This window comes from Cotesia typhae, unplaced genomic scaffold (genome assembly GCF_013202065.1).
Source record: "Cotesia typhae breed Kobodo isofemale line unplaced genomic scaffold, CoteBio_Ctyphae contig_23, whole genome shotgun sequence".
Lineage (NCBI taxonomy): Eukaryota > Metazoa > Arthropoda > Insecta > Hymenoptera > Braconidae > Cotesia > Cotesia typhae.
In genome coordinates this window covers 3,357,717-3,934,432 of record NW_027423729.1, presented here as the reverse complement: position 1 = coordinate 3,934,432, position 576,716 = coordinate 3,357,717, and the positions used below count along the sequence as shown (strand labels likewise).

Here is a 576,716-nt window from a genome sequence, read left to right as displayed (position 1 = left end):
CTGATTCGCGTCCGTCGGGCACGTGATTACTGGTCGCCATGCGGCCGCCCGTTGTGCAGCTTTTTCTCTCATGTTGGGCCGTTGCCATGTTCGGCTTTGCCATTGCCGCCTGGCAGGAAAATATCAGGCCGAAGATGTATGTCCAGCTTGGTAAGTTTTATGTTTTACTTATTTTTTTTTTTTTTAATTTATTTAAATGAGCAAAAGAGTCTGCAGGTGAAATTAAATTCAATCGATCCGTCTAAGCCGATTTGGAGGTAATTTATGGGCGGATTTGAAAGTCAATATGAGAAGGGGATCGAGGTGAACAGGTTGTACTGTAGAAATTTTTAGGGATGGTTTTTTAATCTGCTCGAAATTTTTAATGTGTAGGATTATGATCGAAATTTTTTGGGATTTAACTTTTGATTAAAAAGTTTATCATAAAAATGATTAAATTAAGTATTTGTTCATTTTTTTAAGTTTAAAAAAATTAAAAATTCATTTTCTAAAGTTAAAGATATTAAAATTATTTATTAAAAATTTTAAATATATTTTTTTTAAATGAAGACTATAATTATTTAATAGAAATCTTTAAAACCGGCTCTAAATAATAATTAAAAAAAAAAAATCGAAATCTTTACAGTTAAAAAATGATTATTAATATTATTTTAGTTGAAAAAAAAAAATTGAAAATAAATTTTTTGATTTAAAAAAATGAAAAAGTCAGTTATAATCTGTGATGAATTAGTCATAAGATGAATAGGTATTACGGGCTTGGTTATATATTTATACAATATAGTTGTTTAATTCGTGACTTAGCAGATGAGTAGAGAAGATGAAGTTGTGTGTTATTTATTATATATGAGCTCTCGTCATGGATACAAATGACCCGAGTGAAAGAGCAAGTGCCTCGCACGTGACACCCTAAAACCGTGTATGATATACCTGGACGATTATTATACATCGTCACCTCGTAACGACCTAACTTGTGCGCCATACTGTGTACACCTGACACTACAATAAACATTAACTACTTGACGTACACTCTCATGTTATATAACTATATCGCTCTACAGACTTTTAAATATATGCTCACGTAAATTATAAACTTTTTAGTTTTATTTCCGACGGTTAATCATTTTTAGAGCTCGTTAATTAGTGCTCCGTCCAAACGAAACTTAATTTTTTAAATTTAACTATATTTTAATCGTAAATTTTTTTTATCAGTCAAAATTTTTTTAAATTGAATAAATTTTAATTTTTATTCTAATTTTAAATTAAATTTTGATTAAAAAAAAGTTTTAAAAATTTTTTAAAATTTACTTTGGAACAATGTAAGTCAGAACTTGCAGTTTTAACTTTATAAAGTTTCAACCTTTATAATCCCCGGAAAACCTCTGCTCTTCTTAAAAGATTAAACTCTAATATTTATAAGCCAAGTCATTCTAATTTCAATATAAGTCCACCATTGTCACATAAGTTTATCATTTTGACGGTTTTTTTAATTATTATTTCAGGACTCACGATTATTTATCGTGATTTCTGAGTAATTCTTCCTGTCGGAAAGTTACTTACGTAAACTTGATAAACTTAGATTGAAATTACTAGTTACTTAATGAATTTATAATGAGCTTCAAAAGGGTTGATTAACAATTATAATTATAATTATGAATTGCATAACATTTAGAATTCAATCGTCTATCGTAATGTTATACAACCTTATTAGATAATGTTATGCACTCTAATGTAATTATTATTTAACATCAATATGAAATTAAAATTTCAAATGCTATGAAGTGAACACTTTATTTTTGATGTAACTCTTAAAATTTCACTGTTCTTTTCTGGTTTTGTCTAAAAGATCTCTGTAAATAGTTTTAATAGAGTTTTTTTTAATATTTTCTTATAAACTTTCCTTTTATTGTAAATATTGTTTAAAAGATTTAAAGTAACTACTTTTTTATTTTATGATTGGAGATTTTATAATTTTATTACGCTCTTAAACACTCGTTGAATGTTGACAAAAAAAGAACAAATGAAATTTTTAAGTGTGTGTTGAATTATTGTGACGTAAATATTGACCATAAAAAGAATGAAGTACAAAAAAAAATATTGTAGAGAGTTTTTCTGCATTTGAAATAATTTTAAAAGTAAGGCTTCATCTTTTTTTAGCCGTAAAATATAAAATAATGTTATTCATGATTTTTTTTTTTCATGTGTTTTAATATTCGAGAGATAAAAATTGGTTTGATTTTTAATAAATAAAATTTTATGGATATTTTTTAAATTTGAAAAGTCTTTAAATTAAAATTTGCACAAATGGAGAATATTTTGAAAAAATACGTTAAATTTTGGATTTTTGTATTGCTAAAAATAACAAGAGTCTAATTTTTTATATTGATCAAAATTTCTTAAGTCCATTATCAATTTTATAAATTAGCGATACCTCAAATAAATTTGTAATATACTAAAAGAAAAAAATTTGATTAATAACAGAACTATTAAAGCCGAGTAATTATTAAATCAGATTGGACTTAATTTAATTGAGCAAATAATGCCTGACAACTGGCTATTTCTACTTAAGTAATAAAAGTAAATTGATCTTGAGAGCTGAGATGCACTTTTCTCGTTAAATACAAAAACTCCGTGGTAAATCCTTTCTCATTGAAAACTTTAGATTACTTGATTTTTATTTTAAATTCAAATAAAATTCTCCTATCCGTCCATCCATCCGTACTTTTGCCTCAATCATACTCCATCTTTCCATCAGATACTTCGCAGATAAGAATAAATAACCATACTCACAATTACAATCATAATTTTGTGACCTAGGTTATTTACTTTGTGTATTAGGAGTTTTTTGTTTATTATTATTGACTTTCATTATTGTGTTATTTTAGTTAATATTATCAAATTATTATTACTGCAAGTTTGATGAAATTATAAATTTTCAGCAAATTTCGAGTCGAGAATTAATTAGATATTTAATTGAAAATGTGGACGTTACAATTTATTCCTAAAAATTCAAAAAAATAAACTTTAAATTTTAAACAAAAGCAGTCAAGTAGCATTCTGGAAAAGCGTATTCGACAGCTTTCTGAAAAACCTGCTGAATTCAGAAAATATAAACGTCGATTGATTCGATAAAGCTCTTCGACGTCGTACAGCTGACATTTGTGATGTTCTTTGTAAAAATACAGCACCATCCCCGTGTAATACCCCTTTTCTCGGGTTCCTTTTATCGGGTATTTTATTTATACATTATATAATATGTATTATACTTTTAGCAATCCCTATCTTTCCTTCTTCATCTGTCCTGTTTTCGTCTTCCTCCGTCGCGGCCTTATGTATGTGCACACGAAGCTTTTTATGCGTTGCGACGACAACAACAAGGGTGTACTTGAAACCGATCGAGTGGCTGTCTTTCATCGTCAACCGAGGGGATGACACGTCTTTTTTTTTTTTTTTTTTTTTTTTATATTTCCTTTTTATTTATTCAACCAGTGTCAAGACTTATACTTGAAGTTCGTGGGTTAATGAAATAAAAAAAGTGCCTTATGAGATCAGATAATTGATAAAAGGAAATATCTATACCTACAAGATGTAAAAGATCAAAGCTAATGCCATTATTTTCTTTTGATAGAATTTTGTAGACAAATACATACATTATGAGATAAAATAACATATATTTATTTTCTAAACTTATTGTTATTTATTTTGTAAAGTAACTGATGTCGCTGCCACGAACCAAGTGGCAATCGTTTCAATTTGTGAAATTATATTTATCCCTCGGGCAAACGAGACAGGGAAAATACTCTAATGCCTTTAGGTTTACAGCTCACCCTGTTATATCTCTATATCTGTATATCTATACATGGACTATAGGCTATATACATGGATTCCAAATCGTTAATTCTCAGCGTCATCCCCTCGGCTCAAGTCTAACCACGTAGTCTGTCTTTACTCGTTCGTCCTCTTCGTCAAATTGTTCGTATCGAAATTGGTTTATTGCGAAAAGAAAAGTATGAATAATTCAAATTCATCCTCAAATTTTCCTCGCACATACCAATCAATCTTTTGAGGATGTTTGTTGTTTGAGTTTTTTAAGTTTTGTGTAATTTTATTCCGTTGAATGAGTAGTTTCAGTATGGAAAGTAGAGAATAGAGGATGTGGAAGAGATTTTTTTTTTTTAATAAATAAATAAATGCAAATGGATAATTGGAAATTTTTTAAAAAGAGTTATTTGGTATTTGAATGATAAAAGAGTAGTTGGAAAAAATTTCTGGAACTGTGGGAAGAATGGTTTTATTTATATTGTCAAGTTATTGTTTGTTTGGAAAACAAAATTGTTTTAATAGTAAATTTAAACTTTAATAATTTTTTTCATAGAAAAATTTAAAAGAGAATTTTGAGATTGAAGTTTTGCAATAGTTTATTTAACTTCGAGTAATTTGCATTAAAATTTTTTTTAAATAATTTCAATTATTAATAAAGTGACAAAGTATAAAAATTCAACTGGGGACATGATTTAATTTTATTTAATTTAACTAAAAATTTTAATCTTATAAATTTGACTTGATATCAGAAAAATTTTTCACGGAAAAACTTGAAAAAATAAAAAAAAGCTTTGAATGTGTCTACAATAAATCAAGAATAATTTTATATTTACTTAAAAAGCGCAACGAAAAGATTAATTTTCGATAGCTTGAATTACCAATAGATCAAAGAATTCAACGCGTTGATTTTATTCATACATCATACAGCAGACAGCATTATTTTTTGCCTAACTAATCCCTTAGTAATGAAAAAATATATAAATTGCCAGCGGGTATTTTATTTGCTAGCAGTATAGAGTTCTGTACACACTCGGGAGGGAAAATAAGCAAAAAAAAAAAACCAGAAAGAGTTTGAGTTGGAGTTGGAGTTTGTGGTTTTTGGGAATCTGAGGAGAGAACCGACCACGTGGGGAGAAGTCGATAGGAAAAAAATAATGGCGGAACGCGCTTGCGCCTCTCTGCAGGCTCAGACAAATAGATATATAGATAGGAGGATATAGAGCTTTTTATGAAGGTTATCGCTGGGAGGTTAACAATGAACGTGTTCCTCCTTCCTTGCACAAGTAAAGCATCTACATCTACACCAGCTCCATTGTAACTCGGGTACAGCATTACAGTACAGTACACGTATATATAAATATATATAGCCGGACTCTTTTACTCTCGACAGCTTCGCCCCTCTTCATCTTCATCTTTTTCCTCTCATCCACTTTTTACCTTATTTTTATTTGTTATTTTTATTTTCCGTCTTTCACTTGCCGCGGCTATGAGAAATCCAGTTGCGAAAAAGTTTTAGACGCTGCAATCCCCGTCTAATCGTCTGTACGTCGCGTCGAGAACGATCGATCCAAATCCATCCATCGCTTTCCTCTTTTTCAGATCTAAAGTATAGGTATATTATTTACCATATTATATGTATTACTATCTTTATCATTATCATTGTCCTCGTCGTTGTTATTTCAGTGAAAAACTCTAGTTCTCATCGGAATAAAGTTACAGATAGCCTCTGGTCTGCTAGAGATGCTTTCCTCATTTTTCATTGTATTTAATTATAAGAACTAGAGAAAAGAGTTCGGTTATATTTATATATATACCTATAGATGACTAATATAATAAAATACCAGCAATTTAAAGTTGACCGAGTTTCATTTTTCTTAAATCTATTTGGATTTCCAATTTCAAAGTTGACAAAAAATAATAAACCCACTTTAGATTTTTTTTTGACGACCACTTTGGAAGAAATATATCTATTTATCGCTTAATTATTTACTTTAATTTTTTGGGAAACTAAACATTGATTGGTCATAAATTTTATTTCTTTCTTGGTCCTTAAGCTTGAAAATCTCTTAATTTCCCCAAAATTATTTCTAGATTGCAATTTTATAAAAAAAAATAATGAGTAAAAAATTTTCTGCTGTAAGAAAAATTGAGTCCTTTCAGTATATTCGATTTGAAATCGATCATTTGGTGGAAAAATATAAAAGAAGCTCGTTAAATAATAATCTGTAGGGGAATCAAACACACGTTGTATTATTACCGCATCAACTTCGCAACTAGGCCAAATATAACTGTCACCATCTAAGAAAACATGAGTTATGCAATATTACCTTCTGTACCTTGATAATAGTGTCTCATAACATTTTTGAAACCTAAAATTTACATCATATAGATATTTGAATAATTTGCGCTTCTTTGATGTAGGTCACATCACATCAAAAATCCCGTGATCGATTTAATATTCAAGATTACACTGCCACAAAGCACATAATAACTAAAATGAATAAAACTTTATCCCATAATTATTTCAAATAATCCCAAAATTAAATTACCAAAGATATAGCGGTCGTTAAATTAATCTGATTCTCTCGACAACAGATTAATAAATTCCCAACAAGTTTGACAGCTTCCCTCTTGTTTGAAGTTTCTTATCTTAATCGCTATCAACTACAAAGTACCCCACTAGCACACATTCCGTAATTAACTTTTTCCCCAGTTATTGCCCGCGATAAAATCAAAATCCAACACCTTATTGGCCACGAGCCACGTCGAAACCTAAAAACCACCCTCTAAACGTCTAGCTAAATTTTCCAAATTATTTAGAGCACATTGTTCTAAGCTAATGTCAGTATCATAATCATTATCATAAAAATATTTATATTTGCAAGCTTAAACACTCCTTTAAGCTTAACAATTTTTAGCAATTTAAAGCGCCGTTTTCGCAAACTATTAATTTCTTATAACTATTTAGTGCCAGGCACTAATTCCTCAACAGCTTTCACCGTAATTCAAAATTTAAAAATTAACCTCTCTTGAAAGCTCGCGTTTTATTTATTTTTAACCTTTTCACAGCGTAATTTCCTCTTTTGCGATAAAAAGTTGTCACAAGATGTGTGTCTATATTTCTACCTAGCACTTAACTCGATGCGGCACGTTAACCTCGAGAAAACACACTCGTCTATCTAGTGAATCCGTCGATTACGTTGTCAATGTAAACGTCGTCCCATTGATCATTTTTTCTTCTTTTTCTATCTTTTCTTCTTCCTCTTTTCTTATCATCATCGTCACCATCATCATCATCATCATCATCATCATCATTATTATTATCATAAATTTTTCCATCACTCTTCTATTAGCCCTCCTTTTTTATTCACTTACAAGACGTATTTTCAATCTACTTCTCTTCATCTGACTGGTCTTTATCTTCGCTCAATCATCATCCCCGTACTTAGGATATTGACGTCTATCATGAGCGTCTTTTATTTTTCTCTTCCTTACATCTTACATTTAATCTTACTATTATATCTATCTCTCGTCTTAAGAACTTTACATTTTTATCATTTTTACGTTGGTTTATTTAAAAAAAAAAAAAAAAAAAAAAAAAAAAATCACCCTTTCTCATTGGTCTTGCGTGCTAGAGAAAAATGGCGGAGCATAAAAAGATAGAAAATTGCAGATACGTCGTAGAGTCGACATGACAACGCCGAAGAAAGAGATACGTTACATCAGACATTGTTGAAGGAGAGCGATAAGGTTATCACTATTGTCCAGGGTAAAAGCCTTCTTTCTTCCTTCTTTCGATATGTCATTATATAAAAAATGATAACAATAATGATAATGATAATGAAAAGCAAAAGAAAGCGTAACATGGAGCGTATGAAGAAAATACGCGAAAAAGAATTGAAAAATAAGATAAAGAGTAACGATGAAATAACATTGAGGGAAAAAAACGTGCAAAAAATTATAAGAGAAAATCTTCAGTGAGAAGTAATGCCAGCTTGAGTTGTTTTGTTTCATCATATTTTTATATATTGATGTTGTTTTTTAAATTTATTTCTGCCCTTTACTTTAACATTTTTCTATTTTTGATTTTCATCACTCTCGTTTTTTACACGAGCTTAATTTTTTTTTTTTTATGTTTTTATTTTACTTTATTTTATTCGCTGATGTTGCTGCACTGGAAGGCAAGAAGAGCGTATAAACCATCGTAGTAGTTCAATTCTTAAAGGAACTTAAAGGAACTCTGGTAACTGGAATATCAAGTAAAGGCTCTTTGATTCTCATCGCGTTTATGACCACCAGTATACAGTGAGAGTGCATTGTGCTCCAGATATCGACTTCTCGGGTATTATTGTGGATATAGGTCCACATATTTATTCTATTTTATTTATGTATTGGTATAAAATAGAGAGAGAATCGCGAAGCCTGATAGAAAGGGCACTTCCGATGGAAAGGAAAGGAACTAAGCATATTCTTATTTTTCGCCAGACTATTTTTAGTTTCGGTTTTATATTCACATTTCGCGTTTGATTCTCTTCCTAAAATCTTTAAATTTTCTGGGTAGATTTCTTTATAATGTATGCCCTTTATAGTTGGGATAAATAGAGAAACTTTTGAAGGAATTTTTCTGGCAAAGAAGTTTTGTGCTCCATTTATAGGCTTTTGATATTTAAGTCACAGGGTTGCTTGCTTGTTTAGTAAAGGTCTTTTGATTAAGTAAACTTTGATAAAAATATATAATTCGGGAATTGTTGAGATGCATGGCTTTGGCGTTTTTTTTTATCCTAAAAATATCGAAAAATTAACTTATTTAATGAAAAAAAAATTTTTTTTTGGTGCGAATTTGTGAATATGATTTGGAAAATTGTTCAAATGAATTTTTCATTTAATTTGGACAACTTGAAAGTTGAATAATTTAAAAATAAAAATTATTTCAAAATTTAATTCTACAAAATTGTAAAAAAATTATCTATAATCTAATTAATTATAAATAATCGTAACAAAAAACAATATCACAATAAAAAGCTACATTATTTTGTTGGAATTTCATGATGTTTCAATTTGTCCCGGAAATCGACGAAAATATTTCTAGTGTAGTACTTTACAGTTCCCTTAGAGTTTTTGCTCAGAAATCAACAAATAATTTTAAAAATATATATACTCACCCCGTGAATCAAAGCTTCCACTCCGTCTTCTCTTTTTGCTGTAAATAACTTCTAACATAAGTAAGTTCTTAAAAGGAAATTGGAGTTTCTAGGGCTTGGAAAAATGAATTTATACCAAATGTGATTATAATCGATCGAGTAGATAGAAATAGGAGATAGGATATAGATGCACGTCAGAAGGCATTTAATTTTAACTCAAAAGTTTACTTCTCCATCATAACCAGCAAAACTAGTGAATCAAAGTTGAGTTATTTTATTCTTTTCTGTCAGAAAATTTCCCTCGCCGGCTGTTTAATTTCACAGGGGACCAAATTTATCCCCCCAAGTATCAATAATACGAATCCGACCCTCGTAAATTGAAGAGATGTCATTGATAGAAAAATTATCTCTTAGATTTATATCTAATAGAAATTTTTGGATCGATTTATTCAAAAAATGATTGAACATTTTTGGTCGGAAATTTTATTATCTTTACAATTATAAATTGGAGATAAAAAATTGGGCAGTGATTTGTCATCCAGCGTCAATCAAAAGCCACAGAATTCCATCAGAAATTCCATAGCTTGCGGGAAAAAATGAAAACTCAATACTCATCTCATCAGTCATCGTTGTCATTAATTTGATAATCTGAAAAACCGCGACAAATAATATAAATAAAGAAGCAATTTAAACCCGGGCTAGAAAATTAACGATCGTAATCTCTTAAGCCCTAAAATAAATAAAAAGCTTGAACTCATATGCCTGCATTAAACGACGCAGCTGTCTTTCATCATATCGCCGGATCCCGACTGCCCGTTCTCCATATGGACGGTAGATTTTATTTATTCTCGAAGAGCGCTAGACCGCTGTGCATTCAATACCAGATTATTTACATTATTTTTTCGCTTCCTTCTTTATTATATTTAGTGTATTCTCGAGTAGTGCCCTCAATATCAAGTATAAAGTGAACGAGGGTCTAATATCGGTTTGAGAGGTTGACTCTGATATCCGGATAGAGTCTACACTATACTGGGTATTGGGTTACCCCACACACACACACACACATGACAAACACCTTCATACCTTCATACATTTATACTTGCTCCAAGACTGTGCATTGTACAGATCAGCACACAACGTATACCACATATAAATACAATCCCATGATATTACTGTTCCTTATACCTTCTACCTTATGTTAACCGGACATTTGTTATCACATTGGGCGCCAAGGACAGACACCGAATTCATACTCAGACTTTATGTTCTTCTTATTCTACTCTGCTAAGGTATTTATATTATTTCCGGTGTTACATACGAGTATTACTTCGACTACATGAAAGCAGCAAATTTTAGTACACGAGTAAGAGGGAATTTTATTTAGAAGTGAGATTGAAATTTATTTTTTTTTTTTTACATAAAATATTTTATCAAATTGGTGTAGAGTTTTTGGAATAATTTTTTTTTTCATAAGAGTTGATGAAAAAATTTATTGCAATTTGTCTCAATTTTTTTTAAATTAAATTTCGATAATTATCTTAATAAAATTTGAACCATAGTCAAAATTTATTAGTATAGCTTTGAATTAATAATTGCATTCTAAATAGTCAAGAAATTTACTGATTAACGTCAGACTTTCAGTAAGTTTTGGTTCTTTCGAGGTCCTTAAATCATATAAGTAGTGACAGAGGTAGTATTCTATAGTAGTAGCAGTACTCCTTTTGGGAGCCTAAATCTAGCAGACAAATCCAGACACACAAGAGACATAACACGTATAAGTTCTTGGATCAGACTTGGAACTAAACCGTAGAAGGAGAAATAAAAGAGACGGCGGGCAAGGATGTGAAAGGAAAAAGGAGTGGGACGTGACAGACAGCCAGGCAGACGAAAGAAGACGCGGCTTATATTACTACACCACTAGCACTAGACTAGACTGTGGCTATGCCATTTTCTTCTTTTGTATGTATATACTCAACCGACTGAGAATAGAAGTTGAAGTGGAAATAAAGCGAAAGCGTGAGCAAAAAATGAATGATAAGAGGGAAGAAAAAGATAAAAAAAGGTTAAACAAGATAAGAGAGAAAAATGGACATAACAGAGCGTTGCGACTCTAAACTTCGGGCTCTTAAGAAATAAAAATACTGAGCAAAAAAAAAATTAAGAATGTGATAATAATAATTTTGACTTTCAATATTATTATTATTATTTTCCAAATTTACAATAATAATAATAGTTATTATTATCGTGAAAAAAATATAAATCGGTGTCATCCCCTCAAGATCATCATCATTATTATTATATGTATGAATCTCTTTTTTTTTTTATTTGTCTATATAATAGGAAGAATACAAAAGATCGGACTTTGGCTTTCTGTAGTGGGCCTGCATATTCCCACGACATAGTAATAGTAATAGCAATAGCAATAGCAATAGCAATAGCAATAGCAATAGCAATAGCAATAGTCATCGTCAGGAGATAGTCGCCATGTTGAGAAAGAGTCAGAGCCAGAGAATATATATAAGTAAAGCAAAGAACTTTTGGGGTGGAAGGTGGAAGGCGGAAGGGTGCTTCAATGTGGGAGAGAAAGACCGAAAAAGATGGAGGGCATGGCGGACGGAAAGCTAGATATAGTGGGGCTCGGCGAAGCACGAGATCGAGAGAGATAGCGATAGAGATGAGACGAAAGCTCACGAGGATGCCCGAATGGTTGTTCTCTAGCTGGTCCTCTCTTGGCTGGCTCTGTGAATAGCGATCAATACCCTAGCACGTATATACCACACTACACTCCTCTATATGTCTATCTATGAATGTGTATGCGTGCGTGTGTGTGTGTGTGTGGCAGAAACGGCGTGGTGGTGTGCCAAGAGAGCACAAAGTTATGCACGCGGTATTTCGGGGGTCACCCATCAGTGCTGCGGAACGCGACGCCAGGATCCGGGAGAGGGTTTAGTGGTAATCGCGGTGAAGAAGGATTGTCCTTTATGTACTACAATATTCAATGACACATTCTCTTAGACACTTTACTTTAAATTGTCATTGTTTACGATAAATTTTCGGAGACCTTCTTCAAATAAAGAGCATTTTTATGATACTTTCATTTATTGGTAATTCGAGAATCTTATAATTTTAGACAGAAAATTGAAATAAATTTTTTAATTGAGAAATTTTTAGTAAATAAAAATTTAGTATTTAAAAAAAAAATACTAATAATGTCTGTTAATTTTTATATCAAATTTTAACACCGTAAAAGATTTTTAAAACTTTAATTTTATTGAAAACTGCAGAATTTTTTACCAAAGTATCAATCCAAATTTTCTGTTCGCAAATAATTGATGTCAGTAATTTACTATTACTTGAAAAAAAAAAGTTTAAAAATATTTTCTCGACTCGAGAATCAAATTTCACTGTCATAAAAAATGAACGAGGATATTTTTTTAACATTTACGATCAAATCCATCAGCCCGCCGTGAGAAGTAAAAAATAAATTTAATGTCTTGATTTATTGATTTTTATAGCAAAAAATATATAAAGCTACAACTTCTATAATTGCCAATTATGTCAAATGTAATCTTTGAAATTTTTTCTGAACATTCGTTAAAAATTTTTTGACATCACAATAGATTTTAACAAAATATTTTGGATTACTATTAATAACATTTGTAAAAAAAATTTTTATTTTCAAAAGTATTATTATTTCTTTTTTTTTTAAATTATAATTGATTTTTTAAGCTAAAGTTTTACTTTTTAAGGCTACAGAGAAGACCCCTGGGAAAAGTTTGACGCTTAAGCTTTTATTCAGCCTTCCGTATTCGGGTTTAGTTTCATTCGGGGTATCGAGCGGCGTAAAAGACGGTATACATTATACATTATACATTAAATATATACATTGACAAGAAAGCTAGTGGTGGTTGTCTGAATTGTTACGAAATAAAAGTTTTTTATTGTCGGGGTTATTTATTTTTTAACTTTATCATTCAAATTTATAAAATCCATTACTTTGTTTAATGGAGGACGTATATCAAGGGCATCACAATGAAGCCAATCAGTGCGAGGAAACGTGTATAAGTGCATTAAAATTTACATTATGTGATGTGATATTGAATGTGAGTAGTCAGGAGCAGAATGAGAATGAGAAGGAAAAAGAAAAATATAAGAGAACTTTAAATAGAATATGACAGACTTGTTTAGTTACAATAGACACAGTATCTTTTTTATCTTAATGGTCTTTGGGAATACGTTTTCCCATCTCGATTATTGTAAATTCTTTTGTATGTTTAAGCATATACAAGGTAGTTTGCCGGTGGAAAAAAAATTACAAACTTTTAAATTTCTTTAAAATTAAATTTGAATAACTTCATTTCTTTTTTATTCCTCATAAATTCAAACTTCCAGTGGAATGGAACAAAAAAATATGTGTTTCATATAAATATAACAGGTATACAATGTAATTATTTTTTTGGAAGAAATTATATATTTTTATTTAGATACATTAATTGTGATAAAAAATAAAATTTCTATTAAAAAAAAAAAGAAATTTTAAATCTAATGAAAATTTTTAAAGAAATTTTGATTGATAAAAATAAATAAATTGTTTCAAATCAAATCAATTTTTTGAATTAAATTAAATGGAGTTTCTTTAAATTAATAAAAATTTTTTGGTTCAAAAATTTTATGCTTGATTTAAAAAAAAATATTTTTCAAAATAATTCTTTGGTTGAAAATTTATTTTTTAAAATCAAGTTAATTTTTGCACCAATATAGACAACTAAATTACCAATTTTCACTCAATAATTTTAGTATTAACACAACAGTACTACTCAAGTATTAAATCAAAAGTTTTATAACCATAAAATAGTTTTTTCCGATATTTATGTACGTAAATGAAGAATAAACAAGCACGTATGTACGTTTGTATCCAAAGTGTTTTATCAATACAAGCCAGTGATTTAATGCAATATCTCAGTAGGTAAAATAAAAAGTATATAGCAGAGTGTACATGCAACACAGATTGAACCAAACTAAATAAAAAAGTAAAACAGTCCTCGTATCGCCTAGGCAGTAGCCGGTCGTGGTCTCACCGGCGTGCGGGTGTTTATATCCCGTAATAATTTAGATCCGAAGTTATGATAAGATATAACAAGCCATTAAAGTGAGCTTACAAGATTTAAGAATGTTTAAAAAAGGTCCAAGAGAAGGCTCTTGGAAAAAAGGTGGAGATATTACGGAATAAAAGAGGAGATGACGGGTAAACGCTTAGAGATAACGCTAGTCGAGGAGAGGTAGGAGCTTTCGAACCCGTTAAAAACATGAGGTGTCTATTCGGATAGGATAGGATGATTTTAACCGCTCAGTATAGACGAGAAGAGACGAGACGTTCGATTTTCAACGGGAACGGTCTTCCCGTTCCTCCATCTCCTGCTTTTTGCCATAATATCTCTGAGCTTCTGCAGAGGCAATAAATTGTAGCGTGTGGGCCTCTGTGTCAGTTTTTAACCTCTCCCCGACCCCTACCTCATCCCCTTCTGGTTTTGCTCTACTCGCTCTTTTTGTCAGTAGCTCTCGCGGTCTCACTTAACACGCTATACTACTACTCCTACTTCCATTATTATTATCATCATTATTCGTACATAGATATACATATATGTATCTGTATGTATATATATATATATATATATATATATATATATATATATATATATATATATATATATATATATATATATATGAGTGGATTCTCGATGTACAGACACGACACTGCGATTGGATTTGCGGCCTGAGGCCGTCTGGATAAAAGCGCGGGAAGCGGGACTAGAAGTAAAGGTTACAAGGGTGTTCTTGGGTTGAATCGATAGGAGCCGATCGGGATTGTGTTGGATAGTACTCCGATATAGAATGTAGAATACTGTGGGATGGATACGCTCCATGGTAGCTTGGAAGCATCAAGCGTCAAGAAGGGGACTACAAAAAGGAGGAAGGAGCGGAAAGAAGTGGCGAAACTCGGCTACTTCTACTACTGTATTTTATGTATGTGTATATGTATATGTGTGTGATACTGGCATTGTATGAAGGGGGTTGCTAGTTGCTAGTTGCTAGCTACTACAGCAGATAGTTGGTCGATGGATGTGTAGAGGGAATAAACGGCGAATGCCCCACGCTATAGTGGAGGGGGAGCAAAAAATTAACAGACGGAGAGGGAATCAGACCACGGGGGTTCCTTTATTTTCCTGATGGTAAACTGTCGGGGTTTGTGCTGCGTATACATTTATGTGATGAGATTTACCGCACATGCTCTTCGTTCTTACTCAAATCGATTTTCGTTTTAGTGGAAGTTGTTATTTTATATTTATTTTATTTTCAAACGTCTCATTTAAAATTTTTTTTTTTAGCTAAGATTCAAGTTAATACTTATTATTTTTACATTTACAAAGTAATTGACCATATTGAGCTTAATATGGTCATTTATACCCATATACTTTTTTGATCAAGTTAGTGTCGAAAATATCCGATAGGTGGCTCATTATTGCTGAATCTTCTCCTAACAAGAGTTGAATTAATTCATTATTAAGTTTAAAAACAAAAATCAATGCTTTTGATTCTCTTAAAAAGTTTATCTGACATTGATTTTGAGTTTAATCAATTACTTGATTATTCTTTGCTTAATGACAGTTTATTGACGTACACATTTTGAGAAAAAATATAAAATTACAATGAATTATTTTTTATTTTCAAATATAGTATGACATAGAGACATACTAAAAATATACGTATATGAAAAAAATTTTATATATTATATATATATATATATAAATAATAATAATAATAATAATAATAATAATAATAACAAAGAACAAAAATTTCAAGAAAGACAAAAAAATAAAATTCAGATGACGTGAAAGTGACTAGGCGAATGTCGAGTGTTAAAGTCTCTTTGAAATGTCCTCGGGATAAGCCGCGTCGTATTCTGGTTGATCCACTCGTACAGTTCTTGGGTCTTGGATCTTGAGTCTTTCTTTCTACTCTACTCGTATCCCCGTACAGTAACGTAGGTTCTGCCCACCAAGGAAAGGACTCCAATAAAGTCGGTAGCCATCTCATTTTCACCCTCTACGTCGTATTATTTTATCTTGTAGTGTGCGTTTCTCTCTTTATTTTATTCAACTTTATTTTACTTTTGCTTCTTCTTCTTTTTTTTTCCTTTATTTCTTTTCGAGCCGTTATAGATAGAGACGGTATCCCATGTAATGGAGAATTTTCTCGTTTTCACCTCGAATGCTTTTTATCATTGTCTACCGGCAACTTGACCTATAAACCAATTATTAAGTTAATGACTCTGGTTTTTAACATCTCTAACTCCCGACAAAGGTTACTTTCTAGAATTATTATTATTATTAATATTATTATCATCAACATTTATAGTTTCCACAACTAAAAGCAAAACAAAAGTAAAAGCTTAGTAAATTGTATCAAGAAAATAATACTTTGATTTTTTTTATTATTTCATAATATTTTTATTTGGTAAACACAAAGCTCCTCGAGTACTTTAATCCCATTATTATATTTTTGTTCCTTTTATAATAAAATAAATTTATTTAATAAAGTGTTTTAATTTAATAATCGGGATTAAAGTAATCCTGATAACGAATACAAATTAAAGGAACACTGTTATAGATAATTTTACAAAAGTATCTAGCTAACTTCCTTTATTAGAGCGTTCAAACTTCGGTACATTTTACTTTGTTATATAATTCTTAAAACAGAAGAAAAAAATAGAAGAATAAGAAGAAAGAAAGGTTTATTACAAAGAGAACTTTCTCAAGTGTATTTCTAATTATATTTCCTCTCATCTTTTCTTTTATTATTCCTCCGTCATTATTTTTTCTATTTTTAAAATATCTAATTATATGTCTAATATGAAACTCTAAAAATAACGAACAGAAATAATAAAAGTGAGTACTGTCAAAACAACTTTATTAACTTAGACTCTTTGTTGGTCCTTGCATTACTGGCGTCGTTCACTTTCCATTTTACCGGCTGCTGCGCGATAACAAAAGCCCGTGACAATGTCTTTAATAATAATAATCACAATAATAATAAACACAGAAATAATAATAACAATAACAATCAGTGTTGACTAGTACACCGTTGGATTAATCTCTGTATTGTTTGTGCTTTTCTCACATCGCTTATCCTTATTTTGAACAATTACATTACGGTCGACGAATAAGTCGGTTAATTATTCTCTACTCTATTCCTTTGTAATTATTCTCCTGTAATTCTCTTATTTTGAATTAGAGCCAGCAGGGGCAAAAAAAACTCGCCAGAGTTAGAGAGGAAAAATTACTCGAAAATAAACCAGATAGAGACGATTTACACGAACTAAATTTTATTTGGATCCTTCTTTTATTTTTTTAACAAATCAACGCATTTCTATTGAGTTCTTTCAAATAAATTTCATTTTAACACTTTGAATGAAAATATTTGTTCTTCTTTTTACACAACAACAAATTGAGAATTTCTTCTGTTGTTGAAAGTTCTTTTTTAATGTAATAGAACGATAAATTAGGTGTTTTATTATTGCAAGTCTCAAAAAGTGAATCAATATTTTTGGTAATCTTTAAATTTATCACGTCTTTGGAAATTGATTTTGAATAATCAAAAAAAAAAAAAAAAAAAAAATCTCCGTTTTTTTTTTTTTTTTTAATCAATAAATTCAAATTTTAAAGTAATTTTTATAGTTCATTTATTTTTTAAAAATACCCAAAATAAAATTTATCTCCGTTAAATTTCCATCCATATTGCTCTGCTCTCCGTCAATATTTTTCCCTCCGAAAATCGAAACTCCTATTTTCTCTTAATTTACCACTCACCCACACTTTTTATTTGTAAATCAGCGTAGCAGTCAGTAAACACATTTACAACGACTTGTTATCGGTGAGTTGATCTTGACTAAGATTTCTCTATCATCGTATTGGCGAGGTTGCAAGTATAGATCTCAGTAAGTGTACAAGGGATCGGAGGACGAGCAGGTTTATTGGCAATTTTCTAAGCTACGCCTTGAGATATAAATCATTTATTTTCTCTCTAGCAACATCGCTACTCGGTTTTAGTAAGTCGAATACTCAACTTCATACATACATACATTATCCGCGTACATATACATTGTGTAAAGGAGAGGGATAAAAGTAAAGCAACGGAGAGAGAGACAGAGAGAAAGAGAGAGAAAATGAGAGAAGCTCAGGAAGTTAAGGAAATCCCGTCGCACTTCCGTTCAACTATTAGATTCTAACTGTTACGAATGATGTCCGGATTCAAAGGCTTGGACTGGTAGTTGTGCCAGTAGCTTCGAGCTTACTTGTGTTTATAAGAGGAAATACAACGTTCCGTTTCATCGGATCGATTTTACACCGAGTTACCTCCTTGTGCTTTACCCCAAGATATAATATTAATCCCAAAATCTTGTTAAACTTGTATTTATAATTATTAATTTATGTCTACTTTAGAATTCCACCAAGTATTATTAATGCTTGTCATTATTTATTATTCATTACATTCATTCTTAATTAAATATGAGTTGGAGCACTAATTTTGTTGTTAATTCCGAGATTCAGAGTTTAATATTTCAATGTTACAATGTAATGTGAATGAATTACTCAGAGCTATCTCTTGATATAACTAAGACGACTGGTAAGATATCAATCATTAAATAATGCAATAAGACCGATAAGTATCACATTAAGGATTAATTTAAGTGACAGGTACACTTGGATTTTGTTACGAATTAAGTCGACTTATTGTATCAATATCGTATACTCGAAAATTAACTCATCTTTCGACGTCAAAATTCAATTATTTGTATGATAATGATAGCAATGATCGTGATGATGGTAAATGATAGTTATAGCTAGAAATGACGATGATTTTAATGTAATATATCATATGAGGTAGATACGTTTAATTTGATATGGAGTAGACAAGTCGCACGTCATATTTGCCTCCTGGGTCTTGATTAAGATGAGCTATTATTATAATATAATGTATTGTATGAGTCTACTATTTAATGAATGTTACATTAGATTTTAAATTGACGAGCTCTTATTGTGCCAGATTGATGGTAGATATTAGCATTACATTTTAGAGAAAAAATTTCATTTTTAATTATTATTATCGTTTTTGATATTAAATTTTTTTTTCTATCCATCAATCAAAAATTTATGAAAAAGTTACATCGATATATTTTTATTTAATATTTTAATAAAAAATTTTTAGATGAATAAATAAATTAGTTGAAAAAATTGTGTAATTAGTATTTAACTTTTTTTACATATATATTCGTTTTTAAATTAATTATTTAAAAAAAAAAAAGAAAACTAGATTAAATATTTTATTAGTTTTGAATTAATGGCAATAATTAATTAACTTTTCAATAAAAAAATACAATGCAAGATTTTTTTTATTAAATGAAGAGATTAAAAAACTTATTGACAGTGAAAAAAAAAATGTAACTCATTGTAGTGCTAAAAAAAAAAATAACAATAACAATACTGACAATAAAAGTACTAACAAGTAAAAGTGTGAGTTTATTCGTAGATTTTGTTTACAACGGATAGTAAAAATATAAAAACAAAGAAAAGAGTAATGTTAAAATGTTTACGGCAACATTTTCACAGTGTCACTGCCAGAAATGGTTTAGATAAAGGTAAAAAATAAACATTTGTAAAATAAAATAAAAAAGTTAATAAAAAGGACGTGTATAGTGCAATTTAAGGGTGTCTCTTTTTAGTTGTGCTAAACCTGGTAATATTTACTGAGAGTCTATTATTTTGAGAAAAAATGTATACACACACATACACACACACACACACACACACACACACATATATATATATATATATATATATATATATATATATATATATATATATATATATATATATATATATATATATATATATATATATATAAAATACGTAAATGTTAGTATGAAATTTCCGCGGTTTACCAGGTACACCAGCGCGCATTTAGTCTATATATTCGCATTCGGGAATGTGTATATTGTTTTAATCCGGCGCACATTTGCAGGATTTGTACAGCAATTGAAACCAAACGAAAACCAATCAAATGTATAAAATATTTTAGCGGTTTAATTACACAATTGTATAGAAAACTAAATCGTATAAAAGAATATAAACAAACAAACGAATAAATAAATAAATAAATCTACGTAGATGTAGATGTAGGTAAAAGATTTAATAATAGTATTTTCTAGCCTGCGGAAATTTTCTTTGTTACAAAATAACATATTATCGTAAAATAATACCCTCGTGTTTATTCAGTAATTGTTATTATTATTTATTATTGCAATGTTGTTGCTGGTGCATTTCAAATTCTTTTGTTTAAAATTTAATAGGTTATCAAATATTAGTACCTGTTGTTAAAATTAAATGATAATACTCTTATTATGTACTGCTGAAGCAAAGAGAATACATGATACAATAATTTGTCACCGTGATACTGTTCTGTAGTACACTGTACTGTTCAGTAGTGGTAGAGTGCGAATTCAGGAGTATCTCCCACTTTCCACTTGTCGACAATTAGAGGGTGTGTTGAAACTCTCTCTCGAAAGTTCTTCATTTGTAGAAAGTGATGTGCTCATTATCTGCCTCAATTTCACTATCATTGTTGCTATACAATATACTTTGTTATTATTATTTTATTTAAAAAAAAAAAATGCGTTGAAGAATAGTAGGTAATTTTTTATCTTGTATTAATAATAATAATAATAATAATGAGTTAAAATTTTTTTTATTATTATTCTTAATTGTAAATCTGAAAATTTCTTAAAATAAACAAAAACAGTGACAAAATATCGGCATAGACGAGCTTAGTTTGTCAGTTTTTGAGTAAAAAACGAAAGCCGAGCTTAAAGGTACCACGAGGTTGTGGGTAGAGGGCGGAGGGCGCAACTCAGGGATATAGATGAGTCAGGGGGTGAGTTGAGCGATGAGGGGGTGGTTGGGGCTCAGAAGAGGAGGATTGTCGGAGGATGACTAAAGCAACGGATTTTTTTTATGGCGATATGAATATTGATAAAAAGGAAAGTTTGGACAGAGGGTCGAGATGCAGAGAATCTGCGATAGTATTGGTGCTTGAGGGTTATGTTGTTATATCCATACATCCGTACATACATAAGTTATAATGTAGTAGTATTGTGGTAGAGCTTCTGTCGAGTTAGTATAGCCGTTGTTGGGGGTGCTGGGAAAAGGAGGAAAAATACAATGGAGAAAGATGGAAAGCGAACGCGTCGACTAACGAAGCGTGAAGCACGTCAGACCGGACGTCTGGCGTGTCGTGGAATCGGCTTGACGGTAAAGCCGATGTGGCTTTTTTAAAAAAAAATAATTCGAAAAATCGGTGGAAAAAATTATTAGTATGAGGCGAGGGTGGGAGGGGGAAGGTGGAAGGTGGATAGGTGGATAGGTGGGTGGCTAGTGGGTAGGCGCACTCACAAAGCTTTTGTAGCTTGTGTATTGAGTTCATGTTATCCCTGACAAGTGAATATAGAAGAATCTCCTATCCGCGCAAACACATCCTCGGTTCTCGGCTGTGCTCCGCTCTATTTCCACCTATCGATCCTACCTAGGTCATTCACTCGAATCGGATGTGCTTGCCATTTACCCGGTTTAATCTATTGTCGAATTTTTACCCGTATTATTGTCATTTTCTGCTCGCTTATCGTAAATGTCATTGTCGAGATCTTAGTTCAGGTTTATTTATTTATATTTATTCTCTTAGTTTGCTTTTTTTACTTTGCTCCAATGAACAACTCTACATAGAAAAAACTAAATAGTTGAATTTACTCGGATTCTAGTTGGCATAACATTAACTATTACCAAACATAATGTGAAAAAAGTATAAAAACCAGCATTTATAACTTGATACAGAAAAAAAATTATTTTTAGGGGTTAGTACAGTAAAAAACGACTCTCACTCTTTAAAAATTATTGTTTCAAACAGTAAAAAGCGCCCTAACAATAATTATAGTTCCATTTTTATTGTTGGGCTTAAAATTTATTATTTAACCTTGTAAATGTTAACGATGGCTTCATTAAAATGTTAAATTCTTAATACGATAACCTTTTGCTTGTAAAATGATAAACATTGAAGAATTGCTTTGGATTGACCTAAATTGGAACTTTTTGATTGAAATATCATGTTTAAATAATAAATATCACAAAGTAATTGTTGAAATTATGATTTTCTGTTTTAAATATTATTTATTATCAATTGATTCGTATTTATTGAAAATCCTTCATCATTAATTTGAGTTTATTGCTTTTTTTAATGGACCAAAATAATCAAAGTGACTTAAAATTAAAAAAAAAAAATTTTAAATGTAATAAAAATTTTAATTCCATATTTTCATTACCGCTTCACAAAAAGTTTTTCCATATTAATTTTATTTTTTGTGTTTAATTAATAACGACAAAAAAAAAATATAAAAAAAAAATGTATTTTGTAGAAATAATTTTAATTTTGTTTATAATTAAAAAAAACTCATTTAATTTGTATAATACTGCCGGGAAATGAATAAGCTGAATAGAATTTTATACTTATTAATATAATATTTCGTTCGAAGCCTCCACTTAATTATTAGCTTATAAAAATAATCTTGTTATGGAAAAAGGTAATAGGTCAGCTCTGAGAATCCTTTTCAAAAGCTTTTATATAAATCACACACTATAAAAACACCCGGAGGATTTGTCGGAAAACAAAAAATTAAATAAGTCCTTCTAGAAAATACTTTTGCAATTTAAAATTATTATTATTATAATCATTATTTTATCCTTTTGAACTAGATAATGTAATCATTAATATCATCTGATCGATTGTGACATTTCTGGTAATTTATAAATACATCAAATATTCAAATGATTTTTTTAAATTTTATTTTAAACTTTCAATTTAAAATGTCAAATAAAAAAATTAATTTCTTTCTTCAATATAAAATAACGGATTATTTTAAAATTTTAATTTGTTATCTCAATTTTAAAAATAAAAAATAATCCTTACATTTTCTGTAGCAAAGAAAAACGATGACAAAAGAAAAAAATTATCAATTTAATACAGCTAAAGCTTGCTTTAAAAATAATAAAAAAAAAAAGTATCTCGATAATTGGTCAGATAACGAAACAATCAGACAATTATCGATTGGTCTCATTTCATCTGCGTGATAGATATATTTTTTTTTTAACCAAAATAATCAAACAAATACTAAGTTAAAATAAATACAATATTACAAAACAAAATAATTGATCGCGTGTTTACATAAACTCTCATTGTACCAATCAAATTAGCAACGCGCTAAATATGATCTGATGAATCAATAATTCCAGTTAATTACACTAATTGCGCCGTAAATCACTTCAAAAGGAGGATTAAAAAATAGAGAAGAGATATGGGCTAAATCCCGTTTAATTGCTTGTGAACTTGATTTTGACAAGATGGCCGACCGGTTTCAAAATGGCCGACTTATTTTTTCAAAGCGAAGGCCTGTAATTTTATAACGAAAAATAACGAACGCGTTTTTGTTTTTATCTGCGATGCAAAAACTAAAAAATATGACGTGATAAAAGAAATTAAGAAGGGGAGGGAGTAGAGTAGATTTAAAAGTGTTGTGTTTAAAGAGTAATACGACACATGAATAAACCAAGTTGAAATAAAAAAGAGATGATTGTTGAGGGAAAATGGAGGTACTTGATTCAACCAACGACACAATACACTCTCGAAGTGTGTACAGACGAGCGAACACGGTGGAAAAGGATCCCAAGTTTTCTCTTTTCATTACTTGAGGTCTCATAATACACGAGAATACCTTTGAAGGATTTAGTGCGCTCATTTTTTAGAATTATAGTATTTTATTTATAATATAAATATTTATCCTATTGATGAATTTCATTGTCTTGTAATTTAATAATACATACATTAAAAAAAAAATTTCATTCAAGACATAAATTTTTTTAAGTGAATTTTTAGGGTCAAAAATTTTTATCGAAAATCAAGTCGATTTTTTTTTTTTTTGAGTGAATAAAATTTTTAAATTTAACATTTTAATAATAAACAAACTATTAATGATTCACGGACTCATGGAATAGCCAGCGTAAATATTTAATTTTAGAAAATCGATTCAGTTTTAAGGTCTAAAATTTTAATGACTCGATAATCATTCCTTAAAATAGAATAGTTTCTATTAAAGTTATTAAACGTCTAATAAATTAAAAATCTTATATGATTTATAACAAAAGATTGAGTATAAAGTTATTTATCTATTAATAAATAAATCACAGTAATAATGATTATGATAATGGAAGAAATTTATTAAAATATGATAATATATGGAAAAATATAAAATTAAGATGTCAACCCGTATTTGATCTTTTCACTTCTTTCCATAGCAATGAGAATATAAGTTAAGTTGGTAGTAGTTGATCTGAAACTTTTTGAGGATTATACAAATGTACAGATGTTACTTTTCACACTTTTCACTCATTAATTATGTAGGAAGTAAAACCTTTTCGTATAACTTTTTCCCTTTAGATATATTTCACTATATTCCATCTCCTACTCCCATTTTTTATTCTTACTTTTTAAGACCCTCTATTCACATGATCGCTTTTGCCGAGTACAAAGTTGTCACCTTTTTTTTGAATTAAAATCGAAAAAAAAAAAAAAAAAAAAGTTTGACTCAGAGTAATAGTAAAAATAAAAGTCAAAAAAGATAAATTTATTAAACTAAAAAAGTGTAGTAAAATAATAAAGTGAAAAAAAGATTTCAAGTGTCTTTTTACAATTCTACTAGCTTGCTCGTCTCTCGTCTTATCGAGAATTCAAGAACGTACGCGTGAACGAATTTTGTTACTACAGTGTCGATTGAGCGATTGAACATGCGACCCTCGACATTCCATAGAATTCCAGCGGTTGGATTTTCATCCCCTTTATACTTACTCATCTGTTAAACTTTCAGTTACATTATCGTTATCCTCATAATCTTAAAACGTTTATTGTTATGTTCTCAAAAAATTACTTTTATATTTTAAGTTATCTTCTCATTAACTTTTTCTCGAGAGTTTTTACATAATGTCTATCACGTCTTTAGTATCGAATGCTTTTTTTACAATTTTTTATAATTAATTCTTGGTGTAAATTTACCATTATCATTATTAACAAAATTATTTGATTCAAGAAAAATTTCACTTTTCAATCATGAAAAAAATAATTACGTAGTTAACTCAAAAATTATTATTCAAGCATTTTTCTTAAGTTTTTAAAATAATTTGAGTACTAAATAATGAATGAATAATCATTAATTGTACTAATTGGGAGTAAGTGATCGATTCTATCACTTGAAATAAATTATTAAATTGAATAAATCAATGTCGCAATTGAATTTCTTATTGAAAGTGAATGGAAATGTATAAACCAAGACAATCGATTCTCTTCAAAATAATTCACTTCGATCAACAATAATTCTTTTTTAGTCTAATTAAATGAGAAGCATCCCTAAATTACAGGACATATTTTCAAAATTAACTTTTTTTGGAGTTATTTTTAAAAATATATTCTTTAAAATTCTTGCTTCAACTTCATAAAAATCAAGAAGGGCTAAAATTATTCTAATACAATAATTTAAAAGCTAAAAACTTGAATAACTTAATATTCGTCGGAAATATAAGAAAAGACTGCATTGGAATTTTTTATCCTCTAACCCCTGAATCCGTGTCCTGACATGTGGGTGGTAAGGAGGGGAGGAGTGTGTAAAAGTAGAGGTTGCCAACCGGAGCCAGATCATCATGCTCAGGACTGCATTGGTGGCTATGACTGTATAAGCAAGATAAAGGGGAGCGAAGAGGGTGAAAAGGAGAAGGTAGAACGCGAAGGGAGTGAGTCAGCGAGGGAGTGAGACAGAGGGTAAAACTCAGCTCCGGAGCTTGATGTGCCAGATGAAAAAAGGACAGAGACTGGTATAGAGTGTAGCAGCAGGGTAGTGTAACTGGAGGGAGGGTAGGTGGGTCTCATTAGGAGCTCTAACGACCCGAGTGCAGCCCCTATCAACGTCTCGCGCTGAATCACTCACTCACTGTCTCTGTTCCACGGGTTCCCTCTTTTTCTCTAGGGTGGTCTTGTCTCCTTCTTACACCCTTCCTCAGCTTCTGTCCCTGTCCCGGTCTATCGTCCTCTTTATCTGGTTCGCATTACTGGCTCTCTCTTGATTCTCTGGATAGAGTCTACCTTGTCTGGTGTCCTTCCGACCGCGATACCTGATCCGAAAGTCAAATGCACGCCAACTTATTTTCCAGTTGTCCTAGTCAACGTTTTGTCGTACTCTTTCTTCCAACTCGCTGTAATTATCCACTATGCGGATCGGGAAATCAAGATGTCTTGTAATTACTGCTACATTTTACCTCTTTTTTTAATTCATCCTCTTTACTTACTTTACTTTATTCAACTTAACTCCTTTTTGTTTATAACATCCTCGTTTTTTCATTAATTTACTTTAAACAAACATCTGTACTAATAAGTAACTATTTTGATTCAAAAGATGTAATCTTTAAAAAAAAAATCCTGGTTGATAAAAAAAAAGGAAATTAACGATTTTTATTTATCAATGTTTTTATAATTTGTCTTCATTATAATACACGAAATTATTAGTAGCTTTAACTAGTCAAGATTTTTATACTTTTTGTTCAATTCGTACTTTATTGATTGAAACTACCGTAAAAATAGTTTTCACCATCATTATTTTGATTCCTCAAAAAAAAAAAAAATCGGATGATGTTAAAAATAAAACACCAATCTCAATAAACCGGGCATAAAGCATCTTACATCTTCGAGATTAATTGGCATAAAAAGCTTGGTACCATCAGCAGATAAAGTAAATTCCCCGAAAATAGGAAACCTAATTAACAAACCTGATAAAAATAAAGCTGAAGTTAAATAAAAGTAGAGCCATAGAAACATTTATAGTGGTACTCTGAGTAGACATCTAACCGGATTTTATGTGCCGTTTCAACAACTCAAGATTCTCATTACCTGCTCAGTGACATAAACCTTCATATGAATCTCATCTAAGTTAAGTGACGTCTTGCATAGCAGCACATGTTAATCTTGGTGCAGATCCAAACCATCTTGCCCCAGTAGCTGCTGACTACTGCCTCCTTCCGCCTCCGTTTCTCATCCATCCACATAAATATACACATGCCTTATTCGTTAAATTATAAGTTGCTACTGGTACGTGATGCATGGATCTGGGATGTACGAATGCATGGATGCAGCAATGCACAAGATGCAGATGCAGATCCACGTTTCCACGGTTCAAAAGCACAAATCCTTAGCATTTCGAGCCAGACATCAAGGCTATGAATTCATATAGAGATACTAAATATATACCCTCCTCATATGCCATCTCGCTTCTTCTATCTCCACACATCCATAAACAGATACATGCATTCATTCATTCATTCATTCATTCCAATTCCAATTCCAATTCCATTCCATTCCATACCATACCGTGGAATATATTTATACGTACATGTGTGCATCACGTCACTGCATACATGTATCCGCATGTCCATAAAACATGGGACATGTACACATACATAATACAGCGGATAATAAATTAAACATCACGGTACAGTTGTGTATAACAGGGCGAGCAGTAAATCCAAAATTTAAACCCATACCTTACTTAACATGACACCGATAACATTAGCTTCATTGTCATCGCTCATGACAACCTTCCCTGTTTTCTTAAACATTTAAATTAGTTAAATTAGCTCTTGTTTGAATTTAGGGTACACGCTCTCTTTAATATCTTTGTGCAAATCTTTGTGCATGATATCAAGCGACATGAAAACCGTATATAAACCCACTCGCGGCAACCTTTAAGCGTATCGCTTGTTCTTCCCGAGGGAGGCGTTTAATTTGCCTTAGGAGGGCTGGCTTATTCTTACCAGATACCACCTTTCTGAAGAGATTCTGTGCTGCTCCACACAGTCAACCAGCTATGAGAAAGTTCAGAAAGACACAAGAGTATTATGTGTCGAGGGAAAAAAAAGTTAACTGCATTTCCTTTTATGCTGAAAGAGCTTATTAGGTCTTGCTTACTTTTTGAAAACCTAACTCGTAGAAAAAATTTTTATATACAGGTAATTTTCATGTAGGGTAAGATAAAAAATTTTTTTAATTTTTCCAGAAATTTTTGGAAGAATAAAGGTGTTTTTTTTTTTAACAAAATTCGGTTTTGTAGTTGATTAAACAAAAAATTCATGGCAGATAAGCTTTTTATAAAGGTCAAAAAAAAGATTTTTATTTTAGAACTCAATAATTGAAAAATTAACTCTCTTATATTAAAACGATTTTGCGATTCTGCGCCACCTGTTGGGAGTTTTTGATACTAGCTTCGGTTAAAAAGATGTTTATGAACGTATCAAGTAAATTTATGACGATTTTTTAAACGTCCTAGTAGTGAAGGGTTCAAAGAAGAAAGAGAGACTCGATTGACTGTTTTTGGTGGTTATTCTGAAAAGAGACATCATGCAGTCCTTCTTTAACACAACAAGAACCGAATCAGATGATGTCCTATCGAATGATCACGCGGTCTAGTTCTGATTTGGCGGTCTAGCTTAACAGAAGCTGAACAATCCTGGATGAGCAAGTAAGTCTCAGTGTTTCTATTCTGGAAGCAGGCTGAGAGTTTAGAGTTGCGAGTTGACGTTGAGGTCAACGAGCAAACGGCACTCTACAGCTCCTCGTGATTGCGATCGTCCAATTGTCGTAATGTTGAATGCACCTCGGAGGAAACAGTTTTTAGATTTTCCGAATCCTTATTTCTTTTCTTCTACGAAAGATCTTTTTTCAGCTTTTTTTCAGAAGACGATTAGATAGCAAGATGGTTGACAATTTAATTTAGTTTTTTGATTTGTTAATCTTGGAGAATTCTTTTTGAGTTGATTAAATATTTCGAGGAAAAACTAGAGATAATTAAAGAGATTCTTTTTTTATTTTATTTTTTTAGCGATCTTTAAACGTGAAAGGAAGAAAAATAATGGAAATGCTTTAATATGATGATATGTAAATAGAATTCAATTAAAGTGACCCTTTCAGAAAGTTAAGCCAACAAATTTTATCCATCTGTTTTAATTACATTCTAGTAGATCTACTATTTTTTTACTCGGTTAATCATTTTTCTTTTAATCAACGCTAATATTTATCAACAAACAATTGTTTTAATTAATTGTAGTTATTATAATTAACAAAATTTTAATTAAATGTATTTTTGTGTTTCATAAAGGAAGACATGCTACAATTAACATTTTTTTTACATGATTTTTATTTAATTTTATTTTTTACCACATTTTTAGAATAATTAATTGCAAAACTCTAAATTTACATTTTTTACTTTTAATTACGATTAAATTAAATTAAATTAAATTGAAACAAAGAAGCTTTACTACCGAGATTTTTTAACTGAAAAATTTAGTAAAATAAACAATTAAAATTTATTCGAATCAATTTTTCTGATGCAGAAAAATGTTGACAAAAAATTTATCTCAAGAGAATTTTTTTTCTCAGTAAATTATTCTTAAAAATAATATTTTAAGTCTAGGTTACACATTTATCAATATTCACACGATAAATTTTATAGACTACAATTTTATTAATTGATTAAATTTCAAATATTTAAACCAATTTTCTTTTCCGATAATTAAAAATAAATGTATTGATTATTTATTCATTGGAATACTTAGAAAGATTTGATTTAACATGCATGAAAAATTAATTCGCCGTTCACTGGAAAATTCACTAGCCCATTAATTGCACTGTGTATTGTTAAATATGTACATCATATAATATGTACGCCATGAAATGTATGTATGTTAATGTAGCTGACTTCTAAGGGAGTACAGATGTGGGGTGACTCCATATGTGAGTTCATTTGCGAGTGTGTGGGTGAGTATGTCAGAATGGCAAAGAATTGCCACGCCCGATTCGATTAGCCCATGGGGTTTTATATTTCGACGATTAAATCGACGCCGGAGGTCAATACGGAAGCCCTGCACTCGAACTGGCACTTTTTTATTTTAATTTTATTTTTTTTTTTTAGCCTTGCTCTGCTCGCTCTGTACAGTAACAGCAACAGCCACAGCACACCACTAGAGCATTACATCACCGTCACCCTAACTCCCATCAGTTTTGCTCACAGCTTTCACTCTATCCACCATTCCCCTTCCCCGATTTACAATAAGCCTTTTTTACCCTTACAATTGATACAATTGAGTTTAAACTTTCGGTCACAATTGACCTTGACGTTAACGCGCCTAATAAATTTTTTATTTTATTATTTGAGGGATCATTATTTGTGGTACTCTTATTCTTAATTGACTGTGGGTTGAACATTTTCGAAGGTTACTTATCCGAAAAATATTTTTTAATTTATGATCTTTAATTTTTTATAATTTTTGTATTAATTAACCATGAAAAAAATTTATAGCAAAAAAAATGTAAAAATCGGATTTGTTTCTTATTGAAAATTTTTACAATCATACGCCCTTATTGTATACAAAAATTGTTACTGTCTTAAACCAATGTTACCGACCACCTGAATTCTCGAAAAAAAATTATTTATCAAAATATCGACTATTTTATTTAAAAATATTGAAATGTTTCTCTAAATTCGAAAAATTTTTGAATGGTTAATTTTGATCTCATTCTCTTCAAGTTTTACAATTTTTACGAAAAATATACTTGAATTAAGCATTTTCATTAGTCTACCAATTTCCTGATAAAAAAGTTGAAAAATTAATCTGTTTTACGATAAAATAAAGTTTTTCAATGATCCTTATTTAAGTCAATTATTTTTCACAACAACGCGGATTCTAAACCATTAATTAATTAACAATTATCGATAACTTCATTTATCCATCTGTGAAAAACAATAAAACTCACTCGAGATGATAACAATCGAGCAATAATAGAATCTTCCTCGAGTGGAGTTGGCCAAGCAATTAAAAGTAATGGTATAATTAAAATTACATCGTAATGACGACGTTTGAAGTTATATTAGTGTTAATTATTGTAACGTCTTTGAGGGAATAATAGCATGGAAACGTAGTACGTAGCTCGTATTAATATAATGGAGTTAATGGTCTTATGACGTTACTCAACGGTGTGTAGCAATGGTACGGATGGTGGTGTTGTTGGTGGTGAGTTTCTCGGGTGACGAGAAGAGGAGAGGACCCGAGACCGTGTTATACAGTCCAGCACGACACAGACAATAGAGTATAGAGTACAGTACATTGTCATTGGAGCGTGGCGGAAGAGAAAGCTCTCTCATTGCGCGCTTTGAGAATTCGATCGACCGGTAGCCGTGTAATTTGCGTTTTACGCTCCAACGCCAGAGAGCGCAACGCGCGTTCGACGCGTCCAGTGTGACGAGGTGTAAGGTTTATGATAGGCTACTTTGCCAACCTTTGCCAGCCTCTACTGGCTGTCCCTCGGCTTCCTGGATATGTTTTTTCCTCAACGAGAAATTTTTTTCAATCAACCAAGTTGAGTTACGAGTTTAGAGTTTGGCTTTGGGAGTCACGAAACATTATTGACATTCGCTCTCGGTTATTTTAATTTTTCACTCCATCAAGTGGTACACGGTTTTTACTCGGCGTTGAAAAATTTTTAACATTTCATGCGGTTAGATTTTTTTTTTTTTTTTTTTTTTTTTTTAAGACTTCATTAATTTTTCGGTTTATTTAGAGATTATATTAATAAATGAGGAGTCACTTTTTTTTTTCAACCACGAATTAAAAAAATTTTATAAACCATGCTCAATTCTTCAGTATTAATACATTTTATTTGGTTTAAAAATAAAATAAAATCAATGATTTATTTATAATTTATTTGACTGAATATTTATCAATTTAATAGTGTTTAAAAAAATATGAGATAGAATTTGAATAATGATTAATTCGGAAATTTAATTTCAAATATGAAATAAAAAATATATAAAAATAAACTAAATATATATCTTCAATAATGTTTATTTATATTAAACAAAGAAAGAAACTTTTTTTTTAGATATGGTGAATCAAACAAAAATATCAAGCCACTAGACATTAAAAATTCATGACTTGTGGATAATAGTTGATGTAAAGTTTAAAAATTGTTTTACTAAATTTCAATCTAAAGCTAGCGAAGCGGGCGACTGAACAAATAAATTAATATTAAAAATGATGTTTAAAATAATTGGGTTCACATTGTCCTAGCTTACTGGAGACAAATTACTAAAACCCATGTAGGCATGTAAAGAATATTGAGTTATTAAAAAATCCAATAAATCTAGCTCCACAATCTGTCATATCAAACTAACTAACGAAAAAGTCGATAAAATTTAATAAAATCCAGCATTTTTTCCGATATTCACCGCTTCCAACTCTAATTAAATAATAAAATCATAACTCAAATATTAAATACCCGCCATTATTGAATCTACCACTCCACTACCAAATTATCAACCTGCTCTTTCGTATTTATTCTCATTCTCATACTCATTCGATTCCATTCTAACCTCACAATTACGCTCAACAAAAGTTACGGCATACTAAAATAAATATTCCTAGATAAATCAATATCCCCTCTCATCACCCAATTCAGTGCCTCTCTGCCGATAAAAAATACCACAATTAATATTCATAACCTATTTGACCCGTAAAAGCATCTGAAAACCCCGAACCGAAGTCTGACAAGTGACACGTCCGCCATCTTCCGTGACCCGACATTTTCCTATCAATTGTACTCTCTATACATACTACACATTAATGACGTCGATACCAGCAATTTATTTTTTTTTTGGAAAAAAAATAAAAAAACAATAAAGAGCTTTTAAAAAAATGTAAAAAATTTTATCCGCAAACGAGGACCCAGTGAAATCAATACTGGATTTTCAGCAAACGATGTTGTTTAAGCCTAGCGGTTTAACCTGTACCGATATGGTGCGACCACAGAGGAGATCACAGCTTGTTTAGAATGCAACCGCGGTGCACATCGGATCCCTTTCCCCGGATCCAGCCGTTCCAGGGACAGAGATAAAGACAGAGATAGGAGAGTCTATTCCGATACTGTTAGACTGGAACCTTCCGCCTAGGTGTCCTCTGGTGATCATGTCACTACACGATCTGGCTCTTTGCCCCAACTTCTCCCAACAGAGATGGACAGATATCGATCTAATGGCCGTGTAGGTGGTTTCACCCCCTGGAAGCGTTGCAGAGCGCCGCTATTGGTGCTATGGATCTATCTGGATCTATCGGCTGTCATACAAAGCTCACATCATTAATTGATTGGCATGTCTCTGCAGAGATAGCTCTTCCATCATCCACACATCCATATTTAGCGCTTCGAATCCCAATCCCAATGTCAATGATCGGTCTATATCTTCCAGCTTGGTTGCTTATTACCATTGAAATAGCTTCGCGTGTCCTTATTGTCCGAATCATACTCTCTGTTTTCGCTGGTTGGCTGTTAGGGGCTTAGAATTGTGAATCCTCGCGTGACAAAGTGTGCGAGAGAATTGCTTATGTTCTGCCTTTTATCCCTCTATGCCTCGATCTATTATATATTCTCTATGATAATGTATGTATGTATAAATGTATGTATGTACTTGTTCATTCTATTCCCAAATGTCTGTTATGGCGCTGATGTGGTTCTACCTTATACCTGTGTTATACGGCTGTCTCTTGAACTTTATTGTTGATGGAAATGCTACGAGCGACCGCCGACATCGCCACTACGTAATAAACTTTACTGTCGTAGTTTTCATACCTATATATATATGTCAGCGAATGTGTGTGTGTGTGTGTGTGTGTGTGTGTGTGTGTGTGTGTGTGTGTGTGTGTGTGTGTGTGTGTGTGTGTGTGTGTGTGTGTGTGTGTGTGTGTGTGTGTGTGTGTGTGTGTGTGTGTGTGTGTTTGTGTGTGTGTTAAAAAGGAGCACCAGGAGGTACGTGATTTTCCAATTTGACAGAACAAGAGTTGAGATGACAGGATTTAGCAGAACATTATTCGGTGAAAAATGTTTCATGAAGGACAGTTTATTGAAATGTATTTTTATACTTGTCAATTTTTATGATAGATTCTACTGTTTGATTTTAGTTACTGAATTTTCTGGTGACATTTTCTGTTATTTTTAGCGCAAGGCCATTGAAATTTGAATTTAAACGTTGTTTGCTTTAGCAAAACTTGTTTTAGTTCAGGTGTCAGATGAAGACATTGATATGGAATTCGTTAAGTATTGGTGTACGATAACTATTTCGAAACCATGGAGACAAACAATTCCGCAGGTACCTTGAACTATCGATAAACACAATAATATATTACCTCCTTATTGTAGTGCGAAATATTAACTGAGAGTGAAGTAACTGTTATTGTTGATGTTGAATTAGAGGTGATAAAACTTTTGATTTGTCAATTAATAAAGTTATTTTTGAATGTATAAAATTGAAAGATTATCTCTATTGTTTAATAATTATAAGATTTATCATTTTAGTTAGAATTTTTTTAAGTTTGCCCAACTAAATAAAACTAATTTTAAATCTCTCATACTAATATTACTATTATAGAACTTCATCTCACTCTTATCATAAATTTAATTAAATACCTTGTTTACTAATTTGATAAATGAATTTATGAGGCAAAAAAGGACAAAAATGAAGAACTAAAAGAGCAGTAAATGACAATGTTCTAAAACAAGTTATCAAAGTTTGATCCAAGCAGCTCAACATCCATTGTAAGCTTGTATATCCAAGCCTGGTGAATATACCAACTGAAATTATTAATGATCTAGTCATAATGTGAGAGTACCTGGTTCATTCTTTACTACAATAAAAACATTACGCTCGACATTTACGGTCCAGTTTATTTGAACTTAAAATTTTTCAACCGCTCTTAAAAAGCTATGCATATGTAGAAAAGCATGAGCATTAATATATACACATCCCCATTTTGTCGAAACGAACGGCCATTAACTGAATCACCAGTGTCCAAGTTTAAAAGTGTCTTGCCAAGGTATTTCCTTACTTTATTTTTATCTTAAGTTCTGATCCACCGCGAACTTTTAAAAACGTACTTTACCTTACTTTTCCAAAGATTATTTCCATTCCCGAGCAGTAACGAGAGTAACTATTGCTGCCCAGAACTAAGGACCAAGGATTCTCTCGAAAATGAGCAGTAAAACCGAAGGAAAAAAAAATAAATCTTGACCCAGCTGCTTCTTATATTTTCTTCATCCTTCTCTCTCTCTCTCTCTCTCTCTCTCTCTCTCTCTCTCTCTCTCTCTCTTCCTTAGTTCAGACCTTAAAAATTTAACTAAAACTAGAAAAGCTGATATGGATTCTGTCCATAAAAGACTATGTACCCTTGAGAAGTCAGCTCCTGTTCCATCTACCTCTTCACAGACGTCAAGTAATACCACGGAATTAGTTATTTCAGGTATTCCTGATGCAGTGGCGAAGGATTTAACACCAGATGACATTACAGCTGCGGTTTTTAAGAATCTAGTTACCAAATCTACTTAATAGTGTCTTAAGTTCCCGTAAAGTTGAAATCAAAAATAAGCAGCTACGAAATCAAAATAAGCCTTTATTACACTCTTATATTGTCTCTATGATGTCGACTCCAGTGCGAAATTTCATTATTGATAAGAAACGAAAAACAGGTAATCGCTTAGTTAAAGAGGTTTTTCCTACTCGAGTCGATATGGCTTTTCAGGGATCTGTTTATGTTAACGAATTTTTGTCTCCTGAAACGCATAGATTGCTACTAAAAACTAAGGAACAAGCCAAAGTCAAGAGGTTTAAGTTTGTTTGGGCTAGATATGGGCAAGTCTTTGCAAAAAAGAATGAAGATTCGGTAAGACTTATGATAAATTGTGAAGCTGATCTCACCAAACTAGATTAACAGTCAACTGATTCAACTAATAGCTCAACTAAAAATATATCTTTATCACTAAATGTACTTAGTCTAAATATAAATAGCATTGTTGGCCATACTGCTCAATTCTTAAATTTGATTAATGATACTCAACCAGACATTATTATCCTTGTTGAAACGTGGTTAAAACCCTTTCATGATAACAGTATTTTTTCACTGAATGGCTACAATATTGTTCGAAGAGATCGAACCCTAAAACATGCAGATACTGGCTGTTACATCCAGGGAGGTGGAGTGGCCTGTCTTGTCCGTGAGTCCTTAATAGTCAAGGTTTTACAAATTTCAACTTCTGATTATTTAAATCAACCAGAATATTTAATAGCCGATGTCACCTTATCCTCTGGATCTCATCTCTTATTATCCTGCATTTACAGAAGACCGAAAGGGCTATTTCTCAACGAATTCTTTGACATTTTTTCAAGATTCGCTCCAAATTTCAACAATATAATCATAGCTGGTGATTTAAATTGTAATTTGTTGGATGATAGTTACACTGCAAGGCACCTGAAAGATTTTATTCTTGAATCGTCACTGTTCTGCGTACCTTACGGAGCTACTTTTCATAAAAATAACTATGATTCTTGGTTAGATGTCATCCTGCTTGACAGTGATAGTAAATTAGTTTCTTTTGCTAAATCCGATTCTCCGTTCATTGATGGCCATGACTATTTATTTTGTAAATATAAATTAAATTGTTCAAAACCAGCATCAAAGAAAATTACCTTTAGAAACCTAAAGAATTGTGATCATCAAGCTCTTTCAAGAACTTTGATGAACACTTTAAAAATTGATAATGCTGTTCTAGAGAATACGGATCCAAATGAGTTGCTGATTTTCTTCAAAGCTGGTGTTCTATCTTCTCTGGATTTGTTTGCACCCGAAATCACTAAGAAGATAGTCCGTCATAGTAATCCCTGGTTTACAAAAGAATTAAAAGTGAAGTGCAAAGAACGTGATAAAATTTATAAAAAAGCCAGGAGAACTCAGGACCTAAATCTGCTTGCTCTTTTTAGAATTAAGAGAAAAAACTTAAAAGCTGAGTTGAATCATGCTCGTGAAGAATACTTAAAAACTATTCTTTCAAATCTTTCATATGGTTCATCTATTTGGAGTAAGCTTAAACATCTTGGACTAATTAAGTCTAACCCTTCTTCACCGCTAAACTTTTTGATGCTCTTGAATTGAATGAGTATTATGCAAACATAGTAAGAAAGCATCCACCTTGCAGTAAAAATTTTGTTGATTTACTGCCGATGGACTATTCAAGACAAGTCAAATGTTTATTCAAGTGGACCACGATTGACATTGTAGATGTTACTAAGGCACTGCATATTACTCTTTCAAAGTCTAAAGGAAAAAGTCCTGATGGATTGGATTTAAGATGGTTACGGGATCACCTTCCACAAATTTCACTGTTTCTTACTGCATTATTTAATAGATCTCTTGATACTGGAATATTCCCTGACATTTGGAAAGTTATTTTTATTATACCTTTGAATAAAACTTCACCGCCTAGATCTCCATCAGATACCCGACCTGTTGCAAATCTATCCCATCTGGCCAAAGTGTTTGAAAGAATCATTGCTAATCAAGTGATAACCTATCTGGAGGATAATGAGTTACTCGATCCTTTGCAATCCGGATTTAGGAAACATCACAGCACACAATCAGCATTACTGAGGCTCACTGATGATATTAGGCAGGCGATGGACAAGAATAAACTTACCATAATAGTCTTATTTGATTTGAGTAAGGCTTTTGACTATGTTGACCCCAAGATCATACTGATTGCGTTATTTGAGCTTGGTTTTTCAATGGAAACAATTATCTGGTTTTTCTCCTACTTATCAAATCGCTCTCAGTCAATACTGAATAATCTTGGGACTCCAATTCAGCTCCTTAGAACTTCATCTGGTGTTCCTCAAGGTTCTGTGCTTGGTCCAATCCTGTTTTTAATTGTCATGAATTCTGTTGTCAGATGGCTAGTGTATTGTAACCATGGTCTGTTTGCTGATGACAAATATATTTATCTACATTTCTTTATGTATCAACTACAAGAGGCAGTCAGACAGGTCAACATTGATGCACAATCAGTTGCGGATTGGGCAAGGAAGCATGGCTTGGAGATAAACTTGTCCAAGACCAAAGCAATGATCTTGGGTTCAAATAGCAAGCTGAAACAACTGAGTAACTTTGATCTGCCACCTATTATTATAGATGGTGTCATAATTCCATATGTTGATACTACCAAGTGCTTGGGATTATACATCAGCAGGAACCTAAGTTGGAATCATCATGTCAAGCTAGTGGTTAGCAAAGTTAATTCAGCCTTGCATTCTCTCAAGGTTCGGAAGAACATTTTCTCAACTGACGTCAGGAAATTGTTAGTATCATCCACCATCTTACCACTTCTTGATTACTGTTCCATCGTATTAGTAGATTCAACATCTGAAAATGACTTAAAACTTCAACGTGCAATAAATTGCTCAATTAGGTTCATTTTCAATCTTAGAAAAGATGAGCATATAACACCTTATCAACGAGAATTGGGATGGCTTACTGTGAAATATCGTAGAATGTACTTCATGAGTTGTTACTTCTTTAAGCTACTTCAAGTTGGTAAACCCAAGTACCTACGAGATGCTTTTGTTGAGGAGACCGAAGTCAGACGTTCAGATAGGTTAGCAGCCAAAAACACTCTCTTTTCACGTTTCCGCATTTTGCTACGACCTTCATGGAGCGGTCATTCCAAGTGAGTGTAATACGATTGTGGGAAGAACTGCCTGAAGAGATTGTAAACTCATCTAGTCTTGAAGTGTTCAAAAATAAAATTTTTGACCATTTGTTGAACTTGGATTATTAATTTTGTTATTGTAAAGTGATAGGTTCTCTGATAATTACTGTTAGATTCTAAGTGTTAAATTCTCCAACTTTGTTATTTTATCGGCTGGTATAAATTGAATAATTTAGTGAGTATGCTAGTTGAATCAGATAAAATTAATATAAATTTTTATATTAGATCTTTATTATAGTTTATGTACTTATATAATTTTTCTATTATTATTGTATTTGTAAATCATATTGTATTTAAAATTGCCATTTGGCTTGTGCCTTGGCATTAATAAACTATCAATCAATCAATCAATCAATCTCCTTCTCTAGATATGTATATGTCATTAAAAATTTTCAGTCCTAACCACCCAACAAAACTTTGAAACGGAGAAAGTAAAACTTGAGCATGCAAAGGCTATATATACGTTGGCGAAATAAATTTTTTCGACGACAAGGGCGGTAAAGAAAGTTTTTCCACCCCTCGTTACTATACCTTCTCTACCTTTCTGTAATTTCTTTTCTTCTGTCCTCTCTTTTTGTCACCGGGAAACTTATAGCCCGTCCTCGATTCCCTGGAAATGTTTTTGCCCATAAATAATGCGCTTCAATTTCTTTGGCCGGTATACATATATAAGGTATATAAAGTAGTGTATTGTTTAATGTCGTTTCCAAATGAAAGGGACAAGAAAGGGGGTGAATTTGGCATGAGAGGAAGCATCTCTCTTCCGTTATGAAGAATGCGGAGGTCGTTAGTTGTTAGATCGGAAAATTATTCCAATTGAAGATGCCGTGTGTTTCTGACAAGCTTTACTTCTGTGAGCTCCTCATAACCTCATAACCTCTCTATATATCGGTTAATCTCTCTTTAAACTAGAAAGCTCTTAAGTTCTTGAGATTAATCGGCAACCCAGATTCTCAAGTCAGGTATCTTTATCTCTCAATTGCAATCAACATTTCTCTCTATGGATGTGTGTATATGTCTATCCAATGTAGATATAGATGTAGATATAAGTACAGATAGTTCCGAATGTATTTCCGGCGAAAGATTATCCTCCATTCCCAACATAACGTTACTTTTAAATTTTTTAACCGATATCCTTGTGTAGTTGAGTCTCGTCATCGCCGACTACGATGTACTCATGGCCTTACATAATATCTAAAGTTTAAGTATACTGGCATTTGCCAAAAGCTATTTAAACTTTTAAACATTACTTTTAAGTCATGCAAATTTCCTAAGTATATGCCAAAAAAAAATATTTTAAGTAAATTTACGAAATAGCATTACATAAATTATCAACGGCTATTTATGTCTCTTATGTTACCAATTCAGACAAATTTTACCAGGTCATGTTTTATATTATCCGCTTCAGATAAGATAATGTAATTGATTTTGACAAACTATCTATGTGAATGCAATAAAGATGTCAGCTTCCAATTTAGCTGAAAAGCTTCTGACGTTAAATTGATGGGAATCCATCGAATTTATAATTGAGTTTGCTTTAATATCTATCATGCAATTTCTAAAAGAGTACTAGATTGGATGTTAAATATTCTGAGTTAATAAGTTATTTAGATACATCTAATTTTGATATGAAGCGATTAAGAATTGAAAAAAAAAAAAAAAAAAAAAAATTCATTTTCGTGTTAAAGAGGATAATTTATTGAGTGTATGAAAAAAATATGCGGGTTTTATGGATACTTCGTTTTTATTGGGTTGTGTTATTTTATGTTACGAGAAATGAAAAATTATATGTTTATGAGTAGGTTTTAAATAATGATGAAGCATGACAGCATTTAAGAGTTTATTGTTGATAAATTTTAGAGCTTTGAAGATCCAAAATTGAAATTTTCGATGCTTAGACATCCTTATTTTTAAGTTTAATCGTGCTTACAATTGAAGAGACATGAATGTTCTGAAGTTTAGCCGATTTTGCACTTCCAGGCGATAAAGTTTGAAGTACGAAACGAGCGAAAATGAATATAACTTTATGAGCTTAAATAAGAATATTAATTTTTTTTTTTGTATAATCTTCTTGGAGAGCGAAATTTATAAAGTACATATGCTTCTACGGGATTAGGAAGGTTGTTAATTATAAATTGGAATGTCTTTAACGAGGTTTTTAGTTCCTACAGAGAATTTTAGATTGGATGTTACTTCAAGGGCATCCTCAGTAACCAAAAAGATTCTTTGGCTTCAAGATTCACTTTACTGATAATCCTTGTTTCCGAGATTATATTCATTATGTATTTATTTATAATGATGTTCAAAATTATTTATCATGAGAATGATTACAATTATTAACTCGTAGGATATAATCTAACTTACCTCTTTTCTTCTAGCTATGTACAGCTGAAGTTACTTTCCATCAATTATTCAAAAGTTTTGTATCAATACTTCTATTTCCATCTATTACTGTCTCCAACAACTTTACGTATGATTTCTTTATTAACTATGACTTTATTTTTACGACAATCATTTTGAATTTGTAATTAAATTTCAACTGGTTATAGGTTCAGTAAAAATTTTTTTCACTTTGACTAAAATTTAAATTTTTCAGTAGAAGTTTGAAGTTATTTAGAAAATTGGTATCTTTGCACTTGAAATTTTTTTAACTGATACATTTTCGATGTATAAATATTTTTTTTTCAATTTAGATTTATTTTTATCTTATAATGCACATTTAAAAATATCTAAGCATTAGTTCTTGTACTCCAAAAATAGGAGATCTTGTTTATATTTTTAAGCAAAATTATCCAAATAAAATCTCCCCTATTGATTTTTATATTTTTTAATAAAATTTTCAAAGTTTGTAAAAATTCAATTTTTAATTATATTTTTTCCATGGAAATATCATGCCTTAATTTCAGAGATAGTTAATAAAATCTACTTATCAATATCACTAAATCAGGGAGAGATTTAGGGTATTAAGTAAATCTAATGCCTTCAAAGAATAACAAATAACATAATAACGTGATTTGTATTAATGACTTGTACAATGAAATATTCTTAGAAATAACATGAGTATTCAGAACAGAATTGTGTGGGGTTAGTACAGAGACAAAGAGATAATTCGCTTGACACAAACGAAATTAGCCATCGAGCGTGACGTGCGGATAGTAAAGTAAGGGGGACAAACTACCAACGTATATACATAACATCAAGAGAAAGGATAGTGTAGGGAGCAAGGGTAGATGTAGGAAGCAGGATGGAGGATGTAGGAAGTAGTGTAGAGAAGGCAGCATACAACATGCAACTCTGTGCTTGAGTATGGAACGGCAATGGTAATAGTGATGGTGATAGAGATGGTGATGGTGATGGTGCTCTCAGTGGAGTAACCCTCTCATATAACTTTGTTCGTTTGGCGTGTATAGTCATACTAGTCATCCCGTAGCATGAGCTACTGACTATGACTACTCGGGACGAGCTCCTTACTGGCGGGAGGTGTAACAATGTACGGCGCCCGGTTTTCTTGTGCCTTATGCGGCTGATACTCTTCTCCTCTCCCTTCTGGTGGTAGCATGTACACAGTATTCTCGTGTGTACAATGCACTAGTGTGTAAGGCACAATGGCCAAATAGAGAGCATTGTGTACCCTTCAATGCTGTCGCGTAGCTAGCTTCGCGCGTCTGACACTAATTGAACCGCCTGCAGTGTCTGTACCTACTCGTCTTCTATTCCGGCAATGCAGAAACGAAACGCAAACCATGCGAATTATTGTTCCTCTTCAATCGACCGTTCCTTTGTTATTCGATACCGAAGCATTTTCCCACCTGAGGACCCCGGGACATATTGCTCCTGTGTTTTCAATTCTGTTATTTAATTGTCAGCCTCTCGTAACCTTTATTCCCTTCCTGGACTGAAACTCCGCTTTTTTCAAATCAACTCTTCGCCAGTATTGGAAAAAAATAATAGGATTTTTCGGGTTCGATCCTTTCAGAATTTTAGCCGTGATTCATTTTTTGGTATGGCTTAATACGACCATGTATAATTTTTGATACAGCTTGAAGTAAACAATGACTGTATAAAAAAAAAATATTTTATTAAACTATGCCTTTACATTTAATTGTTAATTTTTTCTCTTGATTTAAAATAATCTTACTTTTCAAAACCATTTTCTTGATTATAAAAATTAAAAATTTTTTAATTATTTATGCATTCAGTTTGGACATACATGACCAGATCACCCCACATAAAAAAAAAAAAAAAAAAAACATTTTCATAAAAATTCCAAAGATCAATTATTTAAAAACTAGACGCTCACATAAAACACAACTTTCTTCTCCTCATTCACCTCTAAAGTTATAATTTGACGCCTTACCTCCGCTGAAGTGAACTCTTGGAAGCTACGTCTGGTACCCGGAAAAATAATTTATCTCTGTTAGCTGACAGCTTCTGCGACAGTTTTCCAAATTGGGGGGATTTCTTCAATAAAACTTTATTTAATTGGACTCGTAAAACGTTTAATGAAGCTCCACCTAAAACATTACCCAGGTATTCAACCAAGATTTCATCCCTTTATCGGGCCTTAATTGCCGATATTACAGTGCAGTCACTAGTTTAAACTTGCTATTGTTCTTCCACACAGTCTAGTCTGTGTTTGCCGTAATGAACCCTTTGTGTATGTATATATGTATATATGTATATATGCGTGTGTGATATCAGTCTTACACAGGCCACTTGGCAAGAAGTTTAACTCAAAGAAAAGGACTTAGACTGTCACGCTACCAATTTGTGCTCTCAAGAAGCTTTGAGCTTAACCAATGCTGGTGAATTCTTGCAACATCATCTACCAGTGTTTCAGGGTACTTACAAAACAAACATCACTAATTCTTATTGCTGTATAACTCGAGAGATATATAAATAAGGAACAGTAAAAAGTAGGTAACATAAACTAGTACGTACGGCAGTATTTGAAAACATGTAAAACCTTTTTGCCCAGTAACTCCATTTTCCCAGAATGGATGCTTATGCACGCGACATTTTAATTCTCCGAGTAATTTAAACAGTAATTTTGTCAAGTTAACCGTAATTATTGTTAACCCATGCACGCAGTAATGTTTTTACCGCTTATATTATATTAACGGTGTATTTGAGATGCCAGGTGTATTTGCAGAACACCTGCGGAGTTATATTTTATGCACCCGAGTACCTTCAAGATGGGACGTATACGACAGCCACTTAAAGATCTTCGATAAAACATCAACTCGGTTACTCTACACATTGTATATATGTCTTTCCACAGATATTTTTCGAAGCATGTTTATTCGGCATAAATATTTATTTGTTTATACAACAATATACGTTTTACCGAGATTACTTTACTCCAGTTCGGTTATTTTCAGGAAAATCAAATTCAATTTATGGTTCATGCCGCGATTTATTTTGCCTCGAGCATTCAGCAATCGGCCATTTCTCAGCTGTTTTCTTTGATAATTCTTGGTTTTATTATTTTTGGATATGTTGTCGTTTTTTTCTTATTTGTTTAGCAGCCGAATATATATAATAGATAAATTTATAACTAAATTTTTACTGAAAATTCTTGAGTTTTTTTCTGAAGTAATAGGGATATCTGCTTTGAAAACTATTCACCCTGAATGGATGTCTGGCTTATCGATCCCATTCTATGTCCATGTATGCCAAAGTGTTAAATTGATTCTCGTTTGTCAACTTCTTTTATAGGTTCGACGTTTGACTTTCTTGTAAGAATAATATTTTTATTAAACTGTTATATCGGTAATTTATACATGAGACACTATCAAAAATTTTATTGAAAAAATTCTTTTATAAATAACGTCTTTAACAAGTTTTTTTAAAAATTATTTTGAGAATGTTGGGAAGTAATTTAATTCTTAGATTTTTTAAAATTGCAAAATTTTGAAAAATATAATTATTTCCATTCAATTAAACATCATAATTTTTAATCAAAATTCTCCTTCGAATAAAAATTTCAAAATATTTTTTTTCCACTTAAACATTTTTCATAAATAAAAAAAAAATTTTTTTTTTTTTTTTTTTAACTACAATTTTAAATAAATAAACTCGTTAATAAAATCCACTTGCGTGTATCACAGCTTACATATCGTAAAAACAACCACTCCGTCATAATTAAAACCAATTAACCTGACATGAAGCTTTTGGAAGTATTTTTTAATAAATAAAACGGTGAAAAATAATTGATTAATGCAGAGAGTGCTTTGTTTCAGGTGGACATTTTTATTAAATTCCGTGTGGAAAATAAAAAATACTTATGAAAAAGGATTAGTGTTTATTTAAAGAGAAATTATTTAAAAATTTCGGTGAAACTTTTATTATTATTCCGACTGAACTCAAGTCGAGTATACATTTGTTTTATTAAAGTTGTTTGTATGATTCATTGCTCCCCTGTGTTGGAGAGATATATACATATATAAGCAATGTAAAAGGAGCAAAGCTGTTGGCAATTTTGTGGAGCGAGCGGCGCGGAAAATGACACGCGTCACGTCACTTGGATAACTTTTGCACGGTTATAGATGTGAGCGTTAAGTGAAAAGTAATAAGCCGCACGAAAGGCGAACGGTGTGGCATAGGAAACCCTCGGCTGTGCCCTCCTTTAAACTTATATTATATACATTAGCTCCCTTTTTTGCTCCCACTTATTTCAGTAGTCAGGATCGGCGAGTTCTTGGCCACGTTTTCTTCACCCGGCACGAAAAGATGGATGGTATGCCACCGTTACGGAATAGAGGAAATAAGAGGAATACGAGCAAAAAGTTTAAATAAAAATAAAACCATTAGAGTATAAAATAATAATAAAGGTACCTGTGAAGGAGATCTGGAGTACGCTTTATTATAACTACTCTTCAATCATTTTTCACGTTGAAATTCAAGCTCTATAATTTGCTTAATACACGGTTATTATTTTAATTAATTTCGCTGTGTAGGTATTTTGTTGAGCGCTGAAAATTTTAATACCTGACCCACATGAAATATTATCTGGATTATTGTTCATTTTTTTTTTTTTTTTTTTTTTTTTTTTAAAGGAAGTATTGAAGTTTTTATTGTTTTAAGTACGAAAAAGCCAAAAATTTTATAATCTCTTAACAAAATAATTTTTATTTTTCTGTGCAAATTTTTTTAATGCTAAAAAATTCAATAAATTGTGACATTGTAAAAAATAGAAAGAAAAAATTCTTAAAAAAATTTTACAGACCACTTTTAGTAAAAATTAAATTTTTATCAATTTTATGATTTTATTTTTGATAATTTTAATTGAGAATAAAATTTATAAAAATGACTTTTGAATAATTAACTTCCCAAAAAAATCAATATTTCTCGAGTATTTTTATTTTTCCGACATGCAACTTTTTTTTGTTTCTGTACCCGTTCGCAATTGTATAAAAACCTACAGTACATTTAATTAACCCGTAAAGTTATCCATAAATATTAACAATAAAACTACTAACGAAATTGGGAAGAGCGTGTAGGTTTTAAATGCAAATTATTTAAAAACCCCCAGAAGTTTTAAATTCTCCAGCGATGCAGATGAGTTGAAAATGCGCAGCCAGCAGCAGGACTCGGGAACAGTGACCCGAGATTATGCAAGTATAGTTACCAGAAAATATGTTAAACGTTGCGATAAGCTAGCGCAAAAGCCAGATGTATATTTTCACACAACTACCACCTCACCTCCCGAGCACTACTGTATATACTATATACAACTATAATATATACTACTACTAGCTCAACTACTTTTTACTATGTAGTATCGTTCTATGCTTGCTGCCGCTAGACTTCTACCGCTATTTGCATAATTTCAAGTTGTCTTTTAGTTCACTGTGCACACTATTTTTCTGCGTACCTTTTTGTTTCTATATATCTATATACATATATATTTTTATACTAAAAGACGTGCAATATGAATATGAATACGAATATATGCACTTGCTGATTCTAGAGTAGAGAAGAGATGAGAAAGATGTACATTTATCTCTTCTCTTCGGTAGTCATTTTTTACGATCAGATTTCAGATGGTTGTGTCGTCATAGCTCTTCCAGCTCGTTGAAAAGTCAACGGGACTTAAACTTTTAACATTTTAAACGCCAGCAGTAAAAGTTTAAGACGGCTCTTGATCATCCGAGCGTCGTTTGTCATCTGGTTTATATCTAACGGGGGTGTCTCGCGATGTAACATGCTGCTTTGAAAAATGGCCTGTTTATATTGTGCGGAGAAAAAATCCGAAAATTTATACATATATGAAAACGTACATACATGTATATGGATATTTTTTTATAAATATTTAACAATATAACGCCTTGACAACAAGAGCGCCGTAGAACGTGATAACAATATTCGATTATATCGTGTCAACATAAATTTGACGATATATAGTTTGTTCTTGTGGAACAGAACCGGAGGGGAGGTGTCATATTTTTATTTATTTTTTTTTTTTTTTCATTCTGCATTCAACGAATTTCACCCTTGGGTTTCATTCATGATAACTTTTGTATTTTTCATTTTTAGGTCATCTGTAAACTAAATTTTTTTATTTTATCCGGTTTTTTACAACCCATAAACATTGAAGTCTTAATTTATCTGGATGTTACATTTTCCGATCCAAAAATACAGACATTTGAGCATTTTTATAGTTGAAGTTTTTTTTTGTCGTACGATTACCTTTCTAATAGCGATTCTGTTTTTGTGATTTTTAATAAGAATATATTAAAATTAATATTAGCGGAGAGATTTTTTTTTTGTGTTATACGTGATAAGAAAAAGCTGTTTGGCTTTAGTCTTTAGTCTTTTTCAATTTATGTGAGTTTTTTTTATATCATACCCTCATTGAAAATAATAAAATATAGGTATGCATGTTATGGAGATATGTTGTAAAGAAAAATAGGAAAATTTTTTATGGACTTATCATGTCTTTCTGAAGACTGTTTTTGCATGAAAATATATGCTGTAAAAATAATTTAAATATTATAATTCTTCGAAAATAAATATACTTTTTACGGATTCACGTTTTTTTATGTAAAGTAAACAAATTTATCTTACGGTTTCAATCATCGTTACATTTGTATTCCGTATAATAATAATATTATATATTATATGAAAATTGTTATGGAAATTTCCTGAAAAGTGCAAAAAAAACCCTTTAGGTAGCTCATCTGATGTATATTTTTTCCAAAGTTTTCTTTATATTTTTTCGGGAATTTAAATGATTAATTTCATTGTTGATTTAGAAAATTTATTAAAACGTCAGAAGTTATTGCTAAAATTTTGTGATTAAAATTATCAATGAAAGGATTGGGAAGACTTTAATATTAAAAATAAAAAATATAATAATAATAAAAATTAGAGCAAAAAATGATACAAATTCTGAACAATATTACCCAAAAAAAATTAAAAACAACTAAAAATTCCACTCATTATTCATAAAAAAAAAATTAACATCCAATCAAGAACCCTTGTCGAAAAGTTCAACGACCAATATCCTATCCCATAAAAATGTTGATCGCCATACACTTCCCACACGTCATAAATTCCCAAAAAATTGATAGCCCAATCGGGGTTTTATGCCTCAGAAATGAGGTCATACGTGTCGATGTACATCAACTTTTTGACTTATATTCCATGACATCGTTATCACGCGAGCAAATTAAAATTATAAATTAGTATATGTAAATTGTTCAAGTAAACAAGAGATTTAATCACAATAAAGAACAAAATATGAAATCCAATTACCGAACCAGTGAACGGACATCGACAGTAAAGAACCGGATTTTAATAATAAATAATGAATGATAAATAATAATTATCCGAAGACTCCCTCTCAATTTCAATTGTCACGAGTAGTTATTTAATGTTAGGTAAATTAATCATTGGTAATATTCAATACTGTATCAAATGAATTATTATTGAAATTAACTGTTTTCATTTACCCTAAGCTATATATTGTAATTTTCCGACATACATTCAACGTGTATATGTTATATGTTATGTGTATAATAACAATAACGAATACATATCGATATGTCAATAATGATAACAAGACAACAGAGCATGCGTTGCGTTTGAAATAGTGATTGAGGTATTCTCCCACACTCACATATCAACCAACACAATATACATGAGCAGTCAATTAAATTTATGAATGTATGCATGTAGTATGTTGATCAGGTACATCTCCAAAAAAAAATAATATATATTATTCTCGCAAGTGATACTGACGATGTACGTCGAGGTACATGACCCGACAGGTGATATTTCACAGTGTGGTGCCATAAAAATATTTCGCTTGATTGATGAATATAACATTGGGCTGTGTTATAATTATTGCCCGGACTCGTCGTGTATCATGTCACTCTAATTATTCCACATGTAGAAAACGGTTGAATAGCTTGGTGCTTGGGCTGCATGAAGGGAGCTGGAGAAAGAGACAGGTGGAGGTGGATCCCATCCAGCATCCAGCAAATAGATCCATGCGTTTGTGCAAACAAACTCTTCCAGTCCTTCCATCTCATTCTATCACTGCGTATTCGTACTAGCTTGTCACCCTTCGCAACACTGTGGAATAGTAATATATTTATATAATTCCATCACCTTCCCTCTACTGTGATGTTACTCTTTCTCTCCTTCCTCTTTGATTAATTAATTAATGAAACGCAGCATCCCCTCAGCCTTTACGGTTTTGCATTTTCCCATCACTGCCTCTGAAGGCAATATCAAACTTTCATGCATAATTGTTGTATTATACTTTGTTTATTTATTAATAAATGTCGGTGAGTTTTGTTGGATGCTGCAGGATAGATTTTGAAGGAAGGGCATTTATGAAAAAATTCAAGAAAAAAAGCTCAAAGAATTTTAAATAATTTTTATTGATATGAATTACTTTTTGTAGATTATGTTTAAATTTTTTTTAAATATTCTGATAAATAAAATTTATTTGTCTATTGGTGGAAGTTTTTTTTTTAATTATTGAAATGAAAAAAAAAAATTTGACTGGGCCCACACCCTATTTTATTTAATTTGACTTAATGAAATTACGAAAAAATAATTTACCAAAAGTTTAATAATTTTTTAATGTCATAAAACACTCTGTTGAAAAAAAAAAAAAAAAAAGTTTATACAAATCAAAAGGTTTATTTTCCTAACAAAATTCCAATAAATTCTCTTTTACGAATCCAGGAATTTATATAGTAAAAAACCCTAACATAAAAAAAATTCCAGTGTAATGAACATGATCCTTTTTCCCAATAAAAAATCGGAATCTCTAACAAAGCTCACCGTCAAAAAAAATCCAAGGTAATTTACAATAAATTTTTTTCTAAAACGATTTGAAAAAAAAAAACTCGATGAATAAAATTCCAGTGTAATCTATCAGATATACATGTACGCTTTTATAAAAATTGGTTCTTTGTAAAAATAAATTTAATTACTGCGGCATATTAAATAATTCGTTTTAGTATTTAAAGACGTAGCGCTCTATATCTCGTATCCGTTTGGTTCCCTGAGAGTTAAAAAAAAGTAATCGATAAAAGTTAATAAATAAAAATTCTAATTTACCGAAAAGTCTCTTCTGTATCCGTGAATTAAAAATCCTTCTCGTTACCCGGCATAGCTTGCTTGACAATGAAATATTTAAGCGCATGAATACTTAAGGCCGTAATTATACGGAATTAATTCTAAGTTTACTCACTGCTGTGGTTTTAACTGTATTACTCATATCGATTTCCCTATCAACCATTACCGGATTAATTCTATTTAATTAACTGATTAGATAACATAAAATGAAATAAAATTTGCATCAACATTACAGCCATTATAAATATTGTATAATTTAATAATGCCGCGTAAATATTTAACTGGAATTAATAGTTACAGTTGGATTTAATTTACAAGTTGTGAATAATAGTAACGCGGTGTCGTATAATTCTCCAGGAGAATGGAACAGAATGAGTTGAGCCAGAGATACGAAAGATGTAAATACTCGACGGTGAAACTCTAAAAGCACTGACTACACAACTCCCTAAGAGTTTACTAAACTCATGTATGTATCTATACATAGATCCGCAGAACATTTGTGCTTACACAACTCTAAGGCCTTTCTTATCTCTATTTCACCAGCAGTCGTAAAGCTTGACCTGAGATTCACTAACGTTCCTTTAAGAATGTCTTTTCATACACTTTGGAATCTACTACAGTACAAAGTCAGCTGCCATTTATTCCCTTCAACTATCTCACCAATTTATTTTAGCATCTACTTTAACCCGATCCGATTTTTGCTTCACTTTGAAGCTGTCCTTTTTTGGTTTGAGGTGTGCTGTTCCGTCGACCCAATTCGGTACTTTCCGTCTTATCTTATCCATTTAATGCATGTATAAAATGCATTTTAAAATACATCAGGGAATCCTTTTGCACAATTAAATTATCATACCACTAAACTTCATTTTTTAAAGGATTTTTTTAGCACACAAACGTCTAAATATAATTAATATATGTGATTTGATTTATTATTTGATATAATTAATAGATTATTATCTGATTGATTGACATGTAATTGATACATTTGATTTATCATGTTGATTCAATTTAGAGATTAATAGACGGATGCATTTAATTGTAATTGAATAATTATTAATCATTGATTATATTAATTACATTGAAATTATTAGTGTGATTAATTTCAAAGAAAAATTTAAATTATTTTATTTAGAAACAATTTATTATCCTAATAACTTAATAAGGACAAGCGATTAATTTTTACTAAAAATTTTTTGGAAGAAATATTGAATAAATTAATAATTGATAAATATTAATTGAAAAAGTGTCAAAATATAATTTTTTATTCAAGGATCATTAAACAGATTAATTAATTTATTAAAATTTAATGAATCTTATTAAATATCAATGAATCGTTTAATAATTTTCAACGTAATAAATATTTTTAAATTTACCCGAAAAATTCAAATAACTTCAAAGAATTCAAAATTCCATTTAAAATTGTCCATTTCCCGAAAGTCATCCGAGATATTCCTTCCATTATTTATTTATTTATTTATTTATTTATTCATTCATTTAAAAAAAATCAATTTATCACATGTGCGAATAAATATCAAAGACAAATATCACGTCGGAGTCGGACGTATTTGAAGATAAAACATAAATATAAAACACAAATCAATTCAATATTTCATCCCGTCAAAGTGCGAGAGATGATTTTTCTAACAAGACCGAAGACCGATAGTCCACTATTCCATCCATACTACTTCTACCAGTCAGTCATCCTTCTCCATCAGGAGTAAACTCGACATCGCTATCGACATTAGAGATGAGAACTCTGTTCGAAGACCGATTGCCTTATCGCGTATGATATGAAGGATTCCGGCGAAATGTTTCCGTTAAATAAAAGCTCTTAGCTCCTAAAAAAAAATTAAATAAAAATATTTTTCTACTCTCATCTTATGTCTCGCATCTCGTGCCTTATAAATCACATACATAAACTAAAAGACTGAACTCGAGTGAGTACGTCATGGAAAAATGAAAACAGAGCGCCCGGTAGCGAGCTTGTGAGTGCGAGAAGGACGAGGAGAGCGCCACACTGCGGTGTATTATTGATCGAGGCTCTCTTTCCCCCTCTCCTCATACTTTAGTTCTTTCTCCCTCGCTCTTGCTCCCTTTGTATAGCTATATAGAACATAGGCTCTCTCTTTCTGAGAGCAAGTCCTCTTGGAATTGTACCGCGGCACTCGTAGATGGCCCTAAGGACCGCTCGAGCATACATTCCGCGCCCCTGCAATTGTTCCAATCCAATTTACGAATTGGAAACGATAATGCCGTATTCCGTTGACCTCTGGCAACTGTCTGGTTTCCACTGTACGGTACTAGTCCACTTCCATTTCCACTCTGCATTACTCTGCTCTGCTATATAGTATTATATTGCGTGTACATACATCTCTGTACACTCTGTACACAGACTAAAGACACGTACATTTATCTCGATGGAAGTGAGAGTGGACCAGACTAGCAGAGTGAGTGAGTGAGTAAGTGAGTACCCGTAGGGACAATTCAACAGTCACACGAGTCACGAGAAATTTCAGGCTCTCGGATAATGTGTCGGCATCCCGCTAGAGGTCGCATATCCAATAATTACCCGTAGCTAACGTTCTCCGACGAATGTGTATATACAATGACAATGACAATGGCAACTACATACATCTACATACGTCTGTATGTCTATGTAGATAACAGTGGTTACGATCCCCGAGTAGTGAACAGTTTGGGTCATTCCTTCGGGTTCTGTTGTCACTTTAGCTAATCGACATTGGAGTTAACCTCAACCTATGTTGATGTCTAGTAACGTTTAGCAATGGAACGCGGTCTACCTATACCCAAAACCCTACTTTGTATTGCCGTTCCCAGTACAGGCTCTGTTTACTCTAAAACATACTCCATTTTATTTTATGTCAGGCATATGTGTATACGAGTGACATTGGTTACTTTTATAGCACAAACCTCTTCTCTGTCCTACCAGAATATAAATAAATATATCGGGCTTTTATGGTTATGGTTATGATTATCAACTGCGGTTGCTTTGTAAAAAATCGTGGTTTTTACATGATAGGATTTTGTTTTGATATCGTTGCTCTGAAAATCAAAAATAGCTTTTACAAAACAGTGTAAGTTTTTTATTAAAGTTTTCATTGTTTTTTATCGCAACCCTCCACAGTATTATTTTGCCACTTTGTTCTTCGCCCCACAAATTTCAGTACATATCGATTTCGTATTTTGCCTACTGAGTAAACACTTTTCACAGAAAGTTTTTAGGATTTATTTTTTTACTTTCGAGCTAATCGATTGGAAGTGAATAAAAGTTCTTTTTTAATTCATTTTTATTCAAGGTTGCGATGTTATTAATTTAGAGAATTATTTTATGAACTTTCTCATGCATTTTATAGATATTCAATAATTAATAGTATGTCATTACGTACATGAAATATAAAAAATAAAAATGTGAATTTAAATCAAGAATAAGCACAAAATATATATTGAAGTAATTTATAAATTAATTTCAATTTCAATCCAAATTTCGAAGCAAAAAAAGTTGAGAACAGAAACTAAAGGATCAGCCGTTTTGATATTTTTATTGTGAGCAGTTAATACCAATATATATTTCTCTATTAAATATAACTGATGATCAAGTGGTGAGTATAGACTGAATATATTGCAGTCTATATTTATGGTATTAAAAGCGGATTAAATATTAAAATGCATAATTGAGTAGACAAAAGTCGATAATATATTATTAATTGTTTCACATAGATATATATATATATATTTTCGACTGAAGAGATAAATAACGTAAACGTACAATTAAATACTAAATTGCATCCTCAAACAAAATCTCTTCAAATATAACTGAACCGAGAAATATCCAAATTTATCCAATTCGGGTCTATAACCTTGACAAAGTGCATATCTATTATATTTGGAGCGATTGTAATCAGCTTGGCTAGCGGATAACTTTTAATAATGCAGCGTAGAAACATAGATAAAACTCCTCCATTCTCTGCAGTGTACACATATATTTATATATTTATATTTAATATACAATAGATAGTGCATGATATATAATGTTTATTGTTGAGGGTATGCACATTATATTATATACTAAACCATTAATTTAAACGAATACTCGATTTGTGTATCATTCACTTATTAGTTCAGCATATCTCCAGTGAAACATGAGCAGTTAAACGTAAAGTTTCATCGTTTAACCTCATTCGCTTCGACAGCGTTATTTTGTGAAAAGCTTAGCACGTTTATATTCCCGCAATTAACCTGGTGTTGCTGTCGAGGGTATTACGCTTCAAAACAAATAAATACCACACTTTCTCCTGCTTTTGTGCATACTCACCATCTACCAGCCACCATTTTGTTAATATGCAATATATCCACATCCGTTTTCACTTTACATGCTCATAATTTTTTTATTTTTCAAGGATTATTGCTTTATCGTCTAATTTTTTGTGACATCGGTCACAAATTACCCGAATAAACTGCTACCATTTCATCATTAAAAATAATTAATTCTTTTCAAAAAATTTTTTTGCCAGAAATTTTTTTTTGTACCTTACCCTTCAATGCCTCAGTAATTAGACGCACTACATAGTATAAACATGTAACAATTAAATGGCTGAAAAATATTATTTTTATACAAAAAAAAAAAAAAAAAAAAACACTGTTAAATTCATAAGTTTGCACATTAAAATAAAAATAAATGATCGAATTTGATGATATCGACAGATAATAATTTATCTATAAATCAAGCTCTATTTTATCTACGGCAGAAAGAAAGTTCTCAATTAAAGATTACAAAAACCAAGAGAATACATTTTTTTTTTTTTTTAATATTACGATAAGAAATTTCTATTTAATATTAATATTACAAAAAAATTATTAAATAATTCTAATCTAGAGTTCTTAATGAACCACTACTTATCTGAAGTGAAGAACGTACCACTACTATTATTAAAAAGATAAATTACAAAAGTTATAGAATAAAACAAAGTTGTGAAGTAAAGGAATGAGGGTGAAATATGACATTAAAATGGTTCATTTATTATTTTATTAAATATAATAACCGTGAACCGTTTAATATTTAAGGCCTGTGCCAGGTACTTGAATATAGTTTATTGCTGTGTCATATATACACTAATATATGGATCTGTGGGCGGTATATATTTATATATAAACGTCAGTTTATGATTAAATCTACTCTTGGGAACAATGACTTGACGGCAATAACCCAACAGGCACCCGTTAATGTCGACTTTAGTTACTCTCAGTCGATATTGATTCTCGTGTAAGTTTCCAAGAACAACCAATACTACCAAAAGCTCCGGTACTTTTATATTCTTAGATAATACGCGAAGGTTGCAAGTGGTAGTGCTACGAAAACTAATACCCGAGAATCGTATATCGTGTTTCTCACACTTGTGCTTGCAAACCGAGCACATATCGCTGTTTTACAACGCAATGCAACTGTACTACTCGATGCTTCTAGTATTTACAGTTTTGTCTGCACACAATGTTAATACGTGTACAGATAAACAGCGCGACGATCAAAACCACGAGATACAGGCGCCGCATGGCACCGCTCTCTGCCCATTATTTTGTTTCAAATGTCAAAACGACTAACGTATTACACAGCTGGCTGCAATTACCATCCTACGTTTCTCTGCTCTGTCTCTACTTTCAATTATATTTTGTTTTGTCTGCAATAATAATATTCCACCGTAAATATTTAACATTCAAGGCTCATTTACAGCTCTCCTTACTTTTATTTTCCCTTCAAGCTTTTTGTAAATTTACAATTTCATTTCTTTTCCCTCATAAATTCAGATCTATTTATTTATTTATTTTTTTTTTTCAACAAATTTATTGAAGAAAATATTAATATTAATTTTGTGGAAATTTTTTTGAGATCTTTTAGTAAATTTTTATAGAACTAATATTTTTATCTGTGAAGCAAAAACTCTTGACAAATTGTATTGAAAAATTTAAATCGCCTTCTCAGTGATCCGGTGCATTTGTTGATGAAATTTTTTTGTTAGTTAAGACAAAAAGATGCGCTCTTTTAAAATTTTTTTTACTACTTTTTTAAGTTTCTATTTGAGAAATCTTAGCGAACAATAAAAACGTCTTTTAAGAGTGAAAATCGGGTGTATACTTCCATATAAATTGAATCGATATTGATGAGAGCCGTCAATTCTCGATTACTTTCTTCAGGAAATCTTTCACCGTTTTTGCTAAAATTGAGTGATCGCTAAAATTTTAAACAGACGGAAGCTTTATTTTATTTTTCTCAGCTTCATTCTTTTCGAAAAATTAAAATTTCTTTTTATTTATTACATCATACTTTTCACTGAAAATTTCAATTGCAATTATTAATAACGTCATAATACTGTTTTATTGTTTGTATTGTCCAGTTCGCAATTTCATTATTTCGTAATATCTTTCCACGAAAATAATAATTTGCAGATGTAAATAAATAGATTTACTCGATGTCATTTAATTGAATCAAGCAAACATTTGTTTGAATCAAGTGTGTGTTCATTGGTTTGTTATATTATTTATTTACTTTATTCAATAAAATTATTTGCTTCATAAATGGTCTACTGGAATCAAGTAATATATATGTTACCATTATTGTTAATATTTCTCATATAAAATCACATAAAAAATCTTTTGTATCGTCCAATTTATTCACGTGCAATTTTTTTATCAAAAGTAGTGTTGAAATTTCTCAACAGAGATCGCATAGTCGCTTGATATTTTCATCGTAAGAGATTTAAATTGGTGAGCTTTTGTTTTAAACTTTGGATAATTTTTTTATTGCATTAACAAACAAAAATTTGTTGAAGTTTTGAGAAAATATCCTTGAAAAGTTATATATATGTTAAAAAAATCAAACATGATATTCTGTAAAAATAAATATATAAATTTTGTTAGTTTACTTAAATTTACACGATTAAAAATCGAAAAACATTTTAGAAAAAGAAAACGATATTATGTAGCTAATACAAAAAATTTAAAGATAAAATTGTTATCTTCCATTAAACTCATATAAAAAATGAACCATTCTTACCATCTGCTGTAAAATTTTCTAAATGTGAATAACTACATCTCAGAATCTTAATATCCATATGCGAAATAACATTATCTTGATCGTTCAAGTAACGTTTAGCGAAAAATTCCATCCAATACTAATAAAATGAAATAAAATTTCCCAAATAGTTAGAAAGTAAAACCTCGGAAGCTAGACAATAACCCTTAGATGTTAAACCAGTGAAAAGTTAAGTAGAACGTAAATTGAGCGAATAACGACCCAGCAGATATTTAAATACGAAAATTTAAAAAGTTTTAGGTTAACATGAAAATGCCGATTGTCTGGAAAATTCCTTTCAATATTCCCCAAGAAATTTCTCTCGATGTTGGTGCAGAGGTACCACTACGAAGCAGTGAGTTGAGTCAAATTTGGTACCAATTGAGAATTGAGCTGACTCTTATATCTACATAGAATTAGCTTACAGTTACTTCCTATCAAGGAAGTCCCGAGTAAGTAAGAAAAGTCCGGTTTTAAGCTGATGGGTGATGGTTGATACCAACACTAACACTAATACAACCCCGAGGAGCAAGTGAAATCTATTCCATCCCCTGACCTTGCTGTTCCGAACTTTTCCTAAGACTTTAACAGAATCGTTTTTCTCGTCTTTCACAAAAATTTAGATGCAAAGAGTCTGTGGTAATTTAAACTCTTCCTTCCCTCTTTCCTTTTCTTGTCTTTAAAACGAACAAATTTTCTTCAACTTTCTTCTCCATTCTCAACAACTCAGCAACGGTAGCTCTTTACATAAAACACTTGCAGCGACATTCAGCTTCAATCTTCATCGGAATTTGCCTTAGCTTTATTCCGTAAACGTAAAATAAAAAAAAAGGTTTAATTCAATCCGTCTGCGGATTAACCATTAAGTAATAAACGTTCTGTTTAATTTTCTCCATAAACAATAATTATTTTAGTTTTATTTTATTTAAACATAAATTTCTTTTTTACTCATTCTCTTTCTTCTTCTCCTCTACTTTCTATTTCCCTCTAGAGAACTAAATTAACCGACCGCCTTATTGATTAGCTCACTAATTAACCCGCGACCAGCAAGACAAGGCTGTAAAGTCTTTTGTGTAAAGTTCATTACTGCTTTATTTAAATGGTATTGACACTTAACTCTGCTCGGAAAAAATCATGTTTGTACACTCAAAGCCCTTACTTGAAAAGCGAAAGGGGTAGCTCAAATATTTGCCGGTTTAATTTATAAAATTTAACTACCCGTCGACAAAAATAACTAATTTAAAATTTAATGCTAGATAAATCTCAGAGATCTTTTAATCAGGATTTTTTTAATTCAACCAAAAAATTGTTTGTGTTAAATTTTTATTCTATATCCAAGATTTCCTGGTAATCTCGTGAGTTAATTTTTAATCCTACGGAAATGGATTTAATCCACGAAATAAATTGAAATTTAAAAAACCGGATTTTATGAATTTTTTATAAGTTCGCAGGAATGCTGAGGAAAATTGTTTATCATTAACGGAAAACATGATAATATTTTTTAAAGTTAAAATTTACATTCAGAAAAAAAGTGAAAGCAAAATTTTGAAAATTTCGGGAAATTTTTTTTTTGGCTATAAAATTAACACGAATAATTTTTTTTATCATAAAAAGCTTCAAAATTTATGGTTATAGTTACTTTAATGATTATCTTAAATATCTTTAAAAAAAAAAAAAAATTTTAAATGAAGATTTAAAAATAATTTTAAAAATAAATAATCCCAGAAGTTTTTCATGGTAAAAAAACTGACCAAATTTGAATATCACTTAAAAAATTAAATTTTACATAATTTAATTTTTTCTCTCGAATTTTACAAATATAACCCATAGAATTAAAATTCATTGGGTTACAAAAAAAATTTGCATTTCACGGAAATATTATTAAATAAAACATCTAATTCAACGACTGATAAAAATTCCTCGTAAATTTAATTGAACATGAATAATTTTATTGTAGTAGATAATAAAACGAAATAATTTATCTTGTATTGATAACTTTATTTTCATGTGATTGCTCGTTGAATTTATATCTCTTCCTTCTTCATCTTTTTTAGTCATCCTCTTGAGAAAAAATCTTCGTAAAAATAACAACAAATAAAAATAAAGTATAGCTTAAAATAAGATACGACATCCAAGTACACTTAATTATTTCAGCTTCATAAAAATCTACCCAAGTTAAGTGTTTTATCTTAAATGTAGGTCAACGAGAATTGACTAGAAGAAGAAGAAGAAGAAGAAGAAGAAAAAGGAGAAGAACAAGTACAAGAAGTAATAGCAAAAGACGGGTGGATAGACCCACGGAATGCTGAGCCGTGATGTATAAAAGTTCTCATGCAAGTACATCCGATAGAAAGCTGAACCACCCTCGCCTCCTAAATACACAAACACACAATATATGACATACGACATGTAATGACGACTTGAACTTTTTCACATGTATCTAATGGCAAGTACGGAATGGCATGGCTTGTACAAACACAAATATGTCCATGTGTAGAGTATCGTACTGTACAGTCAAAGTCCAGTCATAGTCCAGTCATGTTTACATCCACAATATAGATCCGCGGGCATTCACCAGAGAGACCGAGATCTGGGCATCGCCAGAGCCAGTGTCCACTGCGGTATCTAATCGGCGTCCAGCACCCGGAATTTATCGTCGTCCTTCCGTTATCCAGAGGATTATTTAGCGTCCCTGCGGAAGTAGATTGTGGATTGTGGATTGTGGATATGTACTAACGATACTCCATGCTCCATGGAGCCCCGACACTTATTTAAGGCCTCTCGGACCAAAATCATCTATCTTTCATCTACTGTACGCCGTTGATATCAATATTTATGCTAATGTTTACATTAGCATTAATATTAATAGTCGTCTTCCTAGAAACTAATATCAGTTTGAGGAAATTCTGCTTTGCAACATTTGCGAGTTAGGGAGTCTAGAAATTACTCTCTAATCATTAATTTTGTATCAAAGCATTTTGTAAGATTAAATTACAAATATCTAATTTAATCACAAAATTTTTATAATAATTACAATTTAAATCTATTTTTTCTAAAATACAAACAAAAAATGGCAACTTTTATTATAAACGAAAATATTTTTAAAAATTTTTTAGTATGTAAAGTTGTCATAGAATTATTTTGAAAATATTATGATTATCTCAATATATTCTATTCTCTATTCGATGTGAATTAAAATTTATTAAAAAAATTCATCGAAAATTAACAAATTCATAAGCAATTTTTTTTAATTTCCCATCTCCGGGCTATAATATTTTATCCAAAAAATATTATTTTCAATTTTTCCAGTGTTCCAATATTAATAAAAATAAAATCCCCCATAAATTGAACCGTCGTATCATATAAATGGATATTATACCCCTAAAAACCTTTTTTCACCCATCTCAAACTAAAATCACAATCTACACCGTCGCCAGAACGCCAATAACTCAAAAAGTTTCTATTAACCGAAAAAAAATAAATCATAAATCAAGAATCGAGTATCAAACTACCAAACTGATACAAACTAAACTACCAAATATCTCATTAACCCCGAAACTAAAATGCAAATTAAAGAACGCCTCGAGCAATAATACCCCGGCTATGAGAGGTATAGACAGTCCTAATAGTCTATTCATTATTGTATCATCTGCATCATTCTAATCCTCAAACGGCTCGGTAGCAAATTCCGCGATTCGGAAATGTTTTTCGCCGGTGATAAAAAAACTAATCAGAATTCATAGAAGCAATCATATACATCTGCTCGCTCATCCCTCGTCTCTTATCTCACATCTCTATTAATGCACATCAATATCAATATGCGGACTTAGCTAGTTTGGGGCGTTAGCCATTAGCGCATATGAATTCATCGAAAGTCATGCACCGAAACGTTGAACGATAACCTCTTCATCTGATTCCACGAGTGTTTGTGAATATTCTACACCTCGAGCGTGGCAGAAATACCTCGCTTCCATTTCGCCTTCACTGGAATCTAACAGCAAGAACTCCCAGCAGTAGTCCAGCCTGGCTTGGCTACCAAATACGAATATCTAACCATACCAAGTAAATTATTTCTCTACTTCTCTTCTATTCCGTTCGTACAATGGTTGTTGTATTGCTCCCGGTATTGAAATGGAATCCAGATCCTGACTCCACCGAGACACCGTTCATTTTAGGAGCAGGGTTTGCTTGCTCTTGAGTACAACCGAGTACTTTTTCTTTTATGAGGACCAAAGTCATTGGAAGTCATCAAAGCGTGGGATGACAGCGAAAAAACTTTATTTAAAATTGTCACACCTCCCAATTAGATACAAAAATTAAGAATTATGGTTCAAAAAATTGACTCATTGATTTTTTCAATTTCTTCTATCACAATATCGGAATTTAAAGTGAAATGTGATTTAAATTAATTATAAAAGAATTTAGATCTGATTAGAGCAATAATATGTAATAAAAATCTTATTGTAAATTTTATTGCTTAGTTTGTTCTGTGTGGAATTTTAAATTAGTAATACACTAACGTAGATTCAAATTTTTCTCAGACCGCGCCTTATCTATTTTCGATTACGAAGTTAGTCTCTAGATTCTCATCCTTCATCCTTCATCCAGCATATCCTTCATCTATCTCCACATAAATCTATCTTAGTCACCTACCCTCTTTGTCATGCTGTTATTCTCTGGTTTGGTGATAGTATGTAGCACCTAGCCGAGCTTTCCGAGTGTACTATAAAGGACGGACTGTATAGTCGGTCGTATACATTGAATATTATACTGGAGAGTAGAGAGCACAGAAGCAATATCATCATGACAATAGCCCGTGTAAAGGGACGAGATGAGTCGGTTTCTGAATGTTCTATGTCCTGTGTCCTGTCCTATGTCCTGACCAGGACACTGCGCTACTGTTCAGTAGTATATCCAGTAAGCTAGCAAGCCATCCAAGCATCCAACAGCCACCAGCGATAGTTATACAGAGCAATGATTGTTGAAGATGAAGGAACACGGAAATGGTAGAGGTGGAATTCTCGGAACCACTATCACGCTGCTTTCTATTGTCACAAACGTCAGATTGACACCTCTGTTCCCGTTTAATTGGATTCGAATGAACTCGCGTCCTTATTCCCATTTCTGCCGGCAATATAATGCACTAGTATGCTCGTAATCCCAATCCATGAGTTGTCAGGACGGCCGTTGGGTTTGTCACCTTTCTATTTGGTGCTGGCTGTGTTTCCACCTTTCATCCTTTCAAGTCTTCATCCGGTTTCTTATGCTTTATCTATGTGTATAGCTTATTCTACCAGAGTGTATATACTTTGTACTGACGATGTTTTGCTGGTGATTTATCTTAACCTCAGTTTCAACCTCTACTCTTTGTTCTCATTATTTCGAGCCGACATCTGGTGACTGGGGGCTGGGGGCTCTGGGCTGAAGAGAAATAAAAAATTAAAGGGTAGAGAACAAGAAAAGTGTACGGAAGAAGTTTGTTCGGATAGTTTTCTCGAGACCGGAAATACCTTGGGGAATAAAGTTAAAACTTCATTTACGCTGATTTACTTGTTTATTAGGTTCCGACTGGGGCATCAACTGGATTCATTTCGCGATATCGGTACCGCCCTTTTGCGTTATACCAACTATTAGGTTATTTAATTTCTCTTTTCTACCTCGAGGTATTGATTTTTTGAGAAAGATAGAGATATGGTTTTAGCGAAGCTATTTGGTAGCTTAATCTGCTTTTGGTTATGTAATTAAATAAAAAAAAATATAATAATATTCAAAATTATTATTATTATCCAGTAAAAATTTTTAATTTTGATTTTTGTAATTATTATAATCAATTATAATTACACTATAATTTAAGAAATCTTCATTGTATCTCATATTTTTCCGTGAAATTAAAAATATCTTCAGAATATTACAGAGAAAAACTAACCATGAAACTGAATTCGAAATTTAACAAACTTTGTTAAACTCAGTGTATTATTTCACATAATAAAAACTTAATTTATACAATGAATAATTTCAGTAAAAAAAACGGTTTTTTCCAGCTCCATGACCAAGTACAATCCTTCCAATCCCTTACTAACTAATTTAATTCAAAATGAATTTTTGTCGCAGCTATAAAACATAGACTAAAAAAAAAATAATAAATAAAGTGTCGCTGACAAAATTGTTTACGTACGGCATTATTGTATTTTTCCCCCATACAGAATCAATAGTCTCTCCGTTACGATCGTTTGAATTTAAATAATAAAATTTGTTCGGTGCTTCATTCGCTCACATGAATTATCTACGACAGGTACAGGTAGCACGGGTATCGCAATAAAAAAAAAAAAAAATAAGTACACTCTAGTGCAGCTATAACAGCTATAACAGCATTTAGTTTTTCATGTATTTATTATTTAGTCATTTTTTATGTGTTGAGCTATGTATGTGTGTATCGACAGTATATAGTACATCAGAGATAGGTGGAGATATAGATACAGAGCAAAAGCTGGGGTATAGATAGGTGTGGATAGGAAAGAAGTCATGCATGACAAATTCAAGCCTGTTCTTCGCGTTTCGTTGCTTCCAAATGTTGTTACGAGTAGTATAGTTGAGTTCGAAGCTACTACGCTCTCTACACTTTATCATTCATCTGTGTATCTATCTATCTATATTTAACTATAATACTGCGAACTGAAACGAGTTGAGGGCTGGGTAAGCGAGGCTATTTCAGAAACCAATAACAAATAACTTTGATATATTTTATTTCACCTACCTCTTCATTTATTTACTTTTATACACTTTTATTCTTATCATAAAAATAAAAATGATAGTATTGATCCTCAGTATTCAACTTAGAATTCAAAATTTTAAATTTTGCAATGATTACTTTTTGTTTACAATTATAGGATAATTTTTCACATAATATTGAAAAAAAATAACAATAAAAATTTTTTAAATCGGATTATAAGGGCCAGAATGTTTCTCTCTAGTAAAAAAGTTCATAGAGAATTGTATAGGAACTCATAGGAATTCAGATGTATAGCAAAGCGCGGGTTCAAACAAGAATTTATGAATAAATTTACAGGGAACTTTTTATCAATAGGAATCCTTGTAAAAGACAATAGATATTTAGATTTATGTGTGAGAATTTCTTGTAGAGAATAATCTTTCAAAATGTCAAACAATGATGAAAATTTAATGATATATTCTTTACTTTTCTTTTTTTTTCTATCCAAACTTCCAAATAATTCATCTGTTTCTTTAAAATAATTTTTATTTTCTATAAAGAATATATCTTAATTAATTAATAAGAATAGTTTTGTAAAACTTTAAATCCTGGCTAAAAAACAAAAGATACAATAAAAAAAAAAAAAAAACTGACAAGGACCATTCTTGTAGAGGATTAAATTTCCCAGAAAAACGTATCTTTAGATTTTTTGTATCTTTAATATTTCACCGAGGAATCCTTCGAATAGAATCGTCGGAAAATCCGTAACCATAAAAATTGTCTATACTATCGATTATTACTTCTATCTGCTAGAAGTGGTAAAAAAAAAAATTCAAGCCCTGGAATACAAAGCTTATTTCAGTTGTAAAAATCCAATAAAACAATATTATTAAATAACGAAATATAAATTTTTGATTGAATGAATATTGAACAGAAACAGTAGTGAGGTTTAGAGGCCGACATAGGAACAAAATGAAATTGTTTTGATGACGGAATTGACAAGTAGGAGTAATCCAAGTTATACATGGCCTGATGCATTAGGCGAGTCATGTTGGACAATACCAACTATGTACGATATATCCGTAGACTATACTACTGTAGATAGATAGATCCGTACATCATACATAGAAGATGAAGATGTAGATGCCTGTCCATCTGCTTACAGTATATATCTCGCGTGACCACGTTCATCTGATTGCTCCATCATCCTTGTACATGATTAGGGTGCCTGCCCTTTCGGGATTGGGAACGTCTATCTGTCCATCGTCTATCTGAATTATCATTATCACCGGAGACGTTGGGACGACAATCGGCAATGCAGTGGTCAATGACCGATTTCCCGCTTTCGCTACAAATCCCATAGATAAACCTCTCAGCACAGTTTTGTTGATCCAAAACAATCCCATTATTCCTACCATTGTTGGATACCATTGTTGCATTACGCCACAGAAATTCACCGCGCCTCACAAATTTTTGCATCCCCTTCTGCGTTTTTATCTTAATCCCCGATCCACAGCCGGCTACTTTGTGCCTTTAAACTTTTTTATGCGAGTAAATATTTCAATATTTCGCCAAAAATATTATATTATTATTGTTATTATTATTTATAATCTCTTCGGTGATTTTTTTCATTACATAAAAAATTTGATATTTAACAGAAAATTTATTTGCCTAATAATGAATTTTAATGGTCGGTTTTTTTTTTTTGCAAACTGATGAAGGTAGTTTTTTTTTCATGAAGTTTTAATGATCGATAAAATTTGTTTTTAAATAACAGTAATTATAATTAGTAATACAATTCAATAAAGTATGAAAAGTTTTAAGAAAAAATTGTAAGGTAGATTGAGTAATAATTAATTAAGTTGCTTGAATTTTTTAGATTTCAATTAAATGTAATTATTAAAACTCATCAACACTTCTATTCGTTCAGTGTAATTGTAGAAGCAATTTTATAACCATCAAACATAACTACACTCGATATTCAACACTCAAACTAAATAAACGTCAAAATAAATTGATGTACTAAAAAAACTTTTGAGTGTTGATAAAAAACAGTACTTTTCCTCTTTAATCAAAACCAATATATTCTCTATTTACACCAAATATTTTTCTCTTTTTCAATCATCTCATCCGTCGTTATTTTTCATCCAAACTCCTTCACTGTCATCAAACCATAAGTGCATTTTTATCTCATCACACCTCAAACATTTATTCTAGCAAATATTCGACGATTTATCATCCATTAATAAAAAAAAAGTAAGTGCTTTTTCTACGCCATAAAAGTTAAAAAAATTTTCCAAATAATTCCACTTTATAATAAAAACTAACAAAATCAAATTAAAAAAATTTTTTTAATCTAATTTTTGATAAACGTTTTAAAGATGATACAATAATTTTCCATACTTTCAAACCCTTCACAAAAAATCACCAAAAATTTGTTTCAATTACACTAACCATTTTCTTCAAACTAAATATTTAAATTTCCAACCCCTTTCACGTCTGATTAATATCATCGTTTTTTTTCTATAAAAAAAAAAAAAAAAAAAAGATAACAAAAAATCACGAAATATCTTTAATTAAATGCTTAAATTAAAATGGGAGGAAAAAGATGAATTATTCCATAATGGGAATAGAATTGATAATACCGAGCAGACGACTTGAAACTTAAAAAAAAAGAAGCTATATAATAATGTCTACAAGAAACGTATATGTATATATACATAATATATAAAGATTGGTATAATATTTTATTCATTTTTCGTGTTCTATTCTTTGTCTTGGATGTGTGCCACATACTACAGTATGTACCGGTGTGGGAGATGAAAACTAGAAATTTTCTTCTCGGTACTTGGAGCAGTAATACGTGGGTTACTAGGCGGAGTATGGAGGAACACAGGGGAGAAGAACAGAAGAATATTATATGGGCGTTCTGTAGGATAGAAAGAGATGGAGGAGGAAAAGCAGGAGTAGAGCCGAGCAGAGGGTAGGATGAGACTGTCGAGTAGTATAGAACAACGCCAGGAGCTACATCCGCGGTATGAAGGCTATCGTAAGAGTCGATTGCTATGCAAACACCGTGTGCTGCTGATCTAAATGGAGAGAACGTGCTTTATTTTTCGCGTTCCTCTTTCTTCTTTATAACTTTGTCTTTGTTCGGAATAACACTCCAGTTATAGATCTATATATATATATATATATATATATATATATATATATATATATATATATATATATATATATATATATATATATATAACATATATATACATATATAACATATAATATATATATATTATATATTATATGTTATCCAACATGGATTTTTTATTATTATTTTATATATTTTATTTATGTATTTTAGTTGAATCCAGTCTACTCGTCCTCTCAATCGAGCATACTACTCTTTTATATTTTGTAGTTTACATTTTATATTTTTTCTATCGAGTATTATAAATTTCATTTTGTAAGTAAACCAGACTAGCTTCTGGTTCTCACAAACAATAGTTACACTACTTTTGTCGCCTCTCAGTCCAGACCAAAACTAAACACTCGGCAAACATTTTTTGTTATAAAACGAACAGAAGCGAAATAAAATAAGAGAAGAGGAGGAGCGATAAAGATAAAAGACATGTTTCTCAAGTGTTTGTACAGTTAGTCAAGACACTTTATGTATACAGAGTACTTGTGAAATTGTGGAAATATAACTTGTTATCTCCAGCCATTTATCTTGCCTAGTTCACTCGAACCGACCTCAGTTTAGTCTATTTTATTATTTTAATTATTCTGATAAATATTTTTCGTTCATTGTTATTCATGATTTATTTATATTTCCATGTATTTGGTTAACACTTTGTTAATTTGGTATTTTAATTTTAATGTTTATATTATTTAACTAGGGAGCGTGGTTTATTAATGTGGATTTTCATGTAATCAGTACACAATACATTTTGTTCTGAAAAAATACGCATTGATTATTTTAAAAACATGGTTCATGCTGGATTTTATTTGCTTTTATTTTATTTTGTTTTGTGTTTTGTTGCGTAATTCTGTTTACTGCGGATGCGAAAGCATATTATATTAACATTATTTACGCATAAAAATTATTTGATGGTATATTGAATTATTTATTTGGAATTATCAATTTATTTTTGTTAAGAACATAAATAACTGTAATAAATAAATATACAATTTTTTAAAACAAAAATATTTATTTAAAATGTTATTAAAAATTTAACACCAAATTTTTTCATCTCAACATAAAAATTAATTATTGACGAATTTATAATTTATTCAATAAAAATATTTCGATAAATTCAATTTTTTTTAATATAAAGAACTCTAAAAAATATTTAAAAATTTTACAATTAATAATTTGAGACTAAATTTTTAAACATAAATTTTTTATCTAAGCAGAAAAATATAATTCAGCTTTTTATAACTTTTTAAAAAAAATTATCAGAATTATTTTTTTCATTAGACAAAAAAATAACGTTCCATTTTCAAAAGCTCAGATATCCCGTTTATCATCATAAAAAAAAATCACCTCATTTTCATCCGTGCAAAAGGAAATAAATTACCTCTAGTAAACGAATTAAAATAAATTAAAACACCTGAATAAACAATTAAAAGTTGTAATGAAAAATATAATGTCAAGATTATACAATAAATAATCATGTTTAGTTAACACGGTAACTTCGGTGCAATTCAAGTTGAATGCATCGCAAAGCATTAAACTTTAAAGACCGAGTTTTCCGAACACTGACAAAGAGATAGTATCTGTATAATAAGCCTGACAGAGACGAAGACAAAAATATAGCCACAGATGAGTAGAAAGAAGAAGAAGTGCAATGTTATGTCGGTGGAAAATGTTGCCGAGAAATTCTTGGTGGTTCTTCATTTTTGGGTGCTTTGGGGACTTCAGAGTCCCTTGTTACTAAAGTTCGAGCTGTCTATTTCCGTTAGAGGAAAACCGCACTCTCATTCCCGTTATTGTTTTTTTTTGTTTATCTGTTTTTTAGTTTGCCCGGCAATATTGAGCCGAAGTATCATTACCAATACCGTCAATCTCATTGACGTCAAGTCGCATTGAATGCTCTATTACGTGTCTATCAATTTCGCTTTATACTTTAAATCTATCGACATCCCCATGCTATACACACGTACATATCCGTATTAGCATATATACACAATTGTGTGAATATTTAAAATGCCAGCTAGTTTCAATACTACGTTTTAATAAAACCGAATTTAAAATAAATAATGTTTATTCTGGCGAGTATTTGTGTACCCACGCTTTAACTCTTCAAAATTCAATCACAAGTCAATAAAATTTATATTTCGTTTAATTAACTATTTCATTCCACCGATAACTCGACAGATCTATTCATTTATCCGATCTGCGTTCCATTGTTTAACTCTAATTTTTTATTGACCCGTCGATTCAGATATTTATTCGCTGAAAATACTTTTAATACAAGTTTTGTTGAAAAAAAAAACGGTGAAAATTAATTTTTAAATAAATTTCTAAAGGTTATGGGCCCGAAAATTTGGTAATAACCCGCATATTTGGCCTCTATTTTACCTCCACTACATTACCATACTTTTTTTATTTCGATTTGAGTTAGGTCACAATTTTGGCGCTGGCGACGAGCGAAACCGCAAAACTCTTACTCGGGCGAGCGGAGTTCGATTCCCGGCGCCAGTGAAATAAAAAAAACTTGTCCCATTATTTTTTTTTTCCAGCAAACTTTTTTGCATTCATCTGAGCAATATTCCCGAATGAAGCATTCAATAAAAATTTATGAGTTCCGGGAACTGTAATTACAAAATAGAAAGAGTTGTAAATAAAAATAAAAGTTGAAATAATATTTTGCAGCAATAATTACAGGAAGAAAACTCGGCAGACTCGTAAACAATTCAGTGTGTTCTTGGCATATATGTTGTGTATATTATGTGTGTTGTTGGAAAATAGACACAAAGTGGGCAGCGAGATTGAGTAGAAGTGTTGCGATACTGTCAGACCATTAGAGGGTGAGATAGTAAGGTAGTACGACCTCCAACCGAAGTTTAGACTCATTCTAAATCCAACTCCAAACAAACTCTTGCAGCCGTTGCGGCTCCACTTCCTGCCTGAGGGAAAATGTCTTGATTCTTGGTATAGAATGTTGTATTTACTTGACTTGCGTTGTTTCTCTCTTTCCCCTCGGTACAGATAAAAAAAAAACAGAGCTTTTTCCCTATTTTTTCAGCCCAGAACTCTCCCCAGATTACTTCCATTCCTTTATTTTTTTCTTTCTTTTCTCCTTACTTTATTTATTCTTAACTTTATTTTTTTTATACTCATACACAAATCCGCTTTACTCAATTCCCCCGGCAGAATCTTATTGAAATGTCGAAACTTGTGGTTTTAGAATGTAAAATTCAATTCACCGTGTACGCGATCTACGGTATTATACATCTTTGTATTTAAATCACTGTATACTCAAATAGAATCTATTCAAATATTATACCAAAATGGTAAATCTTTACTAGTGTTATAACGCTACTATTAAATTAACTATTCAATAAAGTACCCAGTTACTGCATTTTTCTAACTTTTTATGCTAAGGAATCATGAAAAGGCTGATTGAATTTTTAGTTATTGTAATACTGAACATAACATAAAATTTGAGTTCTAAATGGCTCAATACAATTTTCAATAAAAAAATTTATTTTTTTATTATTTAAATTTTTTAATGGATTAAAAGATTATCTATTGTATCTGTGAAAGTTTTTATTGAAATAAAAAACTGATGAGAAATTCCAAAACTTTAAAAAATTATAAATTTTATTTCATTTTCACACTTACAAAGGATTCCACCAAGAGTAAATTAAGTTTTGATACCCGGAGTCTCTGTAGGTGAGGATAGAATGACATACTGCGTAAAAAAGGTTTGCTCAGTCCTTTGGTACACTCTGGATCAAACTATGTGCACATATGAGAAAGATCTCTTTGAAGTAAAAATTGAAATGTGGATATAATTAAATATATACTTTCCTACGTTCATAGTTCATAGCTCAAAACTCAAAGTTTATATTCTATCGTTTAGAAATATATAAAATTTAAATTTCAATCTGCAATTACATTTTCCGTTTGATCTTCCAATATTTAGATTTTCGCACTGATGGAAGAAGTTATATCAAATTTTAATAAATTTATTTATTTGGAAACAATTTATTAAATGTAACTAAAGTTTTTGTAACTTTCAATAAATATTTTATCATCATTTAATAAATTGTGTTCAATAATTTTTAACTGCAATAATAAATATTAAAACTTGAAATAATTTGAATAAAAAAAATTCTACCGCTTGTTTTTTCTGTTTAAAAATTTTTTACGGTGTAATAATTAAATATTAAGAATTTCTTCTATATTATTACAAATTTCATTAAATTACTAATTCTCATAATGTCAAAAAATTGTCAAAAAAAATAAAAGCAGAAACCTAACCAGTGACTTAAAAACTGAAATAAAAATGTAGCATTTAAAATAGGCATTAAAGAAAAGGGGTGAGTTCTTTAGAACAGTAAAAGCCAAGTAAAAGTAAGACCGAGAAAAAGGAATGACGTGAAATAGAAGGACAGATTACGTTTCTACGAAGCACACGGGGTGCTTTCAGGTACATTATTAATATGCCGACTCGCAAGCTTTTGCATGCACGATATATAAACTGGAGGAAAGAGAGAATCAGAAAGAGCTTTTCTCTTTTTAGTTTCTTTATGCGACTACTCAACTCAGGTACATAAATATATATACATACATATATACATGCACGCGAGTCCAATCGAAGTTAGAAGCGTCGAGACGCGACTTGGAAAGGCACACGATGCGCTGCGGAGAATTGGCGTTGGGCAAAACTACCCTGTGCTAGAGTATGGTGAACAGTATACCTTGGGGTGACTTTAGCGAGGGAGCTAGAGAAACTCTGATGGGGTAAATAGAGGGTAGGCTGTGGGAGGAGAGGAGAAGAGAGAAGCCGAGAAGGAGATGGGATGATAGAGTAATGGAATGATATAGTAAGCAAAGTGTGATCCGGAGTGCGATTCGAGGGGTGAGCTGGTGGGCGATGCTGATGGGTAAGATACGGAGAAATGAGAAAGACTTGGACGAGTGGGGAGTGAATAAGATGGAGATGTTGTGAAGTTAAGTGAACCGTTGAGGAGCAGGGCAGAGGGAAACTTTGCTGTTCGATATTTTATAAATCGAGGAACTCTGCCTCGACAAAACTTACCAACTGAAATTGCTACGACCATGCGCATCCTAACATCCTTGACATCTTCGTCTTCATCTTGTCCCCCTGATGCTAGTGGCTGAAGTTGTAGTTGTAGTTTTAGTTATAGCAGTAGTTGTTGTAGGAGAACCTACAACGTATATAGCGCTCAACTTGTAGTAGCTTAGTCCTCGGCCTCTCATCCCCTTTCATACTGCGACGTGTACCTCATCTTAATCAATCTCGTGATCGTTTAATACTCTGACAAAATTATCAGATAAATGTCTTGGTCTTTTGATTCGACACCCGATCCATCATCCGGGATTATTATTTTTATTTTTTAACACCGCCTTGCTATTTAAACAACATTTTTATCTGATGAAAAGTCTCGTTGTCGTTAAAAAAAGTCTTTGAAAATGAAAAACATTCCATTTGTGAATTTTATGGTGCTATTTTACCTCTAGTTCATGAATATAATATTTTTTATTCGATTTGCGGTAGGTCACCTGGGAGACATTGGCGACGAGCAAGAACCGCTGGACATAAAAAAATGTCGGAAAAATTTTTTAGAATAAAAAAAAAAACCATATAGTTACGCCAAGAATCGAACCCTGCCCTCCCGCGTTAAAGTTATTAATTTAATCAATCAACAAAGTAGAGTGGTAAAAAATTTCTGGGTAGTATAGAATCATTTTTTTTTTCTGTTTACATAGTTGGAAAAAATGTTTGTCAATATGAGGATTTAATCCAATTGTGCGTGGTATCAGATAGAAAAATCTCTGATAAAAATTCGGTGACACGATAAAATGACCGGATAAACAATACTGACAGGTATGGAATCTGTTGAATTATTTAGTCCTCGTTCAGAACGATCCTTGACCGAGATATCCCGATTGAAATGTTACATTTTTTATTAACACACTGTACATATCTCTAGATCACATTATTGTTGAGTATAATTGGTGAGAAATTTGTTTTCAGATTTTTTCAGGTCCGAAATAATAAACTTACACGGAGCTTAAGCTTAATGGACTTGCGTTTAAATTGCTAGTGTAAACTTAGATTAGATATGAATTCTGGAATAGCTGGAACTTTAGGGGCTGTAGAGACTATAACTTCTGTCTAACATTTTGGGATGTTTCTTTCGTTGTACAGTTGGAATTTTCTTTCCATTACACGCTTTGCTTTTTAGCATTCACGCGGAGATAAATTTTATTGAGGTCAATTTGATTATTTTATTTCATTTTATTGTCAGCATACTCCGTCTAATTAATTTGTTAATTATCAAAGGATGGTTTATCAATTTGATTAAATATTTACAATTTTTTACAAATTAAATTTTTCGCCTCGAAAAGAAAAAAACTTTTTTATTTAAAAAATATCGGCGTATCTTTGCGTAACTTTAAGTAAATATTATATTACACCCTTTAAAAATTCCTTGATAGTAGGTCGACGGTAGGCGGAATTTATTATAATTATTTTTTATTAATAACAATGATGATAATGATGATGATATAAATGTTGAAAGTTGTGATAAAATAAAAGTAATGATTTTTAAAGCTCCTCGAGAGGGTGAATGCTAGCGCCAAGTTAATGTAATTAAGGTCAGACGGAGGAAAGATATTATTGAAGAAAGTAGTTGTCGGTAGAAGGTACTAGGTATGGTAGTTGGCTCGCCAGAAAAACGAATTAACATCACAGACAGACATTGCAATAGAGTGTAGTACCAAGAAAATAAAGTTTTACTAAATTTGTGACCTACTCTGTACTCTGCAATTGGCCCCGGAAATTAAATGGGTATTATATTGTTTCCATATTCATGATTCTTATCGTTACTTTTAATATATTGCCACTTTAATGTCACACATATTTTTATTTTCGTTATTATTCGCGCTACCTTTATTGCTCCTGAAAAAAATTCACCAACAATTTTTTTTTTTTTTAAAGAATTGACAATGAAGGATTATCATTTGAATTAATCAGCGATTAGTAACTACATAAATGTCAATACCGCTCTCTCATTAACGTAAAAGGACTGTCTAAAAATTTAGTCCTCTTTGCTGTTTGTTCAATTCCTCTTTCTACTAAAAACTTTTTATTTTTTTTTTTTTAATTTAATTATGTTTGAGTTTGATATTACTTACGAGGTAAAAAGCAAATTCATTACCTGATAAATTTTATTTTTAAACAATTTTTAAGTTAACAATGTGACAATTTTTTCTTTTCAAAACTTCTCCAGAAATAATTTTTTAATGTTACATCTCCCTACTTAAATTTACCCACGAAAAAAAATTATTTCAAGTGTTAAATTCATTTTTCAGAACATTTAAAATTAATATTGAAAATTTTGGAGAGGAAATTTTTTAAATGTATGAAATGTGATATTTTCATTTTTTAAAAATATCATGGTTAATAACGATTACTTTTTTCTTCTTGGTTAAGAGCTTCGGTCTACAACATATCAAATTCCTTTGATGTGTTTGGATTTCATTTCTGTGTAAATATCTATTTCCATAAGTACCTTCGGTCAAATAACAAAACCGATGTGCTATTTTTAGTTCTTTCCAAAAGTTGTGATGGTCAATTCCAATCAAAAATAGTTCACATTAGTTGTATTCCATTAAATATAAATCTGGAAATACTTCACTGCAATATTCAATATTTGGTATTGATATTTTCTAGGGTCATCAATTTTGAAGAAATATTGCTCTGAGATTATTTTTTATTAAAGAATATTTTTTATTCTTCACAGAAAAAAAAAGTTTAGACAATTGTGATTTTTCCTAAAATTTTTCGCCGTGTAGTAGTTCATTAATTATGTTGTTAACAATTAATCATAAGTGAAAAAAAAATGAATTTAATTTTACAACTGCAGACAAAAATGTGTCTTTTAAAATGTATAATTACAATTAAAGGTAACCATAATAATTACCGCAAGTAATAAATATTTTTTGTCTGTATTACAGGTGCTGAAGATGTATTCAGGTTTACTGGAAATGAAACGCACACGGACTTTTTCCGGCTGGTGCTGAGAGAAGGCAACTACCTTCTTGTTGGCGGACGGTAATTATATTATTTAAGCTCGCAATTTTTTCTTCCATCTTCTTCTTATTCTTCATTTTGTAGAGTTATTTCAGTGGCAGTCTCTCAGAATATAAACTATGATTATATTTATATTCATATTATCCAAAACAAAACAAAACTCGGTGTACTTTACTAATTATCATTAGATTATCTCGAGAAATGGAATTTTAAAAACCAGTATCGCTATTTATAGTCTCAGTATAATGTGATATGATATAAATATTTAATTGTCTAAAAATATAACACAACGTAAAAGAGAAAAAAATTAGAAAAAAAAAAAAAATGAAAATGTGTTATAAAAACTTAATTAAAAGGCATGTTTCTGGTTAGCAGTAAGAAAACACGTGAGCATATCAACTTTTTGAAGGACTGTTGAATTTGTACGAGTAGAATAGTCGTCGTTAGTCCCTCGTCCACTCACCGGGATTTCAACGTGTTTGTAATGATCTCGTTAAAACTTTCAATGTTACTTTTCAGTTCTTTATCCCCAAGTTAAAATTCAAGCAAAATTAACTCGATACAGATTATTATAAATTAATTTAAACTTACATTTACTACTCGATAGATTTGTGCAACCGAAAATGAACAAATTTGTTGTCTTTTGCTTTAAAGTTGAAAGTTTAACGGATTTTAAGTGGGTGGGTGCGAATACTTTAAAGTTTTAGTTATTTCAAGCGAGTTTAATCGGATAATCGAAGATAATTTTTTATTTAATGGTTTATAATTATTTAATAATCTATTAGAAGATTTAACGACAGAACAATTATTTATCTTCTTGGTTTGACATTCTTAATCAAAGAAGTCGTATTCTTCAGTCGATAACTTTTATCCAAGTTTCAAATTATTATCAGTCGGTAATATCAACATTTTGTTCACCCGTTTTATTGACTGTGGTGCACTTTTTAAGGGGATTTTTCTACTTTTTAAAATACTTCAATATAGCTTTTTATTATAAAAAACTGTCATTAAAATTATTTTAGCAAATTTAAAATTAATTAAAAAAATCCTTTATTTGAAACTTTCTTAAAAAAAAATTAATTAAAATTTTCAAGTAAAATGAAATGCAATTAGGTCATGGGCCCAGTTGTTAAATTTTGATAATTGTCATTTTAAAATTAAATTCCAACAGGTTATGGGCTCGGTGAAGCTTCTTTTTAATTTTAATTAATGTTTTTTATACTAATAATAAAAAAAAAAAATTTTACCGACAAAAAAAAGAATTTAATTTAAATTCGTTTGGTCAAGATTAAAATAATTTATTTTATAAATGAATGAATAATTTTTTTAATTAATTGTATTTTATTTTCAGAAACCTGGTGCATAATTTGAGTTTGACAGACTTGACGGAGCAGCAAAGGCTGACGTGGTACTCCTCGGATACAGACGTTAAAATGTGCGTTGTAAAGGGAAAAGACGAGGAGAATTGCCAAAATTATGTGAGGATACTGGCAAAAACAAGTGCGTCGAATCTTTTAGTGTGTGCGACAAACGCATTTAAGCCGATGTGCCGTGACTACATTGTACACAGCGGAAATTATACGATGGCAAGTGAGAAGGCGGGTCAAGCATTGTGTCCATACGACCCCCAGCAAAACAGCACATTTGTGCACGTGGACGGTGAATTGTACACGGGCACTGTCGCTGACTTCTCGGGGATGGACCCCATTATTTATAGAGAGCCGCTCCAAACTGAACAGTACGACTCAATGAGTTTAAATGGTAAAAATTTATTTATAGTTATATCATTTTTATCCAACATTCCGGGATGCACTTTTACGTTTCACCGAAAACTGAAACGGGCGGAGCTTTTTTTTTTCTACATGGAATTGAACTCGGTGATGATGATAATCGAATTACCGAGTACTGTACCAAGGGCTGAAATTTGGATCAGGAGTCAGGAGATAGATTTATTTACCGTTAAATGCCTTTTTAAATATAAAACATAAATTAAAACGTTTAAATTAAAATGGAATGACATATTTGTTATTTATTATGTTAATTATTTTTTATTATTTATGTACATAAAGGATCACGGGTAATTGGACAAAACAGCTACGATCACAGTATCATTGAATTTTGTTACAATTTGACTTTATTTATTAAGTTTTTTTGTTTAAAGGTTTTCGAGTTATCGAAAAAAAGTTCGTTAATTCGAAAATAATAAATATCAATTCTAAAAAAAAAAAAATATGTGATTAAAAATCAATAATTTAGTCTAATATATTGATAAAAAAAAAAACTTTTTTAGGTTGCCTTAATTATGAACGACAATCATAAATTGACATTATTATTCTGTTGAAAAATTGTCTGATAAGGTCATATTTGACTTAATATAGTCTAATATATCTATAAATAATTTTTTTTTATCAAGAATAGTGCTAAACATCTCCAATAGGTGGCGCCTGGTCGCTAAATACTCTCCTTACTAGAAAGTTATGTTTGAAGAGTTAAGTTATAAAATTTTCCAGTTTTTCTAAATTAATAAAATTAACAATTATAACTACAACAATTTATAATATATTTTTATGAATGTATGTGGTTATATATAACCAGATAAACATTAAACAATTTTTTTACCGGATGGGATAAAAAAAACAATTCTTAATTATTAATTCATAATGTAAAAATTTTAATAACAAATTTTCATTAATTTATTCAAAATAAATTAAAAAAATTTTTTGTTAACATTAAGATTCTAAAATGTCATAAAATATTCAGTGGATGTTAATGGAACGTAAATTAATAATTACCAGGATTTAAGTCTCTAAAAACCACTACTAATATAAAATTTTAATTATGTTATAAATATAAATTATTACTTGGGTTTTGATAATTTATTATCCCACCATTTATTTTATTACTAGAAATTTGATATTGTAAAAAGTGTCCTTTTATATAATTTTTACAACCAGATGTCATAACTTTATTATGAATAAAATTGTAAAGCGTTTCGGTGTCCTCCGAGAAAGATAAAACTCCAAGGAGCTGATGTTAAATTGTCAGAATAAAAGCTCAAGATTTAAAACAGACAATTCCATCCTTATTACGCCTCATGCCGTGTCATAATTGATCGACACTAAAAATACCGAAGTTCAAAAGTTCACATTAAGTATGTATATTTATACGCGTACTTTACATTACATTGAATATAATTTTATGTTTCATTATAGGAGCATAGGAACAGAAGTAAAATTTAAAATAGATCGCACTGTTAATGGCTTCATAATAATTTTACGACTGAGTATACACAGCAAAAGTTATTACTGTCGTATCATAAAATTATTACTCAATTGTTCTAGAAAAACTTTTCTAATATAAAATTACAACACTTTCAAATATTTATTACTTAAAAGTTTTTAAAATATCAATTTTTCATAAAAATTTTTTTCATTACATCAAAATTAATTTTATTTGTCATCTAAATATATTTTTATTCTTTTGCCTTTGAATTCAAAAATGAAAAAATATTTTTTTTTTTAGATAAATAAATAATTTAAAATCTTAGCATAAAATTCCATTGGAACAAATTTAAAAAATATACAAGTGCTATAAAACAAGTAGAAAAAAAAACTCGAGAGTATTTTTTATCGATTTTAAATTTGGCCCTGACTTTTTCTTGGAGTGATGCAAAAAAATCGAGATAAAGTTTTACAAATCAAACACAAAACGATAAGCGGAGTTTGAGGGGCAAAAGGAAAAATAAATTCAAAACTTAAATAAAAGTAATATTATAAAGTCACTAAAACTTTAAATTACACAGATTACAGTTCTAGGAGTGACGCAGTTATCAGGACAGTAAATTTAAAATATCGCGATTCGTTTTCGAGCGATTTATAATGACTTGTCCGAACTATGTGCATCAGATTTAAGATAAAGCTCAAAAGTTTGAATACTTGCGATCAACAATGCGTTTTTTCGGAAGTCAATGACAAAATAAATGATGATGGAGATATTAATTTGCTGTAATTCGTAATACTAAATCTGGGTGGAATCCCATGGCAGGGTGAACCCACTCCAGCGTAAGCTCGGGCTCTCAGCAGCCGGCCAATTAATATGTCGAAAGATAATTAATGTACTCTCGTACTCATACACTCTCGAAACTAAATGAGTGAAGGGAATTTTAATTTAGTCAGTTAGCCGTTATATCACGGTATCTGTAGGGCGAACAATGCTCCCAACTCGAGCCTCGAGAGCGATAGAAAACTTTGTCGTTCTTTGCCAACTTTCAATCAATTAACTCTCTCACCTAATTTACAATCGACAGTTTATAATTTGTTGGTGAAAATATTTTAAAGTATTCATTTTTATAAGTTAATCAGGAGGGAATTTTCAATCAAAATCGCTCCATCAAATTAATTAATTTCACAAGCCTTTAACCAAAATTACATTGTGAAAATTTTTTTATGTATAAATAAATATTAAAAGTATTGAATTTTGATGCTCGAAAAAATTAAAAAATTAGTAAATTTGGGAAAAACTTGTTCTTTATTATGAAATTTTGGAATGTGATGAAATTCGTTTGTTTTTGATTGTTTTAAACACATTTTCAAGACAAAAAAAAATTTTTTAACGAAAGAAAGTTTGAAAAATTTTGACAAAGCCCGAAAATAAAAATTTTTGTATTTTCTTTTTTAATTGTAAAAAAAAGATATAATAATTTTGAAAAAAAAATTTGAAACAACTCGACTTTTGTAAAAACTCGTTTCAGTTAATTAAAATTGTTTAAATATTGTAACTTATAACAAAACAAAATGTTAAAAATTAAGCATAAAAATTTTATTTAACAAAATTATAAAAAAAATTTTCTTGGGTATTGCAACATTAATAAAATTTTTCCTTAAAATTTTTTTCAGCTCCAAATTTCGTCAATTCAATGACACAGGGTGACTTTGTTTATTTTTTTTTCCGAGAAACCGCTGTTGAGTACATTAATTGCGGCAAGGTAATTAATAATTTTAATCTAAAAATTAATCTTCCTAATAGAAGAAAATATTTATTGACGGTGTAAATAAAATTCCAGGCCGTCTACTCTCGGGTTGCGAGAGTCTGTAAATATGACCGTGGAGGTCCGCATCGTTTTCGGAATAGATGGACGTCGTTTCTCAAGTCTCGCTTGAATTGTTCCGTTACGGGAGATTTTCCATTTTACTTCAATGAAATACGTGAGTTTTTATAGTCCATATAAATATAAATATTTATCTGTAACACAAGTGTGTTTTATATTTTATTATATTTATTGTATTTGTAGAATCAACAACTGATCTAATATCCGGTCAGTACGGGAGCGTGTCCGCGCAGCTTATCTACGGAGCATTCACAACGCCAGTAAACAGCATAAGCGGTTCCGCGGTCTGTGCATTTTCGCTGCAAGACATCTCAGACACGTTTGAGGGTAACTTCAAAGAACAGACGGCGATAAATGCCAATTGGCTGCCGGTAGCCAGTGCCAAAGTTCCGGATCCAAGGCCCGGGCAGTGTGTCAATGACTCCCGGACGCTGCCAGATCTTACATTGAACTTTATTAAAACTCATTCCCTGATGGATGAATCTGTGCCAAGTTTCTTTGGCCAGCCTATTGTTATTCGTACTAGCTTTCAGTAAGTTTTTATCATTATTATTATTTTTAATTCATTGTCTCAGAACAGAATTTTAATTTTTTCCAAAAAATTTTTAAACATTTTGAAGCAAATTTATTTAAAAATTAAATAAATTTTTACTTTTTTTATAAGAAGATAATTTGATTATTTTTATTATTGTTCTGTAAAAAAAAAAAAAATTAATTAGCTTCTGCGATAAAATTAAAATATTCACAATAATAATACATAATTTGATGTAATGTATGTGTATGCATAACTTTATAATGATATCGATTTATTTATTACGCCTTTTGGCGATAATAGTTAGTTAACATATTGGTTGAATTATCGAACAAATATTTATGTAAATACAATCTTTATCAATTCATGCCATCATCGGAATAATTATAAATTGAACATGAACCGGAAATTAAACATAAACCAAAGAAAATAATCATGATTAATACTTTGTTACGCTTCGTATTATCAAAATGTAATTTATAAATTTTATTATTTAATTATTATTAATTTTTTTTTTTAACTCATTTATATAACAGACAAATGACCACCTAATTTTTCAATATTCAGAATTTATAGTGTAAAAAAATTCGTTAGACTAAACTCTAAAGCAATTTATTATTTCTGAGCCATAAAACATTTTTCTATCTCAATTACCTTCAATTAACAAATGAATTTTCCAGCCAAAGTTATCAATTAAAATCCTCTATAAATTTCTTTAATCTCAAAATTCAAAAAATTAATGCCCGTAACTTAAATTGACCCCGTGTTCTACTTCTTCAGCAAAATAATTTTCCAGCCAAAAGAATAATTCAATATTAAGCTCCAAAAAATTAATAAATTCCCACAATCAGTTACAGATTCACGCAAATAGCAGTGGACCCGCAAGTAAAAACCCCCGGCGGAAAAACCTATGACGTGTTGTTCATCGGAACAGACAACGGGAAGGTGATAAAAGCGATAAACGCGGATTCCGCGGACTCGCACGAGCGAGTAAGTCCAGTGGTGATAGAAGAAATCCAGGCATTCCCGACTTCAGTGCCAGTTCGCGGGATAAAAGTGGTGAGGGCGTCGCAGGCCGGAGATGGTCTGGAGGATGGACGTCTGGTGGTCGTAGCCGACAGCCAGGTTCAAGCCCTGAGATTGCACAGGTGCTACAGCGACAGAATTCTCTCCTGCGGGGAGTGTGTCGCCTTGCAAGACCCTTACTGCGCCTGGGACAAGGAGGAGGCCAAATGTCGGGCTCTGGTAGGTCCAGCAGCCACTGACGCCGCGAGATTCCTCCAGAGTGTCGCTACAGGCATTCACGCTTCCTGCCCGCCCAGTAAATCACTGAACAAAGACGCTGGGAGCGTCGGGGCTATCTCCGCAAATCAAAATAAATTCCCCCAGGATTCGCTGCCCAATAAAGACGGACAGGAGGGCGAAATAATTAATATTATGCAAGATGAAGAGCCTAATAACTCTGGTAAATTTTTTTTTTCAATAAAGTTAATTAATTAATTAATTAATTAAGTGTAACCGCGAATTTATTTATGTTGTTAGATTTTTATTTGTTATACATTTATTTTATTGATATTGGGAATTTTCAGGACCCGAAGTTTCTGCGGCAGACTCACCAGTGCCTCAATATTCAGTGGAAACTCTGGTGATGGCAGTTGTTGCCGGTGCGCTGGCGGCGTTATTCGTCGGTTTTATAGCCGGGTATTTGTGTGGTCGCAAATGCCGGAAGGATGAGGATGACAATTTACCCTATCCCGACACCGAGTACGAGTACTTTGAGCAACGTCAGAATGTTAATAGGTCAGTGATTTGTCTTTAAATACACAATGTATTATAAACCAACTATTTAACTACCCTACTAAAATACGCTACTGTTAAAACAATAACCCAAATTATTTAAGGTAAATGACCCCTCTTTGGTTTTAGTATTATTTTATTAAACCCCTATTTCCGTGATTTATAATACTTTATCGCCAAAAAACAAACTCCATAAATTTTAGGATTTATGGTATAAAATATTAATAAATAGTCATTTTATTACTCTGAAAATAAAGGGATGCTGATTAATTTGTTTGAGTGCTGTTTTTTTATTAAATATTGTGATAAATGATTTATTATCGGATAAAATTAATTCCAATTGATTTTTATAATCAAAATATAGATAAAAATTTTTTAATTTTAATTCTGACTGTTAATTAACAATTTTGAGATGATTTATTAATTTATATATATTTTTTCCCTTTTGCACGACGATAGAAAAACAGTTAAAGACAAGGAAAAAAAAATTTTTAATCAGATTTATTTTCGTAATTAAAAAAAAAATTAAATTTAAAGTATGTTTAATTTTTTTTTTTTTTTTTTTTTTTATATTATCAATTTATCGTACAAGTCATGAATTTTTTTTATATATTTAACGTATTGAAATTACATTTAAAATTTGTCCAATATATTTTTATATACATTTTTTTCATGGCGAATAAATTGGAATAATTGAAAATTTTTTAATTTTCCAATTAAAATAAAATATTTATAAATTAATAAATTTAATAATAATATTTTAATAAAAAAATAAATTAGTACATTTATTGAATAATAAACTATCAGAGGGATCATTTACATAGATAAAAAAGGTTTTTTTTTTTTTTTTTTAATGAAGCTAAATAAATAATTTTAAAATTCCAACAGTAGATTAGCGCCAGAACCAAAACTACTACCCCAAGAAGAAGTGACGTATGCAGAGCCGGTGCTGATGCCTCAGCCCCCAAAAATGCACTCTCCAAAGGGTACCATGCGAAAGCCGCCACCGACTCCAGCAGAAACCTTGTTCCAGTTCCCGGAGGCGTACGGGTTCCGCGGCGGACCTCGGGACAACTTTGGAACACTGAGATCGTGCCAAGGCACGGACGCGTACCGTCGTAACGACGGTTTCGCCACGACCCGGAGTGTGAAGAAAGTTTATCTCTGAGAAACGAGTGAGGAGGGAGGCGGCCGTCACCGTAGTCTAGGACGGCCAGGAAGAAATCGTCACAACGCAACTTCTGGAAGAAATCGCGGCGTGACCTCCGGTGGCGGACAATCCAGTCGCGGGGAGTTGGCCGGAGCGAGGACCCTTGAGTCGCCCTCGCCCCCTTCCAGCGTGTCCTCCAGTTCGCCATCGCCTCCCTCCTCTACCCCATCACCACCACCCACGTTACTACCGATGTCTATAAACGACGGGTCTCCACCACCGCCGACACCGCCCTGCAGTTTTATATACCGATCATAGTCTTCAAGTAACAGTACTCATATTTACGATCCTCCCCACCAAATTCGTAATATTTAATTAATTAATAAAATAATTCAATTAATTAATTAATTAAATAGTTATTATCATTAATAATATCGATGTTTCTTTTTTTTGTTAGTATGTACGCTGTTAAAATTTCTGGTGTGGTTCAAGGTGTTTTATTTTTTTTTTTACAAGGTGAATTTTCTAATTTTGGGTCAAACAAAATTTTTGAGGTGCAAAAATTAAAAAAAAAATTTTGCATAGATAAAACGAATTATTTGTGATTCAAGGGGAATATTATTGATTGTCTTGATTCAAAAAATGAATCAAAAATTTGAAATTTAAAGATCAAAAGTATGATCTTTATTAGATACATAAGAACAAAAATTTTGTTTTTCTATAAAAATTTTATGTTCTTGATTCAGCAACAAATTTTTTGAAAATGCCAAAAAAAGTTTAAAAAACACACAAATTTGTGAGTTAAATCTATTTTTAAAGGTATTCAAGGATTATTGGTAACATTGAATCAAGTCAATAAAATCTTGAACCAAAGTTACCGGCTATCTTAATCTTTGAAAAAAAATTGTTAGGCAACATTGGTTTAAATTAATTTGAACTAAATATCTCAAAGCAAGAGTGAAATTTTTTTCTTGAATCAACAAATTTTTCATCAAAGAATCTAAGAATCCCACTGAATTAAAAAAATGAAACACCCCAAATGAATCATGTAAAAATTGGAGCTTTTCACGGGAAAATTTTGGCAGCGTACCTATAAATATACAAATGTATATACATATACCATCAAAAAATAGAGAAAAGAAAAGAGGAAATGAACAGTAACTGGAAGCTACAAAACTACCCAGTCACGGGTTTTTAATTATTTTTTTTGCCCATTAACTCGTGCGCTGTTTAATTGAGGGTATACAGTAGAGTACAGGTACAAGCGTACATGTACATCTATATCTGTGGGTGCGGGTGTGTGTAGTTATGCGAGAATGCTCTGTAGTTAAATGGTGTGCGTGGGTTAAATGTATCGTATAGACATCGAGTGTCATGCATGCTTTAAATTACATCTGGTGTGTATATTTACACTACGTAAACGGGGAAACTATTTTTTATCGAGATGCCTGATACTGACTGACGGTATGCTACTATACGCGCTGCGTTACTCGGTCAATTTTACACCCTTACCACTCTCTGTGCGACGTATAACGTTTAGTTTTAGTTTATTTACTTCATTAACATTAATATTAATAATAATTAGTGACATTACATACCATTATGTTGAATTTAAGATAGTAAAAAATTTAGGCGGTGATTTACATTGATACACTGAGATCTCTACATAAACATTACATTATTTTTATAATTTTATACTTTGACAGTAAGTACCTCAATCGAGTTTTATTGTTATTGTTGACTTATCGTATTATTCTCACTTTTGTCGGGTTAGTTGACAATTAAATATGACTGTAACTAGCTGAACATTAAACATTAAAGATAAATTACAAAAAAACAAAGTGTGTTCGCGGGTTGTGTCGTGACTTTGACTGATTTAAAAAATTACGAACAAATTATCCTTTTTTTCTTTACAATTTATTATTAATTATTGATAATTATTCAATAGAATTTTTAATAAATAAATAAATAGGTTATAAGTAATTCGCTGGTAGTCTATTGATGGACAAATGTTTGTTCTAGTTACATCAGATATCATGATCTCCGTTAAAGAGGTCTTTTGCGCATGTTAATTATTTTAAATTTTTTAAACTTCCCGCTAAAAAAAAAATTAAATTTAAAAAAAAAATAAATTAAATTCTAATAAAAATTTGTTGTAAATTTTTTCATATTTGAGCAGAAATTCAATTTTAAAATCAAAATTTTAAATATTGATTAAAAAAAAAATTAACGAAATTTTTTACGCGCATTGCAGACTTCTTTAATTTGTAATTTTTTTACAAAAAAACTAAAAATTACACGCAATAAATAAATCGCATTAACAGGAAAGTAATAAGATAAAAAATTAGCAGGTCCTGGCAAAAAAGTAAATAAGTCAATTACCGTAATTTTAGCTTATGATCGCCGCCAGACAAGTTTACGATGGCCGAACACGAACAAACTCACACTAGTCTTGTAATTCCGAATTTAATGATATAACTAGCGTAAACATGACACCAACATTTTAACAAACAAACTAATACTTGTAACTTTTAATAATAATAACAATATTAAATAAATAATAATAATAATACATTTACACTCGTCAATATACCAAATATAGAGAATAAAGCCTGATTGAGTAAACCGGAAACTTTTTTTATTTAAAATTTTTCAATATTATTGTACTGAAAAACACAAATATGGAGATCATGATTGTACATAAAGTTATAATTTGTAACAACATTTATTATTACTAAAAATAATAGAGAGTCATACATTAATTATAAAACAGTGTTAATTAATTCCAATGAAACGTAGACTGGGCCGTTAATATAGCATAGAGAACACATGACAACTTGTTAATTAAAATTAACAACAGTTGAGTTTTAGTTTGTTTATGGATTACTAAAACGAGCATAATAATAAATTGTTTTGAATATATACGCCTTCATACTCCCTGAAATACGTAATGACGGATTCGCTCCGAGAGGATTAATGGGTCAAGAGAAGTCGAATACTTTTTATTTTTTAATTAATACCAAAAATAATAAATTAATATAGAGATAAAGGATAAGATTAAGAGTAAAGTTAAGAGTAGCGGTAGGAGTAAAGAAGGCTTTTTGTATATAATTCATAATAATAATAATAATTATAACAACATATTTATGGAATGAATACTGTCAGTTAAAAGTTGTGTGAACGACTTTAATAATTGTAATTATAATTAATTAAATTTAAAGATTTGCATTTGCGGAAAGCGCAGTAATGGCGTGTGTAGAAAAGTCTATCGTAAAGTGCTTCTTATTTCAGTGTGTTTAGAAGTAACGCGTATGTGATATATTCTATATATATTATGATGATGATGATGAGATATTTTCTAGACAATGGGTTAAGAGTAAGATTAACGGGTGTTTATTATTATTATTATTATTATTATTATTATTATTATTATTATTATTATTATAAATACTTGCATTAAATTTAATAGTAATCTAATGAATAAAAAATGTAAGCTCTACACACGCGATAACAAGCTCTTTTGTTCACAAATTCATTCTAATTCTATTGATTATTATTATTATTAATTAATTAATTCATTAATTATAAATAGTGTTAGACGGTGTATTGAGGACTTAAAATTGTGCCATTTGCACGTTAATAAAGTAATATAACGTGCGACTTTACTAATACTGAGTTGTGAAACAGCCAGTATTTGCTTTCTATAAATCAATTAGTCGTGATAATAATGATTTAATCTTTAAGTAGTTGTGTGGGCGTGCTTTAGCTGAATTATATGTCTGTTAATTTACGGCCGTACTAATGCTATTAATTTGTACTTTGCAAATTGTTATCTTAAGGTGTTTCAACCAAATTATTAGATTTATTTTATTAAAACTTTAAGTTATTTTACTTTATTATTAATTTAGATTATTTTATTTTTTATTTTTAGTTTATTTAGGTATTGTTTTATTTTCTGTATTTTATTTGTTTGTATCTGTTCAGGCGAGCGTCAATTATTTTGTGGCTTTGAATTTTTTGAGGTAAATTGAGTCATATTGAAAAAAAAAATAAATAAATAAATAAAAAAAATATGTTGTGAAATTGATGTTTTTTTATGAATTTCAGAGCACGAAAATTGAAACTGTAAAAACAAACGATGCAATTTTTTATTTTATTTTTAAACTAATAATTTAGTATTGATTTGTGAGGACAATTAAAATCCCAATTAATTTTTTTGAATTATACTTTAAAATTAATTGAATTTTATAAAAATTTCAAAGTCACATTATTTAATATAATTTTTTTGTTACTAAAATATTTATCCAATTAATTTTTTATGTTAAACTCAATAATTGAAATGTCGACGTAATTTGTACATTTTTTTACAAAAAATTTTGAGTTAACTATTAAATAAAAAAAAAAAGCGCCTGCATATTAACTTTATAAAAAGTAATTGTAGTATAAATAACAAGTATAAACATGAATTTATAAAAATAAATGAGTTGGTATAAAAAAAAAAAAAAAAAAAAAAAATTGATTAAAAAAGTTTATAATTTTAGTTGATTAAAAATTTAGTATACCCACAATGCTACTTAAAGTTTAATAATATTATGTAAACTTTAAAAACTATTAAATTGAAATAAATAAAGTAGATTCACAAAGAATCACCGAGAGTGCCACATTGGATGTGAATTTTTAAAGTTAAATAATAAATGTTCTGAAGGTTAATTAATATTACAGGAAGCTCGGAGATAACTCGCCGAGCTGAATAAAATTATAAATAAAAACAAAAATGATAATTGTTTGTCAAAGTTTACGTCAAGCGTATTCTTACTAAACTCGCTAAAATCTTAGTCACTCGTACATATAATAAACTTGTACAACAAACTCCAACACAGCAAACACCGTAGATTAAAACAAAACAAAACAAAAGTTGCTCTAAAGTTAAAATAAAATAATTTAAATTTATAGTACGGTAATAAAAGTAAAAAGGTTTAAAGTTTATCATATTAACTCATAAAGTTTGTGAACAATCGAACTTGAATAATGCCGACTATGACACGCACATTTAATCTCAACTTACACGTACACTCAATTATTATTACTTAGCGTCATTGTTTTATTAATTGAATAAAAAATAAACTAAATTCGTTAATTAACTTAATCAAATGGTAACAAACGAAGCTCGTTATCAACACCTCCCTCAAAAATAATACAACAAAAAGACTGAAAGACCCCTGAGCTTTTATTCGCATTACATTATCATTTTTTTTAATTATATTGCTCGCAATTAATGACCCGCGTACACCTTTTTTTACCAATAGTACAAATTTACTCTTGTTAATTATTATTATTAAGTTTCAAACCATTTTTTTATCTCTACGCTGATACAAGAATTTATTGCGAATAATAAACAATGTTTATTGTTATTTTTTAAGATTATTTCAGACAAACAAACATTTGTTACAATTAAATCCATTTTTTAAAAATAAATTATTGTCTGCAGTTTTTATAATGACTTTTTACATTAAAATAAGCAATTTTTTTGGTAAAATAATATTTGTTAACAATGAACGTTGTATAAAATTACATTTGTTTGCATTAAATGATCTTCCTCTATTTATCGTAATTAAAAAAAAAAAATTTTTTTATTTTTATCTGAAATAAAATTTTTTTTTTTTTATTTCATTGCACGGAAAGAACAAGATGACACTGGATATCATCCCAGATTATACTCAGTGATATCTGTGGTAAAAAAAAATTTCAGATAGTAGCTAGTATAATCCAAATTACACTGGATGATATCTGGATTATACTCATTGTAATCTGGATTATACTAGCTACTATCTGAATTTTTCGTTCAAAAAATTAAATTATATATTTCTAAGGGTTCAAAATAAAAATTAATTTATTAATAAATAATAATTATTGTAAAAAAAAATTCTTGTATCAACGTAAAAAAATTTGACCCCCAGTTTGACAATTAAACAAGTTTTGACATTCCCATACTTATAAATTTTTGAACTATGTAATTGTTGACATTAGTGACATATATTGAACTTTTTAAACAATTAAAAATAACAATAATTGTAAAAATTTGAATAATAACCATAATAAAAAAAAAAAAAAAAAAATTATAGAGCCTGGAGTTGCAGATCGATCGGTTGAGCAAAAAAAAGTCGGGTTTAAATGAAAAGCTAATAATAGCGGAAATTAAGCCGCGGAAAATGACAATTTGGTTATTGGGTGTATGAAATATGAAATTTAATCGTTGACACTTATTGAATTAAGGATAATTAATAATGATGTTTAGCATGGGGGTGGGAGGAGGTCAGCGAGTTTGCTCGAGAGTTTTAGGGTGGGGGAGGAACATATAACGCTGCCATTATTTTTAATTGACTACTTCCTCATCTTGGTTATTACTAGGGCCAGAAAGTTTGTTCAATGTATACTCGTTAAATAATTATTACAGCGGCTGATTGTACAAAGTACTGATACATTGTTAAAATTTACATTTAACATTCTATTTCGTTAGTTAACTAATTAAAAGTTTAACCGCGCGGATTTTGTTGATAAATTTTATCTTTTTCGTTTTAATTAATATTAAATTACTCTCGCTGTTATTTTAAATTAAATAACAACTCGGCGTAATTATAATTTTATTTTTTAATGAAAATTTCTGTTTTGCTTTCATTTAGTGATTGCAATTATTTTTATTATTTATTTTTTTCTTAAAATTTTTAATTAATAAATTATTTTTTGGCTCTAGTTGAATTTAAAGTGATCGATTTGTGTGAAGAGAAAAATTAAAATTTTTTAACTCAGGCATTAAACCAAAGAAACTTAAAATAAATTGTAAAAAATAGCCCGTTTTTATTAAATTATGATGGTTATCGTTAGAGTTGCACAAAGTAAAGCGGTATTCTGATAAAGAAGAAAGAAAGTGACCCCTAGCACAATAAATTTGGACTAATAAATTATGTGGATTGAAATTAAAAGTTAGATTAACATTACAACAGGTGACACATACATAACATGCACAAAAAAAAAATATAATGAAAGGTCCATTAATTAATATTATATTGTATTATATTATTTGTTAACATTTGATTATTCTGACGATAAATCGTCGGGGGACACTGGCTTGATGTAATGACATTTTTCATTGAAATAAAACAATGCTTTTTACCGCAATTAGTTCTATAATTTATCTTTTGTATTTTTTATTTTATTAATCTCGATAAAAAATAATATTTTTGCCACTGATGTTCATCATTACTGAAGAAATGTATGGAAAAATTTTTTAACAGAGATTTTATCTCGTTGAATATTTATAAAAAATTAGTTTTTTATTTAATGAAAAAATTTGAATAATTGAATTTTGAAAAGTGATTTTTTTTATCGTTATTTAAAAATTGAATGCTTGAAGAGAATTTTAATTACATTTTCTCTATTAAAAATTCAAGCGGGTATATTTATATATATAATTAAATTCTCTTAAAAAAACAAACATTCTTTAAAAAGCTGTCAAATTTAATTAGATGAAATTATTAAACATAAAATTTAGTTATTTAATTTAAAAAAAAGAGATAATTTTTTTTTATTCAATTTATTTAACAATAAGTTTATTCTTTTTATTATAAAAAATAAACTTCAAAGAAAAATTTAATTAAAAAAAATTGATTTGAAATTATTTTTTTTAAATTTAATATTGTAAGTTAAAAAAAAAATTTATCTTCAATTTTTGATGAACATCGGCCGAGAAAAAAAAAGACAACACGCATTATTTTATATCAACATGAGATGTATGGAATTATTAATAGAAAGATTAGTTGGTACTAATAAAGCGAATGGTTAATGATTAAAACTAGAGAGCTCTTTTCCTTGTCGGAGCTTATAGAAAATATTGTATAATTAATTGTACGGAAGGTAATTTATAATAAAATTAGCTGTAAGTAGGTGATTAGCGAAAAAAAAAATAATTTAAATAAAATAAAATAAACATTGGTATGTAGAGTCGCTTAAAACGTATATATAAAAATATAATATATATTATAAATATAAAAATTATAAATTATTGATATTATTATTATTAATATTAATAATATAATATTATAACTTTTTATAAATATATTTTTCCGTCGGAGTCTAGCCTAAGTAGAGGACATACACAGTTACAATTATTATAACAAATATAAATATATATATATATATATATATATATATATATATATATATATATATATATATATATATATATATAAATATTAATTGATTAATTAATTATTAAAATAAATTATAAGTTGTCAACTGATCTGTATATTGAAAAAAGATCTAGTGTTAATTCATTTAAGCGTAATAGTTTTATAAGTTAGGCAAGTTGTACGAATTGTAAGTCATTTTAAATACTAAAATTAATATTAATAATTAAAAAAAAAAAAAAAAAAAAGAAGTTAGTACCTAATGTTATTATAATTATATTATAATTATAATTACAATTTTAACAATGATTATAATTATAATATTAAAGTTGATAACGTTAATTTATTTATTATTAGGCGCGAGCTGTGTTTCATTTTAAATGTACTCATAAAATCTAAATAAAGTATTGCGCCAAATGATAAATAAGTTATATGGTTGTATTGTAATTAATAAATTGAATAAATATTTAAACTTAAATTAATGTAATTGTAAATTTAAGAAATAATTTGCCTGCCATTTAATCGGCAACGTTGATAATGTTTATTCCAGCCCCTTTTGTTTATAAAAGTTTATTGAAATATTAAATACTATGTGAGTACATAATAGGGGTAATGCATGTCCGAGTGAAAGAGATAATGAGTAAGATTCATTTTTAGTAAACGAAATATTAACAACAAGATGACTTATCAACGATTTATATTATCAATTGCAATTTGTATTTATTGTAATTTGCTTCTTCCTAATACAGCTATTTTTTACTGTAAAATTTATTATTTTAAGTGGAGGTCAACGGTCATGTGTTAATGTTGCTAAGCGAAAGGTTATGGTCGAATGCGACTTAATGGCGGACAGAAAATTCAATTTAATAGCTTCATTATTTTTATTTATTTTTAATGATTAATTCTAGTCATTTTTTAATCAAGATTAATTTTTCTGCTTTTTTTTAAAAAAAAAAGACATTTTTTTTGTGATTAAAAATTAAAAAAAAAATTGAATTGAATTTTTTTCAATTTTTGGTAAAAAAAAATTTGATATTTTATTTTTAATTAAAATATTAGAATATTAAATTTATTAAAAATTTTGGAAACTTAAAGTCGCAATTTGTAGCTTTGACATGAGTAAGCACGTAAAATTCAGCATGTAAAAAAAAACCATCAGCGTTGGGCGCCAGTAGGTCAATAAAAAACATGGCAATCTAATAAAATTTGTTATAAATGTTAATTGCCATCAACATTTAAAGAAAAAAAATGAGAGAAGCAAGTTAATAAATATATTTATAATACGATGAGGAAAATTAGGCAGTAGGCTGCGGTAGAAAGGCACGTCTTTGATTAAAAATAAATGAATTAATGAACTAATATGAAAAATTGATAAATATATATTACTCAAAATAAAAGACAGTAGTGATTTACTGTGGCTGATTAATAGAGTGAATGCGCTCATAGAAAGCATAATTGGCAAGGCATAGTCGGATTTGAGGATGCTGATTAAACTAAATAATTAATAATCTTTATGAATCCGCTTATGGTTGCTTTGTAATTATTAATTAATTATAATTATAAATATATTATTAATTCATTGTTTTTTACTAGTTAACTAGATTTTATTTTTAATAATCTAGTGATTTATTATAATTATTATTAATAATAACAATTACTATTGTAAATAATGCATTTATTAGTCTGCATTTTTTATTTTTTTAATTACACATTCCAATTTTTTAAAGGGGAGAGTTACAAAAAATTTTTGTTCGTGCAATAATTTTTAAAAAACTAAAGTTGAATTTTGTTAATTTCTGGATTTTAAAAAAATTAATAAAATTCCAGTGCAACTTATAAAAAAATATTTACAAAAATTAAAAATTATCTGCGTACTTCCCCGCGCTAAATAATTAAAAAAATAAACCAAAAAAAAAACCCGATAATTAAAACGACAATTATTTCATAACAATAAATAAAAGTCAGTAATTAAAAGTAAATATAAAACAATTTTATAATAATTATTACAACTATTTTTTATTGTAATCGCACAACGTGATGTAATATTGCCTCTGCTTTTACCAATAATACGCAATGAGTATTTTGTTGATAATTTTAATTATTAATTATAAAATATAAAAAAAAGAACAGAAGAAGCGCACGAACAAAATTACTAAAAAAATATTCCGATATTAATAAAAAAAAAAAAAAAAAATATTGAACACTAATTGTGCGCTGATATTCGTACGTATAACACCCATCAATAATTTAACAATTACAATTATAATTTAAAAAAAAATTCAATTTTTAAAAATTGTATGGAATGAATTTCGGCGTGTGTGTGACTAAAATGTGAGACGTACGAGATTTAAATCCGAGTGTTAGTGATGATTGATGATTAATAAGTAATTAAAATTAATAATTAACAAAAAAAAAAAAATTACCAAAAAAAAGAATGATTGATGATTGACGATGAGTCGGAAGACATTTTTACCGGCGGACTGCTGTTCATAGTGCCCTGTTATAGCGGGTTCCCTGGGCAGAGATTTGGAGATTTGTTTATTAATTAATTAATTAATTAAAAATCATTGGAATTACCTACCTTCGTCCATCACCTCTTAGTGTGAATGATTGAACGAGCAAACCGAGCCAATCTCCTTATTGCGACTAGTTGTTATTGCAAATATTAAAAAAATAATACTCACTAAAAAAAAATAATAATAATTATTATTATTATTATTATGAAGAGCTGTGCGAGTGATTCTTTGACTGTGGGTGGTACGTAAGATCAGTTGCTAAATTGGACGACTTTTAAAATAATAAAATCGGCGATTAAAATATTTCAAATCTCCACGAGTTCGATGTGCAATGTTATATTTATAATGATAATAATAATAATAATAATAATAATAATAATAATAATAATAATAATAATAATAATAATAATAATAATAATAATAATAATAATAATAATAATAATAATAATAATAATAATAATAATAATAATAATAATAATAATAATAATAATAATAATAATAATAATAATAATAATAATAATAATAATAATAATAACAATAATAATGAAATTATAAAAAAGCATGTTCGCACGAATTTAAAGAGATTTTAAAAATTAAAAAAAAAAAAAAATTACGAAATGTTGCTTGAACTCGTTTGTTCTTCCCAAACTTGGTCTTTACGTCATTCAGACGATGTAGATTTATAAAATAATTATTATAATTGTAATTGTATAATGATTAATAATATTAATGATGATGATGATTTAGAATCTCAGAACTCTGCCTACGGAATCCTAATCTATTTTTCAGAATACGCTATTGTGATTATTAAACTATATGATAAACATTTAAAAATGAATAAAAATAATAAAAAAAAAAAAAAAAAAAAAAAAAAAAAAGAAGAAGAAAGAAGTCGAGAAGGATTAAGAGTAATGTAGCATTGTTTATCAATTATTCCGACAATTATTATTTATATAATGTTAATAACCTGTATTAACAATAATTACTGCATTATTATACCATTATTATATTTAGTACTATTAGAGAGTGAGGCTGCTATGGTATTAATGAATTAAGTACAATATATACGATTAATTCATTAGACTTTATATAAAGAAGAAATAACAAAACAAATATATATATTATAAATATACATTAACTAAAGAAGAAATAAAAAATGAAGATAAATGAACAAACCATACTCTCGCATCATCACAATGTTTTATAATTTTAACATTATTCATAAATTAGGGTCTCAATCATCGTACAATTGCCTCTTCTCTCATTATTTTAATGGATATTATATTATATTATTATATTATATTATTATTATATATAAATATATATATATATTAAATACCGTAAGTTTTTGTGTACGGTTAAAATATATATTAAAAGAAAAAAACTTGCGTTTTTGTACCCATTTTTGCATTTGACTATTGCGTTATTTTATAAAAATCAACATAGATTATAGATTGTACTATGAAATATTAAGTCAAAATAAATTTGATTAGGTAATAAAATAATATAAAAATGCTTTATTTTTTTTATTTTTGAACCTCATTATTTTTTATTTATAAGTTTTCTATTTCTATATACAAGTAGTAAACATTAACAAAAAATTAAATTAATTTAAGAAGAAAAATTTTTAAATTAAGAAATTTTTTTTTTGAGAATTCAATCTGTTTCTTCATTCAAAATATTTTTTTTTCTTAACTCAAATTAATTTTCTTATCAATGTTAAAAATATACATTTTTAAATAGTAATAGAAAAATATATTTCTAAATAATATAAGTGATTAATTCTCAAAAAATTTCATAGAATTATTTTTTTAATAAAAATAATATAATTTTTTTAAATTAATAATTTTTCATAAAAAAAAAGTAGTAAACAAGTGTCTTACCTAAATTGACTAGTTATTCTCCAATTTTCTTTAATTTTAATTAAAAAAAAAATAAAACAATGAAATTTTCTCTCAAAAATTCAAAAGTATCATTCAACTAATTTTTTATTTAGTTTATCAATTAAATAATAACTAAAATACTTTTTTAATAATTTATTTATTTAAAAAATTTATTCTAAAGTCAATAGATTTAATGACAACAAATATAAGGAATAAATTGGTAATATTAATTCAAAAAATGATCACAAAAAAATTTTTTTTCGCATTACATTTATTCATAATTGCTCATAGCATACCATTTAATAATTCAGAAGTACACCATAAAAAAGTACAAATATTTACAAAATACTGCTTTATCAATGAACCTGTTATTTTTTTATTACTTATTATTTTTATTTTATTTCTTCAAAATACAAAAGCTCAAAATAATCTTCAATTTTCAGTGTAATTTTATTTCTTCTTTTAATTATTTTTTATTTGAATATTAATAATAATTAATAATTATCAATAATAAGATTAGTTATACAGTTAGATTATTTCAAGTTCTGTCTTATCGTTTATCGCCACTTTGACTAGAGTATATTGGGATTATCCATCGAATATTCGAATATAGACGATAATACATCAATTAATAGCAGGGAAGAACTAGTATATAATTAATCCATTTATTTATTTATTTTTCGATTAATAATAATTTATAATGCTGCAGGGAATGTCGTAATATAATTATGGAAGAATCTGTTTTAAGAACCAAATTTTCAATCACTATTCTACAAACCGTTATTATTATTTATTTTTTATTATTTTCATAATTATGTTTCTTGTTTAAATTGCGGAAATATTGGCAGTACTTTTTGTACCTACGTATGTAATTAAATAATTAATTAATAGATACAGCCAAAAATACATATTCATAAATTTATATAAATACGTTTACATTTAATTTTAATATTTAATATATATAATATCGATTTATCATAAATCATTAATAATTATCAATATAATTGAATATCGTAAATCATAAATCATAATTTTTTTTTTTATAATAATAATAATAATTTTGCGTATATATTTATTAATATATATATTTGTCGATTATTAATGTAGGAGGTGAAGAATCATGTTGATCGTTAATTAATCAATCGATTCTTTCTTCTCCTTTGGCAGCCGATCGATGAAAATGCACAGCAATTCTGTGCATCGCGTTTTTTTTTTTTATTTCGTTTATTGTATTTTTTTTTTAAATTTTATTTAGTCAAGTATACTTAAGCTCACTATTGCGACACGTGCAAGTTATAGTTTTTACTCATCAAAGCATTCTTTAGGTATATACATCCGCAACCTTGCAATTTATCTTATTTTTACTAATGGGCGTTATTAATCGTATGAATATTTTATTGATATTTTTATAATTTAGTTTGTGTAGAAAATTTTTAGAGTTCAATCAATTCTTTTTTTTTTGCACAGAAAAAATTTATGTAAGTAAAAAAAAATTTTTTTAAACAATTAATATTTGTCAATTTATATTTTAAATATAAAAAATTTTATTTTATTTTAATTAATTAATCAAACATTATATTTCAGTAAATTAAAAAAAAAAAATTGATATTATTACCTCAAGTTTTGTTTAATGCAAAAAAATTTTTTGGTTTGATAAAAAATTCTGAAATAATTTTTGGGGATATTTTTGTGTAATATTTAATTTTCCCCAAAAAAAAAAAAAAATTAATTTTTTTGAAAATATGAATTTTAAAAAATTCTAAAAAATATTTATTTCCTAATCATCACTCTTAAAATTCTTAATTATAATATTTCTAATTAAAAATTTCCTCACACAATTTTATTTTCAACCTCAAACTTATCTAACTTCTAAAATCGATAAATTCCAATATAAATTCACTAATTACACCTAAAAAAATCACCAATACAATAAAAATCTCTCATAATCCCAAAAAAAAACTCTTGGAAGATCATTAAATTAATAAATTGAAGTACAAAAAACGTTTGAATTATAAAATCCGGTTAATTATCAATATATACAAATATTTTAAAAATATCTCGCGAGAGATCAATCACTCTTGGTCTTTCGATCTCTTAATATAAATTATCAATTACAAATTACAAATTACTAACTCCATAAGTATCGATATTACCTAAAAAAAAAAAAAAAATCCTAACGATAAAAAGTACTCGTACAATCAAAATTTTTCACGTTTAGCTAATTTAATATTTGATGATATGGCTGGGATACTTTCGTAAATGTTAGTATAGGCATTGGACTGTCGGCTCGGAGCCGCTAATTATCTTATTACAACTTCGATGTCTTTAAAATATATATGTTACTATTACTATTAGTCTTATTACACGTCGTAGTTTAAGTTTTCGTAATAGAATAATCAATAACAGGGTTGCTTATTCGTTTCGTTAAAAGTTACTCGATAATCGATGAAAAATTTAATTGCTACAAGCAATTTGTCTAGGCCATTATACTACTTTCGTGGCAATGATCCATTGTAAATAAAAAAAAACTTTAAATAAATAGTTTTCTACATCTTTACTTAGCTCACTATCGATCTACGCATAACAATTATCAATTAATTATTCGTTATCCATTAATTATCCTTAATCATTACATTATTTGCGTAAAAGCTTCGCGGCCTTTTACCATACGCATCCTAATTATCAGTAAATATTATTATTAATATTATTTATATAGTCTTAGGTCGATAATAGACGCTTATAAATATCTAGCGCTGATTAATGGACAGAGGCAGTGTCAATTAGCCGTTGGGACCAAACGGTCAATTATATATCCTAGATTACCTTAACTCACATACACAAATATAATATTTTCTTTATCCAAAATTTATCTGCTTAAATTAAAAAAAAAATATTTACCAGACTGTTTTAAACTTACAAAATTATCTTCTTACTTTTTTACTGAAGATAGTTTGGTCATTTTTTTTTTCTGACAAATACAAAATATTTTTAAGAATCTAAAAGTGACAAAAAAAATTTCAATTCTTAATATTTCATCATTTTAAAGTAATAAATTTTCCAATTTTAAATAATTCAAGTTTTCTTCACAAAAAGTATACTCATGTTTTCACAAGGAATAAATTACTTATTCAAAAAAAGAACAATTTTGTTTACATTGTGAAAAAAAATTGATTATTCTTTAATTTTATAAAAATTCAATTAAAATTTAATATCTAAACTTGAATTTTTATAATAATTAAAAATAATTAATCCTACTATCTCTAAGCATAATTTATTTTTCCTACAGCCTAGATCATATTACCAGGTAAAAAATTTTTTTCCACTTCAACAAAGCCAAACTAGCTTCAGATCTACAAAAAAGCAATTCCCCCCCTTAATAATCTCGAATAAATAAATTTACAAGCAACTATCGACGACGATTTCCCCTATTTTAGTAACAACCTCATCAAAGGTCGGTCTCTCCCTGGGATCCTTAGCCCAGCATTTATCCTGAAGCTCCTGAAGAGCAGGAGGGGCCGCTTTGTGAGCCTTCCAGCCCAAAGAATGTGTCTTAAGCTGGGCCAGCACCGTTTCATCGTTCAGTTTATTCAAGGGTAGCTCGCCCTGGTGGAAGATTTCCCAAAGCAAGCAGGAAAATGAGTAGACATCACTCTTCGTCGAGTATTCATCCTCATAAACCGCTTCGAAGGGCATCCACCTCAGAGGGATCACCTGATTGCGGAACTTGGCGTACTCTTGCTGATAAGGTTCCTTGGACATGCAGGACATGGTTATTTTCAGACTCAGGCTGCTCGAAATCAAACAGTTCCTAGCTGCGATGTCCTTGTGAACCAGTCTGTTGTCCGCGATGTGCTTGAGCCCCCTGGCGGCTTGATTCGCCAGGGCCAAAATTTGTGCAACGGCCAATTGAGGAGCGCGCTGCTTGATATCAGGGTTAGGGTTCGCGTTGGATGTGGGGCTGCTACCGGAATTTGGAGCCAAAGCTTCGTCCTTTTTCTTTGAAGCCAGCAGGAACTGCTTCAAGTCACCCCAGTCGGTGAATTCCAGGATCATGTAATCAGGTTCTACCTCTCTGCAAAGTCCAATTAATTTTGCGACATTCTCATGGTTCAATTTATGCAAAAGATCCAAGTGTCGCTTGAATTCTTGCAGCGAAGTCTCGTCCTTGGTGTTCAGGAGACTTTTCACCATAACTATCTGCTCTTTTTCACCATCCACTTGGTACTTTGTAGAAAATACTTCTCCGAACTCTCCACGACCCAGTGGCTTCAATTCGCGGAGGTTTGATCGTGATATCGCTAATTTATCGTAGCTGCTTTTGGATTTTTTCGAGTGATTACTGCTCTGGCTTTGAGCTGTTTCTGCTCCGTCGCTGCGATGCGAATCTCTGTTCTCTTTTTTACGCTCGCCATTTTGCTTCGGGTTCATCTCTTTTAGCTCTGTTTGCTCCTCATGAATGTCGCCGTTCTCGAGTTTTTCTGTAACATTTTTACTATTAATACCGAGAAAAAATTTTTATCAAACTAAAAAAATTAATCCAGAAGATCAACATATTCTTGGCTAAAATAAACATTTTTTTTTTCAACGATTTTCATAAACTACGTTCGTTAAATTATTACCAAAATTTTTTCAAATTTATTCGAAATCTGAGAAAATATTTTTAAATGTATCAATAATCTTACAAAAAATTTTATATATATGATTTAAAATAAATAACAAATAATTTTTATTTACTCCAAGATAATTATTGTCTTCATAATTTTTTTGAGTCAATTTATTTTTTGACCAGTTATTTATTTACGAACCTTCACCCTGCTCTTGTAAATACTGCTGCTTTCTACGACGACGCCTATAGCGGCAGTAAAGCATCAGTCCAATTACGAGAATCATGTAGGCGCCAGCGACACCTAGTGTTATTGTTACTGTTTTAGTCATCATCGAGCCGTCGTAGTTTTCTACGTCCATATCTGATCTGTATCCATCGCCGGCTATCAAAAAATAAAGTAAATATTTAGATTTAAATTTAATGTTTGATATAAATAAAATTTAATTCCGCGAAAACTTTAATATGTAATTTAATCTATAATACTTTGTTTGTATAGGTCAAGATAAATTTAGTTGACGATTAGCTGTCAATTATGATTATGATATTACAAATTATGAATGGAACTGACGGGAACTAAGCAGTATTACAATCGAAATAAACGGAAGATGAAGTTGTTGGTTGTTGCAATGATAATGACAAGCTTACATTTGACATTCAATTGAACCTCGACCCTCTTCAAGCCCCCGCTGTTACCCGCTGTGCAGCCATATTTTCCTTCGTCGCTGAGGTAAGCCTCTTTGATGTACAAACTTCCATTTGCTAAAACCTGTAATCGAGGATCATCGAGATTATTTAGCGTTGAGTCTTTATCCCAGTGGATTTGTGGCGTTGGATCGCCTTCTGCCGCACAATGCAACATCACTGGGTACCCTTCCGTGGCTTCTGTTGGGTTCTGAGGCAGTTCCGTGAATTTTGGAGCAACTGAATCATAAAAACAGGTTGTGATTAAATTTTTTCGTTCATGTTTATGTTACAAGCTTTTGCAACACTGTTGCGAGTTTCCGATAATTAGTTTCCAATTTACGAAAATTTGGATGGTCGGTTATAAGTTTCTAGAACGAAGGGATAGTTTTGGTTAGTAAACTCTCTTTGGAATTTAAACTTGGTAATTGTTGTATAAATAGAAGAATTTAAAATAAAATTTTCACTGTTTTTTTTTTTTTTTTTTCGATCACATTTTAAAAATATTTTGTAAATTATTTTTTATTGAAATCTAAACAATTCTCTATGGAAAATAAAATAATTGTAATTTATAATACTCAAATTTGATTAACAAAATTTTTAAAGTTCAATATTATTTTACAAGTAATTATTTTTTCAATAAAAAATTTTTTTGAAAGATATTCAATTTAATTAATGAATTTTCATGTTAATCATTATTCAAATACATTTTCGATAAAATTTATTTAATTGATAAATTAATAAATAAATAAAATAATAATATTATCTTGTCAACTTAAAAATTAGTTTCAAGTCTAAAAAAAAAATTAATTTTAAAAATTTCCATAAATTGAATTTGGATCCAATCTAATCAAGGAATCCTTAAAAAAAAATGAAAAATCCAGATTACACTTACTGACAACTTCAATCTGTATGGTGTGATTGATGGAGCCCTGAGCGTTGGAGGCAATGCATATATAACGACCTCTGTCTGTTTCGAGGACGCCATTAAAGTGGAGCGTACCATTAATGTCCTGAACGTGATCTGGAAACTTTTCTCCCTCGTGTTCCTTTATCCACCTGACAGTGGGGTTGGTGGCGCCTTGCGCCTTGCAGTAGACTTTTGTCGTCGAATTAAGTTCAAGTTTCTTGTCGACGGGGGGCGGTGAAAACTTTAGCTTTTCCTTGACGTTGAGCGTCGCGGGCTTGGATCTGATCGCGGGGAATCCTTTGGTGTGGATCTCGCAGGCGTAATTCCCCTTGTCGGCGAGCGACGTTGATCGGTAGTGAAGAGTGACGTTTCCATGCCGGTCGGTGACGCGATGTCTACTGGGTCCCCCAGTCTCTTTCAGGGGCTCTCCGTCTTTCACCCACTGGGCGTGAGTCACCGGAGCTTCCATCCCGGTGTAAGAGCACATCAGAGTCGCAGGATCGCCTTCCATCACTGAGAGCGGCTCTGGAGAGCTCGTTAGTGTCGAGGGAGTCGAAACTATCACTTGGACTACTATCTCGCTGGTACCCGCCAAATTTTCCGCGATACACGTGTAATTGCCTCCGTCATCAGACACTCGGGCCTTCGCGATCAGAAGAGTGTTGTCTTGCACTCGTACGGGCCCCGCGTCGCTTATCAAGTGACCTCGTGGGTCGCGCCAAAATACGCGGGGTCCTGGCAATCCTGCGGGCTCGAGGCAACTCACTTGGAGCTCTTGGTCTTGGCCTACTACTGCTATTTGGTCTGGTAACGATGGCTCTAATGATGCGTCTGATAGGTTGTGTAAGTCTGGAAATTATTGACATTTTTTTATGAAAATTAATTTAGCAGATATTTATTAAATTTTAATTCTTTTTTTAACGAATAAATTATGGCAAAAAAATTAAAAAAAAATTGATATGTAAAAATTTTTTAAAATTAAAAATGCAATTTTTAAAAAATTAATTTTCGGAACAAATTTATTGGATAAAGAAAAGTTTAAAAGTAGAATTTGTCCGATCGAAATAAAATAAAATAAAATAAAATACAGGCGTGAATAAAGTAAAGCTTACAAGCAATCTGCAGCTCAGCGGTGTAAATCTGGGCCATGCCGTCTCTGATACCGTGACAAGCATAGACACCTTGATCCCGGTGCTCAGCAGCGCGAATAACCAGGGTACCATTTTCAAAAGCCATTCTTTCGTCGTCCTCGTCGGCGAGTGGTCCGATTTCTTTAAAGTACCATTCAACGGAATCGGCATTCTCGTAGACGCAGTGCATTGACGCCTGCTCGCCGCGTTTGACAATCACATTCTGCGGGACAACTTTTATCGTAGCCGTCTCGTTCGCGGGCATTACCAGCGGATAACTTTCTTTTATAGGCGAAGATCCGGCTTCATTTCGCGCTAGGCATGAATACACCCCATTGTCTTTTGTGCTCACGTTCTGGATGTGCAGTTTCTTTTTGCTCTTCACTTTTATGTGCTCGTTTGTCATCAAGCTTTTAGTATTCCTGTTCGTTAAATGGAGCAAATATTAATTGATTTTGTTATTAATTATTTAGTATTTATGTTAAAAAAAATTCTCCAATCAAAATACAGTCTATTCGAAATTTAAATGGTAATAAAATTAACTTGATGTAAAATAAAAATTCTTGATTTGAGAATAAATTATAAAAATAATTTTTATCTTTCTCAAAATTTTTTTAAAGCCAAAAATTTTTTTTCATCTTGAATCAAGCGAAAAAATTTTTGATCTAAGACTAAAAATCATTTTAAATATTTAATACAAAAAAATTTAACACAAAACAAATTCGAAAATTTTGACAGTAAATTATTTGAGTGAATATTTACTTGAAAAAAATTTTTTAGACCTATATCAAAAATTTACAGAGTAAAATTCTTATGAAGAATTTTCTGAGCATTTAAAAAAATTTTTTTTTCATTCATTCAACAGCCAATTTAGTAAATCAATTTAAACTGAAAATATCTTGAAGCACAAGAGAAATTTTACGAAAATATGTTTTTGAATCTAGTGATTTTTTCAGTGTATAAAAACAATAAAATAAACAATGAAAATGATTAATTAAAGTAGAGAATAAGTGAAAATCAGTAAATGTAAAGTTATATATCAGACACGGCTCATCATGTTTCCCTGCTCACTTGAGGCTCAGCTTCAGCTTCAACTCGAGTTTCTATTCAAGTTCTATACACTCGCGCTGTTTTATTCATTAGAGACTCAAGTAGGGTGGTACGATAATTAGCGAACAAGTGACAGTACCAAAACGTGACGTGTCTTGTCAAGTGTCTGTTTATTATTACATACATACTTCTATATATATATATATATATATATATATATATATATATATATATATATATATATATATATGTGTGTAAATACTAACTTAAACCACTCGTATCTCATTTCACCGGAGCCATCCACGTGGCACCGTAATTCCACCTCACCACCAGGACGCACTGGAGAAGGAAACTTTGGCAATTCCAGAACTACCCGCGACTCGCTTATCCCTGAAACATTAAATTTCATTCATTTCATTAATTATTTATTTTATTTCTCATTAACACTACTCATTAACTTTTAATTAACACAATTAGCTGATTAAATTTATTTATTTAACTTAGTGGATCTTCAATTACTTTCCGAAAGTTAAATATATTTTTATTTGATTTAATTATTCGACAAAATAAATAATTAATTTAAAAAACTAAAGAACAAATCAAATTAAAAAATAAAAAATAATTTTTAATTAAAATATAAGCGTTTGGTATTTATTAAAAAATTTTTTCTATAATTTTATTCTTAAAAAAATCCGGGAATAAAATATTTATAATTATTTTATCAAGTACTAGATTTTTATTTGAATATAAAATTAATTTTTTGGTTTCAAATTTATTGAAAATTATTTAATACTTTTTATTTTATTTTTATATTAAAGCTATAATTTATTAAAATTATTATTATTATTGATTTAAAAGTCCTCGGAATAAAAACAATGTAAAACAAATTAATAAATTCTGGAGAGTTTTTCTCTCATAGAATTCTTTAAACCCAGAATTTCATTAAGCGGATTGGATATTGATTTAAAGGAGAGTAAAAAGGCAGTATCTAATGTCAGAGCCCTTTGGTCGTTTAAAATTAATCGAATCGTTTCTACAAAAAGGAAGATAATAAATAGAACGAGAAGGATAGATTGGAGTCAAAGAAAGAAGAAGAAACGAAGAAAATAAGGAGAAAAAGGGATGCAGAGAAGTAGAAGTAGAAATAGAAATATAAAAAAAGGGAATGGAAAGATCTTGAGACGACGTGAATGCACTCGGTATACAGACAGAGTAGCGCAGAACGTCAGGATAATCGATGCAAGCTTTTTTGGTAGAATAAAATTAACCCTCTTCTCTTTTATAATGATTGGTTTAATTTTAGTTTTTCGTCTTTTTTGTTATGACTCGTGTGTTTTGTCGCAAAGTTAAGTCGGAAAGAGAGAGAAAGAGACGACAATAGTTTTTGCGAGTCGGATTAAGCCCGAAGGCTGTGTAAATAGAATTGCGCTACGATTGGTCGGTGATGTTCTGATGTAGATGTCGACGTGGGTACACGACATAAAGAAAGAATGCAGGAGGACAAGAGAGGAGACTAACATACGGGATACGGGATACGGGATACGGGGGTTGTTTCTCAGTTGAGAGAGTGTAGTGTGTAATAGTAATGGGGGAGTGATGAGGATGAGTCAAAAGCAATTTACGAGTATCGAATACACATTTGCGGCTTCATCAATATGTATCACATTATAGATGTCAACTTGTTTTACAAGTTTATAATGATAACAACATAAAGCCCGTCAATATTCTCAGTTCTTAATTTCATGGGGTTGAAATAAAATACTAATCTTTACTATTCTAAATAGTAACAAGCTTCATTTTTTGTTCAATCTTAAATTAATATTTTTGCTATTTTTATGGTGATAATTAATGTTGCATTTAGCCAAGCAAAGAGTTAATGTTTACTGTAATAAATTAGGAATTAGAGATATTCGTGGAAAAATTTTCATATAGGCTGTATATTCCCTGATTTAATCTGGTCATATTAGGCCATGTCAGCCGGTGAAAAAATTTTCTAATATGGCCTGATATAAAAATTTTTAATATGTATTATAAAAAAAATTATACATATGCGTATCAGGCCATATTAGGAGATTCTTTCACGGGGCAGCTATTTTTTTGTGTGAATCAAATAATAATAAAATAAAAAGCAATGAAAGGGAAGAGGATTAAAATTAAGAACTAAATTAATTGATAGGCTATTAAGTTCAGCAAATAAAAAATAAGAACAAACACAAAGTACAAATACAAGGGAATCGTCACATTTTTCTTAAGGTCTCTTAACTTGAGTTAAGCTCGGCCAGTAAAATTTTCACTCAACTCAAGTCAGTATTAGTATCTGGCTCGGTACAACTTGAGAGCGGCTCTTGACTCTTTTAATTTTTGAGCCTGCTGCCGCGATCTTGGACTCGCTCTCAGCCTAGCCGGTTAGGTCTTTTTTTACTCTTTAGCTCTTCAGTACTCGGAAAAGCGTGTTTAAACGCACAAACGAAGCGAGAGATCAAAGGTCCCGCCACACGACCAGAGACTCGAGGGCGCAACGTTTATTATTATCATTCGCCCTCTCTCAAGTTCCCTTTACCCGAACCGTCCATAAGGAATTAACGTTTGTTTAAACAAACGGCTAAGCGGTAGTCTGCCACCACCCTGTTAAATAGATAAGTTAAACACCTTTTTTACAACTATTTTACACTCACTATTTTTACATCTCCTTTGTCCTTTTGTTACTTTTTTTATTTACTTATACTTTAATCTCTAACTCCAACTGATAATGTCCTGTATGTCTATTTATCTTGTTCGACAATTTTTTAATTTTTTTTTTTTCTGTAATTTGTTTTTTATTTTTATTGCTCAAGAAATTGCTCATTTGCCATTTTTAAAGAGCTACTATACTTAACACAAAAAACCTCTGGTTTTGAGGGATCGCGAAAGCGGTACGAAGGGCTATAATAAACACAAAAAAACGACCTACGGAATTTAAAGGGATCGTTGAGGGGCTGTATAATTGACATAACTTATTTTTTTGATTAATTTCATTTTTAAAAAATTGTTATGGGCTCAGATATTTCGTAAAAATTTAATATATTTTTTTTTTAATTTTATAAATTATTGTAGAAAAATTTTTTGTTATAATAATATAAACAAATATATACAAATGAATTCATAAAAAAAAAATTGTAATATAATTTCAAGAGAACAATGAGTTAATTAACCAACTTGATAATAAAATTCAAAAGTACCCAAGAACCTAATAAAATAATGGTAATTGAAATGAAAATAAAATTCTTTGAGTGCAGTAATGGACTTCAGTCCATTGTGGCCAGTAAAATTAATAAAAGAAACAATAAAAAATAACAGCGAATGTCGACGAATAGCTTTTACCACACAGCAACCAGCAACAAATGGGTATATAAAAAATAAACAGAGGTAATTTATCCGAAATAATTTACCAGGACTCTTCTCATCTCTGGTGGTTTTGTTTCAAACTTTTTGTTCGGCAACAAAAACGTTTACCTTTAAATGGATAAAACCAACTCTTATGCACCTATTGGCTGTTTGCTTTAATAAACAAGCTCCGCAATACTTTTCATCCACTAATGTAATGTAAGATTTTTATTTTCCTGTCCTCTGATATTTCTCTTATGCTGCTCGAATCCAAACAAAGAATTACCAAATACAAAAGTCAAATAAAAACAATAATCCCGTATATTGTATAGAAAAGACTCGACTAAAAAAAAAAATATTTATTATTCTAAAGAAATATTTTGATGAAAAGACAAAGTTGGAACGCAATCATCACGCGTTCTCGCTTCGCGACGAATAATCGTCCCGCTAAAATTCAAACCCTTACAAAATACAAATATCTCATCTAAGGCCAAAGTTTGCATTTCCTTTTTTTTTTTTTCGTTTTACTTCTCCTTGTATCCCAACTTTTCTCTATTCTTGTTATTCTGATCCATGCACATACACATAAATTACATCCATATATGCAACGCATAGAGATGTACAAGCTGCTTAAATAACAAGCGTTTTCCTCAGAAAAAAAAAAAAAAAAAATTCAAGTCGCGGATCTTCAGTCGCGAATAGTTCAGACCGCCACGATGTTAGCTGACTTTCATTTTCGGCACTTGTTCTTTCAAGCTTCTGCTCTATTCTGCACCACTCGTTCATTCGTTTCCGCTTTCGTTTACGATCGGCCGACTATGACGTTCATCTGTGTACATTTGCTTCTTTATTTGTTTTTTTGGTATTCTTCACCCCTTACCAAAAAAAAAAAAAAAAAAAAAAAAAATGGAGTTTACTCATCTCCACACATTGTATGTATATATTTAGTTTCTTGATTTTTTCTTCACCCTCTATTCTATCAATCTCGTATCTATACTCTTTATTTTCCTTTTTTTAATACTTTTCGCGAAATATTCCGTCGTGAAATGAAACGCCGGCACTCGAGGCGATTTCATCGAAATTAAACGTAGCGGCGCGGTGTACAAAAGAAAATTAAACTTGTCAGTCTTTGTTATTAATTAAATTTTTTTTGTGTGTTTATTTTTTTGTTTGGACAAATGAAATCTTTATTTCTAATGACTTTAATTTTTTTATTTTTAATAGATCGTTATTTTTATTAGACAAAAAAAAATATATTTTAAATTTACTTGTCAGATTTTTTTATGACAAATTTAAATTCAAGTAAATAATTTATTCTTGATAATTAGCTGAGGGTCGAAAGTTTAGACAGTAAAATTAATAATTAATTAATTTTTTGCGTTGCCTCAAAAATTTTCATTTTAATCATTTTCAATAACAACAATAAAAATAAATTTTATTAACTATTTTAAGTAAATAAATAAAATAAATTCAACGTTACAATTTTCAAAGTAATTAATTTGCATTAAAAAAAATCAATTAACTTTTTTTTGTATATAACTTTTAATTTACTCTTCGAATCAAAAGATAACTTTCTGAAGTAGATTCAGACAATTTACTAATTACGTCGAAATTTAACAAAAGATCTAATTAATTGTATCTTCATTCAACTAATTCTATTCAATCTAAACAAATAAAAATCTTTTCATTACTTGCTACTATCCCATAATTAAAATTTCGACTCCAAAATGTGTCTTAACCTTCGATCACACATGAATACCATGAATAAATCTTAGACATAATGACTGAAAAGTACCAAGGTGTAGTAAAGTAACGACTTGATTTTTAAAAATAAAAATGAAGGTAAAAAAGTGTAATGTAAAGCAAATAAAAGACATGACATCTTGTATTACTCTCGCGATCTGATCCGTGATCCGTATACTGCAACATTAACCATCTTCTTCTATTATCTCTCCATCACTCTCAAACATTACTCTTATTTTCTATACCATACTCTTATATCTCGACGTCTCGACGCTCGTGAGTCGTGAGTGTCCTGATAAGAGCCAGGGGAGTCTGCTCAAGGCTGCTATATATAATATATACGGTGTTACTCACATGCACACCTTCGTTATTATATATTAGTTATAGCTACATATATATGTAAGTGTGTGTCATATTCAGGTTCACTCACACTGCATGTAATATATAATATAAAAAATCTCCAGAGTATATTTGTGTGTGTAAGAAAAAAATGTGAAACTTTACTTAGGTACTTTACTAGTCTACTATCCTCGTAGTAGTTTTACTTGGCTTGTACCCACCAACCCACCAATGGAGGAGATCGCTGGTACATATATACATATATACATATATATCTATACAGGGGAAATAAAACGGGAGATCCCAGGAACTCTCGTCTATATCGTTGTCGTTGCCGACTCTGCTCTCAACTCTGTTGGTTCTTTCTCTTTCTCTTTCTCTGGTTTCACTGTATTAGGAGCAGAGGTAGTGGTAGTACAGTGCTGTCGGGGGTTGCGCAAGCCGTTGCCATGGCGACGAGCTTTGGGGTAAAGGGAGAAAAAGAGAGAGACTGTTGCGAGAATGAGAATGCCCGACCGAGAGAGAGAGACTCCGGGACTCGGTCGATGCGAACACACCATAAACTTTTATGGCTCTCGAAACTACGGGCCAGACGTGGTGTGTATGTATGATGTATGCATTCGTGTGTGTACGTGAGTTCGTTTTCCGATACCCGCAGCTCCAAAAATTCTAATATTATATAATATTGTATTGTATGGTATTTTATTGTCTTTGTTTTTATTTTTTTTTTTGAGATTAGTTTTGGTTGGACGAAGCTTTATTTGCTATTTTCTTGGAGAAAAATGTTATTATTTGTGGATCCTGTCCATCCGGCGACACTTGGGATCTTTGCGGTTTGTTGTGAAAAATTTTTTGGTAAATTGGTGATTTAATCACTGGTAGGTGGTTATTGGAAGAAGAAGTCAATGGTTTACTTTTTATTTATATTGGATTCTTTGCTGTCTAGACTCATTTTTATACTGAAATTTTATTATATTTTTTTTTCTGTAGTTATAAAAAAATATTAATCATTATTATTGTTATTTTAAAAAAAATTTGTAATATTAATAGAAAATTATTTTTAAAATATCTCAATAAAGTTTCCACAGCATCAAAGTCTAGATTTTATTGAAAAATTTCACGAGTTCAATCCACTCAAACAAAAAATTAATTAACAAAAAAAAATTATTCTGAATAAATTGCCGTCTGAGCTTCCCTCGAGTCCAATAATTATAAAATGAAACAATTAAAATAATTACACTTACATCACAGAAAAAAAGAATAAAAATTTTTTTCTCCTTCTTTCGACCTCCTACCTCTTGTATAGAGATCGAGATAGAAAAATGTGATTAATTATAATTATCATTAAAAATTGAGGAAAATAATGAAGGATTTTCAATTGAAAAATTATTCAATACGAATAATGAGGCAATGAGGCCTTTAGAAATTTGTACTAGAGAAAATGAATAAAAATAAAAAGCATAATAGATGTGGTATATATCCATAATATAAAAATGTATGAATATGATGTATGTATAATGTGTAATGTATAATGTATAATATATGTGAAAGAGCACTAGGCATCGAAGTGAATAATAATAATTCCCCCTGTAGTCTTGCTAACTCTTTCTTGACTCAACTCGTTTATTTAGTGCTTTTTTTGTTTTCTGGGAGTCTGGATTTTTGTTAGCAAAAGCACTATCTCATATCTCACGGGTCGGCGCTATCGCGCGTGTATAATATAATGCAGATCGACGGAGAGAATAAGAGTGAGCGAATAGGTAAAAGGGAAATGCTGTTGCTGTAGGTGGCGATACAGAGAAATAATTAAAATACAACCGTAATAAAAATAAAATTTTTTTAGTGTTTCAGTTAGTGGAGTTGCTTTGTAGGTACAATCCGTAGATAGGGCGTTCGTACAAACCAACGAGCATTTCCAATTAAAATAATTGCAATTTTAATGGCCAGTACTGACTACTGACTGCTCTACACACTAATTCTGAGTACTTTCACTAAAAATCCACGAGATTCGATCATTTGCTCCTCATAACTCCACTTTAATGTATACAATCTCATTTTTTTTTTTTTTTTTAAATGACATTTTTAAGGTAAAAAAATTTTATTTTCACTAGAATTGATCTCTGATATAACTAGTGAAATTTTTGATATAAAGAAAAAGTTTAATCGGCTGAATAAATAACAAGTAACAAATATTGCGATAATCGATATCGAGTTACACAAATATTTGTATAATTAGATGAAAGAAAACGTGGATGTTTGTGAACGACCGCATATGTAAAACCCCGCTGATAGGCATGTGATGTATTGACAAAGTGATATTATACATCGGCATCCAATCCCGGCTCTAGATGTATATCTCTACACATATGTATGTATGTTTGTATGATTTATAGGAGATTTGTGCAAAAAGACACAGAATTTCAGTGTGTAGCATGCAGCTCTGTCTCTGTGAGAGGGCTTCAGTCATCTCCGAAAGAGTCATTCACTGTCTAAATGAATATGACAATTTATGTGATATATTTTGATTGATTTATTTGTATACAGGGGAGATTGCAGCGCGATGAGACGCCAGAAAATAATCGAGGGAAAATGAAAATAAATTTATTCGACTTCCTGAGGAAAGATATTATTTTCAAAAATCGGGAAGTTGTTACCAAATTTCCTGATGGAATTTGTTGTCATTATATTTTTTTATATATTTAAATTGAAATCAAATATTGACTATGAAAATATATTAAATAAGAACATATGTTAAACAAGGATATTTTTCTCCCTTACATTAGGCAGTTACCAAAGTTTAAAATTGAGCAAAAAATAATTACGTGCTGTATTGGGATTTGCATACATATTTTTATTTTAAACACATGTGTGCTTGGTATTCAACACAAACTGTAATGTCCCCTTCGAAATTCGCTCGGATCGAATATAAACGCGGGGCACGTTTGCAATATAGTTTTATCTCTTTCTCAAGTCTCGAGCTGTGAGAAGCTCGAGAATTAGATAATTCGAGGGAGAAAGCGCCAGTATAATAAAACAGAGAGAATAAGCAAACTAAACATAGCAGGGCTTTACTTGGCGCTACGCTGGCAAACTGGTAAACTGGCTGGTGTGCTTTTATAATACATATACGAGTAGTGTAGAATCGCTGACCGACTGCCTGGGACTCTCACACCCCAATAGTTTATGTTTGTAGAGATACGGCCTATGTAGAGCCTTATTTGATGTATCATCGCCCTATCAAACACAAGCACGAGTTTAAGCTAAGGACGCTCGATAAAATCAAAATTATTCGCGGACGCGTGGCTATATTTTTTTAATTCAATTTTTTTCTTTGTGCTTTTTAATCGAGGGGTTGATAATTATCGACATGCTCCTTTTGGTAAATTTTTAATCAACTGCTTTTTAAATGCTTTGTTTCTTTTTTTAAGTTAATTTTTGATTATCAAAGGAAGCATATTAAAAAAAAATTAAGATATTTTGTCGGAAAATCTTTAATATGCTCATTGATGTATCAAAAAATTTCAAATATAATTCTATCGCTTATTTTTTAACGATTTAATTAAATTTCATTTTATTTAAACTAAAAAAAAATTTTTTTAAGTATTATTCGCCTCGGATAAATTTGAATTTCAAACAAGTATGTTATAAATATATAGACTGAAAAACAAATTAACTTTTAATAAATTAATTTTTATTCTGTGTAAATATATAATCTTAAATTTTAAGCCCATCAAGTGTAAAACATCTTTCTACTCAGGATAATATAAATTTATTATCTCAATTCATAAGTGAAAATTTTTCGATATCAGATGGCAGGATAACTTAAGAGCGTAAGTACTCTGTTTAAAAATGAAAGTGTTTGATACTCGGACAAAGTGATTAAGAGCGTGAAAAATAATGCATTTATTCAGAGTGAGTACACATTTTTATCTCAAGTAATCCATAAGATTAAAGAGACCGCCGCGAGGCCCCATAGTCAGCAACTTTTTCCAGTCTTTGTAACATAGAGTATCAAGTACCAAGTGTGTAACAGTAATCACACCCCCAAATGATCGACAAGTGGAGGATTTTCTCTAATTTTCCCCGAACCATTTTTTTAGTCCGAAGAAAAAAGAAAGAATTTAATAATTTTATTTTTTCGCTTTTTTTGATTTGTATTCTCAAAAAAAAAGAATTTGAAACAAAAGACTTGTTTCTTAAGTTGAAAGATAAAACTCGTTCTCGTATTATAAATAAGAGCCTTTAGTTGAGAAAAAAGTAAAAAAGTATAGATGATAAAAAAGGCGGCATTTATTTTCTGGCTTTTTAAAACACGGAACTTGAACAATTAATTTTTTTCTCACTCACTAATAGCTTGCCTTGAGAACCTTCAAAGACAATGACAATGACAATGACACTAAAAGATATCCTCATTGTTGGGAGGTGTGATACGCGATATATAATATAACATAATATAACACTACACGCTAAATACTAAAATCCAAAGATAAGAGACGAGCAGACAAAACATCAATGGAAATATGAGCCGAGTAATTTACTCGCTTTTATTTCGCGTTATCCTCGTTTGTAGACGGTAAATCGAGACACTCATTTATAGTCTGCACAGCGACTCAAAATCTTGTCCATAATATAACTGGGGATGCGATTTTAATTATGCTGTACCTACGTACTACATTTGGGGTTGGGCCCGCACCAACTCACAGTACATTGCACCACTGTATCAATGTAACAGTCATTGTTACACATCATATTATATATATATATATATATATATATATATATATATATATATATATATATATATATATATATATATATATATATATATATAAATATATGAGCATACAAAGGATGAAGTGAAGCCTCTGCATCTTCTATAGGTATAATACATCCTTGTACATTACACAGCTAAAATTACATTATAGCACGTAGAATATAGAATCCATCCCTTGCCCTTTCTATTCGTCCTTGTCTTTTCAGCAGCTTTCACGCTCAACAACTTCCTCTCTATTGTTGGTATACATCCGACATATATGCATGTTCATATGTGAGGAATAAACAGACGCATGCGTGTACCAGTAATGACGAGCAGAGGACAGGGACCGCGAACCTCCTCTATCTATAGAATAAACTTTATTTATTATAGACATATATTGTATATTGGGCAGGTTCGCCGATGTCGGGGAGGATTTTTTCGGCGAAAGCTGTTAGTCGGGTTTTTTTTTTACCGTTGAGAGAAAATTAAAGATATAAATGTTTTCTAAAAGGGTTTATAAGAACATGAAAGGGGATGGATCTTGTAATAGAGGGTAAAGGCACGGAAATTATTCAAATTTATGGGGTCGAGGTCACGAAGGATCGATATTATTTGATACACAATTTGCATGGTCAAAATTCAAGATTTTATGGTTTCTATTAAATATTTATGGTTGAGGTTTATAGTCTAGATGGTTTTTTAGTGAAGGTTTCAGAAGGATTTTTGAGATTCATTTTTTTACAAGTTATGGGTCCAGACAAGTTGTAATATACTTTAGTTTGAGAATTTTTCTGTTTAATACAGAGCAAAAAAATTTTTTTTAATTATTTTTTTAGTTCTAGACTTTTTTTCTTCAATTGAATGAATTTTTTTTTTATTGTAAAAGTTTTCAAAACTTGAATTTCATTTAATTAAAGCTTTCAATCAGGCAGAAAATTTTTTGACCTTAAGAATTTTTCTTGATTTATATAAATTAATAATAATAATTTTCTTGGTTAAAAAATATTTATCTTTAATCGTTAATGTTATTTTGTGTGAAAAGAGTCTAAATACGTATAAGCATATTACATTGTCTGTTCCCTTCTACAAAAGTCAGTGACACGACACACCTAACTTATGAGTTTATTGCCATCCTAGACGAAATAAAACTCACAACTCAATAAATTTTTCAACTTTTTTTTTACATTCTGTCCTAAAATTTTTTCCAAATTAATTCGCTAACTTTTTATATCTTTGCTAAAAAAAATAAACATTTATAATTTGAAATAACCAAAATTAAAATTTCTGTATTGCGCTCAACTTTTTTCTTTCAAAAAAATTTCACCGATAACTGTTATAAATCATAAACTCGTAATTCGTATTGTCGAAACACAACATCCAGAAAATAAATTTCCAATTTATAAAACAAAATAAAATTTATCAGCATATTTCATGCAATATTTGCAAATGACCCGTTACTTGTTAATAAACTGACAAAAATAATTTATAACACGTGTTATTCCTCTGAAATTTGGAAATAAATGACGTAAAAAAACAGGATTAATGGAAAAATAATAGAGCGAAATTTAAACTCACATTGAACGTCGATTTTAGCAGGGGAGCTCTCAATGCTGTATCCAGTTGGCTCGTGGTATGCAACGCAAACGAAATTACCACTGTCCAGAATCCTGTTTACTCTAGTGATGTAGAGATCCCCGCCGACTTGATGACGACGCGGACTGGGTGCCAGAGTCTGGCCCTCCAGTTTCCACGTGTGTTTTACACCCACACTCGGCTCGGTCTCGCAACGCAAACGTACCGGAGAGCCCTCTACTACCGTGTGATCTGCCGGACTTACCGAGAAAAATAAACCGCCTTCCTGTCCAAGAGCGAGTCCGACTGAAATAAAAAACAACACTGTTAATTTCTGGCTAGTAATTTTTTAATTAACTTAAATTTAATTGGATAATTTTTTTATGATGAGAAAAAGTAAACATATGAACTCTTCTCAAGTTTCCTTTTTATTTTTTATTTTTTATTCCACATACTCCAGTGTAGTCTGCGCTGCTTGGGAATATAGACTCACTTCTCTTGTTAACATCAAACATGAACATATTTCCCAGGGATATGAATGATACATACTGCTATTTACTCTTCAGATATAATGTTTATTTTCTAAGATTTGTTCCACGTATTTGTCATTAATACCGCAGTCTCTTAGCGGAACAATGTCTAGTCTGAGCAACGCGAAAAAATGAACAGTTTTTTATTTTTGGAGTTAAGCACGGAAAAAAAATTTAGTTTAATTGAAAAAATTAACGACGAAGATAAAATTAATCTTGTAAAGTAAAATTCTTTTTAAATCAAAAAATTTTTCTTCATTTAAAATAATTTGATTTTGTTTAAGTTGATTATTGTCTTCAAAAATAGTTTTTTGAATTAAGAAAATTTTTTTCATCATTCCGAGGCCGAAAGTTCGTTTTTCTTCTGTTTTCTTACATGAAGAAAGTTACTCATTTCAGACTGCTCACAATTAGTGACAGTTTCAATTACTGTATTTTTTTGTTTTAGTTTTCCTCCCGTGACATTACTGTCAACACTATTATATACGCGGCAATAAAATTATAATTTAATTATATGTGTAGTTAAAAGTAATAAAATTTGTTCACTTATATAAACAGAATAATTAAATAAAATATTAAATACAATAATATGATAAAAAATTAAAATTATTTATATAAATTTAAAGTTTTTTGTAATTTTTACGAGAATTTAAATAAAAATATCACTTAATAAACAAACTTGTGCATAAAAAAAATAAATTATGAGTTCATCGGAGTGTTCATCTAAAGAGTCTGAAGCTGAAGAAGTGCGACGAAATATTGCTGCGGAAGCTGCTGAAATTATCCAAAATTTAGCACCCTCAAAATCTGTGCAACGCTACAGAAATTGCTACGATCAATTTATCAGTTCGTATTAATCGTATTAATTTAATCAATGAAGATGTTTTATTAGTATATTTTAAAGATTTATTTAAAACCTTGGCACCCCCGACAATTTGGAGTCGCTGGTCGATGCTGAGAACCATGATTAGTATTAATCATAGCATCGAGATTAAAAATTACAATAGATTGAAGATTTTTTTTTTTTTTTAACTTTTTATTTGTTTTTAGCGACTGGGGGCCCCCTCCCCCACCCCCGCCGGGGCTCCGCCCCTGGACCCCATCGAGATTCTATCCCTAGATCTCAATATTAATTTAAGATTTACTTCAATAAGTATGTTAAGTATAAAAAATATTGAACTTTATGTAAATTTATATATTTATTTTAACCTCATTTGTCTTTATTTATTTTGTAGAATTATTATCGAACTTTCGGTCCTGGTATGATGAAAAATAGTATACGCGCCACGGGACGATAGTAGAACATTTTCAACCCGCGCGATGTTGTGACAAAAGCGGGGGTTGAAAATGTCCTACTTTCCTCCCTAGGCACGTAATGTATTATTTCTCTACTCAAAAATAATTTTTAAAAACTTTTACAAATTTTACTATTTTTCTAAAATGAATTTAGTGTCGAGATGTATAATAACAATAACAAAGGAATTTTTATTTGATTGGTTATATAATGGCACACGTGTAGACTCTGACCGTGACTCACTTCTCATTTTTAATAAAAGTGAGTTGATGTACCTTCTATATATTATACATATATATGCAAAAGGCTTTTTTATCTAATCCATTTTTATGGACGAAAAAAAAATGACCGCTAGAAAAAAAACTGCTCATTAAAACTTTTATTCGAATGGAAGTTTTTATAACTTATAGTTTTAGATATTTAATTATTGAGATACAATGTTGAAACTTTAAATATTATCAAAATTCCCTAAAATTTTTTTAATTTATATGCATTAATTTAAAAATTTTTAAAAGACAAAATTCTGTATTTTTTAAGAAACAGAATAGTGCTATTTATTTTTAAACAAAAATTCAAATTCACAACATGTAGAAAAATCTGAGCTATAAAATTTTATCGCCTTCTTGAAAAATAAAATTCAACATATATTACATCCGTCTTTGGCTATTTAACATTTTCAACTTAATAATTTTGTAATAAAAATTTTACGAGGTATTTTAAGCTAATATTTCATCCTACTAAAGTAAATTCAACAAAAAATAATCATAACAACAATAATAAATATTTTAAAGAAGGTTAAACATTTGCAGAAGCAATGAGCAGAGTTTGTTAACCGAAAACTTAATGTGGAAGCATTGTTGAGTTTATTGAGGCGCTCATCAGAACTCCATACTGTTCTTGTTCTCCTTATCCCCCACATGTACATCTCGTGTGTGTACAATACCCATAATTCGAGGCACCCCTCACCCCTCGTCGCACAAAAATGGCTTTTATTCATCATTACGATTTACGATCGTAACGGATCCGATATATGAGTTCTATTCTGGCAGGCCCGAGGGTTTTTATCCGCGTGTCGAATCGCTCGATGTCAATGTCCCTGAAAAAAGGTGCGGGATAAAAATAAGGGCGGGGGTAAATTTTCTACCCATAAAATAAAAATAAAAACTAAAAACAATACTGCTGGTAAAAGCGATGAGACCGAAGAATAGCATTAGAGGAGTTTTTTCTTGTCCATTGTTTTTGCGATGCCGGAATAACGAGAAGGCGGCTACCGATCGAACCGACTCGTTTGCTCTGGATTAAATTCTCGATTCTAGCTTTTAGTCGGTACATCGCACACCAGTTTTAACCAATACATTTATAGCGAGCGGGAACGAATGAGCTGAGGAGATAAGATAAAGAACAAAATAATAAAAGTATCTATAAGGGTCCAGTATGCAGGGAAGAAACAGAACTGAAATTTTGGTCTGAGAGGATTCCACTCTTTAACTTTGCCGTTTTTTATTTTATTTTTTTTTTTCTTTTTATCTTTATCTGGTAGCTCCTCACTCTTGTGTTTTTTCTTATACTCGCTTTTATTTGGACTGTGAGCCGTGATTTTGCGTTAGTGTGCGAGAGTGGTAGTTTTAGTTTTTAGTCGTCGAAACCGTTGGCTGTTGGATGCGAATATATATGTGTGTAATATACAACAGCACGGGGTCTGCTCGCTCAGTCCAGAACTAACACTGGGCCATAAATCCATCAGACGACATGTCCCGAGTTCCCCTAGTGTTGCTCTATACTAGCTCTTTTATTTTATTTTCTCCATACGAGCTCGCCACTCGCTCTGTTTGCGTGTATTCAGACCCGCCTAATTCTAAAATCCAGGTATATATATTTATATATATATATATATATATATATATATATATATATATATATATATATATATATATGTATGTGTATGGCTTCTTATATCCTCAAACTTTATTTACCGCTTGCAGACTTACCCCTGTATTTTATTTTTAATATTTTTGAATTTTTAAAAATGATTTTTAAGTTTGAGGATTTTCGGACATTTTTTTCTGGCCCAGTGAAACTTTAAAGGGCTAAATTTTACCTGAATACTTTTCCTTTGTAATAAACGTAGTAAGAACTTAAGTAAACATGAGTAAGGAGTTTTTGAAAAGGTCATTTAAATATATCTCAGAAGTTTGAGTTTTGTAATTTATTTTTTGCTTCATAGGATTTTCTGTTTATGTTTAAATTTTTTTTTTTTTTATATTGGTGGAATTATTATTTTTTATTACAAGTTTTTTTGGAGCAAATTTTTGAAATCGATGTTGGATTGAATTTAGAAAAAAAACAATTCGTTTTTTTGGAGCGATGGTAATTTTTTTATGATAAAGTTAAATAGAAATTTTAAAATTCTAAAAGCAGAGCGCTCAGAATGTTCATCCTTAATATTTAATAGAGAATTCAGAGATGCGGCAGTGTCTCACGCCAAGTTCACGTTCAAGATAATCTATTCGTGTCTAACGTGCCAGTAAATTGCATGGGTAATTTTTCTACATTATTTTCTTTACAATTATATTTTTTTAAAGTGAGTTGTCGTAAAAAATTAATGGTAATTTAATAGCTAGATTTTTCTATAGAAAATAGAATTTTTCATTTTTTTGTCACTAATTTTTTTTTTTCGGATAAAAAAATTGATTTAAAAAAAAAATTATTGTTAAGAGTACAAAAAAAAGTTCCACATTACTAATTTTTCTATGAAATACTTAGTATGATATGTAAATATACTCTTAAATTACAAGTAAATTATGACAAACTCTACAATAATAAAAAAAAAATAAAAGCAATGTTAAGGTTATAGAGTTAAAAAATAAAATAAAATGAGACAACATTAACGAGTGAAAAAAAAATCTATCCCCGGCACTTTAATTACTATATATAAGTATAGATATATACACGCGTTTAATTTGTAAAAACTCATGAGTATTATTACAGTGTCTAAGAGAGTTGAAAATAACACGTGATATTCATCTCCGGAATAAGTAGTAGTACCGGTCTGTATGTATGTATGTATATTTAGACAGAGTGCGCGTACCAGAGCAGAATAGACTGGGCTGAGTGGTGTGAGTTATAAAGGAGCAAAAAAATAAATTTAATGAGAATTTAATGAGGAGTCTGTCGTACCGCCTAACCATACCGGAGTAGATATAGACAAGTATTCTGATTATCCGATCGAATTTCCACGTTAAAATTATAAAAGTAATGCAATTATTTAAAAGTTACCCTCATGTTAAACTACTCGGTACATTATACTATCGATAATACGGTTTTCTCAGTCTGCATCTACTCCTATTCCCACTTCTACTCCACGTTTCCTCGTTATTAAATCGATCAATTTTTCGATACATTCATCAATTCCGCCAATGAATTTATTATAAATGTTTTTATACACACCAATTACTGGTATGGAGTATAATTTACTCGTTGAATTCCCGCTTACAAGTTAATCAATTAACAACAATCGGTTTTATTTTTTAATTGAATTTACTATTTTACTATGATTCCAATTGAATTAAAAATTTTGTTTTTATCTTTTGAATAAAAAAAATTGTTATAATTATCATCATGGGGTCACAGGTGGAACAAAAAAAAATTAAAATTTTGGGAGAAATTGCTACTACAGTTTTTTAGTTTTAATCGAAAAAAAAAAAGTAAAGACCGGGAAGTAAATTTTATTGATAATTTGAATTAAGTCTGTCTTTTGAGTGAATTTTAATCTCGGAGTAAATCAATTGGAAATTATACACTCCGCAAAATTTTTACAATGGATCATTAATATTATTTGAAATGAATATATTTAAAAAAAAAAAAGTATAAAGTGATACTTATCATTCATAAAAAAAAATTAATCAAAATTATGTTAAAAAGGTCGATATAATATCAAGAAGAGTAAAGACTATTGTACTATAAGTCAAAAGTTATAAAATGAAGAGGCAGTTAAGTCGATAAGCGTTTGTATAGTTTCAGATGATATGACGCGATACGAGGGATGAACTCTTTGTGAGTACAGAGAACCGATATAAAATATTTATATATTTGTACACAACTAAATATATATATATATATATATATATATATATATATATATATATATATATATATATATATATATATATATATATATATACATAAAGATTATAGAGGCGAGTCATAAATACTAAAGTGTCAGAGATAACATCTATATCTGGAGGATGCAGCTTTTTCCGGTCCAGCCCAATCTACTTTTTCATTTATTTCATAAAAAATAAACAAATTGGCGTATCTACTAATATTTAATTTAAACACCAAATTGCGCTTCGTCCAAAATAATATACTTTTTACATTTATCTCCCAAACACCACACATATTTTCTTCTATTTATTTATTGCTTCTTTCCAAATAAAAGTCCGAGTCTTTTTACATTTATATTCATATTTATGCTTATATATGTATGTAGCAAGCTCTTTCAACGTTTCTTTGACAGAGTTATACATTTAACGTTTTTAAATTTTAAAATGTAAACCGAGTCGCTTTTTAAGAGATCTTCATACCAATTATGTATTCATTATTAAGTTACTTACGTTTCATTCAAATATTAACTCGACATTTACATTTATTAATATATAATATGAAATAAAGTATAAACTTTATGTAATAGAGCATTTATAAGATTGCTGTCAGACTTGTCTTTTAATTAATATTTAATATTACCTTTACAACTAATTACGATTTTATTTTGTACATATTAATCAAGTTTATTTATTTATACCGAGGAAGCTTCAATTTTCATTAAAAATTTTCACCACTTTAAAAAGATTTAAAATTTTGAAAAAGTTCATTCGAATAATTGCCATTAAAAAATGTTTAATGTTTACATCGTCTGGGAAAAAAACGCGTCGACGCATCCGTGTTATTATTTCAAGCGTGAACATAATGGAAAAAGTAAGAAATGTCAAAAATGTACACACATCAAGACATACATGTATATATACGGTGTCACTTGACGTTGAAAATATCTCTTGAGTATTAACAGTACTACTTTTACGATCCACTACTGAGATTGCTATGAATCCCCTCATCACATTCGTTGTTTTTCTTTTCTTTTTTTTTTTTTTTATAAATATCCGAGTTAAGTTTGATCCAAACATTTTGTGCTTTGGTCACCAGCTGACAAAAAAAATTATTTCTTTTAAGGAAATATTTTTAAATCGGAGTTTTATAAAAAATTTAATGAAAAATTATCGTGAAATTCAAAAATATTGAAGATACAAAAAAATTCAAAAAAAATTTTTTTTGTACGAAAATAAAAATTCTAAAAAAAGGTCCTTTGAAATTTTTTTGTAATTTTAATATTTTTTAAGTTATCACACAAAACTTAAAAATTTTTTTCTACAAAGAATATCGCAAAAAAAATAATTACTCTGATAGTAAAGTAAAAAAAAAATGAAATAATTATTATTACAATTGTAGTAGTTAAACTAAAAATTAAAAAAAAAAAAAACTGTTATCAGGATGTTATTTCAGTTGAGCTTACAAGTGTCACAATTGGCCTCATAAATAATAATACGGTTGTACTATACATATTTCCATACACTCAAAAAACAAACGGCATTATTTTTCAAGAGTACTGAACCCGAACATTTGTTCTCAACAATTTTTCCCTCGGTTAACAATTGCTTCGTCGTTATTTTATTAAATATTTTTAGTTGGTAATTTTTCCTTGGTAGTTCCTTTTGCTAAAAAAGTTGCTTTAAAAAAATAAATCGCTGATGGCGGTCGAGCGACTTTGTTCGAAGCAAGCGACTGAATAACGTCGTAAGGTGCAAAATAGAATATCTCAGCTAGCTCCGCTGGACAAAGAAGTCCTAGTGGTGCTTCAGCCGGAGGAAAGGAGTGCATATATATAATAATATAATATAATGCAAATGCAGAATGGAGTGTGAAGTAGTAATATAACGTAGAGAGGGACCGAAGTAAGTATATGGTATGTTTGAGAAAAGGTTAAGCTAAAAAATGAGAGTAAGAATAAGAATAAAAGAGAAAAAAAATGAATTGGCCGACGTTATAAGTTCATGTATAATGACTAAGAACCGAGGGGAGAGTGATTTTTTTTATTTTGTTAAAAATGTCCAGAATGAAAGATGAAATTTGAGCCCTTAATATTAACATTAAAAAATTTTCAAGAGCGTGGAAACATTTCTTTTTAAAAATATACCTCTCAGATTTTTTTTCAAATGTTTATAACTCAGCCGCATTTCATGCTATCGTATTGTACTAAAATGTGTTTTACTCAGGATTAAATGATCTATAAAAGATCCTCTTTTTGGATTTGTTCATTGACTTGTACATGATATAAAATTGATAGTTTTTTTTGATTCGCAAAAAAATTGTATAATTATAAAAAAAATTTAGTAAAAAAATTCGAGATGTAGAAATTAAAAAAAAAATTATAAATGTGAATTAAAAAAAAATTATTTTGTCATAATTGATTTATTATAAAAATTAAAAAACTGCCAGATGTTTATTTTTAATCTCAAAATTATTGAGAACTATCGAGTGAAACTTTTCATACTTGAGTTGGGAGAAAAAAAACTCGTAAAAAAAAGCACCCTAGTGATTATGTACTATATTAGACTATTATATTTCTTTTTATTTCGCGTTGGTATGGCCAGGAGAGTACCGCGATTTCATCCGAACTCGAGACGTGTAATTAGGAGCACCCGGATCCAAGATGGATGCCTCGAAGATAGTTTAAGTAAGAGTTGAGATTCTCGATCCTTTATGCTCCGTATCCTAAATAAAAGTACCCTGATATGGACGTCGATGTTGATTCCTGGCGATATTCTTCTCCCTCGCGTCATACCACATGTCGGCTATTTTTTTCAGCTTAAATATTCATTCCTATTCCCGTCCCGTAATACCCAGACGGGTGGTTCATTATGTTTTCATACCGGCATTGATTACATTTTAAATTCATCTTATAAATTATTTTTATGGCGGAACAGCCAGATCGGGTCGAAAATTTTTATTAAAACCCTCTGAACAACTTTTTAATATTTTTTTTTAGGAAATATTTTTAAGTGAAATTTATTAGAGCTCGAAAAAAATTTATGAATAATATAAAAAAAAAAGTCCAGATGGTTTTTATTATTAAATTCTTGAGCCTTGATATTTATGTAATCAAAAGCGTTGAAGTCTTATTTTAAAGCTTTGTTTAAAATTATCAATAACTCATACATTTCCTCCTCTTTGATCTTGCCCTCTTTAATTTTTGTTTACGCAAAAAAAGGGAGTGAAATTCTCCGAATGTTTTTTTTAAATTCTGCAGGCATTTTTCGAGTTAAACATTTTTTTTCTACTAATTTTCTACTAATATAACCGCTTTGCATTATGAGGCGTGTAATTGTGACTGATAATGATAAAATTTGAATTTATAATGATTAATGATAAATGATTGTAATAAAAAGTGGAAAATGCACTCCAGTGTTTAGTAAAACAATTATATTATAGATTAGTAGTTATAAATTTTGCTTAAAAGAATGAAAGTTAATATATATAAATATAAAATGTAAAATATCTTTTATTATAAGCAGTGAGGGTTGTAATACCAGAGGGTTGTGAAAATTTACGAATCGAGGATATAAAAATAGGGAGGAAGTTTATGCTGGATTAGCACGTCGAATATACGAGTGTGTACGTCTGGGAGAGAAATCGTGATAATATTTTTCGCTTTATTTGCACGTCAAAGAGATTATATATATAAAGACTCGGCTCCTCACTCCTCGCGGATCTACCGGCTGAGGAGTGAGTGGAGGAGTACAGGGCCGGGAAGAGTATGGAGAAATAAAGAAAAATATTTAACAGCGAGCAGCGAATAGAATAGTGGGTTCGTGCCAATGAACTTTATAAATATATACCTTATATACTTTATACCATACAACACTCTTTACTCTTAACTCTTTACTCTTAGTCAGTATCCGTAAGGAGGAGATTTTACATGCGCAAAAATGTACAAATCCATGAAATAATAATCATCATCATTTAAAGTCCCTGTGTCTAGATCTGGATCGCGATTTTTGAAATCTGTAGGTCATATCCTGAAATCGATGACGTGATTAACCGGTTTTATGGGTGGGGTTTAGAATGTATATCGGCAGAAATGAGCAAAAGGTAAAAATAAAAGAAAAAAAAAGAAGAAGAGAAGAGATAGAGGAGAAAAATAAATAGCTAATGTATAGAAATGAAAATAAATTAGACGGTTAAAATAATTATTATTATTAATATTATTATTGTTATTTTTTTTTATTAACTTTAAGTTCAAGTTTAAATTATCTCTTGATTTTAGATACAAGTTCAGAGTCGGATGAAATAAAGATACCGAGCGTTAAAATATCAATGAATTTACAGCAAATAAAAGAGCAACCTCTTAGTCGCACGTGATGAGATTATTTTGTTGTGAAAACCGGTTTACGGATTTACTTTGCTTCACATTTCTTCATCTATGTTTTTTTTTCTGTCCTTTTCTTTTTCTCCTAACTAACGTCGATAGGACACGAATTGACTGAGAAATCACGAGGTCATTTTTTGGGTGAACTCTCGCTTTATTAAGCCCATCAATCACTTTTATTGAATTTTATTCTGGAGCAAGTTCATGTGATTTTTAATTGCCTATTAATATGGTATGAATGTAAATGGGTATAGATGTATACATATAGAAGTATGGTTAATATTGATGTGCTTTTTTTGGAGATTCACTTCCGCTTGAAGTTACTTTGGCAGAGACTTTGGATGAATTCCGAAATAAATGTTATTTATATTTATGAATGTAGACGACATTAAATGAGTTTTATGATCGTGGAGTAGATAAATTATTAAGAAAATGTCAATAGAAGAGACAGACTAAAATAAAATTTGGAGAAGTTAGAAACTTTTTTTTTTTCATTTGATAATTTAGAAGTTCATAATTTATAACGAGAGTGAAAATTTTTGAATTTTAATTAAGAACATTCTTATCAAGAGTAGCTTTGTAAAAGTAAAGAAAAAAAAATTCATAGAATTATAGTAATATTTTATACTAAAAATTTTTACATTAGAATACTTTTAAAAGTATATTTTTACAAGGATATTTATATTTATATTTTTGACAGGTTATTTTTATAGAAGTTTCACATTTGCTCAAACTTTCTTGTTATGATATCGATAAAATAAAGTAGTTTATACAAAGTTAGCATTCAGAAATGAAATACTAGCTATTTTTTTATTTTTCAGTTTTTCTATAACAACAAATAAAAAAAAAAGTTCAGTCTCATTTTTACGAGTTCGATCGTCTTCATATAATTAAATAATCAAAGATTTTATAAAGTATCATTTACACTTTCTTAAGAAGCTTAAAAAACAATTTACATTGAATGAATGAATCAATTAAAAATAAATTAAAGATTCGCATTAGCTAATTTTATAAAGAAAAAAAACTAAATAGTGAAATTTACTACGATTCTTGTTGCTTTGCGGTGTTTTGAATTGAGTAGAAAAATTCTTAAACTAAAAAATTTCTCTTGATTGAAGTTAATTTTTTTTTCAGTGCATCAGATCAAAGTAACATAACATTAAATATTACCAACCATAATTTATTATAAATCTATTATTATTTATTTTAGTTTAGTTTTGTTTGTGCAGTACCAAAATTTCCATAAGTGATTCAATTCCTTTAAAATCTCAAAATAGATTAAATCGATAAATGGAGAAATCACTTAGTTATGATTAACTCAAATATTCAATACTTATAAATTTAAATCGTTTATATAATACAATTCTCCCTAATATAAATTAAAAAAAATAAGCATCTATCATTCATATAATTAATTATAATTTTAAATTATCTAGAATAAAATAGACTATAATAAATAAATTAACAATAACAATATTTTTTGTCTATTATTATGATAATAATAAATTAAAAATTATTATTATTGCTTCATAAATTAAAATAATATTAATAAAAAAAAAAAAAATAGTACAGTAGGATAAGAACTAATTAATAATGCAGTCTTTTTTAGTTACCGCGTAAAAAATCTAAAAATCCCGATGTATATGATAGAATTTAAGAGACGAGAGTAAAAAAATATAACGTGGGAATCAGAGGAATGCATGAGTGGAAAGTGAACGAGGGGAAGCTAAAGGGAGGAAATACTAGTGCGATAACGCGAGGGAAAAAGTGCATTACTTTGGTGTTAATTGGAAGGTAGAGATATAGCGACTCCACGGACATATGTCTGTTTTACACACACGTTAAAAATACAAAAATTAAAAAACAAAGAGAGAAGAGAAAATATACGTGCGTGTGGTCGAAGATGTAATATATATCTAAAGGGATAGGATAAAAACGATAATAATAATAACATATATAAAAAGTGTATTGGAGCCGGAGGGTAATCACGGCTATGATTCACCCCGTCTAAGGTTCAAAATACAATAATTATATTAGTAAAATATTAAAAAAAATAAAATAAAGGTAGACTCTCACTGTTGCCCCCAATCAATACCGGCGTTTTTCTACTTATTTCGTAAACGGCTGATTAGTGAGTACTTTGATCACTTACCCAGCCCGAGGAAAGCCAGACTCCCCAGAAAATTATTCATTTTTCCAACCACCGATTTCAAGAACTTTTATTATTATGATTATTATCAATATTATCAATAATAATATTAATTACTCCAATAAAAATGAAAATTATGTTATCACATTCCGCGTTTTTGAGAATTTAAATCCAAGGGTGGACAGTAAAAAAGATAAATACTTTTTTCTCTATTACTTGTCTAGATTAAAGTTACTTTCAAATTTATCCGATTCTAAGGATAAGAGCGTCCGTACGAGACGAAGGGACGCGCGGAACTAACGAGGCAAATGCCGACGACCCATGTCGGGGACGCTGTACCACGCCGGCTGTCGTTTGAGCCGGCTTTGCGTGTGTTAGTGGTTCTTTGTAAGCATGTGTGGGTGTGCTAATGCGCGGTGGGTTCTTTCGATGTGAGTGAGATAGTAGTCAGGTCTGTATTTTAATTACTAATACTGATACTGAAACTAGAACTAGTTTCGCTCTGGATTTTGGATTTAATTCAGAGTTTGTGTGCATGCGTGAGTTTTTGGATATGTGGATTCTAGGCTTGGAGCTGGTATTGGTTCGGTTACTAACTGAAGGGTTGCCTCTTTTGAGAACCTGCCGCGAGAGGGGGAAAGCTAACAGCGAACTCCCGGTGCTGTTATCGACCTCAGGCAATATAACTGCCGGAAAATTATTTATTATCGAGGGTAATTATTTATGGATAGTGCCATCGGGGTGGTGGTCGATGACCACTATATGTGTATTAGAGAGTTATTTGAGTTCAAGGGTGGTAGAAAATTTATAATCTAGAAATTAAATAATTTTTAATTATTTTAAAGTGTATTGATTTAATTTTCAAAATATAAAAAAAATTTATTCGAAATAATTGACTCAATTTTGACTTGAATAGTTAACTGAAAATTTTATTATAATTTTGGAAAAAAATTGTTCAAGTCAATTTTTAAAATTGTGGGTGTTATTATAATTTTGGAAAATTGGTATATAAAATAGAAAAAAAAATTAATTATTTCTGAAAAATTATATTCATTTGATTTTTTTCGCTTACGAATATAAGTCTAAAAAAATTCTATAAAAAATACGACAAACATTAATTTTTTAAAAAGAGAACTTCAAATCTAAACAATTACCCGTTATAATTTTTTTTTTCAATTTCTAGAATAAAAATTTATTCAACGAAAAAAAAAAACTGATGGATTTTTTCTGAAAAATAAAATTCAAAAATTCAGACAAATTATAAAACCAAACATTAAAAAGATTTAAAATAAAAATTATCTTTTGAAATTACAATTTATATGATATATTAATCCATACATATTTTAATGACAGATTAGCGTCGTTGTTTTATTTTTATTTATATTTATACTTTAATTTTTATTTAGTTCATTCGAATATTGATTATCATTATCATTACCAGTAATAATTATTTATAGCAACAATCTAAACAGTCACGTACTTACAGATTTATTAATATAATTATATTTATAATTCTTTATATTTATGTATAATATTCAAATAATTATTTATTCATTTATTTTTATTTATACATTCATTATTTTAATTTATAACTTTTCATTTTACACACATATTAGTCTCTTTTTTTTAAAACATTTACTTTTTTCCCTTTTGTTATTTTCAGAATTGCAAACCGTGTCGAAAGTTTCCCGGGGCAAACTTTTCTTTTGAATATTCATAACTTCATTCAAGACCCGCCGTCTTTATACACTTGACAACTCCGAATAAATATTTAACGATTAACCCATTGAGTACGTCAAATTTTAATCGAAATAATATTTTTTATTTTCACTTCCTTCTCTTTCATTCTTTTTTTTCTTCTTCTTCTTCTTCACAAAATAATTATTAAGCCTACAAAAAAAAATTTTAAATCATAATCATTTCAAGTTACCATTGTTATTACAAATAAACTAAACATGAGTTATATACTTTCATATAATTTAAAATAATCAGATATGTTTTTTCCTAAAAATCAAAATTGGTTTAATAAATTTTTTTTTTAAAAAATAACAACCAAATTTTGAATGTTTCATTAAAATTAATCTCCTTTTCAAATTCTGTACATAATTGATTAAAATTTTTTTTATGAAGTAATTTAGTTCTTTGTATTTGAGTAATTAATAGGGAAAAAAACTGTAAAAATTTTTAAACTAGACGTAGAAATCCAAAATTTGGTTTTTACTCCTTTAAAAAAAAAAAAGTCCAAAAAATTAATTCGATCTTCATACAAAGATCCAAAAATAATAACTATAATATTTTCCATTGCAATTTAGACTCAGACAAGTGGATCCGAATTGCCTGAAGCTGAGACCACTAGATGTTGCAATCACATGCCCACCGTCGACCGTAAATTGTCACTGCTATTGTCAATGATATGTATATACTACCACTTACAGGACACATGTGCATATATGTATGTATGTATGTATGTATGTAAGTATGTATATATTTCACAGATATATCACACGATGAGGCTGCGAGAAACTCCCAGGAATAGGCAAAGTATTCCTTCCGGTGTGACTTGCAGCGACCAATTCGACGATATGCTACATCGTAAATATTATTGTCCGAAGCTACATCAAATATATATGTATTTATATTTATATATATATATATCTATATATATAGAAATATTTTACACAGTGTCTTCAGAGCGATCCGACAATATTTCTCATTTCAGATTGTCATATTTATTTTATAAAAAACAGGAAACAAACTTGCGAGTGTTCGTCCAAAATTGCACACCTCGGGCATTTGAACGTCGCATTTATTTCGACGTCGCTGACTAGTCTTAGGAGGAAAATTTTCATGAACAATTTTATTGATATGTACGACAACTGCCGTAGTTTTTTTTTTTTTTTTTTTTTTTTTTTTTTTTTGTTAAATATAAACAACTTTAGGGAATTCACTTCCTTTCGCCCCAACCAGCGCTGTTGTAGAACCAGGAAGAAGCGGTCTCGTCTCTTGTTTTGCTCCACGTGTTGTCTAAATTTCCAGCACCAGTGTCCTGAAAAAACAAATATTTATTTGTTTATTTATTATTATTATTTAAATATTGTCAGAAAATTTTTTTTCATAATTAAAATTAAAAAAAAAATTGTTTTTAATAAAAATAAAACTTTTTTTTTTAATTTCATAAAAAACTTACAACGACATTAAGTTGATGGGGAGCAGGCGAAAGGTAGTCCATATTTGAGTAATAGGAGGAATAATTTTGATAGCAAGGCTGCTGGGAGGCAGTTGTGGTCCAGGCAAGTCTCTGATGATCCCCGGGGAATCCGCCGCTTTCCGTGATCGCTGGACTCCAGATACTGCTGCTGCTTCCTCCGCTGCTGTACACCGTCCCGCCCAACTGTGGATGTTAATTTATGTAACACGTGTTATACGCGTGTCTTTTTCATTATTTTTTACATTTTATACGTGAGGGTAGATAGTAGATGGTAGGGGTGGGTTATTGTTATCTTTGGTTCGTTTATTGTACATCGTATTATGTTACCGTATTGTTTAGCTTTCAATAGATTGTACTCGGGATTATTCATGACCGTGATTTGATATTTGGTATTTGATACGGGTTTTATGTGTCATGAGGGTGTCATAATTGTTAATAATATAATAGTAATTCCTTTTTTTAATTATTTTCTAGAAGGGAGATCGCTAAATTATCGGATAATTAATGTCGCTTAAGATTTGTAAAATTTTCAAATTATTTTGATTTAAAAAAAAATTCGAAAAAAATTGAAAATAAGTCTTAACATTTTATCTAATTTTTAACAAAAATAAAAAAATTCAAAGATTATGAAGTAAATCAAATTTGTTCTTAGATCCCGAAGAAATATTTATGAATTATGATCATATAATTAGACACGTGCTTTAATTTAGTTTTTCAGTTTGTTAATTTTTTAATAATAATAGAACAGACAGAAATCTGCCCTGATAGCCAGCGCTTTCTCAGTAAGTGTTGATTCCCAGCAGTTACGGTTAAGTTATACATCAAGTTGGCGGTAATTCTTCACTCAACAACAGTTGTAAGCAAATTGACAGAAATCTACGGCCGCAACTTGAATACAAGTTAACAATCAAACTTGTAGTTAAATTTCCTTTCAACTTTACTACAATTTGAAGGAAATACTTGTACAGCAAGTTTTGACGTCTATTTGCAGAGTAAGTTATAGGTAACTAATAGGTAATCGCTCGCTTTGCCAACTCTTTCCGTCAAGTTTGCTTCAAATTGCGGACGTAGATTGACAGTAAGTTATAGGTAAGGTGACTATCAGGGTGCCTGCTTATTTCTGTAAAATTATTTTTGTTAGTTGTAGGGTTTGCAGGAACCATTTCACAAAAAACAAACCCTTAACAGTCGGTAATAAATTGAGTTATCTTATCGACAAACTTACACTCGGCGGAGTTGTGCTCGCAGCGAACAGCAAGCCAGTGGTGCTACCTGCCGGCTTATATTGCGGTGAATCTCGTAAAAGAGCTGGAGAACTCGCAGCAGAGCCTCCTGTTCCGCCGCTTCTAGAAAAATATTTAAATTTAAAATGTTAAAACTGTAATTATTGATAAAATTCAGTCATAAAATTTAATAATAGTAACAACAACAACAACAATTGTTGATATAAATTGTGGAGGATAAGCATCAGAGTGTAGACAATTGTTTTATTCGTCTTGTAAATGATCCAACTTTGATTTAAGCAGTTAATTTGATACAGTTTAGACAAACAGATAGTATTAGCGTCGAGTTAAAATAAGATTTACTCAGCAGTAATTGCAAGACTCTAACAGGTAGTCAATTCTAAGTAGAGATTATCTCAGACAAAGCTTGTGTATACAACCCAATATCCCGGACGAATTTTCATCGCTATTTTACTGACTAAATTATATTTTTAAATTCACTTTTCTACCCCCTTACTTAAGTAGAGAAACATTTAAATTAAAGGCCCGATATACGCGTACATACTTTTGTCTGACTAATCACTGACCAATCACTTAAATTATAAGTTAATTATTTTTTTTGCAATGTATTTTTAATAAATTTTTTATTCTTTTTTTCTATGTATGCATTTATATTTTTTTTTACCAAAATTAAAAAAAAAAACTTACAATGGCGTCGAAGCTGGAACAGCGGCTGCAGGCGTTGGGGTGGTAGCTATCGAAGGATTTTTCCCAGCCGGCGGATTGTTCACGGGATTTCCCGAGGGTTTTTTCGACCTCGGCGCTTTCTCTTGCTGTTGTTGCTGCTGTTTCTGCTGCTGCCTGCATTTTGCTCGCCGATTTTTGAACCATACCTGGAAATTAAACAGTCCAATCTCCAATTATTGAGAAATGGAATTGGGAAACTAAAATAATTGCTCCAATCATCCCGGCTTGGAGTTGACGAGTTATTACATTACTCGATGGAAAATTTCATCACTGACAGTAAATTTTCAGCTGCAATTTGTTGTTCGTCCGTGAATTTTATTTTATTTTATTTAGATAGTAGTTGAGTAGTCAATCGCTAGTTTGGTCTGTCAGGGTGGAATGTTTCATTTAAAATTGCATTAATAATTGACTAATTCAAATATAAGCTTTATTTATTTATTTTGAAGGTATTAAATCTTGAACCAAGAAAATTTTTATGAAAAATTTTATTTTTCTTAAATTGAATAGAAAAATTTTTCAAGAAAATTTTTCTGCTTGATTCAACAAAAAATTAGTGAGCTGATAATTATTCCAAGTAGCATTCGTTCAAATAATTAGAAGTTCAAAAAAATAATAACTAAAAGTTGAGAACGAAAATGTAAATGGGAGCCGCTGGGAAGCCCCGTGCGATCAATGTTAGACTACTGGCGAGCTTGGGTTTCTCTGCTCGGGATTTCATAGCACAGGGAAGAGAATTCACGAGTGTCGAGTAACCCGTGAAGTTGTCATACATCGTACAAGTTAAAGTAACACTCTTCGACTTCTTCTCCTCTACCTCCAACTCGATCATTAAAATAGCCTCGAAAAAATCTAAAGCAACAATAGAACAACAGACGACAGACAGGATAATAGAACACGACATAAATTAAACAAAGCAAATGCGTATATCCATTCGCTAGCGGCTACCGGTATTGAGAGCGAAGCTGAAATAACCTCGCGTCACTCGTACGTGCTGGAGATAAAGACCAGGTCGCCGTAATTTATTTTCATCCCAGGTGTCCAACGGTAATTGCCGGTATCGGGGGGAAATCCGATGATCAGGGCGGAATATGCAGTGACACGTCGGCTACCAGGATACCCATTAGGGAGTCACTCATCATCATGCCCTACCTCATCTTTATTTTTATTTTTTATTTTTTATTCTTTAACTCGAATACTTTTGGGTGCTATTACCATCACACAGCTACCTCTAGGTCGTCGGTCCTCGCTCGTTAACAAACCGACAAGTCACTGAATTCTTACAAAGGTCAGAATATATTTACTTTGCTTTTCTCCATTTACATAGTCGTTTACATTTTTTTACGGTCTACATTACTTATTTTTTTATGTTTTCAATGAAAATGCAGGTTCAATCTCTGAATATTGTGAAATTTGTTTTTTTTTTTTTTTTTTTTATTTTTCCGGGAAATAATAAAATGTCATTGATTGATTTGCTTGTTTTTTTATCTCAAATTTTTGAATAAGTAAGGTTCCAAAAAATCGATTTTTTTTTTAGTTTAAATTGTAGTCTAAAATATTTAAAATAAAAATTTTCAAACCCCAAAATATTACTCCAGTTTCTGAGATTCAAAGTATAAATTTTGTATATATATTTATAGAAAATTGAGATGGAAAACAATAATTTTATCATGAAAATTGTTATAAATATTTTTTTTTTAATTTAAGTTTAATTTTTAAATGATTAAATATAATCAAAATTTTTAAAACTATCTTTTTGATTCAAGAATTCTTAATTTAAAGTATTATTACTTATTTACGTTACTTCAATTGAAATTTATTCAAATCGAGAACATTTTTTTTAGTTAAAGAATTTTTCTGCTTGTCTTAAAAATGATCAAAATTTTTTAAATGATGTTTTTGGTTCAAAATTTTCACTCTTACATCAAATCAAATTTTTTTTTTTCAGTTTTGATGTTAGAATTTTAATAAAGACTGCACATTTCAATGATTAGTTACTTTTTAACACTATTTTAATCATAATTTCGATTACGAATTCAAAAAATGTTATTATAAAGTAAAATGTGTTATAAACTATCTCGGGTTACTCTAACATATATTGATTGATTGATTTATTTTGTATGAGTTCCAATTGTTAAACATGCGAGTTAACATTGTTAGAATGTAGAATGTAGGTGATAATGATAAAGATAAGAAATGTAACATAAAACTAAAAACAAACAGAGACTATCTATAATTGAATAATTGAATTGAACTTGGAGGGATTGAACTCCGAAGCATCAACATATTTTTCCAATTTTCAAAACAACTTCCAAACAAACTGGTACAAAAAATAGAGTTATTTTTTTTCAATATAAATTATTGAGGCTGGAATTTAGTGTCGCACGTGATATGAGCACGTGTACGGTGCGAGGACACGACGGGCGTCTAATTGAATTAAGTCGCGGTCGTACTGAGCAAACGATCGATGTCTCTAGTTACGTACTGTTCAGCATTATAGAAACGCGTGCCGACGGTCATCCGGCGCCCTCAAGAGCCCTAACGTACAACAACATACCCGTCCACATCCGTCGCTATCGGCATCACAATTCGCTCTTTCTTTATCTATATTGTAAACTGGAATATCTATAATAGAATTCTGTTGGCGCTGGTGCTGCCGTTGTTTTATGTATATGTATACATATATAGAACTGTATATCCTCCCTCGATATTCGCTTCGGCTCCCATTACAACCGTAATCCGAGACAATGGAAATCTCTCGCTACTTTACACTCTCAATTCTATCATGAATAACTACTTATTTTCTATCTCACTGATTTTAATTGACTCTATCTATATGTAATGATAACTAGGGTATACAAATATATTATTATTATTTAGTAAAAAATTTTTCAAATTTCATTTATTTAATGATTATTACCACTATAATCATTAAAAAAATGTTTGCAAGTTATAATTTATAATTTTCTCAATATTTAAGAAATTTACTCAAAATTCACTGATAAAAAAAATTTTATTGAGATTAAAAAAAAATTTGAACCAAGACATTATTCTTGACTTGAGTAAATTTTACATAATTCAAGAACTTTTTCTCTACATAAGATCAAACTCTTTAAAATCATATTTTTAAATCAAAAATTTTAATCTGAAACCTCAAATTAATTTTTTATCAGTGTAATTTTCTTGATTCAAAATTTTTCATTTAAATATCAATTTAATTTTTCATCATAGTATACAAAAATTATAAAAAAAATGATTTTGTTGAATAATAAATTTTAATAGATTCAAGAATATTTCTCGAATCAAATTTTTTTTTGTGTACTAAAAAATAATCGTGGCAGCTTCCAATTGTCAGTCAGTAGCCTCCACTGATCAATTTTTTTCGATGCATTTTTCTAATAAATCCTTAATCTTTGCTATATGTTGATTATAACGATTGAAAAAATTTGAATAAAAAATTTTTTTCTTAAGATAACTCTTACACTCATGAATAAATGTGAAGTGTAATAAATATTTATTACCTACTAATGTAAAGTATTAAGTTTAAAATAAAATATTAAATATTCTATTACATAATGGTAATTACATTGAGATTTATTATTATTACCTGAACCCTTGACTCGGGTAAATTAATCTTCAACGCAACTTCCTCACGCATAAAAATATCCGGGTATCTTGTTTTAGAAAAAAGACCCTCTAAAATGTCCAATTGCGCTCGACTGAATGTCGTCCTTTCTCTTCTTTGTTTTCTCGGATTACCTGCCGTCAAATTCATGGTTAATTAATCATAAATCATAAATCATTCATTATATATTCAGTAAATTTTTTTATTTAAATAAAATATATAATAATAAAAAAGGTCACTCACAGTAATAGGACTCACCGGCAGGAGTGCAACCGGGGTAACCGATGGTCCCGTGGAGAGCTTCTATTGGTGGCATGCCGAGAGCGCCTACGTAGGGCGAAGACTTGAGCGCGCCGTAGGGCCCAGCCGCAGAAGCACCGAACCCCGCGGGCCCAAATAAGTCGCTCGCGGAGGTGGTTGAGCCCGTGAGGCTACCGAGGTCCGTGGCCCCAGCTCCCCCTCCACAGCCGGAAGCTCCACCGAGGCTGTTGGGCCACATCGCTGCCCACCAAGCCCGTGAAGCTCTCGCCTCCCTAGAGAGGCGTACTTCGCGATCGCGTCCCGAGACGTCGCTCTGAAAAAAAATTTTTATTTCTTTATTTTTTAAATTATGGAAAATTTTGTTAAAAAAAATTGACTAAATAATTAAATAAAAAAAAATTTTTTTGATAGGTTAATTGTTAGAATTTATAAAATTACGCACATGATTTTATTAATTTTAAAAAATTGAGTTTATCTCAAAAAAAAAAAAAAAAAAAAAGTATGTTACTTTACACGGAAAAAAATTAATGTCATAAATATTGTCAGCTGTAATTATGACACTAGCCATAACATAATTGAACTTAATAACATTCCAAGATCGTAACTATCATAAAAGAACGATAATAATTATTAACATTTAATTTTCTCCGTGGATTATTATTATTATTCATTTTATTTGTATCAAACAAGCGATTAAAATGATTATTAAAATACATATATATGTTGATATTCGATGAAGGATTTATCCAACAAGTGTAGAGTGATGATGCAGTGGCTATAATCACAAGTCAAAATGTCAAGACTACAAAGCGAATAAATAACAATTTCAATTTATAATTACAATTCATAATTTATAAAAATCGGGTGTCGTGTACGTACAAGTATTTATGAGTGTTGACACACCAGACGTTAATTAACCCGCGATTAAATATTGGATATTAAATATTTTAAAAATGTTAAGTCGGTAATCCAAAACATGTGCGTAGAACAATGAGGCCTGAGGAATGAGGAATGAGCCAGCTGCCAAGTGCTCCAGTTATTTTCAGTAGATATATAAGTTTATAGCTAACTGATACTATATATTATTAAATATAAAAATCTACTCGAGGGAGGATCTTATATATTTTATACCAGATATTATAAATTATAAATTATAAATTAGCGACGAAACAAAGGTGGGAAAAGAACCGGGTTAATGTAACCCGAGAGGATAAGCCTTTAAACCAGAGAAACTTTTTACTTCTCATATTTTGGTCTTGGTCTTCAGTTTTTTTTGGACAAGGCCCGAATTCGCCGTTTCATATTTGTTATATATATCTTTTCGGGCTCGAGTTCTCCCGCGCTTTTTGCTCAACTGAAACTGTCTTGTGTTTTATTATTATTATATACATATAAACATAAAATATAAAATATATAAGTATGTTGGAGGATGTAGGATGTAAGGATACGGGTATATTTGTCGAGGTATATAGATGTGAACGAAATATATACGTTGAGTTGAAAAGCTAAAGCGACCAAGAGTCGTGTTGCATCTACGGATTATCCGCAAGCGGTCGACGCAGCTGCCAACGACGTTTCTATGTTCCTTCTCTAGACGTATACATGTTGGATATATATTTTTTATATCATCTTTTTTTTTTTATCTCTGTTATTTATATCTACACGAAAACCTTTTTTTTTGCTTATTTATTGTCGAGAAAAATTGTCCATTGATTTTGAAAATAGTTCGGTAGATGACAATTTTTTTGGGTATTTATAATATGATTTCTTATTTATCATAATAAAAATTTTAATTTAAACGTTTTAGTTCTAAAGCTTCAAGCTTCTTTAATTTAAATTAATTTATAATTTTGCAATTTATTAATTGCATTTATAATTTTTTAAAACTTCTTTAAATGGAATTTTTAAAATAAATTTTTCTTATACTGTAATTTATTTATTAAAAATAATTCGAAAAATTATCAGATGTCTCTTAATATCAGTATCATAATTTTTTTTTGTTTTCTATATCAATATACCATCAAATCTTTAAATATTTCAATAAATTCTTTGATAAAAACACACAACACATAAAAAACATAAAAGTGAAGTAATAAAGCATTGTTTCGCCCTCACATTCATCCACTTGCGGATTTGTATGTTCATTTATAATATATTGAAAAGTGAAGAAGGCGCTTCTCGCGCTTCGCTTAACTTACAAGTACTTTTCTTCACTCCCGCTTGATATGACATATTGTTATCATTATTATTGTTATTACACATGAGCGTTCATTTAATGGCGAAAAGTCTTCAGTATTTTGCACTCGGACAATCTTTTAGAGCTTGAAGGTGTACCAAGGCAATCTAGGATCGAGTATAAGAACAATTAAGGGGTGGAAAGTGTGTAACGCATGCACGGATAGCCACAAAGACTGATTTAGTGGGCGATGAATGGTTGAAGGAAAATAACAAGGAAGGAATCAATTGCAGTGACGCCTTTCTGCAAACACTTTGTGTTATCAATATATCGACCACTACTAGCAGTCCTAATGACTGTCAAATCTCTATTATTAGTTGTATCGGGTACCAGAGAGATAGACAAGCTGGGTAGACTAATGTGCTGCTGAGCTTACAGCAGTGTATATATTGGCGACTGGATGAAGTGAAGGGCTGAAAATGTCCCTTGGGGTCCAGGTCGACGTTCTGTCTCGAGGAGCTTGGTATATCTTGTGCGTGTGTGTTGTAATGGGTGAACAGTCCAACATGACGAATTCGATTTGTCGAGTCGGTGGCTTTATCGATAATGTTACGGTCTACTTGAAAGATATCCCGGATAGAAGGGATTTAGTTCGTGAATTACTTTATAGAAAATACTTTTTTATCATATTAGACTATCTTAAGTCTTATTATTATTAATAAAATATGTTTGTATGACTAAAATACAAAAAAAAAAATTAACTTGACTTAAGGGGGAAATTTTTGAACCAAAAAAAAATATTTTCAAGAGCTTCATTCTCTTGAATTAAGATGAAAAAATCTTGAATCAAATTGAATTAATTTAATCCAAAAGAAGTTTCTTAGATCAAGAATTTTTTTATTGGATTAAAAATTTTCTTTGAAATCCGTAAATAAAAATTTCTGATGTGGCCTTATCACGAAAACTAAATGGCCTTGGAATGAAAATTAGCCTTATCTGGCTTATCATTGCATAATATATTTTGATAGGACTTGACATGCCCATATCAGGCCTAATAGGAACATGTACATAATTTTTTTATACCTAAAATAATTTTTTGACTTCTAGAAAAAATGAAAAAAAATTTTTTTTGATTCTCATACATGGCTAATGTGACTAGAATGTCAATATTTTCATCCACAGAAAAAAACTGAACTTATTGACTTGAAAAAAAAAAAAAAAAAGTCGAATCAAAAAAGTAATTGAGAAGAATTTGAACTGGGATGATTAAATGGAAAATAAAAAAAGTCATTGAAAGTTTGGGTAGTTCTTGTCCACCCTCGCCTTGAGAGACCGCAAGATCCAGTAGGGCCATCGTACAACCCTACAAGTACCTCAGGCTCTTGTCGAACAATACTCTTGTGTGCAAACACTCGTGGAAACAATGCGGCGCGACATTAGTGTCCTAGCTTTTCGTTTATATGGTACATATTCGATAGACTGTTAGACTGTTCTATTATAAAGCTCGATCTATTCACTGTTTTTCTCTCTTTCTTCTCCTTCTTTTCTCTTTATCTCTCTCTTCCATCTCTAGCCGTTTGGTCACTTACTCCGCAATCGAGACACAGACACTTTTATTCATGTCGCTGAAAAGTTAACGACAATCCTCTTATCCTTATAATATAATATAATATAATATAATAATGTAATTTATAAGTTATAAGTTATAAACTTTTACTTTTTATAATATAGCTGTTAGTGCTGCATAGTTTTTAGTTATTAATTTCTTAATAATTAAATTAATTATTTAATTATCTACTAAAGTTCTTTCTCATCGTTTGATACCTCGATCAGCTCAAGTTTTTCATTATTAAAATCCATTTATTTTTTAAATTAGCTTCAATCTTACACTGAAAAAAAATTAACTTGATTTAAGAGAAAAAATTTTAAGTAATAAATTTTTCTTCATTTAAATTTCAAAAATTTTTTTTTATTTCATTCAAAATTTAAATTCTTCAAAATAATCTTCGGCCCTCTGTTGAATAATTTTATCACTACTTTTGATCAAAAAATTATTTATGACCATTTCAAGCTAAATACTGATTAATCCCGGAAATTACTAGTTTTACAAAATTATTATAAACCATCAGAATTATTTGTTACATTCACGAGCCGATACCCTCATGATCGAATCGAATAAAATTCTGGCAAAAAAAATTTATATAAAAGCAAAAGCAGAGCTTAAGGTACAAGGCAGCAAAGACTTTACTAGTCTCTCCTGGGTTCATTCAATGCAACTTAACCTGCGTCTCGTTGTTGCGGGCTCATTGAGCGTAAAACTTAATTCCCGTGGAAATTTCGAAGAGCTAAAGCCCAACAGATTCATCCATCGAGCATAGTATGTAGTTATAACTCCGACAAGTTTTTATTTTTTATTTGTTATTTGTTACATTACTATTACTTTTCTTCCCCGCGATCTCGTGACTTTTCACCAAATTTTTTTTTTCCGACCTTTTAAAAGATTTTTTTCCGGCCACCCTCTTACTAGGGACGGGGATCCCTCGAGGTTTTGTTCGTAGTTTAAGATGATGACAACTCCGATGAATCTGGGCTTGAACTTAAATATTATATTTTATATATTTTTTTCTTAAGAAGGAGTGCAAAGAAAAAAAATATTCGAGTTTGGGTGGGCATGTCAGTTTCTGGTTGACTCCCTTCATAATCTTCCGCTAGTTTTTAGTTTGTGTGTGTGTGTGTGTGTGTGTGTGTGTGTGTGTGTGTGTGTGTGTGTGTGTGTGTGTGTGTGATTTTATGTCGTGTCGCTGTCATACGATGTACATCATGTACTGTACTATATATGTATGTACACAAAAAGTATCGTCTTCTCAACTAGATCCTCGAGCAGCAAGGGTTTCTTTTCTGCTCTCTTTTTCCTCTTAAAGGCGCATTCACACGTGATAAGATCGTTCTTGAGAGCAAATGGAAGCTCGTCTCTCGTCGTTAGAAAATGACAATAACCGCGACCTTAATTCCGAAGGTATTACATATTATCGTCATAAGATTTTTCTCTTAGACATTTTTTCTTTTTTTGTTTATTTATTTACTAATTTTTGGTCGAAGATAATTAAAATTTTAATTTTTTTGGACAAAAAATTTAGAAAAAAATATTAAAAAAATCAATTTTTCCTTTCGAATATTTTTTTTCATTAAAAAATTAGCATCAAAATAAACTTTAAACTGTCTTTTAAATAGAAAAATATTTTAATTATCCCTGCGCTCAGATTTTTCAAAATTAATCATCATGTAAAAATTTTTTAATTTGAATTTTTCAGTTAAAATTTTTTTATTGACTCGTTAATTTATTTTTCAGGTTTGTTAATGACTAAATGGATAATTTTGCAGTCTGAAAATACTACTCTTTCTAGCCAAGCAATAAGAAGTCGTATCTAAAATAATTAAAGTGAAAACGTATCCATTAATTTTTATTATGATGTTTGGAATGACGTCCTAAGTGAATAAAGAATAAAAGGGCAGTGTAATGAAAGTCAAGCTAGGTCTAGACCTTATCAACATGAAGGAAAGAAACAGAACACATAACATAGGACATAGGACATAGGAGAATCTCGCGTGTGCCGTCAGAGAGCAAGCAGCGAAGCTAGATAGAACATACTACCATACCAAGGAGATTATCGTAAGCAGATTATTTCCATGAAAATCCTGCTGCCCGAGTCTCGTCACACTCAGCAAAACATCCACATCCCCGGTATATAACACATATATGTAAATGTAAATGTAAATGTATAGATAGGATAGGAGTAGTATAGACTTAAAACTTCATCCGACGAGAGTCTCGACAACACACTCGTAACAGTTACTCCGACTCATCAACTTAAAACATACACCAGCAACTCGCTGGAGGCCGTGTGTTTTCAAACTGCTGATCGCCATCAACCTCACTTTGTACTTTGACTCCTCGGGCTGCTGCTTCGCTTTCAGCAATGTAAACCTTTCGCACTTTGATCGTCGTCCCAGAATTTTGTTTTTAAATCTTTTTATTTATTTTTTTTTTTTCTTATTTAAAATTTATCATGATGATTGATGGTATTATAAATGTGATAATTTAATAAAAGGTGAAAACAAATGCGGATAAATAATATCGATAAAGTTTAATGACAGCTTGATTATTGAATACGATTGATATAGCGGTTGGTACCAACGCGATGGATCATAAACCACAAACTGAAAGCTCTTTGTCTCCGTTCCCAGGAGAGATATATTCACTGTTGGATAACCGCTTTATGTGATTTACACCACGAATATTTGATTGTACATCCGTCAATTATTTCAATAATTGATTAATTCATGTCTGTTTATTTTTTATTCGATAATATTAATTATAATTTGTGAAGGTTCGTTTACAGTATTATATATTTATTTTATTTTCATTTTTGGGAGGTATTGATGCATAATGTAATGTAATGTGTTTGATATGTTTTTGAAAAGCTTGTATTGTACTTGTTAATTATAATGGAATTAAGAGACATTGGATATTTTTTTTAGCAAATAAATTGTAGTAAAAACAATTGCACATGTAAGAGTTTAAAAAAAATTTTCTGAATATAATTAATTTTTTTTGTCATATCTATAAAATTAAAAAATAGCGGATGATTTTAGTTTCATAAATTGTGCATGTTTTTATAATAAAATTTTCCCGTAATTAAATAGTTCTTTTCTTTCAAAATTTGATACGTAATTGAAGTTTAAAAATTTTTAACGATAATAAAAAAATTAATTTAATTCAAAAGTGAATATCTTGAATCAAAAATACAATTTTGAAGAGTTTCATCATTTTTAGAATTTTTTCGCTTGATTCAAAATAATTAAACTTTTTAAAATTTTGTTTTTTATTCAAAATTTTTACTTTTGAATAAATTTAATTTTTTTATAAGTAAAAATGTTAAATTTACATAGAAAATTCTCGACATTTCCGTATTTAGTTTGAAAACATTCACAATTGAGAATTGTCGAATTCGAAAAAAAAATTTGAATCAGAATTTTGATAAAGAAATAAAAAAATGCTCATAAAATATCAAAAAATTGTAGAATAAAAATTTGTATAACAAAAAAAGTTTCATCAAATAAATTTCCGTAATTTTCTCCAAAATAAATATTTCAAATTGAAATAATTTAATTAATCTAAAACAAAAACAAGAAAAAAATTCTTAATATATTTTTCAAAAAAAATCAAGAGAATATTTTCTAAAAAGTGATCCACAGACTCCAAAATATCTAAAAATGTAAAAAATCATCACCAAATAACGCAAACAAAAAAAAATCTCACCAAAAATTTTGGTTGATACACAATGATTTCTTTCTTGGGAAAATAATCCAAATTCACTCTCTACGCGAGTAACTATTGCGAACATTCACCCCGAAAGTTTACTATAAATACATAAATAAAATAAAATACAAATCACTTCACCGTAAATCCACAAAATGTCAGTAGCAAAAGCATCCCCGAACTTTATCAAAGGTTTAATTAATACCAATGCATCAAATAAAACCACTGAAATAAAATCACTGAGTTAATTAATCACTAAAACCTGTAAGCTGCAGTGCTACTAATTATTGTAACTGTAACATTAGCAAACGAATAAATCCGCATCCACAAACTGAATTTGGCAATAAATTAACAATTCATCCCGACAATAAATGGGTACAAGTTAAATGACGATCAGTACGGCGATGATAAACAGGCGTAAGTGTAATTTTAAATGTGAGTGCTACAAGAATAATAAGAACAAGAATAAAATGAGGATGAGGATGAATAAGAAGAAAAAGAAGATGAACATAGAAGAATATACCCGGATCGTAGCTCTGGTCTATTATATAAAGAAGGCGTAGGAGAGTCGAGCCGAACTTTTCGCAACAACTTTGATTATTACTCTCTCTTTCCTCTCTTCTCTTCTTTACCCGCGAGTATCACTCCACCCTCTCTATCAGTTTTCGCGGTGCCTCTTTGTCGAACTTCTATCACCCTTACCACTCGTTCTTTATCCCGGTTCGCGTTCCGCGGTCGGGATTCGGCGTCCTCACTCACTCGCGCTCGACGCACATTCGGGACGCCGTTGAAAATGTGTAACGTGGGGAATACGGTCAGCCGCTGTACGTCACGGGCAACCAGCGGTGGCTTCACGGTTGCGTGGCGGCCGTTCCTGCAACAAACGGCGGCACCCGGCAATACCAACACACCCGCGAGTTTAGATGTGGGCGGGGCCTCTGAAGCTCGGACGTTCCTATTGATCGATGGAATAGGAGTGGGGACCCAATGGCTGCGTGAGCTTTCGCGCATGCGCAGTTTAGAGACGCAATAGAATAGCGAACTAATAGAGAATGGGAAGAGAAGAGTAGTTTATTGCACACATATGCATACCATCAACTATCGTGTTTGTCGTTTTCTTTCTTTGGTGACATGTATATGTGCGAGTGTGTGTGAGTCTGTGCAGCAACGCTGCCTTGAATTATATATATGCAATGAATATGTGTACTCTGCACGGAGGTACAACAGCAAGGCACAAAGATGAGATGACAAATGCAGATGATGGATTTTGTTGTACTAGTGCAAGTCCGCACTCGCACTTCAGATCCAGTTTTCGAAATGGAAACTCATTAACTCTTCTTTTATTGTTTAGAATTTTAGTCTAGTTGTATGTAATGAAAAAAAAATTTAACTTGATTTAAAAGAAAGATTTTTGAACCAAAAATTATTTTAAAGAGCTTTCTTGTTTTGAATCTTGTAAAATTTACTTGCATCCAGAAAAATTTATCAATTCGAGAATTTTTTTTACTTAAATTAATTTAATGGTTTTTTTTTTTTTTTTTTTTTTTTTTTTTTTTAATGGTACAGAGTACAAAATCCGTAATTTATTGGAAATAAAGAGCTCTTGATTGAGAAGAAATACTCACTAGTCTATCAAAATTGTAAAAATTGTAAAATCCTAATCTCTTCATTTATGGACAATTTAAAATATTGAAATACATACAATAATTATTCTGTTACGTTACCAAAAATGAAAAATTCTACTAAATTTTTTTTGCGTTGTATTTTTCATTCCTGAAGGGTAAGTTTGAATTTTCTTTCTATTTTGTAAAAAAATTACTTTCAAAGATTAAAAAAAAATTTTTTTTACCCCCTCTACATCCACAATAAAAAACAAAATGATAAAACCAATAAGAAAGTTGTGTTTACGATAGTAATTTATAATTACCATCGAAAAATAAAGTAAATAATAATTAATGAAGATTATTATGGTAAAATGTAAATAAAGTCCGAAAATTGACACCAAAGACAGTCGCGAAATAAACACAGCAGAATACAACAACGAGAAAGGTAAAGTAAAGCCCAAGGGCGGGAATAAATACAGCATGTAATAGACGGCGAAGCTCGGACATAATAAAATAATGAAATTAATCGTAGATTTAAATATCAGCGATCTCTCACTTCCGTGGACGCGAGATACACACATGCCCCATAAAATGCATTTCTACCGAACTTCCAGTAGGTGTAGTGAATAGCCACTACACTCTTTGGTGGCAGAGCGGTGTACACACTCAGTGTTTTGTGTATATAGCCACAACATAGCAATTTAACTTGCTCACGTGCGAGCGGTTAATGCTCTTACAGGATTTCCAAAAGATCAGCCCGTATTACTATACTATTAGCGTAGCTAAAACCGGCTTGCTTTCATAAACCTGCACCAAAGTAACGCCACTTTAACCCCGTGGTATGTCCATTCATAAATTCTCGGCCAATTTACTCCCACTTCAATCCATAATATACATTTAATGTATACCTTTAATACCGATACCGATACTGATACCAATACCGATAGTATTATGAATTATACATATATATTTTCGCTTCTCACTTTCTACTGGATGTGTGTCACTTATCTATCTAACTTCTAAACATTCAACATACACTAATTGATATTAATCTAAGTAATTTTTTACCTAAATTTATTATAAATAAGATATTCATCAATTTTAGGTAATTTATTATCTCTCTTTCACCGATTAAAAAATAATTAACCTTAATTTATAACCAAAATTGGTTTAGTAATTGATGAAGCCAAAAATCAATATCAGATGCGGTCTTTAAGAGTGTAAAAAAAATTTTTTTTTTTAGAGTTAAATACCTCAAAATTAACTTTCTTGGAGTGAGAAGATTTAGCGATCATGCGCCGCCTGTCGGAGATTTTTAAAACTAACTTTGGTTGGAGAATTTATATATGGCTTTATCAGGCCTGGAGTGGACAATTAAATTATATAAAAAATTACAGAAATTCATGTCTTGATACAAAAGAGGAAAAATTTTGAATCAAGAAAATTATTTTAGAGAATTTGAATTTTTTGAATTTAAATTATAATAATAATCAAATAAAAAATAATGCAACTTAACATGAATATTTCATTGACTTTCAGACGACTTATATAAAAGTTTGATAAGTGGCTTGCATCACTTTCAGATCTATTCTTGCCAATGAGCCGCGAGTAGACACGAGCTGCGAGTTACTGTACTTGATGATATCAATATATATGTCCGTAGTCTCTAAACTTGTGATGTGAATGAAGAACGATGAGAAATATATCAAAATGTAGAAGACGATGAAAATGAAAAGCAAGAGGTACTTGAAGTATACGTTCGCCATACACATGTACTCTGAAAAAAAAAAAAAAAAAAAAAAAAAAAAAAAAAAAAGAGTTATATAAGAAGTTTATTTGAGAAGATGAAAAGAGTCCGTATGTTATTTGCCGTAATTTAGTTTTTTTTTTATTATTACTCTTTCTCTTATTCGTTCGTACGTCTTTTATCGTCTCTATTGTTCGTGCAGTTTACCGTTCGGATCTAATGCAGCTGATCTTTTCGAATGAGTTTGTACACTGTATATACGTATACAAATGTATAAATGTCGAATGGTATATATATTTTTAGTATAAATCAATTTTAATCGCCTCATCAATAATTATTATAATTTTTTTTTATTGACACCTTGTTTGCAGAGAAAAATCGAAGTCTGTAAAAATTGCGAAGTTTAAGTAAAAAATTTATTTTAGGGTCATGTATATTGTTTACTTAATTCCAAATTAAATCATTTAATTCGGAAAAATATTTGTGAATTATTCGTAAGCGTAAAAAAAAATCTGTACAAAAGACTGAAATTATTTTGGAGCGGAAAAAAATTTTCTTGGCTCTAGAAAATTTTACTTTATTCCAGATAAACTTGGAATAAATGGACCGTTTCAAATTTCAACTAAATCACTCATAATCATTTCTAAAAATCATCCAAAATAATAAAAATAAAAGTAGAAAAAATCTTGTTCCACCAAAATATTTTCTCAAAATTCGTCATTCCACTTAAAAATTTCTATTCATTTTATAACTTTTCAAACCGGACAATAATGAACAATTTTGATTCATCGATCTCAAGTGAACTAGCCGTAGAAATCGTCGTGGGATCCCAACGAAACGAAAACCCACAAGACTACAAAAAAAAATTATTGTCCCATTCTGACTCAATATCATAAAGTCACGATGACTGTTAAAATCCGCGAAAATGAATATTTTATATAGTAGCGATTATTGCGCGTGGGATATGAATAAAAAATGTTCACTCCCGACACCGGCAGTCTATTGAAATATATGATTGATCTAGCTCCTCAAGTGTTCTTCAGATCTCACAATCTCTCGACAAAAAATCCAAGTGCCTCTTATTATTATATTATCCATCACAAAACACATTATAATACATAACATAGATAAAAAGATGTATCAGTGGCATGTTAGTGATTGTCCCAGTGGGTCAAGCCATACAATGAGAGCCACCAGTGTTCCTATTCTTCTAGACATAATTGTGCCGGTCATCTTAATATTCTACCTAGTAGCCTCCCGGGATCCTCAGTCACAACATTTCTTCAATTATGTGTAAAGTGTAATGAATATGTAAACTGTTTTATCGGTCCCCGATTAAATTTATTTTGTGCCTAAATTTTCATTTTTTTTCTGACTCTCAATTCGCTTCAAAAAACGAACAACTCCCTGATTTAATTTCTAATTTTCACTTCCAATTTATAAATTTACAGAACAAGAATCATCCAAATACACAATACACAAACAAATAAAAAACTAGACTCGCACACCCGCAGAGCACAAAATTTCGAGTCCATTGATCGATTTTTGCAGCGTAATACTCACGGGACAACTTGTTCGATTTCGATCAGATGGGACCAGTTGATAGTGTCTTTTTTTAATGATCCAAGTCATTGCTCTACCGCGAAATCCATTCAAATTTTTGATCATACTTGAAACCAAAAAATAATTCGTGATTTGATTTCACTGATACATTTATTTCCAAACACCTTAACTTAAAAATTCTCTGGTCCAAAAAAATTAAAAAATGAAAAATTGTTTTCCAAATTTTCCCACATATTTCTGTATGGAAATGGTAACGAATTTTTGATTGCCGGTCGCACGACTGGCGACTACCTGCATCACACATTTTATACCGTAGCCAGCAAGTTACACAGTGGCTTCAATAATGGCATTGTCCAAATACAGAAAGTCCAAATAAAATAAAATAGAGAAAATATATTGCAGGATGTGTTCTATCCGGACGTGAGAGTTTTCTTGGGCTGTACTTCTCTATTATTCGGAAGAAAACTGGCAAGTGAGCTTGCTACTGGGTTTGGATTGCCCAACAGTGTCCTTATGAGCGTCTACATCTTACATCTTATACATTATATATTATTATGTGTTCCGTTTCTTATTGTACTTTTGTCGTCATCATAAATCAGCCTCCTCTGATTCAGGGTGTGTATGTATATATAGATATATATTTATATGTATAGACATGCCTATGGCTTTTTTACCGAATCAATTTTACGGGTCGTTAGTCCTGTGACCACTATTCAATATAATGGTATTTTGGTTTTGACCTTCTCAGCCTCAGCTTGCTTTCTTGTATAATATATAACTTACAATACAATTTATAGAATCTTAAATTATGAGGACTAATATGAGTTTTATTGGTATTTATTGTTTTTTTTTTTTTTTTGAGCAAATGAGGGTCTAGTTTCTAAGTGTTAAAAAACATGTTCAATAAAATGTTAGGGATTTTGAAGTATTGTAATAAGTAGCTATTGAAATCGATGGAAATTTTGAGTTCATCTTTATTTGGATTTTCGCTAAATCTTTGACCCATGCTGAGAATTTGGATGAAAATCCGGTTGTGCTAAAAGCCGACTGTTTTTCATCATGGATAATAGACGATGGGCATTGTTTATTGTTGGAGAATAGAAAAAAGGCTTATATTATTTTGTACTTCGGAGAAAGAACAATTTGAGTGTAATGTATAATATAGAAGAAGAAAAGTGCCGACTTCTATGGAAACTTTTTGGTTCTTTTGGAAAATATTAGATCTTGAAGGAAAAGTTTTACGTTTAATTTTCCTGTTTTCATAAAAAAAGAAAATAAATACGATAGCATACAAAATTTATTCATATATGTTTTTGGTAAAAATAGACTTACATTTTTTTTATGTTTGTACCCATATTTTTACATACGAGTAAATATGTGTATTTTATTTGTGAGGGTAAGATTTATTGTCGAGGGAAAAATTAGTTTTACCATTTGATCAATTAATTAATTAGTAAAATGTATGAATTTTGTTAATTGGGGCGAGTGAATGGATGCTTATGCATAATAATCCTGTCTGCATTACATTATATTCAGGTAAATTTATATTTTTGAAAATATAAAATTCTATTTTTCATAAAATGTAATTTCCTAATTATGAATTTTTACGTTGGTAATTCAGACCATATTCCAACAGCTCATCTTTTAATAGTGTTCTTTATTATATTACTCTTCAATACTCCGAAAAAAAAAATTTTTTTTAATTTATTTTTTGTTTTTTTTTTTTATAATTTACTATTTAATTAATTATAAACGTTTTTAATATCTTTAAATCTTGTCATTATTTATTTTACAAAAACAAAAATTTTCTTATCAAAAATTAATTTTTTTATCCCAACAAAAAAATTAAATAAATGATTAAAACAATTTATTCTTTTCACCGAACTAAACCCAAGGCCCAAACACTCCACTCTAACATGATTTTTCTCGAATTAATGATGGGATTAATTAGCCGCAACATGCGTTTTAACGAGTACTCAGAATCCTCGATTTAATAACACTTGCTGGGAATTGATCCTTGACTAATTATATTACATATAATGCTGATTTAATCGGCATATCCCCACGGTTGTTTGCATTCCGGATAGACTTTCGAACTTTAAAATATCCCTGTCTATGTCTATAAGCACTACCACATTAGCATCCACACACACTGTAAATAGTGTAGAGTATGTAGTGCGTAGACCGAGAGACAAGGGGTGAACTGGTTTGTATTCTTTATCAGGCTGGTGATGTTCGATGTGAGATCCTTGCTCTTGTTACGCTCAGACAAAATAATTGGCCTTTGCACGTGCCCGTGGGCATGCATCACTTTTCTCCTCTTATCTGCTTTCAGCCCCACACTCACTCGGATTTATCTCTCTGTTAAACTCTCTGTGTACCTAGCTTGACTCTACTGATACTACCTCAGGCATTGAAACTTTATACACCCTCATTTATTATCAATCATACGCTAATGACAATCAACTAAAAATCAAACCACTTCATTACATCGAGAAAATTAAATGTTTATAATTATTATAATTTTTTTTTTAATAATGACAACTAACAATATTTAATATTACCAATTATGTAATTTTTTTTCAATATTTTAATTTTTTTAAAATAATTTTTCGATTGATTAATTATTGACAAATGAAAATAGAATTTAAGTTTTTAAATCTACGAGATGGTAACTATTACTATCGTGATCGTAAATATAGTCAGCTGTAATTATAACAGTTACCATAATAAAATTTTATTCAATACCATTCCAAGATATTAACTATTATAAAATACGATAATAATTATTAACATTTAATTTTCTCCGTTCAGAAACTCAAAAATCTTCCTCATTAAATTTCTTTACTAGAAACAGTTCAATAATAAATAATGAAAATTTTCCACTTCTACAAAAAAGAAAAGATAGTAAACTCAGTGAAGCTCCAGTAGATCCTGACGTCGATATGCAGAACGGCAAAGTGAATCTCGGATTACTTGTCCCGGGGGAATCTAACCATCGAAACCCTACACCGCACTCGAATGTGTGTCCCAGAGTACTTTCGGTATTCCTCGACGAAAATATGGGCAAGATATTTTTATTTAATTCCCCCTAGACCTTTGTTTCTATTTCACTTGTCTACTGTCTGGATTTCTGACCGGGTGGAAGCCGGTCCCTATAAACCGTCTATTAATGGGCCCATAATAGCCTATTTGCGATCGCTAATAGTCACCCCCGAGGGAAATCTTTTAAATCCGGCGTCACTCCTAAATGGAGCTCTGCTGGTATATTTCCTACTTTACTTTTTATTTTTATTATATAAAATATAATATCCCTTCTCTCAAATTATTTTCTTCATCTTCATCTTCATCTACTCTCAGCCATCATTTTTTTTCCTCCTGCACTTTCTGAGGATCCTTATTATATATGTCTGACGTCACCATACCGTATCTTAACCTTTTTCATTCGTCCCTCTTGATCTTACGGGCTGAAATAATTGCGCGGGGATTAGTCTTTCATTTATTTCTTTTTTCCCTTTTAATTTTAATTTTAACAAAACTACTCTCGGGCTTAATAATTATTAAATGAGAGAAATGTTAACATTTATATATATATATATATATATATATATATATATATATATATATATATATATTTTTTTTTTTTTTCATTTTAGCGCAATTTTTTTTTTTAATCTTTATCTTTATAGAGGAAAAATATTTTTTTAAAAGCTAATGGCTAATTTTAGCTCAAAAACATTCACTCAAAAAAAACGAGTATTTGTTGTCAAGATTCAGTTTATCGAAATCGTAATACTGATGAAAAATATAAATAAATATTTTTTACAACTGCAAGGATCGAAAATACACATGCACAGTTGTATGGCGAAAGCACACACGAATGTGTAACTTTGCAGGGAATTTTGAATGGTAAATGGCGGAGGTTTTGCGTGTGAAGGGCGGGAGAGAAAGGGATGATTGGTGTTATATGTCTAGACGTGCGGATGTGTGCGAGGTATGGTTTGTGTGGCTATTGTAGAGGTCGAGGTATGATGACGGTAATAGAATAGGCGACGGATGGCTTTGTGTAACGGAGAGGATGCAACTGCAGTCGGCTTATCCCTTGTTGTATTCTGAGCAGAGTAGAACGTCATTCACCGTTCGGTATCGAGATATATATCCTGTCCATCGAATGTGAATGTGAATGCGAATCCGAGTCCAAATGCGAATGCGAATCCTAATACCCTCACGGTGTTTTGGACGATGCGTTTGTTGGTCGGGAAACCACTGGATTGTCCGCTCCAAACTGTGCGTCTATACTACGGCTATTTCTGTATACAGATGGATGTATTACTGGAAATTCCAAGCCGGAAATCTCTTAAGAATAAAATATTTACTGTGAATAAGTATTTTAAATACTTTCTATTTGGGTAGTCTCGTGTACCGCTTTTCAAAATATTTTGCCTGTTTTATCAATTTTTTTTTTTTTCACGATTTTCATCGGATTCTATTTAGAAGTCAACAGAGATTTATTGGTGATCAATGTTTCAGGTGAAGATTTTTTTTTTGGTAAATCTCTTGTTTTTTAAAGTCTGTAAGACTTTAATAAAATTCGAGAAAAAAAATTTGTATGCTTTACAATTTATCTTTTTTCAAAATTTTGCATAAAAGATTTTTTTATGAGTATGTTATTGCATAGATATTTTACCGATTAATTATTAATAAAAAATCACTAAATTTACTAATTCAAACGATCTGATCAAAATTATGAATTTAAATAATTCAAATGTAAAAAATAAATAAAAAATTTTACTTTATGCCTTAGTAATAATATTATATCCTTTTTTATTTGATATAAATATATTTTTTATCTGATTTTTTCTCATTAAATTTCTTGAAAAAAATAAATTTTTTCCATCCAGCACCGTTGAGAATTTAAAAAACTTATATTATCATCTACGTCACCATTTGAATCCTCACCATCTCCATCTACATCAATGGCATACACATATGTACATTGCACAAGTGCAACTAGAGTTAAATTCTGGTGAACTGCTGGATGCTCGTATTTTCCTCAGCAGTATCAATACAAAGTATCCTCGCATACATGTACTCATATATGTGTATATAAAAAGTGAATTAAAGAGGAAAAGAATAAGAGAAAAAGATTTATTTGAGAAAGATAAAGAAAGAAAGACTAATGTAACAACTACTACGAGTACGACGACAGTCACGTCAATTCGATGGCGGCTCGGTGAGTTGAGGTATAGAGCTACGACTGAGAGGAAAACGCCGAGGGGATACGCGAAAGAGGGTGAACGAGGAGGAGGGAATCGTAAGCGGCTTACGCCCGACGAGCGGAGACCGACTCCTCGCTAATTATTTATAGGACCCTCTCTTGCTACCCGTATTCACTCTCTTTGTCTTTTTCTCTCATCTCTCCCTCCCTCTCTATGTATAAATAAATTTTGTATTATATATATATATATATATATATATATATATATATATATATATATATATATATATATATATATATATATATTTCACTTGCTCTTTCTTCGTTCCGAGATCTTGGTATTGGAAATAATAAAATACATAATTTACCGACCAAATATCCGAAAGTGTTTTGAGTAAAAGAATGAAATTAATGTTTTTTTAAATAATAAAATTCTAAATAAAAACTTTAGTTAAAAATAATTAAATTTTACGACATTAATCCATTTTAAAAGCACAAAATAAAGTTTTTGTTACCGTTAATCACAAGGTCGTTCTGCCTAAGGCGTGCGAAGTTGAATGGTAAAAATTAAAATAATTTTTTAAAATAAAATATCTTTTGATATATCGTAAAATGAATAGATGTTTAAATGCAGAATATATTTAATTAAATAATAAATTTATGTGAAAAAATTTAATTAAAAAGATTACTCAGCATGAGTTTGAATAAAAGCGAGTGCATGTTTTACAGATTTGGAGAAATTTTAAATACAATGTATTAAATATTATTTAAAGCCTTTTTTTTTTGGTTGAATTTATTTTTACCGGGATATTGTTGTATGAGTGTTTTATCGATCGCGAGAGGTCAAAAGGGCATGAGGAGTAGATAGAAGGCGTATATAACGCTGAACATGTATATATATAAAATATAAAGTGAAAGAGAGGGAGAGGAGCGGAAACCAACGGTCCATTTTTTAGGATTATGAAATACCCGGGAAAATGGGCGATGAAGGGCGCATTGCCGGAGAGAATAGAGATAGATCCGAAGCTACATTCAATGGAAGAGAAATTGAGAGAGGGAGATAAATATATCTATATTTGCGTGTGTACAAGTAAAGTGAAGAGAATATCATGAATAGAGAGCATAATAATCGACAATGCACTCTCGCGCCTCTTGACTTCCTGCTGGATATTTTAAAGATCTCTTGTAGTTCTTCTTCTTGTTCTTCTTCTTTTGCACAAGTACCTGTGCTTGCCTCTTTGGCATCACTTAGGATCTTCACTGTTCAATGCGTTCGGTTTAAGTATAAATTTCAAAGTTGAATTATATTTTCCACATGAATTTCCACCTTTTCTCTCCAATTATTGAAATTTTTTAGCCTGATTGATTCCGCTTTTTTTTTTACCTTTTACAGTTTTTTTTTTTTTTTCTAACGATTCGTAGAGCAACTAGAAGCTTAACTTCCTGGACTCTAAAGATGGAACATGCAGGAGGATATATAAAATATATAATATAACTTTGGTATTGGTATATTATGTGAAAAGCAGACCTTTGGAAGAAGGTTTATTTTTCGGGACAAAAGATCAAAGAGAATGAGCTTCTTGTGTGCATTTTATAGGGCGAAAACGGTAATGTGTAATATGGTTTTGGTTTTATGTTTTATTTCGCGGCAGATCTGATATGTATAGCGATAGCAATGAAAAGGGTGGTGGAAAGTTGGCTTTACAATTGAGTTTGAATTTTAAGAGTGTGCGTTCATTTCTCCAATCGCCGGATACTGATTAAATTTAACGGTTTAAAAAAAGATGGTCTTATCACTGCGGTTAATAGAGGATTCGCTTAGCCACATGAAAGACTCCGATTGATAATCTCATTCCATAAGGGTTAGTTTAACAAGAAAGGAAATGATTAAATAAAAACTGGAAAAGTTTCAAGCTTTGATCTCACCGAACGTGAGCTTCGAAATTTCAATTACCAATACAGCGGAATTTTTATATTATCGGATTTTTTTATGAACTTAATTTGCTGGTGTAGGAATTTTTCAGCTGGCATTTAAATTATCGAATTTATAGCAAAAAATGTGTATTAATTTTTTTTGGATAGAAATTAAAAAATTAATATTTAAAAAAAATTTTTAAATTAGCTCTAAAGATTTATATGTTGAGAAAAAAATTATTTTGACAAAAAATTGTAAATAAAATTTATCTCTATTTAATTTTAGCGGCTTTTAGAATTTTTTTCAGCATATTGTAGGTCGAGTAAATAATTTTTAAAGAAATTTCGTAAATATCAATTTTAGTAAAAAAAAAAAAAAATAAAATCTTTTTTTCAACCAAAATTTTTCACAAGAACCGAACAACTATTACTTTACACCTGACCAATTATTTCCAGCCGAACAAGTCAGGTCTCAACTTAGAATATCGGTTATCGGTAATAATTACAAAAAGCCATTGAATAAAACTTAATTAAACGGAGCTCTAACAGTGAAAGTGTTTGAGATAAAAACAAATACTCTTTGGCAAGGATAGGTAGGTAAGTCCAGGCTTAGCCCGGTGACACAGTGAGTCGAACCGAGCCGCGAGCTTACGCTGTAGATGGAAGTAAAGCGGCGAGAGAATAAACGCCAGAAAGAGAACGAGGGAGAGAGAAAGAGCAAGTTGTTATAATGGGATCCGGCTAAACGCAAGCCGATTTTAACTCTTTGTCCCAGGACTCGGCCAAGTTCAAGGCCATTGTCTTCTTCCAGGCGGGACCAGGTCCTGTCAATTTCTGTCGGCGTTTTAAAAGCACCAGTTAGAAGTTTTTTTAAGAAAATTTCCCCATTTTGGAGCTCCAAGCGCTGCAAAATGGACTCAATAGAATATACCTGATATTAGAGGCAGGTACACTTTACGTGAGTTAATGCTGGCCAATTAGTGCCCTGGAAGCATAATAGACTAAGTTCATTCATCCTCGAATCCTCCCACTCTGTATGCACTGACGCTTGTTTTGTTATTAGAGTTCAGAGCGCTTAAAATATCATGCGCCGGGCCTTGTTTGAAAACACGTCATCAACTTCCCCATAAATCCTCTTGAAAACTCCATCCACACACGCACAAATTTTAGTTTTTTATTTTTTATCTGTTCAATCTTCATCTCTTTGATAGTCTTAATTGAGAACACCTGCAAACGACTAATGATTAATATTTCAAAAAGTTTAAACTAAAGCCAAAGCTTCAGAGATGACATCAGATTTAATCGCGATAAAATCCCCGATAAACTCCCATTCATCTTCTTTATTTATATACACCTCTACACTTTTGAACCTCGAAAAAGTATCTAGTAAATATTTTTTTTCTTTTTTAACATATCATACCTATAGTTATAGATACTCTATAGATCGGAAAAATATATGGTAATCCTAATGAATGTTTAAATTCTTGGTTTCATTTCCGTTATACTTTCTACTTGATGGTCGATCGTCGCTTTATTTTAATCCTATGATGTTACAAAAACCGATTGATAATTTAAGAGTTATTGAAAATTTCAAGGTTAATCTTGTCAAATTTTTGGGATTTGTTATTGTCGCTAAAGTTGCGAAAAATTTTGAGTGAATTTTATTTAAAAAATTACATGAACAATTTACGTAATTTGGATACTTTTGAAGTAAATTTGGGAAACGAAATCGCAGTCATATATGATAAAACAAACTTCTGCAACAAACAAACTATCCAAAACTCCTCGAAAATTTTCAAAATTATAATGAATTGAATATCATTCAATTCAACACAAATTTTAAATTATTAAAGAACACCAATTCAGGTCAATTCTTTAATGTTGATCATTTTGCACGTAAAATATCATCGCATTATATATATAAAAAAAAAAAAAAAAATACCTTTTGAAATATTAAAAAGGACAAGAATCTGACTAAATTTTTTTATTTAATTTTTTCTGTACAATTGTAAATTATAATTAAGGATAAAATGGCGGAAAACTAGTTCTATTAAGTTTTGCTATTAATATATCTAGAAGCCTCTAGATATGGTACATTATACATTAACTAGATTGAATGAGCTCTTGCCTGGAGGATTTGGGTTCTACTCCAGGTTGATTGTTTCTGCAGCACTATAGGTGTACTATATTCAGTGATGATAAACAATTAGTGTGGATAGGTAGTATATCTCTGTAGAGAGAGACAAAGGGGGAGGTAGAGAGAGAGAGAGAGAGAGAGAGAGAGAGAGAGAGAGAGAGAGAGACACAGCCGTAAATAATCGAGTTGGAAATCATCTCGAGTAATTGCATATTCACCCTCGGGCAGCGTAAATGGACAAGATGGAATCACTAAGTTCAACGCTCAGATTAATACCTTATGTGTGTTTCGATCTTGTCTTTGTTGTTAGTAGAATTGTTGCCTCCAATTTTAATAATTACTGCTATGCATTCTAGATTGTATATTTTCTGTGAGAAAATTCTTTTGATGAAGATCGTGATAGCGATTGACGGAATATAAAATTGCTGGGATAAAAAATTTTTTTGATTCAAAAATATCATTTAAAAAAAAATTTTACCATTATCAATTGATAAAAAAAATTAAATCAAATAAAATTTATTTGAAACAATAATATTTTATTGGTTCAAGAATTTTTCTTCTGAATTCAAAATGATCAAATTTTTCAAAATGATTCCAACAAATAATTTTTTTAAATCAAATTTATAATAAATTAATAATTACTTGATTTAAACAAGAATTTAAATTACCGAATTGAAACTCAATAATTTTAAATAAAAAAGAATTGCCTAATAATTCAGGTGCGAAATTAAAATAAACAAATATTTTCGTAAATAATAAACCAACCACAATCTCCAGTTCGGATATTTTTTATTTATAAGTAAGAATTTTTTAATGTATATCTATAACCTTATTATATAACATATTTTTATTTATAATATAGTTCATAAATGTATATATCAATAACTACTATTTACATGGTATTAATTCTAATAATTGATAGCATTAAATCTCTTAACATTATTTATCATTAACCATTAATTACTATTATTACAAAGGTTTCAAGTCATCGCTTACGAAGTATTTATGAACAATTGCTAAGTTAAATAATATTATATATTTATAATCGTCTTATCAACTAAATTAAATAGTCGAAAAAAAATACAATTATTCTTATTGGCTAACTAATTAACCATCCATTTGCAGTGTTAGTTGTCTTAGAGTAATAATTATCATACATTATATTCTTTCAAATATACATGACGATTATATTACCTTAATATATAATATAATATAATATAATAATTATTTCTTCATATACACCTATGTCATAAATTAATTTATATCTTCTCTCCTGCTAGGCAGAATCCTGCCTGTATTTAGTTAATAATAATAATGTTATTGACAATCTACTAACTAGTTAATATTTATATCAATCAATTATCTTAGCCTAATTGTTTACAGTCTAATCCACAGCTTCATACGATTATATACTACCATAATAATCAAGAGCTTCCGTATTCGCATTATCAATAAAATTATCAAGTCCAATAAATATATATGTACATACAAGATATATATTTAATTACTTGATGCGTCCCTTGATGATTACTCTGCGGTAAACGATTTAAACAGGATAATCATTATCATTATAATTACATTATATTATATTAAATTAATCAGCAGTACTCAAAATTAACTTATATTGATATTTATACACAATATAAGATATTTATATATTTACAAATTTTTTTTTGATATGGATCTTCAATCTTCTATCTACAAATAATTAATTATTAACAAATTTTCCTGCATTTAAACAAAAAACGCGCTTTAATTATTTTATAAACTTTTTATCAATGTACATTTGTTAATATTATTTAAGCATTACCTTAGTGAATTATAAACAACTGTACATGCTTAAACAAAAGAAAAAAAAATAATTTTTGAACCTCTAATTCAAAAATAATAATTACTTTTAGTTCAAAATAATTTGCAATTATCAACAAATTTAGTTCATAAAGTCTCAATCTAACTTTTAATTTTTGATGATATTAAAAGATCAAAAGTGAAAACACTAATAGAATTTTCAGGATCAACGAAAAAAATTTAACATGAAATTAAGTTTACAAAAATTATTTGGAGGGTTTCATGACTAGAAACAAAAACGCCTTGTAATATCAATTATTGTTACTCGGCAATATCACTTTATAAGCACTTCGTACAGTGCTATGTTTAGAATAACCATTTATTATTTAGGTCAAAATGTCAGTTTTCACCTTCGGTCTGCATGAAGAAAAACCTCCTTTAATTTCTAAGTATCATCAACGAGCTTATGTCAAATATTAAGCCAAATTGTTTCACATTTTGGGGCTGATTTTTTTGAGTGACTTAAATCAGCAATAACTGCATAGTTTGGAAATTTTAAATTGATTTACGAAGATTTTGAATCGAAATTCAAAAATGACAGTTTTTTGTATCGAAATTCAAAGTTAATAGAGGTAACTTTATTTAATCATTGTTCAAAAAATCATTTTGAAGAGTTTCTTTGTCTTAAATCATGCAGAAAATTTTTGGAACTAAGTTCTTGGCTCAAAAATTTTCTGCACACTGTAAGACAAAGAAATTCTTCAAAATTAATTTTTCGGTCCAAGATTTCTTCTATCAATAAGTAAGGAATTAATAGATCCACTCAATAGGATGAAATTTCAACCTAAAATTTTTCAGTTGGTTTTCATATGCAGCTATTAGATGTTAAAAATGCAATAATTACTTGCAAAAAAAAAAAAAAAAAGCAGACTCATCAAAATAAACTCAACATTCAAACCCGGCTCGGCGTTTTAAGTTTCAAAGGAATTTTTGCCAAACATAATCTCGATGTTAAATTTTTTCCGCCGATACATTGCCAGACGAAAAAGCAAGGATCCCAGTCAATGTAACCTGTAAAGATTAAAAACGCGAAAACGAGATCAAAAATGTTTAACTAAACTTTTATGATCACCTGCAAAACTTCATGGTTAAGCAAGATCTTTAATCCACATGCAGCTCTGTAATCTAAGAGTCAATATCGTGATCATTTCCTCCGTTGTCATTATCATTATCGCTGATGTTGAGTGCGGATGACGATGATTGGGAAGAATTTGATTGAAAGCGAAGGTTGAAGAGATCAGAAGTCTTGACTACCGGACGCTAGACCATCGCCTGGTACTTTTGCTCCGGGAGGATGTAAGTGTCAGAAGAATCACCGGGGGAGGACGCGATATCGTTCGGGGAATTCAGATGATGATGGCCCAGGTGGGACATGGAGGAGCTTAAGGACATGTTGTGGTGATACTGGGAATGATGATGATGGTGGTGGTAGTTGCTCTGAGGGCTGTGGTGCATGTGGGAGAGCTGCGTCTGGTAGTAGTTATCAGAATAATGGTTCTGATAGCCATTATAGGCGGGCTGTCCCGCGTAGCACTGACCAGCGTTTCCTGGAGATGCCGAGCTCCAAAATCCATAGTCACCATGGTGGATCTGGTTTATCGGCGGAGGATACGACGACGGAGGAAGCTGGCTGGACCCTGGAGTCAATGGAGGTGACGGTGTGGTCAAGACGCTGCTTGCTCCACTTCCTCCAGTTGGAGTAGTGCCCAGGCGAGGGTAAGTTGACGTGTTTGTGGACATCAAAGGTGAGGAGTTTGACACTGGAGCCTCCTTTCCTCGTGGTGGTGACCCTGGAGAAGCACGACGGTTCACTGGACCAGTTGTTGTCACGTTCGTCTGGTTGGAAGTCGGCTGAGCTTGAGGTTGGGGCTTGCTACAGGCAGTCGTTGGCTGGGAAGACCTGGATGAAGTCTTGGGTGGCGTTGTTTGGGTTTGCTGACCTTGAGCTTGCTGTTGCTGCTGTTGGAGTTGCTGACGACACTTTGCCCGACGGTTTTTGAACCAGACCTGGAACATTAATGAATTTATTGATTAGAGAAATTTTTTTTAATCGATTTAATTTTGCGCAAAATAAAATTTTGGAACAATTGAGCTTTTGAAAATCTTATATATTGCACTGGAAGGAATTATAATTAAGAATCTCTGTTTGAAATTATTCAAAAATCTGAACTAACTTTGAGCAATAAATAATAATTAAAAAAAAATTTTTTTTGATTGAAAATTATTTGTATATTCCTAAAATATGGATAAGAAAAAATAGACAGAAACTAATTATTGGTTTTTTTTTATTGAACTGTAAACTATTCCAAATCTGTGCCTTCACCTATAACTCCCTCTCAAAGTACATTATTTAGATATTATAAATTTGATGAAAGCAAGTTTCAATTTCGTCAAAGAAGATCCACTCCCCAAAAACAGAAATCAGTCTAGTGTATTACTCAAAGTTAATCGTCGCAATAGGAAAGTAATCGCGGGCGGATGGGCGTAACATTTCATTGAATCCCGACAATAACATCCCGGGGAAGGAAATATAATAGAAATAAGGGTCCTTAGATACATACGCGCTCGATAATAATAAAAATAAAGTAGACACACGGATGGGAGTTGGGATGCGGTGGCGTTACAGTAACAACAAATAAAACATACTCTCGGGCCCCGGTAGCGTACACCAACCCCTCGATACTATCGAATCCGTGCAAGCACATTCACACAAGCACACTTTGCCACTACACGGCTCCAGCTTAGAACCAAGGGGACAAAAAACTTAAATTTCATCCCCTCGTACGCGTACATATATTCTGAAACTTGTAGTCTACTCGTGCGCCCACCTCTCCGCCCAGTTGATTGTCAGTTTAATCCCTAAACAATGCGGCTAGGGCTGGGGTGCTATGATTCTATGCCTGCCCTCTGATTCTGCCTTTAAAAACCTATTCATTATCAAAAGATACTTTACTTTTTGAAAAAATTTTATGAAATTATCTATCTCTTTTTGTGGGGTTCTACTTCGCACGACTTAAGTGGCAAGGCCGAGTTTTGCTGCTCAAATATTGAAAAATTTAATTTCAATTTTTTTTTTTTTTTTTTTTTTTTTTTTAAGCGACTAAAAAATCAATAATTAGAATTTTATTTTATAAAAATATTAATTGAAATTATAATTTTTTTTTTTTCGAAGCTTATAATTTCAAAATTGCTCTTTTTCGCGCATCTCAAAATTAGCTATGTTAAATTTTCAAAAAATATTTTAAAATCTACAAAAATATAAATGTAAACCACAAAGCGATCGAAGGGTGCCCCAGGAGACAGCCCATTATCGGGGTGTGTTTACACAAGGACACCCCAAGCGGCGAACAAACTAAAAGCCATCCCCGGTTTGAGCAGCAGAGCCGACCCCATAGACAAACCCCATACGTGTATACTCGGCCCTTGGGTCCACATCGAGGTGCAAATTGCACCACCATCTGGTTTACTGTCTACATTCGGCAGCTCCTTATTATCGGGGTCTCAGTTCGCAGCTGCGTTGACATATTATGACAAATATGTTTGTTTTATCGCCGGGAATTGAAACATCAAAATTACAATAATTATTAATCCGACGGACAAATACATTTTTGGTTTATCAAATTTATAAAATTATTGGAACTCGGAGCAGCTGCACTGGGTCTTTTTTTGATGCAATTTGGGTAAAGTTCAGGCCAAATATTAAATGAGATAGAATATTTAGTACGAAGTATCGATAAATACAAAAGTTGAGGTGAATTTTGTAGGGAGGATGTTCGGAGGGAGGGTTATAATCCGGGAACAAATCGACGGGCTGTGCTCGCGTTTCGCAGCTCGCCTTGTCTCACCCGGAACCAAGATTGGGGATGTTATTGGTCGCACATTGACACAGTAAAAGCCTCACATTCGTACACAAGGACCCTATTTTATAAAAGTGGGGCCGTTATCGCGTACACAGACACCCCTTTACTCCTTGTACCCATTCACGTCGGCTTAGCTCTGAAAGGGGGGTTCGACTCCTTTGTCCCGTCGCCCGATGGCCGAACCTCCTGAGTTCTCGGGGCTTTAATCTCCCGCGAGGGTATGACCAAAAATCAGTTGTGGAAATAATTATTGGAAACCCGTTACTGGATTTTAATCCCCGTTTTTTTTATAAATTTTCAAATAATATTGGAATTTTTTAGGGCTTCTAAATTTTTATCTTAAGAAAATTTTGTGTGATTTGATTTGGGCTTGAGAAAAAATTTTTACCGTCCCCCATAAAAAAATTTTATCAAAAAATGCATTGAAGTATAATGTGAGAAATGAATAAAAAATATATTTTCAATAGCTAACTTCTTGAAAATTTTTGTAAATTTGTTATACTTAATAAAAAATTTTTGAAAAATGACAAAATTAAAAAATACGATGAATTTAATACATTAAGTGACTTTGGGTTTATTGCACTCGAAAATTTGTTTATTCAAGTGACGGCAGGACATAAGTGGTAAGCAGGGGAGTAAGTAAAACACCAAAGTATAAAGTACATGTACTTGCGCATTACTATACCACCCGTGGCGAATGGAGATGTTACAGGGACCGCAATAAAAGCGTCAACGAGTCTGCTCGTCGGCATCTATCAACAATGGAAAGACAAGGGAAAGAAATGAGGACTAGGGTGATTTTGACTTGTGTAAATACCTAAAATCTTGGTTGTGCTTGCACGAGCACGAAACTCTTCTGTTACTCCGATACAACAGTCGCTACACAATGCAATATGTCCTCGATGTTATGTATATTATCATTATTATTATTATTTTTACTTATTTTCTTTTCTTATTTTTGTTATTCTACTTGTATATTATTATTATAATCATCAAGTAAAAATGTATAATAAATAATGATAGTCATAATAAATATAAAAATTAAATAATAATAATAATAATAATAATAATAAGAAGAAGAAGAAGAAGAAGAAGAAGAATAAGAGAAAAAAAAATAAAGTAATTGTATTTAGTAGGTCAAACATAGCCTCGTACTACTTGTCTGACTGCACCCGCGTATTACTACTGCCCATTATTTACCGTGCCTTAAAAATAACTGTGGAGCTTAAAAGTAAGTAAAAAGTTATTATTCACAAACCTGGACTCGTGATTCGGGCAGGCTTATTTTCATGGCAACTTCTTCGCGCATAAATATGTCCGGATATCTTGTTTTCGTGAATAATCCTTCGAGAACGTCTAATTGCGCTCTGCTGAACGTTGTGCGCTCTCGCCTTTGTTTTCGCTGAGTAACACCTGAAAAATAATTAAATAAAATTTATTTATTTATTATATATTATTTAATATTAAAAATACATAAGTCAGTGAGTGGAGAACCACGATAGCGTTATTTTAACGTGAGTCCCTTGTTATTATCGGGCCGATAGCTCGTTTCGGGACCACCTAATCCGCTTACGGAAAGGGGACGGCGATTGATATTGCGGGTGCCGTCGCTCAAGAAAATTCATGGTCTATATAAATTATTAAATTGTTAAATTAAATATATCAGAGTGATACTCATAGTAACAATTATTATTATTGAATGAAACCATTAATTTTTTCAAAGTAAATGTCAGTTTTTTATTAGATTAGAAATTCATTGCAATTTTTCCAAGTTTGAAATTTTTCCTCCATCAAAATTAATTTTATTTTGTCCTTAAAAAATCATTATTTCTAATAAAATTAATTTCAATCATTATAAAAAATATTTAATATCAATTTTGTACAAAAATAAAATCTCTGACGTAAATCAAGTAAACCAAAAATAAAACGACTTCGAAGCAGGCGAATCGAATGGAACCGGTACCAGAAGACCGTAGCCAAAGATTACTTCTCAAGTATACGGGAGGATAAATACAAGTATCCATTATCATTATTATTATATTTATATTTATAATATTATACGATTGCTAGAATAGTGTAGCAGCAAACGGGAAAGAAGCGTAGCTGCGATAAACGTGACGGGGTTTCGGCGTACTTGTAGCGCTACTACATAGCTACAGACGCAGGCAATGTTTACGGGTCGATCGATGCTCCCGGTTTCTGCGGCCATGTTGGTATTTCCCTCTCTACCTGATTTCTGTCGTTCCTCTTTAGCCTTACCGTACTACACTGTACTATATATATGGTAATACCGACCGCCCTCCGTACCGGTATAGGTATAGTTTGTGTTGCTCTCTATTTTTATCTCTACTTCTGGCTCTTTGTCCCGATCCCGAATCTTTCTCTTTCTTCTTTTTTTTTTTTTTTTTTTTTTATTTTATTATTTTTCTTATATTGTAGAGCTACAAACAACGTTCTTCTCTTTATTTACTTATTTGGATACTGTAATTTTTTTTATTGCACTTTACTATACTATACTACGCTTTGGAACAAAATAAAGAAGAATGATAAAAAAAATATAACAAAAAATACAGGAGTGCCGGCGGATTTAAAAAAATGATGAAGTAGATATCCGATCGATTTTTTGTTTGTTAATCGGCTGAAATTATCAATAACAATAAAACAATATCACTTGGAGGGATGAATGGCTTTGTTTTGGTTTTGTTGGCATGCGTGGGAAGAAGAAAGCAGAGGTCGATATAGACTTTCGATGATATAATAAAAATAAAAATAGAGATAGATGATGCATAGGCTTATTTATCTACGGATGGGGATGTAAATTGTAGATTTAGTAATGAACTGGTAATACTCATCGAGACTCCTGTTGTGTAATTTTTATTCCAGTCATCATGGATCTATGATCCGCTACCGTAGATCTAATCGGTATGTCGGGTATGGAATGCAAGATATAAAAGATGTGACAAGAAGAAAGAAGAACGAGTATAGAGGTTTTATTTGTTATTATCTGAAGTCGACTGATTGCCGTGGGTGGTACAGTAGACTTTGTTGAGAAACAAGCATCTTCAATCTCTTGTTATTTGTTAAGTATGGAGGCGTACCAAGAATCGGTGTGCTATATCGGAGTTCTGATATCATTGAGATAATAGAGCTTATGTATTCTCAAGACAATCAGCCATTTCGTTAGAATTTAGGGAAGATGTTGGACAAAGTAGTGTTCTTTTATGAACGAATTGTAAAAATTATATTAATAAGAAGTGGTTTTTGAAAATTTTGAGCTACTCTATGAATTCTTTGAATTGTGGCTGAAAGATTAGAGATATGATAAAATTGACAAGGAACTTTTTTGTCGAAAATTTAATTTCTGATAAAAAGTGTTGCTTTGATTTTTTTTGTATCTTTTATTTTTAACTGATAAAAAGAAGATTAAAGTTTAGCAAGACGGTTTTTGGAAATTTATTGTAATTCTTGACAGTTTCAAAGTTTTCAAGAATCAAAATAATGAGAAAAAGAATTCTGGGTAGGATATAAAGGTTGAGAACAAAAGTAAAGTGATTGCGGGCGTGAAGGAACGCGACTTCTCACTTGGGTTACCCTAATGGCATAGCAAACACCCGCTGGGTAGCTGATGCTGATGCTGATGGGTAGTTTGAGTATGATTCGATTTATTATCACCGACGCGTGCTGGGGCCGGGGGGCTGGTTCACTAGTGTAGTACATCACATCAGCAATAAGGGGTTGCCACCGGCTCATTGGCCCGCAACAAGATCAGACGCGACCCTATAATATCATCGAATTCGTTTTTAGTTTATTGGATTCCTTTTTATCCCGGGGAATTTAACAATCTCTTCTCTTGACTTTAACTTGGTGTTATTCGATCACACCCGTTGCTGACTGCTAAATTTTTTACTCTGTTAAAATCGTACTTTTCTAATTTTATAATCAAAAATTTTAAAATAGAATTCTCAACACTTTTTTTTCGTAAAAATTTGATACTTGATATTAAAAACAAAATTTAAATTGAAAGAAGAGCGAAGAGGAAAAATCGAAAACTAATTAAAAACTGAATCTTTTTGAAGCCAAATGGATTATTCGTAGCCTCGTAGCTCGGAGACACGTGGCGATGTGGTCCTTGCACACGTTTTTACTTCCCTTGACGAGGACACTCCATAAACCATAAACCATCAACCAAAATATACATAAAGACCGCCGCAAGCTTTTTAAAGGGCCATCAGTTATAAAAACATTCATAGCTTCTGCTTTTAACACTTTTGTCCTAACCGATCGATTTATACTCTTCATTATTAATTTTCTTTATAGTGTCTCAAAAATTTTTATGTTTAAAAAAAAAATACACAATATTTGTACAAAAAAATATTAATTAAATTTAAAAGTAAAAATTATGAAACAAATTTTCTTTTGATTAAAGAATTTTTTAAGGCAAATAATTTTCTTCTTAAAGAGTTTTTCTCATAAATTAATTTAATTTTTTCATCAATGAAATGTTTGCCTTAAGTACTGAGAAAAAATTTAATATACAAATGATGAATACACGATTTGAAAGTAAAATTCTCAACAATAATATTTACGTTATAAAATAAACATTTGCATCAGAAAAAAAATTCTCAGAGCCAAGTCTTAAGCCTGCCATGAATAATAAATAATAAATAATTTATGTTTGTATTTATGTGGATGGATTACTTCAAAGATAATTTGAGAGACACAATAAACCTGTCGGTTTTAAAGAGCACCAATCACTCAATTAAGTATAAAGTTTTTTGAGTGGCGCGTGACTTGCACGTGCCAAGTGCCTATTGCCGAGGGTTGTTACACACTGACCACCAAGTGAGAAACGATGCCAAGAAAATGTGAGCCCTAAAGAGGCGTTACGTGTTTCAGGAGAATATAATATCGGGTACTAGCCTATAATAAATATTTAGTAACACAAGAGAAAAAAATCTCATACATATATCACGGTCCCTGATTCTTTTACCGAGCAGAGGGTGATAAAATAACTAATAAAAATGGTATCTATGTACGGCAAATATAGATATATAAGTCTAGCCTAATTGTTGGGTAAACACTCGGCTTGAAATACCACTTGAAATAAATTAATTTATATTTGACTACTCATTTTTCGCTCTGTCTATTTTTGGAGTCAGTAATGTGTATTTTAGATATAAGGTGTATTAATTAACTAGAACTTTTATTTTGAGCCAAGTGCCAAATAATTGTTAGTGGCTCGTACTTTTGTTTAATAAGAAAAAATTAAAACGCGTATAAAAATATTATTTGCAAAGGTGCATATTGTAATGCGAAACTCATCCGATTATGTATTAGTCCCGGATGTTCACTGTATTTAGTTTCTTTACCTCTCATCTTTCGCGTTAGATTATAATAAAAATGAAGGCCACCCATTTATTCGTGACGTGTTAACCAGAGATATGTTTTTTATTCTAAATTTACTGAATAAAATTGCAATGGCAATTAATTTTTTTTAAAATCAAAATTATTTTAAATTTAACTAATAATCTGACAGTAGAATGGAATGAATTTAAGAATAGAAAAAATTTTTAAACCTTTAAAAAATTCTTAATCAAAAAAAATTTTTTTTATCTCTATAAGTTTTACTTCACTCAAAATTTTGCTCAATTTAAAACAAAGAAATTCTTTAAAATTAAATTTTTCTCTTGAAAAAACATAATTGTAAATTGAATTATTATTATCATTATTTTATGAATTCTCATTATTCCTTCGGTACTTTTAGGCATGAAAGAACAACATAGCAATGACTCGGGAGTTAAGTGGCTCGGTGATAGATACACTGTGACAACATAGATAGTGAAAATAAAATAAGCGAAACGAAACGAGAGAAAAGAGAATTACGACAAGTGATACTTTTCCCACGCGAACGAAACAAATCAATCTTTGCTATAATATATATATATATAAACATATATATTTACATTAATATTTGCCTACTTTGTTTACATTCTACAAATTATTTCCATTCTTCAGTAAATTATTCCGCACAAAAAAAATACATATTTCTACTAATTTAAAATTCTTTCAAGTTTTTTATTACTGCAATAATTATTATTGTTATTTTTACTATAAAAAAAAAAATTAACTTTGAGAAATTTTACTTTGTACGACAGAATTGCCGATTAGAAGATCTTAAAATTTTTGGAGCATTTTAAGCCGAATGAAACGAGGAGTAACCAAGTAAGCAACATCCATTGCGTATATAAGCAACATTATTTTATTATATATGTGTACATATAGATGGATACAGCAAGGACAGCATCGAAAGAGAGTAGACCCAGCGACGAATGGATCGTCCATGTTTCCATGGAAACTCTCAGCGTGATACGCGTTGGTTGGTCCCGCACGGCCTGCCGCCACCCTGATAAGCGGCTTACTCTCGTTCTCTATCTCTGTCTCTTTCTCTTACACACGAAAATACACTTATACATATATACCCATCTACATATATACATTACACAGAAGAGGTTTTTTCCTTTTTCTCACATTTTCAACGTCGCCGCCCTCCCGTCCTTCAATTCCCTTTAAAATAAAGCAACGCTGCTCTACTACGGCCAATGCTCAATGCTTTTCCGACGAACGCTTTCCTAGAACGAATAACTAATGGCCAAAGAACATAAACCTGACTATTAATGGAAGACAATGATATCAGCTTGAACGCCACTCAAAATTATAAAATTACTAGGAATTAAAATTGCGCGCATACGCGCGCCTTTATTTCGACCAATAAGGAATCAGTAACCATTTTTTCGATTACTATCGATTAGTTTTCGATACTAAGCTAACTTCAATTCAATCATCAATTTTAATATATAGGATAATTATTGTTAGTTGTAATAAATATTTGTTATGAAACAATGTAACTCGATATATTTCTCAGAAAATTTTTAAACTCACGTAATATAAATAGAGGCTTAATTTGTATAAGGTAAATTGTTTAGTACATGGTAAGGAAGCCGTATTTTGTGTATGGCTTCATTCGATACATTGATTTTACACGCTGATCAATATATAACAGTAAAATGAGAAATTTTTTCAGTGAAAGTATTTTTAATCTTTTGAGGGATGAAAAGTTTTTTTTTTTACTAATTATTATTAAAAATTTTTTTAATTGAAAAAATAATTGTTACACAGAAAAAATTTTAATATTAAAAAAAAAACTTGAATTAAAATTCAGAGGATTGTATAAATTGTAGAGAATTTTTAACCCGGATAATTTTGTAGTTTCTGTTCAGTGACCCGTACATTAAGTCATGAATTATTGAAAACTACGAATTTTGGGAATAAAAGAATACAATTATGCGTATGTATTGTGTATAAAAGTTGAGATTACACATAATTTTAGATTTTGAAAAAACATTTGCAATCTAAAGGTTCAAATATTTTTTTTATCTTTTTGAGAATTTTCATTGTAAAAAAATTAAAATTAAATTTATTAAAAAATAAAAACTTACCCTGAGGAAATCCAGAAAGTCCATGTTCAAGAGGATGTCCATGAGGATGCCCGTGTCCTGCAAGAGCAAACGGCGATAGACCAGGATGCCCAGACCCTGGATGCCCATGTGAGTGGGAATGAGGGTGAGGTGAAACTCCCATGGCATGATGAGAGTGCGGATGGTATTGCGTGTTTCCAGTTGGGCATTGGGCACCTTGTTTCAAAAGATACCCCGCCATGTAAGCGCTTAAGCAAGCCAGGTTCGTAATAGGCTTCCCGCCTTTTTTGAATTCCGTAGGACAGGGACTTGCAGGAGGCGGCTGCCAATATTGATCTTCCGATGGCGTCGTTGAGGGGTCAAACGGCCACGCCGCTGACTGGCTTTCCGGTATATTATCTGGCTGATAATACGAATACAGGTCAAGACAGTTCTCCACTTTGATGTACTCCTGTTGAATCAAAATTTCAATTAGTTATAATTATAGACAAATCAACGTAAAAAAAAAAAATTATTATAGATATATTTTAAGCAAATGAATAATTATCAACTGATGCTTTGATTGAATTTCAAGAATAATTCTACAATGAATAAACCGGAAACTCATCCTAGAAAATCAAATACCAAATTTCAATATTGAAGATTTCTTTTTGTTAGAGAATAACTGAACTTGAAATGCGAGAGTGACGTGCTTGGTCTCGTGTCGACGTCGGCTCGGTGACAATCACTGAATTAACATTATTTTTTTTTCCATTCTTGACAATAATATAATAATAAGATGAGGGTCCAAGGCGGTGTATCAGAAAGAACGAAAATGAAAAAGTAAAATGATTTTTTGGAAAAATCTAACCGGACAGTGCTGCATGTATGAATAATGGGGTATTCCACGCAAAATCGAACACTTTTGAACCCGACCCCTTTTAATGAAAGCTTAGAATAACTTTTCTGTATTTTTTTTTTTTTTTTCCAAAACTATATTCAAAAACAAAGAAAATAAAAAAAAAATTTTCTTGATTTCATCTATTTTTGACCAAACTATGTATATCAAGATTTCGGAGTAATGTGCATTCGCTCGGAGCGACGGTAAGAAATCGGTTAAACTCAAATTACTTTTGTTCGGAAAAATTTCGGGTCGACGGTAATTAGATTATAAATGAGTATATAAAAATCACAAATTTGTCAAATTACAATTTTATAAAAAATATTTTAAGTACACATTATTTATTGTAATTTTAGAGAAAAAAATTCGAAAATTTTTTTTGTATTTTTAAAGATTGAACTTTGATGTTGATCATTTATAATGAAGTTGGTAAATTTAATAAACAATGATGGGAAGAAATGTGATTAATAATTTTAACAATGTTTAATGTAAAAATTTGCAACACTTTGATGGTAATATTTTAGATAAAATTATTAAGTTTTAAGATTAATTTGAACAATATTTGACACAAAAACTCAATACTTAAATTAGAATTCCCTCCTACCCCTTTTTCCAATTCAAACCACGTGCTCAATACACATTTTGGTATTCAAAATAACAGCTCCGAAATGAAATTTAGGGATTTTGAAACAAACACTGGTAAGAAGTTAACGATTGGAGAAAAAAATATCTTGATATCAAGCAGAAAAATTCTTTAAAACATAAATTTTCCTTTACGAATTTTTCTACTTTATTTAAGATGAAAAAAAAATTTTTTTCAGTCAAGACAAACGATCCTTGGATCAAGAACTTTGCTCAAGAATAATCTCATCATATCAGTACACCGCAATGTGTTTCGTGAGCGAACAAATCACGAAACAAAGAGCTCTGTAATAATATGACCAAGCTAATATTTTTTGAAGTTAAAAAGATTCAGTGATTTACACACCTTAAAAGTAAATCGCTTGATCTGACTTCGGCTTTCTGTGAATCAGTAAGTCGTAAGCAATGTTTCGTGATAAGTCCGGCCACAACACAGTTTTTACCCAAAACAATTGTCGGAACATGTCCTCGGTCGGTATAATCGTATATTATTCCAAATATACGCGCAATTATTGCAGTTGTGTTGTACGATACGAAGATAAATTAATCACTATTTTCACACACTTACTTTGTACGCGCTATTTTGTTCCATTACCATCATTTTGAATTATTTAATTTGCTGTAAATAATAAATGCAAAAAATAAACTAGGTAAATTATTTTGTTGAAGAAAGTTGTTTAAATGTAAGGTAACACGTAAAATATTTCGAGCCACAAAAAACCATGCGTGTGAACCAAAAGTTCCTAGCTAACTGATGCAGATCGTATTTAGACGACCATACAAATATCTTGAGGCCCTTTTATATGGACGGACCTTTCTGTGGTTTTCTATGACTATAGATGTTTCTTAAAGAATAGTGGGGGGACTCACACATTTACGCTCACAAATACATTCCTGGAGTAGGAGTATCAAAAAAAATCTTTTACATAAGCCCATTATATAGCAAGTTACACTATTACTATCCTGTTAATTACATTGTTGCTATTTTGGGACCTTGGCGGCGTGAGAGGACGCTTCCTTTTGTGATACAGGTGTATTAACAGTATACTGCAAAATTGAAGTTTTAAATAGAGATGCACGTGGTTCTACTCAAGCTGGAATTGATAATGCTTAAATGTGTGAATATATTTATTTTATACACACATGAATTTGTGTGTATGAAATATTATTTATTATTTTTTTTTTTTTGTGGAAAAAAAAAGAATTATAATAGTTAAATTGAGTCTAGCCTATATGCTGATGCTGATAAATTAATAAAATATATATTGATAGATATACGAGGAGAATGGAATGAAAAAAATTAAATAACTTTTAGAATGGCTATAAATGATGTGCGTGTTAGGCCAGTATTAATTCAGAGTTATGCCGACGTTAGTTAGCTACTGTTGAGCGGCATTCATTAAGGAATTTTTATTTTTATGTATGAATGTGTGGGTATTAAGATTGAACGGAATAAATTGAGAAAATTAATATATTCATAATTGGTATTTTATTTGAAATTTGGAGTATGGAAAATTTTTCTTTAATTTGTACTGAGTTCTAATTGATTTTTTTTTTGTTAAATGTAATTTAGTTGTTTACTTTTTTTAATTTTGGAGGATTGTGATTTTTTTAAATAGAATTAAGTTGGAATTAAGTTTTTCTTTAAACAGATTTTTGTTGGAAATTTCTGTAAGTGTGGATGAAAATGATGGATTATGGTATTTATATTAGACTAATCGCTGCTCGATGTATACTTACAAGCGTATTATGACGGATTGTTAGAAAATTGTTTTATTATTGCTTTAAGTGAAATTTTAGTGTTTTTATTTCAATGTTTGATTTTTTTTTATGAAATCTGTCATGAAAAAAAAATTTTATTACAAACAACTCTTTTTTAACGATCGTTTAGTTTCTTGAATTTAAAATCGATAAATTTTAATGGAAAATTTATTAATTGATATTTTTAACGAAATAAAATAATATTTGTTAATTTTGTCAATATTGTTTCAAAGTAAATTTTTATTTGTAGAAAAATTGTGCATAGAATTTTTTCACTATTAAACTTTATTCGTAAAAATTCTCAAATATTTTATATTTTCAATAGAAATTCAGAAAAAAATATTCTTTGTTTACTAAAAAAAAAAAAAAATAATAATAACAAGATATTAATTTTTTTAAATATTATTTTAGAGTAATATTTCATTTTTAGAACGTTTGTCTCTTAAATTTTTTAATAAAAATTCAATTCGAAAAAAATTTCTTTTACTTAAAAAAAAAAAAGTAGTAAACAATGAAAATAATGACAAATTCTAAGAAATCATTAAATTTTCTAACGTTAGTAACTTAAGTAATTATAAGTCATTTTTAATTAATGCTTTTGGATTCGTGAGAAGCTTAAAGAAGTATAAAAATGTAACATCTGATGATTTTAACACGTTCTGGATCCATATGGAGTAAAAGTAATAAAATTTCAAGTACAGTTTACTCAACTGACGTTTTATCAAGTAGTCGTAGTTAATAAAAAATACATAGCTTAATCTTTGACTCGGAACAGGATAAAAAAATTGTATTATCCGAGCTGTTGGTCAGAGCAGGATTAAAAATAAGGCTTTGGGCTCTCGTCTCATCTTAGCCCGAAGATCACACCCTAAAAATGTTGGTATAACATAATAATAAGTATAAGTATATGTACAAAGCAAATAAGAGAGCATAAGCGTAAAACAGTCGCGTGCTAAACCGGAAAGGGGAACACGTTAAAAAGCTCGGCTTATCCATCACCGAAAACTTAACATTACTACGTTAAACGGCTAAATAAACTGACTCCTTATTTTATTCCAAAGACTTTTCCATATTTAACACTCCGTATGTATGTAGATACGATACCTGCATTCTCATACATATGCGTATAATAGTACTGTAGTCAGTATACAGATATATAATAAAATCTAATATTACAGCGCGCTCATCCGGCTTATGTGTATTTTGTGAGTCAAGAAAATAATAACCTTTACACACCAGTTATTATAATACGCCTTACACATTACATCTTTAATACGTATCTATACACTATTAGACGTGCATTAAGCTAATAAATTGATTACTTACAATACGTATTATCTGTCTTATGTACATAAACAAAGAAAATTAGTTTTTCTTTTGCGATAGTAAGCAATTAAAATTTTTTTTGTTAATATTTATATATGAATACAAGTAATTAAATGTTTTTATTACAATTAATACGAATGTTCGAAAAATTATTAAAATTGAAATAAACTTAATTGGAAATTTAAAAAAATTGATCAATTTTCCTGGACTAATTTTTCTTTCGTTAACCATAAATTTGAATAAAAAAAAAAAATTTACATACTTTGATTCAGAAAGATGATTTAAAATGATTATCAGATTTCATAATCAAAAAAAAGTTATAAATTAATGAGATTGATTTTTTTTTCAAATTGCAATAACTTTTTGAAGATTCAAATTATTGTAATTTTTTTTTTTAATTTTTGTTTTTAAAGTTAATCTTGATTGTTATCTTTCAGGTTTTTTCAAAAATTAAATAATTTCACTATGATTACTATTTTTTATTGTTTTATATGAAACTTGTTTACAAACTCCAAATTTTTAAAGTATTCTTTCCTCGATTTCAATTTTTTCTTTCGGTTGGAAAAATGGATATTTCAACATGAAATGGAAAAAAAAAATTTTTAGATCTTGTAGAAAGATAAAATTATTTTACCCGTTGGTATTTAACAAGAAAAAAAAGAGGCCCTCACTCAAAAATAAGACTTAAAATTCCATAATTTCTAAATAAATAAAGGAAATACTAAGTTTTCTCCTAAGCTGGAGTCCTCTCTAATCCCCAAGCTTAGTAAAAACGCCAGTGTAAAGCCGGCAATAAGAAGACTATCTATTGTAATGCAATTATAATTGGATACAATTAATTATATAAACAAAGGAATTTTAGTAATTTTAATAGACTAACATTAGTTTATCTCTCAGTCAATTTAAGCCTCATCCGGCGTAAGCGGATCGAGCACGAGCAAGCCGGCCTTTTAATGGTGCACACGGGATAGCCACCAGTTTCTATCTCTATCACTCTCGTGAGAGGCTAACAAGAAGGCCTATAACAAACATTATCCGCCATAATGCTCCCGTGTAAACATACCTACTCACGTGTGTCTCGATCCACAATCCTTCACTCGCTCGTTTGTCCTCATGCGTCAAGCCTGACGCATTTTCAACTCTTTTCATTATTTACATTTATTACAATCAATTCATATTTTTTATACTTCACCAAATTTACAAAAATCTTTACATAATAAAAAAAACTTCACCGGAAAATTAATTTTACAGAATAAAAAGATTGAAAATAAAAGACAAACATTTTTTTTATAAATTAATTAAGTCCAATTCTCAAGACGAAATTTCTAAATTTGATGAAGAGTAATTAGAGTATGGGTCCAGTTAAATTTTCATAATTGTCTCTTTAAAATTAAATTTCAATAGGTTATGGGCCACGTGTTTTGCAATATCTTAATATCCGATCAACCAACAGTCTTTTGAAAATTTATGGCCTGATAAAAGCAGGCCAATTTTTTTATGTAAAATTCGACATAGTGGCCAGGAAAATGAGGATACATATCAAAACAGTGACAAAATTCACACCTTTTATACAGGTCGAAACAAACGACTCATAAATTCTACTTACAAATATAGTTAACAATGAGCTTTTTTGTTACAATTGCAAAAAATCCTATATTAATTGCTAGTCCTTTCAAACTTTGACGCTTGCGAATAGATCGCAATAAAATTTAAATGCGTTAAACGCGTACCATTGTTGAGCAAAAACTATCAATAGCTTAAACCAAAACAGAGGATTAAGTAATTACTTACATTGTTGAAGCTAATTTTAAACCTGTATCCTATTTTTCAACATGAACAATGTGAAAAAAAGCAATAGTTGAATTTTATTGTTAATCATTGTTCTTTTGTTAAAAGGTTTCACTTTTAATATTTGACGCCGGTAAGGATAATTTTCGAGACATTGTCTGACAATTTAACACGTCGTAAATTGAGCACGAGCCAGGCTATTGAGAGTACAGATGGTTATTAGGAGGGCAATAGTTAAGTGGAATCGGAAAATACTACAAGAACATTTACTTTGTAAGTTTAGTTAAAAAGGTATACGATATTTCCATTATAGTAAATGAGAATTGAGGTCAAAATAATTCTACATGTTCGAAAATGCAAAGTAACTCATTAAATAAGATAATACTCATAAAATACTTTAGCAGATAATAATGTATAATCACATTAGCTGTAAAAGATTCAATCAGGGAATCTAGACAAGGACTTAAGACGCCTTTACAATTCTTTAAGTACTTGATGGTTGTTTCATTCATGAAAATAAAAAGGGAAAAAGGGTAAGAAATGGTAATTGCGGGTTTTTCCCAACTAAAAATATTATATTCAACATTTTTATCTACGAGGGTTAAGGGCCGTTGAAGCTTGTTGCGATGACTAGGGCAAAATTCTTAGAATATGTGGGTATATTGTCAGCTTCTGTTTAAATAGGATAAAATTGCGATAACGCCGGAGTTTGAGGCTCCCAGTAATTTTTAAAAAGTACTATGCAAGGTTGGGAAATTTTCTAGATACTGTTAGGTCTAATGACATTTTAGGTGCATTTAAAACTAGCTATGGTGTTAGTGACGATTTTCTAAGTAGAGATAAAGATCTCATTAGCATATAGAATTATAATTTTCGTCTTTTTTTTTTTTTTTTTTTTTTTTTTTTCAGACACAACAGCTAAATTACTTTCATTTAAAAAATTTTATGGAATAATTAGATACGTACTTTGTATTTTTTTGAAATGAGCCTTAATTTATTTTTTTGGTCGGAAATTTTTATTTGAATTTCTTCACTTTCAACAATATTTTACTATTGTAAGATATGAAGTATTTTTTTTTATATAGTTGCATTATTTATCATTTTTAGGCGTTTTTTTTTTTTTTTTTTTTTTTTTTTTTTTTTTTTCTCGGTTCCACTTGAAAATTTAATAATTTGTAGGTAAAATTTAATATTTCAAAAAAAAAGTAGTAAAAATCTGAAAGTAGTAATACGCATCTAACACCTCCAATAATCACAATCAATCACTCACCATTGCTTACGAGTTTATTCTTATCCTCATAACAAACATAATAAATAAATTCTCATATAACATATAATTATCAAGGATCTCCGACCAAAGGTGAGCGCATGCGTCTCTAAAAATCCTCCCATCTCGCAGACTCCGCCCTGAACTTTTCTCTTTTCTCTCGGATCACCCTCTTCGATTCCTTGAACAATTTAAACTATCACCAAATATCCACAAAACTATTTTTCTTGTTCCCTATAATTTATTAATATTCCAATTGAATTCGCCTGAAAAACAGACCATAACTTAAGCCAAATCCAAAAATATTTTATAATCTCTAATTCAAGATCCCGATTGTCTGTCTTAGCTTATATTACTTAACAATAAATCCCCCATAAACATACGGCACGATCCAAAAAATAAAGTAGCTCAGAGCTAAACCAAAATCTTGATAAATTTACGGATTCAAATCTTTATATGTTTCATCACCTACAATAACACCTCCAATCGAATGTCTTCTCTATAGAAGAGCATATATATACATCCAATTCCAGTTCTTATATTATTTTATTATATTCCAAACACTAATATAAAATATATAATATTTCTCTCAATCATTTCTTCTTGTATTTTTATTTGAATATTAAAATTTTTTTCCTCATCCAATACTTATATAGCTTTTGGCTCTTGTCTTCGCAGCCGCGGCATCCGTATAATAAATGATACGAATTCATATGCATAAATATCAAATACAGTTGTATATTTACGACGGTCGTCGTTCGAAGATCCTCGCGGCGTGTCACGGTCTGCGTTTCTCACATTATAGTCATGATTTAACTTGAGCCAGACAAGGACAAGTGTTGTGTAGTGTGGTATAGTTATATGTATATATATATTGGAATACGAAATACGGAATGAGAGTAACAAACGGCAAGGTCGTCAGGACACAGCACAGAAGGAGTAGCCTTCGTATATATCCATATAAAAGCATAAAGATATTAAGTGAGACGACGATAAAAAAATAAAAATATATATATATATATATATATATATATATATATATATATATATATATATATATATATATATAATATAAATAAATAAAAATAAAGAAAAGAAGGTTGTTGATGATGATGAGGGGGCAGCATCTCCGCGTTACACAGGAACCGAGGACGGGGACGGGAGACACGATGAATTTATAGAGGAGAAATTAGGAGGTTTATAGAAGCTGTGCGCGGTAGCCAAACCGTAGATCATCATTAGAGGCCCAACTGGGCTGCCACGTTTCTTTTCACTCTTTCGCCTCACCTTCACACCATTTTCTTGCTCACCTATACGCCGAGCCATGCACAATATACACTAATATGCCGAAGCCTAGGTCTGTTTATAAGGTAATATACGCGCCCGTTTCAATACCGAGTCTTCCTCAAGAATATATACACATGTGTTATTAAGAACCCAACAGGGGACAGGAGACTGTGCTAGTTCGTTTATACACGTCGACAAAATGACGGGTAACTAAACGTTTCACATATTGGAGGCGATATAATAGAACAGAATTCAGCTAATTTTAAAGCTTACCTTATACGGTTCTTGAAGTCCAGGAATAACTTTATGAGTCGTTTGGTACTTTTTTGACAATTAATTTTTCATGTGATATGGAGATTTTTTGAAGGAGGAACAGTATTTTTTGTGATGATGGAAAATTTATTATCGAGTTAATAGTAAAAAAAAATTTTTTTGTGATAATGATAGTATTTGTTGTTATTTAATTTGTTAGAATCAGGATATTCGGAAGGAGAAATTCAACAATATAAAGATGATTTAGTTTAATTTATAAGAGAATATTTAAAGTCAAAGAATGGCATGAATGCTTTATTTAAAGTATTGAGTCAAAAAAGATGAAACGTAGAAGCACAAGTATAGTCAGCACGAATATCAGAAATACACTAACTGTGGTTCCTTCCTTTTGGTAAGACCCATGTACTGAGGGTACAAAAGAGTCATAAAATTGACCGTGTTACTAGATTCCAGGTAACTCTGTACGCATCTCTGATGCTATATGTATCGTTGTTATATTCCAACATAATTTAATAGAAAAAATTTCGCTTGCAATTTTTTCGCATCTTAATATTTAAGCCATAATTAAGAAATTATAGGAAAAAAATTTTAATTCAAATGAATTTTATAAAAGATAATATTAAACAGTTCGGACAGGTGGCGCATGGCCGCTGAATTTTCTCCATAGAAGAAAGTTAAATCTGAAGTGTTGAGTATTTCAAATAAAATTTCTTTAAGAAGCTTATTTGAAAGCAATCAAATTGATGTACTGATTAAAAAAAAATTATATATTATTTTATTATTCTCGTATGTGTCAATATCAGATAATTTTTCCATAAGAGGTTAGAGTAAAGAATGATATACAGTTTTTTGCACCACTTTTTTCTGTATAAAATGGAAACTTTTAGGATAACAGATTAGAGCTCTATAAAAACCAGCAGAGGTCACTAGTTTGAATGTTTGAGCGTGGGTGTGCTTTAGTAGTTCTTAGAGGACGTAAGGACTGTTCAATAGAGCAGCAAATAGATTAGATTACTAGTCTCATAAAAGTAAGCAGGATAAAGCTGTTGTTGGAGTGTTTTTTACAACTTTGAGGGCTGGAAGATTTGAAGACGCTTACAGAGGGAAAAGTCGAGAGTGTGACGCGATACAGATGCAAATCGGGATTGGAAAACAGGTTGAGTAGGAGGAAACAGAGTTTGTACCTGGGCATCAGGGTGTACCACGGGCCAGAGGCGGAAACAGTTAAAGCTCGTGGTGGTAGCAAACACCATCAGTACTAAGCCACAAATCCAGGCTTAACCCGGAGCTTATGAATTAAATTGGTTAAACCTAGCGTTAAACTGGGATCTCTGTGAACAGTCAGGAGATGCAACCGAGAACCCAGTTGAAAAATAGTTTAAACATTTTTATGTTATCAACTTGCTTCTACTCATTTTTATTCTCTTCTATTTTTATCATTATCGTCATCATAAGAGACAGTACTAAAATAAATCCACGTCAAGTCAACTCTTGCATTCACGGTTTTTTCCGCTTTCGGGTTGCATAAACAAAACGCAGGTTTTATCAAAATTATTTCATTATAAATTCAATAATCACTTGGTTAGATTTTCAATCGACCAAATTTTAATTGGAGATAAATAATTGACCGATTTATTTTTTTACATTAATTATTAAAAATTATTTTTTTTATTCAATTAATTTTATTTTCCCGAGTATCGTCTAAAAATTTTTTATTTATTCCCATATTCATACAACGACTGTATTCAATTTAATTTAGATGTTTGTTCAGCGATTAAGAATAATTTTTTTTTTTTTTTTTTTTTTTCAAATCAGCTAGCTGCGAAAGAGCTTTACTTTGCGCAATCAATCAGTTGAACAATTACACTGTAAGCAAGCGCAAAAAAAATGTTTCTGTTTTACAAATGATGCTCTATTATTTTCTGAAAAAAACTCAGACAAAAATTATAAGTTTTTTAAGTTAATAGCTCAAAAGTGTGATTTTTTATTTTTTTAAAGAAAAACAATGAAATCAAAAATAATGTCGAAATTACTGATAGTAATTTCATCAATTTTACTCTCCATATGGACAACTAATGCTGCTAAGTGTTATTGGGAGCACGGGCCTGTGAGTTAAATAATAATATTAATATATTGCAATGCTTTTTAATTCTTTAGAATTAATTATGAAATATTATTCAATTATAATTATTAATTATTAATTACTCACAGCAATAAATTATTATTCAGTATTAATTATGAAGAATTTTTATTAATTACAGTGCGTGTACGATAATGCATGTTGTGGAGGCTTGAATTGTCAAGGCCCTGCAGGCGCTAGATCGTGCAGGTGGTAGCAATAAAAAATATGAAATGTAAAAATTTTTATTTCTTCAATAAATATTTCTGAAACTCGATAAATCAATATTTTTTACGCCATTAATCTTCCGTCCTCGAGAGCCATCAAAAAATCTTACATTTCTTTATATGATACTCGCGATGCATGATAAATGATAAGTAAATAAAATAATACCAATTATGGAGTAGAGTCGTGAAATTCATTAACTTTAATACAGATGTTTGTTGAGCAAATTATTTGCTTTAAAAACAGGACCGTCGACCAAATGAATAAATATTTTAACCTTCAGCTTAATCACGGTCATATTAATTATCGAAAAAGTTTTATCTTGTGTGATCATTCAGTTGAACAATTGCACAGTAAAATTATTTTTATCACAAACATTACACTTTCTTATTTTTGCAAGACTGGTTGTTTATAATCAGCCCGAAAAACTCAGACAGAAATTTAAAGTTTCAAAAATTATAATCCAGAAGTGCAATTTTTTTTTATAAAATAAGCAATGCAAGTACAAATTATGTCAAAATTACTATTGAAATATTTATCGATTTTACTCTTCATGTGGGGAGTTGACTTTGCTTGTAAAAGGACGACTTATCCTGTAAGTTTGCAATTATCATAATATTAAAATTAATTGTTGTAGACAGTGATAAAAAAATTAACTTAATTTAAAAAAAAAATTTTTTTAACTAAGTAAAATTTATTCAAAAATTTTTCTACTTGATTCAAGATGAATCTTTTTAAAATGATATTGATTAAAAAACTTTTTCTTCAATCAAATTAATTTTTTTATCAGTGTAATATTATTTTAACGAGAATAATTCTAGCTGTCAATTACTTTAATTTTAATAATAAAAATTGCTAGACTGAGAGAAAAAAAATTTCGTCAATAAATCAATTAATTGAATCATAAAACATTTCAACAAATTCTTTTCTTGACAATAATTTTTTTTTCTTTCAGTGTATAGCTAACATATAATTTACAACTTAAATTTTTCATTAATTACAGTGCAGTAGCTCTAAAGAATGTTGTTCTGAGAACTGTATGATCTTTCCTGGTGGTCCGATGTGTGGATGAGGTGGCCCAACTTCTAAAAATTTTCTGTCTTCAATAAAAAAATCTTAAAAATCTTAATTTTTTAATATAAAATCCTCACCAATTATGACTTACAGTAATAATAATCATAATCACTCTGAAAAATCTTTCCACCCCAAAACGAGCGTGCCGAAAGGCCAAAAAGAGGGTAGCAATAAAAAACCATGAGCCATTATTGAAAAAAATTACATATCGATAAAAAGAAACGTGGACCTAAACAAACGACTTACTCGTCCATCATCGAGCTGGGTAAACACTGCTGTCTGAGAGTAAACAGTCGGAAAATAGTATCAAACTGATCTATAACTAAATTACACGGTCTTGTCATTCTTCGCGTGTGTATCTTACATAATACACACATGAGATAAAAAGAAAAATATCGATCGCCAGCCTCTATTCATATTTATTTATTGTTATTCACATTTAATTTTAGTTACAGTTCCAGCCGTAGTCATAGTTATATTTTTTTTATTTAGCCGTGTATAGCGAGGTGTACTGAAATTTGTTAAGCGAGCAGGCAGTGTAGTGTACCTTAGCAGCTATATAAACACGTCAACGCTTGCTTTGTTCAGGTTTTGGATGTGCCCGTACCTATTGTCCCGATCGTTTCATTTGTACTGAAACGACTACTGTACCGGTTCATAGTCACCTCCACACACACACACACACACACACACACACACACACACACACACACACACACACACACACACACACACACACACACACACACACACACACACACACACACACACACACACACACACACACACACACACACACACACACACACACACACACACACCCATATATATATATAATGTTACATCTCTTACTTTTCATCCCTCTTGGATGACACCGACGACCACATCTCCATACACTTTGACAAATAGACTGTACAAAAAAATTTCATTTCCGGATGAATTTCATGACACACATCTTATTCTTAAGACGTCATTTTTCGAGTGAAAAATTGATAATAAATTTTATAAAATAAAATAAAAAGTATTTATTTATTTATAAGGCTTGCTTCGGGGTGAATTTATCTCTGAGGGTGAGAGAACGTTTATCTTTTACCACCCGCTGGGATCTCACGCTCAACGAGGGCAATTGATTGAGTTTTTTATAGGAATAATGACAGATAAAAAAGTTATTAGATTTTTTATGCAATCGAAGATTTTTCTAGACCCGGCGATAAAGAAGATCCTGAATTTGTCCACTGAGCAGCAGATGAGTGCTTCAGGATTTTTGTACAGTAGAAAGTAGAGATGGGATGTTAATCCGCATCTTTTCGAGCGTATTTAAGCTACTGGATGCCCATTATAAATGTCGAGGACCTGCGTTAGATTTCAGGACATTACTATGCACTACTCGGAAGGATAAGCCTCTGAAAAGGGAGCCCGAGTTGGTAAAAGTGCTTTTGTTCTTGAAACCCATTTTCAATGTTCGCAGTCCGGTTTCTTTTTCTTAAATAAACTCTTCCGAATTTATGCGGACAAGCACAATAGACAGTGGGCATAAGTAGATATTTACTTTTTAGATTTAGATTTCGAGATTGTCATACAAGTGTCCTGAAAAGTTCTTTTTCAAAAGTCAAAGTCAAAGTCATCAAACAGATTAATTGTTTATGCAATTAAACAACGAGTTTGGATATCTCTTTTTTGGGGACCAAGGTAAATAAGGAAAGAATTTACACTGACTTTTTCGAGCTAGTTCCCGCATGGACATTACAAGCAATAAGAAGACCGATGATGATGATTGATGGTGCTTTGACATGAAAGAAAGTTGTATTGGTGACTGGAAGCCAAAAAGACAGCTGAGTATTGGCTATTGGCATTCACCTGTCAACTCAGATTAGAACAGAGTACATGGAGTATCGGTGTAACAGGTACATGGAGAAAATTAAATGCTGGTAATCGTAATCGTTTTTTTATAATCGTTATTATCTTGTAATCGGAGGAATTGAAATTTAATTATGGTGGCTGTTATAATTACAGCTGACAATATTTACGATCAAGATAGTAATAGTTAAGATTGGAGTTGAAAATTCATCAAGTCTGTCATTTGTCAATAATTAATCAATGAAAACATTCTTTTGATAACATCCTTCTCTAACTGACAACTCCAGTCTTTAAAGTAACTTAAGAAGTTAAAAAACCATAAAATAGGTTTGATAAAAGAGTTTGAAATAAATAAAAATTAAAAATATTTAAAAAAAAAAATGAAAATAGGATTTGAGTTTATAAAAAAACAAAATTTTTGTTTGGGCATTTTGCCTATAAATACATGTTGAACGTGCATATAATGCACGAATTATCAGTTTATAATGTATACATTAGGCGTTGATATTGAATGAAGATAAAACTGGCAATAAGTAGTTCTGATCTAGTCTTTTATGTACCCTTTAGAGTTAAATAAAATACAGTGAATGCTGAATGCATGTCCACGTGGACCGATATGTATATGTAAATCTGTTATGTCGAGAATGAGTCGATCTAAAGATCAACCGCTCTTAAGCGACGGAAGTGATCGCAAGAGTTGATGTCAAGTCTTGTGGATTTGACGAGGCATATAGGAACGCGCCTTTTAACCATTTGACACCATCAAATCGCTCCAATCTTTATTATATATACCATCACGGTGCTTCGTGTATGCTGTATCCATATAGTATTTATGGTAGATCGTATCTTGAAGATGTGGATACAAAAAAATAGTTTCATTCAGGAATTTTTTGAATTAATTTTTTAATCTTTTGAATTTAGGAATTCAATTATTATTTTTTTAGAATGAAGATTGGTTTTGCTTTTGTCAAAAGTATGTGATGCATTTTAGATTTTGTGAAGATATTTTAAAGATTTTTAGAAGTAATGGAACATATGGACAAAATTATCAATAATCAAATTCCTGAAACCCAAAAACTTTTAAAATTCTTAAAGATTTTATACTTATTTTCCACTTTTTAGTTTAATTATTTACAAAATAAAATCTTTATTTTTCCAAACTACAATTTATTATCGCCAAAAAAATTTTTATTTCTTATCAAAAGCCACTGAGTCATTTGATTATCAAAAGACCTCGTCCTTATCTCTCTTAAATTTTCCAAAAATCTATCTTATCCAAATATACTATAATCATAATTAAATAATGATTTTCACTTTCTAGTCCGGCTCATCCTACTTCATGAGTCTGCCAAAAGCTAGATAAGCCTGCAAAGCTCCAAAAAGTCATGTAAAGACCGAATCGAGACCAAAGTTTCCACGGGTGGTCATTCAACACAACAATAAAATATATATATATATATATATATATATATATATATATATATATATATATATATATATATATATATATATATACATATAAAACGGTATTGTTGCATGGCACACGTTTATAAGGCTTTTTGCGAGAGTGCTCGCAAAGATTAGCCCTCTCCCGACGGAATTAAAGGTCCCTAATATTTCACCCTCGCTGCAGATATGACAATGCGTATCCTTCTACCCGCCACACACACACACACACACACACACACACACACACACACACACACACACACACACACACACACACACACACACACACACACACACACACACACACACACACACACACACACACACACTATATGATAACATATATATTTTCAGAACTGGATTTCCTGTATCGAAACAGGAGAAAAGAAGCAAAACTAATGGGCCCTCGATCCTCGACTCTTCTTCCTCTAGGGCTTCTGCCAATAACCCTAGGGAATTCTTTGGCGACTCCCCATCAACATCTACCCAGTTAATCACCGGCAAACGAGTCGTTTATTGCCATGAATTCAATACATCCACACATGGCTCATGGTTATCCTTATTACTATTGCATTACGGCTTGCTGGTGGAGGCTGGAGCAATCGCCCTTCTATCTTTTGATATTTTTCTTAAACTTGCGTGCTAATAAAATCGACAGATTTTAATCTGTTTTCCCCTGCGGTTACTCGTTATTCGAGAAACGCCGGTTACTTCGATATACACTATAAAACGATACACGACAAATTTGTCGGAGCTCTCACACGCAAACATTACGCCGTAAATCTTTTTCTCAAAAAGGAATGTAAAAAAATATGGATTTTTTATTTGATATATTTATATCGAACAGTAGACTTTTATGTTTAAATTTTTAAAATTATTACTTATTTTTAATTTTGATTTATACGGATAAAATTAAACAAGTGCAGTTGAGATTAAACGGTAGATATTTTTGTTACGAAAAAAAAGGTTTTTTGTGAATTAAGGCCTAATATACGTCCGGTTCTCACGGAGAAAGGTTACGTATTTCGGACAATGACTCTAGGGCCTCACATTCATACATTTATATACCTTACATAAACGATTTATAGGCGAGTAGAGGGTGAATAATGGAATTGAATAGGCCCGTGATATCTGTCCCACCCTCTGGAACTTCTTAAATGCATCGCAGCTCGCATCACTGGTAGTCATTCAATTAATTTATATTTCCTGTCGGGTTTGCCACTATACCGCCTTCAAATATTATATAATATATGAATATAATAACACCGCATCAATACAAATACTGTCATAAGTTTAAATTATAAACTATTACAAAATCTGTTCTTTTATGGGACACCTGTTTACTTTTTTTCCATGAAAATTTATAGACGTAAATACTAAAGTCTTTTACATAAATTTAAATACCAATATTTTTTTTTTTTTTTTTTTTGATAATTCGAAAATCTTGCAAAGTTAAATAAAATTTTTTGATTGATTAATGAGTTATTTAATTTTATTGAAAAAAACATAAATAAAATTTTCAATTAAAGATAGTTCTGTCTTTTAAATTTTAGTTAATTTTTTAAAAATATAAAAAATGTTTAAATAAAAATACCAGAATTAATAAAAAAAAATTTTAACACAACTTGAAAATCAAACATAAATTTTAATACTAATCATTTGAAACCTAATTAAATATCTGATATAGATCCATGTCAAAAATCTGTAACATCCAGAGTACCCTATTCATTTTTATGAATAAAACCACAGAGAAAAATTTCCAGCACAATAGCTTTAGCCCTTTAAAATGTAACAGCAGGTAAGATTGGAATATGATTTCGGATTTACCTATAACCAAATTCCGTCATTCGAAAATAACTTCAGCTCCCTATAGAGAAACTTTGGGTGGATATAATTAAAAAAATAATTGGTTTACGATACGATTTCCCTGACAGATGGGCGTACTAAAAAAAAGAGTAATTCTCGGTTCACCGAAATGTTAAGTATTAAGAGTAGAGGAGAAGAAAGAAAAGCTTGTGAAAAGGACAGAAGAGCTATACTTGTAGTGATCACGAATGAGCGCCTCCATTCAGTCACTTCTTTTCATAATATATTCCGCTCTTGTTCGCTGTTATATGTATTATACATATATACATGTCAGAGAGAGGAGAGAATGTACATAGATACTATGTACTGTACACAACATCATCTTACATATCTCATCATCTACTCCGCTCTTGTATGCATCGTGCCTTTACATGCCTGCTCTATTTACAGAGTAAGAGCTTCAGCCTCTGTACATCATCGGCAAAGTGAAATTTTGCTATCATAACTTATGTGCATGTGTATGTCTGTGTACTTTACTTGGACATGTGTGTGTGCATGTAAATCCATCCCTTGCGCACCACCGCGTTTTAAGAGATTCATACTCGATCCTCGACTCTGCGCGCGCAATTTTGATTACGAGTTATACCCAGTCAAGTACCAACTCATAAGTACATGTGGTGGATATGCAATATAATTTTTATTGCCTTTTTATTTGTTATCTGTCATGTACTTTATATTTATTACCTTACATAACAACTTTTGAATTAAAAAGACTTGATTTTCAATTATGAAATTGAAGTGAGAGGAAATTTGAGAAAAATATAATCAAGGTTATTTTATTTAAGATGATTCAAGTTATAGAAGTTTTATGGTTATGCAATAAATTGTTGACAGTAAAATTTTTTATTTTTGAACATTAACTATTATTTTAACTACAAGATATTTCTTATCCGATTTCCAATTATAGAAAAAAAATTGAAATTTAAAAAAAAGTATAAACTATCGAATGAAGTAACAAGAAATAAATTTTTGAATAATTTCACACAATAAATATTTCTTGACGCGGAAAAATTTGAGAAACTATAACACAATGATTTTTTAATCAGTTTCAGTTTTTATGAAATTTAAAAATAATAATAAATATTATCGAAAATAAATTACGAGTTTTAAGAGAAAAATTTCAACAAAAACACTCATCCAAATGTAAACTTTATCAAGTAAAAAGTTTTCTATGGAAAAGCATAAATATATTTATAGCATAAATCAGAAAAAAATATATCAAGAAGTGAAATGAATAAAAAATGAAATTCACAGCATCACAGCAAGAAACCAATATAACTTTTTATAAGACTACCTCTTCGATATGTATATAAATTTATCATGGAATAATTGAACGCGTCCGCAAGCACGCCGGACGATTTTAGCTGATGTATAAACCGGTTATTCCCAAGACACGTCGCGTGTGCGCATGCGTTATTATATTGTACACACATATACGATATACGCAGTAGCGAGCTCGAGTGCTTCGCCCTGTCGTTAATAATTTTTTATTATCATTATTATAATTATTATTATCACAATTTTTTTTTATTTTTGCTGGTGTTTACTACTGTACGGATACCAGAGACTACACAAGTTGAATTCCAGAGCTTCGTTAAGACTAACATTTTTTAAATAGTCACCCGAGCTAATCTTGCGTTACATTTATTAGTAATTTTTTCCGCTAAAAAGTTAAATTTGTGTAACATTGCTCCATTATATCTAACGCTCAATTATATTTTATTGTTCTTGATTTAAAGAAAACGGAGCATATGTCACATAATTTACGTCAACGTAAATTTTATTGAAAAAAATAAAAAATAATAAAGTTTAAATGGAACGATATTGAATAGTAGTATAGCTGTCGTTTATATTACTCCATCAAATTTTAATCCGATTTAAATATCAAAAGATAGAACATTAATTTTTATGCGAGTGGGTCAAGAACGTACGAAAGATAATTCCATTATGCAAATTTATAGAAAAAGAAAAGAGGTAAGCGTTATTATTATTTTTTTTTTCGTCAATATATTTCAGATCTGTCGAATAATTTATACTTCAACCAAATCTCGCTATTTATAATTACATAAATATGAATTAGAATGTCAATAAAAATTAACTAGACAGAAAAATAATTAAGTAGGCAAAAAAAAATATATAAAGATGGATTCTGACGACAGAACGTGTCAGTAAGACCCCCCGCGGGTTCTGAGCTCGACCCACTGGGAAAAATACACCGCCCCAAAAATTACGCTACATTGCCTTACACTTTTGACCATATACTATTGTATATATGTATCTACGTATATAAGCTTTACAATATAAAAAGTACTGTATACTCTGCCATTCTCATCTCGTCTGAAAGCAACTTGGGCGTGAAACGCTAAAAATTGTTCTCCACAGGGGGAACGCAAGCTTGTCGCCTTCCTGTCAACTGACACTGGCGTGCGACGATTTCTACATCACTCCGCTATTATAAATTTACAAATTTATAATAATAATAATAATCATAATCATAATGGATTTTCTAACTTTTTCCATATGAATAAAATTCAAATATTTTTTTATGTTTTGATTTTTTGCTCAAATTATTTTAAAAATTGAGAAAAATTTTGAATTATTTCTAGTTAGAATTTTTAGTTCTAAGAACTAAAATTTTTTTCCATGAAAAAAATTTATATCAAAAATGAATTCCAATTTTCTTCATAAAGATTTTTTTCAATCAATTAAAATCTACAAAATAATAATCCAACCTTTTAATTCAAAATTTTAAATATTTGACATTTAAAAAAACCTTACAAATTATTTTGATCAAAAATATCCTATTGGTTTCTATCACAAAAAATTTATTATTCAAATATTCTATACAAAAATAGCTACTTTCAAAAATCAATCGCCGCAATCTCATAAAACAATATTTAAAAACTTCCAGTCGAATGAGCCAGCAAAAATGATTGAAATTCGCGCCTTATTCTGCGGAGTACATACATAATACTATCGGTAAATAAGCGGTAAAAAGTTGATACCTGAATGATATAAAGATCGACAAGAGACATGAGATCCTAAAAATGAATAAAAGTGCAGCGTGAAAACACTCGGCCATGCGTTAATAAATAAGGATAGGAAAAAGGTAGATCGTGGGGCGTAATGGCACTTTCAGTGAGGTATTGATGTATATGGTTGGTCTTGTCCTGGTTCTGGTCCCGGTAGAGGTACTAGAAGGCATATAATATAGCAATAGCAGGGATAGGAGAATAAGAATTGGAGCTCACCAGTCTGAGTTTGTTAAAGAGACCAGAGAAAGAGCTGGGTTCCTAGGTAGGGGTCTATAAGTAGCCTCCTAGCACCACAGGCGTCGGGCGTCAAGGGCCATGCCGATCGTCACATGGAGATCCAAATCTGATCCTCGATCCTCGCTCTCTCATCTAGACGCTGTGTTACCAAGGAGTGTGTACTCAACTCAAGTAGTTTACATCTTACATCTCGCTTTCCCACTGAGGAGCCGCAAAAACGTTTGTAATCTCTTGGTTCCGTTCTCTTGTTATTATTATTGTTATTATTATTGGACCGATCCTCATCCTCAATAACTTTTTCTTGGTAACGATCTCTGATGAGATGAGACGAGACGAACGCGCGCCTACTCTATTATCCTGTTTTTCTTTTTACCTTTGTTGGACAGATTTTTTGTCATTGCAGTGCGTTAGCTCTTTCGGGTTCATTCATCTGTAAGGTCCTTTTGGGTCCACGAGATACAAGATCCCTGATCGGAGACTTGATTGTAGGTTGCTTACAAAAAACCTTAATGTTTTGGTTATGATCGCGAGATAATTATTGTACGGTTGGGTAATATGCTTGAATTCAGATTGTATAACGGTTTTGACTTTGAGGAATTTTTTTTTTTTATTCAGAGTTTAAATTGGTAGAGAAGTTTTAGAGTTTTTTAATTACGAATTAAGTCAACGACATTTATTGAAATGATGTTTATTATATTGTGAATTTTGCAATACTGATAGAAAAGTTAACTTGATTTAATAAGAGTAAAAAAATTTTTAATAAAAAAATTAAATAGAAAAAAATTTTTTAAACTAATAAATTTTTTTCGTTTAATAAATTTTACTTAGTTCAAAAGTTTTTTTTATTTAATACAAGACAGTGAAATACTTCAAAATAATATTCTTTGTGTTTAAATCAAGTAAAAAATTTCTTAAAGAAAATTCTTATTCTTAATTGTTAAAAATATTCCCAAACACCGAAATAATCTTATAAGTAAAAATTTCTTTGACCTTAAAACAATTTTTTTTTCCCAAAAAGAAATAAATAAATTAAAAAGTAGAATTATTTTTATTTTACAGGATCATTAGAAGACCCACGGGATAACAATCGGGCGAATGAGAGTGCAAAAGAGCCCGTCAGTAGCACAATCGTTTGATTAAGGACTGAAAATATGTATATTCAGAGCCGAAGGTCCACAAACGTGGGGTCATAAATTAAACCGATGAATAGTTTAAGAAATAACTAAAAAATCTACGTAAATAACCGAGTAGAGATTTAGAAACTTTCGTACACAATAATAATTAATTAATCAATCAATCAATTTTTATTTATTGCTAATAGCATCTGTAAACTCAGGCGTTAATCTTCATAATAAATTCATCTCGTGCTTAATCCTTTTCAGGTTAAAAAATTTCCGATTGTTTTCAGCGTCGAGCTAATCCTCGGATGCGCGATCCGCAATTTTCCATTATTCAGTCATAAACACTCGCTCGCTAAAATTTCCAAAAACTTTTATACATTATTATCAATATCAAATCATATATTATCGTTTGTTAGAATAGTAACTATCTTAGAATTTTATTAATCAAAATCAAATTATATTATCGATTCATTTTTCTTTCGTAAAGTTTCTAATTGACGATTTAAGTCAATTGACTCAATTATAATAATACTAACATTAAATTTTTTCCCTACATTACAGAACAACCCAAAAAAAAATTCTCTCTCCAAAAAGTGAAATGGCTCGGGCAAAAGACCTGCAATAAATGGAGTCGGAATAGAGCGCGATTTTATGCCGGAGAAATGACACATTGGCCGATACAAAACGTCCAAGTAGTCCGCGAAGCCTCTTCTCTTCTGTTAAAAACTCTCGGTCTCTCTCTTAAAGGTATAATGTACCCGTGTATTTGTTAAATGTGTATTAAAGACGTACACAGATAAATATGAAGGAGCATATAGCTGGTAGTTGGGAGCTTGAATCCTATCCGGTTAGTTTTCAGTGACTGTGACCGCCGCGCGACGAGCTGTACAGTAGCGGCAAATAGCCATAAATATAAAATATGTCCCGTCTTTTCACCCTTTCACACCAACACCCCGAGCAGTCCCGGTCCCATGCCGGTGTATACAATCGCGGGTATAATATATAAAATATATCGATAGTCATATGGCTCCGGTTATGAGTATGGTTAGCTTGTATATGGCAATGTGTTATCCAGCCTCTGTCTCTGCCTCCTGTATGTTATATGTTATTCCACACAACCAAAGAGCCACCGATCTTTAACACTTCGGATCCAGAAGTCGTGTTATGTGTAGTGTATCATACACATATATACATATATACAGTAAACAGATATGAGAAATACCTCGCAACTCGCAACTGAATATTCGAGCACGGTAAAATGTGTTGGGAGCTCAACCTCAACACCTTTGTGTACGACATTCCTTGCCTTCCTGTTCGTATGCCTCCAGGTCCAGGTTGTTTTCCCTATTTTTTATTGTTTATTATTTTTTTTTGAGTTCACTCACGATGGTATAGTAAATTAATTGTAGTTAGAATATTAAAAAATTTTCAGTAATGTCATATGTAAAAATTATAATTAAATGTTTTTTTCGAATAGAGCAAAAAAAGTTGTTAAATTAAGAAATTTTTCTTCAATTTAAACTTAAAAATTTTTTAAAATCAGTTAATTAATTTTTTTTGAACTGAGATTGAAACTCTTTAAATGAATTTTTTTAGTTTAAAAATTTTTCTCTTGAACAAAATATAAACTGAGATTTAAAATTATTTGTCCGAATGAAAATGAAAATTGTAGAAATTTGATGAACAAAAAATAAGATTATAAATATGTTTAAATGTAAGAAGAATAGGCGGCGTATGTAGATTGTAATTAAATGTCGATGAATTTATGAATACGCGAACGTATATAGTAATTGGTTTTGGATTGTAGTGATATTAAAAAGTAATTCATTTCAGTCGGTTTTTGAAATCAACATCGTCAGATGAAACGTTGCCGTTCACGGGTGCTCTTTCTTATATTATAATTATTATAATAATGTATATACATATTTCTTTTTACTCGCTCATTTACACGGTCGGCACGGCGGTTTCTGAAAGAAAGACAAGTTTACTTCTGTGGCATGACTCCCACTGACTATCTTAATGGTGTGTCTCAGTGAATTTAACTCTCTTGACCGGCCGAGCATTAACAAATCTCTTCAGAATTCATACATGTATATGTATATATATATACACAAATGTATACATTGTGACAAAGAAAATAAATTTAAAAATATATTTATACTTATAACTTCATTTAATTGTCGACTTTAACCAAATGCTAAATGTTAAATGTAATTAGAATTTAAATAACCAATTTTTTATACACCAAAAAATTATTCTCAAGAAATTTGTTCAAATATTTTTAAATAATTAAAAAAAAAATTTTTTTTCAATAATACTCTACTTGTAATAATTTTGCTCATTAAATTTTTAATGAAAAAAAAATCCTGTCCAAGCAAGGAATAGGTACAAAAAATTTTTTTAATTAAAATTTGATTCTCCAAAAATTTGTTCAAATTTTTTATACCAGCTGTTAAATTTAAAAAAATCTAAGAATTATTTTTTATAAAAGTCCTCAACCCGTCATAATTTTAAGTCATTACATTTTCAACAAAAGAAACTCCCGTTGAAGCCAAAAATCGAACCTCCGAATTGTTAGTCTTGTCACACGACAAAAGAAACTCTTTCATAACCAAAAATATCGATCCCTAAAATATTCCCTTGTAGATAAATACAAATACCAGCAATAAATTATAAATTTGAAATAAAATTTTATTTAATAAAAATGCGTAAGTGTTTTGGAATTTAACATCCGCATTATTTCTACAATACACATGAATGTGTACGATAAGTCAAGGGGGGCCGGACCAAATACCAAAATCGCCTAGAAGGTACTACAGTACATATGTATATATACCTCGAAACATAATATTTCGAATATCATATTAATATACAGATATACATTTCATTTACTAATATAAAGAGCGGAGGTTTTACTTCACGGCCGTCGCACAAGGCAATCGGGAGACGTCTCTTACAATTGAGTTTGAAATTATATAGATATATATTTATAAATATAAATATGAAAAAAAGTATCTTTAAAAAATTCGTTTGGCTTGTTTTGTGGGTGTCTACTCAATGTTTCTTTTTCTTATTCAGTGGTATCTACTGTCGCTGCAGGTGTAAAAAAACCCGGGACAGGACCAGGATCCAAAAACTCCCAGTAGGGTCGGCATATTTTATCCATTGTCGCGCCTCACCTCTGACGCTCTGACGGCGGCACTTTTCAACTTTTTATAGAGATTTTTATACCGTTCTTTCTGTTACTCTTTCTCACTATTACTTTTTTATCTCACATGTGTATATATGTGTATCGGCGAATAGAGCACAGCATCACCATCCAAGAAGAAAGCAACTTATACATATAAAATATAATATATATGAGTGACTTCTCCTCCGGCTGTTGCCAACTAAAGGCAGAATGATAATATATATGAATATGAATATAAATATAATAATGAGAACGGGTTTCCCGTCGCTGGCTCTAAAACTCCGAATCTTCGCTCCTCGTGGTATTATTTCGTAGTCGACTTGTCTCTCGACTCAGGACTCAGCTCAGCTCAGCTCAGCTGTATGCTTATACTACTTGGATACATATCCGAGCACGGAGCGTCACTACACATGGTTATATGCTTTCTCGCGTACGTCTCGATCCCTGTACGGATTATTCATTTCAAAGATATATCGTGCGCTCCTATCTGTTGGACATTATCGCTCGTGCCGATCGCGATTCCGTTCTAAGTAGAAGCGTGCCTTCCTCATCCAGCTGTTGTACACCAATCATTTCTCTCTATAGCGGCCATATACATTCAAAGTACCCTTTCATTTTATTATAAAACCATCATTTTGTCTCAATCAACCGAAAAACACTGACGTATTTGTCCAATTAATTCACTTCCCCTGCGGTCTTTGCTTTTGTTGTGATTTTCTCTTTCATTCATTAATTGTGTTCATCATTTTTATTATTTTTTTACTCGATGATTAAATCGATGTATTTTACCAAAAGTAAAATAATTCGGAAAAAAATGGGAAAAAATTTTTTACTTCATTGAAATATATCTCAAAGTTAAAACTATAGACGATAAGATTGCAGCTAAAAAAATTTATCCGAATTACGAAATTTCAATATTTATGTCGGTACTGTGGGAAAATATATATTTTATTGATTTGGGTGGATCTCTCAATATAGAAAACATTTAATAAATAATTTTTTTGTATTGAAATAATTTATTTTAATGGGAGATACGCCTGTTTATTTTTTATTATGATTCTCTTGAGCAGGGAAGAGACAGAATCGAGGAGTTTATATATAATATTCGATCCCTTTTAATATTTTTACGAAATAATGAATCATAGAAAAATCGTAATTTTTATTCCTGTATAAAATATTTCAACCTTCACTATAATTTCTTTGGGTCACCCAAAATAACGTCTTTAGTATATCTTAAAAAAAAAAAAATTCAATTTTTTTGGTCCGGTCTAATATTGACAATATATTATTAAAAAATTAATAAATTTAAATGGTGTATCCAGAAAAATTCTTTCTGGCCAATAATAATTTTTTCTCTCAAAATATAAACGAACCCTAATGAAGAAATTGAGTTTCCCGTGACACTTTTTGGCCAAAAGTCTCCCGGGGAGTTTCCAAGAATCGCTAATTGGGCAAGCAACCTGCTTAGCTTTTGAATGTTCTGTACCTAGTAACAAATGAGTCGAATGACGAGCAACACACTTAAAAACCTCAAGAATAATAGACTACTATGCAGTGTTGCACGTTGCACCGGCAAGATTTTTACTATTCCCAACATATTTAACATTGTCCTAAAAGTCTGCGCGTAGCAAGACGGTCCTAAATCTTGGGTGTGCTCCCATAGAGCCCGTGCTCCCTACTGATCCGCAGAAAGGCTGTTTTCTAACATGACAAAGAAAAGTGATTATTAGCTAAACCAGGGGGGTCCGTGTTGTGGTTTTGGTTTAGGTACGTTTTTTCTAGACCTTCTGTCGTACGACCAACTAAAATAGACCTCTATCTGTGTCTACGCCACTCAAAGAGCCTAAATATTCTCCTCTCTTCTTTTTAGTTTTGGTTTTCATTCAGTTTTGCCTGCACTTACACTCACAATCTTCCCTATTCCCTGTTGGTTTCTTATTCTCTTTCTCCTCATCCATACCCACTCTGCAAGCTATTACTATATACATACTCAGTGATTTTCTGTTATATGTATGTCTGCTTTTTCAACCGGGTTTACACGGATATTTGAGCACTGGTCATCCGCACATCATCTTTCAGCGAGAAACAACCCTCTTATTTTTCCTCAACACAAACGGCATTGATCATTTTCCGACAAAAGTACTATAGACCTCAGATATACCTATAACTTTGAAAGTGAAAGAACTTGGACCAAACTGTGGAGAAAAGTTGTCTTAGTTTAGTTTTAAGTAGAGATGCCGTTAGTTTTTCGGAACATGTATATTTACAAACTGCCGGAAGTTCAAGACTAAAACGCCTTAGTCCCATTATTTGAGACTTATACGCATAATAATGTGTTTTCAATATCAAGACATGTATACACCAATTTTTGAAACTTTAAAACTGCTCTACTCTTTATGTTATATTATTATATACACTGAAAACGAGAAACTAATTCTTTACCCAGAAATAGTGTCAACACTTGACAAGAGATTATTATTAGTATTAATATAAATGATATTTTTATTTTTCTATTTATTATTCACTATTTGGATAATACTTTATAAATATAAATACATGAATGAGAGATTTATTTTTTTTTTTTAGATATTTCAGCTCGTTATTTTGAGGAAGTTCACCTCAAAAAAACTAGAGAAAATTTTTTTATTTACAAAGCGACTGATTTTATCAAAAATTGGATACATACATAATAAGTGTAGGAGATGATATTACTTTAACTGGAGCTTTTGGTGAATATTATTTATTTGAAAGACATGAATTGAATTAAAATTCATTTCTTCGCGGTAATTTTGAAAATTGAAGATCTGAATGATGTCCATCAGAAATGAAAACGATTTCTTGATGGACTTAAAAAGCGCCGACGTTTAGTTGTTGAAAACTTGACATTTGAAAATGAACCGAAACTTCTCTTCTTTTTTTTGAAAATTTTCAATTTCATGGAAAATAAGAGATTAAAATAATCTTTGAGTAAAATCGGATTTTTCTATTAAAAAAATTTTTTGAAACCGACGTTTTCTATAAAGTGACTTTTTAGTAGGAAAAATAAAATTTTCTTTGTATTTATAACTGGTAAAACAGCAACCATTTTTTATGGTATTAAGATTTACGAAAATCAAAAAATTTTTTTTGATAAATAAATAACTAAATTTTTTATTTTTAAAACAAAAAATTTTCATTATTAAATTTCAATTTAAAAAAATTTTTTTAAATTCAATATTATACCTTTTTTTTTTTCTGAAGTGAGTATATAAAAAAAAAAACCCAAAAATTGTCTAATGCCAATTTATGGCTTCTCATTATACCCAGATAATACTTTTTTAAGTCGGACGGTAATTAACTAACAATAAAAATACCGGGATTAAACAAACATAGCACAAAAAAAATTTTATCATTCCTTACAAAGCAAATTGCCAAAAGTGTAATAACTTCTCAGTTGAATAAGTACTTAAATGATAAAATCATTTTGTTGTTGTATTTTTAGAAAATCTATAAAAATAAATCACAACCTTGAAAAAAAAAGATACTCCTAGAATCGACAAACTAAACCTAGAGATTGGGTATATGACGTCAAGCTAACTGCTCAGGGTGTAATTTATGACAGGATCGTCAGGCATAAGCTGTCCCTCAATATCAACACTAAACACAAAATGACACTCGAAATTTAAATTTACATTATTTATTCAAGATTTACAATCTCGTGATACTTAGCACTTTTTAAACTTGATCCTTAATTATAAATCTCATAAATAATATTTAGTTTTTATTATATATTGTAATATAGTACCTATACTCAAATAATATAGAATAGTAGACCCGCCATTAATTTAATAAAGTTGACAAAGTTCAAAGTTCAGCATTAATATTGAATGAGAAATATCGAGTTCAACATTTACAATAAAAAAGTATTTTTTTTTTTAACGAATGAAACACGCCTTAGCCTTTGACTCATAGTTTCATTCCGCTGACTCACAGAACTGCAGTTTTATTTATTCCTTCTTCCTTCTGTTATTATTTATCACGCGAAATAAAAAAAAAGAAAAATATATTTCAAAAGTTTTTTTGAATATGTCGGTCGTGAATTGTATACATATATTACTACCTATAAACACCAGGTATTTTTACACGGTTCTGAGTCGAGATTGACCCCGTCGCTGCAGTATTCTCATTCCTGAGTGACGTCTTCATGTCTAACTCCGCGGGGCATTCCGCTGGGATATGATGCATTTATATATACATGTTATAACACACCCATTAAATATTTTATAATCTTCCCTGCTATTATACGTTACGCCGTTTATGACAGCAACGCTAGTATAACAATAATGTTCACGCGCTTGTAAAATTTTGTTAGATAACAGCAATGAATTATACGAAATTAAAATCAAAATTCGCGGCAGCTTTAAGGAAATTTTTTATTAATTATTATTCAAAAATAATTTTTGGTAAGATATTAAATATGTTTATATAAAGTTTAATATTTAATGTGAAACGTAAGTTCAATTGTAAAAAAGTTTGAACTAAAATTAACGGTAAACTTATTTGGAATATTTATTTATATTTATGTTTGTAATTATTATATATAAATGGAGAAACGAGTTAGTAAGAATGATTTTAAAAAACTCAGATGAAAGATACAATAAGGATGATTAGCAGCAATGACATTGCGTGCTTGGAAAATGCACTGGAATTAAAAGGGAGACTGCGATGGATGTTGGGCTTAATAAGATAAATAAATTTATTTATAACTGAAAGGAAGATTATAATATGATATAAAGGCGACACACTCCTTAGGCGGTTACTCCGGATGTGTTAATTAATTGTTTTGTGGGAGTATTTTGTATACATTTCAAAATATATCGCTACTGTTTTTATTTGAATTTAAAATAGATGATGAGGAAAAAAACTTTTTTTTTTCTTATAAAGAGAATATATGGCAATTGTTTAATTTCATAGTTGCTTTTTTTTAACGATGAACAGAATTTTTTTGAATTATTACGTAAATTTTCTCTTAAAGTTTATTAAAAATAGAATAATTACTAAAGAAAAAAATTTTTTTTATTTCAATATTGTGACAGAAAAAAAAAATTAAAAATGATTAGATTGAAAATTTTCTTTTACATAGTTATAAAATATTAAGATTCAAACTTCGTGGAATAAAAAATTTTTGAATTTTGGTACAGATATCGATCCGAAAAAATTCCAATTGTAATTTATCAATAAAAAAAAATCTAGAAGCCCAAAAAGCCAAAGAATATAAAATTTCATAAAAAAAATTCTAACTAGTTAATAAAAAATTCATTTGCTTAAAAAAATCAACTTCCTGCAAAAGAAACCAATCATTTATAAATAAACATATGCTTACCTTTCGAAAAAAAATGTATCCTCGAAACCTCTTGCTCCAAAGGAGTCACTTTTTCATCAAAAATACAAACAACTCGGCTCCGAAAGTCTCAAAAACTCACTCGCGATCACACAGTTTCTTTACGAAACAATAAAAAGCCGCGAGCGTCACAGGAGTAAAACAAAAATTTATTTAAAAATCCATGAAACCCGAAAAACAAATTTCCTAAACATAAACCTTACATATAACCCTTAAATATAAAAAACTATTTCCCCTTCTTCGCGCCGTCTCAATGTGCAATTTCCCTCTCCCTCAGCCACCAAAACGGAAACTCTTTCTGAGAAATCCTCGGTACGTCTTGCCGTCACACCGCGGAATTCTGAAAACTCTTTCCCGAGTCAGTCCAGCTCAACCGCGAGTTTTCAAAATTCTTACTACATGTATTAAAAAACAACATATACAACTAACAATATTTATATTTATACTTATAATAATTTGATTCTACTTATAATATTGATAATAGGCAGCTCGAAAACGTTAAACTCGCCCTGTCGCGGTCGCGAACGAATCTCGGCTGCTGGCTCGCTTTCTCTCTCTCAGCTCGCGCTTATTTCTTGGTACCACCGTCACGAGCGCTGTTTACACACACGACGATAATGAGGGAGAGGTTCCTACCGCCGACGTATCCCTTCCCGTTTATCTGGGAGCCAACCGCGAACCGCTGATAACAAGGTGGGAAAGGACCAACCTTACTTATCCACACACGCGCCCAAAAGAAGGGGCTCCTGCTTCGTCACGCACACAGATAGATAGCATCAGAGAAAGAGAGAGAGTACAGCATCAGCCTCCACTCCGGCTCTAGCGTCTCAATCTGTGGGAGAAAGACCAGAGATTGGAAATAAAAGTTGAAAAAAAGCAAGCGGGAGAGACGCGAGTAATCGACGCGAGATCAGCGCAGCCTCCGAATGGACCAAAATGGCCACTTACCCGGAACACCATTGGATAACCGGAAGCTTCCAGGGCGTGGTCGAGGGCCGCCCTTGATTGTCATTTCGTGGAAATAATTCGCGAGATTCCACGACGGGGGTAAAGGAGACGGCATAGTTACCGGGTGGGGTTCCTGATAAAGGGGTTGAAGGATGAAGGGTGAAGGGCCAAAAGTTGGGGAAAATACGGAACTGAGAAGGGGCTTTTTTATGCGAACCTGGGGAAGGAGAAGGGGAATTCATGAGCGAAAGATAAAAAAATAAAAAAGGGTGAAACGCTCGGATCCACTCGGAAGATGGACTGTGCACGGTTATATTATGGGAGCTGGGTGCAGAGAAGTGCCGAGAATGAGAAAGACCCCGCGAGGGTGAATTGAGGAACCTTTTTATTGGTCCTCCGTAAAAAGGAGGACTTGTGTGGATGTATTTGCTGGTACTAATGTACTATTACGGATGGACAATGCGCATACTTGAGATAACTTACTATTAGTCTGTACGGTATTGTCTTTATCTTGACTTGAGTGCTCTTATATATTTTTCATCTACTTGCTATCTAAGTAGGTAGACTATAAATAATAATGTACATGCAATATGCATATACATTGACTCACTGTTCAGGCAATGGCTTATTAATATCTTCTTTTGTCGAACTACACTGTTCTATAACTTATGTTATAATTTACTAGTATTAGAATTTTCATTTGTGATTTTATGTAATTGTAAGAAAATTTTTTAAACGATTTATTGGAAGAGAATAGTTAAAAATTTCTTTAATTATGGGGAAAAATTGATTTTAAATTTGTAAAAAATAACTAATTTAAACATAAAGCTTATAGAATTACTAAATTTTTGTTATACTTATTTAAAAACTACTAATTTTAATGTCCTTTTCATATTTATACTATTTGAATGAGTGAAAATTTAACTAATTATATGTAAGGAAGAAGAAAAAAAATTTTTTTAATTTTATTATTTGAAATATTAGATGAAAATTAATTAATCAAGGTAATTTATTTTTAATGTAGAAATTTTTTGACAAATTTTTTGATTTCTTGAAAAATAATAATATTTCACAACAATTAGATTGTTAAAATACTTACTCAAAAAATAAATTTATCTAAATATAATAAATATAAAGAAAATGAAGGAAAACTAAAATAACCGAGCATTACATCGAACACAAAAGTTTTAAAAATCTAAATAATCTCGAATATTTACTTGCATTAAAATAGGGCCTATTATTTTGATATTAATATATAAAATACATAAAGCATGTTTAATATCATTATTATTGTTATTATTATCGGAGTCATTATTTAGGAAAATGCAAGTACATATTATATGCAGTCTACCGAGAAAAGCAAGAGCATTATTTTCTTGAAATATATAAGCAAACAAATAAATATGAAGTAAAGGAAGTAAACCGTAGATATTCATATTTTCGATATATCTGTTTATATATTTGTTATTTTAATCGACTATTTGTAGTTACGAGTGGGCAGTATTTTTACTATCGCGTTATGACCATTTAACTTTTGTTGAGGTTTGTCATGACGAATTGCACAAAGGAACATTCATATAAATAATAAATAAAATAAATATATGCGGACATACGTAAAAATAATTTGAGTACAATAAAAATAAGAAAACTTGTTTATGATAAATAATAAAATAAATCTAAAGAATTATAATAATATTTTGATTGAAACAAGCAATTGACAAGTTTGTCACAATTGTTAGATTTAACAAACTCACTCCTCCTATTCGTGGAAAAGGGACATCTGGCCGGTGCCAAAGCTCATGTCCGTCATCGCTACACGATCCTGTGACTGTATATATATTTATACAATAAAGATGTAAAATTGACAATGGAGGATGCTGGAGAGAAAGAGAGTAGAAATCTGTGTAAGAGCAAAAGCTACTCTTGCAATATACGAATAGAAGGCACTACGGTTTAGCTGTTGTGTCGTTAATATATATATATATATATATATATATATATATATATATATATATATATATATATATATATATATATATATATATATATACGAGTCTCTTCCATTTCCATTCGTGGGTGCCTTTATACCCCCCTTACCCATACATACATACACATTTATGTGAGATGTATACGGATATAAGTACACATACATACCAGTCTGCTCGTCATCCACGATGGAAGCTAATCCGACGGCCGAATGTTTGACAGAATAATTTTCACGTTAGCGGGGAGTATTATATGCTTTTATAAGGCCATGGGGTTCATGGGTATTGTCGCCAATAAGCCGTATCCCGCACCATCATAATACGTACACATACTTTTCATTTTTGTGAACAAACGCATGACCTAGTACCCAGTGCGAAGGTAATGCTGCATGACTGAAAAAAATAAAAAAAATTCATTTAATAATAAAATATCAAACGTTGTTTTTTATGCTGACGCTTTATTTATTTTTTTTTTTTTCTTTTTCAAGTAATCACATTTATAAATAGGCATTACCTTTTACCTTTTTATGTGGATAAAAATGTTTTAAAACATATACTTTATGTGTTTTTATATTAATATCATATGCGATGCGATTTGAAGTAAATGTTGATATTCATAAAACCACTCGGTTTCATTTTGATAAAATATTTTTAATCGGCTGTTCTATTTTAAAAGACAGTTATTGCTAAAATTTTAATCCGGTTTTTTGTATATATATATATATATATATATATATATATATATATATATATATATATATATATATAGTTGCATTTTTTAGTAAACAAGCTTTTTTTTTTTTTTCATTAATTCACTAAAAAAAAAAAAAAAAAATAGAAATAGAAAGTTAGCTTGATTCTTGAGAAAAATGCTTGAGCCAATAAAAGTTCTCTTTTAAATCAAATGAATTTTTCGATGCAAAATTATTAATCAATGTAGACTGTAAATTTTTTTCCTATAAGAAAAATTTATAAAAATCTACAAAGTGAACCAGTCGTAATATTTGCAGTAAAATCTTAAAGTTTTTTAACATCAGACCAAATAGAATCTGTAAGAAAAAACAAAGTTTTAGTTTTGATGTTTGACTTTAAAAAAAACAAGATCACAACATAACACGGATTGTTAGATATAAATTGAATTAAATATCATATTTCAGCATAGATATATATTTATATTTCTTACGGATGTTCTCAAGTCGTCAACAAACTGACTTGCCTTCAGCGACAGCTATTATTCGGTATTGGGCCCTATAATGCATACACATGGGCATATAATAAATGTAAGTAAGGATCTATGTTGCTCTGGGCTGGAGCTTTAGACCCAGGACAGAATAAGATGTGTGTTGTGCACGAATTGAGACCATCCACCAAGAATAAGTGGGAATATAATAAAAAATCTGACAAATGAATGGAAACGCCCCTGGCAACATCTCCAGTCTCTATGGAATGATCTGGACACGTTTCCAAACAGAAAGAATTGCGAGGTACACGAGTATAGTCCACACAACAATGGGACATCATGTATACCGTCATTTACTTGTCATCATATTGAATAACAATGCTAAATAACAATAATAATAATTTTTATTATTATTATTATTATTATTATTATAATTTACAATGATAATTTTTTTAATTTAAAATTTTAGTGAATGAAATTTTAGAAATACCATAGTTCTTATCTTGTTTTCATTTTAAAACACCCTGCGTGATTGTGATCGCGTGACGTCAACCGCGAGAAAAACGTTAGGTGCTTCCAGCCGCTTAGACCTGTCACTCGACACCAAATCAGACAGAATCTGTCAAAAATATGTCATGTCAAGTTTACAATACTCGAAAGAGCTGTACTAGGTATATAGAGTATAAAGTAGGTATTGGTAGTGTCCTTTTATAAAAATCCGTATCTTTTTTCACGGGTATCTGAAAATATAATGTATATTTATATTTTTTTATTTTTTATTTTAAAATTCTTGATACAAAATTCAAGTCCTGTGTTTAGGTGTCCAAAGTGGATCTCCGGTATCTGGCCCACTGAGTAATATATTAGGTAGGTGGGCCCGTTGTCGTGTTACATTTGACACCCTTCGTATCGGGCCAATAAAATAAAATGGCTCGTGGAATGCGGTCGACAGGGGATCCTTTATAACATACGTCTTTCTTCAGTTAAGATTATACTCTTCTTTTTCGTTTTAAAATTTTTTTTTTATATATTTTATTCTTGTCTATACAATATAATATTTTTATATTCTATCATTTTATTTATTTTTGGTCGGTGTCACTTCGCGACTTACTCGTTTATTCTTTTTATTTCATAATAACTTTGTCATATTTAAATAGAGATAAATTTAAATAAATCTAAAACATAAAAAAAAAAAAAAAAAAAAACATTAAATATTAAATCAAAGTAATAAACTAGATTAAAATTTTTTGACATTATATGTAATTAAATAAAAACTAGATTAAGTATAAGTATACTTGTTTATTCTTTTTGCAACTAGTTAATCACAAGGTGATGATTAATGATATATCAATGATGAAATTACAATGACTTAAACGTAATTATAAATGCAAATGATTGTGGATTTAATTTTAGATTCAAGGATTAGATAAATAATCTAGTCAATTTGACACCATCATCAAATTCTAATGGACTCTTTTGTCCCTCATTTAGTTACGACTGTCCATTTAGATAAGTGACAGACGTCAACATAAGTTCGATGTATATCACACATGCTCTCACTCATTTCCGGATTTAAAAAACTAAATTTTATTAAAAATAAATCCTGAATTATTACCATTTTTTTTTTTTTTTCGATAAAAAATTATAATAAAATAAAAAATAAAAATAAAACAAACAAATAAATAGTTTTAAAATTTAGTACTGTGTTCGGTGAATGACTTTAACTTAATAACAAAGGTAGCCCGGAAATATGAACAAAACAAATACGACTTATGTCTTATATTTGTGACGATGAAGAACGAATATCACGATAAGAAAGAGTTAGTACTCGAGGGTAACATTATGAACGTATAATCCGTTAAATCCGGTTTCTTCCACCCGCAATCATTTGTATAAACGTTTCTTTTACCTCATTTTTTAAATCCTGCCTATAGATCTTGTTTTTCTTTTGTCACCCGGGAATAGATCTTTCTAATCTACCACAATTTTTACCTTTTTCATTCACATTTTTCTTCAGCAACCTTTATAATAATAAACAATATTTCTTAATATATTTTTATTTATTTATAGTCTTCTTTTATGTATAAAACTTCAATATATATATATATATATATATATATATATATATATATATATATATATATATATATATATATATATATATTTATATATATATATTATTTTAAATTTACACCGTCATCTAGACATTTGACACCAGACCTTACTCGTCAACCTTCATTCCGTATAATAAGTACTCAGTGAGTTGCTGCATCTTTTTGTCTCTCTCAGAGTCTGAGCATTCACCGAATAAATTGTCTATAATTTTTTTTTGTTCCGGTGACAGAGTCTCCAACGGATCTAGGCCTTTGGCAAGCATACTTGGAAGCATTACGTCGTAATACAAAAAAATCTGTAAAAAAGATTCAATGTAATAATATAAAAAAAAAAAAAAAAAAAAAATAAATTAGAATTTATTTTAATTATTAAATCAAGAGTTGAGCAATTATTAAATTTTTTTTTTTTTACCTTATTAGTAAAAGTTGCGTAAACAAGGCTGGGTGTTGATGTGCCGGCATTCAAACTGTAATTTCCAGCGCAGAAAGCTCTCACGGGTTCTTCAAATTGAAACCGTACGGAATTGCACTCCTGATCAAGGAAATAAGTGTGTCCGTCCCAAGCACACACTACTATTTTATCAGAACCATCGCCCGTTACGTCTAATCGCGATAACGCGAATATCAAATGATCTACTTGCATCGCCCTGCAATTAAAAATAAAAATACAAATTAATGGTTTAGAAACACACACAGGAAATAATTTTATATAAATTAAGACATTGATTAATTACCATAAAATAATTTCATCCTTAACAAGCATAATTGTACCATCGAGAGTGGCTAGTGCATAGGGTTTGCTATTAATAATAACTTTATCATTTGATTTAACATTAACATCGACGTCTTCTTGCGTCGATTCATCAGAACTGAGTTTGGTATGAGAGAAATCATCATACGTTGGTAAGATGGATTTTTTAGGCGGATTGCTTTCAAAGTCTCCTAGGATAATGTTCCCACCAAGTACATTGCCATCGACTTGATCAACATCAGAACTTCCTTCGTCAACTCTTGTGGGCTCGCGAATGATATCTTTTTTGCCTGCACTTTCGTCTAAGCTTCGCTTCCGAGTGTCTAGCTGCGAGTAGTTGCGTTTGAATTCAAGGGATCCTGTTTTGAATTTCTTCTTCTCTTTCGTTGAACTTTCAAAAGTATGCTTAACACTCGTGTCTTTTGGCACGAATTTTGGTGGTGATTCATCGGAAACTAGATATTTTGTGGTGCCAGGTTCCAAGTTTCCTATAATGGCAGTCGAAATATTCGGATTTCGCATCCTAGAGATTCCCAGGGTTTGATAGTCAACGCAACTCGCAGCTGCTTCGTTCTTGGAATCATCATCTCTTAATTCACAGTCATCTCGGTTGCATTTTATACGCATAAATGTACCTCCTGGCTGAGCTACTAGTAATGTCGGAGTGTCATCACTCATATGCTGAAAATTAAAAAAATTTTTAATATAAAAATATAAATTAAAACAATTTTAAGTAAAAAAAAATTACCTGGAGTGTTACAGTGCCAATTTGATTAGCACACTCCCATTTATTTAATCCAATAAGTTTACCAGTACCTAAATCAGCGTTACTAGACCATCTGTAAGACCTAACAACACGATCTGTTAATCCTAGAATCATTTCATTAGCACCATCATGGTCTACATCTGCGATCAGAATAAATTTTGTATTTGTAGGAATTCTCTGTAAATGTACACACTCCATTTTACTAGACAGTTGATCCGACTCTGCGGAACTTGAAAAGTAGTCAAAATTAATTCCACCTAAAAAATAAATGATATTAAAGTTAGCAATTACTTGATAATTTTTTAATTTTATTTAAAAGAAAAATTTTTTCCAAAAAATTATTTTTTAAGAATTGCATTTTTTATTTTTTTATTATTTATTACTCACCCATTTTATCTAAAAACTCTTTATTAATAACTTGTGAATAAGTTGCATTTGTACTGGGATTAACTGACCGTGGACTGTAATAAATGTGAACCCAACCATCGCCACATACTACAACCAATGCATTTCGTCCATAATTAAAAATATCACCTATAGCGACGCAAGATATCAATCCTAATCCAGTTGTTTTATGCCAGACTTCCGTTCCCTGTAAAATAAAATTTTATATTTTAAAACAATAATAACAACTAGCAAAGTTGCAGTCCCTAGGTGACTTGTGAACTAAAAATAAATTCTCTTAATAATATAGATGATAAAAAAAAAAAAAAAAAAAAAAAAAAAAATAATATCTAAAATTACTTTAAAAATGTAGAGCTCTCCTTCTGAAGTACCAACGACCAGTTCATTGTCTCCATCATTATCAACGTCACCAATGACAATTCCATGAGTCAGAACACTGCCATTGATATCCCACTGCAGTCTCTGAACAAAATTAACAGCCCTCATCGCTCAATTATGTATTTAATTACTGATTACTTGGTGATGATCCACTAGCTTTGCAGGAATACGGTGTTTTGGCAAATCTGGAGTGAGCATCTGCCACCTACTAGGTGGCCAGACGATGCAGCTCGCTCGAGCAGTTACCAAAGCCAAAGAAATGGGACCAAATGTGTTCGAATCAACACTATAGCCCGTATGATCACCTTCAACCCAGCAATGACCTTTTGGTACTCTCACGTACGGAAGCTTGTATTCAATTGTATTAATTTCATCACCTTCCAGACCTATCACGCGCTTTATCAACGTCTGGTCGGGATGCTTGGGTGACACAAAAGATATAATGTCACCGCGATTGAAATCGTTATTACGGATCTTCCAGCGGCTTAAGAATACGTAGTCAGTTGTTTTTGAGTCAGGGTTCAACGTTGGCTGCATAGAGACTCCATCAACACGTGCGATAGTCCCGACGTTGTAGACAAACGTCACTCCGATTGGAATTCCTATTAGGATGTTACGCACGATGGGTGATAGGCCCATCTATTCGTTTAGTCTGAAAAGTTATTTTTCGTTAATTATTTATTTTTAAATGTATAAAAAATTATTTTTTACAACAATAATGGAGATAAATAATTTTGTACTTACTAGAGTTAAATAATTAAATATCACAAATAAAAAAAAAACACACACACACTTATTAAAAAATAATTATTTATAAACACAAAATTTTTATAAATAAAAAATATTTTGTTTTGTAACCTACGAGGTAATATTGAAATATTTTTTAGTGAAAGAGAAATTGATGTTGAAGTTTATGAAAATTTCAAGAGATAGCGTTACTTGTAATTCTGAGAATTTTAGTTTAACGCTTCGATAAAAAATATAAAAATTTGGTATAAAAAAATTATTTCGTGTTAAAAATTGTAAAAAAATGAAGAAATCAAACTAAAAGAAGACAAATAAATAATAAATAATTTCATGCATTTCTCACCACGCCGAGAACCATCCAGATGGCGTTTGCACCTTACTGATAATTCTGAAATAATTAAATAAATAATTAGAAAGTGAAACATGATAAAAAATTAATATCATTAAAAAAAATAATAGCAATAATTACCTCAGCGGAAGACTTCAAAAATTAACTGCAGCAAATGGCGCCTGTCAAATTCACACACTAATCACACACTAATTACCACAAGTATCACTAATTACTATACACTCAATTATTAGAAAAAAAATTTTAATGAAACAACTATTATTTGAACACTTGTTAATAAATAATTTAATTTTTTTAATACTTCCTATTTCAACATGGAACTTTCCCGGCTTTTTGGCGCGAGCTAAAAGTGTATTTGTACTGACAATTATTTTGTTAATTTAACGTAATTATGACGTACTTCGATTGTTAGTTACTTTATTTAAGGATATAATAATGAATTTAAGGAAATAATTAATAAAAACATTAAAAAATAACATGATTGGATGACGATGCAACAGTTACACGTCTGAGCTCTTCGGAGAGTGCGAAGAATCTGCTAGAACAAAGGAAGTTATTTGCTAACCGTCAAACTATCTTTTAGCTACCGAGCGAAAAATTTAATTTTAAAAAATGCATGTTGCTTTTTTTCATGCTTTATGTATAATTAATTTAATTTATATATAATAATTATTTATAAATAAAAACAAAAACCCGAGAATTGATTGAAATTTGAGAAAATTATTACAAAATTTGTCGTAGAAAAAAATTTTAAAATCGAAGTGAAGTTAGTTAGTCGCAAAATTTTCGATATAAATCGATCTATCGAAAGAATACAAATTTCGATTCTTATTCGCTAAAATAAAAGCGCGCAATTTGAATTTCTTATTTTATAAGAAAAAGATAGAAGCGCCAGAAGCCATTATTAAGAACTTAAGAATTCTTTTAGAGAAAAAAATGGAAATCTTACCGTTATTCATCTTATTATTTACTTTTTGATTAAAATAGTAAGCAATTATTGAAATTCATATTATTATACGATTGCTAATAAATGATGTAAAAATTTTAATAATCATAATTTGTGTTAATTATATTTATTAATCTTTTCTTAACTAAAATTCTAACGAAATTATTCTGTTCATAATCAGCTGATGTCATAAATCAACCGGCCGGTGGAGTAAATAAAAAACTAAACATATGAAAGAATTGATAAAAGGATTGTAATTAATCTTTTGATTAAATAACAAAAAATGAATGACACTTCAGAAAATTCAAATTTTGTTGAGATTGAAAAACGGCATGGTCCTGATGTGGTCAAGTAAGCAAATATTTTTATTTTATAAAATTATAATAATAATACTAAAGTAAGCCGACGTTTTCAACTTTTTGATTTTCTTTTAATTATTAAATTAAAATTAAAAAATATTTTTGAAAAATTTCAAGCATTGTTCTTCAAGTTTTTTACAATTGAAAATTTTTTTTAATTTTTTTCTAATCATTTTTTCAATAAAAAATAATTCTAAAAATTTTAGATGTCGACTAACTTAATTTGCATCATTTTTCATCATTAGAATAAAAATTTAATAAAACCACTGATAAATTTTTTCATCACAGTTTTTTGGTTACAAAAAAAGTCGTTTTAAAAGAAAATAAATTTGGATCTTATCCTTTGGCGGAAAATTTCTCGAGAGATGAGTGGAACTTTAAATTACGCTCAGTAAATACAGAAAAGGACAAAGTCAGAAAAAAAAATAAAACTAAACTTTACGTCCCTAAAAACCATGATGATGATCAAGCAGACAATTTACATCTTTATGGTAAGTCTTGAAAAATAAAATCTTCTAATTCCATTTAGCGAAATTTATTTATTATAATTTGAGTAAGGAGAGGATAATTTTTTGTTTTAAGCTGGTGTCAGGCGTTCGATAGACTTTAGAAGTGGAGAATCTCAACGAGGCCAAGCATCTGTTCCAAGTACCAGCAAGGCAAAAGTTTCACATCCTCGGTCTATATCAGAGTTTGCAATAAATTTGAAAACTAGAAAAATTATCACGCAAAATTTAAATAAGGTGAAATGTCGCGAGCACAAAGCAGCTACGTTGTATTTGAAAGATGTTCGAGGTTACTTAAATATATTAAAAACGAAATCACCCGAGTATCACAGCTGTTATTTACATTTATCATCGATTATGCACATGTTTGCAAATAAAAGTAAACAGTTCCGGTATAATATTTTTTTGGACAAATTTTCTCAAGATAAAAATCTTCTTGAAGGGCAGCTATCTCAAAAACAAATTTATGAGTTCTTCTCTAAAATATTATATCAAGTTGTACCTAATCAGCTTTTTGGAAACAGAAGAAATAATGCCAAAATAAAACGAACAATTAGACAGTACTTGGAATCAGGAAACGAAGATTTTACTCTCGAAAGATTGCTCCTAAGTATGAACGTAGGTAATTGAGAATATATTCATATTATTACGATTATTATAAATATATCACTTATTTTAGATCGATTCAATAACGTGGCTGGATAAAGTGTCTCTTAAATCCAATAAAATGTACCTGTTGGCTCAAGTTTTAAATTGGTTTTTCGACAAATTTATTTGGCACATAATTTACTCGTATTTATATTGTGAAAAGCCTCAAGCAGCAAATTACGAAAAAATTATCGTCCATGGCTGGATTAAAAGAGGAACAATTTATCAGTATATGCTCAAGAAAATACGTGAAAATGTCTATGAGCCGATACCAAACTATGAAGCGAAAACAATAGATGGGTCACTAATTCCTAAACTGAGATTCTACGCTAAAAAGTCTGGGTTGCGTCCAGTGCTAGTGAAAAGGTGATATCTATTTTCTGTGATAGAATTAATAGACAGTTTTTTTATTTATTCAATAATATAATTATTTTTATTTTACTACTTTATAGAACTGATGAAATCCAAAAGAAAAAATGTAAAAGATTTCATAATATTTTGAAACGATTGTATTTTTCTACCAACCCACCTCAAAAATCACCCATTACTCAAAGAATTTGGGAAGAAATATGTGATTTTCGCAAAGTTAATGGCAATAAACCTCTTTACTTTGTCTGCTGCGATATTAAGGATGCTTATGGTTCGATAATTCAAGATAAACTGCTGGAAATTGTAGAAAAATTAATAGACGATAATTTACCAGAAGTATTGACAAGTAAATGGATTGCACTGCTAAGGCCAACAAAAGAGATATTGACAGATTTTGTGGAGTGTGAATGTCTAGGTCTTGATTATTTTCCACCCTTACTACCTTTAGGTTCTCTGTACTGCCCTCTAAATTTGTCATATAAACCTACCATGTCTGTCAGTAGAGAAGAGATTAAACAATTTATCAAGGATGAAGTTTTAAACAAAATGGCAAGTAGTCATTTAAATGATAAAAAAAAAAAAATAAAAAAAAGGTCAAGTTAACTTTAATGTCATTATTTCTGCAGGTTCGACTGAGGAGTAATTATTTTAAATTAAAACAAGGAATTGGCCAGGGTTTATCGCTGTCTGCTGTACTAAGCGAAATTTATTACAACAATATGGAGGTTCAAGAGCTAAAAAAGTTTAAGAATTTAGGAAGTTTGTATCGCTACGTTGATGATTTTCTATATTTGACTGATAACAAAGAAGTGGCAGAGAAGTAAGTTGGCTGTATCAATTACAATTATTACCTATTTTTTAATCTTTTAGTCGATTGATTCATTTATCATTGGTCATTTAATACAAACAGGTTTTGGGAAATGACTCAAACTGGGATCCAGGGTTATAATTGTAACTTCCAAGTTGAGAAGAGTCGATCAAATTTAGATTCAGTTAATAAGGTGGAGTTTGGTTTTCTCGGATTTTCCTACAATATCAAGACTATGGAGGCGAGACCAGATTACTTTGGTGTCTCGGTAAGATACAGCTTGAAAATGAACAAAGAAACTACGTATAAACCATTGATGTAAGTTCATAGTTTAATTTATTTCCGTAAAATTTATTGTAAATAAACGATCTAATTATATTTTCAGCTTATTCATGCGTCGAATTTCTAAATTCGTGGGGATGCTGAAAATATACAAATTTGTCCTGGATCCGCGGATAAACTCCAGAAAAATTATCATTGAAACCCTTCGAGCCGCTGCCAAGATGTCAGCAGAAAGGTGCTTCCTGCTCCTGGTCAACATGTTTGACATAAAAAAATTAGACAGGAGATTTTTCTTCAGGATTTTCCTTATTATGAAAAAAATATCTGTCAAGCCTCTCATCAAGACTTGCAATAATTCTTTAAAAGTTGAAGGTTGTGATTTTTCCTTCAAATTCACAGAGTTAAAATCGATCTTTTGGTATGAATATATGCAGGCGTTTAAAAAAAATTCTTTTATTGCTAAAAGATTTAACAAGTTAATGAAAAAGCAGATTGATTTTGATTTATTAAAAAATATTATGCAAAAATAAACATCATTTAAAAAAGACCCAGTTATTGACACTGGGCTAGTTGTTTGACACTAGCAATTTTATGCTAATTAAAAAAATTAAATTTTTTCAAAAAACCAATTTTTTAAAAATTTATAATTCAAAAATTATATTTATTAAATTGTTAGAGTTGATTTGTTTTTTTTTCTAATTAAAATAAAATTGCGAGTGTCTATGTCTGAATCTTTTACATTAAATTAAGTGAATTATTTTTTTTATCGTGAATTTTTACAAACTCAGAGAATTATATTTTATTAAAACAAAATTTACTGTTAATTAACCGCTTGTTATTTTATATCAATAGTTGCAGTAAGTTAACCCATGTAAACACATGGGTCATTTATGATGACAATAATTTTTTTTTCTGATAATAAATGTCAGCAATAAACATGTTTAAAAAAATAATTTGTCAAAGTGCAATAGTGTTTCGCCTAAATAAATTACTATTGTTACACGTAGATTATAATTCTCGTCATATTATCAAAGCGACTTTATCAGATTCGGCATCAAGACATTTAAATCCGCCTAAAAATACGTTACATGCTCCGATTAATGAAGACCTTGTTGATGAAATTTTCAAATTTAAAGAAACTAATATCAGTAATTGGATCATCGAAGTAATTTATGTTTACATTTATACATTTTAATTGTACACAGGTACTATAATACTTTAATTAAATAATTTTTTTTTTACAGAACAAAGTAGAAACATTGTGTTGCTTGTATAAAAATTTGTCAATAGAAAGCAAACAGGATTTCTTCTGGGCACTAGCTTTGAAATATGCAGTTGACCATAAACATATTCAAAATCTTGCTGATAAAATTTCATCAACCCAAGTAAGTTCTTCATCATAATAATTAAAAAATTTTTTTTAATCTTATAAATAGGTTACATATTAAAAAAATAATTTTTTTTCAGGAAGAAAATTATCAAAAATTACTGACAAGAGAAAATATATTAAAAAAAGCTCTTACTCCTCGGTATCACTGGCTGTTTGTTCTAATGGGAAGATTGGAAGGTGGAGTTAAATTTCTCGTTGATTTGCGGACTGACGTTCTGGTACTTTATCATGATATAAAAACATGGTAATTATTTACAAGTGGGGTCAACCTCATTTTGGGTCATAAAAAAATTTCGTAAAAGGAAAAAATGAAAATTTCGATAGCTTTTTTTGCCTTTAAAAATTGAAAAAAATTTTAGCTTTCATGGTTTTTGATTTTAATGATTTAACTGAAAATTTAGTTTACAATTTAGATATCTTGATTAAAAGTACGTAAAAAAACGAACAATTAAAAAAAAAATTAATAAGGCCCAGTAAGTTGACCACACATGTAAATAATTACCAAAAAAATTTATAAAAATGCATGCATATTAAAAAAACCCTAGACTTTCAGGAATTACTATCAGAGTCTACAGATGTTGAAAAATCGGCGATAATGCAGCAATTAAATTTGACTCTGCATGATTTACTATTACTTTGGTTCAGCGTTGGATTTTTACACTTGGAGCGGATAACATGGCAGAGTTCTTGCGACATGTTACAGAAGGTAAAGTATATATAATCAAACGTACGCAATAAATAGTCGTGTGTAAATAAATAAATTTTATTAAAAAAGATTTCAGATTATGAAGCGATACATCCTATAAAGAATTGGATTGACTTGAAACGACGGGTGGGCCCTTATCGTCGATGTTATATATTTACACATCCTTCAATGCCTCGAGAGCCTTTGGTAGTCCTTCACACGGCTCTTTGTGATGTAATTCCAGAGACTGTTAGGGGTATTGAAGAAGCTGAAAAACGAATTGTCGAAAAAACTACAGCTCTGGCAATACATGAAAATATTAATCACATAAAAGCTGCGGTGTTTTACTCAATTGCTACTACTCAAAAAGGATTAAAGGTAAAAATAAATTTACGGTGTTTAAAAAAAATAAAAAATAAATCAGGATGTTAATTTTATAAATTTAATTCAGGGTATTGAGCTTGGTAATTATTTGATCAAGGAAGTTGCTAAGGAAGTGACACGTGAGTTTCCAATGATTGATCAGCTTTCAAGTTTATCACCTATTCCAAAGTTCAGGCTATGGTTACTCGATAATATTAAGCAAGGTAAATTAAATTAAAAAATTTTCAAAAGTTGGAAAAAATTTTGGCTTTCATGTTTTTGGATAAAATTTCTATTTTATCTTTTTTTGATATATTTTTTTTTTTAAGTACATAAAAAAACGAACAATTAAAAAAAAAAAGTTAAATGTCTCAATTTTCAAAAAAATTTGTTAAAATTGTGATAATCAACTTTTTTTTTTAATTGTTCATTTTTTACGGATTTAAAAAAAAATATATCAATAAAATCAAATAGAAATTTCGTTCAAAAAAATGAAAATGAAAATGAAGACCCCACTTGTAAATATTTACCAAAAAAATTCTTTTTTTTTTTTTTTTTTTTTTTTTTTTTTTTTTTTTTTTTAGATTCCACTGCAATCTTCACCGAAGATGAATTAATAAATATAGAAAATATTTTAAGTACTGATGATATTTTCTTGGCGTTGAGAAAATTATTTAATAATTCTCTGTGGATGAATGACAAATACATTGTTAGTGAATTGAAAGAACCCTTGATGAGAGCTTGTGCGTGGTATTTATACAGAGAGAAACGACGTAATTACGCTCTTGATGCTGTCGGTTGGTACTAATAATCAATAAATGGTGATAGCGTTATAAGTAATACGTAATAATGATAATAAAGCAATTAATTATTAATTGACAGCGAACTTTCATCTTCGCAACGGAGCTGTGATGTGGCGAATAAATTGGATGGCTGATCCGTCACCCCGTGGCTCAGAGCACAGCTGCGGACTGATGGTTAATTACAGATACTTTCTGAGTGAGACTGAAGATAATAGCCGCAATTACATCGAGGGCAATAAAATAAAAGCCTCTGAGGGAGTAATTGCCTTGGTGGAACAAGCAGAAAAATTAAGAAATAAATAAATGTTAATAAAGAAAAATGTTGAATAATTTTTTTTACTAAAAAAAAAATAAATAATAAATTTCTAGTAAATGATAGAATTATTTAAATGCAAAATGGAATATATAAAAGTTGGCGTGCAAGAAATGTCTTTTTTTTTTATTTATTACTCTTCGAATTTAATGTTTTTATTAAAGATTATTAAATTTGTTCATTTATACAATTGCTGGATTCGCCCAGCTCATATTCAGCTCAAGTATCCACAGAGAAATCTGAAACAAGTATCAACTTTCATTTTCATTTATTTCTCAATAATAAAACTGTAAATAAACAGAACTAAACAAGCGTAATATAAGTAAAAATACGGAAAATACGGAAAAAAAAAAAAAAAAAGAAATAAAAAATAAAAATAATATTAATCTAGCACAACGTCGATCTAAGAGGCATTTTTGTTAATGGTTGTCAATTAACCTGCAGTCAAGGCTGGGTTTGATGAAAGGTCGTAGGAAGATGAGGTCTACTCTCCAGCTTCGTATAGTCAAGATGGAATTCCTTGGCTACTTTTCTCCAGTTTTGCGCATCAAAATAATAATAAGTACCACGTTCATACGTCGAAGTTTTTTCAACCAATCCAAGACCTGGTGCTTGCGTAATCCAAACCTTCTCCTCCATATGATACCGCCATTCTCTGCTATACCTGTTTAATTACAAACACACACGATTAATTAATTTTATGATTCAAGATTAATGACAATGATTAAAAGCCTAAACTTGTTAAGCTGGTTGCTTTATAATTAGTACTTACAATTCAGCCGCCGCAGCTAATTGTAACACATCACCAACATTCGTATAAAACATATAAAACAAGAGATCATCCTTGTACCGGTTCAATTTTACAGGTGCCAACTTATCTCTTGAATAAACAAAACAGATGAGATTGTATAATTGATATGAGTGACAAATATTTGATTTGTTTAAATAAATGACTCCTTTTATTTTTGATAATTCCGGTTTATAAAAAAAAAAAAAAAAAACCATTTATTTTAAATAAATTAATTTATTACCTTATAGCTGCATTTATGAGATACTCTGGCGGGACATGAAAGTCAATATCCTGCGGTCGACATGACGTCTCCGCCCAGGGTCCACCGAAATTTTGGTAAAGGTTTTCAGGAGAATTTAGATTTAGTCCTAGTGCTGTTAAGTCTTGACCGAGTGCCAGTGATACCAAATTAGGATCCGTTTCTGCTGCTCTGATAAACGTTAACAATCCTACCATTCCAAATTGATCTTTCACCATACTAGCTGGTATATTCGTTACTTTTCCTTAAAAAAAAAAAAAAAAAAATAATAATAATAATAATAATAATAATTACAAAATAAAAAATACCAAAAGCTAATTAAATGTTAAAATAAAAAATACCATCAGATGATGTTTGGATGCCTCTTTTCGACGCTTGTGACTTTTCGGAACCAGGTGCTCTATTATTTTGTAGTACATCTTGACCGATTTCAGGACCAAGACCAACCGAGAGATTTTTGTCCCCCGTGACGCTTCCGCCAGGAGATGGACCTTCCCTGCTTTGCGTGCCAGGTAACGCAGGAAAGTCTTCAGAGCTCATCGTGAATTCGCTCGCTTCAGACGTCGGCTGTTTCACCATACCAACTGCAACGAGATAAGGATCTACGTTATGGTTTAGCCAATGTAATTACTGAATCTTATCACAAATAAAACGAACCATAAGCTTGTTTGCCCGGCATCGGGCTAGGTTGGGGCATAGAGTCACCCTGGCCTCGATTCGTCAACGAGGGAAACTCCGAAAGGTCTAACAGTGGAGGGGTGCTGGTGTCTCCGCCTCCTCCGCTCCCGAACACAGAATGAAAATTGTTGATCGCACCTTGAGATCCGTAACTCCGACTCTGAGGTATTCCAAAACTTCCCATACTACCCATTGGATTAGAGTTTCTGTAAAATTAACAGCCAGGTTAATTAATTATTCTTCATTAAATAATTAATAAAATAAAATAAATTAATAATAAAATTAGTAAGTGTAATAAATGTCATGCAGGTGAGCAGTGAGGATTTTTTTTGGAGATAAAACAGACTAAGTGGATCCTGAAAATGAAGATACGCTGGATAGTTGTGTGTTGTAGTAATTAAATAAAATAATTATTTTTATCAATTGTTGGACCAATAAGAGGTTGGCCATAAACTGACCCAAGAGAAGGCATAGTTCGTCTATCCGCAAAAGCTCTCTGGCCAAACAGTCCCCTGGTGCCCATGGGAGAGAGCTGTTGCTGTTGAGGTTGATGCCCAACAGACTGAGACGCTGCGCCTGAGGCGCCTGGATAAATGCTGGCCCCGACAATCGCCGAGTTTGCCGTACTCGAGGTACTCGCAGACCCTGAGAACATGCCCGAGGTAGGTGTGACATGACCCACGAGGGTGGAAGAGCTTAAGCCCCCTCCGCCAGCTCCTCGTGAAGAAAGACTCGCTGTCGCTATACTCCTTGGTGGCTGCTCAAAGTTCAGGTTGGCCATAGCCTGTTATCTCCACTTATAAATACCTACGAGGACATTAATATAGTTGCTATTTAAAACCCCGACATCATTAACATCATCATCATCATTACTATCTTGGATTTATATCTCCCATCGAGTTGTTACATTAAATACGAGCTACAGCAAATTTATAGATCATTGATTAAGTTATTAAGTATAATTATAATTAATTAGAAAACTTTTGAGATTTGGACCAGAGACTCAAAATTATTTTATTATATTAAAATTAATTGATTAAAATTTAAGCTTGAAAAATTTCTAACTTTATAAAAATTATTTTTAATTCAATAGAAAGTAAGACTTTAAAATAAGCTAGTATATTTTATGTAAATATTTATGAGCTTATGTTAGTATGGCCAAATTTCTAAATAAAAATGATGTAATATTTATAGAATTAATTTTAAGTTTAAGAAATATTAGTTGATTCTTAAATAAGCTTTGTGTGAATTACTTCAGAAACCAAATTATGTGAATAATTAAAATTTAAAGAATTTTTTATTATTCTTACATGCATTTTTTTTCTAAAACTTTTGCTAATTATAAAAAATATTTAATTTATAATAATTTAAGCATCACAATCAGTCCAAACATCCTAAGTTATGAAATAAAAATATATAAAAGCACCAATAATATTAAAATAAAAAACTGGCTTACGTTTACAATAAAATTTCTATCCTCAGCTTCTGAGATAAATCATTTATAGTAATAATTATAATTATAATTATATCACAATAAATAACAATATAATTAAAACATAAATATTTTTGTTGACAGAAGTGACTGAACAGATTTGCTAACTTTTTTTTTATCAGACTAAAGACAGCTGAATAATTAAAATGTCTTTAAGCATATTCAAGTATGTATCTAGTGTGAAAATCTAAGTCTAATTAAAAAAAAAAAAAAAAAAAAAAAAACTTCTAATTACCCTGATGTTTACATTTGTTACAAACATAATTTAATACCAGAATAACACTGCATGCAACACTTAAAAAAAAAAACTCGATGGAATAAAATAAAAACAATTAATTAGTCGTTCCATGCAACCCTTTGGCATTCCAACCTAGAACCTTTGTTTGCAATGCAAACAGACCACCATAAAATATAAAAATAATAATAACCTCCCAGTCCGTTTGGGATTGAAAAAAACAAAGCTGGTTGTACACAATAATTAAGATGAAAATATTAAAAATGCCACGTTGATGTCCAATTAACGCTCGGGGCTTTTTTTAATTTAAGAAAAAATAATAATCTGACGTCCCGCTTCGGACCGCTGACAATCACACTGCAAACAAAGGTTATAGGTATACACATAGGTAATTCCTGTTGTTTTAACTTATAAATAATCTTTAGTGGTAGCTGTAGTAGTAGTTAATGATGATAATAATAATGATAATAGTAATAATAAACACACCAAGACTCTCGTTTATTTATTATTATTACTAAATCGAGTCTTTACCTATTTATTTAATTCCAGTTATCAATCTAACGTGTCGAAAATAGTACCATACTCATCATAAATAAACCATCTGATATATAAGTGTATTGCAATATAATTTATTAAATTTAAAATCACTGTGTTAAGTTTTTTCTGTGTTGATTTCAACAACGCAGATGTATTTAGATTTTATGTGTGTACGTAGATCTATGTATACACATTAAATATATATGTATATAATAGCAAAGAAATAAACGTGTCGACACAGGAATAAATTTTACGCGGGTACTGTTCACCGCGCAACTCAATAATAAACACTTTTACGTTTTCACAATCACATATATATTGTTTATTATTTTATCATTATAAGTCACCACTTAACAATTATAATACTGTTAACTATTATGAGAAATAATAAATCACATAAACTTAAACAACATAATATCAGAGTTGACAATTTTCTGCCATATTAGCAATTTTCACAAATGCGTCCAAATCAGCAACCAAAAATATCTACATATATATACTGACTTCTTGAGGTGTATAATATATATGTCTATCTCTATATCTATGTATAGGTATAGATTTTTTAGGTATTTTTATTATTTTATCAATTAAACATAAATATCCTGTTGTGTATGCAGCTAAACGAATCACACAGGTTAAGAATTACGTATTTTTCAACTAATTATAAACAGTTAATTCAGTAATTTTATAAAAATATCATTCGTAAAAAATATATTATATTATACACAATTACAATTGGGGTATTCGATTAATTACGTTCGACAACCACTACTCTGGTGGCGCCTGTCGGCAATATAATAGTTTACCTTATTGACAGTTAGTTTGTACACAAACTAACGTAAGGTTTTTTTTTACTTACAATTTTTAAAGTTTTTAACAAATGACAATTTTGTTTTCTTTTTTTTTGTAGTCAATTTTTCAATAAAAAAAATTTTTTTACAATAAAAAATGCTTCTAAAAATTTTCACTTGTAATTTTTATTAATTTTCATATGTAAAACTTTTTAATTAATTTTTTTTTTAATAATTGCATTATTATAAAATTTTTAAATAATTTTTAATATTATGCTCGGAATAACATTACAGCGCCTTTATATTCACGCGACGATAAATTATTCTGTCGTGCTACCAATTTACGTGATAGAGGGAGAGAATCCCGAACAAACCAGAGTTCTTGTTCTTTTGGTGGGACGACTATACACACATATTTATGTATATATGTACATACACGTATAGTACCTACATTAATATGAAGCCATTAAGCATAAAGACAGATATACTTATTAGAAAACACTTACTTGCATGTATTGTCATATGTACACACTGGCTTGATTAGGAAAACAAACGAATCTGCATTGTAATTCTAATAGTACATTTAATGAATCATCTATATATATAAATATAAAAAAATTTTACACTTAAATAGTTCAATTTAATAATTTCAATGGCAAATTGAACTTCTGTTTATTTCTTACAATTGTGATTTATTTGTGAATCGTTTACTCTCAATTTGTATAAATCTAGTTGGATTTATGACTTTGCATTTATTGTTTGTTTTTAACTTGGAAAAAAAAAATAATCTCGTGACTGCAAATGATAAGAGTATTTAAATAAAAGAAGAAGATTAATAATATATATATATATATATATATATATATATATATATATATATATATATATATATATATATATATATATATATATATATATATATATATGTATATAAATAGCAAAAAGTATAAATATATATTGGATAAAAAATATACAAATGCGTGGAGTTTAAACTGTGATCTTTTTTTTTATTGAAACTATAATTATTTACAAAATTATACATTTAAAAAATTTTAATTGATATGACATTGGATTATACACTCACAAGTAATACTAATAATAATAATAATAATAATAATAATAATAATAATAATAATAATAATAATAATAATAATAGTTATATTGAAGATGGTGTAATTCTTGATATTGATAATTGGTATACACATAAGGTTATGTCAGCTTTCAAGGTTTCATTATTATGAAATACTCTTCCAAAATATCTCATATGATTATAAAACGGCTACTTTCTCTTGCGCTTGAATCTATCATCTGGAAATCACAATAATAATAATAATTTTTATTTATAATAATAATAACAACATATAATTAACTGATTGCGTCCATGAGATCTAATTTTGGAACAATTATAATTGTAATTGTGAAATAATAACTTTTGTACAATCACGGAATTTACTGATAAAAAATATCTATCAATCTACTGTTATGGCTGATGTAAATCCACTAGTAAACGAGGAAGAGATGGAAATAGCTGGCATAGACACTGGCGGAGGTGGATGCGCTGATGAAATAGACGAAGAAGAATCAGAAGGTGTTATTGTACCAGAGTTACAAGGGACACTATCTAAATGGACTAATTATATTCATGGATGGCAAACACGTTTCATTGTACTCAAAGACGGCACATTGTCTTACTATAAATCCGAACAAGACAGTGGTTTTGGTTGTCGAGGCTCTATCAGCCTTTACAAAGCTGATATTAAGGTAAACACAATTGTTGATCTTATATTTGCATAACAGCTGTTGTTTAAATAATTCAAAACACACTATTTAATTATTTATTTTTATACACTATATTTATTGTTCTGAATATTAGCATTTTTAAGAATTATTCAAGATTTATTTCTAAAAATAAAATGATACTGAAATTGAGAGACATTTGATCATTTTTAGAATTTTTTTAACAAACAAATTATAGCAAGAAAATTTTATTGAAAAATTTTATCTTTAGAAGCTCTGAAAAATTTTAAATGAAATTTTTATAAATAATTTTCTGTGTCTAGTTTATTTTTCAAACAAAATCAAAAGATTGTCAAGTGTCTGCTAACTTCAGCCTCATAAAATTAATTATAATATTAATAAACTAAATGAATTGTAGTTATTATTAATTATTATTTCAGAATTTTTTTGTAATGATTATTGGTATAACTATTTTTTGACAGAATATTTGAGGTAATTTTTTATTGCTTGGAATTTTATTTTATTTATTTATTTTTTTTTTTTTTTTTAGGCTCATGAATTTGACGAATGCCGATTCGACGTATCAGTGAATGAAAGTTTAGTGTGGTATCTTAGAGCAAATTGTCCAGAGGAAAAACAACGCTGGGTTGACGTATTGAAATCGTATAAAGTATGTATTTGTTTTTCTTTATCGTATGACACATATTTTATTTTTTATCTTAAGACACATAAATTATTCACTGATGACTCACTTCATTTTTCATGTTTTGTTACATATGTAATGTTAATGTACAATATAAAATAACAGTAAAATTATTTATAGGCTGAGTCTGGATATAGCAGTGAAAATAGTTTAAAACGGCACGGCAGTACGGTATCACTGGTATCAAACACACAATCTACCGCAAGTGGTGGCAGTTTGAATAAACGTGGATTACGAAATTTAAAAGAAAAACTTGCCGAGTTAGAGACATTCAAGGATATATTAAGTAAACAAATAGATACATTACAAAAATATTTTGACAATTGCGCTGGTAATGTATCGCCGTCTCAGGTATCCTCAGTGTCCCAAGAAACGAGAGTCAACTCTCATGAGTTTATTAAAAATGATATTGGATTCGACCCAGCACTCCAGTCAATTGATTTTAAAGGAGAAGCTATTACATTTAAAGCTACTAGTGAAGGTATACTCAGTACATTACAACACTGTGTCGAATTAATGGGTCAACGCGAAGACGTCTGGCGTCGTCGATGGGAAAAAGAAAACGAACGGAGGAAAAAAATGCAAGAACTTTATAAAGCTCTGAAGGATCAGATTAATATTCATCGCGGTGATCCTATTCGGCCTAGAGTTTTGATACACGGAGGTCCTGATTATGAAGTAAGATAATTCTAAAATATTTACTCATTTACATCAATCATAATAATTAGCTGATAATTTTGATAACTCGTCAAACGTCAATGAAAAAATATCACTTTTAATTATTGTCGAGATTATTCAAGTCTTGTTTAAAAATTTTCAAAAATATTCCAGAATGATGAAACATTATAGAAGTTTTTAGAATGTTTAGAAATATGTCGGAACAGATTGAGAAATTCCAGAAAATAATTATTAGTAACATATTTAAACATGACTTTAAATAAATACATTCAATTCAAAGTCTAGAGATTTTAGTTTTTTTTTTTTATTTATTTTTTTTTTTTTTTTTTTTTTTCAAGTTTGTTTCGCTCGTGCTGATTATTACTTATTGTTATCTTTATTTGGTGGAAGACTTGAGATTGTAAAAAATTATGTCAAGTATAGTACGTAATTATTATAAATTATAAAATATTAATTAAGAAGGAAATAATTAGTATTCCTCCTTATAATTCAGTGGATCCTCTAAGAATGTTTCATTACATAACTGTTACTAAATGTTTACCTTTATGATTATTGAATTAAGCAATATAAATTTGCATATTTTGAGGATTTTATTGCCGATAAAACCGAATGGATCTAGAATTTACGTTCTTAATTTATTCTGTTGATTTGTGGTAAACTGTATTTTTAGCTTAGTCCAGTATAAAATACATACGTAAAACTTTTTGCGTATATTTTTATTCCATATTATTCGTGTGTACACTAATCGGTCATGGAGTCATTTCCAAAACGTTTATGCAATATCAACTTAAACAACCACCACCATCGGTTTCCATATATTAAGCTTACGCAATTTACAGCGTGTTCAATCGACGACGAGGAATTATTTCTGTTCAGTACGTCAGTGGACTACCGCTGGAGTAGTATCGTCTTCAGATATTTTAACAAGACCATTAATATTAATTACTTTAATTATTTTATTTTTCTTCGTTAATAATGGGAAAAATAAAACTGAGAAATAGTTTTTTGTTGACGAGTCACAAACATTCAGTATGTCATTAAAATACATGTTAATAATTTTAATTGTTATCATAGATAATAGTTGATTATTTAATATCGTGATAAAGATAAATATGTAGTGCAAAGAAAAAAAAATAAAAATAATAATTTGTTTTTTTCTTGTACTTTTTAGGAAGGTCCACACAGTGCTTTGTGTGATGAAGAATTTTACGATGCTGTGGAAACTGGATTAGATAAAATAGATGAAGACAATCAAATGAGAGATCGTTTGAAACGAAAATCCGTTTCAATTTCAGTTGATTCAACTATTACTCCTGCAGTTAATCATAAATTATGGCCGGAGGTTTGTAATTTATTTAAATGTATTTATCAAGCTCTTATTTGTATTCATAGTTGCAATTATATTTTTTTTAGATCGAAAAAGTAACAATGCAACAACTGCACTACGCGCGTTTGGGTGTTGGTGGAGCAGGTGGTTGGCAATTGTTTGCAGAAGACGGTGACATGCGAATGTACAGGCGAGAAGAAGAGGCCGATGGATTAGTGGTTGACCCACTGAAAGCGTGTCATGTTGTCAAAGGTGTAACAGCACGAGAAGTGTGTCAAATATTTTTTAGCCCTGAGTACAGAAGCGGTTGGGAGACGACTCTCGAGGATATGACCATTGCCGAAACGATTTCCAATGATACTTTAGTATTTCTTCAGACGCACAAACGTATTTGGCCGGCAAGTCAACGTGATGCCTTATTTTGGTCCCACATTCGGAGTGTTCCTGATGATCAAGATCCTGACGCTTCTGATTTATGGATTGTTTGTAATCACAGCACTGAACATCCTCAGTATCCAGTAAGTTATTTTTGTAAGAGCTATTAGTGATGATAATAGTTATTATTGCACGCCTCATAGGCGAAGCGTTGCTCTACTCTCGAGTGCTCTACTCTCGACATGTCAAAAAAAAACCAGAATAATTTTTTTTTATCATCTACACAATCATTCACAATTTTTTAATTTTTTTTAATTAACAAATTTGTTTTGAAAAAATTGCATTTTTAATTTTTAAAAATTTCTACATGTCAATTTTTTTTTTGTTATAATTTGTAATAATAATCAATTTTATTGTGGAAAATGAGATTATGAGGCGTGCACTTTTGGATTTTCCAGAATTTAAAAATTTTTATTTAATTAAAATTTTCTAGCCAAACTCAAATAAATGTGTGCGAGTTTATTTAACTGTTTGCATTGTATGTCAAACATTTGTTGATCCACCGAAAGATCCAAATAAAATAAGCCGTGATGATATTACTTGTAAGATAACTTACTGTTCTGTGGGTATGTATCTTTTTAATTAGTTTAATTAATTAATTAATTAATGTTTAAATATTTTTAACTCTGATTATTAAAAAATGTATTTTACAGTAAATCCAGGTGGTTGGGCACCAGCTTCTGTGCTTCGCGCAGTCTACAAACGTGAGTATCCAAAGTTTTTAAAACGCTTTACAAGCTTCTGCATTGAACAGTGTAAAGATAAACCTATATTGTTTTAACTAAATAATTATAATTTTAATTATAAATAAAGAAAATTGTAAAAGTGGAACAAAAGAAATTTATATTGAAAAAAAAAAAAAAAAAAAAAAAAAAAAATTAAAAATGTTTAAATATTGCAACAAAGACAAAAAAATCTCTTTTAATTGTATTTGCGCTGATAGCTCGTTTACAAGCTCAGTGAAATTTTTTCATAAGTACAAATTATGTACTAATAAATAAAAATAATAATTAATAATATTTGTCTAATCATTGATTCAAATGATGAATTAATGAGTGTATTTTTAAATCATTTAATGTAAATACGTTAATTGATTGATAAAAAATTTAATTAAACGATTAAAGTTATTATATTAAATATTCATACTGTTAATTTATGATTATAAAAATTTTTAATATCCGATTTAACTTTTTTTAATAAAATCGGATGTCATATAACATAGTTAGAGTTTTTAAATATATATATGTATATGTAATAAAAATATTGAAATCGAATGAAAACTCTAATATCACATACACATTTTACTTATTCATTGTTACACTGCTTATGGTACGTAACTGTATAACAATGATGAAAAAAAAAAAAAAAAAAAAAAATATTGTTATTTTTATTTATACAGAAAATAAGGAAAGCGAATAATGTATAGAAATAAAACGAATGAAACTCAATAAAGACTGTTGTAGATTTATGCAAAGGATAATTGCTATTTTTTTCTTTTATTAATTAATCAATTGTATAAATTTTAATTTTATTAATTTATTTCATTTGCATGTGTAACCATAAAAAAACTATAGTTATTTGGTTAATTTTTTTTACTTAAATTTCTAGTACAATTAATAATAATTAAAAACGTAAAAAATCATTACAACAATTTTATGAGAAAAAAAAAATTATTTAATAAAAATAATAAAAGTAAATGTAACTGAAATTATTTGAGCTTAGTATTTAGATTGGCACGATTATAAGTAATAATCGTTTAAAAAATTAATTGGAATTTTTTTTTTTCATAATCTTACATACGTAATTCGTTTTTCATATCATATAATTATTATTATATCTACATAAAGTGCATTCACAACACATTAAGTTTTATCTATCTCCATAAATGTCTTTTCTGTTAGTATTAAATTTATCAATTTTACATCAAGTATCTCTTTTACTTTTTTTTAAACATAGTCGTTTAATTATTATTATTATTATTATTTTTTTTTTTTCCAAGGTTTTTATTCTGTTATTATTCATCAAATAATTAGCCGGTTTTTACTTTCACTTATCATAAGTCGTTAATTTATCCAAGACCTTTAATCCTCTTTCCTCGTACTCTTCTTTAGTAATCCAAAATGAATCACGATTTTTAGTTAATTCAGCTAGTACAGCACCACCCATAAATACCATATCTTTACGTCGTGGTGGGTCTTCAATTTTTATTTTAAATTTCTGCAATAAAACCCAATAAGCATTATTAATTTTAATTATAATAAATTTTGAGTTATAAATAAAATAAAATAAAATAAAATAATAAAAATGAATCACACCCCTAATTTTGAAGCATCATTCTTCAGTACTCGTTGAAGATAAAGCTGTTTAATCTCACGCTCTAATCTAGATGGTAAGCCTGGGTACATTGTACTTCCACCACTCAATACTATGTGTTTATATAATTCACTTCTTATATCAATAGCTGCCGATTGAATTGTATTAAATACTAGCTCAGCAATACCCGGTGCTTCAACATTTATTAAATGCGGTTGAAATAGCGCTTCAGGTGCAGCAAATCTTTCACCACCTACTTTTATCACACGTCCATCGGGTAACTAAGTCCAAAAAATTATCATTATTATTTATTATATTATAATTATTAATTAATAAAATTAATCATGATTATTTACAGTGTAAGACTCAACAAGGACAGTAGTTTCAACAGCTAATTTTTCTTCTGTCTCAATATTGTATCCGACATAACATAACTTTTCTTTCATCATTCTGACAGTTTCAAAATCAGCTGAATGATTAAATGCATAACCACGTAATAATAATAACTTAATAAGATACATTGTTATGTCCCGGCCAGCAACATCCAGTCTTTTTATTAAATGACATGGTGCACACTCGTGATAAACAGCACAAATATGAGTTACACCGTCACCAGAATCAACTACTACTCCACTTATCAATCCTTGTGCATAAAGTGTTAGTACAGCTTGGACAGCAATATATGTTGCTGCGAATCCGTATTTTTCAAACATCACCTAAAAATAAATAGTCCAGTACAGTTTAATTAATTATTATATGAAGAGATACAACGCTATAATTATTCATAATTAATATAAATATTACCTCAATCATTTTTTCTCGGTTTTTTGTTGGATTCATTGGTGGTTCAGTTAACATAATCTTGCACTCATGTGGATCAATATTCATTTTTTCTGGTCCGAATGTGTAATCCCAAACATGGCACATGTCTCCCCAATTTCTATATTTAATTTGTTAATAGTTGAATGGAGTCAATTGTAATATATTCAAATTTAATATACAAAAAAATGTTGTTTAGTAATAGGATACACTGAGAAAAAAAAATACCGTCAGAAAAAAAATTTTTTAGCTTATAAATTCAAATAATTCAATTTCTTAATTATTATTGATTTTAATAAAATTTGATCAAATAATTTTTCTTAGTATTTTTTTTTTCTCGTGTATTGATTAATTTTTTTATAATACCTAACAATTCCATTTTGCATAGGATAACTAATTTCCAGCAATGAACGTAGTTTACTAGCTTCATCACCGACCATCAAATCCTGTCGCAATAATAAATTATAATTAAACTTAGATAATAACATTTTCAATAACAATACAAAAATAATGTCTAACACATTGGCATTCTCATATAAAATCAAGACACACATTTAGTTTTCCGGCCAAACATTTCACAAAATAATGCAGCATAATAATTAGCAATACAAAAAAAATAATAAAAATCCAATGCTTGAGTAAACTTTAATTCTAGCCGATACGATAAATTAAAAAAAAATAAATAAATAATTAAAAAAATATATCTACTACGACAATAACGTCAATACAAATAATACACTTCAACTTACAGGCATGTTAAACACGTCCTATGATGGCAAATGTAAAAAGCACATAAATACATTTAATATTAAATATAAAAATAAATAAAACAATATTTTATAAATAAAATTAATAGTTATACAAATATATGAGGTTTGTACATATCTAATTGGTTGATGCGTTACGCATTTGTAAACTTAGCAGGTCAATATTGTATTCGAGGTATTAGTCAATGTTAATAAGGTGTATATTAATTACACCGCATTATTCTTATTATTATAAAAACAATAATCAATCGTTTTATTCACTCGGAAAAAGAGTTAGTTAAAACTGTAAATCCAACCAGTTAATATTTTCTTGAAATCTTCAGTCATTTCTCGCTTATTATTTAAAATTTTAATAATTATTCGTATTTTCTAGCTTTTTTTTTTTTTTTTTAAACAACTCTAGCACAAAGGACACTACTGGGTACTAAAAATGGACTTACACGAACGCAAAGATCTTGCTGAAAATATATAACAATAATTTCATTACAATCAATTTAATTTTATAAATAAAAAAAATATATAAATACATATACGTAATTAAATAAATCTTGCCATTAAATCGGACAATCTTGTACATCTAAATTTGATTACAAAAATGTCTCGTTTTTTTTTTTAAATTTCAGCAAATTAAAATAAAAACAAATAAATACAAGGATTCATTAAAAAAAAAAATGAATTTAATTAATCCTCACCTTAACATCAATGTCTCCAATTTTATTTACTGCTCTGATGATCGGCCGTCCGACAAGCGATGGAAATATATAAGCAGGAAAATTAGCACCTGCATATCCACATTTGACAAACTAAAAAAATATAATAATTAATAAAATTTATTAACATTATTATTTATTAACAATTAATAAAAATTCCAAATAGCATTAAAAATTAATTTAGCAGATATTCAATAATTTTTTTAACAAATAAATTGTGGTAAAAAAAATTGACATTTATAAATTAAAAAAATTAATGCAATTTTTAAAAATAAATTTTGAGAACAAATTATTGGTTAAAAATTAAAAAAGGTCAAGTAACTACTAACTTTAATTAAATTAAATAGCATTAATAAAAAATTCGCATATTATTTTAAAATATTGATGGAATTAAACATGCATAACCTTACCCCAGTTCCATTGTCACAAACAATAACTTTCCGTCCTTGATTATCCATCTTAATAAATACGGGAAACACTTAGTAGGCAGTAATTATTGTTAATTGTTAATTACAATAAAAAAACCAGAATTTTGTAACAAATTTCCTGTAAGATGACTAATAATTTAGCTCAGCAAGGGCGTCACCGGCATGGCGTACTTGACAATAATCATCCAGTATTTTTATAAGGTATAAGATAAACACAATCAAAGTTTTTGTATATCAAATATTAACCATCACATAAACAGCAATAAAAATAATTCATGTGATCAAATAAATACCTAGTTATTAATAATGCAATGATACTGAAGTTAGCAGTCAGCTGTCAATTTTAAAAATTTTTTTAACAAATTAATTACAATAAAAAAATGCTTCTAAAAATTTTCACTTGTAATTTTTATTAATTTTCACATGTGAAACTTTTTAATAAAATTTTTTTTTAATAATTTAATTACTATAAAATTCCAAAACAATTTTTAATATCTGTCAACTTCAGTGTTATAATAACGTATCATAATACTTAGCTACCAGCAAATAATTGCACTGTGATTATTTTAAAAATAAATGCATTTAATTACAACTTAAATGGAATGGAGTGAATCTGTCAAATGTATTAATTTTTTTTTTTTTTTTTTTTATGAAAATGCTCATGCTCTTTCTTTTTCTATCTAAATCCTAAATCTTCCACACACGAACAAAAAAAAATTAAACTTTTTTTTTTTTTTGGGTCATGTTCTTTTTTAGTACTTTATTGTAACGCACATGTCGCTGGTTTACTTATTTGAATATAGCCACAATTAATTACTTCCATATTACTATCATTATTATTATTATGGTTACCACTTCTTTTATTTCTTTGTACACAAACTCATACTTACAAGCATATGTATGTATTCATATATATGTATTTTTGATATTTCTATCAAAACTAACTTCATATTGTCATTTAAGTTTCACAAAAGCTTCATATATGGGCAACGGTTTCGATTATTTTATTTTCAAGCAAATAAGGTAATTTTATTATTTAATTAATTAATTAATGTGTTAAAATATCATTAATAATTATTTTTTCATTTCAGAAAATTATTTATTTATTTTAAAATACTGAAAAATACTTTTTATTAATGAATAACCTAACGACGCTGTGTTCAAATAATAATATATCTCTGTAAGATTATTTGTACTTGTTATGTTCCAGGTCGCTTTACATTGGACTGTAATTGTTTTAACAAACATGACAGTTGGCTGTTAACTGATAGTGTATTTTTTAAAAGAATATTATTTTTATAATTTTTCACCATGGCCGCGAGAAAAGGAAAAAGAAATTTAAAGCTCCAAGTTTCGGAAGAAGCTCCTGTAAATATGTAAGTATTAAATTATTAAAAGAAAAATTTTATTAAAAAGTTTCACATGTGAAAATTAATTAAAATTACAAGTGAAAATTTTTAGAAGTATTTTTTTTTTTTGTAATTTATTTGTTAAAATAATTTTTTTAATTTACAACTTCAGTATTATATAAATTATGATATTATTTTGATAAAATTGGCGGGAAGCGGTTCAATGAATTTATTTTATTAAAATTATTTTTACAGCACACCGCCGAGAAATCTTGATAAACGTACGACAATAACAATAGAAGATAAAACATTTGAAGTTGAGGCTGATGATCTCGAGACTATATGCATGCTTGGTAGAGGTGCTTACGGTATTGTTGATAAAGTTAAACACAAACAAAGTGGTACTATTATGGCTGTAAAGGTATGATAATATTTATCTGTTAATCCAGAGGTAAATTTTATTGTTATACTTGAAATTTTAATAATAATTACAATGAAATTTTAAATGTAGAGAATAACTGCCACGGTAAACAATCAAGAACAAAAAAGACTTGTAATGGATCTAGATATTTCAATGCGAAGCTCAGACTGCCCTTACACTGTACAATTTTACGGAGCATTGTTTCGCGAAGGAGATGTTTGGATTTGTATGGAAGTCATGGACATGAGTCTAGATAAATTTTATGTTAAAGCATACAAAAATGGATGCTCAATACCTGAAGATATTTTAGGAAAAATCGCACTTTCAGTTAGTTAATTTTTATTCGTATTAATTTAATTTTTACTTGCTTATTTAATTGAAACTTCCATTTTTTAGGTAGTTAGTGCTCTTCATTATTTGTATTCACAACTCAGGGTAATTCATAGAGACGTAAAACCTAGTAACATATTAATTAATCGAAAAGGTGAAGTCAAGATCTGTGATTTTGGTATTTCCGGTTATCTTGTAGACTCAGTGGCTAAAACTATTGACGCTGGTTGCAAACCATACATGGCTGTAAGTTTTTAATGTTATTTATTTAATTTTTTATTCTAAAATACAATAATAAATTCTTTTGAATTTTTTGTGAAACTATTCGGCTACTTGCTTTGGCATTGAAATTGAATAAATAAAACAAATAATAAAATTAACTTTTCAGCCAGAAAGGATAGACCCATCGGGGAATCCATCTCACTATGATATAAGATCAGACGTCTGGTCATTAGGAATTTCTCTGGTCGAACTAGCTACCGGAAGATTTCCATACGAATCATGGGGTACACCTTTCGAACAACTGAAACAAGTCGTTAAAGACGATCCGCCAAAATTACCATCCGGAAAATTTTCTCAACCTTTCGAAGAATTAATTACCAAGTGGTTAGTATCTGACCATTAAATATCTTACTTACTTACTTATTTAATTACACCAATTAATACTTATCTATTACTGATATTACCATCATTTATTTTTAGCTTAATGAAAGACTTCACAGCCCGTCCGAATTATAGTCAATTACTCGAGCTTGATTTCATCGTTGAACATTCTAAAAAAGATACCGATGTAGCTGGGTTCGTCGATAAAATTTTAAATTTGCCAGATCCTGAGCAATCTTAAGTGTTTTTAAAAAACATGTACGTAAACTTTGGGGTCATCGCATGCATCTAATATTTAGTTATTTGATTTTTTTAATCATTGTCATGAAATATGACGCTCAGTAATAGTTATATAAGTACTTTAAATATTATTAATAATCAATGGCATTATGTCTAATCTATTTAAAAAACAAAGATGCGGATTTTAAAAGTCAATATTTCTTTTTCTAAGTAAAATTAGATTTTTGTTTAGTAATTTATTCTTTTATTGGTCTATTGAAATAGATACTGTATAATTATTTACAATAACTCGTACACTATTAAAGTGAGTCGGCATTCATTAATAATGTACATATAGAATACATCGAATCATAGATTTTTTTTTTTTTTTAACTCAAAAGAAAACAATAATATCAATAAATATGCATTATAATTTCAAAACATTTCTTTATTTAATTTAATTAGACAAATATATTTTTTTAAATGACACATTATATTTATCTCTATATATTATTTGAAAAGACAATGCATGGTAATTAGTTTAAAATAAATTAAATATTAATCTACAATATTGTCTAACAATAACAGTTCGTTATAAACTATTCAACATTATTTGACAATAAATTATCAATAAACATTACTATCTAACACATTAATTATTTTAAAGCGTATAATTTTCTAAAGACATGTCCCATAAATGCGGTAAATAAATATTTTAAAAAAAGTTAATAAAAAATATATTATTTCATTGACATTTTGAAAATATAAAGCCTAGCTATCTTGGTTGTACAATTGTTAATAATAAAATAAAAAATAAAAGTAAGCGCTCGGTAAATGCCAGGTAGACTTATAGTGATTCTTTAAAACTCTTATACATAATTAGGTTTGTCTATTTATATAAAAAAATATTAATAATATCGGCCGGGATAAAATTTGTGCGCGCAAATATTCATCGAAAAATTTTATATGTCGTAATATGCCAGCATATATACGTTGTAAAAATATTTATATGGAATGTATACTGATATATATATATATATATATATAAATTGTATTGGATATCACATTCATCTGATAGGATCGAAGACTTTTTTAAGCAAATTATTTAAGGGTTCTATGATTCTTGATCCTCTGACACAATATCCCAGACAAAATATCCCCAAAATAAATATTTTTATGATTTTTAATCCTAGAGATATTTTGTCGGAGGATCAAGACGCCTGATATCTATTCAAGGGAATGCATATAATAACCTGGAAGAAAATTAACTTTAATTTCACCGGTAACTAACGACAAAATAATCTTTATATTAAATTATCCTAGTTATTTTTTTGTAATAAATAATTTATCTAAAAGTTTGTTTTTTTCGGTATATAACCAAAGTAAATTCTCAGTTGTTCGAGAAATACGAAGGTCAATATAGTATGTGGTGCCAGACGTACAAATGCTGGAACGTACCCCTGTTTGAAAAGTTTTATTTATTATTCACGATTATTGATCAGTTACATTATTAAAAATTAATTAAAGTAAACAAACATAAGTTGTTTCTTACCTTGAAGAAACCCATTGGTCCCATTTTCGCGGTATACAACACCAGTTGACCCAAATTCTATTATTTAAATGATAAATAATAAATAAATAATAAATAATAAATTCTATTATTTTACCTTATATTCTCCAGGCTTAGCATTCATAGCACGTGTTTTGAGAACATCTAAAGGCTGTGTAAGAGTCGTCGCAATCGCTCCCTATAATTTAATAAAAATTATATTTAATTTTTAAAAAAGCTTCTAAAAATATCTGAAAAAAAAATTCAACTCTTGGTATTTTTAAATAAAATTTCGTAATTCCTTGTAACTTTCTAAAGTTACTCAATATCATGAAAGTGAGTTTGAACTAGAGTTGATTTTTTTTCTCAAATATTCTGAAGTAAAATACTAAATACTTACAGCTGATAAACTTGCTGCAAAATGCGTTAATAAATTATCGTTAAATTTACCAGAATTTAAAAGATACTGTTTTATTTGATCGTAAAAACTTAGTTGTCCAATAGTCATTAAAATAGCGCGTCCAGTAGCTGTTGAACAGCCATTAAATAACTTAACAACACCCTCTTCACGGCAAACTCTTATTAATCCATCCAACGCATGTTTGTAACTGTGTAAAAAAATAAATTATTAACTACTAACATAAATTATAATAATAAAAAAAATATATCCATACTTTCGCCGTTGTTCCGGTGGTAATTTAATGTCATTCTGCATTCGTACATTAATAAGATCTCCAGGTGTACCAAAAACTCCACCAACAGCACCAGCAGATCCAGCAATTAAAAGTTTTTGATAAAACGGTAGGGGTTCACCAGGCTTCTCAAAAGCTTGCTTAGCAACCTATATTAATATAAATTAACACGACCATGAGATTATAAATAATATTTCGCTGTCTCAATCAAAAATTTAATTATGTATTTTTAGAATAAGTTTTCTGATTTAATAAAATTTTTCATTAACGCTGAAATTAATTTTAATTCTAAATGAAAATTAAATTTGCCGACATTTGAAAATTTTTATAATTTATTCTATTGAAAAATTTATTTCTAAAAAATAAATGAAAAAATTTTACAAGTTGAAAAATTACCTGTGCAATTTTTTTCAAGTATTTTTTTACTTATAATTTAATTGATGGAAAAAAAAATAAAATTTTTTAACGTCAGCTAATTTTAGTATCATTAATTCTAATACCATTAAAGCTTGTGTTTTTATTACCTCGTAAACTCCAAACCTTGTTGTTGAATATGTACCTTGACGTAATAAAGAAGCACTAAGGCCGTTGTATAACGCAAAAAATCCCTGTTTTTTAATAATATTCATCGTGTGATTTACTATCGACATTTTTCCTTCCTGCTGTGTTTGTAATTGCACCTAAATAATAAACAAAATAAACATTACCTTGACTACATATTTTTATTTTAAATATTACGTAATTTATTTGAATACCATGCAAATAACTAATTCCAGTAATTCTATTAATAAAGCCTAGTTAAATAAATTAATTTCGCTGCTTACAAAAATTAACTACTTAAATAATTATTTCATAATTTATGAAATTTAAATTAGCTGAGATCTGAAAATTTTTACAATTTTCTTCTATCAAAAAAAAAAAAAAAAAAAAACTCTATTCATAGAAGATTTGAAAAATTACACGTGCAATTTTTTAAAATATTTTTTACTTGTAATTTAATTGTTGAAAAAAAAAAATAAAAAATTTTTGAACGTCAATTTTTACAGCATGATTATTAAAATTTTTTTTTTTTTTTTTTTTTTTTTTTTTTTTTTTTTTTTTTTTTTTGAATAAATACCTTTAATAAATCCAGAGGATGAGTTACACAAGCAGCTCCAGAAGATGCGACTCCACCAAAATACCATCGAGAAAGTTTTTTCGAATCTTGGGAACCCATTCTAATTTACCTACTTTATTTTTTAATTAATTGAGTAAAATAATGGAAACTACTCTAGTTTTTTAAATTATTAAAAAATCAAGAGTTAAATTCTGAAATTATAAAATATTTATTAAAACTAGATAAATTGCATTACATATTATTGATTAAGATTACACAGCTCATCTATTATAAAAAAAAAGAATAGCAAGGTGAATGACTCATTTTTTGCATTATCATTCGATAATTATTTAATTTCTTCTTTTAAGTAAAATTATAAAATCAATAAAATTTCTTACATGCTCATTAGTTTGAAAATTTACAAAATAACAAATACTTTTATTTAATAAAATAAAAATAATTATAAATAATGAATCGCACCGTCAATAACCATGCGTTGATACGGAATGACTTGTGATAATATTTTTTTTAATTCTGACCACTATCACTTGATATTAAACACTTGGTATGTATACGGTATAATTTTATTGATGTGTTGATGGTCGGTCTCTACTTGTACGGATGCTTGTTAGATAAACTGGTTGTTGGTTGTTGAACCAACATAGCATATTTAATTGAGTAGGTATTAGTGAGTTTCTGAATTCGATGGCTTGAAATTGATGGCTTTAACGTCATGGAAAGTGGCAAGCGCGCGCATCAGCTGACAGCCACGTGTTTACTGACAGTAAGCTTATATTTATAGATTTATTATTTTTTACGGGCTTGCTCAATTTATTTAATTATAAAAAAAATCCCACATCTAATTTAAAATAATTAATTTTTTATGGTTAGCGTAAAGTTATTTTTTTTTAAATATTATGTTTTTTTAAATATTTCATATTTTCCCGCTAAAATTATAAGTCCTTGACAGATAAATTAACTTAGATCCTCTAGCGCTCGCTTTACAAACAATATGACATTTTTTTGTTTATTGTTTATTAACTAAGAGTTTTGACATAATTATATTTATACTTTAACTGTCATCTGTCACATTTGACATTTTAAATTAATAAATAATTTAGTTTCAATTGTGGATTATAAAAAAAATTGTAATTTTTTATGACATTGAAGCTAGCAATTATTTGACTATTTACAAATTTGTTTTAAAAAATGAATGAAAATTAAGTTAGCCGACCATTGTTTTTAAAAAATTCCATTTTTAATTTTTTTAAATTTCTACCTGTCAATTTTTTTTTCTTAGCCATAATTTACTTGTTAAAAAAATTATTAAAATGATCAAATATCTGCTAAATTAATGTTCATAATTTTTTATGGTAAGTAAACAGTTTTATATTGTTGATATTTTTTTTATTTCTTCTTTTGGAATAACTAAAAAATGTTTTTTTATAATTAAATTATTGTCGAAAAAATTATCAGAATTTTTTTTGTTTCAGTATCACGGCTAAATTTGGCGCTTTTCTAAACATTCGCTAGATGGCAGGTAATGCTTAAAAAAAAATGTCGCAGAAGAATGAAAACCAAATGATGTGACGATTTTACATACACAATAATAGTATTAAAAAATGGAATAAGCGAGTGAATTTTATTAACAATACTATCAATAATAATAACAGTGAATAAATATTTAATTTAATAGTTTTTATTAAAGTTTACTTTAAACAGATAATGCAGATGTAGAAAAAAATTTTTTAATGGTAGTGAAAGATCAATTGAGGAAAGTACCGTACTATACACCGTCTCACATTTAGAGTAAGAATAAAGGTTAAAAATGTCGTTATTTAATAAGCCGAAGAGAAATATTCGTCGACGATCTTTCAATGAAGAGTATGAAGACAATGAGAACAGAATGGAGTGTGATGATGTCCAACCTATGGTTAAATCTAAGCCCAAGAAGAAGGAAAAACCCAAACAAACGCTCCTGAGTTTTGGAGAGGAGCTTGATGAAGGTTAGACTTTTTTTTATTATGAATATTAATTTGATTTTTTTTTAAGGAAAATTTATAATATTTGAATTTTTTTTTTTTTTGTAATTATAATAATAATAGTTGATTATTTTCATACAGCTGATGACGGGGAGGTTTTTAAGGTGAAGAAATCATCGAGGAGCAAAAAACTGATGAAACAACTTGATCACGAAAGGAGAAAAAAGAAAGGTGAAGAGAAAATGCAAGTGGACTCTGAGCAAGCAAACGTGTCTATTAAATGCGACAATGATTTAGAAATAAAGACAGATGATCTAGTAGTAAGCTATCTCTATGATGTCTTTATTAATATTAATGTCACTTGAATTTTAACGTCTAAGTACCTGATTTCCATTTATTTATGCAATAGTTACTATTATTATTTTAATATTGAGTGAGGAAGATTTTAAGTACCTAAAAAAATAGGATACTTTATTATTTAACTGTTTTTATTGTTATTATTAATGTTAATTGTCAATACTATTTTCATTTTTATTGACATCGATTTTTTTTTTTATCTAGGTTAAAATAAAAAATTCTGCACCATTAATTTTAAATGGACGAGCTGCACTAGTAGCTGGAAAAGACGATTATTCTTCGGATGAAGAAGATGATTCAGCGGCGCATAAATTTAGAAAAAATTTTACCAAAACTGACCCCATGAAATTATTTTTAGAAAGTAAGTTTATTGTTAATAATTGGTAAACTGTTTTACTTTATAAAATATTTAATTTTTATAATTTTTAGGTGGATGTATTCCTGACGCTGCAATGATACACGCTGCTAGAAAAAAACGACAAAAAGCTCGAGAATTAGGAACTGATTTTATACCTGTCGAAGAAGTACAAACGTACGTATCTACTCTTATAATCATTCGACATTCTTATTGTTTATTTTTTTATTAAATTTAATCTATTTTAATTTTTAGTGAAGAAAAAGGAAAGTCAAGACTAATACGCGAAGAAGATCACGATCGTAGTGACGATGATGAGTCGCACGAGCGAATGGATATGACAGTCAATATAGAAGCTCGTGATAAAGAGAAGCGAAGAGAAGCATTTTTAGCATCACAAGTTCCCATAAAACGTTTGTCTCTTAATTACAATCGTAATGTTGATTTTAATTTAAAATATGCTATGCATAATCTTGCAGTGTCCGACGACGAGAGCGAGCATGGTAATGAAGAAGAAGAGTGGGAAGCTCAACAAATACGTAAAGGAGTTACTGGCGCTCAAGTAATATTTAATTATTTTACCACCATCTCTTTCTAATATATAATTATTCATTTTTATTTTTATGGTTAATTATTTTTTTTTGTCATTGTAGATCGCAGCTGCTCAACAGGATTCTCTTATGCAACAACAGTATTCAATGGGTCTAAATAATCAATATGTAACAGGTACAGGAGTGCATTCAGAAATGGGTATGATGCCAGTAGCTCCTCCACCGCCATGTATTCAACCACCAGATCCTGAAAAAATGGTTCCTGTGTCTCCTGAAGAAATTGTTGAAAAAATGCGCTCAAGGTTTTATATATCTATTTTATTATATTACTACTTTTTTTTATTTTTTTTTTTTAATTCAATTTACAAGAGATGCTAGGTTACAAACCTTTTTTCAACAGAGTAATGAATTTTTTTTTTGCTCAGGGTCTCAAGTTTAATTCAAGTACATCGTAAGCACCAGCAGGATCAAGTGCAATTGAAAGAAGAACTGCAGCAGACGTTGAAGGAATTAGATGAGGGTGAAACTCGTGCGCCTCAGCTAGCTCAACGCTTCAAATATTACCAAGAGTTGCGTGGGTATGTCACTGACTTGGTAGAGTGTCTTGATGAGAAGGTGGGTTTTCACGATGTTACGTTATTTTCTTTTTAATTGCTCGCGTCATTTTTTATAAAGTTATTCAATTTCTATTTATAAACTTTACAATACTTTGAAGGAAAAAAAAATTGAATTGATTTTTAAATTAGCACGGATTGATAATGGTTAATTCAATTGCCAGGGGTCTTAATCTTCTCTGTATTTATTTATGTATAAGTTTTTTTTTTTAACATAATAATTTAAGATAAAATAAATTATTTAAATTGGGTGAGTATCGCAAATTATCGGGAATGAATGCTAAAAAAAAAAAAAAAATACTTTTTGTGAAAATTATCATGGCTTTGGAACTTAATTAAAAACTCCAATGTTGTATAAGTCTAGTAATATTTATATTTTTAATTGAAGTATATAAATTGTAATGTTAATGGAATTGTAAAGGAGTACTATTAATTTCCATAGTCAATTATCAAGTGGAATATTAAATGATAATAACAAAAATTTTTTTTTCTGTTAGCTGCCAATGGTGACAGGATTGGAACAACGATGGCTGGACTTGTACGGCGAACGTTCTACTGATCTTATGGAACGACGTCGTCAGGATACACGCGATCAAACAGAAGAAATCACGTCTGCTTCAAGTCAGTTATTTATTTCTTAAAAATTTACCAAAGTAGACAATTTAACTTCGATACTTTTTTTTTTTTCATAGCTACTAAGTATTTAAAATATTTATTGTTTGTATTAAATATATTTTCAATTTTATTCAGGAGGACAAGCTATGAGGCGAGGTCCAGAAGATGATGCGCGCATTCGGCGAGCGACAGAACGTGAAGGTCGACGAGCACGACGGCGAAGAGCTCGTGAGCTGATGCAAAATGTTCCTAAACACAATGACGGGATGTCAAGTGATGACGAAGTTACTGAGCAACAAAATCTAGCTTTTAAGCAGGCGAAAGAGGAAATTGATGAAGAGAGTAGAGATATTTTTTCTGATGTCATGGATGATTTTTGTACCGTCCGAGGTATTTTAGCTAAGCTAGAATCCTGGAGAGAAATAGACATGGAGGCTTACACAGAGGCTTATGTTTCATTATGTATTCCTAAAATGATTTCGCCGATAGTAAGATTACAGCTTATCACTTGGAATCCATTAATGGTAATTATTTCATTTCTTCAATAAAGTTTTACTAACGCTCCTCCGGTTTACTCAGACAAAGCATCAAAAATATTTGAAAATTAATACTATCAATAAATAGAATACTTGCAAATGAGTTCATGAAACTATAAAAAAAGAACCAATAAAAATTATTCGTAGTAAATATTTAATACAACCTATTTTTAACAGGAAAGTACTGATCTAGAACGTACCAAGTGGTATAATGGATTACTATTATACGCATTAGATCAAAAAGAAACAGAAGAATCACTCAGGCGTGATCCTGATGTAAGATTAATACCACTCGCTATTGAAAAAATAGTAATTCCTAAACTAACTTGTAAGTTATTTATAACTTTATCAATATTATAAATAATTCATATATCTCTAATTTTTATTTAGATATTGATAATGTGTAGTCTATTATTTTCTTTTATCAAAATAGCCATTGTGGAAAAAATATGGGACCCAATGTCGACATCACAGACTCTGCGGCTTGTTGGTACCGTCCGTCGTCTTATCATCGACTATCCTAATCTCAATGAGAAAAGTAAACAGCTTCAGCTTCTTTTCACCGCTATCTTAGAGAAAATAAAAGCTGCCATCGACAATGATGTATTTATGCCTATTTTTCCAAAGTAAGTTAATATTTACGTTATAATTCATGGTATGGAATTTTTATTTAGGTAATTATTCAGAAGTGGGGTTCCATCTATTTTAGATAAAATTGAAATAAAATAAAAAATTCAAAAAGATTAATTTTTTTATTTTTTACACTCAAAAATAAGTAAAGCCCCACTTCTGCACAATAACCTTTTTTTATTATTAATTATAAATTATTAATTTTTTTTTTAACAGAATTTTAGATCCCAAGCATCCATTTTTCCAACGACAATTCACTATGGCAGTAAAATTATTACGGAATATTTTAAGTTGGCAAGGATTGCTTGGAGATAATCAATTGAAATCTTTAGCGATTACTTCACTACTTAACCGATATTTATTAGCGGGCTTAAGATTTTCTCTTCCGGTAGACGCATTACATAAAGCTAATATGGTATTTCCATTTTATTCAATACTTCTTATCAGCTATTTTTGTGTAAATTAATCTTACGATTAATAATTCGTTTTATTCGTAGATTATGACAACAATACCACGAGCGTGGCTTCATGGAAGTACTGTTCAAGATTTAAATATGTTTGCGACTCTTATTAATCAACTGAGTGATAAACTAGATCAAGCAAATCCAGCTCATCAGTAAGAATTAAAATTTTACAAACGTTTTGATCATAAAAATGACTTTTTTTATTAATGTATTCTTATTTTTTTCTTAGCGAAGCGTGGGAGTACTCTCAATCAATTTTACGGTCCATAAAATCATTATAAATGTCAATAATTGATAGGCTGCTAAAGATATCGTAGATATGTTTAAAAAGGATCTAATTAAATAATATGAAATGCTTTGTACATTATAATTATTGGATATTTAAAAAATAAAATTTAATTGTTTCAAAACAATTTGTATAGAAATTATTTCATTAAATAGTTCAGTGATTTGTAAATAAATAACTATAATTATTAGCGATTACTTTAATACTCATTCACAGGTTTAAGATTTTCTCTTCCAGTGTACGCCTTACATGAAGCTAATTATATTATGACTATACCACGAGCGTGGCTTTATGGAGGTACTGTTCAAGATTTAAATATGTTTGCGACTCTTATTAATCAACTGAGTGATAAATTGAATCGAGCAAACTTAGCTCATCAGTGAGGATTAAAATTTTACCAACTTTTTAATCATAAAAAAACACTTTTTTATTCATTTTATTAATTTATACTTATTTTTATTTTCCTGCTGTGATTTTTTGCAAAATTTTATTTATTCGGCTGGATTTTGAAAAATCTCAAAAAAATTTTTGGTAATTTTGAATAATTACTTTTTGAATCTTTTTTTTTTTTTTTTTCAAATTGTTTTTCACGACAGATTTATTACCAAAATGATAAAAATAGAATAAATTAGAAAAAAAAATTCAGAATATCATAATTTGAAAATTTTTGAACTTTGAAATAAAAAAAAAATGTCAAAATATTTAATTTTCATAATTTTTTCAATATTGAAGATTTTAACAGAGTAAAAACTTAAGTAGAAGTATGACTCAAAATAAATTAAAATTTCTATATTAAAATAATTATTATAATTTGACAAAGTAGTTTTATAAGTAAGAAAAAAAGAGAAAGAGATGAATTAAAGCTACGCATGCAGAGTTAAATTTACTTTTTAATTTCAATTGTTGTTAGCTAGGACCAAAGTGCCTAAATTAGATATATTATTGGTGTTACGCAAATTAAAAATTATTGATAGTGTGCTAGAAGAATTAAATTAATATATTTTGTAGTAAAATAAGAAATAAAAAATTTATCATTAAAAATACTAAGAAATTCTAGTAGTTCTAAATATAAAAGAGGCCAAAGTTCAATTTATTCATTTTGAATATATTTTTCCATGGCAATAAAATAAAATAATATTTAAATGATTAATAATAAGTAATATTAAATAATAAATAAAAAAGTGTATATTGTTTAATTAAATATGGTAAAAATTTTTCTTTTATAATTATCAGGAGGGTAACGAATATATATATATATATATATATATATATATATATATATATATATATATATATATACACATTTGTGTATATATGTGACTCATATACATACATTGATATATGGGTATGTAAAGAGGACATGATGAGATTGAAGATAATCTGTCGATGGGATAATTTTAACTAACACCAATAAAAAGTTAAACTTGCTCGTAAGCTACTGCGATATGAGATGAGAGCACACACATCGAGTAGTACATAGCCAGTGTGCAGGTCATCTCTTGACTTTCATGAACTCAGTCGACACCAGTCTTGTGACGGACCCACACAATTATGTCCCCAGGTATTTATTTTAAAAAAAAAAATCAGTATTTTAAAAAACTTAGTTACGCTTTTAAATTATTTTTTAAAATTAATAATTGTCTTTAGAAAAAATTTTTAACTGTAATTAATTATTTCTTCTTTTGTATTTTTAGATGTGATATGGAATAAATTTAAAATGTACCGGAAAATAATATTATTTATTATAATAATAACAATATCAGTAACATCCGGTGATAATATATTTAAAACCGGGAAGAAATACGAGTATTCATATTTTTCAGAGTCTAACTCTGGCGTATTATCACCATCAAAAGCTTCATCGTCATGGGGTATGGAGGGTAAATTTATTGTTAAAACATTTAATAATATTGCGCAAATGCAGGTAATTAATTTTTACAATTTTAAAATATTTATAATTAATTTTTAAAAATAAATTTTATTAAAGAAGAAATAGCGTAAAATTTTTAATAAATTTTATTTAAATAGTTGACTGATTTAAAAACTTTTATATGGAATGGAAAAAACGTCGAAGAGCCAAATCTTGTTGAGGTCAAAGATCAAGCTGCGGAACTTCTAAAGCCCTTCCAAATAATCTATTCCAATGGAACAGTTACTAATTTCAGTGTTGAAATCGATTCTACTTGGGCGATAAATATTCAACGGAGTATTGCTAGTATTTTTCAGTTTGATTTAAATATTTTACAAAAAGAAGTTGCCTTTCATTCACAAGAAGTAATATTTCTTCTTTTTAATTTTTTTTTATTTTTATTATTTATTTATTTATTTATTTTTTTTTAAGTATCAAGAATTTTTTTTTTTTTTTTTTTTTAGGACTCACATTACGGAAAATGTAACATTGAAAATATCGTAACAATCGAATCAGACAACGAATTATGGGTAAGAAAATATTTTGACCCGCGTACTTGTACTGGTCACCCTCATTGGACATGGACCAATGTACCACGTATGCGATGCCCAACTGGAGATGAAGTAAGGTTTATTAATACTTTATTAAATAACTAGTATTATATCTGATAATGAATTAGTCGTTAATAAAATTGTTTACAGAGTCCAATTATAAAATCAAGCGAACGATTATACAAAGTTAAATTAGACGGTAATGAAACTGAAATAACATTTATAAATGCTACGGGTGGAGTTTACGTTCAGCCATTTAAAAATATGTACGAGTCACAATTTTTATTTACAAGACAAATTTTTAAGCTGATTGACGTTACGGATTTCAATGGTGATTTATCAAACGATAAATTACGTCAAGTCAGTTTACTACATGAGCTTCCTGATAATGATTTATCACAGGAAAGATATACACACGAAAAAGAGCACATTTTTAAATCAGTAATAAATTTTATCGTTTATTCTAACATTTCTTCATTGATGATTCTTTCATTAATTACGTAAAATTTTTATTTATTAAATAACTATTTCTTCACAGATTTCTATCCTACTAGATCGATTGAGCCAACGTCTAGAGAACCCAGGACTAGACACTGAGATAAATAATTTGCACAATACAACAATATCTATTCTTCTGTACTATCTCAGTAAATTTGATCGCGTAGATTTACAAACGGCTTACAAAAATATTTCCGGTACAAGTTACAAAGAAGAAACAATCAGAAATATGTTTCTTGAGCTGGTACCGCAAATAGGTACCAAAGACTCCGCGCTCTTTGTAATGGACTTAGTTCAGCAGAAAAAAGTATCTGACATTACAGCGATGCAATTGTTGACGCAATTGCCGTTTCATATTCGCAAACCAGACGTTGAGTTTTTAGATAAAATGAAGACGTTGATTGATTTGCCGGAAAAATTGTCCGCGGAAGTACGCAATACGGGCATTCTCACATTTGGAACGCTCATTTATAAGACATGCTTGGTTCATTGTCCTGAAGAAATACTGGATGACTATGTACGGCTTTACATGGACAAGTTTACGGAAAGTGATAGTTATAATAGGAAGATGATTTGGTTAGAAGGACTTGCTAATATTCAGCTGGGCAAAGTTGTTGAATTTTTGGAACCAATTGCCATTGGGAACAATCAAGAGTCACGACATTTACGCGTGCTTGCTGCTTGGGCGTCGTTACCTACTGCTCGTGATAGACCAGATATTGTAAGACACGTTATTGTTAATAAGTAGCTGTTCGATACGCTGGAAGAAAAATTTTTTTGAAAATAAAATAAGCAATTAATTTTTTTTTAATTTTAAAGAATTTTATTTCTCAGCTGAAGAAATCAAAATATTTTTTACAAAAATTTTCTTCTTGAAAAAAAGTTTTATAGATTTGGGAAAAAACAGTTTTTAATGAAAATTTACAAGTTGTTTTTTATCAAACCAAAAAAACTTCTTTTTAAAGGTACTGTAAGAAAATTTTTTATTTCTTCAGATAAGAAATAAAATTGTTTAAAATTTTAAATAAATTAATTTATTGTCACAAAATATCCATTATTTTCAAAATAAATTTTTTTTCTCAGTGTAATTATTTATAATTGCTGGATTTTATTTTAGATTTATCGAGCTTACTGGCCAATACTTGCTAATCGCACAGAATACTTGGAGATGCGTATAGCTGCGTTGCAATTATTAATTGAATCAAACCCAACATCTAATCGTATCATTTCGCTTTATTGGTACATGCAAGGAGAGTCTGATTTGCATTTAGTTAATTATTTTTACACGACATTAAAATCCATGGAGAGAACTAATTTTCCTTGTTACAAACACATGTAATTTTATTTTAATTTTTTTTTTTTTTTTTTTTTTTTTTTAATTATTTGCTACCCTGAGAGAAAAAATTTCTTTTGAAAAAAATTAGTAATATTGTGATAAGAAATTAATTTATTGAACATTAATTTCTTGTCACAATTATCTTCAAAAAAAATTTTTCTCTCTCAGTGTAGATAAAAAAATTTATTCAAAAATCAATTTATTATTTACAGTGGATCTGTAGCGACACAATTTTCACGTATTCTCAAAAAACCTGAAAGCGACGAGCATATTATTACTGGAAATTATATATTTGATTATCAAGATATGAAACGTAACTTTGGTGCAATGGTACAAAATATTATTATAGCGAGCCCATTGTCTAATATACCAGAGATTGCTTATATTACATTAAACAGTCACGGAAGCGGTACACACTTCAATCAAATTTCTGTAAGAGTACTTTTATAATTAAATTGAAGCTAATTTAAATAATTATTAAAAAAAAATTTAATTTTTAGATAGAAATAAAAGCCACTGGATTAACTCATTCATTATCGCACTACTTGGAAAGTTTTGTCAGAATAAAAGACATTTTGAAAGAATTTAAATTAGATGATAGATCTTTCGACTCTCCTCACATTGAAATAATAGCTCGCGTTCAACAAAAAGCTGTTTTTTGTTTGCATTTTAATAAAACAAGTATTGACAGCGCGCTAGCATGTGAGTTATTAATTTTAAATTTATATTTTTATTCAAAAGAAGAAATTATAAAAATTTAATTAACCGACATTTGAAAATTTTATCATTTATTTTATTGAAAGATTTTTTTTTAAATTAAAAAAAAATAATTCCACTTGTAGAAAATTAAAAAAAATTATTGAAAATCGGCTAATTTATAATACTAAAGTTAGTCGCCGTTAAAAATTTTTTTTTATTTATTAAATTACAACAGAAAAATATTTTTGAAAAATTACACTGATAGTTTTCCAAATTTTTCACAAATAAATTTTTTTTTTTATTTTTTTCAATAAAAAAAAATTCTAAAAATTTTTAAATGTCGGCTAACTTAATTTTTACGGCTAATTTTAGTATCAGGAAGAAATAAATAATATTTAATTTATCAATGCGTTTATTTAGATTTAAGATCGTTACCAGAAAATACTTATCAAATTTATCAAAACATGGAGTTTCATATAAACCAACAGCGAATTAATATTCCACTAACAATGGAATCGATTCAAGTGACTGATTTAGGAACAAATGTAAGACTTGCTGCAACAGCTAATTCATTATTTTCAATGAGAGGAAACTTTACTTATTTATTTAACGGGCGTAATAATCACGTTATTTTACGGTAAGATAATTTATTTATTTTTATTTCTTTAATTGCTTAAAATGATAATAATGGTCCAATGACGCATTGTTATTATTTTGTTGCAGCACAGTTATTCACGGTACTGAAGTAGTTGAAACTTACAACCCATTGATTGATGTTTGGCATTCTGCTGAACGTTCTCAATCAATCCACGGATATCTTCCTACCAATGTTACTGTAGGGATTCAAGAAAAATTATTTTTATCTTACAATACACCTACTGGTACGTCGATCACTCCTTAACAATTAAAACCAGTCGATTAATTTTTTAATTTTAAATTTGCAGAGTATTTACAAACCGGCTTGACCGCTCATGCTCGAACAATCACTACTGTTAGAGGCATTAAAGCTTTACAGAAATTGAAAGCTATTTGTCAGCATTGCCCAAGTTTGTATACAGTAAAAAAATATCCGCATGAAGATTTACAGGTACTTTTATTTTAAGAAATAAAAGTTTTATAATTACAAATTTAATGGCAGATTTATTTTTTTAGAATGCAGTTGTTCTTAATTCAGTTTTGTCAGAACTTGGGAGACAATTACAAGTAAAAGTATTTGATTGTGATCGGGAAATTGCACAAGATGAATTATTTAATGATATATGGTCATCACATAGGAGTAATTATCAGTATGTACAAATTTTATTTTATTTTTTTTCTGATTGTCAATTTATTTTAATTGTTAACTAATTTCTTCTGACTTAATTTTTAGATAATTTAAAATGATTCTGAAATAAGCAAAAATCTAATAATTCTTTAAATTTTTTCAAATTAATTAATTATTACAAAGAAGAAATATTTATTTAAATTTGCACTTATAATTTTTTTTAATTTCTATAAGTGGAATTTTTTATTCAATTTTCTTCACTACCGTGAGAAAAAAAAATTAATTTTTAAAAAATTTTAAACATTTTTATTTCTCAGTTGAAGAAATAAAAAATTTTTTCACAGTAATTTTTTTGTTGAAAAAAATTTTTAATGATTTAGAAAAAAAAAATTTGAAATTGTTTTTTCCCAAATTTAGAAATTTTTTTTTAGATAAGCAAATTACTGTGTAAAAAATTTTTTATTTCTTCAGCTAAAAAATAAAATTATTGGAAATTTTCAAAAAATTAATTTCTTATTGGAATATTTCTAATTTTTTTCGACAGAAATTTTTTTTCAGCGCACAATTTAATTGTAAAAATTGTTAGATTTAAATTATTTATTTCTGTCATTAAAAATACTAAATAAATTATTTTATTTTATTTTAGGTCTTGGTCAGGTGCTAAATTATTACTCCTAGGGATTCATTTCCTGGATTACTTCAGCTACGTACCACCCAGAGGAAGTTGCGGTGTAGCGCTTTATATTGAACCATCAAATATTCAGCCCTCAGAGGTATTTTTATCGCTTATTAATAACTTTAAAAAAGAAGAAATAATAAAATAATAAAAATTATTTAGGTGAAATTGGAATTTGCCAAAAGTGGCAAGAATTACGTGCTGTCCTTAACGCGAAGCGAGTTAGGAAGCTTAAAAGTATTGCAACAATGGAATTTTGCGGCTCTTTATGAGTCCAAGACCTGGGTCTCTGATTCTCTGAAGATAAAAGCCAGTAGAACTGAGCCTGGAGAAAAAGTCATGAAGGTGAAGCGATTTAGCAATTAATCCTGCCACTTATTTAATAACATATAATTAAATTTATGAATAAATGATAAAATTTTAGGTTTGCGTAGAGATAGAACGAATCATGCCATGGACCTGGGACTATTTCAGTCTAAAGCCCAGTGATCAGGCTTCGATAAACTTAAATATAATATGGGGACTTGCTGAAACTGCTAAAGGCAAATGTTCCGGTTCATCACTATTCTTAAATATGGTCGGGGAAGTTAGTAAAGACCAAATTGAAGAAAGTAAGAAAGACAAGTGGCCTTACAATCAGTGTCGTAGACAATCAAGTGGTAAATCTGTTGTACCTTACACTGAAGCTTGTTATCAAGCTTCCAGAGAATTGTCAACGCTGAGAAAATATCAAGTTTTTGTTAAATCTGAAAACGTAAGTCATTATTTTTATAATTAATTAATGACATTAAAGTTAGCAGACACTTGAAAATTATTTAATTTTATTTAATGAAAAAATTTCTTTGAAAAAATTGTATTTTTAATTTATGAAAATTTCTACGTCAATTTTTATTTTCTAATTTTTTTTGCCATAATTTATTTGTTAAAAAATTTTTTAAATTATCAAATATTTGCTAAATTAATTAAGTCAACTTAATATATATTTTTTATTGTCTTATCAGTTACCAGAGAAGATAGAGACTTTAATTTGGAGATTGAGAGCTCTGTATAACGTTATTGGCGGCAACAGCAGCTATTTAGCGAATTCAGAGCAATTTGTTGTTGGTGCGACGTTCTCCAAAGACAGCACAAGAGCTGAAATGCGTGTCAATCGCAGCAAGCTGCCGATCAAATACGATCCTGATATAGTTGATATGCTTTTGACGCGCACTAGACTACATAGATACATTGACAATGCTTTTCTCCGAGCGTTTTTCAGTGAATATTTTTTTTTAATTTATTGTTGAGTAGTTAATGAAATTTTTTAATGAATAAATTTTTTTTTGCTACAGGTTTTTGTGTTATAACGCCTGACATGATTCAATCAGCTCACAATGTAACGCGCAGAATAGAAAAAGGCCGTGAATTTTTAGTACTCGGGCAGTGTTACGATGAAAATCCAGGATTTGCTTTAACAGCAATCAGCTCAAATGAAGGAGTTACTTTAAATATTAATGATGATAGTAATAATCTTAAAATAGCACCAGAAAATGGTGGGACAGTTTATAATTTTACAGATCAATTACCATTGACTAAAGACTTTGAATGGAATTTTGTTAATGATAAAAGGTATTTATATAAAATTCACTGTAAAAATATTTTATTAACAAATATCAGACTTATTACAATTGAAAAACTTCATCTTAAACTTAATACTTTGTATATTGAATTTTATTCTATAATTATTTAAAATTAAATTTGTACTTCCGTGATAATTAAATCACGTTACAGATGCCATAAGGGCGTATAATAAAAATTCTGTTTTTTTTTCTAAGTCCAAAAAAATTTTTAGTTTGAAAAAAAATTTTTTTTGAGAATCGACGAATTTTTTTTATGAAACGTGTAGAAATTCAAAAAAAAATTTTTCTTCAAACTAAAAATTTTTTTGGACTTAAAAAAAAACAGAATTTATATTATACGCTCTTATGGCATCTAGAACGCGAAATCTTACGACATTTAATATTGTGTAAATTTTTTACAGATTTAGGCTTGACAAAAATTCAGTCCACATTCTTCTGAGTAATAACATTCCATTTATTCATTTCACAAAAGATCAAATATTAATATTTTTCCCAAATTACATTCAAGAATTCACCTGTGGAGTTTGTACTGCAAGAAGATTTGACGATTTGGACTTGTATGAAAAAATTTAATTTTTTTAAAATAGATATAAAACAAAAATATATTTATTAAATATAGCAATAAGATTATTATCAATATTATTAATTAAACAAAAAAGTAATAGTAGATCTTGTAATACTTGAATTTGTTACAATAAAAATTAAGAAGACTAATACAAAGAACACAAATATTTTATCAGACTTTAAGGTATAATAATTATGTTTTCAAAAAATAATTATTTTTTACGAGTAACACACCAGTCGACATGTTCAGCCATATCTTTACCAACAATCATCAGATTACAGATAGGACAAGAATATCTGTGCTCCATATTGAGTGGATCTTCATCAAGAAGATTATTACCGCTGGTATTAAGTGTCATGTCACCGAAAGTTGACGACGTACAGATCTCCAAGTGTTCATTCAATGGAATGTCATTGCTAATTCTCGAATTACAGACCAAGCATTCATAAGTACTTCTATCTTTCTTAGATTTGCTGCACCCTGGTCGAGAGTCAGTATCATCGACAACAACAACAACAGCAGCAGCAGCACCAAGATCTCTTTCCATTTTTTCCCGATGTTTCTTTAAGCACTTTTCAATATGATCATTGTATTCTCTTACTCTAACTCTACTCCCACATGTAATGCATTCCTCAGTGCCAGTCACTGGTCTTATTGGCGATAAAGTTAAATCCGTGACATCACCAGCATCATTAGTGAGATTGACAACAGAGTCATTAGATGCTAAGTCACCGACTTCGTTTAAACAAATATCCAAATGATCATTTATTCTGTCGCTGGTAAAACGTCTATCACACTTCGGGCAATTGATACGTTTATCCTCAGGTGCTGCAGATGAATTTCTTGGTTTTAAAGTATCGCTGGTCTGCGATCTTTCTGCCTGAGAATTATTGTCCAACACTTCTAAATTTAAGCAATCGTTTACATGGATATCAATCAAAGATGCTGCAAATTTTTGCTGACAAAATGGACACTCATGAGTTGATTCTTCTGTTATTTTTGGGCGTTTTTGCGCCGGTTCTTCTGAATTTGCATCGTTGGAAATTAAGCAAAAGTCAATATGTTGGTTTATATTCTCATCGATAATTATTTTGTTGCAAATAGGACACTCAGGTGCATTATTACCAAATTGATTTTTTTGATCTTGCTTTGGAGGAGTTTTAGGTTTTATTTCTTCAGCATTGGATTTTGTCGGTTGAGGTGACAAAAAGCGAGTTAACAAAATACTTTTACCAGTGTTACTTCCTCCCAAAACACCAGACGAATTAACCCGATTTCTTGAAGGTTTTGGTGCGAGAGGAGGCGATGAAGTCAAACTAGAAGATCCGGGGCCTCCAGTTCCGAAACCAAAAACATTATTCGTTGATGTTCCGAGTTTTTTAATTCCTTCCGACCCATTTGTATTTAAACTTCCTGATCCAACTTTACTGACTGTTACAGTTTTGCTACCTACGGATCTAGTATTTCCAGAAATAGTTTTAATTCCTCCTGGCTTATTCTTTGGTGAATCATTTGAGAATGATGAACTTGAACTCGAACTTGTTTTGGTGGATTGAACAAAATTATCTAAAGTATTTTGTTTCGGAAGCGCTTTGGAGACCTCACTAGATCTTTTACCTTTAGTAGGTTGTTTGTTTTCGGGCTCTTTGATTTTTATATACTTGCCACCGCAATTCTGTTGATGATTTTGCCACCAGAAGTCTGAAGGCCCAGGAGCTCGATTCATTGAACGGCGAACTATCCCGAAGTAAGGAGGACGTTTTTGACATGGACCGTCGCATTTCCACCAATGCTGTTGGTATAAACGCACCTCGTCATGAAAGTCGTGATAAATCTGTTAATTAAAAATATTCAATCAATTATTATCAATTATTAATTTAATTACAATCTCATTAATTTAATTTATAAAAATAAAAATTACTGTGATTTTAGTTCCAGCTTCCCGGTTTATTCTCTCCATATGTTTACAAAATTCAGGACCGTGGCCATCTCTGTCACGATTATTGTTTGTGATAAATAAAAAACCGTGAATCATTTCGTGCTGTTGAATAAATAAAACAATTGACATTTTTTTAATTAATTACTTAATAAAGAAAATTATTTTTTAAAGCTTTTAATTATATAATTTTTAAAATAAATTTTTTTTACTATAATTTGTTATAATAATAATATAATAATTTGTAATAATAATAGAATACCAGTAAAGTTTCCACTAAATCCTTTCTAGGTCTTAGTTTAAGCAATGGCAAACTCAGAGATATAACACACTCACGATTACGTGGATGAAACGAACATGTGCCAGCACATCTATAAAAATTTTTTATTAATAATTTTAAGGATTGAAGTAATTTTTTTCTTCAAGTAAATGATAAAACTTACGTTGTCATTCGTTTACTCCATCGCACCTGAACAGCATCCAACTTATTCCAGAAAAATTTTTCATTAAATTGAATAAACATCGTATAAACATTAGGAGTAGGATCTATTATTTCCAGTGTTTCATCAATTAAACTTCTTGGTTTGTACTCATATTCATTCAACTGAAAATAAACATTTTTAGTTGCGTATAATTAATTTTAGTATAGAAAAAAAAAATAACACTGAAGTTGACAGACATTAGAAATTTTTTTAGAATTTTATAACAATTAATTTGCTATGAAAGAAATTTAATAAAAAAAATTCCACATGTAAAAATTAGAGAAAATTATCAGTGAAAATTTTTAGAAGCAATTTTAGTATTGTAAGTGATTTATTATAAGAATTTAAAAAATTGACAGCTGTCAGCTAATTTCAGTATCATAAAAAAAAAAAAAAAAAAAAAAATAGTTACGTGATCAGGAAAAACAGCATTTTCTGTTATGCCATGGAGATGCTGATTATTTATTGGATCCAAATCTCGTAAATATCTATCTGTCATTTTTATTAATTTTTGAAACTATTAAAAAAACTGTTAAAAAATCTACGACAAAACTTCCCTGAATATGAAACTTGATACGGATCTATTAACAATGACTAAACCTATAAATCCAGTTGTTAAAATTATAAACAAATAAAATATATCTGAATGAATAATTATACATTATTAATACAATAACTGGATTAATAATCACACTGTTTATTTTATTATTTCATGTTTTTTAAAATTTTTATTTTATTTTATTTTATTATTATCGAATGTTAAATTTTAAAAATTAACTATTGCTTACTAACAACTATACAGTTATGTCGATTACTTGTGTCAATTTGGAGGTTTTTCATTTAGCCGCTTTTATATAGACTAACCTCAAGAATTGATGGTTTTTTAAAATATACATTAGAATTGAAAATGCGCGCGCAAGCGTTAAAAATGATTTTTTATTGGTGAAAATTAAGGCGCGCTATTCAAATTTTTAGTGAATCAAGTAGTTGAATGAAAAATATAAATTTTTTGTCATCTAAATGTAATGAAAAATATTTTTATTACATTACTTACAAAATAATTTTAATTTTTAATAACTTACTCAATTTACATTGGCTAATAAAATTTAGGAAATATTTAAAGACAGGATTTTTTGAACAAGTAAGTTATGTGGTTAAAAAAAAAACAATCGACATTTTTTTTCATGTTAAAATTTTTTAATTTTCTAAATTTTACTATTTTATTGTCACTAAATACAATAAAATTTAATACTAAACTTGAGGATTTACAAGCGTGCGCTGTTATGAGAACATGTATATCTGAAAAAAAAAAATAAAAAATTTTAATGTTAGTTTGTATAATCAATTATCTAATTATAATAAAGTAATACCTCTGGGTCCATATCGTAATAGCATTGTGAGTACTCATATGCCAGCCGACAAGGATCAGTAGCTGTCACTGAAGAATAAAAAAAAATATAACAAATATGTAACAGATAATACTACTTAATTATAAAACTGAAGATTTTAAGTATGTTTACTTTTATCTGCGCAAGTCTTAAAAGCTGTCATCATTCTTTCCACATCTGGTTGTTCTGCCATTATGTCAAGTTGTTGTTTAACAGTAGCTAAGTCAATTTGATCATTTTTATCTATCTGAAAAAATAAAACCATATTATTATATTATTGCGTATGTCAATTTTTTGGCTTTCTACGACAAATAAATTATTATGGAAAAATTTTAATAAAATTTAATATTATAAAAAAAATCCTTACAATTTTAGCCATTTTAGCGTTGCACAGAAGATAACACATCAATGTCTGATCTTCTGGGAATTCTCCTCTTCGGTGAGCTTCGAGTAATTCTATAAGTGATTTTATATAATATATATTTAATAAAAAAATTAAAAATTTTATAAATCTATAAAAAATGAAACAAAACAAACCTTGACTGGTTCCTATTTTACTAGCACACTTTTGACTCCATGGTTTAGCAATTGATTTCATTTGACTAATCGATAATTTCTGAATAATTTAAATTGATAATAAATTTAGTGTAATTAGTAATTCACATCGCAAATTAAATATCAAATATATGTTACTTACAGCATCTACATTTGATAATTCAAAAAATAGAAAAGCTAACGCAAATGAACAAAAATAAACTTTACTCATTGTTTTTCAGAGAAAAAAAAATAAATAGCTCCGAAGAAATACAAATTTTAAAAGATTGATTTAGAAAAATATGCTTCGAATTGAATGGTCTGATGGATTGTTGCGCTATTTACTCATCCGTAGATTCGGATGTCGTCTTTGCTACGTAAGATTAATTCTACGTTATTAAAAATAATCAATGTCCCAATAAATCTATAATTTTTTTAAATTCATCGACAGACGTATTTATTATTCAGTATTACGTATAACACTCAGCATAACTTAGGAATTTAAGAAACATCAAAATGTAATTATAAATTTTAAACTCCTTCATTATAGTTTAGAAAATAATAACGAGTCTAATAAATAATTATATATATATTTTTAAACATTCATTTATTGTACACAGTCAGGCAAAGTACATCGCAAGGATAAAAAACAATTTTCTTCATTTTATCCGTATTGTTTTATTTAATTTGTACAAAAAATGATCTGACCAAGGATAGCCGACACAGCTCATCCAACAGATGAAAAAAAAAAAAAAATTAATTAATCTATAATTCTGCAGTCTTTGATTGGAAAGAAATAAATGATTATTGCTAAATTATCGTAAATGTGCAAAACCTATCCCCGGTAGATCAAAGTGTGATTTATAATGGCAAAGGGAAGGAAAATTTATATTTATTATTTAATTCTTGACAATTATAGATCAACAGTCGGTGATTTATAAAAGATAGGATCGTCTTTAAAAATTGAGCTAATCTTAAACCTATTTATTCTCGATCAATTACCATAGCGCGCAAATAACTCATTGATTACAGTATAGTAGTTTACGTTTAACTTTATCATTTGAACATCAAAAAAATCATCAATTATCCGGTAATTAAAAATATAGTTATCTATATATATTTGTATAAATATAACGTGACTTTTATTTTAAATATTTATATTCATTATTGTATGCGCGTTATTTTTCCTTCGAGGTTTTTTTTTTTTTTTTTTTTTTTGTTAGTTAAATTTACATGATTATTATAAACACTCTTCATAAATTGTAAGCGTTAAAAAAATTAATTCATCTTAATAATCGGCAATAAATCAGTACAGCGAATAAACTATCATCGCGATCAATTAACTCAACTATTCAAAATTATAACAAAATAAACAAAAAATCATTATTATCATCATCAGTATTATAGACAAAATAAATAAATTAATTATACAGTAATCAATTCTTCATACTTTACTTCTACGACTGTACTCAAGAATTTGTTTGTGATAAAACAATAAGTACCTGAAACAAAATAATAATAATATTATCAATTTTTTATATTTATTTTTTCTAAAGACTGGTTTTATAATACACACCCTTCACTGGTTAAAACATCTTTAAGCCTGGCTCTAGTGATTAAATGATCATCACACTTGAACCACTGATCACGTTGCTGTCTAATGAAAGCTGTGTAATGACCGGTTTCTAAAGATCCTTCATGATTAATAACAGCAAACAAAGAATATCTATTATCACTGAATGCAGTATCCTCGCCATTTTTTTGTAGCCTTTCAATAGCTGCACTGTTGTTGTTGCCATTACGCCGGTGAGACATGAAAGGCGTCATATCCAGTTGTTCAGGAAATGAAATGAAGGTTGAAATTTTTTTGTCCTGAATACTGGAGTGTTCGAAACGTTTGAGGTGAAAACTCGCAACGATTGGCAGCTGCTTCATAGTTAGTTGCTTAGTGCTCTCCTGATAGGTCTGACACTTGCTGCATTTTATTTTGGCACTAGAGCCCAAGTGTTCTGCGCGGGTAAAACGCTCCAAGCAGTCGAGTAGGGATGTGGGTGGGCCATTTGAGTCTGCACCAGAAGCACCGGCTGTTGGGCCTAGATCTAGAGATATATCCCAGAACGGATCGATGGTTGTAGAGACTCCACTGAAAAATAAAAAATTTTTTGTAGTCCAATTAAAATAAATCTCTTAACGATAACTTACTTGCAAGACTGACAAACAACGTCGCTTTGCAATCCACCGGTAAATATTTGATCGATAATACAGTTACAGTGATGAGGGTTGTCTTTTACAAGAATTGGAGCAGCTTCGCAGTGTCGATGCAAAACATCTAGAGTCGCTATAAAAAATTCATGAGCGTCTTGTTGTTCGTAACCAGCTAGATGCCTCGCGTGGGTCCATATCAAATGTAGGAGCTTGTGGAGCGTCAAAGGTGCCTTACTACCAGAGTAAAATTCCTGAAACAAGTGTGATACTTCACAAACTAGACAGCGACTGGGCTGCGGGCAGTGATGACGGTCCGCGAGAAAATAATCTCGTAGCAATGGAGTATGAGTCAGTGCTTGGACAATGCAGTTCATGAAACATGTACTTCCTAAATTTATCAAGCCTCTCAAACCTGTAAAAAAATCACTTAGTTAAAAAAAATTTTTTTTTTTAATTTCGCTGCGTAAAAATATTAATACAAAAAAATAATAATAACCAATTGTTGAATTTTCTACAACCCGTCGACGTCTTGGATGTTTTCTCAATAAATCGGCCTCTACTTGCGTTGGTTCCCAAGCGCGATAAAATTCTCCTAAAGACAATGATTTTGCTGACTCGCTCCATTGTGCTTTAGCGACAGTCAGCAATTCACGATCATATACGTAATCGCCGCATTGGAAGCACAATATATTTCCGTAACACAAATCAACAGCTGTAATTTATTATTATTATTAAATTATAATTTAGATTAAATCCTTAATCTTAAAAATATGAAAATAAAAAAAGTTACCATACCTAAAAAATGTTTTTTCGTTTTGGCATGTTCCTGTATGTGTCCTTTGACATAACAACCAAAAAATATACAATGTAAACAAGAGTGTAGGCGATCCTTGTATGACTTACAAGTGTGACACAAACAGCTCACAGCCTGTAATTATAATTATCTTTATTATTAAGAGAATAAGTAAAATTTTTTGGTCAGTGTATTTATACGATAAAATGGTTTTTTATGATTAAATTTGATATCGTTAAAAAAGTCTTGACTTTAATTTGATCCGTTTCATGATTTCACATCATTCTCACCAATAATCAATTTATGATGATTTAAGGATTTATACATTCACGCACAAATGTATACCTAAGACTTGTAATTTAATTTTTTATGAGGCTGAAGTTAGCAGACACTTGACAATCTTTTGATTTTGCTTAAAAAATAAATTAGGCATAGAAAATTACTCATAAAAATATCATTTATAATTTTTCAGAGCTTCTAAAGATGAAATTTTTAAATAAAATTTTCTTGCTATAATTTTTTTGTTAAAAAAATTATAAAAATGATCAAATGTTTCTTAATTTCAGTATCATAATTTTTTTTTATAAATATTTTTGATATGAAAATTTATAAAAGTGAAAAATGATAAAAGTCGCTCGAAAAAGTAAGAAAAAAATTATATTGTTATAAAAAATAATTTTATTATTATCATAAGATGTTTAAACACTTTTACCACCAATGCTTGTAGTAAAAAATGCAACAATAAAAATATAATAATAAAAACAACAGTACCTTTCTGATACGCGCCTCTGCTGAGGTACTGGTTACAAAATACGAGTGTATAACTTTGTAAGGTTGTATTCCTTTAGCAGCTTTAAAATTATTCAAGTGTATGCAGCCATGGTCGCTCATCTCAGTCCAAAGTGTGCCTTGGACTGGGACTCAGACTTGTAGATTTAATGTAAATTTTTTCTCCTAGAGTTAAACCTTCAGCTTGCTGAGTATTACCTTCCAAAACAGCCAGTTGTTGATTGTAGCCGTAACCTCTACCAGTCTTACTTTTGACAGTTTTAAAAAATAATTGTTTCGTTAAATTATCAGCACTGGCCGGAATAAGACGATGAGATTGTTTACACTTTTGTTTATAAAACGAATATGAGTACTTAAAAAAATAATTGTTTTCACGCAGGGCGTAGCACGTTGGCCTTGGAAGAATAACGCGTATCGTTGACATGGAAAACCTCGTGAGCCCTTAACACTTTTGGCTTTGCTTTTTTTTTCTCCACAGCTCGTTACCCTTTTATTATTTTATCATCATTTTTCCATGCTTTGTTGAGGTTAGATTTGCTAAGCCTAAGACAGAAGAAGTTGGGGGTTATTTAATTTTATATATACTTTATTTTCAGTGCACTAATCACTGATCACAGATGTGCGTTTTTGGTTTTAATACTACTATATGTATAAATGTATGTACTGTATGTAACTACTTACAAGTTATGCAGCTTGTAGACGTTGAGTTACTCGAGCGATACGAGCCCAACAGAATCAGCCGGTTACTGCAGCAAAGTCAGGAGCCGCAACAGCAGCAGTCAGCCGTTGAGCCAATACAATACATGTATTTATATTTATATTAAATTTTAATTAACTGTCTAAAAGTTAGTTGTCACTTGACAATTTTTTTATTTTTTTTTTAACAAATAAATTTCTTTGAAAAAATTCTTTTTAAAAAATTCCATTTGTAGTTTTTTAAAATTTCTAAAAGTCAATTTTTTTTATAAATTTTTTATGAAAATTAAGTTAGCTGACATTTCAAAATTTTTAGAAATTTTTGATTAAAAAAATTTTTTTTTAGATGAAAATTAACTTAGCAGATAATTAATAATTTTAAGAATTTTTGTAAGAAATAAATAATGGCAAAAAAACAATTTATAAAAAAAATTGACATTTAGAAATTTTTAAAAACTACAATTCCATTTTTTTCAAAATAATTTTTCAGAATAAAAAATTTATTTGTTAAATAAAATTTAAGAATTATCAAGTTACTGCTAACTTTAATATCATCATTCCCTTTGCCCGTCTCTAGGTAATTATACTATCAAGTACATTTAATTAGCAAAAATAATTGTGATGAATTACAAAAAAAATTTTATTTTACTTTTACAGACTACAGTGGAGTGTTTGAAATTGAAATCTATAACAGCTTTGTACATAAAAAATTCATCAAATGCCTGATATATTTCGATCTGCTAGGATTGAATAATGTGTACCTCTTACGCACTACATACGTGTTCATTTTTTATGCAATATTTTTTAAATCAATACATCTTATGTATTTTTAACTGCAGCAGAAAATTCACCCTTCACTCAACTTTTTCACACCTCTTTACGTATAATATATTTCAATAAAAACTATACATTCTAAATATTTTTTATTTACTGCCCAAGGTGTGTATGCTATTTTTCTTTCCAGAGAGAAGAAAAATATGTTAAAAGACCTGCAGGGTGTACAGGAGCGTCTGGTTGATTAACACCGAATTAAAATGATTCTTTAACTTCAGTAGTTCGTGTTGGTATTTTATTTTATCAAGCCATTTAAATAGCGATCATCAAATTATAATTCCAACGATAATATATATACATATACTTGTAACTGACTAGAGTTCTAATATTTTTCATTCGAACTTAATTACTATAAGATAATTTTTTTATATGCCCTTTTGGTTCTACAAAACCAAAAGATAAAATAAAACCACAGATTAAAAAATTTTTGTGAAGTATTAATATAATTTCATGTATAAACTCAGTAAAGAATAAATTAATAATTTTATACATCGTATTCTTCTTTGTCTATAACAGTATTCAGGATCGCAAAGTATGAATAGGACTTCTGTATGACCTAAAAAAAAAAAAAAATTAAATTGATTAGTACAAGTAAAGTCTGTAATATTACATTTCATGTAGCATTACAGTAGTGGTATACACGGAAATAACAAGATGACATTGGATATCATCCTAGATTATACTGAGTGAAAAAAATTTTTTAGATAGTAGTTAGTATAATCCAGATATCACTCAGTATAATCTGGATTATACTAGCTACTATCTGAAATTTTTTTCACCACAGATATCACTGAGTGGAGCGCATGTGGCATGAATGTAAAGGAGGGGTATCGTGAGAGGTAGTCTGGCTGAAGTAGCGGAGGAGTAAGGTGCGTTTGGTGTGGAAGTCCAGCTTGGAACCGGATGATGAAGCCTACACGGAAAAAACAAGATGACACTGGATATCATTCCAGATTATAATCAGTGATATCTGTGGTGAAAAAAAAATTCAGTTAGTAGCTAGTATAATCCAGATTATACTGAGTGATATCTGGATTATACTCATTGTAATCTGGATTTTATACTAGCTACTATCTAAAAAAATTTTTCACTAAGTATAATTTAGAATGACATCCAGTGTCATCTTGTTTTTTCCGTGTAGGTTTAATTTTATTGTTAAAACGACGAAAAATATTAAATTTACCGATAGGTAAGTATCCATTGAAAAAATGAAAAACGTTCCAGCTGATATTGTTAATGGTTTGAGTCCTATAAGTAAAGCATTAACCATATATTGTTTAATTTGACGATTATGTAAATGTTCTTCCCATCTAGATTCATATATACTTCTGTATATAGACTCTCCCTGAAAAAGTAAATTAATTTTATTATTCATTCTTTTTTTTAGCCATCCTGATTTGTTATATTAATGCAGTAACAAAATTTATGAAATATATACATACTTGTTTCATTAATTCGTTACCGAAGAGGCACCAAAATAATAGATGAAGTAAGCCAGTACCCATCATGACCAAGTACCGGAAAAATTTAACTGGATCTCTCATACACTATTGTTAAAAAAAAAATGATAAGTTATTTATTAACGTTGTACATGTATTTTTCTATTGAATGTTAAGTATAAATTACCAAAACAGCTAAAAAAAGATTGAGACAAACTAGAAAGAAGTTAGCAGCTATCATTCCAAACAATACAGCGCTAAATGTGTCATTACACTCGTCAACATTTAAAATAAGACGTTGATGATGTTTCAGGCATGTCTTTAATCTCAATGCATGAGAATCTTTTTCAACGTAAGCTTCTTCTTTTGTAAAAGCAACGAATGTATGAATTTCGGATTCTTTTTCCTTGTCTAAGGTGAACCAATTGTAATCTAAAATCTTGTTATATACTTCAGGAGTAACTGTAAAGTTAGAACGAGCATATGACTCTACGCTGCAATGACGATAATTAGATTTTAGGATGATTAATTGGACGTATATCCATCTTATTAATCCCAGAACTGTTGTGTCGAAAACAAGAACCCAAATACAGCCGACATATATCGTGTAAATTTGAATAAAATATGCCAATTGGTGTAATGGAAATTCACTGACATCAAATGGAAAAGTTCCACGTAGTGGCAATTCATTTTCTCCTCTTGGTATTGCAAAAAATGTTACGTATGTCACGCTGATTGTTACACCATTGAATAGACAATAATCAAAATTTTGATAAAAAATAGCAGTACAGATATTTGTTAACACACCCGTATCTAGATATTATATAATGTATAATGTTAATTTAATTTTGATGGAAATTAATAGTTGCATATTGAGAGAAAAAAATTTTTTATTAAAAAAATTAGCAATATTGTAATAAATAATTAATTTTAAACAATTTTATTTTTTAACTGAAGAAATCTAAAATTTGGGAAAAAATAATTTGGAATAATAATTCACAAGTTGTCTATTTAATTTTTTTTTTTTTTTTTTTTTTTTTCAATTTATAAAAACTTTTTTTCCACAAGAAATTTACTGTAAGAATAATTTTTATTTATTTTATTCAGAAAAAATTAATTTTTCTTCATAATGCTTATTTTTTTAAGCAAATTTTTTCTCCCAATGTAGCTCAATTAAAATAAATATTTTAGAGATACTAATAATAAATAAAAATTCTTACCTGATGAGAATTTTAGTACCTTTATCGGTGAGTGGACCTTTTCAATCAGGCGTTTTATCCGATCTTGCGAGAGGTATAAAGTGAATACTTTCGCAAAAGTTGTAATCATCGGAGCAAGATATCCCAAATTATTGGAAACATAATCAAGATTATTATAATTAACAATAATATCAGCGACGTTTGAAAGACAATAGGCCAATCCGATGCTCCAATTGACGATTAGACAGACAAAATTGAAAATACGAAGATGAAGAAATGGTCGATCGTAAGTAAAATAACCGAGAGCTCTAAAAATTTTATTACAATATTATTATTATTATTATTATTACTATTATTTTTTATTAATTCTTAAATTATTTTTCAATAAATTCAAGTACTTGGCTATGATAAATGAAATATCTAAAGTTGCTCGGTGAGTTGGTATCGGAGTCAGCTCGAAATCTCCAGATTTACCTGAGAACTGTTCATTCATTGTCAAATCAACCAACTAACTAATGTATTTAACTTTTAAGAATTTTTTTATGCTTCAGCAGAGTACCGCTGTTTGTTTTTTATTGAGGATTACAATAATTCTGCATAAAACTGAAGAGTTTGAAATTGAAATCTATAGCAGCTTTGTACATAAAAAATTCATCAAATGCCTGATATATTTAGATCTGCTAGGATTTAATAATGCGTACTTCTTACGCACCACCTACTTGTTCATTTTTTATGCAATATTTTTTAAATCAATACATCTTATGCATTTTTAACTGCAGCAGAAAATTTACCCTTCGCTCAACTTTTTCACACCTCTTTACGCATGATGCTCAGTAAAATAATAATATATTTCAATAAAAACTATACGTTCTATAGACTTTATAGAAAAAGTTTCAACACATTAAAATAGACTACAGAATAACTTTTTTATTGTGTGAGTAATGTATATTTTTCTTATTTAATTAATTTAAATTAATTATAAAAATTATTCTGGAGCTTCAGGAAAAGAAACTTTGGGCTTGCTGGATGTTTCAATTTCTGGTTTTGGCGGCTTATTAGATCTCAGAACTGCTCCAGGACTAGGGTAAGGCCTCATTTGGTACAAGGGTCCTGATGCAGTCGTATCAGCTCCAGTCTTTGCTTCGTTATGATGAGCAAGTCCGTCCGACCATTTTCCTCTGATAAATAAATTAAAATTTATCATTTTAAATATTTAATTAAATTAAAAAAAAAATTTTTTTAGTTTTAATAAATTACCTTGGAATATCACTGTAAGAAGCTGGATCCATCGGATCTAATGGTCGCTCTCTTTTGTCCTTTGGTCCTCGTCTGTCATGGGAACGCGATCGATACCGATCTCTCGTTGGCGGTCTATGGTCTTTCTTTGACCGTGGCTGATCGACCTATAGTCAATTAAATTATTGTTTTAATAATAATTAAATTTTAATTAAATTGTCTTAATATTAATAATTACTAATAAATTTATTTATTAGATTAAGTGAATAAAAAATTATCTATATTATTAATTTACTCAGTATCATATTAATTGATATAATAGTATTTTTATGATAACTTACATCCATAGCTTCTTGGTCACTACCGCTGTCTTCGCTAGACATGTTGTCATCCTGGTCGGCGGCTTTCAAATGTAATTCCTCGCGTAATTGTGATGCTGGCTGGGATATCTGGCATTTAGGATGTCCTGGAGGATACCATGATACTAAATCCGAAGACCGGTCCCAGTAGTAATGCTGTCCTCTGCAGATAAATATGTAAATATCTTATTCAGACTTATAAATTTTACGGTAATGATAATAGTCACTAAAAAACATACACGCCAGGATCATAAACTGCTTTCCATATTTCAGGCAATGGATACTTATGAATTAACTTCATTTGTAGTCTTAAATATTTTTCAGAAGGTTGCAATTTTCCGACTCCCCACAATTCTTTACATTTTTTTGTACATTCGTGGTAAATGTTATATTTGTTGGGACATCCGCTGTATCCCTAAATTAAAAATAAATAATAAAAATTAATACGAGTTATAAAAGCAAATAAGTAAGTAATTAATTCAGTCAAATTTATTTACTAAATCCTTACCATGAATTTTTGTGATAAGTCAATTTCTTCAATGTCATCTTTTAAATTGTCATAATCTTCAGCAATAACTTCTTCGTGTATTCTTTTTTTCGATTCTTTAGTAACAGTAACACCTGAAATAATTTTTTCAAATAATTTTTTTACTTACAAAATTATTAATAAATAATTAATACTGAAATCAGAAGACATTTGACAGTTTTTTTAATTTTTATCATTTATACTTGTGGAATTTTTTTACTTAATTTCTTTAACAATAAATTAATTGTTATAAAAGTTTAAAAAGTTGTAAAATGTCTTTTGATTTCAGTGTCATATAAAATAATTTAGAGGTTACCTTCTTTTTCAGATCCATTAGAAATTAATCCCCGCTTTGCTAATCTAGCAGCTAAAGCAGCAGGAAGAGGCATTTTTGTTACAAAGAAATTTTTTCTTCACAAAAAAATTATTACTTTTGTGTTAATTGTTAATTATATACAATTATTATCAATTTTTATCAACATCCCAACCAAACATTTGTAGTAAACGTAAATAAAGGCGCATTTACATATAAATAAAGGCGCCTTATTTAAACTGAAATAATTTGAAAAAATTAAATTTAATCAAATGAAATTATCGCGTGGCTCATGACGTTTTGTAAGCGACCTTTTGCCGGTATACGTCCTTATTCTTTTTTATAATTCATTGTATGTATTATTTAATCATCTTTACATGTATAATTACATATTAAAAATAAATCAGTTTTTATTTTTTTATTTAAATTTACAAAAATTATTACATAAAAATTGATTAGTCTTCTTGATTATCTTGATCAATTATTTCTTGGTCAGAATTTTCGCCATTCCCCATAAAAGTCTCTTCGGCATCAATAAAAGCAGGAAATTTTATTCCACGAGTCATATTTATTAATCTTTCACTTTGAACATTAATTATCGACCCCAAATTATCAATAATATTATTTCTTCCATCATTCATTGGAGGTAAATTAACTAAGCGCGGTAATGGAATCGGAGGACGACTAAGTCGTTTAGTTTCTAAACTATCATCTTCTATTGGAAATGGAGGTGGCGGTGGTGGCAATGAAAAATTAACTTTTTCCATAAATTTATCTTCTTCATTCTGTGAAATAATTTCCTCATTTTTTTTAATATTTTCAGTATCTTCATCTACATCTTTAAAATCTTTCAGAGTTTTTCTATATCTCAAAAGCGCTTGAGCTTCACGCTCAGACATACTCTTATATTTATCAATCAAGACTTCTTTTAACTCACTCATAAAATTTTTCGCAAGAAGTTTATCCAGCTTAGCACGCTCAAGCGAATCTGCATCATTGTCCTGATAAAGTGGTTTTAAATACTCTTCTTTGATATATTCTTCAAACACTTCGTCAATAATTTGCGGGTCTTCATCAAACACTACTGGAACTCTTTCAACCTCAGCTATCTCTGGTACTTTATCCTCGTCTTTAGACTTTACAGATTTATTCAAAAATTTACCTACAAGCAGTCTATTAAACTCAGCGAAATTTCTTGCAGTGTCAATTTCTTTGTAAACGTTGTTTATTTTTTCCATCAGACATTTTAAAAATTCATCAGTCTCCTCACAGTCTGCGCAGTCATCAAGATTGTCAACAATCGATGAAATATTGTTGTAAGCTGACTGAATTTTCCGGGATAGTAAGTCTACATTTATGTACAAATCTTGCCACTTTGTTACATTTGATTTTCTAGATTAAAATAATAAATTTTATTACAACAATAAAAAATTAATTATTAATAATACGAAAAATCACAGGTGGTTGGAATTAATGGAAAAAAAATGGAAATTAATTATTAATAAAATTAAAATAAAATACTTACTTTAATTGATGATAGACTTGTTTAGTATTGCCTTTATATTCTTCAATAATTTTATTCAATTTGTCACTGTAAGGCTTCAATAACTTTAATAAAAATTTAGTTATTTTATTGGCTAAATATTGATGATTCTTTAAGTCATTTTGATGAAGGAGAGCCAAGAGATTCATCATATCTGATTGAACTAAAATGTACATGTAATAAAATTGCTGTAAAAAATTTAATGCAAGTTACGTATTAATTTTTATTTTTAACATAAGTATTTTAAACTTTGAAAATAATGAAATTACCTTGAGTCTTTCGTAAGTGATCTCTCCGTTGATATTAAAAGTATCTTCATCAAAATTAGTAAATAAATTTTTACTATCCGATGATTTAGAGAGTAATTTCATGATACACAATGATATTTTGTAGTATGAATGTGAAATTACTTCTATTGAATTTGTAAAAGTTTCACACATTGGTAATAGATATTTTATTCTCAGTACTTCTAAATCACTGGGAATATTATTTAAATTATTAATCTTCATACAATTGAATCATTCATATGTATTAATTATTTTAAATACCTGAATTTTTTTTGAGACTTATTACTAGTCATTTTGATACAAAAATTATTCTTCAGTATTTTTAATATTTTCTTGTATTGCAAATAAATATTATTTTGAATCGATACTAAATTTTCAAGAATGTCAAGTCTTGATTTTTTACAGTAATGGCTATATATTAAACTACTGGATATTACAGAGCAAGTTACAATCACAGGAATTCTTAATTGCTGGTAGGCTAGAGTACTTGCGATTGCTGAAGAAAAAATAATTGATGACCATAACGAGTACCTGCAAATAAATTTTTAATAATTTTCTTTAGTAAGTATTAAAAACATTGTTCATGAATGTATTTAGAATTATATCAACCTAATATTTTTTAAAATTACCTCAGTCTATTTGGAGATTTATCTTTCAAAATATTTTGAATACTTAATGTATGATCGTCTAATAACGGCTGTAATTTTAAGATAATCTCAAGTTCTTGTGCTCCATAGCTATTTTTTCTTGGCTGTTTTAGGCTCATAAAAAAATTTCTCCATGAATAATTAATTTTTGATGTTTCCTAGACACAAAAAGAAATACATTTTTTAAAAGTTAAAGTTTAAAGAAAATTAAAAAATTGTCAATAATTTTAATATCATAGAAAATTGTAAAGTAATAGCTAAATTTATTGTTATAAAAAGTTTATAAGAACATTAAAAGATCATACGTCTAATAATTAAATTCTAATTTACCTCAACAATCATCGGAAATTCTTCGATTTCATTAAAATCTTTTCTATCTACATAAGTACATTCAAAGTCAGTGAATCCTACATCCGTCAACGCTTTGTGTAAATCACTACCCTAAAAAATAAAAAGTTAATTAATTATTAAATAACAATGATAAATTGTAAACAATAACCTATAACTAAAAAAAAAAAAAAAAAAGAAAAAAAAAACTCCAAACCAGGTAAAGTAAGAAAAAAATTAAAAAATTACCTCGATGACAACATCATCAAAATCTTCATCCATAATTTAAAATTATTAAAAAAAAATTTATTTTTAACCAATAAATTCCATAAAATCTATATGTAGATTCTAGAGGTTATTTACAACATTTATTAACATATAATCAACAATTTTAAAAAACATTGATTGAAATTCTTTAATTAATATCAAATTTGAAGTTTAAAAAATGTATTTAAAAATCTCCAAAAGAATATTTAACAATTAACAGTGCTTTAAATATTTACTTATATCATAACAAAAACATGTAACTTTTTTTTAAATATCGGAAGTGACAATCGACTTTTCTTTCGAGTTATCGATACTCAAGAAATCGATTTTATCAAGCGGAGAGGGCGGAAAAAGATGGCCGGTGAGCTAACTTCCGTAAGTGAACATTGAGGCAAGTCTCTTGTAGTCTTGTTCGTTACCGCGTTACCGTGTACATGTGAAAAAGTTTTACTGGTTATAAGTTTATTAAAGCGATTATTTATCTGTTGATCAACATAAAAAATGGGTAAACCAGGTATTTCATATATAACTAGTTTTAATTAATTATTTTTTCATAAATTTTAATAATTTTTTTATTTACTTACATTAATTATTTAATTTTTCCACGCGGCTACTTGCCGCTAACCTAAATAAAATCCACATGGTCGTTATTCAAATCGAATTTCAAATTATTACAAATTTATATCAGTGGAAATTTTTATAAATTTTTTTTTATTTACTTGATTAATTTATTGACTGTAAATATTTTGATTAATATTGTTATTGTTTTGGAGTTATTAAAAAATTTCGCCATGTGATTTAAAATTTATTCTAACAATCACATTTTTATTATCAAATAATTAAATTATTAAATTTTAAATTGTTATTTTTCTTGTTATTAATAAAAAAATAAAATTTCAGGATTTTCACCAGCTGCAGGCGGTGGTGGCGGTTTTAGAGGACGAGGAGGCGGTAGCGGAGGCCGTGGAGGCTTCGGCGGTGGTCGCGGAACTCCACGTGGAGGAAGTGGCGGTAGAGGAGGTTTTGGTGGACGTGGTGGAGGAGGTTTTGGTGGACGTGGTGGCGGAGGTCGTGGTGGATCTGGTGGTGGTGGACGAGGAACACCACGAGGTAGAGGAGGACGTGGAGGCAGAGGAGGAGGTGGATTCAAAGGCGGAAAAACAGTCGTTGTCGAGCCACATCGTCACGAAGGCGTATTCATCGCCCGAGGCAAGGAAGATGCGCTTGTTACCCTGAACTTGGTACCTGGCTCTGAAGTCTATGGAGAAAAGAGAATCAGTGTTGATGTAATTATTTTTTCAATTTAATTTTATTATTTTTGACAATTTTTTAATTTTCTTTAGCAAGTAAATTTCTTCCAAAAAAATATTTTTTTTTTAAATTGCACTTACAATTTTCCAAGTTTTTTTTACGAATTAAATTTTTAAAAAATTTTTAATAATAATAATTTTTTCAATAAAAAAAAAAAAATTCAAAAATTTTTAGATCTTTGCTAACTTAATTTTAATTGAAAATTCAATTATTCCAGGGTGAAAACGGAGAAAAAATTGAGTACAGAGTATGGAATCCATTTAGATCAAAGTTGGCCGCTGCGATTCTCGGTGGAGTTGATCAAATTCACATGCCACCTGGAAGCAAAGTTTTGTACTTAGGAGCCGCTTCTGGAACAACTGTTTCTCACGTCGCTGACATTGTTGGACCGGTAAGAGTCATATTTAAAAAAAAAATAATTACTTAGGCATACATTAGAGCCACGTGAGTCCATTCTTACTCACTTGGTGTCGAAGTGATGCTAGATAAAAAGTATGCTTATTTTATTGGTTAAAGTTATTTATTTAATTGATTATACGCGCATACGACACTTGTGTATTTTATAACACATAAATTTATAGATCAGTTAGCGGTTTGCTGACAATTATTTATTTATACTCTTTAATTTACAGGAAGGTCTTGTTTACGCAGTAGAATTCTCTCACAGATCTGGCAGAGATCTTATCAACGTCGCTAAAAAACGAACAAACATTATCCCGATAATTGAAGATGCCAGACATCCACACAAGTACAGAATGTTAGTTGGTATGGTGGACACTGTTTTTGCTGATGTTGCTCAACCTGACCAGGCTAGAATAGTTAGTCTTAACGCTCAATATTTCCTAAAGAACGGCGGACACTACGTTATTTCTATTAAGGTAAATATTTATATTTATTTTTTATAATTGGAGAAAAAATTTTTTATTTGCTTCTATTTATTAATCGAATTATTTTTATTTATTTTAGGCTAGTTGTATAGATTCTACAGCTCAACCAGAAGCAGTATTTCAGTCAGAAGTCAATAAACTTGTCGCCGATAAATTAAAACCTCAAGAGCAAATAACTCTTGAACCATACGAAAGAGATCACGCGGTAGTTGTCGGTGTTTTTAGGCCCCCACCTAAAAATGCCGCTTGAATCTTGTGTAATTTTTAAGATTAATTTAAGGATATAATTATTAAAGAAAAAAAAAAATAAAAAAACAAAGGCTTTTGTAAATCACATTACAATCATTATTATTTTTTTAAATATCCCATCAAAAAATATTAATTAAAGTCAATAAAATAATATTTTTTTATTGGTTGACTTAAAAATATCTGTAGGTTGACTAAAAAGCTATTAGGATAAGAAGCAATTTTTTACATTGATTTTATGTAAATTTATGAAATAAAATTAAAGTTAATGAAATATTAATGTTTGATTAATTTCATTTGTTTTAATTTACGTAAACAAAATGTGAACTATATTTTAATATTTATAAAATAGGATAGTTACTTGGTTTAATGGATAAGACCCCTTGCTTCCAAAATACTTTTTTAAAGTGGGAAAAAATACTGGACAAATTACCGCATCGTAGTTATTTTAAAAGTGATAAAGATGATAAGAATAAAAATAATTTGACTGATGGAAAAAATCAAGCTGGTTCATCGGGAAAAAATAAAATTAAAGTTGAAGAAGATGATAAACAAATTGAAGATAAAAGTGATAAACTATCCAAAGCTAAAGCTAATGTTGGGCAGTCGGGAGTTGAAGTAGACGAAGATCAGACTGAAGTCGAACCTGATGCCGCACAATTCAATAAGTAGTTTCATTTAACAATAAAAAAATACAATATAATTCTTTGATAATTAATATTATTATCGATAAATAGGTATCATCAAGATGTTGATGATTTAATAAATGGAGCGATAGAAAATATTCAAGAAGCATCTGCAGCCTTGGCAAATTTAGCTGGAAGTCATGAACACGAATTAAAGGTTTCTTTTTTTTTTTTTTTGAATAATTTAGTAATATTTTCTTAATTAATTTTTTAATTATATTTAAAGATGATCATCATGAACATTTTGGTAAAGTTTCACGATTGGATTGACAATATTCAAAAAAAGTTAAACTTGACTAAGAAGACATTGAATGATCTGAAATGGATTCTCGCCACCAAAGATATCGAATTAAAAGTTAAAGACCACGAAGTTAAAGAACTGAGGCATTCGATCGATGAATACGAGAAGAAGCACAAAATTCTTGAGGTACCGTTTTTATTTAAGGTAGTTGTCATGGTACAATATTGTTAAATTGCACTGTAATTTCTTAAATATTGACGTTTTAAAAAATATAAGCTCATCCTGATGTTACACTCATCAAAAGCTTTCATTTGAGTATCCACATGCAATTTCATATATTTTTCATATATACATATATATATAAATATATGAAAAATTGATGTGGGTATTCAAATGAAAGGTCTTGATGAGTGTAACATCGAGATGAGCTTATATCTTTAAAAATGTCAATAGTTCACAAGATACAAGGTCATTTCTTAATTATGTATCTAGAGATAGAGCATTTTCGAATGCAGCCTAAATACTTATCATAATAAATTGACTATAGGTGAGAATTGTGTAAAACTTTGAAAAGGCACAAATTCAAATCAAGACCTTTGCAATGACACTAAATTTCACTAAAAAATTCTCTTAATAATATAGATAATTTTTTATTTAATAGGAAGCGATGAAACATTCAGAAGAAGCTTCAAATTCACTGGACATATCTTCTATTGCTCATTTAAATCCAGATTCACTCGAACCAGGCTCAGAGTATTTCATAGCTCCTCTATGCCCAAACGTGTCAACAACTGGAGTAACACACGTGACAACCATTTCCCTATCTTCTTCATTAAAAATCTCCAGCGACAATGCATTGCTGCCTGAATTCGTTACTGCCGAGCACTCGGTAGTTTTTTCAGTTGCTAAGGCCACGAATGCTTTTCCAATTGGATCTAAAAATTCAGAGTATGAAGTTGAAGTTAAAGACTTCTCTACGGCCAGTGAGAAAGACAATTTAAGTCCAGAAAAAATTTCGTTTACTCAGCCTCGAAAATTAGGAAGTAAAATCTCCCAACAAAAAGTCCCAGTTGCCTTGGCTAACATGTCTGCGAGTCGAACGATCGTTTCCAACGTTTCATCTGAATCCGTTGATCATCAGACGGTTTTACTCGATATGTCCAGCATGGAAGTAGGAACCGATGAGGCAAAACGGACACAACCTACTTACTGGCACGAAATTTCGGATCGAATTTTTGATGTGGAAGAAGAAACTCCCATTTCTCGGCCATTGCCGCGGATTTTAGAGCAGCAGTCTTCTCTGACGCTGACTGATTCTGATTCTGGTGAAGATAAAAATAATTTAGGAAGAAAATCTCCTAAAGCTGTTAGAGCGTTAGATCAAAGCGCAAACTTACCGGATGTATCGGCATTGCGGATGTCAATTTTACGAGCTTCGGTGAACAGTGGAAACCAAACTTCCAACCAATCCATCCACAATTCTGGTACTTCTGTTATTTATGAACAGCGCTTGTCATCCCATACGAATTTACAGGTTCCTATAAAAAAAAAACCTGTTATTATTAATATCACTCAGCCGCGATCGTTCAATAGTTTTGATTTGTTTAGACAAAGGGTTGATTATGACAAAGAGCGCAAGGAAGATGAACGAGACAAACGCGAAGCAGAAGTAAGTTTATTTTTATGTTTGAGCTGATTTTTATACCAATTTCATTTTTGCACTGCAGGAGTATTTTTTTCAAAAAAAAACTTCCTTCTATTTTTTTCTATTAATTTTTTATGACACAAGTATCAATTTATTTAATTTTTATAACAAATCTATTACAATAAAAAAAAAAGCTTTAAAAAATTTCCATTAATAATTTTTTTTTTTTAATTTTGTAAAATTATAAAAAAATTTCTTTTGACAGTTAACTTCAATGTCTTTAATTTTTTTTGATGATTAACATTAAAAAAATTTTTTTTTCTTAAATTAGAAGTTCTCTAAGAATTCTGAAAAATTTTCAGAATGGTGTTATGAGAAATAAAGCTAGAAAAAAAAAATAAAAATCACTATGAAAAAATTTAAGTTTATAATTTTAATGTTTTAGTTAAAAGAACAAATATCAGAAATTAGTCGAGAGAATGATAAATTAAGAAGAGATAATCTTAAATATCAGAGCGCAGTAAAAAAAGCATTATTTCGTGGATTTATGTCTTTAATTACAGAAGAAAAGATGAAGGTTCCAAAGAGACGGATTACAAAAATTTGTTACACACCTTGTGCTCCTTGTAGTACAATTGCTTCTTCAACGAGCAAGTAAGCTTGATTTACTATTGAATTAATGATAGTGAAGTTAGTTGACAGCTGTTGTTCGTTTTTTATGTATTTAAAAAAAAATTTATCAAAAATATTAAAAAAAGATAAAATAATTTTTAAAGGCAAAAAAGCTTGTAAATAATTACCATTTTTTTTGTAATAATTTTAGTAATAATATTATTTTAGTAAGCCAAGTGTACCTAACCTGAAAGTTACCGAAAGTTTGACCTTCCAAGAGCCCAGACGAGCTCAGTCAAAAAAGTACGTCAACGCTCAACCATCGCTGAGTAAACAAACTTTAAAAAATTCATGTAGCTTTGTTAAAAAAAAAGATTTGAAAATTCCTAAATTGTATTTACCAGTCGACAACATTGGTACTCAAGTTGAGACTGTTTGTCACGGAGGAAATTGTTTTACATCAAGGTATCGTAAAAATGAAGCAGTTAAAGATATTGAGAAGTTTGTGCGTTGTGCGAAAACTTCAAAAGCTCGATGCCATATGCACAAAAATTCTGCAACTGGTTTTAATATTTCACCTGGTAATTTATATTTTTTATTTTAACTATTGACGCGCCAAATTTATTTTTTGAATTTTTAAGTTTTTTAATGATAAAAAAAAAAAATGTTTTTTCATAATTTTTAGCAGGACTTCAAGAATACACTCGTGTAATGGGTTGTAAAAATGTTTTCTCAGCAGTGCCGCGTCGAATAAATTAATTGAAGGATTTTGAGGGTATAAATAAACAAAAAAGTCATTCAATAAAATATAAATATAACTTTATATAATATTCAAAAAAATATCATAAACATTAAAACATTTTCACTCTGTTAAATAATTTTTTTTTTTTTTAACGATCCACTTTCATTCAAGCCGTCATGAATATTTTTATTTATTTAAACATTCAAGACAACGATTGAATTGATTAACAAATTGGCAAGTAACCGCATTAACAGTTCCGTGTCATAATATTTAAGTCAATCGACTTTTCATAAATTTTATTTGTTAAAAAAAAAGTTGCAATTATTCTAATAATAATTTAAAATTTTAAAAATTCTTGCAGTATTAATTTTAAGTGTGAAGCAAAATTTGTATAAAAGCAACAAAATTTTCGTGTTTATATTACTGTAAAAAATTTAATCCGCTTAGTTTTGTAGGCAAAATATACTCTAGTAGAAAGTAAAACAAAGTGTAAAACTGTAATAAGAAAAAATAATGAATGCTGATTTATAATCGATACTCATATCATGTTGCAGCGGTTGATGCAAACGCTGTTGCATAATAATTTGCTTAATTTAATTGATAATTATGTAAATTAATATTTTAAAACAAACACAAGTAACTTGATCCCAAAGACACGGGCCGAGTATTTACGAATGGCTGGATCGATTAATACTCATCCCGTTTTTTTTTTTTTTTATACTTTTTTTTACATCACTAACTTCAATAGTTTAACTTTTATTCTCAACACTAGTTCTCAACACAAGTAATTGATAATTATTTTTTTTTATCAATAACTACCGACTATCATAAATAAATTATGCAAGGAATGTGTTTTTTTCAACTAATTACAATGAATCAGCAGTTAATTACCGGGAATGACTAAAAATAACTGAACAAAAAAAAATCAATTGCACAATTAGTTGCTTACAACTATGTTACGTTTCAAATTCGCAAGATTCATGGCCGTAGAATCTTACAAATAGTTTTTCAATACAACAAAAAAATTAATTTTTATTTTATCGATAAATAAAATCTAATTTAATTAATGTTTATAATATAATAATGTAAGAATGGAATAATATTGTCAGTATAACATTGTACTTATTATCAAATCCGGTCAATTGTACTAGTTTAACAAGAGAAACTTGAGAGCATTATCTTTGGAGGGAGCTCCAAAAATAGTAAAATTTTTTTTTTTTTTTTATATAAAACAACAATAATTATAATAAAAAATGATAATTTTTATTGTCGCTATGTCACGCTTTCAGCAGTTTAATAATTAAACTTTCAAGTTTCTCTCAAACTCTTACATCTATATTAAATTCGCGTAAAGTTTTTAATTAAATAAATTTTTTTTGTGCTATTATTTAATATTAAACTTTCAAAATCTTAATTACGACAATATTGTCTCAATCTTAATAAATAAAAATAATATTTTATATTTTTAGCGAATCAATTGTGGAAATTACCAAGATCTGTCATATTTCATAAATATATAATCATGTCAGTGATTTTATTTTGAGTGAACAAGGTTCAGAAATTCTTCCCGTGTTTTTGGATCATCTCGAAAAACTCCAAGCATGGTTGAAGTCACTGTCTTGCTGTTTATTTTCTGGACTCCTCGCATCACCATACACATATGCCTGAAAAATGAATATCAGATAAATAATCAATGACCAATTATTACATAAAACTCTTTTCAATTCAGTCATTAATAATCTGGTAATTAAGTTACATAATTTACACACTCCCAATCTAAACACTAATTGAAACAAATTAATTTATACCGTGTACCAAAAAGTAAAGCTCAGATAAAAAATTAATAAACACCGATTTATGTAATGGAATAATTCTTATCGATGATTAACGCGATAATGATCTTTGAATAGTTTAATAGATAAAGTTCATTAGTGATAATGTTTGATCAAGAATTACAATAATAAATAAATAAATTATCCTTATAATATAACAATCACATTGACTGATTGAGTGAGAGGTTTTTATTCATACACCAATAGTTGATTTGAAGGACAAAAACCGTTACGTGAACGATTATAATTATCCTGTTTCTACGACTAGCACGCAATAATCATTTTTTAATATCTTATTGAGTTACACTTTATTAGTACAAGGTCTTTACGCTTTTAAAAAACGATATTTTATTATTTACCAATTAGTATGCGAAATTTTTTTTAGCTTTAAGCGCTAAGATCCGGCTTAGTTAAAATAACTATTAGCTGATTAAAAGTTTAAATATATGATACTGAAGTCAGAAGAAATTTGACTATTTTTTTTATTAATAAATTAGATAAGAAAAAAATTTTTATTTGAAATTTTTTTTAATTTCTAAATGTCCAGTTTTTCTATTTAAATTATTTAATCCATGTTTCAATAATGATAATCAATTTATATTTTTCTTGTAAATAATTTTAAAAAAAATTCTTGGAAATTAATAAATTAAAATTTTAATTAAATAAATTAAAATGAAAAAAAAAAAAATTATTTAATGATAATTTTTATAAAAATTAAAACTAAAAAATATTTTTAAAAAATTGCACTTATTTTTGAAGTTAAAAAAAAAAATTTTTTTTTGAACTTTATTTTAATTTAAAATAAAAATACTAACACTCCCTCAACAACGACAGCAACTCCCGCGGGTTCAACAGCTTTAGTAACAGCAATAGCGATCTGTTTTGTTAAGCGCTCCTGTACTTGAAGTCTTCGACTGAAAATTTCGACAATCCTAAAAAAAAAAAAAAAAAAAAAAATTTCATTAAAAAATTTATTTTTAAACAAGTATATATAGAGCAGTTTAGTAAATTTTTAGATAACATAAGATCATGCAAACGGCACGTGATATCGAATGCAATGTGAGCGTGAAAGTAATGTCTTGTAAATCAACCTCTGTATCCACCTTCATAAATAATATTAACATATCTATATGATACGGTTTATATTATTATTTAAATTTATTATTTTCTTGTCACAACCACAAGACGTGTTCAAGGCTCCTATGGTCACTGCAAGCCGCATCATATTGAGTCTTGTGATGAAAGTTGACAGTGGTCTTATTAATTTATGTTTATGAGAAGAAAACTAATTTTATTGTTATAAATATTTATTTCAACGTATTAGATTAAAATTGGATGTAGAATTCTAGATGGATAATATTTTTTTTTTAATAAATAAATTACCTAGCTAATTTACTTAATCCAAGAATTTTCTTGCATGGTAAATATCCAATTGAAACTTTCCCGTAGAATGGTACTAGATGATGTTCGCACATTGAAAACATTTCAATGTCTTTAACGACAACCATTTCGTCATGATCTTCATCGAAAACCGCATCATTTATAATATCTGAAATAAAAATAAAAATTAAAGTAAAAGTCAATTTTTTTATCATAAAAATTATTTCTTGTCTGAAAATTGATCGAATTAATTTAAATAATTTTTATTTAATTCAAGTGAAGCTATTCTTATAATAATAGAGAGAAGATTAATATTCTTTCGTCAAAAAAATAATTGAATTTTTTAATTTAACAAATTTTTTATTTTTTTTTTTCAGTTAAAAAAAAAATATTTGAAAATTAGAATATTTTTAATACTAATCAATTTCTTCATTAAAATTAGTAAAGAATATGTCAATTTATTTTTCTATATCTAACTCAATTGAGCAATATTTAAACTCAGATAATAATTATTCTGCATATTTGAGATCCTTAAAATAATTTTTAATTTAAAACCATACATTATCTAGATAACAAATCAATGGAAATATTTTAAAATAATTAATACGTGATTTATTATGTTATCAATATCGTAATTATTTAAATAATTTAATCTAATATATTCGCTAATTATTCATTCGATTTTTCATGTAAAATAACATTTTTTTTTCAACAAAAAAAGCTCGTGGTATTTTTTTTTTCCATTTACTGAGAAAATAAATTTAGTTATAATGATGAATGCAAGTACTCGCTCGTGATTTAGTCGATATTGACCCACTTTGACGATAATGTAGTAGGTAAGAGACCTGTGGGGTTGTTTTACACTCATATATAGCTATGTTTTAGTATCGTGAGTGGTTGACAGAGTGAATGGACCAGGCAGGGCGATGATAAGTGGATGAATATTGTGGGGGCTGTTCTACGGTCACCATGGCAACCGTAACAACCAACACCTTTATACCAAAACAATCAAAACTATCTAATCATTTTCTATGTCAAGAAAATAAAAATAAAATACCCGTTCTGTAAAAAAAAAAAAAAAAAAAAAAAAAAGGCTCTGAAGTAATTAATTGGACTGTAGGAAAAAAATGTCCTTCAATTGAACTCAAGTAATAGCGGTTAATGCTACTTTATTACTGGAACGAGCAAAGAAGAAAGGAAACGGAAAATAGTAAAAGGAAAAGTAGAAGTAGAAGCAGATTGTCTCAATTGTTAGACTCAAGCTCGGAATAAAATGACAAGTGCAATAAAAGGTATAAAAAGAATAATGGTATAAAGTGGAGAGTGACGTAGTTGGTAGTAGTGATTCTACCACTCACCCTCTTTCTACTTTTCCACCCACATTCCCACACTAATACATTTTTATTTTCTACCGCCCTTGATATTGCCTTTATATTCGAGCTGAACCAGAAATACGGGTAGTGAGTTATCAGTTCTTCTGGCACAAAGCAAGACCAGTTAAGCTTTTGTCTTCACTGGACACCTGTTACTTATCTTATTTTTTTTTATTTCTTCTTTAAGTTCCAGCAAATTATTTCAATACACAGTTAAAAAATTAATTTGATTTGAGAAAATAAGTAATAAGTCGTTGATACTTTTAAAAATAAAAGATACTTTTGTTGTTAATTCTCTTTTATATTATTACAATGATTGTAAAATATTGTACTCAGATCACATGTAATTTTCTTGTCTGAAGAATTAGTTGAATTAATCAAAGAAATTTTTATTTAATCCAAGTAAAGTTTAAATATTGAGATAGATTTTATTTTGTCAAAAAATTATTTTTTAGACAATAATTTTCCTTTTTTTCAGAAAGATTCAAGAAAATAAAATTCTTAAAGATGATATTCTCAGTTCAATAATTATTCTTTTGAATCAAGTTGATACTTTTTTTTTTTTTCTATTTTCAATGTATAAATAAATAAAAAATGTAAGAACGCTACTAGAAGAAGAAATTACTCTTTTTCTCGGCTGAGTGCAATTGTATAAAAAGTAAAAAGCAAAGTACTAGCTTATGTGGAACGCTTTTTTCTTCTTATAGTTTTAGTTTTATTGGGAGGAAGAAAAGTCTTTGAGGAAAAGTTAAGTGAATGAGCGAGGGTGTATAACGAGACTTTTATTTACGAGACCTGAGATTCATGTCACGTGGATCTTTAATTCATTTACTGCTCTTAGAGGTTTTTCTCGACGTCATTAATCATGATGCGATGCTTTTTTTTGTAGTTACTAAAAGTAGATTTTAGTTATATTTTTTTTTTATATTTATGGGTGTTAGTCTTATTCTTTTTATTCTCTTGAATAAAACTCTCACATATTCTCAGATAAAATAAAAAAGCATCACTTCGTATTTTCTTGAAATTTATCCTCGTACACTGGGGAACTGAGCACTGCCGTTAGTCGAATTATTTTAAATCTGATGTAATGCATTATTGATTTTTTCTTCTATTAGTCTAATTTTATGTAAGACGACGGATGATAGAGAAAAATATATTTCTTCTTCTTTTTTTTTTTATATCAGTCCAGATTTAAATGAAGTCTTACCTATTTAAAAATAAATAAAAATGTTGAGTAGAAAATGATAAATTACCTTCGAGACTTTGATCGTAGCCTTTGGTGAAAAACAACATCGCTTTAGCAGCACGCTCCGGCGTTTTCAGAAGTCCTTGTCGATCTGGATCTTCACCTAGTGATCTCAATAAGCGTCTGTAACTTTTCGACATCTCGGGTAATAGTGCTTCTTTTGTTGGAGGACGGTGATCTAGCTCCAAGTCATGATGAAATGTACACTTTTCATGGCCTGAAAAAATATATTCAGTGGGAATTATAATTTTTTTTTTTTTTTTTTTTTTTTGGAGATAGATTATATTACACCGCACATCGACCACAGAATTATAATATTATATGGTGGTTTTTTGTAACGGGTTATTCTAGGTATTTATTATATATATTTAGCGAAGAAATGAGTACATTGATCTTTAAGGTATCAGGTATTGATCTAGTGAAATAGGATAACATTGATCGAGGTGTGAAGCTATAAAATTATTAGTGGTGAGTTGGGAGATTAACATTTTTTTTTTTAAGAACTTTTATCTTTTTACTTGCTAGATTTTTCTGTAAAAGAATTATAAAGTTTTTTTCGCTTAGTTTTTTATCGATAAAAAAAAATGTAAAATTATTTCTTTGAGAATTAAAAAAAAATATATAAAATTTTGATTTATCTAATGTAAAAAAAATTACTATGTTAAGTAGAAAAATTGCAGATGCCAATAAACCGATTTGTGTTATCAATTATTATGACCTTCTTTCAAAAGAATACTTTGTTGGTGATAATAATTTTTAGTATCACATTTTATGCATTACAGAATTATAAATTTAATCTACAAACATAATAGTAACAATTGAAAAATTTACACATAATTTATGTAATAATTTCCAATTTTTTTTCTTGGCTTTTTTTAAAAAAAATTAACTTGACTCAAGTGGAAAATTCTTCAACGAAGAAAATTATTTTAAAGTGCTTTATTGAAAAAAAACAAATCTGAAAGTAAAGAAAATTTTTTTTAATCAAATTAATTTTTTTTTCCGTACTTAAATCGCTAAATAGTTATAACAATCGCAGCGTTTATTTGAAAACTATTGAATAAAAATAATAATCATAAGTAAATATAAATCTGATCAAATAGTTTTCTGATAACTCAAGCCTGTAATTATCTGACTCATTAATTTTTAATAATATGACTTAAAAATTGCGTGTTATGTGATCACGATTTTAATTTTCTTTATATAATTGTTAGTCACTTAAATATAAACAAATACGCAATTAATTTAATGTCTGAACTAAATAATTAGTTATATTATTAAGGTATATTTTATTTTAAGAGTAAATGAAATATTTTAGCCCTTTTCTTCCTTGGTAACTTATTTCTTCTTATCATAAATCTGAGCCCAAAAAAAAATATCTCCGCCCGAAATAATAACTCTCACCGGTAATTCGTAAATCTACAGTTATATATTCTTTGTCATGTTTTCGTAACTGTAATTTCACCTTCTTTCTCACGATTTTATCATTTTTTCGAGTTAATTGTAGGGCCTAAATTATGATGATATTAACCCAGTTGTTAAAAAAAAAAAAAAACTATCAAGTGACTTGAAAGAAAGCTTTTGATACAATTAACTACAATAATTTTTAAAACTCTTTGTTGGTGAATTTAGGATTTATACCTGGAGTTTTTGAGGTCCTGGGAGTTCTCGGTGTTCCTGGTACTTCCAAATCAGTTTCGTCAACATTTTCACTCCATGTTACATTTCTCAGCGGTCCTGGTTTTTTACAATTCTTGGTAATACTTTCTTCTTCAACGAATGTACTTGATCCATTCATTTTTATTTTTATAATTATTTCCAAGATATATATTAATAAATTACAAAAATATTCAATTTGTTAAAGTACTTCGTTGTGTCACTTGAATCGATGCACAGTGAGTAAAAAAATTATTTCTTCTTCTTTAAAATTTTTAAAAAATATTTTTCAACACTTGTGTCTTAGATGGGAAGTAATAATAATTTACTCACAAGCTTAACTATTGAAAATCAATCACAATAAAAATAAACAAATTGATATAAATTCATCTCAATTGAAATTTAAGTTAATATTTATCGCTGGCGTTTAAAAAAAAACCATTTATATTTTTTTTTTTAAGGCTTTTATTTTACATTTATAGAAAATAATTATTTGATAACTGATTTTTATTTAGAAGAGTGAATTTTATTATTTATATTCAAGTGACTGAGTAGCGCGAAGTCGCTCGGAAGAGTGACGCCGTGCGACTGATGTCACTGAATCTGAGTAGAGGCTGAGGCAAAGGCTATGAGTATTGGATAGTGTTAAAAGTTACTAAGTTACCAAGTCACCAAGACCAAGTCCCGCTCTCTGATCCTGGGAAAGCTAAACTATTGCAGTTGATACGGTAATAATGATTATTACTTGCGGTACATATTTTATTTCAATTCTATATTAAATTACTTTGAAAAAAAAAAAAAAAAAAAAAAAAATTCTTCAAAAATTGTTTTTATTTTAAATTGATAAATAAATAAAAATTTTATTATTTTATTTTTATCATTGAGAACATCATAGATAGTATGGATCAGGACATTGAACTTGCTACAGAAAACAACCCGCCGATAAAATACTCTCAAAAAAAAAACCGCTAGAGACTAAAAAAAATCCTAAAAAAATAACAATTGATAACATTCTGATCCGTGTTCAATTAGTGACCCGTCAATCTGTTAATCAAATAATTAACAGCAAGAAGAAATAAATAAATTATTAAAAAATTTTAAAGAAGGACTTAACCACATGAAAAAAAAAATAATTTGAATCAAGTAAATAATTTTGAAGAACTTAATCTTCTTGATTTGGATATAAAAATTCTTAAGTTAAGAAATTTTTGGTAATTATTTAAAAATGGGGTCCACCAATTTAATTTTTATTTTTTTGAACGAAATTTCTTTTTGAAAATTTAGATATATATTTTTTTTTTAAATAAAAAAAAAGATCAATTAAAAAAATTTATTATCACAATCTCTTGATTCAATTTAATTTTTTTTTCTGTGACTAATCTAAAATTTTTTCTTCTAAAAAATTGAAGATATTCATAATAATCTTCAACAGCAAACAATTGTATTTTTCTCATCGATAATTAAAAACAACATAGTAATAATGAGAAAATACGATAGACAATATCCTTTATCCTGATTCAACGATCGACGTCATGGAAAGTGTATTGAGAGAGTATTGGGTGTCACGTTCATTAAATTAAAAGCCAGTTATCGGCGAACTGTATCACGCCAAAAGTTCATGAACTGTACAATAGCTTTTGATAATACAACCCAACTTGCTATCGATCGCTTTTAAATTAGCCAAGTAACAAAATTTATTGTCAGAGTAGAAAAATGATGTAAGTAATAAATCATAAAGAGTAATAAAACAATTCTCATCCAATTTCGTTTTGAAGCTCAACTAGTTGAATAATCTGGAGTCTAGTAATCCTTGAGATGCGATACTGCAATTCCATACAAATCATTGGCATGTACTCTTATTTGCGTGATTATTCATCGGCATTTTAAAAATGCATGCAGTGTCTTTAACACTTTTTATTAAACGTTCTTCTGTCTAGTCCTTGAGACGTTAACTTATTAATCTAGTTTGTACTTTATTTCATCATGAAGGTGATCTTTTTTTAACAATATATATATATATATATATATATATATATATATATATATATATATATATATATATATTTTTACAAGAATTTCATTTTTAATAAATTTACAATTTTTTTAAGCGTGATTTTAATTAATCGCTCTTCATAGATCACATCCTCACGGAATTAATCACAACTTGTACTCGTGTACGTCTGAATATACATGAGTAAAATATATTGTGACGAGAAAGTTTATAATGCCATTATAATTGCTCATTCAATTGTGAATATGTCATTAGCTTGTTTAATGAAACGTTAATTAATAGTTTTTTAATTTAGTTTTATATTAATAGCTGACAGCGCTTTGTTATATTATTAATTTTCTTTTTTATTTTTAAAATACTTAACTTTAAAATAAAATTGTACAATTTTAAAATTATTATTATGTAAAAAAAAAAAAAATTAATACTGACCTGTATTAACTTTATCAACACACAGACAGGATTTCTGTCCATTAACTTTACTTCCTTTATCATTTTCTTTTTCTCCGTTCGCGAGGTTGACGGAAATTCCCGTATCACTTTTCACACCGTTCATAATTTAACTTTAATTTTACACTCTTCTGACTTTAAATAAATTTATAAAATCAAATTCACCTTTTCACAATTTTTTTTAAATTTTATTAAATTAAAATCCACGATAGCTAAAATAAAATAAATTAATTATTATAGTTAATATGAAGCATTTGAAATAACAATGGGAATATCAAACAAAAAGAATGCTAATGTAAAGAGTGTCAAGATTTAAGTAAACGTTGGTCTTTATATAGTTGAAGTTGACGACTAAAATGTCCCCACCAATATTTATTCTCGACAAACGGTCTGACAGGTATTTTCTCACTACTCGACATTGTCTTTTACGATCTTCCGTTTTTTTCGTTCTCTGTAGAAACATTAAAAAAAATTGTTTTAATTGTGTTCTTATTTAATGTTTTTATAATAAGCAAAAAACCCTTCAACTTTATGTAAAAAATATATCAATAAGTTTCATTTAAATATAAAAAAAAATTATACCAAATTCCGAGTGATTTTTTAAACCTGTAATAAATATTAATTGATTTATTAAATAGAAGTTAATAAATTTAGGTGTAAATAATAATTATTCTTACGCGTTCAATCGGAAGGATATTTAAACAAGGTAGCTGAACGATCGTGAACTTGAGCCAATTAAATTACACTCCTTTCACTGGAGCGTATTTGAGATGGATATAGTTATCCGAAATTGTTTCGAGTTACAAAGTCGGCGGTCTAACAGACAAAAACGTCCTCTGTATTGGGATTATTTGGAACTGGGTCAGTTATCTATTACAATCGTTTACATGTTCTTGACGAAATTACAGTGGAGGTCATGATTGAGTTGCAAGGACACCCAAGTGCCAGGATTGTATGTAACTTCAGTTTAGTACCTTTCAAATTGATGACGCAAACCAGGCGGGGTTTTCCTCATACACTTCCTACACTTCGTGACTATTTTTTTTTCTTTTTGTTTTAGGTGTAAGATTCGTTATTCCCAGGTGGGGAAATTTCATGACGTCTTCGTGATAGAGGTTTTGAAGAAAGAAAAAAAAAATTCAATAACAGTTGTGTCGTTGAATTGACTATAATTTGAATCACAAATTGCTACGCTGAAATCAATTGAATTTAATATTTGGTAGAAAAATTTTTATTGGTACTAAAATTCTGGAAAATAGTAAATTTATATAACAAAAGTAATTAATGTAAAAAGCCTTGGGGCACTTTATCGATAATTACTTTCAATCTATTAAAATATTTAATATTTAAATTATTATAAATTACCGCAGGTTATTCTGAGATTTATCCACTTGGGTATTTATACATTAAAATATAATAATAGATGGAATAAAAACTATTTATATTGTCACAGATAAATAATAAATAGTTAAGTATCGAAGAAATAGTTTTAAATGCTGAAATTTTATTGATAAAATATAAGTATTATCATAACATTATTTTAGTATTTTATGATAACATAAAAAATTAGTATCAATAGCTATATATATATATTCAAAACTTTTTATAAATTTAAATAATAAAAAGTAGTAAAGAGTTTAAGTAAATTTTAAGTAAAAAAAGAATTATTTTTAAGATATAAAAATTTTCGCTTTTTAACTTTACTCTGCTTTAATTATTTCAAATTTAACTCCATTGTTATTCAGCTGCTCAATCATTGACGTATTGGCGAATGCAGCACCGGGAGGAAGAACTCCGCCACTGAATTATTATTAATTGTTTTATAATTAATTGTAATTGATGGTTAAATAATTCAAGTTATATTACATACTTATCAGGAAGTTTATCAGCTTCACGAAGAACGGTGAGCGCCGAGATCATCAGCATGGTGCAAGTAGCTCCATACCCAGGATTAGTACCGGAGACCTTTGCAATGACTTCTTTATTTGGAGGCTCAGTGTGCTTGTCCGTTGGTTCAGTAAGTTTATCCTTCCAACCTTTTGCTTTTAATGTAATTGAAAAATAGGTTTTTTCCATGGCTTCAGGTGATGGTCCTTCATGACTAGCTAAGCCTCCAGAGAAAAATTTCGGATACTACAACAAACATATAACATTACTTATTGCCAATAATTCATTTTTAAATTTACTAGAAAATTTAGATTTATAATTTATAGACCTTGAGAAGTAAACTGCGTCCACATTTACATTTAGTCATCAATGAAAAAAGTCCTCCAATACATGCGACTGATATTACAGCCCAAATAGAACTATAGGAAAAAAGTTTTTTATGTAATCGATATTATTATGAGAATATCATTCTTACCGATAGTCAATTTATTATAATAAGTATTTAGGCTGCATTCGAAAATGCTCTTTTAATTAAGAACTTAGATTAAGAAGAAATATATCTCGGATTATAAATAATAAAATAATATACCTGAGTATCATATAAGTTTGCACTTGCACTGGTCTAATTTTATTTTTTTCATAAAGATATCGTTGAGATCTATAAGCAACTGAACGATCAGAACCAGGAAAAGGTAAAGACCATCCTCGAGATATTTCAGAACGGTGTAAAATTCCCCTGAAAATAATTTTTAATCAGCTATTCGTTCATAAATTTACAATAATTATTAGGACAGTATATTTTATATATTACCTTGGATGTAATTTAGGTTTAAATGAAGGTAGTTTATTAGGAAAAAGCTTACTACGCAATTCACGTAACTCATCAGCATGTGCTAGTCCATAAACAGCTGACTCCCAGGTCCCGTAATGAAGAACAGCTCCTTTAAAATTTCCATCCACTTTAGATTTTAAATAAGTTTCAACGCTGTTTACTTCCCCGCCAAATTTTTGCTGGACAAAAATAATTCCGAGGTCGCATGGAATGCTATCAAATCCACACGCGCTTATTACGTAAACTCCTGCTTCCTGTGCTGCTTTGCTGTGCTCAACTTGCATTTTTTCCATGAACTATTAATAGATACAAAATAAAGTTCCATTACAATTTAAAGCATCTCTAAACAAGTTGCAATAATAATAATTGATATTTTAAATCAGCATACATACTTGAGGCTCACCACTGACATCAACATGATGAGTACCAGCTGCGATGCAAGCTTTTATAACCGGCTCTCCATAAAACCTGTACGGACCGCAACAATTCACGACTACTTTACACTTTTCAGCCATTTTCTTTAATGACTCTTCATCTTTCACGTCAGCAATTATTACAGAAATATTTTCTGTAATCAAATTTATATTTATTAGTAAATTAAATTTAAATTAATTCATAAAAGTCTTTACCTTCTTCTGGAGCAAATTTTTTCAGCACAGCATTCAATCGTTCTTTATTTCGACCAGCGATTCCCCAGGAAAAAGGTTTAGCTTTGGACAATCTTGCAGCTTCCTTGACAGTATAATTCCCAGTAAATCCTGTAGCGCCAAAAATAATGACATCCAGACGATTCTCAGCCATTTTACTAAAATAAATCAAAAATAATTAACCAAGTGATGAAAATATACTAACCGGCCTATTCAGACTCCCTGATTAAAAATATTGATTGAAAAGTATTGGGAATCAGTCACCCTATGTGAACTGTATATCTATATATACATGAAAAAGAATTGAAATTATTCAAAAGTATTCTAATTTCATCATTTTCAATCCTTTTCAATCAATATTTTTAACCAGGGCTGATTTCAATCTTGATATTTTGCATTCTTAAATGCATGCTCCAAAGCACTTAATTTTTTTTTTATAGTTTATTGTTTTATTTGTCTACCTTTGATTCACAGTAATTCTATAAGACCAAAGTTCAGCGTTATTTAAATAAACAATTTAACTACTTATTACGTATCTCTGGTTTGTGAGTTCGATAAGCGATTAATAAATTTTACATATCAAAAATGATAGCAGTAAACAATTTTATTTGTTTTTTTTTTTTTATCAAATAAAAGAATTTTTTTTTACTTACAGTTTTGTAATAATTAAAATAACTCCCTTGAAACGATTCAAAATTTAAAGCCGCAAATATACGATGTAGAATCTTAACAATTGTCAAAACACAATATTATTATTGTTATTACTCTGCTCACACCTATCGCATTGTCGATACTGAAGATTTAAGAAAGGAGTTTTGAAAGAGGGCGCTGATTTAGAAATTTGAATTTAGCGCGCTTGCGCCGGAAGAACCGCGGTGGCGGCGCGCGCAAGCTTTTAACGGAAAGTGCTAGACTCTGAGATGAAATGCGCATTATTTTATGTCGATTCACTGAGTCAAGATGTCCGCTCTTACTTTTACGCAAAATTAATCATTTATTTAGCAAAATTATCCCTAATAGTTAGTCAAATATATTTATTGAGTAGGATTTAGCGCTTAGATAAATAAATATTGATAAATAAAACGTTTTATCTCGATAATTTGATAAAATTATTAAAAGTCGGGTCGGTTGTACAGTATCGCGACATGATAGGTATAGATGCATAGCGTTGGTGTTGAATTTCGGGAACTGACAGGCAGATCATCGTGTTTAAAGACTTTTTATAATTATTGATTCTAAATAATTATTGAAAATCAAGTTTTATTTAAATTAACCGGTCGAAATTAATATTTTTTATGAACATTTTATTTCATACGTAAAAAAGTCACAATAAATGGCGGATCTTTGCAAATAAGATACTTGAAGCGGAATTAAAATTAAATTACGCGACATCGGAATATTTTAGTAATTTTTTTATCGAAAAAAATTAAAAAAAAAAAAAAATTTGCCATGCAGAAAAATTTTTAAATTTTGAGTGCAATTTTTTAAAAATATTTTTTTTCTTATAATTTTTATCTATTTCATAAATCAAAAATTGTCCAATGTCTGCTAATTTTAGTATCATTAAATCGATTATGAGACTTTCACATAATACTAAAGTTAGCCGACGTTTTTAATTTTTTGATTTTTTTTTTATAATCAAATTGGAACAAAAAAAAATTTTTTAAAAATTTCACTGACAGTTTTTAAAATTTTTTACAAATGAAATTTTTTTTTTCCTTTTTTTTTGTAATCATTTTATCATTGTTCATGATAAATTATTTAATGTTGACATTAATTTAAATAATTCTTCTGGTTCAGGAATAGATAATTTTTTTATTCGTGTTAAATGGTAATTTCGGTTCAGTGGTGGTGTAAATAATTTTCAAAATTAGTAAAATCGGGAGTGTTATTTATGTGAGTCTAGTTGTGAGATTAGAAATTTAGAAATAAAATATTTATACTGATTTTGATGGTGATATACTAGGTATAATATTTTATCTATTTACTAAAATTAATTGCGTTAAATTTAAAAATAATTTTTTTTTTTTACTTTAATTACAGCAAATATGGGGGATCAATGGTTGGTGAACATGCTGTTCCAGATTTAGCTGAATCAAAAAGCAACTTATTGGTCAACAATGGTGAGTCAATAAAAAAAAATTTTTTACTGAATATTCATGTTGAAATGATTTCATTTTTTTTATGAAAATTTGATCATTATTTTCACCAGTGTCGATTATAATAAAAAAAAAAAGATATTGAATACTGAAGATAAATTTTGCTCTACAGTTTGAATTATTACTAAAAATAAGTTTTAAACTAAATAATTCAATAACGATAATTTTTTTTGTTTATTAAATTAATTTTATTAATATCATTCAGAAATATTTATTATTGGTCGTAATTATACGTAAATTTCGATAGTATTAATGAACACATTTCAACTTGTTGATTATTTATCACAAAATTTTAATTTGAAAATTACGACAATTCACAATTTTATAGAATTTAATCAAAAAATTTTGCTTATATTTAAATTATTGAAAAAAATTGTTTGATTTTAGTCAATGAATTTTTTTAAATTCACAATAATATTCACAAATAAATAAATAAATTCACTATAAATTGACACTAGATAAATTTATCTATTACAGTATTTTTAAATAGAAAAGACGTACATTTTCAAATATTAAGAGCTAAAATATTTATCGATTTCTACATACATAATAATTATCAATTAATTAACATTTGAATAATTTATTTCAATAATTAGTTAACCTTGACACTTGTGGAATTTTTATCTACTTTTATTTATTTATTAATAAATAGTTGATCATATTTATAAGTAAGTGTATTTAACATTATCTGCGATGATAACATGACTATAGAGCAGTTTATTTATTGATATGAGCACCATTAACTCGTATCACAGTTAATCACTGGTTATTTCTTGACATTCGCAGTTATTTGGTTTGTTTATGACAATATAACAATCTTCCATCGGTATTTATTTTTTGTCATCAGCTCAGACTCGTTGTCGCTTTATTTTTCGTCCGGAAGATATTTATTTGTTAATTAACTATCTATTTTTATTGTGATTTAATTATCCCTTGAGCAATGTATAAAAGAAACCTGTTGGTGCTAACTTGCAACATTTTATCTAGTGGAATGTTTGTTTTATATTTATCATTGTTTGATCGCCGGTAATTCTGTTGGTTTCAATTTCTGCTCTTGCTGGTATCTGCAATTGTTAATTAATCATTAAGTTACTTAAAATATTAGTATTTTGATAGCTAAATTGTTTTATTGATATAAATAGAGAGGATCGCTTGTTGTGGGGATTTAACTATTTAAAGCCACGTTAAACGTTTATAAACAGACTAACGTCAAGGTTAAAGGTCAATTTCGACATTATGTCTACAATCGCGATACAGGAAGTTTGTTTTTATTTTATTTTATTTAAATAATTTATCATTAAAAAATATTCATTAAATAGGTATTTAATTAAAAAAAAAAAAATAATAATAATAAAAATAAAACATCTTCAGTTTTAATTCAGAAAATTAAGGACATACAGACAAAACTTTTTAAATTAATAATTTTTAATTCTACTCTTTACAATTATTTACAACAAAAACATAAACATTCAATAAACTAAGTTTATTCAAAATAGTATTCAGAAAAGTTTTGTATTTATATCAATATAATTTTTTTTTAGTTGAAAATTTTTTTTTAACTATAAAAAAAAATATACTTACTTGATAGCTCTAGTGACTTGGTAAAGCGCGGTAAAAGCCACGAAAAGATTAACACTGAATAAACTCCAATTTTTGGGTGTGATAGCCAATGAATACCGGGTCCATATCATTCCCGTAACTCCAAGAGCACCTGATTGACTAATTGATATTTTATCTGCCGGTCGTTGCAAATCTCCAAGACCTGCTATTACCAAGCCCTGTAAAAACGGCAGTCATTTAAATAAAGAAAATATCTTTATTCAAAATCATCACACTTGTCATTGAGTAATTTAAATACGTGATAAATGCAAAGAAAAGTAGGCCAAAATGACGTGCAAGATTAATTTTATTCTTTCGCAATAAAACTTATAAATTTAACAATAACATAAATAAAATAAATTTACCCATTTAAATGCTGGCGCCCAGAAAAATATCGTCTGCGGACCTGAAAAATACTCAATCGATAACACACGTGTACGATATGTTTGTGCTAGAAAATTTTAACTATTTTTGCAGGAAAATATTCTCTAAAAAAAATTATAAAAAAAAAATTAAATTTAGAAAAGATTGGATGCAAATGTCAGAATAGAGGAACTGAAATGACGTCAGCCTTGACCTAATTGGCAAGGTTTCGCATAACGATAACACGAACACTTGCATAAAATGCGGGCAAAAAAATCTTTAAATCTCTGGAATTTAAATCTTTATCTTATTTTTTTGGAGTGACGTCAGTTCTGAGGATACTCATGCGGTTATGGAGATAGATGATATTAGTTACGCGGTTTATTGACCACTTACCAGCTGGATGATTCCACAGAGGCTGTAATTTTTCGGGTATGAATTTCCCGATGGCCTTCATTGAGTTTTTATACACCAGGGAAGTCATTATGCTCTGTGTCTGAAATAGTTTATATTTTTAATTTTGACAATACGTAACAAACAGAGTTATCACGTGTCCTTGGAACCTCGTGTACTACTGTATTTACTCAAGTCTTGGAGTTTATTGTATCGTAAACTGATATCCACGCGAGGATGTTACTTACTTATTGTTTGGTTGTACGCAACTGTATATGAGCAGAGTGAACTAAACTGTGACTGGCTATGACTACACAACAGACGATACGCGTTTGGTTTCTTCTTCCTTCCTCTTCTAAGGCTGTACTATTTGCTCCTACTTTTCACCCGCATCACTACGTGTTATATATGTTAAATTGTGCATTGCATTATGCCACGATAGTCGTTAGTACGAATCCCCACTTTTTTTAAAAATATTTTATCATCAGCATTAACTTTATATCATTCGGGATTATATATTAGCGATTCAGTTGGTTGTTACTTTTTTATTAGAAGGCAGTAAATACGTAGATTTTTTATTTTTATTACTGGGTATTTTGTATGACAAAAAAATAGCAGACATCTGATTTTTTTTCTTTTTTTAACAAATGAATTAGTAGAAAAAAAAAAATTAAGTAGAAAATTTTAATTATTCTTTTATCTTACTTTACGTAAATTTTTAGTGATTGTTTAATTTTTTGGTATAAAAATTTTGAAAAATTCATTTTAGAGCTTTTAATGTTTACAAAATTTTTTTTTCAAACAATTAATTTTTTTAATTGAAAAACTGATATTTTTTAACATTAAAAAAAAAATATTTGATTGTTAAATAAAAATATTTTAATGTGAATTTTTTTCAGTTTTAAAAAAAAAATTTTTTTTTTATACAATAAAATTTTTTGTAAATTTAAAACTTAAATTAATCAAAGAATTATTCAATTTATTGGTTTTTTAATTTTTATTAAATTTTATCAAAAATAAATTTTTTTATTGAATTCATTATTCTCTAAATAAAAAAAAAAAAAAACGTATAAGGAAGATATCCCAATGACACAGATGCACACTAACATTGGCCTACAGTTCTAAAAAAAAACCATCGAGTTTGCCAAGATTTGCGTCTTCTATTGCGCAATACGCATGACTATTTTTGAAAGAATTCTCACATGTTGAAGCCGGAAAGGTTTTGTTATTGCCAAAAAAAAAATTTCTTCTTTTATTTATTGATTATTGATACCTCAGTTAGGAAAAATAAATAAAACATTGAATATTTTTTTAAATGTAAATTTATTGTTACATAAATTTAGTAACGGTAAAAAATATTTTCAAAAATTCATTTATATCTTTCCAATGATTGCACGCCCTGAGCTTACAAAAATTAAATATTAATTAATTTAATTATATTAATTATTAATTTTTTCAATAAAATAAATTGAGCTTGACAATTAAAAGTTAAACTTATAACCAGTAAAAATTAATACACTCGATCTTTGCTCAAATTTTAATTAATAATTAAATTAAAATTATGAACAATCGATTAATTTTTTAAAAATTTATTTGTAATAACATTTATAAAAAAATTAAGACGAATGATATTTTGATTTCAAGCTTCGAAATAATTCTACTTCTACGTAGAATTAATGAAAATTCAAATCAAAATAATATTTTACAATTATCAGGCTTATAAAAAAGGTCAAGACTTTTTCCCCATAATGTTGTCACAGCAATAATTACACCATTCCTATTTAATTGAGTATCATTAAAGTCAATATCAAATTTATTTAGACATAAATAAATATATTTAAATATCGACTTAATAATAATCACATTTAATATTATATCAGTAGTGAATTATACGTTCAACGCATTTCACTATCGATGCATTATTAATTTTACTAAAATATTTTGTCGCTGTTTCATTCACTATTATAATACTGTACTATAACATGGAAGTAAGAATAGTATATTTGATCATAAATATTCTATTGAAAAAATTATCTTAGCTTTTATTAAAAATTTAATGAGGTCCATTTTTGTGTACCTTATTCTAGAAAAAGATTTTTTATTTACGAATTTTATTTTTCTCAGAATTTTTAATACGTAAATTTATTTTTGCTCATGAATCGTCGAGTTCATTATATATCTTGATGCCAATTTATTTTGATTATCAGAAATAAATTATTTAACTTATCAATCATCACTTAATCATAATGGAATATTTAATATAGCGACAAAATATATAATCAACATATTTAAAATTTAAATAATAAATTTACAAATTTAATTCAATAAATTTTTTTAATTTTCACTTTCAAAAGATCTTCACTTTTTATACTCGAATAATAATTTAATTATAATTATAAAAATTCTAACACTTTTATTAGTGAATGATTAATTCGTTGAAATATTTATCATGCACTTTGTATTTTATAGTGTAATTAAAAATAATATTTTTTTATTCTATTAAATACTCTTAAAAATAAAATCAGTATTTTTTACTCTAAGCATACGTAACAGTAATAAAGTGAGTAGAAAAAAATTAATAAGTCTTCAATCTTGTAAAAAATGAGATCCAGTTAAAAATCTTTCAGAAGTTACCTTATAAAAATCTATTGTAAATGCGAGTAAATGCAACTGTAAAAATCCAAGAGATTCGGAATAATGTTATATGAGATTTTACTTTTTTTCTACTCTTACATCTATATATATATATATATATATATATATATATATATATATATATATATATATATATATATATATATATATATATATATATATATATATCCGAAAAAATATTATATTAGTATTTTATAAAGTTTGTTACTATGGCCATAAATTTTAGGATACAGATCACTAATTTTTCTTTGGCAATAAGTACGATTATCAATTGGATTTGAAAAATAGTATCCGTATCCATTTTTGTTGATGGATAGAGTATCAACCTCTGAATTGATATTGAAGGCACATATTTGTACGCAATTACTAAACTTAGTAGCACAATGATTTTTTAAATATATATGAATTTTATACCATCATAAAATAATTATTTTTTCTTTTAAGAGAGCAATTTTGTAATGCACTGGACATTTTAAAAATTATTTTGATAAAGAGTTTAGCCAATGACATATTTAAAAAAATATTAACATTTCATAAAATATCAACACCTTGATTAAAAAAAAAAAAACTTTCAAATTAATCACCGGCTAAACCCTTTTGTTTCTGATTTCTTACAATCTTAAATGCTATTGATTATGGATTGTTATCAAAAAAAGTTACATACTTATTTAAAATAAGATATTGATAATGAATAACTGATATTGCTTATTACTTATTTTGATATCCTGATTTAATAATGGTAACTAAAGTACTAAAATCTTCTTGAGTCAATGATTATGATAATGATATTTTTCCTTACTATTGTAAATCACAACAGCTTTGACTCTTTCTCTTAATTAATTTATTGAGTATAACTATTTTATACTGTTATCTCAATTATAAGATTCAATTTAAATAAATGGACAGACTTAAAAACTTTTAAAATAACAATGGCCAAATATTAAAACTCTACCGAAAATGCATTCAGTAAAATTTGAACATGATATAAAAAAATTAACTGTAGATATATATTAAAAAAAAAAAAAAAAAAAAAAAAAAAAAAAAAAAAACGTTGCACTGATTTCAGATTAATTGATAGATTCATCGACTTTCAAAATAATGTTAAAAAATTTACTGAATGTTCAAATTATTAAAAAAAAAAAAAAACATTCGGTAATTTATGTGACGTTAAACTTGTCAATTACTATCAAATTAACGTAGATGATGAAACTTAATATAACAGGAATTACAAAATCTTAAACTTACAAAGAGCAATATTAAAAAACATACTTGATAAAGAAAAAAAAGGCAGTCAAAAATTACTGAGATATTGCATTAGAAAATTAATTGTAAATGCGCATTGAAGTCGACGTAATTAAAAACAACCAAAGATCATGGTAAGGATTAGAATGTCCGAAAATTTACCAAATATTTACAACCGTAAAAAAAATTGGTGATTTTTTGAACATGGCAAATCTAATAATTTTAATTACAAATCCGAAGTAACTTCAAATAACTCAAAACATTTGATAGTACCGTGAACATCGACGAGTAAAAACTTATGAAAGTCACTAGAAACACATACTTTAGCACGACAATTAGGTGGCAACCGTATTAATCCTAATAATGCTGGTCGATTTTGATTTTTATAAGTCTTTGACATCCAGTATTTTGGCATTACTTCTTGATTTTCTGTACTATCACGTGTATCAATACCATTAATTGCATTGTTACCGTTATTTAGATCAATATCATTATCAATGCGAATACTATGATGAGTAAGAATATTATTATTGTTATTTTTATTTCTATTGCTGTAAATTTGTGATGTAGACGCAATGGCATCTGTGGTTTGACTGTTACGCAATTGTGGACCTGATAATGATTCAAAGCTAAAAATCGGTGCTGTTAAGCTTCGGACTATTCCAGTCCTACTACGTTTGACTTTTTTCTTAGGATCTTCCATCAAGGCAACATTCCACCAAGCCAACTCATCACAATTTATTGATAGTAAGATAGGAGCTCCTACTGTTGATGGAGCCCAGTGTAGTTGTAAAATAGAGTTTTGGTGGAGTGACAACTCTTTTGGATAAGCTTTGAATGTTTTCAAATTGAAAATCTGAAACGATTAATTATAAATGAGTCAATTGGTCAGGAGAAATAAATCAACAATTATCAAATTTGATTGATTACTTACTGTAATATTGCCGTCTTCCATTCCAATAGCTAAAACTTCATCATTGGGAGAAAAAGCGCAGCATGTTAATTTTTTATAGAATGTAAAATATGTATTTTCATATTTTCTTAATTGTTCTGGTATTGTACGAATTTTAGAATTGTAATCTATTTCGTAAAAAGCCAATCGACAATCATTTGTCAAAATACCTATCACAGTTTTCTCCAAATTTATTGCACTGTAAAGGACAAAAGACCGCTGAAGTTCATGTAAAATTTGTTCAGCACCTTCAGCTTGACAGATTAAATCCCACGCGGTAGTATTCATCTTCCAGATTTTAACTTTTTCATTACGTGTGATACCAACTACATACTCATTGTTGATGGTATGTAAATTGATAATGTTACCTTCTGTTCTAATCGTAATTTTTTGTTTATCAAGAATGCAATATAAAATATTATTTTGCTTACAAACAATCGCCAATTGATCATGAAATTTAATAAATTTAACATAACCCGGAAATTCTGTAAGCGATGATAATATTTCAGATGTTTCGTTTGTCTCAACGTCAAACACATAAATACTATACTCGATAGTTTCTTCCTCGCGGAATCCTTTAGAATGTTTTATTGTATATAGTATTTTATTGCCCTTTGGACTTAAACTTAGTGATATTATTTGTCCTTTTAGTACGCCTGTTTCTATTTGCAATTCTTCACCATTGTACAATCCGATCTTATTCCCAACAATTTCTTGGGCAACGATATTTGATTGTTCCAATGGTTTCATAACAGCGTCAAACAACGGTCTTAAAACCGACTGCGGTAAATTTTCAGGGCAAAATGACCAACGTTGAATAGAATGTTTATCACCGCTGAGGATCAAATGACAGTCACATTCTTTATCATAGTAAGTATCCAGAGCAAAAGTACGTTCTGGATAATTAGCAATTGGCTTAAATCCACCGTAAATCATAAATACAGATAAAAAATTGTTAGAATCACCGATAATTAAATATTTATCATCGTATGTTCCTGTAGCTACAGTAAATTGAGTATTCTCTGCAGTGTACTTGCATTTTGGAGCTGGGGAACACAAATCTCCACTAATTCCAATTCCCCATGATATTATATAACAATTTTTACGTGTTATACAAACCAAATTTGTATGATATTCTATTTCGCTATCGTAGATTATTTCTTTGAAGTATATGACAACTTTCTCTTCCGTAGATCCTTTAAAATTTCTGAACTGCGAGTACCGAGTACTGTAATTGTAATTATTGTCTCTCCAAACGTAGACGAAATTAGTGCCTTCAGTATCAATCACATGCAATTGTTTAAATTTTCTAGCGAATGTCAATTTTTGAAAGTTGGTATTTTCTTCAGCTATTGTTGTCAAATGCTTACCACTTACATCCCAAACAGAAACACTGCCTTTAGTTGTACAAGCAGCGAGTTTCTCGTCATCTGAGCTCAGCGCGATGTCGGTTATTACTTGGCCGTTCGTTTCGTAAGTTATTGAACTATTGTTAGTCGGCTGCTGAACAATCGGGTTCCAATATGTCTGTTTATCCAACGGTAAGTGTGAATGATTATCCCATTTATTATCATTTTCATCATCATCATCATCATCATCAACAGTCAGAGTAAAGTATTTGATAACCGAAGCTTTGTTTAGCGCAATAAAAAATTTTCCATTTTGTGACACTATTACCTTGACGATTTCCGAATCTTCGAGACCGTGAAATGGCGTCATTTTTTTTAGCTCGCAATCCCACAGTATAATCAAACCAGTCTTCGTTCCTATCAAAATTTTATGTGGATTGTCCGTAAAATTGAGCGTAGAGTATTCCATTTTAATGTCTTCAGCTGTTGGATTGTGCATAAGGAAATGCTGATGAGAATTTTGCAGGTACAATTTAGTCTTTTGTGATTGCGCTATTGAACGGGCGGTTTTGTAGCAGTAACCACGAGTATGATGATTCAAAGCTATCTGTACCAAGTCCAGGCAATCGCGTTGACGGTGTTCCGCCAAAGTTTTCGCTTGAGCTCGTAGAAATTCTTCTAAATCAACGACATTATTTTCAGCCTCATTGTTGTTGTTGATGATGTGTCTGCGATATTTCTTCAAGTCTATCAGCAAATCGTTTACACCACTGTTACGTATCTTGGCTTGGATAAAATCAAAATTCAGGTACAGCATCGGGAAGTCAGCATACATACGGGCTTGATCTAAATGGTACCCAATATACGCGTAGCTGTAATTATCCTGCGGTAAATTTGAGTAATCTCTTTTGGAATATTCGTAATACTTGTTGACGAACTCGCGATGCATTAATCGCAATTTTTGGGAGTCTTTTCTATTGATTCGATTGCGTAGATGGGAAAGCAGCAGATCGTGTACGCCGTAGATTAATGACTTCAAATCAGCGTTCCAGTATTTTACAATAAGTGATTTTTTGTGCAAACTGGTCATTATATCGTCGACATCGAACTCCGACTTGTTCCAATAAACTGCAAGCGTTTTTGACATTATATTTATGTCTTCGCTGAAAATAGCCAAACTTTCGTAAAGTTTCCGCTGCTGCTCTGACAAACGATCGATACAGATGTCGAAAGTGGTTGATTGGAAGTTCAAAAATTTCTGTATCACAGAGTTCGATGAATCCTGCTTTCGCAGCAAGGTTAAGTAATGTTTCCAGCGGCTGCTTTTTATCTTCATGTCATTTTTGTAATCAGCGAATTGCGCTGCAAACATGTCAATCATTATTGGCATGCCTTTGCAAGCGTAGTGGAAGTCTTTAGCCTCGGGAGGCAGTAATTCGACCTGTGTATCTAGAGCCCGGGCGAATAATTCTAAACTCTCTGCTTCCTTGAACCCTTCAGTCATTGGTATTATAGTGACTTTATTAATGTAATTTAGTGGAAGTATTTCGGTGTCAGTTGTTATTATCAACGTCTTGCAGTCGAAGTTGAACACTTCGATTATTTTTTTGTCATATGCGTCGTCGAGAATCAGCAATGAGCCGCGGTTTGATGGAGTGCAAAAGTGTCGCTTCAACATCCGCCGCATTTCACTTTGAAATTTTCCCATATTCAATGATACATCGCGATTTTCAATTGTATCATACAGTTGCTGAAGTTGATTTAGAATCTCGTCTTCCACGGAGTTTATGCCTTCGGAGCCAAATTTTATCCAGTGAATTTTGTTCTAAAAAATTAAATTTATTAGTTATGAAATTGTTTTATTTTTAATTTATTTAATTACTTACGTTAAAAAATTCACTTCGTATTTCTTCTGTTAGAGTCGAAGCTGTCAATCGGGTTCTTCCATATCCTTTCATTCCATGTAAAACAACATAACACCCTGGTAATAATTCTCGTAGCGCTTCTTTGAGCTGTTGTACCTGTAATTTATTTTTATTAATTTAAAAAAACTTAATAAATAATTAAAATTCATTTATTTAAAGGAATTTTGAGAGATATTTAATTACTAAGGGCTGGCAATTTTTTCGATTCTTGAATTTTACTTACAAAAATTATTTTTCCAAACAGATAGCAAAGAAAGAAAATTTAATTAATTTTTTTTATATCAATAAACTTGTTAAAAAATTTTTTCAATTTATTGAAAAAATTTTTTAACTAGTCTATGAGGATCTATGAGAATCAGCGGATGTTTTTTTTGCAATTGTCATAAATTCAAGTCAATTTTTACCTTATCGGCTCTGTCCACTGTAAGTGAGGGAATGATAGGTAATAAAGGTGAAGTACAAGTCCTTGATTCTTCTCTGTTCGATGTCATTTTCAGCATTTCGTTCCTCAGCCAGGAGTAGTGTTTTTTTAGCGCTTGAACAAAAGCATCAAACGAACGTGAACCTCGGCTATAATATTAATCAATAGTAACAATGAATATAATTATAAAATACAATCTATAAGTAGTAAATTCATAGTTATTGAATATACATACTGTGGTAAAATACTAAGCAAGAGAGTTGCTTTTGTTATTCCATCAGTTTCTCTATTAATATTACTTAAATCTTCAGGTGTTAAAATTCCGTTATCCTTTAGAAATTCTAAGATGCCATTGTCAACGTCAACGTCAGTTATTTTTTCATGAAGGTCCTCTAAAATTTTTTTGTGTTTCTGTTCCATTTCTTGTTCATTATTTATATTTAGGTGTTATTTATTTCAAAAACTGAAAACAAATTAATTAATTATTATTTTTTATCAGATTTAAATTATTTTAGTTTTTATTAAAAAAATTTTTTAAGATTACATTTTAGAGTTTAAGTAAAATAAAATATTTGGAATATTAACTTTGTAATATAATTAATTTAAAGTTTAAAAATTAATCAAGTTATTTTTTTTTCAATTCTAAAAAAAAAAAAAAAATAAATAACTACTCTGCAGTTAAAAAAATCAAATTATTCCTATATTATATTTTCATAAAAATTTTTTAATTAAAAGATAAGACGGAGTCACAGGTACTTTTAATAGTAAATAAAGAACTGAGTGAATTGGTATTTATCGATTTAGTAAAAAAATTTTTATATTAAACTCATGTTTATAAATAGAATGTAATCCAAATAAGATAAAAAAAAAAATTAAGAGTAGATATTATTTATTTATTTATTTATTGCCTTTATTTGAACCCAACAGCCCAAAGGTTCAATAACAGGGTTACACGATTAGTGCAAGGTTGTAGATTGAGACAGTACGAGAACATAAGTATAATATGATTTTATATAAACCAGAGTTTCTATACTTAAATACTATAAATTAATAAGTAAATTAATAACTAGAAAGAAGAAATGATTTAAGGCTATGTGTGATGAGTTACATTTGAATTTAAATTAAGAAGCGATGAGAGAAAAATAAACGAAATTGTGTTATCTATAAGGAATAACAGAGCCCTGATGGAAACTAAAGACAGAATCAAAGGATGCCGGTTGGTTTTTTAATCGTTGTCGTGTGCCACCAGAATCCGTCCATCCATATGTATGCATATATACATCTAATTCTGTATCTATATATGTCACATAGCTTGGTATAAGTGATAATATTGTATGAGCAGTGTATTCTGCTTTACCTCTCCTTTTATACGTATTACTCATACACATACATTTATACACGTGCAACTGGGCATAGACAACTCGTAAACTCGGCGAGTCCACAGCAGGGTGTATTATATTTAATATAATACAAATTCGCGCTATTATAGAGCTACCAGCGAATTTCATGAAAAATTAAGCAAAAAAAGTCATCTAAAAATTACTTATTCATTTATTATAGTTATTATTAATGACTGAAATTATTATTTTTCATGCTAAAAATATTTTTTGCTCTAAAATAAAATTATATAAAATTTAAATTATTCCAAAAAAATTTTTTTTACTCCAAAGTGAAATTATTTTAATTATACATAAAAAGTTTAGAGAACTCCAATGAAAAATTATTGAATTAATTTACAATAATAATACATTTTACTGATTGAAGTAAAATTCAATGTCAGGTGTCTGACAATTTTTACGGTCAATCTTTACTAACATGATCAAAAACATCACTTTAAATAGAGAATCCTTTTTTTTTTTTAGTGATAACTTGTTTTCATGTATTTGTATACACTTTTTAGTGACACTGACACACAAACAAAATCTTATGATATACCTTTTTAAATTCATCATTAATTTTTCTGATGAAATCAATCTTCAAAACGAAAGTATCAATTTTTTATTGATAAAAATTAAAAAAAAAAAAAAAATTTCAAAATTCGTAAAATTTACTTTTAAATAATTCAAAACTAAAACGGAGTAAAAAAATATATTTAAAATAATAAAAATTAGCGATAATAACATTAATTATAAGATAAATTGATAAAAATATTGTACTTACAATAATGCGTGTAAGTTCACAAATCAGTCTTTGTTTAAAGACCTACAATAAAATTAGTTAAATGTTAGTTGTCATGAGGCAAGAACAAACAGGGACGTACAGTACGCACAGCACCACTTACACAATTCAACTGAGAACTCAATCTAACTCGCGCAGCTATGGCCTGACTAAGCCCCCACTTCTGTCAGTTAACACACAATTCCTATCCCCCACTGTTCGATTAATCTGTCAAGTTTTACACGTACACGTGTGTAGTGCATTTTATATATTCAATTATGTCTATACCAAAATATGTCTTGAATCTTATCTTAAACCTCATGCCTAAACGATTGTGGTTCGGATGAATCTTAATTCCTTACGGTGTTGCCAAGGCAGTGTATTCACTTTTATTGTCAAGCAATTTGCTCTACTACGTTCTAAAAATCTTCTCCATCTTTTGGAGGAAAAAATTTGTCTCATTCTTTCCAAGTGATTTATACAATTTTTTGTGACTGTAGTTTCCTGGTATCAATACAAGAATAAATAAAACCAGAAAACGGTGTCCTTGTTCTGAGGGTTAGTCATTTTCATCAAATTGTTCGCTGCAACGTCAATTCATCAGATTTTTTATTAAATTCGTTGAATTCAGAAAAAATGCGATTTTCATCTAAAAAATTTTTTTTCACTTTTTTTTGTTAGAAAAGTATTTAAAAAAAAATCAAATAGGTTGATAGGATTGTATTAATTTTTTAAATACTTTTTAATCAGGCTCTAAGTGTAATTTCATTAGCTACGGTCCTGGTACAGGAGCATTACACTGCAAATTACATGAAATCACATGAAACTATAGCTGAGCGAAATTATAGCGTAGGAACATTAAGTCGGACCTCGTTGATAGCGAGTTCCAGTTGAAGGCGTAGATGGCAGCATAAGGACTGTTTTACGCTCAAGTGTTGCAATTTTTGTTTTTTAGCAGGAAAATGTAGGTAAAAAGGTGGACCAGAATTTTTGGTAGTTCTGAAGAAATATATAATTTATGAGGGTTCTAAAAATCGCTCGCTGTCAGAGTAGTTGAATTTTATAAAAATTAGGTGATTTTGTTATGTTGAATAATGAATGTCATTTTTTAGAAAAAAAATTTTTTTTAATCACACAAAATGAAATGAAAAAAATTTTTCGATTTTTAGAATTTTTTTATTAACTAAATTACACGCAAAAAAAAATGTAAAAGTTACATTATATATTGTAATTTTTCCCATTTTCTTTTTTCCGTGTATGATTAATAAATTTAGAAAAAAAAGTAACTCGCAAAAATTGTGAGAAAATATAAACAGAATTTATTAAAAAAATAATTTTTTACAACTAATTTATTCGTTAAATAAAATGATATAAATCATCAAGTGTTTGCTAATTTTTGTGTAATTAAAAAATGTACATTTATCATATTATTAAGCAAACTTTTAATCAGCTGCTTTTGTTTATTTGTATAAAATTTACAAATAAAACTTAAACAATATTTTCTATTTAATAAGCTTAAAAAAATTTAACGAAACAATAAAAACGATAAATTAAAAAATTTATTGACTTTAACTTTGTTTGCTGGCCGTTATTGGTGTACTCTTGGCAGGTGAAATTACATCACTGGATATTGTAGTTTTAATATCGGGGCTTATCAAAAATTTTGATCCATCATAGATGGAATATACTGACCAGCAGACAATTCGAACTGCTTGAAAAACAATATATTCTGGCTGGACGTTGCATTGTCCTGCATATACAATCGCTTTGTTTCACGTTTAATTTTCGTTTGAAAATCCTGTGATATTAAAAAGTTGGCTCCTATCCGTGATTGCTGGGATTGCTCGTGCTGTACTCTGTATGGCATATAGTTGAATACGCTTAATACTATTCTACCTTGTATACGCATAAACTCTAAAAGTACATCGTCCCTACACATTACACACGCATACACACCCATGGAGATCAGCGGTGTTATGTGTATAGCTGGACATTGGATACCGGTATTTGCGATGCAAATTCGATTACATTAGAAATAGCAATTGGACATCGGAATCGGAGCATTAACGTTGATCCTCTCTGTCTCCTCGATCAATTAATTTGTCCTATATGCTGCTGGAGGTTTAACATATTACCGAACCGGACTGCCGAAGGATTTGTGCATCAAGGAAAATAGTACTTTGTTCCATATTGATCACGAGGATGAGTGAAATAGAATTCGATCTCAAAGGATGACTTTACTATGTTGGAATTTTGATAATTTCAGCAATGTTTCAATTTTATATAAATAGACACTAAAGAGATGCCGAGAATAATTTCAGGATGAAATGCGGTTTTTGAGGTTCTTAACACTGGGATGAAAAGTTCTGATAGAAAGTCGATTTTTTATAAAGCTTTAACTAATCATACACTGATAAAAAAATTAACTTGAAGAGAAAAATTATTAGAAAAATTATTTTTGCAAAAAATTCTTGATTTTCTTGGATCTAGAATATTTCTCTTGAATCAAATAGTTTTTTTTTAATGTCAGACTTTTGAAAAAAAATAATCAGCTAGATTAGAGACATTTTTAATATCTATGATTACTTGTACAATATTAACAATCGTAGTAGTTAATTATAATGTAAATGTCATTAAATTTAGTGCCATAATTAGTTATTTCAATTATACCATCGTGTACATAATAATAAAAGAAATAAGCATCGTTGAAAGAATGACATTAACGCTACCGTATGATTTACACGTTAGTGTATAATCAGTAATCAGGTATGATGCATTTATCTTTAGATTTGCATGTTGCGTGCAAAGATAATGTCTCCGACACGGGATTTAATACAAAAACCTGCTGATATAATGTCTTACACGATACTTTTTGATGAGATTTTTACTACTTTTTGTATTCTATATGCAGTCAGCATAGTCGAGACCGCATGTAGTAAGTATTACGTCGACGCTTGAGCATTTCCGTATTTGGAATAATCACTTACCGACAATGTCTCTAATGTTTTAGATGTTCCATACTTGTCGCACTTAAACATACAAATGTAATCTAATAAGAATAAGTAATAAGCAATGAGTTTACTTACAGGTACTTTTAATTTATACAGTGATGTATTGCGCCTTTTCTTGGATTTATTCGCCAGTTTTGCACAAAAATATCCGTATAGCTGTATGGAGAATCGCACGTTGAAAGTGCGTCGCGTGCTTTTACCTCATAATCTCTTTTGTTTAATCCTATCTCTTTCCAGTATTTACGATATAGCAGACAATACCTCGTTTTTCTCGGCAAACAGTTGTTATCTTTCATTTTGTTTACTTCTTACTATATCCATCGTTTCGTGCTGTTCCTACTGAAGATTCATGTACATACGCTTTTTAACGGTAACATAAATTATTATTTTCTTTCGCGCAATTTATTCGAATTTCATGTATGACAACTTTATTACTTCCTGAAAGGAATTTTGTTATTTTATTATCGAACTTTAGGTCATTTAATTAAATACTGATGCGCAATCCATTGCTTGAAAAATGTAATTATTTATTAAAAATTGTTTTATGTCTGCTTTTTAGTAGAATAGCGACAGAATTTGGATAAAAAAAAAATTACTGAATTTTTGGGGGTGAAAAATGAATATTATGTAACTATCTAGGTTTATTTTGATAGATAAATAAATAAATAAGGGAAATCAATAGTTGAATTAAGTCATAAAAAGTAAAATTAACTTGATAAATTTTTGCTATCAAAACATGATGATTTCCAATTTCGCGATAACGAGACTTGTCAAGACAGTTATATACCCTAGTGTGTGATGATATCTGTTAACTATTATGGGTAATGTGAATATTATATGAATGATGGTGGATGGTGGATGCCCGAAATGGATTTGATGGACAATATCAAGAGAAATACTAGATAAATTCCAAGCACCAATAGATACTTCAAACGGGCCTATCAGCCGACACGTTCAGGAATGGCAATCACGTTGATAGGATGGTAATACAATTATCACCTGGACAAGAGAGAAGAGGATCCTCGATAGTGCTGCTACGCGTATAATTAGTGTTCGAAATGGAGTGCAAGCGCAAGTGAGAAGTGAGAACAGAACAACCGAGCTGATTTTAGCCCTCTGCTTGCATCGTACGAGTGAGTGAGAGTACTGTGAAGGGTGGAGAATTTCAAGTATAATGTCATGCAAATATACCTCATCACTCGGTCCACCAGGAATACTATATAGTTAATGCAGTATGCAGTGTAGTAACAACTCTGCATCGGTACAGTACTTGCAGGAGTAGTAGTCCTGATAGTTATAATAATAATAGTAACAGCAATAGTAATAGCGCTGGGAAATACGAGTGAGCATGTTAATCCGCTAATGCACCGCTGCCAACGTAATATTAGATTCCGCGAGATGTGGGCTGCGTTGTTTAATTTACGCAACACTCCATACTCTATACTCTCTACCCAGTTAGTTTGTAAATTATCACAATTGTAAGTTCTCTTGTATATTATCACAATCACAATCCCAATCACTATCCGTGATAATAGTGATTGTGATTGTGATTACTAAACGAGATCTGATCTACATTCAATATAAATAAAACCCAAAAACTCACAAAACGCAATCCACAATCCCCTTCCAGTTCCATTAAAGTTGTTTTGGGTGGTTTGATTGTTCTAATGGAAGATCGATGTCGCAACACAGAGTTAGAGGCTAAAAAATATTGAATGAAAGTATTAAATAAAAAAAAAAAAACTCCCGTCGATATTGAGTATACATTGGGTATGCTTTTATGAGATTTGTGTACCAAAGTAGCGATGTACAGACGAGACTCGGTTAACGAGTTTAATCGGTTTTATAGAGGGACCTCAGGCAATGACAACGTCCCCGAACTGCCCGTCACGGGTCCACTAGTGAGACCAGAAAGGTATAGAGCAATAATAACCGATAAATTATCACGTACGTGTCTCTATTTTCGTTAGATTTTGACTGATTGAAAACTTTGTTGTATTTAGAATTGTGGGTTAGAGTATTTTTTAATTCTTTTTTATTTTATTATTATTTTTTTATAAATTAAACAATTTATTTTTTTCAATGTAAAAATATGTATCCATTGTTATACAATAACTCCATTGAATTGGCAATCACCGAGGTCTATTCAAACCAGCGGCTTATTATCTTTTCTATGTGTGGTTCTGCGTTATCGTCAAATCAATAAGTTTTGTTTCTCTGCACATATTAAATCCCACTGGCGTTTATTATGTTTGCATTTACAAACCGATAATAAAACCGAGTGGATAAAGAGACAGAAAGAATATTGAGTATATAGAGTGGAGTTTGGTTTACTCACGTCCAATTAAATTTAACGAATTTCGTTGAGTACAAACGGCTTTATTGGTTTAATTAATTACGCATGCATTTTCGCACTCGTTCGATTCTACATGGTAGGAATAGATGTATGTCGTTGACGCATGCTGCTACTACTGACTGTGCAATAGGGATGCATTCACCATGTGCGACAAAATGCAATAGTCCGGGTGAATAAAGCACCCGTGTAGTGCCTCCTACAATCACACACACACACACACACACACACACACACACACACACACACACACACACACACACACACACACACACACACACACACACACACACACACACACACACACACACACACACACACACACACACACACACACACACACACACACACACACACACACACACACACACACACACACACACACACACACACACACACACACACACACACACACACACACACACACACACACACACACACACACACACACACACACACACACACACACACACACACACACACACACACACACACACACATATATATATATATATATATATATATATATATATATATATATATATATATATATATATATATATATATATATATATATATATATGTAATACACATACATGTATGAATGTACGTAGAGATGACGACGTGTGGCATTCCAAACTGTACTGATGCATTGCAAACTGCCAAGTAAAGCTCTCTGGTGCAGCTTCTCTGGGTACATATCTGAGCTCATATATTGTAATATATGTACTATGTACTAAAGCCTATGCATCCCACGGCTTTGGGTACTGTACCACGGGACAGAGTGATTGAACTCGCGCCTATTCAGAAGCGATCCTTTGGATGCACATATATACCCCGCGGGACTTGAATGGCAGTGCATACCTACCTTTCACATGGCAACGTGACGATATCTGGAATTTGGTAATTAAATCGCCTATTGAGGCTGTTCATCGATTGATCATCGGTTTCCCTGGATTTTTTCGCGCGATTGCGTTTTATGATTCATTTGAGAATCAATGTAACTTAATGCCTATTGACAGGTCCTTTTTCACCCAAATTTTATTTTTAGTATTACAAATTTTTTTTTTTTGTGGTGATTTAAAAAAAAAAGGCGAGTAAATATTTTTATTTTACTGGGAAAAATTTTGTGTGAAAAATTTCTATATAATAGCCGCGCCCAGTCGGACTGTACAATTCAATTGATATTGTAACTGGCGATTACCATTTTTTAGCATATTTGCGATGATAACACGTGCTACATAACATAACACATAATTCCCGGTCATAAACTTATCGGCGCAAGTATGATAATTACTTAGCGGCCCGTTAGTTATGTAAATTTACAAATGATTCACCCTGTCAACATATGGCGTTTATTTTATAACCACCTGCGAACTTTTAATTGTCAATGAATTATTTATTTACTCCAACATGCCTGCGTACACTTTATGCTAATTAAAGCCCATCAGGTATTTATTTTTGCCATTTATCCATACATTATCTTTTCATCGTATGATCAGTTACCAGTTTTAATTTTTTATGATAAATAATAATAATAATAATTGCGAAAAATTTACGGAGTGGATGATTTTTAATTGATTTAATCTCTCTGGAGTGAAATTCGCTCTCAAAATAATTTTATTTAGATTATTATTATTTTTTTTTATCATTTATTTGAGGTAATTTTTATCAATTTGGGATTTTAACCTTGTATTAGCTAATTAAAAATTTATTTTAGTCTAAAAATTCCTTACTTAGATATTTTACAGATTAAAATCCCCAATCACTCCCGATTTTTACTAATGTAATAATCGTTACCAGTTTAATAACCAAAAACGAAAGGTCATTGAACCTAAATTAACAATTTGGTATTCATACTTTGTATCATCAGAGAATAGTGACATAAAACAAGTGAGCGATCTGGGCAATTGGGCGTGAAGAACTAAATTAGGCGATGACGTCACCGGTAGTTCTGCCCTTCTGTTCTTGTGTAAGACATTTAGCCTCGCGGGGGGTCGAATACTGAGTGCAGTAACTTTATAAAAGCTGTAGTATATACTCGAGAAGAAATAAGCTATTCCTGACTATGACGGCGATGCCTCTGCTCAGAGATCGTAAACTCGTGGCAATGGGCCGATCCCGAGGAGTATCCGGGCCAAAGAGCGGATGAAGATCGTCAATGTTGATGATGCGTGGATCACGATGTAGATGCATTGCAGCTTACTCTATATTATAGATGAATATATGACACTACTCCAGTCGTAGCTGAGCACTTTCACATTCTCTCTTCTTATATCATCGCTATTCTATTCTGTTATGTTTTTTTTTTCACCCTCTGTTCTGTTTTCTTATTATCCTTCTATCCTCTGCCCGTCTGCTCGTACACCATACCAGTATACTCTGGATCCTTATCGGAGTGTGTATACACAAAATATTTATTTTTTTTCTTCCTTTTAGTATCCTCTTTTATAATACGGTTCGCTTCTATTCAAGTTGCGCTATCGGTGAAATACGATATGAATATATATTTCCGTAAATTTAAAAAAGTAATATTTGCCAAGACGCCACGTGACTTCGATTTACGAAACATATTTTATCAAATTATATTATATATTTTATTTTTATTTTCGAGAATGATATTATCGTTCGGTTTTTCCGTATGTAAATTATCAAACTTACTGTGAAGAGAGATAAATAATAAAATATTTCATAAGGAAACATTTCATAATTTTTCAAATTTCAATCTTTCTCAATTACTAACAGATATTTAAAAAATTTTTTTAATTTCTTTTAATAATTAAAAAAAATTTTTATTATTCAGTCTTAAATAATTTTTACAACCCTTTAGAAAAATAAAATAATTTCTCGAGTAATTTTTAATCTGACATATGGTTTTATAATTTTCAATAACAGTTGTAGTACATTGCAATTGCGATTATAATTTTTCCAACGGTTTGTTCTCTAAAGTTTATTTAAATATAAAAACGCACATTACATCCGCTAGGTAATTCCTCGCGATTATGAGTCTCCCCTATTTTTCTTTATCAAATGCCACGCGCTCATATTTATATTTATATACATGACTTACATCAACTTAGCTGAGTCGTAGGTCTCAAGTCACGTACGCGTGCGGATGTAATTATTAACTCGCGCGAATTATGTCTAGAGTTTCCGGATATCAAGTACATATGCTAGTTTTAAACAATTGACATTCAACAGTCTTTTTTTTCTTTAATTTTTTTTACAAAGTGAGTAGGAAGGGTGTGAGATAAGATAAAATAAAAGAACAGGATAAAAAGCTCTAGAGCAAAGTTGGGAGATGAAATTTTTCACCCTTGGTCATATCCGACTGTCGTCACAAATCGACGCCTCCACTTTATCCAATTGCGCCACCTATATAAGATATAGGGATTGCCCTACGTAAAAGTACCCTCATTCGCCGCTGTAATAGTCGTAGAAATAGTACAGAGGGTAATAGAAATAGGAGTAGAAGAAGTAGTACGAGCCAACATGTTTTTTCGCTCCACTCGCTTCCGCCGCGAGCGAGCCGGCGTCAAGTCACGCTTCCGATTCGCGTCTACCCGACTTGATCTTTATCTTTCAAGTACATCGTCTGTGTAAAACATTTGCTCGTTGTGATGTCGTTATACGTAAAGAATAATTAATTAAATTTTTTTATAATTTAAGGTTTTGAGAAATTTATTAGCGTTTCTTAAAAAAAATTTTTTTTTTAGTAACATGATTCATTTTTTATTGTTTTACGATTGTCTGATGCTGAAAATCAATTGAACTATTAAAAAATATTAAGCTAGTGCGATAAATATAAAAAAATTTAATATCAAATATTGAAAATTGAATTTTAACTACAAAAATTAAAAAATAAAATTTACAGCTCATCCAAACGCGTGGACATTGCAATTTTCCCTCAAAAAAAAAAAAAAACCCTAAAAATAAATTTAGCGGTAAAACGAACACGTTTAAAGTCGAGTTGGCTATCGGCAGTCGGTGTAGTACCGTGGTAATTTTCCCTCATCAAGCATCGCGCCCGGGGTTTTATTGGTAATTAAAAGTTAGTCGGGTGGTACGAGGGTACGAAGCGATTGGAATTAATGGTATGAAATAGGCTTTGGTTCACCGTGCCGTGAGATACACACTCATGTGTACATCGGTTCCCGTGATCGTCCATTATGAAAAGCATATATTGTCAAATAAATAATTACCCCGAAAAAATACACCGACAGAAATATATAAATCAGTGTATAAATCTAACAAAATCCACGACAGTCATTTTAATTTTAAATTACAAAGCATATAATCCTTTTGTCTCACTTGTAAAATTCGACCGACTGCTCGCTCTCTTCAATTGTACTTTACTCTGCCTAGCTGAGATTGTAAACAGAGTTTTCATGCACAACCGAGATAGCGTGAAATAGCCCTCGCGTGCTCGTGAGCTTAATTAAATAGATGTAATAAGTGTAGAGTAGGAAGTTAAATAAAATGAGACGGATAAATCAACGGTGTAGTTATGCGCATGTATATTTGCATGTATTTTAGTTGAGACTGCACTAAAAAAAAAAATTACTTGATGAAAGACAAAAATTACTTTTCTTGAATCCAGTAATTTTTTATTAAAATAAACTAAGAAAAAAACTTCTTGAATTAATAATTTTGCTATCAACAAATAAATATTATTCCTTGACAATTTATCTCAATAGCGATATCCGAAGTAGAAAAATAATCGAAACAGGAATAAAACATCAAACAATTGCAATATGCTCTTTGAAAGCAGTCATCCTTATTTAATTCTTACTCTCCAACTCATCCACTTTCTCGAATTCATCCTCATATAATATAACAGATATTTGTATCCACTCTTCGGAGCGTTTCCGGCGTTTCACTGGCGCCGTTATGCCTCAGCACTTGGGATTATACACCGTACCGCATATCACGAGCAGAGGGTTGTCGACGTCGTCGTCACGATTACCGACTATTCGAGACCAAGACCCTCACCACTCTTTTTGGCCTCAGCCATTTTATTCCTTCTAAAATAAAATAAATAAAATGAAACTCGCAGAATCCTGACGAGACACCCACATTTTCTACCACAAACACAAACACACATAGCCAAGAAAACTTAAAACGTCGTTACGGCAGAGGCAGATCGTTACCTATATACATCCGCGCACTCACAATTTTCCCATAATGACAGATAGACGTCAAGTTTTTTCCCCTCGAAACCATCGAACCACCTCCACGATAATATGCTCCAGCGAATCTGCAATCCCCGAGTATCTCTGAGTTTAAAATGTCAAGGGGTTGCAGAAATAAATACTGGAACAAGATACATACTATTTTTTTTATTTTTGAAAAATGATCTTTTCACTTCGAGGTATCTACTGACACTCTTCTTTCACTTCTCATTTTTCTTTATAAAAAAAAAAAAATAATAAATAAAGCGAGCTTTTGACTCACCGGGTCTTAATGTACCAAAAGGAACTCGAGATGGATGTGCAGTACTTGGACAAGGAAATACATAATTAACTTAAAGAGTGACTGCGAATAATTTTACGTGCTAGCACAAAGAAAACCACACGACAAAAGTGTTGGGAAAAACGGAAGTCAAATAGCAAAGCTTATTCTCATTCTTGCGCGCAAGGATATTGAAGAATTTATTTGAAAGCAATAATAATTATAACAATTATTGTTAACCTGGAGCAAAAGAACGGACATTTTTTATCTCAAAAAAAATTTTTATAGTTATTGAATTGAAAAATAATTTTTTTTTTATAGAATAATATACTAATAAATTCAACAATAAATATAAATCATTGAATATTTGTTCCCTTTGTCCATGGATGAGTAGCTGATAATAAAGTGAACAAATTCAATATTTTTTAAATGAATGAATAAGTAATGGCGGAGAAATAACCAGTAATATTGATGGACAGTGAGTTGGCTCTTAATATTATCCCTTACGGTAGTTTATCATCCTATAACAAGCGCATTAAGCTTCGATTAATCTTGGATACTTTTATTAAGACTTTATGAAATCCATTACTCTACTTTGCGGATGCTTACTTTCGATAGCCGAGGAAATTTATAAAGACATCAACTTGATAAACGTCAGGTTGAAACTTCGAGCAAGTTAAACATTATAAAACTTTATCTATCGTCGATTTTCATTCTTTCGTATCGATGATCGCTCGAGTGTTTAAACTGCATTAAATTTTTGCTCTTTTATCTTCCATCTCCTATAATTAAAGTTTCTCAGAGAAAAGCCATCGGTAAATTTGTCTTTCTGCTATGAAATTTTTTATTATTTATTATATAAGATCTTTGTTTGCTTGGTTAAGTTTAATCTCTGATGTTTCAACTCTGTTTACTCTGTAAATATAAAAACCAATTATTATTTTTGGTAAAAGTTAATTTAATAAAAAAAAGTTTATATTTATTTATACATAAGAAAAATAAATAAAAGCGCAAAGCCTTTTTAAGAGAGATAATATTTAACAAAGATGATACGAGACACATTAAAATATGTTTATGTTTAATGTTTATATATATATATGTAAAAAGCGAAGCCGAGCTATTGATATGCAAACGAAGTCATGGATCGTAAAATTCACGCAATATCGGTCTACGCTGAATGAGGACGAGCGAATAGAAAGACAAGAAAGAAAAAGATAGAATAACTGAGTTTGAGGACTTTTCCACGGTGTAGTGCAAGCACAGCGCATTTTATCCCACATTATCCCGAATGATACGCCGGTTTAGGCTTTTACTTGAGCGTTATAATGTGGCACCCACTACCCGGTATCAGCTTGAAGGGGTGAGGAGGTAAAAATGCAAACTCGTGGCTCATCTCACGCGTGAAAACTCTTGAATAATATTAACGCTTCTTTCGGATTATTAAAATGTCTGCTAAAATTTCTCACTTTAAGTATAAAAGGTCATGAGAGATAGATAAATAATTGACAGTATTTTCTTATAAATTAACATTCGTTTTCAATCAGTAAATTTTTTTCTAGTAATTAAAAAAAATCATTTTTTTTTATTAAAATAACCACCAGACGTAACTCATGATTGGTTAACTTGATTCGGTAAAAATTATTTATGCATTCACAAAAAATAAAATCCTCTAGTATACAAATAACTAAACAGAAGCTTACAACAAAAGTCTATTTAACTTACAACGTAATTAATAACCTTAATATCTCAATTTAAATACAGTAATGTTCCAACCGTCGCAAATCGTCAATAGCGTTTCCATTCCCCTTTCCACGGGTATTTTTTGCCGCTCACCCCATCAATCCAAACAACGTCAACCATCGCCGACAAAAAGTAGAAACCGCGCGGCAACAATCGACGTCGTGTAGCATTCTCACAATTTCTATGTAAATCTCGTCGGGTATTTGTGAGTGTGTGCTGATTTTAAATCCTACCTGAGACAAACAAATAAATAAGAAGACACACATTTGTTCGTACAAATTGTGCTAGGTATTCCTATTATACATTGTACATTATTATATACATGGGTAGTGTAAATTAGACTACCGTTGCACTTACACCAGTATAGGGGGCGAGAAACAAACGATTTTCCAGCCACTCCTCACAATACCGTCACAAGCCACAATTTACTCCGATGAATTAAATTAGGGTGACAGCTTTTCAGTCTAATAGCCTCCACTTCATTGTATCGATTATTTATCGCGTAGGGTAGGCACCCGAATTCCGGATCAACAAATGTTTAATGTGAGTAATCACAACTAGTGAGAATAAAAAAAAAAAAATAAACCACTGGAGCTAATACAAGAGTCGAATAAAAGGTATCGACTAATTTACGACTAGTTTAACTCGTCACATCACTTTCTTTCATTCTCTGTTTTCCATTCAGCAAGAGACATTGAGTTGATACTGCTCTCGGCCGTTGTCCAACCCTCCGTTAAAAATATTCCCTTTGCTGTACTGTTACTATTCAGACTCTTTTTTTTTTCCTCTAAGCGAGATACTTTTTTATTTTTTCTTCCTCTACATTGCAAGAGAATGGAAACAGCAAGCTTACCCCATCGTTATATCGACAAATTTATCGTCAGAAATCTACTACAACAGAACTTCCCGTTCTATTTGTCTTTCCAATAGTCACCCTGAAGCTTGGAGATTGTTTACGATATTGACTCTTCCCTTTTATGTTAATTTCGTGTCCGAGTGTAAGAGTATTGTGTCGTGTGACATACGCGAATGTGTGTTTTTGAATTTTGATTTCACGCATTACAATTCCCGGTTGAGAACTACTCCCCTTTACAAACCGATATAGACGTAGCAGAAGAATAAGTAAAGAGATGTTTATTTTTGAAAATTATGTTCAATAATTAATTGTTTATCAAAAAAATAAAAAGGTAGTTTCAATAAATATTTATTCTAACTCAGAAAGTTTTAAAAATTAGTTTTTTATAAATATTGGTTTTGCAAGCTAGATTTCATAAAAATTGGGCTCATAAATTAACTTTGATAAATTATTATGATTATTAATTTTTTTTTGTATTCCCATAGGGTTAGTTTTAGAATTTAAAAGCTCATACACTGAAATATCGACGAATTTATGATAAAACACACTCATTGCTGTGAACTTATGCAACCCCATGACATCTCAGTATGCTAATTGTCCCAATTAGCATAGGAAGTGGGTATCCCGAATGTCGCGAGTATCTAACAGTAATAAACCAGTCCTCGTGGAGCCTCTAGTCTTTTGGAATATATATATGTATACCGAGGGATATGTATAAATCTCATTTCTCTTTCTTGCAACCCTCTTATTCGCGATTCCTCGCTATTATATTCGCGTATATGGCGATGTGCAAAGTGACTATATTTGTCGTACAATCGACCGCAATTACCGCGCGCTACCTGCTGTGAACACATATTTTGAACATACGACGTTCGTATGAATATATATACCTAAATGTAAAGGCTTACAGCCTATTTGCTAATTTATTTTCACGGGATAGGATAACGACGTCAATTTGTCTTGTCGATCCTTTTTCGTTTATTCGCATCAAAGCTCTTTTCAGCTCCTTATTAATGAAATAAGTAATTGCTCAGATCGGCAGTAAGCATTATTATCAGCATTTAAATTGAATTTTAAAGTCTACTTAATTTTATTTCAATTTCATTAAATTTCAGAAAAATTACTGTCAAGTTTTAATAAATTCTGTAAAAATATTTTTAAGCTAAAATTCTTTAGCTCAATAAAAAATATTTAATCTAAAGTAACTTCAAACAACCCGACTTCTATGACCAGATCACCATCCAGCACAAATATTTAAATGTTAATAAGCCAGCCCGGAGTATAATATAATCCAAGTACGCAAATGCCACGTATTAATAATTATAATTCTGCTGATGAAGATAACAAAAACTTTAGCTCAATCTAAAATTAAAATTGAAAAGTATTGCTGATTAAAACAGATTAAGAATATCCTCGGTATAGCAATAATAGCTTGATCAAAACATTGTTGGGCTTTTAAATTTAATCATTATTATTTTATTCGCGAGGGAGGTTAATTATTTTTTTATTATCCACATTCATATATATTACACAGAATATTGTATTTTGTGTATGCAAATATATGTATTTATCTTTTTAGACTCTTTAGTCTCGCTCTCCACCGAATCAAAATTCACGCGAGATAACGGCATTGCCTAGGAATTGCGTACTCGGTGAGGCGATCCCTGGTGAAACTCAACGTCTCTCTCTCTCTTTCTCTTTCTCTCTCTAGGTCTATTTAATTGGCACGGGTAATTAGAGTGCAGCCAAGTAGTACCAACCAACGTAACTTTCTCTCTCGTTCTTTCCCATCACTATTTGTTCGGATATTGCGTACAGTAGTGTGATTAGGACCACATATGTGAGCATGTGTATGTGTGCATATGACGTTACAGTGGTACATACTGCCGAGTAGTATCATTGAAGTCGGTTTAAGTTAGGGCGGTGAGCGTTGACCGTAGGGAGAGATCTCGTGGAAATCGGGACATTCGTATGTAAACTTTGACGTTGGGCGCCAGCCACAGGATACATGCACGCCCGATATACATCCAATGAGTGTGTACTTTCGTGGCTTACCCCCGCACCCCACAATACAGTATTCTCTCTGCTTAGAGGTTATAATATGTGGACAGAAATATATGGGATATGAGCGAGAAGTGCCACGACGTGGTTTCCTGTGATATAATTTATGGATGCACGCGTCTATCTAGTGGGGCATCATCTAACTAACGCAGATTATACCGACCCAACTCGGAGCGGAATAACGATGACGAGTTCGTATCTATATATATTTGATATGTGTATACAAATTACGATATACTGTACTGAGTCCAGCTACTATTCTTCCTTCTATTTAAATGGCTATGGGGACTATTTGACATGGTATATTTTTGGTCCAACTTTGGACGCTACATTTAGTTGGTTGCTCACATGGGTTATAAATCTCAGTGGTTATTTTATATTCGGTAATTTTTGGATTTAAACTTTAAGTAAAAAGAAATTTTTGTGTAGAATTAGACTTTGGAAAGTTTGACGGGGATTTTTTAAAGGGCATTTAATTTTCTACAATAACATGTATTGCTATCTAAATATAAATGTTAAGACTATTTAAAAAAAGAATATTTATAACTATTTTTGAAATAGCCTGTAGTACATGTAAAATCATAAACTTTATCATTAGCTAGGTTGTATATCGACGGACACCCGCTGATTTTTCATCTCTTCTTCCATGTAATAGGTATACATTGATGTGTGTCCACGTTCTACGTTCTGGGTGTTTATATATTGGTTTGGCCGCGAGTGGGCAGTGGTGTGTACGTTGGGCTCAACGTTAAAATGTAACAACTTTCTCTCTTTCTCATTCTTCTGGTTGACACGAACTGCAATAGTGTAACCGGCGGGCATTTGCCAGTTTCCATCACCGAGCATAGCCCACCCTCGATTCAATTCAATGCCACTCAATCAGTCAATGTAACGCCCTGGACAACATGTATGTTGTGTGTGTACATACCAGAGAGTAGAATACTCTGTACACTCAATACATCTACTCGCATTGCACCGCAATGAAAACCCGGGCACGACCTCTCGCACTTATCCATCCATCTGTCCATTCATCCATTCAATCTCTCGCTCCCTCGCTCTGTACACATGCCCATGGTTCATCTGACGCAATATACGCGAACAGGTATTTTTTCACCGGAATAACCGAATCCAGATGGATTCAAATGGTTCAAACTTTAATGAATGTCCAATCGTTTCCAGATTATTTTGTTTTTCCAATTTCGACACTTACATTCATATGGATTTATGTCTTTTTTACTTTTTACCTTTAATATTTTAGATTTTAATTTCAGTTTTACGAAGTTTTTTTTCAACTTCGTCAAATGGAAATTTATCGTAACATTTCTGGTCTCTGTTACAATTTTTAATCCTGTATTCAACATAAAAAATTGCCAATTTTTACTGACTTCAGTTTTTTTTTTTTTTATTTACAGTAATTTATATTTTTTACACGATTTATAATTTAAAAGTATTAGAGAGTGCTCCGGGATTGAAAAATTTTTTCGCCTCTTTTTTGCAACTATTTTTAATGTTTTACAATAGTTAGTTCACTTAATTAACATAACTTTTTTTATCATCAAATAGATCATTCAATTAAGATTAAATTTGCAATTTTGTTAAATTTATTTAGCGTAGTAGAAATAAGAAAATTATTGAAATAATTTTAATGAAAAATTCCAGTTGTAATAAATATTTTAGTAACTTAACTCACTTCTTTAATCACAAAACTTTTTCCATACTATTGGACTTGAATACGCCTCTGAACGCAATTACACCTGAGTAATAGCAGCAGGATGAGCGAATGTGTCCTGGAACAGCGTTACAGTAGATTGCTTGAGGGTGAGGGTGAGGAAGAGAAAGAGGAAGAGGGAACTAGCAGCAGTAGATGAAAAGGGTCAGTATCTGGCTGTGGCGTACTGAGTTTTGGATGTGTGCTGGTGGTAGGACGACGACACTCTGGCATTCAATCCATCTGTAAACTGTCCACTTTGATGGGGCGACAATCACACCCGCTGTAACGAAACCCTTCCACAGTAACTCTGTACCCTGGATTCTATCTACCACCCATTTCCATTTTCATTACTGTATCCCTATCTCGCTTGATCTAACTCATTTTGCAGATCGACGAGCAGATATAAAATCCAACTCAACTCTGTTTCGATCCGATCCATTGTCTCTTTTGCGTCCGGCGAAATTGTATGCGCTTGAATTTATATCGTACGTTTGACGCCCTCCAAATGAAGATCACTCGACGTTGATTGCGCTGTTTTCGACTGTGATCGATGGGCTTTTTGACTATCAATACACATTTTATCGCCACGTTATTAACAATTACATACCATAACCCCACTGTTTCATATCGTTTAATTGTTTTTAAGATAAAATGAAAATATATTTTATTGCAATTGACATATGAGCTTTCTGTGAATTTTCAAAAGTTTTAAACTTTTTTCAAAATATAAGAAAATAAAAAATTTTCGACAGTTGGGGAGTTATTAATTTCAGTTCACTTTTTGAAAATTCAAGTTTTATAACATCTTGACATATAACCCCTTTTAAACTTTCCAAGCAACAAGTATCGTAATTCTCTTATTTTTTTCACACCCTAAGCTCGCACCGACCAGTTCAAATTTACTGGGCACTAAAACTTTCAAAGTGGCGGCATCCATCTTGGAAAATGGTCTTTTGGAATATATTGATATGTTACACAGCGAAGGGACGAATAAACTCAGAGAAATGCAAATATAAAATATTTATTCTCAGCGTACATAATTCGGCCGAATGATTTGAAGCTTAGGGCACTTTCTTTAGACTTTTCAGAATCTGATATCCACCAATCAAATAATAATGTCCTTGCATTGATTTTATTTACTCTCATATTTCCATAAAACTCGGCATTGCCTTAATGTTTACAGATTTATGAAAAAAAATTTTTTCCTCCTTTATATCATATGAATATCTTTAAGAGCGCGTAAAGTCTGACTGCTTTGAGTCGCCCTCTCTCGGCTTTACTACGAACTACTACACTCTGTTCTATAATTAAAAAGTTCTTACCACAAATAAATATCTTCAACACATTTTTGTCAATAAGAAAATCACTATAATTATAATGACAGTAATAATAATAGTTATAATAATGATAATAATAATTATCCTGATCATCATCAAATTAATTAGCAATTCATCAATTTCTCCTTTGTATACATCCCTCTGCAAATTTCCGTTGTAATGACATGACATGTTATGCAAATTATCAAGGCCTCAATATTATATCCTATGTATTCTGATACTCCCAATTAAATCTGCATGCATGTATTATATATTATACATCTATACATACATACAAATATACCCACAGAAATCGGTTAGCAGTAATACAATTCTTATTACGATTTACCTACCATTATCCTCTCGTCTTAATCCCTTCTGAAGAATAAGAAAAATCTTCAAAGAACTTACGCCCATTTAGCGTCTAAAAGTGCAAGTCGGTTCCATAATCCATTACATTGTAATCTTGGCTGATTTTGATCCTTCAATGAGTTCTTCTGTGAGGACTCGAGACAATACAGACTATAAACCAGTCTGTAACCCAGGAAAGGAAATTAAAGAGTTTTCTGTCTTGGAGTTTGAGAAATGGCTCAAGTCTTTTAGTCAGACAAAAAATGAGAGTTTTTAGTTCATTCCTTATTTATACATAGTTCATTCAAAAATTTGCGGAGTTAATGATCATTGATTAATTGATTTAATTTCTCCGGAGTGAAATTCACTCTGAGAAGGGTTTTTTTTTTTTATTGTTTTTCTTTATTTTCTTGAATAAAAATAAAGAAATTATTTTTATTTATCTGAAAATTAAACTCTTTTTTGAATCCCAAAATAATTTACAACCTCGGCATAATGAGGAGTAACGCTTACACTCGGTAATGTGGAACGCTTGAACATAATATCGTATACAGGCTTACATAGGGAGAGGATGAGCGCTGCATATGTAATCGTGTCGCATGTCAAACATAGTATGGACTCGAAGCACAGAAGATAGTATTGTAGGATACGCATGATGGGCATTGAAGATATTGTGTATATACACGCAACAGGAGTCAGTATACGGACTGTGTGCTCAGGTAGTTGTCTATCGGCTGTTGGTGGGTGTACAATATCCATACAGCATACAGCAGTAGTGTACTATAGGCTACTGCTATACAACATACTGGTGGGTTAGGTGTTCGCTATGTGCATAACGATTATATGCCTATTAGAGGAGCACTATTCAATACATATGTATTAGGTACATATATATGTATCCTATATATGTCTATATGTCTTTATGTATATGCATGTAGCCCTAGCCTGAGGAGGACTGGGTGGCTGAGGATGTCCAGTACGTGGTTTCAGGCCGAAAGGTACCATTACGTTATTGATGAGCAGCTGACCAGCGGAATTGGTTCAGCACGTGTGATCGATCCGGCTAATCTCAATTTGCCTCCGTGTCTAGATGTTGATATTGAGTACATAAAATACTTGTATACTAATGTATAAATCTAATCTAAAAAAAAATTCATTCATTCAAGAGAAAAATTCTTGAACCAAAAAATTATTCTGAATGATTTCGTTAAAGTGGCAAAATTCTTGATTGGAAATATTTTTTTTTGGTTTTAAGTAAATTTTACTGGATTAAAGACAATTCAAAATTTTTTATTAATTAGTCACGATAGAATAAAAATTTGAAACATTAATTTGATTCAAGAGTAAAAATCTTTATCTAATAAAATTATTTAAAAAAATTAGATCATTTTGAATTAAGTAGAAAAATTCTTAAAAAAAAATTATTTATTTAATTTTTGGAGAATTCAATAAAGAAAGGGTTAGTTGGAGGGTGAGGTATATTTTTCAAGCACTGTTAAACTAATGCATTGAATCGTGTAATTTAAAAGGGGACTATTGGTTTCGAAAGTACAATTGTGTTATTGTGACTTTTATATTCTTCTTTTTGAATTTTTAGTCAATAGTGATGGATGGTTTTATTGATAGTTGGGGTTTTGTAAAATATTTATTACGTTATTTAATAGAAAAAGTGTGATTGATTGCTGTGATTGATAATTGATGTAAAAAGTACGATTTTAATTGCACTATTAATATATGAGTCGAGTGGAATGATGATTAATGGTATAAATAATCGTTCTCCCTGTTTTTAAAATGAATCTTCATCAAGTGACGCGGTAACACATGTAATAATTTTTTACCCGTTTTCTTGATGAGGATGATCAGTAACATGCGTTTACACACTACACGTGATTGCTCCCTTTTCCATGGATATACTAGAGAAACGAGAATCTAGGCATGAACGAGTCCTCGATTAATAAAATTCTAAAGTCTTGTGAAATTAAAACGACACTCGTTCGTTTTGTGTAATCAAGTGTAAAAACTGGTTTGTGTTGTCACTCTCTGTTTATAAACTGTCATATTAATTTATCGAGTGACATACTTATATTTTATAAAAATTTATACATATACATTATCAATTTAAATAATTATTTTTAGAAGTCGATTTAAAGTGAATTAATTTTATTATTAGCAACCGCAAATTAAATCCGTGAGAAAAATTTAAATAAAAAATGTATTTTTAAAATCCAATTTCTGGACGATGTTTGTAGTTTTATACAAAATAAAAAGTTTATGTTATCTCAAATAAAAAAATAACAAAATATAAAGTTGGAATATTGAAAAAAAATCGATTTATTTCCAAGTGAAGTAGCTGAAAAAATATTTAAACAGCATCTCCAAGCATCGAAACATATGACAATTGAAATTTACAGAGTTAAAACAAGGCATAAAAAAATTAGGATGTGTAACAACGAATCAAAAAGGTTTTATTGGAACGTAAATCACCGGTATATTGGATTTGAGGTTGCCCAGAACCGGGGAAATCCTCACTCGTTTAATTCATTTCAAGGCTTGTGTGTTTAAATTCACAAAACATAAATACGATAGTAGTGTAACCGCGTTCGAACGATATCGCTCGCCATCAGTAACAACTGTATATAACTATTATCAACAACTAAACAACACACAAAACCGGTGTTTTGATGCACAAGCGATATTTATACATACATACATACATATATACAACGATACGAGAAAGATAAAGTAGTAGATAGATATATTAAGAGAAGTGGATAGCAGTAGATGATGCACCCCAAATCCCAATATGCTATGTATGGTACGTCCCGAACGGACTAACGGTGATCTGATTTTAAATCAATCAACAGTGGTTTTGCGCTCAATTTACAGTAAACTCTCAGCCGAGTGCAATATGCACTTATGTGATTGAATGTACGATGAAAAAATAATGGAAAATGTTGCAGAAGATGAAAAAAAAACTTAGTGTTCTAAATGTATCCACATGTGATTTTCTGTTTTCCATGGAAGGCAAGTTACCGATTTACCGACATCAACTCATTGATGAGACTGTTACTTGTAACGAAAGTGGGCCATTGATTTACTCGGTAAATCAATGAGGCGTGGTTCTGATCGTTAAAGGAGCATTGGGGGTGTAGCTCAGTGGTAGAGCGTTCGCTTTGCATGTGAAAGGCCCCGGGTTCGATCCCCGGCATCTCCAAGTTATTTTTTGTAAAATTATCATTGTCATTATTATTATCTAACTATATAATCAATATAAGATGGAAAATTTTGTCTTAGATGTATTTACGTGATAAAATACATTTTTTTTAGTGAAACTTAGTTTTATCAAAAGGGTATTGGCTATAATTTTGTTTTATCATGTTTATCATGTTTATCATGTTTATTACATTATTAGTAATTGATCCTATCACATCGATATTATTTTTTTAATTTACCTAAAAAGTACCCAAATTATCTATAAAAAATTATTAAGCTAAAATTTTTTTATTCACAATTCGGAATTTTCGGTAGTTAAAAACTAACTGCAGATTGTTATTTATCATTATTTTTATTATTATAAGATATTAAAAGCTAAATTTTTGCTCACTTCAGACTGTCACAGTTTACAGTCGACTTGTATAATTTTTCGAATCGTCCTCATTCACGGTTGTAGCAACGATTTAGTCACCGACGACTACTCTTGCTAGACACCCGTTACGTAGGCTTTTAAATTTCAACCCTAAAAGTGTTTTACGGTTGGCGTCACCCATTGATCGAATTTAAAACTTTATGTCGGGACGATCGGGTGACACCACTTTGACACCCGGATGTACTGATTTTACAACCAGCACGCGACGGAAACGGATTTTGCGAATGAAAATTTAAAGGGTACGAGGGATCCATACATATAACATATAACATACAACATATCACATATAACAAATAAATATATAATACATTTATAGCTGTAACATCCATTGGACATCGGACAAATCGGGATTGGTTTTGAGTTCGAGTACAATGGGTTACAAAGTGCAGTAGTACAATTGTATCAATTGTACAATGTACACAAGTTAAATGTTTCAAAAGGGTGAGAAAGATTCCTATCCCGAATGGAGAGGGTCGATATGATTATTCGGATGCGTTTGCTCGGAACCAATCGCCAACTTAATAATACTCGGATTCCCGCAAATTGATACTCGGGATGTAACAGAGCCCGACAAAGGGGTTGCTTTTTTGCACCTTGTTTCTTTATACGATTTGGTGTTTTCAGCAAACACTGGAACTGGGTTTCCAGGTAAAGGCCGTCTGGTGCGACTTATGGCTTTTCAATGAATTACCTTCAAAGGTTTGAATGATACTGGTATGGTTATCAAGTTCCAACATTGTGCAAATTATCAAATTAATCAGAAGTCTTGAAGTCGGGAAAAAAAAGTTAAAGATTCCGTTACATAGATATAGTATAAGCCAATAAAAACGTGTTAAAAAAATTTTTTTCTCAAGCACCCCATTTGGCCGTCACCCTAAATCAACTATACCCCAGGACTTTCTCTCAGCATATCTCCGAAAATAGTCACAACAAGACCCAATAAATCCTATTAGACATGAAATACTAGCATTAGTGCTGTTAGCTTATCGCATATGCATGCTCTTGAGGAGCATAATATTCAAACGATCATATCGTAATCGATTGCGATAAGAATATCGGATAAACGGTTGGCAATTGAGACGATTGAAGTTCAGAGAGTATAAATACTTGTAGAAAAAAGTCTATTCGGTAGCTACGTTCTTCCGACACAACAGGATGTCTTTATCATTATCCACCTTCTTCTCCACATCCGGTTATTGGCTTAGCGGCCATAAATAACTTAAGAACAGTAATTTGCATGGTGCGTGGCTAATCGTTAAATCAAATGTTTTACGTCTTCATTTCATTCGCGTGATACTCATCAAGGCTTATGCTTATCTAAGTGTTTATCCGGTTATGCTTTAACACGTGTGAGAATTTTTTTCGGTGTTTTCCACCACGATCTCCGAGTCATCTAATTAAATATTTACCAAACATTAATGACGAATAAATTCAATTAGCCACGCGACGGATTTTCACCCCTTTGATTATTTATTAGTGTTTTTTATGTCTTTGTTTTTTTTTTTGTTCAACAGCAAAACTTTCCAGCTGCGACTGTGCGTGGATTATTTGTTTGTCTTAGAATGCTTTTTATCTTAGAAGGGTACACAGAATTTTAAGAATGAAATATGCAAGACTGTTTTATATCTGAAAGAGTCAAGACTGTACAGTAAAGAGTGGATGACTCTTTAGAACCGAATAATGTTTTCCCAGTAATTACACTGTTAATTGCGCACCCAAGGAAGAGGCATTTCATCTCCTCGTTCCGTAGTACTAGTAATTTCTCTCTCTTGGACTTACTCCTTGTCATACTTTTCCTCCCGTTCCTTTCACTCTTTATCTCCCGTGTCTACTAAATACACATTCGCTATTACTTTATAGTCATGGTATACTCTTCCTCCTTCGAGTTTACTTGTTTTGTGTTTGTTCCTTTAGCCCCGTTTGCGTGCCGTTATACCCTGATAGCTGAAATGAGTATAAGCTTTGAAAGAATGTTTACGAGAGAAACATTTTCGAGTGCTAAAACATAATAGGATAGGCTTGTAACATTCACCTAAAGCCCCATGGGCATCCACTCACTCATCTTAACTTTAAACTTTTGTAAGGATTAAAACAGCTAATTGTTATTCTCAAAGGATTCGGAAGGATACTACTCGAAGTGGGAGTAAAAGCTCAAATTAAAGAAGGAATGATGGGTAGGTCCAGGTGGTTGTATCAAGATTCACTCAAACGGAAAATTAGGACTCTTCTGGTAGTAATAGCTCTTTATATTTTACTTATAATTGCAAATTTAATTTATTTTTTGTCAGTACTCAAATAGTTTTTTTTTTTTTTTTCAGTCCACTTATAATTATTACAATAAACTCTAGACTCGCAACACTTATTTGTATTAAGTGATATTTATAAAATTTTTTACGGTAATTGTAATTTATATCCTTATTTATGACCCGCAATTATCATTAATGAATTTAATTTGTAAGTAACTAACTGAAATTTGAATTTTTATTAGTGCTTTAACTCGCTTGTGAGTACCAACATCACCAGCGATAAATCTATATTGCACAAACTTTAAATACTGATAAAAAAGATAAATGTAATAAGTAAATAGTACGACGATTTAATTCGCGTTTTCCCGTTCTAATACATGAATCATGTACGAGCTCGTCTCATACTGTGAGTCTTTTTCCCACAGAGAATCGTTGTCGTTGTCGTCATCAATATACGTCAACATACATACTCAATATATATATATAAGTACGTACACAATATATTTACAGATATACACGTACACGGTGCGTGAAATCTAGTCGTTGCATAACCCATAACTCGAACTTCGTTATTGGTTAAATAATGCCCCGGGGCTCACAATGAACTCATAAAAGATTGGTGTGTGCTTGGAAAGTGTGTTTATACGTGCGTATTATTACGTGGGCAAAGATGGAAAAAAGATAAAAACATTGCTGAGATATCACGTTGTTAGTGATATCAACGAGGAAAATATACCATTGAAAGCTCAGCTTCGATTGCAGGGAATTAGTGGCACCACAGAGAGCCATAGATCTTCATTAGAAGGCGGGTGCATAAGTCACACACACTGCAGGGGGCTCCGACTTTAGTCACCCTTTTGTGATACTCGAGCACGTATCAAGAGGACTTGATACAGCTACAATGATATTCCGCTATTTTCTTCCACTATGATTATTAATTTTGATCCACTTTGTTTCAAGGATTCACTTATTTACCCAATTTTCCTCTTCCGGATTTTTATAGTTCGCGTGTTTTTTTTTTTTCAAATCAATTTTTGTAGAAATTTGTCTGTTTTATATTTTACTTATAAGGTAATTTTTTCACATGTGTTTTATTTTACTAAGTTTATTGAAAAGTAGCATTTGATGATTATAGCCGAACACAGTATGTTTTTTTCGTTATTTTTTTGGAAAATAAATTGAAGGAATCCTCAAAGTTTGCGGCTATTGTCTGATCTAAACAATCATAAGAATACGAGTGGGCACGTTTTTTGTGATTATTATTTGGAAGCCAAGTAAAATCCGTCCATTGGCTGGTCACTCTCCGTTCTTCGGCTCCCTCGTTAATGTTTTTTAGCTTTCACGAAGCCGCAGAATTGTCGGGTAAATTCGTCAGGATATATATATTTTATAGAGGTTTCCGAGATTTAATTTTCCTAACTATATGACGAGTAGAGAATGAAAAAGGCAAACCCGCCGTGCAATTGTACTATGCTCGTTCATTCATTTAAAATTTTTTTTTTTTCCTTTTGTACCATTGTTTTTTTGACCAATTCTTTTGTATTAAAGAAACGTCAAACAGAAGATTGCTTTTTCGATGCTTTTTGTTATTAACAAAAACATTTATTTTATTTTTTTGTACACTGTATACTCGCATAAAAATATGTATTAATTTCAGACAGTCCTGCATATAAATTAAAGCAAAAAAAACTTGACATTGTATCAAAAGTGGCACTCGACATATTTTCACTATAATTACTTTTTCTATTCATTCGAATGCAGCTCTTAGCTAAAAAAAAAAAAAAAAAAAAAAACGCATGTATGCAATTTTTTTTTTGCACAGCAACAAAAATGGCATGCACTACTCGAGGGTTAAATTCAATCGAGCATTAGTAAGGCTTTCGAACGATAACGGTTTCAGCTGATATATGACGCATGTACAATAAAAATTTAATAACGAAAAAAATCCGGCAACAAAAAGATCGGATTTAAAAAAAAAAAAGAAAGTGCATAGAGCTGCAGAATATCACGTTGACTCTACTGCAGTGGAATAACAAAATTGTAGGATCGTATCGCGTTTATAATCCACTTAGGTTTAAACTGCATAACTCTCTTTTAACTGATGCATTGAACCTCTTTCTCCATCACATCACGCAGAACTATCGTATCAGCAATCGACCTCCTCGGTATCACGATCACATCACCCATGAGCATACATCTCGGGTGGTATTCACCCTTTTTCGTCACGGGGATCATAAAGCCTCCGATTTAGTTTCTATCGGGGTATTTCTCTGAGGCACAAATGCATTTATCGCTGATGTTGAGTGCAAGCTTGATGAACGAGTCGTACGGCACAGGTTTTTACAAAGTTAGCTACCAGCTACCGTCAAATCATCATCCTAACTATCAACGTCAAGCTGAGAATTATGTAGTGCAACACAGCCAACCTCTTGATACATACACATACATACAATAAAATAACTTTTCTCCCTCGTTTTATTCCTCATTCCTTTAGCATCACGTCATGCTTCCATTCTCCGGGGAATTCCTAGATGTCAACCCTCTCCGAAAGCTTCCAAACGACAGCAGTACAAGTAGTCTGGTTTGTCTTTCGCTCCTCGTTCTATTTCACTTTGCTGCAAGTTATACATACATATCTAGAGTTCAATGAATAATACAGACTGGGGTCATCATAATTATTTTATATGCATTCGTATTTTTGGTTTAACATTCATTTTTGGTTACTCGTCAAAAATAGGAAAGAGGTGAACAATAAAAATGAAAAACACTTTGATGTATTGAACTTTAATGAGATTTTGGTGCAATGACTTTTAGCTTCAAAAGTGAGCACACCCGGTTTGATTTATTGTCCGCAATCGCGGGTCATTAGACAGAACTCGAATGTGTTTTTTATGCGTCGAAAAATAGGCTGATAGCGGGGGCGAGTGGTAGGTGGTAGGTAGATAGAATATTGAGGGAAATAACCGGGACAAGGTAATTTGATGTCGAGTACGTGAACCCTTTCAAATTGTCGAAAAATCGAGTCATACGATCGGCGGGATCTGGGCGAAAATAAAATTATAGGAAAACACGGTTAGCTTGGAGGATGGTATAGATATAAATTAGAGTCGAATATTGAGTGAAAATGTTGATGGCAGTGTTGGTTGCCAGCTATGGTGAGGTTGAAAGTTAATACACACTCGAGGGCAAATTTTTGGTTTTGAATTTCCGTATAAATTGGTATTGCTGAATTACTTCCAATTACTTGGGACTTTCGAAACACGATATATATATATATATATATATATATATATATATATATATATATATATATATATATATATATATATATATATATATATATATATATATATATATATATATATATATATGAATTCTGTCTGTGTCATATGCCGACGCTTATTGGGCTTTTATCGTGTCCAATATTCATATTGCTCTATGTTTCTCCCGATCGGCCGGGATTTGATATTTGTTTTGATGCAGATATATATATACATATGTATTTACTATATTTCGCAGTTCGCATGCATCGATTTCAGGCACTCCATCGACGGGTCTTGTGTATGCAAACGAGAAAGGTGCTACTGGATAACTTGGAGCAATTTTGGCGTATATATTTTATAGCTTTCGCGTACGTCGTTCAATATTTTTTATCGCGGATTCCAAAACCTGCTTTGTCAATACACTCGCGACCAACGAACAGCCAAAGTGCATCCGCCCTGCATTGTTATAACTTTTTTTTTATTTTTCTTGCATAAACATATATATTCCTCTATTCGTAGTACGTATCCTTGGCCATTCATTCTTGTGGGAAATCCGGATTTTCCGGGATTTTTGGCGTTCGCGATCCCCAAATTTTCTGGTTATTCAGAGATATAGTTTAAGCTAGTAGAGAAAGCAATTAGTGAGAATTTAGCAAGTCCATTGTTCGTGTACTTTAAGGGAAAAGTTATTGAGATTATACGATATTTCAGATAGCAATTCATGATTATACAGAGCATCGTTATCTACAAGAGCTTCGAGCACCAGAAAATCGATAATGCCGTTTAATATATTATATATTTGTAAGTGTGCTAAAATATTAATAAATCACGTATGTATAATGGACAGTTGTTATATTCACGCTATGGTTAATACAATAGACAATAGTTGATATGGTATTTTCAACACAGTACGTGGTAAATATCTCTACTAGTTAGTGCTTGCATTCATGTTGCACACAAAATTCTATCGTAGGTGACGCGAAACGTGGGTTTCCATACGGGGAGAGGGGTAGTTGTGATGCTCGCATTTCCGGGGCCACATCAATTGTCATTAAATGTCATGATTATTACGTGCGAGTGGGCTGAGAGACGATTATTGTTGCTGCAGACCATTATGGGCAATGGACCAAAGTCCCTAGGATGATTGATGCCTGATACTTATTGAGATCAGAGGATTTCACTAATGGTTGACGCATTGTATTAGATTTCCGCCTATGCAGATTGTAATTACACCCAATATTTCGTGCATTTTAGTAACTGTCATTTATTAATTGTCTAGCTTAGTTTGGGTTTAGATAGTCTCAGATTCTTGTTCCGTCTCTTTCTTGGCACTTTTTTTTTTTTTTATTTATTCCATAGTGGTGTGAATTCAAGTTAATGTATGAGCACGACTTTCACCATTTTTTATTCATGTATCATCCAATATATTTGGCTTCCATCCACTATGATCCGCAACATGCGGACGTAATTCAGTAGTTGCAAGTCATCAGGATCATCTTCATCGTTAGCCACATTTATCACTCACGATGACAGCCACGCGAATTAAGCCCAAAGTGGTGGCGTGATTCGGCTAAACATTCTTGAATTTTATGTACTTGATAAGATTAAGTCAATTGTAAGCGCACAAGTTATTAAATCCATACATTCGATATTATATATGATGGACCCTTTTTGACTGAAAAACAGATTTAGTAAAAGTATTAACTTTTGAATTTAACCAATTGGTAACTAAAATCTCTGATAAGTAAATTCGAGTCAACCATGGGGTATTTCACGCAAATTTATTGATTGTCGTATACCAGCTGAAAAAGCGTACGTCTACAGCATGAGTTTTTATGTACATTCTCGTGGGACACGATAAGAGAAGACGAAATGCAAGAGAAGTATCTTCATGCTAGTGTACATTCTTCTTTTTCTTCTTTATTTTTTTCCCCTCGCGTTTTGTCTTCTTTCTCGAGTGTATATATTGTACGCTAGTATGAATTTTTATAACGCGATCCTATCGCGCGAGAAAGTAATCGGGAATGTTGAATACAGAAAGGAAAAAAATGTATATGTATATACATAAGTCCCTCGATGTTCTTTTCTTAAAGTTAAGACGAGGTCGTATAGAAAGAAAGCAATTACCTCTGTCGCCGGGCATCGATACCGTACACTCACTTTTATTTTGTACTTTTGTGGAGGGAGAAATAAAAAAGATACTTTAAATTTTATGGGTAACCATATTTTTTAATGAATCGTATACGAGATATGGAAAAAATAATAATTGTATAAGAATAAATTTATCATTATTTTTTATTTCTATTAGATTGTATATACTTTTATATATTTGTATATACTTTACTTATATTGCACATTTTCTTTGTTATCTTTATTATTTCTAGGACAATAAATAATATTTGTAATTGAGAGTTTACTATGATAACTACCATTGCAATAAACGATTAAAGTAAATAAGTAACAGTTGATGTGCAATGTCAAGTCATTGAAATGAACATAATTGTTGCGTCATCGTCACGCTACAAATAAAGAATGTAATAGTAATGCATTTAAAGAAAGGCACGAATAATTGATGTAACCATGAACATTAGTCATACTGATACGTCTAATCTTTCAAATAGACAAGACAATACTGCAGTTCGCGTATCTATTCACAGCCAATAGATACTGTGATGTGTGATTTATTGCGCCATCTCTTGATAGCGTCTTGTACTTCTCTCTGAGAGACAAAAGACTGACAGCAATCATCAGTTCTTTATTTATAGCCATTTCCTGAGGATAATTACAGTCTATGAACTGTATAGAGACTTTTTATTGAAAATAGAGGTCTCTCAAAGCCTCTTGTTTTTCAATGTCTACTTGGACTCTGGTTCTTGGCGGCAGCGTGGCCGAGCGGTCTAAGGCGCTGGTTTTAGGCACCAGTCCGAAAGGGCGTGGGTTCGAATCCCACCGCTGTCATATATTTTTTTGTCTTGGGATCAACATTTAAACAAAATTGATGTTTTGCAACCAAAAAATAAACATCTTGAATTTTAACCGTATTAAAAATAGTTTATATCTTATTTTTTCTCCAAGCAATCGTTTTAAAATGAAAATACAAGTTTTAAACGTTAACATTATGGATTTCCTTTTCATAGTCACTTCTATTTCTTCGTAGATATTTTTGAATTTCATTATCTAGTTTTTTCTTTGGTACATGTTGATAAAACGATCATGATTGACAATGAAGAAGATGATTTTTATCTTAAGCCGTTGGATAAACCTTAATAATATGAAACACTCATGATAGCTAATGTAAAATATGAAAATGGTTGAGCGGTGGATGCAAAAAACCTACCAAAAAAACAATTATAGGTCCCACCGAGATTTGAACTCGGATCGCTGGATTCAGAGTCCAGTGTGCTCCCATTGCACCATAGGACCGTTGATATAAAAAGCTCAGGTTCGATCTACTTTCTGAGAGCTTTATCGTAAAAGCCCATGAAAATTGATTCAGTCACAAATCGAAGTCGAATCTTCTTCCAATCTTTTTCAGGGACGTTTTATACTTTAATGGATATGTGCTTTTGTATCCGTCACAGTCTACAGCTGTTCACAATTTGACTCTCAACATAAAATTTATTTATCAATAAACATCATTTTGCTCGTATCATATGTCGATTTAGTCCCACTACAAACACTAGATTTTCATTTGATTAGATTATCAAGTTTTCTAACACCAGATATCTCGGTTTAGGTAAGCATCCAATGTATGGTGCCTACTGAAAATGAAAAGTTGGATGGTTAGAATCATTAGAAAAATCATTTTGAGATAAATTTAGTGTTGAGTTTTGCACAATTTACTCTTATATTTTAAAAAAAATTTTTATGTTACTGAAAAATCAATAAAAGTTCTTTCACTTAGCTTTTGTACTGTCTTTAAAGTCTCGACAATTCATCAATTGGGGATGTAGCTCAGTGGTAGAGCGTTCGCTTTGCATGTGAAAGGCCCCGGGTTCGATCCCCGGCATCTCCAAATTTTTTTTTTAATTTCATAATTGAATATAATTTCTAACTGAAAGTAGAGTAAAAATTTTTGTTTGTTAAATATTCAAATTTATTTTGAATATGACATTGAATTCTTTGTATTGATAATTCTATCATTCATTGTAAAAACTAACCTATACTTACGGTCCTGTCACTCATTAATACTTAGATTACAAGAACTCATTAGTACTGCTTGGAATAATAACTCTTAAATACACTATACTAACAATATTTAATCTTGTAAAATTTACCACTTCATAAATAATTTTATAATTGTTCGTATCCGAATAGCAACAGGTCTTCACAAATAATAAACACAAAGCACATCGCCTCTTTAGTATGCGTACTTAATTTCGTGTCGTCTTTGTTCCTCCCTTCCCCTCTACACACTCGGCGTGTTGGAATAAACAGACGAATCCGACTCTGAGTGCCGGTCAAGACATGTTTAATCCAGTTCTCTACCTATAGTACTTCTCTTTTCTATTACCTCTCTTATATTGATTTTTTTTTTCTTAGAATACACTTTAAGTAAACACCGGATTCCGTTCTACCGCTTATTTTTATCCCTATTAAAGGTATATTTCAATTTATGCCTGACTTTTCTACGTATTTATTTCATCCTTCTGATCAGTTACCATATTTTATTTCTATTAAAATATTTTTTTCATACACCCACATGAATAAATAAACTAGAGTTATGAAAAAAAAAAAAAAAATACAAAGAGGATGCAAATAACTGCTATCCCGGTCAGAAAGATTGAATGGTATAATATAGGTATCGATTCGTCATATGCAAAAGTACCGTACGAAATTGAAGAAAGACCCTCTCTTGTCATCGCTCAAGAAAGATGGTATCATTTGAATTGCTAGCGTTATGATGTGGTTGGATCTATACCATATATACCATACATACATACGTATATCTCGATCAAATATATGAAGAATAATCGTGCGTGATACGCTATGAAGCCTCCCTTTTGTGTTCACCGTTTCATGTCATTTTGGTAAATTAATCTTTTGAAAATGACGAAAATTTCCATGTATTTATACACATCTCTGATGAAACAATTTCTCACAACAAGACACTAACAAATATTTTTAAAAATATATTAATTTTTTACGGAGATGCACGATGTGAACCTCACAAATTCTTCATGAAGACTGATTAATATTAAGAAAACGTCAGTTATTTTTTCAAAGCTGTTTACTAACTCGTCACAACTTCAAATGTTTACAAACTTAAATTCGAGATATTCTTACACTCTTCGTCAATAAGTGGTTACCAGATGGCGAACAAAGCACTCCTTGTACTGTCTGTGTTAATACCTAAATTTATGGCACTGTTTTATGACCCGGAATTGAACTTTTCTCAACCACTCCACACCCAACGGCTTGAATATTACATTTAAGAGATAACTCTGCTCTGTACAAAACTAGTTTAGAAATTTTTATAAAAATATTTCCCTTTGATATGATATAAGGAGACATAAATATGTGATTTATCAGAGAAAATCACAAATTCGTTTCACACTATAAAATCTAATAGACTGTAGTAGCATGTAAGAAATCTGTGGTATTCGGAAATTCTGGGCAGAAATCCAAAGTAGGAGTGACCTTCCCCTATCAGTCGAGCGTTATAATTTGTTCTGTATCCTTCTATCCACATACATGTATGCATGTATATATATATATTTATTATATATTACTTATACACTCATATTTAAACATGGAGTATATTTATTGATATACACGCATAACGGCGTATTTTATCCACTGAGTGTAAGTTAAGAGAAAAAAAGTTAAGAGTAACTACGTGAAAACAACATAAAGAAATCACAATATAAGTGTATAATATATAATAATAAATATATACATACTATAGGAAGCTCAGATATCGAATTCTGACCCATGGACTTTGGGGTTAGCATTCGAGCGTGTTACCATTTTTGTCGCCCTTATACAAATTTTATTTACGAATTCTTTTTTCTCTCTCGATTCCGATAAATTGAATTACCGTAAAAAAAGCCCTTATCTTTGCAAATTTTTTCTTCGGAATTTAATTTCTAGATGTGAAATATTAATTATCAAAGCGTTTTCATAATTTATTTTCTAAGCTTTTTATGAAAGAAAAAGAAAAAAAAATAAAAGAGAAAGAACGATTGCAAAGTACCAAAGGAAGATATAATAATACCAAGCGTCAACAAGCATTGCTTTCATTTGAAACTTCTTTCATTTTTTGGTACGGACAAGGGCAAGACTTTAAATATTTAGGCGGCTAATTTTCCGGAGGATTTTAAAGTTAAGAAGCACAGAGTACAGTAGTATAAGTAAGAGAATAGAACGCGAATGAAAAAAAAGGGGTTGCCGGTTAGGTGTAGATGGTAAAGGAGCCACCGGAATCTTCAGTAAATATATAGAGTGAGAGTGAGAGGAAGAAAGTGAGAATTGTAAAGGAACTTGGTGGCTCGGGTCCACGAGCGGAATGTCTTCTAGACTGAAATAATAATGAAAGACGCCTGGCGCCTTTAATCACGATATTAAACATTTACGATTGCTACTCCATTTTTTTTTAATTTTTCTCCTCATCTTATTTTTTTTTCTTTTTCTTAAAGCAACTTTCGGAGACTTTCTTCACGCAGCTCTGATCTGATCTAGCTCTTGTTGGGGTTATACATCACTACGTAAAGAATTTACTTTAGCTCCAGCTTTTGTTTATTTTTTATTTTTTTTTTCGCATTTTTCATGCTTCGCGCGTTTATCGTTTGTGCCAAAGCGTCAAGCGAAAATGCCCAGAGGAACGATGTTAAAAGATACAGATATTATAAGCTCTCGGAGATATTGCCATCACTATCCGGTGATTAAAAATCCAACGGGTGTAACTTTTAAATTACAATGAACAATAGTGGGAAAAGTATCCGTTCTCTTTATTTCAAGTTCAGAATAAAATCCAGAGTGAGGCTTTTAATCTAATTTTTTTTTTGGCTATGATTAAAGACTTCTATTCCGGCGATCAAGATAAGTTGGAAATTGATTCGAGCGATACTGCAAACAAAGGGGAGAAGTTCTTTATTTCAAATAAAAGATTGCGCTGGTGAAAAATAAAGGTGTGAGTACCGAATAGTTCACATTAACCATTTTTCTTCGCGACGTTTTTCGCGATACCAGCTCAGAGATTATAGTCACACCCAGTCTGTATTGATGATACTACCAGTGGTTGAGTCTATAGGTCGTGATATGAGGACTAGATATTATTCTGGTGTGTATGGTATTATATATAGTGTGTAGAAGTGAGAGGTGGTCACTGCGCGTGAGCTCAATCTACTGTGCTTGGTTTGTTTTCCCGTCATGCAATTTGTCATCTATTGTCCGACCACACACACATGTCCCGTGCCTGTCGCAAATCCGTTATATTTATGATCCCTAGTTGCTTGATTAATTTTTTTTCATTTCGGATTATCTTCACTTTATTGTATTAATTAATCCGGGATTTAAAACTGCGAGTTATTAATGTTTATCGATAATCATGAATTATTCTATTTATAATACTTTTTTCCTAAAAAGAAAAATGTTGAAACACATTCTGTTTTTTTTCCATTGAGCATTCATTATATTAACATTAATATATGTATATTAATCGTATAATTATTTAATAAGGGACTTTTTCCAACAATTTTGTGACAGTTGGTATTTATTATCCAACATTCTGTTAAATGTTTTCACCATTATACTTTAACAACGATAAATATGGATCATTTATTCATCCTGAATATATATATCAAGCTTACCAGATGATATCAAATAGTTATTTTTTTTTTTTTTTGTAATAATTTGTACAATATATAAGGTCACTTAAAAAAAAAAAAAAAAAAAAAGAAAAATCATGAAATACAGTACACATCACTTTGACCACTTGTGATGTATCTATAAACAAGTTTCCGCAAACAAGTTTAGTTAAATTTGAAAATAGAATATTCGTAAATTTTCGTAACCCGATTTCACGCGACGCCGCGTCAGAATGCCTAAGCATTACAAATGCGATTTTCAGTAGTCCGTCAAGAGTTCGTGGGGAAAGTAAAATAAAAAATAATAAAAAGCCGGGTGAGTTGAAAACCGAGAGATGAAATAAATCGAATAGGAGGCAGAGAGTATCCGGGAGTACCAGAATAAGAGTAAGAGAATGAACATAGTTGGGGAAAGCTGGAAAGCACTTTAACCAGATCCATTTTCCAGTTTTTCTTATTCAACAGTTCAGTTGAACAGTGGTATCGAGTTACCGCTTCGGATTTGTCGAAAATTCGATTTTCTTAATTCTTCTTTTTGTCACGCTTCTAACATCTACCACCCAGAAGCCATAAATGGAATAAAAGATATAATAGATGTAAATAGACTACAAGTTGTCAAATAAAAGTGAGATAAGAGGTTCTACAGACAAGAATCAAGTACTTGTTATTTACCATTACATCAGACACCCCAGCTTCCTTTATCTCTTCATTTTTCCACCCATGAATATATTAAGATTCTCCTCGGTAGATTGACAACAAATTTATTCATACTTAAAATAAATTTTTTTCTTACATTCTTATTATAATTTTTTCGCTAACTGTGAACAAACCGTCGAGAAGAATGCTGTACCCTTGACTTTAAGAATTCACGTGATAGTTCTTGTACGCCTATAGTACCTTGAAGAGGTTGACTAAAACATCCAGTCACGTGATCTACGGTCTTTTATTCTGACACCTACCGTATGTACCATACCACATAATACTACCATGTACTACTATGTACTCCGTAGCATACCCGAACAGAAGAAATCCTATCAAAAGAAAGAATTCCGAGATCTGAGACCTTACAATCCTCAAACATGATGCTACACTATTACGACTTGTGCATGTATGCTTGTCTATAGAATAACACAGTATAGAGGTAACGTGAGAATCACAACAGATGCGACAAAACGAAATTACAAGTGTCGACATCGTGTTATTTTTTTTCGCGAAATTGTTGTGACAGGCGTTTCAACCAGCCCGAGTCTTTCTTCTTTTATTTTCACGTTGTCACTGGTATGTTGGATTGGTATGCTATATGATATGTGTGTGATGTTCTCTGTTGGATAACATGGGGTTCCCGGCCTAGCACTTTTACGACCTCGAGGAAGGTGAATCACTGGCTCCAAGTGTAAGTGCAGGTCTCAGCCCAGACGTATATGTGAAGTCTTTTGGGAAAAGGGTCCTAGTTCCTAGTATTACTACTTACACAGCCTTTTCCTGTCTACTCTACACTTGATCTCATTAAATCGTCTCGTTTTTTTTCCCGACAAAACCGTATGTCGATCATCGTATGCAATTTCGATAAATTGACGATAGATGTTTGCATTGAAAAAAAATTTTTTTCAAACATGTTGGTTGAGACATTGTAGCTTATTACTATCCAGTTAAGCTTCAAATGTTATCTTTATCCTTATCGTAAATGTTAATACCTTCTAACTTCTCCATACCCTTTTATCCACTGAAATTCATTACTATTCACCGAGTCATTTGTACATATCGCGCTCGGTAATTACCGGTTCCATGACGATTTAGTAGATCTACTCCGACTAGACTTGCTATTCAACTTTGGAAGCTTCCATCATTTGTCTTTTATACGTGTGTTGATGTTGGTATTCATTTACACGTTGGTATACACTCACAAAAAACACGTATTTAACGGTAGTCATGCCGTAGATTAAGATATTGCCTTTGAATCGTTAATCTTCTTCAGTTAAAGTGTCGACTATCTCTACGTACTCTAGTGTATAATTATCACTATCATTAACTATTTCATATCAAAGCTACTGGGATTTTTTTTTTAATTTACAAGCTAGTTTTTATCTATCCCGTATCGAAAGTCGAAAGTAATTTTTTGTTTATTTTTTAAGAAAGTATACTTCTTTGCATGTAACTTGATTTACTTCTGTATATTAACTAATAATGTAATCAATCAGAGTAGATTTTTATCAAATTTTAAAAAAACAAAAATAATTTGCTAAGTGTGGGGTTCGAACCCACGCTCCCATCTGGGAACCAGAGCTTAAATCTGGCGCCTTAGACCGCTCGGCCAACTTAGCTCGAAAACGCAGAACGAAATTGTTCAATATGAGTCTATTACAAATTTTCACTATTGATTTGTCTATTTTAGGCAAATTTTCGGTGTAAATAATTGTAATGGTATTGACTTGATCCATGTAATGGAATTGGGACTATCAATTCACACTTTAAACGTCAACCACTACAAAAACTTATCATTTTTATTAAATCGCTTAATACATTTTTTGAAATCACTTTCTCGAATCAAAATAACTAATTCTCTTCAAAATAATTGTGTTCTTGGATCAAGAATTTCTTGTCTTGAATCAAGCATTTAATTCTTTCAGTGCACCCAGAACATGATTTAGTGAAATGGCACTAGTTTAATCACTAATTCTTCTCACTATAAAACAACCTGTTTTTACAAGGGTTAGCATGCAAAGCACTCGTCTCAATAAATAAGAGTCAAAAAGAAAGTTAAATAACCTCAAAAGCATAATCTTTAAAAGAATTCAACATTGCCACAGAGTAAAGTATGAAGTAAAGGTGTAAGGCTGGTTGTTTTGCAGCATTAAAAAAATATTACAGTGAGTTAACTTGTTGAGAATAGTTAACGTTGAGATATTAGAAGGACGTTGATGCCGATATTGCGTGTTAACGTCTAGGTTTACTGCCAGCACATGATGTCGTACCAGCCTGCACTCTTTTTTATCATTATCATGCTCCTTTTCTCTCCAACTGTTTTTTTACTATTTCATTTCCAAGCACTCCCCCGTACACATATACATCATTAGCGTAATAATTCTCAGTCAGTTCCTGGTTAGCTGATGCCTGATGTGCTCTAGTACTAATACTAATGTGCGTCATCATACTCGATGGGTATTATCTTATAGTTATAGTAGAACATATCATGGTCCCCTGAGTATTCCGGAGTTTTACTCGTATACTTATTCCTTTACTTTTAATTTACGTTGATCACGGGACTTTGAACTTGATATGGTAGCATCCATGAGTACTCTTTAATGCGACATGTACTGATAATACGGCACGCTAGTATGTAGGAAGACATTAAATGATGACAGTACTTCTAATGTTCTGTGTATATCTTATCCGTGAGCTAATTTTGAAATGTTATCTTTTACTCCTATTGTCTTCCTCATCAGATATTCACTTTTGTAGTAAAATACAACATTATACACTATACCAGTTTCGCTGAAAGTTGATTAATTAATTAGTTGTGTTATATTACATTAATTAACAAACGGGTTAATCACCCGTGCAATCAGCAAAATGTCAGTGTTGCATGAACCACTTAGGAGGGTTGCTGTCAGTAAATGAAAAATATTATAAACTTTCCTTAGAACATCATTTATATAATGTAAAAAGTTAATTTGTAATTTCAAATTAAATTTTTCTTTTTCAATTTTGGTTTATGATATAAAGAATTATTTTGCTTCAATACAACTGTAAATATTATTATTTAAAAACTCGTATACTGTAGCAAATGTCAATTAACAATAGTCATATTTATTTATGCTTCCAGATACCATGCGTAGTATTGCGACGGGAGAACAAAATTAAACTTCCAAGTGAAGAACAAAATCAACTATCGGTAACGTAGAAATTTCAATATTTAACTCAGTGATTTCCAAATTTTGAAAGACGTATTAGCGAGGGATATTAATAATACCAGTTTCTGTTTATAGTAAGATCAATGCATTTTATGTTAATTTTCAATAATTTTTTTTCTTTAAAATATCAACGTTCTCGATATTGATTTTAAATATTAAAAATGTTTAAGCTATTTAGCTATGTTCAAGTTTAAATTTTAAATCAACAACTTTTAACAGTTTAAAACTTATCTTAACATGCGATTTTAGTATCACTTATGATGCAACTTTAATATCATAATTTTTTCTATATGGTTAACGTACAAGAATATCAAACTCAAAACGTAAAGTTTGAAATTAGGGATTCCCGAAAGTTTACGAGTCTCTAAAGTCTAAGCAAAGTCGATGTAGAGAGTAACCATAATTGAATTTTAATTATTCATAAAACCGCGTCTACATACGGGAGCATTTTTCCCGATTAAATTAAAAGGCATTACAAAATTTCGGAGTAAAGTGTTTTAATCGAGCGTAAGTAAGCTTAGGACAATGAATAATTAAATAAAGAGTGTGTAAATTGAACAAGTTAAATAAGTGTGCTTGTACCGAGGAGAGACGAGAGTGTTAAAATGTATATATGTGCTCGGCAAAGTTGTCAAAGCATTGTAACAAAGTTTGTAGATAAATATATAAAGCAATAGTAACATTAATGGAAGTTTGTGTGAGTGAGATTGAACTAGCCCAGGGGACCCGATTCGAGCGAGTGGATTTACATATTACATACTCAAAGGTGTTGAGGTGAACACTCATTCGTATTAGTGCTTGTATCTATGAATACTCACTACGACTAATATACAGCAGAGACAATTGTTGCCCTTGACGACTTAACGGGCAGGGAAGGGGGTTGACAGTAAATTTGACTGTTACATCAGGTTCTTCGGGTGAACTGAGGGTACATTAGTATTAGCGAGGCTGGTATAATCGCTGGACTGCTACTAGTCCTCGACAGAAGTGATGTGATGGCTATGGCTATTGATAATACACCAGAACGCAGAACGGATCGAAGAATGAAGGGATTGTCTAGACGTCATCGTATTTATACTATACATACGACCTATCCTAAAGTAAATCTGCATAATTGATGTAGGAGTTGAATGGACGCTCGGAGAATGAGAAAACCCATTAGTGGCCAGCGGTCATTTATGCACTACCAATTCTATTGCTATCCCTTATTGATTTTTTATTTCATTATAAATCATTTCATTCATTTACATACTCTAATTTTATATTTTCAATTACTGGCCATTCAATGATTTTTTAAAGCTTGATTAGTTAGTGAGTTAGTGACTAAAAAAGTTTAGTTAGAAAAAAAAAATTTTTTGGCTAGAGAAAGTTTTATTTTCTTTGAAATAAATTTTTTTTTTTAACACATTACAGATTAATACATAAAATTTAATAACTGGATAGTTTAAAAAATTACGAAAGTATTAACCTGACAAAAATTTTTGATTTAAGAGCTCACTATTTTTTTGCAAGTAGGTTTTGCTTCTAAAAATTTTAAATCAAAAACGATGAAGCTTGTTAAAATGATTATCTTGGTTCAAAAATTTTTCAAAGACAATATTGAAATAAGTTAGTACAAAAATTCATAAATTGAATGATTGAATTGATACAAAAACTCGAAGTCAGCAAACCCAAAATACGCTTTCAATATCAACAGAATTTTGTATGTCTTGGGTTCCTTTTTGGCGATAAACGCTCATCTGTACACTTATACATATACAGACGACTTCTCCAAGAATGACTCGGTCGAACTAAACGAGAACGTGTGTAACTTGTGATCTCGTCAACGAGTCTACACTCTTATCTCAGTTCGAGCTCGATTGGGATTGAAAATAGTGTGTAAGTATAGGTATAGGTATTGGTGTAGAAAAAGTCGCCGGGTGGTGATCTCGAGAGGATCGGAATTCTAGACTCCCGGATGCCACGATCGCGTGCTATATGGCTCGTCTGGATAAAGGACGATTTCGCAGTATGAAAAGAGATTGTGAGGGAGTGGAATCCCGACGTATTGTCCTCTGAGCTTGGGGATTTTCATCGGAAGAGCCACCGAGCTAAGAGCCTATTCCTATATTCCTTTTTTTATCTTTCTCATTCTCTTTACTTTATTTTTATCCAACTCTTACTTTCCTTGTTCCTCATTTCTTTTCTGAAAAACTCATACAAGCATACGTCGTAAACGACTCTGCCAATATGCTCACTGTTCACTGTTCGCTGTGATTGTGGTGAAGTGTTTTATTACTTTTATACTTTTTCTTTATTCGTGTAATTTAAATTCAGACTTCAAAGCAGGATCTTGATATTATTTAAACCGATTTATTTTATCTTCTCTTCTTTTGCGATTGATTTTTTTTTTCCGTAGAGAAAAAAGAATTAATTGTAAATTAAATCGAAAATTAATTATTATTTTTTAATCACATGAAAATTTTATATAAAAAAAAAAATTTGATAAAAACACAGACAATGTTTTAATGCGTGATAGATGCTAAAATAATATAATACTTTTATTATTGACACAGGGAGTTAAATTTTACAGACAATTGCCACTGAGTAACAGACGTTTCTTTGTCAGGGTGACATGTAAAACAATAACAATTACTTGGACGCCTATTTGACGTATTTGTGACACTTTTCAAGCGACATGCGACACTTTTATGCCAAATATATATTTAATACGCGACAACAGACGCGAGTTATTGTCATATGGCGACTATTTTTTTAAAATCGTTACTTTTACAACTGCTTCACTCTATTGAACAACATTTATTCCGTTTTTTTCCTTTTTTCACGATAAATTTATTTTTTTCACTGTTAGAAAAGATTTAATAAAATTTATCACTGTACATAACTTCAGATCAATAATTGTTGCTTTTACCGTCATAATTAATTGTAGGCTCGCTTCATTTAATACTAACTAAATCTTAATTATTATGGTTTTTAAAAAATTTTAATCCTATTTTTGTTTGAAGGGAAATTAATTATTTTTTTTTTTTTTTAAACATTTAAAAGAAAATATTCTTGAATGATTAATAAACACATGCATTAGCTGCGAATACGTAATATAGCGAGACACATATCACATATAACGTTCCTCGAAATGTCTACAGACTGTAAAATGAAGAATATAACACAGAATTGTATCGTAAAATATAATAGGAGTGCAATTTATACTTCTGTTCAGATGGGTCGCTTCTCTAGTATTTATTCAGTACAAGGACGGATCACCGATCTCTGACTATAGATCTCTGTAATATTATTTCATATTACTATACGTCTCTCATCCTAATTGCTTCGTGTTTACACTATACTCGAGACCGCAGTAGCGATAAGGGATGAAAAAAATTATATTGGGTTATGATCGCACAATGAAGGGACTGTTTTCAGCGAGCAGTGATGCGATAACCTTCACTTTCTCTATACATATACATACAATGGCATTGGATCTTTTATTCGCTCTCTATTACATTTATAAGCGATTAAATTTAATTGATAATTAAGCCCTGTTTACAAACAAATTGTCCGATAAATCCCATGATACTGCGAATTTATTATCCATTTCGCGTGTTACATCGCACGATTTACCTCATAATGTAATATTTTATTTTTCTTCGTCATCTCGTTATTTTCAACTATTTTTAGTGGTCTAACGTTATTGCTATAAATAAAAAACAATTGAAATATTTATAGTGTCTAGGTGGCATTTTTTTTGTTTTTATTACGTATACGCATGAATTTGACATTAAAAAATACACTTAAAATTTTTTATTACATTACGCTCTTATATAACTTAATTTGGACGCAAACAGTTTAATCAGTTATTAGTCAATTTACCCTACCAAACAAAAATTATCAGAAATGACCGATAAAAAAATCATTTAATAAGTAATTGTTGTATTTTTTAGTTGAAATTATTTCTTTTTTAATTATTTTATTACTATAGATAAGAAATTTTTACACTCAATTCATTATTTTTAATCGATAAAAAACTTTTTTTTTGGGTACTTTAAAAAGCAATATAATATTGAAAGTAAAATCTAATGACATAGACAGCTTCGAGATATCAAAGACTAAAAATAATATTTTTTTTCAGTACATGGTTATATAAATAATAAATTTTTTTTAACAAGAAACTTATTAACAAATGTAAAAATCAATTATTATTCACAAGTAAAAAATCGTCAGTAACAACCTTTAAAAATCATATGTAAAATTTTAATTAAAAATGCCGACATTAAATAATACATCACCACAAGCACAGTAGAGAAAAATAACTGCAACTGGTTATAAAAAAAGGCAGCGACCTTTGCAATCCTTTGACTTTGTAAACGTAAACCAGAAAAAAAATAATTTTTTTGAAATAATCCACGTGTGTTATTAGCCATTAAGGGCTCTGTTTCATGTTCACCGCTCATTGTTGTAACCGTGCCCTTTGGGACTGTCCTTTATTCCAATACTTCAAAGTGCTATGCATCAACATTGTATGTACCGCAGTCTTCTGTACTGGAGGTACATTGCTGACTTTTTTTTACCTTTGCATTGAGCTAATTACTTCATTATTTGCTTTATATTGTACTTTTTATTTTCTCCTGCCTCTTACTTCAAATATCTGCGGTTACAAAAAGCGGTATAATTAATAATAGAAAAAAAAAATTATTAAAGAACTTATTGACAAAAAAATCAAGTTATCGCATTGCACTTTCAAATTTTTCCCCTCTCATCTCATCGGTAGAGTACTGCACAGTACTGCTTGAATGTTTTTTTTTGTGTTCATTTAAACGTACCCACGTCCTTATACCACCGCGTTTGTCGTTTGCCAGTGCTGTACTGTACACGGTGCACATTTTCTCGTAGAGAATAAAAAAGAGTAAGAGTTGCGAAAAAGACAAAAAAAGTTTTAAAAAGGAATGCACGCGAATGTGCTGTACGCGTGGCTCATTGCTATTGCCGGTGACTGGATGCGAGCCTCGTATTGTCAACATCAACGTTGAAGTACTAATCAAAACCCCTGGTGTCTTTTAAGATTATTAAAATCCGTCCGGGCCTTGAAGTTCTCAAAGGGTTAATTATCCTCCTGGATGTTTATGGCTCAGTTACTCTTTGCTCTTGTTCTATCTCTCGGGGGATTTGTAACATCAGCTATGAAAGATGCAATAATACTAAAAATTATAACAATAGTGATGAAATGAAAAATTTACTAAGAATTTTTGAAGTTACAATTTTTACGAAGATAATTCAAATTTAATAATTAATATTTATCATGATTTCTTATTTTTAATGAGAATATGGTAGTTATTATTCAATTTTTATGACAGATTAATAGTAAGTAGTGTTGCACTTTAAAACCCGCAATTTTTATTCTTAGAAGCTCAAAATTAAAAAAAAATTTTTATTTAAGAACTTTTTTTTCACATTGTTTAATTTTTTCATCAGTCTAAAAATTTAATTTTTATATCCATTTATACTATTTCTTACACACTATCTAATTACTTCCGGAAGTTTCAACCATTTATCATTAAATTAAAATTATTCATCATTATCATTGCATTACTACTATCCACAACTTAGTATCCAAAAAATCCGATTAATAAAAATACAAAGGTCATAAGCGATAAACCAAAGTGGGATTGAAAACCGGTAAATGGTAAGTGTTTAAATCAGTCGTAAGAAGAAATAAGTAATAAGCAATAAATAAAAAAAAAAAAAGAAGGAAGGTAGGAAGCTTCTCAGTTGAGCAGTTAAGAAGTTAAGCAAGTAAGCAAGTAATATACCTAATAGGTATGATGGGCAATGGGTTGTGGATGTCGCATCTTTACAAAGTAAACGCGATATCACAAGCACTTATAACCCGTAAGAGTGTACTTAGACAAAGTACTTTTAAGAGGCAATAAGGTGGGATCTGGGATACCATCACCCTTCTCTATATACTTCACGCTACATGTGCATCAGTAGCATGCTGATACTTGTCAAGTGACTCGACGGTCTATCCTTGATAAAGGCGTCATAACGCCCGTACCTACGTGATTGTCAAACTTTAAAAAATAAAATTTCCATTCCATTTATACACGCACATTTTTTAAACATCTCACATCTCCCATCGCCCATTACAGCCAGCAGACGTTTATGTTTGAGTGCTTGTGAATTCAGAGATACCAATAGACTGAGGAACATTAGCTCCTTAGTGATATATATTTATATATTTATGCATAAGTGAGATACGATTAGCGTTGGGAGGTAAAAACTTTAGCATTAAGTGCGAAGATATATTATTTTTTATTTCAACTTTTAAATGTTATCCGGGGAATGTTAAACGTACCTCTAACTAGAGATTTATTAGACTGCCGTACACTGCTAGTTTAAAAATTGAAAATAAAAGATTTTATTTAGATAGATGTGTGAAAATATTTATGAGTCATAGATGCGATAGTTTAATAATTTAAGGCTTGAATTTTATATTTATTTTGCATAATTATATAATGGAGTTTTGAAATGTCTGATCTAGATAATAATAAGAAATATTATTGTCATTTCTTTTACCAGTGATATGATATATAAAATTTTTTATTTAAATCAGAGACCACAGAAAAAAATACGAGACATTGCTAGATGTCTGATGCAATTCAGCTTGATTTTTGGAGAAAAATATTATTTAAAAACACGTTGATAGAGCCAGGAGCGCCAAGTTTGACGAATTTAGCGATTTCAGACCTTAGATTAAGAAAAAAGTCTGACAGAATAAAGAAAAATACAGACCAAGACTGACATTATAGTTATGTGATTGTTATAGCGAAACTGAAGTTTTATTATGTACAACAAAGGTGTCCATGTAACGTAGATGCGTTAAGTTATTATCGATCGGTGGTTTTATAGCCTGGACGAAGCGATATTTCTCGTTGGTCACTTAGCGATTTAGATGATCATGAAAATCGGCGAGTGTATGGTGGGTGACTTATTTTTTATTTACCATCAAGTTTCATTGTTGCTCGGAGAAATGCTCTTTACACTCGACTCGACTCTTATTGTTGTATAACAAGTATAGGGTGCAGGGTGTTATAGTCGCAGTATATATTATATAGCAATGTATATAAATATACCTTGTGTGGGCTTCAGTAAAGTAGGCTGTCGTTATGGCCTTGCAAGTGAACATTATCGGCTCGTCGAGTCCTCCAGCGGCTTAACTCTCCAGCCAGGACGTCAACTAGAAGCGTTTCGGGAGTTTTAATGTCCTACTAACGGCTACAACGAATTACGATAATTACACTCCGTTCTTCGTTCATGATCACCAGAAATTTGCTATGGACGAATATCCACCCGGAAAAATTACTCGCTAACACTTAACTAATAAAGTCCGAGCTAAGGTCATAAATTCCAGATGTAATGAAACTTTAGTTGGTTAAAATTGTATTATAAAATAAACTCATAAAATGGTAGCTCTTTGAACCATTTTTTAATTATAAAACATATAACTTTCAAAAATTAAATTTTTTTATTCAAAAATCTAATAAATTTATGATTATCTTCTTTTTCATTCAAATTTATCAGAAATTAATTTTTAGAATTTTCTATTCTTAATTTTATTTTTCAGTGCACTAAAAAACTGAAAAAATTGAGAAATTGACATTTTTTTTAATTATTCAAAAATTAAAAACTAAAAGTTTGGGACAAAGAAAAATCCAAAATTGGCCAAAAATTTTCGGCTTTTAAAGCCGCGATACTTAGAGCTCCATTACCCGTTATATTCCCGCTATCTTAACTATGAGGTTGGCGAGTAAAGTGCCAACAAGCACCCGAGTACCAGCTACAAAGAGAAAGATTTGGTATCAGAGAGTGGGATCTTACAAGACTTAAGCGACGTGGACGTCAAGTTATAGTGAAACGGCAGTTAGATGGCGTTACTGAATAATGTCTAAGACGCACAATATAACCTTAGCAGTAAATCTAAATGTTCTTAAATGAATCGTTAATCGTTAACTGCTGGCGTAACAGTGGTTGACGACGCTTATAAACTGGAAATTCAAAGGTAGACGTAGAAATTCAGATGTACATACTACGTACTGCATACAACGAGAATCGTACATTTTGTGTTGCTACTTTAGGATCCATATAAATATATACGCATGTATATGTGTGACAATAAGTCTTTTCGGCTCTATAGCCGGACAATAAAGTCAGAGGCAGCTTTATTGCCGGAGAGCCTCAGAGGAATCGTAGCATGTTTCAAATAGCGTTCGTTAAACATATATATATATTTACTTTTTTTAGTTTTATTTTTCTCGTCCCCTCGCTGGTGAATACATTTCCCATATACACGGGGCGAAGGGGTGGAAGGGTGCTGCTCCACCGGACACAAACGCTCGTAAAAAGGTCACTCGTTTAATTCCAAATACCCAGGATATTTTGAATTCTCGTGCTTTATTGAGTCGTTCACGGTACATTGCTCGCTATCATCCGCCGAAAAATTCACCTGCACTCATTAAACATTTACATCAAGTGACTCCCTCTCTCTATTGCTATTTACATTGCATTCACTGGATGCGTTTATTTCGTTAGTTTTTTTGGTCCTTTTGTTAATTCAACGCGGTCATACATTTTTTATCTACTGTCGTATTTTTATTCGACAATTTTAAAAGATATAGTAGCTGAAAACTTTTACAGTTCATTTTTTAAATTCGCTTTTTGGAACTGAAAAAATTAGATTTTTTCTGTTTACTACAAAATGATTTAATACTGAAAAATAAAAAATAAAAACAACTCATGATGCTCATTGAATTTTTAGTAAAAGTCTATGAATAAATATTTAAATAAATTACATTGCTAATTTTTAGAGAAAAGTAGAGAAAAAGGAAATTTATTACTGTTAATTACTTCAGTTTAATAACTGAAGTAATTTATTTTTAAAGAATCATAAGAGCAAAACAAAAACAATTTTCTAAAACATTTTTATAGCTAATTTATTTCCTAACTAAAACAGATATTTTTTTAGTACTAAACACATGATATATGCTATCGCACCCCAAATAATCGTTAAATTCGATAATGAAATTTAATCGAGCTCACCCCTTTAACGACTGAGGCGTCCATTGTGACGATTCGGTCTTTCGTATTCAGAATCCGGCTGCGTACATTTAATAGACAATTACTCGTGAGCTTTAAAACATATGTCCGTAAGCTGCTAGAGCATATTAAGTAAAGACAGAGGAAGAGCACCACAAACTACAAAGCAGAGTTAAGTATTCGAAGAACAAGAATGAGGAAGAATGACTGAGATGTGTGGCGGTAATTCTCATTCCATAGAGGTAAAACGATTCTATCCCGAGATACGATCGTTTGTCGTCGGTGCAAAACGATGATACGAGCATTATTATCCTGACACGTCATTAACTAAACGCGGAACGAGTCGAGAAAGGTATATGCGCTGTATAGTATCGAGACTTTAAACGTTAAACGAAAGTCCTAAACTTAAAACCCACTGTGTAGTGCTTATAAACTGGACGACTCCGATAGAAATTGAGATGGAGACTTGTCCTCCTGCTCATTGGCCGTAGAATCGCTATCTGGTGCACTGGTTAAGCGATAAAATCCTTCTGGGATCATATAATTCGTTGTTGGAAGCTGGAAACCCTTTCTTCTTCATGGCACAACAATAAAAACAGCTGACCGTTAAAACTACACGGAAAAAATATTATTGCTTTATTTATTGGGCTTATTGTTGATGAGAAACAGTTAACTTTTGCTAAGTCAACGGTTTTATTATTTTTTGTTGGTTATTGTGACTATAAATTAACTTTGATGTTCTTTTATAATACTTTTGGGTGATTAATATATTTTTGATTCAGTAAGAAAATATATTTTGTCTTCAAGTCTTGTTGATAAATCTTGACGTAAAAAGTAAAAAAATCTTAGTGTCCTTGCCCATAAAATTTTTCATCATGAACTTTATTTAGGACTCACAAGCTCAATTTGACCTTCAAAACCAAGAAAATCTTAAAAGCAAAAAATTCAAATCTAAAGTTTAGCAAGCATCGTAGAGCCAAGAACCATTCAAAGACTAATGGTCCAGAGCGACTTTCTCGAGAAGTTCGAACCGAAAGAATAGACCTAGAATAGGATAAGTAAGGTACCAGCGAAGAGCAGACACTTTATGATCCAACAAACGCTTTTGGTACACTAAAGTCCTCGTCCTCGTTTTCATCTTTTTTTTTTTTTATCTTTTTCTTGTTATTATTAATTCATCCATTCTTGATTTTTTTTTTTTTCTACAACAGTAATAGCAGTCGGTGTATATTTATACATTTGTCAGCGCACCGAGTTCTCTTTTCGATGATCCCACTCCAGTGGGCACGCGGATCGCAATGCCAAAGAGCCACGTTCATTTGAAAGCACCCGAGGAGCGCTTGTAATTAACGATTACAAAGTATTTCGTTCAGATGATTATCAGTCTGCGCCGGATGCTAGGAGTTCGCCATCCCCCGTACCATAACTTCCGGCACTTTGATGTGCAGGACCTCCCTTGTTTTCTGCCCCATTGTACAGCCCACGGTCTTTGCTATCACTGCAGTATCAAACCGTATCCAAAAGCAGACAGCAAAGGATGATGAACCAGAGGTAGAGCTAGAGGTATATTTCATGTTTGCAGAGATCTGATTGAAAAAGCAGAGAAGGAAGAGGACAACGGAATATATTTTAGTGTGCACTTGAATCCCTCTTACTCTCTGTTGAACAATAATCATCATGATCACCATCATGATTATGATGCCTGCACTGTATTGCAGTATTTAAATCGCACTCGGGGATGAAAGCTCGCTGTATGCAGACCGTAGATTGCCTACATAACTAGAACAGTCGTCAGTGTGTATGTTTGGATGTAACTGGAGGAGAATATCAAGAAAAAGATAAATAAAAGCAAGTGCACGTGCAGAATCGACAAACGTTGAACGTTAATTGGTGCCTCGGGTAAAGTTTCCGCTTCTCATTTCTTTTCCTCTTGCTCTGTATTTTTAAACTTATTTTAGATTTTTATGTATTAACTGAAGAGCTGACAAAGAAATAAAGTCCTTGCTGGATGTTTTTTCCTTCTTTCCTTTTCTCTCGTTTCTCTGGCTGGGCTTGAGCGAATAGAAGAAAACCGCGTTTCCGTGAAGGGATACGGCCTCGGGCAGGTTGTTACTTTCTTGACACGAAGTGTACTGCAATTAGTTTACTGTCAAGGCTACCCGACGATCAAACGGTTCTAAGGAGATATAAAAAGATAACGCGGAAAAGGAGTTTGTATAATTGGGATTATTGTGTTTTTAATAAATTTGAGCTTTTGAGTGTGAAGAGAAGAATTATGCTCTTCGTGCTTCTTAACTTTTTTTTTTTAAATTATAGTGTGTTTTGCTTCTCAAAGGTGTCTTTTGTGGCGTAATCAGATCATAGATCTTTTTTAATTCTTTACTTAATTTAAAAATCAGAAACTAATAAACTAAATTCCCTTGAATATTAAAAGTCATTAAAAAAAAAGTGAACAAATTCAATTTATCTGAAAAAATCCAATAATAATTACAATCAACAAAAGTCCATATTTGTCAAAAGGTTGCAAACTTAAAAGGAAAAAAAAATAGACAGCCGACTAAAAATATATACTATTAAAATAAACATATAATAAAGATAAAGATCAATCTGTTTTGAAGCAGTCAGTGAGATCGGTAATAATTAATAACGAATAAAATAATAACAGACTCGAATAAACTGTAATCAGTTAAAGTCACTTAAACTATAATCTGGTGGTATAGTAAATATTTTTCCAGTTATTCCTTGGACATTAATGCTCCCAACAACCGAACTCCAGCTCCAGGATTCTTAACCGCTTGTCCATTACGAAGAAGGCGGAGCGTAAGAGAGCTTCCACATTTTGCATCGCGTTTCATCTATAATTATAATCGTTTCCCGGAAGATTTTGCCCGCTAGCTAAGGGCGTGACCGGTAATACGTGGAGAAATCGCGAGTGGCCGTGGCCGTCTAACAGCTACACGCATTTTTTTAAATAATTATTTCTCCGTTTCTTTATTTCTATTTGTATGATTTTTTCCTCTCGGAGCCATTACGTCGATGTTTACGCGGATATCAAGTAGAATATCATACCTACAGTCTGTATTGAACTTACATACACTTCTAATTCGCTGATGCTTGTACATATTACTATTTTTGTTAGTATGCATCCAGCGTTGATAGTGCGCATGCGCACATGGTCAATTTAGCGGCTCGTGCCGCGGCAAACCGCACCAGGAAACAAACAGAAGACTATCATTACATATTATTATTATTGTTGTTATTATTAATATATGTATATGTATATATTTATCTAAAAGATTGTACCGAGTTTGTAGATGATGGCGTGTTATTCTCTATCCAACGCTACTCTATCATGGCGTGTCCCGTGTTAATAAGAGCAAAACTCAGTGTAGCGTTATAAAATCTAACCTGCCCGCAAAAACCACAGAAAATTGTGGTTAGCGGTAGCGCTGAACAAAACCAGCAGCAGCAGCATCAATATTAGCAGTAGTAACACTAACTAATTTAATTTTATATTTTAAACAACCGAGAGCTGCTAGGATAGTAATAATAATAATAATAATAATAATAATAATAATAATAATAATAATAATAATAATAATAATAATAATAATAATAATAATAATAATAATAATAATAATAATAATAATAATAATAATAATAATAATAATAATAATAATAATAATAATAATAATAATAATAATAATAATAATAATAATAATAATAATAATAATAATAATAATAATAATAATAATAATAATAATAATAATAATAATAATAATAATAATAATAATAATAATAATAATAATAATAATAATAATAATAATAATAATAATAATAATAATAATAATAATAATAATAATAATAATAATAATAATAATAATAATAATAATAATAATAATAATAATAATAATAATAATAATAATAATAATAATAATAATAATAATAATAATAATAATAATAATAATAATAATAATAATAATAATAATAATAATAATAATAATAATAATAATAATAATAATAATAATAATAATAATAATAATAATAATAATAATAATAATAATAATAATAATAATAATAATAATAATAATAATAATAATAATAATAATAATAATAATAATAATCCGGAGACGCTTATGCACCTTTTGTCGGCATGTCCAGTGCTGGCGAGAGGTGCATATATCCAGCGTCACAATGCTGCCCTGAGAGTACTGTACTACTATCTTCGTCATTGCTACGGTATTGACGTGACACCAGTGCTGCCTTATTTGCCAGGAGATATTCCCCAGGTTGTTGAGAATGACAGTTGCAAAATTTATTGGAACATGCCATTTGCAACAACCCGGCGGATAGATCACAACAAACCTGATATTGTGCTCTTCGACAAGGCCACTCATGACATTTATGTCATTGAGTTCTCGGCCCCGGCAGAATACAACATCTCAGCCAAAGAAGAGCACAAAAGACAAATATATCAGGATCTCCTGTTTGAAATTGGTAAACTTTACCCAGGTTACCGTGTCAAGCTTGTCGTCCTGATTGTTGGCGTCCTAGGAGGGATGAAGCAGTCTTTTGTATCCTCACTTGCCATAGTTCCAGCTTGCTCATCAAAAGCTGAGTTCTTGGCAGTTAGGATGCAGAAGGCTGTTTTACTTGGTTCTCTCCGTCTCTTAAGGGAAATGACTTTGGCCTGCTGTGATCACTAACCGCCTTGTTGTGCGGAGTGGTCCAGCAGTAACGGACGGAGCTCAGGCTGGGCCCTCGGAGAATCGGACTCCGGGGATAACCCCCCTGAGCATTTAATAACAAAATAATAATAATAATAATAATAATAATAATAATAATAATAATAATAATAATAATAATAATAATAATAATAATAATAATAATAATAATAATAATAATAATAATAATAATAATAATAATAATAATAATAATAATAATAATAATAATAATAATAATAATAATAATAATAATAATAATAATAATAATAATAATAATAATAATAATAATAATAATAATAATAATAATAATAATAATAATAATAATAATAATAATAATAATAATAATAATAATAATAATAATAATAATAATAATAATAATAATAATAATAATAATAATAATAATAATAATAATAATAATAATAATAATAATAATAATAATAATAATAATAATAATAATAATAATAATAATAATAATAATAATAATAATAATAATAATAATAATAATAATAATAATAATAATAATAATAATAATAATAATAATAATAATAATAATAATAATAATAATAATAATAATAATAATAATAATAATAATAATAATAATAATAATAATAATAATAATAATAATAATAATAATAATAATAATAATAATAATAATAATAATAATAATAATAATAATAATAATAATAATAATAATAATAATAATAATAATAATAATAATAATAACAAGCGGTGCTTGTTACGTGGCCTCCTAGTGGCGCACCGCGGGAAACGCAGACCGCAACATCTGGTCTGTAGGCTAACAACGTAACCGGAGCAACGGGCCAACTACCCGTTGCACCGTAATATCTGAGTTCCAAAACAGTATAATCTCAGAAGTGCTCCCCACAACCGGTCCTCTTCGGATGAGGACCAGTCATCAGGTGGGAGGAGCACACCGGACCCGATGACTTATGACGACCCCGGCGCTTATAGGATTAAGTTTAAGTGGACGGAGGAGCTTCGCGCCGATCTCTTGGTGTGCTGGCAGAACAGCGAGCCGGAGGTATCAGGGTATATGGCCCGGATGCACACACTTTGGTGTGGCATGCATCCGGAGCACAGACATTTTACGCCCAAACACCTGCGTAATTACGCCTCATACCTTCGGCATAATCGACGATCGCTGCTGCCAAATAGAAGGCAGTCTAATCGGCCTTCATTTCCAGCACCGCTACACCAAGAACGGCACCGTTTCTCCGAGGACAACGACAACCTCTTTACAGGTCGACAAGTGAGCATCTCCAAAAAGATGACTCACTCAAAACAACAGCTCGACACGGTGAACGAAGATCTCCCCACACAGCTTCAAGAGGACTCCACTCTGCTCACTGTCAACCAAGTTGTCTACGGTGCCGCGGCTTCGCTTCTGCCGATAGAGAGAAGACATTCTCTCTCTTTCGAGGCGAAGTTGAAGCTGCGCATCGCTCAACTTGGACACAAAATTGACATTTCTCGGAAACAAGTCTCCCGCATTCAGTGTGTGATAGAGTATGTTAGTACTCAAAGACCGTACACGCCAAAGTTCGTCGCCTGGCGGCAGAACTTCGAAGGCGACATCACACACTGAACAAGAGTACTCTTCTTGTCATCAAAGAAGAGTCTCTTAACAAGTTGCGGGCTCTGGTGGCTTCCAAAAGTCACTAGAGAAAAGGCTGAAGCGGTTGATCGACAACTCTTTGTTTCGATCCAACCCTTCACGCTTTCTGTCACCTAAGACCGCTGTTCCCGAGAATCATCCATCATCTGAGCGAGTGGAAGCCTTTTGGAGTGAATTGTACGGAGATCAACCAAACGTCAACCCGGATACTCCAGCTCTGCACGACTTCGAGGCATTCTGTCGAGACACCGACGGCAGGATATCGCCGAAGAGAGCCCTGCAGTCAGTGTGGAAGAGGTTCGTAAAGCCCTGAATGGCAGCAAGAACTGGGCTGCCCCGGGTCCAGATGGCATAAACATCTTCTGGTGGAAGAAATTTTCTTCTACACATGCTCATCTGGCCCGGATTTTTACATCATACATTCAGGGCGACGAACCAATTCCAGACTGGCTGGTAGAAGGGCGAACCGTACTCATCCCTAAAAAGGGTGACTTGTCCGACCCAAAAAGAACTACAGGCCTATCACTTGCTTGAATGCGGTTTACAAGATTTTTACAAAAATCTTAAATAACCGTATCTTGCAGGAGATAGAGCCTGTGTGGCAACAGATATACGAACAACGTGGCAGTAAACAGGGCGTGTCAGGTTGCAAGATCAACTTGTTGGTAGATAGATGCGTCATTCAAGACGCAATCTACTACCAACGCAACCTGTCTATGGCCTGGATTGACTACCGTAAGGCATTTGACTCAACTTCACATGAGTTGATTCTCTATCTGCTCAAATGCCTCGGAATCAATCGCCAAACAGTGGGATGCATACAACGTACGATGCAGCTCTGGCGAACGCGTTTTCACATAGGAAGTGGAAATGCATTGCACGTAACCGGAACTGTTCAGTACAAGAGAGGCGTCTTTCAGGGAGATTCTCTGAGCCCTCTGTTGTTTTGCATCTCACTGCTGCCAATATCTGTTGCCCTCCGACAAACTCGTGGGTACTCTGCGGGGCTACCGAGTGATCGAGTATACTCGATCACTCACCAACTGTTTATGGATGATCTAAAGATATACAGTGCCAACAAAGATCATCTACAAACGGCCATCAACATCGTAGCAGAGTACACACGAGATGTCGGAATGTCTTTTGGGTTGGACAAGTGTGCGGTCGTACACCTGGCGAAGGGTAAGTGCTCTGATACGGGTGGAGATGTCGAATTAGTGGATGGGAGCGTCTTAAGAGAATTAGACGCCGGAGAGTTGTACAGATATCTAGGGATTGAAGAGCGGCAAATGCATGCCGTCTCTAAAGTCCGAACAACTCTTCGCAGTGAGTATGTTAGGAGACTCCGGAAGATCTGGTCATCAGAACTTTCCGGCAAGAACAAAGTCTCAGCTACTAACATGCTCGCTGTCCCGGTCCTACTTTACTCTTTTGGGATCCTGAAATGGCCTCGAAATGAGTTGAAAGATCTCGACATCAAATCCCGTAAAGTCATCAATATGAATCAGAGCATGCACCCTAACTCATCAGTCGCCAGGATGTACCTCTCCCGGAACATCGGAGGGAGAGGATTGCAGAGCTTGGAGCGGCTTCACGATCGTTTGGTTCTGGGTTTAACATACGAGGTTGCCAATTTCACAGCAGACGAGGACGACTTCCTGATGCAATTTGTTCATAGTCATGAAAATGCGCGGAAGGGGTCGTTCTTGTATAAGGCAGCAATCTACGCGGCAAATACCTTAGGTCTCGGAGAAATAAACGCTCTCATTGAACTCCCGAAAAAGGAGTTCAAGAGCGTCGTCAGGATAGCCGAGGAAAAAAACTCCTCGGTGAACACATGGACAAGTCCATGCACAGCGTGTATTTCAAACACGTCCGTGACCATGGCTTGTCCACCCAGCTGACATTCTCCTTCTTGAAGTCAGCTGGCCTGATGTCCGAGACCGAAGGGTTTATATTTGCCTGCCAAGATGGTGTTATCAACACTCTCGAATACCGTAGCAAGGTGCTCCAGGCGCAGCTTCCGGACACGTCCTGTCGGACGTGTAAACAACATCCGGAGACGCTGATGCACCTTTTGTCGGCATGTCATGTGCTGGCAAGAGGTGCCTACATACAGCGTCACAATGCTGCCCTGCGAGTACTCTATTATCATCTCAGATATAGCTGCGGTATCGATGAGACACCAGTGTTGCCTTATCTGCCAGGAGATATTCCGCAGGTTGTTGAGAATGACAGTTCCAAAATTTATTGGAACATACCATTCGCAACAACCCGGCGGATTGACCACAACAAACCTGATATTGTGCTCTTTGACAAGGCTACTCGTGACATTTATGTCATTGAGTTTTCGGCCCCAGCCGAATACAATATCTCGGCCAAAGAAGAGCACAAACACCAGATATATCAGGATCTCCTGTTTGAAATTGGCAAACTGTACCCAGGTTACCGTGTCAAGCTCGTCGTTTTGGTTGTCGGCGTCCTTGAGGGATGAAACAGTCTTTTGTGTCTTCACTTGCGAAGATACCGGCTTGCAGTTCAGCAGCCGTGTCTCTAGCAGTGCGGATGCAAAAGGCTGTCATTTTGGGATCCCTGCGTCTACTTAGGCAAATGAATTTGGCCTGCTGCACTCACTAACCGCCTTGTTGTGTGGAGTGGTGCAGCAGTAATGGATGGCGCTCAGGCTGGGCCCTCGGAGAGTCGGACTCCGGGGAAAACCCCCCTGAGCAATTAATAACAAATAATAATAATAATAATAATAATAATAATAATAATAATAATAATAATAATGAAAGAGATTAAAGTAGCAAACTTAAGTTCACTGCCCCTGTTGTAAAAAATCGGGGGTAAATTTCTACTCAAAATACTGGAGTAAAGAAATTAAGCACTCTGCGTACGGAGTAAATCTGGAGTTTTTTTTTCCCGCGGGATGAATATGAATTTTAATTCGATTTGTATTATCTATTATAAAGAAATAACTAACTCAAAAAGTAGATCAGTATTGGCTGGTTTTGATACCACTTTTTGTACAGGTATAATGTGATACATTGAGATCGATAATAATGCCGTTATAAGTAATAAGTAATATACAAGAGAGTACAGGATGTAATATTTTATTATTTTTATGGGAAAGAAGATAGAAGAAAGACGTAAGAATTGAATCAATTATTCGAGAGAAAAAACTTTGAAATTTTATTATGAAAATAGAGTTACCTCCTTTGTCTTGAGAGTTGTTACTAAAATGAATTATTAAGGGAATTTAATGACGGAAGTCTGGTAAGAGATACACTTTGTAAGTATCTGGTGTGTTGTGTATGTTTGATTTTGTTATGAAGGATTTAAGCAACTTTTAGGTTTTTGTAGTTGTGGAGAAATGTTTTTGTTGATAAATTATTTTTTAACATTAGACAAGTTACATTAGAAAAATTTTTTATCTAAAACTTGAATAATTTCAGTGAAAAATAGATGAAAACCAGAAATTATTTTCTTATTTAATTTTTTTGATTTGCAAATAAAAATTTTTTTAAAACGTTAAACAAACTCGGTGATACGTTTAATCATACTTACACTAAAACGTTAGACAATCGGCTTCACTACCTGATAAGCTTAATTCCCGAGATTAGATCAAGTTGAAAGCGTCATCATCCCGACAAGCTAATCAGGATTGAGTGAATCGTCCGGTACGACTAGAACGGTAGCCTAGTCATGATCGTTACGACAAATCAGTAACAGCAGTAGAACATACAAGACAGTGGAACTGTATAGTTATAGTTATAGTTAGTTATAGTATACTATGCCGAGTAGAGAGGATACGAGTAGAGAACAGAACAGAGTTTAGTTGAGTATGAGTGAAGGAGCTTATTCCGAGCAATGACTAGCCTGCAGGGTTACTGTTAGAATCACCCATTGTGTTCACACACGTCCGACTGTCTCTATCTATATCAATGCATACAAACATGTAGTCACCATATAACACATACATATATCTAAATCCATCTATTTCCATACATGGATCTACATTTATATACAAATATAGATATATAATATATAAATATATATGTATATCTGTATTAGGAGTACAGAAAGTTTCAGCTGGTAACTCGAGCTAGACATGTCTAGTGCACGTTAACAGGCGTCAGGTGTATCAGGGATGAACTATCAGCCGTAGATCTTTGTCCTGGTTGTGGATATGTGGAATACACCCACCTACATACATTTGTACATGTACATATTGGTAAATATATACATTGTAGAGATCAAACTAGCCTTTTCTTTCTTTCCTGGTAGTCGCTATTCGTGCATGCATATGTCATACGCCAGTTTGATACAATAATAGAAACATGCGACAATAGAATGTTGACTTGGATTAAATTACGTGATATTTATAGGGAGGTTATCTATTTAATTTTAAGTTATCAAATTATTATTAAGGTATGATATAATGAGCCAATTATAGATTTTTACATAAAAAAAAAAAAAAATTTTTTTTTGTCAAAGCAACTGGGCCCATAGCCTTAAAAGATTGTCAAACTTTCAATTGAAAATAGAATAAATTTTTGATAAAAAAATGTATTAGGGGAAAAACTAAAATATCTCAGTGAATAGATGAAAAGTTGACTCACATCCCGCAGCAATGATGGTAACGACATTAGTAACAATTAAAATATCCGTTATATTAACGACATTAACGATACGAGCCAGACGAACAGTAGCCATAGTCTGGGAGCTAACGTCATCAGCATAACGCGCGAAATTTGGCCTCGTTTCGCCGTCTATACGGCAAAACGAGCGTCCATGTATATCGTCGCGTCATATATATCTCGAATGGAGCAGTATAGTGTGGTACTCGTATAATGTACGTCATAGTGCATCGCAGTATGCCATATAATGGCGTAGTCGCATTTTGGTATAGTATAGTATAGTTTAGTACAGTAAAGTGAGGAATAGTGGGGCACTTTGCCTGTAAATTTGTATATCGGTCTGCGTCTACGTCTGGCCCGACGAGCGATCGACGGTGCAGACGGGCTATAAATCGAATGACAGGTTTCGTGGCTTCAATACGGGCAATTGCCTCCAGGTGCTCATGCCGTTATGACGTAATAACCTCCAAGCCGCGGTCACTAATTCACAGTTTAGTTGTACTCGTATCTGTGTCGTCAGATGTCTATTATTTAGATTACCACACCTTTATAACCAAGCTTTACTTCTTTTTTGTCAAAAATTTTATGATTAAATGATTTTTAATTTTAGTAATATTAAAGTAAATAATTTCATTAAGTTAAATCTAATAACGTTAATTTTTTTTTACAAAAGAAAGAAAAGCGAATTTATTTCAGTCTGAAAACTTCATTATTATGCATAAAATGATTTTCCTTCCATGAAGTATTGTTGACTTAAAAATAAAACGATTCTAAATCTTAAAAATCATATTTAAAAAAAATATTTTGTTGAAACATCAAAGGAAAACCATAATAAATATAACAGCAGTGTCATTTACGAGAAAAGGATCATTGACCAGGAATGCCAGCTAAGGAACTAAAGTGTGTGATTCATCGACTGGCCAGCTCGCGTGATTCAATTCACATTTCTTCACAGTTTCTTATCCTTATTATATAAATATATTTTCTTTTCTCACTCTTACCCTATTGCGCCTTTTTTTGGAGCCTTATAACCTTTTTATAATTCATACGAGTGCATAAATTAAAAAAAAAATATAATAATAATAAAAATTCAAAGCAGCATATTCATAGCACAAGGTGCATAGTCTGGAAGCCATAAATTTAGCTTTCGAACAGGTCAGACAGTTCGTCCATAAAATATCAAATGTATTGAATTGATAACGTTCTTTGCTTATTTATTTAACAATTCTCTTTATTTTTCTCCCATGTTTTGTCATATCACATACGTCGATAGGCCCAAAAATTTAATTTTGAACCCGAATACCAAAAATCTTAAATGTTAACTATAAAAGTTCAAGAGTATAAAAAGCATAAATGGATTTACTCTGGCTCAGCATAATATCTTGAGCTTTATAACCAATAAAAGTTACAGCTGACACTTCTATTCGTCATACTGATGCTTCTTTTCTCTTTCAAAAGTATATTCAGCAATGAATTCAACTCAGCAACTTCAACAAACCAATACGACATAATAACACGATTTTTTGATCTCTAAACATAACACAACATAGCATAATATAATGTATAGAGACACATCGTGACTAATACTCGGCTATTTACGACCATAACCTCAGGCGCTTTTCTTATCTTATATTTTATTTTATTATGCTACGTATTTACGATTAATATTTTTGCTGCAGATAACGCGGATCAAGATCCACCAGCTACGCCTCGGGGAGCACCTTAATAGGTGAGTAATTACTTTAATAGACATTTAATAATCGTTCCTAGATCCAAATAGTTGTGTTATTTTATTCTTTGTTAAATACTTAAATTTAAAATCTGATAAAATATCGATATTATTTTTTTGTACAGTTTTGAAACAAAAATTAGTTAACGTTTTTTGCAAAATATTTTTAAACAACAATCGATTGTCTTAAAAATAATTTTAATCTCATACATTAGCAATATTTCTCTTCACTCGAATAATTTTATTTTTCATCAGTATATCACCCAAAAAAATCAGTTTTAAAACAAGATAGAATATAAAATGAAATGTCTTAAATACGAGGTTGAACACATTAAATATTTTTATAGTATCTCCACAATCGTCTGACTAAACGTTAAGTAACCCCAAGACTATTTTCCGTCTGTACTTATTTTTTCATACTTATAATTTAATGTTCGTCACATAACTTTCACATTGAATAACTCTCTGTGTATTGAATTTTATGAAACGTACATAAAAGGTTTTCGGTAAGTCCACAAAGATAATAAAAATTCACATATAAAGATCTCTAGCTACCAAACATAAACCCATACAATAATTAATAATTGTTTTTAATAACATATAACTTTATCCGTGCCGTTAGTTGCGATTAACTGGAAGTTTGTTTTTATTTTATTACGAGCTGTCCGAATATGACACCCGAAAAAATGCCAACAATAAAATTCATATATATTATTTCTTACATAAAGAAGCTTCGGATTAGGACATAAAAATTTTTATTAAAGGACATGCTGCGTGGCAATTAGAAATATTTTTCTCGGGGGACAGTTAATATCTTCATTTAACCCTGACATTTTTATCGCTCTTTGTATCTTCTTCCAGAATTACTTATTGCTTCTATATATATGTATATAAAAATAGGTATAAATAATTTTATTTATCCAGCAGAAGCCGACTAGCCTTTTTAATGTAAAACCGTGCAGAACTCGGCAGTAAATAGTAAAAGCAAAATACAAACTCAAGCCGTTAAAATTACGACTCTTTACAACTTCTATTCCTACTCTTGCTTGTCATGTAAGATAGTTCAGTGGATTTTTTCAGTCCGGAAGCTGACAATCGTTTTGTTGGGTTACAATGTAATCGTGAATTTCGCATACTGAAGAAAACTGTGTGTATTCTTGCCCAATTGAACGACTTTTTAACTGCGTCATGCAAGCTCTAAGGATTCTTCTATCCCGGTTAAGTTCAAAGTTACCCCGATGCGATTCCGATCGGTTTTATGACTCTGTTTTATCGTGGTGAATCGATCAAATAGCATACTATAACGACTTGCAATGCCTTTTATTTTTTATAACTCCTCTGTATTTATGTTTTTATTTTTTAAAGACATGGAAATTTAACGTTCCATGAAATAACTTGTCTTTATCCAAAATTATTCTTTGTTTTATTTTATGAGTTTTCTTATGAAAATTACGATCTATTTGCGTTAATACAACGCCGGTGTTTTATGGTGAGTTTTATTTTTTATTTTTAGTTTGAAATCAAAAATATGTTGGGTAAATTTTTTTATCGATTGATATTTAAACGATCATAGGAGTTGCTTAAAATTAACTCTCAAAAATACGGACAGTTATCTTACTATCCCAAAATTTTTATATTTTAATCACCCAAATATTTTAATGTCAAGAAAAATAAATTTTGCTAAAATTATGTTAGTCAAAAAAATTAAATCTTAAATCAAAACAAAGTAAATAAAATTTAGTAGTAGGAATTCCAAAAATCAAGTGGAATATTTAACCAAAAAAAATGAAAAAACAATGAAAATAAATGTGAGATTTATTTTAGCGAGGAATGCAACACATGATTCGAGTATTCAATTAACAAAGTTGGCAACTGAACCGAGTTGTTCTGTTGAGTAAAAAGAGATTTTAAAAGGTTGTGCAGCGTTGTAGAGTAATGAATGTCGCGGTTGATACTGCGGTTTGTGATAACGCGAATGAAAATTCCGGAATATTTGTTACTCTGGACTCTGTACAGCAGCGTAGTGATGAAAATGGTGATGATGATGATGATTCGGCGAGTACCAACACCGAGAGGCTGGCTGTGAAAACAAACGTACCAACGAACGCACCGATGAACGCACTAACCAACAATTAATCTAACTGTCACAGGAAGTTAATTTATACAACGGTTAGACCGTTCATCACGTCGTACTATCTTCTTCGGTATACTCTCTGGGGATGCAAGGATACAACAGAACGATTTCCCGTTAAACATAACCTACCAGGTTCAGGTTCGGGAACGGGGTAGTGGGATTTGCCGCGGGAGGTGGGAGGTGGTGAATGAGGCTTTATCAACCCTTCACCACCAAGGCTTTCATATCGTCGAGACGCATTTCATGCAATCTAAATCAGACGCTAACTTGATAAATTATTGCGCTCAGTATCTCGCTCTTCGCTTTTGTCTCTTACACTTTTTGTTTTCGTTGGATCTTTTAATTTATCATTTGCATTTATACGCACTATATTAGTCATTTTACTCAACTGACAGCTTAATTTTCTGTTTTGTTAATAATATGCTACTTTGTATACTACTAACTTTTTTTTTAATCAATATATTCATGAGTCTTGTTTAATAGAAAGTTTTGGGTCAATAAAAAATATCTATACATTTTTGGCAAGAAAACTTTCATTTTTATTCATTGTCAATTTTCAGCCAAAAAAATTGATGATAAAATTTGAGTTTTAAATAGTTTGTTGGTAGTAAAAGATTGTTCCATGAAATTTTTCTATTAAATCATTGGTAATTGTTCCTGTCACAGCCATATTATTTCTATTATTTATTCTAAAAGTACCCAAACTATGTATATTGTAATCAAAAGTATCGAAAAATTATCAAGCTAAAATTCTTTTATTCATAATTCGTAATTCTTGGCAGTCACATAGTAACAGGTTGCTAATTGTAATTAATAACATTGTCCGTGAATGTAGGTCAATGAAGATTATTTAAAAATAAGATATATAACGTGCTCTACAAGATTTTTCCGTTCCTTAAAATCCTCGAGAATCCACTAATGATAATACCAGTAGGATAGTCCTTCAGCCCCTATCCATAATTTGCTCTTTCTTTTCTCGTACTTTTTCCATGCTACTTAAAGCTGCCCTAGTTTCTTCTTTATAGAACTGCCGTACACTTAACTACATAGAAGATGAGGGCTGTTATTGTGACAATATGCGGGCCAAGAATTTCCTATGATAGCAAAACAGTTATTTTGGTTCTATTATTGCTGTTAGTGTTACGATTACAGCACAAATTAGAAAATAGTGCACAGCCAAGCAATATCAATTCAGAGGATTATATTCTCTTTGATTCAGTCTCATCTTGGACATGATCCTAAAAGCATCATGAGTCGGATCGTGACGGGATCAAAGACAACATTTCGCCCTAATGATTTTGTCTCGTCCCTTCTTTGGAGATTGCTCACGTTAAATTCTTTGAATCATCTTACACTAACGATAATTCACTTGTTTCATATTTCACAGGCTTTTAAAAGTTATATTTTGTTGCAAAAAGTCCACTTTTTTCAATTTTTTTTTTTTTTTTTTTTTTTTTTAAATAAAGCGCTGTTATCTATAAATCACAACTATTTTATTGCTGAACAACGAAACTAGCTGGTCTGTTCTCGTTTAGTTCGCCAATTGCAGTTTTCACGATTATTATATTACTCGCGATGGTGCAATATAATTCGGCGGTACCGATGATAAAGTGCTAACGGCAATTTAGTTTCAAACTTCGATTTACGACAAACCCCGAGGGTAAATATTAAATACAAAATTAAAAAAAAAAATTATTATAATAATATTTACTTTACTGACTACAACATTGATATCAATTCTAAGCGTACAAATTATTTTATTATCATCGAATTTTTTAGCTCCTTATTTTTGTGAAAAAATCTAAAATTACTAAAATAAAAGCTAATAAATAAACAAGCCAAGGTATTATAATACTCAACTGAACACAAATAATAATATTTTTAGATAGCAGTGTAATTCAAAAAGTTTAACTGCCTTCTTACGCTCGATAACACCGTTATGTTCCACCCCAATTTCATTTATTATTTTCTCTGGTTGTTTCAAGACTCAAGACAAATATTGTCGCGACATTAGAATTTAGTATTTAACTTAACTTCCTTTATCTGTTATCTTTATGACACCGGAAAACACACACCCACGATCGCGAATAAAGATAAAAATATTGCATTATTGTGAGAAAACAGATAATGGTACGTATCAGTTGTCGTTTGATGGTCACTTTTGTGTCGATTGACAGTGACATCGTCGCGATCTCCGATCAGAGTTTCTCAAACGACAAACTGCGCCAAACCTCAAAGGAAAATTGTTAGGAGTGATCCGAACACCCCCTTGTTATAGACAACTCCCATGTCAGCGTGGGGTAACTCAATGGATTCTCATTCTTCGGTCGACTGTTCGCTTTTATTTATTTTTTCCTTTATTTTGTCAGCTCCTTAAGCTCTGATCTTTCTGTACTCGGTTCCCACTGAGTGTAAAAATAACAAGCTCGTTCTCCTTATCGTTGTTCAATTTTTTTTCTTTACAATTTTATTTATGCCAAATAAAAATACAGTTGAGTAATTTTAGTGATGGATCTTTTATTATTAAAAAAAAAATCACGATAATAATAATAATAATAATAATAATAATAATAATAATTATTATTATTATTATTATTATTATTATGTCGTCCTGATTGTTGGCGTCCTAGGAGGGATGAAACAGTCTTTTGTATCCTCACTTGCCAAAGTTCCAGCTTGCTCATCAAAAGCTGAGTTCTTGGCAGTTAGAATGCAGAAGGCTGTTTTACTTGGTTCTCTCCGTCTCTTAAGGGAAATGACTTTGGCCTGCTGTGATCACTAACCGCCTTGTTGTGCGGAGTGGTCCAGCAGTAACGGATGGAGCTCAGGCTGGGCCCTCGGAGAATCGGACTCCGGGGATAACCCTCCTGAGCATTTAATAACAAAATAATAATAATAATAATAATAATAACTTTCTACGTAACCTAAATCTTCGTAACCTAAAGCTATTTAATCATATTACTATTACAGCGCTGTATTGTCGTTTGATGTCAATTATTTTGTCATGTATTATCCCTTTGTAAGCTTTTTCAGAGGATTATCATTCGACAAGTATATTAATTGAATTATCAATTAATCGTGGTAGTTATTGTTTTCAGTGTAGCTTCCAGCGATATAGTATTATTTACATTGTCATTGATTTCACTTGATAATATTCTATTTACGATGTAATTACACGCAAATCTATGGGCATATTAACGACATTTCGTTCGATTTAATTACTCACCACATGCTATTAAATTATTACATTGATTGGTTTTATTATTTATTGAATGAACTTTGTATGTAAGCTCATTTAGTACACAATAATTATCAACTTTCCATAAAGAAGCATTGAAGAATTATTTATTAGCCAAAATAATAATAATACGGAAAAAAAAATTTGAAATTAAATTAATAAAAGAAAGGAATTTCTCAATTAATTAAACACACCCTCTGTCAGATTGCTCGTGCTAAAAGACCCGATAGGAGGATAACAAAACACACATACAGAATAAATGATGATTCAGCGCAGCGTGCGATCGGTCGCGGATTCATCTGAGCCTGTCAGTCACTCATAAGGGAAACTTAAGTTTCAAAATGTTAGACATCACCCCTTGGCTGTGACAGCTACTTTAAAATTATACCCGATAATGAAATTGAACTAGCGTTTCACCCCTCGTCCTCTCTTCTCATATTTTTCCGCTTACTCCCCTCGACCTTCCCTCCTGAACGACAGGACAGATAGACTAACAGATGCGGGGACAATGTAATGTGCGTGCACGAATCTACTCACTTATTTATTTTTTTTTTTTCAATATAATAATAATAGCAAAAATAATAATAATTGTAATAATAATAATGATAATAATAATAACAATGATAATACCGCTGCCTCAAAAATCAACGCAAGAATGAATTTAAAGTCAGTGCCGGAACTCGCTGGTAACAAGTTAAAGGGCTGAGAGTCGAATGCTGCCTTAACCACTCAAAAAAGAGCTTTTAGGTTCTTTAGGTTCTATATATATATATTTATATTAAAAGTGGTGGCAATTATTACGAGTCGATCGCGCGTAACAGATATTGTTAGCGCAAAAAACGATGAAAGGGTTCGTTCCGCTGTGAAAAATACCAGTCTGTGTCTGCGAACTTTGGCCAATGTGAGAGATAATAATATTGAAGGGTATTATTTACTTTCACCTAATAATCAATTATTCATTCCACTCGATTTAGCAGCTGTGAAAAATGTTACTTTAAACTAATGATCTTTTGACGTTCCAAAAATTTTGTTTATACAACAAAAAATAAAGTCTTTAACCATACTAAAATTTTTGATTAATTATTATCTTATATAATAACATATAGATATTTCTTTCACGTAACAACTGACCGCAAATAATTTTATAATGGAGTTTTTTGACGGCCACAGTCTGAGTGAATAATTGAGCTATAGATCATCGGAAATGTGGGTCATTTAAAATATTAAGGGCCGTGGGGAGAAATTGGATTATTTTTTATTTGATGAGGAAAAATGGGGAGGCTATACATTTTTTGTGGGAAAATTCTGATGTATTTAAAAAAAATACATTTTTTTTTATTGAAATAAAATCTTGCATACCCAAAAAAATTCTTAAATTAAGAAAATATACATGAGAAGTTTAAAAATATAGACAATAAAATAAATGACAGTTATATTACACTTTGTTGAAAAGAAAGAAGAAGAATAACAAGCGCAGTATAAAAGAAAGATCAAAGTTTAGCAGTAAAGTTAATTTTTCACAAAATAATTCAATTTGCAAATGAAGTTATTTGCATTTGAAAATAACTGGTCTCAGTGACATAATAGCTCTCTACCGTCTATTGTACAATAATAAAAATAATAATAATAATAATTTTTACAATAGTCTAGCGTCTTTAGACTCTGTGAAAACTTGGAGATGCAAATGTACTGCGTTAATTCCTTTTCCAGAATTAGTAGCTCGTCTTCTCTTATGCATCATCGTAAAATGGTCTCAGTACAGTTTCTTCGGCAAAGAATGAGAGATGTACGCTGCTGCAAGAACAATGGGCTCTGACATTCTCACATCCAAGTCTGCATATACATACACTATTTTATACATTATACAGTATATATTTTGTATAGCTTTATAAGCAGAATGTAGATGGCTATGAAATGTTACGATATTCCAAGTTTCTGCGAAAGTTTGTCCTGTCCCATTTAACGCTCAAGATTTAACCCTTCCACCCAACTAGTTTACGATTTCATGGCTCTATATATTTATGCCGTACACAAATACGTCAGAGAATTTGGATGTATATACCTGTTTGCTGCTAAATGTATTATATATTATATATATTATACAGTCGTAGTTAGAGTTATAGTTATAGTTGTAGTTGTATAATATATAATGGGGTGTGTCATTTCGCGACTCCGCGCTTTAAATCCCTCTTCTATTCTACTTATACTTTACTTATGTATTATATAGTACTCTCTTTTGCTCATATTACTTTCTCTTTCATACTTAACTTTGAATTTACACGTAATACATAATCATCTTATACTGGATTATTTTAATGTATCTGTGTATCCATTAAATTTATGGAGATGAAGTTATAACCACTAAATCACGTAATTTTCAAACTTAATTATCTATAACATTTTATTCAGTTGATAATTAATTAATATTTTATTATTATTATTATTATTATTATTATTATTATTATTATTATTATTGCTGCAGTAAGACATAAAGGAAATAGGTGTACATATTTAAATATATCGTAAACCACCTCGTCTACGTATATATAAAACATATATTAAGTGTATAAAGTGACTTTGTATGTCAGGAAAGCAAATGCGATATTGTGATGTTATGTCTTGTACAGAATTTATGCGAAAATACAGCATATATGGTTGGACCCTGTCGAGGACGATGGTGTCGGGAGCCCGCGAGCCATAAACCCAAAGAAGATAATTAAATTATGGAAATAAAAAGGAAGAAATAATAAAAAGTAGGAAAAAATAAAGAAGAAAGAACTTTCGGTGGCAGAGTTCCTATTCTATACGAAAATAATAAAAAAAATAAGGAGGGCACGTGAAGATGACGTTCGACGCCGGCGGAAAAATCGTAAAACCAATCCGACCGACAAATCTGTATAATGTCCCTTGATCTTTATCACCACTTGCAAAAACCATGGTTATACAGCTACCAGTCGCCGGATGATGTTTGAATAAATCTTGACAATTCGACTCAAGGCACGCGTATATATAAATATATAAATCACAAATTTTACAACCCTATCATCATAACGATCATAAAAAATCTTCAAGATTTACGAGTTTTGATATTGATATAAAAGTCACTTATTAAAATTACCTTTTATTTTTATAAAATTACATAAAATCTTACCAAATTTTACAATTTATTTTTTTTATTTCTCACAAAAAATCCACACCCAGATAATCATCAAAATTTTCACGGCAATAATTTTTTATCTCATTAACCAGCACTTGAAAATTCCCTGTATAATTATTATCTAAAACAAAATCTAAATAAACCAATTTTACCCTTGCTTTGGCTGACATGGAGCCCCACCGTAACGAAAAGTAGCATCAGTTGGTCAATTAAGCTCACAGCTCAACCCAGAAGCACTATGCACTGACACAGACCAGCTCGCACGTGTTTTAGAAAAATAAAAACTTAAAAAAATGAAAAACAAGGAGTAAAAAAAAATAAACCCCCTCACTCATTGTCAATTAACATGCATCGCTGCTCGCTGCTCGTGACCAGGTGGTCGCACGTCCCACCGGAAGTCGAATTCCGATGTCGCGATACTGTACACTACTGCATAATACTTCTAAATCATACATCAGAAATTAATATAATATAATATTTTTAGTATGGAAATAAGGTCACGCTAGTCGAGATGGGGTGAGTCTAGTACAGTCTCGTGTAAAAAAGTAAAAGAGACAATGGCCAGGTTACTATGCGGCATCCCCCACCATGCCACATTTAATATTAATATTAAAGTTGAACATTTTCATTTTGTCTAATAGCCGGATCGGAGCGTAGTATGTCGAAGAGGTATTTGTTATACAATCCACTAAATAAAAAAAGGGCCTGAAGACTGAATGATGCACCAACTCGAGAGGTTAACCAAACAGCGCTTACAATGCCGATCATAGTAAGTTTTTTATCCTCTATATGCCTATATTACATGCTATGTATAACATCTATAGGATATATGTATTAAGTTTCTTTTTGATTGGTCGGTATTTAACTTGAGACCCGGGATACCTTTTTTGTGGGGCTTATTTGGATTAGGCGGTGTTATCATTGTTAGAAATCAACTGAGACCCGGGAACAGATATTCTAAACAATCTGTAAATTGGACTCACATTCCGTGACTAGTAACTCGTAAAAAAATCCGGGTTATTTGCATAGTAAACAAATGGGGATATTTTAAACTCATAGAGATAGAAAAAATTTACATTTAATTTTGATATAATATAAATCAAATTGTTTGTTGTAGATGTTCTGTTTTTTGTTTGTTCTCTTATTTATTCACTTACTTCGTTCCAATAGACTAATGACAGATTAGAAATGAGCAAGAATATAGCTTGAATATCATTAAAATATTTTTGATAAATATGAAACCATGGCATCAATAATATGAAACGGTGAATAAAAGTAAACAAGTAGGTCTCACTTTTCTTACAGTAGACATTTATATTTATGGGCCAACGCCCCTGACACCAGAAAATAGAATCTTTAGTATTAAAACCGCACATTGGACCGGAGAATAGACGATCCAAAGGATAAAAGATAAAAGAGTCCTTACTCTAACCTATTCCTATTTGCGAGGATTTACTGATAGGACCGGACTCGTGGTATCAGATGTGATGCGTGCTCGCGAAATGAAATCACGGGCGTAACGGGAACATTCGATAGGAAAAATAAAAAGAATCTCTTGGGTGAGACAAATTTGACGGTTGACTCTGCACTTACGCAAGGGTAAATCTTGTTTTTTGCCCGGGTGTCATTTCAGCCGGAGCTGGAGCTGGAGAACAAGTGAGAACTGTTTCCTTTAACACCCTCGATCGTGTCTGGTCTCTTTCTTTACTCAGTCTCAGATAAACTATCAGTCACACCCTGGGACTTTTATTTCTCGCAATCATCCTTGCTTTGTGTTTATACTTTGTACACCGACACAACAAAAGTCACTTGCCGAATATACGGATACATGTTGGCTATACTTGTACAACAGAACGTTTGATAGCAGTCGGCTTTTATTGCGAACATCACCGTTGATTGAAAGAACATTTCGCATTTCTTTTGTTTTCAATAATCTGACGTTATTGCACATAAACAATTCTTAACATTTTTACTTAAGGGGTTATATGTACGTACAAAATTTAAAAACTTTTTGAATGTATTATAAGAATAGTAATTAATAAAAATTTTCAATTGTCACTAAAAATATTTTTTTATTCTTTACAAGCAAAATGGAGTACTCTCTAAAAAAAAAAAAAAAAATACAGAAAAAATTAATTCCCGTAAATAAAATAAAGTTAAAATAAATAATAAAATTGTTTATCAATAATTCAACTAATACACTGTAAAATTTCGATGTAGTTTATTTTTTTTATTTTATATGACCCCAAATAGTGAAAAATAACTTCGAACTAATACGCCCTTTTAACAATTTGGACGTGATGTATGTACATAATAAAATTAAAAATTTTTTAAAATAATTTTTAAAAAATTCAAAGTGCGTATAACCCCTTAAGTAAGAGTATTCGATCTGCGAAACCATTACTAAGGCATTAGAATTTCAATAGTCTCGACTGGATGACCGGAAACTGGGAATAATCTATTTCATCCCTTACATTATGCATAGTCTATAGTAGTGAAGCTTTTTTGGTGAATATTAAGCCCGTGGATTTCGGCAAGGGTGAGTACCAGGACATAGGACACAGGACAGAATAAAAAATTGAGCGATATCCTGAGACGCGTTTATATATAGTGACGGACATGCATATAATACTTATGTATAAGAAACAGCGGACAGAAAACTATAGACTATACATTATCAACTTCTTTATTTTTATTACATGGGCTCACTTTGCGTGATGTAGTCGCTCCGTTCCGGTAGTTCTGTCTTTCTGTTTCTACCGCCATAGGAAAATGAAACCGGTAATGCTTGGGCATTGATGGATTCGCTGAATGGGGGGATTATGCGCAGCATAAATACGCTATTTCGTCACGAATGTGAGAGCCGCTTTTACTCCGTATACATGTTTGCGTCTGTTTTCCTCCTGTTATATTCTATTTTCCTAATACTATTTATATATATATATATATATATATATATATATATATATATATATATATATATATATATATATATATATATATATATATATATATATGTTTATATAAAATATATAAAGTTATATATTTAAACACTAGATGCAATCGTCGCGACAAGTAAGTCGCTTTTGATCAATTAAACTTCTTTATTTTTACAGTTTATTCATTAAATTAATTTTTTAATTTATTTATTTATTTTTAGCTGTCGAAATAATTATTTAATTTTCAAATTTGAAAATTTTGAAACTTTTATTATCAAGCTTAAAAATTTTAATTTGTTAATAATCATAGAAGTGCAACTAATTTTTAAAGTTTTTTCAGCTTTTCCGAAATAACTGAAAATTTATTAGAATTACTAAAAATATTATTGATTAAAAATTGTAGAACATAAATATTCATTTCTCAAATTAATTGATGTCAAAAAAAAATTATTCTGATGATTATTTATGATGAAAATTTATGAACATTTTCATGTAGACATAAATAGTTAATTTACATTATGAAAAGACAAAATAATAAAATTGACAAAGTAAATTCCTATAAATAATTTATAGATAATTGAAATTTTAATTAAATCAAGGTTCATCCCTTTGAATAACGTAAAAATGAATTGACGGATCGACAATGACGTGTATGAATTTATTTACTGAAATTGAATATTTAATATACCGAACATGTTTAAATATTCATATTGATCACGTCCTACTCTAACTCGAGATTTATTAATAAAAGTGTCAATATACCGTTAAAAAGCTTGGAAATAAAATGTTAACGCGAGCGAATAATTTTCAATCGATTGTCAATTGTAGTGCCAATTATTAAATATCAATACACAACCACAAAAGGTACCTACACTTTTTTAGCATTATACATTCATAATGAATGGGAACAAGTACAAAAGTATAAATGTAACATACAACATATATAAAGTGAATAGAATTGAGGCGAAGTTAATTGATGATGATTATGGACAGATAGTTTTCAAAAGGATCACGTCAATTTACAGCGTGGATGTGTATGTGTATGTCTACTTTTATATTCTCTGGTATCGCGTTTATTTGATGAAGCATTTTAATCGGATACCGGTACTAATTAATTTTGAGCGATGGTTAATCGTGTATTTCCCACATTGGCGGACGCGATGAGCGGTGTATACATAAATATATACTTACAATCACACCCAGTACATATTGAGATGTGAAAGATAGGCATAAATAGAAAATGAGAAAGAGACAGGCTTTATCCGATAGCGATAGGACGAGGTGTGTGTTGTACGTTACACTATGACGTGCGATGTGCGTGTTTTTAGTGTCTATAGTTGCACAGTGCTAGATTATCATTACCGACACACCAGATAATATGCTAATGAGGCAAATGCTTTTTAATTATAAACTAGTTTGAGAAATTGAGTATTAGTATTTATGGCAGAGGTTCAATTTACTCATGATTTGATATTATTATTATTATTTTTTATTATTGCAATTAAAAAATAAATTATACAAAAATACACAATCTAAAATAACGATTTAAAAAAATAAGCAGTGCAGACGAGTGATAAGCTAATAAAAAAAGCTTCTCGAAAATTAGTTTCGTCCAGGCGTTGTGGTACTTTTAATTACCGTAATTAAACCACAGAAAAAAACTCGATGGGGGTGAAATAAAAAAAAATCCAGAGCGATAAAAAATAGCAAAGAAAGACAGACAATGTCATTCTTATTCAAGAGATACCAAGTTTATGATCCACGGCTATTTAAAAAGCTCTAGTTTATTACCAGATTTAACTTACCCTTTCCACTCTTCCCTTATTCGTATTTACGCTCATCTTCCGTCAGTCACCCTCTATTTTTTATTTTTTCATCAATAAAATCCAAAAAAATTTTGATAAGTTAGTCATTTTGCTGTCGTACAAACTCTCTTGCACTACTTACTAGAAAAAATTGAGGTTAATTCAAGTATTAAATTGAAATAAAAAAAAAAAAAAAAAAAAAAAAAAATATGTACTAAAAAACAAGTTATGAGTGACGGAATCAAAAAACGTGGGAATGTGAGGTTAGCGTAGAGCGCAATCTTTAAAACGAATCGAATAGAGTATATTTCTTGACAAATAGCTCATCTCATTCAAAAGTTTTATACCTATAAGCATATAAAATCTGACCTCACTTATCCTTTTATTATTATTATGATTATTAAATGATTTTTATTGATGAGAATGATCACTATTGTGTTGTGTATAAATCTCTATAAAAAGGGGCTTAAAAAAGTAAAAAAGCTTTTAAAATCTTTGGCCTTTTAAATTTAAATGCTGGTGTTGGAATGAAGCATTTATGGAGGTTATTATAAGTTTGTGTGGATGAGATTACTGGCAAGAAATGAGAGACTAGGTGCCGAGATGCCGAGCGATTTTAATGGATACAGAAGTGACTACGATTTTCTATGAGGTGCAATAACACCACGCTGATTTATCGCTGGTTTAACCCCAACTCGAGGTTACACTGCAATGAGCATCGATGCAATACTCTATACACCACTCGGGACCATTTATGTACTATATGTCTTTAGATATACATATATAGACATACATGTACAGATCCAATACAATATACATTATACATTAATGCTTATGGTCCATTCTGGGGAATAATATATATCGTTTAACCTGAGCATTGTTGAGGGCAAACGTATGTAAAGTCACCGTGACGATCGTGAGCCTGGTGTCGAGCAATATTAACTGAAGGTTCGCCATTAAAAGGTCGAGTTTCCTTATTGTCGTGTCAGGGTTGATTTTGTCATGTCAGGCTTCGAACTTTTTGCCGCTAGAAATACTTTCGGATTTTTTTTTTTTTTTTTAATTATTTGCCTAGATTCAATAAAAAAAATTTTTTAAGCTTACTTGAGCTAAATAAATATTAATTAATTATTTAACAGAAATTTAATTCATATTTTAGTTAAAGTTGGGAATAATTACGGATAATAAACTTTGAATTAAAATAAAAATTTTAAGAGTTATTCATTTATATTAAATGATTAAATCTCCCGCCTAAAGTTCCGAAAAAAGTACGTCAATCCAAAACTCATATTCAATCGAGCTAACGCGTAAAAAGGCCACAAAAAAAAAACGGTACGAAAATAGAGTGAAATTTGTGTCAAGACAGACAAAGCGAACAAGTTGTGCAGGTGTAAGACACTAAATCTATTCATGTACAACTCAAATACGTGACCACGCATCCTGGGGCACGATAATCCGAGTCCTTTCAACATAAGCTCGATGCCAATGTAAATGAAATATATATTATATTATATTGAAAGACGAGTTCAATATGAAGTTGAGTACACAACAAGTAAAGCACCATACACACATAGACATAGAAATCTGAGCTAATATGCACTCGAGCGTGATATCTAAACGACCGAGGACCGAAGAGCTGAGGGATAATATTCTTATTATCGCTGTCGTTGAATTTAAATCAATTAACATGTCAATTTTCCGTCTGTCGCTGTCATACTTAATTTTACCACATATTTCATTTATTATTTTGTATTATATAATAATAATTAAAACACACATCGAATCGGAATAAATTTGTAACCTCGTTAGAGAATATAATTATCATAGAAACCATATTGACCATAATTCAACGATCAACGAGATGATTATGACGCCAAAAAGCAATTAGTGAGTCATTAATTTGAATAAATAAAATAGTTTACGCACTTATCAACCCACATATTAATATTTATAATTATAATTATAGTTTTAGCTTTAAAACAAGTTATAACTCGTTCGTAACTATCGGCCATATGCTTTAGTAAGTGTTATCGCTGATAAGATGTAAATTACTTTCGGGATTGGGTTATTTTTGGTGTGATCCTGATGGAACACTTATAAGATCACTCCATCTGTTTTTCGATAAATGTTTTATGGATAGTGACTAATTAATTAATTTTAATTTATATACTTTTATTGAATAAAAATTTTAATTTTTTAATATTGAGGGTTGGTGATTTTTTTTGCGTAAGTAATTATTACCTATGAAATTTGGAGACAAATGAAGAATTTGGATAAAAAATTCATAGATTGATTAAATTTTAATAAAAATTTTTAAAAAAACATAAAATATTTTCTGTAGTCAAGATTTATAATTTTGAGCATGTATAGTTGATAAAAATATGATCCTCGATCCCTCAATAATTGAAATAAAATTTCTAGTCAAGCAATAAAAGATGTGAAGATTAAATAGCATAATAGATCACCATCTGTGATGAAATAAATTTATTTCCCAAACAAAAAATGTATGATTAGCAATCCTGATATTTGCACCGAGAAATATTAATGGCAAGGGCAAGAATAAAGGAGATGATCAGGTGTTCATATGCTCTTTAATTCGTTGAATTTTATTTTTCCTGAGGGAGGATACGGATTATCTTGCGATCTATTAGTATGGGTTAGGGTGGATCTCTAAAGTCTAAAGGTTGTCTATAAGTTATCAATGCCGAGACAGAATGAGTAACACGAGTAGGAGCTGGATTTAGGGGTGCCGAGATCCGAGATCACGGCGAATCGAGGGAGGCCAAGTGAAGTGAAGTGCTCCGAAAATTACAACTACAACTAAAACTATTATACATGACAACTGAGTTTTAGTATACGCAAATGGATTTCACGAGCCAGTTCACCCGAGTTGGATCGACAGCTGGCTGGAAAAAATATTTTAGTTTAAATTTAGCAAAGCCTCGTTAAGGTTACTTATACGCTTCATCTACTTGAAGTCGATTACGGTCACTTGCATTATTTTTCCTCCATCCATTACGCTTTATTGTTATTTCCTCATCCAAGATCCTCAAACTAAAAAATAATATATAATATACACTACCATGTAATTCAATGTAACCGAGAAGGAATTTTCTTTTGTTTCGCAGCACGTTCTATAATTCAAATTTCACGATATTCCTTGAGAGACGTCCTTGATTTTTAACGAACCACTCGGAAGCCTCTTTTTAATCCCTCAAGTATTTTTTGCCCTTGATTTTTTATCAACCATCGATTTTGCTCGCGGGTTTTTTTCCTTATATATTGTTTGCGTGCAATTAATATTTGTTTTTATTGACATAAAATAAAAATACTAGTCGTTTATCAAAAGTGAAAATTTTCCAAAGGAAAACAATACAAGAAATGATTATCTTTAGCAAAAAATCGCTAGACAATTGTTACGGTCGAACGGTTCGGTACAAGATCGTTCATCATTTGATGACAAAAGTCATAGCATCCCTTTTTACTGTTTTCTTCTCCGCTTCCTTATCGTACCGACAATAATAGTTTAGTTAGGTCACTGAAAATACGTGACCAATGGACGAATTTAGTCTAGCAGATAAGATTTTTTGAAAAATGGATTGCCTTGTGATTGATCTTGTTACTGTAGTATAGCACATTTTCCTCGAATAAAAATCAGTCATTTATATCTGTGCATCGGTTCGAGGGAGGTCAATGCTTATTGAGAAGAAAATAGGGTAAATGAAATTAATTTGTTACCATTTTTCTACTTTGGCAATTTGGGAATGAACTTGACGGAAAAATAAAATGGGATTTTCATTATTTTTTTTTTTATGTAATATTGATTTTATTGTAAATTAGTTATAACAAAATAATTGGAATTTAATGAAAATCTATATATATATATATATATATATATATATATATATATATATATATATATATATATAAATCAATTGCTGTGCGTTAGTCTCGCTAAAACTCAAAAACGGCTGGACCGATTTTCAAAATTTTTTTTTGTTTTGTTCGTTATAGTTCAGGGATGGTTTAGAAAAAAAAATTTTGGAATTTTGGAATTGAAAAAAATTTCAGCTTAAAAAATAAAAAATTGTTAATTTTGTATCGAAATCGCTATTGTTACGCTTGAGCCTCAAGGTTGCAAGAGTATACAAAATTTTCCAATATGCAGGAAGATACGTACAAGTATACTTTGGGTATCTTTATATATATATATATATAAAAGCCATATATAATAGCTAAATTTGTCATTAAAGACAAATTTTTGGGAACTGGGGGAAATAAAGGATAAAGGGGGAAGGGGAGGACCTTTACTTAGTAGGAATTTTCGGTAACTGAAAAAGTAATTCGGACAGCCCAGACCGGGAATCGAACCCGGATCGTTTGGTTACGCGCCAAAGGCTCTATAATTTGTTATACATTTATTATATAAATAAAACACATAAACCATATTAAAATGACCAACAAGTTTCATTTAATAACTTAATACCAACTTAACCGTCTACAATACGACCAGTGTTAATTGTTGACAAAAATAAATTAGAGTTTACAGGTTAAAAATCACAAATCAAAATTTGTAAAAAAAAAATTTTTTGTAGGTGATACGAAGTTCACCGGGTCAGCTAGTATTTTTATAAAAAATTATAACATTATACTAGTTATAAAATATAAATTACAGGATCAAATTTATTATTTGAACATCTAAAATTTGATGCTTATAGTTGAACAATTCTTAAACCAAGGTGGAAATAAAATTCTCATTTTACCAAAGAAAAAAAATGATTACCGATTAGCAAAAAAGGTAAATTCGTTTACTCGACATTATGCACATGCGTGACCAGTGCACGCGTGGTGTGAAACATAAACCCGAGGTCTATAAACCCGCCTCACACCCGTCTCATAAAACATAAAATGTGAAATGCAACGCAACGCTCGACATATTCGGTGACAGATGCCGTTTATTAACAATGCTTGCCAGCACGGATGTTCCAGAGATATTCTACATGTTCTACTCGGTCTTGAAATTTCATCAACCTCACTCTGGACTACGAACTTTCATTTTAAGATACATCTATTTAGTCCACCAAATTTTCTTTGCTCGTATTCAAACATTGTGCATTAGATTCGATGCTGAAAAATTTCTGTGTTCAATGGTGCAATGAAACGTAAATAAAAATAGAAATAATTCAATTTTCATTATTTTTATTGCGATGATCATATCATAACGATGATTGACTTTAACCAGCGAACAGCGATGCTAAAATAGAGATTGATCGATCCACTTGCCGTCAATTGTGCAAACGGGCAATCGCAGCGTTTAATTTGTCACCGCGCAGTTTCACCAACAAAATTACAAATAGAAATAAAACACTCTATCCTCAATCACATCAAAACTCTCGAAGACGATCAACCTGACAATCTTTTAGCAACGTTTATTACCGCCGCTTCTGCGAGAAATAAATTCTCCGTATACTTCTTAATGATGGCTCTTTATCTAAAATTCGACGTGACGATCTTCAGGCCATTTGGTCCACCCCAAGTCGTCCAATTTCACGAGTAGAGGGCAATATCACGTCCCGATTCTCTCTTCTTAAAGTTCTTATCGTTGTTTGTGGACGAGAAACGCGCTTTTTTCTTTCTCTTATAAAGATTGTTGTAAGAATTAAATGCATTTTACACTCCGTTTACTCTTCTTTGCCTACACTCTTTCGTAGTCACCCTCTTTCTCAGTGACTCGACGAAATATAAGATGACAGGATGACCTAGCATGAATCTAATCTCGATAGCTTTTACTTCAAATCTGTCATCCCAACACTTATTTTAAAGGAAAGCTTTTATGTACGAAATTTTCCTTAAAAAATATTTTGATACGGTCATATTAAATTTTTGATGACCTAATATGCCTATATATAGTCCGATATGATTTGATGTGACTTAATACGTTTTTATCAGGCCATATATATTCATATGTGACCATAAATAATTTTTTGACTTAAGATAGTATTGGAAATACCTCATAGGTGGCGTATTATCGTTGAACCTTCTCAATAGAGGAGAGATAATTTTGAAATATCAAATTATGAAATAAAAATAATTTTTTCCACTTTCTCAAGAAGCTTATCTTTGAGCTTTAATCAACTATTTAATGAATTTTTGCTTAATAAAACATCTTTACGACGTAAAAATTTTTAAAGCAACAAAAAATTATTTCTTTATGTAAATGGCTAATTTTTATTACTGGCCATAGATTGACCGAATCAAAAAAATTTTTACGGATCACTTTTTCTTCGAAATATTCTTAGCATCATTTTTTTCTTTTTTTTTTTTCTTTTTTTTTTTCAGTGCATGAATTATAATAAAAAGATACATAGTAAAATACAAAGGGTGGAATGAATACGTGACAATGAGAAACTCCCAAGACCTCCACGAAGGACAAAAAAATCTAGAATTCTCGACACCGAACACCTCGAGGATCGTAAAGCTCGAACGATTGAATAACTTTTTTTTTTTAACTTTTTTCGTTCACGGCGGGTGATTTTGTGGTTTAGCTCGTGGTGGTCATGTGGTGCATATACGAGCGTCAAGAACGACAAACGTCTCATTGAATTCTCGAGTGGCTTTAAGCTGTGCCTTACTACAGCTATACAGCTTACAGTTATAGTTATGGCCGAGAGAGACAGAGGACAAAAGTTTGAGTCGCCAGCTTGCCAGTCGCCTTGGTAAGGTCGTGGGTGTCACAGGGGCAGGGGGTTGCTGTACTACGTAACAAATTGCAAAGGTGAAACGAAGAGTATTGCTATGGCAAGAGCCAGAGCAAGAGTAAGAGTACTTTGCAAAACCATTGCAAAGCGGTCACCGCCAAGTGAGGCAATAATTTTCGTGGGTTTATCGCGGTTTCTTCTTCTTCGGTTTCCCCTTACTTCCATACCATAAGAAACTACACCGCTGAATGTTTAGTTTAACCGTAATGTCAAATGTTTAACGTAAGACCGCATTGCCCTTAAACCTTCTTCTTCTTTTGCCTTGAAGCATTACTGAGGACGTTTGTCAACGAATTGCTTGGGAACTTTGAAATTTTGAAATGTCTACTTCACACACAGTACAATTAAAAAAATTTTTTTTGTTTCATATATCAAAAAAAAAATTACTTGATTATTAAAAAAAAAATTTATTTAACAAAAATTGGTTTATTAGTTGATTAAAAAAATTTTTCAAATTAATTTTTATTTTATAACTTAACTCTCTTATACTGTATATTTTTTTTTTTTTCAACGTAATTCTCTATAAAAACACTAAATAGTAAATAAAAAAAAACTATTTCAATCTTTAACGAATTCAAAGAAAATTTTCCGAGGAAAAAAATCACGCGTTTAATTTAAAAGTTAAGGTTTTTATTACAGAAAAAAAAGAAACAATAGCGAGAAATCCTCAGGCGATTTAAGTCTCAAGAGTGTCTCGATCCTCGTATGCATTAAACCCATTCACCAGCCGCGAAAAGTGAATGTGTGGCATCCCTTAGATGTCTCTTTAATTTACGGCGCTCAAAGTGTCGACCCTTGTCCGTTAGTAAATAAAAAAAGACAATGAGCACCCAGGGACTCGAAAAATAAATGAAAATGATTGTAAAAGTGAAGCTCACTGCTCGCTGATTTGATGAGTTCCGATCTTCAATATAATATGTGGTAGAACACGGGGACATCACTAATGCAAACTTTAAGTAATATTTGCTTTGATACACCGCCGGGGCTTTGTGCTCGCCCAAGTTGAGGCTCATCCTCTTACGTATGACGACCAGATAATGTGTGTCGGTACACTCATCATATCCATGTCCATATCCATATAACACGCCGACTACTACACAATGCGACGTACGGTATGTGTGTAATATAAGAGCGAGGTACTCTACATATATTTTAATGCTTTTAAAAAGTTTGCGTCGTTACAGAAACGACTCACATTTAAATTTTTATCATTCTCGTGGATAATGTATTTTGTGTGCATAATGCCCTCGACCTTAACCATCGAAAAAATATTTACGACAAAAAATAACATATTTATTTATTATGAATGTCAAAAAATAGTAGACATAATTCGTAACGGTCACATTCCGATTTTCATTACACCCCAACAAAAGTGTATGATATTTTTCCCGTGACATTTAATAAAAAATATTGTGGGGTATTTTTTAATTTATTAAAAATAAATTTAAAAAATTTTTTATTTTATTACTGGTCTTGGTACCGATTAGTTTGACTTGTCAGAAATTTTTATGATGCTGAAATCAATAAACATCTTACAATTTTTTTATTTCATATTTTTTTTTATTAAAAATCTGAATAAAATTATTTTTTTTCCGAATAAGTGAATTTTACGCCAAAAGAATTAAATCGATTAAAAATCATCCACTCGGCAAATTTTATTACATTGTATTAATTAAAAATGTGTAGAACTTTCCAGGAAATTTTTCAATCAAATCTATTCAACTTATCAATCATACTCAATAAATCACAACCAAAAAATCTTAATTAAAAGACTTTCCCATCAACACTTAACTTCCATTAAAACTAATAATACTGATTAAAATTATCATATAAATAAAAATTTTTTTCTTACAGTCAGTTCAAAAGTCCAAGCCGTGAAATCTGAGTTTAGCTTCCCGTCGTTTGTCGGCCACAGTCTTAATGCGATTTACCCTTTGTCCTTGGACTCTGCAGCCGCTGCAATCACTAGAACGGAAACCAACAAGAAAGATGATAAATAAAGACCGAGGAAAGTGAAAAAGTAATATTAGCCGCGCGTAAGGGTGAGTAAGTATTAATTAATTGCATGTGGTAAAGTAGCCTGCCTCATCAGCAGTCACTCCTGCTATTTTGTACTCACGATGAGTACGTGTTCATATTATGTACATTGTACACGGTGGTTTAGCGTCTCGGATGCAGTAATAATATACAGTAGTAGCCTTAAAGATGTCAGCGCAAGACACGGGGGCAAAACCGCAAAATTAATTCCCACAAAAATTTCGTCGAGTTATTATGAGTCTCTTTCAGTTTTTTTTTTGCTTCATGACAATGAATGAGCTTCTGCTTCATGCTACTATACCGCTTATTGCCTCTACTCTTGTAACCCATCAAACACTCCTCACTTTTCATTGTACGTCTTTCATTTAAATGCGCAAACACTGACACATATATATGAGAAATGCACTTAAGTGCAAATTTAAGCGGCATGCAGAATGGAGAGAAGGCAATCAAATGCTTGGACCTTTGACGTTGAAAATTAAAGTTACCATGCCAAAAATTATTTTTATTATTTATCCCCGTCACATTCAATTCGCAAACCGCAGAAATTATTTTAAAAACTTAAATATTACGCCCCGAAAAAAAAAAACACTAGATTTATGTCGAGCTCAAGTGACGAATAGTTAAATAAATTTTTATTTTACTAGTTGTTAAATTGCATTCAAAAGAATAAGAGACACGCAAGAGGTATTGTTATTTATTCATCGATATCGTGACTCGAAAAAAAAACTAAGGGCGGATTATTAATTGGTGGCAAATACTGGGCAAAATCAATAGCAGATTACGGGTGTTAAAAAAATGTCAAGTGTCAATTATTGTAACATGTCTGTGTTTAATTTGTACTGCAATGGGTGTATTTTTTCTGACGGGTTTTTTTAATTTTGTGTACAAATCACTTTGGTCACGTCAAGCATATGTTGTTTGAGAAAGTTTTTTTTTTTTCTTTCAATATAGAGTAAATTGTGGTTTAAAAAAGTAAAAACACTTGAATTGATAGCAAATTAAAAAAATAAATAAACACTTGAAAATATTAAAAATTTATTTTTTTTAATAATGATTCAAAAGAATAAAATAAACTAGAAATAGTAAAAAATAATTCAAAAGATAAAAGAATTGAGCTAGCGCGAAAGTATCTCACTCGGAGTTTATTTTCACTATAACACAAGAAAGGATATTGTGGGGGTGAGTAGAATGTCAGGCATCCTGCCTTTGAAGAAATTCGCGAATATACATCGGATAGTTGATAATGTCGGAACGTATTCGAGTATTTTAAGGCAGTTTCTTTTCAACCCTGTGACCATTATAGCGTAGCCTGAGGGTGTTACTCGGCTCTAGTCTGTTCACAAGCTATCGGCAGCAAGCAGGTCTGCCGGAATGGGATAGTAGGTAAAAATAAAAATATAAAACCGAGAAGGAAAGTACCACGGGTGACGGGTGGGAACTCAACGGTGAGCTCCGGAAGGGTCGATTGTTGACCGAAAAGTCGCCAATTTAAAAGGACCCCCGGGGGTTTTTCCACCCTCGTCTTATCTGGTAGCTGCCCCGTCTAACCGGTCTTACTATTTATATTGAGAGAACCTTGTATTCGCCAGCCAGGACGATTTCCTCGGCACGAGACTCTGACTCTGAACAAGCAATTATGTTGTTACGAGCTGTTTACAACGAGATTATTGTCGGTGGCATCTTGCGCCCCGGGTGGTGCTATTGCCCAAGACCAGGACCATGGTTCACTTTTATTTATTATTACTCTATTGCTTTTTATTCGTATTTTACTTACCAGCCCACCTACTGCTTTTTATTTTTTCAAATTGTAATAATTAGTAGTTATTATGTACAAGTTTGGTAAATTTTTTTTTTGTAACTTTAATTTTTTTTAATATTAAACCTTTTTAGGTCGTTTAATTTGACGTAATTATTATTGATAATTTTAATCACAGAAAAAAATTCAAAATGTCAGATAAGTTCTTCGGGAGAATTAAAAATAGTATATTTTTATTGACAATGATTTTTATTGAGAAAATTTTTTCATACGAAATAATAATAACAATAGTACTTCAATGTTTTACGACTCAACACACAATAAAAAAAAAAAAAAACTCATCAAATTAACCCAAGAAAAATGTCACCCATGGGAGTTTACAAAAATAGAGACGTTTTTTCAACAGAAAAATATTCATTCACTATCACATCAGGCATCTCGCCCCTCATTTGTCGTCTTGAAGTCGACCAGTTAATCTTCCATCTCGTAATCGTATTATTCAGTGTCGATAAGCGATAATCCACCTCGAACTCCCGACATTTAATCTCAATTTTTCTCATTGGTCTTCCCATAACTCACTTCTTGTACATTAACCGTATGCGAGATGTCAAATGTAAGAATTTAAATGTCCCAGAAGGCTGGAGATAGATCAGTCCGAAAAAAGTTGAAAGTGGACTATCGGGGGTTTTTTATACTTTTGAACTTCCGGAGAAACCGATTAATCATGTCGATAGTCACTGGTCAGTTTCGGTGCATATTTATCCGGTATACATAACTAAAATCCATCGGGTTTGTGCTTCTTTTCCTCTTCTACCCTTGGCCCAACCACCGACTGCCGACTCCCTACAAATGCGTCCAAGCCATTAATCCTGAATAGAAGCAAAACATTGGGCTCTCTACTCACTCGACAGATAAACGAGTGCCGAGGTATCTTAATATGAATACAAAAGCTATTTCGCGTCCGTTATTTATTGCCAGACACTGTCCGGCATAATTCTCCAGCCAAGTGTTCTCCGGCTGAACATCAATAGAAATAAGTAGAGCTGTATATAAATATATAAATATAAATATAAATATCCAGATATCTCCATTCATACATAGATATATCTTGAGTGAGCGACGCTTTGATACGCGCGGAAGAACGTCACGCCAAAGTGGACACTGGCGGCGAGCTTTCGGTGGATATGGATGGACGGATGAATGAATATTGCTTGGGCACAGATATATATCTACGATACGGGTGTAATACTCCTGCTTACACGTCAAAGGGACTAAGGACACTGTATTATACATCCTGTCCTGTCCTGTGTCCTGCAGACACAAGTCTGTGGTTTTCCTCGCTTCGATGGCGCGGCTCAAATTAAAGGGATTAACGCTTTGTTTCGCTATCGCATAAAAATTTATAAATATGAAACCTCCTGATAAATCTCAAGTTCTGCGTGTTTTTATTTTAATCCTCCAGACACAAGCTTGACCCGAACCCGCCACTCTTCTTTCTTTTTAATACACGCTTTGTTCCTGCACGCCTCTAGCGGTATTACTAGTCGCGGAATTTAACGAGATTTTAATTATAAAAAATTTTTTTAAACACTAAAATTTAGATTTTAGTTTACACTGATTTTAGACTAAAACAAATTTTCATTTGCTGCTACAAGTTTCAGTTGCAAAATTATTAACAAACAATTTATTTGAAGTTTAAATTGTGAATATTAATTATATTTTTCTAAAAAATTTACTTCGGAACATTGAATCAAGTTATAAAAAAGATTATTTTGTTTTTAAGTCTTCTTGATAAATCTTAACGTAAAATAATATTAAATTGAATATGATAATTACTCTTTATAAAAATTAAACAAAAATATTGATGCAATTTTTTAAAATATTAAAATTTAGCAAAAAATACATGAAATAATATCTGTCAATATTTTATACATCCGCGAAAATGAATTAAAAAAAAACTCAAAAAGTTGTTATACATTACATAGAAGGAGGTTTACGAGACAGTAGACTCTAAAGGGGGCGAGCAGAGGGTTAGTTGTGATGTGACGAGCTTTCGCAGAAGATAAACTAATCCCCTTTACCGGCGGTGTTACGTTTTAGGTTGATTGCCAGTGAGTGAACCCTTGCCCGAGTCGTTGGACAGGTCGTCACACTTATCTCTACGGGCGGATTTTCTGCTACCCCGTCACCCCCGGTCCCGCTTTGACACCGGTGACAAAATCGGTGGAAACTAACGGGGTGATTTTCCTAAACTATCGGGGGCGGTACTTGTTAACAATGCTGTTAATTCGCAGCCCGAATCAGCCTTCACTCGTTTTACGCAGCCAGCTGATTAGATTCCCCAAAGTTATTCCGAGTATTTGTTTAATCTGATGCTTCGTATCTTTTGAGCGAGAGGGTACCCTAGCACTTTTATTTGAAAATCTGCATAAATATAGATTTTTTTTCTCTTAGTGTATTGTATGAAAATTGCAAATATTAAATTATATTAATTAAACGAAATACATAGAATACATTCTCACTTAACTAAGTCAAATCGTTAGAAATTTAAAATTAAAAAAATCCTAATTTAAAAAATTAATAGAATTTTTTTTAATTGTCTTATTATTAGGTTTTATGTATCCTATTTTTTTTTGGACTTTTAGAGGTTTATATACCTTTTTGTCAGGCATTTATTGATATTTTTAGAACTTACCAAAGAGATTGAAAGTAAAAAAATTTAAACGTCTTAAAAACCTGATAGTGATGAATGGACGGTAATTTAAAAGTATTTTAAATTTTATTATTACGATAATACGATAACGAAAAAATTGTAATGTTTTTTTCACTGACTTATAAATGAAAATTTCCAATATTTTAATTAATTATTATTCGTAATATTTTAATTATTATTTGTAATTATTCATTTACGAATTAAATAAATTTTTTTTCAGTGTAAGAAGAAATTTGGTAATGAAAATTATTTTGGAAAAATTAATTGCAGGCCGGTTGACTCGTCAAATAAAATTTTTAATTGTTTTTATTCGAAATTATGAATAACAGGAAATAATAAACTTTGAAAAAGTAATACTTAGCTCGAAGCTAATTATTTCTTTTCAAGTTCTTAATAAATAAAATGGGTTTGATAATTCGGTCTCATTATCTTGTGATTACGAAGTAATAGAACATATTTCTTATTAAAAAAATGCTGTTATTTTTTATTGTAAAATTTTTTATTCTAATGGAAATCCAAGGGTCAATAATAAGAGACTCTTATCGGGATATTGGCCACAACTTGAGTCTTACATTCATAAATATTCCATCATTTACATTAATTTTCAATAATAATATTTCAGTGTTCTATAAACGACGACTGCTGTACCAAAACGTGTTTATACGTGAGTGAAAAAGCCAAAGCAATGTGTGTTTTAGAGATTGAAAACCTTTTTGATCTTTCTAAGTCGTTACCGATATTTTACGTTATCGCTTCTTTTGATATCAGAGTGAGTATTTGTGAATTAGATAGAGCTACAAAAATTATTTTTTTTTTTTTTATCGCCAGAGATATAATAAAAACGTTATTCCCGAGGATGAAATTAAAAGTATTGCGGAAATTTGTATGTTTAATATTGATATTAAAAGACTTATCGTTACTATTTTTTTTACTTTTTCTTTTGATGGTATTTTATTTTTGAAATTTTGAAATCATCTAGCGGATGAATTAAAAAAAAAAGCGACCAACGAAGGGTTAAAGAACATATTGAATTATTAATGCTAAAAAAACAGATAGAAAAATATTTTTTATAGGCTTTTTTGGTCTTAGTAACGCAATGTACTTTTAAAGCAAATTTAATGCTCTACAATCAAGGTCTCCAAACATTTCTCAAAAAATTTATATGTTACTCAGAGTTAAAATGGGATAAAAAATAAGTTTCCGATTTTTTTCCTTCCTATCCGATTTTATTGATCACTTTTTGTAATTTTGATAATTCTACGTACTTGTTATAGTGCAACAAAGACAGGGATTGCGTTTATCCCGAAAAATGTATGTTTCGGTCAGCAAAGACTGGTGGTATATGTAGAAGAGTAGATTATCCTGTTATACCAACGACGCCTAAAAGTTGCGTTATACCTGGATTGCATGTATGTAAAATAAACAAAAATTTATTGGTCAATTTTTAATTACTTCACTTGATTAATTATTTAAAAAGTATCAACAAGTTTATTATTAAAATTTTTTTGCTAGTGCAAGAAAGATGATGATTGCTGTTCCAAAAATTGTCATAGGTATTTCAAAACTCACATAACTTATTGCCTTTCTGATGATCCACCTTTATGCAAATTGACTGGTGCGGAAGTGCATAAAAGAATAGTTTACTGATATTTATTATAATATTTAATTTTGACAGAAAGTAAATACAAAATTATTCTGATATTGATTCCAGTGTTCTAGAAATATAGATTGCTGTTCCAATCGTTGTGACAATTATACGATTGCAACTTCTGTTCGTACCTGCCTTCCAAAAACAAATGGTTTCTCCATCACGACGCCATTAAGTCTTGATATTCCGTTATTTTGTCTTAAAGCTGGATCAGCTGTACGTAATTTTTTTTTAAGTAATAGTAATCACATTTCAAATTAAATTATAAATTTTCCATTCTACAGTGCATATCAAACGAGGATTGCTGCTCTGGTTTATGTTCATTTTCACGTATACAAAACAGTAAATTCCATTTTTGCTCGAATTACCTTTAAATTTTTTTCCAGAGAATGTGTTATCATTTATTTATTAAATAAAATAAATATTAAATTGTGTCAATAAATTTGCGCTATGTAAATTAATTGATTATCGTTAAATAAATTAATAAAAAACAATTCATTTATTTTAAAAGTATGATGTAACGATTAAAAAAAAAAAAATCAATGTGCACCGAATTAATAACGAGTATTTAACTTTTCCCACAAATGTATCGATTGTCAATGGCAGATTCTCGTCAATCTCTTTTATATATTTTCTCATGAATAATATAACTGAGTGAATTACAAACGTACGTGTTTGATCGTGTTTTCGGGATGGTTAGAAGCTAGTACTCTCATTTATCTATACATATAATATAAATAATAGTGTACGGTGAGTTCAGTGTCTGTGTACCGAGTGTGTATACCGAGTACCGATTTAGATGCCTGAGGCTTTTCCGACGTGGTTCTGTGTGTACGCGCGAGTGGACTAGCGTAGTTTGCCCGTCGGCCAGCAGTCTGCTTCTGTCACTAGTACTCCAGTTAATTGCTATTTCCGCGCTTGAATAATTTAATAAACTTCGGATAGGAAAGGAGTAGAGGATATGTTTGCAGTGAGTGTGATTACTCAGAGTGATATGACAAATGCATCGGCCATCGGCCTTTTATCTGACCCTATTTTTTGAGTCAATTCAATGTCCATATCAATTCAATGTCTATTAGGCTGTTTTCAATTCAATTTTTGTTGAAAGAAGGATAAAATTTTGGTTGATTAATCATATTACGGAATAGCTGCTGGGTTTATGTCAGCTAATGTGGGCGAAAGATGAGGTAATGAGCCGAAAGAACGACGTAGTGAGAAAAAATAGTGTCATTGATTAATCGTCAACGACAATCATATAAATGTAGACACTCTTTGTCTCTTAAACCGCAACAATTGCCGCAATCTGGTAGGGAACTAGTTGATGTAAGTCTTTAATATATATTAATCTTCTTGGAACTGTCCTGAGTTCATTTATTTGGAACCATTAATGTGAATAAGTGTGAAAGTAAAAATATTATTGGGCTGGGGTCATATTTCTAATGATAATGATTATGCTCTCCATTTTCAATATAATAATTTTTTTTTTACATTTTTTTTACTCATACAAAAAAAATTGAATATTTTTGCATTTTTCATACGATACCCTCCGGCAGAAGGAAATTCAGAATAAGTACAACTTTACTTAGAACTCCTATCCGTAGTTAAAAAAATACATCTGTTTTTATTCAACCATTTAGAGTTTACAAAGTCGTAGCTCGTTATTTATTTTATCCATTACCGCTAAAACGTTTTCTCATGTTTCAAAATATTTAAACTTGTATTTTCCATTCTTCCTCTCGACATCCATCCCCAGCACAAAATACACATACATAAGTCGAACGATATCTAGTAAATTTCCACGATTCAACGCCTGAGGGTTTGACTTTTCTTCGACCCTCTTTTATATTTTTAAAAATATAATTTTATAAAAATTTTTAAAATCACTTGATTTATTTAATAATTTAGTTTTGCGTTAAGAGTAAAATCCGGCGAAAATTAAATACTTAAAAATAAAAAATTGCAATAATAATTTAACGTTTTAGCTTACAAACAAAAAAAATGCCTAGTTATGATTGTCATTATTCATCATTACTTTGTTTTCAAACCGTGCGCGTAACCGGGGAAAAATATCAAGCCATTATGAATAAATGATGATGAGAAATATTTCATGGGCAATCGGCGACAGCAATAGATGCTATTTTGTGAACCCGCTATGTGCTGAGTAATTAATCATTCATAAAAGCATACACACACTCACATATGAATAAAAATTCTCGTTATTTAGCATTTATTTCATTTTATTTAAAATCCTAGAATATTTGAATTTACTTTTCCAGTTTAATCCACGGTAAAATGAAACCGTCATTATACACGCGCGTTTATTTCAATAAACAAAAGCATGTATGTTTTTTCAGCGACGTATAAAGAATAGAAAAAAGTCTTTTATAGGTTGCAGGATAAGTCCAGCTCTATAGCAAACGCGGATTTGAGAAAAAAATTTGGACGCACCGTAAATCCCATTTCCGATAACGATGATTCGATAGACCCCTCACGGCTTTGGTCAGATTCTCCGAACTCCAATTGGGTTATCATAATATTTTTCCGATTACCGATACATAGATGATATAGTTATAGTTATAGAAATGGAATATATCGCTTCTGGATTTATATCACGTGCTGAACGCCGACCAATAAACCGAATAATCGTGTCAGGGTAATTGGAATCCAATGTCATTATAATAAAATGAATCACACTATTTTTGGTTCAATGCTTAAATTTTTCTATTTATTATTTTTTACTTTTTCCGTTAAAATTTATCAAAAAAAAAAACTTAAACACAAAATAATTTTTAAGAAAATTTTCTTCAACGTTCCAAAGTCAATTTTTTAGAAAAAACGTAATTGATATTTATAAATTTTATTTTTAAGATTAATTGTTTAAAGTATTTTTTTCGTATATTCACTTCAAATTTACCTTCGATTTTTTATATCATACTTATCAAAGTATTAATCCATTAAAAATAGCATTAATATTATAATATGTATATCAGGAATGTGGACTAGATAGGATCATAATAACAAATTACATTATTATTTCTGCGACGTTTCGGTCATTTATTAGACCTTCATCAGGCATCTGAAAATTACACAAATTAATAACTAACAAAATAACATAACAATTGATACAATTCTAATATTTACCATAATACGAATTCTAACAATCACTATCTTACATTGCACAGTTGCCTTAGTCATATAAATCATCACAAGATTAACAAAATTGATAGATTTATTAATTATTCTTACTATTAACTCAGAAATAAAGTACTCTCGACACTTATAAAATTGTTATTGCGTGGCAACAGTTAACTCGAATCTAAACTTTATGTACTATACTGCAAGTCATTCGTCATACAAACTACCGCTGCTTGCGTGAAATATTCGATTCAAATTCCATCTATAAAATATAATTCCAAATACCTCAAATAAATTACTCTCGAAGGTCAGCATACTATATAAACAAAACTTAAAGTTAAATTCCTCCGTTAAGTCTCTAATACAAAATAACTTATTTTTTCCTAGTCGATTTATAATCCTTTAATATATCATTATATAAAATACTTAGATTGTTGGTGTCAGTTCTTTTATTCACAGTATCGTTTATTTTAATAAAAATCATTTCGCTAACGTTGCGTTTCCACCAATTTTTTTCTTTATCTAAAATCTTTACCTCGTCAAACACAAAATTATGATGTTGGTCGAAATGATGCGATGATAATGCCGTTTTGCTCTCTTTTACTATGTTAATGTTTTTGCAATCATAGATATGCTGTTTCACTCTATCCCCTAAATACTGTTTGGGGATATACTGTTTTATTTCTGCGACCGAAACGTCGCAGAAATAATAATGTAATTTGTTATTATGATCCTATCTAGTTCACATTCCTGATATACATATTATAATTAAGAATTATGGATGATAATGAAAATAATATAGCATTAATATGTTGGAAAAAATGTCGACATATTTATAAAAAAGTTAGTGTTACTTATCAACAGTAATTGAATTTATTTATGGCTTGAAAAAAATCTAGGTTAATAGATTAGAGAATTTTTTTATTTAACACAAAAATTCAGTATGTAGCATAGTCATAATTTTTAGTCCATGATGGTATCACTGTAGTGCACAAACCAATTGGGATGTCACTGTAGAATCGGCAATCTGATGAGCAGCAATGCTCATTTTTTGAGCACTGAAATAACAAAAATTGATAATATTTATTTGTTCTTTTTCTCTTAATTTAAGAATAGCTTTTATTACTTACTCTTTGATTGCCATGAGCGCAGTAGTGACCATTTGCAAAATGAACTAAGCAAATTATCAAAATATTGAAAATGACAATTTTTGTGAGGGTGACAAATATTTTTTTCATTGCTAGATCCTTTACAAAATTTTATTGATTAATTCTGGAATTTTACGATTGTAAAAATAAAAAATTTCCAAGCAATGAAGGATTTACTAGCTAATTGAAGTTCTTATATAATATACTCCCCCCCCTCCCTTTTATTTTTAGATTCGACATATTCGTACTACAGATAACTCAACCAATAATTAAAGTTTTAAAAAAATGAGTCGTAGTTTTAGCGGTAAAAATGTTTTTTTTTTTCAGTTATCTTTCGTCTATCAACTGGAAAAAAAAAAAAAAAAAAAAATTGTTAACAAAAATTATAAAAATATTGACGCTAAATTTTGTGTTCCGCAGTTAATGTTATTTTTGAGGAAAAAAATTCTTTCATTATCTTTCAAGTAATTAAACTTATTATTTTTGTAATAAAAGATATTGAGTTCTATCAATTAATAAAAAAATAAAAAATATTTTTATAGCTTATTTTAAGACAAAATTACGATTATTTTATCATAATGAAAAAAATAGATAAAAAAAAAATATCCAGTGACTTGAGTTTCGTTAAATAGAGTTTCCACTGTTTTTAAAAAATTCTAAAATATTCCCACTACAATTATTTAATAGATTTTCTACCATAAAAATCAAAAACAAAAAACACGTGTCGACAATAGATCACAGAATCGAAAATTGATTGCACTCCTACTCTCTCCCTTGAAAATATGATGACTAAACACTAAACAGGAGTCGGCGATACCGATACCGATAACGATCATCGATAATGATTGAGGGAGGTGGTGGATTGCGTGATCATTGATCATCAATAAACACTTGGCTGTCTAGTCGCTGCCCCATGCAATTTTAAAGGCTTCTTCTCGAAATTCACACGGTAAGGAGTTTTGAATTCCTCGATATTGACGAGGGATGATCACATTTTGATGAGGGTGAGAACCCCCACCCTGACGAAATCTGGCTACATTTCTCTTTATCTTGTGCTAAACTTCCCTCATCTCATCCTCCTACTGCTTGCGAACGGAACACTCTTACATTTACATCATATCATATATATCGTACATCGAACATTGTAGGTTGTATATTGCGAAAGTAAAAGCACTAAACATGCTAGTGTGGTAGCCCATCCATCAAACGGTTGACAGATTTTAGATTGGCTTTAAAAGCTTAATATTTTTATTTCATTTTAGACTTTTGTCAATACTAGTAAACCAGCTTTTGACATTACATTTAATATTATGCTACACACTGAAATCAGTACACTGATAATATATGTCATTATAATTTAATAGGCATAATTAATTTCTGATAAATGATTTTTTAACAACAGATGATTTTTAACAACAGTTGAAAATAAAATAGAAAATTACTAAAAAAGTAAACCACTAGAAATTCGGCTCACCCTATTACTAAATTCAGTACAAACGATCAGTAATGGTATTTGACGTGGCTTGCCTTTGAGCCGAACCGATTCCGAGGGAGGATGCCGCGCATGAACGAGTTGATTAAATTCAAACACCTCAGTACACAGATTCCAGAATGTAATGCATAGCGGGCCATGTGACGACTGGAGAATCTGATGAGAAACACGCACGTCCCACAATTCACCATCCGTTAGCGTATGCGGCTCAAATATGCTCATATAGAGATCGGCTTTGCTCAAAGGACAGAAGCCAGCGATCAGGACACTTTACACCCGTTACCAACAATGGTCAGGCATGATAATAACATCCAGGGTACGGCTACGATAACCCTCTTCCTCTTTTTTTTTTATCTTAATCTCTTTTTTTTATACCCTCCTAATCTGGCCTTTGATTAAACAGCCGTTAATGTAAAAGGCATCGATGATAAAAATCGCTTTGGAGAATTTTCTACTTTGAAATTTAATATAAAAAATATATTTTTATATATTTAATATAAAAATACATAATAATATTATCTTTTGACTAAAACAGCAACTCTAAGCTGAGCCTGATCTGAAAGCTCGGTATGTATAAATGTGTACCACCCTCGTAACACTTTACTCCTACGCATTGAAGAGGAGAGAAGAGATCGATCCTCGTTGACGAGCCACACGCTTAATACAAATTGTATGTGAAAACTCGAAGCGAGGATCTCACAACCGTGCGACAGGTTTTGATAAATGACACTACACCAACCACCACGCTACACCCAGTTTATTTCGCATGCAGACCGTCAGAGAAAGAGGCTACTGAAAACTCAATGTAATCAACCGTTGTATTATATATACAGCAGGGTGACTTTGCCACTATACAACGGGGGTTAGGTATATATATTTTTTATATGTGTACGATGTGTAATATGAATATGAGTTTCAATCATTTGAACATCGTTTATGATCATCACTCTTCTTTCCTCACATTTAACACCCACTAAATATAATAAGTATTACTTTATATTTCATACTTAATTTATGTCACGCAATTAGAGGAATTTGTAATGCTTTTTATCTATGAAAACAATTCAGATCGGTATGATATTTTCTTCTTGAAAATAAATTGTTAATTTTTTTTTTTTAATGTAGAAAATTTTTTTTACTTTTTTACATGATATTTTAACCTTCTATTATTAACACCCAACAGCAACATCATAATCAATAATTCTTTAAAAAAATGAGTCAGCTCCGCATTAAAACCTCGAAACTAATCTCCAAAAATACTGAAAAAATTTGCATTTCTCCACTATTTAAAATAAAATAAAAAACCAGTAATTAACCTTAAAAATGGCATAATATCCATGTTTATGAAGGTAGAATCCTGGCAGAGTGCTTATAATATAAAGTCCAGCAGGAAAATCCTAGCAATGAAACCCGACTATTCTCTCTTCGCCAACGAGCTTAGGCGATTCGAGAAAAGTTAATCTTAATAAACGAGGGTAATCAACAGAGTCTCCCTTCCCACACCGTACAACTAAAAGCATTCTTGGTCACAAATGCTAAGTCCATGCAAATGCCTAGCAGAAACTCCATCTTCAGGATCTTTACCAGCCGGTAAAATTTGCATACTACTCACTCGATTCACCGGGCTTTTGTCCGAGCAGAGTGTCCATCAACTTTTTGTCCGGCTCTGCCCCATCCCGACCACCAGCGAGCAATAGAAGAGAAGAGCCAGCTCACAATTAAATAGAAGAGTCAAATGACCGGCGGGCTTAAGGCTGGAAATTCAAGTAGGAACAGGGCATGTCCCTTTTATTTGCTGATTGCGTTCGGATTGTTTCGTGATTTAGCATAAATGTTTGATTAGATTACTCAAAGTTCCGCTGGCACCGGTCGGGCCATCACCCTCTTCATCTCTTCTCTTCTGCATCTCCCGTCGACAAACCTATCTGGCTTTCGGTCTATCGCTTTTGTTTGTCCAAAGTCCGAAGCGTGTCCACCCTGGTCCTGGAAGCGTTCAATTGAACGTAACCCCGTGTAATTATTTATCTTACAAACATTAACCAACATTGGCATTTCATCAACATCAACAACAGTTGTGTCATTTAATCGAGTGTTGTTGCTTTTTATGTTTGTCCGACAATCGATTGTTGTTTGTGAACGTCCATTCTCGAGGCCGAGGGAGCTTTCAATAAAATAATATCGCTGAGCTTGTCGGCGGATTGGTAAACTCGTAAACAAAAGGGTAATTGAAATTAAAGCGGTAGTAGTCTCCAGCCATCTGAATTTGAATCCTAGAGCCATCAGTTTTCGGTGACAATGAGGAGCTTAAACGTTTAAGGTAATCCCTCGGTGAATGTGATGGCACTTAATACATTGTCTCTACATCCTCCACGTCCACAATCCAGCAAACCTGATCCGCATTGAACGGTAACAAGACGGAGTACATTAACACCTAGTATTCTAGTGTTATAGTGCTTCAATGTTCCAATGTTCTAGGAGCTGCTGGTGGGCGCATTTGACTCAATAGGAATAGCAGGGGAATGGTGGTATCGAAGACAGAGAAGCTGGATCATCCGAGAGGAGCTTAACCCCCGGTGTTGTAGTGTTTACTCAGTAGGAACCATTGCTAATGCATCAACGTTATTAATGGCTAACGTTTGATTATTTAGCTTTCCGATCGGTTATTTGCTTGCCCATTGCGACTGTTATTTGTTTTACATGCTGAGTAAATGTTTGGAGTAAATATCATTATCAACTGGTGAGAAGGGTGCAACAACTGGAACGTATGTGAAGAAATTTTCTTATATGGCTGGATATGTGTATAGTCATATCATAAAATTATTTCACAGGCAACCAAAAATGATAATACTTTGACATCAATGACTTAAAGTAAATATCTTGTAAATGACAAGAGTAACTCGAAGGAAATTGCTTCCAATGGCAAAGTAAAGATGGCACTAAAAATTTATGGACTGCCCAAAAAGTTCAAAGCATTGATGGGCAAAAAGGTCGTCGTTCTATAAGAAGGAACATTGCGTCTCAAGGGTACGATATACTACGGACAAATGATTGGTCAAGAGAGAGAGCAGGAAAATAAGTAGGAAATCAGCCCTTTAAGTAAATTCGTATCAATCCCCAGACGCCGGACCGGGTGATCTATCATGATTGTCGCGGTCAATATGAATGAGCTGATATTGAGCTAGATACAATACCAGGATAAATGTTAACGAAATGGAAATAGGGACAAAAATTTTTTTTTTGCATTTGATTACTTGTATAAAACGATTATCCTTTCGATCATTCACGCTTGTTGTTCCTTGGCTGCTTTTTGTAACTCTGTTGAATTTTTTATAACCCAAGTATCGATGAAATGCTTATCACAATTTCACGGGGGGACATTATTACAGGAACGTTTGTATTAGGAAAGTCGAGGGAAAGTATTTCCGGGTGAGTTGCTTGAAGGATTAGATAGATTACCGGGTCTATTATCCCAAAGACCGGAAAAGTCGGCAGCGTTATTCTTTGATGCTCAAGAAAAATAAACCCCCGTCGCGAAAGTCTACAGTTCAGATCCTGGCTAACGAGGAGTAGTTTATTTTTGTCAGCAGTGAATTGAACCCATCATTACGACAACAAATAGTAATAGATCGAGTCACTTTGTTCAAAACATTTCAACTGAATATTTATAAGTTCATTTAGGATTTATGATTTATGATTGATGCTCATTTCTACGCTTAAGCGACTCGACAATTTAATTTAGTGCTGAACCGGCATTTTTGTTTTAGAAATTCTCATCAATTTCGCTGATTAAAAATTTTTACATTGTATTCGACTGCAGAATGAATTTCGCGAGGGTTTGCAAACATATTTGTCAATTATTATTATCGTTATTATTATTTTTTCATTTTACTAATTAAATTATTAATTGTTTTTATTGAATAGAAATTAAAAAATGCGTACTTAGCGATTTAAAAAATGAATAGAATTTTTTTTTTTAGTCAGAATTTTGTAGTGCATTGTTTAAATAAACAATTTTGTTGATCAAGATTATTCCCAAAGGATAATTGATCGGGCCATAAAACATTAACCAAAATCGGGGATAAGTTTCTTCCAGAAACTAAAACTAAGTTAATTTTATCGGGATAGACAGAATAAAGTTAATAAAAGTATCTTCTCTCCTCTCCAGCTCTCGTACGAGCGAGCAGTCAGTTGGGTAAAAACTTTGTTTTACGGTTGACAGATAAGCTTTTTCTGCAGAGCGGTCTATTGTAGTGGAGTGCGCTGCAGCGGAAGCATTGACTGATCGGCGAGACACCCTTGGAATATATAATTACCGACCCTCGAAAGTTCCTCCCAAACGAACGACAATGTTCCCGGTTTTCCATCGAGCGATTCGCGAACCCCGGAATACCCAGTATCACACCCCACTAATAGGGGACTGACGTCACCGTCAACACACCGAAGAAAAAAATTTATAAAGAGATAAAGACCGAGAGCAGAATAAAACCGAGCTGTGTGATTGATTGGCCCATTGAAATGCTTATTCCCGGGATGGACTAAAATAAAACCGAGGAGCTTCCAATGGTTTATTACTATCAAAACGTGGATAAATAACCAGAATACTCATTTGCTCGGTCAATCAATCTTGCCGATTGTCATTGTACTTTTACATAAATGAATTATTTACTGCTGCATAATCGCGCTTCAATTTACTCTGCATCATGATGTATAAACCATTATGGAAGATGTTCCATAATGGTTTATACATCATGATTCATTATCAAATATGTGTTTAATTATGTACACACAATTATTAAAAAAAATTCGATTGAGAAAAATAATTTATTACGTAGTCTAGAAAGGTATAGGTAAATTGTTACGTCACATTAAATGGAAATGGGTTTAAAATACTGAAAAAAAAAAAAAAAAAAAAAAAAAAAAAAAAAAATTAACTGAATTTTATAAAAAAATTCTTGTATTAAATAATCAAGGAGTCAAAATTCAGGATAAAAAATTCTTGTGGCATAATTTTCTTGGATCGAAATATTTCTTCTATAAATGCATTGTATATTTATTTTCTAGAAAAAAAAAAAATGAACGTTTTCATTCACATTTCCAGTAGATTATTTCTCCATTTATTCGTCGAGCTTTAGCCAACGTTAAACCACGTGAGTTTTGTTCTCAGTTGGTCGGTAAAACCAGTAAGGGGTGAAAAAATTCATGGAGTAAGATGGAAAAAAGCTCGTCCAATTTTATTTCCCTTTTTGCAGCAAGAGAAAGGACGTTTAAGCACATGAACGTGGAGCTGTACAACCGAATGCATTTTAACGCAGATCAACTGCATTACGCATTGCCCCTTGAAACAGAAATGTAGACATAGATGTAAATCTACAGAGACCGCTAAATTGCAGTAAGTATACACGGATTACAAACTGTATGCGTAAAGGATTAATATTCTCCTCTGTGCTTGTAGTTCTACGCCGAGCCGTAGCTACGGAAAAAAATCATATCGAAAAAGAACTGACGCTTAAACCACCTTGCAAAGGTTCCCCCTTGAGGGACAGCAAATTTGAAGCACCTCTTACTTTGAAGCGCCCGAGCGCCATCGCGGTGGCGTCTCCAACTAAAAGGCACTGGCGTTACCTGTACCCGTTCTGCCGATCAAAGAAAGAGAGTACGTATAATATAATAGCAGTGCAATACTTAGGTTGATCGATGTTAGCGCGGATTTCGGTGGAACAATAGCTTCGGCTTGAACATACCACACACTTCACACTAGGAGCCGCAAAATCCTGATACAGGATCAAAACTTAATAACGGATGCAATGCATCGCATCGAGTTTTGGGATGTTATGAAGAGCCACCCGAAAATTCACCAATGTTCATTCACTCTCCGTTTTAGTCCGCTGGCATGTTGTGTATGTGCAAATGCTCATCATAGAGTACTGAGTACATATACAAAGACTTTATCTACTTTGGTGCCGGCTTTGTGTGGGAAAGTTTGAGAGTCTCTTGGAAGCTTAACCCTTCTAGTGTACTACAATACACAAGAGAGATTTCGAGTAATTCTCATGAAATTACGCGGCGACGGCTACAGATATTAATGTTTCATGATTAATGAATTTTTGACTTTCTGATACTTCTTAATTTTTATTTATTTTGTTGTTTGCTTTATTACTTTTTACGTTGACTTGAGTAAGTTTAAAAGAATTATTTTTATATGATTAAAATATTTTGTTTTTGTTTAAAACTTTACTTAAAAAAAAAATTCATTGATGAAAAGTGAGCTTTTTAAATTTTCATTTTTATTTTTAGATATTCTTTTTGAAACAATTAAAAAAAAAAATTCTATGAACTTAACTGAGCACTTTACTATTTTCAAATAAGATTATTTATATTCTATTTTTCCAATTTTAACTGATTCTCCTCAAAAGAATTTTGTTTTTGGATTAAAAATATTTTTCGTGAATCAAGTATTTTTTTTTTAATAAAGTTGTGACTCATATGTCACAATAAATTATCCACAAATAATAATTTTAAAATTCTTACACATTGTAATTCAGTTAACATTCTATTTGAAACAAGTTCCGAGGCGATAAAATGATCAAGGGCTTGTAGAGGGGCGTGTAAGAGTGAAAGATGTGCCGAAGGTGTCGTAAAAATCGGTAAGTCCTCAAACAAAAAAATAAGAACGTATATAAGGCACTCGAGTGGCCTCAAGATGGTGCTAAAATCGGGAGCATAAACACTGACCGCGACGTAAAAATGAAACCTAAGTATCAAATCGTCCCTCTTCAAACGACCTTTTTTGTTGCTTACTTTTGATCTTTATTTTCTCTCCTTCTTAGTCTCGTTATCTTTCTTTTCATCTTCCTCGATACTTTTAAGCTTTTTTCCTCTTTTATTTTCTGGTTAGTATAAATCACTACCGCCTTCGCGGGTTTATATTCATAGACGCGTTGAGGAAGATTGAAGAGCTCTGACAATACCCCTGAGAATTGCTCATAAAATACGTTAGATTGTAAAATATTGTTGCGACAAAACCAAAAGGCCATTTGCTTATTTATTTTTTTTACCTTTATTTTATTTCAGTTGACTTTAACGTCTCAAATATTTTATCTTGTTAAATATCATTCCGTTTCAATTATCACCTACAATATATAATATATAATACTCTTGGTATTTTTACTGCTGAATTTTATACTTTTATTTACGGGTCAATAAATTTTTTTTAAGAAATATTATTAATTTCTTTTAAAACTTTAGACAAACAGAAGGGGTCAATAATTCTAAAATTTTATTTCCATAAAAATGAAAAAAATTTGATATTTTAAAAAAAATTGCACTTAAAAATTTTTATAATTATGCGTATTAATAATTGAAAAAAAAAAATTAAATTATATGTGAAATCCCTCTTTTATTTAATTACCGAAAATTCCAATAAAAAAAAAAAAAATCTCTTAATTTTTTCGAAAGCTCGGAATTAATTAATATGACAAAAATGCGCAGTTACTTGACATTTTTTCGTAAAACTGCACATGCGTTAACGTGGAGGAAAGAATGTAGAAATAATAACAATATTAATATCGATGCTTAAGTACATAGTACCAAAGATTACAAAAATTTCATACAATACTCTATACGTATCCAATACAGTCTATAAATAAATTTAGTTCTTTAAAGTACGACAAAAGATTAAAACATTCCTGAAAGGTAAAAAGTAAAAAATTTCTAACACACCACCATCGTTCTCACATGGAATTTTTCGCCGTTTGTTTTCAATTTACTTCAAACCGTTCGGGCTAGTACTGAAGAACAGTCATATCATTACGAGTTCAGCTACTACTCAAATATAATCCAATATAAAATAAAAATACTATACTGTAATAATTCAAATTTTTGAGTTGTGATAATAATTGTTACAAAAGTTAACGAATTTTTTTGTGAAAATATAATTTGGACTTTACTAAAAATACGTAAACTGAAATAAATTTCCGGCCACGCTTGGGAATAAAGTGAAATAATAGTACTAAAAATTAAACATAATCTTGGGTAAAATGACTATTGATGAGTGGACTAGTGGATGTTCTGGAGAGTCGCTTCAATTGAAGTATAAGGACACCAGAAGAAGCGTCTAATTATGTAACAAGAGTTAAAGATCGCCTAGGAGTTGAAAAGAAAGCTACATTCGCTCTTTTTATCACAACTTTGAGCTCTTATAATAAGGGGACTTTGTCAAAAGAAGAAGTCGTGAGTCAAGTCGAAGAGATTCTCAAAGACGAACCGGACCTCCAAAATGAATTTAAGGATTTGGTGGTTCGTTAATTCACGATGTTTTTTCTTCAAATTTTATAATTCTTGTGAGAAAAAAAAAAATTGCGAAGATTCTAATTTTTGTAATTGAGTGCAATTGTGTCGATGGTTTCAATAAATACTAGCTCAACTTTATATATTTGGTTACAAATAAAAATCTCAAAAATTTGTAACTAAAAAAAAAAATCTTGTTTTTACTTTACTAAATTAGGAATTTAATAATGTTTTTTTTTTTTTTTTTTTTTTTTGTAAATAAACATAAAAAAAAAAACTTTAATGATTCTTAATTTTATATTATGTAATTGTTTTAATATTATACTATGCAATTATGTCAATAGTTTCAATAAATATTTGTTCAACTTTGTATGTTTGGTTTAAAATAAAAATATCAAAAGTTTGTAATTAAAAAAAATCTTGTTTTTATTTTTGTAAGTTAGAAATTTAATAAATTTCTTTTGAATGTAGTATTTATAATTTTATGATATATTTTTGTTGTTCTTATAACAGATGCTTAATACGAATTAGAAAAATTTTTTTTTCGTAATTAATCGCATGCTTGAGCCTTGTCATTAACCTTATCCTTCAATGATTATAATTTCTAAGGAATTTATCACGTAAAGAAACTGAGTAATTTTCTAAGAAAATGGATTACAATTACATTTGAATACTTTTGGTAATTACTTAATTTCTTCTTTCAATGACTAACACCTCGATAAGTCCAATAAAGTATGGTTATAAATACTGAGTGGTTGGCACTACTGCAGCTTATGATTATCAATAAAGCACAACCTCCAATATATTTCAATTCTTTCGTCTTTCCAATTATTCCGATTACAATGGTTGTTGTAAGAACAACATTTTAACGTAAAATATTTTTTTTAACAATTAACTTTTCAAAGTAGTGTTCATTTTTATAAAAAGTTACTAAAGTTAATAATTTTGTACAAAGTGTTTTTTATTGTACTTTATTAATCCAACATTGAATATTTTTAATCATTTGAATAATAATTTTAAATTAATAATCATTGCTGACTCGACTAAAAATACTTTTTATCATAACAACAACAAAAAATAATTCTAGTGATTAAAATAAGACAAGACTAATTTTTTTAATTAAAAATAATTATAATTATAATTAATAATAAATAATAAATTAAAATACTACTTTGTGAAAGTTTCTATCGTTTGTATAAATTACAAAATGAATTACAAAAATAAAAAAAAAATAACTCTGCCATATTACAACACTCCTGCCGAGCATGGTGAACTGCAAAGATACTTTAATATAAAAGACAACTTCAAGATGGTCAAGAACATAAATGAGCGGATTTGGTGTCCAAAATTTGGAAGCCCTACCCTGTTGCAACTGGCCATTTTCTACGACAACGAACGATTCGTCGATTGGTTGCTAGACGAGAATGCCGACGTGAACATAGAGACAGAAATTTGGGGTACAGCTCTCCACGTGGCAGTGAAACTAAAACGCTTTTACATTATCCAAAAATTGTTCCACGCTGGCGCAATAATCGACAAAATAGCCTCAGAAAAAAATTGCACTCCGATATACTACCTTATGGAAAAAGAAGATGGCGAAGAAGAGGGTAATTGGGCACCAATAATTATACTGTTCATCAAAAAAAGGCTTGATATCGACGAAATTTGTCTCAAGTGCTCTTTTGGACCTTCTTTGACGCTCCTAGATGTCGCATTGAGAAATAATGACACCAAGGCCATCAAGTGTCTCTTGGACGTTGGTGCAAGTATTGATCGTGTTGATAGTTCTAATAAAACACCACTTGAAATAGCTGAAATATCTAAGTGTAAAAAATCTACGGAGGTGATCAAGGACTACATCATCAAGTTGAAGACGGTTGGCCTTCCAGTAAGTGACAGGAATTGGAAGGCTGTAACAGAGACCAATTACCGGAACTTCGAGGACCTCAAATTCGAATGCCTGATGGAAATTCAGTTGATGAAGGACTTAGATCCTGTACTCGAAATTACCTACGACAAGGTATTCAGTGAGTCAGACGAAGAGCTGAAGATATTCAAAAAATTTCTGAGGAGTGATATCGTGGCGTTTTATGACAATGTCCAGACAAAATTCAAACTTTACCATAAAATAATGTTCAGACGAGTGCGATATGTGACTAACATAAACTTATCAGATTCTGAGCGCCAAGCCGAGATTGACTATTATGAAAGAAGACAGAATTTGAAGGCCGTAAAATGGGTCAATAAAAGACTTAGGTGCAGGGAATATGGTGACCCAACACTTCTGCAGTTTGCTGCATACTGCGAAGATGAACTATTTATTCGTCGGCTGCTGTTAAGAAAAGCGAATATCCATTATAGCAACAGAGTTTGGGGATCGGCTCTTCATATTGCGGTAAGGCAACATAATATCATCATTACAAATATGTTATTGAATGCGGGTGCGAAAGTTGACAAATTGGGAACAAAACTCAATTGCACGCCGATTTTCCACTTGTTGATACACAAAAGTTCCTTCTGGATACCGATGGTCGAAACGCTTACAGATTTTGGTCTAGATATCAACGACGTGTGTATAGAAGTTTCAGACCGTAAGATGGTTCCTCTTGAAGTCGCGATTATCAATGGTAATGAAGCTGCTGTTAAGTCGTTGCTAGATATGGGCGCTGATGTCGATCGAATTAATTCCGATCTCAATTTATTGCCGCTTCAGCTGGTCGATACTTGTCAGAATTTGCCAAATTTTTCGACCATCAAGGAAATTATTATGAACCATATTGTAAAATTGCTCAGTGCTGGCGGCGAGGTAAATGAGAAAAACCGCGATGCAGTAATAGGGTATAATTTTGAATTGAAGAAAGCTTGTATGGAGGAAATCGAGAGGATGAAGGCGATCATATATCCGGAAATGGATTTGACTTATTATGACATTCTAACGAAATCAGATAAAGATTTGGCGAGAATCTTTATACGTTATGACAATATTCCGAAACATAAAAAAGCTTTTAACCAATTTTTTAGGATTTATGAACAACTCGTGACGTATAAAATGATTAGAATTCAAATGTTGTTTTTAGAGTACCGGGCAGGTAAATATTCGGAAATTTAAGGTTGTAAAATTTTTTATGGCAATTTTTCTTGGATAAATCTTATGCTCAACTTTGTATGTTTGTTTTTAAATAAATATATCAAAAATTTGGAATTAAAAAAAAATCTTGTTTTCTTTTTTTTTTAATTAGGAATTAAAAAAGGTTTTTTTTGAAAATAAATATAAAAAATGAATTTTAAGAATTTGTAATTTAACATAATGATTTTATTTGAATATAGGACATGAATTTTATAATAATTTCTTTTATTGTTTATAACAGTTAGTATTTATAATTTTATAATATATTTTTTAAAATATATGTCATCATATTGTTGAATAACATTTTGTTTTCATTTGTACAGTTTGCCTGATAAAGTTGTGAAATACAATGAAATGTTGCAAGATTTAAAAATCTAGCACTGATTTTTTTTCTTGTCCAAGTTTCTGATACTTATACAATTATACTAAAAAAAAATATATATATATGTATATATATTATATATATATATATATATATATATATATATATATATATATATATATATATATATATATATATATATATATATATATATTTTTATATTAACAATAAGCTGTTTAGTATTATCAATTATATTTTAAATCAATTTTGTAAAAAACTTCCATTTATCATGAGATACGCACCATTAAATAAATTAATCATCAAAGTATAGCACAATCGCATCCTGAACAAACAAACACACAAACAAAAAATAGCATTAACCGTGGACGTTAAACTGGTACAATACCAGTTGTCAAACAGGAGTCACGTCCATCGCGAGACATTTATGTACATGAGGATTACGTTATATAACACATACGCGAGCTCGTATGTAAATAGACGCATATATACTCGAGTGTATGTACTACATAGACGCAGACCTGGATATCGGCACGTGTTATAGCAAAGGGGTCGGGCTCGATCCACCCTCTGGCGTTCTTCTTGCGACGGTATTCTGACTAGGGGGTTGACAGTGACAAATGACCAGTGTCCGAGCGTCCAATATCGTTCTCAGTCTCACTACATCCCACACTACTCGAGATTACACAACACATATAGAATACACATGTGTGTAGGCGATACTAAACACTGAACTGAGCTAGCTCGCGTATCGTCTATCAGAACGGTCTAGCTGGTGTACGCATTCCGGTTAAACCGAGTGTCTATCGTACACAGGTAATCCGACATTGCATTGCCCACCAACACACCACAAATGTCACACGTCCGACTTCCGATGACACAGGTCCATTCAGTCATTCCTCTTTCCCATCCACTGTTGTCTCTACTTCTAACTTCCAAGGGCTCTCCTCTATCTAGATGTTCTTGACATTTCACCTTCGGCACTATCTCCAAACTGGGGTAACCAGAAAACCATTTGACACTCTGTGTGCTATTATCACAACACACTCGAATTGACCTTTCAGTAATAGAAGCAAAACCCTTTTGCTTAATAGAATTTCAAATAGTTTTGATTTATTAAGATAGTGAGAAAAATCTGTATCAGTTGACCCTGCAGGCTATTCTAAAAATTTTTCGATAAATTGATCAATTAAATTTTTTTTCAATCACAAATTTTTTAATAAATCAATAATTTTAAAAGAATGATCTTTTCAAAAATTTTTTTATTTTTGATAATCTAGAATAAAAATATAAAAAACAACTAATTCTGCAGGACACTCTCGAGACTTCTCGGTATTTTTAAACTTGAAATACGTAAAACGGTCTTAAAAAATTTTTTAAAGACTTTAAAACCGGTCGACTGATTGATTTTAAAATCAGATCTAACTTTCAATAATTTTCTATTTTAAAAAATTATAAATCATCAAAAATATCACAGAAACAATCAAGAAAACAATTTAAAATAAATGTAATACTAGAATTGTGGCACTAAGATGAGTAAGATTGATGTTAGCAGGAGTATAATCCCCCAAATACAGCTCACTAAGATAATAACCGTGCAGTAGTACCAGTCAACCGAAAGTCAGTCCAGTTCGGTTGGTAATCGAGGAAAAACTTTCCGTGTATCTCTCAGTGATTTGATTGATTAACTCGAAGAAGCCAAGTGTCGCTATGAATGCTCCGAAGGCGGAAGGGGAGGGATGTCCGAGGAGAAAATGGGGTAGGTGAGTAGCATTTACGTCTGAATCCATTCATTCATCATCCTCAACGTGCGCCATAGCGATAACTTTAATTTTCTCCTTTATTTCTGCCTTTTTCGTCACGCTCCACTTAAAATAATTTATTGCCGTAAATATCATTTACTGATACTTTAATTTCAATCCATGTTTTTCCAAATTTACGAATGATTTTTTTTTAATTCTTTATCTACATTAGTGTTAATCATCGAAGATAGTAATAAAATTTGTCTAGTAATGAAATAATTAATTATTCGTATTTGGATTTGAATTAAAAAAACTCTATTATAATTAGATGATAATTTTAACTACTTAATTCTCTCCATGTATTTATTAAATTGAATCATTTGCCCATAAAAGTAACAAACCAAAGGGTTCGCTTTCCTCCCTTTTAAGTAAATATAAAAGTTTTCCCTTTTGTGTGTATAAATAAAATACATTATATCTTATTTGATATATTGGGTCACTTATTTGTCACAATGACTACCAAGTCACCAAAAATAATTGAAACAGCTATAATAAATGCCGAAATTAATCCGAGTGTGTATGATACACAAAAGTGAACGTAAAACTAAACCCTAACCCTAACCCTAACGCAGAAACAATCGTGACAGGATACCCGGAGTAGAGGTTAATCAATCAAATCTGGTAGGCGACACTGAAGTTTTTCCCGATATCGCCGGATCCTAAGGGCTTAAGTTCTCAGACACTCTTTCACTTTTTCCTCTGCTGTGTTCATCCCACGGGATAAGATGGCTCTTCGCTTCGGAATATTGAACTGAATCCGTGCTGGCTCTGTCTCTCTTTGTTGTGTGTAATGTTATAGCTTTGGTGATGTTACCCTTGACTAATTACTAGGGGATGACTGGCATCTTATCTCACTTATCTCAACGCTGAACTGTTTCTTGGAGCAGTTCTCTCAATCAAATCACTCTCCATTCACTTCACTGGTGGCCCAATTTTTTGGCTAATTGACTTGATTTTCTGATAGTAGATTCGGGAGTAGAAATGTATTGGCAGCATTTATCATTCTGACAGTGTGGGATTGAATTTATACGGAAAAATGTAGGAAAACGGGAAAAATTTCACAAAATAAATTTTTATTAGTAAAATTCTATCGAAATATTTTCACCCCAAGAATAAAGACAATTTTTTTTTTGATTTTGAAGTACGAAATATAATAAATAAAAAAAATATTCTTCCAATTTTTTTTTTTTTTTTTTTTTTAAATAAAATATCGATAAGTGATGAATAAAACTCGAAACACATTTCAATACTTTCGATCTTCACCTCCAATTCTACATTTTCCCATAACTTCCTTCACTTTTCCTCGATAAATCACCCACAAAGAATGATAATAAAAAGTTTATCACCACTTATCGCTAATAATGTTTATCTGGGAAAGGTAAAATGAATAAAAAAAATTTCATAAATTTGATAGATAAATTTAACGACTGTAAATAAAACTTAGGGTGTGCGAACAGTAGCAGGTGGTTGGACAATTTACCTAAAACGATGGCCAAGGATCTCTTCTTTGTAAACATTTCCCTAATGCCAGGTTACGAGAGCTGGCTCACTGGAAATTCTTTACGATATTGCCAGGGATTAGACGGCGAATACTTTACACTCGAAAATATCTAGCATTACTGTTTTCCCGTGGTGTACAATACCTTTTACGACACACGAAATACCTAGCTGCCACTAAACATCCTTGCAGGGTAGAGCCCCTGTGAAGTAGCATCCGGGTCTCAAGCTCAGCGAATCTCAGCGTCTTTCGTCTTGTTCTTCATCCCCTCAGTTTCTCCCGAGCTAATCTACATTTGCAATTTGGTCTTGCTACGATTTCCAAACAACGGCGTATACATGAACCGAGGAGCAGAGCGAACCACGTCTGCGAATATTAGTAAGACAGCTTTAGCCGGACGAAACTTGGTGGCTTCTAGCAAACTAACCACCGATGACTTCCGGATTATGGCCCCTACCGCTAACATTAAATTCAACTTTCAAACTCCGACATGCTATTATAATTGATCCCGAACTAGCTCAGAGCCTCAGCCCCAGCCGGTCTTTCATTTAATCAGGATCCCGAGGAAAATTTGTTAACGAGTTATAGAGCACAAACTTCTTAAACTCTAAAGTTATCAACTCTTTAAAATATTTAAGATTGAGACAGGATAGTGCTTACGGGTCCAATTCATAAGACAAATTGTTGTGTCGAGTTTAAGTAAAGCTAACTTCCAACAAGGAATTTCACAAGAGTTTTGCTTTGATAGAGAATCCTCGTCCGCCTTAGGCGGGCATGCTCGATGTATCCGTATACGCGAGCACAGTTAATGCATTGGTGCTCTTACTTCCACCGCTACTTTAGGATACCTGATGTTCTTGTTGTTGTTGTTGTTGTTGTTGTTGTTTTTGTTGTTGTTCAGTTGCTTTGTTAACGTGTCGGATTATCTCTGATGCTGATAATACTGTCGAAAGTTTGCGGATCGTTTACTGAGACAACTATCAAGATTGTCACTTTAATTGGATACTACTTCGTAGGATTAGATTCTCGAGGATCTTTGAAAAACAATATCTCGGCGAAAGATGCTTTGGAGAAAGAGGATCCGTAAAAAAAGTTTTTATAGCTTGATATGACCGTACACGACCGTAGCAGACTATATAAAAATAAATAAACAATGTGTTCATAAATAAAATTCTTTAATAGAGCTGAAGCAGACAATTTTTCCATACATAGCTTAAAAATTCTGAATTAAATTAAGGAAAATCCAATTAGTTTAAATTCCCAGTGGGCGTCTCGATATCACAAATGACTCAAGCTGCAATATGAATAATTGGTGAGAGGAAGTGAACTCGGTATCAGATATAAATCAAACAACCACGAGTCCATCAGGGTGGGACACCATCAGCATCACCATCACCATTACTGTAACTATGACTATTACTATAACTGTTACCAGCACCTTCTGTACCTTTTAAAGCATCGGTTTTATCCAGACGACTGTGTAACTGTGGGTCTCAAGGGTAGATCTCAATCTCGGAGTGCTACCGCCAAGTGAGTGATCACTTGGAGTTCACGGGGTCGGCGTCTAAAGAAAATCATTCCACGAGAAAACTAAACCCCTGGAGTAGTACAGAGATACTAGTCTTTGGTAAGGCGCTTTTTCACTCACTCAATCTCGTTTATTCACTCTATCTGCTCTTTTAGTTGATGTCACCGTTGATTCGGATAACAATCCTCCCTGTTGTTCATTTCTCGAGTCCTTTGTTCAGTTCCGGTTCCTCATTTAGGGTCTTGCCATTTATACAAGGTGATTAATAGACTTTGGTTCCACGGATTTGTTTAATGCTTTTTGTCTCATTTTATAGTCGGACATTTTTAACTTCAGGAAAGAAATCACGGAAAAATTTATCTCGGGCACAGATCAGTTGAATTTTGAAAATAAATTTTTCTTCAAGGATATAAGAGAATAATTAAATTTTTAATTTACAGTAGTAATGGTATCATCCACGATTTTAAAAACAATGAGCCTGATAATCATCCACAAGATGAATATAACTATTTTCTCTTCTCCATGCTCCTCACTCCTAAAAACTTACAAACTTTTCCTATCAGCTTTATTTTCTATTTTCCCGTGCTCATAATACGACTCAGCAACAAATAGACAAATAAAACCGAGAGCAGAGATCGAGTCTCTAAATTTAAAGCGAAGCGAAACGCGCAATATACTTTTGTTGAAGACAGAGTTTGAAAAATGCCGCATCCAATTTCCCTGATGACATCCCACCGGGACATTTCTCCCCCACCCTCTTCCTCATCCCCTTCCTCTATTCGATACATTTCGGTGGTTGTCGTGCCTCGGCGATGTACTCTTTCAACCCCTCGGAGCAGTCTGGAGTAAAGTCAGCGCTGATGCTCCACAAGACAAATAGTCTAGTAGATAACTCTGGGCTCGTTACCAACCTCGCTTCGTTCCTATGTCTGATCGACATTTCTCTTCCTACTCATACATTACTGGTGCTTTTCTTCTTCCTCATCATCATTACCTCTTCCCAGGATTTCACTTTCCCGCGTAAATTAACGATACTTTCTAGAAGTTACAAAATTGGGGACGTACTACCATTTTCGAGTACATAATAATTCTGGTGATAAACTCTGCCTATTTCATAAGTATCCACTCTAAATTTAAAGAGATTACAAAACGGCCATCTGTTCAGACTTTTTCACGTCATATCCACTGAAAATTTCCAGCCTTAAAACCATTTTACCACCCAAAGCAGACAAATGTATGGATAGAGTGAATTTACGAATGCAAGTGAAACTAAATTTCCATTCTCTTAACCAAGAAGCAGAAACACAAGCAACTCTGTGTGTATATATTTTAAAGGATTTGCATCAGCAAGACTAACAGTTATTACTTGGGTTCTCATCAGGACTTATGGGCTACCCTTAGTTGACTATCTCAAGGCAACATCTAACATCTCTTGAGACACATAGTCTGGGGATATGAAATTATCCCGGATGTATTTGGTGGGTTGCGAAGCATGCTGCAATGGAAATAGCAATAGCAGTAGCCTCAAAGTGAAACTGGTTGTTCGCAAAGAGAATGCCGTCATTGAAACGGGGATCTGAATGAGACATACTGAATAAGAGCTACTTCTCAGCTAGGTTCAACATTAACAGCAAGATGATCCCCGTCTCCAACATAGAATTGGTCATCTTTCCTTGCCAAAGTTATTCTCCTGCAAACTAATTGACGTCTCCCGTAATTCACATTTAGGCAATTCACATCAGTTGATAATTTTGTGGATTGACATAACGACACAACTGGAAACTTACCGAGTGAGCTAACTGCCTGAACATTAAATGAATGAGCTTCTTGGGGAACTACTACAATCTACAAGCTACCGCGACTATTTAGTTTGAGAATAAGATATATTTCACAGGACATCCGTTAAAGGAAGAATAATAATCTTCCAGCACAGTCTTGAGCTATTTCAGTTGCCAGGAATTGCGTGACATTAAACTTCGCGAGACTAACTTGGATTACTGGTAGCTTGATAGGAAGAGAATGTGAACAATGAAGTGACAAATATCTTAATGCGACGTCGGTGGTCCTGGTGTCTGCTAGCGAGGCGCCAAGTTTACTTAAGCCGGACATCAGTTATTTCTCCCGTAATGGGGAGGCGGGTTCTAGCCCTCGTTTAACACGTCGTTCTTTAAGAGTATTTTGAATTGTCTTCGGTAATGCAGGGTCATCTCAGGGCCATTCATCCGCGATAATTAGGGTAGCCTAACTCGATTTCGCAATAGGGTTTATTGATATTCATGACCAAATACTTTGTTTGGAAATTCAACATGTTGACCTTCCGTCAAAAAATTTTTTAATTCCTCCTTCAAATTAATTATCAGTTAAAAATTCTTTACAAAATTGCATTTGTAAAGAATAACGCTATCAATTTTCAATCAAATCTACACTTTCTATCTTTGACAATAATTTTTCTTACTACTTACTTTTATTTTGACCTACCCATTAAAAATACAAGCGATCAATACAGCCAATCGGTCACCGAGCTTACAATAGACGTCTTTTCACTTTGGTCGTCTCAAAATGAACACCGTTAGACGTCTTGGGAACAGCAATTTAGAACAATACAATATAGAACCTTGGCACCCCGATTTAGCACGGCTGGATGCCGATACTTTACCAGACTTTCCCCTCACTTCTGCTTCTCTGCTGGCGACTGTAAAGAAAACGGGTGATGGATGCCCGTGGTAATCCGCGCTAACTTCCTTCGGGATTTGCCGTATCGTACGCTGCCAACCGAAAGCTCCTCGCATTCCCGATCTGGGTGGGAAGCTCGCTGGTTCTACGTCTTACCTACCCTAATTCAAATCTCGTACTAAAACCTCGAAATCAAGTCACGTCACTAAGTCCCTCACCACCCAGACGGCTGAAGCTGAAGCTGAAGGTGATGGAAACTGCAGACTCTAATTAACATCGTGTCGGACGGCTTAAGATTCGACAGGGTGGTTTGCGTCTTCCGAAATCGTTACACGGAGTGAGGCTTGCTGATGGAGCGGAGGAAGCCGAAAGACGCATGCGGAGTTTACTTATTGCAAGATCGAAAACAAGGGAAAAGAGAGGAAGTGAAGGGGAATAGAAGGTAGGGGAGGAAACAATTTAACCGGAATAGGAGGACTGTTGAGGATTCAAATTTTCGCGAATCGTTTTCCGTGGGGTTGGTAACCCCTTCTGGCGGATTAGCGTGGTGCCCCATGTGGCCGAGCATGCTGATGGCTCGTTACCGAACGACAAGTTCTGCATGGCGACCGACAGATATTACTATTTATGGGCACTGCTAAGCGATTCTACAGTTCTCAACGTGGGATCAGCCCTCGTCTGTCGATCCTCAATGCTTGTCAAAATGGACCTGCCTTTTTTCGAGGGAACGAATTTCCATGTGCTCATTTTCATCCCAGCTGAAGCCGTTTCATTTATTTGGATTCTCTGCACGTAAGGGTTCACTGTTTGCTTCATGTTTTCACCAGATATTTCACGTTTATATTTTATTTTTTTTTTATTATTACTATTATTATCATTGAAGCTAAAGTAAATTTAATTTATATCTATATTAAAGATAATAAATAAATCTGTGGAGCTATTTATATTATTTTAAATCTAAAATTTTTTCAAAGATCTGTTCGTGCAATTTTTGTAAAATAATTTTTTTTTTTTTCACCAGTTAGTTTTTTAAACAAAACTAAAAATTCGTTAGGTATCTAAATTCAGGCTTGAATAAAAAGAAATCATTTAGTTTATTTATATTAAAAAATTGCAAGCAACTTTACGAACAATTAATCTTGGATTAACGTTTAAGAGCAACCCTTTGATGTTTTTAGCGTCATCAATTAAGATTGACTTTGAATAATTGATGCCGAAGTTGACGGGTAACCTTTACATTGTTTGATTTAAAGTTCCGATAATTATACATACTTTGGGTATTAGATTAAACCGTAGTCGTAGTTGTCATTGTCGTCGTGTGTAAAATCCAAGACGAATTTCAATCTATCAGACACGATCGATGTCGCACACGTTCTTTTAAAAACCCATTAAGCCTAGTACCAGTGTAGTGATTATTATATGGGCGGGTATGTTGGAAATAATATCTGATAATCAATGCGAAGCCGTGGTCGTTTTGGATTGGGGTATCAGTCAGTCTTAGCATGCCGGCGATCCGTCAACCGCGGTATGCCAGACAGATTCGCCGTTTGTTCTGTATAGAGATCGGAGCCGAAAAGAAAACCCATATAAGGGTACCATGTTCTGCTCTGTTCTCTGTTGCGTTAGTTGGCATAAATCGGAAAATCTCAACCCTTTCTTTCATGGCATCACGTGTCTGACAGCTAGGCGTGATGCGATAGATGATGACACGTGACCCTCACGACGTGTTTTTAGATACGCGTGGCAAATCCCTAAACGATTTTTACTCCCTTTAAACCCGCACCCGTTTTAGCTTCCTTGTTTTTTTTTTTCCGTCCTCAGATCCTGGATATTCTTTGTGATATTTATCGCAAATGAAGTTGTGGGTTAAAGGACATGTTTGAGGAATTATTAAATGTTACCAAAAAAAATTGATGATTTTTTGAAATTAATTGAATGTGAAAGGCCCTTGTGAAATCTAGAATTATTTCCAGAAAGAAAATTCTGAAATTTTTTTCATTTTTTCACTAATGCACTCACTAGAAAAATCAATGTGTTGACGCATAAGAAAGTAAACAACTCCGATGTAGCTGAAAACTTAAAGAATTCAAATTTTTCCATTTTATCTCCGTTTCATTGAAATGTTGTTGTAGTAAGAATTTATTTAGACATCATACACCGTCTCTTTCCTTTTTGCTTTCAGAAGAAGAAAACATCTTAGAGAGAAGAGTTTCGGGCTGGGTCACCATCACATTCCAAGCTAGAAGCTAATTCGGTTTTTTCATTGGAAACCTCGAGTAATTCTTCTCGATTCTTTCCTCTTTTTCGACGGGAACGGCAACACTGACGTCAGAATGTCCAGCAGTCTCAGTCTCGTTTTCGGGTATGAGTTTTCTGGAATCGCGGAAGACGTGCACGTTAATGGCCTCGTAAAAGTTAACGACAATGTTCCACCGAGGATTTTGGAGGGATACCTCTGGTATATGGCCGAGAATCCTGACGGGTTGGCCTGGCCGTTCAACTTAACCCCCTGGACAGACCGAGTTCTCGTCCCCTTGGACTCGAATCGGGGATGCCCCGGTCTGCATGGCGTCGTTGAAAGACCACGCTCAAGTCCTAAATTAGTGGCTCTCGGACGTGGAATTAATTTCGCAGACATTACTCCCACTAATACCACTATCACCAGCACATACTTCTCATATACTCACTCTCGTTCTCCCACACAATCTATGAACTTTCACCCCGTGGATTTGTCTGGCGGATCTTTATAAGCCGGTGAAACCACATTCCGAGTGATTGTATCGGATATCCGATAAGTTTATTGAACGCCATTTGCAGTCTTCCCGAAAGAACGGCTTATATTTATTGAGTTTACTGCCAGCTTGCTGAATTTTTAGTTCATTGTTGATAAATTTATTCTAAGGTTTTTGGTATTTTGTTTGGGAATGTCATTTGTGCATTTTAATTATAGTTGAAATGCGGAATAAAAAAATTAATTACTTGAACGTTACTGAAATTAACTTATATATGGAAATTTTTGAATTTTCCAACAAATAACTTATTATTAGAAAGAATTTATTAAAAAATGCTATTTCTAAAAATTCATAAAAAAATTTTAATGCAAATTTTTTTAAATATCAAAATCTAATTGCTATACCAAATTAAAAAAAAAAATTTTTATTAATTTTGAAAATTTCTAATTCATGACTATTTTATTTTCTTTGGAAACCATTTTTGAAATAAAAAATGAACTCTTTCTTCTTTTTCTCCACAAAAGCTTAAAGGAGGAAGCTTTTGCAAAAATTAATACTCCATCAGCATAAACATAAAACAAAGTATTACCGGATGATTTAATCTGAAAAGATTAACTTATAAATAATTACAAAAAGTATCCGTGTAAAATGATCAGCTAAGGGGTTGAAAAGACCTCGGGGATATTATCAAAACCGCGAAAAAAATAGCAAGACTGTATTCTGTATCCCGTGGGCACGATAATTGGAAGGGGTGCTTAGCATATTTCTGGTTCTAATCACAGACACCAGTCACTAAGTAAGGGTGGTTTTAAGTCTTCGGCTGCTAAACTTGGTACAGCTTCAACTCTAAAAACCAACAGTGTATGTATACTTGTATGAGTGTGTAGTTCCAAAGTGCAGCGATTATAGCCGGGTCTGTCTAGCGTACAGAGTCAGTGACAGCGCCCTTGTTGTATCCGAGATAGGGCTTAGGGAGCAACCAATCTGCTTACAACCCTCTTAGCTTGAATAATTAACTGTAAGGGAACGCTTGCATGCGACTTTTTGCCCGTGTCATTTATTACGAAACCACCTTGTTCGTTAACTTCGTATTTGAATGTCAATGGGGATTTGAACGAGCTTCCAGCAACAGAACAGGTAGACATCCAACATCCGACCCTCAAACACTTTTTCGTTCTTTTCAAATCCGAGATAAAGATCCGATCCTGAGTTTGATTGATCATTTTTGATTCGAATTCGCTACGGAAGAAAATACGCGTTCACAATTCATTTTTTTTTGCAGTGTAATTTTGTGTATTTTTTTTTGCAGTTTGAAGTCTCACGTATTTTTAAAATGAATCACGTGTGGAATATCCTGGGGACGTTAATTGTTCAGTTAGTCACACGTAATATTTCTGAGCGCAAAATATTTAATATTCATACGTATGACATTATACGCGGTCTATAATTCTTATTGTGTGTATGTAAATAAATGTGTGTGTGTGTTTTTATGGACGTGTGGAAGCGTCGAAATATTTATTAGGCGTACGATGAATTCTCATAAAATAGTATTTGCATGGGGCTACCTTGCTTTCATTTGCCTAAGCCGCGTTTAAAACCAGCCTGCTAAAAAATACTCAGCAAACGAGGGATTAATGAAAAATTTTATTGAATATTCACGGAATTAATTCACAGTAAAAAATTGTTCATTGTGTGAAAAAAGGCTAGACTCAAATTAGAATTATTTTTGATACGAGCTAAGAATATTTCGCACAATATTACGATCAAAAAATTAATATTAGTCATATTTTAATGTGATAGTAATTTTTTTTTATTTTCTCACATAGTTTTTGTCAATTAAAAAAATTATGAGTTCAAATGTAGCATTTAAATTTCTAGATTAAAAAAAGAATGATGATTGAAATGAATTTTTTGAAAAATCCGTTCGTTTGTGAAATAAATTAATTTATCAGATTTGCCTTGAATATCATGTAATTATTAGGGTGTCGGATTTGACGGGTGCAAGAACACCAAAAGTGTAAGTGAAGGGAATATGATGATCCTCATCCTTCAGCTCTGTTCCTGTTCTACCAGTGAAACGTAACTTTTCATTTTGAGGGTCGTTAGGTTTATTACAAATTTCATAGCCATCCGGTTTTCACGGACCGCGATCACGTGACGGATTATAATCATCAAAGTCCCCGGAATTCTATTAATCTCATCCAATATTAATACTTTGCTCTTTGTCTCGTTAATTAATATTGAAACAGAAATCAAATAAAAATACCAAGACCAAGTAGTTTGTTGAAAGTACGAAGTAACGACACGATACAAAGTAAAAAATAATATTTAATAAAAAAGAGAACTGTTTTAGAGAAATAACTCGTCCGATCGTTAACTCTTGGCAAGGATGACCCTGCGAGCCATTTCCTCTGCGGTACACGGTGACTGAATAAGTACAATCGGTTTTAGTCCATACTGTATTAAACCCCACGGGCCGACGGGGATTCTTGCCAGGCTAAAGCAGGGAAAGGGGTTGGGGAAGATCATTATCAGAGGCTTAACCACGCGAGAATTTTTAATCAGAGGGTGCGCACCCCTTTTGAGTTGTAATACCAGCATCAGCATCAGCAATAGCTCTCTTGCTTCCAACCATCTCACCCTTATCAACGGCGTCCTCTTTCTCTACACTTTTAGTCGGTCTCGATTCAACTACAATGCGACAATAAGGACAACAATTGTCGCCTCTGCTGTTCTGTAATTCATTAATTTATTAATAAACCCTGACAATATTTTTCCCTCCGAAAAGTAGAGACTCAATGCCGTATTACACTAGGTGTCATTCTGTTAGATTACACCCCTCGAGTATCTTCAAAGACGCTCCGAAGTCATTAGACTTTACATTTAGATCCTCATAAATCCTAATAAATTTCTACCAACAGTTTCTTTTGAATCTTTTATACGCTTATTTACGGTTTTGGACAATATCATTATCAAAGACAATAATTATATTTAATTAAATGGAATATCAATTTTAAATTATCCCATGAAAAAATTTTCATATATTACTTCTATCATGTAAATTGTAAAAATATTTTTATAAATCCCATAACTCTAACTCATGCATCAGGTTTAAAATAAAACCCAAAAAATTGGCCATCTGAATTTAATTTTGAAGTTGGCTGCTAGATAGTAGGCAATAAAAGAGCTTTCGAGCACTAAATCAAACGAAGCATGTCCAGATCTGGGATATCAACAACTCGGGACCAGGAGAGCCAGAATAGAGCCAACTTCTCGATTAGCATCATCTTGAGGGCTTTATATATCCATCGTAAGTTGTCTTGGACGCATTTCTCTTGCATTCATATGCTAAACTCGACCGGATAGTGACCACTAAATTTACATAACGTTAGATTTACCGTGATTTTCTCCGTCTTATTCGTCTCAAGGGACACTAACGCAAGTGCTCGGAATTTCGTCTGAGATATTTCGTGCTTCCTTTTCACTCGCTATCGTTAAATCGCCAGTTAATTTAATTTACCGTCGACCATCGAGCATCACTGTTTGCATAATTCAGCGTTATAACTGATGGACAACCTTAAATTGAGCTTTTTCCGTCCCGAAGTAAAAGAATCAATTAATCATGTTATTACGGCACTATTAATAATTAGGGTGCATTAGATTGACAATTTAATTTGTCGTGACATCAGAGATCGAAAATGGAATAAGATTGTCGGGTAATCCTCTAGATAAACATTTCACTTTTTTCAGGATTCCCGTCCGTAATACCCTCGGTAACACTCTACTGATTCTCTTATATTCGTTAATACGCTTACTTTCAGACGGATCGAGTTCTCTCTCTCTCTCTCTCTCTCTCTCTCTCTCTCTCTCTCTCTCTCTCTCTCTCTCTCTCTTTATTCTGGATTCTGGGTTCTCGTATTTGGTATTGGCTTAGATTTTCCCGGCTCCCAAATACATTTGTCCCTCTATGAGCGTATGAACGTGTCTTCATATAACAAATGATCTCGAGACCTTAATGGTTTGTGAGCTTTCCACTTTCTCTGATACTTGATTCGCATTCCACGCTACGAGCTGTGTTCTTTTGACCGATTGCTTTTGTCACTTAATCTCGACGTCAAAAGAATTAATTACACCACTCAGGTTTATTTTCAAATCAATTCGACTCTAATTAAATTAATACTAATAATAGTTAATTGTTAATACTTCATGAACATTAAATTTCAAATTTAAAAATGACAAAATATTTGAATATTTGTTCAAGTATTAAATAAAAATTGTTGATGATGTAAAAACATATTTTACAAAATTTGCACCTATAGTTTTTTGATATTTCTCCATGAAGATAAAAAAAAATTTTTTTTATAATAATGAAATAAATAAAAAAAACTACAAAGTAATAAATTAGTATGTATAACAGTTTCTAATTAATATATTTAATCTAAAAAAGTAACTATCCCAATTACTTTCCATTTCAAATCATTACAAAAGTCAATTTGCATCAGCTTAACAAAGATCCACACAAAATATCTATTTAATTAAAAGCATCAATTATTATGATATTAGAGCGGAAAGTTTGTAAAAGGGTAGTTTGTAAAGTATGGAGGAAACAAACTTGATCCTTAAATTTAAAGCCATACTCCCAGAAGAGTTGGATCCGAATCGGGTTATAATGCTCTCCAAGTTAAGGTGGATTGCCCGTTATGAATCTGGATCGTCTACAATCTGTAGTTGTCTGTCCTAATACAGCTACCACGACCCTGCAATACGGTCCAGTATAAATGTGGGTGTGGGTGTAAATGTAGACATGTAGAGTGTGGAGTGTGGACAGAATCTGGTGGTCCCTTACCATAATGACCACGAAACCCTCGACCTGAGTCTCAGCAGTGCCCGTCTTACTCGCTCTGGTTCTAGCGCCCATCCCCGAATTTCGGGATCGCTCGGCCACCCTCCTGTTTGACCACCGTTAGCTCAGTATCTCCGCAGTCTGTATATAGTACACACAGTCCAGTATATACTACACTACACCAATACTCGTGCAATCCTATAATTAAATCCGTTAATCAAGGCTTAGGTAGTAGGAACCAAGCACCCAGCGAGTGACCCTATCAAGTTGGTTTATTGTGATCTGCGTAATCTACGGTAAATTAAGACGAACTGAATGCCGAGGATGCCAAACCGCTCGTTATCATTTCTCAGTGCCTGCATTATTGAGTCCATTTTGTTAATTGAAAATTTTTTGATTTTCATTTTTGGTGATGGAAGTATCAATGGTAATTTTCGGTGAGATTTATTATAATAGATTTATTATTGGACATATGATTAATTAAATATTATCATTAGATTTACATATCGAAATACTAAATTTGTATTTAATAAGAATAAATGTTTAATAAATTTTTTAAATTTAATTTTACTGTAATTTTTAATATTAAAATAATACAATAATTATTAATCTTATTAACTTTAAATGAAAATGTTTTAAATAAAATGTTTAAATTAATTATTCAGCAATCCTGTTCTGTATAGTAAAATTTACAGTTTTATAAAAAATAAGACTAGTTAACAGTTACCATATAGAATGGTAAATATTATTCTTTTATTTTCTCCATATAGAGTAAGGCACTTATTGAGTAATTTCATTAATTAAAAGTGGAACCAAAGCTCGAGACAATGAAGCATTAAAGTGACAAGGGGTGAAACAAATAAAAGAAAAGGAAAATAAGATGGCGACTGGGGTCAATTCTTCGTGATGTTGTACGCTCAAGAATCAGGGTCTATTCTGGTGGATACTCGAGAAGATTAGACTGTCACGATCTACAAGCTTTCCTGAGTTTCCACATTTGGAAGTAAGCCGCGGGCGAGCGTGTGGTTGGTTCTGAGTGAAACAGAAAGGACGACGAGAGAAGCAGCAGATCGAGTCCCTCTTTTTTTCCAGAACTTTATTTATTTTTTTTCTTCTGTTCCCTGGTTACGTTGTTGACGAACCGGGACATCGAGTGACCGTATCCACTCGAAACAAAAATAATTCTGTCCTCGGCGAACAAGGTTCAGTTATACGGCAACACGGGTTTGGTATAAGCCCTCGACAATAGGGAAGATATTTTCTCTAATGAACCAAAAGACGAGTGCCACTCTCCAGTGCCAATTACACTTCAACTTCTATTTCATTCTTGTATTCGGCAACTGACTTACTCTCGCTATAGTTGTGTGTAGACACTCAACTTTACTTTTGTCATTTCATGGTCTGGCTTCAATTCTTTTATAACAAAAAAATTCGAGAGTTCTTTTCTTTCAGGCTATTTCATTGATATGTTTAATTTTTTTTTTTTTATTTTATTTTCCTATGGGATTTTATGGAAATTTAATACAATTATTGTATTTGTCCCCATATCTTCGAAATTAAGCATTTTAGCGATATAAACGTAAAATGGAATTATATAAAAAATTTAATTTCCTACAAATTTTTTATTCAGAAATTTTTTGCAGCTTCGAGAAATCTACTTTTATTTTTGCAGCCAAATGGCCTTTTTTAATTTAACCGAAAAATTCTATGCCCCCCCAAAAAAAACGATTTATGGGCTCCAGAAAGAGCCAGAAGAAGCGTAATGTAAAATGTAAGTTTAAAAAATGGACAGATGACCACTCGAATATAAAAAAAAAACAGAAACCGTAAAAGCCGATGTCCTATTACACTTAGATATATAAATTATAGCGAGTGAAAATCCGTGCATTATTTCATTTTATATTTTTTTAAGTTGAGAGGGAGAGGGCGGGAAGAAGAAGGGTTTACAATGTCATTTAGTCACCCCTGATGGCGAGGCTATATAATATATCCGTCGTATCCACAAAGAAAATAAACTAAAACCTAAAACTAAGATAAAAAATGTGCATCTGTCACTTTTGAACGAGGGGTGAAACCGTTTTACCTTATAACTTATAACTTATAACTTATAACTTCTTCTTATTCTTTTGCTTCCATCATCCACAATCTTCACACAAGTTAAACTATTTCTAAAAGGTACCGCTGTTTTCACAATAAATTGCTTTATCTGCCAGATTTTTTATTGTGATTGATTTTGTCGTGACATACCCATCACATTTTTGGTAAATATACATCGAATTGTATTTTTTTTCCAACTTTAACAAGAAATTTTTGTGTAAAAATGCTGATAGGTAAACATATTAAATTTATAAGACACTAAACAATGTGGGAGATGGTGTTATTTTTGTGTAACATAACTTCTGTTTTCTTGTCAAATGTATACAGTTGAAAATTATATTTAGCCGACTCTGACATTTTAATAACTCTTAAACTTATTTTCATTTTTCTTTAAAAAATAAATTTTTTGATGGTAAAGGCACCAAAATTTCATCACTAACTATAAATATTTTATGACAAAGTTTACAAATTTTGTGAAAATTAAGAAAGATTGCATTTATTAATTTGTCAATTTTCAATCATAAAAAAAGTATAATTTATAATGAATTTTTATTTATAAAAATTTCTTCATTGAAAAACAAAAAAATTTTGAATTTAAGGATCATAAATTGAAGATTTTTTTTTTATTTAGTATTTTTTATTCGAAAACAATAATGACCAGCATCAAATACAAATGTTATTGTATAAATTGACAAGTGATAATCCGCGATGTGTAAATAAGTGTCCAAAAGAGATTACATTGAAATAAAACCACAAGGAGATGCTTAACCAGCAATCTCAAGAATCACAGCTAGAAAATACAAAATACAAAGTACAAGCGCTAAAATATTAAATCTAATGACCAGCATGTTTGCCGACGGAATTAGCCGCAAAGAGGGCCTAGCCGGGTGAGCGCTTACCAAAACACCTCAGATGAGTATTATATAAGATGTAATACAAGCACCAAGAGGACAATAGCCCAGTTCAAGTGGCCACGGTCAAAAGAATCCTCCTGAAGCAGGAGCGTTACCTAGACACTCGCGCACGCTTCTTCGGCACTTGTTGTATTCTACTTGCAAGCTGACAATAACATACTTGTACAAAGTATACATGTGTAAAAATATAAATACAGACATTTAGAGATTGGATCTCTCGGATATGCAGAGGTTGGATGTGTATGTGGAAAAATAAAGAAGCTACGAGCAGTTATGATGCTTGAGCAGTACTCTGCACCGAGGAAAGGCGAAATATACGGGTACGCTTTTGTAAAGTGAGTGGATTGTGCATGCCAGAAGAGTCTTCAAGCTCACGAGTGCTTGCTTCTTGTTCTCTTGTGCCCAATGCGTGCTTTGCTTATTATAGTTTTTACTTGTTTTATATTTTATACTACTCTAAAGAATACTGTCTTTGTAAACTTAAACTTACCTTGAGAGCACCTGTTAAAACAAAACTTTGTCCATGTTCCACTAAAAATTTTGCCGTGGGATTATTCTCTACACTCGTCGCAAAAAGTAAGGGAAAGAAAAAATTTCATAGACCTTATAGAAGTTGGAATAAATTTCTTACAAGATTTTTTAGCAGCATATAAATTCTTCCATCTGTCTATAAACAAATTTTAAATCGTAAAAAATTTCCACAACTAATTTTTTCAATTAACTAGATTTCTGTGTTAGTGTGTAAAATATCGTAAACTAAATCTACCAAGTTAAGATAAAAAAATTAAATTTCAATCCTTGAAATAATACCTTGAAATATAGATTCCATCGATAATATAGTATATATGGGGTAAAGTGGGTACCGAGACGGGTCATTACACAGTCTGTGGTGGACACAAAAAAAGCGAGTACCACATAGATAGATATGAATGATGTGACCCTTTCTGCGTACAATATTCCGGAGAATTGAATAGAATAGAAGTGAAGTATAAAAATATAATAATAATATCTAAGCGGGGAATGTATACAGTACACTGACCGAGGCTATTGCCCATGTGTTACTTGAACTTGATTTGTACCAAAAAGTGTAGAGTGAAATATATAATAGAAGTCGTTGGACCCTTGGTCAACCTTTCACATTATAAAACCATAAACCATGTAGAATCACTGTTCCTCCTGTCCTTTTCGACCAATCTTCGTGATATAAGTCTAGTCCTTTTGTACGTTCAAATTCCCTTTATACTTATTTATATCGCTGGATTTCCCGTTTACGCCCCCAGTTCTGTCCACCCCCACACTAGAGCCGTTCAACGTCATTAGCCTCCCCGCGAAGAAATGAAACTGAAAAGTACATTATTTTTCCTTTTTTTGCTAAGTTGATTCGCGCTTTCGCGTGACACTCAAGGTAAAAAATGGTGCTTTATCATGCTTAAATTATCGAGTGTGTACTTATAGAATAGGGTGGTGCGTATTGATTGAGTAGTTGGTACTTGTCGGATGTAATGTGATGTGAAGGGATGGAACTGGTGACATGCAAAGATAAGAATACCGGGGTATTATATTTCACTTTAATGCTTGATGATATCCAGACACTTTTAGCGGTATTAAAACTCTTTGCTCTCTGGTGTTATGTTTGATTCAATTTAAACAATTTAGTTTATTTTATCAAAATAGATAGCCTTAATAATCGCGGTGACTAGTTCAAAAAATTTTAAGGAGGAGTGAATCCATCATCATAAATATTACATAAATAAAAAAAACCAAACCTGATATAATATAATATAACATATATAATATAACATATATGAATATGTCGTAGTCGACATATATGTAGAAAGGTACCGCGTAAGTGATGGCGGAACAATCTTTATGAGTCACCGTCATCGTCATTTCGCCTGTTATGTACTTTACATATCCTCCTATGATACACACAGACTGTATAGTAAAATATAATGCTCATATCATCCGTACTGTTCGTTGGCTAAACAAACATCAGCTTAGCCAATCCCGAGGGGGGTTTAACTCAAAACATTCGGTACGGTAATCCAAGATTCACCACGCCAAAATGTTTCTCATCTTATCTACACAATCCACTATTTATACTACGTTTTATATTTCACGGTGGTGTGTACCCAGCGTATACCTTTATGGAAAACAAATTTACTAATACTGATTTTAACCCTTGTCAATAAGGTTAATCGAATAGACTTTAAAGGATTGACTTATTTTGGCAAAGTCATCGTTACAAGTCATTGTTTTTTTTTTTTCAGGGAGGGTTTGTCGTTTATTTGAGAAAATTATCGATTTGAAGTTGAAAAGGGTTGTTAGTTTTTTTTTTTACTCTTTTATTTAAAATCAACTAAGGGTACGTTAGAAAAATTAATTTGATTAAAGAAAAAAAATTATGATTTACGAAAATTATTTTGAAAATTTTCATTGTTTTGGATCTAGTTTTTATTTTTAATGAATTTTTTTTTATTTGTTAAATTTTTTGTCCTTTAAAAAAAAAATTATATTTTAAAAATCGATCGTAAACATTTTTTTTTTTTTTCATTTTGGACTGTTAGATTAAAAAAAATATATTTTAGATTAACTTTTAAATTTTTTTTCTGGCCATAAATAATTGCTGGTTTTTTTTTTACCAGCGAAAATTCACAGTAAAAAATTTTTGACTCCAAAATTAATGTTATAGAAATTTTTCATTAACTAAGTAGCCAATAATTTTGACAAGTGACATTGATCACATTCAATAAATATAAAAATAATGTTATCAATAAAACGAAAAGTAAAATTATTTCGACAAAATTAAACAAATTAAATGAAAGAAAAGAGGATAATTTACGGCGCTTAATCCACCGACAATATTATTGTATATTTATGGCATCAGTTAATAACAAAAAGATAAATTCGATTGTTAACTGTGGGAACGCACGGGATGAACTAAAAGTAAAATAAAATGAAATATAGGTGTATAAGTTATTAATAATAATCCAGCAAAGCTCTTATTTTAGTTTTCGTGACACGAGCTAATAAAGTTGCTGCCGCTAATTTCATAGAACCCTCAATGTACGAGCATTAAGATAGTAAGCTAAGTGAAAACAAGACACAAGGGGCTGCGAGTCAGACACTTTAAGCGACAAGTAAAACACCACCGGCAATTTTATGCCAGAGATTCACTGCAGGGTTACATGGGTTTAAAATCACCTACGGCGTAGGAAATATGTTTCCGCGTTACGTCTTTCCGGGGTCTTTAGATTAAAATCTAATAAATACTTCCTTTCCGTTCTATTCCATTCTCTTACAAATCTAAATCTAAAGAGGGTGGAAAATCAATGGCCCAATGTTTCCGGGACTCGATAATAGTTTCGGCCGCTCCACTCACACCATCACGTGTCACCTGTAATACTTTATGTAGTTCACCCTAAATGCTACTAAATGCTGGCTAATTCAATCTAACCTCCACAATATTTCCCGCTAAGCTTCGGGTAATTTTTCCCACGCATTTAATAAAATTATCGCGTCAAAAATTGTTCTACATATGTAATTTTTCAATTAGTTTAATGGATATCGAGTTCACACCTGTAAATTTTTTTTATTATCCGGTTATCTTTATTATCGAAATTAAATATTACATACATTTAAATTTTTTTTTAAATGCCGACTCCTTTCACTTTAATAATAATTACAAAGTGGGCTTAAGCTTTATTAATAAATACAAATTTTGATGCCATGTTCGAATGAATTGACCGTGTGAAATTTTTTAATCGATTAAATATTCACCAGCTGTCTAATGCAAAGATTTTTATCTTTAATACTGTTGGTTAAAATATAAATTACAATATATCTCTTGAAATATCGGTAATAAGAAAAGTTTTAATGATTTAAAATTTATCATAGTAGAAAAATTTTCAAATGATCGAAAATTCAATTTTCTACAATTTTTAATTAAAACATTTTTTTCCAAAATCATAATTTTAAAAATTATAAAATTTCTCCAATAGTAAATAAATAGATTATAGAAAAATCAAACTTGAATTAATATTGATAAATTTGGATTGTATTGAATAAAAAACTAGATTAAAAAAGATTCAAATTCAAATGATAAACTAATACATCAGAAAATTGATTTTTATTACCGTTATGAAAAGAGATTAAGCGATTTGTCAATTATACGAGCTGCAAATGTGAAGCCGTTTGCAGAGTCTTATACATAATAGTAACAGCGTATACGGGATGATACGAGGCGATAAATAATCCCAATGCCTCGGGTTTGAGTGTCAATATAAAGAGGGACTGTATATATACCGTGAGCATGAAAATTTAACCCCCATTCCCATCTACCGTAGATATTTTTTGGAGTTGTATTATGACCTCTAAACCGAAGTCAAAGGAGTAACGCTTAAAAGTTCAGGTATAAATACAATAAAAATAAATAATTATATTTCATAACATTAGTTTATGTTTGACAGTAGCACTAATGATACCTCAAAATATATCAAAATGATTTAAACGCAAACAGATACAAAGAGGATGTTGAATCGGTGAAATTGAGCAGAACATAGACGATTCTGCGGCGTATGACTTTTCGCTTCATCGTTAATAAATGTACTGTTTACGCTTGACTAACTCCGTATCTACGACACAAGTATAAAATTAATAGTGTAATAGGTATATACACGTGAAGTATTTTTATTTGCAAAAATAGTGCTAGCATTAAAAAGAATTCGAACTTTTTTAAGAACTTAATCTATAAATTAATTAAAGGACAGATAAAAGTCATTTGATGCCTCCAATTTGTTTCTATCCGTCAAAAAATGACATATTACTTCTTTCCTTTTCTGTTTATTAATTTAATCCACAAAAATATATACATCGATCTACGTATTGTCAAGTATCGCGAGCCACTGAAGCATAAATACACTACAGTAAGTATAAATGGATAAATACAGACAAAACAAGAGAAAAGAAGAGCATTAACGACTTTATCCGGAAGATTTACAGCCAATCAGCGAATTGTATTATATATTACGAACTAAACAAACCTGTATCGATCCTCGGTTCAAGGAAATCCTCAGCTCATCTATTAAACTCTTTTGCTTCTACTCCCTCAACTTATTTATTTTTATTTTATATTATTCTTTATTCTCAGGCGTCGTTGAGTCGGGGTGAATAGATACAGAGGCGCACCCACTACGGCCCATAATTCAACCCCAGTGACTACTCGCGAACAATCCTCCCCTCTTAACAATCCTTTACCCTGTCACGGAATCCCATATGTAACTCCTGCATTTGTATCCCTCTAGTCTCACGATACTCCGGTAGTTTATATTACTAGTGCTGGTATCATTATCATTTAGTATCGCGTGATCAATTCCATCGCAAATGCATGCTGATTTTTTTTCTCATTCGTCAATTTATTTTTTCTATCAATTGAAATTATATTTATTTCATCATTTTTTGTACACCTCTTACTCATTCCTGTCGAGTTGAATTAAATAAAATTCTACAATAATTATATGATCACTTTTACTATTTAATTTTTTCCGTGAAGTGCAGCAGCTAACAAAATAAAATAGAAAAAAATATTTAGCAGATATTGGCGTCAGAAAGGAGAGATACGATTTCCCGAGTAATGGAAAGTAAATTTACGATTATTAGCGTCAGACACGTGTGGCCGGAGTGGCTACAAACCATTGCACAGAGCTTGATATCACTCGCGTCGTAAATGAGTCCTCATCACTCCGCTCCGGCCATCAGTCCACAAAGTACACCGATCTCCGGGCAAATATCCGTTGATCGTACTTGACACCCTGCTAACAGAAGCATCAGCGCAGCATTGTGTTATATATAATGTACAATACAATATACGGGGATGATACTCTGGGGAGTTTGATGCAGGAAATGACCAAAAGAACTCTACTGGTGAACATTGTCCGCTAGATGAGGATTCCCATCAGTTTTGTGGTGTGTTGAATTGCATAAACCACAGAATTGTTGAGATAACCCAGGTATTTCATACATTGTTTACACACATACTCATATACTCATATATGTCCTATATTCACATGCTCATATGTTACATATTCACGGGTTCACATTCTCATGTATTTATATGATTTCATACTACTTACATACTCGCATACTCCTATGTTAAAGTTTCAGAACATCACATATGTCACGTAGTCACATACTTCTATATTTTTATACTAGACTGAGAAATAAAAATACTTTTATTAAGAAAATTTTCATCTTCTTGATTTGAGGAGAAATATTCTTACACTAACAAATTTTTATTGGTTCAAGTGAATTTTACTTTATTGAAGGATTTTTCGTCTTGATTTAAGATGGTAAAACTCTTCAAAATTATTTTCTTGGTTCAATAATTTTTTTTTTAATTCAATTTAATTTTTTTTTCAGTGTATATTAACATCCTAAAATGTTACATAACCACACATTCACATTCTCACATGTTTCATACTTATATCCCGCATATTCATATGCTATATACTCACATACTTACAAACTTATAAAAACACACAACTGATAGTAGATACATATAATAGATATTTGTGTTAATAAAGTACAGTATAGGTAGATAAAACCACGCCCGACGTAACATTCGGACGTTAATGAGCGGTGGTTGCTGGTCACACCATCATGTCACGCCAACCCTAGCCAGTATCCCTATAGTCGGATGAAAAGGGCGTATAGTAAAAGACCTAGAGTAGAGTAGAACAGAGTATAGGTTTTGATCGAACTAGTATTCACTCACAGATATGTTCATATATTCTTATATGTGTATGGTATTTATGAGTGAAGAGCATCAACAGTAAGTAAAAGAGGGAGAGCCCCATCGTGAGAGCATCTCTGTTTTGAAACACCGTAGCAACTACGTTGTAGCTGCTATTGAACGACCCTCATATATACCAAAGAGACACGTGACTGCTTTATACCAGGGGGTGAAGAGGAAAGAACTCACTATGAACTACACTAGAACTGAGATACGAGAGCAACAGTGGTAAAAATTTTACACAAGTACCAAGTAGTGAGTGTATTGTTACAGCTCATCTATTGACCAAAGCTAAACTTTGAATCTAGGTACGCACACGAACTACGAGCCAAGACTAAAGTTACTCGGTATAGTTTATTGTTATGCAACATATTTACTTTTAAAAATTTATTAGATCAAAAATTAATTAAAATTATTTTGTCCAAAAAAAAATTCTATAAATTGGGATCGGAAATAAGAAATAATTTCCAATAAATCCCGAGCCGGAAAATGGTCATCATTAACCGGGAGGTTTTTATAGAGCAAAAAAAATAATAAGTAAAAAAAAGGTCCTTTGAAGCTCCCTAAAGAGAGTGGAATTTAGTCGACCCTCCGGCTCCTCGTCCCAGTACGTTTTCTAAATTGACCGTAGTGATACGTCAACGCAGAGACAGCTCTCTTGAGGTGGCTCCAAGGAAGACAAGATGAAAAGAGAAAAGAGTTTGTTTTTTATCAAGGATATCTTTGTCAAGGGTTGCAAGTATCAGCTTACCCCAATTCCACCCCAATCATTTTGAAACTGAAAACCCTGACTTGCCGTCCGCCATCCGCCATCCACCTTCCTATTTATATTTATATTTATACTTTTTTTTTCATTTCTTTTTTTATGAAACCTCGAGACATCTTTTTATACCACGGATATTGATATATTAAATCGGAAATACGCTGGCTAGTGGTCCATACATGTAACCATGAAATGGAGGAAGGGTACCTTACTTCGTGGCTAAGGGTAGTCTTGACAAACTCAACAAAGACGGAAAATGAAACAAGATAAATTGGTGGATGTCAAAATTTACGGGGACCAATTTTTCACGATGCTACGACGCGCAAGAACAACGAATAGAAAATTATTGTGTCGACATTTTTCAACCACTCATACGGAACCTTCTGAAAAGGTGACAAAGCCTTTTTTTCTATCCTAATATATTCGTGTGGGTTTACATACACGATTCACTTTGCGGAATAGGGACAAGGAGGGATGTGTGGATTCAGCTCAAGGAAGATATAAAAAAAGATGCTGGTTCAAGAAATGCCCGTCGATTTCCTTAAATCGTCTTTTGTATGGCGTCATAATGTTAGCTGCGATGCCACTAAGTCGATCAACCCTCGATGGATCGTCACTTTAAAAAATAATATAACACCCATGAAAAAATTTTTTGATGTGATCATATATGGCCAATTTTTATGTGACCATAAACGGTCAGGTATGATTACATATGGCCATTTTATTATGGCTATATATATAGCTATATCGGTAAATTTTTTACCAAGCAGTGTAAAAAAGAAAAAATTAATTAAACATAACCATCGTGTTTTCTGAATTAATTATAGGGCTAATTTGGGAAAAAGTTTTGCTCAATTTAAATTTACGATGCAAAACATAAAAAATGTAAGATAAGGAGCGCGTGATTGTCGATACTTTTGGTTATACGTGAGCATGAAAATAGAGTAGCGCATCTTTTGTGAAAATATCTCGCGAAATTTCGTTGGTTGGCTGGCCATAAACTCTGTATGTGTGTGACGTTTTTCACCGGGTACTCAAGGCCTCATTTCCACCGGCGAAAAGTCGTAAAGTGTCCTCTACCCTCAAGAGAAAGAGTGAATAAGTATATACATCTATACAGTGAAGATATAACACGGGACGAGAAAATTTTTACAACGCTTTGTTCTTTATTCTTTATTCGTGATATAACTTTGGTAGCTGCCTAACCTTTCTACGACTGGTAATTATGTTTAAATCTTTAACAAACTAACAAACATTTACTGGGTAAGTTGTCCTAGACGGACAAAATAATTTATTCTATTAAAGTTGGATCTTTTAGCTGCCATTCTTGGCTAACTAATTTCGAAACATTTTTAAGATTCTCACATTTAAATTTTGTCGCTAAAAGTTTTGCTATTTCGTCAGGATTTTAGCTGATAATTCAATTACTAAAAATAACAATAATAAATTTTCAAAATTAGTCTCACGGTACTTACAATTACTGGTGATGGATTATCGAAAGATCTAGATGCTTTTCATATTGTGCCCATATTTTTCTCGTTCCAAATAAACACGACTGCTCAAGTGGGTTCTTTTGTCCTTTTATCTTCAGCATAAGCATACGTGCTGATTATAACAAGCTAGCATTAGTATTAGTCAGATATACAGAATGCTAAGGGAAAGTGACCAGTGGTCAGTTGAGCTCATTCACGTTAAGTTGATCCAGGTCTTTAGCAGAGCGAGATTTTATCCCCCTTGCTAACATATCTGCCGGACAATGTCTGTGGAACCTCAAGCATCTTTTCAGCTTCAAGTTTATTGGCAATCTTTGATATGTCAACTAATCTGTCAATGGCTTTGATGTTCCGTGTCTACTCTGCCGTAAATACAGGCGATCCCAATTTGTCATGACAAATTAAATGTTTTCCCAAAAATATCACCATAGAAAGTTATACAAAATTTTCTGATTTCATGATTTTTTGAAAATTATTTTCCAATAAGAATAAAAAATAATCAAAACAAACATATACAGATAATGTGAAAATTAAAAGAGGGTTGATCTCAAGGGTGTGTTGTACCCTCAGAAAATATAAACTCAACTCTAGTGCGACACATTGAGAATTGCGTAAAAATTGAATTGCTTGATATCTGAATACTGGGCAATTACTCTGCCGAAATGATACTACCCGAAATGTTACACGGTGCATTTATGTATATTTTATATATGTAATATGTGTTGTGTATAAAAAGGCGCACATCTCTTTACAACCCCAAAACATATATACTTTTGTAATTTGGTAGCGTAGTCGCATTTGAATGTCATTTACATTCGACTTCTCAATTTATTCTTTACGCTACCGTAACTCTCTTTCATTTTTCTACATTCGCTGTTTTGTGTATTGTATGATTTGCATTTTATTTCAGTAAATATAAGTACATTGAATTTTATTTTTATTATTTAGATTTTGCAAGTCAGATCCACTAATGCTGAGGATAGGTGAAGGTGACAAAAACTGATAAATTGTACCAGATATCTAATGTGTTATTATGTTATTTATGGCTCTGTATTTTTGCGAAAAAATAAAATAAAAAAAAAATAAATGGAGGAAAATAAAACAGTAGCGATGGAGCGATAATAAAATAAAATAGAGTTGGCAAGGAACAAGGAGTAAAAGTGAGAAGTTAAATGGAGAATGGACATAAGCCGCGTGGTGACTCGTGCATACACGAGAGGGAAACTGGCGAATCATCGATTACATTCTCTCCCTTTCGGTTAAGTTAAATAATAAAAAAACCAACTGAGAAAAAAGGATACACTTCATTTTTTTGTTTTTTTTTTTTTTTTTTTTTTTTTTTTGTAACCGACGAGGCATGACGCTTTCCTGCTGTCTCATCATAAATGTAACCATATAAAAAATATACAATGTACAATACTAAGATCATGTGTGGAAGCATGTCTCCACGATCCGTTAAATCGATTTCTGCCAATCATTTTCTACTTTATTCACTTTACTTTTGTGTTTTTTATTTATTTATGGAAAATTATTTTCATGTTGCAGAAGTAATAAATATTTAAATTCACGCTTAGAGTTTCTTTCAATTTTTAGGATATCACATTATTAAAAAATTAAAAATTTTAATGATTTTTAGAATTAGAAGTAGCTCGGAAAAATTTTGAGTAATTTTTTTTGTCAAAATAATTTTTCTCTTTACTTAAGAATTTTTTTTCTGTATTTCCTGTATAAATAATTGATTGAAAATTTATTTATCATTTGTTTTCGAAAGTAAAAATTAAAATAAACAAAATAATAATACAGTTACTTTGAATTATACAGTCAATTAAATAAAAATATCCATTGAAAATAAAACCCCCTGGTTATTATTTATTTTCAATACAAAGACTGTCAAAGCACCGTCGGATTTGATACAAATGCACCGCGGGTAGTATAGGCGCACCACACGCAAAAAATGACACGTGTGGCCTCAAGACTTCCGATCAATTAACTCCACTTTAAACTCCAAGCAAAGTTCAGCAAGAAAATCAGGAGCACTGGAAAATGAGTGTCGTCCTCTTGCCGAACTGCACCCCTGTGTCAGGGTAGTTGGGACACATCGCTCTCAACACCCCCAGCCCCGGAATATATCGAAACATATTGACGGGGAGTTAAAAAGTGTTGTAATGGCGTTCGAGTGTGCACAGAGACGTATCCACGGCTTGGAGGGCTCTCGAGGGATGAAATAGTAAATACTAAAGCGCGGTCGAGTCATTCACTCGGGTAATAGTTGTCGCCGAGGACACCTGATTGCCGTCGATACTTTTGTACGCCTGGGAACCACTTCAGTCCGACAGACTCATGCGATCCGTACAATGTTCATCGAGTATTTAATGAGCCTTCTCTTTTTATTCTATAAATAAAAAGTTTTTGATTCAAGCCGCGTCATTGAAACTCTAAATGTAAAAAATAAGTGCGATTTATTTTGAGAAAAGTCATCAAATATATTTTTATTAATAAATTTAAAAATCAATTTTTCTAATCAGTCACAGAATTATTTAAAAAAAAAAAAAATTACCAAATACCAAAAAATAGAATTGTTAAATTTTAGAGCAATTATGTCATAAAAAAATTTTTTTTTCAATCCATTATTTTTTACCAGCTATAAAAAAATGTGATAGTGAAAAAGAAATTAAATCATAAAAATAAAAATTTGGCAATTGTTTTAAAGTTTAAAATATTTCAACCCATAAATTAATATTTAGAATTTTTTTTTTTGTTCATAAAGAAATTTATTTTGTGATAAAAAAAAAAGTATTAAAAAATGATAAGAAATAAAAGGATATTTTTGAATAATTATCTTTTCTAAATTGATTATTTTTACACGTAGAGCACGAAAAAATTCTTAAAATCACTTGTCTGATGTGGTCACCATAAATTAAAACCACGAATTTTTTTCTCATGACCCTAACTCCCTAAAATACTATTCAATTACCACCCGTAAGAAAATAATAAGCAATTAAATGAATTAAAATAATAATAACATAAACAACAACCAAAAACAATATTTAATCACACAATTATTTTCCCATTGTGTCTAAACGGATAAATAGTACCTAAATATACATCAGTCTTATTTTATTTGTGTCCATTATGTTACATTTTGCCCCCTATAAATATAAATATATATAAATACATATGTAGTACCAATAGCAATGACTAACAGTTAATGACGGAATAGATTTCATAGACTGTTAAAGTAGGTGCGAGTAAACTTTACAAAATATCGCACCGGGAGGCAGTCTATAAAATTAAAGGCTCTCTTCACTGCAGCTCTATTCTCATTCTCTCTCTCATTCTTTCAGAAGCAGAGTATCCTCTTGTAATAATATAAACGAATCTGAAAAATAGTTGTGCCAATGCCGAGTGCCGGAGAGTAGATGGAAGGCGCTTCCCACACGTGTCAAGTCACGTGTACAATAATTAGATATTCTTTAGGGTGTGCATTAGGTGTAGCGGTGGAGTGCCAGTGCCGAGTGATGTTATCCCACTTACTGCATATATATTATTGTTATTATTATTATATACTAATATAAGTGTGTACACATTGTAGTACAAAGCTTCCATTAGACACTGACGCTTCTCTCATTATATTTGATCTTTTTTTGACTACTTTTTCACACCCAAAAACATTCTCACCGCCGTCACACCCCCGACACGGTTTTATTAATCGCCGATGGATCTAACAGTGGGATAGCATGCAACTTGACTCATATCAATTCCGTCCCCTTCGATCAGCAATCAACAACCAAAAAAATCACCTTAAGTCAATAATTTTTATTACACGGAGAGAATTAAATTATATCATCTACAATACCAAATTTTTAGTGTTAATTACAACCTAATTATTTGTCGGTAAATTAGATCATTTGTAACTTTTTTTCAACAAATTTTACCGTAGTCTAATGTAAATTTTATTCGGTTTTATTCGGTAGAAATTAAAAAAATTCTACAATAACTAGATGACAATTTTTACTATTTATTTCTCTCCATACAAGTCGCATATTGTTTAACTAAAAAAAAGGAGAATTAAAATCTTTGATAGTGAATTAATATATGAATTGGAGATATTAAATGTATAAAATTTAGCTGTCACGCATTGAAAAAACACACGAGACTTATAATTTTATTACGAGGGACTTTTTAAAGTTTTATTAAAGTGGCATTTCCGTGGTGGTATATATTTTGGTATGGGCAGCTTCGTGTTTATATGCACATAAATGAAGGCACCAACGAGCTGCCTGACAACTTTGATAATTGCCAGTAAGCGTAAAACCAGTTAAGAGTCTTGTTTGTCATTTCGCTACTGTATGTTATTTTACAGGCCTGTCCAATATCGCGGATCATTTAAGGCACGAACGTACACACCTGGGAATACTTTTTATCTTTTTGCTGCTGCATTAATTATTACACTTTTTTTATATGGATACAAACTTTTTTAATCATACTGATACTAATTGACAACTGATGACTTAAAATTTTTTTAAAGATATGATTTAAAAAAAAAATAAAATTCTCACAATTAATAATTGTTATAATAATTAAAATAATAAATAATACAGTATGAAAGTTATTTGAAAATGAAGATTCTTAATTCAATTTTTTTAATTTTCCGAATCATGAAATAAATTGAAAATATTATCAAAAATAGTAAATAATAGCTTTAATTGATATATATTGAATTAATTAACCTAATTTTTATAAAAAAATATTTTTTTCACTGAATATTTACAAATTAACAGCTACAACGACTTTCAAACTTGTTATCATAAACAAAACTACACTTCCCATCAATTCGTAGTTAATAAATCAATTTCAATACTCCCATTCTCTCGAAATTTTCCCAGCGAAAAAAAAATAAACATTTACAATTTCCCGGCTAAAAAAAAAAAAAAAAAAAAAAAAAAATAAATAAACCCCGAAAATTAAAGCTCACAAAAAAATAAACCATACGTGTGAGCACTATTATTTTTATATTTTTACTCGTATATTTATAAACCAAATTTTCCCCACACCCACACGTACTCGCTTTACACGTGGCTATGGAAAAACAAACCGTATGATACTGGAGAAAGATAAAATAATAAACAAGTTAATTTATTATCACATAGACACGCGTATACAAATTACACTTTTCCATGTCATGTACTCGTTAAACGTTTCTTTACATACCCCATGCACTTTACATCCTCACCCCCGAATTTTATAGCCTTTCATTCTATACTGGATAAAAACCTCCAGCTAAGGTAAAAGCACCAATTACTGACACTATAAGGGGATAGGTAATAATTTTATTTTTTTTTTTTGCTATATATCAAGTATTCATTATTTTAAAATAATAAATAGTTAAATTTATAGTAAATAAATAATGTTGTTAATTTTTCATATTTGATTTATTTACAAAAAAAAATTTGATGTATCAGCGTTTTAAAAAAAATTTTTTTACAGTTATAATAATTAACACTCACGATCCATTTTTATAAACTCAAATAAATTTTATATATTCGATTGATAAATCTTTAATATTGTTTACTAGAAAAAAAATTAATTTAAATTTCTTAAATTGTAAATATTGTTTAAAAAGGCGAATGATTATTATTACCATCCAAAGTATTTAAATATATCATAATATAATAATGTCGTCAATAATTGGTGCTTTTAGCTTAAGTCAACAATTCGGAGAATACTAACCACATATTTTTTTGTTCTTCACTCATCGCAAATAAATGTAAACACCCTCTACCTCTGGTTGCTCATATCCAACAAAATGCCCGAGCTGATCGATAACCGCAGGCACTATTGTTACAAAATGTAAATAAAACGCAGCGTTACTTGTAAAAAAAATAGAAAAAAATAAAATTGATGTGTCCAATCCAACCCTTTCCCACTCGGGCCGAGTAATTAAAAACAATTACCGTTTGCAAGTAACCCCTTGGGCCGCGTAATGAGGGCTAGCATGAAGGTTGTGGTGAAAAAAAGGCACCGTTTCAAATAAACGCGGAGCATCTGAGCCCTGAGGATAATGTGGTTGGAAATAAGCACTACGGAGAACCCCCGTCATTTATGTGAAACATTTGTATGAAAATATTCCTCAGCTCCGATTGCCGGGCATGGATGTTATGTGTTGATAAAGGAAAAGAGTTTCGAGTATTATATAGAATGTAGAATGTTGAGAGTTAGGGGTGAAATAGGAAACTACAGTTGCGATGGGATCCGTATGAATATGGGTTCTTACGAGGATACGATAGTTAGTTACCGAGTAATGTATTTGGTGACTGGAGTAGTCGCTAAAAGGGGTAAGTGGTAGTTTTGCGAATCGCAGAAGGGCTAAGGGACGGGTAAGCGACCAACGCCGATTCTTCTCATTCAAAATCACGAAATAACTTTTACCAGAGAGAGTAAGTAAAAGCTGAGGGGTGATATCACGGCATTACCATCGCTAAGATCCTTTGTGTGGTTTCAGCTAGGAGCTAGTACTGGGGATTAAATTACTGAATAATCTGGCTGTTGAATAGGAAATAGCTAATCAAGAATAAACTCAATTCGGTAATTATTTTAAGATTGCTTGTTTATTTACTGATTTTAAATTATTGAAAGCCTTATTTTTAGGAGATTTCATAGAAATCTAACTATTGCAACTTCACGTTTATATCATAAAAATTCTGTGTATAGTCATAAAAATTTTCATGTCGAGAAAAAAATTGACATTTATTGTATTTTTTTTTATCGACGGTTGAGTAATTCTTTTTAAAAATATAACATTATTATGAAATTTTTTCAATTGTTTCATAAGAAGAAAAAAAAACTAATACTAGCATTATCTCTTTAAGAATTCAATAAAATTTTTGTGCCGATAAAACTTGGGATTTCCAAAATCAGACAAAAATAAGCCGCAAAAAAAATAATTTTCATTTTATATATATGAAATTTTTATTTATTGAAATTATGTCACAGATCACCAGATCGTACATGACTAAAAAATTATTGTGACCATAATAAACTTTTGACTTTTTCAATTATTACATTTTCAAGCCCACTGACGTTTTCGATAGCAAACAGCTTGAATTCTGTGTCGTTGCTATGTTTGATATAATCAGAGAATTCTATCCGAACACCAATCAAAACTTTGACATTAGGACGCGTTTTGAGGTGACAAAGAAGAGTATTTCCAGAAAATTTCTGACAAAAATTGAATAATTGATTATTTATAATTAACGTTGGTTACAAAATTTTTAAAATCAGAAAACTCTGGTCATTTTACTTACAGAGAGATCGCGACTGAGGCAATAAACATGCTGAGGATCATCAGATTTAATATACGCGGTTTCACAAGACGTGAATGTGATATTCCAACTATTGTAAGATGGAACAAAACAACTCGTAGTATTGACATAATCAAAATTTGAATTCAGCTGTATGTAACCATTTGTTTCAAGTTCAGACTGTACCGGGCTATCAGTTATCAGAACAGCTACTTGCAGTTTGTCAAAGTCGTAAGTGTCACTCAAATCTTCATGATAGTATATGTTAGAAGAATTTACAGAGAGGACACGGCTATTGTTTGAGTAGCCATGGTAAGATTTTGATATAAAATATTCTTCATCATTACGTCCAGGGGTGTTTCTGTAGATAACATTTAAAATTTCAATGGATTTTTTTAATTAACTTTTTCTTCCGAGAGTATGTAAATCATTTGAAATTTTTTTAAACATAAAAATAGTTTCGGTTTTTAATTAAACTCAAAACTTATGTCAGATAAACTTCTTAAGGAAGTCATAAAACATTTTTTTCTGTTTATCAAATCATTGATTGAGATCATTTTATGTCTATAAGAAAAAAAAAAAAAAACAATTTTTTATATTGTTGAAATGGAAACATGGAAAATAAATTAACAGAGTTTTTTTTATCTAAAAATCAATCCAATACTTAAATGGATAATCTTTTTCGCTAGATTGCTCAAATGATGATTTTTGACTCAAACAATTTTCCAATTAAACACATCAAAAATTATAACTGGACATATCAGAAATTTTTTTTTCACAGAGCAATGCCTAAAAAAATTAAATGCAAAAATTTTACCTCATCATACACCAAGCATCTGTGATGAACACTCTTGAATCAATAAACGTACCGCCGCATTCTTCAAGTTGAATATTTCCATCGTAAGTTGGAAATGTGATCCGCCATCCGTAAGACATATACTCGTTTATGTTTGATTTTTCAACAGGTTCAGTTATTTTTAAAGATTTTACCGAAATTATTCCGACTAAAAACCCCAAAAGGGTCGACTTCATAATCATTTTTTTTTTTTTTTTTTTTTTTTTGGCAAATATAAGAGTTACTTAATACTTTGAACGATAATTGATACCTGATGACTTTTTATAGCCGTAAATTCTATTAGTTTTGAATTACACTGACGAAGACGTTTTTTTCGATAATAACTAACAAACGGATATTTATTTCCAGTTGGTTTTTTTCATTTCAACAGTCAATTTTTTTATCGACACTCGTGGCCTTAACTACTTAATCGTATAATGTAATTATTGCTCTAAATTTATTTTCAGAGGAACAGTGATGGACAAAAAAATAAAAAACACTTTAAGACTACGATAATAATTAGTAAAATTTGAGTGCAATGATACTAACGTTTGATGAGGAATAATAATGATTGCTCCTCCGGTGAGCAATATGCCGAGGGACCTTGAATAGTTAATTTTAAAAAATGAAATTTAAAACGACAGTTGACAAATTGTGCGTAAAAAGGGTAGTTGCACGCAATATCGCAAGTAATTGAACAATTTGCCTACAGATGGAGTTTTTAGTTAAAGCATTTCATGTCTATTACGTTCTCTCTGCGGAATATTCATCTATCCTTATGCCGTATGCTCTGTTCATTCTCTTCATCATACTTCTGTTGCGCCTTCATTTATTCTTTTTCCCTGATTATTATGCATAACCACATACCTACTATATTAAAGCCTCTGTAAATATTTGCGTGATTAAAAATGTTGTCATGGAAATTTCTTAATTCACTTTTAAATTAACTGCTTCACTTCCAAAAATTTTTTTTTCTTTGCCTCTTAAAAAATTTTCTGATTTATTCGGTCTAAATAATTCTCGTATCAAAACACAGTTTTTCAAAGTAATATTATTATTGTTATTCTCATCATAAAAAAAAAAAAAAAAAAAAACATCGTTTCCTGTACTGCCTACAAGTAAAGCGTCGGAAACCAGATACGATTGTTTCAAAATTATTGTTCGTGATTCGACTCGACAAAAGAACTAGCTCTAAAAGTAAAGGGTGAGAAGTTGCTTTTTTGTCCATTCAACTTGTCTGGGGTTAGTTAAATATTTTTCCGTACAAACATACAAGCACAGTTTGAATCCTTTTCAACATCCATACACATAGTATATGTGCATGTGTAACGACAATCTCACACGCTGCAACGACGCGTTCATCGACTGCTATCTAGATCTTTATGGCTCGGTTTAGTTACACCCGCTGTTAAAATGGTCAAACATATCCCGGGGGTGATTCTCAACTGTTTTCATTTGCTGATTCTACCTACCAACCTTTCAACGTTTTTTTCAAGGAATTCCTCGCCCCCGACAATGTCTACTCGACTGCTCGAAAAATGGCTGAAAATAAAAATAAAAAAAATAAAAAACAAAATTATTTTCATTAACTGTCTACCCTTGGAATTTTACCATGGAAATATTTTCCGACTTTATTAACTTTATACTCCGTACTTAAACGGACAAAAAAAATTAACCAAATACTCATTACTTTTAATCATTATTTTTTTCTTCCACTTCAAACATCAATATTAAATATTTTAAAAATTGCATGCGAAAATAATTGAAAATAATTAAAATAATTGAAAATAAATAAAATAATTCAATATAACAAATGATAAAAGTCATACCGATCCATCGACAGACGTCAGTTATTTCTAATAAAAGTCAGCAAGGGAAGATATGAGAATCTACTCGCATATATCAGAAATGTGCAATTTATTCTTCCATGATAAAATTTGTCGGAAAAAATCTAATAAATATCATGATGACAACGGTATGATATACATACAGTCAGATCGTTTTGTAGCTGTCCTAAAAGGACAGGGCGATTAATGCCCGCCATCGAGGCTATTGCCTCAGAACAAATGAAATCTACCAAAGAAGAACTGTACGGTGTACCCGATTGAATGGAACAAGCAATACAACCATGGGATGAAATAACCAGCAAAAAAGTATCAGCTAGCCGTACCGGAGAAATATCGAGATGCCCGTGTCTCTGTCGCTTCATCTTGGATCTATTACCGGTGCGTAAGAGACTAGAATTGAATGGAAAAAATGGAAATAAAAATTTTTAACAACGCAAGGTTTTTTTTTTTATTTCAGCTTCCGGATTCCGAGATGATAATTAATGGTTCAATTTTATTCGAGTCACTTTACATGGAGAGAAAAAAATTTTTTCCGTTTTATAAAAAAAATTGTAAATTTTGATAAAAGCAATTACAGCTTGGTAATAAAAAAATAATAAGCTCTATTGTTGAATCGAAACAATTTTGATGGAAATGTTTAAATAAAAATTTAATAGAACTTAAATTAGTAATTTTTAAAAACAAATTATCGAATAATTTTTATATATCTGTTATTCTTAAAATATAAACTTGAATGTAAGTATTTATTTTTGCTGTATTGCTGTCACTTTAACTAACCAATATTCTGTAATTATAAATATTTAATAATTGTATCGTAGCTTATTTATTCATAGTAATATGTATGTAATATGAAACTAAGTGACATTCCATAGCCATCATGTCTATAGATTAAAGTGATACATTACTTCTTACTAAGTTGTAAAGTAACATAATAATTATTAGCAGAAAAATAGTAATCAATCTTATTCTAAATAGTATAATTTACAATTTTATGAAAAATGAAGCTGGTTAATAATTTTAATCATTATGTAGAGTTTTAAATATTGTTATTTTATTTTCTCTGTGTAGAGTGTGAGGAAATTTTTATTATAAAAAAAAGAAAAGTTTACCAACACAAATAATTTCTAATGCGATGTTCGTATTCGAGAGAAATTTATGGAAACAAAAAATAAAATTGAGTTAAGATATATAAAAGCTAGTGAGTGAAAGGAGGAGGAGGAGGAGGAGGAGTAAGAGTATAAAAGCCAGAGAAAAAATAAATGAGACCTTTTTTCACGTCCAAATGTGATTATGAGTGATTCCGGCAATATCAACCCTCGAGCAGGACGAGACAGGAGAAAAGAGGAATCGCGGCGGGAAGGGAAAATTCACTTGCCGAGGAAATTAAAAACAGTCCGGGCCTAGAAACTCTCACTCCCGTAGAATCGCTTGTACTAATGGCTGGCATCGTTCATGTCAATATGGCCCATTGCCCGTATTACCATATTATGTGCTTCGAGATATACCTATATATGTGTCTATGGATACGCTTTCTCTACCGAAAAAATTAAAGTCATTTTGCGAGGAGGATCGCTTATAAATACTCACCAATTACTGAAACTGCGAGGGTATATTTATATTTATGTCTGCATCCACATGTACGCAAGTCCAAGCCATTATTTTTTATAGCGAGGGACGACAATTGCTCGATTTATTTCAATATTCGATTTTGTTTTTATTTAATCAAATTTTTAATGCTTCAATAAATAAATGGGATTGCTGGCGAAAATCCGGCATTTTTTTTGTTTGAATGAAAAGAATTCAATAAAATATTTGTTTGAAAAATTAATTATTTAAATTTTAAAACTGTAGCAAATGATTTGAAAAAATGTTTAATATTAAGAAAAAATAGTTATTTTTCCTATAAACAAATACAAAATTGAATTGATTTGATTTAAGAAAAAAAAAATCTTGAACTCTATAGGCTAGGTATTTTACACTGAGATAATGTTAATATTTTCATAACTAAACAAATAATAATTGATACAAGTTACGCAAAGTAATTTAATAAATTAGCACAGAGATCAAGGGATTAATATGCTAAGAGCTACTTTATATTCAAATAACGCATTGTTATGATTTTTAAATTTTATCAATCGCAATACATTATTACATTATACAGTTTGAAGTTAAGCAAACAAGAATTAGAGAAAGAAAAAATGGAATTTCCTTGATTAGCCAACCGTCAGCCACGAAGTTGACTTGGACGGTAATTAAGTGTTGTACAAGTGCAATACTATTATTAATTCAACATAATATAATAGTAGAGAAGTGTAAAAATAAGCTGTTCTGCCCACAATCTGAGTCAGGGAGACGCAGCGTAGGCTTTACACGAGACATTAGTGCTGTGGGACAGTAGTCATTATACAGTTGATAGCTGATAGCTGTGCTCGGTTCGTTCAATAATATATAATATAATATAAATGCGAAACCGGCTGAACACCTGTGCGTCCCACACATGATGCCATCGCATCGACAGCGACAGATAGATACAGATATATTCTACCTCGATGACATACAAACGGCTATTTTATTTCCTCATGCATCATGCGATCCGTATATTAATGTTTGTATTATTGATACACTCGGAGATTATCATCATGATTTATTTACTTTTTTGGTGATTATCGTTATTATTGTCAGTTATTGTCGCGGGGGTTTTATTTTGGGGAGGGTTTAATTAAATGTCCACTTGACACACCAACCGAGTCGAAGGCCAGGTGTCAACCCCATTTACTTTTACTTTTGATTTTTAGCTTTAGTTTTCGTTTTATTTGTTACATGTCACGTCAGGGGTGGTTTAATCTTGGGTAGAACCAAGTTTTTTTTAACGATCTAAGGCTTATGTTAAAAATAGTATTTTTTTCCTTGTAATTTTTTTTTCTTTTGCAATGAGCAAAAGAATACCAAACCGATAATTTTTAATAATCCAGATATTAAATTATAACCAATAAAAGAAAATCATAATAATATGACCACAACAGTTGAAACTGTCTCAAAATAATAAGTAATTAAAAAAAAAATAAATAAATAAATAAAATTGTCAAAAATTTTTAACAAATTAATTTCTTGTTATAACATTGTTCATTTAAAAAAAAAAAAAAAAAAGTTATTCCCTCAGTGTAGGTCATATATTACATACATTGAATTAAATTTACTAAATTAATATAATTTTAAAAGTCTAAACTCCAAAATCCCAAAGTCTTGTAACAGGTTTGATTGAAATTTTCCTTTAAGATCCCTGATAAGTATAAATATACGGGTATTGAGTTTTGCATATAATATTTAACATCAAAGCATCTCTAGTGAATGAACCGACGATACGAGACAGACGACGTCTGAAGATACGTAGGTAAGATGTGGAATATTATATTATACATTAGGTAGGAAATCAAAGGGCGGGTGGAATGGGGAAATGAAGTTGAATAAAAAATTTCCTTTATTATTTTTCATATCAACCGTTTACTTTGTATAGTGTATCTTTTATTATCTACAGTACGTCTGTCATTTTTATTTATTTATTTTCATTCCTCTTACTTCATCCTATATTCTACATCGTATACAGTATTTATACTTATGATTATGATATTTACATTGATGGATTCGAGTTCTGTTCGGACGTACGAGATCTGAAGGAATGAATTATGGGGACAGTTTGCAAACGATTTGTATCAGCTCAACTTATGCTCCTCGAGAAGTCTCTATGAATATTATATTATACCGTCTGCACATATCACATCAATGTATATGTATAATAGTATGACTACGAGATGCAAGCGACCGCTATTCCTCTACTGTTGTAGCCAGCATCGGTCTGGCCCACGGCTAATGTGTATATATGCTTACACTGACAGAGCACATCCTCGTCCGCAAACAGCAGTTTAATTTCGTATGCAAATATTCCGTGAAAACGTACATATGTCGAGTTACATTTTTTCTGATTCTCTCTACCTTTGATATTTAACCTGCAAAAAAAAAATATTTATAATTATTTTTTTATTAAAAAAAATGTCCTCGAGGCTTGAAAATATTTTTTACCGAACCATGAAAAAATTTTGATGTGGTTATATATTACCACACAAAGTAAAAGCACCAATTATTGACAGTATAAAGAAAAAATTAATAATTTTATTTTACGTTTTTTTTTACTGCATTAAACATTTAATGTTGTTGAATTTTTTATTCCCACAATTAATTAATTAATTTTTTTTCCAATTAAATTCATACTTTTTAATGATTCAATTATTGAAGCTTTTAATATGCATGCATGATTAATTTATTAAATCTAATAATAACAAATCAAAAATGCTTATTGAAATAATTATTGAATATTAATTATTAAAATAATTTTCAAAATAGATTTATACGATTAATTATAAAAAAAAAATTTTAATTGTCCTAGAATAAGGTCCAGTCAGAAAATTTTTTCAATAGAAAGAATGATTTTAATACACTAGTCACAAAAATTAAGGGATATAAAAAAAATTCCAAATTTTTTGGTGATTTTCAGCGAGCTGTAACTCCGAGGAAAATGATCGCACAGAAAAAAAAAAAAAAAGCAAATTGTAGCTTCAAGTGTCTAGTTTTTAGATATGACCATGAAAATTTTTTGTCATCGTCAGGTCTGGAGAAATCCTAAGAAAACTACTGAAAAAAATTTTCGAAATTTTTTTCGTCTTAAAAAGGTCTACGGGCTTCAAAAAAATTTTTCGATTGTTTCGTTTAAAAGCTCTTTTAGTAAATTTAATACCCTTTAATTTGACGTAGCCAAAAAGCCTGTACGATAATTTGCCGCGGAGTTATCGTCAATCAAAGCAAAAAGTTTTTTTGACTTTGGAAATCAATAACTCTGGAAATAATGATCGTATAGGAAATCGAAGGAGGGTTTTGAAAACTACACAATATTCTCTATAAGAAAACGTAAACCGCTTTTGAAGAAAAAATTTTTTTGAATTGAAAACTCGGACTGAAAAAAGACAAAAATTCGCATAATTAAGGATATTTGGATAACTTGGTATAACTTTGGATAAAATGGATGAACGAAGGATATCGTTGGTAATTTTTTAACTTCAAAGTGTCCCCTAAAATCCCTAAGAAATTCAAAGCGCTGCGATTTTTTGTTCATAGTGCCCAGAAGCTTCAAATTCTGTGTTTTCGCAAAAATCACCATTATGAGCAATTTTGTGATTTTTATTCATTTTTCCATTGAAAAAAATTTTTTTCAAAATTCTTTATTTTTCGATCAAAGAGATTGATTTTTTAAGAAATTTGAAAAAAACAAAATTTCAATTTTTTCGAAAATTTTTTCGAAATTTTCTCAATTTTTTTCGACTGTTGTTTTACCGCCGGCATTAGCGTTACCCAAAGCGTACCACGTGGAGGTTGCTCGGTCGAATTTACGCTTCTCACACACACACACACACACACACACACACATGTGTGTGTGTGTGTGTGTGTGTGTGTGTGTGTGTGTGTGTGTGTGTGTGTGTGTGTGTGTGTGTGTGTGTGTGTGTGTGTGTGTGTGTGTGTGTGTGTGTGTGTGTGTGTGTGTGTGTGTGTGTGTGTGTGTGTGTGTGTGTGTGTGTGTGTGTGTGTGTGTGTGTGTGTGTGTGTGTGTGTGTGTGTGTGTGTGTGTGTGTGTGTGTGTGTCTGCGTGTTTGTCTGTTTGCAGCTGCCGAATGACCTCTGTACGCACGGCAGTAACTGCTCAGTACCGTGTATTGCCACCTCTGTTCCGAATCACAGCTCGTAAACGCTCTTGCATGTTGATGCATCGTCGAATATCACGTTGCGAAATTCCTTGCCAACAACGTAACAACGCTTGAGTCAACTGATGAAGATTGTGCAGTTGCGGATAGTCTCGCCGCAATCGACGCCCAAGCATGTCCCAAACATGCTCAATTGGGTTCAAATCAGGACTCATCGCTGGATGATTAAGCGTTGTTACGTTGTTGGCGCGGAGAAAAGTTCGCGTACGAACTGCAGTGTGAGGACGAGCATTATCCTGCATCAAAATGAACCGTCTTGCCCCCATGCGTATGCGCATAGGCAGGACGTGTGGCTCCAGAATTTCGTCGACGTACCTATCGGCAGTCAACGTCCCACGAACGATGACCAACGGGGTTCTGGTATTGAAGGACACGCCTGCCCACACCATGACTGATCCACCATTGAAAGCTGTAACTGGTCTCGTAAAACCATCCCGATCTCGTTCTCCACGACGGCGCCAAAGAGATCGTCTATCGCTGCCATGAAGACAAAATCGAGATTCGTCAGTCCATAATACACTGGTCCACTGTCTACGACCCCAATGGTGATGATCATGAGCATAGGCCAATCGGGCTCGGCGATGTCGTGGAATGAGCATAGGCACGCGATTTGCGCGTCTAGCGCGTAGTCCTTGCTCTCGAAAGCGATTTCGAACCGTCGATGCCGATATGTGTTGTTGGGGAGGACGTTGTCGACGATTGCGAAATTGATGAGCGATCGTGTGGGCATGCGCAGTAGGGTTTCGACGAGCTTCTCGAATGATAGCTCGATCATCACGCTCGGTAGTGATTCGTAGTCTACCTTGACCCGGACGACGATCGTAACTTTGAGTCGCGTTAAATCGGGCATAGGCCCGACTGATAACGGACTGGCTCACTCCCATAGAAGCTGCTACTTCCACCTGACTGTAGCCCTCTTGAAGGAGGGTAACAATGCGAGCCACATCTGTGGCAGCTAAATGTCGACGAGGCATATCAAAAGGTGCTTATCAAAGAAAAGCTTACATAAAATTCACGTAAGGAATTTAGGCTAAAAAGAAAACGTAAAATTCAAGTTTTGTGTGAGGAAAAGCCGAACTCCGCGGGGGTATATCAATTTGTTTTTATTGAATTTTTAAAATGAGATTTAAAACTAAGGCAGTTGTAGCGGACAGAAAAAATTGAGTTAATTTTTTTGACAATAGTGAAGCATTCTGAAGACGATAAAAAAATATTAAAAAAAAATTTTTGATAAAAAAATTTCGAAAAAATTTTCGAAAAAATTGAAATTTTGTTTTTTCAAATTTCTTAAAAATCAATCTCTTTGATCGAAAAATAAAGAATTTTGAAAAAAATTTTTTCAATGGAAAAATGAATAAAAATCACAAAATTGCTCATAATGGTGATTTTTGCGAAAACACAGAATTTGAAGCTTCTGGGCACTATGAACAAAAAATCGCAGCGCTTTGAATTTCTTAGGGATTTTAGGGGACACTTTGAAGTTAAAAATTACCAACGATATCCTTCGTTCATCCATTTTATCCAAAGTTATACCAAGTTATCCAAATATCCTTAATTATGCGAATTTTTGTCTTTTTTCAGTCCGAGTTTTCAATTCAAAAAAATTTTTTCTTCAAAAGCGGTTTACGTTTTCTTATAGAGAATATTGTGTAGTTTTCAAAACCCTCCTTCGATTTCCTATACGGTCATTATTTCCAGAGTTATTGATTTCCAAAGTCAAAAAAACTTTTTGCTTTGATTGACGATAACTCCGCGGCAAATTATCGTACAGGCTTTTTGGCTACGTCAAATTAAAGGGTATTAAATTTACTAAAAGAGCTTTTAAACGAAACAATCGAAAAAATTTTTTGAAGCCCGTAGACCTTTTTAAGACGAAAAAAATTTCGAAAAATTTTTTTCAGTAGTTTTCTTAGGATTTCTCCAGACCTGACGATGACAAAAATTTTCATGGTCATATCTAAAAACTAGACACTTGAAGCTACAATTTGCTTTTTTTTTTTTTTCTGTGCGATCATTTTCCTCGGAGTTACAGCTCGCTGAAAATCACCAAAAAATTTGGAATTTTTTTTATATCCCTTAATTTTTGTGACTAGTGTAGTATATACAATTATACAATATTATAAAAAAGTATTTTAGTAACAACAAAAATAATGACATAATTAATCACGATATTAATGTGATAAATTATGATAATAAAAAGTAGAGTGCGGGTTAGAGGATTGCAATGCTCGGGATTAGAGAAGAAGATGTATGCCAATGGAATTTGAACAGCAATGGTGGTTTATAAATGTCACTATCGTTACAAACAGAATAGGGCAGCGAGTTATTAAAGGACTGCGATTAATTATGTCCCGGGTTTCGACACAATGTCCCCGGGGTGGCCGTTCCCGGCCTGGCGAGGCTTTTCCACCCCCTCGTTATGATCTTCCTACTGTGTCACCTCAACCCTGCACAGCTTACTCCTGATCCCGAGTTCCATACATAATATAGCTCTGTTTATATGTATTTGTATTCATATATAAATATACATACAGACGCATCATGCATCAATACATGTTCCTGCTAATAAATGGTCTATGTATTGCTATTATATACTCTATCTCTGCTCCCTATCCTTGTTTATGATTTTTCGCCGACAAGATGATGATTTAATGGGACTAGATTTAATTTTTTTCAGTCTCTTTTTCGGACAAATTCAAATTTTTATATTGATTAAGAATTAAATTTGTTAAAAAAAAAAAAAAAAAAACTCTTTAATTGAATCAAACAGATCATTTTATATTCTTAAATCAGGAAAAATATTTTTTAAACTATAAAATTTTTTTATTTAAAAGAAAAATTTGTTTATCGTAAAAATTAGTACTTTTTGTTAATATTTTCTAATGAATATCCATAAACAAAAAATAACATAAATTCTGTGGATAATTTTATTTTCATTCCAGACATCTTTTTCAACGATGCCTTATTAAAAATAAAAAAATTTTTATTTTCAATAAAACATCAGATTTATTCCATCAAAAATTAATATATTCTCTACTTACAAATAAAAACTAAAAAAAAAATATAAACAACCTTTTTACGACTACTTGTGTAGTGTGTATTTTAATGAAGACGAACAAATAAAAATAAGATAATAATAATATTAATAATTCAAAGTTTAGCATTTAGTAAGCCTCTCTAATGCATTTTAATAAAGATCGTAAAATTTAAAAGGTCTGTTTACAACCCGGGGCTTTTAATGGCCTTCATGTGCATAATGTGCATAATGCTAAAGGACGAGCTTATTTATCACACAGGAAATAATGCTTACTACACACTACTATTCTCATATCACACTAGTGTAGTGAATAGTACTCAGTACTACTCAGTAGAGCAGTATAGTTGAATTGTTCTAAAGCAAACTAACCAACACTGCTCTACTCTTGCCGTTATCATTTCTGAGAATTAAACAATTCCTTCTTCAGCTCAGATCTCGACTATTATCATTATCATTATCATAATAATTATAATTACTTCTTATAATTAAAACCTTAATATATACAAATGAAAATTATTTTATTTATTCACAAAAAGCTGATTTAATTTTCGGAACATTGTTTGACTCATTAAATCTTATAATATTCAATATACACAATTATAATATAATAAATGAGAAATTCTTATATTAATATAGTTTATACGTGAGGATATATGAGAAATTCCTCTTCAATTTTCCAACTTAATTACGTCGGGCTGCCTTTGATAACAAACGCTAAATTTTTGAGGTTATGAGTTATGTTTAATTTAATTTAAAATAAACTCAAATTCTAGTCTTGAAGTTATTGCATTGTTTTGCATGAAACAATTTTTGTCATCTTGTAGATTTGTAAATAAGTAATTCGAAAATTATCAGCCTAAAATATTTTCTCAAATCACGTAGAAAAAAATACTTCAATTGTCATTTAAAACACTGAGATGGCCCTTTAGAATTTTTTTGATCTTAAACTATACATGAAAATGGCACTTCTTGTGTCAAAATTCACTAAAAAATTATCGAAAAAGAAAAAAAAAGACTTAAAAGTTTAATTAATGTAATGAAACGAATAAAATCATTCTATTTGGTCGTCTGGTGACTAAACGGGCGCTAAACTCGTGAAAAGATCCTTAGGGCAATATCCTTGCTCGCAAATCACAGCTTAGCGTCTGTATCTATGCGGGACCCGACTACCGACTACAGACTACAGACTGTGTATGCTTCCACTGTTAACTTTTACTGTTATAGCGAATATTTCATGGCGATACTGTAAAATTAAAAAGCATAGCTGGCACCCTACTCAAGCTGAGCATTATCCGAGTGCTCGGGTCTGCTGCGATAATAAGAGGGGGTGTCACATCACAGTATCCGAGGATGAAGATCATCCCTGGATTTTTTTATTATTTGACTTAACACAATACCTAAGATCCTGTGGGTCTTTTTCATCACACGTGTATCTACACCATATGCCTCGATACAGCAATAAATATAAACATATATCGATTTTAGAGAATTGAAACCCCAGTGGCACGGTTTTAAAGCGAATTTTTTAGGGGACCGGCAAACCGCTATTTGACTTTCATTACGAGTCATATGAGGGATAAATTTATCGGGAGATTTAACAGATAAGCGAATCACATAAGAGAAATAAAATCAATCCACACGTTATTTTTAAGCCATCCAATATTTTATAAATTCTTGAAAATTTTTAGATAAAATTTTAAATTAAAAATTGATCTGATTAGAAATAAAATTATTATAATTTTAGGGACATTCAAAAATTTTTGACTATTCAACTTTTCATCCAAAAATGTCACCCCAAATTTAAAAAAAAATTTCTAGCCACAAGTTATACATCCAAAACAAATAATTCTTCATTGACTTCTGAACTAAAAATTTTCTCCACTGTACCACAACATCAAAAAGACACATAATTAATTAACAATGTAAATACGCAAATATTTATCATCGACACAAATTTACTTTCAGTAATAGAGGTTACAAAGCAATACAAATTACAATAGCGATAGTAGACATATACTGCATAGTATACAACGATGAATAAGCGAGAATAATCACAAGGGGCTTCTATTCACATTTCTCTTGTTATGCGAGAGCATACTCTCTCAGTCTTATTATTGAGTATGAGTATAGAAGTATAGGGTCGGCCACGTACCATCACGGATGTCTACATACTTATATTCGCACATACGTCACACAAGGTTGGAACCTTCGAGTCCTAAATTCTCTCTTAAAGCCCGACTGACAAGGGAGCAATTTGCCAGTTGTTTAAGTACCAAGTGTTAAGTGCTCTGTCGTTTATGTTTCGCCATTATTGTTTTATGTTTTCGACGCCCCCGTGCCGGGGCATCGGTTTCAGAGGCATATCTTTACGCGAGCATACAACCGCGATCACACATACATTAATATCTACACACACGTATTATGCATCATTACAATTGTTGTTGTTGAATCACACATTCGCAGAAAAATGTTTAGTACCTTGCAGTGTAGCAATTGAATAACATGAAAATAATGATAACATTTTATTAAAGACTCCTGTAAATTGTATTGACATTAAATTTAAAAAGTTTAATTCAATCCGAATATTTTTCTTATGAACTTAATTAATTAAGATTTTTGTTTTGAAACCTGTATTTTCTTTTTGCTAGCGTTAGTTGCTGTTATTGTTAATGTTAACGTTAGTATGAAACATGAAACTCTGAGCAGACGTGAATAAGTAATATTCGCCGCGAAGGTGACGATGGTGATGAGAAGACTGTAAATATGACGTGTTGAAAGGAATTTGAGCTAAAATTCTGTCGAGTTAAGATTTTCATGGACATTTTGACGCGGTAGTAAAGCAAAGTTTAATCATCTGTCGGATTAACACGTGAATTTCATTTTGTTTTACGACTCGAGACCCCCAATGGACAACCAGTCTTCGGGGGCTTTAAATCTCGGGGAAGAATTTTTGTTCAAGTTTATGGTGATACATGCTAATATCTATGAATTTTGTTAAGTTAGAGTTTTATTTTATGGATCATTTATTGGCTGTAAAAATTAATTGGATCATTTAGTATTTGGGTGGGTTTGGGTTTCAAGTCGATGAGTCATTAATTGATATAGTAAGTGGGTATAATTTTAGAGGAAAAAAATCATTTACAAAAAAATTCAAAATTGTTTTTAAATAAATTTGATTAAAAAAAAAATTTTCAACAAAAATTATAAAAAAAAATTTTTTTTAAATTATGAAAAAAAAAAAGAATTAATAATTTTTCTGCAAAGAAACTGCAATTAATGAAAATCATAATAACATAAAAAGCCTCTGAGAGAATCGTAAGGCAAAAAAAGGAAATTTTTTAATTTTATATCCTACAAAATAAATATACCAGCAAAGTCAACAAAAAAATAATTGAAGCAATAAAAGTGAAAAATAATTAAATGCAATATGAATGAATAAGCGGTGAGTATAAACATATCTCTTGATACATTTGCGGACGACGGTGGCACTCACGCACGTACCAACCAGCGTCCCAGCACGTTTTGACCCCCGACACATCTATTGTTTCTACCATACACCCGCATATCCAGCGCAATATATTTCCGCAACCCTTATTGCTGAGGGTAGTTTGTCATGTTAATTTTGCTTTCGCGAATCCGTGAGGGTGGCTGAAGCTTTTAACGCACTGCCACCGTTCGCTTCTTTCTCTCATTCTCATTCTCATCCTTTTGCTCCTTCTCGTCACTTCTGTCTTCCTCTGTATATATTTTATTACACACTCACACAGTCATGCACCGAACTCGTCTATCTACACATAGAGATGCAAATCCATCCCCGACGACGCCGCCGATGAAAGGGTTAACTCAACTGTCGGTCATTAATATGCTAATAGTTTTCGAGTTTCGAGATTCTGGCTTATGAGAGTTATTATCGCTGCGTAATGACCCGAGAGTATTTTTAACGGAAGGGTTACCTCGTGGTTCCGGTCCACGACATTTTATATTTTTTTATTTGTTTTCATTAAACTTTATATTTATTGTCCCGACTATCAATGAGTCTTTCCATTCAATTGATTTTTATTTATTGAATTTTTAATGGAAAGTTTGTTAGTTATTTTTTTTTTTTTCAGACGAATTTTTATGCTTCAAAAAATTCATGGAAATTTTTAATAAAAATTCAGTTAAAATAAAATCATCATTTACATCAAATTTTATACGTCCCATTTTTTACAAATACTTAAAACAAATTTAGAAAAAATAAAATATTAAAATTATGTTCAGTTTTTATCACACAAAAATTAATTACTACTAAAAAATCAATATTAAAAAAATTATGGATAATTAGTTTTATTGAAGTAGAATTTTCCTCACCTGAGTTTATTTTTAGGCTGTTTATCTTCAAAATATGAAACTTTTTGAACAACTCCAACGCCAAATACGGGTTAGTATTTTCCAACTTATTGAAATCGTAACTTTTAACAATATCTTCTGCTATAGTTCCAAAAAACTCCATGGCGTAATTCTTCAAATTTTTGGCAAAATGGCGATCCGCTAAACTTATTATTTCGATAAAGTTTTCACGATTTAAAGACTTACTGAGTGACTCCTCGCAAATTATTTTTAAAGTTTCAAGCTGGAACTTGTCAGCAGCCTCCAACACTTCAGCAGCATCATTGCCCAGATAATCAGCTCGATCAGTGTAAATAAATCTTAATACTTTTTCAAAAATTCCGGGTTTAATATCTGCTAGCACAAAATCTTTTTTGGTTTCCTTCTCAGTTGCGCCCTGGCTGAGCATTTCTGCTAGGAATTGACTGCGCATTTTGAGGAAAATTTTGTGAGCTGGAAATCTTCGGCCCTTGACAACAATAGTAACATCCGTGTCCTTTTTACTCCGGTATAGTCGTTCCGAATCGTCGGATAATGAGGTTTTTGACGAATTGTAGAACTTTGGACTTTTAATTTCAACTGAATTTTGATTAAAATTTTTTTTTTGATTTTCACTCGAATTTTGAATTAAATTTCTTTTTGAATTTTTATTCAAATTTTCTTTGTGGTTTTCCTGTGTCTTTTCTTTTGGACTCTCATGTGAATTTTCACTTATCACTATTAATGCATTACGGTCTTCGTAATCATCAAAAACAGTCACTACGGTGTACACAGTGAAAGTATCTTCGGGTAAAAACTCTAATCTATTTTCCAACAACCATTTTTTTGGGACTAAACCATTGAAACCCCAAATCGCTTTGGCAGAAAACAGATATTGAAAAAAATTAATGAAAAGTTTTTGCCGTTTGTTGTTTACTATAAAAAACTTCACTTTAGCGTTAAATACGTGATCACTCATGTTTTGCACGTAAACTGATATAAAATCTCTCAATTCAGACGCATTGTTATTGTTCATATGTATAGAGATTTTCCAAGTATCTCCAAGTTTAGCACCAGTGGAAAATTCACATGACTCAAAAACACAGTTAGGTTTATCGAACGCCACTATATGCGATGCTACTTGCATTATTTTTTTTTCTATCACTTGTGATTTTTCAACAAAGTTATTTTTTGTTTCCATCTTGAAATTTAATCACTTCACTGTTACAAGAAATTACAAAATTTTGGTAACATATAAATTTTATTTTAATTGTAGAGTTTAAAATTTAATTTTGTATGGTAAAATAGTAAAAATACGTAAAAAAAAAAAAAAAAAAACGTAAACATACGCGACTATATTTCGGAGAGTAACCAAAGCCAAAACTATGTGGGTGCCTTTTCCGCCATCTGTAAATGCATATGGAAATAAATAGTCAACGTCACAACTAACTATAAGCTTGTAGATTACTCAAAATACATTTTGATAATTTTTACGTATAAATTTCCAATATAATAAAATTAATAATAATAACGGCAAAAAATTATTTTTACATATAAAAAAATATAAATAGTCACACACTTATATAATTCACTGATTATATTTTAATTAATGTTCAATATGCTGGTTGACTATAGGTCACAAGTTATAAACAACACTTCACGCGCAGGCGCTAGAAAAAAATAAATGACGTCGTCACCGTGGACAAAACCCAAATTTCAACCAAGTATAATAAATAATTTAATTTACACGAAATAATTTTTTTTGATTATATCCCGTGTAATCTTACGCGATATACCCAGAAAAATTAATCGATTAAATCGAATATTACACGGAATATATTCCAAAAATAATTTAGTATATTTTGAAGTTTATTGACTATAGTCTGAAATTCTTTTTCACCACAGATATCACGGTGTATACTGTAGGAGGATAAGGAGGATATGCAGTGTCGTTTTGTTCTTTCAGTATACAGTGAATGTTTCTATATTAAGATTTCTAAAATTTGACAATAGTCAAAGTTTCTACTATATCCTAATAGAACAGTCTACGAGAAAAATAAAATTATACATGAATGCATCAAATTACCAAAATGGCGGCTATTTAGTGATAAATGTAATATTACTGCAAAGATAAAAGGATTCAGTAAAATTTAATAAGTTTTATTTATTATTTAATTTATAAATTGCAAAAAAATCATTTATTAATTGTAAGTAAAATAATTAAATAATAATTAAATAACTAGAAATGAAAATTGTAGGATGAAAAAAAAAATATTTTTCGTATTTGTTTATTGCTACATTATATTTTATTAAACTAAATAACTACAAGAAAAATTAAAATACATAAAATTGAACCTTACAAATATAATTTTTAAAAATTATTAATATTTTATTTTGTATTTTTGTACGACCAACTTGAGTATTCTCAATTAACTAAATGTACATTACTATACATTACTATCAATTTAAAAATATATTAACTTAAAATATATTAATTTTTAGCAAATAATCGTTAGAATCACAGCTCCAGCAATAAGAATATAAAATGTATCAATGATAGAACAAGTTGAAACTATACAAGTATTATGAGTAACAACTTTTTTGAGTAATTCCAACGCTAAAGACGGATTATTTTTTTCCAGCTGTTTGAATTCATCAGTATTGACAACATCTCGCTTTCCGTCGACAACATATTTGATAGCATGTTCTTTTAGAGTTTCCGCACGGTGACGATCTGCAAGATCCACGATTTCAAAAAAGTTTTTAAACTTAAAAGACTTGATGAGTGATGCCTCGCAAATGTCTTTCAAAGATTGAAGCTGGTACATGTCAGCAATTTTCAGCAGGTCTAAAACCACGTGGTCCAAGTTCGCTACTCGGTCAGTGTACATGTAAATCAAAAATTTTTCAAATATTTCAGGGGTGATGTCTTCTACCAAAACTCGGTTAGTGTTTTTCTCGATCATGTCGTGGGTGAACATTGCTGCTAGGACTGGACTGCGTGAAGTCAGGATTATTTTGTGAACCTGGAATTTTTTGTCTCCAACAAAAAAAGTGACATCGGTGTTGATCTTGCTTTGGTAAAAGCGTTTTAAATCGTTTGCTAATTGATTCGCAGAATTTGATGAGCAGAAATTTTTTATTGGAATTGTCCTGGCATTGTCGATAACAGTCACCTCGGCATGTATTGTCAAAGAATCGTTAACTAATAGTTCAAACTCATAGTTCGATAATTTTTTTCTCTTGATAACTTTCTTGAAAGAACAATTATTGTGGATCATAAATTCAAATTTATAAAGAAAATGTTTTTGTTGTTGACTATTCAAAATAGAAAATTCAGCTTGAGCTGTCACGGGATGGTCATGCGCATTGAACAAACAAATTGTCATATCAGGAATTGATCCTAATTTACCAGAATTAACCAAATTTAATTGAATCCGCTATTTATCTCCAATTCTAGCTCCTGTTGTGAAGTTTGGAGATTCTAGGTGTAGGGTTGAATTCCCTGCGTTTCTCATACGATTACTAAACTCAGTTATTTTCCACTCGAATTTAATTGTGTTTTTTTTAACAAATTTATAACCAGTTTCCATTTTTTTTTATTTGTAATAATACAAACTAACACACTTATTTTACGTTTATGTTTCAGTTTAGTAATAATAAACTAAATCTTCACTAATGAACTGAATACTTGATGAAGGAAGAGTAAACACACCTCACAGAGTTTTGTGAAGAATGACTGAGAACCCGTAGATGTTGGGCTTATATATATGCTCTTCGCCGATAACCTCGATCGCTAGGTAACCAATGGATATTTCTATAATTTTTCTATATTCTCTATACTTTTAAAACATTTTTTTATATACTATTCATTTATTTTAAATCTATACTAGAATTTAATGTTTTCACTTAATCTGAAAAATTAATTAATTAATGTAAATACATAGTTGTTGATAATACAAAAATTGATTAAGCAAAAAACTTTAACAAAAAAATTTTTTTCAATTTTTAATTAAAAATCAAATTAAATTCCTCTAAAAAATTTCCATTTACATTCTTATACAAAAAATATTTTTCTGAACTCATTTTAACATTAAACAACTTGAATTAGATTGCAGATTAGGCATGATTGCGGTTAGGAATTGTGTTCAGCGTATCCAACGCTGCTGAAGCCGAAGTTTAGAACACAGGAGCCGAAACCGTGAGGATGAGGGTTCTCACGAGGGTCAATTAAAACTCGCTAATTAACCCGGGTTTTAAATTAATTAAGATTCAAGCTGGTAGGTGGCTCAATTAAAATCGACGACACAAAGTCAAGTGCGTTCGCACGATCATGCTCAAACTTGTCTTTAAAACTTCCCAGTTCTCCCCGGCTCCTTCGACCCTCTACTCACTCGGTACCTGCACTCGTCCCAAAGCACCAGAACAAAAAATAATAATAAATAATGAATGACAAAAAACGAGTAAACAGAAAATTTTTAGGCACTAGATTTTAATGAGCGGATTTGTTAAATTTCCTCTGCGGTCTCGGTCTCGGTCTGCCGGCAGCACAAGTACGACCCCCAATTCTTTATTTTATACTTAACTTTTTATTATTATTATCGTAATCATCGCAATACTATATACTATATACACTATATAGTGGAAAAGCGGAAAATAATACTCATAATTATCAAATCCAGGCAGCGATAAAAGTATTCTTGAAAGGATCTCTCTAGTGAACTTCCTCATTACTGCCATGTAGTCTAAAAGTAAATCTCGGCATCAAAAGCAACTCTACTTTTTCGTTTTACATTTCATTTTAACTTTTTATAATTTTCCTCGCTAAAGCCTTAACTTACATAATTTTACTGCCTGCACTTTGTCGCAAATACACACTTTGACAAACACGAATAAAAGGTTAAATATGAAAGAGATGGGACAAAAAAAAAGAAATAAAATTATGAAGATGAAAAACTGTAAAGAGATCGCGAATTACAAATTGTTAAGATGTGATGGTAAATTTTCTTGCAATTAAAAAGTCACGTCTTGATCCTGTAATAGAGGATCGCAGAGATCAGACCAGAATGTTACATTTCACGAGCGCTTAAATTAAATAGCGATGATGAGGCGCATCAAGTTAATAACCATTTATAAATCGTACTGAGTAATGAGATTATGGATGGATATATTTATGACAAAAGACAAAGATAAAGACATAAAGGCATAAAGTTTCCAGTTGCGTTTGCTCTTGCAACCGGGTGATAGCGTGATAGCAATGTAGCAATATAGGGAGAAGACGTTAATTATCAAAGTTTACGAGCGGAGCTCGGGCTAAAAGTCAAATTGGAATGCTAATTTTTTGGGGACGTCGATCAAGCTAGTTTAATGTCCTTGACGTTTTACGAGTTATCGACTGGCTGCACTCTAACTTATTTTTTTGTTTTTTATTTGGAGATAATTAATACAACGGCTCAAACAAATTGGGGTGGTAATTTATGAGCTATGAGGATTTTTTATGGAAGTTTGAATAAATTTTTGAATATTGGGAGGAAGAACTTTGAAGGTGTGTTAAGAAAAGATAATTTAAAAAAGAATAATTTAATGTTGTTTGTTTGATTCAAAATTACTGAAAAATATTTTTAATAATTTATCTAAAATATAAATTTGCAAATTTTAAATAAATTTTTTTTTGAAATGTTGAATAAAATTTTTATGAAAATTTTAAAATATTGATTATTTGTCTTACATATCAATATCTCTCATGTGTAACGTGAAAGCCAGTGTGATTGGTTACAGTTATGAGTTATAAGCATTTTATTTGTGATTGCGAAATATGAAAGGACTAAGAAGTATACCAAAAAAAAAAACTAAGCGATGGATGCATAAAAATGAAGTGTTAAAAAAACGTAATGACTAGGCGACTGGCGCCACTTGAGCAAACATAGTTGCCTTAACTTCTTCTTAGCACCTTATTTCCATACGATTACAAAGCTCTAGTCGGTGCATGGAACGTGCGCGAAACGTGTTACCTCCCGGCGTGGGCGACTACGTGGCGCAAGTAAAGATATAACTCACTGGAAACCAGCGATTGTGTCTGTATACAAACACACGGCCAAGTACAAATCCTCTTTTATTATTCTTTTAAATAAGAGATTGTAGATGGTATATTGCTACATTATGCATTATGATGCGCGCGATTGTTGCACTGTGAGTTTGTAAGCCCAGAGACTGTAGACCCGTCTTGTCTCCAGACTGATAGGACTCACCAGACGATACCTATCCCGAGTAGGAGACGCGGAAAATCTAATACTTTACAGTAGACTCGTTTGCTATGTAATACTGTCTCTAGTTTAATTTTATTCGCGGATAATCAATAGAGGCTTTTTATTGAGTGCAACGAGTAGTTGCAGATTATTCATTGACACTCATGCTCGATCATGAGTAATTATTAATTTAAATTATTTATTTTCAGAATGAAGATAATATTGACTCTTTAATTATGCAATTTAATCAAAGTCACTTAAAAAATTTACCTTTAATAGCCAGGCAAAACACCCTCATTAATCATTCTAATTCACGGTTGATCAGTTCAGTGGCCGCTAGCAATTAAATAATTTTCGCTTATCAATTATCAATTACGTTTTGAAGCTTTCATTGCTTCTGACACTCAGTTCTACGTTAAAACATTTCATCATAAACAAAAAAATTAAATGATTAGTGAATTGTGAAAAATAAAAAAAATTTAACGCGTATACAAATTGAAATAGGGATGTAAATTCTTACTACGATTAGCTGGATGTCTTTAAGTCACATCGACCCTTATTTAAGAGGCCCCGACGAAAAGTTTTGGATGAACTCCCTCTTTGTAATCGGTATGTATACAATAAAATGTACAATGGAAGGTCTTTCCTTTTAATAACAATAATAAAAAAAAATAATAATAATCTTGTTATACAAATTTTAGTTTTTACAGAGATCTAACCAATGAAGTGATTTGAACACAAAAATAAAGCATAATTATTACATAGGGGTTGCCATGGCGTACCGGAGACAAAAAATTTTTGAGGAGGGTGAATAAAGATCCTTGTGTGTAAAGTTCCTCGTGGGATATAAGGACGAGTGTGAAGGGATCGGGCGAGACGCCCTGTTTAAGGATCTGATGCAATAAAATGAGATAAAAATAATAAGATACAGATCGTTTAATTTAATAATTTTGTTGAGGAAATAGCTTTTTCAAGATAAGCTTTCACGAAATTTATTTCATTTTTTTTTTTTTTTTAATAGAATGAGATTATTGTAATTATTTACGTAATTCGCTCTTATTGTTTTGTAGTGACGTTAAGTATAATAAGAAGCCAATTATTTGCTTTATTTTGAGTTATTCTTGAGTATTTTATGCTCCTTGTTTATTTAAGTACCCAATGATATAATAATAATGATGATGATGATAAATATCATGTCTTAAACAATAAAGCCGATCCCAATTATGAATTGGGTCAAAAGTTCTCCTGCAGAGAGAAGTCTGTCGTTCCGTTGGTCGCGAGACGACCTCGGGCTATTTAGACAGAAATATTTCAAAACATATTTAGCTTAATGTAAGTGAAATTTAAACGCTTGAAAATTTAGGACACAAAGAAAATTGTGAAAAATGAAGGACAAAGAGCTCAGCCAAGACAGCAGGTTACTGCCCAGAACAAGAACCAGTTTTATTTTGTTCAATACAGTTGAGTTTCGTTTTGTGCAAGTAGTTGCGTGGGCGAAATGTTTACCATAAATTTTCCAGTCACACTGCTGTCAAACTCACATTTATTTAAATTTAAATGAAAATAAACCAACGATAAAATAACTGTGCGATATAAAAAATGTAACGAAGCTTTTTTTACAAAGATTTATCAAGATCCAAAAATGGTCATCGTCAAAAATTATTCATTTCTTGTTTTTTATGGGAACTTATTCCGCGAAAACTTGACCGGAGGAGAAGATAAATTTGCTTTAAGTTACCCCAAAGAAAAGTAAGAAATTAAATAATCGTGGTTTTTTTTTTAAACTTAAATAATTGCGAAATGAATGTCATTCTTTAATTATTGGTTTTTATTAAATGAGTTATTGATCATAAAAAATAATTTTATTAAGTATGTTTCATGGCATTAGTTGTTTCATTTATGTTAATGGAAATTCCCTTTTCAAATTTCAAATTTTAGGAATTCGAGACTTAAAAGATTAAATTAACCCAATTTAAATTTATGACTTTTAATGACTTTACCCTCATGCCCCAAATACTCACTCAATTTTTAGAATTGTTGTCTATTTAAATCCCATTGGCTTATGTTTACAATTTCTTTGGTACTTATTTCAACGATATTGCCTCAGGAAGTTGATTTAAAATTTTTATCTGTCTATTGTAATGATTGTCTGCTAATAACTTTGTAATTTAAGGAAAATATGAAAGATTTTAAAGCCCTATTAGAAAAAGGTACTTTAGTGATAATGAGGTTTTTAAGTTAAGTAATACCTTGAAATGTTATGTTTGTAAAAAGTTCATTAAAATAAAAAAATTGAATTATTGATTTTAAATAATTAATTGATTAAATAAAAGAAAAAAAATTAATTTATCGCTCATCGACAACACGAAGAAATTCTATATAAATGTATAAACCACTGTTTAATTTTGCGAATGAAAAATCTCATCCGGCACATAAATTTCATCATGAAGAAGATGAGTTCTTGCCGACTTTTCAATAAACCGAAAAATCTGAGAAAAAGCCATCGCAAAAATAAAGAAAACAAAAGTTCGACGACTGACATGAAGAAAAATCTCTAAAGAATAAATATAAGTGCTCGGAAAAAGATGAGGACATCATCAAGGGGGATGGTTTTAAATATTTTTATTTCAAGTACCAAAGTACAAAAAGAATATTTGCAAAGTAAAATGGCAAAACCGGTGCGTAACTCAGCGTAGTTTAGAGGGTTGTTTTGAATTGTTTAAGGGCTTGTCGGATATAATCACTGCGGCATTTTCAGCGACCTTACACGACTTATTTTCCTTATTCTCCTTCAACATGATTTTTCTCCAACCTTTGTCTCAGCTGGTAGGTCCTCTGTCCTCGTCTTTGCCTCTTCTCGAACTCAAGAATCTTTCACAAGACATCCTACACCCTACGACACAATAGTACACTATGCTACTACACTACTCTTCATTCCCTTCATCGCCTTCCTCATCATCCCCTTACACTATTTTCTCGGTGGTGGCATTGTCCCTTTCAGTCCCTCGGGATCTTAGGACCAACGCGCCGAGATATCGGATCTATTTTTTAAGCTGAGGGTGCTGAGACTTTACACTTCTTCTTCTTTTCCGAGAAGAGATCGGGAGGAGAAGGAGAGTCTGCTGAGACCAGAAACGATAGAAGAATCTGCGTTAGCGATACTCCGCTGGCTAGATGCCTGCCCAACAAGGGATGAAAAGTTTAAAGGAAAAAAAAGTACCAGTCTCGAGGGGTGAAATCAAGCCGCGAAGAAAATTAAAATGACGAGGATTTTTCTCTGAAGTTAAAGGATCCTGAAGATATTCATAATAATAGTTACTTCTTTCGCTCAATACTTTCTCGGGATTAAATTCGTCTCGATTTTTTTTTCTATTTTATATAAACATGCTTGCATAATATTATTTGAAAAAATTTTTTCATTTTTATTATACATTATAAATCATTACGGACAGAACAGATAAAAAATTTTAATACGGACATATATAATTATTTGATCAAAATTAGTGTTGACAATACCCGACAGAAAGCGAAAACGTCTTAATACGAAAGAGTTAAGTCTGATATATTAAGTTATAAATTAAAATTCATTTTATTACCTAATTTACGTTTCAATAAAAATTATTCGACCAAATATGATGAAGAGGAAAAATTTACACATTTATAAAAAAAATTGTAATAAATTTTTTTTTCACGCAATCTTACATGGCCATATTAGACCATACATGACAAATGAATTTTTCTCTTTAATGAACTTAACTTTTTTATAGTAAATATTTTTTTTCTTTTTTTTTTTCTGTATACAAAGTATCAAAAAAAATGAAACCAACCACAACCGCATCAACAAATCGCTTAATTCCATCGTCGATAAAATAAATCACAGGCTCGTAAAGCATCGGTCATATCTCTTCGCAGTGTTACCACACCAATAATGACATGGCGACCATCTCTATATACATATAAATAATAAAATACAATATCCATCCACATTCTCGAACCAAAAGAATTTTATTAGATGTGTACTGGCTTGGCGAAGTGTCGCTGCGGTTGTGTTTAGTTTAGTGCCAACGCACGAATGCTTAGGCTTGATGTGATCCGGTCGACATCCCGGCTATATTTCTTTATTTAATGTTGGCAGTAACGCCTCGATGGCAATCCGTTTTTATTCTCGCTCGTGCTGAGTCAGCCTTAGCCTTATACTTAAACTTATGTTACAATGGCTCCAATGCAACACAAGGTATCATCAGCGTTGCTAGAACCAGAACACTGTCAACCATCTCCATCTGCGTTTATATCTCCAGATATAATAGCCACTTTTCTTATTCGCATCCCATATACTCGTCGGTTATACTTTCCTGCCTTTTATTTACTATTTTATTGTAATAAACGGCTAAGGCTACTACTTTAAAGTCCCTCCAGTCTCCAGTCATCGTTACAATGTCCTCATTTTATTTTTCAATAACAATAATAATGATTTTTTTTAGCACATAACTATTCAGATTTTATAATATTTTTGTATGTTATAAAATAATAAAGAATATAATAAACACTGAAATAAATTGAGATTAAATTTCAACTCCTATCACATTCAAGTACGGAGTTTTTAGAATAAAATAAATTTTTATTGAGCTGCAACTAATAGTTTATTATTAGAGAGAATTTATCTAAAAATACAACTTGTAGAAATTAAAAAAAATATTGATGCAATTTTTTTTTTTTAATTAAAATTTATTAGCTATATTAAATTAAGAAGAAAATTAATTTGATTAATTAATATATTATAAATTAATATACAAAATAAAATATTATATTAATTTTCAAAATCTTTAAACACGCAACTTGTAATTTTTAAACGTATTGCAATTTTTTTATTACTAAAAAAAAAAAAAAAAAAAAAAAAAAATTCACTCCGAAAGGGTTAAATCAATTAAAAATCATCAACTCCACAAATTTTTCACAGTGTATATTATATAATATATTGTTAAATGAATTTCAGTTATTGTTTTTATTTTTCTGCAGTTAAACTAACGTCTATAAAACTGAGAAAGTTTTTTTATGAATTATTATATTATACATACGCGGTCGCGTATACAAACCAATAAAATGTAAAATAATATTTCCAAGGAGTATAAGCATAACCAATAGCTGTCCTTAGCTGTTTAGTTCTTTCTGGATTTCTTATATAAAATAAAAATAAATATGAGGATATGTATTCACCGATTGCTGTGCTCTACAAGAAAAAGAAATAAGGTACACAGTATAAGTGTAGTAAGGCAATAGCGTTGGAAATTGTTTGCATTTATCCAATATTTTACGATATATTTATTTCTCGGGCGTCTTTACAAGGCTGTCAGTCACAACAGATGCTGCGGAAAGTGAGCACAATTCTATGCTGGAAATAAAAGGGTACAATCTCGATATAAAGAATGTAGAGAAGAGTAGACCTAAAAATATAAATAATCCATATACATATAATATATCACGTATGTAAGCGAGCCGAAACATAAAATGCACGTTAGTAAAAGATCAAATACCGCGAAAGCGCTGTACTAACTTCGGCGGCTATCGGTGGATTGGGGAGGCTTTCGACGACTTTTTTCGGTACGGTGATACTGAATTTACTGGCGATCAAAACGTTATGGGTTTATCAATATTTACCAGATATGTATGTATTAAATATGATTTTCGGGGGTTATCATTTTGTTTAAAGCATTTTGGATAAATATACATATTGAGAAAATGGAAGGGTGAGGGAGTAGTTTTGTTTGGATGTTCTTTACCGAAGGAATTTGAGTGATTAAAAAATTTTATGGATAGGAAAAATTTATTAAATTGGAAAGGGTAAATTAAACTGAAGTCAATGAACTTATAAAAATTTTTATAAAAAATGAATTATTAATAAAAAAAATTATGAGTAAAAATTTAAACAAAAATATAGATGCCAGTTTTATTAAATCGCGAGTCAAATATTAAAAAGGCGTTTTCTTTTTTTTAAATAACATTAATTGTTTTGATAAATCACTCAATCATTATTTTAAACTTTTTGAAAATTATTTATAACTTGTTTTCTTTAGTTGAATTTGTTATCAAAGTGTGTTATAAAATTTTTTTTTATATTTCAAATAAGTTTATTCTATATATCTTGTTCCTAAAAATAAAAACATTTTACCTCAATGTTTTAATAATAAATTTTTAATGAAGTTTTGATGACATAAAAATACCTCAATAAATATATCGACGTGAAGAGTATATATTCAAATAATTAATTCTTTAATTCATTCTATTACTAGTAACGATCACCCGTAATCATATCATTTTCCACTGAAAATGTTACTTATAATTTTAATTTCTTTACTAATTACTTGTGAAAGTGGAGTACAAGGTCTCAAAAACAACAGATGCTTAAAAGATGACAGCATTGTAAGATGCTTAAAAGATGACAGCATTGTAAGTACATAAATATATTAAACGAAATAATAAATACTAACTAACTAATGTCGAATAAAATTAATTTCACTTAAAGAGGGAATAATTATTTTTCAAAAAATATTAGATATTTTTTAAATTCAGTATGTTTAGTCTCACATTCAATTAAATCATAAATAGAAATTAAAGTCTTGTTCAACGAATTACAAACCATTTTTATTCCAGTGTTCAAACCATGTTGAATGCTGCAACAAAAAATGTGACCAAACTGTTGGCAGACTTTTTTCTACCTGTGTATCAAAAACAATCACTCATTTTGATAACACACTTGTAAACCAGTTATTAATTATCGAAGAGCCAGGATTTTGTTTTCCAGATAAACATTACGTACGTAATTATATAAGAAGTTAATATTGTAATTTTCTATATACAGTAGGATTAGTCCGAGTTATAGCTGATAATAATAATTTAATGATGTTTATTAATTCAGTGTCTGACAGATGATGACTGCTGCTCTGGAAAGTGTGTTCATGTTTCTTTACTTTATGCCGTGAAAGCCCAATATTGTTCTCTAATTGTGTAGTATGGAAAAGAATTCAAAATCCTCATCACGTCTCTTATACTGATATTAAAAAATCCGCATGATTAAATAAAAAAAAAAAATTTTTTTTAGTAAATGCTGAACAAAAAAAAAAATAAAAATTGCTTATAAATAAAAAGAAGGACTATAATCCCTTTATTTCGTCGGAAAAATGTTAAAAAGCCGTCACATCTTCACCGTATCTTACATTATTCTGGCGTATCTCGAAAAATCCTCAGTAAGTTGAGCAGAAGCTCGTTAAAAAGAAGTACTTGGCCAGCTCGGAGGTGGGTAACGACAACGAGGAGCAAAGGCTGCTCAAACCGGGTACTTGTGGCCGTAAAAAAGTTGCCACGGCTAAAAAATGCCGAAAACCGGGAGGTAAGTGCCTCGACAAGGCACAAGACTCGCGGGGTTGGATCGGAAAACTTATAGACAGGGCGAGGGTGACGTCTGGGCTCGAATGCTGAGCACCAAACAAACCAGTGCCGTGACTCGTCGTCGGGTTGAAAGTTTCATTCAAAACGAATAGAATCTGCATTTTATTATTTCTGGCCGGGTAGTTAAGTGAATTGGGCAAAAGGCTTCTGGTACTATGCATCCACCCTCTCAAATGGTTCCGAGCCTTGAAATGGTTCCTTGACATCAACTTGAGTAAGAGTAAGAGCGCAATTGTTTAAGCAGGAGTGTGTGTCCAGGAAGTCGAGTCAGGAACTTCAACCCGGATACGTTAGTCATTTGCATTCCGGTTTTTTGTTTAGTCTTCAGTTTTCAGTCAAGATCAAACTCCCCTTTTGGCTTTTTAAAATTTTTTACACAAAGTCTGATTTGTCAAATCAATTTTTTACTGTAATTTATCATATTATTATGGTAAAAAATAATTACTAATTTTTTGTATTTATTATTTTTTCACAGATTAGAATATTGCTTAAAATGAAATGTGGAGTTTTAAAGTACATATATGGTAAATTTTATTTTTTCTTTATATTGCTGCGATAAGAAACTGCTCGAAAGCCAAGACGTCGTCAACGGCGTTAACGGGCTGCGTGAGTGATAAACCCCATGGGGGATAGGAGTCAAATAAATATTATATGTGGTTGAAATAAAATAGGAAACTGGCTAGAGTGTATATTGTACGGCGTATAATATAAATATAATCCAGACTATATTTGGTATTTTATTTATACAAGGATATGCTCTATATATGGTCTGTAGGAAAAACCGGTGAAATGCCCGGTAAACATAAAACGAGCGAGTTTCCAAATAACACTGAACACAGCTCGATAATAACTTGCAGCGCAAATGTGTTGTGTTAACGTGCAGTGTCGTCGTGAATATCCAATGCGAAAAGGAAATTAGCTTTCGCGGTGCTTTACAAAAATAATGTCGAGTGTATGTGTGAAACGAGAAGGAAAAAGTTGCTGTCTTATGCAATAATCCTCTTGGGTTTTAAGATATAGTACAAGCAAACTTTTTTATGAAATCATGTTGAGAGCGTGATGGTTTTTAAAAAGAAAAATCGGATAATTTAATTATATTTTTTTCTGCAATAAAAATGATCATTTTTCGTTTTTATCAAAAAACTTGTTGATTAATTTGTATATTTATCGTTGTATCACAAATATCCCTTAGCTAGTCCTTCTTGATATCTTTTTAAATTTTGATCCAATATGCCCACAAATAAATTTAACAATACATTAAACAATTAATCATTTAGCATAATATTTATTCTTCAAGCCTCCAGTTTTCTTTTCGGGGTTAAAGAAGTGAAGGCGACGCCCAGCCCGAGACATTAGTACTGATATTTTATTCATGAGTCACCTTATACGTACACACAAAACATCCACCACAAAAAACAGTCTCATTCTCCTCTTACATTTCACATCCTTTTACTTGTAAATAGTGAGAAAGATGAAAGCAAAGGAGTTTCAAAAATAAAAACATAAAAAATTTCAGCTACTAAATAAAATAACCATACATGTCTCACCCATAAATTTGTGTATGTCTGATAGATTTACAAGCCACCCCTAACCCGTACATCCTTTTCTCTCCTCCCGCTCTTCCTTTCCTTATAGTCCCGCCAAACTAATATTTAAATTAGTAAAACTCGACGCAGTTATTTCTAAAAGCCATCAGCATGAGTAACCCCAAGGAAATATGCTTTTCTCAAAGTTCTCGCGGTACTTCCGTCATCACTCACCCTTTATCCTCACCCTGTCTCGTTCCACTCGACCCCAAATCCACCCACGCACCTTGTTGACTTACGTCCTCATTTACTTGCTTTACTCAGCTTGTTTTGCGTTCTAAAGCAAGTGCATAGACAATTAACTAACTATCTATAGTTAACTAACGATCGAGAACACGCATAATTTTATCCATTTATTTTTAATACGTTAAGTATATTAATTTTACTTGATAATTTATTTATGAAAAATTGTATGTTCCTATACCAAGAAATAATTTTTCAAATTTAATTCTTTTTCTAAATTAAATGTGTGATTTTTAATCGAAAATTTTTGACTACATTTTATTGTTAAAAATTATAAAGAGAAACTTAAAGGTATATTAATAAACAAATGATTGATTTAATCATTAACAGAAATTTGTTTGATTTTTTTAAATAAAATTATTCTTGAATCAAGTGATGTTTCGTAATACAAAAAGGTTTGAAAAACGTGGCTGGTGCAGTAGCCCACTGGCCCACTTGCTTATATTTTTAGCCGTAAATGTAGGCACAGAAATGCATGTGCTTATAAATGTGGATGAATCTAGGGGAGCGAATAAAGTGCGTGGAAGTTAAGAGTGCATCTGGAGAAGTGCTGGAAAAAGGAGGGTAGAAAGTGAATGTGAGTATGAGTATATGTGAGAATAGAGACGAGAAACTGACGCAGTGCATATCCCTCCTTACCTCCGTACCTCTTTTATTCTCCTTTCAGAACCAGCATACCTAGTAATTTAACGAAAGCCACCCTAAAGTACGCGGGCGTTAATAATGATCGCAGGAATGATATGCACTGGAGGGTCCGTGGGGCTGCTTTCACTAGGTCAATATTCTCCTTGATGCACTCGTGAATGTATGTCGAGTTCCAGGGCAGTAAAGATTTATTTTTACTTTTTTATCTTTAGGTTCTTTTATATTATCTTCAATTTTAATTTGCTTTTATTCCTTCTGGTTTTAATTGAAGACACAATAATAAATTAAAATAATTGGGAAATCCATATTTCTCACAAACAAGTTTTAATTATTCATAAAATATTAATCTGTAAAAAAATTTTATACAAGGCCTGACATGGTCATATATCGCTATACCTATTTGACCATATCAGACATTTTTTCATGACGAGCCACCAAATGACTGGATAAAATACTCATGTAAAAAAATAGAAGAATGAAAAGTAATAAATGATCCGTTATTTTAAAGAAATAAAATAAAAATAAAAAAAGCACAAATTCTATTTGATTCAATGGCAAAGTGATACGACTTGTTTTGCATCGAAATAGCACCGGTATGTACTATATTACCGAATCGAGAAATTCCGCTTGAAGCCCGGGAATGAGAAGAAAAACTCCCGAGAAATGAGGGTTAGAAAAAAAGTTAAATTGGTCCAAACGATTTGCGCCCTAGAAGCGACTCGCGTTGAAGAGAGATATTCATTAGATTGGTGGAACTCAGGACTCAGCTCTCAACTTGGGAAATTTGCATCGAGAGGAAATACCCGAGTTTTTCCGCGGGCACACGATTTAGCATATTCCTCGCGTAAAGCTCCGCCGACGGTGCATCGAAAATAGAGTCGTAAAACGTGGTACCCGCGATGCCCGTCGTTATACATGCGGCTATCGTACTATACACCGTTAACCCGAGATTTACGAGTGATCCGATATCTAAAATCGATTTTTTTTATTTTCATGCATTAAATTCATTGCACCGTGCAAAAGCATAAAGCTAGGAGAAAAAATTCATCAATTATTTTTTATGATTCTCTAATCAAAATTTATATCTCAAGTTTGTATTTTTATTTTGTTCATAATTGAACACTTTTAGCAATTACTTACACTCAAACTTTAAAGCTCTCATAGAAAATTAATTTTATTTTTCTTAAATAAAAATAAAAATTCAATTTTCCATCCAAAAATATTCCCAATAAACAAACAAAATGCTTCCAAAAAAGACAAAGAAATCCATTAGTTTTCTGCATAAAAAAATTCTCCTGGAGATTTATCGTCCCATACATCACATGTTAACGATAACAAATCAATTGTCGAACAATCAAACAAATAACTTAATTCACTTGACATACGCTCATTTATTACGAGGCATTTTTTGTGCCAGTAGCCTCTAGCCTCACTCTATTCGGCAACTTAGTCATCGTGGTCATCCTGCCTTCTTCACTTTCTCTCTTTCTCTTCTTCGATTCGATTTATCGAGGACATCAACAAATGACTGAAGCCTGGCCGCAGGTCGAGGGTCAAAGTCCAAGCTAACGATAAGGGCGAACTTGCACCTTTTTCTCAAACTCGCCCTCGAGCCCGTAGACTTGATCGACATCCAGCTCCAGCTCGATGTTTACCCGGTTTATTAGCTTTTCCCTCGGGCGAAGGTGTAAGACAGACTTGGACTTATAAAATAAAAAGAACATCAAGGATATCAGCTCCAGATAAATTGCTATCTCATTCGATTTCTTTTCTACAGAATTGCTTTTCTTATAAACGATTCTATCAAGCACTTACTATTTATTATAATCAATTAATAAGTTAATTAATTAATTTTCAAAGCCGTATATGTCTCGAAAATATAAAAATAAATTCATCAAAGCACAAAACTTCTGAAATTTGTCGAGTTTTAATGCAAACCCGGTTATATTGAATCCCTTATTTTAATTCCTCTATTTCGAATCCGACAACATATCCGGTTTAATATTTATCGCGTAATAGAATATGACCCAAGTGCTTGGACGAGAACGGTACGCGTTTACGCGGTTGGGTAACTCAGGAAGCCGAGGAACATAAACTCGAAAACTAAATCCAACTAACCCAACTCCAACTTTAACTCCAACTAGTAGCATCTAGTGTGTGTTGTACTAGGCTCTTCTATCTGCTGGTCCAAAACCTCGTGTTTAGGTATTGCTTCCATATGTATGTGTATATGGATTGTATAATAGCAGTCAATCCTACGTACTAGTATAGACGCCATGATTCTCCTGTCTACATATTTATCTACGTCCATCTATCCGGATATTTTAGGGTGTAGTTCGTCTGCAGACTCGAGACTTTATCACATTTATTAGCGTTTCGTGCCCAACATCCGTTCGGTATAAAGTCAGTTTGCATGAACCTGAAACCTCAGATATTTTAACGAGCGTTGTGGTTGTTTATAATTATTAATTAATGTCATAAGATTAAAATGATGTGGTGAGAAAAAGTGAAAATTCTCAATCAATGATTAATTCGAGGAAATTTTTTTTTATGTAGATTTTTTTTTTTTTTTTTTTTTTTTTTTTTTTTTTTCAGTGTATATTATGATTATGAGTTTTTTAAAAATGAAATAAAAAAAATTTCTTATTCTTAATTTACATTTTTCCATGTAAATTTAATGTTCTTTTTTTCTATGCAAAGTTCACATTAGTCCTAATGTAAAATTGACATTTTGAGATTGGTAGTTTTTATAATGAAAAAATTACATTTTTTCAAATTTCTATAAATAGCGACGAGGTAAAAGATAAGTACCATCGGTAATAAAAATTGAACGCAATTTTTTAATGACTATATAATTTTTATAAAAAACAAGTTGTTTTCAGAAACAATTATTTTTTTGAGTGATTTTATTTTCAGCGATAAGAATGCTTCAAGGTTTGATATTTTTAAATTCAGTCATTAAATGATCGATGTTAAAAAATATAAATTGTATCAATCGCGTAAAAAAATTGTAACTTCAACAAGTCACTGAAAATAAATATTATTATTTTACAATAATGCTGTTAATTATCATTATCATCGGGAAATTGCTTATTTTCACGGAAATCAGAGGAGAAGCACAATATGGTACTTGTTCACCAATTGACGATTTTGTAAGTTTGATAGAAAATATTAATGAATATCGTGAGATATTGAGATAAAAATAAAAATTAATTTTGACAAAAACTGTTTTAGTGTTCCAACAACAATGACTGCTGCAGTAAAAAGTGTCTCTACGTAATTGAAAGGGCTAAATCAACCTGCGTCTCGGAGCTTGAAAACTATTCTGCTTCTCCAACATCATCAGCGCTTTTTTCCGATATTTTTTATATGAATACTCAAGTAACTATTTGCATTTTAGTATTTATATTAATATTATGTACATCGGAAGAATAAAAAAATATACTGATGCTCATATTTGTTCGATTTAGTGTCAGAGTGACGATGATTGCAATTATTTACAATCATGTAAGTTCTTAGAGGGTAAATCTTATGGTGCTTGTACAAAAATACCATATTCATTGAGAAGACGAATATCTAATATCCAAGAGCCTGAAAATTGCACTAAATCTGGATCAATAGTAAGTGATTTATAATAAATAAATTATTGAAATTTTGAATGTTACATAAATATTAACAGAAGAAAATAATTTGTTTCAGTGTGAAGAGAATGAAGAATGTTGTTCTAAGAGTTGTGGACTCTATTCAGGACCATTTGCTCTCACTTGTAGAAATAAAATTAATGTTCCCGTTGCGAAAATAGTATCTGCTAACATTCGAAGAAATTGTATTACCAGTAGGCATTATGTATGTTATCAAAATATTTTTTCTTGAGTTTTAGTTCTTAACATAAAAATTTTTGGTTACTTTATAGTGTATATCGAACGACGATTGCTGCTCTCAGAAGTGTTTTACTATTGCGATGACTAAATATCATTACTGCGAGAGCTCTGGATAAAAATAAACTTAATTGTGTTCTAACCAATTATAAGAATTGTTAAATTTTTGTAACAATCAATAAAAAACTTAATTTTTTTCTCCAAAGTAGCGCCATATAATGTTCAAATCTTTTTTTAACATTTTAGAAGTTTTTGAGGGTAAAAAAATTTTTGAAGTTTCCTATTTTGTTCCCTCCCATTCTCTATAAATTTTTCTATGTATATAATATCGTATAATTTATAAAACTTTTTTTAAATGTCAAGCTAGAATAAATTGCATCGACAACTGCATAAACCATATATACAATTTTTTTTTTAATTTCCATAAAAGCCGCAATCAATTTTCACTTGATTTTAAAAATCGGCTATCGCGATATAAAAGTCATCCATCGGGGCTGAAATGTGCTGAATACACATATGTACATCACCGATAACATATAACAAGAGATGTGTCATAGAATCGTAAACCGGGCCGGGGGATATTAAACTTTTACATTCTCCACATATAATACATTTGCTGGTTGTTCGTTGTTCGGCACTTGGCGTCCTGTCCTATAACCCTTACCATAACATTACGAGTAGGTTATGATGATTAGATGTAACTCGATAATACTTGCGTGTATGTCTACAGAAAACGCATCATTCTTTTTCCTGTTGTGTCCTCTATCCTCCACTTTTTCTATTCCCGACGTATTTGAGTTGATAATGCAAGTCGTTAAACTTCCCGTTAAATCAGCGAAAGCGAAAAATCGTAAAACTTTCTCTTCGACCGTACGTTCAGTATTGTCTTGGGTTAATAATAAAATAAAATATAAAATCCCCGTGGATAAAAAAATTAAATTTTTTTTTTTTTAGTACGGTTGAGACATAAATAAATAGGAAGCTGTTTCATTTTCAATTTAATTCATCTATTTTGTACCCAATCAAATGTTGTAAAAAATTTTTATTACTTTACTGTCGTTTTGATGAAAACTGCGACTGCGCTTATTTTATTTTTATTTTTATAGACAGACACTAACTGCATATCGTCAATTTAAGCAACATTCGATGCAATATTTTTTATGGGCTGGGCATAAACATAAACAGAAACAATAAACATATTTATAGTGAAATGAACTATAATCATAATTATTATATCTACGTACATAGATAAATTCTAGCGCGTGTTACGATCGTAAACAGATGACATTACTCTCTAAGTTTTAGGCTCTAGGTATTGTAGTAGGCGTTTACCTAATGCACAATAGCAATAGCAATAGCGATAGTAATAATAATAACCCGTAACCAGCTGCATCAATAATTCTCAATCCTCGCAATTCTCCAATATTAACATTACTGTTCATTTGACGATTAAAAATAATGTTCAACAGAGCCGGATGCTCGGATAAAGATACCAAGTGCATTGATACTTCAAATAGTATATTTAAAAATTTATATTTCTTAATTGAGTGTTGCACTTGTTACACCCATAACGTTTGATGGTTAATGTTTGGTGGTTGATGTTTATGTAAGCACTAAAAGCGAAAATTAACTTTTTGATATGGGATTCTAGATCACAAATTGTACATTTTATTTATTAGGTTGTAATTTGTTATTGCTTAGTTACTCGGTTTCTGTTCTATAAGTGCTAGTAAATTTGTCAATACTGTGAACTGTGTTTTGTTGCGTAACAGGGAGCCACAAAAGCAATATACAGTAAAAAAGTTTATTATTTATTGTTCTTTAATTAATTAATTTATTTTAATATTTTTAAAGATTATTTACTATAATTAAGCATCGAATAATTTTTTTTTACTGTAAAAATATAAGAATAAAATTACATAACATTTTTTTACAACACAGACAATCCTGAAGTAATTTTGGTCTGTTGAAACGGAAAATATCAACATTGTCGGATAGTTCTAAAAGCATTACCCACCTCTACGATCAAAATTATTTACCGTTTGCGATAAAGACGTCAGTTATGACCGGCCAATAACAATAACGCTCGACATTTGTCTTGCCAAATTGCCTTCCGAACGATCAGAATCATCTTAACCTGATAGAATGATAGAATCGATAAACACTCATCCGAATTTCATTTGTTCATTTAATCTAATCAAATCAAATAATTTAAATATACGAATTGAGATTATTAACTTAGAATTCCAGCGTTTTCCAACCAAGCCATTGCATTAATATTAATTCGAGATATTATTTAAAGAAAATAAAATTAAAGTGCGAATATTTTCCGTGTCACAGTCCCCATGATAGCCTTGACAAACTCGTGTTTTATCGCATTATTTATCGTCAACGCAGGGTGAACCCTCGTCGCCGTTCAAGACAAAGCAACTCAGGATCTCAGAAACGACTGAGCAAAATATACGTATGTTCTTAACTCGGCTGCTATTTTGGGTCCACTATTATTGATGGATTCTACCCTTATGAAATATTTCCCGACGGTACGAATTTATTGCTAAATTCGGTTTATTTTATCGACGTTGTCCATGATATCGTGATAAAAACCAGACAGAGCTCTCAACAGATACCAATTTTCGACAACCAAATGTATTAAAAGAAAACCAAAAAAAAAAAAGAAACGATTCCACTACTGCACATAATTTTTTATTGGATCCTGCTTTTCGACCCTTCTAAACATATTGCTTTTTCCCTTGCCGGGCATATTTGGCGAAATTAACCCAAATTAAAGTAATTATCTCAAACCGATATCAAGCTTTCAATATCGATACCAGTTGCTTTGTATTAACAAAGAAGATTTAGTTTACCAACAATGCCTCGCATTATATAAGAGGGTGCCTTTGGGGTATCAAAAGAATAAGGTTTTTTAGTAATCACAAGGGAGTTTGCTTTTTTTTTATTCCAGGGTTCGGTATGATGCGATGAGGATCGTTAAAAGAATTTGCACGCTCTTGTCAGCGGCTTATTCGCCTGTAATGTGTCTCCCCGCAACAGGGGGTTGTTCCACCGCTCGCTTCATTTTTAACTATTTTTCCATAAACTTTATTTTCCCCATTTCTTTTTTCACAATGCTAAAAAAAAAAAAAAAAAAAAAAAAACCTGCATAGCCATTAATGACGACGATGATGATAGCACTGACGTTTTTTAGCAGACGGGAAATGAAATACCGGGATTTTTTATCAATATGTTACTATTAGTTGACCCGCGCAACAAATTATCCTTTAATAATAGATCTCGTTAGGTCGTTATGCCTCGCCTGGCATTTAACAAGTCAAATTTTGTGCATCGCAAGGGGTGGGTATGCCAGCAGAGCCTTTCATCATATTCGATATTGAAATATTGAAATACCCGGTTATCTGTTTCCTGAATGTGAATGAAAAATGCCGCTCGATGCAATAGCTTGTTTGCCAAAATCAAACTAGGGTGTCTAAAGAAATGATGGTGCTCGTTTTTTGTAAATTTAAATAGACGGCTTTCATTAGTTTCCTTTGATGACCATCATCATGAATGGAGGCTGAATGACGAGCAACGTCATCATCATTATCATCATCATCATCATCCCCAAAACAGTGTATCATAATTTTCCATCCGGTAACACCGTCGACCATCATTCTCTCCCCAGGGTAGGAGTTGCGGTTAAGGGGTTTCTACATTCCATCGACAACACACTGACGTATAATGTGTATATACATTGATACATCCGCACACATTTATATTAGTTTCTACCTCCCGTGCATTCAATTACCCAGTCATTAACCGTCGATTGTCTCATTGCGAGTGTAACCTCGTTACGGTGACTTGGATTCCACAACGGCAATCGCAACATTCGTCCCTGTTTCCGAGATTTCTACACAGATAGGCTTTTAACGTATTAACTCGGCACAATGTGTCTCACAATGGACGTTATATTGACGTAACCAGAATAGCAATATGGCTTTTGCGTGACACCAGTTCTAGGTTCTACATTCTACATTCGATCTTCTAGATAGAAGTTCTTCAGCTGTACTCTGGTCTATTCATGCTTTCCCATCCTACCTGAAACGGCTCTGAAAGGCTTCTTCAATGGGTTGCATTAAGCATTACCAATTTACGTACTTATCAAAGTTAGGAGCGATATCCAGCTAGCTCATCAGAGTTTCTATGCCTTCCATTCCACGTTCAGCTCAGATAGACGGATATATGCCTCGAAATTAGTCCTCTTGTTAATAATTCCTAGGCGATGCTATCAAGTTTGCAGTGGTATAATCACAATCAAAGTTTAATCCACTTAAGCCAGCTCCTCAGGAATGGAGGGTGTGGGGTCAATCCGCGAAATTGCGTCATGAATCGTGGACAACCCTAGTAGGTTATGGAGGCTAACATTCGAATTGGATTGTGATGACCAGTTTGCGGGTTACGTACCTTGCTGTATACGGATAATGATGAGCTCGTGTGAGGCCTACTGGTGCATCTGCTGTTACATATTACAGGACTAGTGCTATTGCTGCTACAGGCGCTACACGTGTCGTAAAGTGACGATCAGCTTGGAACCCGGAAATTGCCCGGATTCGCGGGCAATGGGCTGTGCTGATACTACTGGGGTGTTGGGTGAGAACCTGAGTATGTAACGTCTGCCTGTCGATATCATCTGCTAGAACGTGTGCAGTTGGCAGCATACAGGGCATACCAGACACATCCTAACACATCAAAACGTCTTTTAGGAAAATGTAGTGAACATTCTTGAAATGTTTTCATGAGAAATTTCATCGATTGGTTATTTTCAGAAATGGTTTTTTATTAAATTGTAATTTATCAACGAAATTAAAGAACACTTAGGGTTACAAATTTTTTTTTCATTTTTTAATAATTAATAATCTCAACACTCAAATGAAAGACTAAATTTCGAATTTTTAATTATAAAATTCTTACCCTTAAAAACAATGCACAGCGATAATCCATCCACTGGAATCAAAAAACATAATTGTCAAACACGAAGCAGGGGTGGCTGATTGATTCAGATAATGACCGGGATGATTGGACAGTCGAGTTCCTTCCGCGATTCAGTGTCACCATTAACCGTAGATAAGCCCTCGCGCGAGTAATATTGCCCAATATTGAATGCCTGTATTGGCAGTTTGCCGGAGGGCTAGCAGGAGAATGGAACATTGCGAATGGAACATAGTAGTTGGGCTTCTTGCAATCTATAGTCACGGGGAGGGTTGTGCATTAGTGGCGCTATTGTGTGCAATCCAACCCTCATATCCATATTACTTGGCTGGCAGTCGGTCAGCGATGAGCTCACCTCCAGTTAAACTCGCTTCTACATCTACATCTACATCTACATCTCCATCTACATCTCTCTGTTCCTCTACCACGCTCACTCACGTGTTTCCCTTCCGTCTCATATCTGTTCGCTATATTCTAGAACCAGAACGAGGATGAGGACGAGGAGAACGCGCGTCTATATGCAAACCAACGATAATGAGTCCGTCAACCCCGTAACGACGTTTGCCACCATATACTTGCACTTAGCCGCGGGCCTATCGACTGCTATTTCGGACAGATCCTTCGGTTTATCCGTCTCGAATGCAAATCTAGTCTATTTCGCAACCCTCTTCAGCCCTACACTCCTATCCACTGACTTCTTCTTAGTCGTCCTTGTTCTCTGTAGCTCCAGCTCTTCTTGGTACGTCCCTCTAAGATATCATGCAAATGTCTATCGATTATCCTGGTACGTCGAACAGCCTCCTGTGTGTTACGTCAATAAGATTAATTGTGGACACTCGATCAACCAAGACTCTTAAGTACTCAAGGGATGCTTCCTATACAAGTTAAAAAAGACTCTCAAAGAGGTCTACTCAAGATTTTCTTGATTGATTATTTGATCACCTTCAAGGTTACTCATTGTAAATTAAAACTTCAATAAAATAAATACATCGGAAATTCCGGTAGCTTGCTGATTTCTAGGTATTTCTTGATAGCCATCAGCCAGTTTCAGAATAACCATATCCCTCGAGGATACTCTCTATTGCCGCGGTGACGGTGATACGTACGTCCAAGTGGATCACATAAACCACCATGTGATGCACCCACACAGACGAACGTATCTAAACAAAGAGACGTGACAATGCCACGGGGGAGCAAGTGGGACAGGAGTATCATATTAGCAATGGCAAAACTCGATCCACATCACTCGCTAGAATAATGTTTAGGATAGCTTGTCGCAATATGTTAACCGCGAGCAAGTGAATCCCATCACATTTGGATCTCTACATAATTTCTCGAGTTTACTCACCAGGCTCACCAGGCTGCTAATTTAGGAACAGAATTGTTGCGTCAACATATACTAATGCTAATACTAATAACTAATGATAGATATGATCGTAATTATAATTATAATTTAGTGATCGATAATCAGCAGCGACAATACTAAAGAGTTCGCGAACTTATAGGTGATGATGTTATCGTAAATTTGTATAAATAGAAGAGTGTAAAATGATCCCGTGGATGTCATAATTATGCAATGTCATATTGGAAATTGTGGTGAATCGAGATTGATACGCTAACAAGTGGAATGAGAAATTGTTACAGTATACAGTACACATCACTCAGTAACATTGATATCGGTGCAATAGAGGCCATTACCCTTCGACTAATTTTCGTGGATCATCGAATTTCATATCGTATTCATCTATTTATTTATTATTGTTCTATATTTCTATCTCTGTATGTTATGCAACAAACTTTTGTCTTTGTTTGCTCTCTATTGATGATAATCAACATCAACACCGACATCGACATACAGCGAAAACGGATAACTGACAGCCAATAATGTTCCTCCACAACTCATTAAAATTTTGCTCGCTGCTCTGATTTTACTTTATTGTAAATCGATATACTACCAAATATAGTAGAAAGAGAAATAATGGATAACAAGAATGACCTCATCTGATTGGAAGATAATTTTATTGCGTATGTCAACTGATTGTCGAATAAATTTGATTCTAAATTGATGGAACTTCAATGCTTTTAATTAATAATTTTTTCCTTCAGAAAAAATTATCATTATTGTCTTCTACATGATTAAAAGAATAAGAAAAAAGTTTTGCGACAGGCATTTGTTATTTTAAAATTAATTTTGGTATAAGTACCCAAATTATGACTATTGTGATTAAATACTGAAAAATGCCTGCAGGTTGTTATTTATTGTTATTAATATTTTTTATTTTTATTATCATTAAGATTAAAGTTACTATTATTATGATGAATAATAAAAAATGAAAGACGTAACGAAAAGTAAAAATAAAATTACTGCATCAACGAAACAATATACAGCTATTGGATTGGATTAAATTGAATCGTGTAATTTATTAAAATGGTTTCTCGGGGAATGTCTTTTACAGCGTAAATGTTATGCGATTTGAGGATGAGTTTCGATTTGTCGTTTAAGAATTTTAAGTCAAATCTTTTAAAACGACCCTCACTCTAGACACTTATTGAAGGGTATCTCTGCTCTTGTTGTCGTTGTTATTGTCATTATTCACTAAAGGGGAATAAAATATCGTACATTAGCGCGTCGACTTAGGTACAGTATTGCTCCCAGGGTGGTAATAGTTTTCGCCGATCGACAGATAAAAAAAAATTCCGCTTTAAGTTGTACTGTAAATTCGCGGGAAAATGTACCGTGTACTCTGCACCGTATTGTCATTTCCTCGATATCACTTATATTGACTCAGCCGATCAATCATGCCCCGTAATCTTGGTAATTACATCTATTGCTTCTTTATTTTTATTATTATTATTTTTGTTATTGAGCATCCAGTAGAGGAATAATTTATGTATTTAAAGTTAATAATTTATTGGTAGTAATTGAAACACCCGGCATTAAGTAATTTAATACTCAGCAATGAAATGATAATTGACTGAAGTATTTTCTCTATTGCACCGTATAAACCCTCGCTTTCTCTCAACACGAAAATTTAACTTAGACTTAATTCACTGAGTGTACTACGCACACATTGTAAGTACGTAACAGTGTATGCCGTACATTGTATTTACACTGTTGCTGTACTGAGACTAATTGAATACAGCCAACGAGCTATTGACTCAACCGCGGCTTATTAGATTGCTTCAACGAGATCCACGGAACCCGTCAAATGTTCTAACTAAATTACTCAAAGGGTAATCAAACCCTATTTTACAATTAATTTTAAGTTAACAAATAGTCTGGTGGAAATAAAAAAAAAAATATTACTGAAACGTTTTCAAGAAAAATTTTTGAATTAAGTCGAAACAAAAATTAAATTGTGAAAAAAAAATATTTTCCTTGAATCAACTATTTTCTTTTTTTTTTTCTTCAGTCTACTAAACCGGATTAAAAATTGATAATAATAAATCATCACATTGTATTCAATTTCTTCTACTCATAAAATGATATTAAATATATAATATTAATGATATTTAACAATCTCCTTAAGTCGACAAAAGACGCGAATATTTCTGTCGGCCGGAATACAGGATTAACCGTTGCGTTTCCCTTTGACGTTTGCACAAGAATGAATGAGGAATGAGGCAAAAATAAATACCCGGTAGCTAAGCGAAAAAAATAAGCTCTAAAGAGGCTGATGAATTTTAAATCAGGCAGGCATTCAAATAGGAAAAGTCCTTGCCGGAGGACTTTAAACATCTTTATCTTTATCTTCATCTTTCCAATTCTCAAAACATATCTGTCTACCGCGTGCTTACCTTTGTGCCAAGGTTTTCATCTCTTAATAATACAGAGCTACTAATACCCTGATTACATATTCCGGCTATAACAGAAATCAAAAGCTTCACCTCTTAAATTGCGCCTCGGGTTATAAATACTGCATATTAATTTTATTGTAAATCATCTTAAGTGATTTTAATTCTCAAGCTACATCCTCAAGCATCCTCAAGACAGTCCACCCTTTGAATATGGAAATAATCTTATGGTGTCAATAATTGGTACTGTTACCTTAATTAATTTTTTTCAAAGTCTAATTCATTCGCAATTTTTTTTCCTTAGTAATATCTTCAAAAAGTACCAACAAATATGAAACATAAAATGAGCGACTAGACTGGTATCACTCTTTCCTGTCATACATCGCTACAGTATTATTAAATTTTCCCTCCTACCTTTCTACTATTCCCAGCTCTTCATTTCCACGTGTCATTTTTCACTTATGTACAAAAATATTTTACATACTCCCGTAAGCTTCCGAGGGTCATAGAGCAAAAAGTACCTCTGCTTAAACTTTTTCTCTTCTCCATAAAGGAGACAAAAAATAAATAAATATTCGTAGAATCACAAAAGAAAGATGGAAAAATAACTTTCGGTCGTGCAATAACACAAGACTTGGCAATAAGTCAGAACGCTCGCAGATACATGCTTAAATAAAAAGTATCGGCTTTATGTTCTCTACACAAGTACACATATACATATATATAGACGCAAATAATGTAAAAGAGACTCACGAGTCGATATCCGACAATCGCACCCCTTAGGGAAATCGTTCTAAACCTTTTAAATTGTACCCACTATTCTTTATTTTTTTTACTTTAAAAAGAATAGAAAAAGTTGTAGTGCGTCTCCAACTCACAAATGGATACAGTAGAGTGTATCAGAAAAAAACGGTAAAATTTTTTTTTCAAACAATCATGAGATTTTCTCGAAGTAAAGAGTCTGTCAAAATTTGAACTCTTAATATTGATATTTAGAAGTAGCGAATTAAAATTTTCCATTTTAGTGAATTTCTTTCCAGTATAAGGTAAAAGACTCATTTATTAACTCTGGCCTAGTTATTGACACTTAATTTAAAAAAAAAAAAAAAAAAAAAAAACAACTTTGATAAATTAGAGAGTAAAAAAAAATGTTCTTCCAACAAGAATCACCCTAATATATATTATAAAATCAAAATCCCAGGCACAATATAGTAAAGCACAAACTAGAGTAGTCCAGGGACATAAATATAGCTCGATCCGAATAGTATCCATAGAACGGAAAGGGAATCTGTTTAAAATATGTTCCTGGTGTGCCGGCGTAGCATGAACAGCAGGAAGAGTATGGCAGTAGAACGCAACGGCGTTACGGTATGGTCGTTTGCCACGGGGAATAGCTAAATGCTTTTTGCGAGAGGGCATTTAAATCTTTACCTTTCAAGCCGAGCCACTCGAGCCACCTCCTTCTTCTTCATGCAGAACATTTCCTCACCCCAGACCCTGCCGAGCACTTTGTGAACCCTCTCACGACGGTTTTTACCCTTAACGTTCTCTCTCCTCTCCTCTTGGATGCTCTACAGTACATATAGGATTGGATAGGAGAAGTTTGGTGTAGTTTTTCGGTCTTTGAGGCAAGTTCAATCTTGGAGCTGAAAACAAGTGAAGAAATAAAGGAACACAGTCTCTGATGTTGAATTTGTTTGTTATCAATTTCTGGATTTAGTCCCAAAAGAACTTTTCGAGTGTCTGCAAATATAGAGTCTCTTTCCTCGCTGTCTATATTTGGTAGCGAGCTTTTTATAGAAATTGACCTTCTGTCCTAAGGGACCTCGAATAAATCTTACATTGATTGCTTTTGTTTGTAATAAATATTATTTCATTTTTTTATAAATTCTAATACCTCTGTACAACCTGATTATAAGTTAATGTTAGAGGATATGCGGAAAAATTTTTTTGAAAACTGTCTCAATTGAACTAAAGATAAGCGAAAAAAAATTGAGAAGTAACTTATAACCAGGTCGCACTAAATTAATTTTTTTTTTATGGATAGAAAATTTTATTTATAAACAGTTCTTTGAAATTTTTAAATCTATGAATATTGATGTTTCCTCCTTCGATGAATTTCTTTGCATTGATTAAACTCAGTGCCATCTTGTGATTTAACACACTCTTTGGAACAACAATCTTTATCTTTCTCACACTAAAAACAGAAATAAAAAAAAAAACAATAATGGCCATCAAAACTTAAAATATTAATAGAATTCTATTTCTAATTTTTGATTACTCTCAGAAACACACACCTGACCATATAATAAACAAAATGATGGTTCTTCAACGTTAAATGAAGTTGTAGTTCCAATTATGTCGCTGGTGTATTCTTCCTTTGGTTCCAAAATACAAGTAGGAAAGTAACTTTCTCTTAAAAATTCACATTTTTTCGAACAACATTCGCTCCCCCACGAGCACTAAAATATCGAGAATAAAAATTACAATTAATCAACAAACTTGTATAATATACATGCTTATTGTTTAATGATATGTGCATGAATTACAAATGATAATTAATACATACGTAACTCCCATCGTTCAAACAGGCTTCGCTTATCAATATCATTCTTACGCGTGTTCCGATAAGAATTAACAGATTAATAAAAACAAAGAGTGACATGTCGGTAAAACTTATAAGAATGTATTTACACGCTAAGCTACTTTTAATGCACTAAGTTACTTTTGGAGCGGTGCTAGTACTGATATACTCATTAGCTTCGATAGTAAACACTTACACTTATTACGTACACGTGTTGTAGAGTAGCATGACGTGGTCTTTGAGGATAAAATTAAATTGAGATAATGAGTGACCACAAACAACAGAAACATTAACACATTAACACATTAACAACAGTTCTTTGTTGCATGTGTTAGAATTGTTTTTGCAGAGGTTATAAAATGCGCGCGCAACTTGAATCATAACTTTTCCGTGTTTCTATGAGTTTTAATTATCAATCCAACAAAGTTCTAAGACAATTATCAACTATCGATAAAGTTGAAATTTTTGAAAATTTATTTTTAAATAGAAATAATTTTGAATTAAAATTAATTTGATATTTTAAGAGATTAAAATACTCAAAATAAATGTATTATGTGAATACATCTTCGGAATATCAAAGATATTCGATGGATTATTTATAAATCCTCGGAATATAGCGATTTGTAAAAATTGCAATTTGGTGAAGAGAAATTTGAATAATAAGTTTGCGATGAGAGAAAAATATGGAATTGGTTTTAAAATTGATTAATAAAAATAATATCATCAATTTTAATTTTATTTGACTATATACTACACTTAATTACACTATATTATTACATTTAACCAGAGCAATAGTGAGCCGTCAGTAAATAACTTGGAGGAAGACCAACAGAAATACACTTTCTAGAGCAGCAATCATCATCTTCCAGACACTGAATTAATAAATGTTATTAAATTATTTTTATTATTAGCTAAGACTCAAATTACACTACACTGTAAAAAAATCGGGATACCGAATAAAAAATGTTTAAACTAAAATAAATTATTATTTACCTTAAAAAAAAAAAAAAAAAAAAAAATGAATAGTCAAATTTTTGTTTACTAAGATGAAAAAAATAAACTAAAAAAAAAATTTTTATTGTAACAAAAATTATTTGAGGTTGTGTAATTTTAATTCAAAAAATCTCTCCGTACGCAGTTCACAATTTTTAAATGAAGATCAACTATTTTTTAACCTTCATTTAATCAAATTCACTCTGAAAATTTTTGACAGTGTAAAAGATGATAAAATAAATTTATTATAAATTGCATACATAATGTTTACCAGGAAAGCAGTATGTTGGATAGTCGATACTTAATAGGTCATATCCGGGTTTTTTATCAAACTGAATGCTTTTCTTTGATTCGCAGGTGGAGAAACGTCTTCCAGCAGCTTGACTACATTTATTGTGGCAGCATTCATAATTTTTTGAGCACTAGAATAAATTATAAGTTGTCGAATAATTATCTACTTTATGATTAATTGATCTGATCTAATTATACTTTAAATTAAAAAAGACTAAAAAAGTTGATTAACAAAAATAGAAAATAAGTCAGGAGAACAAACTAATTACTTACTTTTTTTAATGTTTAATTGTTGTAGTTTCATTTATTATTATCTATTAGTTATACTAAAGTACTTACAATACTGTCGAATCGTAAGCATCTTTTGTTTTTAACCGCTTGCATTTCAATTCCATTGGTGATTAATAAATAAATTAAAATTGTTGACAACATTTTCGACGGAAAGTGATATTGTTGTGGGCGATTGTTACTTGATAAAGTTAAAAAATTGATTGTTCAAAGAATATGCGTTTTAAAAAACTGTCATTAAAACTTATAAATAATACAGTAGAAATAATTACAATTGACAATATATTAAACATAAAGAAAATAGAAATAATTTGACTCTAAAAATAATCAAGTCGACAGAAAATAATTTTTAATTTTCCACTTTTCTCAATTTATTTGTATTTAGTTACAAAATTTTTTATTACTTTGAATCGTCATTTGTACTACGCTGAAAAAAAATGTATGTTCTATACATCCACTCTATTTTAACATGCTGGTTTCTCTATTGTAAAAATACTTATTCGTGTGGTACTAATATAAGTATCTGCATCATCACAATAATCAGTTTCAGTGCGGAGCTCATTATATCTATACATAAAACATTTCATGTGAGTAAAAGAGAGATAGAAATATAACTTATAACCAGGTTGTACTGTATTATATTTTTAGTTAAAAAAAAAAAATCAGTTGGAATAATTCATAAAAAAATTTTGTAAATAAATATATAAAGATGCATCGAAATATTTTTTTTCTTTACACTAGACTTAACACGCTCGCTTCGCTCGCCTTCATTTTTTTAAAAATCCCGCCACTATCTCAGTCGACAAATCAACAACCGAATAAAATAGTCACAGAAGTGACGTAAAACGATACGACATCCGGCCATCAACTTTTTAGAAGAGGGTGAACTGGGACATGCGAGATTAATATAATTTTAAAAATTTTTAAAAACTAATTGAAGACAATTCAATTAAATTATCATTCAATAATCGTCAGGGTGTTATTAGTGGAGATGTTAAATTCTGTGATTACAGTACTGGGCCTCGATGAAAAAAGACCGATGTGTTTGAGCACACTCCCGAGAACAGCAATCATCATTTATCAGACACTAAATAGTAAATATCACCATTAAATAAAATTCAGTTAAATGTGTCACTATTTGTAAAAGTTATGGTATTAATTCATTGAACATGTAATTACGTACATAATGCCCACCAGGAAAGCAAAATGTCAGATCCAAAATTAATGGTTCTGTTATGATTGATTTATCTGAATGAATTATTGCTTTGGAATTGCAAGTAGAAAAACTTTCTCGATCATCTTCGATGCATTGATTATTGCAACATTCAGAATTTTGTGAACACTGAAAAAAATTATGAGTAATCTGCAGTTCTAATTGCAAATCAAATTTCACAAATTTCATAAATTCTTTTATAAATTTTACTTTTGTACTCACAATAGTACCATCTTGTAAACAATGGCCCTTTTTATATCCTTCTATTCCAATGGTAATTAATAAATAAAATACAATAGTCAGTAACATTTTGTAAAATAATTATATTATTACAAGCGATCGTACCTTTACTAAATTAAAGAAATAATGGTTCTGAAATTAAAAGTCTTAGTCCCAATCAATAATTTGTGATAAGCAAAAGTTTACTTCACTATAATGTTAAGATAGATATATATATATAGATACAACTTTATCATAGTAACAGGGATAATTACCTAGTCGTAGTAATAAAATACTTTAAGTGATTAAACGTTATCATACATTTTTTCCAAAAAATAAGTTCCTAAACTAGATTCGATTTCTTGTAGCTATAGGTAATTTTATTTTTTTTTTTTATATAGTTTTTAATAATTACTAATATTTACACAGTTAAGAATTCGAAATTAAAAAACTATTATAACCTTTTTCCTAAATTTGAGGTAACAGATATATTATAATATTTATTAAAAAAATTTAAAAGTCAAATTTTTTGGAAAAATAAAATTTAAATTTACAAACTTGAACTTAAAATAAACTGTTTGAAATTTTTTTTTAATCAAACAATAATAATAATAATAATAAATCATTAAAGACAATGAAATAATAAGTGTTAGTGTATCCGAAAGGAAAAAATCAATATTTCAATATTACCACAGAGTAACCCTGATAATAAAGAGCAAGTGAGAGTCGGAGTCGGGAGTCGGAGGGTTGTCATGTAGCGATGGAGCTTTTGATATTTATGCGCTATAAAAGACCGACCTGGAGTGGGTTCTTGAAGGGCAGTAGCGGAGTCAAGGGTGACGTGACCGGACATAGTTTTCGGGGGACACACCTCACTTTATCTTTAACTCCTCCTTCTCTTGCTTTCCCGGTCACTTACAACACACTCACTTGTACATAACTTGTATATAAATATAAACCACCATATTACTGTTCTATACTATACTGACACACTATACTTGATACTTGATGGCATGTTCTTGCAAGTGACCGATTTACTCACACAATGCACGGTCAGGCAGCCCTAGAGGGCCATCAAATCTCAAAGACGCGTGATAACTGAGATCAAAGATTCAACTTCCAAACCAAGTGCCTGTTATGATGGATAATGAATAAAAGTATCTTTTTCCATCACATCTCTCACTGCTATTGCTATTGCTATATATTCTTCTACTAGGGGCGATCAAAATGTCTTTCAATACTCGAGATTACTGGGAACATATAAAAAATTTATTTTTATTTACTTGCTAGGACAAAAATGTAACATGACTTTTTTTTTTAGTTTATAGAAGGATGAAGAGAATCAATTTGATTTATTTTTATGAAATTTATACTGATAGAAGGATTTTTTTGAGTAATAAACTATTTAATTAAAAATTTCTTTCAGGAGCTCATTTGAGATAAATAAATATTTACTACTAATCAATAAATTTTATTTTTGTCTTAAATGAATATTTTTTACTCAAAAGAATAAATGATTAAATATCAAGAAATCATTTTGTATAAATATTTTCCACGGGAAAAAGCTATATAACAAGCGATTTATCAACTGTTAATCAACACTCGTCCCTAGAAAGTGAATAAAATATTATAAAATCTTATTAAATAATCAAAATGTATCCATTAAGTGACGTAAATGTAAAAAAGATAGTAAAGATAAAATAAAGCTGAAAGAAACGATAGCAATAAAATGAAATATCCGTTGAAAATCTTTATTTAACTTTTTTTATTTTAAACAAGAGCATTAACGTCCAGCCATTTAAGCAGTATCCGGGAACCTGTTAAAAGGTTAACGAGTAAGCGTTGAATTAAATTGAAAAAATGTTAAAAGACTTTTATTCTCTGTATACTATCTCGAGGACGGGAGAGCAGAGCCAAGTAATAGTTTAAGTAATTTCGTCTCATTGCCTTGTCGAGGAATGTCCGGTCTAGTTGAAAAAGGATCCATTCCCCAGGAAAATAATCGCACCACTTCACCCTCCGAGCGCGCAAACGAGAGTAATTCTGCTTTTCTTTTCCTCGACATTTTATTTCTATTTATATTTATTTTTTACTTTTATTTCATCTCATTTTGTTTATTTTTAGAATTTTTTACTTTTTCCTTCCCACAGTCAGATAAGAAATTCAAACTATTGTCGAGCTATCACATTCTATTGTGTGTATGCGCTTTTTTAATCCTAACCTGCGATATTTCATAGCGTAGTTCTTTCACTCCCTCGTGTACGTCTTCTTGCAATTCTCATATATGTCTACACATAAACATATATGTGACCAATAAAACTAGAGAGCTGAGTGACGGCGAATAACCACTCTTAGCTTTTGTGTAGTCGGATACGTCGCCGTAGACTCTTTCTATTGAGGGTTTCAGATGCCAAGAGAAAAATGATAGTGTATACTCGTCTCTCGTCTCTAGTGGTTGTTATCGGCCATCAGGTTTTATATCCACCCGGTACAAGGCTCTGAGAAAATAAGGGCTGAGACCGGAAAAATTTTATTGACAAAAAAAAGTTTAGTAATAATGATTGTGATATGATAATAAATATAAATAGAAAAAAATATGTGTATTAAGAAAAAACAAATTTAGTTGTTCCAAATAATTAAAGATTGATTTTATTTAAAAAAAATTAAAAGACTGAAATTTGAAGTGATATAAAAATACAAATAAAATATACCTCTATTACTAAACAATAATTGTCAATAAGAGATTAATTTTCAGTATCTGACGAAGCTAGAAAATTAACGAAACATTGAACAAAAATTTTAAATAAACATTAATGCGAAAACTTATACATTAAACTGTAAACATAATTATTCATTAAAAAATAATTATGAACAATATTGATATTTACAAAATTTAATATTTTTTTGCAGGTCGTTCTCGCACATTGAACACGAGGCGCCACGGCATAGCCACATTTCATTGGATTTTCTGTCTGAAGACTTCAAGACAGTCGCCTTATTGACCGCTTTTCGATGTATCGCTTCTCTAGACCGAGAAAAATAAAATACTCACAGCTTTCGAACTTACACTCGTAGCTCGTAACTCTCTTACAGTTTTATCAGCAATATATCCGATTACCCAGCTTTTTTATGGAGCTTCTATTTTTTTTTCTATCATTTGTTATTTTTATCAACGTCTACTTACTTCAACTTCAGCTCCAATAAAAAAAAATCACAGCTTTAGAATGTAATTATAATTACTCAATTCTATTCTGTTTTTTTCCTCAAAAAAAAAAAAAATGATTCAATCTCTTATTTAGAAAAAATAGAGCTAAAAAATTAATAAATCTCTTTTGAAAAAAATTTTGGATCATGTAATTAAATTAGTATCATAATAAGTTTAAAGTTGTCAATATATACTATAAACTTTGAGAAGTGTGTCGCCATGACGAATTCGAGGCTACAAAAAACGTCTAGTAGGTGAGGAGTCTTTGTGAGATAAAATGTGGGGGATTTTGTCGGTTAAATAATATCAACCGTCGTTCATTGTGCGTGCAGTGTGTGTAAATACGTACCTATATGTTTGTAAAGAATTTAGAATATAATATAAGATATATCACTATGACTATGACTATAGTTAAAGAGTCATCCTCATCCTCAACTCAGATGTCTTATAAGTCTCATGTGTGTTATAATATCTATATATATAATATCTTGAGTAGAGTAGAGTCTCGAGCATTTCATTTTTATTTAACTTATTTCACTACAGGGATATAGTTAATTCGTTAGGACGGCTCCTAAGCTGATTTATTTTCGTAGACAAACGTGGGAAACGGGTAAATGGGGTCAAGACAGATCTCTGTTTAGAGCTTTCAAGCATAAATAAAGGAAATAAATTTAGGTATGCTATATAGGTATATGGATTATATATATTATGCATACAAAGTGATTTTAAGCGTTGGGTATGGTAAATATAAAATAAAAATTATTATTTTAGTGGATGATGGATCGAGCAATACCTTGACTAATGTTTTAATTTATTGGATAATTATTTTTCAACGCACGCCTGATTTGAATTGATTGACATTTAGTCGCTCTTTTTTAATCAAAAAATTAATATAAATATTAAGATTAATAAAATTACTATAAAATAAAATTAAATTTATAGAAAATGAAGAATTTTCTTCAGTGTGGGAACGGATCTCAGCACTTAAATTTCAAATAAAAATCACATTATAATTGTAGTAATATTATCTAGTAATTAAATAAAATCTTTAATTATTTGACTTTTAAAAACGATTAAATATTTTCATTCATAAGTACAAAATATAATAGCAGAGTTGGATACGAGTACAAAAGATGCGTGTACATATGATATGCAAAGAGACAAAATTTCTCACGGACACTTGACCAACGATCAACGAGTTACCGTGAGAGATAAATAAGTTATGAAGACAGCCTATCTATTTATATTTACACACACTCACACAATACACACACTGACGTTTTGTTGGGATGAACACCCTCTTTGAGGAGTTATTTTAATGACAGAGTAAGGAATCTAAACTGCGAGGCTGATAAATGCTGCTAAAATAAAAGGAATATGGAAAATAAATAAAAATAAAAATAATAGATTGTAGAAGCAAAGTGAATAAGTGAAGACAATTGCCGACGTGCAGCTGAAGGGAGAGAGCGAGAGTGTGCTCCCAAAGGAAAGAAAAAGACCCGGCAAGTGGGTACACAATGGATTTCCCGCTAGCTGGACACATGGCGTTTTATTTTCCGCCTTCTATACTCTGTACCCTCTATCTCTTTACTTGTCGCTATTTATATATATATATATATATATATATATATATATATATATATATATATATATATATATATATATATATATATATATATATATAATGTAACAAGAAGAAAATAATCGGCACACTACTTCGACTCACAAGACACCGCGGCTATTTTTATTTTTAAATTAGAATATACTAGAGTACAATTATTACAATTACCGGTAATTACTACGGCTATTTGTTCGTTAATCGTTACGTTAATGTCCGAGTTTAGTTTCTATGCTTGTTTATTTTCTTGGGTATTTATGCTCGCTTTAATATATGAACTTGTTCGTGGAAGTTTTTGTTTTTTTAGTGATTTATTGTTGTTTCAATTGTTTTATTATTTTGCTTTGGAAAAATTAATTTTAATTTGAAAATTAATTTTTCGAGAGTTAAAAGAACGAGGATGGATTTTGAAAAATTAGAGTATTATTGTTTAATTTTAATAAAAAAATTTTTGAATTTGTAATAAATTACAAATCGCTACATAAATTCTATTTTCTATAAATTGTTACTTGTAATAACTAAAAAGATAAATGAAAAATAATTAATATAACTAGAAAATAAACATTCACTTACCAAATAAATAATGAGTCACTCAAAAGTCTTTGCATCTGAGTCACGGAGCTAATTTATCGGAGCACAACAATGTAAGAAATAAATAAAAAGTGGTTAAATTAAAAGTGTGTTATGAATAATTGTGTACACACAGGTGGTGCTGATGATCAAACACACATTACACGACAAGCTACTCTAATGTACACACATATAATATATATATATATATATATATATATATATATATATATATATATATATATATATATATATATATATATATATATAGAGATTTAGATTTACTGATAGCAAACGACACATTCCTCCGGACTTATTACGAACAGAACTGAGACGGATGATATGAGACTGAATATAAGTTACAAGTTAAGAGTAAGAGGAAAAAAATTACAACCGTTTTTATTTATTGCCTTTTTTTGAGTGATATACCCGCATCCATTTATCCCATATAATAGTTAGTTAGAGGACATTGTATCGGAACACGTGTGTGTCGTGATACATACGCATACGGTATGTCGTAGTATGTAGATACGAGTAATATGCATGACAATGAAGTGTCTCGGAGATCATTCCTCGCTCTTTATACTATATTAGTATCTCACTATTAATATTATTATTATAATTATTAATGGTACTTTTTTTACAATTTTTTTTAATATACATTAAGCAAAAAATGTTGTACCAACAACTGTTCAAAAAATTTCTTTCTATTTATGTATAAATATAAATATATTTTATACATTGAATAGAAATAGATTTTCCTTGCATATAATATAAGGTTTTTGCTAAATAAAATTTATTTGTCGGAAGACATTTATCGGTTGAAGCACCATTACATTGAATTATTAAAGATATTTTCTATTCTATTTCTGATGAGGAAAAATAAATGGCAGATGTCAATTAAATATTGAATATTAAATAAACTTTTTTGAAATTAATTTATTCAGTTAATTGGCTTATTCAATCGATTATTGAATGGAAGCTTTTAGGTGGCTTGTTAATTATTTTAGTTGTTATTTTTTGATGGCTCTGAGTCGCCAGAATAAAATATTCAGGCTGCTTTTTTCGCCGGCTCGTAACCGAGGTTATTTAAGTACCTGGTAATTGAAGGTTATAATCCCGTTAGAATATTCTAATGATAATTAAAAATAATAATAGTGATAGAAATGCATGCTCGTTATAGTCTTCAGAGGTAGTAAAATATTATACTATCCTTTTTTCGATTTAATTATTTTTTAACGATAAGTTAACATTGAATTTTTAGCGCGGGATTACTCAAATGTTTGTTGTAAATAACTGCAATGTATTTTAAAGTTGATTTTATTTATTTTAAAAGACTGAAGTTGTGTTTTAATGTGAAAATAAATTATATTGGTACTTGATTATTTTTGGAATTTTTTTTTAATAATTTATTAGCTCAAAAAATTTTTTAAATTATCAAATGCACATAAATTGATGATAAAATACCTGACAGTACTTAAAAAAAAATTATAATTGTAATCTAAATTGCAATTTTCAAGCTTTTAGATAGGCACTGGAATGCACAATGTAATGCAAATAAATCAGCTTATGCATCAGAAAAACGTAAGAATAAATAATTAAAAGTCTATAATACAAATTATAATAGAAATAATCAAATCAAAAGCTATCGACATCTTAAATCATTAATACCACAAGCTATCGGAGCGTAACAAATGTCACCGCTACTTATGTATCTTATCGTAAGGAATATTAGCAATAAATCGCACCAAGAAATTATGTATTTACATATTTCTATATAAATCTACAATAATAATGGTGACACAGATACGGATCGATGCTAATCTCAAGTATTCAATTATATGAAATAAAAGAAAATATATCATATATCGAATGTCATTATCACTTACAAACCAGTTCCAGGATTACTGTTACAGTTTAATGACTTTTTAACAATAAAATAAATCTATTACGCATTCTTGGTAGGATTGACCTCTTCATATATGTATATTGTTTTGTTATACATACAATCCATTAAAAAAGACATAAATCAGATAATAAAAATCAAAAAGGACACAGGGTTCGAGGAACGTAAATTTGAAACTGCTATACAAAGTTGTGAATACTTAAATAAATATTAAAATGTAGAATTAACCTTCTTGACATCGTTATATTGCTTTTGAGAATAATTTAACAGCTTACAGACCGCAGTGTATTAACAGGAAATAATAGTTTGTTATTTTGAAACGGCCGGCTCGGATGTATTTGGGGCGTTTTATAGGGTTGCATAAAAGTGGTCACAAAGTTGCTGAAGATATGAGAACTAAATGAATAAGAAAAAAGGCTCCAGCGAGTGTCCAGTTTTACGGTCCTGTTACCGTTACCGTAACAAAAGAGGGTCGGTACTGAGATTTTTAGTACTGTACCCTTACCTATACATATACACATCGAGATTTGAGACTGTTTACCCTCGACAAAAAATATCCGCAAGACTGATGAATGCCGATGGCCACCCATTAAGCACTTTTAGTCATTCAAAACCCGATACCGATACAAAGTATACCCTAATATTAAAATAGTATAAATAAGTATTTTAATTTTTAGACAAAGCTTTTAAGGTAATGGATTTCCGCGTAAACTATTATTGGGTCTTTTATTTTTTTATTACTGGTTCAATATTTGGATGTTGAGTCAACTAAATCCTGAATTTTATTAATTTTTTTTTTTCAATATATTTCGTATTAGTTGAGAAAGTTTTTTGAAACGGACACTGAAAAAGAAACTACTTGAGTGAAAAATAATAGTATCTTCAAATTTATATTTTTGACACAAGATCTAGTATTCAGTTTTTTAAATTCAAAAAATGAACTAATAAATTAATAAACTAAAAATTTTTGACGAATAGAATATTATTGAGAATAATTTTATATTGAGAGGAAATTCTTTTAAAAATAAAAGAAAAAAAACATATTTGAAATGAAATTTCCCTTCAATCAAGCTAATTTTTCTACTAATCTACATTGGTACTATTTATGACTTTCCTTCCACCTCCCAACTTAGCAAAAATAAACGAGGAAGTAGATATATCCTCTCAACAGGTAAACAAACAAATCAAACAAGCAAGTGAAGCAATGTGTCTCAGTAGGACGACGTGTTGTACTTATAAACGAACACCGGTCACGAATATTGCGTTTAGCTCTCCTTACACATTACACGTACGCTCTATATCTATATTTTATCCGTTGAACTCGTATTGGCGTGGTCCAGTAGCGAGTCCTCAGCATCCAGTATCTTTCATTCATTGATTCTGGTTGACTGTTGGCCAGTTGGGTGTAAAAACATGCGTCGCCATATACAGGTCTTTAAGCAATTCTTCATTCCAGTCCCCCGCATTCACTTGCATTGCTTGATACTCCGAGTCCCCTTCCTCCAATTTACTCTATATTTATTTATTTCAACTTGTGGTATATTTATCTCGACTCTCAGCTTCAATCTTGTCTCTTTTTGTATCATTACGTCTCGCTAGACCGGCTTTGCTCCGTTGAGTTGAGGTTTCCCGCGTTTTCTCTGATCAATGACTTGAGATTGCCTGTCGCCAATGCATTTTATCTTTTCTCTGCTTATGTTTATGTTTATATTTATATTTACACACATATACTGCACAAAAGTCAGGAGTTGAGGCTGTACGTGAGGCATACAATATACAAAGTTGTGACATACGCGATTACCTTGGACTTACGTGCATATATTGTTGGTTGCATTGTCGTACAGATATGGTTGATCCATCTAGTATAACGACCTAACGAGATTTCTGCTACTACGCTCGCATGTATTGCCTCAAGTTGGGATTATGTATGATAGAAAAATTCATGCTTGTGCATGAGTGTGCAGAATGTATATGCACATGTATATTAATATAGTTATAAGTTATAACTTGTCTGTGTCAATATAATGAGAAAAAGAGAAAAAAACCTAGACACAGATATAAGATAGAGCTTAGGGAGGGATACTGGTACTCTTGTGGGGATTGAGAAAAATGTAAAAGGAAAATATGTGGTTAACCTCGAACGATCAAATAGAGACTTTTTGCGCATAACTTTTTTAATTTATTTTTGTCTTAACTATATACTTGACATTAGATTTAATTTTTAGTATCTGAAACTTGGATATGGGTTATTTCAATGGGTACTAATGGATCGTCTGTGAAAAGTTAACTTTAAAAAGATTGATTGATAGATTAGGAGAATGTTTATTTTTATTTAAATGTCATTTTTAACGCTAGACTAGGCCAAAAAAATCGACTAAATTTTTCATAGAAATATAAAAAATACTGTCACATTTTGAACAATTGGAAAATTTTTAATTTTTAAAAATTGAACGATTATTATGACTCAGTCTAATATACAATCATAAAAAACTTGAATAATTGATTTAAGCAAAAAAATCTTAAACCAAATTTAAACATTTACTTGAATGCTATTCTTTCCTAAACATTAGTGAGTTTAATTTAAAACAAAGAAATGATTTTTCAGGAAAAAGGAAAATTAATAACAGAGATCAGGAGTATCAGTAATCAGCGTACGACGAGACAGTGTATAATAACAGTTAAGCATCAAGTAAAGAAAAACAGCTTTCTCTCTCGACAGGTTTTCAGGTGTAGAGTGTAGTGTGTGTTGATATTCCGCTGAATGCGTGTCTGTCGACTTATAGTTATCCATACTCCATACTTTAACTAATATAAACTCTTAAGCATCGCGGAGAATAAAATAGACAGATAAAACACACATGAAGTAACACTAGCATTATGCGGTCAAGTTGGAGTTTCGAGTTGTCGGTTGTTGGTTGTCGGAAAGCTGATGCAAACTCTCGACTGGCATAATGTCTAGTGTAGTACCAGCTTGAATATAATAGTATGGAAGCCCTCTGGGTTATCTGCGATATATTACAGTCTATATAATGTCGTATGATAGATACATGTAGGTAAAGGTATAGCATAGGCAGACATTGTCTTGACTCAATACCATACCAGTGGTCTATGAAATAGAGATAAATAAAATCTAAGGCTAAAATTTATCTAAATGTTATGCTATTATTTATGCATTGTGCTGTTAATTTTAAATTGTTATAAATTAGTCCCCGTCCCAATCCTAGTCTTTAGGTTAAGTTACTTTTCCGTAGCTTGTTAGCTGCTAGTTAGTCTTATGGTCTTAGCCTTATCTCTTTCCTGGATATTTATACCATTATTATTATCAATGTAATTATTACTATAACATGTTATATGGCACATAGAGTTTATTATTTATCGAGCGATCAACACGTCACTTATGACTTTTTATTTAAACGGTAAATTGATTTCCGTTAAAAGTGAAATGTCTGATGTATCACCGAGATCTACGGTAATGATTTAAGTAGATGGTAAGTCGTAAAAATTTTAATTCTTTGATACTTTGTTTTTTCCCTGTCGTGACTTGGACGGTTAGATTTTCTTTTTATATTTAGAATGGAAAATTATTACAATTTTAAATTGTAACGTGTTGTTTGCTGATTAGTGATTAGAGACTAGGGAGTTTAAGTACGAAGAAATTTTATCGGTTTAAAATTGTGGATAAATGAAAGTTACAGTCGGAATTAGAGGTATGCTGGAAAAGAAGTTTGTAGGAAGTGGATGGTGAAGTTGGAAAAAATTTGAGCAATACATAACATATTATTGCTAATATTACAATATATTTTAGAGATTCCGATAAGCTTCAACAGAAAAAATTCTCCCATATGGATATATCTAGCTTTATATGTTCTAATATTCTCATATATGACCTGATGTGGTCATGATAAAGTCAAAAATGATTGATAAATAATTTAATTATTGTGCATTGTCGACACTTAGCTTGAAATACTATCGTGGCTCTTGATTGAGATTTTGCTTAATTATAATAATTTATGATAAACAACTCTTATTGAGAATTGAGGAAGAGAGATATTTGTGGATAATATATTACTTTCACTTGTCGGTAGTTGATTATCAGCGATTTTCTCTCTGTTTACACTCCTGTCGGTTTTCCAGGTAAATTTACAAGTCTCTGCTTGTGCAAATATGCGGTAACTAAAGGTAAAATACTAGAGGATTACACTAGTCGCTAGTTAAGTACATATCATATAATATACAGGGATAAGTTTATATACATTAACATTATATACACACTTTGCATATAATGTGTATATAAATAACAGCAAACATTAATATGAGTATCGTATGATATTGAGTGCTGCTGCAGTATGTAATGATATGTTTGGCTATCGGTTAAGATACGATACGATATGGGGTCAACCATTAATCGTTAATGTTGTAAGGATATTTGTATTTATATTATTTTTATTCATAAATATAAATGCGTAGTAAATGTTTAGTTTCTTTATCCCTATAACGCACACTTTAATCACGTATTTACATATCATTATAAAAGTAAGATTTATTTTATTTTCTTTTATAGTACGAAGTTTAATAATAAAACAAAATAAAATGATTTTCAATAAAATAAAAAAATAAAACTGTATTTTACTCTGTAAAAAATTTTCCGTCACTACAATCCTGTATTAAAAAGTTTTGTAATAAATATTTAACATAAAAATTTGATTATAAAATTTTTTTATGTTAAGCAAAGCAACTAATTTTCTCTGATATATTATTCTCTCACTAGCAGACACAATTTACTATAATACACATTCGACAGAAATGATTTACGTATTAATCAATACCGTTTTGGCATTAGAAGTACTGTGCGTTACAGATCACTAAAGCACTTTTGAATAATTATTCATTTTCTATTCCATCTACCACCGATTTGATTTATTCCCTGTACTGTACTGCTTTAAAATCTCCAGATTAATCTGACTAATTATAACCGTTCCTACTCTACTAATTGTCATACAATAATTATACAAATTCTGTTTGATAATTAATTACGTCTGCTCTGACACTGAATTAAAATTAAAAACGGTTTCTATTGAAAAAAAAAAAAAAAAAAAAAACTTTTTTAGTCAAAGAAAAAATTTTTAAAAACAAAAATGGTCTTAGCTTATATTAATAATTTTTTTTTATTATTTTTTAATTTACAACTGAATTATTGATCAACTGTGAGTATAATGTAGCCAAAAAAATGGCAACTTCCGACTAAATTTTAACGAAATCTCCTAAAAAGCATCGAAAGCATGCAAATATATCTATTGTATAAATTGTAATGAAGCAAGAACCAATAATCAGGTGATGGTTATTTTGGTAAAATATAAAACAAAAGTATAATCCATTTGAGATAAAAATTTTTATGGGGAACACTCGTCGAGCAAAGTGGTCGTAACGATAAACAAAGAGTATACTTAAGATATATAGTATGTGTATGGGAGAATAGTGTTGAACTCACTTATATATAAGAGCAAGAGCAAGAGCTTTCAAAGGAGTTATTTGGATTGGTTGAAAGCACTTTTTCGTCAGACGATCGTCGATGCTTTTAATCAGAATCGAATAGTTTCAGTTGAGCTACGGGCACGGTGATTGGGTTTCATCGCGTGGGGTAATCAAGGTTATAGTTCGGATTATGGCGCTGATTGAATTAACCCCGTGTTGTCCAGGCTCGTAAACTCTTACTTAAGTCACGTTACACTGAACTACCAACTCCTCCCTTACCTTGTACCTTGTATTACTGTCCGAAGCCGAAAGCTAATATACACCCTCCAGTATTTCGTAGTGATACGAATTTCATACTGATCTAATAAAATGTTTTTTAATTATAATATTATTAATATAGACTCTTAATTTTAATCAAGCAAAGCATATTATTATTTCACGTGAGATTCAAATTATTCAAAGCAGCTATAAAGGGAAAATAAAAATAAAAGTATATTATCTAGAAAAGTGGCGTGATAAAAATTATATAATGTAATAACTAATAACACTTTTTATCCAGTAACCGTTGAATTAATATTTTTTTATACACACTAAAGTTAACAATTGTATAATTGGACGGTGTTTTGTTAAATAGCGTCTGATGAAATTTACTACCGAGTATTTCTCATTTTTGTATTATTAACTACGTACACGCCATACACATGCATACTCAATCTATTCAGTGCGTAATAGTCAATGGAAAAGTCGACAAGTTACTACTTGAAGAGGAACGACCTGAGAAAGTGCTGTTTCATGTCTAATCCCGGTTATTAAGACTCGATTTTATGCAAGACTTTTAGTTGCCATCAGATTCTGTTTAACAAAGAAAGCTTTTTAGAACAGAACTAGAAATTTGTCATTTAGTTTTAAATTGTAATTTTTTTAACTAAATATTTCTAATTCAAAATAAAAAATTTTACTTTACACACTTAAAATTTAAATTTACCAACTTCTTTTAACTTCCATCTATTCAATTCCTTGCTTTCAATTTTCAGACGAATAAAAGATGGCGGCAGTTTGAAAATCAACGACGCGTAACGTACGGGGTTCGCCGACATATAGGTTGAATGATAATAAATATAAATATAAATATAAATAAAATAGAACGAGTAAGAAAGAAAAATAATAAAAGGAGAATTGCTGGATCGTCGAAGACATGACGCTATCACTAGATGTCGTGCGTATAACGTAATAACTGTGTCATCCTCCTTTCTATCTTACAACTATGACTCTCATTCTCTCCATTACTAACAACAACTTGTACGTCTATCTACACAATATACTTCTGGTACTTTTACTGGTGTAGTATAAATACAGATATATAATATACAGTCGGTGTGTATGTAATACAACGTAATATTTGTAGGACGGCGCGTAGTGTCCCTCTTTAACGTCATTACATTTTACGTTTCCCTTTCTACATCAGTGCCAGCAGTATAAGTAATACTATCACTATCACTATCGCTATCGCTATCACTATCACTCTCTTTTTCATCTCTCCCACGTTGTATTCCACTCGATCCTCGTCTATCCTTATTCATAAATGCGCCCGTTGCTATACAGAGCACTGTGTCTGCCACTGGGTTGATTGGATCCACTTAACCGGGTATACTCACCGTACAAACATTACTGTTCTATGGTGTATGGCTAAGTGTGTTTCGTTGTGCCAATGTCTGCCGCTGGGAGATCACCATGGATTATAAACAATTCTATTTTATATTCAATCTTTTTATACTCTAGAGAAATTCACCTACTTCCTTTTTTTGTTCTTTTGTTTCAATTTAATTAAAAGCTATCTACGGAAATATTTGACAATGGCTGACTATTTTTGAAGACAAAAAAAAATTTTACTTACAACTGGAGTCAATTTTTTTTTCTCATTGTAATAATTTACTGGCCATAAAAATTCTAAAATTTATCAAATGTCTATTAATTTCAGTATCATTATTTATTTATCAATTTTAATCCTCTCTAAGACCAATAGACAATAATAAAATAGACCTATATTTTCTAGTCCATTAATGGGTAAGTGTAATTGACTAAATAGCGCCCATTGTCGAAACTAATGACACGAAAGACCGAGATTATTTTATTATCACAAAACCAGTGACCAAATTTAAGACCAGTATAGTCCAGTAATAGTGATTTTCCCTGATTTCGACACTCATAAAATAGGACAGGCAATAAATACATACATGTATTCCTGCCCGCGAATTAAATAACACAGATAACTATAAAACTAAATTGAGAGCAAATGTCGAGATTGTTTCATTATCTCTTACATAATATTTAATATAAAATAAAAAACTACTCCCGTGTATTATTTTTTTCATCATGGCCCTAAATTAGAGCATGCGCCACTTGTCCGTCAATTGCTCTCCAAAATACTAATGTAAGAGTTACATTACACTACTCACTTTCTAAAAATTAAAATTACCCATTAAATAAATCACTAATTAATTGTTTAATTACATAAACCATTAATAATTTATTAAATGAAAATTTTTTATCGACTTTCCAATACTAATGACATTTATTAAAGCCGTAATGAATTTTTTATTTTACGGTAATAAGTATAAAAAAATTTAATGACAATACAATGAACAATTTCAGCAAGGATCAAAGATTAATTATATAGAATTTTTTATTTTTAATGATAATGTATTAAGACGTAAGCTTGTCTTGCCTTTACTGTTTAGTGACTCACAAGGTAAATTTGCTTTTATATTATAAAAGTGTGAGAGTATGTGAGCATATATGTGTAACAATATAAATACAAAATCTAAATGAATGAGTTGAGTGTACTGATGTAAAATTAACGATCTAGTGTTTATTATTGACGTGTCAACGGAGCGTAATTCGGTGTACAGTGTTATATGTACAGAACACAAGACTACTCGTCCAACGAACCGTACATTATCTGGCTTGTCTCATAACATGTCTTACGACAAAGTGATAAGCTAAACAGACGATACTAACTGCGGAGCTTGTCACATGAAAATCAGACGCAAGCACTGGATATTACATTGCATATAATCTAATATTGTGGACGTCTACATTATTATAGCGTCTATGTGTTGTCTGATGAAACTTAGTCACGATTACAAACATTTTTCTATTTTAAGTCAGGATAAATAATGTTGTTGAGATAACTAGGGGTTTGGCGTAATAAAGTGATTGGAAAGATTCTTTATCATTTTTACGAAAATTTCTTCGATAATACTTAGAAAACTGTCAAAATTGTTTTTTTAATTGTTGAAAAAAATAAAAATTTTGGCTAAAAATTTATAGTTCGTAATTTTTGTCAAATTTTTTATGAAAATGTAGGATCTCAGTTTTTTTTTCAAATTTTATATTTTCAAATTATTTATTGAAATTTTAAATTTCATTCCATACTTTACCAAAAATTTTATCGAAAAATATTGCCAAATAAAATAATTTAACACTCACCGAATTCCGCCAGCCTATCTGAAGTTGATACTCTTTAAATTCTCCAAGATTATCTGCCTCAGAATGTTTGTCTGTAATTAAAAAAAAAAAAAAAAAAAAAATTATTAGAGTGTTTAGAGCATACTTATAAGTGGCACTGGCGATCAGTGTGTCCAATCAATTCACCGGGAGCGTAAAACGTTGATTTATGAGTTTTTAAAGTGGATCGAGGATCGAAGGATCGAGCGAATCGCGAAGAACCGAACATTTGACTGCCGTTATCTGAAATACGGTTGAGCGAGATTAAAACCCGTCTTGGATTCATGAGGTGCTTCCGTTCATCGCCGGCAATATAAAACGTGCTACTACTTAATGCCTTATACGCTGGCTTCTTTAAATTACTTTGCCTTTACTTTTGCTCTATCTCCTTCGTCCATATTACGCTATATACTCTCCTCAATAATTTCTTGATCGTTTCATTTCATTTCATTTCACCAGCCTAATTTTTTTTTTCTTATTTTCTTTATTACTGATTTATAAATTATTCACGGCTTATTATTTGCGCCAATTAATCGCTGCGTTAATGATAGTTGACAAATAACAATCACCTTTTTTTTTTTTTTTTCGGTCCCTGTCAAATTTATATCAAAATTTTTTTAATCACATGTATGTCAAAAATTCAATACAAATAATTTAAAAAAAAAATAATAATAATGACAATAACTAAAATTAAAATAACAAATTCATAAGATACAAATTCTTAAACTAATATTTGAATATTTACAAAAAATATTTACACGCCGGTTATATCCAAACATTAATCCATATATAATATCTGTAAACACTGCAGTCGACAATATTTGTAATTCAACAATAGAATTTAGCGTAAAATAAATTCAATATTTAAATAAAAATGAAATGATCTAATCTTAATCTAAATCAGAAAGAGAAAAGCCGTCGACGATTCACACGTTAGTTACAAGACACCTGAGACTGCTCGAGGTGGATAAAATTTAAATTTACGTCTTAATGTTACAGGCTAAACTAACACGACCAAGGATCTATAAGTAGGTCGTGTGTATGATAATGAGGGTATTATTAAAGGCACCGCTGCCCTTGGCCTTCAAGTACCTAATATACAATATATTCAGGACACTGTATTGCTATCAGCCCACCGTCTGTACGGCATAATACAAAGTAAAGAGATTAAATAATGAGCCGTCATCTGATTTCGGGCTCAACACCTGAGACTTAATTAATCCCGTCTTTATTCGCCTTGGTCCCTTCAAAAGCAAAAGGGTTCGACGTTCGATGCAAATTATTCATTTATTTATAAGACAATTTATTTTGAATCTGAGGAATTTTAATTTACACTCACCCCTTTATGTCTTTATTTTTTATTTTAAGACGAAGAAGCTGATGTTTAAATTAAATTAAATTAAATTTAATTTGAAATTACTCTTTACAGTTCTGTCTAACTCTCAGCAGTTAAATTTAAAGATTAAATGCCCGTTTTATTGCGTCTTAATTTTTAGGTCTTTTATGCTGGTAATAAGACCAATTGCTATCGTTTTGTGTCGAAAAGGTTTACTGGCTAGTAAGATAACAAATGCTTTTTAATTACCTGGTGTTTATTTAACAAAATAAAAAGTAGTCGAGTATTTTTTATAGATAATGTAAATAGATAAAGTTGTTTATATTGTTTTATTTAAATCAGGATATAAATTTAATAAGTTTAGAATTTATTGTCTATTTTAAAAATTTACGAGATACTTATTGTACAAATAAATCAAAGTACACTAAAGTGTATATCAGACTATAAAATTCCATGCGAGTAAACTCTTTTCACATGAATGTATGTACGTACGTAAGTATATATATGGAGGCTATAAATGCTGTAGCAGCACTTTTGTGTTATCACAACTCGTACATATCATTGCTTATCAAGTCGGTTATGTATCAAAAGACTTACATGGGAAAGTTCATCTTTACGATTAGATAATAATTTGCAATATTATCTAGAAAGATTAATTTCGCCATTTTATTACCAATTATAAACAAAGATCTTTTGAATTCATGGACGCTGTAGTTTATTTTTAAAATAAAAAATTTTTAGACTATTTATGACGATTTAGAATTTTTTTATCAAAAGAAGTGGTGAAAATCTCCAACAGAGGGCGCAAGATTGCTGATTTGTCTCGATATGAGAGACTTACAATTGAAATTATTTAGTTCTAAAATAAAAATGATGATAAATTGGAGTTTTTGAAGATTTTTCTTAAAAAATTAAATATGTCTTTTAAAAAAAAAATAAATAAATGTACAGATTACTTAAATGAACATTTTATGATGATGTTATATTATTTTGATGATTACTCGTACTGCAATTACATAAATTGTTGCTCAATTACAGATAATTTAAATATAATTTTTTCCACACGACTTCTGTCATTTAAACAGAAAACTTTTCGACAATTACTGTCAAATAATTTATTTAAAAGGGCAACAAGTGAATAAATATCAATCGGACTGTGAAATCGGCATTAAATTTTCCGCATAAAAGTAAAACTAAAAGTTCTGCAGTTTAGAACTAAAAGTTTCTCGATCCAGTAAATTTAACCATTTCATGTACATTTATACATATTTATATAGAATATACATGCATAGACATTAAGAACAGGTAGCAGTAACATAAATACATGAAAGACATAAGCAAGAGTACATAACTAGCCGATTACATTACGAAAGTCACGAGTAAACCCATGATATTCCGCAAACGTCCAGCAATTGAAACAACTCTCCTAGTATTCGACTATTGGACTATCCAACAATTCTATCCTCCAGTAATATTACAACCGATTCTGTATCTATCCTGAAAATTGGTTTATTACTCGTTTTATCCTTTCCACCGATAAACTGATATTTATAAGCATAAATACAAGACCTGCTCATATGCACATTTCGCTCTATCTCTATTTCTCTCCCTCTTACTACTCACATCGTATACTTATATACTTACACACTTATAAAGTTATACACTTGATAAGTTTCTAACATTGCGCAATTTTATCCACCAGGGTACCCCTGGCTTATTATTTTCCATGCAAAATATATTTATAATATACTAATATTTTATAGATGCATTATGTCAATTGGTGTAAAAAAAAATAACCGCAAATCTAAACAAAGACTATATGTCTGTATATATGTGATTGCCCAATCACCATAAATAAAATTATGCAGTCACTTACATTTTTTATACGTTTTTTTTTTTATTTATTTATTTTTTTTTTTTTATTTAATGACTTCATGAAGTGTTGCAGTCTCTCGATTAACTCAAGGTTAAAAATCTCTATTGTTAACCTAGATCAGTGTTAAAGATATATGAAGGGAAAATTATATCTTATTTCGTATCTATTTATTATTATTGTTATTATTTTTTTTTTATCATTCTTAAAAGTCATAAATTTGCTACCCTAATACTTTAAAATAAATTTTTTATACGAATTATAATCGTATATTTTATAAAATTTAATGTAAAATAAAATGATGGTTATTCTTCTCAACTTTTTTATTTTTTTCAATAGATTAATAACGAAAGTAGTTAAATGGATAAAATAATCAGTTACAAGTTAAAACTTTTATGAGCCAAGAAAATACCAGTAGCCATGGCTTTTTTTTTTTTAATCACACTTCTGCGTATCGCGAGTCAGGATAAGATACATAATAACGGTAATTTAATGATGATTAACTTTTAGTGGTCGGTAATATAAAATCAGTTGTCAATAGTCGAAGAAACTTATGTTGTATTGATTTAAAACTTTATTACATTATGTTATACTTATTGAAATTGAATTGGAAAGGAGAAATGGAGATTTATAGTACCGATTGTAATGTATTTATATTTATTTATAAATAAATAAAAAATATTGAATAAAATGGGTACTTGAAGTTGTTTTATAGAACGAATAGAATAACTTGTTGATTTCCGGTGCCATGTTAAGAAGACGACAGTTGACAGTGTAAATAAGATTTTTTGCGCTTCTTACAGATTTGAAAGTTGTCTATTTTATTTTTTCATTGTTTTTTTTTGTTAATAAAAAAAAATCTCCAAATAAATTTACGTGACTAACAAGTATTAAAATTATAAAAACAAATAAATGATTTTTTCAGGTCAATTCAGTTTGTTTCCTTTCCCTAGTTCTACTTCTGAGTGATTTTAGCAATTTTAGTACAAGTACTTTCATTTTCATCTCTAGCCGGCAATATGTTTTAATGAGAGTTTTAGCGACGGTGTGGCAACCGGTCATTAAATTTGTGAAAAATGCTGTGGGAGGAGAGTGAAAAAAAAAAAGAAACTAATAAAGTTAAGTTGAGTTTCGTTGAGTAAATGAGACTTGAGTTGAAATACTATTATATATATGATAGTTTTATTATTTGTATTGGAAAAATGTAACTGCGCAGAAAGTGAGGTTGGCTCGTGCTACCATTGAAAATAATGTAACTATAAAACATGATCGTTTTGTTATTACAGTTATCGTAGTCGATTATTTTTAAGACTTTAAATTCCTTGCTTAGATTCTGATTTTTTTTCCAATTTTATATATATGTCGACTATTACATAAAAAATTTTTTTCAAAAAGAAAAAAATAAATAATAATAATAATAATAATAATAAATTTTCTTTGAAGTAAGCCATCAAATTATTTATCAATCTTGAATAGTACAAAAAAAATCAACAATTCAAATTCTTATATTTAAAGTTTTCGTAAATAATAAAAAAAAATCGATTAATAAAGAGGCCAAGGTTACATTTTCAAGGTATTAATGCCACGAACAATGAAAAAAAAAAATTTATGCAACCCTCCTGGTATTAACACCGATGTTACAGAGATATCCTACAATCGTTACGTTGATTCTGCGTGTAAAAAAACACATAAAAGCCGTTAATTCTCGGCAAAGCCGAGGTTATGTACATTGTTTTCCGATTGACAGAGCACACTATACATTGTAGCGTGCAGCGAATAGAAGTGTTTGTATTATATATTAGAGATTTACATCACAATTAATATAAGTAAAGAGAGTCGAGCGAAGATGCGCCAGTGACCTCGAATATTTTTTATCCCATCCGCGGTAACATTCATGGTCGCGGTAATCTTTTCTTCTATTTCTTACTATTGCAGTAGTTATATTTTAAATCTCGGGAGAGGCTTTTAATTAAACAACAAATAATAAATAATATCTTATAGTTATCAACAATTGCTATTAATTATAAGATCGTAAATTTCCCGAGAATAATTAAATAACCGACTAATAATATATAAAATAAGTAAATTATTATTTTGATGTTGCAGATTAATCAAATTATAACGCAATAATTTTTTAAGCTCATGATTATATTACCCAGAGACTGATTTAACACTTTAGCTGCAAGTCACGTCGTAATGCTGCTGCAAGTGTACATTTACATTTTAATTTATAACGACAAGATAAATAAACGAATTATAAAGCAACACACATATAACGTGCATTTATAAGCTCAAGATATGGGATAGGATAGAAATAGATAGAATTTGAAAAAAAAAATATAAATAATAACAAATAATAAATAAAGTAAACGAGTGAAGAGAAGAAAGGCGAGGCGTGTAGGGGTGAGAGGTAAGGGGAGCTCATATCATACATTATATATTATTTATTATATATTTACATACTTATATGGCATTATTTAATATCATTATTATTGTTAATTATTATTATTATTATTGTAATTCCTTACAACTTCACCGCATTAGCTTACGCGTACATCGTACGAAGTTATATTATATTAGTACACATCGAGATTGAGAAGTGTAGCGGGTGAAATGCAGATACGTGTTTGTTGATCGGCGTGTAAGGTTAACAGTTAATATACGCTTCATTGCCCAACACGTCCTCGAAGCATAGAATAAACTAATCATCCTGGATGTCGCTGCTAATCGCCGATCAGAAAATCGCTAATCTTGGAATACGATATTTATTTGTACTAATTCTGCAGTCTGGTTATCGAAAATCTTGAATTACTTTGCATATCTATGCTCTCTATCTTTTTCTTCAGGTTAGATATTGTTCAGCAAGTTAGAATTTGTAAGAGGGATTTTTATTTATTTATTTATTTATTTTTTTTTTAATTAGAAAAAAATTTTTTTTGAAAAATGTCGACCTTCTAATTAAAATATTTTTTTCATTCAATTTAAAGAAATCCTCCATACATGCAAAAACCAGCGAATTACAAAATTGTTTTTGTAATTAGAGAAACAAATAAAATAATTATTTGGTAAGTTAGTATGAAATTCATACGCCAAAACTTGAACTTAAGAATAAAATTTTCTAAAATATTAAAATAATTCATTTTTTAAAATAAAATATCATTTTTATTGCAAAATGAATAATTTTCGATTAATTCAAAAGACCAGTTAGATCAGCGTGAACATCGTCGTGTGTCAGAAGTTAATTAAGGCCAAGGAGCGTAAAACTTTATGCTACAGCTCTTAATATAACCACCGTACTGTTATGTATATGTAAAATGTTAAATTTTATATTCTATTCTACAATGTACATGGAACATTGAAATAAAGGGTGTCGTAAGCGTGTGTTTATATATATGCACATATAGTACTAATAAGTGGCCGCACGCCTGCCCCACCACCTCACTCGGCCAACTACATCTGAGAGACTGTGTGTCCATCTATATTTGATCTTACATATCCAGCAAAAATTTATAATTTCTGTAGATTATTCTGCGGGCTTATTACCCGAAATTAACTACCGGTCACAATGGCTACCGAGATTATCAATTTCGAGGCTAATGGAGGTAAATAATAGTAATATTATAACTAAAAAAAAAGCAACAAATTATTACATTGTTCGTGAAATACATTTAGTATTTGTAGAGCAAGACTAAACTAAATCTCGTGAAAGTTTGATCAATTTAAAAACGACAATCGCTCAACTTTAGTTTATGGCCAGCTTCAAGTAATATACAAGAGCAATAACGCTTTTTCTGGGTCAATTTAAGTTTTATGCAGGTCCATTGCATGGATTGCGTCCAAATTAGGATTATTATTATTATTAATCGAGTTTTGTTGTAAAAAGTGTATTTAAATAGAGAAGATAATAAATAAAGCGGGAGAGACAATAGGACCTTTGTTGAAAAGTTATAAAAATTGATAAAACACGACTCGGTTGATGTTGAATAGCCATAAAACCGAATGAGACGCAATAGTAAATTGAAAGAAGGCAGAATTTGTTGCCAGTGTAAAAAATATAATGAAATAAAATAACTAAAGAAGGTTTAACACATATGTGGGACGTTAGAAACTTTCAAAAGCACATGGCCAACAAGCAACATGAGCTAACAACTGAGAAATAGTCGTATAACGTTGTCGACGATGCAAAATGCCAACAACTCCACCGGTGATCTCTGACGCAAGGTCTTCCCCACTTTTCATCCCACTAATTCTGTCTCTTTGGTTTATATCTTCGCATTTATGTTTATAAACATTATTTAGAATAATGCCCATCTTGAGATGAGCTGATGTCTCTATTATCCCATAAGATGTGAATAATATGTTTATAAACGCCTGACCAACGACGGCCAGTTTAACATGTGTGAGACAAGTTAATAGATAAAATGATTGAATCTTATCGAAGTGTTGATTATGAATAAGATATTATATTACATTATGTAACAAGTCCTCAATAGAAATTTGAAATTTTTTTTGTAAACGACCCATTTTAATAGGCGGAAAAAATTTTTAAATAGATTTTCTTGGTTCGAATTTTTTTTTTCTTTGAAACAAGTTAACTTATTTATCAATATAATGATTGAATTAATCTCAAGAAATTTGAATTTGAATTTTAAAAATATTTTAAAGCTTCTATTCTTCTTCTACATAAGTAATTCTAGTAGAGAAGCTCGTATGTATTCATGGGTCATTCGAATTCACGATATAAATCCAGGATATAAGAGCAAATATAAGAGAAGGAGGTGTGAAAATAACCATTTTAGTTTTTAGCGTTCCGAGTTTAAACTCCCGGATTTAGTATTCGCCTGAGTTGGAAATGCATGTGTGGGTTTTGAAATAAAGGAGAGATAAAAAAGTAATATTATAATAAAATAGTTGAAAAATAGAAGAGAATAAAGGAAGAGGTTTTCTGTTATCGTCATTTGAGTTCCTTGACTCGGTGTGCATTTTTCCGGAATGCTTATTTGAATTGGTAATACTTGAGGCTGAGCTACTGATATTGTTATTTATAGAATTTATGTTGGTAGTAATTACAAAACTTTTCAGAGTATACTTGATAACAATTGTTGAATCATCAATTCGAAGTTTTCAGGTGTTTCACATGCTATAGAGCGGAATTGAACAAAAGTTATTGATTTACGTCAAACTTGTTTTTAAATTCCGTCAAAAAAATTTTTTTTGACAAATCAAGCTCATATAAAATTTAATATGACCAATTTCTATATTACCCCAAAAAAAAATTTTCTGGTATAGTTAAATACGCCTATAAATAATTAAAAAAAAATCTAGTGTTGAAAATCTCCAACAGATGACGTATGACCGCTCAGTATTCTCATTGCAAGAGGGTTATGTTTGTCAATATTTACAATATCCTTTAAAAATTAATTTACTAGTCAGACTACAACATTGCAGGTCTCTTTTGCGTCGTGACGCTCCGGAGTTCATTGAACTCAGATAGCGATAAGTTTTCGGGCCACGGTCGTCGTTTCCCGGACTCAATAAGTTCCAGTGGTTCTTACTCAATACAAGTTCTGCGCATAAATTTCCTACCTCTGAAAATCTTCAGCCTAACTCGAAAATTCGTCTCCTAAACATAAGTAAGTAACTTGTTAAAGTACTTCTTTTCTCAAAAACACAAGAAAAGCCCGTATATTATCTGATGAAATTTTATTAGCCGAAGAAAATTTAAAAGTAAATTGAGTTTCATAAAATCCTGGTACTATACAGTGTACGTTTTACTCGACAACGGTGTCTCCAGTGAGGTAGGTCGATAATGTAGGTCCCTCATGTAGGAAGGAAGGACAATCGCCGGGGAATCTAAGACAAAGAACCTCATATCAGAAAAAGTATTCCAACTAAGGTACACACACTCGGGTCTGCCGAATAAAGAGCGACTATTCCGAACAATGATATGACTCTTTTCACTACTTTGCTCGTTCTCTGGCATTGTTTTACTCCTCTGTTCTTTAGCATTCACATCTATGCTCACCAATACTTCGATAAAATCCGTATCCGTCCAGGGCATACACACAAACAATTTTATCCTGCTCTGGCTCATTCACTTTATCCGTTTATTCGAGAACTGAAAACCGACTCAGTCTTTTCCCATTTCTGAGCACTGACCTCACTCAAGGTCTTATTTCTCTCTTCCTCTTTGTCGTTTAACTTTTAAAAAGGTCTTGGCTCCTTGTCCTCCCTCCTTCACACTATACAGATATATATATATATATATATATATATATATATATATATATATATATATATATATATATATATATATATATATATATATATATATATATATATATATACTTAACCTACAGCAATGAAGATACTCTTATGCACCGATATACTACCAGTTCATGTAATGTCATTCCTTCCTGGCAATGTCATTCACTTTTCCACAGTTTTCAGCTCGAAAAATAGCAACTTTAAATTGTGTCCCACGGGTCATCGACTCGAGGATATTCCCACTATGTTCAGTGAATCCTACTTCATTTACTTTTACTTTATACAGTACATAATAATAAATAAATCCTTATACCCGGTAAATTCAACAGCTCGGCTGCGTACTATCTACGATGATACTATCAGCTATCTGCACCAGAAAGACCTATCTCAATAATATATAAAATAACAGACAGACTTCAACTTGATGGCCGAGAGTTTATGGTACTGTTGGTGAAATGACAATGATAAAATAACGAAAACACTATTTCTCTATCTCATTATTATACCCGCGGTTATTTCTATTCCTCTCGACACTTTTGTTTCAACTCACCGATCGCCAAATGTGTGCTCCAGTTCATTCTATTCAATTGATATCGATTTTATTCAGTAGTTTCAACTCTATCATAAAAATTCTCTTTATATTGATGTCTTCAGAGAAGCAAGAAGGATATGCTTTTCCTTGGGAAATCTTTAAATTTATTCTTTAAATGCATTTGTTTTATATGAATCGAGTTTTTCTATTATTGTATTCAATAAAAAATTCTTAATGTTTCGCAATGAAATTTGCACGGTAAAAAATTTTGAAACCCAAATGTTGCACAAATTAGAGTAAATAATTAAGAATTTAGTCCGTGGTTTCCGAAAAAAATTTGAAACTTCAATAGTCAAAATAACAGTTAAGTAACTAAACATAAATAAATCTCAACATATACAGTTAAATGTTAATCTCTGCTGTCATCCTGTCATCGTTGTACATTAGTGTGACTTAAGCCTTAAAAATGTCTTTTGATATCTTATTACTTCGTCTAATGTTCATTTGATATCTTAATGTCGATAAATTAAAAAAATCATCAAGTTATCTTCGAAAGCACATTCTGAGCTTATAAACCTTGGGTGTTTTTTCCATTTGACTTTATCAACTATCGAGATGTTTATTCATGTTAATAAATCGTTTATCTGTTGTTTAGTATTTTTCAAAAGACTACTGGGTACTTAAGTACTGGATCTTATCAGTCTTTTACCGTATAATGTATACCGGATTTTACTCCTCACTTACGGCGTAAAAGTGTATGTGGATGTTTTACCATCTTTGTACATGTGTACATATATATGTGTGGAGTTGCCAATACTGTTGGTATCACTATCAAAAGTAGCGAGCTTTGGAGAAATTGGTAGCATCCTTGCATCCTTGTGAACTCAGCTACATTCCGGAAAATAGGATGTAAGGTAGTTTTAGTTTAAAGTTACTGCAAAATTGTTTTATCTCAGAGTGAAATTTTTAAAATTGAAAAAAGTTTATTTAATATTTGAATACTTTATTATTTTTTTATGGAATTTTCTTAATAAGTTTTTTTTTATTCTTTATCGTTTTATTTTTGACTTAAAAGTTATAAACAATTTCATTTTATTCTCGAATTATCAACATACTTAAATACTCTATAATAAAAAATATTTTGCGCAATTAAAGATAAGGTAAAAAAATTGTTTTTATCTTAATTGCAGCAAATTATTAAACTGTTATTAAGAAACTGACTTGACTCTATATAAGCCGGCTATTAAACAACATAAAATCAGTCATTAATCCTGACAAAACCTTCAGAAATTATTTTTCAGTGACACCTGCTTTGAGGCGACCATTTTTATTTTTTAATCATGCTGGGAATTATTGTATTTCTTTTATTAATTACAAGTAACTTAGTGGTTTCTGGAAAAATTACGGACAGCATTTGCTTATCACATGGCACAAATATAAGTGCCATCAACAACGATTGAAAAAACGGATTTTTTTACACATATCCTGCATTATCTTAGTCACTCCGAGCCCCACCCGCCTCACACAGTGACTTTTAACCATCCCCTCCTTAAATTCATAATATATAAAGAAACAACAAATCACAAATCACGGTATACTCATAATTATAATTATAATTCATAATTAAACTTTCTCCTGATCAATAACACCAAACCAACATTATTTTACAACTTCAAATAAGTTATTGAATGTTAAATTACACAGATAAAGTAATGAATTTAATATTGTAAATTACTCTCGCTTTACATAACACCAGTTAAAATAAAACTTTATTTTTTTTATAAAATAATAGTATTATTTCAAATAGTTTGAGCTAAAACATATGCAATTATAGGGTAGACTGTTGTATGAAAGGATGTTTTTGGAAGAGCTTTCAATAATTTTATTTACATACAATTTACGTACATTACATCAGTTCTCTAAGTAATTGTTTCGTATATTTTTTCATACATTGAGAAAATGGCTAGAACTATATTTCTAAATGTTAGTAAAAAAAATAATCGTTTCAAATAAAATACCAAAATTAAAAAAATTAATTAAATAAAATTCAAATTAAAGAGTAAATGTTGATGCAAAGTTAAAAAGTTGTTTTGCTAGAAAACAACCGAATTTTAATTCAAGCCCAGTGATTGACAGCTAGTCAAATACAAGTGACATTTACAATCAATCTTTCATTTAATCCTAATTATCATTGATACGAGAGCGTATGTGTATCAGTAAACTTCTACACTTGTATTCAACTTTTAGTATAACGGTCGTATTTTTAGTATCACTAGATAATTATATAAGCAAGTCACAAGTTTTCAAGGTCAGTTCACTTACCACAATCATCAGCATCAAATCATCATCATCTCTTTTGCTTACTCAAGCTCAACCAATTTTTTTACTATACTACTACGGCTCTACAACACTATTATTATCAGCCAGCAATAAAAATCAATTTAAATAATTTTATTACGCTTTTACAGTTGTCTTTAAAACAAAAACAACTTTACCATCACCGATTATTTACGTTAACTTATTCTGCATCTTACTTATATTACAAAAAAACTGTAATTTTGCAAACCAATTCTTGACTACTAATTACTATTTTCTTACACTGAAAAAAATTTTTTTTCCGATTAAAAATTCTATTTTACCTAAAAAATCGCGTTAGTTAGATTGAAAAGCAATCTCATCGAACGTTTCTTACGCCAAAATGAATAAAATTGAATGTACTTAATGATATGTGGGGTGCATGTAAAATAAACAATAAAGTTTATTGAGTACTTTTGCGGGAGACTGTACAGGATCCACGCGCGTTGAGACAAGTTTTATTAACTTCACTGTCCATTCTTGATATTATGATACAAAGTTAAGAATATCAAAGCCCCTTTTCCCCTTTTTTCGCAGCAATCAACTACCCTAGCTCCTCCATCATCATAATTGTACGCCAGTATTGTATACAATGTCACAATAATTTATTTTGATATTAATTTTAATATTAATAGTTAGTGTCCTACTGAAAATTTACAATCAATTTCATCTATTACGTTGCATTAATATACTGTACGGCTATTTCAGTTATAACCGAACGGTATCTAATGTAATTTATTGTACGAGTATACAGATTTATGTAAGTTTTGATCAATATTTTGTTCAATTTATTCTTATTATTTTATTTAATATTACATGTGAATTGACTTTGTACAAAAGAAGTTTGCGTCGGATATTAAATTTTCGATTATTGTTTACCCATAAAATGTTAAATGTTTTAAGCCAATTTTCGCGACCTGTTTGCGCGAACAATTGACCTACAGTGAAAATTTCTAGAGTAATGAATACCAAGCAAAAACTAGTACAATTGCAAGTCAATTAGATTGAAAAAAATTTTTGAAAGTTTAGAATTATACTTTCAAAATATTACACAAAAAAAATTTACCGTCAGTGTGTTAAATAAAGTTTTTGTTTAAATCCAAATTAATTTAACCAATGATTAAATTAATCATTTACTCCTCAAATTTTCCACAAAATATGGACTTATCAAAAATTTTATTTACGGAAAGCAAAATAAAATCATCCATTAATTTAATAAACATAAAAAAATGCTACAGCTAAGTAAACGCAAGATAACTAGCAATAATAAAGAAAAAGCTTAATGTTATGATCGAAACTGTCTAGATTGACTGTACAGACTTGTGCAGGCTGGGACACGTTTTCCAAAGCTCAGCATCGTCTCTCGATTACTATACACACTCCTTTACTTACCAATCCTCTCTCACTCATACATACCCGCGATTATATATAAACAAGCTGGGGTCGTTCGCCGTTCTGTCTTTGTCTGCGGCTGCGAGTGTCCAGTCGCTGGAGCGAGAAAAAATACGAGCAGGGGTTCTCCGTCCAGTGTTCTGTTGATACGAGCTTGACTCTTTTGCGAGTGCTGTGCGGACTAAGACTAGGAGAGTGCATCTCCCTGAGACACGTTGTAGCTTAAGTTTAAGTTCCCTCATACCATAATATTATACTACTCGCGCTGACTTAAGCCTTAGACTGTTTCATTTTTCACTTGCATTTGGTTTACTCCTTACGCTTACGTTACATTAGCTCACTGTAGTGTAATGTACGTTATACTCTTTACTCTTTCAATCAACTGGACTAACCTCCTCTTTTCTCCTCTTCTCTTCTCTTTTCCTCTTTCCCCCTTTTCTTCTCGACTCGATACGATACGAGATACGTCCACTACACTATCCACTGTTACAGTATATATCTATCTATATACATTTATATATACAGATAGAGTGTAGTGGTATAAATGTATGTACGATGCAGCTCCCTTCCCTTTGCATACATTTGCCTGCTAGAATTATACACTTACACGTACAGCATTACATAGAGTAGAGTACTGTGTATTGTATCGTACAGTACTGCTTTACTTGCAAGGCTTCAACTTTTATTTCATTTTTATATTGCCAATCGTATAACCACAACCACTTGCTGTCGTTGCCACCGACGCTCACTAAACCCCCCTGGACCCGCGCCGACGTCTCGCCCCACCCGCGACAACGCGAGTAAAACCGTCCTTGATCCGCGGGTCACTCCGTACGATACTCGAGCTCTTCTCCTTTTTTATTTATCTTTTTTTCTCTCTGTTTATTTTACTCCTTATTCTCTTTATTTCTATTCTGTTCTCTTCTATTCTACATGTCTCTTTATTTATTTATTTATTTCTCCTTATTGTTATTATTACTACACATATGACTAGTTTAGTATACTACGGATTATGATTTGACACGTGGTCGCAAGAGAGCAGTGACGTCAGTTGAACTTGTTACAAATTTAAATGTGAAAGATATTCATACGCTTTTGATCAATTTGTAATATTTAAGATAAAATTTTATTTTATTTTTTTATATTATTAGAGTTTGATAAGTTTAGAGAGAAAATTATTTCGAGAATTGCGGTGAATCAAATTTAAGGTGATGAATAAAATAATTGATACTAAGATTAACAGATTTATGATTATTAGGCGGATTTTTTTTAGCAATTTATTTAAAAAAAATTTTTTTCGTCATTTATTCGAAATTCACAATTTTTTTTTTTAATAACAATTCTAAGTTATTAGTGAAAAAATTTGATAAGGCCATATTCCGATTTGACTTGATAAATTTTTAAGTTTTTTTATTGTATAAGAAAACGATAGAAATAAACCAATATCCACGTAAAAAAATAAAGACAATAGATTCCATAAATAATTCGAAGCAATCAATAAAAACGTAACCCGATATGGGTAAAAATAATAATCGTATAAAAAAAACACATAATGATACAAGCTTGTCTTAATTACATTCGCCAATATCGATGGTAAAGACAAATTGAGAGATAATTGCAGGCTTACTGTAAACAGTTACTACACAGGCATTAGATCTGTCGAGTCGACTTGCAATAATATATATAATAAAATAAATAAATAAGCTGTGCATAATGAATCTAGAGAGTAAGCGCAGTACAAAATATACAGTACTGCGACACAGTAAGCGTATACATTAATATATAATAATACTAGCAAATTACAGAATATAGAATATAGAAGCTCCGTAGCTTCTATTGCGCTCTTACTCTATCCGAGATTATTACAAGTTACTATTAACAACTATTACAAGCTATAACTAAGTACTCAACTACTCATACTGCTAATAGATGATGGAAAGGAAGGAAAAACTAAAGTTAAGCAGCAGTAGGACATTAAACGAATAGAACCGAGTGGAGCAGATCGGTGTGTAACAGCACAACGTTTATATTCGATGAGGTCGAGGCGGCAATAAAAAGTAACGGGCCGCTCCCGCGACGATTACCACATCTGATTTGAGATTCTATCTCGGGACAGCGACCGATCGCGCGATAAGTCGTTACTCCTATCCAAGAGGCGTAAGGATGGATATGTATCGTTCTCTCTCCTCATATATATTTATATTTATTTAATTTTATGCTTTTTTATTCTAGTCCTATATCGCTAACTATTATTATGTATACACATTGCATTTCTCCATTTATTTTATTTATTGGTATAAATATTTAAATTAGGATTATCATTACGCCGTAACGTTATACACACTAGTCTTAGTGTCTAGCAAATTTGCCGCTGTTGTTAGATATTTATTTTATGGCTTCGGGATCGTAATATGAAATTGTAATGTCAAGTTTAAGTAAGACAGGTCACTGTTATTTCTTTTTATTTTTAAGAAGAAAAAATTGATTTTACATTAAATAAGTAATAAGATTGAAATTTATTTTTGTTGGACGGTTTTAATTCGAGGATATGAGGAATCGTTGGGTTGGGTTTTATGTTTTATGACGATCGGAAATTGATTGAATTATCTAAAACTTTGCTAATATTCAGTAAAAAAAAAAATCAATGTACTCGATCAATTCGCGAGTAGAAATTTTTCACTTTTCATTCGAATAATATAGTAGGAAAAATTTTTTTCAAATTTTGGAATTTTTTTTTCTCCTCCGAAAATTAAAGATTTAAAAAATTTAGTTGATTGTTAATATTGTATTATTTATCTAACAGAAATTCTGAACCGAGCCCCAGGCTAACACCTGCATCGAGATTCGCTGTACGACTTTGAACGAGATTATTACAAATACAGGGGAAGCCGAGTTTTATTTTGAGTACCATTAAATTAACAAGACATTGTCCAGTTCCTTTATCATTTTTCTGTCGTTAAATAGTATAAGTTAGAGTAGAAGTTTAAAGTTCTACAATTTACAGTATCATGAATGGTGTTTTTTGTAACAAGACTGTTCCCTTTGTTTATCATAAAATCGGAATGTTTTGTTACACAAAAGTAGAGTATTATAGTGTACAAGAATAAGAATAGGAGCATTTTACAGTGTTACCGTGTAATGAGTTATATTTTCTATAACAAGACGTAGTTAGCGGAGAATAGCGTTGATAACCGCAGGTTGTTGTGCTAAAAGTTTTCTTTGTGAAATGGAAGCTAATTTTTAACGCCCACTGCAAACTATTCTGTTCTTTAGTGTATTGCACGAATAATAAGCAGTGCTCGAGTTAAATAGAGGAATTGAGAGCATTGAGCGTAAGATTAGATGCAAACAGCGTACCAGAGGTTCTATCAATTAAACGTCTATTTAAAAGGTTAATGTTGTTATTTTTGCTTTGTAGTTTAGTGATGTCGAGAAAAAAATTTTTTAGCATCAAGTATTGGAGTTTGATCTTACAAAATCTGGAAGTTTAATTACTTTTTATAAATTCCCAAATTTTTTTTTGATCAAAATTCTATCAGAAAGCGACCATCCGACTTGTGACAAAATCGACCAAAATTAAAATTTTTTACAAAATCTCAAAGTTTCAAACTTTAAATAAATCATCGATAATAAATTAGAAATTAAAGTGAGCTATCAATCAGATAACTGGACATATTTGTTACTGCAGTAATTACAAGTTAAACTAACAACAACAAATCCTCAACAATCTGAAAAGCCTAGATAGTAATTAAATAAAATAAAATAAACTATTAATTATATATTTAGCTACTTATCAAGAATAAGTAATCACTTTTCCATCTGTCCCCTTTCCCTTTCTCATCCTACGCATCATTTCTGATATAATACTAAATAAAAAGCAACTCGCAAGTGGCTATGCATAGCCCAGTGTACCAGAGTAGCGCAGTTTATAACGCAATATATTACACTGAGAGCGTGGGTAGTGTCCACAAGATCTATCTCTCTTGTACTTCTTGATAACTTGTCTATCAGCTCATTTTTATCTCTGTACTGAGTCGTTGTATTATATTATATTGAACTACCTATACCTCCCTACTACAGACTACATCTACGCTCGCGGTTGTGGTCAGTAGCGTATAATATAATATAATATAATATAATCCAACTCTGGTTCCAGTTGACCAGTTTCTTCGGGCAGTCTACCGGTCTTGGCTCTACATCTTACATTATATCTATACCAGACTCTTTTCTGCTCTTTTCAGCCACTGGATATAATACTGCACAGTGTAGCAGCAAGTACAGTCAAGATAATTGAGTATAGTGCCTGCGTGCAACGAACTTACCAGTGGCATTGACGCTAAGACAGCGAAAGTACTCGCTCATAGGTGAACTACCTTCTCCTACTATGCTCACTACTCGCTACTACGTCCGTTTTTATTTTAGTTTTTTATTTATTTATCCCGAGTTTACTTTTTTTTTTTGTATTTATTTATCCTGGAGGGAGGAGGCAGTGGAGGAGCTGGACGCTTGACGGTGGACAACAATGAGGCGTGTGTCCCTCTTATGCTTATCCACGTACGACACGCGTCTGTCGTACGACCGCAATTTTCTAGGTTACGTCTACGCGTAAATCCAGTGGCTGTATACCGAGAGCTGCTATATACTGCGCGGTGTGACGCTAATGGGTTTACCAATACCACAAATATATATCGCGCACCTCTCCTTGACACTTGGTGTACTTGGAACTGGTAGAATTGACCTCCATCCTCTATTATTTCAATTCTTTATTATGTCCTTTTCATTATGGTTATGGTTATAGTTGCAGAGAGTTCGACTTTTAGTTATTACGCAGGACTTTTATTTCAAATGCTTTTGGAGTTTTTAATTCAATGAAAGGTTTGGGGAGGTTAAAATTTTATTTAAATTATCAAAATAATAAAAAATTAGTACACAGAAAAAATTTATCTGTGCTTAGAAATATGATATTGCTTAGAGAAAATTTTGAGTTGGTTCAAGAAAATTATTTTATTGCTGTTCAATTTAAGCACAAGTTAGAATTTTGAATAAAATCTTATGAATTTCAGTCCAATGATTATAATAATGAAAATTGAATTAACCAAATATACATGTCTTTTGATGCAAGTAAATAGAACAAAGCATACAAGAACATTTTTCTACGGTCAGAAATTAAAATAACCTTGACAAATTAAAAAAATTTTCCGTTTTGAAAAATATCTAAAATTTTGTCTTATTTTGACTTCCCCGATATTTATAATAAAAATCAAGCGACAAAAGTCGTTAACATTCATAAAAATTTATTTCAGGTTAAAAATAAATTTATAAAATCGCATGAAAAAAGCAACGACTCGAACCCAGTATAATGAATTTAAAATAACCATATAAACATCAACATCTTGCACACGTTTCATCATCAGATCGCCTTGAGGCTGGTGATTATTATCGTCGATTAATTTCCCGATCGCATCATCGAAAAGTTGAGCTGGCTATTATGACTAAGTTGATAAAATGAGTTGAGGATCTTGTGGTGGATGTAATTTATTATGAGCTAAGTTGCCAAGTAGTATTTAGTCTTTCTTATTAAGTATTCTAGATATATATACATATATAAATAAAATATGAAATATAAATATTCCACGCTTATAATAGAAGTGGACACACTAAAGAGCATTACAACTATATGCGAGACCTATATGAGTGGCTGCCTGGAGTAATTTCGTAATAATTCAACGGTAAACCGTCGGTGTGCGCTCATGCGTGCTTCTACGACCTGAATAATCTTTTCTGCAAGTTGCATATAACACGAGTTAGCTTAAAGAGAGCCGTACCCGCCCTCAAGCCCCCCGAGTTGGTGGGAGGGTCCCTGTTAATGTCGTTAATACTCAACACTGAAAACTGTTAGCAGGAGTTAAGACTATCGGTATTAGGTAATAACGAGCCTTGGGTGGAAATGCATGCATTTATGCTCGAGCTTATGTTTATGTTTATGTTTATGTTTATATTTATCTGGGTAACGCGCCCTATTCTACAATCATTTGCGTCTCGTACGGCGCGACCTGTAACTTACGTTTAGCTAATTCGTTCCGCGTTCAAGTAATTACCCGGACCGTTGAACGCGGCCATCTCAACAAAATCCGAGACAATGTTTGTGTTTGTTAACTTTTTTCAGACGCTTTTTATCCAGGATACTCGTCCGTAACGAAATTAAATCCTGAGTACCAATGGTTGTAATCAACAGTTGATGAGGATTGTTTTTTTTTATTATTGGCCTGATTAATTTTTAGTGGATTGATTTGATAGTTTGATAATTATTCATGAATTTTGGGGTCGAAAGTTTGGAGATTTTTTTGAAATTTTAGTAAATTTCTCAAGTGACATTAGACTTTCTTTATGACTCAGGACATTCTAAAATTAAAATCAAGTCAAATTGACTAAAAAATTTGGAAATTTCAAAAGTCATATAAAATTTATTAATTTAAAAAATAACAATAAAATTTTTGGACAATATATCACTAAAAATTCCAAATTTTTGAACTCTCTAAGATTCATTTAACTTCAACAACTCAAATAACATCCAAAAGCTTGGAGCATCAACCGAAGACAAGATAAATAAAATTTGCTAATAATTTTAAAAATCAAATTAAAGAAACAATAAACCTTAATCGCAAAATGACATTAAAGAGTCTGTCAAATCCGCAGACTGCAGAGACTAAACGTTAAAATCCACTAATAATATAATGAAAAGGTGTTTAATTAAAAAAATGTTACTCTGCTGCAATAACCGATGCATCGATGTCTCGTAACTCTGGAAAGGTATCAGCAAACGTAAACGTAAATTTACAAACATATGACGTAGATATTTATCTGCTTGTTGATGAAAAAAAAAATCCGTCACATATCACATATATATCTTAGTATTTTAATTTTAAAAATATACACATGTACATTGTGCCTCAACACACGGCCGGTATCCTCAACATATTATGCCTCTACTCGTATTCGTGTCTTGGGTTACGACAGAGTAGGCCTGTTATCGGGGCCTGCTGATTGCTTTCAAACAAAGAGGGCCTTGCCTCCCGGCCCTAGCTCGACGAGGACACCGATATAAATGACCGAGGATAAAAAGAGCAACAAGAGGAGGAGATTGTTCGTGATGAGGTGGTTAGACCGGTTCTCGCACGCGTGTGCGTGAAAACCTCCTTCTGTCTCCCTCAACCAGTCACCATTACACATTCGTTCTTCCTTAGATTTCTTACTCTAACCAACTGCAACGCAGTTAACTCCTTTTTACTTTATTTTTACCCTTTTTTTTTTTTTTTTTTTTTTTTAACTACATTTAATGTTATTTTGTTATTCTCCGTCTATTTTACACGGACGGAGATATTGGACGTTTTTCCGTCGAACGTGAATCTCCAAGATTATTTGAATAAAACATTTTATTCTCCGATAATTACATACATTTATTATTATTTTTTTCTTCTATTCTATTTATATCAAGAAGATATAACATATACTCAACGAATAACACACTCTGTCTTTTTGAGATGGTACTATTTGATACAAAAGATCTTATAAAAACAAGCAATTATTCAGCATAATTATTTTTATTAAAATAATTATATTTATTCCACTTTTCAGCTTTGATGTCAATTACACCGAGGAATATGAAAAATAATTTTGAGTTTATTTAAATAATTTTCACTTGATTTAATAATTATTTGTTTGATTCAAAATAATTTTATCAATTCAAAATTTTCCTCTCAAACAAAATTCATTTTCTATCAGTGTAATAATTATATTAAAAATTTTTTATTGAAAGGCTCAAGTTCAAAAATTTGTGTCTTCGAGAAAAATTGTCTAATAGTTCGACTCTATTCCACGAGATGGCAACGTATTTCTCGTAAATACTTGTTTTAATATCTACTACAATTTAATTTACGCGCGCCTGACTATAGACTTCACATATATTTTCATACTTATGATATATTTGACCAATCACATCACGAATAAATTGGTTTCATATACATATCATCTCTATTTAAATATGGGACCTTACAACGAAGCTTTCTTGAACTAACTCGAGTACATTGTTAGAGTTTGTAATTTTTAATAAACAAAAAACTCAAATCTTTCATGGTAAGTTACCAAAAAATTTTTACCTATAACTGTCAATAAAATTGTTAAAATAATTTTTCTACAAGATCAAAATAATATGCTACCAAATGAAACAAATAAAATAATAATAAATGTTTACTTTCGTGTTCCTGGACCATAACCATGCCGAGCGATAATGTTGTGAGGGTTAGCTGTATATAAGATTCTTATTCTTACAAGTGATTATGGATGAACGGTAGCAGTTTTATCCTGCAAACCTCACTGACTGGTTATTCTTTCGACCGAGCAGATCCTCTACTCCTGCAAGAAACTAATTGTGAACATGATAAAAAAGCGAGGCTTAAGACAACCTAACTCTGGTGGCTTCTGGAGAACAATTTTTAGCAAGTAAAAAATAAACGAGGCGCTCCAGGTCAAAAAGAAATCCAACTCCAAGATTACTGTGTATTTTGCACACACATACATATCCACAATACACAATATTCAATATACAGAGACTGAAACTTATAAGTTACAAGTAAAGGCACCACTCGAGAATATCTAAATGGCGGAAGCGCTTTTTTTCATCAACGATTTACCGAAGGGTAACTGCGGTTTTAGCTCAGAGGTTATTTATTTTTTATCGGTAGCTGGTTCGATCAACCAGACGTCAAATTATGAGGAGTTGTGTACTGTAGAGCCAGAGCCAGAAGCTGAGGACAATATTAATCTTTTTTGTAATTTGCAATTTAAAATAATGACTGTAAAGTCTTTATTAGTTGGTCATTCGTTTCGTTTTGTTTCGGTAAGGATTTCTTATTCATTTTATCATCGATTTTTAAGACTGTTCTAGCGGAAATTTTTGAACGATAAGCAATTTTTATTGACAGTGATTTTTTATTTAAAAATTATTTTAAGCTTTCAGTCGATGTTTTTTTTTTTCTAAGACTTTAACAGTAAAAACAATATATTGAAGTTTTTTAAAAAATTATCTTTATGAATTTGAATTACAGTTAAGTCTTGCTTTTAGCGATAGAAAAATTAATTTAAATCTAAAATTAATAAAATGTAATTTTAATTGAAAATTTTCTCCAAAATAACTTTTGTAAAATTACCAAAGAAATTTTGAACAGTGTATACTTTGTTCGTTTTCAAAATGAAGAGATCATAACAAGCTACTCCGACAGCTTGAAATGTTTTTTGCACTATATAAGTGATAGATTGTAATAACTATGTAGGTTATAATAACCAGTGCATTAAGGAGCTATAAAACAGCCAAGGCAGGGACAAATGGATATTTGATAGAGGAAAATACTTGTGGGACAGGTGTCAGTAACGAGAGCACATAAAAGCGTTATGTATGGAAAAGCAAGGTAAGACGAATATATATGACCCGTGGGGCAGTTCGCGATAGGTAGGAGCAGCTTGCAAGATGATCATGATGATAATGAAGCAAAAATGGAGATGAAGAGAAACGAAACTAAAAAAATAAGTTTAAGCAACACCTTCCTCGACTGGGAACTGGGCATGGAGATCTTCAAGGCCAGCGAGTAATCCGGAATAGTGGAGCCCAGCAGAACTGAGCAGGCTGAGTTTGAGACCAAGGGAGGACATCCCACCAACGCGTTAAAGCTTCGGGCTATAATTACTTTGTATTTTGATCTCGGGGAATAACAAGCAAGGGGCCGGGTGGACGTTTTTTCATAACATATAACACACATACATTTGTTTCGTAGAAAAGGTCCACTCCCTTGCACGAGTTGGAACTTTCAACTTGGAATAAGTTTTTTAAAAGCATACAAGTTGTATTAATACCGGTGCTTTATACTGTAGTCTGTCGTAGGAAAAGGAAAAATAAATCCTGCTGTTTTTTTATTTTTATTTTTAAACGCTCCCCTAATGTAGCTCGGCTTGCTGACATCCCAACCTGTTTTTACGCTAGTTTCATGTAAACAGTGCCGTTTTATGGCCTCTAGGGTTTGAGAAATTCGAACTTGCCCGACGCATTATGAGTTCTCGGAGAGAGCCGAAGATGAAACGGAAACAGCCGAGTAGACACGAGAACAAACGTAGATGACCGAAGACTACGATGTTACGAGTACGAATATTATGTATTGATATTTTTCTTAACTTTCTGTTTCCATTTTTTTTTCTATTTTTTAATTAGAACGTAAAAAGTAAAAAATAAAAAATTATTAAAATTCTTCTCGGACTGAGTTTCATCTCGGAGGAATGATGTCAATTTGAAATCATCGACGCAGCAAATTTTTCAACAATATATCACCCATAAAAGTGAAAAAAATGGGCTTTTAACACAACTGATTTCATATAAACTCGAAGAAAAGAAAATGATCACCACAAGCCTGTAATACATGATACAAAACCTGAAAGAAAAAACACAAAACAAGAAGGGGAAAATCTCGTGGCAGACCCAACGGCCGGTACTTTAAGTGGGTCACAGACCAAGTGGTTGATTCTGTTTTTGTACTCGTTTGTGAGTTCCAATATAGTTAATCCCAGGTTTGTTCTGCGGGTCGCACTTGTGTGGATATAAAATTGACTACCAATACAAATGGTCGGTTTCTATTTATTACTTTCGTTTCCATACACTACACCTTTATAATTTTTCTTCGTACTTAACATATGAATATTTTTATTCACATTCATATAGTAAGGTACGACAAACATAAGAACCTTTTTTTATCCTCTCTTTCTTCCCCACGACGACTTCCAGCCGAAGAGAAGCATCATTATGAAAATGATACTGTACGATACTTGTACCTGTGCAAAGGGGACAGAGACCGCAGACCGTGGGGGCAATTATGAGTAATGAAACGCCCAAGTCCGTCGTGATACCTTTGCAAGAGAATACGAGAACTAAAAAGAAGTAAAGATACCGATTCGAAACGTTAGAGATAATTATCATCAAATATATGTATAAATGTGGATATAGAATGAAAAGTACATCTTGCATCTGTAGTATAAATAAATGCAGCAAAATAATGTAGCGTGCAAATAAGTCGTAAAAAAAAGCGTCTTACAATTTTATTTTTTTCATAGCCATTATTTTAATCTTTATCTTTCTCTTTCTCTTTTAAACGCACCATGAAATGAAAATTATTGACAGCGTCTCACATCTTACATCTCACGTGAGTAAATACTATGTTATACATATTGTATAATGGATAATAAATATAAAGTTAAAAATATCTCCATAAACGATTGAAATATATATATATATATATATATATATATATATATATATATATATATATATTTATTCTTACGCCGTTTAAATTTTCACTTTTGTTCGTTTATTTATATACATACGCGTGTATTAATAAACGTAAATATATTTAAAATACATATATATGTATGTGTAGCATAACACAACTAAAGAGAATTGCATGTGATTACTCGAATTCACAGAAATTAGAAACCACTTCCGTTGAAATATTTTAATTGAAATAAAAAATCATTGTAATTATTTCCATGAAAGTCATTTTAATTTTACATATTATGACTGGCCGATGTCAATATGATTGTAATTACAAACATTTGGAGTAAATATTTGGCAATAAATTGTGAACCGCGAGCCGCGAGCGGGGCGAAAATTTACGAGCACGTGAGAATTCAGTATTTGCGGGCGTTACATGCCCAGAGACTCAACAGGTATGAACTTCACTCACCCTTTTGTGTTAACTATCGCAGTACTCTACTCTATATATCGGTGCATGTACTAGGCTCTAGGTACTACGCCGTATGTACTGAGTAATGTACAATACCCGGTATTCAGTACTCGGTGTACATGTAGTGTATATAGTATACGGTACATAGAGTATAGTACAGAATAGCCGAGTGCTCTTGCAGCAGACTAGCTCCACACATTTTAGCTCGCACATATATTACACGTACTCTTGTCCAACGTGTGATAAAGGGCTCCCGGTATTGTCTCTCAGTCTCCGGTTCTACTCTCTGGCTGACTCACTACACTAGGCCAACCATAAAATAGTCATGAATTATTGTTTTGTCCCGTGTAAGGATCTCATCATATATATCTGGTGATTTCATTTTTATTATAATTATTATCATTTTAATTCGCAATATTAATATTTTGAAAAACAACTTTAAAAAATTTTAGAGTCAGACTGTTTCTCGTAAAAATTTACTTAAATGGCTTAATATGTTTATATATAAATTTTCAACTCAAGGTAGTTGCGATAATCTCCGATAGGCGGTGCATTGTCGCTGAATTGTCCTATTATATAATATATATAATTATATAATATATAATATATTATATATTATATTATAAGAGAGTTAAGTTTGAGTGATTAAGTTACGAAATAAATATAATTTTTTAAATCTCTTAAACAGCTGATCTGACATTGTCTTTTCAGCTTAATTAACTGCCAAATTAATTTAAATCAATTATATTTTAATTTTTATAGACAGCTTGATATGACCATATCATTAAATTTTCCACGAAAATAATAATTTTTTGATATATCATAATTTTTAATAATTAATTACAATTTTTTAAAAAATATCATCAGAATTTGGAGCTCCTTGAAGTGGTAAAGTAATGACTTATTATCACAACATATATTTTATTGAGATACATTTGAAAGAAAAAAAGAAATACAAAATAAAAAATAAAATAAGATAAATGATTTCAACACTCGAGTTTGACTAAGATGAAGAAATGATAAGATTGAAGCACGTATTTTCGATGTGGTTTTATATTTTTGTTTTCTATATCGTGATTTTTATCTGGTATTTCTTTAGGACTTCTTATTCTTCTGGTATCGTCTTCGGGTCAGATTTTATTATTATTTAACTTTAGCTAGAAGCTAGATTACGAAGGAAAGAACGAACAAAAGAAAGTACCTGAGAATGACTCAGGTGGTGTAACCTCAAGGAGACGGGATATAATTATGTCACTAGTCGGTTATTGGAGGACCGGATTACAAAGCCGAGAAACCGAAATAAAAGGAACAAAAATATAAGTGTATAATATAATAAGAAATGGACAAAAAGAGACAGCCTATCCATGCTGTGCTGAAGAGACGTTAAAAAGGAGGACATATTACATTATATATTATACTTTATATTATACATATATTGTGTTATGTGTACCTTCTGCCTTCTGCAAATAGTATGAATCACATACTGCCAGAGCATATTGTAATACGTTTGGTTTGACCAACAGCGATGGCGGAAATATTATAAAATATTATATTTGTTGCAAAAAAATAAAAAAAATGACATTTTTTAATTAAAGTTTGTCACACTTTTTTATGAATAAATTTGATAGAAGGGTTATCTGAAAGTGACAGGCAACCAAGTGAATTTAATCCTTTTGGAATTCACCTCGACAATTTTTTTTTTTTTTGTAGAAAATTTTTAAATGAAAGGCTGTCATTAAAATGTGTGCGTCAATAATTGTAATGTGTCATTCGAGCGTGACATTTCTTCACAAATTTTTTTCTGACTTTTTCATCGATATCAGAAACTGACGTTCCTTTGACGTTCACATGAAAAAACAAAAAAATAATCTAGATCATATTTTACTTATGTGAATTTAAATGGTAATAATTAATATAATGGGATGAGTTGTTTTTTAGTTGACCTTAATCGCTGGATTAAATGCTCAAGCACATCAACGACCTGACACAAATATAAAAAAAAATCGAGTATTGAATCGCTCTAGAGTACCCTGTGTTATGCTAAATGAATTTGTTTTGTGATGACGACAGTTTAGAAATAGATAAATGAATGAATTTTATTGAAAATTATTTTAAAGGCAAAAAATTGGATTCAATACATTGCATTTTTAATATTAACGAAACCATGTCAAGTGTTTGGATTGAAAAATACCGACAAGAAAGAAATAAAACAGAAGATGCATAAAAACGCATGAGTGAAGTTAATTTATAATTTTTAATTGATGTTGTGAAACTTTCAATCCTAAAAAAAAAGACACTTTTTTTCTCTTAATTGTTAATATTAAATCAACATATTTTTACCATGAAAGGGTAATTTTTTCGTAACTTATTACAAAGAATATTTATATAAAAATGACAATTTAAAAATAACCTGTTTGTGATTGGTGTCAGATTCCCATGCACGTGCATTCGAGCAGTGTCATCACCTTCCCTTCATTATTTGGTACTTACATAAACCGTCACCCCTTGTACACGTTTTTTACTTTTTACTTGAGCCCAAGGGGATGTGTATATTATACATTATATTATCCACATGTGAATGTATATATCGTGTCTAAATATATCACTTTGGTGTATGTATTATGTATGAATATTTGGTTGACCCCACCCTCGTCCCCGTGTATGGGTTATACCCACGCTTTTGAAGATTCAGAAAAGGTAACGTTCGAGACTCCCTCATAGAAAAGCATACACCTGTGAAATTCCCATACACTTCTCCCTTTTGATCCTTTTCTCGTCGTCCCTTCGAATAATCATATACAATATACATGTAGCATGTAACACGTATGAGTCGAGTATGAATATCCCCCAGACTATAGACAGTAGAGATTGTGGAGAAAAATCGGATGGTAACCGTTTTATTAGTACCGTCGAGCATTTGTAACAACACATACTTGCGCATGTGTGAGTTTGTTGTGTCTTTTTTATTGGAGATAGGGTGGTACACCTGCGAACCTGCACTAGGTGTATCAGGGGTAACTACTAAAAAGGACCCGAGGGGGCTATTGATATGCAGATGCGGCTAATGTTCAAAAATTTTTTAGAAACCTAAATTGCGCTTGTGTAATTTTAAATTCGCATGTGTATGTATAGTTGTATGCTTGTGGAAGAAGGGGAGATTATTAGGATCAAGTTTAACGAACAGGATAATGATCTTTGAATTTAAATGCATATATATGTGCTCTTTTTTTTTAAGTTAAAAAAATTTATGTGCGTGGAGCCGCAGTGAAATGAGATCACACAATTAAATAAGGGTCCGAATTTTTAATCAAAAAATCTGATACCAGAGAATAAATACATGTGAATTTTACAAGCTTCGAATCTGGCTAGTCTATTCGTCAAAAAAATTAATATATAGCTACATTAATTTATGAAAAAATTTTTTTATTTAAAAACTTAACTCCTCAAACTTAACTCTTTAGTACTGAGACGATTCGAATATTAAACGTCATCTGTTGGGAATTTTCGACACTAACTTAGGTCAAAAAATTATATCCTGTCATTTCCATGTTAAAAAATTTTTTCATGGGTACGGAGCTTAAAAATCTTATTTCAGAAGATTTGTTTTTTAGAAGAGGCTAAAAATAATTAATAATTTGAAAAATAGAAGATTTGGACAAAAAAAAACATCATAGTTACGAATGAATTTATTGTTAAGTACTTTTTTACTGAGAACGTCGATATACATAACCACCAGATTATTTTCCAATGTTATAATGCTTATAATTTAATCAAAACTGATGATTATCAAGATCATCGCCAGCTCGAGGATCAAGAACGAAAGGAAACCGAGTTTCGATTTTATTACAGAGAATTATTGGTTTATATTAGTAGGGTCGAGTTGTGTAGATTATTATATACCAGGTCGCTTCAGGTCTCTGGTTCTTTTTAAATGACCGATGATTCATGGAATGGAAGTAGTCGCGAAGGTATTGCCGTAAGTTATGGTGATGATTCATCGGATACAAAAAATAGAAAGTTACTTTAATAGATAAATATCGTGTACAAATAATATAAGAATAAATATAAATATAAACATAATCTCCAGATCATTTACAATAATTTACTTATTATTTATTTACTGATAATAATTATATCCGTTAATCATTAAAGTTTGATCCGATTTTATTGCCATTCTTAGTACAGGGAAGATTTGTTTTCGTTTTTCTTTAATAAATTTTTATCGACATTACTTTCGATTTATTTTTGAATTGTATGGAGACTAAAAATTTTTTGACAGTGTTATTAATTAATAAAAGTTCATCAGAAGAGTATGAAAATGAAGTAAAAATCCTTTTCCAAAACCGCATGGGATGTAAATCGATCAGAGAATCAGACTCTGGGTTTTATTTAGTTAAAACTCGCGTCGTATCGTTTCGGTGTTTTGTTCCTTTTTGGGTCTTGCTCCTGTAAGCGGGAATCGAGGGGTCTGATGAGTCACGGTGCCCCGCAGCGAAGGGACTCAGTGGCTCTCACTTTTAACTCGCTTTTATATCAACTCAACCGTTACCGTTTTTTTAAAATTCATCAAAACAACGTACCGTTATTTTCCAACTCTATTTTCCGGGGAATCGTCCCTCTTGACTGCTAAGTAAAGAACACTAAATATAATATAAAAGATTTAGTATATAACATAGCATTAAGGTAAAAGTAGTGACACTTTTCAGGGCCTTCTGTGAATCAATTTCGAAACTTTCCTCCAAAGTTACAACCGATAGTTTCAAGAAGAGATTAATACAGTTGGTAAATCTTTACAAAATAAAATTATTTCATAATAAAATTTCCAATAAAAATTTTTTATTGTCTTCTATTTTAAATTTAAAAAAAAATCAAAGTTTGAATTAAAATTTTTTTACTCAATAAAAATTCAAATTTTTTTCCTAAACTTCTATTGAAAATTCGAAAAAAGATTAAAAGCAGAATAAAATATAAAATAATTTATAATAGAAAGTAATCAGAGTGTTGAGAACCTTTTAGCAGCAAAGAGGGCTTTGGGTACGTTAGGAACACGTGCAGTCTCGAACGGTCCAGGTCTCCCTAGCGTAGTGTAATGTGTAGTGTAGTGTGGAGTTGTAGTCCTATATATGCAGCGGAATAAACGTGTTTGCATCGGACAGGGAAGAGAGAGACTTGGTCATGAATACACCACATATCACATACGTGTATATTTGAAGATCTCGGTACACTTGTGTTGGAGTGTGGGTTAAGATACACGAGTATTCTTCTGCTGGCAAAGTAACTCGCTACTCGCAATAGCAACTAAGGGAGATTTGTATTTGTGGAGAGATTCGAGGAGTATTGTTTGTGTAGGTCGGTGCGCCCTTCTCCATACATAATACCCTACCCGGTGTACTCTTTCCCCCGCAGGTTAGCCACCTGTTGACTAACCTGAACCTCAAGTCTGCCCACACGATTCAATCGAGCCAGACCCCTCTGTGCTCGGAAAAAATCCTCCTTTTATTTTTTTTTGACTACTTATATACCTATCCTCTTTATTTCTTCACTCTGATGTTTTCATTTTTATTTTTTAAATGATTCCGAACGGAGCTCGATGCTAATAATAGTTTCGATAACATTGAGGGGATATTAAATTGTATAAAAAAAATTAACAGATTATTTAACAACAAAATTATTATTGTTGTTAAATGCTAATGGACGCGACCCTTTTCGTTAGAAAAAATAAAGTGTTCCAATAACAAATATGTGTGTTTCGCAGCACCTATTGTCTCTATTAACTAAAAGTAGTATCCCAGAGAAACAATAACATCCCAATCAAGTGACTCCCAGTTTTAACCGAACGATGCAATCTCTAAAGACATTAACTGTGGAATAGAATTTCCTTCTCTTCCTGAATAGCCAGAGCTGGTCCGGTACCAGTCTTGGACCATAGACTACTCTAGAAAAGAGAGTAGAGAATAGATTCTATACTAGACTACATTGAAGTGCTTGTTACTTGTTAGTGGTTTGGCAAAACTTCCTGCTCTCGGCTATAGAGAACTGACAAAGAGGACTCTGGTCCCAGTTACGCAGTAATAGCCCGTCGTTAGGTGACAAATCGATTCAAAGATATTCAAAGTGATTTGATAATACACAGATACCTTCGGGTTGTCACCCGGCAAGTTATTCTATTCCTTTTTCTGTAAGTTGGAATAGAATAACTCCAAGTCTCGGCTCTTGCATAACAATGATACCATGTCAGGTATAGATATAGATATAGGTGTATTGTCATTGCCGGTATACCTCTAAATAATAACGTATTCTCGCATTTGCAATAAAATGAATAGTCGATGAAGTTCATAATTCCAAGGCGAGGAACAAATTTATCAGAGGCGAGTTGGGATTTTTACAAAGTATCTTGATACAATCCTTTAAGTGTAGGTATGTGTATGTATCTGTCATCAGTTAAATCTCCGGAGAGAAATTAACGCTAATAGTATGCATCTAACAAATGGTAATGTGTATATGTGCTGTAACATTTGTTAAGCAAAGTACGTTTAATATTACTCATCGTGAAGCTGAATGTTAATTTTCATTTTATACGATAAATTGTTTTCATAATGTCGTTTTCATTTGTGTAGGTTTGTGTGTGTATATTTTCATCCTTTGTTTAATTATCATTTGCGAATCCACACGACAAATGTTCTCTGAGTATCAGTGTTGGGACAAAATGGGCGTCAAAGTCGTTTAAACTCGCAATGAGATGTTGAAAATAAGAAAATGGTTCTGCATTTTAAATGAAACTTTGTTGCGTGTTATGTTTTCTATCAGGTGAATTTAACTTGTTTAACATTAAAAAGGATTCTGAGTTAGATAAATTTTAATTAAAGTTTGGCATTGAATCTATGGTCATTAATCATTTATACTGCTTAGTCGGAATATTTGTTTAAATTTTATACTTTGAAAAAATAAAAGGTAAACTAAAAAAAAATACTTGAGTCAACAGAAATATTCTTGATTCAAGAAAATTGTTTTAATTTAAGATTTTTTTTTTGTTAGTATTTTTTTTTTTTTTTTTGGCGAAAAGAAATCTTAGATCAAAAATATATTATTTCTATGAAATATAATTCAATCTTTACTTGAAAATAATATTTTTCGGGAATTTAGAAAAAAATTTTTTCCAATGTGATAGTATTAAATTATGCATGAAATTCCAAGAATAAAAATAAATTTATTACGATATAAATGTAGTCATTAGATGAATAAATAATAAGATAAACAGCATAAAATTAATGAAACAATGGAGGTATCATTGATAAACGTCTTCAAAGCCATCCAGCCAGCACCACAAAAGCTCGGCAGTACATATATTATACTCTATATAAATAATAGTAGAGTAATTACGTAAATTGCAGTGGAATAATCTTAGCGAGTATAAGTGATCCGTAGACATTAGACACACATATGTACTCACACCGTTTATGCATCTGTTACAATGAAGTTAATGACACGCGATAGTTAATGATCGTAGTCTAAGTCTTAGACTCAGCATCAGGCATCAGGTAATCAACCGTTGTGTAAGGTTAAAGTGTCACGGCCAGAGTTGTTTGTATTTCCAACCCGAGATTCAATAATTCAGTATCTGCATGTAAACATATTTTAAATATAAAATATATTTAATAATCATACGTAATAAGAATAAGTGGAGAGTCGAGCTTGCGAGACACTCAGTCTCGAGCGGTGTACAATGTGCAGAAAAAATTAACTGTGCGTTAGATTAGCTTATATTTCTTGGAGGTGATATATGTCTATCTCGGGAGATTGAGATGATTATGATGCTGGTGATGATGATGATGATGATGATGATGATGAGGATTGAAGGAGACTCGCGTGGCTGCGTCTTACAATCTTATACGTTATACAATACTTTGTACAAATACAATGATTTTTTATTTATGGATACTGCTGCTAATTCTAACACTAACAAGGCCAAGTTTAGATCATCGCTGATTTTTGTTAAGATTACGTTCACTGTTTTATTGCTTTAACAACTGGTTTAATTGCTTAAGTTACTCTAGTTGTTGACTTTTACTTTTTTTATTCAAGTGTTGACTGATAATGTAATTATTTTACCCATGAAATAATATTTTTTGGCTATAATTGTCAATATATAATTTTTTATAGGTCCAAATATGCTCATATGCTCATGGATAAGTTATGAAAAAACTTCAATGAAATTATGAAAGTATTAAGTATATTTTGATTTTTTCTACTAAAACTACTATTGTTGGTTAAGACTCATAGAATAATAAAGATACGTATTTATTTGAAAAATTACATTGAAGCAATTTCCTAGACATGGTGATCTTCTGAACATAAATCATAAAACTGACAGTAAAAAAAATAAATAAATGATAAAAAATCCAATATCGACAATCGACATCCAGGGAAACATACAGTAAGAGAGTTGTGCAATAAAATGAAAATCAGCGGTAAAACGTAAATATAAACGTAAACATAAATAAAGTAATGATATTAGGATGATCAAAACCATGAATGAATGCGACCCTGGTTTGTCCCCGAACACGTGCAATTGTCTTGAGGATTCTTTTTCCGCTTCCGTGAGAACCACCAAGACAATAAAGGCAAAAAAATTTATACTACACAATGCAATATAACAACAACAACAAAAACAATAAATATATATCTATATATACATTCATCTAAAAGAGAAACACAGTCATCGAGCATCAATTCCTCAGTGGCCTCAGTGAAGCCATTCTGTCAGCCGGATACGCGACATCTGACGATTCGCGATAGTTTTGCAATTTTCTGTAAATGGCTGTTTCCCTTATTTGTACATTCTCATTTGCTCATCTATCAACAGTTTCTCATGAATTTTCTTTTGTTATAGATATTTTTTTGCTTCCTGAAGTCTATTGCACGCCTCTGAACTCGAAAATTGGAACTTCTCAATTTTACTTGATTTAAAAATTTTTCTGCTTGATTCAAAGTGATGAAACTCTTGAAAGTTTTTTTTCAATCTAATATTTTTTCTCTATAGTCCTGTTCAATTTTTTTTTTTAGTTTGAAAGGTAAAAAATTTTTGAATAATTTTGATTTTAATCAGTTAAATAATTTTAATTATTTTAGTCATTATTTAAAGACTCAACTTAACTATATATCGCAATAATTTCCATGAATTTTTGACGACTCATAATGTCAAAGCTAAAATACCTCAACTCCTAACTCTAAAACGTCTAATAATTTAATTTAACAGTGATTAATATTAATTATATTTTGGGTGAACTGACAACACATGTTGCAATATTTTGTCTACTTTTTTATCAACATATGTGACACTGTTTACGTATAGCTATTAATGAACATGCACAGTGAACTAAAACGCTAATGCGGAGTTTGTTCGTAGTTTCAGCTATAAATAGTTTGATCTATGAATTTATATTTAATTTTAATTAAATTTATAATGACAATAATAATAATAATTTTTTCTCCAGCAGCTTCAAGGAACTCTTTAGACTCGTGAAAGGCTGACCATGGTGTAATGAGGATCCTCTGATTATTCTCAGCGATTTTATCTAAATAAAATAATAAAATCAATACTAATAGAATTGGAAATTGATTTCCGAACAAGTATTACTGTAATATAAATGTAAATCTATGAATAAAAACTCAGTTATGTGACTAACTAGCGAACTAGTGTGAGTACAAAGAATTACTTTAGAGATGAAGTGAGAGCTAGCAACAAGTTAAGTAATAAATTTGTTTTATTTACAGTAAGAATAATAAATTATTTAATTGTTGGTAGTCGATTGTTTTTTGTCGGTTTATTGATGTAGATTGCGATGATCTATTGAGATATTTATGAGTAAGAAAGTCTGTAGCAGTAATCTAAGAGTAACAGCTTGGACGTTGATAGAGCAATTAGTATAACCCAGAGCACCAGCAGTGACGTCAAGATACCTTGAATGGTTCGTCACGATCGGTGATACGATAAAAGCGTTATTACCCTCGTCGATAATTGTTGCCGTGGAAAAACCGATCATGAAGGAACGTATAATATATATTAGATACATAAAAACGGTTAACCAAGGTTACTTCGAATGCCTTCGATTTTTTGTTACACCTCCCGTCGTAATATAAGTTGTTTATTTCTGAATTTGGGGTAGCAATTAACAATTCTCTGCAATAAGATTTATTAACGTCATCTTTGCTTGTGATATTTTTATTGTGGCAGAAAGTGTTACGTCAAGAATTTTTTTTCTTAATAAAAAAATGTTTTAAATAAATTAAAGACAATGATTAAACAAATGAATAAAATTTTCTGTCGGGTTTCTAAAGCATTAGGGATTATTCGTTTAGCAGCGATCCCAAACCTTTTATCCAATAGTACACTTTAATTAAACATTAAACCCATTATGGCAAACAACAAACTCACGTAAACTTGTCAGGGTTCATTAGAAATAGTATAATACACCAAACACTCGTTCGTGTACACACCCATATACACACGGGATTTCATTGATGCCATCAGAGTGATGCAGCCCGAATCCCTGGGTATAAGTCTAATGAACCTCTCTGTACTGTTATATTAACAAAAGCCATTGCTTTTCACATATAACTAATACATTTATCCGGCAGACTATGGAAATTACCGGAGTAACAAAACACGTTTTGACTCAAAAATACCGTTAGCTTTTAAAGATAAATTTATCTATGCTCGCCTCTGTTACACTCTCGTGTATTATACCCGAATATTCGTATAAATTATTATTATTCAATATTATTTATTTTAAAAATTTTTATTTATTTACAAATGTCATACGTCCCTCCCTTAATTTTGTACCGTTAGATATCAATTTATTTGATCCAATTTCTTGCTTTTAGTCATCGATTCTGTTGATATAACCCACATTCAATTTAAAAATTTGTTTGTTAAAAATACTAATACCTGCATTAAAATAAAAAAAATTTATTTCAAGTTTTTAATTTTTCATTTGTCTCAAAATTTGTATGTTAATTAATGTTAAGTTTATCAAAAGTTGATTTCATAATCTATTAAACTAAAAATCAATCTCAGATAAGTTCCTTAAAAATAAATTCCCGTCTAAATTTAAGTACTGGCTAATTTTAACCAAAAAACAAAGGACCTATTTATCTCTTCCCTCAACAAAACGGAAAAAAAAGTTATCAGAAGCAGCAAGAAAACAAATAAAAGAATAGATATAACGGTAGTGACGACGTCACTGCGACGGGAGACTTAACTGGTAAGACCAAGATGATGATGCAGATACCCTGTACGCAGCTGGTCCAGCTTCTCCTCTCTTCTTCGCTTGGTACTTTTATTTTTTTTAGTTAATTTTTCAGTTTTCCCAGAGCCCTTCTCTCTCGTGCTTGCTGATCGGTGGTCTTGAGTCTCGCCCATCTAGAGCCAAGACTAGTCCTGAGTCTTAAGTCGAGTCTTGTGTACATTATGCCATCGTGTAATGCCTATCTCACTCAAGGCCAGTTGTACTACTATTATACTACTATACAGCTCGGCAGTGTCCGTACCAGCATGTTATGCTCGCGGGCAGCCCACCGTACTATACTCAATATATACGCGCATTTATTGCATATATTGCAACGGAAAATAAATTGTTGCGCAACCTAAACCACCAGCACACCATAACGCTGCTTGTATATTTATATATACTTTACTATTAAACATGGACAAGAGTTGCCTTTGCTTTTGCTTTTGCTTTTGTTGTGTATGAGCGAGTGAGGGTGCTGAGGAATAAAATTATTACCTCGTTTATTTCAAGCAATGATCTCATTGTCACGTTACGTAGTATAGTAGTTACATTGTTGTATATATATATATATATATATATATATATATATATATATATATATATATATATATATATATATATATATATATGTTAATCACTTTGTCGAGGAAAAATATCTAATGATCTATCCTTTCACCCTTTTGTCTCAATAATAGTTTTTTTTTACCATTATTATTGTTGTTGTTGTTTTTATTGTTGTATTAGTATTTAACATTGTGGTTTTCCAGATAATTGCCCAGTGTATTGACTGGTAATTATTTATTTATTTCTTCATTAATTTAATTATTAATTATTTTGTTACGCAAGTCTGTTAAGTTATTATCTTTACGGTGGATAAATGATGCTCAAATTAGTAATTAACTTTGAGAGATAATATATGGTTGTTTAATTTGACAGGTTAATCTTTTTTTTTTGGTTTTAAAAATTTTTAAGTAAAATATGAGCATAAATTAATTCTAATATGTAAATCAGAGCTGCAACTTATTCCATTAAAAAAAAAAAAAAAAAAAAAAAAAAAATATATATATAAATTTAAATCATTTAATACTTTAATTTGAATTTAATTTAAAAATACTAATAATTAAATTTTTTCAATAGCTATCTGAATTTTCTGTAATTGATTGATTGCTGAAAAATTCAATCTTGAAAGCAAAAAAAAAAAAATTATTTAATGAAATTCAAACAGAACAGCAGCAATAATTGAAAGTAAGGAAATAGGATTAATCTGAAATTGAAATACGTCTTGGAAGATTTTCTCCGAAGACACTGTTACAGTCTCAGTTTCTCACCTCTACCGAACAGAGTACCAAGAAAGGGTAGACTGAATGCAACCAGCTGTGTCATGTCCACGAGTGAATCAGGGGACTTGCACAAATTGGACGTCGGAGACAATCGATGCCCAAGACGAATTGGTTTTGGGAATTGCACCAGACATCTCAGATTCAGTTGTGGATTCGCCACAGAAGCAATTACGTCCCGAGTTTAGTCCACGCAAAAACTTAAAAGGGAAAAAATAAGCCCCTTTCCTTTCGATCGAGCTAATAATTTATATTTATCAAATAAGTTTACTCCTGCATCTTGCATGCCTGAACAGAGATAACGATTGGAGATTGTGAGTTTTAAAGAATGATCGAACGAGATCTGAGACGAGAGTTGAGGTAAAGAAGGGTATGTTGTACGCTGCAGCAGACAAGTCGTGCCAGCTGATGAGCCGGTTTCTTATTCTCGATACTCCAGCTCCTATCCAACACACCAACCACTTTTGTTTCATCTTATTCTCTTCTCTACTTGCCCTTCTCTACTCCCTTTAGTTCTTTATTTTTTACCTCTTGTCCTTCTTCTTCTCCTTCGTCTTCCTCTTCTTCTTCTTGAAGTTTTTTAGCTTTTATTCACTTATAACATCAGTGTAGTGTTCTGGTTCGAGACCCGCTCCCTCTATAGTACATATATATATATATATATATATATATATATATATATATATATATATATATATATATATATATATATATATATATAGTATATAGTACTGTGTGTATTTATACCCGGCGAAACGGGTGAGTCCGCTTAGTCCATTGCCTTTGCACCGTATAATCTCAGCCAAATACTAAGCTCAATTTAAACACTCATGAATACCATTTTTATAAATATATATAATATAATATAATATAATACATAAGTCAGTCAGATTTAAACCATAACCCTTTTAGCTTTTTTTCACCAAAATTTATGGCCCAAAAAATGTTTCGTTCAATTCAATAATTATACGGTTTTATTTTTAAAAAATGAGCTTATATTCGGTGAATTGTTTTTTTTTAATTTTTTTTTTTTGTTTTAATTTAAGAAGGCTATTCTAGTCTAGAATTTAAAAAAGAAAAAAAAAAAATTCTTAATTTCTTTTGCACATTTTCTAAAATTTTCAAGAGTATATTTTATATACATAATTTTTATATATTTTATTTTTAAGGATTTCTGTTTCTTAAAAACTGATAAAATTTTTGTTTTCAAGTAAAATAAAATAAAACTAATCGTGAAGCTAAAAATACAAATGATAACGAAAAAAAAAAAAAAAAATGCAGTGAAGGATTATTCAAAAAATAAAAAATCAGTAGGCAAGTAAAGCCAGTAGTTCTTTCGCCACGGCCTCTGGCGCACGCGGCCGGAGGCATATAATTTTCTCGGCATTTTTATTGCGGGGTAACTTGTCTTCAGGTGAGCCAGTGCCGGTGGATTTCTCTCTTCTCTTTCTCAGCTAACCATAGCATCCAAGAAGATCTCTCTTGGAAGCGTTGGATCTCTGGAGGAACCAGGAGGTGGTACCAGAGACTCGAAGACCAGAGTTGGAAAGCAAGAGGCCAAGCTGGAGTACTACAGGCACAGCTAACGCGCAGTAGCCTCTACTACACTCAGTCCCTCGTTCTCTTTTCTCTTCCTCTCTGCACAATCTTTCTCCAGCTCTTAACCTGAAAAATCATCCTGTTTTATCTCCGTCCTCTTCCATCTGCATCGAATATCCACCATCCAGCATCGAGCTCCTCTTTCTCTTCACCCAACTACTTGTTCTTATTATTCTTTTACTCCTTACCCTGTTTTTCCCCCTCTGTCCCTCTGTCCCTCGTCCCTCCTGGGCACTCTCCTTTCCCGCTTAAACCCTCCCACTCTATCGTCCTTCCAAGCGCAAGGATTTTGACCCTTGTTTCGTGTTGCTTGCGTTTCGCCGTATAAACGCCGGACTTGTTTTTCGTCTTTACTATACTCACTCTTTACTCTTTACTCTTTACTCTTTACTTATACTCCAAGAGTTGAGGTTTCTTCCTTCTATACTCACATTCAACTAAACTCACTCAACAAAACCGACCTTACAGATAAGCTTCCCTTGATAAACCGCCGACACACTTTACTTTAAGAAAGCTTTTGCAAACAAACAAACTTACCGATTACGATGTCTGCCTGCCAGCCCCTTCAACGAATGATTATCCTCAAATTTTATCAGACTCTTTTATATAAATAAAACAAGGTAAATAATTATTAAAGAAAAATAAAAATATTTGAAATATAAAAAAATTTTTAATTTATGAACAAGTTGAGTTTATTTGAAAAAATTTTCTGATGTATTTATCTGTGGTCTTCCATGTCGAGATATAATTTTTGATATAGCATGATATCAAAATTGAATATATCTGGATGTGAATCAATAATCAAACAAAATAAATTTCAAAGGAAGGAATTGCTCTCACAAAACTTATCTCATGAAGAAACAGCGATTGAACATTTCCTGTAAATTGTTATATGAATAACTAATATCAATAATTACACCAAAGAATTGACGCTCTAATAATAATTGTTAAAAAAAATAACAGTTACTTTTAAGTAGAATCGCGAGCGCTAGACACCAATAAAATAATGAAGTTAATAACAGAACCAGGAGCGATAATTCAACTGGTGTGTATTTTTTGTCTCACAGCAAAGTTTAACCAATTACACCCAGCGCCAATTAAACCAATCAACACTCAACTCGGAAACTTAAAACTTTGATACGAAAGCCAAGAAATCCAATATCAGTAAAAAAAAATCAAGCCAATTTTCTTTTTGCAGCAAACAACTGAGAATTGAGTATAGAACTTAAGGAGCAACAGAGACCATAATACAGTCTCAGATGGCATATCACTAAGAATTATACGAGCGTCCGATTAAAGGACGTTGTTATCATTCTCCTAGCAGTCTCGCGTGCAATCGCCGGGAACTTTACAACCGAAACTTTTGGCTTGAAACTACCGCTCTTCGAACTTGTATTTCTCCACCCACCCCATCCTCATTCTGATGTTCATACTTATTCCCAAAACTACATCATCGGCCAACGGTGGCCAACTTCATTTTCTTCGAGAGATAGTCAATTGGGTCCTTGTCCTCTGTCGGCAGTTCGGCCCATTTTGTGACACTTAATACCCATCTACATCGCGGGTTGTCGGTTCAGGTATCCAACAAGCTTGTTAGTAACTTGCAATCAATAAAGCCTAGCTTAAAGACTGTTTCATCTTGCCCTTAGTAGTTACATTTAATGAATAGAAGGAAACTTTGGACAGTAAGTCCTTGCTTGAGGTCACAATTGATCTCATTTGCCTTTTGATACTCGGGGTATGTTGTTATAATACTGTTTGCAGTAAATAGTAAACGTAGACATGGTTATTGTGAATCGTAAGTGAAGAAACTTGGTAAACTGGGATTAAATTGTGGAATCAGTTAATAACTGAGAAAAAATTTCGATGCATATAAGAAACTTTTGAGTTTTTGAGAAAAAATGTATTAAATTAGATTAAAAAAAAAAAAGTAGAAAAAATGATTTAATAAAAAAATAATGAAATTGTTATAAAAAAAATGTCCTCTTTGAAAATTAAGACATAATTCATAACAAAACACCATTTTAAATGAAAAACTAATGTCAAAAAAATGAATTGGTCAATCGTCTAAAGTGCCTACTGTATAGTAATGCATAATGTATAGCAGTGTAAATACTAATAAATAGAATGTGCAATGGAGCAAGTAAACAAAGTTTAACTAAGTAAGTAAGTAACAGTAAGTATATCAACGAAATAACAATTGTTAGAATGTCAAACGCTGTCATGCGAATATAAAAAATGTATAATACCAGATAGTTTATTATTACTGCTACATGTAATGCCAGTCCTGTAGACATAGTCCGGGCGTGACTAATCTCCCCACGAGATCCTGTATTGACAAATCGCGGCACACCAACTCAGCACAAAAGTTAACAATTTTTTATTATTATTATAAAGTTTTTTATACCGGCAATTTTACGGGATCAAAACAGAGCTGCTGATTCTTGCATTGTACACGTCACGCGAACTTATTATAACTAAGAAATGTGTATGAAGGAGCGCAGGTGTGCGGTCGATCACCTAATTACACGATCTTATGGACAAGTCGCCTTTTAAAACGTATTTCGAATTATCTTTCATTTATTTATTTTCTTTCTTCATTCATTTTTTTATTTTTTTTATTCTTACTTGATTTTATAATGCCGCTATTGCGAAATAAAACTAACTCAAAGAGTATATTACGGATTGACAGATTGAGTGTTGTTTATATTTATTCCGTTCGGGGAATAACAAATTAAATTTTATGTCGGAAACAAAGACCTACGAGATCAATCATCCGTATTATGATTTTTTAAGTATCTATTTAACCTGTTAAATAAAAATTATTTCTACTGCGTCTGTCATTTAGTAATGTAATAAGTATAACAAGTGTCCATTATTTCAATAAAAGATAATAAATTTAAAAGTAAACTTGGGAAATATTTAAAACATATAAAATAACAAAAAAATTTACTTTAATCGTTAAACAGAAAGTAAAGTTTAATTAAACCAAAAAAAAAAATTATCAAATCAGAGAAAACAGCCTTGGGTTGAAGTAAAATTGTTCAAAGTTATACTTTAAGTATTGTTCAAGATAAATTTATTTTTTATCATTATTATTTGATTAAAAAAGAAAAAAAAATAGTACCTGTTGCTAATCCTATAAATGAGGCCTGATTATTTTCCCAACAAAAAAAATTTATTACGGTAACCATTTGTGTATTTATTACACGTAACTCGCGGCCGATAAAGCGAATTAATGTGAGCCTTGAATAAACATTAAAATAAAAGATCTACTCGATTGAATAAAACGACCCCCTAACCAAGAAGAAAACTATTATTTATAATTTATAATTTATAATTTATAATTTATAATTTATAATTCGCCGTACCACAATTACGTCGTATTAAATATTATCTGGAGCATGGAATGGACAAGGATGAAAAAATGAAGAAGTTAGATAAATCTGAGCTGAGGGAGCTAAAAATAAAATATCAAAAATTAAAAAATAAAAAATAAATGGCGGCTCGCCGCGATTCTATCTCGCACTTACATGTGTGTTATATTATTATTTTACATTATATTATACGTTATATATTATAAAGTGGCAACAATACAACTAAGCGCGACTCGTAAACAACAAAACATTGATCTGGGTGTATTGTGCATGTACATATACAATATAGCATAACATTAACTACTCTACATAAGTCCTCACCTACATGGACATAGACACAGAGATAGTACATAGGCATAGCAGGATAGATCCAAGCTGTGTCCCGAGGGCCGGTAGCGGTCCACAACTACCTTGGAATTGCGTAGCATGTTATTAGCAGGATCGAGCATCCCTGTATGTACAGGCTGACCGTGTTGCCCGTGGGCTACCGTGTGGCTCGTACGTTCTGCAAAACGAGGATCGCTGCCGAAGCCGCAGTAACACCAACACTATTACCACCAGCCTCAGCAGGAACAGAACCAGGAGCTGGAGCAGTATAACAAGCTCGCAATGCTGTAGAGGATACCATCAGAACTCACTCGTTCGCTCTGTGTATCTGCTCTCGTTTCTCTTGAGGCGGTACCAGAATCCATATCCATAGCTTGTATCTCCTTTTCTCCCTCTCTCTCTTTCTCTATTCTGCACGTTGGCTTTGGTCTATTCTGTGTGTGTGTGTGTGTGTGTGTGTGTGTGTGTGTGTGTTTATATTGTTTACCGGCAATATTTGGCAGGGATTCGTTAATCCCGGGTTAACATAAACTCGGACTAGCCACCAGCTACCAGCTATTAACAACGCACAAGAACAATTCTACCGCTAGTTTCTAAACATTATGGTTATCATCGTATGATCGTGTTGATTATTTTTGTGGCTAATGTGGTAATTGTTATTCAATTATTAATTAACCACCAGGGGAAGCGAGAGATCCTTTGTTCTGATTGATAATTGTATTTATACAATTATCAATTCTATATAAGTGATATTTTTTATTAAAATATTTAAATCTCGTAGAAAATTTTAGATTTGTCGAGTAATTAAGACCTTAATTATAAGATTTTTGAATGATTGGTATTTTTAAGGAAAAAAAAAAATTTACAGAAAAAATATTATCAAAAATAGTTTATACCCTTAACAATTCTTATTATATGATCATATCAGGCTATAAATAGGAATTAAAATTGTATTGTTTATAATTTTTTAATTTTTCTAAGAATGTTTGCATTAATTATCATCTTTTATTAAACTTATATTAATTAAACTTTTTTAACTTGAGTTTAATAAATTTAAAGTTTGAATTCTCAGCAGCTACTCACAGCAAGATTCTTATTATTTATCAAAAACGAAAATTAAATCATTGTTTGAGATAAAATGAACGACATTTATGAGAAGATAATAAAAATATAAATTAAAAACAGAAGCAATTAAATAATAAAAATTAATAACAGGTTAGTAAATCCTTCTTCATGAAATTCAAATGAAGATCCTCGACTCATTAAATTAACATCGAAGTGAATCCCTTAATTACCCATTCATAATCTAAGAATACGGGACGATTAAAACCGAATTTAATTAAAACGTTAAAAAGTAAGAAGCTCAAAATAATCCGGGTTTATCCCGTCCAACTATCTGGATCGCGGAACTTAACTTTTAATTCACTTGCATTGTGAGCACAACAAATGCAATGTAATAAGTTAATAATAATATAACCGTAGATTGGGAGCTTTAACGGCCGCGAATGGGGAAGGTCGGAGAGGAGAAGTACAATAACAACAACAAAAACAAGAAGTGGACAACGAAGAAAGGAGTAAGGAGAAACCGGTGTACCCGACAGCGTGACGCCAGTTTCCCCACCATCGGGCACCATTTTACTCCTTTCTCTTCCTCGATAAGTCCCATCCACTTCACACTCTGCACTTTGTATTTTTACTTAGATTGCTATATACCGTACACTGTTTACTGTTTACATCTATAATATATTCAGCATAAGGACCCAAGGATACGGCCCAGAAAAAGCACCAGCCCCTGCCCGGTTTTGTTATTGTTCTAAGGCCTTACCAGGTCCCATACAAGACCATTACATGCACGAGCACCGAGATGAAGACGATACTTTTTTTTTATAACGGTATCAACGCGTGCATACATTTACGCCTCGCCTTCTTTTTTCCATCTCTAGATCCTTCTTTTCCAGGTTTACTTTTGTCTTATATTTTTATTTTTAGTTGATGTTGTTGTACTTCATTATTTTTTTCATGCTCAACATTTTTATTTTTCCACGGGCTTGATGGCGTCTTTACGCACCCGTTCACCAAGCACGTGACTCTTGATACGCTTGAGAAGATATTGCGTGAGCTAGACCCGCTAAACTTGTACTATACACCCATTTAAATTATACTTGTTGCGTTCGCTAGATCCAAGTGCTCAAGAGAGCTTCAGAACCATCTAAATGTCGGTACTTATTCTTTTTATTCGTCACTGATCTGCTCAGTATTGCAATTAATCTTTTTGCATTCACGGTCTTCAAACTATCTTTAGGAGTCCTCGGAAGAAATGGACATGAAAACGTGTAAAAAATTTATACCCATACATACGATTTTTTTCATCAAGAATTCTTTGAATCGATTTGCTTACAAAGAAAAGTTAAAAAACCTTTATAACTCTAGAATATTACTAGCATTTTTATCCCTCTCAGAACTGATGATTTGCCTAGTACAAACTAAAAGCTTAACAGCACAGTCAGCTAAAACACCGTCTCATATACAAGCATCTTAAAATATTAAATTTCCATTCAACGTATGGAAATCCATTTTTCACTGGTTCATCGCAAAAAAAAAACGACCATTTACTGTATGTTGTTACAACATCGCTGAGAGAAAAAAACCACTAGAAAATAAACCACACCTTAAGGCCTTAATATGTAAAACCTATTGCAAAAAACCATCTTTTGAACGTTTTAACCCGTTAAATTTTTATGCTTTTCTCACAATCGTCAAAATAAAATACTCGCCATTTTACGGTTTTTTAGTTAATTATTTTTACTGCTGATTGTATTTAATCTGCGCAATTTTATACAAGTCGAGTAATTTTTTGACCTCAATAATTCATAAGATTTCTATTAGAGTGAATAAACAATAAAAATACCAAAAAAAAAAAAAAAAAAAATAGAATAAAATATTTAAAGAAAGCCATGATATTTTTATTATTATCGTGAATTGGTGTATTTTTGAGCGTGGCCTTACGGTTAATGATCCACAACAAGGAATAAGGAGCCCGGGTGAGTGTGGCTGAGAAGGTCCTTGTTCCTTTTTTCCAAGCAACTTCTTTTCCTCCTTTTTCTCCTCCGCCTCCTCTTTCTTATTCTTATTCTTATTCCTGTTCTCCTTTGGCTTTAGCCTTTCGACTTAAAACTCAAGTGGTACACAATATCGTGCCGGGTCAACGACACCCCAGCTCTCGTTCTCCTTCTTATTTTTGACTCTTATCCTTCCTCCAATTTCTATTTTTCCAATTTAATATAACATTACCGTGACAGCTTTTTTCGAGACAAGCCCCCGCTCAATTAAAATCGCCGAGATCGTTAAGGATGATTGAGCACGTGAAAAAGCTTCGAGCCACTTACTTTTTACATATATTCATGTATTTATTGTATTATTTTCCTAATGCTCACGCTTGCTATAAATAATATCGCCTCAATAAATAAATAAATACAAAATATACAAACAGAAAAAAAATATACGTATACAGTTGAAGTAAGTCGTACATTTTAAATTGTATGAAAGTAACTGGACCATGATTGACGATGTAATTTCTTCCGTGAGCTTCGCGCCTTTTTCTTGTCCGCCATAATCGGCACACAAACGCGTACCTACTCCGCGAATGACTACTGCGAGCTTCATTATAATCTTTCGTACTCAACGGAAACAACCCTTTTTTTATTTTCTTATCCTCACACACATTTATGTATGTACAAACATCTTTGTGGCTACTTCTTTACTTGGTCTTATCTCCTTATTTATTTTGTTTTTATTTTTATTTTTATTTTTATTTATATTTCTACTCCCTCCCCCCTTCTTCACCTCTTTGCAGAGTTCGAACCAAAGTACCTATGTACATTTATTATTTATTTTTACCCACATCATGTTCATCTGACTACTGGGAGTGCCAATTAATTTATTGTTATTATCATTTTTATGTAATTATCTTTCACGGTACTAGACATTCATTATCTTAATTAGAAGATTTTAAAGACACTAGATTTTTAATAATGATTTTTTTTTCTACACTGTAAAAAGTTATAATTTGTAATTGATTTAATTTTCGGAAATTATGAAAATTATGATAAATGAAATGAATCTTTTAATTTATTATTTACTTAAGCATAAAGACATTTTCTTAAATTAATTTTAAATAATCAAAAGAAATAAAATTTTTTCAATATTTTAACAAGAGTTATTAAAAAAATTTTTTTTAACCAAAAAATTTAAACATCAACTGTAAATTTTTTTCTAAAAATCATTAAAAAAATTCGTAGGTCATGGTAAGAAAAAAAATAACCAAAAACTCACCCAATCACCCAGCGACCTTTGACATCCAGTGATTCCTTAAACAAAAAAACAAACAACCAATTAACCAAAAAGAAAAGCAACGATGGAAGTAAAGAATATAAAGAACAAAATACAAGAGAAGCGAGGAATAAAACCAACAAAACCTCTTAAACTAAAGTAAAGAAAAGCAAAGAGAGTAGTATAGAGTCAAGTCAGCTCAGCATTGGCTCTTCTCTTAACTTCTCCGGGTCAACCAACTCGCGTGTTCGCTTGTCCCCTCGCAACTTTCCCTCTCTTTCGCGAGTCACCCGTCTCTCTTACACTTACTAATATTTACTTTTATTCGTTTTACTCGTCATGTGCGTCGTTTTAACATACACGTACGCTCCTTTACTCGCTCATTCCAGTTAAATAATTTAAATTTCATCGATACTTTTCTTCCTCCTACTTATATTATTTATACTCGCTGCACTGCTCTTATTCGCGACCCTCTGCTTGTGTCTTTAATTTATAGACTCCCTCTAATTTATATCAACGATTAAAAAAATAAATAACCTGTAGTCATTAATCGGGCTTAAATAATTCAGAAGATAATTAATACGCATTGATAAGCTGCAAGTATCGTAATATAAGGAGGAGTTGGCGATTCATTTCACATATTGGACGTCAACTAACCGTCATTTGACCGCGAATCGATGACAAGGGACGGCGTTTTCGCGATTTGCAACATCAATGACAATGACATAAGGGACCTTCAGTATTCTCATACGAAATGGAACAAATAACTAACAAGCAAGTTTAACTTTAGCAGGGCAGTCCAATGTTGCAATGTCGAACAAACATGCAACGTAATGGTGCTTTTTATTTTATGCATAATACATGCGTTAATATTAAATGTACACCCACTCGTTACGTGACACGCACGATATATGCTCTACTTAGGGCATCATATAAGCTCTACTGAGTACTTAGTACTTAGTCGTACGTAGTAAGTACTAATGCTGTGTACTATATACGTAACGTAGATGGCGAATATTGTTCGAATGTGCTTACAGGCCGGGGACGCTGCTAATTAACCCCCGACCAACAATTACTCGTTACTCACTCTACTCACCACACGGTTATTATATCGCATCTCATTTTACTCCATCCTATTATTTATTCTCTTTAGAGTCGGCTACTGTCGAGAGCTTTTTTCGCTCTATTTTATTTTCTTCCGTTTTAGATTTTGATGAATCATGTTTGTTCATTATTTGGTGTGAACATTAATGTAGGATTATTACTGATCACTCAGATTTAAAATTTATTATTTATTATCATTAGCACTAAATTTATCATATATTTTGGGTGTTTGGTGTTTAAAATCTCAGACAGAGATAAACAATAGAACAGTTTCAATTCAATAGATAAAAAAATATTTTTATTACGGAATCATCACATTAACTATTTTTAATTTACAGAAAATACTTTGTGTTTTTATATTTTTTTATTAATTTACTATAAATACAAAACAATTTTTGTCATCATCTAACGAGTGGACCGACTTCGTCAATTCGATGTTTTTTAATCTTTATTACAGCACTCGACAAATAAAAATTCTTCCAAAAACTTCAAATAATCTTCAATTATTGTTGTATAAAAATAAATTAAGTGGAATTTCTAAATCGAAATTTCAACTGGGAGTTGATAAAAAAAATACTTTAAAAATTTTCGGTAGTAGTTGAAATTTCTGTTGAGTAATACTGACAACATTTGTCAAATATGCTGACGATAATTGTGATTTATTTATTGTATTCCGGTAGTGTAAACGGGAAATTGGTTGGCAAATCATGCTTACAATCTAATAATGATGTAAGTATTTAATAAGTATTTAATTTGAATTTTTAGTTTTTTTCTTCCATAATATAAAAAAATTTTTTATTTTTAAAAAAATAAATTCCAGTGTTTAAAACACAAAGATTGCTGTTCTAATTTCTGTAGAAAAGTTGATAAACAAATTTTTGGTATCTGTGCTTCAGAACCTGATGATTATCTTGACTCTTCGATAATCAAGCTAACCCCTTTCATATCTAGGCACTTCGTAAGTTTTGAAAATAAATTTTTGATAAATTTTCAAGACACATTGAAGAGATACAGAAAATAGTAAGAAAAAATTTTTTTAGTGCATAGAAAATAGTGACTGCTGTTCGAAAGAATGCATTAATGTTAAATCACATTTTCACGAGAGACAATATTTATGCTCATTGATAATAAACAGATAAATATTTTAAAAAAATTAAAAAATTGTTCATACATAATTTTTTGATAAAAATTAATATAAATTATATATATGTGATAAATGTATGTGAAATAAAAAACATTTTAGTGTGATTTCAGTAGAGCTTTAAAATGATAAAATTCATTAAGGTTTGTTCGAGTTTGATAACTGGCATATCATCATTTATATGCATTAATTGGAGTCTACATCAAACTTGATGACGAATGGACGTCTCAATTGGTAGCTAATAAAAAATTATTTTAAAAAAGTTTTTAAGTAATACTGATATTTATTGAATATGCTGGTGGTTATTGTATTTTACTTATTACACTTCGGTATTGTAGATGGAGTATATATTAAACATAAATGCTTACCTAAGGGCTCTGATGTAAGTACGTGGTTTAAAATAATATTTAACACGTCAGGAATTAAACGATATTTTTTTTTTCGTGTATTTATGACGCTGATTGTTGTTCTAAAAATTGTTTTACATCGTTCTATGTTACTAATCATCAGTGCTCAGATAAAACTGAACAAGTAGCAGAAAAATATTTTATTTGTGATAAATAATCAAATCGTAAGTAATTACTTGACGAAGATAATGATTGATTTGTTGATTAAAAATATATTGTTTTAGTGTAATGAAGATAACGAGTGCTGTTCTACTAATTGTAGTAAAGATCCAGGAAATAATTATCGTATTTGCCGTCCGAAACGAACTAAACCCACTGATAAAAACAAATCTTGTTTTCAATATGGACATTATGTAATTTATTTAATAAAGTTATGTAGAACTTTTGCTACACATGGAATATTAATTACGTTAATATATTTTTATTATTTTCAGTGCCTATCAAATGATGACTGCTGTTCTGAACTATGTGGTGTTGTTGTACCACATTCTTTAAGTATAAGCATTCATGCTTGCAAGCCAAAGAGTAATTAAATATTTTCTTTTATTGAGTTATTTTCTGAAGAAAATATTACTCATTAACTTCACTATGTAAACCAGATAAACTAAACCAAATAGAATGACTGCGCTGCTTATCATTTTATTTAGAAAATTATTTTTGTAAAATACTGCCTATGTGATACAAATAAAATCATTATTATTATTATTATTATTATTATTATTATTATTATTATTATTATTATTATTATTATTATTATTATTATTATTATTATTATTTTGTTATTAAATGCTCAGGGGGGTTATCCCCGGAGTCCGATTCTCCGAGGGCCCAGCCTGAGCTCCATCCGTTACTGCTGGACCACTCCGCACAACAAGGCGGTTAGTGATCACAGCAGGCCAAAGTCATTTCCCTTAAGAGACGGAGAGAACCAAGTAAAACAGCCTTCTGCATCCTAACTGCCAAGAACTCAGCTTTTGATGAGCAAGCTGGAACTTTGGCAAGTGAGGATACAAAAGACTGTTTCATCCCTCCTAGGACGCCAACAATCAGGACGACAAGCTTGACACGGTAACCTGGGTAAAGTTTGCCAATTTCAAACAGGAGATCCTGATATATTTGTCTTTTGTGCTCTTCTTTGGCTGAGATGTTGTATTCAGCCGGGGCCGAGAACTCAATGACATAAATGTCACGAGTGGCCTTGTCGAAGAGCACAATATCAGGTTTGTTGTGATCTATCCGCCGGGTTGTTGCAAATGGCATGTTCCAATAAATTTTGCAACTGTCATTCTCAACAACCTGGGGAATATCTCCTGGCAAATAAGGCAGCACTGGTGTCACGTAAATTATTATTATTATTATTATTATTATTATTATTATTATTATTATTATTATTATTATTATTATTATTATTATTATTATTATTATTATTATTATTACTTATTGTTATTACTTATCAACTTGTCAAATAAAAATTTCATTTCTTTCTGTACATCAATTATTTATGAATAACAATTATCTAAATTTCACAACTATTTTCTCCCAAGATAAATATTTGATCAAATTTGAAAAGTAACCCAACAAATAATAACTCACCCGAAAAACAAACATGAAACAGTAAACCATAATTCATTGCAATTTGTCGAGGCCAAAAACTTCCCCTCGAAATAATTGGTATTAAATCGGCGAGTAGATATCGATCTAGCGTTAATGATTATCATGAACCTTAGCATAACTACCTGGTTCGTGGTACAGGGTGTGTAGGTGGTAAACTACGACAGGTGGGACCGGTTTGTCTGCGTTATCTACAAAAAAATCTTTGCTGGGTATGTGCTAGCACAAGTAGTGCAGCTTAAAGCTCGCTTTCCATATAATGTCTATCTCTATCTCTATGTTTGTCTCAGCCCAATATAAATATAAAATGCCCCTTCCCCCTCCCTTTTTTGTAGTGTTGCGCCGAGCAGTCCATTAAGATCGCCCCGATGAGATATTTGGTGAAACTAATGTAATCAGTAATCAGCGTCCAATCACCCCAGCCAGTTTGTTTCAGCTTAAACCAACCACCAGACAGACAAACGTCCATACAAAGCTCTTATATTTGTGGACTGTAACGATCGCGTGTTCAAGTGACACTGTCTTTAATTCTCCTTTTCTATATACACTCTTTACACATTTAGATTTCAACTCACGCGCAATAAAAACTCAATGATAGACTCAACTTGCATGTTTGAATCAACCAAATATTTATATTAATTTCTTTTAAAGCTCGCTGAAATGATTCCATAATTTTTTTTCGAGCTTAATTTATCGTTTTTACGAGATCCGAGTACGAGCTGAGCTAAATAAAATAAAAACTGATATGGAATGTATAATAAGAGGGAGAAAAGATTACGACTGACGCACGTGCGTCTTCAAGAAACGAGAAAGAATAACAGAAGAGTTTACGTACACTACTACTATAACTACTACTGTTTGCACTTGTTTCTCGAAATAGAATCAGTAGTAAAATTTTTTGCTAATATAAAATAAAAAACTCTCCCTTCAGAATTACGATTGAGTGTTGTATACATTTCTAACCTGACTTTTTCCTCGCTCTTGCTCATTTAAGTTTTTTGCATTCTTATATTTTAAATTTAATTATTTTTTTTTTTACATTTAGAAAATTTTTATTATATTTTAATACTCAATACTTAGTTTTAGGTCAGTGAAGTTAGAGGTTATACATCTTAAATATCGTTAAAGCTCGATAATTATTTTTGACCCGAAGAATTGTATAAACTTCTCTATTATTAATTTACAGCTTAATTGTCGATGAAAAAAAAATTTATGTATCGCAAAATTATTTACACTTATTTTACTTATTGAAGTATTAGAAATTTAAAAAAATTTAACAATAATAATAATCATTAAAATAAAAATAAAAAAAAAAAGTCAAAGCTTACGAACAAAAGCATAAAATCCAGTAATTATTAATTCAAAACCTCAGTTGGCTGTGAATTACAAACAGCTAATTGTAAGTACATGGAAGTTAAGTAGTTAAGTGTATATAAATGGATTTAACCGTATGCGGTGCGTACAGTAATAAAATAATGTTTGGTCAGACTTTAATACGAATGGAATAGAAGGTCGCTACCTCGGCCTTGCACTTGACTCAGTACTCTCTCTGTACTCTGTACAGTACACTGTTATGTGTTATATTGCCTTTGCCTACTCGAATAACTTGCATTACATTACATTATACATAATACATCAACAAAACGTTTAGTAACACTCAATACCACTTCCATCTACTCTGATATACGTTACACACACATTACATATATGTATGTATAATATAAGCAGTTACAGTGCACCACTTTTGTTTTCATAGTCGTATTATGCTCGCTTCTGTCGTAAATCATCTCATTTATTATTTATAACTTGATAGTTAATTTATAAATAAAAATAAATCTTACATTAGATATAGCTAATGAGTCTTCATTAATTCTACTTACAATAATCAATGATATTGTAATTATTATTATTATTATTTTTATTATGCACTCTACAGAGGAAGGAGATGAAACTTAAAAATAAAAAAGCCCAACAGGTTGTTGGGATTCGTAGATCGAAGAGTTTTCCGTCGTGTAATGCCAGTTAAAGTGAATAGAAAGAATGAAAATAAAAAAATAGATGTTAAGTTAAGTGAAGAATAGATATAGAAGAGAAAAGTAGTGTAGGGAGTTGAGACGTTGCGTTAACTAGCGGCGCGACGTGCCCGGATTTATGAGTAGAACTGGCAATAGTCCAGGACAACATTTATTAGTTTCTTTAAAAACTAATATTTTCATAGCTTCGTAGATTTTATTTTTTAGGAAGTAGAATTCTTTTATTGTTGGGATTTTATTTATGTTTGGAAATATGTCAGAGGATAAACAAAAGCTTCTGATATTATTTTTCAACAATGGATATTTTAATTGACTTTTTTTTAATTATTCCAAGTAATTTTTAGATGTGTGACTCTATTATTTTTTAGCCATTAAAATTAAAAATTAAAATAAGTTTTTAAAAAAATTTACTAGACAACAAAAATTTATTCGATATTATATGAACGATAAATTTTCTTATATATTTTTAAATTTTTTTTTAAGTTTTCCCTTGTTAATTATTATGAACATAAATTAGCAATCACTAAAAAATTGATCAAATAATTGTTAAATCCAGGCATAAATTTTTCAACATCACCAGAATTATTTTTTAAAAATTTACGAGGTAAAAAATGAAGAATAAAATATCAGAGAAGAAAGAAGCTGGATAGAATTAAAACTCAATCGTATTAAATATTAAATTGGAGAAATAAAAGAGGCGAGCTGGAGAAAGAGCGGGAGAGGGAGCTCAAGTTGTAAAATAAATGGTTGACTTGACAGCTCCACTTGGAGAGTTAAAGAAAGAATAAGTTTACAGTTTACAACATCAGTAACAGAGTACACTGAGAGAAGGAGAATAAAAGTAATACATACGAGCAAGAGAGATAAGTTTGGCGAGAAGAGAGAAGGTGAAGGAACGAAACGGGGATAGGTTAGTGTAGAGCGGATTCGCGACCGACTGTGGAGATAAGAATAAAAAATAAAATTTGTTGAGCCGAGAAAAAAGACAGAGTTGAGTCTGAGGCTGGCCCTCTTGAAAACTAATTATCAACGCATCAAATATAACTTAGCTTCAGCTACTGTATTCTGTATTCTGTATTCTTCAGTCTGGCTGGTTCTTCATTTTATACTACTTCTTACTTTTTTCTCACGTCGTACCCCGTTTCAACTCATCCCCTCTTCTCACCCCCTTATTTTTTTTAACAGCCTTTATTATTTCTTGTTAACTCATTTTCTTATTATTTTTATTATTTTGTCTATTTAAATCCTAATAAAAATCCACTTTAATTGTTACATTACTCTTTTTTAGTTACCTAATACTTATTTGCCCATTTTCGTTGGATTTATTACCAAAAATTACAGACATTTTGCGCTTTTCTGCGTTTTTTTACATCCGGAAAATTTTTTTTTTACTTTCACAGCTTTCATCTGAGTCTCTTTATAATTGCAGTTTGGAATTACACACATTTTTTACACCTAAAACTTTTAATTTTTATGGTTAGATTTTTTTTTATAGTTTTTCAGTTTTTAACTAAATCTTGCATTTAATACACAGGCAGTACTTTTTAAATTATAAAAATTTCAATTGAAAAAATGTAGCATTGTATTTGATTTCATAAAAAAAAAACTGTAAGATTTTATTTGAAAGAAAAATTTATAGTATTCGTTAATTTAATACTGAAAGGATAATAAATAGATCTGAGATGTACCAGATAAATTGTGTACTTAATATACAAGAGTTAGCATGTCTGATACGTGAATTTATAAAAATAAAATATATTATTATTATATATTTTATAAAGAAATGGTGGATGTGCTACAGAGAAGAGAAAAGAGAGAAAAAATAAATATATTAAAACACCCACACATTTGTCCTCGTCGTTCGTCACTCTTAAATTTCTTGGCTACTGAATTACGTCAGTACAGGTATTAAGTGACCATGAAGAGTTTGACTAGTCATAGTCAAGGTTACTCAATGTCACGGTACTCTATTAATTTCTTAAAATAAGAAATAAAAAATAATCTAAAATATAAAATAATTTTAGAGTGTGTTTGTAAATAAAATAAAATAATGGAGGATAAATAAAAAATTTTGAGCGTTGCTTTTTCCTGCGCGGATGAGTAGTACAGACCGTTGGTGCACTGGTTGGAAACCAGAGGAGAGGCAGGAGGCGAGCTGAGGAGCCTCGGACTCGAGAGGGTGTTGGAGTTGGTGTCTTGAGGGCAGTGTTGGTGTCGGCCGCGTGGGTAACCGGTTTGACGAGTCCCCAGTCCCCGTACCCGGGAGTTGCACGCACGCACGCACCCATCATCTCGCTTCTTCGTTCTTATTCTCCATCTCGGTTGTTGGTTCGCCACTCGGGGATAGAAGATAGCAGACCCTGGATCTCCGAGTCGAGAGAGAATACGACGACCGAGCCGTCCCTACTCGACTTGTTTCTTTTTATTTTATTTTACCTTTTTGTTATTTTTTCGACCAGCCCAAGACACTGAGAGTGATCTGCTGCTGAATGTCGAGGTTCTTGTACAGATGGACGCTCGCTGGTGTGTGTGTGTGTGTGTGTGTGTGTGTGTGTGTGTGTGTGTGTGTGTGTGTGTGTGTGTGTAAAGGGGAATACTGGTCTAAATATAGACACGCATTTACATACGAGTCCTAAAGACCAGGGCTGGATTAATGTCCAGAAGGGGCAGGAGATGAGAGATCTCGAGGATCGATTTCCCAATCATATTATTCTGCTTTTTTTTACATCTTTTTATTATTTTTTTTTTTATTTTTGATATGGATTTTTTTTTTTGTAGAGGTAATAAATTTAATAAGTTTTTTTTTAACGAAGTAGGTTAGTTATTTTGGTGATATATTTTTTTTACGTTACAGTAAATCATTATATTGATTAAAAAAAAATTTTTTTTTTTAATTTTATAAAGATTTTAATTCCAAAATTATTTTTGAAAATTTTTACTAAAGTGTGGTTAAGAAATAATCGTGAAGGAAAAAAATAACAGTTTGCTGAATAAAATGGATATGTTCCATTTTAGATTGATTTTAATTAAAAATTTAGTTCCTGTAATTAAAAATTTTTATTAAAGAAAAAAAATAAAACTAAAAATTTTTTATGACCGAAAAGAATTAAGTAAAATTTCAAGCTTCAGTGCACTGATTTAGAATTAAAAAAATAAGGAATTAAACGAATGAACAGATAAATGGAATAATGATTAAAACATTGAAATAAAAGAATTAATGAAATAAAATAAAATATTGATGATCAACTGCTACCAAGTTTCCTATGTAATTTTCTCTACTCCCGAGCACTTATACTCATTTACGATCACGTTTACATCATCGAAGCAGTTAAAGTGTTACCGCTGGCCACAGGTGTGCCCTGTTTTTTTCGCCTATTATTATTATACTTTTTCATTTTTATTTTCATCTATATTTTTATATTTCTTATTCTTACATTAGTATTGTTATTATTTATTATTATTGTAATTATGTTGAACGAAAATAACGAGGAAGGGTCATACGCGCTTTTTGCTTTCTCTCCAGTAGAGTCCCGAGCTAAGAGCTACTATACACTTTGTTCTTAGATTTTTTTATTTATTAAACTTGCTCTTATTTTATTTAGTTTCCTCTCTACTTATACTTATACTTATACTTATTCCTACACTACGATATTTTATAACAACGGCTGTTATTATTTCCTGGTTATTTATATTCTTTGAACATCGAGCTTCAACAATAATTATGCAAGCTATTGTACTGGATATTCATACCTTTATATAGTTTATAAGTAGAAATTTAATCACATGAAAAATTCAATTATCTTGCGATTCATTTATTTATTGAATTTACTTTAATTTTGAGAAAAGATTCTTACTTCTAAATTATTTGAATAAAGTTGCTATTTGAATAACCTGCTTCCTTATTTTTTCCCATAAATAATTATAACAACACAAATTAATAAATTTAGTTAATCAAAAATATTGCAAGCATTGATAAATAAAACACAATCTTAAATCACCTATCAAGAAAATGTCAAAAATAATTAACTAATTCAATATCTCAAATTTAACCCCCAGCATAATTACTCTAAAAAAATCTTGTATTGGACAATAAAAATTTTAAACAGTTATCAATCATCCAATCAAGTGAATAAATAAAAAAACTGACTTGATAATGAAATTAATAAACAAAATAAAATAAAAAA

The 576,716-nt window shown here is 31.0% G+C and overlaps 31 protein-coding genes, 5 long non-coding RNA genes and 5 other non-coding genes across 72 annotated transcripts in view; 16 read left to right on the top strand and 25 right to left on the bottom strand.

The window, feature by feature from the left end:
* The window catches only part of Sema1a (semaphorin 1a), a 117,599-nt gene extending 26,369 nt beyond the window's left edge, over positions 1-91,230 (top strand). Inside the window, exons 2-10 of one of the 2 annotated variants that reach the window (XM_074238897.1) lie at positions 1-150; positions 75,393-75,489; positions 76,820-77,229; positions 80,364-80,452; positions 80,531-80,672; positions 80,759-81,107; positions 81,959-82,572; positions 82,697-82,907; positions 83,796-91,230. The exon at positions 1-150 is cut by the window's left edge and continues 1,188 nt beyond it. In XM_074238897.1, coding sequence (XP_074094998.1) covers positions 39-150; positions 75,393-75,489; positions 76,820-77,229; positions 80,364-80,452; positions 80,531-80,672; positions 80,759-81,107; positions 81,959-82,572; positions 82,697-82,907; positions 83,796-84,072 — 2,301 coding nt within the window. In that variant the 5' untranslated portion in view covers positions 1-38 and the 3' untranslated portion in view covers positions 84,073-91,230. Of the gene's footprint in view, positions 151-75,392; positions 75,490-76,819; positions 77,230-80,363; positions 80,453-80,530; positions 80,673-80,758; positions 81,108-81,958; positions 82,573-82,696; positions 82,908-83,792 lie in introns of both variants that reach the window. The other variant, XM_074238896.1, reaches the window with a different exon arrangement.
* An 8,645-nt stretch (positions 91,231-99,875) lies between these two features.
* LOC141524802 (inactive tyrosine-protein kinase 7) lies at positions 99,876-129,366 on the bottom strand. Its single transcript, XM_074238885.1, has 8 exons — positions 129,242-129,366; positions 116,790-117,092; positions 105,280-105,403; positions 103,946-104,385; positions 102,819-103,682; positions 101,888-102,163; positions 101,442-101,624; positions 99,876-101,114 (listed from the first exon to the last, which is right to left on the bottom strand). The coding sequence occupies exons 1-8, from the start codon at positions 129,279-129,281 to the stop codon at positions 100,033-100,035; spliced, it is 3,312 nt and encodes a 1,103-aa protein (XP_074094986.1). The 5' UTR covers positions 129,282-129,366; the 3' UTR covers positions 99,876-100,032.
* Positions 129,367-130,656: 1,290 nt separating this feature from the next.
* Positions 130,657-207,237, bottom strand: Otd2 (homeotic protein ocelliless). 4 transcript variants are annotated; one of them, XR_012478758.1, is made up of 8 exons: positions 207,041-207,237; positions 138,282-138,612; positions 138,021-138,172; positions 134,378-134,562; positions 133,672-133,792; positions 132,426-132,629; positions 132,023-132,284; positions 130,657-131,128 (listed from the first exon to the last, which is right to left on the bottom strand). XR_012478758.1 is itself a non-coding variant. In XM_074238871.1 (7 exons), the coding sequence occupies exons 1-7, from the start codon at positions 207,053-207,055 to the stop codon at positions 132,183-132,185; spliced, it is 1,110 nt and encodes a 369-aa protein (XP_074094972.1). In that variant the 5' UTR covers positions 207,056-207,237; the 3' UTR covers positions 130,657-132,182. The 4 variants fall into 4 exon arrangements, 3 of the variants coding, with proteins under 3 accessions (XP_074094972.1, XP_074094973.1, XP_074094974.1); XM_074238871.1 differs by having other exon boundaries at positions 130,657-132,284; XM_074238872.1 differs by having other exon boundaries at positions 130,657-132,284; positions 138,297-138,612.
* On the bottom strand, positions 160,751-175,450 carry LOC141524806 (uncharacterized). Of its 2 annotated transcripts, none has more exons than XM_074238890.1 (4): positions 175,252-175,450; positions 173,183-173,612; positions 166,945-167,099; positions 160,751-163,833 (listed from the first exon to the last, which is right to left on the bottom strand). In XM_074238890.1, exons 1-4 carry the CDS (start codon positions 175,282-175,284, stop codon positions 163,087-163,089), a joined length of 1,365 nt encoding a protein of 454 aa, XP_074094991.1. In that variant the 5' UTR covers positions 175,285-175,450; the 3' UTR covers positions 160,751-163,086. The 2 variants fall into 2 exon arrangements, with proteins under 2 accessions (XP_074094991.1, XP_074094992.1); XM_074238891.1 differs by lacking the exon at positions 175,252-175,450 and adding an exon at positions 175,030-175,222.
* Positions 207,238-208,872: 1,635 nt separating the features above from the next.
* On the bottom strand, positions 208,873-212,573 carry LOC141524872 (KICSTOR complex protein ITFG2). Of its 2 annotated transcripts, XR_012478765.1 has the most exons (8): positions 212,427-212,573; positions 212,070-212,274; positions 211,665-211,939; positions 210,900-211,597; positions 210,578-210,812; positions 210,272-210,461; positions 209,961-210,072; positions 208,873-209,226 (listed from the first exon to the last, which is right to left on the bottom strand). XR_012478765.1 is itself a non-coding variant. In XM_074239008.1 (7 exons), exons 1-6 carry the CDS (start codon positions 212,571-212,573, stop codon positions 210,273-210,275), a joined length of 1,749 nt encoding a protein of 582 aa, XP_074095109.1. In that variant the 3' UTR covers positions 209,336-210,072; position 210,272. The 2 variants fall into 2 exon arrangements, 1 of the variants encoding a protein (XP_074095109.1); XM_074239008.1 differs by lacking the exon at positions 208,873-209,226 and having other exon boundaries at positions 209,336-210,072.
* Positions 212,574-212,588: 15 nt separating this feature from the next.
* On the bottom strand, positions 212,589-213,360 carry LOC141524873 (mitochondrial inner membrane protease subunit 2). Its single transcript, XM_074239009.1, has 2 exons — positions 213,210-213,360; positions 212,589-213,117 (listed from the first exon to the last, which is right to left on the bottom strand). Exon 2 carries the CDS (start codon positions 213,102-213,104, stop codon positions 212,589-212,591), a length of 516 nt encoding a protein of 171 aa, XP_074095110.1. The 5' UTR covers positions 213,105-213,117; positions 213,210-213,360.
* Positions 213,361-214,500: 1,140 nt separating this feature from the next.
* Positions 214,501-218,408, top strand: LOC141524826 (uncharacterized). Of its 4 annotated transcripts, none has more exons than XM_074238929.1 (9): positions 214,501-214,547; positions 214,689-214,858; positions 215,155-215,357; positions 215,449-215,990; positions 216,052-216,386; positions 216,473-216,938; positions 217,016-217,209; positions 217,300-217,515; positions 217,583-218,018. In XM_074238929.1, the coding sequence occupies exons 2-9, from the start codon at positions 214,791-214,793 to the stop codon at positions 218,007-218,009; spliced, it is 2,451 nt and encodes an 816-aa protein (XP_074095030.1). In that variant the 5' UTR covers positions 214,501-214,547; positions 214,689-214,790; the 3' UTR covers positions 218,010-218,018. The 4 variants fall into 4 exon arrangements, with proteins under 4 accessions (XP_074095030.1, XP_074095032.1, XP_074095033.1 ...); XM_074238931.1 differs by lacking the exon at positions 214,501-214,547 and adding an exon at positions 214,577-214,596; XM_074238932.1 differs by lacking the exon at positions 214,501-214,547 and adding an exon at positions 218,332-218,408 and having other exon boundaries at positions 214,649-214,858; positions 217,583-217,897.
* LOC141524827 (malonyl-CoA decarboxylase, mitochondrial) lies at positions 218,402-221,147 on the top strand. Of its 2 annotated transcripts, XM_074238933.1 has the most exons (8): positions 218,402-218,644; positions 218,724-218,864; positions 218,947-219,087; positions 219,423-219,575; positions 219,645-219,932; positions 220,006-220,141; positions 220,502-220,714; positions 220,800-221,147. In XM_074238933.1, the coding sequence occupies exons 1-8, from the start codon at positions 218,402-218,404 to the stop codon at positions 221,021-221,023; spliced, it is 1,539 nt and encodes a 512-aa protein (XP_074095034.1). In that variant the 3' UTR covers positions 221,024-221,147. The 2 variants fall into 2 exon arrangements, with proteins under 2 accessions (XP_074095034.1, XP_074095035.1); XM_074238934.1 differs by lacking the exon at positions 220,502-220,714.
* On the bottom strand, positions 219,619-225,690 carry Rga (CCR4-NOT transcription complex subunit regena). Of its 3 annotated transcripts, none has more exons than XM_074238936.1 (8): positions 225,019-225,690; positions 223,219-223,567; positions 222,740-222,966; positions 222,424-222,684; positions 222,065-222,326; positions 221,806-221,913; positions 221,472-221,697; positions 219,619-219,822 (listed from the first exon to the last, which is right to left on the bottom strand). In XM_074238936.1, exons 2-7 carry the CDS (start codon positions 223,539-223,541, stop codon positions 221,478-221,480), a joined length of 1,401 nt encoding a protein of 466 aa, XP_074095037.1. In that variant the 5' UTR covers positions 223,542-223,567; positions 225,019-225,690; the 3' UTR covers positions 219,619-219,822; positions 221,472-221,477. The 3 variants fall into 3 exon arrangements, with proteins under 3 accessions (XP_074095037.1, XP_074095036.1, XP_074095038.1); XM_074238935.1 differs by lacking the exon at positions 219,619-219,822 and adding an exon at positions 221,152-221,272 and having other exon boundaries at positions 225,019-225,688; XM_074238937.1 differs by lacking the exon at positions 219,619-219,822 and adding an exon at positions 221,152-221,272 and having other exon boundaries at positions 222,424-222,666; positions 225,019-225,686.
* A 1,418-nt stretch (positions 225,691-227,108) lies between these two features.
* Cert (ceramide transfer protein) lies at positions 227,109-232,175 on the top strand. 2 transcript variants are annotated; one of them, XM_074239285.1, is made up of 7 exons: positions 227,109-227,576; positions 228,103-228,222; positions 228,376-228,933; positions 230,105-230,275; positions 230,347-230,778; positions 231,129-231,261; positions 231,349-232,175. In XM_074239285.1, exons 1-7 carry the CDS (start codon positions 227,298-227,300, stop codon positions 231,474-231,476), a joined length of 1,821 nt encoding a protein of 606 aa, XP_074095386.1. In that variant the 5' UTR covers positions 227,109-227,297; the 3' UTR covers positions 231,477-232,175. The 2 variants fall into 2 exon arrangements, with proteins under 2 accessions (XP_074095386.1, XP_074095387.1); XM_074239286.1 differs by lacking the exons at positions 227,109-227,576; positions 228,103-228,222; positions 228,376-228,933 and adding an exon at positions 229,809-229,962.
* Positions 232,176-232,499: 324 nt separating this feature from the next.
* Arp2 (Actin-related protein 2) lies at positions 232,500-236,291 on the bottom strand. 5 transcript variants are annotated; one of them, XM_074239288.1, is made up of 10 exons: positions 236,273-236,291; positions 235,715-235,850; positions 235,287-235,397; positions 235,035-235,052; positions 234,577-234,594; positions 234,194-234,273; positions 233,813-233,948; positions 233,365-233,724; positions 233,011-233,289; positions 232,500-232,912 (listed from the first exon to the last, which is right to left on the bottom strand). In XM_074239288.1, the coding sequence occupies exons 2-10, from the start codon at positions 235,760-235,762 to the stop codon at positions 232,742-232,744; spliced, it is 1,221 nt and encodes a 406-aa protein (XP_074095389.1). In that variant the 5' UTR covers positions 235,763-235,850; positions 236,273-236,291; the 3' UTR covers positions 232,500-232,741. The 5 variants fall into 5 exon arrangements, with proteins under 5 accessions (XP_074095389.1, XP_074095388.1, XP_074095391.1 ...); XM_074239287.1 differs by lacking the exon at positions 236,273-236,291 and adding an exon at positions 236,026-236,193; XM_074239290.1 differs by lacking the exons at positions 234,577-234,594; positions 236,273-236,291 and having other exon boundaries at positions 235,715-236,016.
* Positions 236,292-236,600: 309 nt separating this feature from the next.
* Lic (dual specificity mitogen-activated protein kinase kinase lic) lies at positions 236,601-239,473 on the top strand. Its single transcript, XM_074239292.1, has 7 exons — positions 236,601-236,755; positions 236,943-237,108; positions 237,337-237,502; positions 237,593-237,829; positions 237,899-238,078; positions 238,221-238,438; positions 238,535-239,473. The coding sequence occupies exons 2-7, from the start codon at positions 237,044-237,046 to the stop codon at positions 238,674-238,676; spliced, it is 1,008 nt and encodes a 335-aa protein (XP_074095393.1). The 5' UTR covers positions 236,601-236,755; positions 236,943-237,043; the 3' UTR covers positions 238,677-239,473.
* Dic1 (Dicarboxylate carrier 1) lies at positions 239,191-242,707 on the bottom strand. Of its 5 annotated transcripts, none has more exons than XM_074239295.1 (8): positions 242,390-242,707; positions 242,013-242,124; positions 241,420-241,575; positions 240,878-241,044; positions 240,604-240,811; positions 240,322-240,402; positions 240,207-240,263; positions 239,191-240,114 (listed from the first exon to the last, which is right to left on the bottom strand). In XM_074239295.1, exons 2-8 carry the CDS (start codon positions 242,109-242,111, stop codon positions 240,004-240,006), a joined length of 879 nt encoding a protein of 292 aa, XP_074095396.1. In that variant the 5' UTR covers positions 242,112-242,124; positions 242,390-242,707; the 3' UTR covers positions 239,191-240,003. The 5 variants fall into 5 exon arrangements, with proteins under 5 accessions (XP_074095396.1, XP_074095397.1, XP_074095398.1 ...); XM_074239296.1 differs by having other exon boundaries at positions 242,472-242,707; XM_074239297.1 differs by having other exon boundaries at positions 242,013-242,121; positions 242,472-242,707.
* An 837-nt stretch (positions 242,708-243,544) lies between these two features.
* LOC141525032 (PAX3- and PAX7-binding protein 1) lies at positions 243,545-248,571 on the top strand. Of its 2 annotated transcripts, XM_074239283.1 has the most exons (15): positions 243,546-243,997; positions 244,115-244,293; positions 244,535-244,691; positions 244,760-244,862; positions 244,941-245,098; positions 245,165-245,247; positions 245,339-245,538; positions 245,662-245,851; positions 246,348-246,471; positions 246,601-246,989; positions 247,179-247,329; positions 247,435-247,627; positions 247,848-248,046; positions 248,129-248,247; positions 248,325-248,571. In XM_074239283.1, exons 1-15 carry the CDS (start codon positions 243,820-243,822, stop codon positions 248,374-248,376), a joined length of 2,475 nt encoding a protein of 824 aa, XP_074095384.1. In that variant the 5' UTR covers positions 243,546-243,819; the 3' UTR covers positions 248,377-248,571. The 2 variants fall into 2 exon arrangements, with proteins under 2 accessions (XP_074095383.1, XP_074095384.1); XM_074239282.1 differs by having other exon boundaries at positions 243,545-243,997; positions 244,941-245,247.
* Positions 248,572-249,770: 1,199 nt separating this feature from the next.
* Positions 249,771-257,521, top strand: LOC141524841 (uncharacterized). The gene is made up of 19 exons (XM_074238959.1): positions 249,771-249,942; positions 250,076-250,305; positions 250,410-250,655; positions 250,755-250,913; positions 250,992-251,282; positions 251,380-252,060; positions 252,457-252,674; positions 252,888-253,107; positions 253,176-253,377; positions 253,795-254,011; positions 254,098-254,255; positions 254,319-254,461; positions 254,527-254,660; positions 255,285-255,411; positions 255,477-255,659; positions 255,739-256,068; positions 256,316-256,571; positions 256,646-256,922; positions 257,335-257,521. Exons 1-19 carry the CDS (start codon positions 249,933-249,935, stop codon positions 257,504-257,506), a joined length of 4,254 nt encoding a protein of 1,417 aa, XP_074095060.1. The 5' UTR covers positions 249,771-249,932; the 3' UTR covers positions 257,507-257,521.
* A 40-nt stretch (positions 257,522-257,561) lies between these two features.
* On the bottom strand, positions 257,562-260,747 carry Mh (DNA-dependent metalloprotease SPRTN). Its single transcript, XM_074238960.1, has 5 exons — positions 260,329-260,747; positions 259,878-260,038; positions 259,697-259,805; positions 259,420-259,539; positions 257,562-259,332 (listed from the first exon to the last, which is right to left on the bottom strand). Exons 1-5 carry the CDS (start codon positions 260,413-260,415, stop codon positions 257,710-257,712), a joined length of 2,100 nt encoding a protein of 699 aa, XP_074095061.1. The 5' UTR covers positions 260,416-260,747; the 3' UTR covers positions 257,562-257,709.
* Positions 260,748-261,041: 294 nt separating this feature from the next.
* LOC141524774 (odorant-binding protein 22-like) lies at positions 261,042-262,292 on the bottom strand. Its single transcript, XM_074238838.1, has 6 exons — positions 262,002-262,292; positions 261,842-261,920; positions 261,672-261,760; positions 261,437-261,551; positions 261,287-261,354; positions 261,042-261,215 (listed from the first exon to the last, which is right to left on the bottom strand). Exons 1-6 carry the CDS (start codon positions 262,068-262,070, stop codon positions 261,198-261,200), a joined length of 438 nt encoding a protein of 145 aa, XP_074094939.1. The 5' UTR covers positions 262,071-262,292; the 3' UTR covers positions 261,042-261,197.
* Positions 262,293-262,412: 120 nt separating this feature from the next.
* Positions 262,413-265,742, bottom strand: Not (ubiquitin carboxyl-terminal hydrolase nonstop). The gene is made up of 6 exons (XM_074238835.1): positions 265,608-265,742; positions 264,839-264,971; positions 264,540-264,755; positions 264,041-264,455; positions 263,415-263,981; positions 262,413-263,340 (listed from the first exon to the last, which is right to left on the bottom strand). The coding sequence occupies exons 1-6, from the start codon at positions 265,725-265,727 to the stop codon at positions 263,283-263,285; spliced, it is 1,509 nt and encodes a 502-aa protein (XP_074094936.1). The 5' UTR covers positions 265,728-265,742; the 3' UTR covers positions 262,413-263,282.
* Positions 265,743-266,013: 271 nt separating this feature from the next.
* LOC141524775 (uncharacterized) lies at positions 266,014-267,583 on the top strand. Its single transcript, XR_012478757.1, has 3 exons — positions 266,014-266,152; positions 266,222-266,430; positions 266,979-267,583. It is a non-coding gene; the product is annotated as an uncharacterized LOC141524775 (long non-coding RNA).
* Positions 267,574-270,567, bottom strand: LOC141524771 (uncharacterized). The gene is made up of 6 exons (XM_074238836.1): positions 270,192-270,567; positions 269,815-270,101; positions 268,782-269,407; positions 268,598-268,702; positions 268,339-268,500; positions 267,574-267,711 (listed from the first exon to the last, which is right to left on the bottom strand). The coding sequence occupies exons 1-6, from the start codon at positions 270,284-270,286 to the stop codon at positions 267,640-267,642; spliced, it is 1,347 nt and encodes a 448-aa protein (XP_074094937.1). The 5' UTR covers positions 270,287-270,567; the 3' UTR covers positions 267,574-267,639.
* Positions 270,568-270,712: 145 nt separating this feature from the next.
* Positions 270,713-272,429, bottom strand: Pqbp1 (poly-glutamine tract binding protein 1). The gene is made up of 6 exons (XM_074238837.1): positions 272,231-272,429; positions 271,897-272,009; positions 271,628-271,803; positions 271,371-271,551; positions 271,051-271,196; positions 270,713-270,971 (listed from the first exon to the last, which is right to left on the bottom strand). Exons 1-6 carry the CDS (start codon positions 272,301-272,303, stop codon positions 270,779-270,781), a joined length of 882 nt encoding a protein of 293 aa, XP_074094938.1. The 5' UTR covers positions 272,304-272,429; the 3' UTR covers positions 270,713-270,778.
* A 100-nt stretch (positions 272,430-272,529) lies between these two features.
* Positions 272,530-275,555, bottom strand: LOC141524769 (uncharacterized). The gene is made up of 7 exons (XM_074238834.1): positions 275,281-275,555; positions 275,035-275,145; positions 274,687-274,862; positions 274,319-274,588; positions 274,040-274,247; positions 273,753-273,958; positions 272,530-273,619 (listed from the first exon to the last, which is right to left on the bottom strand). The coding sequence occupies exons 1-7, from the start codon at positions 275,311-275,313 to the stop codon at positions 272,683-272,685; spliced, it is 1,941 nt and encodes a 646-aa protein (XP_074094935.1). The 5' UTR covers positions 275,314-275,555; the 3' UTR covers positions 272,530-272,682.
* A 120-nt stretch (positions 275,556-275,675) lies between these two features.
* On the top strand, positions 275,676-277,832 carry Fib (rRNA 2'-O-methyltransferase fibrillarin). 2 transcript variants are annotated; one of them, XM_074238792.1, is made up of 5 exons: positions 275,676-275,812; positions 276,199-276,584; positions 276,827-277,000; positions 277,242-277,487; positions 277,576-277,832. In XM_074238792.1, exons 1-5 carry the CDS (start codon positions 275,800-275,802, stop codon positions 277,744-277,746), a joined length of 990 nt encoding a protein of 329 aa, XP_074094893.1. In that variant the 5' UTR covers positions 275,676-275,799; the 3' UTR covers positions 277,747-277,832. The 2 variants fall into 2 exon arrangements, with proteins under 2 accessions (XP_074094893.1, XP_074094894.1); XM_074238793.1 differs by having other exon boundaries at positions 275,691-275,803.
* A 2,987-nt stretch (positions 277,833-280,819) lies between these two features.
* LOC141524759 (uncharacterized) lies at positions 280,820-282,397 on the top strand. Of its 2 annotated transcripts, none has more exons than XM_074238797.1 (3): positions 280,820-280,968; positions 281,155-281,507; positions 281,615-282,397. In XM_074238797.1, exons 1-3 carry the CDS (start codon positions 280,862-280,864, stop codon positions 281,683-281,685), a joined length of 531 nt encoding a protein of 176 aa, XP_074094898.1. In that variant the 5' UTR covers positions 280,820-280,861; the 3' UTR covers positions 281,686-282,397. The 2 variants fall into 2 exon arrangements, with proteins under 2 accessions (XP_074094898.1, XP_074094897.1); XM_074238796.1 differs by having other exon boundaries at positions 281,612-282,397.
* LOC141524757 (GTP cyclohydrolase 1-like) lies at positions 281,729-291,866 on the bottom strand. Of its 2 annotated transcripts, none has more exons than XM_074238795.1 (5): positions 291,596-291,866; positions 287,507-287,716; positions 284,884-285,049; positions 284,316-284,432; positions 281,729-283,332 (listed from the first exon to the last, which is right to left on the bottom strand). In XM_074238795.1, the coding sequence occupies exons 1-5, from the start codon at positions 291,717-291,719 to the stop codon at positions 283,203-283,205; spliced, it is 747 nt and encodes a 248-aa protein (XP_074094896.1). In that variant the 5' UTR covers positions 291,720-291,866; the 3' UTR covers positions 281,729-283,202. The 2 variants fall into 2 exon arrangements, with proteins under 2 accessions (XP_074094896.1, XP_074094895.1); XM_074238794.1 differs by lacking the exon at positions 291,596-291,866 and adding an exon at positions 289,141-289,748.
* Positions 291,867-293,097: 1,231 nt separating this feature from the next.
* Positions 293,098-295,760, bottom strand: LOC141524743 (saccharopine dehydrogenase-like oxidoreductase). Its single transcript, XM_074238777.1, has 8 exons — positions 295,633-295,760; positions 294,962-295,137; positions 294,725-294,900; positions 294,312-294,628; positions 294,090-294,236; positions 293,829-293,919; positions 293,484-293,746; positions 293,098-293,413 (listed from the first exon to the last, which is right to left on the bottom strand). Exons 2-8 carry the CDS (start codon positions 295,131-295,133, stop codon positions 293,314-293,316), a joined length of 1,266 nt encoding a protein of 421 aa, XP_074094878.1. The 5' UTR covers positions 295,134-295,137; positions 295,633-295,760; the 3' UTR covers positions 293,098-293,313.
* Positions 295,761-296,600: 840 nt separating this feature from the next.
* Positions 296,601-476,242, top strand: LOC141524700 (uncharacterized). Of its 4 annotated transcripts, XR_012478746.1 has the most exons (9): positions 296,601-296,945; positions 297,023-297,102; positions 349,831-349,899; positions 371,685-371,734; positions 380,905-381,032; positions 393,620-393,807; positions 471,407-471,557; positions 471,869-474,611; positions 474,704-476,242. It is a non-coding gene; the product is annotated as an uncharacterized LOC141524700 (long non-coding RNA). The 4 variants fall into 4 exon arrangements; XR_012478745.1 differs by lacking the exon at positions 380,905-381,032 and having other exon boundaries at positions 296,602-296,945; XR_012478747.1 differs by lacking the exons at positions 296,601-296,945; positions 297,023-297,102; positions 349,831-349,899; positions 380,905-381,032 and adding an exon at positions 367,970-369,599.
* On the bottom strand, positions 297,703-299,893 carry LOC141524721 (uncharacterized). Of its 2 annotated transcripts, XM_074238731.1 has the most exons (5): positions 299,742-299,893; positions 299,497-299,596; positions 299,103-299,143; positions 298,720-298,916; positions 297,703-298,202 (listed from the first exon to the last, which is right to left on the bottom strand). In XM_074238731.1, the coding sequence occupies exons 2-5, from the start codon at positions 299,582-299,584 to the stop codon at positions 298,148-298,150; spliced, it is 381 nt and encodes a 126-aa protein (XP_074094832.1). In that variant the 5' UTR covers positions 299,585-299,596; positions 299,742-299,893; the 3' UTR covers positions 297,703-298,147. The 2 variants fall into 2 exon arrangements, with proteins under 2 accessions (XP_074094832.1, XP_074094833.1); XM_074238732.1 differs by lacking the exon at positions 299,742-299,893 and having other exon boundaries at positions 299,497-299,735.
* Positions 303,198-310,810, bottom strand: LOC141524845 (uncharacterized). 2 transcript variants are annotated; one of them, XM_074238961.1, is made up of 6 exons: positions 310,198-310,810; positions 308,273-308,500; positions 308,021-308,186; positions 307,578-307,712; positions 304,325-307,516; positions 303,198-304,246 (listed from the first exon to the last, which is right to left on the bottom strand). In XM_074238961.1, the coding sequence occupies exons 2-6, from the start codon at positions 308,455-308,457 to the stop codon at positions 303,617-303,619; spliced, it is 4,308 nt and encodes a 1,435-aa protein (XP_074095062.1). In that variant the 5' UTR covers positions 308,458-308,500; positions 310,198-310,810; the 3' UTR covers positions 303,198-303,616. The 2 variants fall into 2 exon arrangements, with proteins under 2 accessions (XP_074095062.1, XP_074095063.1); XM_074238962.1 differs by lacking the exon at positions 310,198-310,810 and having other exon boundaries at positions 308,021-308,151; positions 308,273-308,414.
* Trnaa-ugc (transfer RNA alanine (anticodon UGC)) lies at positions 332,187-332,258 on the top strand. The gene has a single exon. It is a non-coding gene; the product is annotated as a tRNA-Ala (tRNA).
* On the bottom strand, positions 338,998-344,755 carry LOC141524879 (uncharacterized). Its single transcript, XR_012478766.1, has 2 exons — positions 341,537-344,755; positions 338,998-341,461 (listed from the first exon to the last, which is right to left on the bottom strand). It is a non-coding gene; the product is annotated as an uncharacterized LOC141524879 (long non-coding RNA).
* Positions 341,078-341,157, top strand: Trnal-uag (transfer RNA leucine (anticodon UAG)). The gene has a single exon. It is a non-coding gene; the product is annotated as a tRNA-Leu (tRNA).
* Trnaq-cug (transfer RNA glutamine (anticodon CUG)) lies at positions 341,552-341,622 on the bottom strand. The gene has a single exon. It is a non-coding gene; the product is annotated as a tRNA-Gln (tRNA).
* Positions 342,143-342,214, top strand: Trnaa-ugc (transfer RNA alanine (anticodon UGC)). Its single transcript has one exon. It is a non-coding gene; the product is annotated as a tRNA-Ala (tRNA).
* Positions 348,245-348,328, bottom strand: Trnal-uaa (transfer RNA leucine (anticodon UAA)). Its single transcript has one exon. It is a non-coding gene; the product is annotated as a tRNA-Leu (tRNA).
* Positions 402,147-406,808, bottom strand: LOC141524702 (uncharacterized). Of its 2 annotated transcripts, XR_012478750.1 has the most exons (4): positions 404,902-406,808; positions 404,188-404,550; positions 403,064-404,115; positions 402,147-402,998 (listed from the first exon to the last, which is right to left on the bottom strand). It is a non-coding gene; the product is annotated as an uncharacterized LOC141524702 (long non-coding RNA). The 2 variants fall into 2 exon arrangements; XR_012478749.1 differs by having other exon boundaries at positions 402,147-404,115.
* LOC141524947 (speckle-type POZ protein B-like) lies at positions 467,068-469,112 on the bottom strand. Its single transcript, XM_074239141.1, has 2 exons — positions 467,761-469,112; positions 467,068-467,147 (listed from the first exon to the last, which is right to left on the bottom strand). Exons 1-2 carry the CDS (start codon positions 468,956-468,958, stop codon positions 467,068-467,070), a joined length of 1,278 nt encoding a protein of 425 aa, XP_074095242.1. The 5' UTR covers positions 468,959-469,112.
* Positions 470,152-471,411, bottom strand: LOC141524698 (speckle-type POZ protein-like). Its single transcript, XM_074238695.1, has one exon. The coding sequence runs from the start codon at positions 471,144-471,146 to the stop codon at positions 470,256-470,258; it is 891 nt and encodes a 296-aa protein (XP_074094796.1). The 5' UTR covers positions 471,147-471,411; the 3' UTR covers positions 470,152-470,255.
* Positions 476,243-486,853: 10,611 nt separating the features above from the next.
* On the top strand, positions 486,854-487,916 carry LOC141524942 (uncharacterized). The gene is made up of 5 exons (XM_074239130.1): positions 486,854-487,071; positions 487,154-487,300; positions 487,390-487,539; positions 487,619-487,765; positions 487,833-487,916. Exons 1-5 carry the CDS (start codon positions 486,976-486,978, stop codon positions 487,914-487,916), a joined length of 624 nt encoding a protein of 207 aa, XP_074095231.1. The 5' UTR covers positions 486,854-486,975.
* A 10,341-nt stretch (positions 487,917-498,257) lies between these two features.
* LOC141524699 (uncharacterized) lies at positions 498,258-499,462 on the bottom strand. Its single transcript, XM_074238696.1, has 3 exons — positions 499,145-499,462; positions 498,873-499,037; positions 498,258-498,772 (listed from the first exon to the last, which is right to left on the bottom strand). Exons 1-3 carry the CDS (start codon positions 499,238-499,240, stop codon positions 498,662-498,664), a joined length of 372 nt encoding a protein of 123 aa, XP_074094797.1. The 5' UTR covers positions 499,241-499,462; the 3' UTR covers positions 498,258-498,661.
* Positions 499,463-552,739: 53,277 nt separating this feature from the next.
* Positions 552,740-553,639, top strand: LOC141525061 (uncharacterized). Its single transcript, XR_012478797.1, has 3 exons — positions 552,740-552,786; positions 552,867-553,047; positions 553,471-553,639. It is a non-coding gene; the product is annotated as an uncharacterized LOC141525061 (long non-coding RNA).
* The last annotated feature ends 23,077 nt before the right edge of the window (positions 553,640-576,716 follow it).

What these genes read in the sequence shown, in the direction of transcription:
- LOC141524743 (XM_074238777.1), bottom strand. Translation starts at nt 295,133, where the DNA reads ATGGCTGAGAATCGTCTGGATGTCATTATTTTTGGCGCTACAGGATTT. An exon ending in AAACCTAAATTACATCCAAG is followed by an intron (nt 294,237 to 294,311) that starts GTAATATATAAA and finishes AATTATTTTCAG; the next exon opens with GGGAATTTTACACCGTTCTG. An exon ending in GCTGATAAACTTCCTGATAA is followed by an intron (nt 293,414 to 293,483) that starts GTATGTAATATA and finishes ATAATAATTCAG; the next exon opens with TGGCGGAGTTCTTCCTCCCG.
- LOC141524947 (XM_074239141.1), bottom strand. Translation starts at nt 468,958, where the DNA reads ATGGAAACAAAAAATAACTTTGTTGAAAAATCACAAGTGATAGAAAAA. An exon ending in CAGCCTAAAAATAAACTCAG is followed by an intron (nt 467,148 to 467,760) that starts GTGAGGAAAATT and finishes AAATATATACAG; the next exon opens with AGGAAGACAGAAGTGACGAG.
- Lic (XM_074239292.1), top strand. Translation starts at nt 237,044, where the DNA reads ATGGCCGCGAGAAAAGGAAAAAGAAATTTAAAGCTCCAAGTTTCGGAA. An exon ending in GAAGAAGCTCCTGTAAATAT is followed by an intron (nt 237,109 to 237,336) that starts GTAAGTATTAAA and finishes TTATTTTTACAG; the next exon opens with CACACCGCCGAGAAATCTTG. An exon ending in TAGGAAAAATCGCACTTTCA is followed by an intron (nt 237,830 to 237,898) that starts GTTAGTTAATTT and finishes TCCATTTTTTAG; the next exon opens with GTAGTTAGTGCTCTTCATTA.
- LOC141524802 (XM_074238885.1), bottom strand. Translation starts at nt 129,281, where the DNA reads ATGAATAATTTTCTGGGGAGTCTGGCTTTCCTCGGGCTGG. An exon ending in CATACAGATTGAAGTTGTCA is followed by an intron (nt 102,164 to 102,818) that starts GTAAGTGTAATC and finishes TTTATGATTCAG; the next exon opens with TTGCTCCAAAATTCACGGAA. An exon ending in GGTTCAATTGAATGTCAAAT is followed by an intron (nt 101,625 to 101,887) that starts GTAAGCTTGTCA and finishes ATTTTTTGATAG; the next exon opens with CCGGCGATGGATACAGATCA.
- LOC141524769 (XM_074238834.1), bottom strand. Translation starts at nt 275,313, where the DNA reads ATGGATGAAGATTTTGATGATGTTGTCATCGAG. An exon ending in TCACTTACGAAAGACTCAAG is followed by an intron (nt 273,959 to 274,039) that starts GTAATTTCATTA and finishes AATTTTTTACAG; the next exon opens with CAATTTTATTACATGTACAT. An exon ending in CAAGTCTATCATCAATTAAA is followed by an intron (nt 273,620 to 273,752) that starts GTAAGTATTTTA and finishes ATTTTAATCTAG; the next exon opens with AAAATCAAATGTAACAAAGT.
- Not (XM_074238835.1), bottom strand. Translation starts at nt 265,727, where the DNA reads ATGAGCGACCATGGCTGCATACACTTGAATAATTTTAAAGCTGCTAAA. An exon ending in AACGAAAAAACATTTTTTAG is followed by an intron (nt 264,756 to 264,838) that starts GTATGGTAACTT and finishes AATAAATTACAG; the next exon opens with CTGTTGATTTGTGTTACGGA. An exon ending in GTTGTTTGTCAGTCTTGCAA is followed by an intron (nt 263,982 to 264,040) that starts GTAAGTTATCGT and finishes TTTATTTTTCAG; the next exon opens with TGGAGTCTCTACAACCATCG.
- LOC141524845 (XM_074238961.1), bottom strand. Translation starts at nt 308,457, where the DNA reads ATGGAACAGAAACACAAAAAAATTTTAGAGGACCTTCATGAAAAAATA. An exon ending in TTGCTTAGTATTTTACCACA is followed by an intron (nt 308,187 to 308,272) that starts GTATGTATATTC and finishes TTAATATTATAG; the next exon opens with CCGAGGTTCACGTTCGTTTG. An exon ending in TGGAAGACGGCAATATTACA is followed by an intron (nt 304,247 to 304,324) that starts GTAAGTAATCAA and finishes TAATCGTTTCAG; the next exon opens with ATTTTCAATTTGAAAACATT.
- Cert (XM_074239285.1), top strand. Translation starts at nt 227,298, where the DNA reads ATGGCTGATGTAAATCCACTAGTAAACGAGGAAGAGATGGAAATAGCT. An exon ending in ACGTATTGAAATCGTATAAA is followed by an intron (nt 228,223 to 228,375) that starts GTATGTATTTGT and finishes AATTATTTATAG; the next exon opens with GCTGAGTCTGGATATAGCAG. An exon ending in ATCATAAATTATGGCCGGAG is followed by an intron (nt 230,276 to 230,346) that starts GTTTGTAATTTA and finishes TATTTTTTTTAG; the next exon opens with ATCGAAAAAGTAACAATGCA.
- LOC141524757 (XM_074238794.1), bottom strand. Translation starts at nt 289,297, where the DNA reads ATGAATGGATCAAGTACATTCGTTGAAGAAGAAAGTATTACCAAGAAT. An exon ending in GGATTAAGTAAATTAGCTAG is followed by an intron (nt 284,433 to 284,883) that starts GTAATTTATTTA and finishes TTTTTTTTTTAG; the next exon opens with GATTGTCGAAATTTTCAGTC. An exon ending in GCTGTCGTTGTTGAGGGAGT is followed by an intron (nt 283,333 to 284,315) that starts GTTAGTATTTTT and finishes TTCATTTTTCAG; the next exon opens with GCATATGTGTATGGTGATGC.
- LOC141524759 (XM_074238796.1), top strand. Translation starts at nt 280,862, where the DNA reads ATGTCTTTAATTACAGAAGAAAAGATGAAGGTTCCAAAGAGACGGATT. An exon ending in ATTGCTTCTTCAACGAGCAA is followed by an intron (nt 280,969 to 281,154) that starts GTAAGCTTGATT and finishes ATATTATTTTAG; the next exon opens with TAAGCCAAGTGTACCTAACC. An exon ending in TGGTTTTAATATTTCACCTG is followed by an intron (nt 281,508 to 281,611) that starts GTAATTTATATT and finishes CATAATTTTTAG; the next exon opens with CAGGACTTCAAGAATACACT.
- Mh (XM_074238960.1), bottom strand. Translation starts at nt 260,415, where the DNA reads ATGACAGATAGATATTTACGAGATTTGGATCCAATAAATAATCAGCAT. An exon ending in TGGAGTAAACGAATGACAAC is followed by an intron (nt 259,806 to 259,877) that starts GTAAGTTTTATC and finishes AAATTTTTATAG; the next exon opens with ATGTGCTGGCACATGTTCGT. An exon ending in AAGCTGGAACTAAAATCACA is followed by an intron (nt 259,333 to 259,419) that starts GTAATTTTTATT and finishes TTTAATTAACAG; the next exon opens with ATTTATCACGACTTTCATGA.
- LOC141524841 (XM_074238959.1), top strand. An exon ending in TTGCCTTTCATTCACAAGAA is followed by an intron (nt 250,656 to 250,754) that starts GTAATATTTCTT and finishes TTTTTTTTTTAG; the next exon opens with GACTCACATTACGGAAAATG. An exon ending in CTGGAGAAAAAGTCATGAAG is followed by an intron (nt 255,660 to 255,738) that starts GTGAAGCGATTT and finishes ATAAAATTTTAG; the next exon opens with GTTTGCGTAGAGATAGAACG.
- LOC141524771 (XM_074238836.1), bottom strand. Translation starts at nt 270,286, where the DNA reads ATGAATGAACAGTTCTCAGGTAAATCTGGAGATTTCGAGCTGACTCCG. An exon ending in ATTTCATTTATCATAGCCAA is followed by an intron (nt 270,102 to 270,191) that starts GTACTTGAATTT and finishes TAAAATTTTTAG; the next exon opens with AGCTCTCGGTTATTTTACTT. An exon ending in GGTACTAAAATTCTCATCAG is followed by an intron (nt 269,408 to 269,814) that starts GTAAGAATTTTT and finishes TATAATATCTAG; the next exon opens with ATACGGGTGTGTTAACAAAT.
- LOC141524721 (XM_074238731.1), bottom strand. Translation starts at nt 299,584, where the DNA reads ATGACTTCCCTGGTGTATAAAAACTCAATGAAGGCCATCGGGAAATTC. An exon ending in TCTGTGGAATCATCCAGCTG is followed by an intron (nt 299,144 to 299,496) that starts GTAAGTGGTCAA and finishes AGTATTTTTCAG; the next exon opens with GTCCGCAGACGATATTTTTC. An exon ending in GGGCGCCAGCATTTAAATGG is followed by an intron (nt 298,917 to 299,102) that starts GTAAATTTATTT and finishes CCGTTTTTACAG; the next exon opens with GGCTTGGTAATAGCAGGTCT.
- LOC141524873 (XM_074239009.1), bottom strand. Translation starts at nt 213,104, where the DNA reads ATGGGCCTATCACCCATCGTGCGTAACATCCTAATAGGAATTCCAATC.
- Dic1 (XM_074239295.1), bottom strand. Translation starts at nt 242,111, where the DNA reads ATGGGTTCCCAAGATTCGAAAAAACTTTCTCGATGGTATTTTGGTGGA. An exon ending in CTAAGCCTGGAGAATATAAG is followed by an intron (nt 240,264 to 240,321) that starts GTAAAATAATAG and finishes TTTAAATAATAG; the next exon opens with AATTTGGGTCAACTGGTGTT. An exon ending in GACCAATGGGTTTCTTCAAG is followed by an intron (nt 240,115 to 240,206) that starts GTAAGAAACAAC and finishes CTTTTCAAACAG; the next exon opens with GGGTACGTTCCAGCATTTGT.
- LOC141525032 (XM_074239282.1), top strand. Translation starts at nt 243,820, where the DNA reads ATGTCGTTATTTAATAAGCCGAAGAGAAATATTCGTCGACGATCTTTC. An exon ending in CCTGTCGAAGAAGTACAAAC is followed by an intron (nt 244,863 to 244,940) that starts GTACGTATCTAC and finishes TTTAATTTTTAG; the next exon opens with TGAAGAAAAAGGAAAGTCAA. An exon ending in TAGAGTGTCTTGATGAGAAG is followed by an intron (nt 245,852 to 246,347) that starts GTGGGTTTTCAC and finishes TTTTTCTGTTAG; the next exon opens with CTGCCAATGGTGACAGGATT.
- Arp2 (XM_074239288.1), bottom strand. Translation starts at nt 235,762, where the DNA reads ATGGATAATCAAGGACGGAAAGTTATTGTTTGTGACAATGGAACTGGG. An exon ending in ATGCAAAATGGAATTGTTAG is followed by an intron (nt 233,949 to 234,193) that starts GTATTATAAAAA and finishes AATTAAATATAG; the next exon opens with AAATTGGGGAGACATGTGCC. An exon ending in ATGATGCTTCAAAATTAGGG is followed by an intron (nt 232,913 to 233,010) that starts GTGTGATTCATT and finishes GTTTTATTGCAG; the next exon opens with AAATTTAAAATAAAAATTGA.
- LOC141524699 (XM_074238696.1), bottom strand. Translation starts at nt 499,240, where the DNA reads ATGTCACTCTTTGTTTTTATTAATCTGTTAATTCTTATCGGAACACGC. An exon ending in GTTTGAACGATGGGAGTTAC is followed by an intron (nt 499,038 to 499,144) that starts GTATGTATTAAT and finishes TCGATATTTTAG; the next exon opens with TGCTCGTGGGGGAGCGAATG. An exon ending in TTTGTTTATTATATGGTCAG is followed by an intron (nt 498,773 to 498,872) that starts GTGTGTGTTTCT and finishes TTCTGTTTTTAG; the next exon opens with TGTGAGAAAGATAAAGATTG.
- Otd2 (XM_074238871.1), bottom strand. An exon ending in TGCCGGTGAGTCCTATTACT is followed by an intron (nt 138,173 to 138,281) that starts GTGAGTGACCTT and finishes ATTTGACGGCAG; the next exon opens with GTAATCCGAGAAAACAAAGA. An exon ending in CCCATCAACTTAATGTCGTT is followed by an intron (nt 132,285 to 132,425) that starts GTAAGTTTTTTA and finishes TTGTTTTTTCAG; the next exon opens with GACACTGGTGCTGGAAATTT.
- LOC141524806 (XM_074238890.1), bottom strand. Translation starts at nt 175,284, where the DNA reads ATGATGGTAATGGAACAAAATAGCGCGTACAAA. An exon ending in ACTTTCTGGATTTCCTCAGG is followed by an intron (nt 167,100 to 173,182) that starts GTAAGTTTTTAT and finishes ATTATTTTTCAG; the next exon opens with GTGTTACTCAGCGAAAACAA. An exon ending in TGCCCGAATCACGAGTCCAG is followed by an intron (nt 163,834 to 166,944) that starts GTTTGTGAATAA and finishes TTAATGTTCCAG; the next exon opens with GTCTGGTTCAAAAACCGTCG.
- Rga (XM_074238936.1), bottom strand. Translation starts at nt 223,541, where the DNA reads ATGGCCAACCTGAACTTTGAGCAGCCACCAAGGAGTATAGCGACAGCG. An exon ending in CGAACTATGCCTTCTCTTGG is followed by an intron (nt 222,967 to 223,218) that starts GTCAGTTTATGG and finishes TTAATTTTACAG; the next exon opens with AAACTCTAATCCAATGGGTA. An exon ending in GCCGGGCAAACAAGCTTATG is followed by an intron (nt 222,685 to 222,739) that starts GTTCGTTTTATT and finishes ACCATAACGTAG; the next exon opens with ATCCTTATCTCGTTGCAGTT.
- LOC141524774 (XM_074238838.1), bottom strand. Translation starts at nt 262,070, where the DNA reads ATGAGTAAAGTTTATTTTTGTTCATTTGCGTTAGCTTTTCTATTTTTT. An exon ending in AATTATCAAATGTAGATGCT is followed by an intron (nt 261,921 to 262,001) that starts GTAAGTAACATA and finishes TAAATTATTCAG; the next exon opens with AAATTATCGATTAGTCAAAT. An exon ending in TAAGACTTGCGCAGATAAAA is followed by an intron (nt 261,355 to 261,436) that starts GTAAACATACTT and finishes TTTATTCTTCAG; the next exon opens with TGACAGCTACTGATCCTTGT.
- LOC141524826 (XM_074238929.1), top strand. Translation starts at nt 214,791, where the DNA reads ATGAATGACACTTCAGAAAATTCAAATTTTGTTGAGATTGAAAAACGG. An exon ending in ATGAAGTTTTAAACAAAATG is followed by an intron (nt 216,939 to 217,015) that starts GCAAGTAGTCAT and finishes TTATTTCTGCAG; the next exon opens with GTTCGACTGAGGAGTAATTA. An exon ending in ACTACGTATAAACCATTGAT is followed by an intron (nt 217,516 to 217,582) that starts GTAAGTTCATAG and finishes TTATATTTTCAG; the next exon opens with CTTATTCATGCGTCGAATTT.
- Fib (XM_074238792.1), top strand. An exon ending in AAAAGAGAATCAGTGTTGAT is followed by an intron (nt 276,585 to 276,826) that starts GTAATTATTTTT and finishes CAATTATTCCAG; the next exon opens with GGTGAAAACGGAGAAAAAAT. An exon ending in TCGCTGACATTGTTGGACCG is followed by an intron (nt 277,001 to 277,241) that starts GTAAGAGTCATA and finishes TTTAATTTACAG; the next exon opens with GAAGGTCTTGTTTACGCAGT.
- LOC141524872 (XM_074239008.1), bottom strand. Translation starts at nt 212,573, where the DNA reads ATGAGGGCTGTTAATTTTGTTCAGAGACTGCAGTGGGATATCAATGGC. An exon ending in AGAGTTTTTAGATAAAATGG is followed by an intron (nt 211,940 to 212,069) that starts GTGAGTAATAAA and finishes TTTATTTTTTAG; the next exon opens with GTGGAATTAATTTTGACTAC. An exon ending in TTGGCACTGTAACACTCCAG is followed by an intron (nt 211,598 to 211,664) that starts GTAATTTTTTTT and finishes TTTAATTTTCAG; the next exon opens with CATATGAGTGATGACACTCC.
- LOC141524827 (XM_074238933.1), top strand. Translation starts at nt 218,402, where the DNA reads ATGTCAGCAATAAACATGTTTAAAAAAATAATTTGTCAAAGTGCAATA. An exon ending in ATAAAATTTCATCAACCCAA is followed by an intron (nt 218,865 to 218,946) that starts GTAAGTTCTTCA and finishes ATTTTTTTTCAG; the next exon opens with GAAGAAAATTATCAAAAATT. An exon ending in TTACGCTCTTGATGCTGTCG is followed by an intron (nt 220,715 to 220,799) that starts GTTGGTACTAAT and finishes ATTAATTGACAG; the next exon opens with CGAACTTTCATCTTCGCAAC.
- LOC141524942 (XM_074239130.1), top strand. Translation starts at nt 486,976, where the DNA reads ATGCTGTTAATTATCATTATCATCGGGAAATTGCTTATTTTCACGGAA. An exon ending in GTTCACCAATTGACGATTTT is followed by an intron (nt 487,072 to 487,153) that starts GTAAGTTTGATA and finishes AAACTGTTTTAG; the next exon opens with TGTTCCAACAACAATGACTG. An exon ending in GCACTAAATCTGGATCAATA is followed by an intron (nt 487,540 to 487,618) that starts GTAAGTGATTTA and finishes AATTTGTTTCAG; the next exon opens with TGTGAAGAGAATGAAGAATG.
- LOC141524698 (XM_074238695.1), bottom strand. Translation starts at nt 471,146, where the DNA reads ATGACAATTTGTTTGTTCAATGCGCATGACCATCCCGTGACAGCTCAA.
- Pqbp1 (XM_074238837.1), bottom strand. Translation starts at nt 272,303, where the DNA reads ATGCCTCTTCCTGCTGCTTTAGCTGCTAGATTAGCAAAGCGGGGATTA. An exon ending in TAATGGATCTGAAAAAGAAG is followed by an intron (nt 272,010 to 272,230) that starts GTAACCTCTAAA and finishes AAATTATTTCAG; the next exon opens with GTGTTACTGTTACTAAAGAA. An exon ending in ACTTATCACAAAAATTCATG is followed by an intron (nt 271,804 to 271,896) that starts GTAAGGATTTAG and finishes TTTTTAATTTAG; the next exon opens with GGATACAGCGGATGTCCCAA.